This window comes from Lampetra fluviatilis, chromosome 26, assembly GCF_964198595.1.
Source record: "Lampetra fluviatilis chromosome 26, kcLamFluv1.1, whole genome shotgun sequence".
In the NCBI taxonomy this organism is placed as follows: domain Eukaryota; kingdom Metazoa; phylum Chordata; class Hyperoartia; order Petromyzontiformes; family Petromyzontidae; genus Lampetra; species Lampetra fluviatilis.
Genome location: NC_136300.1, coordinates 4448193 through 5023558, shown reverse-complemented (window position 1 = coordinate 5023558; position 575366 = coordinate 4448193). Strand labels below are relative to the sequence as shown.

At 45.5% G+C, this 575366-nt stretch overlaps 10 protein-coding genes across 17 annotated transcripts; 4 read left to right on the top strand and 6 right to left on the bottom strand.

Moving 5' to 3' along the window:
* Window positions 1–2336: 2336 nt before the first annotated feature.
* Window positions 2337–8568, bottom strand: PFDN4 (prefoldin subunit 4). Its single transcript, XM_078868578.1, has 4 exons — window positions 8477–8568; window positions 5120–5224; window positions 3748–3888; window positions 2337–3299 (listed from the first exon to the last, which is right to left on the bottom strand). The coding sequence occupies exons 1-4, from the start codon at window positions 8498–8500 to the stop codon at window positions 3168–3170; spliced, it is 402 nt and encodes a 133-aa protein (XP_078724704.1). The 5' UTR covers window positions 8501–8568; the 3' UTR covers window positions 2337–3167.
* Window positions 8569–9915: 1347 nt separating this feature from the next.
* Window positions 9916–27612, top strand: LOC144941989 (protein disulfide-isomerase TMX3-like). Of its 2 annotated transcripts, none has more exons than XM_078868575.1 (16): window positions 9916–10005; window positions 10126–10168; window positions 10709–10748; window positions 11991–12114; window positions 13073–13118; window positions 15444–15524; window positions 16875–16974; window positions 17494–17571; window positions 17941–18007; window positions 21033–21131; window positions 21538–21592; window positions 22475–22528; window positions 22766–22822; window positions 23048–23225; window positions 25155–25223; window positions 26334–27612. In XM_078868575.1, the coding sequence occupies exons 1-16, from the start codon at window positions 9942–9944 to the stop codon at window positions 26916–26918; spliced, it is 1740 nt and encodes a 579-aa protein (XP_078724701.1). In that variant the 5' UTR covers window positions 9916–9941; the 3' UTR covers window positions 26919–27612. The 2 variants fall into 2 exon arrangements, with proteins under 2 accessions (XP_078724701.1, XP_078724702.1); XM_078868576.1 differs by having other exon boundaries at window positions 23048–23177; window positions 26334–27611.
* A 39486-nt stretch (window positions 27613–67098) lies between these two features.
* Window positions 67099–72360, bottom strand: DSEL (dermatan sulfate epimerase like). Its single transcript, XM_078868574.1, has one exon. The coding sequence runs from the start codon at window positions 71907–71909 to the stop codon at window positions 68142–68144; it is 3768 nt and encodes a 1255-aa protein (XP_078724700.1). The 5' UTR covers window positions 71910–72360; the 3' UTR covers window positions 67099–68141.
* Window positions 72361–81376: 9016 nt separating this feature from the next.
* Window positions 81377–91171, top strand: ADAT1 (adenosine deaminase tRNA specific 1). Its single transcript, XM_078868572.1, has 9 exons — window positions 81377–81675; window positions 82667–82738; window positions 83210–83264; window positions 84656–84786; window positions 85933–86530; window positions 87450–87598; window positions 89097–89196; window positions 89440–89526; window positions 89814–91171. Exons 1-9 carry the CDS (start codon window positions 81528–81530, stop codon window positions 89950–89952), a joined length of 1479 nt encoding a protein of 492 aa, XP_078724698.1. The 5' UTR covers window positions 81377–81527; the 3' UTR covers window positions 89953–91171.
* On the bottom strand, window positions 90933–95625 carry LOC144941986 (gamma-aminobutyric acid receptor-associated protein-like 2). Its single transcript, XM_078868573.1, has 4 exons — window positions 95438–95625; window positions 93657–93712; window positions 92739–92911; window positions 90933–91604 (listed from the first exon to the last, which is right to left on the bottom strand). The coding sequence occupies exons 1-4, from the start codon at window positions 95469–95471 to the stop codon at window positions 91514–91516; spliced, it is 354 nt and encodes a 117-aa protein (XP_078724699.1). The 5' UTR covers window positions 95472–95625; the 3' UTR covers window positions 90933–91513.
* A 3832-nt stretch (window positions 95626–99457) lies between these two features.
* TMEM231 (transmembrane protein 231) lies at window positions 99458–106507 on the top strand. Of its 2 annotated transcripts, none has more exons than XM_078868571.1 (7): window positions 99458–99621; window positions 102218–102375; window positions 103567–103695; window positions 103811–103954; window positions 104439–104520; window positions 105104–105209; window positions 105887–106507. In XM_078868571.1, the coding sequence occupies exons 1-7, from the start codon at window positions 99486–99488 to the stop codon at window positions 106047–106049; spliced, it is 918 nt and encodes a 305-aa protein (XP_078724697.1). In that variant the 5' UTR covers window positions 99458–99485; the 3' UTR covers window positions 106050–106507. The 2 variants fall into 2 exon arrangements, with proteins under 2 accessions (XP_078724697.1, XP_078724696.1); XM_078868570.1 differs by having other exon boundaries at window positions 105891–106040.
* A 332-nt stretch (window positions 106508–106839) lies between these two features.
* Window positions 106840–114348, bottom strand: TIMM21 (translocase of inner mitochondrial membrane 21). The gene is made up of 6 exons (XM_078868569.1): window positions 113677–114348; window positions 111323–111385; window positions 110276–110373; window positions 109751–109824; window positions 107913–108018; window positions 106840–107020 (listed from the first exon to the last, which is right to left on the bottom strand). Exons 1-6 carry the CDS (start codon window positions 114158–114160, stop codon window positions 106931–106933), a joined length of 915 nt encoding a protein of 304 aa, XP_078724695.1. The 5' UTR covers window positions 114161–114348; the 3' UTR covers window positions 106840–106930.
* A 5425-nt stretch (window positions 114349–119773) lies between these two features.
* Window positions 119774–157670, bottom strand: NETO2 (neuropilin and tolloid like 2). Of its 4 annotated transcripts, XM_078868564.1 has the most exons (10): window positions 157025–157064; window positions 156198–156967; window positions 139948–140028; window positions 134189–134326; window positions 132511–132759; window positions 131074–131109; window positions 128677–128804; window positions 127078–127306; window positions 126393–126506; window positions 119774–125616 (listed from the first exon to the last, which is right to left on the bottom strand). In XM_078868564.1, the coding sequence occupies exons 2-10, from the start codon at window positions 156295–156297 to the stop codon at window positions 124517–124519; spliced, it is 2175 nt and encodes a 724-aa protein (XP_078724690.1). In that variant the 5' UTR covers window positions 156298–156967; window positions 157025–157064; the 3' UTR covers window positions 119774–124516. The 4 variants fall into 4 exon arrangements, with proteins under 4 accessions (XP_078724690.1, XP_078724693.1, XP_078724692.1 ...); XM_078868567.1 differs by having other exon boundaries at window positions 156198–157670; XM_078868566.1 differs by having other exon boundaries at window positions 139948–140004; window positions 156198–157027.
* A 3085-nt stretch (window positions 157671–160755) lies between these two features.
* Window positions 160756–343838, bottom strand: ITFG1 (integrin alpha FG-GAP repeat containing 1). Its single transcript, XM_078868563.1, has 18 exons — window positions 343618–343838; window positions 340324–340399; window positions 338867–338997; window positions 337082–337133; window positions 334746–334826; window positions 314386–314480; window positions 306587–306645; window positions 304421–304502; window positions 290295–290389; window positions 283587–283759; window positions 244612–244762; window positions 230747–230840; window positions 216159–216202; window positions 213359–213437; window positions 191027–191151; window positions 181812–181894; window positions 175442–175556; window positions 160756–163267 (listed from the first exon to the last, which is right to left on the bottom strand). The coding sequence occupies exons 1-18, from the start codon at window positions 343790–343792 to the stop codon at window positions 163208–163210; spliced, it is 1770 nt and encodes a 589-aa protein (XP_078724689.1). The 5' UTR covers window positions 343793–343838; the 3' UTR covers window positions 160756–163207.
* Window positions 343839–345108: 1270 nt separating this feature from the next.
* PHKB (phosphorylase kinase regulatory subunit beta) lies at window positions 345109–541123 on the top strand. 3 transcript variants are annotated; one of them, XM_078868560.1, is made up of 32 exons: window positions 345129–345213; window positions 354488–354615; window positions 362566–362655; window positions 378967–379105; window positions 389466–389565; window positions 394454–394561; window positions 398088–398168; window positions 399817–399932; window positions 406296–406359; window positions 425963–426058; window positions 428204–428401; window positions 429951–430008; window positions 433364–433441; window positions 447858–448016; window positions 450059–450153; window positions 479474–479529; window positions 482675–482768; window positions 490206–490289; window positions 491664–491768; window positions 496266–496348; window positions 500180–500270; window positions 503162–503223; window positions 506997–507159; window positions 510380–510461; window positions 514662–514719; window positions 519498–519588; window positions 523636–523838; window positions 537320–537457; window positions 538477–538606; window positions 539452–539559; window positions 539749–539889; window positions 540846–541123. In XM_078868560.1, the coding sequence occupies exons 2-32, from the start codon at window positions 354531–354533 to the stop codon at window positions 540987–540989; spliced, it is 3300 nt and encodes a 1099-aa protein (XP_078724686.1). In that variant the 5' UTR covers window positions 345129–345213; window positions 354488–354530; the 3' UTR covers window positions 540990–541123. The 3 variants fall into 3 exon arrangements, with proteins under 3 accessions (XP_078724688.1, XP_078724686.1, XP_078724687.1); XM_078868561.1 differs by lacking the exon at window positions 519498–519588 and adding an exon at window positions 517262–517352; XM_078868562.1 differs by lacking the exon at window positions 354488–354615 and having other exon boundaries at window positions 345109–345213.
* The last annotated feature ends 34243 nt before the right edge of the window (window positions 541124–575366 follow it).

Genomic DNA, 575366 nt, shown 5'->3' with positions numbered 1-575366 from the left:
AACAACCTCGCCTGGTATACAGGAGGTCGTGGGTTCGATCCCGACGGCTGCTATATATTTGGAGTTTGCGTGTCTCTCTCTCATCATCATCATCACGGTGGCTAGATGTTAACAACCTCGCCTGGTATACAGGAGGTCGTGGGTTTGATCCAGACCCTGACGCCTGCTGCTGTATATTTGGAGTTTGCGTGTCTCTCTCTCACCATCATCATCATCACGGTGGCTATGAGATGTTAACAACCTCGCCTGGTACACAGGAGGTCGTGGGTTTGATCCAGACCCTGACGCCTGCTGCTGTATATTTGTAGTTTGCGTGTCTCTCTCTCACCATCATCATCATCACGGTGGCTATGAGATGTTAACAACCTCGCGTGGTATACAGGAGGTCGTGGGTTCGATCACCAACCCTGACGCCTGCTGCTGTATATTTGTAGTTTGCGTGTCTCTCTCTCTCACCATCATCATCATCACGGTGGCTATGAGATGTTAACAACCTCGCCTGGTATACAGGAGGTCGTGGGTTCGACCCCGACGCCTGCTATATATTTGGAGTTTGCGTGTCTCTCTCTCATCATCATCATCACGGTGGCTAGATGTTAACAACCTCGCCTGGTATACAGGAGTTCGTGGGTTCGATCCCGATCCCCACCCTGACGCCTGCTACTGTATATTTGGAGTTTGCGTGTCTCTCTCTCACTATCATCATCATCACTGTGGCTAGATGTTAACAACCTCGCCTGGTGTACAGGAGGTCGTGGGTTCGATCCCGATCCCGACCCTGACGCCTGCTGCTGTATATTTGGAGTTTGCGTGTCTCTCTCTCTCATCATCATCATCACTGTGGCTAGATGTTAACCTCGCCTGGTATACAGGAGGTCGTGGGTTCGATCCCGACGCCTGCTATATATTTGGAGTTTGCGTGTCTCTCTCTCTCACCATCATCACGGTGGCTAGATGTTAACAACCTCGCTTGGTATACAGGAGGTCGTAGGTTCGATCCAGACCCTGACGCCTGCTGCTGTATATTTGGAGTTTGCATGTTCTCACCATGGTAGCATGGATTTTTCTCCGAGTCCTCTGGTTTTCCCCTCCACATTTATAACCCACGTGCGTTTAGAGCATTTGGCTGCTATACATTTCCACGTGATGAGCCGCTTCGTTGAGCTATCATTTGTGGGCAAGTAGCTTCTGAAAAAAGAGCTGCATAGTTCAGTGGGCCTTACCTGGTAAAATAAAAAAAATGTTTACTTTTGCAAGGCTACTGATTGGCGACTTGAAGGAAGGTACGGGGCTCAAGATTGAACAGATGGAGTTTGAGCCTGACAAGCCACTGGGCAGAATATTATAGCAAGAGCCTGTTGATGTGTTATGAAAATTTCCATTCACTGCCTGTTTTAGATGCCACTTCTCAGCTGTAATGACTTTCAGGCAGTAGTCAACACGGAAATATAGAAGTTGCGATATGAAACCTGCAGACCATGTTTACTTACGCCCCGCCCCCCCTCTTTGGAAACATCCTCATATAGGAATAGGAACCGGTCTAGTATACTTTTGGTGTTCCATAAAATACCAAAATGCCATACCGCCGTACATTCTCATTTTGACCAACTTTATTTTTCCTCCGTCTCTCCTTTTAAACACGTTTGGCTGTATTACTTTGTTCCGGCGCTGTGGGCACAAATTACTTTTCACCAATCTGTTCATAATTTGAATTCTATACTTCAGTCAAGCTTATTTTACAGCTATCTTTAATTTGTCAAGACAGCCCGTTGCGCTGTTGGTAAGAGACAACGGTTGAAGATTCACATCTGCTTGGCAGGTTTAGCTGGGTCAAGTGTCAGTGTTGGAAATTTCAGAACAAAGTCGACCGTCTACTTCTCAATATGCAATGGGCGTGAACGCTTCTTTAATACTCTCCAGATAACTTAGACATGTGATTTTAGACAAAGGGTAATTCTTTACCCAATATTTTAAACATACTTGCCCAACATCGCCAAACCTTGGGGAAGGAAAACATATTACAATTGTGGTACTGTTTAAAATTGCATGTGCTTACATTTCACAAATAATAAATGGCTTGCTCAGGATGTAATTTAATTTCAGGGTGCTTCCATATTGAAATGGTTTGCGTCGCAAGCAACGCATGCAGTTTCAGTCACGACTCTTAATAACACATTGCCAATAACCGTGTTTCTTACAGAGCTGCAATCAAATAATTAAAAGCAATACTTTTTTTCAGGATGGTGTCAGCAATGTTACACAAGGAGACAGCACAAAGGAACACCACACACATTTGTGACAGCTTGCCAAGAACCACATTAACACAACTCCCACTGTACCATATATAGCATCATTGTTTTATTTCCAAAAGAAAAACACATGTGAAATACAGTACTCCTCTTTAAAGTCAATAATTTAATCAACAAAAATGTCAGGTAACCAAAACAGAAGTTAATGTGAACAAGTTGCATGTTTGGTTTAGTTTTACCAACTGTTGATGTCTCGTTAGGTTGAAGTTATTCATTTAAATAGAATATAACGCTATTTAAATATCCAAACGATTTAGTATACATTTCGGTAACTCAAAGTATGACACTAAACCAAAGTACTTAAACTAAGAGTACACACACATGTGAACATTCATGTATATTAGTACTGGCATGCATTAGCAATAAGATACTCATGTTCCCATTTGAATAAAATTATTAAAAATGCAAGCACTTCACCTATGTGTACATACACACTTTAAGTAGGTTTATATGTGCAGTTATTGGTGATTCAAGTCTCTACAAGAGAGCTTTTCGAACCATTTTGTAACTTAATTGAATGGATGTAAAAATAAAAAAGCGTCAGACACCATCACACAGCTGTACACCATCCACCGATCGATCTCGTTCAACTTATAATTGACAATCTGTTGACGTTGGGGTAGAGGAGAGAACAAAAAGTGAAATATGGGAACCACTGTTAGGCAAATATGCGGGTTTGCCTGCCTCCATTTGAAAACCAACTTATTCCTCCACCCCGACTTTGTAAGCATGGCTAGAGCACAAGTCATCGACTCGCAATGCACACGATTTGCGGGTGGTCGCTTTGGATTCCTTTGCCCCCAAAATCAAATGGCGCTGCTTCCTCGATGCCTCTGACATGAATCGCGGCCGGACTGGTCACTCCTCATCTGCCTCCAAGTTGATGTTGGTGCCAAACTTGGCGTAGAGTTGCACCTTGAGCTCCGACAGCAGCTTCTTGATGGTGACGGCACGAGCTTCCAATGCAGCAATTTCCTCCTCCATGCTTTTCTGTTGCGCACGAACATCCATTATAGTTAGCCACGTTAATTCAGAAACTTACCCCGATATGTGACTAACAATGCAACGGCAAAGCACGCAAGACAGTGCTACTGCTACATTTTACGGCAACTTACGTTTGAAGACAACTTATAACTATGGGCATAATACATTATTGCACAATACCATTTCAACATGGAAGACAGAGGAAATTCTGAAAGAATGCTAGGTTGTCAGTTGATCGGCACAATCTTTCGATAAAAGGCATGCATCTGCCTCAATGGTATTTTAAAGTGCATGGATATGATGAAAGCAAAGTCACCGAGGTCTGCATTACATTGGAGATGAACAATGCAAATAAACTGCATATAATCTGATGCATAACTCTTAGAACCCAATCTAAAACTCTCATAACGTCAATAACTGGTTACTGCTTTTGACTCATGTGTGGGGAAAACACCTTCGCAGCTTCCAACATCTCCTGAGTCTCCTCCTGGCTGTGGCAAATGAACACCTCCCCAATGTGGTACGGGATGAGCATCGAGTCATCGTCCAGCATCATCAGATCATCAGCCGCATCCTGCAGATTCTGTAGCTCTTTCTGATCAAAAGACAGAAAAAGAGCCACCGCAAGGGAGAAATTACAATTTAACATAACGTAGTCCCCGAGTTACGACGGTCCGACTTTCGATATTTCGATCTTACGATGGCGATAGCGATACGACAAAATTGCCATCAACAACCTAACATCGTTCAAGTATGCAGACGACAGACAGAATCTTGGTGAGTACAGTACAATATGATACGTTACGATACATTCAATGCATGTATGATACGTAGCTTCAGCGATTTCATTTTAAGGTTACCACGATACGATACGTCCAATGAATGTAAAAAAGTTTTTATAGCAGATAGGATTGTTTCCTGAAAAAACTTTCTATTAAATTGCAGTTCATATAGGTAGGCTAAGAATTTACCTTGTTTTTTCACTTTACATTTGACTGTGCAATACAGTATTGTATAATTAATAAATATATACAGTATATAGTTTATACAGTACGGTACTGTAAATTGCTCAGTTTTGCTCAATTAACACCATTCTTTAAGACTCCTGGGTAGGCTAGGCCATCTTCGACTTACGATGGGGTCGTCGTAACGCATCTCCATCGTAAGTAAAGTACAACCTGTACTTTTGGTGTATATCAAAATTAAAACCAATGGTGAAGTTGACAATTCTTCAAAGAGTTCAATCTATCTCTACAGAGCTGTAACTTCAATTTTCGCTTCTGTTTTTGCTGCATATTTTGGCAGCTTGCAGCAATTGGCAAAAGGTCATTTACTCTCGCATTCACCACATCTGGCAAGCCAGCCACATCAAAGAGCAACGCATGAAAGATAGATACTTTGGGCAGAGAGAAATTTTTAATTGATTGAAAAATCAAATGATACAAAAAAATTGCACAAACATATTCAATGTTTCAAAAGTGCATCAAGGCATTACATCAAATTTCTCAAATAAACCCCTTTATAAAATAAAACAATGTTGGAAACCTTATTTTTTGTCTTTTATGGAATTGCCTAGCTTACGTGGTACAGAAAGCACTCTTCCAGAAATACATGTGAATAGTGTAAAAAGAACATAATATTTGAGTAAATTACTTTTTATACACTCGTGGTGTGGTTTTCAGCAAGATCACGCGACCTTGCTGAAAACTGCACCAAAATGACTATATTAACACACATTAACACATTTTAAACGGTTCGTTTGTACATTTCTCAACATTCACTTCATATTCTTACAAAAGCTGGGTGAGGTGAATTTCCCACATTACCTTCTTAAGTTCTATTTCATCCTTCAGGTCAACTAGCCTCGTGTTATTTCTTGCGAACTTGTTGATCTGCTGTTGATCTTCAAACGTCACGTTGACGTCCTCCACCTGCAAAGATTGCTCAAGACCATCAACACATTCCTAGGTCAACATACGCCATGCGGCTTCACTGCCCAATCGCTCCCTGATGCAAAGCTCTCTCTGTAGTGATGCTTCGGACTTTGCACAATTGTTAAATCATGTGTTCGTAATTTCATTACAGCTCACATTTGCATGTGCCCACATTCTCTCCTACCATTGCAATACAGAGTTTCCACCACTTCGTGGGAGGTCAACAATGTGTGTTTTGTGAAGAAAAAAAACGAGGTCCTGCCAAAGGAATACGTAATGTCCACTTGATGCCAAGCCAGTGTTGGATGATGCTGATAAAATTAGACAATCCTCTTCAATATGAAAGAGGCACTTACAACACTGCCCCATCCATCTATCAATATAGGGTATGCAGTCAATTCAAATGCATTACAGGATTAATGGCACCACAATAATTAATTGTTAATAAATAAATAAAATATTTCACATTCATCAGTCAATTTCTATCAACTGCTGACGTACAGCTCACCACACCGTCGCTATACCACACTGTCCTGGGATGCTATAGTCTACCTAGTGTGCTAATCTTTAAAGGTGCATTGAATTTTTTTTATACTAATACTGATGCTCCTACTGTTGTGGAGTGACTCATGCAGCCAGCTATGGCTACAGGGTTTGGTGGTACATGTTGTTTATGTCGTTTATTGTGAAATTTCGGTCACAGTTCCTATGATCACTGTTATTTCGAAAAGTTTTTGGGTTTGGCCATATTTGTTTGTTGTAGTGCGGAGTTAGAATGATGGCTTTAATCTAAGTTGTCTTGTGGTTGTTTGTTGTTTGACTTGCATCCCACTGGGATTTTTGCAGAGCGTTGGTGTACGGTGCTTTTTTCTGGAAATTTTTGTTAGTAGTTTTTTCCTGGATTTTTCTGTTTGCCCTTAGTCACTTTAAGATGTTTTTTGTTCGTGTTTTTGTTTTTTGTTTGTTGCGGTTGCACCCGATTCAAGAGCCGAATGGCTCACAGGGCTATACCAAATAAATGAAACTCAAAACTGAAACCTTGTCCTGCGTATGAGCTAGACTCTCATCACTCCTGTTCTGTTTGGGAGTAATCATCTCAAGCGTGTTCTCTGCTTTGCTGCTATTCCACCACGAGAAATTAATCCATCAGCCATCATCGTTTGATGGTAGCTCTTTGATATCTGTTTTCGTGGATCATTCTCAAAACACAAAGGCTTTCACACGGACTCAAAGTACTCCAATCGTACTTATTTCTCAACCTGATCAGACAATAATCGCTACCCTCTGCCGATTGCTATCCGCAGGTCAAAAATCAACAATAACCCACCCCTATACATCTTTTAGAACTGCCACAACCAGAACCAATTCGTTTCTGGAACCAATTACATCGTCTTGTTTATATTATCAGATTTGTATCGTCTCCTCATATGCATAGTATTGCTTGTATTGCCTGCGCCGTCTCATTTGTACATTTTGCAACTCCTATTTTTTTTTACCGTCCCATCAATATCTGCATTTAGGAAAATTACACAGGTGCAAATGAACGCACGCATAATGAGCTGAAGAATATACATTTAAGAACGAATCGATTCACAGCCATTTACAGCATCCCACCAAACATTTAAACACGAATGGAATTGGCCAAACATCCCCTCCTGAATTATATTGTCGAGCTTGAGTCGGTTATTCTTAGATTACAACACAATAATACAGTATAACGATGTGCAACACCTCGTCAAACCACTCTGGATGAAGGGATCCACCCAAGAGCGACGATGGTTGATTGACATACAGTGCCAGGTTGGTCAGAATCAGTATCTTTATTGATCCCGGATAAATCTGATGAGCTATGAAGCTCTTTCGCAAACGTCCATTAGGGGTGGATTCCTGCAGTGAGGTAAGCCTGGGACCGATTCAGATATCGTTCGCCACCACTTCTAATTTCGGACGGCTGATGTAGATTCAGAGCAACAACTACAATTTCGCATTCGCCACTGGCGTTAGCCGTGTGTGGGAGCTGACTGAACACCGATGGCCAGGCCTCTCGTGGCGATGAAGATGCTGTACGCTAACCAAATACGCCAACTCTGCCCCGCCCCGGTTATATTTATACACAACAATTGCTCGCTATATATTAAAAAAAAACCTTCAAAAGTTTGTAAACAAGGACGGTGCCAGCCAATACTCCGTGACAGTATCACTGCATTTCGATTTAAAGCTTTCGTGACTGCAGGGATTCATATTCTTGGTTCTTCCTGGTTCTTTCTACGTGACTTTACCGAACTAACCAAGAATTATCACTGCAGCTACGATTTGAATCAACCTGTCATTAGTTCTACAAGCTCGGTTGGAGCAGCAACTCTGCGCGTCTCCACAATGAATGGGCCTATTATTTGCATTTTATTATTTATTTTTTACCTACGTGACTTTACCGAAAAAACCTAAGAGTATGAATCCTTGCAGTCACGAAAGCTTCAAATCTAGAATCAAATCTAGAAAGAATGGGCCCGGAGGAGGCCCAACCGCTCGGCTTGTCGATTAAACTCGGGTACGACCACAACGTTTCGATTCTCGAGTGTAAAAATACAACAATTACGTTTGGCACATTAATTTTTCTTCACCAACATTATACAAACGCAGTTATCACGCGACGTTAGCTTATGGCTTTAAACGGCAGGAAACGGACAGAAAGAGACACAGACTTCGAGACACAGTACGCGCAAGATAAACATTTAAATGATTCCGGATCGAATGTTGGAACGACAAATTGTTAAGATGTGAATTGAAGTCAGACCGCATGGTGTGGTAACGAATTGCCATGTCTACGTGACATCTTACCAATTGGCTGTGTCGGGTGGTGGCAGGTTTAACGACACATTTATATTTACTTGATCTAACCCACCCCAAAACACCTACATTAGTAGTAGCAGCAACAGCAGCTATATCCGTCAACCCATCATCAGTACCCCACCTTATCACAGACCGATTCAGACCTTATTGGTCACCCCGTGCCCCGTGTAAATCTCAACGTTCATCCGACAAAAGTCCCATCACAAGGGAGAAACACAAACAATTAGACAAACAAATGTGGGGGGTTTTGTTTTGCCCGTATTGAAACGACCGTACGCCGCATGGCCCCGACAACTCAATGTCTCTGTTGCAATAAACAATACGACGGAGTGTAAACCGGCGCGAGTGTTTGACACACAGAGAACCACGGGTCAGCAATTCGCGATCTCCACGACTCACCCCCTTGGTAACAGTGGCCGCCATGTCCCCACGACACCACCACGCCCCACGTGCTCGCCGCGGTAAAACTCAACTGGCGATTCGCAAGGCGGCCGAACGACGAATCGGCACACGCGCGCGTATTACCTGACAGGAAGAGAAAGAAGAAAATAAAACAAATGAAACGTGGTAAAAAAAAAACAAATAAACTGTTAACGTCAGTCAAGACAAAATTATACAAGTATTAATTCGCAACGCGCTAGTGGTTTTAAATGTTTGGTCTCAAGTTTAATATTTGCGTGTGTGTGTGGGTGGTGTTAGACGAATCTGCGTCTTCCGATATGAACCCCCTGCCCGTTGTGTGGGTGAGTGTGCGTGTGTTGCAATCGCCACGTTGGGTGGGGGAGATGCCGTGACGTCATCCGCCGTGACGTCATCACAGTCTCCATGCGGATGGAATCCGATGAGCTGTAAAGCTCTTTTCTCTCTCGCAGATGTCCAGCGCCCCAACTCAAAACAAACTCGATAACACCAATGCATTTAAAGGAAATATTACCTCCTATAATCAATATAGAATCCTAATAATCACCCAGAAATGTCTGTCCGTCCCCGGCGTCCCGCGCGTGACGTCACTCCACATGAGGCTCACCCCCCCGCGTGACGTCACTCCACATGAGGGCCCCCCGCGTGACGTCACTCCACATGAGGCTCACCCCCCCATCATTAATATTCATGAGTGGGTGTTTTTTTTAGAATAACGCAGCGGAAGGTCGCTTCAAATATGACGTTTATTTACAGAAAGTGACAGTAAAAAATAATATACGCAGCACAGTGCTACATTCGTGTGTGACGTCGCTGCAAAAGAGCCCCCCCCCCCCTTCATTAATATTCATGCCCGCGTGGAAATTTGCACGAAAGTACAAGAAGGTCGCGCACTCCACATGCCGCACCCCTCCACAATAACCGCCCCCACCCAACCTCCCAACCGCCCACCCCCCACCCAACTGCCCACAAAACCCCCACCCACTCCCCACCCCCTCGCCAACCGCCCCCACCCAACCTCCCAACCGCCCCCCCCCACCCAACTGCCCACCAAAACCCCCACCAAACCCCCCACCCAACCGCCCACCCCCACCCAAACCCCCACCCAACTGCCCACCCCCACCCAAACCCTCACCCAACCGCCCACCCCCACCCAAACCCCCACCCAACTGCCCACCCCCACCCAAACCCCCACCCAACTGCCCACCCCCACCCAAACCCCCACCCAACTGCCCACCCCCACCCAAACCCCCACCCAACTGCCCACCCCCACCCAAACCCCCACCCAACTGCCCACCCCCACCCAAACCCCCACCCAACCGCCCACCCCCACCTAAACCCCCTACCCAACATGGCGACCCCGACCGTCTTCAGCCCGTGTCACGTGACCGTGCCCGAGGCCCCTCCCCCCCCGGCCCCCCCGGCGCGTGATTGACACGAGGCGATGTCTGCCGCTGCTGCTGCAGCAGCTGCGGTGGCGATCGCAGCGGCGGGCGCGTGTCTCCTCGGCAAGTCTCGACGACGACGACGACATTTCACTCGCTAACTCGCTGCTTATACATTTGAGAAGAGGTTATCGTGAGCTGTGTGTGTTTGTGTGACGGTGGTTGTTTTGTTATCTCCCTCAGTGCTGGCGAATGCGGGAGGCGAAATTGTCGAATTGACGTCAACGTGAGTTGAAGTGGGGTGGGGGGGTTTAAATGTTGTAATTCAATAAACATTTTTTTACCTCCTACACGGGGCTCACGCACAAGATCCTTGTGTCAATCCACTGCTGGATGGACCTTTAAATCCCACGCCGCGTGGGGGGTTTGTGGAAGTGGTCATGAAAGAGGGATGTGTAATGTGGTAAACAACAAAACAATGGATTTCGTTGCACTGCGATTGGCGTATTTGTTGGCTACGTTTGATTTGTTTTTAAAAATGTTTAATTCTTGGCACTGTGTACCACAAAGTGTATTTTGTGTATTCTCAATTATCGGCAACATTAACTGGTTTAGTGTATTCGAAAACCAAGCAGATTTAAAACCTACATTTGACATACAGTAACAAATACTGTGTCGTGCCGTACACTGCCCTCTGCTGCTCACAAGTTAAATTGTAGCATGTCATTGTTAATGAAACAAAATACTTAACGTTGGGACAGATTGTTTAATGTTGGACCCTGTGTCTTAATATTCAAGTGTTTTAAATGTCCCCCTTTCATTTCAGGTTACATGATCTGAGACAACAAGAACCCTGGCTTGTGAATGTGAGTTTCAGGATATTGAAGGAGCCATAATGTGCAGCCCCTAAAGGCACTCTTAGATAAAAGTAGATTACGAGGGTTGTTTAACCATACACCATTAGAACCTCCTTTGCCAGTAGCAAAATATGATAATTGCCTTTTACCGTTTTATCTGGCAACAAAACTGACACCTTTTTGTTGTGTTGTTTGTTTGCATTCCGACCGCAGATATTGTGGTCAATGCAAACATGACTCCTTGTAAAATAAAGGTGTCAGTTTTGTTGCCAGATAAAAGGGTAAAAAGCAATTATCATTGTTTAACCATACTTAACCCAACCAGGTTGGTGTGGTTGGTTAAAGGTCATACTACTTATCAATGATGTTCACCATGACCAAGAATCAGACTTGGGTCGCTGGTTCATCGTGTAGTGTGTTAGCCATTGTGCTACCTCTCCGCATTTGTTATCTTAATTTGATTTAGTTGTATTCTTTAATTTAACAATTTCTTTAATAGACGAGTGTAGACTCTTAGTACTGTTAAAAATGAGCCTCAGCCAAACACATTAATAAGAGGGATGATGGCCAATGACTGAGGCTGGTGAATGGATAACAGCCAAAGGGAAAGAACACATTTGAGAGGACAACCTCCTTGGATATGATATTATCTCATGTGTGGACAAGAGATGGATTGTGGCATACAGGTCCATGAAGGATGGCGTTGGGGATGCCTTAATATGGTGATGAATAGAACATACTACTACTGATGATAAGCTTATAACTAGATGAGAGCCGACTGAGTGAAGTTCGTTTTGCAAGGAAGATCCATGCAAATAATATTGTGGTACAAAATGTTCGTGCAGAAGAACAACAAATCAAAAGAAGTTTAATGACTAATAAAAAAATTACTTAGAAAACCAAAATAGTAAGACATTGTTATTATTCTTCATCCATGGGTGTTACATACATTTTAACGTTTCAATGCTTGAATATGAAGCCAGCCAATTGGCTAAGGATAACAGTTCAACGGCTATTACATATGAAAGCAGTTTCTTTAGTTGCCTGCATTTTGAAATGGTAAAAAAAAAATCTGCATTCACGATTTCCATTATATATTATTCAACGTATATAATGAAACATAGAGATGGAATAATAACAGTTATCCCTGGTCTAAACATTGAGGCCAGCAATGGATCCGTGTTTGCACTGTGCAGGTGTTTTTATTTCAAGGACGGTGTATTCTGACATGGGTTTTTTTTCTCTTTGCAGTTTTACGCACCATGGTGCAGCCATTGCAAAAAGCTGGACCCTGTTTGGAGGGACGTAGCATTGGGTTTACACGAGGCAGGCTCGCCTGTGCGAGTCGGGAAGATGGACGCCATCAAGCATTCATGTGAGTTGTCATTGTAAAGCTTTAACCTGAGCTTTCAGAGCTGCTGCTTCCATCTAACCCCAAGGGTCCATGGGTTGAGTGTTTATCCATTATCCACATCGGCTAAATATGTGATGTGCCAACAGGGCTCAGATTAACTCGGATGTTCCTTGCCTGGTGGTGGCCCACCAAGTGAATTTAACTTTTGGGGGCTGTATCAACCTCCGATCATAATTTGAACTTGCAACCTTCTGATTGTCGGTTGTGCACTGACCTCTGTGCCACCCGTGTTGATCTAAGGAACTGTTGGTGTGGCTAAATGTCCCCCTTTCCAGAAAACATGGAAGCAGAGTAGGGTTGCACATACCTGAAATTCAGCACTTTGATGGCAAGGGTTGGTAAATCACATAGATTTGTGAAACTCCAAACCTACTCGACTATGAGGTGGCCAGAAAATGGCTGCACACCAAATGGGTCGTGAACCCATCGGTGTGGAACTTTTGAGTGTGTGCCCTTCATATGCAAGGGTTTTCTCCATGAACTCCGAATCCTCCATCAATATAAAAAAAACATTTACAGTAAAACCTTGGATTGCGAGCATAATTCGTTCCGGAAACGTGTTTGTAATCCAAAGCACTCGTATATCAAAGCACTCGTATATCAGTTGTGATCACGTGACGCTCGGCAGACAAAGCGAATACGTACTATTCGTATTGCAAGACCTCGCTTGTTTATCAAATTAATATTTATTTTTAAAAATTTCTCGTCTTGCAAAACACTCGCAGACCAAGTTACTCGCAATCCAAGGTTTTACTGTGTGAAATTGGCCAAACAGCCCAATGCAAGCAGGACCCTCCTGATAAAGTCTTGAGACTCAGTGAGATCTAAATAAGTGACTTTTAATAATAGTGGTGGTAATGGTACACTTGTTATAGATTGTGACACTAAAATAATGTTGCTGTTGTGTTGCATTCTGAAGCCTTGGCTTCAGAGTTTGGAGCAAGAGGATTCCCAAGCATCAAACTGTGAGTGTGTGCTTCCCACTTGGTCATGAACGCGCTCCGCATGGGATTTCCCCTTGGTCCTTTATAGCTCTGCATTAGTCACGCCACTCTGTGTACTCTTAGACAGTGGTAAACCACAAAACCTTGCGGTATTTAACATTGGACCCACTCTGTTAGCAAGCTCTACAGGGGGGTGGATTCCTATTAATTGAGCCAGTAAGCTGTCTCAAACTTAAAGGGACTGTTCTTGGTTTATCAGAGATGGACAACTTACAGTGTAATTCCACATCAGTCAGCCTTCTCCATTCACCTATACGATATTGTCATGGAAAGATGGAACTTTGGATCATTTTAATTACAAGTTGGCCGCAATTGCTTATATATAACTATATTTAAACAAACACATGTGCATACATATAATCTGTAAATATCCTGCAATTGGTGTATTCGCAATTAATTACTTTAACAGGAAATATCTCAGAAAATATACCAAATGGTTATATTTATAGCATCTACATCATACAGTGTTTGACACATTTGCCAGAGGTCCTTTCTGGAAAATGAGCCGTCACTAAGCGATGAAGGAATCCAGTGATTACACGCTGACCATGCGGATCGCTGTCCGGGCACTCGGAGAGATTAACAAGCGACTCAAAGTGGTAATGCAGTGGGATTTGTGAGTGGAAGTTTTAAATAATGTAGACATCCGTTAAACAACCTGTGAATCCCTATGTGATCTCAACAGCTGTTGCCATTTTAGATGAAATCATCACTGAGTACCGTAAACACCTGTGAAAAGGATATAATACTCTTAGGATATAATACAAACGTAAAGTTTAAGCTACACTTTATTCCAGCAGTGCTCAGATAAAGTGTTTTCATGTCATGTTTCATAATACCTGAAAACTTGACATTATTTATGATCTGCAATGCACAAACCATAACTACTTTAGAAGGTTCAATAGGTTTTATTTAACATGATATGTTATTGTGGAATGACAGCTTGAACTCCTGGTTTGTTAAATGTATTTTCATACTGAATGTGAATGGACAAACCTTTTGTCAAACCACTGCTGGGTGATGGTTTCACCACGCTGGTCAAGTGCCGATTAGTGAAGGTGAGAAGCACATACGTGGGGCATAGAAAGTACAATACAACAATGTATTTTTCTGTAATTCCTTCTGCTACCCATTACATAGCTCCGTAGTGGCCTATATAACCAGGTGTGCATGGTGGTCACCCATCCAAGCTGTATACAAGCAGGAGCCTGCTTAGCTTCTGAGATCTGGTGATACTGTTATAGGCTAGTTAAACTGAATACGCCACATAAAATGGTAGGATTGAACTGCTGCATGCAGGCTGGAGGTATGAAGGTCTCATTTCATTTGCTTATCGCCTGCTTATTCTACATACTCTTATTGTACAATTTATATTGTACAATTGATAGACATTGTCTCCTTTCAAAAAGACAGAATTTTGTCTCTATAGACTCATATCCTGCTCATAAATGAAAGTTATTGAGGAATGTTACCATGAACAAATACTGACACACAAAGGCATACTTTTTCCACAGCCGTTAGAGAATCTTCCAGATCTGTAAAACAAATGGTAAGGTGATGCTTCTGATATATTATCAAGGGGACTTTTAGACGGCTGACAGAGTACATTCCCAGATGGGTTTACATAGCTTAAACCCACTCAAGTGCACCAGCCCTCCAGAATACGATGCCACGAATAACGTCACTTAGGGAAAGATAACCGCATCTTAAGGGCAGCAGGGCTTCTTGGCGTCAGTGCTTGAATGGCTTTCTGTTATTTATTTTTCCACTGCTCGTAGACAGATAAAACTGTCCTTGTGCCCATTGCATTGTGGTTCATGGTCCAATTTCCTTGCATCGTTGGGTACAGTATTTTAGATTAGCAACCTATTGGCCTATCCATATGCAAATTGGAAAAAATTGATGTTACATATTTGGGCTTAAAGATTAAGCATCTTCACGAGTCAGTATATGTCTAATGTTAATTCAAAGTAAGAGTGTAACGATTTGACCATTTTACACTTCAGAGTATTATCATTTGATATGACTCGATTATTTTTAACTTGTGGTAAATGTACCAGCTTTAATACCTAAAGGGATCACATGCACCCATTACATACACCTTATACGACGACTTAATAAACAATACTTCAGCAGTTTTAAGGATGTTGTGTGCTTAGGAGTTTATATTAATCCATGAACACCTATTATGAAAAGTGTTTCAGCACCAATATAAATCATTATTCAGGATTCTCATTACACAAATACATAATTGTAAAGTAGTTAATTGTTTGTTTCCTTTGCCAGGATAAAGGGCGACTTGGCTTATAACTACAGAGGGCCACACAGCAAAGAGAAGATTATTGAATTTGCCAACAGAGTGTCTGGGTAAGTCATGCCCAAAAAAGCCAAGCGTTTTACATTTTATTTAAATTGCAATCGCACTTTTACGCAAGATCAGGCTTACCGATTCAATGATGTTCTGAAAAATGTTCATAGCGTTAATTGTGCTGCTCATCATAATCGGTCATGATATATCCACTGCTGGATGAAGGCCTCTGCACATCACCGTAATGTATCGCTTCTGTACATTAGTAACTCTCATTGCTCCATCTTTGTGCTTGGTACATTCCTGGGTGTGTGTTGCCTCCTTTTGATATATTTCCATCACCAATCTGATCCATCGGCCCTAATCCCTTCAAACGATATGTCTTACCAAAGCCCACTTACTTTTCTTAACAGTCGATATGTCTTCACTTGGTGTTCTCTGATCAACATGTTCCTCTTTCTGTCTCAATGTAATTCCAAGTGTGCACGTCCTCATGATTTTTGTACACTTTTCGGTGTTTGATCCATGGTCTGTGTAAATAACAGGCCAAACAATAAAAACATCTATAACCATTAAGCTCACTGAAATTGTCTAGTTAGCATTCCTGATTGCTGAGGGTTTGACACAGCTAAAGACAATGCCAGAGCACTGAGCCATTATGTTTGACAAACTGGGTTCTAATCCAAAGGATTGTTTATTTCCCTTGTTTACATTCTTAAAAAAGTATATTCTATTTCGGTTTTATATCGCGCCAATGCATTGATTCTCATGATGCTGATGCTCCTAATCAAGATTAGTCAAGCGTGTGTAGTGACGCAGTTCGGAGACAGAAATACTTGGAGGCACCTTCCTTTATTCTCGCACACAATCGGGACTCTACACACCCTACGTGGGTGCACACTATTTTACAGATGTTATATACACAACCGTCTATTGTCGGCGGCACTATTTACTGGGAACAGTTGGCAGGCTGTCGGCGCCCCGTGATGGTGAAGACGGCGGCAACGATGGTGGCGAACAGCAGCACGGCGAGGAGATCCACTTCCAGTAACGGCCCCGAGCTCTCGCTCAGAGCTCCCTCGTATGCTGCCGGCGTGGCCTTGCTCCGCCCTGGCCTACGCCTCTCTTCTGAAACCTACTAGCAGGTTCCCGGGGCTTCTAGATGGACTCCTTAATGAACTTCCCCTGAGTTCTCTTTCTCCCCGTATATACTGTCACCTGCTGACGTGTGTACTGCTATACACTGCAGGTACCACTTTCCGTCAGCAGCCAGCGCTATTACTCTACACATGTGATCTACACAATGCAATAGATATGCACCATGTGGGAGAATATCCGAAATTGTTGCGTGTGTTTTGTTGTCTAAAATATGTTCTCCCATGTAATAACAATTAGTTTTGTTTCTTCAGGCCAACTGTGCTTTCCCTGTCCAGCCCTGAAGCATTTAAGAAAGCACAGAAGGCCCACGACACGTGTTTTGTATATGTGGGTGGAGAGTCTCCATTGAAGGTAAACCACTCTCCAAATGAGAATATTAAAATAAAACAATACTTGGGGGGAGTTGGCATCGCTGTGTATGCTTGTGAGTGTGTCTTTGTCTTTTGGTGAGCGTTAGTGCAACGGTTAGCGTGCTGCGCTACAAGCCCGGCGACCAGAGTTCAATTCCCGCTCATGGCCATCACCAGTGACGATTATCTGAACCGGTTCTGGGCCTCCCCTAGGTTGACTCAGCCTAAAATTAGTACCTGGTGCTGTGTGTAAACATCACCACTGGGGAGACAAAAGCGGCCAGGCATGGTGTTGGCCACCCACTCACCCCCACCATAGGTGCTACTCACTAATAACACTTGCCCCAAAAGTCAGCTAAGGCTATACGTGGGATCTTTGTCTTTGTCAATGCTTAAATATATATACGGAAATGTACCAACAATGAACGTGGTAGAGCTATTAAGGTATATTTTGGAATTGGAGAGGTAAGGTCGCGGTGCCTCTGACCCTATTTGTTTATTGCTTCATTCTGCCGTTCAGGAGAAATACCTTGAAGTTGCCACCGAATTGATCGTCTACACATACTTCTATTCTGCAATCAAGGAAGCACTTCCTGAGGTCAGAGCACGTTAGTGTTGTGTATAAACTGCATGCTAAAATTAACTCAATCGAACTTCGTACAAACCTAGAAATAATATTCAACAAACTATAGCTTTCTCTTAAAAAAACCCAGCCGTATATAGATGTGAGAGTTAATTGGTTAATTTCTACCGTATTTATAGTTTACACACGTGTACTGCTTGATAACTACAACATGAACAATAGAATTGTACCACATTTAAGTTTGTGATGTCTTGAATTATTTCATTTCAAATGTGTTTCTAAATATGATTGTGCATTATAACAAGTAGTTTTACATGTACAGATAAGTAGAGGCTAATAGGGTGCAAATGACAGTACCAGTATGGCGTGTCTCTGTTTCAATAGGACGTAGTTCTGTACGAGCTGCCGGCTGTTCTGGCATTCAAGGATGAAACATTTTACGTCTTCGATGGTACATTTACAGCTCGTGCAAGAGCACAAGAGTCATTGCACCTCTTAATTGATTTTATTTGTTCAACATCCCTGCATTTCTATACCATGATGTTGTTTCCCATCACACTATATCTCCAATCACATTCCACTCTTGTATAATTTCATTCTGGTGTATCCGCAGTCATCCCATGATGTCCCGTATCATCCCACCCCATCCCATTACATTATTTCCCATCCCTTTCCTTTGAAGCCCCATGCCTTCTAAAATGCAGTCCACAGCCTTGTGTTTTAAGAATGGGGTCAGTGGCACTGCGGATGTGCCAGGTCATGTAGCCAACATAATGGTTGTTTGTGCTGTATCTCAGGGGTTCCCCACATGTGGCATGCAGCCCCTCTCTAGGACTCCCAGAATGCCCAAGAGGCTTCCCGGATTGGCCATCATGAAAGGCTCTGCTTAACCGTTCTGTAGAGTCTAACCGCCTGTTTGTGCACATCGTCTGCCAGTAAAAGTTTGATAGCCCGTGTTTTAATACTCAAGAATAACAAACTATAACCAAAGATAATTAAGTAGTAATCTAAATACATTATGCTCAACATAAACTTACTTTGTCCCTATAATGCAATGTAAAAACAGGCCTGTGTTGAGGGACATATTGTGTTACTGCTTTAACAAGTGGATCCTCATCAATTACCCAGCCACAGCTGTTGTGTGACTTTTGCAAACGCCAAGAGTAGATCACTCATTTGTATGAACAGACCTACACTCCTGTTGCCACTTAATTCCCAACAGTAATTAACCCTTGACCGTATAGCTTTCCAGGAACCACATGGCCAATCGCCATCTAAATCACAGCTACTGGAACTCGTCGTCGGATGGATGACATGATTGATTTTGCTCTGGAAGATGGGAGAATATAATATAATTAATCCGAGTGAATTTGAGAGTGACAATTTTAGTTTATTGTACTTGCCTCAATTACATCTAAAAATGAAATGTGTCGTCGTAAGACTCAAATTAGGTTTAAACAAGTATGGCATTGCACAGAGAGCTCTTATTTTCACTTTAAATGAGATCGAATTTGAATCGCTGAGATGGCCGCAGTCTGACACTGGGAGGCGCTGTTTGTTCAAAGTTATTGAGAACAGGCAAGTATCTTTGTCTACAGCCAAGTGCACTTGTGTTAGATACAATAATTCGAGATTCATTCGCTTTTCCATTTTTTGCAAAAAACACATTTAAACTTGCATGATCCACAAAGTTGCATTTTACTTAAACTGTACTGAGAGTAGACATTCTAGTCTTTTTGTAAGTTTACTTTTTTTTTACTTTGTTCAATCCAATTGGAAGAGAACCAATTATTCAAAGACCGAATCTTTTATATGGTACATTTCTGGGCTGAATTGGAATTTTTCCTGTTTCTGAGATATATGCATTTAAAAACTCACTATATTTCACAAATACTTTTTTGCATCAACAACACGGTTTCAGACATTACATCCTTTTGAAAAAAACCTTCACGTTTAAACGTTAGAATAGACATCATCCTTCGGACCCCACATAACCTATGGCATGCAGAGCTCCCTTTTTAAATGGCATATCTCAACACAAACCGAAGCGCCAGCAGATGTGGCTAAGATAATTATGGAGCCTTAAGTTAATTATGGACTCTGACACCTGTTGGGGTTAAGAAGCTGGAGAGGTCTTGAAGCAGAGGGACGTGAGGGTTATTGAGAGGTCATATTGTCCACTGAGGTCCCATAGACATTTAATTGCAAAGCATTCAAAATTATATAAGAAACTGAGGTTTAACTGTTGTGTTTGTCATGAAACAATCTCTAAAGACCGTCTTATTTTGAAGTAATTGAAAGTGTTTTTGCATGGAACCAAAAATACCGATTTATTTTCATTGGTATTTAATAGAATGAATTCTTGAAAACGTGTCATTGTATGTACTCCTAAAAGGCCAACTATGATGCATATGGCTTAAACATTTTTGCTTTTAGGTCATGTTTTCAATTGTTTTGTTGTGGTTTTGAAATGTTTTTCAGATTTAGCAGTCAAGTTGGAAGTTTTTTTTAAGGTGGTCTCAAATCTGTATACGTTATAACACAGCGCGTAGTTTTTAGTTGCTGAAATGGTAGTCATTACCAAGTGTTTTTCAAGCAATACATATTATAGAAGTTTGGTTCAGTAAATTTCAACCATTACCTTGATACAACTCTTGTGCAAGTTTCATGCAGACGTAAAACCTAATTAATACAATGTACTTTCTTGAATACAAAAAATCTCTCCTGGAAAAATGAAAAGCCTCTTCAATCATAAAAATTGTAGGAAATTCCTGCATAAAATATATAAGATTGAGAAATCCTGAAGGAAATTGCAGCCTTCTCAGGATTACTGAAATACCACTCTGGAATGTGTTACTTTGAACAAAATTGCATCAAAGTTAATGGCCTTCCAAAACTTTGCTGAACCAACTTAACTGCATAAACATCCCCATTGCTTTCTCCTTAGTTTCTTGCTACTTTAATGTTTTTATATTCACATTTGTTGGTGATCACATGGTGACATTTCAAAAAATTTGGGAGCAAGTATAACATACTTTAGCTGCAAGTGACCAGCTGGCCTAAGGTCAGCGGACTGAGTCAGCACCAGTTCCTGGGTTGGAAACCAGGCAGCAACAAGCGTAGTGCCATTTGATGGTCACTGGTAACTATATCACGTGAAATTTGATTTTCAACTTGATTTGGCAAAATTTCAACTCGGAGTGAATATAAATACTTTTGGGATTGACTTTCATGTGACAATTTAGCAGAGCTTGCAGGGAAGTGCACCCCCTACTGTGTAATTTTGATATATATAAAAGCCATTGGAAGGATTTTTCTGAATTTCTGTGAAAAAAATCTCTTGCATTCTCTGATACAAAAGGAATTATTTCTCCATGCATTTTAATATATTTTTTAAATCTTATAAATGAGATAAACAACACAATTGTAATTGCTTGAAAAAAAATAGAAGAAATCTACTTTTGTTACCACTACAGAGTTTGAAGATGGAAGCTTGGAGGAGTGGGTGAACAGGGAGAGGTTCCCAGAATTCCTGTTCATCGACAGTATCACTCTGCATGACCTGGCTGACACAGGTACACGGGCGCATTTTTTGGCATCGAGCCCAGGGGGATAGATCCACTGACAAGGGGGCTTGTGTATTTGCAGCTGCTACAGTCTAGGTGAGCAGAGAGGCCATGGGAGGAATGAGTCTTAGGATTGGTCAATGCAGTCATGCCCTAACCCAACGCATTGACTGTATTTCCTGTAACATTGCAAGTGTAAACTTAAGATCTGGTTTGTTCAGTCTCATTGCATTTAACAATGCACACACTGATCGTCTGATGGGGTTGACTCAACAAATAATGCATTCCAAAGTATTTATTTTATTCAACAATTCACCACAAAATGACAGTAAATGGAGCTTGGTTTGCATGTATGTTATGATTCACCTTACGATTTTAACCGAGTGATGTGAATGATACTTTTTATTTCTTGCAGGAAAATCATTGGTCCTTGCAGTCTTGAGTGGAACTAACATTAAACATGACAACAGGTACAATTTTACCACTGAATGTTAAGCAGCAGTGTAAGGATGGATCGATTCATTGATTAAAAGTGATTCTTAAGCTCACAGTGCATGCCCATTTTCACAATAGAGACGTAAATACGGGCATCCCTCAATATACAGAACAGTTACGTTCCTGAAAAGTTGTCTGTAAAGTGAAATTCCGTCTCTAAACCCTATTTCCCCATTGACTTTCATTATAACATTGGAGATGCGTTTCTACGGATAAAGTGTCGGCCACAAGATCAAATAAAATCGCTCTTAAGAATGAGCAAGCCTTTTGAGAGCACATTTAATGGAAAATCGATAATGAAAAAGTGAAATGTTACTACTAATAATTATCGAAATAAGTCGCTAAATAAAAAAATATACTCTACAGTAATTACCAGAAACGGTGGTGTTAAGTTGTGCAGGGTGATAATTCTTCTTAGGTTTTTTCGGTAAAGTCACGTAGAAAGTAAAATAAAATAAAAACAAAAAGCACGCGGTTTCGGAGGCAACACAAGTCTCCGTCATCAGGTGGGACCGTCACAGCCAGATTAGCTGTATCAAGCTGTATCACTTGAAAAAATGGTACCTCTGTCCCCTCCTCAAGCTGTATCACTTGATACAGCTAATCTGGCTGTGACGGTCCCACCTGATGACGGAGACTTGTGTTGCCTCCGAAACGTCGTGATTTTTGTTTTTATTTTATTTTACTTTCTACGTGACTTTACCGAAAAAACCTAAGAAGATGATTCCTTGCAGTCACGAAAGCTTCAAATCTAGGGTGATAATTGCTTCACGGTCTCTTTTTGAGTAGACGCGCTACCAACAAGCAACTTTTGGCCTCAGGCTGATGAATTGATGCCTTAATGTTGTTTGAAACAGGCTCAAATATATGGTGGAAGAAGTGTCAAAAAATTACAGGAGGAACTTTCACAAGTGAGTCATAGACACACTGCGCTCAACATGCACCTTGACAATGAACAGATTCACACTTACCTCGACCGCTCTATACCCTGCTCCACTGAGTCTCAATATACAGGGGTGGGGCGCTCGACACACGGTCTCGTGTGTTGACTGGCTCTCTCATGCATTGTTATCTTGTCCGCACACTCCCTGTTGAACATCTTCGAATCCTGACTCTCCACCGCCTCCCCCCCCCATATGCCACTGCAGGCAATTTCAGTTTGGATACACAGATGGCAACATTCACATCAATGACCTGATCATGAGGTAAGGCCAACCACATCATACGATGTAACAGTAAGCTCACAAAGTAAATGTAAACCAAAGTCCTAACTCCATCCAGGCCCAATCGCATGGTTCAAATGTTTATGACAAAAATGTGATTGTGATAAAAAAAAAACACAAAACACATGTTTGTAGATGAGGCTTGACGGAAAACACAAAAAAATGGTACCTCTGTCCCCTCCTCTCCTCTTCCCATGTGGTCGCAAGCGTGGTGGACGTCCCAAGCGTGATTCTTGTGAACACCTCGTCCCAGCAGTTCTTTTTGCCCGAGGGTGACCTCCGCTCCGCCAAGGACCTCTTCACCTTCATCACAAGCAACCTGGCTGGGAAACTGGAGGTCAGACCTCTGGGGGAAGCGTCTCTCCTAGCACTAAACCAAGATAAAGTAGGTCATTGGGTGCTGGGGGACAGGCTTGGGTAATTACTTGCAATCAATAAACGACCGCTTTGTCCTTCAATAAGCACTTGGCATGGCTAAACTCCACTGCAGTGAGCGCTCTGGGGGACTGGTTTGTGTGGGGACAAAAACTGCCAAAGGCATAACTTGAGATAAGGATGATTATGGTGACAATTACTGTTTTCGTCGTATTTATAGCATCTAGTAGAATGTGGAGTTAACATGGCGTTGTTAGACAGTGCTGCACCTGTGGTGCTCTCTCTCACCCTGGGCATCAACTTTTTACACCACATTCACCTTTCAGCCTGACTTTAAAAAAACCTTTGCTTCCACATCTCTATAAGTTGCCCCCCCCACCTCTACCACCTCTTCTCCCCCCATCAGATGTTCCGCATGCTGCTCGGGGTGAGAGTATTTGGGCAAAACATGAGCGAGTGGCTCGGAACACTATAAAAAACACAGGAAAGGCACGCCTCTTTCACACGCGGCCCTAACAATGTGACATCAATCAGTGCGGCTGCCCTCCCCTACGCCGCGTAGCTGTTGACAGCTCTGCGTGTTTTGTAGGAGTGAAGTGCTAGAGGAAGGAAAACAACTTGTATCCATTTTTGTTTTCACAGCGAGTTAATTTGCCCTGTCCAGCATCATTTGAAATGTAGATTTCGTGTGTATTTGATTATGCTGTGTACATGTGTAAGCGTATGTAAAAACCCTTGACTCTTGAATTGATAAACCTCAGCAGCAGTCTGGTGACCCCTCTTCTCTTTGTTACATTCCAATATGTAGAAGGATATATATAAAGCGCTTGCTTACAGCACTTGCGTCAACTGTTTATTCCAGGCGAAAGGGAAAATATTGTTTTGTTAAGACTTGTGCATAGTATGCACATGTGTTAGAGGAATGAAAATGGTTCATTACCATTTTGGTTTTCATAGCCAGTTAATTTTCTTCATCGTTGAAATGTAGATGTACATACAGCAATGTGTATTTAAAACATACACATGTGCCTTCTAATGATCCTTACACTTGTAACGCTTGGAAGAACATGGACATATGAACCTTATGGCGGGACCCTGGGGTCCCGAATAAATGAAAGTAAAAATCGTAATTAATAAATTTATTTTTGGCCGCGACCCACCTGGCGCGGATCATTCTGTTGTCATGTCGTCCAAGCGCAACGCAGAAGAACTGAACAAGCGAATGCACTCCATGCTCGGGTATGGGCAGGATCACAAGTCTTATCCAAAGCTGCTCAAACTGCCTACACCACTTAAGTCCTTTATTTGTCATAACAGTATGCGTAAAATAGTGAAACGGCTCTCTTATCTTCATTATTATTATTTGTGACCTACCAATGTCTGCAGGCAGGATCAATCGATGACAATCCTATTACCTGCAGATATTTAACAGATGAGATGCATTGCACCATTAATTCCTCCTGTTTGATAATACTTCTCTTGTCCGTATGCCTCTGTGCAGATAGGTTTTTTTTTTGCGGTTAAGCCATAGTCCCCACATACCGCTCGTATGAATGCGGATAAGGGGAGCAGCGACCCACTACTCTGTAGAGTAACATTGGTATAAACGCTTGTTACAATATGAACAGCGCATTGAAAAAGCATTCTATTTTATGTACTGTTTACAAAGTGTGTTCACAAATCCACACCGAGAAACACAATGATTGACAGAGGGATGTAAATAATGTTTTTTTTGTAGTGTATTTAAATAGAGTAGTTTTCAGTTTTAAAGGCATAGTTTAACAAGACAACACTTGCCACCATCCTTCAAACCCATTGGTGAAAAAGAGCAAAGTTTTTGTTTACATTATAATATAATGTTTATGCGAGAGCCAGGGGCTTATGGGACCCGGGGTCCCACCATAAGGTTCATGTGTTCTAACGTCCAACTTTTCCGTAGGCTCACGGAGGGAACAGTCCCTACTTCCGAATCAAGAGGCTGCTCTACGACGCTTCCACGGTGATATCGGTGAGAGATTGACACTCGCGGCAACTGGAAACCGTGGAGTTCCGTTACATCTAGGCTGTTCATTCTGCTTAATCCTGAGCACCTTTTTAACTCCGTTGAAGTTGGTATTAACCCGTGCGACCCTCGGTTCCGCGATCATGGCGATGTAATTTAACACATGCTTATCCTGTCTTTCAAACAGTCTTTTTCTGGGGTTTTCAAACAACACAACTGCAAGGCGATAAGCATGCCGGTCAAAAAACATGCTGTGTGCTTATTACAAAGCACTGCTTTATTTTTACGTGACCAATTGTTGTAAAGATGTTTCTAAATTCACAAGTTATCTTTTGATGTTGCAGTCAAATGGTCTTACGTTCTTGCAAAAGAAGGGAAGTCATTCATTTGATACATTGTTCTGAGTACTGTTGATGCAACCTCACAGGAGTGTTTTTACCTTTGTGTAAAATACTCAATTTGAAGTATGTCAATAGACTTTGTCAAAATAAATTCAGAATTGTGCTTAATAAGCCAGCGGAACAATCATATACATTGTTACTGCCTGCAAAAAGATGAGGGGTTTGACCCCATGTGGTTAAGAATAGAAATTAATCATGCATATTCTATCGCACTTTTAAAAGTAACCTTGATTTATTACATTAATTTATACAAAAAATATGCAATGAAATACAAAGCATCTAAATGAAACTGCGTCTCAAAATGCTGTCTCACACAATGACAAAAGGACAATTATGTTAACGTACACAGAGATCCTTTTTTCAATTCATTGCTGGGTGAAGGCCTCTCTACGCCATTGGTCAGTGTGGGTTGAAGGTGGGAAACATTGATATGGAGTAAAGTACACAGTTTAGTACAACTGGATTTTATTGCACGGCGCTCCACTGCCCACAACACACTCCCGCAACAACCAATAACATGTTGCATGGTGCTCGCCCAACCCTGCTTAGCTTCAAAAATTTGATGACATCGGGCACATTCTGCACGATTTGTTCATCAGAAATTATGGCAGCAGGTGTGTAGATAACATACGTCGCCTGTTAAGTACAATTAAATATTTGTATCACTTGTCTTGCGTACCAGCATGGCTTAACTGCGTGCTGCTGATGCTTGCAGGCTGTGTTCCAGCAGTCTGTGCTGCTCGGCCTGTTCCTGTACGGCACGCCCGTGGTGGTCTTTACCCTCATCTGCTACAGCCGCTTGTGGGTCCGTGGCCAACCTCTTCCTCGACCGGCATCGTCGCGTGACAGACAGGTGGCTGGCGACGGCGACGGGGATGATGGTGATGGCACCGTGGTGGTGGCGGGGAACGCGTGGAATAGTGCCCGGGGTGGCGGGGACGGGCTGCGTCTCAGGAAGGCGGGTGGTGTTGATGGCGACGGTGACGAGGTGGCGGCTTTGAAGCAGCATCTCGCGTACGAGCCGAGCGGCACGGGCGGACAAGATGCCGCACTCACGGATGAGGAAGAAATGGACGAGGACATGGATGATGACGACGACGATGACGACGACGACGAGAGCTATACTGGATCTGACGAGGATGACGACGAGGATGAAGATGACGGCTATGATGATGGTGGAAATGTGGGCTGCGAGGAGGATAAGGACGGGAATGTGCACAAGTTGGCGCTTCAGGGGCCACCGAGGCCTCTGGTTGAAACAGCAGTCATCATGCATGAAAACGAGAGTAGTGTTGACTAGCGGGACTTCGAAACTGTTGTGCTCTCCAGGCGTTTTAATTTATGGAGGTGAAAATGTGTGCTCGTTTGTCATAGCATGCTAGTGCGTCACCAACATGCTGTTCATCCAGGTGAAATGCATGCGTTTTTTTTGTTAAGCAATTTTTTCGAGGTTGGTCGATGCTTTGCATGCAGTTATTGCAATTAAATAACGTAACGGTGGTATATAAACTGTTAAATGAACATGGGTAAAGTTGAGGTCACTGGTTTGTTAATGCCAATCAATATTTGCCTTGTGTAGCACTGCAACATTACGCTATAGTGTTATTTCTATAATGACTCATGTGTTGAAGGCCACAACTATGCATGATTTTATCGAAATGGAATCTTCAGAGTGCACCCTTAAATCGACTAATGACGTGAAAAACAGGTGTTTAGAGCTCTGCATTGCATTTGAATTATGTATTCTATATTATTTATGCTATTTATTGAAATTAAATTAATGCGTTTTAAGCGTAGCTGTTGACTGCTCTGTTTTAGCGCGTTTGTCGTTAAATTAATTTAAATGTTTAATCTGGGATGAAACTTTGTTACATAACGTATATGGCTTATTCTTTAAACAGACATGAATAGAGTTATTGGCATGATCTGTGCATACTTACAGAGTAATGTTTATAACTCATGCACTACATTCCCATCGCTTGGCAAAATTACAATTCTATAGATTATGTAAACACATGTCCCTTCTGCTTTTTTATGTGGCAATCTTATTAGGCAGCAATCTACCATTAACTCAATGAGCACCAAAAACTCATTCTAGTAAGTCTACCCGAAGCAATGCACAGCTATAAATTGCTGGCCAAACTAGTTCTCTCTACTGCAAGCAGATTTAGAATAGATGCACTCCAATGTTCAGCCCAATTGTCCCTTGAGGCTGCGCTGTGAATGTTATTGCGCAAGTCGCAAAAGTGTCTTTCCGTGTAGGTTTTTGATGTTGGGAGTTGGAAGGCTTCTGTGGAAAACATTACGGCTGGGTTCGAATTAACGAGCCAGCTCTGCTACTGCAGGCACGTTTTTTGTAGCGTCTTAATAGTGATTATATTCACCCCCCACGCCTCTGTGCCAGTTAGATGTGTTTATGTTTGCAAGTATTACAAAAAACGGCTCTGAATACTGACATGTTTTTTGCACGTCAAACTCTCAGGAATTTCTCTATTCGGCATTCCAGATGGTAAAAATAATTAACCTTCAAATAAATTTAAACGTAATAGAATGAGTAGAAAATAATGCACTTTACTTATAGTTCATAAAGGAATTTTGGGGGTAGGAACACATCGATGAGAACAGACCATATGTTACAATTTGGCCTGCGCAAGTTTTCATGGAAATCCTGAGGACCCTTCAAGTGACTTCTTTTTTATTCACGCAATAGGAGTGGACTTTCCCGTATGCCCTGTTACAGATAAATGTTCTTCGCATGAAAGTCAAACCTATTTTTTTTTAAATACCTAAGACATGGTATTTAGCAAATTAATTCGGATAGGGTACAGAAAGAAACATCTCTTTGGGTTGTTTTCGTGCAGTCACTGTTACCGGGACGAGCCCTTAGGCTGGGCTACAGTTAATAATCCCGTTTAATCACAAGTGCCAGTGTGAATTTTAATCCAGGACCTCATTAGTGCGAGCTGAGCTCTTGTACCCCTGAGCCTCCCTGTCTACCCTCTCCATCTAACGATATTGAGTGTCTTTTTCCCACATACAGTAATGTTATTGGGCAATCGCTGGAGTAGAAAAATGTAGATTAATTTAAATTACGTGATATGACCGACTAAAAAGTGTAATATTCCCATTGAAATAGCGCAAGTATCTGAATAAGCCATCAATAGTGTGTACGTGCCAATTTTTGGGATGTGTTTGCGATGTTCCTTTTTAAAAACTGATTTATTTTCGAGATGTTGACAAGTGCATCCCAGTAAGCTCCTTCGGCCCTTTTAATACTGTCCGGAATTTTACCCATGTATGCTTTGTGTATTATGTGCCGCAGGGTGTCCCACCATCCAGACATTGGCTCGCAATACCTTCCAGTGTGTTGCCCTCCAGTTTAGATGGTTGGAAACGCCGCAGACAAAGCACAGCTTTGTCCTCTCCACTTTAGTGTAAATCTATAGTGAAATGACGGCAAGTCGTTGTTTGGATTCCACCTTCAAACAAGCATTCCCTGGGGCTAGCTCATGCGAGAAGGCCCCGCGCGGTGGAAACGGTACAAGCCTTGGCAAATACACGAGGAGAGGAGGAGATGGAGCACATTGGCACACAGCCGCCACCAACCACCTTCAGCCCCGCATTGTAACGTTTCCCAAACACTAACCGGGGGAGGTTTGTCAGCCGAGGATAAACAGCGAGTGGCCTCAGAAGAGCGTCTGTCTCAGAGAGAGCGACCCGCTCAGATCGTTTTTTATCCGCAAGCATTGCCAGAGCCCGTGTCGCCGCGGAGACAAATTAAGACACGCTCGGTTTCCATGTGCTGCAAGACCGTTTCTTTTTTGGCATTATGGCTCGCTGTAAAGGTCTTTTGCTTTGCAGGGCGGGGGTTGCTGTAGGTACACACAGAGTCACATTGAACGTTATGTTGTATCTTAAGCTAACCCGAAAGTGTTTTTTTCGCATTATCAGGAACTGCACGAAAAATGGTTAAGGGTTTGCCGTGGACATCTATCAATCTTTATTTTATGTGCCAATATCTCCTTCAATAAAGTAGGCGTCGGTGCTGCGCATAATAGCGGAACGGGAGCGGTTCAGAGGCATATTAAATCCATCAAGACCTCAGCGGCTCACATATGTCTTTCAGAGAACATAACATATTTACATATTAAACTGAGAAATTAAGGGAGCTTCCGTGGTGTAATAGTTTGCACACTGTACTCCCAGTTGCAATCCAGGTGTCGCCGGTTTGATTTCATCTCGTGGTGTAAGTTTCTTAATTCCTCTTGGCTTCCATCCACCCCATCAGTATAAACAGGTACAACAGATCGTGTGGCTGAGGTAGCATGTGGGTTCTTCTAATACGTCTGGCCAGGTTAGAAGAGTAGGCCAAATACAATCTATAGAGGATCACTAGAACTCCCTCTAATGGAGGTTCTGCAGGCGGTGTGCGCGAGCAATTTATTTCAGGGATGCACTTACATGCACTTTTGTAAATGTACAAATTGTGGACAAAAATCAACAACACAAAAGCCCACTGTGTGTATGAATGTTGCATAACAGACAAAAACACGCGTGGAAAAATGCTCAATCTCTGCAACCCAAATGGCTGCTGATTCATCCTTTTGAGTCCCGGGAGTCCGCACATTTGTACAACTACAAAAGGCAATGTCAGCATTGCAGTGTTCATATTTTCAAGAAGTGGAAAAGACAAGAAGAAACGGAAGACATCGCTCTTGTGACAAGCAAGAAGAAAACTCTGGGAAACGGCAGCCTTTGAACTCTACAGGCTGGTAACCGACCTATTTAAGGGGGGAAATCAGAGACAGCTGGGGAAGAACATTTAAGACATTTGGCACAAGCCCCATACACAATGCCACCAGCCCTAGGAGGCCTTTGTCCAGCAGTGGAAGACAGAATGACTGATGTAGGTGGGCAGTTACAAACCCCAATGGCAATCGGAACCCCCAGGGTGCAGCCACCGGCCCGCCGGATGGAACGTTCACTATGATGTAAGCATTAGAGCTGGAATACTTCTGCGATTCTCCCGTGGATTCTTTTTATATCGGGTGATTCCCATTCCGCTTGAATTGGGGGGGGAGGTTCTGGCATGGAAGATTTGTGCATTAAAAGTCCACTGGCTGGGTTACATAAGCATCGGCCATACGTTTCAGTGGAAATTCTAATAGGGCGACAAGAATAATCACGGGAGCTGCCTGCTATTGCTTGCCTGAATGTCCCACGCAGTTCGCGAAACCCACCACCACCATTCCACTATCAGATTATTTAAAATTGAAACGCGATTCCAAGCTAAGGATTGTTAGACTCGTCCGGAGCTTCACTAAGTAGATATTGACCTATTCACACGGAAGCAATGGAGAATTAAATTACAAATCATGGATCTGTAAGAGGGGGCGGGAGGGGAGGGTGTTAGCACTCCTCTTAGAACATTGCAAAATGTTTACATCGCAGACGAGGCGAGGGGCCGGCGAAACCAGGGTCTGGTATGGAGACTTATTTGGGGCGGGTTTTTTAGCGCTCGACTCATCATTCCAAATATCTCCGCAAGCTCGTTGTGTCTTGCAGGGGCGAGAGATGCAAGATACAATGTTGAGCCACAAAGGGCGAAAGATACGGCGAGAGAGGGCTTTACGTGCGGTGGGTAGAGGACATTGGATTGCGGTGCATATTTTTTTGGCCCTCGTGATGGTAAATTTATTATGAAGTGGGATCTCTGGAAAATAAAAAAAAAACATCGATGAAACCACACTGCTGGGCTGGCGTGTTTCCCCGAGACACACCTTGAGACGTAAAAATAAGAGCTCACCCTCCCCTTGCCTCCGTCCTCAAACAACACAACACTGGTCAACACACTTTTTCTGGCATAAGGTATTCCAAGGGTTTTTAATCTATATTTTGGGGTGCTGTTCCAAATCTGGCATCAGTTTTTGTCTATCACATGAGGTTTTTGAGATATCAAATATTGCATTTTCAATCAAAACTGCAGAAGAAAAATATTAAATAAATGTGGATATCTACATAAAATTATATTATAAACACACTATCCTAAAAATACAGCACCATATTTTAACACTAAAGCAGTCACTGACTCGCAACAACTTGCAATCATAAGTGACAGAGTTAATTTCGGGTAAAATCAATGAAAATGGGGTATGCCGATAGCATAAAAACGAGATGTGATAGAGCAAATCTGAGATCAGATTTGGAATCAGCACCCTGAAATTAGTCTAAAACAGCTGCAAAAGTCCAGGCCAGAAAAAATGTTTTTTTTGTTGTTGACCAGTGTAAGCGTAGCATTGTGATAAATTATAAGTGCAGTCGCTCTGAGACTTTTACTGGAAACTTCTGTACACGCTCGCCATCTCCCAGAGAACACTTGTGAAGTTAGTTACAGTAAATTCTGACCCAAGGTGACTTTCATGAAACTTAGACACTGATATATATTTTTTTTGTATCCCAGTTGCTAAGCCACAGACCCGGAGGCCTTTAATACAAAGTGGCCAGCTACTAATAATAGTTCAGCAGATAAGAACTAAATCGAATTAAACCCATTAATGGACAGAAATCATCCTTAGGAATGTTGATAACCAGATAATGTTTTTTTTAGCACGTGGTACAACCAGCCTAAGCTTCTCATCAATTGTTACATTTTGATAAACGCCATATATTTCTGCTGTTGATGTTGTGCAATGCTGTGCTATGCAATGGCACTCTTTTCGAGAGCATGGCCAGCATCTTTTGGGATAATATACAGTATATATAAATGACAAAAATATATTCGCATACAAGAGAAGACATCATGAAAGGTATGCAGTGAGAAACTGTCGTGCCTGACTTCACAATCTCAGTCAAATCCTCAGTGCTGCCGCCCTACATATAACGCACACCGCCTAGACTCGCTCAATATACACGTACAGTGCAGACATAATTACGGGGTGTTTTACATCGGCCTTTTTTGGCCACTCTTCATATTCCACTGCCGACAGCGTTACAGTGTTCCCATACACAAGAGCTGGACTTTGTACTGGGAGACGCAGTGCCAGTGATGTCTGGAATCACCCCCAAGGGGACGGAGTTCCATGCATCAATCACGACAGCTAACCTCAGCATACCAGCCATTGCCCCGGACCACAGGTGTGGTGGGTTCGTTCAAGCGTCCTCCCTCCCTCCCTCGCTTCCCCTTCTCACCATTCCATAACTTTTGTCTCCGATAACCATCGGCCACGATCAATCCACTGCTGGATCAAGGCCTCTTGCAAGTCTCCCATGATTCTGCGATGTTAACAATCCGAGCCAAAAACTGCACTTGAGCCGATTTGCAATCCTGCACTTCTAAGTTGGAATTCCTCTACGACTCGGCCATTTGCTTGGCCGTCGCTATTCATGACCATCGACCATCATTCCTTCCGTCTCTCATGCGTTGCCCAAATCTCCATCGTATCCCACACCTGTCAACCCATACCCGTTTTCTTGTACAGGTCCACAAGGCGTACAGCCGTTTCGATACGGGCAAAAATGTTTTTGTCTATTTGTTTGTGTGTTTCCCTTGTGATGGGACTTTGTAGGATGAACGTTGAGATTTTGAAGGGCACGTGGTGACCAATGAGGTCTGAATTGGTCTGCAATAAGGTAGGCATTGATAAGGGGTTGACAGGTTTTCCTCCCCAGAGACACCTACATCCTATAACCTGGCCAGCCATGCTACGAAGTGGCCTGGCGTGCTCATATCAGCTTAAACTTATCCTGAGCACACGCACACAAAACACACACACACTAGGGTGCCCTACAATTGACTCTCAGCCTGAATGACGTGCTCTGTCGGGCAATAGTGTACACAGGATACATATGGAGTGAAACATCCTTCCCTGTCAGGCTGGATAGCGGCCAGAGCAAGTGCTATTGCTGGCCACCTATTAAAGCCAGCTCAGCAATTTGCACACCTGGCCAGGTTTGTGCCTCAACACTGCCTTTCACATATCCCATTTATCAGTTTAACACGTAGTAGGCTTTCGCGACCAATATTATTCATAATCAACGTTTTTGGGTTTAGATCGCGTTATTTATAAATGTGTCGTAACCCTCCACCACCCGACACGGCCAATCAGTAAAAAAGTGTCACGTTGACAAAAGACAAATAGTTCACTGCTTTAGCCCACCGGTGTGTTGAAGCGTGAAACCACAACATTTACAATTTGAGTACGACGTTTCGCTGGTAATTGCATCCAGCATCATCGGGCAATTCGCCGTGTCGGGTGGTGGAGGGTTACGACACATTTATAAATAACGCGATCTAAACCCAAAAACGTTGATTATGAATCCCATTTATCCTTTATCTCCCCCCCCCCGAATTTTATCCAGGTCAACCTATCGGCGTAAGGTCACGACACGAAAAATCCATTCGGATCTCTCGCAGGGCAGCGCAACCCGTTCTCGTTGGAGAATGCCCCGCAGAAGTGGATACCACAGCGCTACCTCTGGAATCACTTCAAGAGCCCTGTGGTCCGCACAGTCAAACCGATACTTTTTTTTTCTCATAGATGTCATTTAACCAAATTACGTGCAGGACAGAATTTAATATGACGGGGGGGTTTTCTTTAGCACCGTTGGCTACGTAGGGTACGAAAGAAGTTCGACACAGATACATACTGACGTGTGGTTTCTACGTCCAGGAATCGTGTCACAGCTGTCGGCCACAAAACGATGGAAACTCAATCTGATCGCGAAGTGCGCGGTTTCTCCCTACAGCAACGGTGTCCGCCCAGAGCTCTATTATTCATGCGGTCCTGCCCAGACATACCGATCTCCTCGAACCGTGACACGGCCAAGCAAGCCAGCGGCAAGAACCACGCGTCTCTCCAGACATGCTCACCTTCAGGGGGGATTTATATTCCGATAAATTGTTACAGCGCATCATTAAAAGCTGACAGTTCGTGGAGGAATGTACTACCACGTTATATTTCATTCTTTTATATGTAGACGTTTTTCCCCTCTCTAAGAGCGAAAAAAATGTGTAAGTGCAAGATGTATGTGTGGGTGTCTCGGTTGTTTTATACAGTACAGCCCAGCCATGGCGTATATATAACACGGCGACACTGCCGACTTTGACAAAAGTGTCTTTTTGCAAGGTATATCAGAGATGCTGTACGGAAAATATACAGAGCTGAATTCAGCATCTCGGTACAGCAAACAAACAAACAAAAACCATGACAAAACACAATAAATTATTTTCAGTTATATATACCACGAATATTTCAAAACAGTTTGCAAAAGAGTAGCGTAGACAGATCCTCTGCTTTCACACACGCAACAATGTATACAACACCGCTGTGCTGTAATCCCAGCCACCAAACTTCGATCCCCGGCCAGGATGCACAACTGTGGCTGCCACCTGTCCTGGTTTTCTTGAGGATTGGCCTCTCTTCGGGAATGTTGCTGCCCTGGGAATTCTCTAAGTCTCCCTGGGACATTAAAAGCCCTGGTTTTAGTGTCAGTTGCGTAATAATAGCAATAATAATAACAACAACAATACACCGCTCAAGACATGGCATTTAAATGTAGTCCTTCCCTCTCTGGTACTGTGGGACATTCTTCCACCCACGATCAAGCCCTGGTTTTATTGTCCCTTGAGGGTGGCGATCTTGCGCACCAACTCCAGTTGCGACCGGCATCTGAATCTGCTCCGCGCACCATCGTTGACTGTCACGTAAGCTGCGCGGTTTCACGGACGGGCTCACTTGTGCGTATGCACGTAATGTATGTATGGATGTCGAGCTTCTTTCGCACCGTACGTAGCAAATCGCGCGCCAATCGCTTCTGCATCACCCGCCGTTACGCAACCTCCCCTTATCCGCGAGCAGACCCTCGGATGAAAGCGGCGTCCGAACAACGCCGCCGATTGTTCCGCAGGTCGAGCGGCCCTGTACGTGGGAGAGGGGAGAGGCTTTGCGCGAGACTTTGTGCGGTCACGGTTCGGAGAGATTTTGTGGAGGGCATCACGCGGCGTTGTTCTCAGAATTACTGGCCCCGCAAAACTCGGCTGACTCAGTTGTCAAGTGCGAGTGGGGACCACAGCATCCTGTTGTGCCCTTCGGGTGCAGGGCACACACATCGCGAAATCCCCCCCAGACATGAGCTTCAATTGCTCAATACAGTATCATCATTATTATTATTAAGTCTTTCATTTTTTCCCCCTTCTTCTCCTGGGAGAAGGCAAGTAGAAAAGAAGGCACTCTTTTTCACTACTTGTTACGGGAGAACGTCTGTTTTTTTATGCCTGTGGCTGACTGGATCCCTCTACAAAATAAATACGCTCACTGTTTCTGCAAAGCGTCTTGTGACGCAACCGCATTGAGATGCTCCACAGATTCGCAATTGTATTGTAGAGACAATCGCACAGGGTTCGCTCTACTTTTAGATTTGAAGCTTTCGTGACTGCAAAAATTCATATTCTTAGGTTTTTTTCGGTAAAGTCACGTAGGTAAAAATTTTAAATTAAAATTAATACGAGTAAAATAAAAATTAAATAAAAATCACGACGTTTTTTACCTACGTGACTTTACCGAAAAAACCTAAGAATATTCGCTCTACTTAGCTGTACGCCGCTCATTCTGTAACGGTAATTTGTCAGCTTTTATTGAATACCCATACGTGCTGACATCATGCCTCTGGGTCGTGACTATCAAGAGGCAGCATTGAGATGGAAACTATGCAAAAACTATAAAGTGCTCAGATACCGAATTCTATTTTCTTCAGCTTTCAAATGTAAGTCTTTGGCATGGCACCAACTGCAACTTGAGAATATAAATCATGAAACACAAACTTCTGTCTTCTCTCATCCTCTGCTCCAAAACAAGGGCCAGTTCCTATGACATTGTCCTTATTGCAGCAATCAATTTGACATTATGGAGGCGCCATGTTATTGATTAGGGCAGCAAATGTGCTTTGACACTCTAAATCTTCAAATCTTTAGACAGCTGTGAATAAAGCAGAATATTTGGCGAGTCTGCTGTGTTGGCGCAAATATGTGAAAGACATTCGTTAATAACATTGTGTGGCCTTAAAAGGAAAAATATATATCTTGCAACATTTCAGGCTATGGCTCTTCTTCATAGAACATAAAATGTAAAAAAGAAGCAGATTAATTACTTTGGCTACAGTACCAGTACCGCATTTAATTAGGTTTCAAATGTGTACTGATGTATGTAGTGTGAGACACCAAATACAAGCCCAGCGTACCGTTTGCCCGTCAACTAAATTATAAGAGCCTTTCAGAAGGCCTGAATCAAAACGTTTAGTTCTATAAAGTGGATCCCCCCAGATGTGAGGGTAAAAAGTTTATCCAACAGGTTTAAAAAAATTAATTGTTGACCCCCCCAAATAAAATATTTTCACCCCCCCCCACCACACAATTTTTTTTTATTTTGTAGGCATACATGCCTATACAACCTACATACAATAGAGTCAGCAGTATCTGCACACATTAGGGGGGGGGGGGGTGGGGGGGGAATTGAAATATATTTAGGGGGGGGTTGACAACATTTTAGAAACCTCTTGGATCAAGAGGACATCGTTGGGGGCTAAGTGAGGAGCAGCTCTCCGCAGGAGCTAGAATTTTGGCGGCCACAAGCTCCAGGCCGCCACCATTCTAATGTACTCAATGTCTGATGACTAATTCATTCCTTTTTTTCCCACAACCACCTCAAAACAATATTTAAAAGCTTTACAAGGTAAATGGACATGCAAGTACAGTGGTTTCAAGCGAGTCAGTTCAGGCACAGTGAATTTTCTCTTATTTGTGTTGATGTTGGGGCGCTGTTGGTGGGTCCAATTATTCGCCAATATCCTCTTATCTGCGAAGGACTCCACGAATGCGGATAACAGGACGAATTGATCACGCACAGCGTGCATGATTAGCACTTTCATACAACCACTTCTGGGTGGCTCGTGATCAGCAGACGTCTCGAGATAACGGAAGGGATTAGCCCAAGCAAAAGGAAATCTTTGCACAGCTCTAATCAGGGCTGCTCACGTTACAGGAGTCCCACATCACGGATTTTCTTTGCAACTCTGTGCGGGGTTTATAGAGAATCTAAATGCGACGACGTTTCAAGATGCTGTAAAGAGAGAGGCAGTCAGTCATAGGACAAATGGAAAATAACAAACAAACAAAAATCTCCTGTGTGCGTCTTAGGTCACCCAGAACAGAGACCATGGAACACATCGCAACGCAACCACGAAGGAGGCATCATGGCGAGACTCTCCGCCACTTCTGACGCAATTATCCTTCTCAAACCCATCTCAGTTGTCGCTCTGCGTCAGCATCAGTCATACGAAGAAGAATGTGAATATGAGGCAGGTCAAAAAGGCCGTCCTCGCGAGGTGGCTATGAGTAAAAGCTGCACATCACAAACCCGACAGTCACACGAAGTGCACCTGAGAGCAGAGTTCACACCCCACCGTGGGCTGCCGGAGAGTGGATCTCGCCGTCGTGAGTGAACTCTGTCAGACCTCTGACCTTACACCCTCCTCTGCACGCCTCCCGTGCACCCCCCACCCCACCCCACCTCTGCAACCCCCCCCCCATGCACCCCCACCCCACCTCTGCACCCCCCTGTGCACCCCCACCCCACCTCTGCAACCCCCCCCCCCTGTGCACCCCCCACCCGCCTCTGCAACCCCCCCCCGTGCACCCCCCCCCCCCCCCGTGCACCCCCCTCCCCCCCCTGTGCACCCCCCACCCCACCTCTGCAACCCCCACCCCCCCTGTGCACCCCCCACCCCACCTCTGCAACCCCCCCCCCCCCTGTGCACCCCCCACCCCACCTCTGCAACCCCCCCCCCTGTGCACCCCCCACCCCACCTCTGCAACCCCCCCCGTGCACCCCCCTCCCCCCCTGTGCACCCCCACCCCACCTCTGCAACCCCCACCCCCCCCCTGTGCACCCCCCACCCCACCTCTGCACCCCCCCCCCCTGTGCACCCCCCCCCCTGTGCACCCCCCACCCCACCTCTGCAACCCCCCCCCCTGTGCACCCCCCACCCCACCTCTGCAACCCCCCCCCCTGTGCACCCCCCACCCCACCTCTGCACCCCCCCCCCCTGTGCACCCCCCACCCCACCTCTGCACCCCCCCCCCCTGTGCACCCCCCACCACCCCACCCCCCCAAAGGAATTTCCCCAACGCGGCTGGCAGCACAAACAGCGGGGCCATCGACTTCTGTCAACACAGCCTCAAGTTAGAGAGGAAGGGGGCTCGAACGTGTTTATAACAACTGCAGTTCCCGTGTTCCGCCAGCGGAGTAAACGAACAACCTTCCCTTATACACACAGACACACAAACACACCGTGCAAGACAAAGACAAAGATCCCCCGTATAGCCTTCAATGGACCGTTGGGGCAAGTGCTGTTAGCGAGCACCCATGAAGGCCGGCACTGTGGCACACGAGGGGGTGGGTGGCCAGATTTTTTTACGCATCGCATCAGATAACTAATTTGAGGCTGAGTCGACCTAGGGGAGGCCCAGGACCGGGTTCAGATAACCGTCACCGGTGTTGGCCGTGAGCGGGAATCGAACTCGGGCGGCTGGGTTCGTAGTGCAGCGTAGCGCTAACCGCTACACTACCGCTCCCCAAACACACACAGACACGCACAGACACGTACACACACAGCCACATACACATACAGACACACACACAGCCACATACACATACAGACACACACACACAGGCTCTTTCATGCGCCAGCAAGCACGTCCTCGCCTACTTACAACGACAAAGAAGCCCAGTTTTTGTTTTGTTTTAGCCTCTTCTTGGTTCAAAAAGGTAAAGTCACGTAGAATGGAAATAATAAAATAATAAAAATAAAACATAATAAAATAATTCTCACGACGTTTCGGCTCTGTCTCCTCGACAGACCTGTTCTCCACCTGAGGACGGCTACTTGCGTTGTGGCCGAAACGTCGCGAGAATTATTTTATTATGTTTTATTTTATTATTTTATTATTTCCATTCTACGTGACTTTACCGAAAGAACCAAGAAGATGAATCCCTGCAGTCACGAAAGCTTTAAATCGAATTTGTTTTAGCCTGTTAAACTTTCTGGCTCAAATCCTATCGGCGAGCACCTAGTGGGCGACGGAGCCAATCCCAGCTAAACGAGGCCGCCTTTGTCTCCCCCACTGACGACGCTGAAGCCAAGCACTGTTCACATGTGGTTGAGCTGACCTCGGTGAAAGGCCCTCTGGCATTGTACAGGCATTGGTGTGCTGGTCGCCCCTCGCAAGCATGGCCAGAAATCGAATGCTGGGGGAGACAAGGATTGGTACGCAGCGTTTCTAACCACCTCGCCGCATCTCCCCACTGCACCCACTACAAAAACACAGATCCCTCGTGTAGCCTAAACAGACTGTAATGGGAAGTGCTGTTAGGGAGCACCTATGAAGGCCGGCAGGGCACACACGAGGGGGTGGGTGGCCAGCACCACGCTCAGCCTCCCTTGTGTCTCACCAGTGGCGATCTTTACGCACCGCACCAAGTACTCATTTGATGCTGAGTCGACCTAGGGGAGGCCCAGGACCGGTTCAGATAATCGTCACTGGTGTTAGTGGTCGTCAGCGGGAATCGAACTCGGGTCGCCGGGTTCGTAACGCTACAGCTCCCCCACACACCATGCTCGTCCACTTAAAAAACTCAGAAACATAAATTGTTGCCAAGGATTTTTTCTCCCCAAAACTATTTTAGCATCACGCACACCCTGTGAATCAACGCCCGTGTCATAAATCGTTAACACCATTTATGTGATTCCAAGCTACCTTGGATATCCCCTGTGAAATAAACGAAACTCAGACTTGGACAATTTTGGCGACGTTTTCTCCTTATTCGGAGCCTGGATTAATCCCAGAATGCTGATAGCGATCAGATGAGTTGAGCGTGTGTTTTTAATCATGTCAAAAAGTAACAAACAATAACATGTGCTTTTGATTTGTTCTTTTTTTAGCAAAACTGCATATGAACTACAGTATGGTAGATCAGTAATTTGAAATATTAATCGTAAATAAAGTACATACATTCATTTTTTGTCCTGGGTAAACAGGCGTAATCATATTTGACCAACAAAAATCTGAATACTGTACATCTCTGTGGTGCAGCCCTAAACATACTTTCTCAGGCCACTACTGGAGAGAGTGCGAGATAACTTCTATCGAGGGCATTTTGGCCTACTCTTCCACTCCGACCAGACATGTTGTAAGAGGTGGGAGTAACCCACACTTGTACCGCACCACGTGAAGCCTGCGTGTGGTGGGTGGACAGAGGCGGGGATATTTTAAACATGCCAATTTTGTTTTTTTTCCAACGCCGTGCCAGTAGCTCGAATGGAATCGGCGACCTCTGTATTGCAAGTCCCGTGTGCTACGTATTCTCAAGGTTGTCTGTTCCAAGTTGCACATCACAGAAGACGTTGCCAAAGCCAATATGTAACCTCAGAACACGTTCCATAGCATAGAAACAGAAAATGCGTGTTTTTCTATGTAACAGTCCGATACTTCATATGTTTCAGCCATGTCTGTTGCGATGGCTTTGGAAACCCGGACCGGATCACGTCAGCCCTGGCATCTGGGATCAAGTTTGCGACTGTGGCGTCTTTTGTCCCTTGCTTAGAGCCAAGATAACTACTCCAGTCCAGCTCCCCAGCCTTGATCTGCACCCAGAACGTCTAAAAAAAACCAGACGCAAGCAGAAGCCCGTGCTTCCACACCACTGTATCTTTCGACTTCCTGTAATCAGGGGCATTTCTTAAAAATAGTTTCAGACCTCGCTCCCGAAAATAGTTCCAGACCTTGCTCCCGAAAAGTCTGGCTCGTGAAGATGTGTGCGACCAGTGAGCGGCCAATCACGGGCTACCGTCAATGGCCACGTGGGCATTATGAGTGTATCAAAACAAGATTACGTCGGAGAGGATAAGATATGCTCATGTGAGGAGGAATCTGATTAATTTGCCTGTGAACTATTAACCTTTACTGTCAAGGGGCAGTGGTAGGTGAACAGTTGCTAAATATAGTAGATTATAAGAATAGGGTTTACCATTTCTGGAAATAAAACAGCTGTGTTAAGATATTAAAACACCAAACTGAAACCTTTTGCAAGGAATCATGTCTGCATTCACCACATATACTTTTGGCGTCCTCTGGTTTAACACTGTTTGAGACTAGGCTCTAAAGAAAGCTGTCTCTGGTGTGGACCAATCAGTTTCAAAGACAATGCATATACTATCAGAGCATGTTTTTTGTTTGCATGTTCACCACAAGTATATGTGGTTAATGCAGACATGATTCCTTACAAAAGGTTTCAGTTTGGTGTTTTAACATCTTAACACAGCTGTTTTATTGCCAGAAAGGGTAAAACCTATTCTTATATTTTTGATACTGGCAAGGAAGGTCCCATGAAATATAGTAGAGTATTTGAAATAAAAATAACACATTATTGAAAAGAAACGTATGTTAAAGCATGTGCACGTACAACCCTCTTGTAAATCCACTGCTAAATAAGAGCCTCCCCACACCGAATGGGTGGGAAGACGTGGGGGTATAGAAGGTAGAGTGGAACGCAGTGCATGCAAGGCCTGTGATAACCCGGCATGCAGGGTGGCCACCTATCCCAGGCACAGTCCTGCCTCAACCATGCTTCGCTTCCACGATCTCAAGAGATGAGGCGCATTCCGGGACGTAGGAGGTCATAAGGTCGTCTGAACGCGTGCAGTGGATGGATGGACGTTGATGGAACACAGAATGCATCGCACAATATACACGGAATACAGATTGCACTGCAACACGAACGACCACTTTTCAAAGCTGAAAAAAAAGTTTACGTTTTTTTTTCCAACTTCAGCGGTAAGAAGAATCCACTTATTTTTAGGCATCTTGGTGAAAACAAAGAGGCACGTGATTTGACGTAAAGCACACACGACAAGCACCCGCAACATTGGCATTCAACATGCTCGTTACACATTCCCAAGCGGTCGCCGATCCATGGAGGTGGCTGAGTTAGGAGCTGGGGGGTGGGGAGAGTGAAACACCAAAGACACCCCTGCACAAAAGAATGGAACATCCCACCGCTAATTACATGCAGGTGCCCCCAGTTGCCCTGCTGCTTCGTGGTTCAGGTGAAGGCAATGATCGTGGAGGCGTGGGAAGGGTCCATTTTCCTTACTCTTAGGTTTTTTCGGTAAAGTCACGTAGGTAAAAAATTTAAATTAATAAAAGTAAAATAAAACTAATTTAAAAATTCACGACCGTCACAGCCACGACAGCTGTAAATTTACTTGATACAGCTGTCGTGGCTGTGACGGTTCCACCTGAAGACGGATGCTTGTGTTGCTTCCGAAACGTCGTGAATTTTTTAATTTTTTTATTTTACTTTTATTAATTTAAATTTTTTACCTACGTGACTTTACCGAAAAAACCTGAGAGTAGGAATCCTTGCAGTCACGAAAGCTTAAAATCTAGAATCCATTTTCCTTGTTTGGGGTGATGCACAAGTGCTCTCTGGATGGACCAGTTCTTTGTTCCATCAGTCGCGTTTCTGAGGCAAAGCGGGCGCTTTGCCCCGGCAGAAACGCAAATTTCCAACCTCGGGGAACAAACGGAAGTGGACGATTGCATCGCGAACACACCACCAGTCCGTATCTCCCTCCACAGACGGCACCTCTGAATCAAGAGCCTCCTTGCAAGCGGCAAAAAAATTAAAGACATCCGTCAATAACACAGCCCTGAGAATAACACAAAAAATAAAATAAAAACTATAATAGGCAATGGTCCTTATTCAACACGGAGAAGGGCCACCGCCCAAAACAATCACCTCTTATGGATATTGTTCATGGAATAGCAGCAGTGTTATTGATGAATGTGCTGCGGGTTTTGTTACGTATGCTTAGTCCACCTCCATCACCATCACCGATGCAATATCGGAGATTTAAATTTAGTGTTTAAAGGGAAACGGTGTGTTTTACCGCTGGCACTTTTTATGTCTAATCTTGCACTTCTTTGATACCCTTAATTGGCTACAACTTTTAAAAGATACATTTTATATTTTAAATTATATTATTTTTTACTTTTTTTTTATTATCCATATATTTATCTCCGACGTGTTATGTCTGTCATGGACACGCTGTGTGGTTTGTATTTATGAAACTCGAACTTAGGAGCTTCTCAGCTCACAGGGTACTTCAAGATAAACTGAACAAAATATTATTGAAAATACGCTCTGTAGAGCCGAACAGAGCTCCCCCTTGCAACAGATTAAAACAAAGTGAAAAGGAAAAAAAAAAGATACAGAAAAAGCCAGGACACCAGGTCATTAATGTTTGGAATAACATAAAACATTTCTGTGCATAAGGTAAAAAAACCGAAATTTCGAATATGCTGCATTTTCTCCGTAAAGGGCGCACAAGTCGCCTGGAGAAAATAAAAGGAGGTTAAATGTCACGCGCAAATTGCTCGGAGTTTAGCAGAGAAAACATTGCAAAAATTGCCGGGTCTCCTGCGGAACACTGCCATTAAGTTTGCACAAAGGATGTCTTGTCAGCCTGCTCGGTAATAATAGCATATCAGATAAGGATTCAGTTCCACGGGGATGAGCCGGTGACTGCTGTGTCAGACTAATTTTGCCAAATAGGAATAATAAATGGATATTTGAGACTTGAAATCACTCGGAACTTGTGGGGCCTGTGGCAAAGTGGGGGGGGGGGGGTTCATGGATGGAGGGGATATTTTATCTCGACGAATTGTTGACTTTACAGAGGTAAAGTCGAGATTCAAATACCTGTACATGTGGCAATATAAATGGTTTCACAATGGAGTGTTTTGTTAAGCATAAATGAACTCATAAATACCACGGCAATAAACCTTTATTCATATCTAATGTAATGCATGTTATTCATTTCTGGGAACAATTTCATGAAATTGTATTTTAATTTAAAACAACGTTGATTGTTACATTTTGAATACATAACCTTAGGCGAGTTCGCTGTAGATGCACATTGCTTTGGTGTGCATGGATAGGAATTAAACTTGGGTGGATTTCTTAGCCGCGGCTAACATTAATGGCGAGTGACATCGGAACCGGTTCTTGGTCCCCCTTTCACCAGCACGCACTGACCAGCATGGTGAAGTATGGTCAAACAACTTCCCATTACGAACATTTCACACAGAGGCCTTCATCCAGCAGTACATTTTAAAATGGCAGATTTTTTTTATTCCTGTAATATGTGGAATTGTCATACAGAGTACTAACCATGAGTTTAAAAAAACACAGCCTTCGTGCATTATGAAACTACCATCAACAGCGAGTGAAGAACTGCATTGTGGTCTTCTTGTCTTGGGTCACCATCAAACACATCTGAAAACATGTGCAGCAGAGACAGCTGGAGGCCGGTTTCATCTTTATTAGGAATCATCAGTAACGTATAGTCACCGATGCTCACGAACCACCACACCACTGCTCGGCTTGGCACACACGCTCAGCTGATCCGTCACCCTTTGCCAAGCAAGAATAATCAAACGCAGACCTCAAAGCTCAGGAGGTTTGGTTTCTCCACAGGGTCATTCGTTTTCACAATTTTTTGCACCTTTTTGTATTCGTTTTATTTTCTTCTTACCTGGTCAGAGTGCTCCAGTATGCCTTGCAAACCGCCAATTTTCCCCCGTGCAAATTTCACTGCTCTCTCATCTTTCTCCCAGCTCACTGCGCCGTAGACACGGCGTCAAGAGCAGCGGGCGGCCCTCCTACCCGACAGCGGCAAATTTCGCTGCGTCAAAATCGGCGGCCGTTGCGCCCCACTCCCTCGAGGAGGTGGGGGGGGCGTCGTGCCGAGCATTCGGTGCCGAATTTAAGTACGAGTGAATTAGCAAGCACAATACACCTCTTTACAGGGTTAATACCTAAAGCAAGCCGGTCGCCAAGGCAGCTGGATTCGCGTCTGTAAAACAGTGCTAAAACACGGCACTTTGCTCTACCCGCCCCGAGCCTCCTTTTCCTCCCCCCCACACACACCTACCTCTCCCCTCCCCCACCAGCTTTCCTTTTCGCCTGGGGCAAAGGAATTCTGTGAAGGAGAACGGCGATCGATCGTTTGAGAAGACGGCGGAGGCTCTGGGTTTGTTTGTTTTCACTGTTTATGTCAGTCTTGTGGTTTCCAACGCAGCCAACCGCGACGGGCGACGTCACAACAACACTCGTTCTCAGCGTGCGTTCTCTCCAGACGTGAGTCCTGTGGGCACTCAAAATGGAAGATAAAAAACAATGACTGCGGCGATGGCGATGAAGATGATGACAAATGACATTACAGTACTGTTATATTATTATTATTACAAAGAATTACACGATCGATTGATTTTTCCACCGATTTATTATTCGGCTATTTTCTCTCTAGCGTTGATGTCGACGACGCACTGCCAAGGGTTTCGGCTGAGTCAATCCAGCTCAGGAGTTGGGTACATTTTTTTCACATCGAGGGCTGAACAGGCACTTTGAAATATCTTTTTGCGAGCCACACATCAACATACATCGGTCACTTCTGTCACGGCAAGAGGCCCTCATGCTGCGAGATGTGACTGCTGGTGACAAAGTGTTGCCACGTCGAACAAAAATATTCCACTCTCGCATCTGATTCGTGTGGCTGGCTAAGATGCTCGGAGTAATGGATGAATGTCGATTTCACCCTCGCAGAGGCTTTTCGCTGGCCGTCGAACAAAGGCTTCTGCGTCCGTCTCGTGCGCTCGACCTTCCGATATTTGGAAACCACCGGAGCAGTGCACTTTTAAATTTAGATAGAAAAATTATTCTTCAGAACTGCTTTTTGTGTTAAGTTTGTTGTCCTTCCCCCGCACCTCCGATTATACGCGGTTGGCTACGTACGGTGCGAAATAAGTTCAACATGCATTCATACTAACCATTGGAACCTCATTTGACAGTAAAAAATATGATAATTGGTTTTTTACCCTTCTATCTGGCAACAAAACTGACACCTTTTTTACAAGGAGTCATGTTTGCATAGACCGCAATACCTGCAGTCATAATGCAAACAAAAAATATAACTCTGATAATGTATGCACTGTCCTTGAAGTTGATTGGTCCACACCCGAGACAGCTTTCCTTAGAGCCTAGTCTCATGGGTTGGACCAGATGACGCCAAAAGGCGCATTCATACTTAAGATTGTGGGCCCATTTCAGGCTGGCCCACAGGACACATACAGGTTCGCCACCCGTGACTTTGGATGATTCCCAGATAAGGATTAAACTTCACTTTTCACCGCTGATGTGCATTACCAAGGATAGAACCCGGATTACTGGGATTGCATTTCCGTGTGCAAACCACTATACTTACTGCTCCCCATTTCACAAAGACAAAGATCCCCAGCATAGCCTTAACAAGGAACTGGGGCAAGTGCTGATGGCGAACACTCGTGAAATGCCAGCACGACCCGCGAGGGGATGGAGTGGCTAGCACCATGCCCAGCCACCTTGTTTTCCCCTCGTGTTGATGTTCACGCATAGCACCAGGTACTAACTTAAGTCTGAGTTAACCTAGGTGAGATCCAGGACTGGTTTTATAATGTCGCCACCGATGTCGGCCATGAACGTAAATCGAACTCGGGGTTGCCAGGTTCATGGGTTTTCAGTGCAAACCCACTGCACTACTGTTCCCCAAAGACACAAACACGCACACACACACACGTGTCTCCCACACATGCACTATTGTTAAAAACAGCGGACACAGGATGCACGTAAGCATTTAGGCGTGAACTGCAATCTGGTTCCCTTCGTCTAGACAGCCATTGCGTGCTGACCACAAGTTGCACTTGCGAACCCCCCCCCGAATGAATCATATGTTGTGTGTGTTCATTTTGATGTTAATGTTGACATTAATCAATGTATCGGCCAGTAAAAATAAACAAGCGATGCGCCGCCCTACTTTAATGCACCGCTCTTAAAATTGAAACCCCATTTATTAAGAACTGTTTTTTGTGTTTAGTTCGCTAATACATAAAGGACATTGTACGTAAGGAAGGACCAGTGGTGCAGTGATCGGCACTTCTCACTATGAACCCAGCTACCCAAGTTAAATTCCCGGTCACGGCGAACACGATTTGGCGAGTGATATCTAAACTTATGCTGCCACTCACCCCCTTTCCCCTTCACAACCCCGCACTTGACCAGCGTGGTGAAGTATGGTCAAACGACCTCCGCGACGAACGTGGTGTGCGGGAGTGGGACCCTTCATCCAGCATCGGATTGACAAATTCGAACGATCAATGATTACAAATATCAACACGATTTAAACGTTTCGTCCGAATCGTTCCTGCTTCAAGCCAGTAAGCCTGGCTGTTTGGTCAATGGCCTTTGGTCAAACCCTGGGAGTTCTCTGCCCTACAGTTCACATAAGTTTGCCTGCGATGATGGGGCGAGGGGCTGGCTTCCACGTAGCGGGTGGAGGCTGCATTTGCAAGGAGGGAAATGCCAGGCTACGAGTAGACGGGAATTGTCGACAGGGCCCGCCCGTTATGATTTATCCAAACCGCTATCCGCTCTCTCCTCCTCCGCTTGCTCGCTCCATTCTACTCTCTCTCTCCCCCTTTCCCGGTTTCAGCTCGGCATTTCTCAACAACTCACCCGAACACACTCTGTACACAATCTCAAACTCTCCCAGTAGTCTGTTATCTCTCCCTACTCGCCTGGTGTGTTCCCCCACTCTCTCGCAGTCGGTTTGTCCATCTCTGCCACAATGCGGGGTCAATTTATTTCTCCTTACCACACTATATCACTCGATGTGCGTGTGTGTACGCGTCGTCAACATCAGTAACGAATATTTTTAACCTATTCTGGGCCTCCCCTAAGTCGACTCAGCCATACATTAATACCTAGTCGGGTGTGTAAACATCAGCATTTGGGAGACAAAGGCGGGTGGGATCGCGCCAGCCTTCATAGGTGCTCTGCTAACAGCACTTTCCCCAATCGCCAGACAAGTCTATACGGGGAAGCGTTGTCTGTGTGTGCGTCTCGCTCTCCCCCACACGCTCCACAACCCAGACACCCTGCCGCCCCGATTCTGCGGATTTTCCGCTAGTGACTACTCATTACCACCCAGCCTCCGGATCAAGCCTCGCGTCTCAAACGAGTGCCATTATCAACGAGCTTTGGGTTGTTGTTGTTGTTTTTGTTTCTCGTTCCCTTTTCGTTCTAAACTTTTCCATCTGGCGGCGGTCTTCCACGAGCTCGCGTGACCTTAAACGCGACGGCGAGCGAGCAGGACCACGAGTGATCTCACGGAGTGAAATCGAAAAATCGGCTCCGTGTCATTATTGTTTTTTCTTTCGCTCCATCGCGTCCGCATTTAGCCGCGCGTGCGATCGCGACGTGCTTCGTTTATCCAGCGAGTGGTGGGATCCAAATCCATCTGCGTGTTCATCATCGCTGCTCACGACGTCGTCGTCTGCGCTTGATATCAATCGTGCTGCCCCCCTCCCCAGTGCTCCCCCACCCCCCTTTTGTGCGATTCAATTATTCATTTCAGGGTCACCATTCACTTCGGATATTGGGATCTACGGATGAAGTGCGCGTATGTTGAACTTTTATCGCACCGTACGTAGCCAACCGTGCTAATTATTATAATGTCGTTTTGTTTTCATGATTTATTTGTGATGCCCATCCACTGCGTTCTGTCCCACCCGTCCCACGAGTCTGAATGCAGTAGATTCGCACAACATTGAGAATGATCAAATCTTACGTTGCGCGATCAAATGCACATCACCCTGAACGTGCCCGAACCCCTCCAGAGCTCAGAAGCTAAGCGGTCTTGAACCTGGTCGGCGCTTGTATGGGCCACAACAGCTCGCCAAAACAGGCGTCATAAAAGCAGCAACACCTGTTGTTGTTGTTGTTGTTCTGCACTCACCCGCACCTTCGCAAGCCCCCCACTGACCGGTGTGGTGAAGTATGGTCAAATATCCCTTACGGACGCCAAGATGTGGGGAGGCCCTCATGGAGCAGTGGACTGACCAACAAACTCGGCTGTCCGCGTGCATCACGAGTGCAGCGATTCAATTTCGATCGATGAATCAGAAACGGGGCGCGTCCGGGAGCACGCCCACCGAGGAGACGGAGCGATGAAAGCAGTTCATCTGCAGGTACTCGGCGAACTATTACATCGCGGGATCACGAGAGGCGGCGGCTGCGGCAGCGGCTTGGGGCAGCCTTCATCCAGCAATGGATCGACCATGGATGATGATGATAATGATTTCTATTTATAGATTTCGTGACTGCAGGGATTCATCTTCTTGGTTCTTTCGGTAAAGTCACGTAGAATGGAAGTAGACATTCAGATGCTGTCTCCCCGACAGACCTGCTCTCCACCTGAAGACGGCTGCTTGCGTTGTGGCCGAAACGTCGTGAGAATTATTTTATTATGTTTTATTTTTTATTATTTTATTATTTCCCTTCTACGTGACTTTACCGAAAGAACCAAGAAAAAAATTATGATGATTAAGATTCAACGCGTGCGCCTTCGCTCCGCCGCAAAGCGCGACGTCAAAGCGACCGCGCAGACACGAGTGCTCCAAGGCCGCCTTTGATGCGAGCGAGGACGAGTAGGGGGGGGGTGGTGGTGGTGGTGGTGGCAGGGGAAGGGAGTTGGGAGCTTTGGGGGGGGGGGGTGGCATTCGGCGGCGCGGCGAGATGAGAGCCGCCGACGGGCCCCCGCGGATGCTCGTTAGTTGCGCGAGCCGATGGGCGCAGCGCCAGTTGACCTCCACGGCCGCTCGGAAATTCGCACGCGGGACGTGTCCACGTGCTCGCTACACGCTGCGCGTGCGTTTTACTCGAGGAGAGGTGAGCGTGGCCTGTGCAACTCGACGAGTGGACGGCGGTGGTCTTTGGAGTTTCACCGGGAGAACGCGTCGCGTGGCTGCCCCGATCACTGGAGGGCGGCTCGAACATTCGGGATTCGGCCCTTGGGGATGAAGCGTATCAGGCCTTTGACACAAAGTGAGGATTGTCATGATCATATTCGTTGGGTCTTTCGGTAAAGCCACGTAGATAGAAAAAAATATTTAAAAAATCACGACGTTTCGATCGCAACACAAGCAATCGTCTTCAGGTGATTTTTGTTATTTTTTTTCTATCTCCGTGGCTTTACCGAAAGACCCAAAGAATATGAATTCCTGCAGTCACGAAAGCTTTAAGCCAAGATTGTGATGGTCGCTTTCTTGTTATTTACACGTAAGGGACTGGCTAATTGGTGTGCAGCGTTGTGGGATGCAATTGCATGAGTGACACTCTATGAATTGAAATAACTTTTTTTTATATTGTAAGATAATGAATCGGACAGGTGAACGTGTACAATCCCTGCGGAAATCGACCCCTCCATAATTGAACTCCGCGCTCAACAAGGCAGCAACCCACCCCAACCACTTTCGTTGCCCGCGTCTCGCGGACAACTCCACCATACGACAATCGCGCCTCGCTTCTCAGGGTGAAGCATTAAAGCAGCGCCCCCCCCCAAACCCAACGCGGCTTCTTTTCGGTCAAGATGCCACGTGGGGCTGTGCGCTAGAGACACACCGCGCCCGCCCCGTGTCAACCATGCGTTACCTCTCACCCCTTTCGTGCAACCCGACTACCCAACGCGTAAATATATACTTCTGACAACCGCCCCTGCCAAAAACACTCCCCTATGACCGACGCGCAGCATGAGTAGGGTTATCTATCCAGCGATGGACTGACAAAAGAGACGTGACGATAGCTTTATAACAGGAAAAAAAAGTATTCACTCGTGAAACGGTTGAGACAGAGGCCCTTCTTCTTCAGAGCGTACAGAGGTCCATAATTCTAGATTTGAAGCTTTCGTGACTGCAAGGATTCATACTCTTAGTTCTTTCGGTAAAGTCGCATTTTTGGACCATCTTATCTGACAGGCACTATTTTACTCTACCGAGTGTTAACATCCCCAGCGTTTAACAGTACTCTCATTTTTTACCTACGTGACTTTATCGAAAGAACTAAGAGTACGTACAGAGGTCATCACTGTTAATTCTCCTGCTTGCTTTCGCGTGCCACTATTCGTTGACTCACAGCTGTAGATCACACTTCAGAGTGTGGTGCCCAGAAATTGGTGGAAAATTCGAAGAAATGTTACGATTTTTGAACTGACGTGTGACTGCCAAAGCAGTCGCTTAATTTGTTTTATTTCGAATTCCAACTCCTCCCATTCTCTTGAGATGTCCCCAACTCCATCCCCACGTAGCCCCTATTACCATCGACCACCCAGCCTGGGCTGCAGTGACCTCACAGAAAACACTTCTTGAAGTGTCCATCAGCAGAGCGAAGTTTAATAAAGTCCATAATCCAGTTTTTTGGGGGTTAAATCGCATAAATATGCCAATTCGTTACTAGTACAGCACACCGGTTTGTTGGAGAGTTAAATCCACAGAATTTACAATCTGAGTACGACGTTTCACCAGTAATTACAACTAGCATCATCAGGCGGCAGCCAGATTTGCAGAGAAACCCTCCTGTTTCGTTCTATGTATACGGTGCTGTGAAAACAATATTTACAACACTCAGCTCAACTGCTGCCACCAATCAAGCATCGGTGTGCGTCTCACTAAGTTGGGAAACCACGGCTTACATGAAACGTCCATCCGTCCGATACGTCCCTTAGATTTGACTCGACGGAAGATACGACCAAAAAAAGACAAGCCGCTCTTATCTTGCAGATAACGTATATTCGGGCGGTGCGCCCCGGTTAGTCCGACTCTTAAGTTGTAAGCCTTGTTCATAAAAAAAAACACGTTAAAGTCTCGGTCACACGTACTACGGTGCGCTGGAGTGACACGAGACACGTACGTATGGAAATCGATGGAGGTGACATGACAGCCATGTCACTTGAGTGCCTGATGATGACTTACTTCCCCGACGAGCCGATGAATTGTCAAGATTCGAAGTTGAGGTTCGATTCAAGAATCTTTTGTTATTTTTCGCGTACGATTTCTCGTTTTCTTTCCCCGTCTCGTACTGTTTTGTCTACTCCGTTCGCCGACGTGTAAAATGTACACGTTGTTCACATTATCATCAGCAGCCATTGCCCATCTACTGCTGGAGGAAAACCTCCCCACCTCGTCACTATCCCTCGCGCTTCTGCACGCGAGCTGGCTCATTGCTTTACCTCCATGCTGCTCATCGACTCGGCTGCGTTCTCTCCTGTGGCTACCACTGCATCAACAGTCTCGACCATGAGGCATATTCCGTCTCTGTGTCGAACCAAAACGCACTCTCATTCTTAACAGTCAATCTGAGGATGTCACTGTGTTCTCGTATCCACGTGTTTCACATTCTATTTCTCAGTTTAAATAATTTGCATGTCATTGCATCGTCATATTTGAACTCTTAAAAGTACGATTCAATGCAAGCATCAAGAGTGTAATGATCAATTTATTCATCAAATTTTCTTGTCTTTTGCCCCAAATGTACCCCAATTGTGCTGTCAGCATCACGTCAGGAAACATTCGTACATCTCGTAGAACAGGATATCAACCCGTGTTACAAAAAGGTCTATGACAGCAGTTATCACACATCGATTTCTGAACTCTCACGTAACCTCTGATACTGTGCGCAGAAGCGGGCTGCACGTTCCCACCTATCCTGCTTTCGGGAGTAATGCTAGTCGCATGACAGTCAAATCAAGATTTTTGTTGTTGTTAATTCTCAGAGCTGTAACTCAACGAAAGAAAACGCTAAATAAAATTTAATACGATGTCCTTTTTTTATGCGCAGTCAATATGTGACCTGGCTGGATTACAGCTTTGCCATCTCAACGCTCTGACCTCCGAGCTACCTAACGACATCGAGAATGAATTTGAATTCATAATTTTCATTACTGGGGCAGGCCACGCAAAGATCTCATCAAATTTGTGTCGTTAAGAACCCTCCATCACCCGACTCCGGTAAATAATGTTTTTGTAACGAGTCAGTTATTATTGTTTCAGCTCACTGGTAAGTTGAAGAACAATCCCCGCAATTAAATTTAGCAACTGTATCAAATTGCTAAATTATATGTATGAGTCATAATCAATTATGAATGATTCATAATATTGGTGCGAAAAGCTATATGTTACGCACAGTACATATTTTACGTCGTACACATTTTACACAAATGTTTACGATAATTGTAACAGCAAATGATCTCTCCCCCAGCACTAAATTACATATTTGGCATTGGTCCATTAAAATAAAATGTATAAACTAGAACGGCTTGGCGACCCGCTGTTGGCCTCGTACAAGGATGCAAATCAATTGTGTGGGGCTTTGGATGCCCTCTGCCTTGGAAATTACACCACTGGCAAGCGATTGTCCCTGGCAGTTCCATTCCCATAAGTCGAAAAGAAAATGTAACATTTGCGCCCAGACTTATTTTCATCTTTCAGCAGGCTCCTATAATTGAATGTGACCGGCTGGGAATCTTTTCTTTGTTGAAATGCCCTCCTTTAGTTTCCATCTTCTATTGTTTGTTTATTTTATTATGAATGCACACGTTGACACATTGACACGTGTGCATGTCTATGTGCAATCTATGAGTTCCAGAGTTTTTATTTCAGCATGAATATATACATTGGGGTGGGGAGGGAGATGGCCATGCTGTGGTTAGCACACTAATCTCTGAACCCAGCGCCTCTTCAGTTTCATTCACGGCCAACATCGGTGGCCAGTGATAAGTGAACCCTGTTCTGGGCACACCCTTCACCGATGCAGACAAACCAGTGTGGTGAGGTATGGTCAAACACCCATGAATGACACCATATGCACAGCGAGTCCTCATTAGGTTCAGCTGTAAATTATAAATTTGTATTACAGTATGTTGCTCATTTGAGAATTATTTCAATAATTGCTAAGAGCAACAGATTCATACTTTATAATTCTGAATTGACCATAAACAGTATTGCTGCTGGCAAACTCACCGTTTCATTTTCACGGTGCAAAAATAAAATATGACTTCATGTTTAAAAATGGGTTTAATGGCTACACTATCCTCGCAGGGCATGTGTAAACAGAATGGAATTTTAAGTAGTATCTTCAGCCAAAACTGTATTAAAGTTGATTTTAATATATTTGCCATTTTTTATATACCATAAATATGACAAAAAATTGTACTTATACCCAGCCAAGTATGTTTTTTTCCCTTCATTTTATTAAATTACACTCTTGTACCGTTGTTTTTACTTATGCTGCGTGCGTTTAGCAATACATGATGGCAGAACGCTCCAGATGGAAAAAAACCGGGATTTTGCAAACAACGTTCAGTGTGCTTTTATAGATTAAAACAAAAGCACAGCGCTTTTAACGATAGACGCAGATGGTATCGTTGTGGTGCACGAAACCGTTAAGATAACGAAGCACAACGAAAGACGTTTACAGTTCCACGGATGTGGGGGCTTGGCATGAACGAGCCTCGGCAGCAGAAACGCAGCCACCGTCGTTTCCACGGCAACGCCGCAATAACCCGAGCAAGGCCTCGTCCCAGGGGTCGCAAACGGGTTTTGATTCCTTACCCGTACCCGGCCACACCAGGGTCGCAAACGGGTACCCGTACCCGGCCGTACCCGTACCCTACCCGTACCCGGCCGGGTACGGGTAGGGTACGGGTATCGGGTACCCGATTGCGACCTCTGGGATGAAGCCATGTTGCAGGCGCGGGTGGGTTGATTCTAGGAACTTGAATTGTGAGAAGAGACAAGACGTTGGGAAATGAGTGACAAACGGTGACTCACCAGTGACTCACGGCCTACCCGTACCCGTACCCGGCCGCACCAGGGTCACAAACGGGTGCCCGTACCCGGCCGGGTATCGGGTAGGGTACGGGTATCGGGTACCCGGTTGCGACCTCTGCCTCGTCCGCACCGGGAGGCAAACCTCAAACGCCTTTCCCTCTCCACCTCAAAAGTGGCAGCTTCGACGGGACGACGACCATCCGATGGGAGTTTCACACGGGGACGCGTTGTCAGTTTTCACGGAAGGTGTTTGTAATCAACTCCACTTCGACCGATTCCCACGGTTTAAAAAAAAACGGTTTGAATGCCACTCGACCCCCTTGGCTCCCAACCGCAAGTTGAAAAGTTCAAACCCGAACTCTACCCCTGCTGATGCCACAAACACGTGCAAGCGGGAGTAAAAGGTCTCACGCCGAGGTAGATGACTTGGCCTTTACGCCCCTGACCTCTGACCTCAACACCATGCCCTTTGCGGCCGTCTCCCGCAGGAGCGCAAAAGGAAATACGTTTGGCAAATTGGCATTTTCTTCAGAGGGCGAGCAGCCTAAGCCTCAAAGAACCCGTCGCGTGCCCCCCCGATCTTTCACCAGAGAAGGTCACCCCATGTCAGTGTCACGACCAAATTAGCCAGCGGCCGGCAGCCACGGCGCGCGCCGTGCGCCACTTCAAAAGCACGGCCCGTCAAGAGGCCCCGCGTAGCAGCGGCGGAGTGTGAAACGCGAACACAGAAAATAACAATTACACACGCAAGCCCACAGGTCTCCTCTTTCAACCGGCACTTAGATCTTGCTTCCGCACCCTTGTGAATACGCCATCAGTGGTCGTTATTAATGATAATTCGCAGCCCTTTGTCAATCTCCACTGCTGGAGAAAGGCCTCCCCCAAGACCAAATTCGCTATGGGTGTTGTACGACCATGCTTCACCATGCTGGTCAGTGGAGGTTGGAAAGATGGGGTGGAGGGCTCTGAAATGGTTCAGATATCACTCATCACTGAAGGTAGCCGTGGCCAGGAATCAAGTTGCCAGGTTCCAAGCGCACTGTGCTAACCGCTGCACCACCGCTCCAACCCCAAGGTCCTAATAGAGCCCAACTGGGATTTCCCACTCTGGAAACACATACATGGCACCGTCTTTATACAAACAGTGCATTTGGGGTTCCATCCACCGAATCTTGTAAATCTGCCTACTCCGAGTTCCGAGAGCCCAAATAACTTAGCCTAATCCGCCGTCCCACGTATAGATAAATGTGAAAATGCCGCATGGCCAGTGTGGGAAAGTTAAACAATTTGGCCGATGCATTGCGTTTACAGCGGGATTTATTCACGTCTGCCTTGGACGGCAAGGCCACAGCCGTGTTCGCTTGGAGCTGCGGCAGCGGCGGCAGCGGCCCAAGCGCCGGCCAGGGGGGATCACGCCAACTGGCAAATAACGCATTCTCCGGCAGGAGTGGGGGTCGAGCGGGAGCGAGTGGGAGAAAGGGGAATGGAAGAAATGCCGATGGGGGTGGGGGGGTTGGACTCCTCAGTCAGTCGGAGAAACGGCGAGAAAAATAAAATAAAAAATCCACTTCACTCGACTCAAACGCCAACGTGTCACGGTTCGTCTGTCACCGTGGCATGGTTCCTGACGCTAATGTGCTCCTTTCACTTAGACGGTCGAATTGGCGTTGTGGGCAGAGCACTCATTAATGAGGCGGAGCGATTCCTGCTGTTCACGGGGACCGTTTGCCCATATTTCACCACGCCGGCCAACGCGGGTTTACCACAACCAGTTAAGATGTCAACTTCGCATCTCGGAAGCCCCGTGGCCGGGCACCGAACTCCGGTCGCAAAGGGCTCAAGGCGCAGCGTGTGCCACCGCTCTGCCCCGTCGCTGGGCAGTATCTCCAGGGAACAATGGCACACGACGTCGTGAGGTTCACGTCGCGTCAATTCAGAAGGACGCGGTGAACGAACCACCGCAGGCGGTTCGCCGCGCGCGCAGGAGTCGTAGCTCAACAACTCGAGCTTCGAATTGACTTGCGAATAACAAAAAAAAGGACAGCCCTTCCCCCCGCAACTCCAAGTCACCGTTGCAATCAGAGATTATGAACGTCTCTGGGCTCCCAGAAGAATACAGATGAAATCCAGTAATAAAGATGAGAAAGTGAAATGTAACACAAGTGCAAAACAAAGCTCTGTTTTAATGGCGCAACGTTGCTTCATTCAGGTTAACACGTGGTAAGCTTTCGCGACCGAAATCATCCATGATACAGGGTTTTTTTCGGGTTCGATTGCGTAAATGTATAAATGTGTTGTTGAACCCGCCACCACCCGACACAGCCAATTCGTAAGGTTTGTCACGTAAACTGGAACATGCCAATTAGTTACTAGTACAGCATACCAGTGGGGCGGTGGCGAGTTTAACGGCACATTTATACATTCACGCAATCGAACCCAAAAAAAAACTCTATTATAGTTGCTTCATTCGTTCACTCATTCTGCATCTTGGCTGTGGGAGTGCGGCCAAGGGTCAACCCCTTCTTAACTCTTCCCAGAGGCTCAATCTTAACCCACGCGGCCAACAAGGGGCCTTTACAATATCATTTACTGTGACTGCCTTAAAATGTCACAGAATGTCACGAAAAATCTAAACTGGAGGGGGGGGAGGGGGGGAGCACTGAAGCCAAAGGCTCCAGAGTCGTGCCGATGACACGCAGGCCCAGGAATGACGTCACCTGATCACAAGTTGCAATCACGCTCAAACTTTTCCTTTCACAGGGAGATTTGAAAATGAGCTTTAGCCGGCTCGAATCGGATAATCTTGCTGATGCCACGGTTTGTTGCCCCGGAGGGAAGGAGTCTGCTGTTCGACTTGGCGTCAGCCTTGGGCGCGCAGATAAACTTTTTGTTTATTTAAATTTTCCTTTCTACAAAGGCGGTCGGACAATGCTGGGCAGTCCACTAAATAAAGGCGTGTTGTGTTTCAGCGACTGCTGGACACCTTGCCCCTGGGGAAACTTTGCTCGTGACAACTTAGGATAACGTTTCAGTGTTGGAGCGTTGTGCGCTGTGGGCGCCACAATAGCGGTTCTCTATTCGTCCAGCAACAACCATCGACACATTATAATCAAAAGACTCGAATTCAAGTGTGCTGCTTGACCACCACAGCCATATCATAGATTGTCTACCCGACATCGAAGAGAATTTTGTGTCAATCGACCGATTCGCCCGTTTCAGAAAATATATAATCTTATCTAAAATGTATAAAGCGCCTTTATGCAAGGCGCTTTACAAGGGTTATGAGTGGTACAATGAGGGTAGCTAAAAGTGATATCGTGAATAGGGATGGGGGGTATGGGGAGGGAGGTTAGTGGGTTGGGGAATTACGGGGTTACCTAGGGATGTAGGGAAGGATGGGCCAGGGAGAAGAGGTGGGTGTTGAGGAAGGAACAGAAACTCGGCAGGGAGGAGGGTGCTTCTTGCTTCATGTGGAGGGGAAGTTTGTGCCAGTGCAAGGGGGGGGGGGCAAGTAAGGAAAAGAGCGAGGAGAGGGGAGGGGACGGTTAAAGAGAAAATGATTGTATATTATAATTACTTATTAATTCCATAACGTAAACGTGTATCCGTATCGATTTAAAACTTTCGTGATTGCAGGGATTCATCTTCTTGGTTCTTTCGGTAAAGTCACGTAAAAGGAAAATAATAAAATGATAAAAATAAAACATTATAAAATAATAATTCTCACGACGTTTCGGCCACAACGCAAGCAGCCGTCCTCAGGTGAAGAACAGACGATGTCTTTCCGACAGACCTGTTCTTCACCTGAGGACGGCTGCTTGCGTTGTGGCCGAAACGTCGTGAGAATTATTTTATTATCTTTTATTTTTATTTTATTATTTCCATTCTACGTGACTTTACCGAAAGAACCAAAAAGAGGATAAATTGAGTTCAGGCCCATACGGCGTACACCCGTTTCAATACGGGCAAAAAATGTGTCTATTTTGTTTGTTTGTGTTTCTCCCTTGTGATGGGACTTGTAGGATGAACGTTAAGATGTATAAGGACACGGGGTGACCAATAAGGTCTGAATTGGTCTGTAATAAACTAGGCAATGGTAAAGAGTTGACAGGTATGTAATAGTTAGATGAGTTGTTGATGGATGAATAGATGGTGATGATGGCTGGATTTAGAACGGATGGCTTTACGATGACGAATAATTGCCAACGATTGTGATAACGACGATGTGCGACCTCACGGGGGTAACAAAAGGTGGGTTGACAACAATGTATTGACGATGGCAGTGACGATGACGAATGGATGGCTTTGTGATGCCACTGCTGATGATGACCTGTTGTCTCTGCCAACGAGGCAGGCTCCCTGGTGTGAAGCGAGCGAGCGAGAAAACCCGGGGGGGAGGGGGATGGGGGTGGTTGATGCATCCGGAGAAACCCTCAGAAGGATTCTACCTTCCGGTGCAGCCTCTAATGAGGCCACGTCGCATGGGCCCCCCTCGGGCCAGACCGTGGGCCAAGGGTGTGGGGGTAGTGGACAAGTGGCGGCAGGCGGACGGAGTATTTTTTTTTTGTTTACACCTCGATTCACCCAGGAGAGCCTCGCCGAGTCTCAAGACTCCTTTTTTTTTGTTTCGGGAGGGTCGTGCCGAGGTTTCGCGGCGCCGGGGGGCGACGTTGCCACTGTGGATGCCAAATGGAGTCATTCGCGGATCATTATTCTGGACTGGGATGTTTGGGGGATGCCAGGTACACCGTAGGTTTTCTTAGCTATGAGACACAATCCAAGCAGAACAGTGGGAGGACGTACAAATCAGTTTAATGCATAGGCTTTCGCGACCAACATTATTCATAATAAAGGTTTTTGGCTTAAAGCTGTCGTGACTGCAGGAATTCATACTCTTTGGGTCTGTCGGTAAAGTCACGTAGATAGAAAATTAATAGATCACGACGTTTCGATCGCAACACAGGCAATCGTCTTCTCGCCTGAAGACGATTGCCTGTGTTGACTTTACCAAAAGACCAAAAGAGTATAAGGTTTTTGGGTTAGATCTCCTAAGTATAAATGTGTCGTGACCCTCCACCACCGAGTAGTAACTAGTTGGCGTTTTGTTTACGTGACAAATTCCTAACTAATTGGCTGTGTCGGGTGGTGGAGGGTTATACTTACGCGATCTAACCCAAAAACCTTTATTATGAAAGGACGCACAAACTCCACAGAGACACATGTCCGAGTCACACATCGAACTCGGGCCCTTCCCAGCACGAGGCCGAAGTGTTACCATCGCGCCACGCTGCCACCAAACTACGGAGAATATCATAAAAACTAAATTTAAATCGTGTTTTTTTTCTCCCCATCATTAACTTCGGGTTATGATAATTATCAATAATTGCAACGTATAAACTGGAACCGTGGCTCAATAATTATCACGTCAAACGTATGCTCGGCGATTTTGTCAATCCGCTCTGTGCGGGTTATTTGACCATACTTCACCACGCTGGTCAGCGTGAGGTAGTGAAGCGTACGGGCACAAATGTACAGTACAATGTATTTTGCTGTGCAGCCCTCTCCTACCCACCACGTGGCCCCACAGCCTATAACATCTGTTTTGCATGGCCGTTGCCCCATCCAGAGGCTCAGCCCTGCTTCAGCTTCTGATATATGAGACCGGCGCATACGAGTAATGGGGTTATAGATCAGACGATGAGGGAATATTTACTTGTGTATACAAGACGGGCAATATATGTTTGTACACGGTCATACCAGGCATACTTTGGAGGAAATTAATTTTCTAAACTACAGTTCTTTATAAAACTGTATTAAATGGCAAACTTGAAAGCATCATGAGGCCTTACTTATCCTCTATCATAAGGTCATATTTGTAATATTAACCAAAGTCAAAGGTCTTCGGATTCACACAGCTCAAAATCAACATATGTTACTGGTTCCTTCCAAACCTTGAGCCCCACATCTTACTCAGGCTCACAGACGAACAACTTAACCGTCTCGCAATGTCATCAAACGTAGGCACATTTATCATCACATCGATTGCTCAACGTCAAGTGTTTTGCTCTTCGTTGTCGCTATTGCCAATCAAGGCAGTTGAGGGCACGACGTTGTTCTAATGCATCTATCGCGGAGCAGAGGAGCTGGCGGTATCAGCCACGAGGATTACGAATGTCCGCTCGGTTGAAACAAACCAGCTCTGCAACATCGGCAGGGAAAGGCCCTTTTGTGAAACGCACTGGTGGGGAGGGCAGGTGAGTTCAACATGATCCAGATGAAAGCATTTTGCTCATTTTGTTTGCATTGTATTGCAAGTTGTGGGGGGGGGGGGTGCGCTTTTGGTTAGGGGGCCATTGCTCTTCACCGAATTCCAAGGAGTCTTGACGGCATTTGTGGAGCGCCGAGAGATTTGAAGACTATGGAGTGCCCCCCCCCCCCCCCCCGGGACACTGCGTCCAAATAAAAACAAGCATAACCCGTTAAAACAAAGTTTTTCACTATAAATCCTTTATATGCGTGGCGGCTAGAGTCCTCTCGTCATCTGGCTTGAGATGGCTGCCACCTATGGGTCAGATGATTGTCTGCCAGCATTAAGCAATTGGTAATTAAATATTTTAAAACATTTCCCTAAACAGTGTAAAATTTTGTAAAAAAAATGTTTCACGAAAATTAATTGTCACGCACGACGAGTCTGTGTGGAAAATGTCAGCTCGATTGGATCACGGGAAGTGGGTTAAAAAACGACCGAAAGATTTGCACGGTCGTAAGCAAGCAAGCGAACTTAATATAAAGGATTTAAAAAAGTGGTTTCCTACGGGCGAGCGAGAAACCTGTTCGGAGAAGTCTACTGGGATTGCTGCGGCCTCCTTCAGTAAGAAACTAAACTTTCTTCTGACGGCTGCGTAGAAATATGCAGCGCAGAATCCGGCTTTGGCGGAGAAACACCGTTTTCCTGCAATTAGCGCAATTATGTAATGACTTTAACGTGACTTCACTACGACTTAATGTTTCTCAGGACAGATTAGTTCGGGTTTTTTTGTTGTTGTCCTGGAGTCGTGGCTCGATTATTACATTCCCATGCTTGTTCTTTCACTGGGGAGAAACACGGTGAGGACGTGAGGCCGAGTTGAAAATCACCAATTTATACCGGAGTTCATTCCTTCGATCCGATATCATTTAGTTTGCTTTACCCCATTGACAACAAAAAAGTAAGATCGTTGATATGAATCGAAGAGAGATGTGTTTTGGATTTGAATACCAAATCTTTTCAAGCTGAGATTAGGAATTCCCTCAGCCTAGTTGACGACTGCACAAATAACATGACGTGTTTTTTTTTATGTCCGCTTATTCCAGTTGTGCAAATGAAACATTTCAACTTGAACATGTGAAGGACAATTTTTTTGTATGCAATAAACACGTACCCCTCGCCTAGATACAAAAAATCCTCATGATGGGGCTCCACAAGTAGATCCGTGCAATCGTCTTCCGGAACCATTCTCTGACATCCCTTTCGCTGCGAGAGTTCCCGATGGGGAAATAAAGGTCTCTCTTTCTAATGACACTGGCTCCGATAGCACGACCGGAATATGACCGCGGAGGAAAAAGCAGAAGCGCAAAAGGCCATGATATTCTACTCTCTCTCTTATTAAAAACAAATGCTCCGAGACAAATCACTTCCACGCCGCATCAGACATGCACGTCACTACGAACGCCCAGTCCACAGAGCCCCCCCCCCCACAAGCAACATGCGATCACGGTTGCCCTTCGGTGCGACCGTGTGTGCTTTGGAGGCCCAGAACCGAGGATATTTTCTCCAGGGGCTCCTCGCAACGGCAGCGTTGGGCCCCGGCGTGACGCAACCACCTCGGTGTAGGGACAGCCCTCTCCCCCAAAACGTTGAGATGTGACTATGAGAAACCCACAACATTTTGTGGCAAAAAAAAAAACACGTCATTTCTGAGGCTGCGTTTTCCTCCCTTCCACGCGGCAACAAAATGCCAATTGTGCCGACGATAGAACCTTAAACTCCACACGACGATAGGCAAAATACCGAGCACGTGGCCAGTAGATGTGCGGATGTAATGTCGCTGTCGTGCAGTAGCACTCCGAAGGGGGGGGGGGCGAAGGTCGTGGATGACGTCTTTGATCTCGCCTATGGCCACCATTCACGAGGGACACCCTGAAAATACAATAAACTATTTTATTTACCAGGTAAGTCCCACTGAGCTAAGTAGCTCCTTTTCAGAAACGACCTGGCCACAAATGACAGCTCGACGAAGTGGCTTATCACGTGGAAATGTAAAGCAGTCAAATACTCTAAACGCGTGATGCAAAGTCAACTGGAGGCTCACCTGGGTCAATGTATATACTCTAAAAATACGTGCACAGAGACGAACAACCATGCCTCTGTATAAATTACTTTTGGGAACAAATCAATGGCCGCAAAAAAATAATCCTGCACATATATGTAACAGGATCGTGAATAGTAAATGTCATTGCTATTGATGCTGACGCTTTGGTAAGTTCTGTCGGTTTCCGGGTTGCGTGTATTGTCCGCCAAGTTGTTCGACGTTTCGCTTTCCCCAGGAAGCGTCTCTGAAGGAGTTCAGAGATACGTCCACAGCAGCAGTCGTGAAGCTACCAGCCACAGTAGTGGAGCTACCAGCAGCAGCGGTAGCGTCGCTACCGTGTAGCCGTCACTATAGCGGAATGATGGTTAAGGTGTGTTCCATTGGGGCGAGGCGGTGATGGTGGTGGTGGAGGCGTGGGGGAGGAAGTCTATCTGATTCCGGGAAGGTTGAGGAAGGGCCATCCTCTGCGGTCATCGTGAAAGTGACCCCCGGAACTGCGAGTTGCATTTGGAGGAGGAGGAGGCTGTTCCCAGCCGAGAGGAAGCGCCAGTACAGTGCGATGCAGAGCTCTGATTTATAAAAAAAACCACTGCATTCCACGCGGCACACAGCAAATTGCATCCCCATTTTTTTTGCGTAGGGGCGGTGGTGGGGAGGAAACTTTAACCAACTGCTCGACGATTGCTCGACGATTCCCGCAAGCGGAGGAACTCGTCCAGCTGCTAATGAGGTCTCTAAAAAAGGAGAGGCTTTTGTATCGATCAGCAAGATGTAAATAGCCACAAATAATTACGAACAAAAATATAATCCCATCTCTTGAAAGAAAAAAAACTCTCCAAAGTTAACCAATGGCATTCCCTCTCCGGAATCAGTACTTTGTTTGGCAGGACCCTGTGGCAGGAGAGTTATAGAGCGGCACGCATGCACATATCAACGCAGACAAATGCACGCATACTTGCACACATATACAAACACGCCAGCACGCATATGCACGCTCCCATACGCTCGCATGTCCACAGACCCGATCCGAGGCGACTCAGAATGTCTTGAGCAATGACACACGCTATTGCATTCTCTTATCCTCCCCCACCCTCCGCCTCCCTGAGGGTTTGGAGAGATTTTTTTTTTACGTAAACGCGCAGATGCGCGAATCATAAACAGAGCTGGCAACAACAGTGCCATGTGGGAGAGATGACGTCAAGAGAGAAATACACAGATTGCGAGTCCAGCGAGCATCTCGTGTACCAAAAACATTGCACAAAACAGCCATTTATTGCCAATCAAACATTCGTGTCAAACGAAGAGAGAGAGAAAAAAAAGGAAATATACACCTAAACAGCAAATGATACGCGGTTTTACTTCGATATGCAAAATCCTTCTTCTCTCCGTTTCCACATCACCAACTGCTCTAATGAAGAGTGCAAGATTTGTGTTGTCCCCCCCCCCTTCCCCCGTCTAAGAACTCGAAACTACTTCAGACAATTTCATAAACGGACGAAGGCTGCGCGCAGCTGTGGCTCATTTCCACTCCCAAAAAAAACCGACAGAAACCACGGCCACCACGGGGAGGGCAGCGTGCGGTCGCGACCCGGGGCAGCAGAGGGTGCGAGATTGCCCGACGACCTCCGTAGCTAACTCCAAAGGTCAACGACCCCCGGGGTCACGGACCGGGACTGTTAGGAACCGGGCCGCACAGCAGGAGGTGAGAGCGGTGAGTCGGCGCGTGGCTCACGCCCGATATGTTATTATTCCAGATTTGAAGCTTTCGTGACTGCAAGGATTCATATTCTTAGGTTTTTTTCGGTAAAGTCACGTAGGTAAAAAATTTAAATTAATAAAAGTAAAATAAAAATAAAATAAAAATCACGACGTTTCGGAGGCAACACAAGCTTCCGTCTTCAGGTGGAACCGTCACAGCACGATAGCTGTATCAAGTGAGAGAAATTCCAAGAACACAGTATTTGTATATATACTGGTTGAGGGTGGGAGGAGCCAAGGTAGGCCCTGAATATTATTTTTATTTTACTTTTATTAATTAAATTTTTTTACCTACGTGACTTCACCGAAAAAACCTAAGAATATGAATACCCCCCCCCCCGGTCCGTGAAAAAATTTGTCTTCCACGAAACCAACACCAAGGTCGCTTCGTCAGCGCCTCTCTCAATCTCGCAACTTTGTAGCAACCTCCGCATCTCGTCGGTTGCGCAAGGCTCTTAACAGCGGCAGGCTACGCCACGGGTGATCGAGCAACAGGGGGGGAGGGCAGCTGTCTGACGCCCCGTTACAGCCTCCCCCCATCCCTCCCCATACCCTTGAATATTTTGTGAAACGGGATGGAGAAGGCGGCAATGTGAAGCTGTGCAAGGCAGGTGAGGTCATTCGCTGCTGAGAAGAGCCGTGCTCATCAGCGGGTTGCTTATATCACGCGCAGAACCCAGCAGCACAACACTGATGGAACCCTCTCCAGCCAGCTTACAAATGTTAGCGTCGCACAAATATACATTATTTATTTGTGCGTTTCAACATGTGTGGTTGTCTGTGTAGAAAGCTGTGACAAAGAGTCTCAAGGCGTCAGTGAGATTAGATGTGATTTTTCTTGTTTTGAAGGACAAATATTTAGGGTTTCTGTAGGCTTCGGACGTCAATCACACAAAGTATCGGTCTGTGGTCTCTTGAGTTAATCTGGCCTAACCAAAAACCGATATTCAGACCGTTGTGTTGTACTGGCTTCTACCTTGTTTGGGATCATCAGCACAGCGTAACGCGAGTTTTTTCCCCTCTTCCATATCGTTCACGTGGTTCCACTCACAGCTGCCCAAATCGATTTGACAATGATTTTGTCGATTTGAAGCTTTCGTGACTGCAAGGATTTTTTAGGTAAAGTCACGTAGGTAAAAAAAAAAATATTAAAATAATAATAAATGAATTTAGTTATTTTCATTTGCTATTTTTTTTACTATAATTTTCTTTTTTACCTACGTGACTTTACCGAAACAACCTAAGAGAATGATTTTGTCGCCGGTGGCATGAATCGTTATCGGTCTTGAAATTCCATGATCCCTTGTCGGGGCCTCTTTTTAATCACAGTTACTGTGAATATTCTATCTGTATATAATGATGAATTATGAATTATTATATAACCCAAAAAAAAACGTCACTTCTATCATTACATGTTGTATACCTGCTTCGGCCATGATGTGCTGGCGAAAGTGACATGGGAACTGCGTTGGTAGCTGATAGGCATGATTGCGAATTTGCTCTGAGCCTTTAAGATCCATGGGTTTTTGTGACAGTGCCCCCCCCCCACCCACTCCCACCCACCTCTTCGAAGCTCTCCGAGCTAAATCTCTTTGATTAAAAGTGCTTTCGTGTGGAAACGGAGTGATGCCTGCACCGATCCCACGTTCCCTTGCTAATGCGTAGCCCAACTCTTCATTGCCATTCACAGTTGGTTTAACATGTCAATTTTTTCAAATATTGGCCTCGCCCTATGATTGTAATTTGTTGAGGATTAATGTAATCGGGCATTTAATTCATGAATAACTCCGTGAGAGTTATCATCCGTAATGTCTTCGTATAGTCATTTAAACGAGTAAGGTAACCCCCACTCCAATATATACAGATTGTCACTTGTCAATGTATCTGCTTGTAATGCTCCCTCTGTTAACTCTTTATATATTTAAAAAAACATGCAATTAAGGATTTTAAAAGCCAGTCATCCACTGAAGACTGAAAATGTAGAATACTGAGCCACTTAAAAAAATGTGATGTCTGCAGTTAGGTGATTCATACTTTTTCTTAAATACAATTTTCCACAGACTGTAACGCCAACAAGGATTCACTATAAAACATTGGTGTCCCTACCAGGAGGCTCAGAGAGCAGTTACACTCCAGTTACAACTGATCATCACACTTAACGATCAAATCCATAAGGAAATCATCAAATGCGGTTCAGTATTTTACAACAAGCTGTTGTATTGAATATAATATTTCCTTCCTAAAAATATGAACGTGCTATTTGTTCAGTTGCAGATATTTTTTTGTGCTTTAGTGCTTTTCTCGGTCAATATAAATAGAATATTTATACAACGCTGTGAAACAAATACTTTACAATCAAAATATTGCATATAACAACTTAAAAACGAACGGGCCTCATTTGACCCCTCAATTTCAAATCCACCACATCGGTAACTCAATTGTCCCTTGGCCAAAACAATCCAAAACAAATTCTTTGTTGTAAATATCGATTTCGTTGACAACACCTCAATTTAGAAGAAAACAACAAATCTTCCACTAAATTACGAGTCACTCACGCAGGGGCCAACAAAAAAAACAAAAAATTCAACCCCCCACGACTTTTTCACTCCATGAATTTCGAGTATCCCAGCTGCGTCATCATCGACGCGCAGATGTCCTCAATCTCACGGATGTCTCTGCGCGGCATCTTCGCCTTCCACGCGCTCACCGCGCTGGCCGAGAGGAGGCCCTCGTTAGGCAGGCGAAACACCTGGCTGCGGGTGGCCATCAGGATGCGGTTGATCGCGGCGGGCGGCGCGGGCAGTCCCAGGAACGCGTAAATCCTCTCCGAGGCCGCCTGCGGCTGCTGCACCAGCTCCTCGAATCGCACCACCGCGCAGTTCGTCTCCGGTAGCTGGCGGTTGACGCGCAGCGCCGCCGCCGTGCTGGCGAGCCAGACGTGCGCGAGCAGCGCCACCGGCGTGGCATCCGCGTCCGACACCAGCCGGCGCAGCGGCTCGAATTCGAACGCGTAGCCAGACCCCAGGCCGCAGCGCTCGCGCCTCGGCGCGCGCCCGGCGCCGGCGGCCTGGAAGAGGCGCTCGAGCCGAGCGGCAACGTCCAGCTCGGCGTAGTGGCTCGGCTTGCTGCCGTACAGCATGGAGTGGACCCAGGCGCGCGGATCGCGCACCACGTACAGCGCTCGCAGGGACGAGCCCACGAGGCCCCGCAGGAAGGGCAGCTTCAGGTTCCAACTGCCGCTCGTCAGGTGCAGGGCGATGCGCGTGTTGGGGTATGCCAGCAGGTGAGCTCGTAGGCCCCGGATGTATTCCGCTTCGCTCTCTTCATCCGAGAGGACCCTCTTTTGGAGGAGGGGCTCTGGCTCCTGCTTGGCTTTTGCCCGCCGCAGAGTTTTGCTGGGCTGTTTTTTATGCAGCAACTTTCTCGATCTCAGGGATTCAGTGGGAAGCGCATCTCGCGCGAGCATCTCAATCAAATCAATACTCCCACCTGGTGCCCCTTGCCCGTTAGTTTTGTTGAGCGGAAGTGGTTTATCTCCCGGCAGAGCCGTACCGCCTAACGACACGCCACTCTCATGTGATAACACCCGCCTCTTTGGCAGCAGCCCATGCAGGGGCATATTCTGCAGGTGAAGCCGCGGGTTCCTGAGCAGGGACTGGAACCAGCCCTGCAGCGTGGGGAAGCGTCCCGAGCGCATGTCCGCGTACGTCCACTCGCACGCGTCCACAAACGGGTCCACCTCGAACTCCGTGTCGGGCAGCCTCACCAGGCGCGTGGGCGCCGCGATATACGCAAAGTCCGTGGTGCCGGCGAACAGCTCTTTGAGGATCTCGGCGCCGGACGCCGGCAACGATGCGACCACGACGGTGGGCAGGACCGAGTGGAGGTCGGGCTCCGGCAGGGGCTGCTGGCCCTCGCCGTAGTTCCCCGTCGCGATCGGCGGGCGACGGCGCTCCCAGCCGAGGCCGCATAAGGGGTGCACGCAGGCCCGCCACACCACCAGCAGCTCGACGACCCACAGCAGGACCACGCCGAGCATCGCCAGCCGCACGAGCCGGTTAAAGGAGATGTAGAACTTCCAGCGCACGGCCACGAGCACCAGCGCCGTGCCGAGCGTGATGCCGACGGCGAAGCTCACCGTGACGCCCATCAGGTACGCCAGGTCGCTCTCGCCCCCCTGCTCACGCAGCACCACCTGGCTTAGGCCGAAGCGCGTTATCTGCCGCTCGTTCTCCAGCTTGGCGTACCCCGCGAAGCCCAGGTAGGCGAGGCGTGCGGCCGGGTCCTGGTACCGCGTCGCGATCGACACGAGCTGCGACGTGCCGTTGACCTCCAGGTGCAGGCGCACGCCGTTCCTGTGCTCGTCCACGAAGCGGCAGTCGCCGAGCGTGACGAACGGCCCGTGGAACACGTACGCCAGGCGCGTCGCCGTCGGCGGTTCTCTCAGCGCGAACGTCACGTTGACGAACTGCGTCCAGCGTTTCTTGAACTCCGCCGCCTGCTCCATGTCCTGCAGGGCGGCGCGGGGACTATTCCCCTGGCTGTCGAACCAAAACATCTCGTACTTTGCGTCCCACACGTCCATCACGGCGCCGTTGTACCTGTCCCTGACCCTCTGCAGCACGTACTTGAAGTCCAGCTCCATGTTGTGAAAGAAGGCGCTCGCCTGGCTCACGGGCGAGGCCTCCGAGCGCTCGATGTGGTCGACCACCAGCAGCGTCTGCGAGTTGAGCAGCAGCAGGCTCCTGTAGACGCTCTTGAGACCCATGGAGGCCGAGTAGGCCGACGCGGCCTCGCCGCTGGTGAACATCAGCTCGCCGTGCTGCGACGCAGTGACCACCTCTCCCGCCGTGTCGCCCACACCCTCGCCCGTCCACTTGAGCCACTGGAAGCACTCGCCCAGCTGGCCCTCCCACGGCTGGTTGCACTGGCTGGTGGGCGACGGCCCGAACACCAGCGCGTTGTTGAGATACGTGTGCTTGGGGCCGTACAGCGCCTCGGCCACGAACGCCTGGCCGTTGGGCGCGAAGGTGAACGAGTTCTGGTCGGGGTGCTCGTGCCCCGGGTTGAAGTTCTTCCAGCCGTTGATCCACGGGTAGGCGCCGCTGTGCACGATGTCGAACACTGCGCGCCCGCCCAGCTTTCCCGACTTGAACGACACAAACGTGTTGCCGGGCGCTCTGGGCAGCCCGCCGCCGTACGTCACCACTCCCCAGTTGGAGAAGACGTGCATCCTGGGCGCGGCGTGGTCGGCGGGCGGTCTGGGCACCAGCTGCGCGTCGTACCACAGGTACTCGGTGTGAAGCGTGCACCAGCGCTGCGACGTCGAGTGCTCCATGGGGCCGTCCCGGGGCCTGCTCCGCCGGATCTGCTGCGCGAGCCAGTTGCCGCTCCCGTTACGCAGCACGTACCTGTCGAGGAACACCAGCTGGCTCTCCGGCCCGTAGAACCAGTTGTAGTTGGAGTCGGCGATGCCCACCGTCCGCTGGTAGCCGGGCAGCGACGTGGCGTAGTAGAACCAGAAGTGCTCGCGCAGCCACGTGCTGTTGGTGTGGTTAATGCCAAAGTGCCTCAGCGCCAGGAAGATGTACTGCGTCACCGAGCGAGACGTGTAGCTGCCGTAGGCGACCCCTTCGTCCAGAGAGCCGTCCACCACGTGGTCCAGCAGGAACAAGGTCCTCTCCATGAGCTCCGTGGCCGCTTGCCGCCAGGGCGCCGCCGCCGCCCGGTCGTGCGCCTCCACGACCAGGGCGCCCGTGAGCATCGCCATCACGTTGGTCACCTCGTGGTTGTGCAGGTAGTGCTTGCCCCACGCGCGGAACTTGGACAGCTCGTACATCTCCTCGGTGACGGCGCGGATCTTGGCGAGGTGCGCGGCCCTCCGCCGTGGGTCCATGTGCGGGTACAGGAAGTCGAAGGCGGTGGCGAAGCCGACGAGCGAGTGCGCGACGGGCACCTCGTCCTGCGGCGCGTCGCGCACCTGCCAGCGCGGGTAGCTGCACATGCGGTCCATGTACTCCAGCGTGAACTTGAGCGCCGTCTCGTCGCCCGGGAAGAGGACGCAGTAGATGGCGAGGGCGCCCAGGTTGTTGCCGTAGATCTCGTTCCAGCGCGCCGCAAACGCCTCGTGCTCGACGGGCGGCAGGTAGAAGGTGGCCTTGGACATCATGCTCTTGACCGAGTTGCGGATCACCTTGGCGAGGTGCGCGTGCGTCGTGTGCGCCTGCTGCTGCAGCACGCGCGCGTCGCCCGGGTCGAAGTAGAGCAGCGGGTGTGGGAGCCGCCCCTCGGCTGTCGAGATGAAGCAGCAGCAGCACAAGATCAACGCCAAGCCGAGCTGCCCCGTCAGGGAGCCCAGGCACACGGCCATCTCGAGTCCGTGTAGCCGGTTCTGCCGAGCATGTGCCTTTCCACTAAGTCACAATCCCAGTCTGGGAGCAAAAAAAAAATGTTTAATCCTACCCAAAGAAACTGCAACTTTTTTTTAAAGTTCTCTCTCTCTCACACACACACTCTCCTCCCCTCCTCTGTCTCTCTCGCTCTGTCTCCCAGTCTCTTTCTCTCCCCCCCCCCACACTTTGCTCCTTCTCGTCCGCCCCTTTCAAACGGCACGCTTTTTAAAACTACAGCCCTCGTTTCCTACGTGTGCCACATCTGCTAGCGATCAGAGAGGGCTCCGCTGGTCGAAACACTTCTCAACTGTGCAGCAACGCCTCTACGCAGCGGCGCTCGTTCGCGCAGCAGCAGCAGCAGCCGGAGCCGGCGAAATCGCGCGACCACTCCAACGCGTCCGATGTTTAAAGGCTGCGTCTCGCACCGAGCGGCAACGCACACACACATAAAACAGACCGGAGATGGCCAGGCTGGGCTTAAGACGGGGGTGGAGACAGGCAAAGGGCTGGAGGCGGCTGGGTTTGGGGAGGGGAGGGGTGGGTGTATGCTTGGCACTGCAGGGTAAGGACGCGTGCGCGTGTGCGTGCATGCGCGGGAGGAGATTTGGGGAGTGGTAGTGTCGCGGTTAGCACGCTGTGCTAACTATGAACCCGGCGACCTGGGTTCGATTCCCGCTCACGGCCAACACCTTTGACGACTGGGCATCGATTGCGTACTAGGGAGACAAAGGCGGGTGGGCCACCAACTCCCTTGTGTGCCGTGCCGGCCTTCATAGGTGCTCGCTAACAGCACTCCCCCCCACCACCCCCCCCCCAAAAAAGTCTGTTACAGGCTACGCGGTGGATATTTGTCTTTGGGAGGAGACGGAGAAGGTGGAAGTGGGGAGGCGGATGGGGTGGGAGGAACTGCACGTGGTCCACAAGATCAAATTTCTGCTCCGAACAAGTGGCGGGGGTGGTGGTGGTGGCAGGCTGGGTGGGTGAGCGCTGCACTGGATGAATTCTTTCTAGATTTGAAGCTTTCGTGACTGCAAAAATTCATATTCTTAGGTTTTTTTCGGTAAAGTCACGTAGGTAAAAAAAATTAAATTAATAAAAGTAAAATAAAATAAAAATCACGACGTTTCGGAGGCAACACAAGCTTCCGTCTTCAGGTGGCTGTGACGGTTCCACCTGAAGACGGAAGCTTGTGTTGCCTCCGAAACGTCGTCATTTTTATTTTATTTTACTTTTATTAATTTAAAAAAATTTTACCTACGTGACTTTACCGAAAAAACCTAAGAATATGGAGGAATTCTACTCATGAGATATAACCGTGTTCAGCAGCATTACTATTCATTAGGTTATGTACTGGCGAAAGAAACCTATTCTTTTCTTGGTCATGCATCTCCAAGGATGGATGTGGGTACGGGGCTTAAATGTGTTGTTTTAATTAACTTGACTAAGTTTAGTTGAAGTTCCAGTATATTGGACGCGGGTAGCAAGTGGTTTTTTTTTTTCTAGCATCTTTGGTTACTACAGCTTATTACTAACATACTGCAATAAATGTGTAACATCATCGCGTTGACTTTGGTGTCACACCCTAAAGGAGGCAAGTTACTTGGGTAACTGACAGAGGTGGGACAAAGTCATTGTTATGCAAGTCCAAGTCGAGTCGCAAGTCATCAAATTCATGACTCGAGTCTGACTCGAGTCCAAGTCACATGACTCGAGTCCACATCTCATAGGTGGGACAAAGTCATTGTTATGCAAGTCCAAGTCGAGTCGCAAGTCATCAAATTCATGACTCGAGTCTGACTCGAGTCCAAGTCACATGACTCGAGTCCACATCTCATAGGTGGGACAAAGTCATTGTTATGCAAGTCCAAGTCGAGTCGCAAGTCATCAAATTCATGACTCGAGTCTGACTCGAGTCCAAGTCACATGACTCGAGTCCACATCTCATAGGTGGGACAAAGTCATTGTTATGCAAGTCCAAGTCGAGTCGCAAGTCATCAAATTCATGACTCGAGTCTGACTCGAGTCCAAGTCACATGACTCGAGTCCACATCTCATAGGTGGGACAAAGTCATTGTTATGCAAGTCCAAGTCGAGTCGCAAGTCATCAAATTCATGACTCGAGTCTGACTCGAGTCCAAGTCACATGACTCGAGTCCACATCTCATAGGTGGGACAAAGTCATTGTTATGCAAGTCCAAGTCGAGTCGCAAGTCATCAAATTCATGACTCGAGTCTGACTCGAGTCCAAGTCACATGACTCGAGTCCACATCTCATAGGTGGGACAAAGTCATTGTTATGCAAGTCCAAGTCGAGTCGCAAGTCATCAAATTCATGACTCGAGTCTGACTCGAGTCCAAGTCACATGACTCGAGTCCACACCTCTGGTAACTGATGATACATTTTTTACATTTGTGGGTGCCCAAACATGAAATTATGTTTTTTTATATTCTTAGACAGTATAATAAGCAGACTTTGATTTATATGCATCAAATGCCATCTTCCTTGTCTTTCTAGAACATCGCTAGAATTTTCATCAGTCTTTAGGTACGAGTATTCGTAAACAATAACAGCGAAAAAATACGAATTTAAACCTGTGCGCGGTGGTAAAAGGTTATGAATATTTAAATGATGGACCACAAAATGTATTATTCCCCTCCGATGTGATATGTTTATATTTTAGCATATTACCAAACTGTAGACACAATAACTGCAAAATCGTGTTCATGTGGGCATCGCTGCCTTGCCACGGTAAACAAAACTACGTCTTCATTTATCGGACCCCCCCCCCCCCCCTGTCAACAGCCCGAGCAACAGTGCGCAGCTTGTGCCTCTGTAATTACTGCAAGGACAGGTACCACCTTTCAACAAGGGTGAGTTGTGCAATATTCCTTTGGAACCTGTACTTGTTCTCAGCAACAATGACGTTTTATTTTATTTTGCTTGTAGCTCACGCAGCAACACGATCTCCCTTGTAAAATAATCGGGCAACTGGACAAACGGGATCATGCGTGTAACAAATTAAACAAACTCAATAAGCACGTGACATTCAGAATAATTACAGGAATAGCATGCCATACGCATTGGAAGCTGAAAGAAGCCACGTTTCTGCCGAATTATAAACTACATCTTGTAATAATTTGTCATTGTGGTCACTCAACGAAAAATTCATCCAATGCTCCTAAATGCACACAAAACTAAATTTGAGCACAAGCAACTTTTTTTCCAATTGATATGAACTTTTCAACCACATTATCTAGGTTTTCTTCATTCCTGCATCTTTTCAGATGCGTTCAGAGTCACAGTCTGTGTTGAATGTTTACAGAAAGAAGACGTTTTTATCGCTCCGATGTTTATCACCATGGGTCATCTCTCCTTTACAACAGTTTTTCATTCAAACGTAATGTCTATGCCCACAACACTACCGCTTTCGAAAGAAGTCTGTCAAAACAAGACGCTTGTGAAATTGGCACGAAACTAGGAAGAAAAAAAAACTAGAGGACATTTATACCATCACTGTGACGAGTGCCAAAAATAAGTATAACGGAAACATTTGCTAAAAACGCCACTCAGAAGACGGAACAGTTATCTCCGACCTGCAGCTAAGTTCTAATGTGAATGAAGTTTTTTAAAGTTTCTGTGTAGGTCCTGGTCTGGGTGACTTTGGCCCAAACGCATCAATGAAGTTGGTAGTGGTACAGTACACGAGTTCTCGTTTATCATGGGATCTACTCAACATTCCGATCCAAAAACACAGCTGCGCGACACATCAGATATCGCTGGTAATCGTGGTAATGCAGACACAAACATTTCACTGGAGCAATAAATTAGGATTCTGTACAGCAAATGGCAGGTCTGCGTGTGGATCGGCAAAAAGGCAGTCAGTCCACTGCTCACTGACATTTGCATATGGGTCCCGCATTTATTTATTTGCGTACGTTGGAAATTATCGTTTTAGGGCTCACAACTCCGTCGGTGGCTTCAAAGTGTTTTGAGTGAGTTTAGCAGGAAATGCCTAAGGCTCAAAGGGTGGAGAAAACGAAGGCACCATAACACGACATTTACAGGCCTTTGTAAAGCTGAACACCAGGACATGCACTGGGAAAGATTATCCTCCTTCATGTTTTAGGAGAGCCGTTTCAATCTTCTAAGGTGCACACGTGTGTTTTTGATGTTCTCTCCATCCCTTCATGGCCACTGAGCAGGGGATACACAAGACATGATGTATGGTTAATCGCAGGGCCTGGTTTTCCTCCGAAACTGCCTTTCCGTGTTATCGCTGCTGCGGTATTCGTCAACACGAGCCGGTTGGCGCCTTGTGTTTTCAAATGTTTTTTTCCTGGAGCAGGCGGTACTACTCACCAGCACCATGAAATGCAGGTGTTGCACATCCAATAACCATGCTCTGGGATAGCACTGTTATAAATTAGCGTTCTTAAATCCTTAAATAACTCAATGATTTTCAAGGCTCTTTTTGGAGGTCCCTGTATTGGGATATATGGACAAATCTATTGATAAGCGTTTGGCATATGGGATGAAAGCACAAGTACAGTGCCATACGATGGTGTAACACTCAACAAGCCATGCACAGTTCAAACTTTAATCCATTGCTGTACTGCCATCTCCCGACCACCTCCAAGTCCAATGCTACAGCACACCTGGTATTCGCATGCAAGTATTCCAGCCAAGCCCTGGACTAACCAGGGCTCAATTCTCCATAGGGTTAGACATCTGACGAAAGATGCATTCTGCACTGCAATGTGGTTATAGGAAACCGCTGCCCTCGGCTAAAGTGAAGGGTTTTAATTTATATATATTTTTTTTATTCCGAATGAGTCATCTTTTTGTAACCGTCTCCTACATACACACCAGTTTGACTTCTCTCTTCTGACCTGATGTCACTGCCCGACACGTTTGCACATTTTCTACAGGGCACTCCAAAAGGCTTTCGACCACTCACCGTAATCATTAGCCACGATGAATCCACCGCCGGATGAATGCCTCCCCCCTCCACCCCCCAAAATCCGTCGCCACCTCACGCGGTCTTGCGATTTAACAATCCGCAGAACAAACCTGCACGCTCCCATTTCATCGCTCCATTTCCACGGCGGACGTCGCTCTCGTGTGTCTCTCCCCTTCCTCCTCCACCACCACCGCCGCCTCCCTTGGCCGCCACTCTGTTGTTAGCCTCGACCATCGGTGATCATGCGTGTTAGCGATGTTCCTGCCCAAGCTCACCTTTCTTAACGCTCAATACAATATCTCTGTGTCCTCTTGATCCATTAGTTCCCCTTGTGTCGCTTCAGTGCAATTCCAAACGTGCACATCTCCGTGTTTACTATTGCACGCTCTTCAATTTTGGTTCCGGTTTTTTTAACGATTAAATATATTTAATGAGAGGTAAAATGTCACCCGGACAGGTTACCCACAAGCCAGTAAATAAAGTATTAACTCATAATAGTTTTTTTGTTAGATCGTGTTAGACCACCTGACACAGCCAACTAGTAAGGGTTGTCACGTACACAGAACGTGGCCAATTCGTCACTAGTACAGTACTAGTGTGTAGTGTATAGTGTAGTGTATAGTGTAGTTATAGTAGTGTAGTGTATTGTGTAGTGTATAGTGTCGTGTACTAGTACAGCACACCGGTGTGTTGGAGAGCCAAACCACAACATTCACAATCTGAGTACGACGTCTCACCAGTAATTACAACTAGCTTCATCGGACGACATCCAAATTTTTATATTTATATATTTACGCAATCTAACCCAAAAAAAACTCTTATGGATGATATTGGTCGCGAAAGCCTACGTGTTATCAACTACACATAGATATCCGCTCTGCAGTGCGTGGTGTAACTGCGAGCACATTGGGCTTGCAATCCAGGTGTCCGTCGGTTCAGATCGACCTCCAGGCACGGCAGTTGAAACGATGGTCCAAGCTTCTTAAATTCCCCGTCTCCGTTCCACCAAAAGCAGGCCAATTTGATGCACCACACAATTCGTGGATGGGGGCAGGTCACGATCGGTGGGGTAAAGTGTGGGCACGTCTACGTTCTTCCAAGGCGTCTGGCCACCACGAAAGAGGAGGTGCTCCCTGCGGCGTGAGCGAGCAATTGGAGATGCTGCACTTTGATCTTTACCTAAACCCATCGGAAGACGTGTACTCTCGGCAGCGGTCACGTTGATTTGGCTTTGTGCCAGTGCGTTATGGTTAGCGCAGAGGGTATGGTTAATCCTCGTACTGACAGCAGCTAGGCAGCTTGGCTCGGTGCCAGCAAATATAATAACAGCACCGCATGAGACTGCACCTTCTACCACAGACATATTTGCCACGCTAATGCCAAGCTTCTAAAGCTTGGCATGTGCTGCCCCTTAGTGGTTTTCTGTGCAATATGTAGATGCTTTACACTGCCTTGTTAATCCACGATGGAAAGGCATCTCACCCCCCACCCACGCCGCATCGGTCATGGAAGTTGTTTGGCCATTTCGATTTAAAGCTTTCGTGACTGCAGAGATTCATCTTCTTGGTTCTTTCGGTAAAGTCACGTAGAAGGGAAATAATAAATAATAAAAATAAAACATAATAAAATAATTCTCACGACGTTTCGGCCACAACGGAAGCAGCCGTCCTCAGGTGAAGACCAGGTTTGTCGGGGAGACGCTGGTCATGGATAATGGCAGTGACGAAGGATATGGAAAGCATCCCTGGCCATCTCCCCCCAACAACTTTTCAACAACCTACACCGATCAGCACGGAGAAGTATGGCCAAACAACTTCTTGGTTCTTTCGATAAAGTCACGTAGAAGGGAAATAATAAAGACAGCGTCTCCCCGACAGACCTGGTCTTCACCTGAGGACGGCTGCTTGCGTTGTGGCCGAAACGTCGTGAGAATAATTGTATTATGTTTTATTTTTATTTCATTATTTCCCTTCTACGTGACTTTACCGAAAGAACCAAGAAGTTGTTTGGCCATACTTCTCCGTGCTGATCGGTGTAGGTTGTTGAAAAGTTGTGGGGGGGGGGGGGAGATGGCCAGGGATGCTTTCGATGTCCTTCGTCACTGCCATTATCCATGACCAGGAATCAAGCTTAGTTCACCGGATTTATAGAACGGCGGTACACCACCTTCAATATTTCGTGTTACATTACTCGCTTCAGTATCTTTCTCACCGCCTCAATGACCTACGTGGAAAGCTGGTTCAAACGTGGTAGTGGGAAGCAAAGCCAAGAGTTTTACGGTCATGGTTTTACTCAAGCCACCAGGACCACCACTACAATGTTCAGTTTGAATTGATTATTCATACTTTATTGAACCACCTGGATGGAACATGCCTCTAAAATCATGGTGCACGCTAAACAGAATCCGTGATAATCATTGTCAAATTTGACCAACAGTTATTCAAGTGGGAAATCCTGATGTTCGACTGCGGAAAGCCAGACCGGACCGTGGACGTTTTGAACAACTGTGAACCTTGGAAATTAATCAGGGCATTGGGTAACATCCATCAACTTCCCCCAACTCTGTCCTTGGCTACATCCATCAACTTCCCTCAATTCTGTCCTTGGCATTGAGACCTGGATTTGGAATTATGAGTTGCTATACAGAGCCATATATACAGGAAGACTGCTACGTGAATGCTAAAGTATATGCTCATGAAAAAGTCGTGGTAGGGTGGGGGGGTTATTTACAAATCCCAAGCGTAAAAAGTTATATTAAATACCGCGAAAGACGGGTCTTTCAACACGTAAAGATGACGATTGCTGGTCCATGAGAAGCGAGAGCTTTTCTGAGCTGTTCTCTTCGGCAACGTACCGTATGTTTAAGCAGGCGAACTATGGACTGGTTTTGACTTCCTCGACATGAGCACAGCCTATAACATCAGGCAACCCAGCAGGGTTTAAACCCCACACTATGCTCATCAGACTGACATTAAAACCGGTCTAGAGTTGAAACAAATGCTGCTCGAAAATATTGGTCTCGAAAGCCCGTAGGCTGATGACGTGAAATGTTTTTGATACCCGGCTACCCGATACCCGGGTAGCCGGGTAGGGTACGGGTATCGGGTATCCGATTGCGACCTCCGGGATGAAGTCAGTATTTAATTAGAAATGTTTCACAAATATTACGTGTAAAAAAAAATAGGCTTGTAAAAGATATATCCGGACAGTAACACTCACAATTACTCCATATTTTGTGTGTGAGAAGATTGATGACGATACGTAACAATAATAATCAGAATTATAACACAGCACACGCAGTGTTGTTCCATATGTTACCCACACGCCGCAACAACAATCGCCGTTCGCCACTAAATGGCGGGGCGACGTCACCACGGTGCTTGTGCCAGGCTAGGTGCACCTTGAGGCCAGGTGAAGTGTCGGAAGGGTAGCCAACAGGAGGTCACGGAACGAACCACAGGTGCCACGGGTTGACTGTGCCCATAACACAGCCTGAAACCACGTGGTTCAGCCACCAACTCATCACAAACCACGTGGGTGACCACCAACTCATCACAAACCACGTGGGTGACCACCACTCATCACAAACCACGTCGGTTGACCACCAACTCATCACAAACCACGTGGTTCAGCCACCAACTCATCACAAACCACGTGGGTCGACCACCACCCATCACAAACCACGTGGGTTGACCACCAACTCATCACAAACCACGTGGGTGACCACCACTCATCACAAACCACGTGGGTTGACCACCAACTCATCACAGACCACGTGGGTTGACCACCAACTCATCACAAACCACGTGGGTGACCACCAACTCATCACAAACCACGTGGGTGACCACCAACTCATCACAAACCACGTGGGTTGACCACCACTCATCACAAACCACGTGGGTTGACCACCACTCATCACAAACCACGTGGGTCGACCACCACTCATCACAAACCACGTGGGTTGACCACCAACTCATCACAAACCACGTGGGTTGACCACCAACTCATCACAAACCACGTGGGTTGACCACCAACTCATCACAAACCACGTGGGTTGACCACCAACTCATCACAAACCACGTGGTTCAGCCACCACTCATCACAAACCACGTGGTTCAGCCACCACTCATCACAAACCACGTGGTTCAGCCACCACTCATCACATTCCCCATCGTGGATGGGGCGCGTTCCGCTATTGGTCAGAGGTGCTGCTGCCGACAATTACCGTAAGCTCCAGAGATGAAGGACCCTCCACCCTCGTTGTATTTTAACTCGAAAGCTACAGCCGCGTCAAATAATCACGCGATAAAATTAGTTTATTACATTGCGTGAAACTCAATCTGAGTGTCTTCATTGACCACACCGGGCGCTATGTTTTGGGCCGCGTCTTTTACTTCAAGCGAGCCGCGTGCGATTGAGCAAATACGGTAAATGCCGAGTTTCTGCTGAATCTCTGTAAGGGGAAATGAAACGCGTTGGGGGAACGCACGCACGTGTTTCATATCGACGCGGCGGCGATGTTGGCACCACGTGTACAGCGATGCTCCTCCAACTCACCCGCAATGTTTTAATCGCGATCCCAAACCAAGTTCACCCCCGATCCGTGAGATTTGTTTGCGTGAAGTCGGCGAGCTGATGCCGCTGGAAGACCGCGTGGCGGCGCTTTGCCATGCCCATTACTTGCAGGCCTTGCCGAGGACGGGCAAACCGGAGCGAGGCCGGGAGTGGACCCTGCTAGCGGCTGTCTTGCTCAGGAGAGGTCACACCGAGCCCGGCAGTGCAGGTACTGGCCCACGACCCCTTTCCCCCTGCCGTGTGCATGTTGAAACTTCTTCTTGGTTCTTTCGGTAAAGTCGCGTAGAAGGGAAATAATAAAATAATAAAAATACAACTACAATTCTCACGACGTTTCGGCCACAACGCAAGCAGCCGTCCTCAGGTGAAGAACAGGTCTGTCGGAAGGACAGCGTCTGAATGAACGACAGACCTGTTCTTCACCTGAGGACGGCTGCTTGTGTTGTGGCCGAAATGTCGTGAGAATTGTATTTTATTATGTTTTATTTTTATTATTTCCCTTCTACGTGACTTTACCGAAAGAACCAAGAAGATGAATCCCTGCAGTCACGAAAGCTTTAAATCGAAATGTTGAAACTTCTATCGCACCGTACGTTGTTGCCAACCGTGCTATTTACATCTTCCTGAATTTTCTGCCCGTGCCCTCCTGACCCTTTGCTCCGGTCTGTGTAAACTTGCCATGGCCCGCCCTGTTTTAGCATGGCAATGCCTTGCGAATTGCTTGACCTGTCCCTGGCCTGTTATTGCACTGCCCTGCCTTGACATTCCATTCCCTTGGCTCAATCATTGCCTTGCCATTCCTTCTGTCCCTTGGCTTACAGTGGCCCGCCTGGCTGTGTGCCCTGCCCCGTGACCTAAACACTTGCCGTGACCTTTGCTTCCCTGCCGGTTCGTGACCTTTGTTAGCTACTGTCGTGCCCTGGCCATGCCCTGCCGTTCCCATCTGCCATGACTTGACCTCTTTTGGCCTCATGTTGGGTCTTTCTTCATGTCCTGGATATGGTCCGTGATAGTCTGTCCTGCTTAGCCCCTTGTAGAATCAGAAAACAGTATGTACAGCAATGCGAATACAAAGTGCTTGTACTGCACCAAAGTGCTCTGTGCTGAAAATTCACGAAGTCCCGCACTTTTTGCTGTTTTCGCGAACATTACATTAGCGTGACAATGTTCTGAGCTCGATGCGTGCTGCCTACCCTAAGATGCACGTCTTGAAGTGGTGTCCATGGGCACTGGATCCAAATGCGTCGGGCGGTCAAGCATGAGCAAAGCCGGTAAGATGCACTTTTTGCACTGGTAAAGCAAGTTGCTCACTCATCAGGCTGGTTTTGAGATCGGCAAGAGGGTTTTTACATGGACGTATGTACTATATGTTGAACTTTTTTCGCACCGTACGTTTGCAGGGGGAAAGACAACGAACTAAACACAAAAAGTTGTTCTAAAGAAATTAGTTTTCAATATAGATTTAAAAGTGCATCGCTCGACTGGCTTCCTAATATCGGAAGAGCGTTCCAGACGGCCACAGAAGCGCATTTGAAAGCGCGCGATGCAGTGGGCCGTCTTTGTCCGATGGTACTCATTTTAAAGTAATGTTGCCCGTATTATGAATGATAATGTAGCCTTGGTAATATGAACTTGTCAATAGCATAAAGGTGGCCCTCAAACAGGGCTGACAGCTCTGTGTGTTTGTGTTCACGTGCTCCCTTCGAGTATAAAGCCACATGTCTCTGTGTTTTGTTGTGCAGGTGACGTTTTAAATGACAGCCACGCCGAGGTCATAGCGCGGAGGGGATTCTTGAGGTGATCTTGCACAGACCCAAACCCTGCTAAGGGTGGCTTACAATAGATGATGAGAATGATGACTAAGCATCTAATGATTTTCAACCTCATGATTCGGTTCATGTATAGATCGTATAATGGTTTATATATATATCCTTTGGTGGTTGCAGGGGTAACATGAATCTATTAATTGTTAAATAGTTTTGTAAATCCACTGCTAGATGAGAGCCTCCTCACACCGTGCAGTTCTTGAGAGTTATTTGAGAATACTTCTCCACGCTGGTCGGTGCAGGTTGTGTAGGCAAGGAGAATAGATGTGGGAGCATAGAACTACAATGCAACATTGTATTTTGCTGCAATTTCCTCTAAAGCCCACGATATACCCCCAAAGCCTTTAATGGCTGTTGTGTAAGATGGTCACCCATCGAAGCACAATTCCGGCCAAAACTCTGCTTAGCTTAGCTTCCAAGACCAGATGAGCTGGGCACATTTTGGTTAATTTGGTGATAGCCTTACAAAATATTTGCATAAAAAAGAGTCGATTCCTTTTTGGTGCATTTATCATGAAAGCAATAATCGGTTTTATTCAACGACTCAACGCTTTCATATATTCCCAATAATTTATGGTTTTTTTTCAAAGATTGGTAGTTCATGAAGCCTGTCTTCAACAGGCAAAAGTTTTCAATAAATATAATAATTAACCTGATATGATTTTTTTGAAATTTATGATCAGACACTAACAACTACTCCAACAGAAACCGCTCACTATAAATATTCCGTTCTTTTTTATTAGAAATAACACAATAAGGAACCTAATACTCTGAGAGGAAGCTCCTATCTTTTACCGTTTTCGAATTATTCAGATTTGAACATCATAAAATTCTTTTTTTTATCCAAAACTGCTTTAATCTTAAATATATCAAAAACAATTAAAGATAGAACAATGGTTCTCGTTTGAATTTCAGTTGCTGTTTAATGCTCTGTCAGAATAAATAAAAAACCCGCGATATATTTTGAATGGTTTCTGAATGACAAACATTTTTATGGGGCACTTAATATCGAGATTTGGGGGCCTTGAAATGAAAAATCTCGGATTTTCAGATTTTTCATGTTGTTTGTGTTCTAAAAGCTATCTATGTACCAAATTTCAGCTTTCTACCTTGTCGGGGAGTACCCTAGAGGATTTGAGATACACATAGGGATTAATGTCTTTATGTCTACAGATAGTGACAGTGGTTTGATAATTGAATTGTTCACTGTGATGGTCACAAGGTTGTCAGCGGTTGATTGGTCGAGGGGCATTTGACTGCGAGCTGCTTGAGCTACGTCACCGGTGTACAAACAGCTGTGGTCAACAATCCTTGCTATTTACACACCGCGACTTAATGGCAACTCTGTCGTACCTCCACCAGGTACCTTTACCACGAGGTACGCCTGGCGCTGACCGGTGGGGAGAGTGCAGTTTTCACACCGTGCCCCGACACCGGCAAGTGCGTTCTGCATCCTGGAGCTTCCTTCGTGTTCTACACCAGCCACACGCCATGTACGCTCAATATACCGTAACACACTCCCTAGTCCACTTTACTGTTGTCTGCTACAGATATTGGTTATTCACAATAAAGGTTTTTGGGTTAGATCGCGTAAGTATAAATGTGTCGTAAGCCTCCACCACCCGACACAGCCAATTAGTAAGGGATTTGTCACGTTAACGGGCAAATCGCCCGATGATGCCGGATGTAATAACCAGCGAAACGTCGTACTCAAATTGTAAATGTTATGGATTTATTCTCCAACACACCGGTGGGCTGAAATGCTAACTATTTGACGTTTTGTTTACGTGAAAAAGCCCTTAATAATTGGCTGTGTCAGATGGTGGAAGGTTACGACACATTTTTACTTACGCAATCTAACCCAAAAAACCTTCATGAATAATATCGGTCGCGAAAGCCTAGGTGTTAAACAGATGTTTGTTAATCTAATGCTGAAGGCCTCCCTGTGCCATGTTGCTATTGGGAGTTGTGTGACCATAGTTCATCACGCTAGTCAATGGAGGTTGCTGAAGGAGGTGGGGCGGTAGCCAGGATTAGGTTAATAATTAGCTCGCCAATCTTAACCATGGGCAGCAGTCAAACTCGGGTCACTAAGTTCATAGTACAGTGTGTTGTCCACTGGACGACCACTTCCAAACTAGTGCAATGGTTCAAATGAACCTCGATGATAGTGCACATCCATACTTTTTTTTAGTGTTAGTTTGTTATCCTTCCCCGCACCTCCAATTGAACACAGTTGGCTACGTATGCTGCGAAATAAGTTATACATACATACTGAACAATACCAGAACGTTGTCATTAAGGCAAACCTCTATTCAAATAGCCCTGGTACATATTAAGCTGTGTATCCCAAGATGTTCACCATTGCTTTAAACACAGAAAAAAAATACTTTAAAACTATGTCAGGCATGCTCTAGTGATCATCACCACGATAATATATTGAACAGAACAGGAATGACCCCGCAGTGACATCAGTACATTGCGCCTGTGAGTTATATACATATATATAAATCTTATTAAGACAATTTCAAACTTGTGTCGATCCTCCCAGAACACACTCATTTACACATGAGTGCGTATGTAGTAATATAATGCACATTGCTTCCCAAGGCATACCCAGTGCTGCGTGTGCCGAGTAGGTGGGGACGCCTCAATCGTGCCGATGGATGAAGAGACATCGGCACAGCTCCGGCTCAAGCGTAATCCCACACCAACATCTGATACTCCAACCATGATGCCTGTACAATCGGAGAGTAATGACCAGGACCCTCGGAGCAAAAGAGACATTGAATTCAGCCACTCAGGAAAGAGAAAGACGGACACAATCACTGCATCCTTGCCATCAAAAATACAAAAAGTCGATAGCGCAGCAAGTTCGACCGCCGCGCACGTTTCTCCGGAGAACGACATCTGCGACACCTCCGTTCGGAACAGACCACCAGCTCTGCCCGTGCTCGACGTCCATCGAACCGGTGCCAAGTGCGCCCCGGGCGAGGACGGAGACCGGCTGGCGCCGGGTTTGCACTACCATCGCGAAGGAGCCCTGCGCCTGAAGCCAGGCCGCGGTGAGCCCACGCTGTCAATGAGCTGCAGCGACAAGCTGGCACGCTGGGCTGCGCTGGGCTGCCAGGGAGCGCTACTCTCGCACTTTCTGGTGGCGCCCGTCCGCCTGGAGACCATCGTGACGGGCCACTGCCCCTACAGCCACGCTGCTATGGACCGCGCGATTGTGGGCAGGTAAGGAATGGGGGGGTGGGGTGATGGTTGGCTGCTTCCACTATCCCAGGGGGGCGGACGCATCGTAATGTAGCAGCAGTCTCAGTTCACCGCAGGATTCATGTATTACCTCAACCTTGTTGAGGCCACCTCCCATGGTTCTGTAATGTGATGTTTGGAGTCAGGTTTTTCTTGTTTCAATTCAGCATCACGGGCATTTTAGTTGCCTTTCATTTCGTCAGTGGAAAAAAATCATTAATATTCATTATTGTAAGGGAAAACTACAATATTTATAGTTATTTAAATGCAGCTGTAAAGAGGTATCACAAACAGAAATACCTCTAAATATTTGAACCGTATCTTTCATGTTAAAATGATTTACAAATAATTTACAAAGCAAGGCTTGCTTGAGAAGTCTGAGAACAATCAATTATCGATTTGTAAGAAAAAAAAATTCTGTGCACACTTTTGTAAAGCTCTCTGAAACCGCGTGGGATGTTCACGTCCCACAGCTGACGCATGTACCTACAGTATGGGGGTGGGGATTGTCGTGCTGTCGTGTGGATGGGTTCACAGATGCCCCTGTGTTTGTCTATGGCATGGGTCGGCAACCGATGGCTACGGAACCAAAGGCAGCTCTTTGGGGACCGATTCGTGGCTCCTGACGCTATAATTGCAAAGAAAACAAAAACCCCACCTAATTATTTTCAATAAACGGTGAACGCCTAAAAGCCCAACAATGATTTGTAATGTGGAATTACAAATAATTGTACCGCGTGTTCTTAAAGTGGTTACAAAAAATATGGTTTAATGTTATTCACGAAGTACCGTCCCGTATTCACATACATTGCAGCTCTCGAATTTTGTAGTTTTTTTTTACCAAATTCGAAAATGTCTCTTCTTGTTATTTTGGTTGCCGACCCCTGGTCTACGGGGACAGGTGGGGCTCGGCAGAGTGCACCACTGCTGGGTTCGGGGTGCGAGACGTTGTCCTCCTGCAGTCCCGGCTGGAGTTCGAGTCAAGCCGGACTCGAGTGGAGGCGACTGCCCCTCCGGATGGAAAGGCACGGATTGGGCCCTGTGCATCCGGTGACTTTTGCAGAACGCAGGCACAGCCCTTATCTGTCGATTTAAAGCTTTCGTGACTGCAGGGATTCATCTTCTTGGTTCTTTCGGTAAAGTCACGTAGAAGGGAAGTAATAAAATAATAAAAATAAAACATAAAATAATTCTCACGACGTTTCGGCCACAACGCAAGCAGCCGTCCTCAGGTGAAGACCAGGTCTGTCGGGGAGACAGACGTTGTGGCCGAAACGTCGTGAGAATTATTTTATTGTTTTATTTTTATTATTTTATTATTTCCCTTCTACTTGACTTTACCGAAAGAACCAAGAAGATGAAGCCCTTATCTGGTCACAATCATGGGCTCATTCTGGTTAGGACGTTGTTTTGCTGATACTGCTACCTGCTTGCTGCTACTGCTATTACAAAAATGCACATTTAACATAGGGAAATTCTGTGTATATAAATATAACAAGGCAGAAGCTGTATTTGATGGTAGGTGAGCGTTGTGGCACATTTATAATGCCTCAAAAAAAGGAAGAGGTGAAATACCCTCGAGGGGCTCTCTAGAGCTCCCTCTAGTGGAGAGGCCCTTCTGCCACCAGTGGCATGAGCAAGCAGTTTCAGGGCTGCACCGTGACAAATAAACACTCAACCTACCTGGCTCTGTTCCATGTCAACAGGGCTTCCATTCCAGGCTTCATGATGCATAAACAGGATCCATGCAAGCACTGCCAAATGCACCGTTCACCATAAATTGTGCCTGCGAACCAGCCTCTATTTATTTTAAAATGGGGAAAATTCAAGAAACAGTTGTTTACAATTGGCTCAAAACACTATTACATGCGGTTGACCTTTTAAAATGTTTCTAAAATTGGATGCAATGCACTCAGAACTAAATATTTCCAGAACAGCTTCATTTGATCCCTGGCAGTACGAAACAAATCTAATCTTCATGAGGCCTCCTATGCCAGTATCAAAATTTAAGAATAGGTTCTTCCCCTTTTTTCTGGCAACAAAACTGAAACCTTTTTACAAGGATTCATGTCTGTATTAACCACAATGCTTGTGGTCAGAATGCAAACAAAAACACTGATAATATATGTATTGTCCTTGAAACTGATTGGTCTACACCAGAGACAGCTTTCTTTTGAGCCGAGTCTTTTGGAGTCCTCTGGTCGAGACTAGGCTCAAAAGAAAGCTGTCTCTGGTATAGACCAATCAGTTTCAAGGACAATACATATATTATCAGAATTTTTTTTTGCATTCTGACCACAAGTATTGTGGTTAATGCAGACATGATTCCTTGTAAAAAGGTTTCAGTTTTGTTGCCAGAAAAAAAAGGAAAAACCTATTCTTAAATCTAATCGTGCCTTCCTCCCAAGGCAGGTGGTGCAGATCTGGCAAATGTGATTTTAATGGTGGGAATGCTGGGGGAGTGAACAGTTGGGAGGTCACGAATGTTTCATTTTGCTAAGTCGTGCCTCGCCTTGCCCGTGCGGTGGATCCTTGTGTGTGGATGCAGCTGTAAGCTGGTGTTCCGTGCCTTCAGCGCCCCTTGAGGTCTCCGTCAATGGGCACCGACAGGGAGTGACCAAGAAAATGCTTGGAACGCCGAAGGCAAGGTGAGCATTGTTTGAAACACTAAGAAGAGAAAAAAACTGTTCAAGAAATAATACGTAAAAGCAATAAAGAGCTTTTAATATGCTACATTTGCACGTGTTATTTTACTGTTGTAATGTATTGGATCTATGATATTGTTTTGGGTTGTAGTACAGAACAGCGTACAACCTAAAATACATCAGAGGGCTTGTAACGAGTATAAAATGTGGTTGTCTGCATTGTGTGCGTGTGCTTTGAATGACAAGGTGTAAGATTTGCAAGCTGGAGCTGTTTAATGAATTTAAGAATTTAAAGGATTCCATTCCGAAACACAAACTCCCAGAATCTCTCAGGTGAGACATAATAGTCCCATCGCTGTCTGGTGTGTTCACAGTGAATTGCGCTTGCTGGATATTAATATGTTGACATCCACACATTCAATACACAAACATGCACACCCACATGCCATACATTTCCACTAACAAGACAGCTGTGTATGGATTATAAAACCCAAGAAAAATATGAGTGTCATGTAACCAAACAAACAAATATGCATCACATTTACATACATTGGGCAGACTGCCTGTAAGTTCATGTGAATCTAATTGGTTGCTGTTTTTGTCCCCAAAATTGTGTACAGGGATCCGGAAGGAAAGTTGCATAGTTACTGGGACTACAAGCAGGCAGCGATGGACTATCAGACAGCCTGGGTTGAACTCAGGAGCAAGGTCTTCTGCACATGGGTGTCATCATCCAGAGAGTATCTTGACTTCACCTAAGCCATGACTTGAAGTTGACTATATGTAAAGCTGTTTGCTTTAAAGGTTAGCACGACCCAGAAAATCAAGTTATTTTCTTATCGATTCGTACATTTCTGCCTTTGACCAAATTACTCACAATGTGCCCAATCTCATTGGATCTCTGAAGATAAACAGAGTTGAGCCTGGTTCGTGCTTGGATGGACTCTTGTACAGAAATGCGCTTAAACAAGGTCTCTACATTTACATGATCGGCATGAGTTGTAAAGCTTCGTTCATGAGAAAAAGGTTTAAAAATCACAGGCATATTCTCTTGATTCTACTGCACAAAGACTGTAATGACAGTAAACGTGTGGGGGAGTCATGCTGTAAAGATGTCAGTGCTGTATAAAGCTTCGGACTCATTTTCCTAACAAAGCTTCAACGTTTGTACACCTCAGGACACACAACCTAGTTGTTTTTTTAGGTTACATCTTTATGGCAGAGTATGAAGACGTCTAGAATGCAAGCTCAGTGTAAATCCTGGACTATCGTGTATGGTTTCTAACATGCATATTTACACATTTCCTTGGTCCTAGTGTATCAGACGGATCAAACAAATGCAGATAAAATGCTGTAAATTTTCCAACAATTAAACTTTCAACTAGTTCACAATGCCTGGTTTATTAAGGCATTTAAAGCATCCTTAAATGATGTTACAACTTTCCACAATACATATTTAATTTACTTTATACAGCTACAATGTGCAATGTGATGAAAACCACCCAGATGTGTTTGCTAATATCCAACTTCCCACTGTGATGGTTTAAATTTCTATATTAAAAACGTTACATTTTATTATTGAACGCAAGTGAATTTCCACGCTGTACTTTTTTTTTTACTTATATTGGACGTACATTCAGACAATCAAGAACTCGGCAACAGGAATTGACAAATTGCAACAATACATTTTCATCACGGTTTAAATTAGGATTATTTAAATAGGTGTCACCATGCAGGAATACATATCATTTTTTTATTCTATTAATATTTTTTTTTACAGATTGAAGCATGTAACTCGAACATAAACACAAATAAAAAGACCTGAAATGTGCACAGCACGCATGTATATACGCGAATGTGAACCTGGGTGTGAAATAAGCATTCAGAAAAACCGGGTGAATACTCAGTCCACAAAGTGTAAGAAACAAAATAGACAAGACTGAAATATTATAGAAGTAAAACTTGAGTAAAAAAAAAACGTGGGTTGTCAGATGCCAGGCAGATTAAACGCTAATGGAAAAAAGCGCATATATCCATGAATAATTTAGCACAAAATTCTAACACCAATTTAGCACACAAGTTTTAAACAATCTCAACTTTCCACTGTTAAAACCGTGCCCTGTCCTGAAGCGTAAAAGCATGGCTGACATGCCGCGACACTGCACATCTTTTAACGAGCGTGTTGATTTTGGGGAGAAAGCAACGTGGTTCATTAACTGCAGGCTGCGGTGTTTGGAAGGTGATTCCGTCTTGGTTGTGGTTTTGTCCTGCGTTGGTGGAGAAGTGGTTCTTGCAGTGCACTCCGCAGACTGGCCCGGGATCAGCGTCCAAAGGTGTTTTCTCCACTGTAGGCAACGTACAGGAAGCCGTCTTCATCCTTCTGGTCTTCATATAATTGGCCAATGGAAGCACTGGACACAAGGATATGGTGTTAATCATTATCATCAATTGACTGGTGGATAAAGGCCTCCCCCCCCCCCCCCTAAGCACTGGCCATCTCTCACAATGTTGAGATGTGATAATCCACCAAGCAGAGGGGGTCGGCAACCATCGGCTCTGGAGCCGCACGCGGCTCTTTCAGGAGCGCTTGGTGACGTTAGTTATTAAAGGGCTGTCTTGTATTGCATTAAAATACGTTTTAAACAATTTAAAGGGTCAACGAGCTTTGTTTGAATCACTTTATACGGTAAAATCACGTTATTGTTAAAATTTCAAGAATTTTATTTTCAGTTTCCATTTAGAATTGGATAGTCAAGGTAAAAGTATCTAAAACCAACCCAAAGAACAAAGCTTTTGCAAATTAGCGCCTAGGCTGCATGCCCTGGACTGCCCAACATTAGTATGAAGCTTCATGAAAATAATCCTAATAAATGACTTTCACTGCTATAGCAAGGTAAAAATTTCACAGTTGGGAGGATATGATAATCGTGCAGAAGTCAACGTGCAATGATATAACCAGAACCTATTTTAGTCATCTAAGTAGTCAATACTTTCTAGCGAAGGTTGAAATCATGAAATAATTATCCATCTGTAACAGAGGGGAAAAAAACGTTCATAAAGATCCAATATAAATAATGTCATAAACATATACAGTATAGATTTTCTGTTACTAATAGGGTCTTACTTCAGGGAAAACCAACCAAATTTTATCAAAATGGTGGCCAGAATCCACAATGTATTTGCATTCAGAGCCAAACCAGTGATCCTATTATGTATGACAGTTGCATGCGCCATTGTGCTATAACATGTCGTGCCATCAAGTGACATCACTATGGACGAGAGCCCCACCCACAGCGCACTGTCTTTTATTGATCTATTGATGGATGGGAAGCTTCCTATTAAAATGTTACCAATAATGCAGACATTACATTTCATAGACATGTTCTAAAATTATGGAAAATTACAGGACTCTGAGCTCATGTCATTCACTGCCTTCAAGAAAAATCTTTAAGAGAATCCACTTCAACTGGTCTCATGCACAGCATCATACACCGGTATTTTTTGTTTGGTGTGTACGGTATGATGTTTGGCATGGTATGGCACACCTTGACTGTGGCACCGTCTTGTCTATGAACAGAAAGATGGCCTTGTCAGAAGGCAACTGCACGCGCTTGCGAATGATCCACATGAACTGTGCCACCGTGATGTCGGCTGGCACCAGGTACTTGCGCTTGTCAATATCTCCGATCTGGGAGCCAGGAACTTTCTCCACCACGACCTGAACATGCACATCCCAACATGGAGCAAGCACAGATTAAAAACCAGCACAGGCTGCAGCAGTAGTGCCTCCCCTCCCCAAGGTCTACCATTCTACTTTTGGTCTGGGTTTTTCTGGTGCAGTTATATCAATAATTGCAAATTACTTACGAGATTAAAACCAGCAAATGGTGAACGAAGGGTAAATGTTTAACTGATACCTGACTTTGTTTCCATTCAAAGGCTGTGCTGTTGAAGATGGTTGTGTTTCTCAGCGTGTGATTACAACACTTTCATCGAACTGGTGTCTTGCAAATAGCAATTGCTAACATTTGTATTTATGTACCAGAGCCATTGAGAATACAAGGTACATTTTACACTGTGTAGTCGAGTAGAAAACTGTCTTGCAAAAAATGTGGCTTGAAAATGTTTGATATGGATTTTTTTCGTCTATTGAAACACTGAACAATATTGTAAACACTAGATACCATAGATGGCCTTGGGAGTATTTTTCAAGGGAGCTCTGTATGCAATCACCAGCCATTGTCCAGTATTTGTCATTGTCTGCTCCGCATCATAGCTGTACTGCACATACTTCACAGTATATATAAATACACATTTGCATTAATTCTGTAGCCACCCACGTGTTTGGCAAATGTTCTGTAATTCCACAATGCATTTCATTTGAATTCCCGTTGACAAGGAGTAGGACATCACGGTGATGATGACACACAGGGCAGCTCGATTTTTCCCTCCGATGCACTTACGGGTACTCTGTCAGGATACTTGTTCCGAATCTTGTTCGACTCAGCACGCCTGTGCTCTGTAACACACGTCAGAGACACCCACAGACATGAACAAGTTTTGCTATTTTGATTTAAAGCTTTCGTGACTGCAGGGATTCATATTCTTGGTTCTTTCGGTAAAGAACCAAGAACAAGGTTTGCAATATCAAACCGTCCCATCGTGAGGCTCACTAGCCGGTCTAGAAAGAAGCCCTAAAACCACAACTGCTACCAAATAATTGATTCACGTTTATTCCCTTCGGTTCACGTGCCACACCATATGCCAGAGGTGGGACAAAGTCATTGTTATGCAAGTCCAAGTCGAGTCGCAAGTCATCAAATTCATGACTCGAGTCTGACTCGAGTCCAAGTCACATGACTCGAGTCCACATCTCATAGGTGGGACAAAGTCATTGTTATGCAAGTCCAAGTCGAGTCGCAAGTCATCAAATTCATGACTCGAGTCTGACTCGAGTCCAAGTCACATGACTCGAGTCCACACCTCTGCCATATGCCACCCTTTTGTCAATTGGGTCGCAAGGGAATATTTGTCCACACGTCACCCACGCACGTTTGTGCGGGTTAGTGAAGGGGGGGGGGCACAGCATTAGGCATGGGATGACAGCACAATTTCCATGTGCTGACCACATCCACCGATGGAATCAGCGTCCCATTTTGAGACTCTCTTGCTGGTCTAGAATTGAGGCCCTCCCGTCAGCCAAAATGGCATTCAAATCCACGACTGTTAAACACAAAGAACACGTCACCTAAAGAACAGAAGTCGTTACTACTATATTGTACTAGGAACACCGCCACCACTATCCCGTAAAATGTTCACTTTATATTTACCCCGACCCCAGTTTGCTACGAATAATGTAATTAAACAGAGTAGTGGCTAATCACACGATCATAAATAAGCTTATGCGGCATTGGGGCCGTGTAGTGCTTACGCAAGCAGAACGTGCAGGGCAAATGGATACCTGAAGCGATTGGAAAGACGGCAACAACGGTACAATAACAACACGACAGGGGGCATTTTTCGATTAACAATAGCTTTGACTCGTCAATTATTGCCTTCATTGGGAAGACAACGACAAAATGACAGCACCTTCTTCAATCAACATTTCAACATTATTCGCAGAATCGTCAAACAAGGCGCGACCTTCAACCCAACTTATGGGTTTGCGTTAGCATCGGGGTGCAATACAACAACCACCACCACAACAACCACTACCACAACAACCACAACAACAACCACCACGATGCATAACGCTCCAACATACGTGTGGCTTTAAACAAATGATTGCGTGACGTTCATCTTTAAATCCTGCACATCAATATCACCAAGAGCAGTAGCAACAATGAACAAAATGACCGTACCGAGGTTGATATTGCGAGTTAAATGGCACCGTTTAAAAGGGACAGTTTAAAGGGACGCGCTCGCCCCGCGTGTGTGACATTACCCTACGGTCGCCAAAACGATTGGGGACAGGGTCGGCTCTGCTGTCGGGGACAATAGCAACAAGGTTTCTGTCGTCTTTTATCGCCGGGAGAGAGAGAAAAAACCCCAACTGCGAGAGATGAATATTGTGAGTAGGACACGGCAAACATCGTAATCATGGTCGCGTAACATAAATACACAAGCGACAGGAACGGCATAAAACACAATTATATTGTATTGTGTAGATACACAAAAAAACACCGCAACGATGACATCAACAAACACAACAATCGTGACGAGAAACGAGACTCATTCGTGGTACCAAAGGAGTGGTCTTCCTTAAACATCCACTTCATAGCAGCGGTATATTCCTGACGATGGGAGTAGCTTGTAGTTGTGTGGCTCCGCGATGGTGTTGGGGTGGTTGTTGTTGTGGGTGGAGGCGATGGTGGTGGTGGTGGTGTTGGGGTGGGTGGCTCTCTCAGGACCTTGCGGATGCTGGACTCTTTTTTTTGCCGCATATGGCTCCATGTGCCAGCGTGGATTTGCCGACTCCATGCCTGGGTTTGCGGACTCCACGCCTGGATTTGTGGACTCCACGCCTGGCTTTGTAGATTTCACGCCCGGCTTTGTGGAATCCACGCCCGGTTTTGCCGAATTCACGCCTGGCTTTACTGACTCCACGCCCGGATTTGCCTTCTCCACGCCCGGCTTTTCCCATTCCACGCCCGTCTATTCCGACTCCACGCCCGGCTTTTGCAACTCCACGCCCGGCTTTTGCTACTCCACGCCCGGCTTTTGCAACTCCACGCCCTGCTTTGCATACTCCACGCCCGGCTCTGCCTACTCCACGCCATGCGTTGTCAAATCCACGCCGTGCATTGCATACTCCACGCCATGCGTTGTCAAATCCACGCCGTGCTTTGCATACTCCACGCCATGCGTTGTTAAATCCACGCCCGGCTTTGCCAACTCCATGCCTGGCATTCCGGGAGGCTTAACAGTGGGAGCTTCTTGAGATTGAATCTCGCAGTCAATGGGGAGGAGGCATTATACCCAATGCGGTGTTGCTATGACTGCATACAGTTTATGCAATGGGATTTGTTTCGTACACCAGCAATTAAAGTGATGTAAAAATGTACACCGTTTGTAGATGTGAGTGTAGATAGCTGGATGTAACCTGGAATTGGCATGATTTAAAAAATCTGTTAATAAGATAAACACAACAGACTGTGTATACATAAGTTGTGTTATTTATATACACGTACAAGATGTATTCTGTTTTATAACACTACTACTGTAAGTTAATATATATTTTAAAATGATTCAATGTATATGGTAACTTCATGTTATTCACGCTGAGATCAGCCATTTAATTTCAATATCCATTTCAACGCGAATGGTAAATTGTTGACCAATTAACAATATTACTCTGCGTGTATTTTATAAAACAATATAGTTTTTGGTTTGGAATTAGCTTCTATAACCATATGCCACCTCTGATGAGGCGCTTCAAACACCAGAACATAGGAATTAAAATGACGTGATGTACAAAGTAACGTCTGACTTTTTTGGAATTAAAGCTCAATATGTAGCAGATGCCGGTCTGAAAATCTCCATCCAACAGCATGTACCAAATTAACAACAACGGAGTTAACTTCAGAAATTTACACATTTACATAGCTGTGAACAGTTCAACATACATAACGTTTGCTTAATTTCAATGGTTTAAAAAACATCTCGAAGGCAGGGCCATAGAGAGTGGGGTGAGGCTACTGGGGGCATTTTGCTCCAAGCCTCCAAAAACCTCTTGAGATGACCCTGGCTTTAGAGATATCACGGGGCCCTGGTTACATTCTCTCTGAGAAAGTCGAGTAAACACAAAAAAGGGCCAACAGGAGACAATAGATACTCTTAGTTCTTTCGGTAAAGTCACGTAGGTAAAAACATGAAATTAAAATTAATAAAAATAAAACAATACATTTTTTTTTAATGCATTTTAATTTATTTTTATTGTTTTATTTTTATTAATTTTAATTTCATTTTTTACCTACGTGACTTTACCGAAAGAACTAAGAGTATGAATCCTTGCAGTCACGAAAGCTTCAAATCTAGAGACAATAGATGTCTTAATTAGGAATTAACGATTTAGGAAGGGTTAATGGGTGATTATTTTAAAAGGTGTTTGAGTTCTGTAGGGGGCCTTTGGGCAATTCTTTTTAGGAAGCCTTGGTGATAGCTCCATGCAACATTGTGTATTCGTAGAGATTTGACTGCTGAGATAGTCTGCTGTGGAGTGGTCTTGCAAACTAATAGTGGTAGGGCTGGACACACTGGATATTTCCATTGAAATGTGATCGAATTATCTGTAATGTGCATGGCAAATCCATGAGTGTTGTTGTTTTAATACACATAGCAAAACAAGTATAAACGTGAAAACCGATTTGTACCAGTGAATAAACGTTTACAATTACGTAACATTCCAACATATTGCAAAATGCATGAGAATACATTTTCCATTGTGACCGTCACACTGGATTATCCTAAAAAAATGCTCTGATAAACACTCTTGAGTGGAAACGCGAAAACCAACGCAAGCATTTCGTAGCAACCAAGTCGTACGGCTTTAATATTAATAGAACACTGTACATGAGTTATCGTTTTATTTTAAGCTGCGTCGCTGTTTGGCACGTTTTAAAAAGGGGATAAAGCCAAGGGGCCATCATCTGACTCAGCCTTTCGTGAATCCACCTCTTGTTTTCTGTTTTCCTGATGTTTGCGCCGGTAAATCACGCACAAGATGTACCCCAAACTTTACAGCAGTGAACAAATATATTTACCTGGCATATTCCACCTATTTTAAAAAGTTTGCAAAAATAGACACACAAATTTGCATAGACATTAGTTTTCCAGAAAATTGTTGCATAATCATTACGCAATTATTATAGAGGTTTTAATAAATAGCGGTTAGTTTTAACAATTACCCTAATTACTTCATTGTTAATATAATGCGTTAAAATCAGTGCATGTTACCGTTTGTATTTTCCACTACATATAAACCAAACTCATGAAACGCCTCTTCTGATTGGCTGGTAGAGCGGGTACAACGCTGCCTTAGCCAATCGGAACCAACGATAGCACGCGCGTTTCCCATGCATGCTACGAAATTGGAGCGATTAAATAAAAGTGCAATTTGTATGAATTCGTCTTCTTTCGTTCGTGCGGCTGATGATGTAGAGAGATCGCAGAGCGACAACTGCAATGTCACATTCAGCTGGTGTATCGCTGTCATGCAATAGCTCAACATTGGTGCGATGCTAACTCTCTCGCCTTAAATTTCGATTTAAAGATTTCGTGACTGCAGGGATTCATATTATTGATTCTTTCGGTAAAGTCACGTAGAAGGGAAATAATAAAAATCAAAAATATAATTCTCACGACGTTTCGATTGCAACACCAGCAATCATCATTGGAACCTCATTTTCCAACTTCAAGGACAGTGCATACATTATCAGAGTTATGTTTTTTGTTTGCATTATGATTTCAGGTATTGTGGTCTATGCAAACATGACTCCTTGTAAAAAAAGGTGTCAGTTTTGTTGCCAGATTAAAGGGTAAGAAAAACAATTCTCACAAGCAATCATCATCAGGTGTGAAAACCCCAGCCTTGTGTGCAAGGTGGGGTCATGAGTTCGATCCTGACCCAGACGCCTGCTGCTGTGTATTTGAAGTTTTCGGTGTCTCTATCCCCGTGGTCGCGTGGATTTTTGGGTCCTCCCGTTTTTCCCCTCCACATTTAGAAATATGCGTCTCGATTATTTCAATTATTTAGCTGCTATAAATTTCCATACGATGATAAATACGACACTTGGTTTAACTGTTGTTTGTGGCCAGGTCGCTTCTGAAAAAGCTAAATAGCTCAGTGGGCCTTACCTGGTGAAATAAAAAAAATATTTTATTTTATTTGTGTATTAACTTTCCAATACTTTACCAGGTTGCTTCTGAAAAAGAAGCGACAAGCTTAGTTGGCCTTACCTGGTAAAATAAAAACAAAATGTTTAGTTTTATTGTATATTTCTTTATTTGTTCACATTTCCTATACTTTGCAATCCTATCGTTTTTTTGTATTTTGTTCTAACGTCCAATTGGACATCTGGGACAAAGAGCTTTACAGCTCATCGGATTCCCCCATTAATATTCTGAGCCTGCCCCCATTGTATTTGGTAGTACACACAAACCAGGCTCACCGAGTCTCCCCTTCCGATTGGCTGACGGAGCGCAGCCGCGTGCCGCGCCAGCCAATCGGCACCGACGACAGAGCGCTTGCCGCTTGTGCGGACTAGGGACTTTGAAGTGTATGTGCAGCAGCAATGGCTTACGAGGTGTTCTCGCACCCGGCTCTCGTTCGCTACAGGACGAGTTTCTTCTCCAAGGCGTCGCTGTTCATCGTCGCCACGCTTCTGCTCACCTACATCCCGCCTCTGCTCGTCGTCTACCGCAGCCAAGGTGGGTCGCAGATTCCCATCGCGTTTCGCACTTTTTAAACGCCCAAGCGGCCCTGGCTTTTCTGAACGGCCGCGAGTTTGGTTTATTAAAAAAAAAGAAAAATGAGAGACTCTTTAAAAATGTTTGCGCGCAAGAGTAAAACAACGACAACGTCAGGGTATTAAAAACAAAGAGAGAAATGTTTCGGTGTAAATTGTTTAATTGTTTTGGATCGAGCTGCGGCTTAGGCAGACACGTGCAGAGGCGTCCAATCGCCGGTTACCTAGCAACTACGTAAGGCCCATGCTTTCCTTATCGTCAATACAAGACCATTTTAATTACATCCTTTAACAATTGTACAGATTTACAACATTTTAACAGCTGTAGAAATGATTAGTATTTTTTTTTGCAATGTGTAGTGACTTGTGAAATAAAAAAAAACATGTTAATGTGTGCGGTCAGAGACTTAATAAGCTATCTCTATGCAATGGTCAGTTGCATCAAACACATTTTGTCAAACTCATACTCCTAGGTTTTTTTGGTAAAGTCACGTAGGTAAAAATAAGTAATAAATAAAAATGGAAATAAAAATCATAGGAATCATTATTTTATTGTTTATATTATTAACATAATATAATAATAGAAATAATTATTTTATTTCTACTTATTTTATTTCTATTATTATTTTTATTATTTACTTTTAACTACGTGACTTTCCTTGCAGTCACGAAAGCTTCAAATCTAGAATAAAGACATTTTCTCAAACTTATATTTGCTGTAAATTACAACCCAAGTGTAAAATTTGCCCTAATGTGGCTAGTTGCGTAAAACACCTTCAGGGAGTTTCACTGTCAATGAAAGCGGTGTCATTTAAAGTGAGATATCACGTAAAGTAGAATATAAAGTTGTATTTAACCTGATACTGACATCTAGTGCTTGATATGCGTTATGTTTAAACATGTGCCTTACCACGAGACTATCCGTGATTCAAATATCTCGTCACCTTAACCCAATGTTCTATTTGCATTGTCCATTCGGATGTGAATTGATAATCATTATACGATGATTAGTAATGTGGAAAGATTGGCCTTTTTATTTTCTTTGCAATTATCTGCTATATTTAATTCGAGCCATCAGGTAAAGGAATTAAGTTTGCGAATTGAATGTTTTTCATATTCTTGCTTCTTTAGGTAAAGCCACGTAGATAATAAAAAATAAATTAAAATAAAAGCAAAAAACCCACAACGTTTCGATCGCAACACAAGCGGTCTTCATCAGGCGGAGAGAAAAGAGGGGGGCAAAGCCTTCAAATGCAACTGCTTCTAAATTAAGATGCTTCTAAGGGCTTCCAAAGTTGTGAGTGGGCGGGGGACGAGAGTTGCGACGCAGCAGCAGCAGCAAGTAAAGCTGTGTGGTGTAAACAGCAGGGGCGGGCCAGCCGGTGCCAACGTCGGAGTAAAGCGCGAGATCGAGGGTGGAGGTGGAGCTGAAGGCGAGGGGCGCAGTTCACGTGTGTTAGACAATGGGGGGAGGAGGGGGTGTAGAGAGGGGGGGAGAGGGGGGGAGAGAGGGGGGGTAGAGATAGGGGGAGGGAGGGGGAGAGAGAGAGGGAGGGGAGAGAGGGGGGTAGAGATGGGGGGAGAGAGAGAGGGGGGGGTCGAGATAGGGGGAGATAGAGAGGGGGTAGAGATAGGGGGAGGGAGGGGGTCGAGATAGGGGGGGAGAGAGAGAGGGGTAGAGATGGGGGGAGAGAGAGAGGGGGTAGAGATAGGGGAGGGAGGGGGTCGAGATAGGGGGAGAGAGAGGGGTAGAGATGGGGGTAGAGATGGGGGGAGAGAGAGGGGGGTAGAGATAGGGGGAGAAAGGTGGACATGAAGGCGAGGGGCACAGTCCAGGTGTGTTAGACAATGTGGGGGGGGAGGGGGACTGCCCCTCGCCATCAGCTCCACCTCGATCTCACGCTTCACAGCTTTACTTGCTGCTGCCTCGCAACTCTCGTCCCCGCCCACTCACAACTTTGGAAGCCCTTAGAAGCAGTTGCATTTGAAGGCTTGCTCCCCTCTTTTCTCTCCGCCTGATGAAGACCGCTTGTGTTGCGATCGAAACGTCGTGGGTTTTTTGCTTTTATTGTAATTTATTTTTAATTTCTATCTACGTGACTTTACCGAAAGAACCAAGAATATGAATTCCTGCAGTCACGAAAGTTTCAAGTCAAAATTTTAATGTTTTTCCACAATAAATCAGCAGAACATCTTGTACGACAAAATAAATTGCCGAGGCAGATGATACCACTTAAGTCTTTTTTGCTTCACTTCACAAGACCTCTCATTGGTGATCAGATTGAGACCTGTCAGCTTGCTACAAATGGTACGGTTCACATTTAGATGCTTTGGAAATCCAGTTATCAATGTATTGAGACTGGCCTAAACTCAATTGCCTGTAAAAACAAAAATGCAGCGGATCAGCAGTGCCAGTGGCTGGCACATTATCCAGGAAACATGAACGTTGCCTGCAACATCTGGCTAGGATTGTAGGTTTATAACGACCAAGTTAAGTGATGTTTTGTTGTTTCCCATCCCACCCCTGCTCTCCACTCACTGCGGGCATGCACCATAAGGCTTCTGGCTGAGAACAGCCTCATTTGTGGAGCAGCCGACCGTGAACTTCAACTACAACATCATGCTGCTGCTGGAGACGCGCTCAACGCCCATCGCATGGAGCACGTTCGAGAACCTCAACTCTCTGCTGCCCGAGCTGCGCACTCCTTTCGTTACCGTGCGTCTGTCCCAGCAGAACTAGCGAGGCGGCAGGATGAAGCCCTCTGTGCTTGTGCCGAGAATATCAGCCGAGGGTTATCCACAATGCTCCGCAATCAAAATGATTGGGTTTCACAATGTCGTACCGCAACTCCTGAAATAAGACTTGTGTATTATCCACAATAAGACCTTAATATTTGCGGGGAAGAGTTCCTGTATAGCAGCGCGAATATTTATAATGAAAGCTCATGAGGAATATATGGTTATGGGGCATAAACATTACATTGAAATATATAAATTGTATGCATATATTTATGAGTACATATATTGTATAGTATTATTGTTATTTAACTCACCTTTAATGATGAACATAAACATTTATTATTTAAAATATGAATTTGCGGTGTTATATAAACTTTTAATAATGTCAATTTATTTAGCTTAGGGGCCACGGTTAACGATAACACAGTACGTCCGCATAGTTGGTAACTTTGGCGCACTCGCCAACTGCACCGCCCCATGCGTCGGTACAATATGTACCATACAGGGAGTCGTTATGGCCGCGAATATTTAAAACCCAGCGAATTTCAGACAGAACTACAATAAATTTGTTGCGAAAATGCAAAGCCGCGATGATTAAAAACCCGCTAATTTTAAGGGTATACTCTTTTGGGAGATCCATTTATTTGTGCCTATCCACATTTTCCCCTTATCCAGGGTGAATTTCCCACCACTTCTGTGTTACCACTCTTGTCCACAAAACAGCATGGCGAATAAGATGGCGTGCTTCCGGAAGACTGCTTCTGAGTGAATAGTGGTTCGGTAAAATCTGCAAATTCGTGCAGATAGTATTATTCATTTACCGCTAACTATTGCCGCCGCCAAAGTTGCGCATGGCCTGGAAATCGTTGCCTTTTTATTGTTGTGTACAGACCCACTGCATGATTTTCAACTGCGCACAGATAGCATTAATTTTGCAAACTTATGATGTACTCCTTTAATCCATGGATAAGCATGACTATTCACCCAGATGAGAGATGTATCATTTGGGGGTGTGAAAAATAGAGGTTAAGTGGATTTCCGCTGTATTTAGCAACGGGAATTCATTTATCCATAAAACTATTATGCACAGTTCACCTCTTACAACGTTTCTTTTGAATGAGCCCACAGCTGCCAAGTGAAATAATGTTTCTATGCTTGGCTGGCACAGGCAAGGGAGGAGGACGTGAATCTGGACGGAAAAGCAGACCGGTTGCACTGTTCCCTGTCCATGCCAATGAACGCTGCAGATGAAGTGGTCGGTGTGCATCTTCTGCTCACCTTTTCCTACAAGCTGTTTGTAAGCACCTCACAAACACATTTTCATTGTTGGTTTGACTGTTCATGTGTGTCTGCATAAGCATATGGTCATTCTCCTGTGAATAAACAAGCTTGTGGTCTGCATGTGGGTACAGCGAATGCCCACGCTGGTGATGCAGAGCATGGCCCTGGCGCAGCATTCTTCCCCGCTGCATGGCTCCGAGCTGAGCGTCAATGGAGACCTGCGTCTTCGGCAGCGAGAGCCACTTGCTCACCGTGGCCTGGACACGCGTTACAACGTACAACCAGTGGCAATGCTTTGCCACTCATCAATAACCGTTGGCTTGTCTGACTTTCCTCCCAAAATCTTATGAACAGCTGATCAGTCACCGCATACTTAAACAAATCATGGACAAATCATTTACACATACTCGCCATATGCTGTAAGTTACTGCATACATTGCCAAGAGAGGCTCTAGTTTTAGTTTACGAAACATTTCCTTAATTATTTCCCGATAATTGTCGATGCTCCTACATTGTCGATGCAGTGTAGTTAATCTTCAGATCTAAAACAATATATGTAGGTTATCTTCAGAAGCCCAAAACTACAACAGATTATTGTCCTATTGAAACAGAACTAGTTTCATTTGTTCTTAGTTACAGCCAACCTACACATTATCATTGACAAGTAAAGATTGTTTACACTGACAAGTAGTCACTTGCTCACAACGTATACCAATAACTATTGAATTCTATATTGTTCCTTTTCACGTTTCACTTCAGGTTTCAGTGGTCAATGGTAGCAGTCCATTTGCCGAAGCTTACGATTTTACCGAGATAATCCACGCCTATCAGGAAAGGAATGGTGAGATACTGTGCATTATACTACACACACTAGTGGTGGTGCAGTGGTTAGCACATTGTGCTGTGAACCCAGTGACCTACATTCGATATTCTGTCTTGAGCCTCCCTTTACCAACGTGCACTTACCAGCTTGGTAACTATGGGCAAACCCGCATAACCCATATGGCCTTCATCCAGCAGTCGATTAAGGGCTGCAAATAAAAATGTATAAGTTGCACACAGCAGTATTACAGGTCATTGTGATAGTCAATTCAAAGTGTAGAGGCTACTCATACAAATGCTGGTGAACTGCTTATAGGAAAGAACTGATATCAATCATTGGTCAAGCAAGCCTAACTGCTGATAAGACACCAAATGTAAAAAACGGTAGTTTGTTCGTATTGACCCAATGCTGCTGAAATTGTGCACTCCCAGAAGCCTGTGTGTAATGTGTAAAACACTTTTACGTGGATGAGGCAATACTTACATTTTCCCCATCAAGAACCAAAATAAAGTTATTGGATTTACAAAAGGTGGGAAGAGAAAACAGGTGATTATTTTCTATTTAAATACTAATGTCTCCATTTGTAAATTTGCATTTTCAGTGAGTACAGTACTTGGCAACACGATGGCTATGTGGAAGTCTGGCCGAGCTGATACCACTCCCTTCGTCATTAACCTGCTCATCCGCTACCCAGAGGAGACCATCCTATATCCTTCACCATTGTACTATACTTCACATTGATGAATGCTGATAACTCGACACAGCAATTTCTACAGGAATACATCTGCCAGAGGTGGGACAAAGTCATTGTTATGCAAGTCCAAGTCGAGTCGCAAGTCATCAAATTCATGACTCGAGTCTGACTCGAGTCCAAGTCACATGACTCGAGTCCACACCTCTGACATCTGCCGCTCAATAATTTCAGTAAATGCGTTAACGGTTGTTACTAACAGTACAACTTAATACGTTAACAGCTGTGGTCATTAATATTTACGTTGCATTATTTTTATTTTACAGCTTGCAGTATACAATGGTAAGACCTGCATGCAGCCTTAGGAATCAATTCAGAATTTCCCAGTTGTATTTCCTGTCCAGTATTACCTTTCATGTTTTTATGTTTATAATCTTTATGTATTCATGTGGTGTCATGGCTATCCATGACCCGGTGCAGCCATTCGTGTTAATTACAGTTAACCAAAGTTCTTCTCGATGCCAGCAGTAGGAAAATTATTAAAGGACCTTTTATATCCGTGCCAATTAGCAGATGGTGTGCCTAAATGATGTCCGTGTGACACTTGAAAAGCATAGCAAGTAGCTGGCATGTGCTTCTATAAATGTAATCGTGGCTTACTTTCAGGTTTTGCCTTAACATGCTTATTGACACTTACCAGCCAGGCTTCTGGGAGCAGATAAAGTTTGGCTGGGTGCAGTACGTCAGCGTTCTGCTCATCTTCCATTGGGTCTTCCAGAGAATCAAAACGTTTGTGTTTGAGAATCAGGTTCTCCGAACAATCCCCATCAACCCCTTCAAAATACACCGAGCATGACACCTTTGCACAGCAGATGGCCTCTACGCTCATCAGGGACATCAGTCTGGACAATGCACTGCAACCAAATCTGTACCCATATGTTGAGCCCCTTGTAAAAAAAAAGATTAAAATGCTTCAGTAATTATTTCATTTCAGTGGGGACGACATTGCATGTTGCATTAAATCCAGGATGTAGAAAGAGCACAAGGCATGTGGTGTAACTGATCACTTGCGTTCCTTAATCTTCCCACAGCAGGTGAAGTTAATTGTATTACAGGGGATAAAATGCATACAGTGGATAACATGTTTATGTTTCGTACCATATCGATGCCTTAAAGGAAACAGGGATGCAATACTGTAACCCTACTGGCATAATATTCACAGATGTAGAACGCCAGTCTTGGCAAAGCAGGACCGCTTTAGACAATTTTCTGTAAATTGTAACATGTGCCTTTATTACTATTATGGGCTCAATGATCCTTAATGAGGTGTAAACATTGCAGCATAGAATCTCACAGCATTATCTTAAGTATATTTTACATTTCACCACCCAATTACAGTTTCTAAAATTACTTAATATTTCAATGAACACCAGATCAAGAATCTTTGTTTTGTTAGGCATATGTTGTTTGCTTTATTTTCTATTTCACACATTCAAGTTCTGCATTTTATAAATCAAGTGTGTAAGTTATTTGAACAAAAATGTTATAAATTCCTTTTGGCTCAAACATGTTTTGTAAAATTATAGTTATATTTGTGCATATACTGCATTTTTACAAGCAGAACATAAGATAGTGCATGTGTGTACACGTGGTTTTGTACTGTGAAATTAAACATTCCAAAGTTCGAAAAGCAGGTGTGCGCCATGTTGATGTGTCTGTGCATCCGTGTGTTGAATATCAGCGGTTGTCTTCTATGATTATAATGCGTCTTGGATACGTCTCCAGCTCCACAAACAGATATCTAAACTCAAACTTGCCTTTTGGAGTCTGAGACAAACATGCACACATACCTCCAGTTAATACATGCATACGTTATTTGCAAAGGTTTATTATTTACAAAATGCAACATCAAGTATTGTTTTCATATATGTATATTTAAAACAGTATATTTATTACATATAATGGCTGGCTATTGACTAAACATGTTTCGTACCATATCGATGCCTTAAAGGAAGCAAATGTTTTAGCAAATAATCATAATTTGTGGCGAGATACAAATTAACAATTGACTTAAATTGCTGCTGTTATAAAGCCCTTCATATTAACACCAGTTATTTTGTGAATTAACCTGTTAATAGCCACACAGAACTTTATTATTTTTTACCCCTATGAGATGGTTTAAGCAGATATGTGCACTAAATATCCTTTTCAAACTTACGAGCATCTAAAGAGTGCTCTGTAATGGGCACACTGGGTTAGTCCAATGCAACATTTCCATGACCAATGGAAAACTGGGCTTAGCGGCCCAGGTTAATGTTTTTTTTTACAATGTTTAACAGGGGGCATGAGTTAATTTAGGCTTAACATCTCACTTTGTAAACTTTCAATGATTCGTTTATAATAACTGCCATCGATTTAGATGAACAATGGATATCGCTAACAACACATCCTGTTTCTGCATTGATCCTGTGTCACCATGACCGGTTCGGCTGGGGAAAAGCCGAACGATTACATGCGTACTCCTAAGCTCTCATCCCACACCCAAGTGGTTTTGGATCAGCACAATATGGCTCCCAGTGAAACACAAGCCGAGCTGGCAAACCCGGTCTGTGAAACGAGGCACGTTTTCCCAGAGGTCATGCAAATGTGGCATGCATGGGGCAAGGCTAAGTCGGCTACATGGGAGATGCTCCTGCACGGCGCTGTGCTGTAAACTCACCTGCACCACCTCTGCGTGGACTGTGCCTTTTGCCATCGGCTCGCTACCACTAATGTAGAACTTGACACGCATGTGCTTCACTCCTTCCTGCTCGAACTCCAAATGGCTGAGTAAAAAAGGAAATAAAAATTATTTACAACAAGTGAATGAATTCCTTAGTCACCAATGACTGCAGAAACCCCATAAAATGTAATTGGTTCTGCGCTGTTTTATTTACATTTCAGCTGAGCATGATCGGATTGACTAATGTAACGAACATGATACTCCGTGGAAGGGCGAGTAAAACACATTCTGCCTTCTCACTGTGAAGACCAGAGATCACATGAAGGAATTTCAGAGGGAGCTCTTGATATGCACTTCCTTGGGCTGTCCTCTTAACATGAGGGTTGTAGCAGGGCTCTGCGAGAAATCCAATTGGATACTTTGTCTCGCGACATAATGCCAAAAGCACAATCGGGATAAACTGAGAAAATAATACCAGAATATTTAAAAAAAATGTAAATAACAGTAGGAATTAAAGTTACTTGACCTCATCTAAAATAGTTGATTAGTTCAAATTCTCCATGTATTTTCAATGAGACGTTACGAAGAAAAGCTGTTTCTGGCATAGCCCGCAGTCGTAATTCATAAAATTTTAAAGACGGCTGAAATGTCCAGATGTGGAAATAAAATATTCAATAAATAAAATATTACAGACTCGGGGCATTTCAGGCCATTCTACAAGTATAAATGATCACGTGTAGGAAAAGGCCCGCTTTCACATTACACCAAAGACGACGTAGCCAAACATAAAGCGACGTGACTTTCTTGTGTAAGGCTCTCTTAACATTTACCTTGCATTACGGGTCAATGTTGAGGGTTACTGCCCTGGTCACGGCACGGTCAACTCAATCATGCTGGGGCCATAAATTACGGATGGGGTTACTGTCTTGCTGGAGTCCCAACATGTACAAAATAATGGGTATGCAGCACTGAATCTCTTCCACTGGGATTTTTGCACACAGCGTTGGTGTACGGTGATTTTTTTTCTGCAATATTTTGCTGTCTTTTCTTGGATTTTCTGTTTGCACTCAGTCACATATTCACTTTAAGATGTTTTTTGTCCATGTTTTTGTTTGTTGCGGTTGCACCCGATTCAAGAGCCGAATGGCTCACAGGGCTATACCTAATAAATTAACTTGAACCTGTTCACCATCCAAGTGTTTGAACAATGCAAATGCCAGCGTTCATGCAGACTTTCTACACAACGATCATACAATATTCTTATATGGTTCAAAAAGATGTTTACAGGAAGATGCGGAAAATTCAACAAAAAAACGACCACGTCTTATCTTGTAGACCTTGCACCTAGGCTGTCTTTGGCTGTGTGACATGTATGTTTCATTAATGGGAAAGGAGACATCTCCCAGATAACCACCTTCATGTTTACACAGTAATTGCCGGTAGCCTCACGTATTTCCCACACACGTGCAATGGTTACACCGTCCCATATTTCACAATGTCACCATTACCACCCCCACAGCCATGTATACATACAATGGTCAGTGTGCGTCGGTCAAGGGGGCGAGCAAACATGGAGCAAAGAAGCACAGCACAACAATACCTTTTAATACACTGCCCTCTACTGTCCACTGCATAGCCGCCCACAAGCCTCCATCCCAACCTGTTTGTGCACGGTGGGTTGCATCTTTCTTCAAATACAATTCTGAAAATAGCACCATTGCCTTTAAAAATGCTGCCTACAATTGGGTACAGGTCATCCCCCATAGCCATGTAGTAGATGGGTAAAGTTGGTTCGACTGCAGTCCTCTCGAGCATGTGCCAACTTAAGGCTTTACCTGACATGCTGCCTTCGGCCACGGCGCGTCGTCTCCCCATAGCCACTGATCGGCAGTCCAAGGGCAGCCATGACCTGCAGGCAATGAGATGGAAGAGGGAAACGTTGATCCCGTGACCACCGTTTGTGCACTGAGAAATGGGAACAATTCAGTAAATCAATCCTCATTTTTCTCACCTGAGCCTGATCATTTTGAATGTGTCTAAAGAAAATGTTTCTGGTTTTTTTTGCACAAACTTTCAATCTCCCATTGTTTATGAAGCACTGTGAGGTTAAACCACCCTCCGAGAATTAAATATATCGGTTTAACTGTCATGCGACAATGGCTGGACAAGTACTGACCCCTACTGTGTGGACCTGAGGTTACTTGAAGAGATTTCAGGTATCCACTTCTGTGAGCCATTCTTCGAACATCTACGGTGGCACTGCTCTGTGATACATCCGAATGGATACTTTGTCCTGTGAAATCATAATTATAACCCTTACACCAGGGAAAAAGTGCATAGCGGTTGTGCGAGTGTGTGACCTCAGGGTGGTCTCGGCAGCGTCCCAAGGCAGATGTGTAAACTCTGTTGGGACTCCAGGAGGAGAACAGCTCCATGAACACTGGGTAGAGCAAGGCGCCTGCAGACACACACGAAAAATACTCTTAGGAAACCCAGAGGTATGCCGCCAGTTACCCAAATGCAGACGGTGGAACTCCGAATGCCTTCTATAACATCAACACCAATTTTCTGCTGTACAAACACCCGCGCAAAGAATTTCTTAAGCCTACACGCAGTGATATTTTGCGCATATAGATTTTTAATTGCCAATTTAGGTATGTTTGTAGCGACGTTTTACTCACAAAAATTCCCTGCACTTAAACAGCCACTCTGTCAATCCAATGCTGGATAACAGCCTCCCCCCACAGTGTGGGTCATGTGGGTAATATGACCATACTTCACCACGCTGATCAGTGCGGGTTGGTGCAGGCATATACTGTACCTCAATTTTATATTTCATACATGTATTGGAATCTTAAAATTGTATCTCGACAAACTGGTTTGTTGGAGAACGGCCCTGATAGAAATATCTGTGATCTCTTCAATAGATTCATCCTTCAACATTATTTTCTTGAGCTGTGCACATAGGTTAATAGTTTTTCTATGTGTCCAAAGATTAAGCAAGACCAAATACTTTTCAATTATGAAATTTCAATTGTGAAATCTTACAACTGGTATTGTTTAAGCACAGTAAGGCTGCAGCCAATAAACTCACGATATACAACAACTTGTTTTCCTTCGAGCAGGCATTAAGACCTAAGCAGTACCGGCTCAGCATCCTAACGAGGCCATTATCCCTCTCAAATTGACTTTTATGTGGACTTCAATTAGGAAATTGGAATCCCCTCGAAAAAATGTCCGCTGCTTGAGTAGCATTACCATATTGAATTACTATCAAGTGGCTGGCGTGAGGTCACGGAATATTGAGCCTGGGGAATGGAGGTTAACGAGCACGATTCTTGTCGGTCACCGAGCCTCCGCAAATGTGACATTTACCTTGTGTGCAGAGGTGCAAGGATCTCACTCACCAGTGAGACCGACACCTAGCAGAATGACTCCGAGGTACGTCAAGTCTCGGCCTGCATCCTTCACTGCAAGGAAACATTCATTGCGTAGGATGGTAAAAGTGCAGCCCTGCAATTACACCACTGCTGGTGGAAGGGCATCCGTTTGAAGGAACCCTATAGAGCCCCGATAGATGTTCTTTGGCCTACTCTGCCATGTAGGCCAGGCTTCTTGGAAGAAGTAGGAGTACCCACAGTTTATCCTACCACGCGCGAATGGCTGATCGACTGTGGAAAGCCCATTCACTAATAGGCAAGATCAAATAAATAAAAATGCCCCCTTGTCACAAACTGCCATTCAGGGAGATTGAACCAGTGACCTCTGGATTGCAAGTCCAGTATGCTAACCATTACAGAACCTTCGATTAGCAAGGTTGAATTTCACATCCGTTTAACTGCATATGCGTTCTTTAATTCAAATATGCATCCTCCAATAATTTATTCACGACCCTCATGGCTGATCAAAAGAAATAAGCCAATTGAAGCTATTGATCTTGAACCAATTTGATTGCCTATTTAGTTGCGCACGAATGCATACAATAACTTTAAACGGAAAATATATTAATGCATTATAATTGCTGTTTTATTAGCGCTGCTTTGTGCATTTGTGAGATTGGTGAGGAAATAATGTAACACTAGTTATTACCAATTTTTTTTATAGTTAATACAATTTCCATTTGTTTTCATTATCTTTGCAAATTCATCACAAGGAATGTGTGTTCCGACTACATGTCTGAGTAGGAAAGTGTATTGCAGTCTTGCTCTTTATGGCGTATCCTTGCAAGCTACATTGCGCTTGAAAGTCGCTGCTTTATCAAACACTTGCACTCCATTGAGCGTAGCCTCTTAAATAGCTATTAATAAAGCATGTTATGAAAATGCCATGGACTTTATTCACCGCTGCAACAAGCTCGCTAATAGCCCACGATCTGTGTGGCATTGCAGTATTAAAAGGGCATACCATTAACATGCGCAGTTACATTATAAGCAGTCGTCACAGCGATATCTCACGGCATTTCGCATTGAAAACCAAAGGTTAATTTTAGTGTACATCGTATGTGATTTGAGAAATGCTAAGCACAACCTATAAGTAGGGTACATTTTTTTTCTCTATTTCAAACTGTGAAGCGTACCAATATTAATAGGGCATAATATGAACAGTAGAACGCCAATAATTCTAGAAATCTAAAATTTGCGGGTCATACCCGATAAGATAACCAACATTATTGTTTGTTTTTCTTAGGTTAACGTTCATATCTAACTCATTCATATCTAACTCATTATAATGAGTTCGATATTAATTAATGATCAATACCATATTTTTGTCCCGGGTTCTTTCTGTTATCAATAAGTCCCTGCTTGACTGTCTTCATTATCATCAGCTATTATCAATCCACTGCTGGATAAAGGCCTACCCAAGCTCTTACCATCTCTCAAAATATAAATGTATGTATATACTCATCCTTGCTAAGGTTACTCATCAACGCACCGACTAAAATGTAAAAATGAAATGTAACATGTTAATAGTTAATACAAGGTGATCGATTTATAGACACACCACTAAAATAAGAAGCTTAACACTTTATCCAACATATCCGGTCTGATTTGCCTGAACATCTGTCATTTCACCAGCACTAATTCAAGTAAGCCCGACTGCTGATGAGATTAACGTCAACACCGGTCCGCCCGGTATGCCTATGCTGAATCATAGCTGCTGAAATTCTGAACTTTCAGAAGGCCAGCCGATGGGTTGTATAGGAAGTACTTTCATATTTTTTCACGTGGAGACTCGATACATTATAACTTTGCTTATGTATTGTTACATATAAGCCAGCGGCGCCCTGTAAAGAAGCAGTGTTGATTCTACAATTGCACCTGGGAGACAGATACATACACCCACACTAATTAGTAAACACAAAATCTAAAGTGTGCCCCTTCATTGGCAGACATCGAATTAACGTTGCCGTTTACCACCTCGCACCATAGCCAGATCGCGCAACAGTTCCACAGTCGAGAGAGACGTGACCACAAGGTAATGCTGCTTCTTCACACTCTCACACCGATACGGACATTACATGGTGGGTGTCAATACGGACAACCCCCATTGGTGCTCGCAGAGTCGTGTCCTCTAAACTCACCCCAAATACAAGTCGCCAACATGGCCAACGCTTTCCACCCTCAGCTAGATCCCATGTCAAATCCGCACCGTTTTGTTTTGCGGGCAACAAAGATATCTCATTGCGCGCTTTATAGCCGGCAAAGACCACGACTTCACGACCTCGCGGCGCAAATAATCCACGGATTTCTCCCCCGTTCACCTTTCTGCGCTGTGGTCGCGGGCCCGGCTCCGCGCTGCGCTCGTTCCGCCAATGCGCGGCCGCCCTCCTCTCGCTTCTTCGCCCCGACGCCGTCACCCCTCGACAGCCCCCTGACCTGACCGCGCCGCGGGCTCACGGCCCCGCTCGGGCTGCGACTCGCACCAGGACGGACGTAAAGACGCCGTTCGTGGCAGAGGCGCGGCGATTGCGCGGGGCTCGCTCGGTGCGTCCACCACCGCCAGGTGCAGTGCGACCTCGCCCCGGCTAAAGGCGGTCCCCAGACGAGCAGAGACTTGGCCCCGCGCGAACCCTCGCCCCAGCCGCTGCACGGTGACCTTGTCCCGGGCAAAAGCTGCGTCCACGCGCCGCCCAGTGACGATGCCCTCCGAGACGCGAGCATCGCCGGCTCCAGGACGCCGCCGCCGACACCGCAGCAGCAACATTGGGTCGAGGCCGCACGCAGCAGCAGCAGCGTCGTCGTCATCGTCGCCGCCCGCCCGCCCGCTCACTGCTCGGGCATCGTCCCGCGTCGGTGCCCGGGACGAACGCCGAGGAAGGACGGGGATGGAGGAGGAGAAGGAGGATGAAGAAGGAGGAAAGGACACGGAGTGCGAGCGGCCATGCGGCTCCCTCGTGCTTGTGGCAGCGGGCGGGTGGGGAGGCCTCTTCCGGGACACTCTCCGCTACGGGAGCTCGCGTGCGGACACTCAAGAACGCGATTATATTTTACTATTCGCGGCCAGTCGTAATGCAGATCGTTGTTGTTACTATATTCTTGGTTCTTTCGGTAAAGTCACGTAGAAGGGAAATAATAAAATAATATGGAATAATCTTTTATTATTTCCCTTATAAAATAAATAATAAAAATAAATGTTTTCCTTATTTTATTATTTCCCTTATAAAATAATAAATACTAATAAAATTATATTAAATTATATTTTCTAATTTCCCTTCTACGTGACTTTACCGAAATAACCAGAGTATGGATTCCTGCAGTCACGAAAGCTTCAAATCAAGATCAGATTGTTGTTTTGGGGGGGTGGGGTGGAGGTCAGATCGCTTAGATATTTAAAGAGAGCTTCACGACATTTTGTGATCCTAAATAAGTATAACCCGTAAAAACAAAGTTTTTCACTATAAATCCTTTATATGCGTGGCGGCTAGAGTCCTCTCGTCCTCTGGCTTGAGATGGCTGCCACCTATGGGTCAGATGATTGCATGGCAGCATTAAGCAATTGGTAATTAAATATAATATTTTTGTCCTAAAAAGTGTAAAATTTTTGAACAAATTTTTCACGAACATTAATTGTCACGCACAACGAGTCTGTGTGGAAAATGTTAGCTCGATTGGATCACGGGAAGTGGGTTAAAAAACGACCGAAAGATTTGCACGGTCCTAAGCAAGCAATCGAACTTAATATAAAGGATTTAAAAAGCCGCGCCTCCACAGCGCTGAATAACAGGCGTGCGCCACCACATCGCCCGGCAGTTACACGTGGGTGGGTGGGTGTGTGTGCCCAACCTCAACGAAACGTGTACCAACCCACCATCTAATCGTATTCAGCCTGTATGTTGCCACTGTTTGCATAGTAAATGTGTGCTCACGCCTTATGCAGGGTTCTTCAAAAATGTTTTAACGCTTTTATGGGACTATCGTTTTTAATGGAGAAATAATGGATAATGCACTGTAACATGATAATAAATGTAGGTGAATAGCTTCAAAAAATCAAAGAGTCTCCACTTGTTCACCATCATTGTCAACACCTGCCTGGAATCTTTTCCAGTTGGTCTCCAGATCTTGGAAGCACATTTCCTGTGGTGTTGTTGCAAATTCTCATAAGTGTTAAAAAACATTTCCCAAAATGTCGCATAGTGTTATTAACACATGTGCTTTTTTTTTTAAATGTGGATGTATGTGTTTAAATTAATGTCATAGTTGTAATATTAGTTGTTACTTTTTCCATTTAGAGTGCTTTCATCAAATGAAACTTTCAAAGTGTAAATACAGAATCAAGAGGATACATTTTTTTTTAGCTTCAATGCACAATTTACAAAGGCATATACAGTCTTTGTAACCAAACTAATGATTGGAAAAAGTGTTATATACAGTACATGCTTTAGAAGCGAGACACTACAAAAAAACCAAGTTTCATATATTCACTTATTTTCAATGGAATAAGATAAAATAATAAATCAGTTGTAACAGTCCTGCAAAGTCTAATTAAATGAGTACATGAGCAAAAAATATGCTTTGGTGAGCCAATATTTCCAGGTTTATAAACATATATAAATGCCAATAAGCATTTCCATGTGTGCAATACATTGTTCCTGAGACGTGAGAGATTACAAATGCAGCAAAAATGCAATATAATAGTACGTAAATCACCGTGATGTAATTGCGTGCACTTCCAAATCCACGGTCATTTATCTTGTTTTACAGTTTAAAACAATCTAACAACGGTAAACGTAAAAATATCCAGCCTTTTGTAAACCTGCTGCGAGATGAAGGCTTTCCCACACCTCTGTTTCGTGGGAATTGAAAAACATTGCATGGTAATAGTGCGTCGGCAGGTGTGCAAAGACACAATTAACAAACAAAAAACTCAACACATTTGTAAATTACACTGTGAGCTAAGAAAGGAAAAAAATATTAATGGAAACACGTTAGGCAAATGACCCTATTCTCTTGTATAAATATTGAGAGTACATAGAGATAGAGTGAAGAAGAGTCGTGTATTGTAAAACAATTATACTATTTACAAAAATGATTTTACCAGGTAAGGCCCACTGAGGGATATCTCATTTTTAGAAACGACCCAGCCATAAATTATAGCGCAACGAAGTGGTTTATCATGTGGAAATTTCCAGCAGCCAAATACTCTCAACGTATGTTTCTAAATGTGGAGGGATAAAACCGGAGGGTCTGGAGAAAAATCCATGCGACCACATGGAAAAAGACATGCAAATTCTAAATATACAAGCATCGTCAGGGTCGGTATTGAACCCACGACCTCCTGTATACCATGCGAGGTATTTAACATTTCGCCATCGTGGGCTTGTACGATAAAGAATGGTCATTACCCTCAACATCGTCTCGTATATAAGTTCCATTTAAGGCTACAGTGACATTGATGAATGCATTGAGTTGTTTAGTTCATAGGAATTGTTCGACGAAACCTCATGATGCTGATCAGTATCAGTTGAAGAAAGAGGGACCCAGGACCAATGCAAATATGTTTCACAACTGATGATAGTTATGGCTGGGAATCAAACTTGAGTTGCCAGGTTCAGAGAACCACTGCTAATGTTGTGCGATAGTGTAAAGATAGACGTGTTATATAACGTTGGTTGTACTTTGTATAGAAAGTGGAGTTTGTGGCAAATTTAAACCACCCTGGGAACCCTGCTGAACTGCCATCTGCTCTGTACACCATCTGCTACACACAGATATAGTTTGCAGTATGTAATAAGCTGCGTACGCTAAACAATCATTTGTCACATTTTGACCCATGGCTAATAATTAGTGACCTCTTACAAGGTGATCGGAGGCATATTCTCTCAAGACCACCGTTATAATTGGCATACTTCATCTAATCATCTTTCATACTCCCCTTTTAACGTGCGTTATACGTGTGCAGTGGCAACTAATTGAAATGATGCGCGCATGTTTAGATATACAGCTTACAAAAACATTTCAGTTGAAGCCAGATAACATAACCTGGCTTTATATTAATTTTTGATGCCCCATGTAACATTCGTTTGTATAAAAATGCTAATTTTAAACCGGTCGCTTGGTTCATGATTGCTCTAACGTGGCAATGTGAACTGGATGTCGTCTTTTCTCAAGACAAACCACACTTGAAAATAGGCCACAAGAGACTCTTCCTAGCCTTTGTTTTCTAGAGAGTGAATTGTTATTTACATAACGTTTACTTTAATAAGGGAGTGTGAAAATACATAATGTATTCATGAAGTATGTCGTACACATGTCAGTGAGCATAAGAGGGTTTTCAGGAATAAGTGATAATTTGTATTTCGGGTGAGTGACCTTAAAATGTAACTTCTTTTCAAGCAAATCTCTGCACCGTTGTTTTACATAAAATATTTATTCAAAACATATTTTATTGGACAAGTGGTAACACTGAAAAAAGATTAACATCTTTCTTTCTATATATATACACACACACACAGTATGAGTTTCATAGATGTAAAGTAGCACATTATGCTTGACAGGGTTCATGGAAAGCAGAGGCAAGATTTGGGTAAGATTTCAAATATTCAATCTTTCTTGTAATAAACGAGCCACAAACCCCTGAAGCCGAACTATCAATGTATACATAAACACAAAGAGAATACTAAATATAAAACCCATCGAGTCAAATCGGATTTTACTTTAATAAAGCTAGGTAGAGGAAATACGTTTTACAGGCAAGCTTTACTTGAGTCCCAAGATTCATTTTTAAATCCTTCATATTAAGTTCACTTGCTTGCTTGCGTGCTTATGACCGTGCAAATCTTTCGGTCGTTTTTTAACCCACTTCCCGTGATCCAATCGAGCTGACATTTTGCACACAGACTCGTTGTGCGTGACAATTTTTTTCCAAAATTGTACACTTGTTAGGAAAAAATAAATTATATTTAATTACCAATTGCTTAATGGTGGCAGGCAATCATCTGACCCATAGGTGGCAGCCATCTCAAGCCAGAGGACGAGAGGACTCTATCCGCCACGCATATAAAGGATTTATAGTGAAAAACTTTGTTTTTACGGGTTAATTTTTTAGAAGGTTCTTTGTATGGGGAGTTGAGCCGATTTGTTATTGAGCATTTGTAGAATGTGGGGGAAATCAAGGTGTATGGTAGCTTCCAGTAAATCCATCCAGAGATTAACAACACCACCTAAACGGAATGGAGCCACATTGACAGGTTAATTCAATGTGTACTAAAGGTGTTCGAGTCCAGAGATCAGTGATTCCAGGCTCCAGGTAAGACACAGTAGATCTTCATACATTAATCAAGAAAGGATTGTGATGCAAGGCTTGCTATACAATTCACAAACATGATGAATCAGAACCTTGTTTTTGAATTTACCATAGAATGCGTTGTGTCCTGATTATGGATGTCTGTAATTGTCATAACGTATGATGTATAATGGGGAGAGAAATAGCCTGTTGAAGTGTTCACATGAGCCTCAATTATTTGATTATAGTTTTAGCAAAATACTGGAACAAAGATCCAAGGTCGAAAACGCTCCCTGGAAAAAAAAGTTTGACAAAGAAAATAAAAATAAAAATTCGTTGAGGTATCATCACATTGTAAACGAATCACTGTAATCAATACACAAATTCCAAGTTGAGAATGAAATATTTTAGGCTTGTGAAAAAAATTAAGATGGGCTATAGAATGAAACACACCTCCAGAATTAAGCAGCTATACTGTAGTACTATTGATAATCGGTCCACCCACTGCCTTGTAAAGTTTCAGCAACATTGAAACCATTGTCATGATAACATGAATTCATTCATACATACTCATAACGCGTTACCTCTAGACATGCTCACGATATGGAAAGTGTATTTAAAAGCCATGAGCATATTTGTGAGTGAATAAAAAACATCGTGTCGACTTTTGGGAGGCTTACGTGAAATAAACAAATTTGTGTGAACTGTGAAATCTGCAAAATATTACCGTAGAAAACACAGGCTATACACTCTACCGTGTCTAAAAAAAGTATTTATTTATTGATATAAAATTTTCGATAACAAAAGCATGGTTTTTTTTGGGCAGTGTTTCTGCAACACTGAATAAAGCACTCGTGTTTTTGCCGCCGTGATACCGCCACTGTGTTCTCTTTGCACGGTGTTTTATTCACTGCGTGGTCTGCAATAGTGTGGACAAATCGAGGCGAATGACGACTAAATATTTCGACGCAATTTGTCACCAGCAATCAACACGAACCCCGATTGAACGCCAGCAAAATAGGCGTGCAAATGTCGTCACAATGTATATCAAACTTTAATTTTTCGATTTAAAGCTTTCGTGACTGCAGGGATTCATCTTCTTGGTTCTTTCGGTAAAGTCTTCCCTTCTACGTGACTTTACCGAAAGAACCAAGAAGATGAATCCCTGCAGTCACGAAAGCTTTAAATCGAAATTTAACCGCCTCTACGGGGAGGGTTTCCATATAACTTTGAGATCATTCTTTTTGTTAAGGCGCTCTTCTTCCACCTCCAACCCAGCTTATATATAAGCTCCTAGCTTGGCAGTGTCTCATTCTTCACCTGAAGACGGCTGCTTGCGTTGTAGCCGAAACGTCGTGAGAATTATTTTATTTTATTATGTTTTATTTTTATTATTTTATTACTTCCCTTCTACGTGACTTTATCTCAAACTTGTCCACGTTTCTAAAATGTATTGCAGATAATTTATTTGCGTTGAAATAAAAGTGGAGAGCAAAAAAATAGTTGAAAGAATTGCAATTCATATGCGCTCCGTAAGTTGTTCGTATGAGAACTTTTGAATCTTGATTTGAAGCTTTCGTGACTGCCAGGAGTTATTCTTTACTCTACGCCGATCTCTCCTGTTACTGCAGCCACTTCTCCCCCCTCCCTCCTCCTCTGGGATCTATATAATACCTCGTCACAGAGGCGTTGTTTCTCTGTGTATCTCTCTGTGTGTCTCTCTATGTGTCTCTCCTCTCTGTGCGTGTGTCTCTCTCTCTCTCTGTGTTGTTGTTTGTCTCTCTCTCTGGGTATCTCTCTCTGTATGTCTCTCTCCGAGCTTGCATTTATTTGCAGTTCTCACCTGATGACGGTTGCTTGTGTTGCAATCGAAACGTCGTGATCTATTATTTATTTTATTCTGTTTTCTTTCTACGTGACTTTGCCGAAAGAACCATAGTGTAACTTCGTAATGCTATACAATCATGTTTCAGGTGCGCACGTTAGAACAATTAAGCAGTGTGCTGTAAAGCGCCTAAATATATATTTCATAGCCAATTTACATTCAAAGTTGATCGACTGTATTTAGTTAATGCGCAGGGACTCCTCTACTTACGAACACTCGACTTACGAACTTTCAGAGATACGAACAAACCTGTTCGTGTGTCCAGTTGCCTGTCCGGACCGAGATCGTAAGTTTAACCACTGCGCAATAGATGGCGGTGGTGGCATCTGCATCTGCAGAACGTGAAGAACCAGTGGCATCTGCATCTACAGGAGATTATACAACCTTTAAAGCCATTCCCCGTGTTTAGTGTACATGCCGTACAACGTGTTTGGAATCGACAGGAGTAAAGTTGGACTTACGAACAAATCGACTTACGAACAGACCTCTGGAACCTAACTCGTTCGTAAGTAGAGGAGTCCCTGTACAAAGTTTTCGTCACAAAAATTATTGAGTTTTAGCTTGAGCTAGCGCAAAATAGCTTGACTTTTTTGTCGCACTAACAGTTATGTGCAACGCTAAGAGCTCGCTTTCATCATCGGTTAATACCCTCGGGTTGTTGATCGCGAGACTCTTGGCAATTTTATTTGTTTTCCCAGAAAAAAATTCAGTTTCTAACAAGTGCGACAGCTGGCAGACAATTATTGCACGTGTTTTCTTTTATTCAAGAAGCTCATTACTCATATGTATACCATTTTAGTTGTTTAGAAATAAATCAACTCAAACGTGAAACAGGTGCCGTGTTGGTGCTTAGAAACCTCATACTGAAATATGATGATTACAACGATGGTGGCTCGGCCTTTAACCCACAGTTTAATGTCTTGCAATCCTCAACTTCAAATCCTTGCCCTAAGCTCTGTGCTCATTCCTTCCACCGATAATATATGTATTTTAAAGTGTCACTTTCTTGTTGTTGTTTTCACTCCTGCACAACTCATTGAACGTGGCTTTCTTTGCAAGTTGCCGTAAGGGCATCGTGTGTAATTGCCGATGTGAAAGCACACTGGCAGGAGAAAATCAGCTCCAATTCTGGATGTGGGGGGGGGGGAGTTGGGAGCAGAAGGGCCGTTGCATCGGGTGCTGCTGCTGCCACTGCTGTTTAGGTCTGGTTTAGAATTGCCGCAGCACTTAACACTAATTGACAATTACACCAGCAATTCCCAACCCCAACTGCAATTGCAGTCACGTGGAGTCATCATTTAGTGGTCGAAGATATAATTGGTCAAAAATGCAATTACAATTACAAATTGTTAAACATTAGCGAGAGAGAAAATAACCCCTTCAACACTCAACTTTTTGTAAAACAAAAAAAAACACAGTACAACGATGTAAGCAAACAAGGGGAGATGTGCGCATTTCATCTGGGGTAGGGAGACAGTTTTTCTGCTCTGATTTATTTACTTCTTGCCAGAGTTGCAGCCAATTTATTGTACCCTGGGTTTGAATGTGAATTCTTGATTTTTTTTTATCTGACACTCAAAGACCCACGTGATTTGACGGCAATAAAGAAAACCTTATACATCACACACACACAGCAGCACAATGTCCTTGGGATGATTCAGGGCATGCCAAAAAATTGATTTACATTGAATATTTACCCAAGTCTGGTTCTCACGCTTTTTTTTCCGAGTGATATTTTGAATGGCTTAATGTCAACGCAGAGCCACCTGTCCGCTCATTCTTCATCCAGCCAGGTGCACAGAATTTAGATTTGACAAATGCAACGCATTTGCTAGGTAGGCGCCGTCGCTGTGGTAAATCCAACATTCACCCAATGTTAAACTACATTTTATGGCTACGCGTTCAAATCGTTCGTACATTAGCAATTGCATCGGTGCGTAAAATTGCACAAGGACTCTGGTGCAGCCAGGGAGAGGTGAAGCTACAGCAGCACGCGGGCCACTGACGGCCCCTGATGATGGCCTTTAGTGCGGCCCCTGACGTGCGGCTCCCTCGGCAACACACAAACGTGAAAGCACCCACCTACAGCGCCGTGAGACGGCCCTCACACTCACGAAGTCTTATCGGCGAAAGTGGCTCCCCCCCCCCCCACCCTCTGAAAATGAGTGAAGGAACAGAGCCACACAAACAGGATCGCACCATCTCCAATTAGACATCGAATTTCAGCCGGAATTAAAATACTCAATAGCCGGAATGAATAGCTCAAAATCAGTGGCGCAGCTGTCGAGAGCAGGAGCAGTGCGACCGCACTTGGGCCCCATTGGCTGGGGAGGCAGAGGAGGGGGCAGGCACAAGGCCAGGAAGAGGGAGGTGAATTGGCCAGGGCCCCCCATTTCATCCTTTGAACCAAGGGCCATGCAAACCGCCCACTCGGCCTTGTGCGTTTGGACGCCACTCGCATTTCAACCAGCCACTTGTGTGCAACGCATCCCGTCCAATTTGAAATTGGCCGTGCTGGCAGAGTGGTTGACGCAGTGAGATTGACCGTGTTTGGTCAATGCTGCTTGCACGTCCCATTACCCGCCGCACTAACTGACCCCCTGATGAAAATGAGGGCCAGATTTGAGACCACCATGATCTGAATTTGAAAACCCTGAATATGGTCATCAGCAACACTCGGACAGCGTGAGCAACAAGTGTCCATTAGTGCATATTCTCAGCGTTATATCAATGAGTCTGCACGAGAAACTGACAATTCAGGTGGGTGCCTTTTGACCTCATTTAGATAGATATCTTCAGTGCACACGATCGATGTGAATTTTACACGGAGAAAATGTGTTCAACGGGAAGAGAGAAACCGAACCACACCCACAACCATTTTCGTTTGTATAACCTCGCATACTCAGCTTCACAAATACAGACGCTTCGTTGACCACAGCTTTACCCTGTAACAGTACGGCGTGAACCAATAATATAAGCCGGCTCGGCGATTCGAATGTCACAACAGTGTCCACATGTCGAGTTGTTTCTGTGAAGTCTTGGCACACACCCCTTGTCCAAACGCATTGGAACAGAGAGCAAATGTACAGCAGCTGCTGGCTGAGACTTCCCACTGCGTTTTCATCGTTGAGATCATCTGTTTGTGTACATTTCTCGAATAGATTAACTCACAGTTTTCATGTAACTCTCTTGATTGCCATCCCTCATCCTCCAGCACCCCCCCCCAACCCCAATTCTCACACTGAATTTTCTTTTGCTCTCTGTTGTCTCTGACGCTCGTTCATGATCACATGGCGGCGAGAGGGCAAAATGCCGATGCAGCAGACAGAGGCGTCTGGTCGCCCCCACTGGTACCGGGAAAAAAGAAAAAAATGAAGCTCGATGCCCTGTTAATTCAAGGTGCGTGTGAGAATGTTGGGAAGTGGGTGCACTTGATGTGAAAAAAAAGCAAAACGCTCGTCATTCATCAAAAAATACGACAGTATTGAGAGGACAAAAACAATGGGTTTAGGTTCACATTTGTTGTTGTTGTTGTTTTAATTTAATTGCTCCAGCATCGACAATGACACCCTCTAAGCCGCAGTCACATCATGCTAAGACCTTGTGCAAGGCTCCAACAACAACAACAACAACACAAAGACCAACCCCCAGAAGAAGGCTCCGGCGTTCATGGGCGTTCGTCACTTCTCACCGCGCGGTCCGTGAGCACCACTCGAACGGCACCGCATTACTCGCCGTCATCTCAAAACGTCACGGAGCGAAAGAGAAATTCGGAATTACATTGCAGGGTCCCGTGGAGGAAGTTCTAACCGGCATACACATCCCCCGCGCTGTGGCACTGCCGTTGCGCATCGTCGTCCCGGCGGGCCCACCGGGGATTCCAATTTCATCCCCATTCCTGAAACGTGCAAAAAAAAAAAGAGTTTTCCGTGGACTTGTAGATGACGACAGGGAACACGGGGGTCTCTGTCTGCTTCCGCGCCGGACCCGGGGGTCACACCTCCACGGACACAGACCTCTGCAACGTGCGCGTTCGCTCCTGCGGCACGCATCCCTCGCACGCCGCCTCCGCGACGGCCTTGGCCGGGGTCGTCGCCGCCGTCGTCGGCGTAGCCGCCCCGGCCGCCGCGGCCGCCTTCTCGACGATCGTGCCCGCTCCCTCGTGTCCGGGGCTCGGCTTGAACGTGTAGAAGCTCCGCTTGGGCGCGGGCAGCGGTGGTGGCAGCGTGGACGTTTGCAGGTGCAGGTGCTGGTGGAGATGGTGGTGATGTTGCTGCGGGTGATGCTGTGGCTGGTGATGATGCTGCTGCTGTTGTAGCTGATGCTGCTGCTGCTGTTGTTGCTGCTGCAGTGTCTGCTGTGGCGAGTGAGCACTGGCTCCCAGCAGGCTGGCAGCGCTCTGCTGAGCGGTCACTGTCAGGCCCTGCCCGGGCACTCCCTGCAAGCTGTGCAAGCTCTGCAGGCTGTTGACGTGGTGGTGGTGCTGCTGCGGCTGCGTGTGAGGCAGCGGCGGCGGCAGCAGCGGGTGATCGGATGGCACTATAGCGCACGGCGGGTTTCCCCGGCCCTCCCTGTCCCGGTCCCGTTCCCTCAGCTCACGCGGCTCCCTCTCCCCCCGCTCCCTCTCCCGCTCCCTCTCCCGCTCCCTCTCGCCCCGCTCCCTTTCTCGCTCCCTCTCGCGCTCCCGCGCGGCCGGCCTGTGCGGCAGCGTCGACGTCGCCAGCCCTCCGCAGTGGTGCTCGCGCACGCACCGCGACAGCGCCGTCGAAGAGGAGCGGCGCATGCCCGACAGCGGCTGGAAGTCGTCGGGGAGGTCCGACAGGTCCACGTAGGTCTCCTTGTCGCCGAGCGGGAAGGGGTCGTACGTGGCGGTGGCGGCGATGGAGGGGGACGCGGCGGCGCCGGCCGTCGGGGAGGCGCACGACGTGTCCCGCACGCTCGACGACACGCGCCTCGCCGTGAGCTTCTTGCGCGGCTGCGTGAGCTGCACGTAGACGGAGAGGGCGAGCAGCACCAGCACCAGCGCCGTGGACATGCCGATCATGGTGCCGTTGGTCTTGGTGATGTGCTGCCAGAAGCTCGGCTTCTTCCGCTCTGGTGGGCGAGGAAACGGCCAGCCGGATGGGGGAATAAGACAGGCAGGCAGGCGGGCAGACAGGCAGGCAGGCAGACAGGCAGGCATCCAAACAGGTTAGCAGGCAGTCAAGCAGGCAAGCAGACAGGCAAACAGACATATGTAGTGACATAGCGCCGACTGCTGTCCAGCAGTGGACAGTTCGCGCACACGCCGTCGAGCAAATGCACGGGTGTGCCGGCAGGGCGGAGGAACTGGGGCAAGGGTCACGGTAGACCTCGTGGGGAAGTCCCTGAAACCCGCTAGTGAGTTCGAGAAGGGAGACGCGGCTAAGGTGGAGCCAGGCCACACCGAGTAGAATAAAAGGAGCGGGGAGCAAGAGCTCCGGGCTGCCGGTTCTGGGAGTGGACTCGTCTCGTCGTCGCTGCCGCCTTCGACCGATCATTGCGCGGCCGGACAGTGGTTGGCTGTCTCGGTCGACGCCGACGGTGCAACGCGGTTAGGGTTGTGTCTAGGCCGGGCTGTACGGCAACGTGAGCAAGCAAGGAGGCGACCCCGGAAAGGTGTTACAATAAAAGAAGGTGCCTCCTGCAACTACCTCGTCTCCGACTCGTGCTACACTACACATACATACAGATAAACCAGCAGACAGGCAGGCAAACATATAAACAGACAAACATTGGAAAACGAATTAATCAAAAGAGTTATCTCATGTACATCCTGTGCATATTTTATAAAGGATACCAAATGCAAAGCCTCTGCCAGCACGCTTTAGCCGCTCCCACGTTCCACATACCCTTGCAGTGGTTCTCGTCCCACGGGTAGGCGCAGTTCTGCACGCCATTGCACACCAGCGAGCTGTTGATGCACATGTTGCTGTGGCAGAAGAAGGAGTTGCGGTCGCAGGGCGCTGCGCCGCACACACGCACGGAGAGAGAGATGGGGGGGGGGGCCGACGGCGAGCGGCGCGAGTGTCAACGTGAACGTCCGACAAGGGGCGAAGGTCAAACATCACGGAGAGCGGTGGCGCAGCGGTTAGCGCGCTGCGCTACGAACCCGACGACCCGAGTTCGATTCCCGCTCACGCCCAACACCAATGATAAAAATAAGAAAAGGTTGTAACCCTTTCTGGCAATAAAACAGCAGGTGTTTCAAACACGAAATAGATTCATTTTGCAAGAACATCAAGTCTCCATTAACCACACATACTTTTGGCAAACATGCAAACAAACACGCTCTGATAATAGATGCATTATTCGCCTTTTGGCATTTTCTAACACTGGTGAGACGAGGCCATAAAGAAGGCCGCCTCAATAAAAAAGAACCTGTATCGGGGACGATATTGCTCGCGTAAAAAGCCTACGTGTTAAACCGTCTCTCAGCGTTACGCACGCGCGCGCGCGTGTCAGGCGTGTGCGTGTCATGCGTGCGCGTGCACGTGCGCGCGTGCCATGCGCCGGTCGCGTCGTCGGGCAACGCACGGTCGAGGAAGGACGTGTAGAGCATGCGGAACCGGCTGAGTCGGCTGCAGTTGTCGGCCCAGAGCCGCACGACCCCCACTCCGGAGCGCAGCATCAGGTCGCTGGCCACCGTGCTGCAGAACTGCGCTCGCAGGTTCTCGATGGCGCTGCTGCCGTCGTACACGGCCACGAAGTTGCGGTTGCACTCGTTGGAGTGCTCCATCTGGTAGTCGAGGAAGCGCAGGTATATCTGAGGGGTGGTGGGGGTGGGGGTGGGGGGGCGGATTGAGGTCGCAGCCTGAGTGCCGAGGAGTGCTGAGTGAATGTGGGGGAGTGGTTTGGGGGGGCGGGCGGTGGGGGGCAATAATCGTCAGCCCCCGTAACGTCGGCTGGGCTGGAGTGCCCATTCCTCGCCCGGCTCACTGCTCAGGGGGCCCTCTTTTAAGTTATTATTATTATTTTACTCTGGTCAATGTTGGCACACTACTGAACAAGTGAGAGGTTTTCCTTTGAAGATCGCCAGCTCGGCAAACACCCATCGTCTGCTCGAGCAACGTGCAGAATGGACAAAAACAGATGATGCCATTACTCATTCTGTGCAGGGTATTTGTCTCAAGTTTGTTTAACTATGCCATGCCCGCTCGGGTTCTTGTATGCCCCGCTTTAAACAAGGCCATGCCTCAGGGTTGGCGAGGTCTTGACGTCGCAAATGGAACCTTCCTTTATGGAAACCTGACCCAATCTTACGTGACCTGACTTGATTTACATCGATTTACGTAATCTACTTCATGTGAGCTGACCTGATTTACTTAGTCTGACCTGACCTGACATTGCTCGATCTAAAATTGAACGTTTTTTCAAACCTACTTAGAAGCGAGACCTTGACGTCTCTAATCCGGCCATCCTTGACGGATACCTGACCCAGTGTTTATCTGACCTCCCGTGGCCTGGTCTCAATGAATCTGACCTGATTTACTTAATCTGACCCGACTTGATTTATCACAGTGGTTCACAATCTTTCGGCACCCGCGCGACTGCCAAACCTCAAAAAATAAAAAGGCGTGCACCAACAAAATACTTTTCAGAGTCAAAACTAGAAGTATTCTAAAAGCTCTGTAAAATTTAAATTTAAACACCATAAAACAATCAAATCGGTTTTTTTATTCACTAAGCTAAATATTTGTGCAATTGGCGGTGATGAATCTGGTGTTTTGTGAAAATAGCATCCTAGGATGGGCAACAGTTGCTCGTATCACAACATCCTTGCGGACCACCGGTTAGGAAGCACTGAATTATCAGATCTAAAGGGACCTTATTAACTGAATCTGTGTCGGGCGGACATTGCTTGATCTAACGTTAACCGATTTTTCTAACTCACTTCATGTTTAATCAATGTACCGTTGCCCGAGTGCACAGCAAAGCGTAAGTAGACACACGGTGTTTAAAAATAACAAAATTACGTCACATTGTCCCCACGTGGGTACACTCTGAATAAGCAACTGTGAAGCGTCCTGAAAGGATGTTCCACTATTCACGATATTAGACTACCACAAGTGGGAGAAATAGTGAATTCTGGGATATTGGATTGGCGGGGGGGTGGAGGCTGGGGGTGGGGGTCACCTTTGCGGGAGGGGGGGCTCGGATCTTCCAAATGCAGTCGACCGCCTCGTTGGCCTGAGCCTTCCTCTCGTGCTCAATCTGACTCGAACGAACCACGCCCTCCGTACCGCTCATCTCGAACTCGCAGTCTGTGTAGGGCGCAACAATAACAACAATAACAACAACAACTGTGGCCGCCGTTCACCGCTGGTTGACAGTCACGTCACCTCCGAATAGCACGGATGTCTACGTAGGGTGCGAAAGAAGTTCAACATGCATGCATGCATACGTCACCACCACAGTGATTGTACCAGGCTCGGTGCACTTTGTGGCCACGTGAAATGTCGAAGGCACGCTGGCGGGAGGTTACGAGACAGACTCAGGTGTTCTAACTTAGATGCTTGGTAGGTTGGAGTGCCTCTGCTCCCCACTGTGCAAAGTTGGCACAGCTGTGTAGGTACTCACGTACAAAGACAAAGATCCCCCATATAGCCTTAACAGACTGTTGGGACGAGTGCTGTTAGTGAGCGCCTATGAAGGCCGGCACGGCACACGAGGGGGTGGGTGGCAAGGACCACACGCGTACACACAGCCTACTACCTCCAGCAGCCTGCTCTATTCATGCAAAGAATAACAGGGTAATTAGCAGTGGCGGCTCCTGCAAAATCTCTCAGGGGGGGCAAATGTCTGGATGATTGATAAGGATAAGGTCCACCCATGCAATGGATAAATTAACAGCTTAAGCATGTAAAGGCAACTTCACTTCTTTAATATTAATGAAAAATAAAGTGACTGTTACAATAATCTTGTTTGTTTCTATACTCACTATTAAAACAAACCACTCAAGTTTCTTTTATTAAAGATTCCACTAGGTGGCGACAAATTATATTGTTGGATGAAACGTGCTTACGTATGATGACGTAAGCACGTATGATGACGTAAGCACGTTAGGGCGAGCCCTCCTGGAAGCCATAGAGAATGCATTGCAGCGTCCCCATTCGAAAAAAAACATCTTTGAATGTTAGTCTATGGCAGGGGTCGGCAACCTGCGGCTCCGGAGCCGCATGCGGCTCTTTACGGGCTGCTTCTTGACGATATGTACGTATGTACAGTATGTACTCAGATGCATTGCGGCTCTTGAAATACTGAATTTTGTACCGAATTGGAAAGAAATGGCTCTTCTTGTTGTTTTGGTTGCCGACCCCTGGTCTATGGGAACACTCTGGGCGATTCTCAGCCGGAGGGAAATCGCCCAAAAAGAGGCGGTACTCCACAGAACGTAGCATGACGCTGATTGGACTATATCCAGAGGCACAGTGACGGCTAGAGTGACTCTGTGGTTAAATGACGTTGGTGGTGCGTCGCCCAATCGCCCTAATGAAGAAACCGCCCCTGGTAATTAGGAATATAGCACAGACATATATGTATATTTACTGTCACCAAGAAGAACACAAAGAAAGAGTCATTGTTTAAGCTGGCTTGCCTTATTGAAGAATTTAATGGGGGGGGAGGGAAACAGTTGGCACTCTCGCAAAGCGGTACAGAGGATTGGCTGCAGTTGGACTTCTCCCCAGAAATCCATCAAGTGGCCTCCGTTTATCCTTTAATACCGCAAGGGGGGGGGGGGTGTCGACACTTTCCCGCACACTCTGCTACGAGATTGTCTTGTTGGCAGTCAAAACACACACGCACACACTCTCTGCAGGCCAAATTTATTTGAAAGCTAATTTCTTGGGCTTTCTGTAACAGCCATTGGTAACTTTGTGCAGGGGCCATGAACTCGCTGCACTTGAGAATACGATTCAGTGAATGGGCGACTGCCTGGATTCGAACCCAGGGCCTCAGCAGTGCTGGCTGAGTGCTCAGACTGACGGGTCGGGGTGCGGTTTGGTCGTATCACCAAAACAGCGTGGGGAGACCTTCATCCAGCAGTGTATAGAACATGATGTTTCATCTACATAACAAAGGCTCAGTCCCATTCACAGCAGCCGCACCTTTACATCAGCCGCATCTTAACAACTCTTGGAACCTCCCAGTTCAACCAGTCTACACAACAAAGGCTCATTCCTAGCAGCGGCTTCAGCCGCACCGAACCTCACAATAATAATAATATTATCCAGGGCCTACCTTGGCTCCTCCCACCCTCAACCAGTATATATACAAGGACTGTTTTCTTGGAATTTCTCTCACTTGAAACAGCAATCGTGCTGTGACGGTTCCACCTGAAGACGGAGGCTTGTGTTGCCTCCGAAACGTCGTAATTTTTTATTTTATTTTTATTTTACTTTAATGAATTTTAATTTAAAAATTTTACCCACGTGACTTTACCGAAAAAACCTAAGAGTATAGAACATGGTTGATGATGATGCTGATGAACCACAGTTAATGTCATATGAGGCACCACACGTGGCCCCTTACCTGGCATCGGGCTGCCCAGCGTCTTAAAGTCTGGATCTGCACAAATCAGGGCACAGGAAGTAAAGAGCACGGGATGAGAACATGGAATTCGGCCGTGATGTTTATTTGACTTGCGTCGTGTAAGCGATTTGCTTGCATCGTCCTCCAAGAGATGGGGCCAAATTGAAAGCCAAGGCGAGCAGTTTCCGAGGGATGACTGGGTACTTGCAAGAGCCCAGGGTTGGTGCATCGTTATAAATTGATCAATTAAAGCCAATGTTCTGTGTTTAATTAGGCAAAGGCTCATTAATATTCATGCACTGTTTTCATCATTTAACGTCTCGTGGAAGGGTGACATTACGTATGGTGAGTTGTGGTCCCGTAGTTCGGTGAGCGCCGTTGTTGCTTTGATCGTCGAAGCCACGCTTTCAAAAACCAGGCACGCACAACAACAGTGGCGCTTTCTCTTTGAATCTCTTCTGAGCCTACCCCAAGATCGACTCAGCATAAAACAAGGATCGGGGGCACAAAGGCAGCGCTGGTGCCCGTGGCAACGCAATTTCTCCGTCTTGTGCGCCGTGCTGGACTTAATAGGCATACACACTCTCATTGAATGGGAGATCCTTGTACAGAATGTGTTTGTTTGTTCCATATTATCAACGCAGTTTAGCACAGTTGGCTACGTGCAGTGCGAAAGAAGTTCAACACACGTACATGCCCAAGGAGTATCCATTTCTGTCATTGTGTCTGGATCTTTTCCTCTATGTCTCTCCGTGTCTCTCTGAATCTCTGCGTGTCTTTGTGCCTCCATGTCTCTTCGTGTGTCTATCTCTCTCAGCATGTCTATCTCTTCCCATGTCTCTCGTGTCTGTATATTTCTCTGTGGCCCTGTATGTGTAAGTCTCACACTGTGTGTCACTGTATGTGTGTCCATTGCTCTGTGTGTCTGTCTCGCTCCGTGTCTCTCTGTGCATTGTTCCTGTCTCTCTCCATCTGTGTATTTGCATCTTGGGTCCCTCATTCCCACCACCTACAAAGTAACCCAATTAACACTGAACCAGCTGTGTGTGTGTGTCCATGTACGTGTGCGTGTGTATGTCTTTGTGGTGTTGAGAAGTGGCAGCACAGCGACTAGCGCACTGCGCTCCAAACCCGGCCACCCAAGTTCGATCTCGCTCACAGCCAACATCGGCGACAAAAAACTGAGCCGGTCCTGAGCCTCCCCTAGCTTGACTCGGCCTTAACTGTGCCCCTGATGCGGTGTGTGAACATCAGCGCTGTGGAGTCAAAGGCGGCCGCGCGTGGTGTTGGCCACTCATCTCTTCGCATGCAGGTGAGGGCCTTCTCGGCACTCCCTGTTAACGGCACTCGCCCCCCAGCAGTCCGTTGAAAGCCACGTGGGGGGATTCTTTGTCCGCGAGAGTTGTTTTTTGCTTTGTACCGAGGACGTGCGCACACCTGGTATGAACGTGAACCGCGCGCGGAAGCCCAGCGCCTCCAGCTCGCTGTCGGCGAAGAACTTGACCCACATGAATCGCCCCGTGGAGTTGACGGGCCGGGGAAGCACGTGGCCGCAGAAGCGTCCGATGAGGGGCGAGAAGCCGAAGGGGCCGTCGCGCACCTCGATGTGGTCGAACTTGCAGTCCCACGACGGCTCCAGCGAGTACGGCGCCGAGAAGCTCAGCTCGATCCGTTGCCGCGCCGGCGCTGAGCGGAGAGCGGAACGGCAGAGCGGCAGAGCGGCAGCGGTATCAGACGGCTGTCACTTTTTTGTTGGACACTCCCGCCCGTCTCGACGCGCAAGCTCCAGAAAGTTGCGCGCTTCGGTGGGCGGTCGACGTTTCGAAGCGGACCGCGAACCTGGGCGGGATGGCGCCGCTCCCCACGTGGTCCCCCCCCCCATGTGACACGTGGATAAAACAAACGACTCGAGACACCGGCGTACGGCAGCGATAGCGGCTCACGCGAAGAGGTCGCACGTTTGGCGCAACGGTCCTTCGCGGACTGTGCGTGATGAATGGATGAAACGGTATTAACGACGACGGTGATAACAACGCGGATCAATAATACGACTCTGTGAGTGACGAGAATACTCTACGGGGCACGGGAAAAAATGACGCTTCAAGGGCTGAAACACGAATATGTTGAGCAACCGCGGAGAGGCGCGCGCTTTTGCATGCGCGGAGGCGCTTCGGCCTTATCCAGAACGCCACCTCAAAGGAACTGAATGTGTGGCCATTTGGTAATTTCAGCGATTTGAGAAATTGCGAAAAACGTGGCTTTGTTTGGGATGATCACACTGTCGCAACTCTTTGGAGGCGGTGGTTCCAAACGACAAACTGGCCACACGGGTGAGCTTCTTTTGAGCTGGTGGTCTGGATAAGGCCGCGACACTTTGCACGTGCAATGCTGCACAGCACACGGGTGTGTGTGTATGTTGCTAAATATCTAACACAGATCGATGTCATGACAAAATGAAAATCACTAATCAAGTTGTTATAATATGTATTAAATTACAGCCCTTTGCCAGTTAATTGCTGGATAAACACTGCCCAATGCACTGTTAGTCGTGATGGTTGTTTGACCACACTACACCACGCCAGTCAGTTGACCACCTACAGCGCCTACGAACAGTGACTAACAGAAAACATACATACAGGGTAGTCCATGTATGGATAATGATAGAGAATACAACATTTGATATCAGAGCCTCTGTATGTCTCCCACCAGCCTCAATTCACCGATGAAATCATCTAACGCTCTCCCGTGTGAGCGACGGAGCCGTCGCATTCGCAATACTCCAAACAGCATTAGAGCAGAGGGTCATTGGAAATCAGTGGGGTGTCCTAGAATTGGATCGCCATGTGCGACAGGGCAGCGTTTAGTCCTTCCCACGCACCTCCGATTAGCACGTCTGGCTACGTACGGCGCGAAAAAAGTTCAACATACAGACAGCGCCTCCGATTAGCACGTCTGGCTACGTACGGTGCGAAAAAAGCTCAACACACACACACAGGACATACGGGCATAGCCTCTCTTCAGCACAGCTCTCGAGAGCATTGTTCGATACTCGTGAGAGCCAATCACAATCACAACATCGCCTGCACGTGCACGAGCATCCTCCTCCTCGGAGCACCTTCCAGGATGTAGATGCAGTCCTGGTTGGGCGGGTAAGGCTCCGGGTACTTGGGCGAGGTGAAAGTCCCCCCCCACTTGCTGTCCGTCCACACCCCGCAGCGTGCCGTTTCCTCCCTCGTCGGAGCGATCTGGCTCTCTGCACAGAAGCACCACGGGCAGAGAGAGAGAGAGCGAGAGAGCAGCGCCGACTATAACGTCCGGAATCCGTGGCGGTGCTGGGCACGGGAAAAAAAAAACCGCGTGCCCACGCCTTTCCGGCACAAATGTGCCAACCCAATGCGCCGCCGTAACATCAACACATCCTGAAACGGAAAAAAAAACAATTCTGTATACGGTTAGATTTTGTTCGTTTTACTGTTCATTGCTGTTTATAACTTCATTTGAATGGATTAATGACGTGAGTGATAGGCAGCGGCGGCCACAGGACGACAAATAAAGTTAAATCAAGTTGTGGTTCATCTTCTTGGTTCTTTCGGTAAAGTCACGTAGAAGGGAAATAATAAAATCATAAAAATAAAACATAATAAAATAATATAATAATATAATATATTTTATTATTTCCCTTCTACGTGACTTTACCGAAAGAACCAAGAAGATGAATCCCTGCAGTCACGAAAGCTTTAAATCGAAATCAGGTTGTGGTTGTGTGCTATTGTATGTATGTTGAACTTCTTTAGCACTGTACGTAGCCAACCGCGTATAATCGGAGGTGCGGGGGAAGGACAACAAACTAAACCCAGAACGCAGTTCTAAAGAAATTCGTCTGCAGTCTAGATTTAAAAGTGCACAGCGCTCGGGTGGCTTCCAAATATCGGAAGAACGTTCCAGACGGCCGCGGAAGCGCATCCGAAAGCGCGCGATGCAGTGGCGGTCTTCGTACGCAAGCGTTACAGAGATGAGCTTTGAGTTGTAACTCGACTTGAAGCGATGGAGTCGAGTGTGCGGAACGCTTCGGAGAGGTTGTCCCAGAGGTGTTGGCGCTACCAATGAAAATGTTCTGTCCAACCGCATGGGCTGTGTGTTTGGTTGTTGGTGGTTGGAGAGGAGTGGTTGTTTGCGCTGAGGAGCGCGAAGTGATCTGTAGCTTTACTTAATCCGTATGAGGGTTCTACTGTGAGTTGGAGCTCGGTTTTGGATTGCTTTGTATCTTCACAGGATGATTTTTACGTGTACTGTATCCTCTATTTAATTAGTAGCCAGTGTAAGGTTTGTTTTTGTGAGTTTGCGTGATGTGGGATGATTTATGGTGGATTGAAAATTTGTCTAGCGGCATTATTCTGGATGATTATGAAGGCGTTGTAGCCATAGTTGTGAACCCATACGGTTTACCCCGTATTCTTGTACAGGGAAATTGAGTTTTCAGGTCCATACGGCGTACAGCCGTTTCAATACGGGCAACAACATTGTTTTTGTCTATTTGTTTGTGTTTCTCCCTTGTGATGGGACTTTGTAGGATGAACGTTGAGATGTATAATGGGCACGGGGTGACCAATAAGGTCTGAATTGGTCTTTAATAAGGTAGGGCACCCATAAGGGGTTGGCCCGTATGGATCTCGCTATGTCTGAAGTACTCCGTAAAGTAGTTGCAATAATCTCGACAAGAAAATTAAGCAAATCCTTAGGGCCCCAAGCAGCTAAAGGGGCGACGTATTTCTGAATAAATATGGGTGAACCAAAAATCAGCTCGTATTGAAATGCTAATAAATGCATCTAAGCTAATTGACATGAACACGTCTAATTACTCTCTTTCATCCCTGTGATGTCTGTACCCCTGGTCTCTCATATAACTCCATCGTTGCCCATGTACATCCCCTCTCATCTCACCACATCTCCGTCTCATCTGCATCTCTCTTTTTCTCAGCGCACGATATCTCCATCTCTTGACGATCTCTCGTCCGTAAACTCAATAGCCGAGATATAAAATTGCCGAGTGGGAGGGGAGGAGAGCAAAAATAATAATGCCCAGGTCCACCACGGCTTGGGATGGCACGTGACCCCTACACGTCTCCGTCATCGTTGGTCGTGCGGCTTTTTAACAAAACTGCCTCGTGACGTCATTCACACGCATTGCGGCTCTCGAAATATTGAGGGGGGTTTTTGTTTCGATTTAAAGCTTTCGTGACTGCAGGGATTCATCTTCTTGGTTCTTTCGGTAAAGTCACGTAGAAGGGAAATGATAAAATAATAAAAAATAAAATAGTAAAAATAAAAGGCTTTTTATTTTTATTATTTTATTATTTCCCTTCTACGTGAAGTCACGTAGAAGGGAAATAATAAAATAATAAAAATAATAACCTTATTTGATTATTTCCCTTCTACGTGACTTTACCGAAAGAACCAAGAAGAGGGGTTTTTGTTGTTGTTGTTGTTTGTTACCAAATTCGAAACAAAAAATTGGCCCTTCTTCTTATTTTGGTTGCCCACCCCTGTCCATGATCATTCCTCCCAGACGGGGAGGCACCCGCCTTCATGTTAAAGACAGGTCAATCAACCGCCAGTGCCTTTGACGCCACCACAATTCACCCGGCGCAGCCTTGCATCTGCCAGATCCTTGCAGCAGTTGCGATGGTCGACACCTCATCGCCACGGGCTGCTCTTGCGGTCCCGTCCCGCTTCTGTCGCTGAGCGTGCGGGTATAGGTGGCCCCTAATATTGGGCGGTTGCCCCTCACTCACCGCCACCCTTGGTGCCCCCATATTTATTGGGCCCAAGAATCAATACCGCACTCAAGGCAGCAACAGCGAACGGGCTGCTCTTGCGGTCTCGTCCCGCTTATGTCGCTGAGCGTGCGGGTATAGGTGGCCCCTAATATTGGGCGGTTGCCCCTCACTCACCTCCACCCTTGGTGCCCCCATATTTATTGGGCCCAAGAATCAATACCGCACTCAAGGCAGCAACAGCGAACGGGCTGCTCTTGCGGTCTCGTCCCGCTTCTGTCGCTGAGCGTGCGAGTATAGGTGGCCCCTAATATTGGGCGGTTGCCCCTCACTCACCGCCACCCTTGGTGCCCCCATATTTATTGGGCCCAAGAATCAATACCGCACTCAAGGCAGCAACAGCGAACAGGACACGTGGCAGTCAGTGGTGGCTCGTGGCTTAATTTGATTCGCTGACAAATTCTGACCGTGGGGTTTCCGATTGCAAGCGATTCATACACGTTAGATGAATTGCATACTATGTTTTGTTTTTCCTCGTATTTACCCTAGATATCTCTCACACGGGAGATGTTTGCCTCGGCGTGCTGTGGATTGGCTATAAATTAGTACACGTAATTGATGAATTGAGCAGAATGAGCAGAGTGGTTCTTCTAAAAAAAATATAGGCCTAATTAGTAACAGACTTTGCGTAGTGACATTTGTGACCTACTCTTGCCAATCACTCTCTCACCCTCCCCCCCACTCCTCACTCTCAGGCACAAGGCACTGCATTTTCAGGTAGGTGCGACTGTTGCCATTGTTATGCACGTGCTGTCCAGGATTTCTTTTGAAGGATTTTTTTTTGGCTGTCACAGAGGTGGGGGATGATGTTGAAGCGTACAACCGCTACACCAGCTGTCAAACGAACCCCGTCCCAAGCGCCCGCAGTGATGGAAACCGGGCCGGATTTAAACTATGGGCCCCCTCTGTGTTTTGTAGGACTCTGCTTTATGCCCTCCCATTCCACGTTGCGAGGTCGTACGGCGGCCATCGAACTACGATGACATAAAATAATAAAAATAAAACATAATAAATAATTCTCACGACGTTTCGGCACAACGCAAGCAGTCGTCCTCAGGTGAAGAACAGGTCTGTCGGGGAGACAGCGTCGGAATGAAACACCACCACGCTGTCTCCCCGACAGACCTGGTCTTCACCTGAGGACGGCTGCTTGCGTTGTGGCCGAAACGTCGTGAGAATTATTTTATTATGTTTTTTTTTTATTATTTTATTACTTCCTTTCTACGTGACTTTACCGAAAGAACCAAGAAGATGAATCCCTGCAGTCACGAAAGCTTTCAATCGAAATTTACGATGACATAATTCGTGACTTTGCCGCAGCTAAAGCTAGGGGACACATTTGCTTTGTTTGTTTGAAGAAATGAGTGTCGTGAGCGATTTAAGTTTGATGAATTCACCTTGAGCGGAATAATTTTTTTAATTTTTTTTTACATGAGTAAATACAAATGTTTGATGACTTCATGACAATATGTTTGTAGTATGTAATATATTTAGGCCCGTCCCTCCTGTTAGCCCATCGTAACCATAATCCAGCCCTGGCTAGAAGTGATAGTGCAAAAGTGAGCCAATTACACTGCGCGTACATTCCGTGCACCCAGACTGAAACTAAGCTTCAGAACTGTTTTCTGTAAACAAGTATATCTATAAAGGGTGTCCATAAAAATTATCATCCACTACAACAGAATTGCCAACATGTACATCAGTTTTAGTGAACTAATTGGCTTTAAAATGTTGAAAACACATTCCTTATAAAGTTGGGGGTGTTTTTTTTCTCTCTCCAAAACTCAAAAGCTCGAGTGAACTCTCCGACTGCACAGAGCAGAAACACTCAAAAGCCATCACACGCACACGAGACGCTGGCGAGAGAGCACCTGGGGGACTATTCTCCGTCTCAACCGGCTGTGTCGCTAATGCCACCAGTGCCAGGCATGTGGAGGGATTCTAGGGATTGACACTCGCGCGATAAAATGATCGCACTGTGCCCCAAGTGTGTATTTCGTTGTGTGCTTCTGTTTGAAATGTTGCACAGTACGTTGACAATTATCGAAGAGCTGATGATACATTCGTGGGCATCCTGTACATTTGAACACGTGTAATATGCACGTGTAATATGGCTTCTTCTCTGACGAGCACGATAACGATTTATCTAAACTTTTCTTTAAAATAAATACTATTTCAAGTATTCAATACATTCATGCAGATTCACAATCAAGAGTGATATCCCGGCCTCAGTACAAGACACCAGACATAACCATACCTGATATGAACTTTCAGAAACGTAATACTGGACCGATAAAACCATCTAGCACAGACTCAGGTAGCCCTTTGTTCACCCTTATGCAATGAGATGCAATCCATCCCTCCTCTGTATCCGTCGCTATTCGTGCAGCCCCTGGGGCTGCGCATTCTGACACCAATTTCAGGTGCAATTCTCTTTGTTGAGTGCAGTCATCACTGGGCTGGCCTGAGTCAGTGCCAGCCGCTGTCAGCTAAGTCAGTGGCGGCCAATAGGTAAATTCATTGGTAGGGCATAGAATCTCGTGGGGGGGGGGGGGTGGTGAGGGAAGGGAGTGTATGGAGTTTACAATCTCTATGATGAAGAGATTAGTATTGTTAAGGTTTTTTTTTTCTATAAACATTTTATACGAATAGGAGTTCCGCTCCACCAGCCCTCAATAACAAGCCACCACTTAAGCTAAGTAAATCAAGTTTTATTTCGATTTAAAGCTTTCGTGACTGCAGGGATTCATCTTCTTGGTTCTTTCGGTAAAGTCACGTAGAATGGAAATAATAAAATAATAAAAATATAATCTTTTAAAAAAATATGATATTATTACATTATATTATTTTATAATGTTTAACTGTATTATTTTATTATGTTTTATTTTTATTATTTTATTATTTCCATTCTACGTGACTTTACCGAAAGAACCAAGAAGATAAATCAAGTTTTTTTTTTCTTGCGGTTTGAAGAGGCTCAGTGCTCCAGCAAACCGCACGTAGGCCTCTTGAGCCGACCGGACGATTGCAGATAACTTACCTGCCACTCTCCACGTCATCCCTCCCCATCCTGGCATCACCACGACGCTCGCCCACACTGCAAAGACACACAGCGTCCAAGCTATGTCCGAGAGAAAGAGAGAGAAAGAGAGAGAGAGAAAAAAAAGACAAGTTGATAGAAATGTGATTGTGCCTTGAGGTCGTTTTGTTTTCACAGCACCCGTCCCGGCTTGCATTTGTCATCATCGGAAAGACAACAACAACAACAACAAAAAGCTGCACTTGATGGCCGCTGGCAACGAGGGACGGTATCCCACCGAGAAAACATGATGACCCCACTGTTCCTCATTCACCGCCACTTTACCGGTCAATCGCTCAGTTTTTTTTCGTAATAACAAAATAAATCCCAATCATACGTGGTGCGAAGTGGCGGTCCAGTCTGGCAATTTCAATTTGTGGAATCAATGAATCTACTTGTAACGGTGCACTGGGTTTCTGACAAAATTTATTTTGCGATAGTTTTTTTGTTATTTAAAATCCACGGGCAATACTTATATTTCTCAAATTTCACCATGTTTACCAAAGACAAATTCGCGTTTTTACAATTTTAATCTCGATAGGAACGCGTTATTCGTGAGCACCTGTTACAGCTCATGATGATGATGAGACTGCATGAACAACTACCTACTCATGTTTTAGGCTGAGTTGCAAGAGAGGAGCAAAAGCTGGGCATGGCCAGGAGTTGCAGAAGTGTGTTGACTCACACACACACACAAGATCAATTAATAATGTTTTTGACGCTTGGGTCAAGCGCTGTTAGCGAGCGCCTATTCAGAATCAGAATATTTATACTGGAGGAATCCGATGAGCTAAAAAGCTCTTTTTCACAGCTGTCCAGTAGAGGAGACAGCGCACAAGTGGGGAGGGGGGTTTGCCCAGTGCTACACCTGGTCGTCACCTTTACTTGACCTATGGTAGGCTTGGAAGGAGAAAAAAAGAAATACCACTTTCCACTGGTATTTTGCACGGCCGAGAATCAACCCCAGATATTAGGTGCATAGTGCTGTTGCTCACACAGCTGTGTCACCACTCAACATATATAAACACACACATGGGCCCAGATGCTCGAAACATTTCTAAATTTCCACTCACGATAGTAGACAAAGTGACCTGCTGTTTGACGGTAACAGCGAACACAAAGTAAAACAACTTTGCATTGCAAGTTGGCCTTAAAAACCTTTCGAGTTGAAAGTGTGTGCGTAGAAGATCCTAGGCCAGATCTGGTCTATTTGCCTTATTAACGCATCGTTTCTAATGCCTATAAACAGAACAGATGATCGATATTCCAGCACGGTGCCGGATGTGCGCTGCATGGCCCAGTTTGTTGTATTGACACATTCTGAGATGTAATGGCACGAATGGGTGCCAAAAAGAGACCAATCAAATTGAACTCCCAGACAGACACACACTTCTGTGTCACTGGTGCTGGCCTGCTACGAATAGAATGACAGCTGTCTAAACACGTCCTTCCAGATGTTAAACGGTATTTATTATTTCCTTTCGCCGTCATATAAATACTGCATTCATATTTTTACTTAAACTTTCGTGACTGCAGGAATTCATTTTCTTGGTTCGTTCGGTAAAGTCACGTAGATAGAAAACAAAAAAGATAAATTCAAAATGGAAAAAAATTGTAAATAATAAAAGCAACAAACCACATTTTAAAAAATTTGAATTTTTTTATAAATACATTGAAAAAAAAAAATCTACATTCATACTGGCATGCATACACTACAGAAGATACATGCACATGTACAGCCCTTGGTCGATCCACTGCTGGATGAGTGTTTCACCCTGCCATGCAGGTCACGATGCATACTTTACTATACTTCACCACGCTGGTCAGTGTGGGTTAATGAAAGTTGGGAGATTAGATGTTGGAGCATAGACGTCTAATAAAGGTTTTTACCCAGGAAACCTGCAATGAGTCTCATAACTCCCTTTTCAGGAGAGTCCTGCGTTGTGATGTTTGGCCAGTACCCATAAGGGTTATGCATTGTCCTTGAAACGAATTGTCCTTCACGAGAGAGAGCCTTCTATATGGCCTTGTCTCAGCACCAGTGTTCGCCCAGAGAACGCCAAAAGGCAAGCAGCACAAAGACAATGCACGTATCAGAGCAGTTATAGCTCGGGGTGAACAGCTACATCATGGGACCTTTTTGTCAGTTTCAAAGTATGAGAAATCAGAATAGGGTTTATCTTTTCTGGCAATAAAACAGGAGGTGTTCAGATGTTCAAACGCCAAAATAAGAAACCTTTTTGCAAGGAATCAAGCCTGCAGTAACCACACGTACTTGTGGTGAACATGAAAACAAACATGCTCTGATAATATAATTATATTCTTGGTTATTTCGGGAAGTCACGTAGAAGGAAAATATTAAAATAATAAAAATAAAACATAATCTAATACATTTTTTTATTATATTATGTTTTATTTTTTATCATATAATACAAACATTTTAAATTATGTATTATTTGTATTATTTTCTTATTTCCCTTCTACGTGACTTTACCGAAAGAACCAAGAATATGAATCCCTGCAGTCACGAAAGCTTTAAATCGAAATATAATTATATATCTGGCATTGTCTTTGGAATGGATTGGCCTACACCAGAGAGAGCCTTCATCATGGGCTTATCTCACTATCAGTTTTAGCCCAGCGAACTCTAAAAGGCGAACAGCACTAAGACGACACAAGTAACAGAACACTTATAGCTCAGATCAAGCAGTTTAAGGAGGCTGTCCGTTTCAAAGACAATGCGTGTTTACATTCAGAGCATGATTGCATGTTTTTGCCACAAGTACGTGCGCTTAATGCAGACTTGATGCCTTGCAAAATGTTTCTATTTGGTGTTTGAACATCTTCTTAACGCCTGTTTTTGTTGCCAGAAAGAGTAAAACCTATTCTTATTATTAATCGTTTTTGATACCGGCAAAAAAAAAAACACAGGTGCCATCGAGTTCAAGTATATTTTGGGAAGAAACCGATGCACGTAGGAAAAAAAACCCCATCGCGCACATCAGGTGGTAAACACTCAACGCTCAGCACGGGGAGATTCAATCCACACACACTCGGTCCTGTGAGTGGAACAGAATCCATCTGTGAACCACACTCATCGCTGTGCTGCCATCTCCTTGCACCAAGCAGCCCTCGCAGCCTACAGCACCTGGTATACACATGTGGCGGTCGCATATTGAGACACAAGCCCGGCTCAGCCAGGTGATGCTATCTGCTGATACAGCGCACTCGTTGTCCGTTCGTGAAAGACAAAACATCTCCCGATTGGTCGTGAATAGGTGATAGTGACAAGTGAGTTTGAGTGAGCACCCACTGATGATGGCGTGTACAGCTAGCACGAGGCAACGCCCACACGCACATTCATCTTCCCAACGTCGATGTTGAACACCACAGTTACCAGCAACTCATATTCATCAGTCGACCTGGGGTGAGCCCAGGACAGCTTCGCGCTGTGATCTAATGAGACTGCTGAATAGTGTGAGGGTGTTGACGTTTCTTTGTGTATCTAGGAGGTGAAAACTCAAGGAACAAGGAGAGAGTCGAATGTGCACAAGGGGCCTGGGTTATTAGACTGCCAGTTGGGGACTATGGCTATGTATGCGGATATATCTTCTTGGTTCTTTCGGTAATGTCACGTAGAATGAAAATAATAAAAATAAAACATAATAAAATAATTATCACGACGTTTCGGCCACAACGCAAGCAGCAGTCCTCAGGTGAAGAACAGGTCTGTCTTCTCGACAGACCTGTTCTTCACCTGAGGACGGCTGCTTGCGTTGTGAGAATTATTTTATTATGTTTTATTGTTTTTATTATTTTATTACTTCCCTTCTACGTGACTTTACCGAAAGAACCAAGAAGATGAATCCCTGCAGTCACGAAAGCTTTAAATCGAAATGTGTATATATGTTGAACTTCTTTCGCACCATATGTAGCCAACCGTGCTCATCGGAGGTGCCTAATATGCTCGTGCAATTGTCAAATTTGTCAAACGTTGACGCTGACGCCAGCAACACACTGGCCTGCTCTTGCGAATGATGGCAGGCGATCTTTAACGTCCCCTTTGAAGCATACGACGTATATTGTTATTGCGGTCATAACACCCGCAGGAATAACCAGGGGGCAGCCGCTGGATTCGAACCGTGAACCTCTGCAACACGCGGCGAATTTGCGCTCCTGCAAGGCCATGGGGAGCAGTTGTTGCAGGGGTTGTGCCTATATGAGACTGCGTGTCACTGTGAGAGCGTGCTTTGCGTGCGATGAGCGGTGGCGCACAGCGATTAAGCGGGCAGCGTCACGAACCCAGCGACCCCGAGGTCCATTCCCGCTCATCGGTGACAAATATCTCAACCGGTCCTGGGCCCCCCCCCCACCAGGTTTACTCAGAGGCAACCTGGCGTGGTGCTGGCCACCCACCCAACCATCCAACCCATCAGAGACGCCCGCTAACGGCAACTAGCCTCTCAACAGTCTTGCATTGTGTGGCGATACCGCCCCCCACCCTCCCGATACGTTCCATTCATTGGCTACCACATTCTGATAAGCTCCCCCCCCCCTCTCCTCCCCCTTAACTTGTATTTAAGAGCTTGCATCTTGAATCCCTGCCTCACTTGATGCAGCAAATCTGGCTGTGACGGTCCCACCTGATGACGGAGACTTGTGTTGCCTCCGAAACGTCGTGATTTTTTATTTAATTTTTATTAATTTTAATTTCATTTTTTACCTACGTGACTTTACCGAAAGAACTAAGAGTATGATACCGAGGGTGGTTTTGTTTTTCTCTTTAACCGGCGAGTCGAGCACTGTGCTATCATCTCCATTGGCAAGGGAAAGGCTGCGTCCACTAACTCCACTGGTACGTGAGCCCGGGCCCATTTGGTGGGCACGTGACCCCACCGTGCACCCACACGTCGGCCTTGCGAGGCCTCGGACCTGTGCCCTGGGGGGAAATTCGTGGAGAATTGATCGCGGTCGATGACGGAGCGCTCTTGAGATTAATGGGGGGGGGGGGGCGGGGGTCCTGCGGTGCATAGTGATTTCTGCAATTGCCATGTTTGTTTAATCGCCATGAAATGTTTAACATGAGCTCCTGGGCACGTCACGTGCGGGTGAATGTGAGCGTTGGGCACCGTTCGCGCTGCGAGGGAGGTTGCTCATTGTGAACCGACATAATACATGTCGCCTTGCCTTGCGTATTGTACCGTACGTGTAATCGATACGGTGAAGCAATGTTTGGCAGAAGAAAAAATAACAACCGTGTTTTCTTTTCTATTCTGACCAACGTGTACTCGGTATTCGCCCTAAAAACAAAATGAGACACGTTATGATTTGTAAGGGTAGAAATCGGTCTCACGGCATTATTCTCAAGCACGTGGGTCACTCTCCCACAGTGAATAGAGTAATGAGCACATTTTGAAAATTGGCCCTAATTATTCCCTCTTTCTTGGTTGAATTCCTGCCCCTGCATTGAAAATGGATTTAATGATGTAGTTAAAACTATTGAATGGGGAAACACTTGACATTTGAATGACGCCAACAAGGCTCACCCTAATAGAATGGGCAGATCAAACAGAATTCTACAAATACTCCGATCGCTGCTCTTTTCTCACAACTCCGGTGAAAACGCCGATTGTTTGCACAGTAATCAGCTTGGCTTCACCGTGAAAACGTTTTGCTGCTGGAAATCCTGGTTTTGCTGGAAAATGCTGTTTTCATATATTGCAATAGACTTCCCCGGTGGAGGCAACGATCGGAATATAAATAAGAGAGTGAGAGGAGTCCAACGAGAGGAGCGCCGATTAACGACGAGTCGGTGCGGCTAAATTGAGCGTCTGGTGTGTGACATGGAACAACAGTAGATGGCAGCTTTTGCCTGTTACAGCCACTATCCCAGCACAGCCATCAGTTATCTCACAGCCACTCACTCCCCTCTTTCTCTCTCTCTTCCTCGCACCAAACAACTCAAATTTTCTCAAATTAAAAAAAATTCGCCACCCTCTTGAAAAAAAAGATATATTGTACACGGTGGTCCAGATGTCTTGTGACCACCCACCCCCCCCAAATGAATTGACCCCTGACATTTTTTTCCCCCTTTTGCAAATTCATTTCTGTTTTAAATAAACCTTACTTTAAAAAAGATTACATTTTATAGACTTAAATAGGGTTCACAAGACATCTGGATCACCCTGTAGAAGAGGATACGCGTCACTTAAGGTGGCGGTGACATTCCAATTCTCCCCCTATTAAAGATCTGTTTTGTATGGGTCTCTTTCTCTCTCTCTGTAATAGGTCAAATCAACCCGACGGTGTTTGAACACGTAGACTTGCTAAATCCCTGCTCGCCGAGTGCTTACAGCAGCAACAGCCACGCAGCGCGTCTGGGTGTTTTTTAAAAAATCCTTTATATTAAGTTCACTTGCTTGCTTATGCGCTTACGACCGTGCAAATCTTTCGGTCGTTTTTTAACCCACTTCCCGTGATCCAATCGAGCTGACATTTTGCACACAGACTCGTTGTGCGTGACAATGTATTTTACACTTTTTATGAAAAAATGAATTATATTTAATTACCAATTACCCATAGGTGGCAGTCATCTCAAGCCAGATGACGAGAGGACTCTAGCCGCCACGCATATAAAGGATTTATAGTGAAAAACTTTGTTTTTACGGGTTAATTTTTTTCCACGGCCCGTTCAGCGGTCCTGTAAACGTTTGATAGTTCGTGCGAATTTGGGACAATTTACAAGCGCCTATGCTTCGTTATGGCTCAAAATGTTATACTGTTATAGGTCTCTCAATATGCTTAATTTTGTATTTCCTGTGACATATTAAAGTACTTATTCTATGATACCAAGAAGCTGTGGCAGGAAAGATGTCCATGACATTCGTTAGATATATTTATTCATACCGGAGGAATCCGAGCAGTTCGTGTGGTCCGATTGCGATTCTTCATGATAATCAAAATAACAAGCGTAGAAACGCAACACAGAACTGTTTCAGCTCAGAACTGAATCAGTTCACAGCCGAAGTGATTCGAGGCCAGACAGGTGGAGTACATCAGATTAGTTGAGGACTGCTCTGATTCACTCCATCTCTCTTGACCTCGCTATGCGCTGTGAAAACAGGCCCAGTGCTCCGATTAGCACGGTTGGCTACGTACGGTGCAAAAGAAGTTCAACACACATATATTGCTAGAAACGTCACCGATTATATATACATCTCTTTTTTTTAAGGCCACAGTGTCATTGACGACTGTGTTTCAGTTTGTGTAATTCGTGCTTGTGCATCTAATTGGACGTCTGTGAAAAAGGAGCTATGGAGCTCATCGGCTTTCTGCAGCATAAATAAATATTCTGATTCTGATTTCATCCTGGAACTGCTTCAGCGAAGAGTCTGACATATCACTCCGGCGAGACGCGTAACAACCTGAGAACCCCACTAGCGAGCTATGGGCACGTGGCAACCGCGAGAATATCCCTCCCGCGTTGCGTCGCGGCGAATCTGCCGGAGAATTAACAAAAAATACGAAGACCTAATGGGCCCCCTTAATGGGATGTACGGCATGCAAATGTTTACAATCAGGTGGAGGGTCCACCGTGTCACTTTCTAATGGAACACGTTCTGGTGTGGGTTCAGGGCAGGCAGATGCGCGCGCGCCAAAGTGAAGCCTTACGGGTGAGCGTCGCCGCCGTTTCTACATTTGAGACGCGAATAGTAAGCACGAGGCTTGGGATGTCATTTGTCCCTTTTGCAAATGCTGTGGACCTCGCGACGTGGCACTGCCGCCGAGGAACGCAATGCCGGTCTCCGTGAAAACGTAGAGGGGCGGAGGGTCAAAACACGTTCGCATTTAAGTGCCGCCATCAAAGCGAATAAATGCGTAGGGAAATAAATTAATAAACAATGCGCGTTCACATTTAGCGGCATTAAAAAATTTTGTTGCTAAAAGCAAAACACAATTTTTGTTGTTATATTAAAAAAACAGCAATTACATTTTGGCCAAATGGCCTCCATCAGAACACAAAATATTTTAACCCATTTGCGTACTGTACTTGTGGTCACATTGGCAGGGCGTGCGTGCAATCTTTGCAGGTGCAGCCAAAATACTTTGTGAAAATCTCCAAGGTGTCCCATGAGTCTGGAATCGTAGGGAAAAAACTAATTCATATGTCTTTGTTTCTACAGGCCCAAGATGTCTCTGAGTAAGGCAGAACGAGTCCAGATAATTCAGGGACAACGGTGGACACATTGATGCACGTTCAGTGAAAAAAAGCGTTATTTACTTTTTAAAATAGGTTTTCCTATGATTCCAGACTCATGGGATACCCTGTATATACTGTATATATATTAATAAGAAAACAATAATCTGAATCTTTATTTAGATTGCGGGAGGAATCCGATGAGCTATGAAGCTCTTTTTGCTCAGACCTCAAGCAGGGACAGGCCACCAGGTGACGTCGACAAACGGTGTAACAACACGGCATGAGAGCAAGATGAGAGTAAAAGTAAGCAAGTCGCTGAACTATTCATAAAACACGTTCCTTCGGAGTGGGCAGGTAGGAACTTGGTTGGACAGCGCGGCGTTTGGGGGGGGGGCAGTTGGATGAGTGGGCGTGTTGACCCCTCCCCCCCACCCTCCCCGACATCGTCAACCAATCGCGGCGTAGCTCGGTGTTCGGTGGGGAGGGGCATGGGTGGGTGGAATTCCGCATATGCACGACAGACAGACAGACACATAATCCCTGGTGGGCAATGTGGAACCTGCTGTTCCTACCTGTATAAAGTCCACAATTACTCATTTTCGTAATAAATAAAGTCCACAATTACTCATTTTCGCAGGTACATTAATTCCCGCCGATTTGTCAACACCAAATGGAAGATTGGGTAATGCAAAAAACAGCAACAACAACAACAACAGTAGTCCCAGAAGCAACCTTTAAGTTCGGCTTAACCCCGAAGCTGAGTTTGTACATATCAAGTAAGGTTCCAGCATCACGTGCCCTCGGGCTGCTGGAAATGATCCCATCGGGCTCCTCGATGCTGTTTTCATCGCAGCCCACTGCGATTTGCAGACACATTCTCTGGGTGGAGGGGGCAGGCATCGCCGTTGAACCACCGCAGCAATCGCTGCAAAGGAGGAGGAGGGTTCGTCTTGATTTGAAGCTTTCGTGACTGCAGGAATCCATACAATTTGGTTATTTCGGTAAAGTCACGTAGGTAGAAAAATAAATCAATCACGACGTTTCGGGCGCAACACAAGCGTCCGCCATCAGGTGGGAAAGCACGTGATAACGGACGCGCGTGTTGCGCCCGAAACTTTCGTGATTGATTTTATTTTTATACCTGCGTGACTTTACCGAAAGAACCAAAGAGTATGAGGGTTCGTCTCTTGATGGATAACGGAACAAGGCAGGCACCTGTCAAGGCCAGGCGAGTACCATTAGCGGCGTTGCGTTGCGTGCGAGCGATGTGTCGCGTTAAAATTTTTTTAAAGAAAATAATACGCGTCGCGTATAAAATGGGCAAAACAAGAAATTGTCGGCGTTCGGTCGCGTGCGACTTGCACGGGCGACGCAGGGTGAGAGAGGGACGCAGGGTGAGAGAGGGACGCAGGGTGAGAGAGGGACGCTCGTGGCTGCAGGGATCCGTGAACGCGCCACGCCTGTGCACCTACAGCAGGCGTCCACATTCATTTCAACACGTGGCATGGGTGGAAAAAACCCGATTTTTCCAGCGGCAGGCATCGGGTTTTTTCTTGAATACAATTAAACCCGATTTCGGGGAATTAAAACCTGGTTTAATGAATACGAAACTCTGATCCAAGGCTTAGGCTGCTTCCTCGTCGCTGCTGCTATCGTACTCGGGGGGGCCATCGGGCACGGGGTAGTCGTAGAATGCGGCGGGCAGGTTGGTCGTGATGAACACGAGCTTCTCCTCCACAATCGTGGGCGCCAGTGAGTTCCTTAGGTTGGAATAGATGAAGCCCATCGTTGAGAAGTGCGGTTCTGAAATTAGAACCAATGAAACCGAATTTCTCCCAATTTCAGATGATCGGGTTTAATATAAAAAGACAAACCCGATTATAAAAAACCCGACTGTGCCACCCTTGACACGTAGCAGCAGCAGCAGGCTTTCGCGACCAATATCATCCATAATAGAGGTGTTTTGGGTTAGATCGCGTAAATATATAAATGTGTCGTTAAAACCCGCCACCACCCGACACAGCCAACTAGCAAGCTGTCGTCACGTAAACAGAACGTGGCCAATTCGTCACGAGTCCAGCAACACCGCGGTGTTGGAGAGCCAAGCCACAACATTTAGTGAATGACGGTGTGAACGACACACATCAATATATATTGACGCGATCTGCCCCAAAAGACCACCAAACATCGTCCTCATCCACGTGTGCCCACGCAGCGCGATGCCAGCCGACGGAGCCGTCGCGACGCAGCGAACGTTGCCAATTCATGGGGGATTGCCGGCGGATGACGGCAATCTGGCAGGGTCGTAACATTCCCGACACGTGCGTTGAAGCTCAAGGATGCGCAAAAGCAGCGCGCGGGTGGGTCGTGGCGCCGCGACTCGTTAGCGGCGACAGCGAAAAACGCGAGAAGCGTCGCAAGCTCGCAGACACAGCTCGTGTGTGAGTGTGTGGGTGAGAGTGTGTGTGGGTGTGTTGTAGTGTGTGTGTGTCTGTGTGTGTGTGTGAGTGTGTGTGGGTGTGTGAGTGTGGGTGAGTGTGTGGGTGGGTGTGTGTGGGTGAGTGTGTGAGTGTGTGGGTGGGTGTGTTGTAGTGTGTGTGTCTGTGTGTGTGTGTGAGTGTGTGTGGGTGTGTGAGTGTGGGTGAGTGTGTGGGTGGGTGTGTGTGGGTGAGTGTGTGAGTGTGTGTGAGTGTGTTGTAGTGTGTGTGAGCGAGTGTGTTGTAGTGTGTGTGTGTGGGGGGGGGGTGTGGGTGTTGTAGTGTGTGTGAGTGAGTGTGTTGTAGTGTGTGTGTGGGTGTGTGTGGGTGAGTGTGTGTGGGTGAGTGTGGGTGGGTTTGTGGGTGTGTGTGTGGGTGAGTGTGTGTTTGTGAGTGTGGGTGAGTGTGTGTGTGTGAGTGTGTGGGTGAGTGTGTGTGGGTGTGTGTGAGTGTGTTGTGTGTGAGTGTGTGTGAGTGTGTGTGAGTGAGTGTGGGTATGTGAATGAGTGGGTGAGGGTGTGTGAGTGTGGGTGAGTGTGTGTGAGTGTGTGTGGGTGAGTGTGTGTGGGTGTGTGTGTGTGTGGGTGAGTGTGTGTGAGTGAGTGTGGGTGAGTGTGTGTGTGGGTGAGTGTGTGTGGGTGTGTGTGAGTGTGGGTGAGTGTGTGTGGTTGTGTGTGGGTGAGTGTGTGTGTGAGTGTGTGGGTGAGTGTGTGTGGGTGAGTGTGGGTGAGTGAGTGTGAGTGTGTTGTAGTGTGTGTGTGTGAGTGTGTGGGTGTGTGTGAGTGTGTGTGAGTGTGGGTGTGAGTGTGTGTGTGTGTGAGTGTGTGTGGGTGTCTGTGAGTGTGTGTGTGAGTGTGTGAGTGAGTGTGTGTGTGTGGGTGGGTGTGAGTGTGTGTGTGGGTGTGAGTGTGTGGGTGTGGGTGTGTGTGGGTGAGTGTGGGTGAGTGAGTGTGTGAGTGGGGTGTGTGTGTGAGTGAGTGTGTGTGAGTGGGTGAGTGTGTGTGTGTGAGTGTGTGGGTGAGTGTGTGTGTGAGTGTGTGTGTGTGAGTGTGTGTGAGTGTGTGCGTGTGTGTGTGTGAGAGTGTGTGGGTGAGTGTGTGAGTGTGGGTGTGTGTGGGTGTGTGTGTGTGTGTGGGTGTGTGGGTGTGTGGGTGTGTGGGTGAGTGAGTGTGTGAGTGTGTTGTAGTGTGTGTGTGTGAGTGTGTGAGTGTGTGTGAGTGTGTGTGAGTGTGTGAGTGTGTGATTGTGTGAGTGTGTGAGTGAGTGTGAGTGAGTGTGTGGGTGAGTGTGTGAGTGTGTGGGTGTGAGTGTGTATGAGTGTGTGTGAGTGTGTGCGCGCCTTGTCGGCAATATCTATCGCGAAAGGGCAATTGGATTTGCTCTCGATCTGGAGGAGCAAGTTGCCGGCTTTGTTCGCCTTGCGCCTTCATGCAGCCCCCCCCTACCCCCGACTGGGGTCGCCAATAGTCGTAAAGGTCACGGGCTTCTGAGTGAGGGAGTCAGTCGGGTGTTCTGTCTTAGAGGAGTCGGAGGCGGTGGGATGGATCGCAGGTCACAGCAGTCGTTGCTGGCAAGGCCATCGTTAAACCGGGGTCTCGAGGAGCGTGGCGAGTAGAGATCTGGTCTTAGACCCGGTCAGAGTCGGTTAACACACAATTAACGCATAGCCTGGTTGATTACGTGTTTCAAAATTTGCTAAGTTAGAATTTTAAGTGTGAAAATTCCAAAGAGAGGACACAGGCAGAGAGAACAAATAGCCAGAAAGAAAAATACCGACTCTCTGTGTTGTATTACATCACATTTCGATATTTTGCTGGGTTATTTAATTTTCGTGTGCCTGTCTCCTAGTTTTAAATTTTGCGTGCGCGTTCCACATTGTCATCTTACTTGCAGCAGCAGCAGTACGTTGGCGTACACTCATTGATATGCTAATTCTCTCTGCCCCCTCCCTCTCTCCGTTCTCGCCCCCCCTCTCTATATTTAAGGGACCGTCATAGAGACAACCCCTCTCTTTGTGCCGATGTGTGTCCTCTCTCTGTGTGCCGTTGTGATGTCTGTCTGCTTGTATGTCTGTCTATAGTTTTCTAGTTAGATTTTTTGTTGCTATTTCTTTTATACCTGATGATGATTGCTTGTGTTGCAATCGAAACGTCGTAATATGTTATTTTAATTTATTATTTTATTTTTAGACGTGACTTAACCGAAAAGAACCAAAGAATAATTCCTGCAGTCACGAAAGCTCCTAAATTAAGATTGAGTGGATTGTTCTCCTGGTCCTTTGGGGTTTTTCCAGTCCACAATCAGAATCGTGCGTTTATAGTAATTTTGCTGCTGTACATTTCCACGTGATAATACGTCGCTTCGTTGAGCTCTCATTTGTGGGCAGGTCGCTTTTGAAAAAGAGCTCTCTAGCTTAGTGGGCTTTACCAGGTAAATAGAAAAAAACTGACAGCATGCTATTTCATGTTGAGCTTGTATTATGTACCCTTCGTTCTCATTCTCCCCCTAATCATCAAATAAAAGGGTTAAAGGAGATGGCTATCATTCCTCACTGATGTTCACACTCTCGAGAACATACGGCCCAACGTCCATACATCTAAGCGTCCCACACCTGTTTTATTATCACACTGATGACATTTTCAGTCTGTGCGATGCATAATTTAGATGAATATTAATTTACTCTGCATCAACGTATCACATGTGTTTCTTGCAAAATGGAATTGTATGCGCTCTTACATCACTTGCTTTGTCTCGTCCTTGCATATGTCACGCAACCCACACTCGTACCTGTCAATTCCTGTTAGTGTATAGCGATGCAACGCTTCTGTGTTTCAACGCTCTTCAAGATCAAATGGCACCGGCATTTCAAAACAGTGCAATGTTTACATAACATTGAATTTCAGCCGAGCTGCAAGCAGTCTGAGCGTGATGGCACATCGATGTTAACTTAACACGAAATATACATATATATCCCTAAAAAGACACCAGTACCATAACATGAACCACACATGGGTAGTGAAATAAAATGGCACAATGCGTTCATACGCGTTCAGTACGTGCACCAAACACGTAAAAAAAACCAAGACTTGTTAGTGTGGCAAAGCCATCGAGTGTGCAGGCGGTGCAGCAGCGCTGGTGCCAACGAGCCGGATGAGGAGTTCAAGGAACTGGGCCACGGAGGAGATGAAAACTTTAACAGGAAGGTGACGTGGACGGGGACGTCCCGTCTTATTAATTGTTACCAGGGCCCTTGCCAACAACGCTACAGCCCCAGAGTCGCGGGTTTTGGCAGCTCGTGCAATGAACGGCAGAGGCCTCCTTCTCGCGCATGCGAAACTCTCCCGTTCGTCGCTGGTTTCGGCTGCCTGCTCGTGGAGCTTGCCGACACGGCACTGCAGTGCGGGCAGCTCGAAGCGGAGCCTCCAAAGCCTCCCACACGATCATAATGAGATTCGCAAATCACGAGGGTGGTGGGGGGGGGATCTGATTCTCGACTCCTTTCACGCCCGCCCGCCCGCCCATCGAATGAAGTTTTTTTTCACCTTTCAAATTGAACACCTTGCCTATTTGACGTTGTAGTGCTTCATGCGCGTCCAAATTATAACAAAACCTCTTGCCTTTGTTTCCCCTCTTCGGCGAGGTGGCGTTACCCTCGCGTTTCCAAATGCCACCAGTAAGTCTGTGGCCAGGGGCCACGGCAATTCTATGGAGCACCGTGGGGGCACGGAGATGTATTCATTTTTCTTTACGTGATGAGAGAGAGAACAGAAAATGCGTTTGTCCATTTATATTTGTGAATGTGGGCATGACACGGAAAGTCACCTTGGCATATTCAATTCATACTGATGCACTTGAACGCTTGGTCATGAAATGTGCAAACGCCGTTGATAATCAATTGCTGTGTCGCCGTTCCAGCGCTGTTAATGTCATTGTTTGAATGTAATTCGAGGCGACGTGACATTTTTTTGTTATCGGTCAGAGCGATGAGGCCAATTAAGGGCGAATTCCACAGCTAGTTAAAAGGTAGGCTCAGCCTTGCATTCCGTTTAATGTTATGTCAAAACCTGCCACTTTGCAAGGAGTCGGACTGGTGCAGAGCTGCGCCTGCAGAGTGTGCAAGAAATAATGAGAAATAAATGAGTGGCTCTTGACTCAGATCCGTGCAGCAATCGTCTGAGTTCCACTGCAAAACGTGCAATTCATGTAATGAACATTTCCTGCCATTTATAAGGTCACATCAACACCACCACCACCATCATCATCATCATCATCAATATCGTCGTCGTTTTTTAGTAAGCACTGGGCATACACATTATCAATTGTCTAACCGCCACAACTATTACGATACTTTTCAAAACACTAACAATGCACACGATGGCACGGCTCATTGCGACCTGGGACTGAATAATAAAACAATAAAATTGGCATACATCTAAAAGCTGCTGGGCTGGGCTGGTGCCAATACACAGGCAAAAGGATGATTCCTCCTCATCTATTTTTCCTTGAATAAACAAATCATTATATTGGGGCAATGAAAATCAGTATGACGAGCCTGATTTGCACAGAAATGTGTTACTGTTTGATCTTATGCTGCAAGATGCTCGCCTGGTCGGGATCTTTTGATGAAATCCAGACGCAACCCCACAATGTATCAATACCATCAGGCACTCTCTTTCCACTGCTGGATGAGGGATTTTATCTTCGCTGACGCCGTTGGACTTGTGCAGCTGCAGTTCATCCATAGATCTCAATCCGAGGTTCATCACTCCATCTCCACGCCGTTGGTCCCTTCCTCCGTGTACTCCTCTGCTAAATCACATCACTGATGTTGTTTATCGGCTGCAATCTCTCTTTTTTTTTATGAGCACACACAGAGATGCACAGGCCGTCGCGGTCAAGTGCTGTTTGCGAGCACCGATTATGCATTCGGCACCGAGTAAGATGCAACGGGGGAGCTCATTTTAGGCTGAGTATACCCAGGCGAGGCACAGACCGAGAGCAAGTGTCACTGGTGTATGTGTGTGGGTGTAGCCAACACTCAAATATGCATATGGTGCATTGGACATTTTTGGGATTACAAACATTAACCCCGATATCGTTAGTTCCTGAATGTTCCCTTAACACTGGTTTGCTACCGACACATACAAGGACCTACCTGAACGCCTGGTCGTTGACGTGGTCGTCGCATTTCTCTTACAGGATTCCGTTACCACGCGCGGACTCGCCTTTATACATAGACAGTTTGAAGCGGGTACTGTTAACGAGCGCCTATTACGACTGGCAAGACCAGAGCAGTCTTCTCGATGGTGGTGGTGGACCGGGGGGGGGGGGGGGTTCTATGAGCTTGCACCCTACCCAGCACACCCCTGACAACCCCCCCCCACACACACCCCTCGCGTCTCCCGAGCCGAGCGGGATCTGCTTCGCCAGCTGTACGGCCACACCGAGACCGAGTCACCGCAAGGATGAGCGAGAATCCAATTTTTTTTCTGTGTGTGTTTAGGCCGAGCGGACCTAGAGGCGTCGTCGCGTACCTTGGAAGAGGACGAGCTTGCGAGCGCTGAGCATGAGGGCGCAGCAGAGGCTGCGGCTGGGGCCGTGCAGACAAGCGGACGAGCTCGTGGGCTGCTCCATGGCCCCCACCCCCCGCACCGCTCCCACGGCGTCAAAGCTCCCAGCCTCCGCACCGGCAGTGCCAGCAGCAGTGGCAGTAGCAGTACCAGCAGCAGTGACAGCAGCAGTGGCAGTAGCAGTACCAGCAGCAGTGACAGCAGCAGTGGCAGTAGCAGTACCAGCAGCAGTGACAGCAGCAGTGGCAGTAGCAGCAGTACCAGCAGCAGTAGCAGCAGCAGTACCAGCAGCAGCGCCAGCAGCAGTACCAGCAGAAGTGACAGCAGCAGCAGCACCAGCAGTCCCAGCAGCAGTGACAGCAGCAGCAGCAGTTCCAGCGCTAGTACCAGCAGCAGTGACAGCAAGTAGCAGCAGCAGTAGCAGCAGCAGTAGCAGCAGCAGTCCCAGCAGCAGTGACAGCAAGTACCAGCAGCAGCAGCAGTCCCAGCAGCAGTAGCAGCAGCAGTGACAGCAAGTACCAGCAGCAGCAGCAGCAGTCCCAGCAGCAGTAGCAGCAGCAGTGACAGCAAGTACCAGCAGCAGCAGTACCAGCAGTAGCAGCAGCAGTACCAGCAGCAGTCCCAGCAGCAGTAGCAGCAGCAGTTCCAGCAGCAGTGACAGCAGTAGCAGCAGTACCAGCAGTAGCAGCAGCAGTTCCAGCAGCAGTGACAGCAAGTACCAGCAGCAGCAGCAGCAGTCCCAGCAGCAGTAGCAGCAGCAGTTCCAGCAGCAGTGACAGCAGTAGCAGCAGTACCAGCAGTAGCAGCAGCAGTAGCAGCAGCAGTCCCAGCGGCAGTAGAACTAACCCCGCGTTCAACTCGGTCAGGAAGATCGATGGCAGAAAGATTCTCCGGCGAACGTCGACATATCCATCAACGACGCACACCGTTGCTTCAGCACATCTTCTCGATCAGCAGCAGCAGCATCGTCATCATCTTCATTGATTTCGTCGAAATCATTTGAATTAGTTTCAGCTTAAATCATCGTTAGGATGTCGATGCTAATGACCAGTCAAGGTTCCGGCCGTCGATTCGTTTGCATGTCAAGCACAAGGAACGAGCCACGAGATGAGAAACGGTCTTCAGCTCCTTACGCACGCAATCGCGAAGCGCATCTTTGCGCGTCGCACGCTGCACGATGCCGCTGATGATATTGCTGCTGCTGCCGCTGATGATCGCGAGTCCAACGCGTGGTGGAGGCGGCAGTGTGGATGTAACGTCGTGCGCTCGATCGTGCGGCGAGCGCGCGAGTGCACGGCATCCACGCGCGCTGTGTGTGATGCGCTCTTTCCCCGTCTCCCACCACCACCACCAAAAGCGCCGCCACCTCCTCCAAACTATCCAATGACGGCAAATTCATTGAGCGGGGGGGAGGGGAGGGGGGTATGGTGGGGTGGGGAGGAGGGGGGGGGGGATTTGGCGAAGCGGGCAGGCACAGACCACCCCCGCCACTCACGTTGCACGCAGCCGCGTGTGCGGAGCGCGACGCAGCGTTGGAGCGCAGCGGCGACCCCCGCCACACCGGCGAGGCGGTGACGCCGATGAGAAGACCGCGCGGAGCCTCCTAGCGCGACGAGACGACGCCGCGAGACGCCGCGCGCTTCATCTTAGCACCCCCGACTGTCGGGAAGGGTCCCGGGACGCCGTAATGGACCGCGCCACATACATCTCGCTCCGCTAGCTCGCTCGCTCGCTCTCTGTGCTGTCCACGTTGGATGTATTATACTCTCTTTAAAGTGGCCGTCGCCTTACGCGGGTAATTCCCTACTTCCTAGCCAAGCCTGAGAGAGCTGCCGTGTTCCGGAAAACGCCGGGTGCGAAAGTGCGCCCTGGAATCCAGGCGCGTCGGTCCCCTTGTCTCGAAGCGAGTCGGCTCGTGTCACCCGCTGCGCTCTCTGCACGACCACGCGCATCTGGCGACACGCTCACACGTACACACACAAACGCACATACTCACACACACGTACACACGCGCTCACACACACATACACACGCTCACACACACACACTCACACACGCTCACACACACATACACACGCTCACACACACGCTCACACACTCACACACACTCTCACATACACACACGCTCACGCACACGCACACACACACACGCTCTCACATACACCCACGCACGCTCACACACTCACACACACGCACGATCACACACACACACGCTCACACACACACACGCTCACACACACACACACACGCTCACACACACGCACACACACGCTCAGACACACACACACGCTCACACACACACACGCTCACACACACGCACACACACGCTCACATACACACGCTCACACACACGCACACACACGCTCACACACGCACACACTCTCACATACACACACACGCTCACACACACACGCACGATCACACACACGCTCTCACACACACACACGCTCACACACGCGCACGCCCACACACGCTCACACACACACTCACACGCTCACACACACGCTCACACACACACACGCTCACACACGCACACGCTCACACACACGCGCGCGCACACACACGCTCACACACACACACGCGCTCACACACACACGCGCTCACACGCACACACGCTCACACGCACACACACACACGCACGCTCACACACACACGCCGGCATGCACACCGACGACACCACGCGCTCACACACTCACACACGCCGGCACGCTCACACACACACACGCACGTTCACGCTCACACACACGCTCACACTCGCCGGCACGCACACACACGCTCACACACACGCTCACTCACACTCGCCGGCACGCTCACACACACGCTCACACACACACACACGCTCACACACACACACGCTCACACACACACACGCTCACACACACACACGCACGCCGGCACGCACACCGACGACACCACGCGCACGTAGCAGAGAACGTCGATCGCGCTGGGTCTGTCGAGTCGCGTTATTAGCGCCGCGTTCAACTTCGTCCGACACCGCGCTCCTCGCGCCTCCCACACAGCAGCGGCCGCAGCGGCGGCGACGGCGGCGGCGGGGATACAAACACGGCAGGCTGCCCGAGTGGTTGTGGATACTGTGTAGTGTGTAGGTAGGTGGGGAGTGGGGGGGATATGGCGGAGGGAGCAGCAGGGTTATGCTGGGGTGGGGGCAGGCGGCGGGTGGAGAGAGGAGGAGGCGGCGTCGGTGCCACAGCTCCGAGTGGTTATGCATCGCTACGCACTGCGCCAAGTTGCTGTCAATACGACGACAATCAGACATCGTCGTGAGCCATGATCAATCCTCGGCTGGATGAAGGCCTCCCCCCTCCCCCTACACCGCGTCAGTCGTGGGGGTTGTTTGACCATACTTCACCACGCTGGTCAGTGCGGGTTATACCAGCGTGGGCGCATAGACTTGTGAGCACAGAACAAGGACTACAATGGAGTTTTCTCCACTGCCCTTTTGCTTCCCACCCAGCAGCCGATAACAACCGCGTTTTACGCACGGTAGCCACCCATCCAAGTACTTTCCAGGCTCAACACCTGCTTAGCTCCCGAGAATCCGGTGCATTGGCGAGTGATGTGCTCAGCCGTCAGGTGCCGCGTGCCGGCTACAAATCGCTGCCCCCCCCCCCCTCCCTGTGGGACGAACGCAGCCTCGGTTGCCCGCCATTCACTCTGGGAGGGCGACTTTCCCTTCATTAAAGCGCTGCGGTGCCAAGCGACTTGCGAGCAGCAAGCAGAGGTCGCAACCGGGTACCCGTACCCTACCCGATACCTTGGTGCGGCCGGGTACGGGTAGGCCGTGAGTCACTGGTGAGTAACCGTTTGTCACTCATTTCGGGTAGGGTACGGGTAGGGAACGGCTACCCATTTGCGATCCTGGTGCGGTCGGGTACGGGTAAGGAATCAAAACCCGTTTGCGACCTCTGGCAGCAAGGCAGCCCTGTGCTGTCATCCCAAATCGCACCGGCAACTGCTGCAGAGGGGGGGGGGGGGAAAGTCTCATTCATCCACGTGGCCTTGGTCCCTCCAGCATTCGGCTCTGCCGCCTCGATTTCATCTCTCAGCCTCACGCCTTTTCACCCAGCCGGAGGCTCACAGCCTCGGGCTAAAGTGAGAGAGAGAACGGGTCCGTCGACTTGGGGGTTTGTGACTTTGGACGAGAGATCCTAGACAATTATGTTCTCTTCATCTTTTCGTCCGAGTACGCGCAGCTTCAGCAGCGTTCCGATACGTCTGTGTGAGCTGGACATGTAAATAACAAGTCGATTTTCGTTACGTAGACCGGGTGGTAGGTCCAGTGGCATGGCACAGCTTTGTTTTCTGGAGCAGAAAACGCACACTCGCTCAAGAGAAGAGTCAACACCCGCGGTTTGAACGCACTCCCAGAAGCCGTGAAAGTGCCAATTAAATTGAGAACACAGTGAATGTAAACTGCAAACAATGCATCAGTAGTCGCGAAACAACAATTACAATGCTCAGCTGTTGTAATTGTACACACAGAGACGACGGACGGAAATAATTACAGTCACCAACATTTACTGGCACTTGTACGTACACCACACCATTAAGTTACCGTACAGTATTTACAAAATAAAAATGTGCGATTGAAATAAATGATGCATCCTGATTTTTAGCACGGCACATATACAACATGCGTACATTCCAAACACAAAGGGATTAATGGTACCCACAAGAAAAGAAACCCCATAGATTCCAATGGCCTTGCCTTACTCATGAATATCAAGCAATGCCATCCAGTCCACACATCCCTTTCTATTTAAAGCTTTCGTGACTGCAGGAATTCATCTTCTTGGTTCTTTCGGTGACTTTACCGAAAGAACCAAGAAGACACATCCCTTTCTCTCGCCAATACATTGCCATATTCCACGATTCGGGGCGTATATTTCAAACAGTAGATTTGCTTCGCGTTACGTATTTATGCTCGTTCACCCAGGAAATCCTCACCGAGTCTGGACACTTCTTCAAGAAGGTTCTGCCAGGCTGCCACAGTAGGGGGCGCAGTCACAGCTTCGTGGAATTGCAATTGAGGACAGCGCTGAAATGCGCAGGTCGAAATTTTCGGCATTGGGATGCTTGAACAAAACCGATTTGGCATGGGACAGGCGTTACACTGGAGGAGAGGCCAGAGGGAGTGATGCAGAACAGGTGGGTAGACGGACAAAACTCCACACAGAACGGCACCCGAGCTGAGAATCGAACTCAGGATACGTTTTCGTTGAGGCTCCCGTGTTATTACCACTGCTGCCACAAAGCAATGGCACACCATTCGAGTAAGTGAAGTGGATTTTTACTTGGGCATATACGGAAATAAATTGTCAAAATGTTTTCGTAATTGCTCATAAAATACCATGCTGTCCAATGCAGAGATAATTATATTTAACCTTTTTAAGCTGAGTTTCACATCTGCTTCAAACCATTGACCTGTGTTCGTCAATGATCCCTATTCAGTAAAACTTGATAATTAACTTCGAAACTTACACCCTGCATTTGCACAAACAGCGAGGGTGCCTAATTTGTGGAACTGTCGACATTTCTTCAAATAATTCCGTTTAAAGAACCCATCTTATAAGTAAATGCGTGATCCCACAACAGCCCTAGCCCACGTTATAATGAACACTGAACGAGTATTGAATCAGCCCATGCGTGTGTACGTCGCATACGTGTGTGTTTGCGTGTACGATATAAGAATGGGCGCGGTGGGTGCCGAACGCGCTGCGCTACGAACCCGGCGGCACAGCCACCACCGGTAACGATTATCTGAACCGGTCCTGGACCTCCCGTAGATCGGCTCAGCCTCAAATGAGTACCTGGTGCGTTGTGTAAACATCGTCACTGGGGAGACAAAAGCGGTCGGGCGTGGTGCCGTCCACCCACCCTCTCGTGTAACGTGCCGGACTTCATAGGTGCTCGCGAACAGCACTCGCCCCAAAAAAATCTGTTAAGGCGATATCGGGGAGGGGATTCTTCACCTTTGATGAATCAAGGTGCCCCGATAACGCTCGTGGGTCCATGCAAGCGCATTCCGATGCTCTCTCGGTGTTAAGGGGGCAGGCGACGGCCGGCGGGCTCGGCCGTCGCGTCACGTGCATCGCAAGATTCACGGCGACGGCGACGGATCGCGGTGCCGCGGGCAGCTTGGCGCGCCGAGCCGGGTCGCGCGCGGAGGTCGCAAATGGGTTTTGATTCCTTACCCGTACCCGTACCCGGCCGCACCAGGGTCGCAAACGGGTACCCGTTCGGGTACCTGATTGCGACCTCTGGGATGAAGCCATGTTGCAGGCGCGGGTGGGTTGATTCTAGGAACTTGAATTGTGAGAAGAGACAAGACGTTGGGAAATGAGTGACAAACGGTGACTCGCCAGTGACTCACGGCCTACCCGTACCCGGCCGGGTACGGGTAGCCGGGTATCGGGTAGGGTACGGGTATCGGGTAAGGTACGGGTACCGGGTAGGGTACGGGTATCGGGTACCCGGTTGCGACCTCTGGTCGCGCGTCAGCGTGGAGCGCGGCACCCCCCGTCCCCTCCGCTCCCTCCCCACCGGTCCACTCAATCGAGAAGTGTCGAGGTCACCCATGGGGCACCCGCTCACTTGGGGGGGGGGGGGGGTTCGAGCAGAGGCCGTTTGGTGAGCTGATGAGGTTCGGGGATTAAAGAGGAAACAAAATGAATAGGACCCCCCCCCCCGTCACCAATTGTAACGTATTAAAACAACAATCGAGGGGTGCAGTTGTGATGAATGTGTGCGTGTGCGCGCTACTAATTGCGTGCGTTCGTGTGGGTTACGTGGGGAGCGGCGGTGCAGCTGTTAGGGGGGGGTGTCTAGACCTGGCTTTGGGTCTCCCTTAGGTTGAGCCAGCCTGAAACCGAGCAGTGAACGGGGCTGGACGTGCGACGCGTGGGGAGTGTCGTGAAGTGCGTTTGTGGTGAGTGTGCTCGTCGCCGCTGCGTCTACATGGCGTCAAAGTGGAATCGGTGAGCCTCGAGCCGTTTCTCCTTATCGTCTGCTTTCTGCAAAACAGAGACACGGGCGGGGGGCGGGGGGGTTAGAAGGTGGTGGTTTGATATTGACTTAGACGACTCAAATAGGGCAATGCACTCAAAGTACACTGATAACAAAATAATCGTCACATAACCACACAAAATCCACACGCCCCACTCACATGCTGCAAAAAGCCTTCTCCCAATGCTACTTTAATGTTCCAATTTACTCTGTTGTCATTTGTCAATCACCAATGCACGCGTGCACGCACCGTACGTAGCCAACAGTGCTAATGTGGTGGCAAAGTGGTGAGTGCAATGCACCACAGACCGGGAGACTCGGTTTGAATCCCCGGCATTGCACGACACCAGTGGAAATAGTAACACGAAACTGGCGCGTGCCTCTCTCGCCTCTCTCGGGTCGCCTCGGCCATAAATGAGGTCCCGGTGTGGCTGCGTCAACATCAGAACGTGGCCGGCTTGGTGTCGTTGCGGCCCGGACGTCTTTGTAAGCGCCCTGCCGTTCTCACGACCAGATGGCGGGCGCTGGGCAGCACTACGCACGTTTAAACGTGACGCTATATTGCCTGGGACCTCTCTTCAAAAGGTAAGTGTCCCCAATCGAAGCACTGACACCGTCGCTGTGAAGGTTGACCTCATCACAACGGCGGGGCGAGTCCCGTAACTGCTCCGAGTTACGGGATTAAAGTTGAGCTTAAAAGCGGCAGCCTCATGGGGGCCCCCCACCGCGCAAGCAGCAATTACACAAGACGACAATGACAAAGATCCCCCATATAGCCTGTAACAGACTGTTGGGGCAAGTGCTGTTAGCGAGCACCTATGAAGGCCGGCACAGCACCACGCCCGGCCGCCTTTGTCTCCCCAGTGCTGATGTTTACACACCGCACTAGATATCCACTTGAGGCCGAGTCGACCTAGAGAACGCCCCGTAACGGTTCAAAAAGTGTTGGCCGTGAGCGGGTCGCCGGGTTTGTAGCGTAGTGCGCTAACCACTGTGCCACCGCTCCCGACAAGCACACGCACCAACATGCACACGTGGGTACCCACATTTTGGTTCTGAAATCTATACAATCTATCGGTCAAGGCGATAGTTACTGTTGTGCAAAATTGCAGTGGTTTGCTGGGTCAAACCGCACTTCTTCCTGTGAATGCTTTATGGCCTCGCCGAAAGAAAGGTACGGGATGCGAAATGTCATCTGAAGAGATACAGTGGCATCATTTGCAACAACAGGTCACTGTGTGCCAATGTAACAGTCAATTTTGGAGATGACAAAATGAACACATTGCCCTTTTTGCTAGGCATGTGTTTTAGGTTAAAGTCCCCCTGCCGAGTTGGCGTGGGAAGGCGCTTACGTACCAAACTTCCACAAACAATCAGTTAACATTTGGGTATATACCACACACACACAAGCTTAAATTTATCTAAGCACATTGATGCGATCATTGCATCGGGCACTCCCAAAGTCTGCATAATTTTAATGTCTCATGTCGGAGAGAGTCAAATTTGCCGAGGGTATACATATATTTTTCTCTCCCCCGAACCACGAGGCCACAACTGTTTTAATGATGACAATTAACACGTTCAGGGGAGCGGACTTCGCTTGTGCGCTGCCAGCTCACTGTGGACCCGCCACCACCACCACACCGTGTCGGTGCGCACGCAATCCACCGTATCCACGCATCAAATGTCCGACTCTACTGTCTTCCCACGAAGCGTGTCTAACATCCGAACTTTTTTCCCATGCCCAGATATGCGTTTGCCAAGATCGATGAGTTCACGTGTTCGAGCTTGGATTTGTCGTTCGTGAGCGTGAAGCTGTGCAAGAGTCCAGCGGGTCAAATCAAAGCCGTGGACTCATTGTCCTGTTAGCCAGAGTGAGACTAGATGTTGTTCATCGACTGAGCCAAAGCGGATGTTATAGACATAGTTGGCATTGCTCGCAGGGGAATGCCAATTGGGAAAGCCGCCTAGTCCAAGTTGATATCGTTGAAAATTACCTGCAATTACTGGAGAGAAGGGTAAAGCGGTAAGAGAAAGAGAGTGAGCGGGCGTTATGCTGCGCTGCATAATAAAGTATCAGACAAATGTCCCCATTATAATAACGATCACAAATGAGCAATTTCAAGCTGCCAACTGCACAGAGGTTCATCAGCCTAACACGTAATGTTTTGCTTGTTTTTTTTCTTGTTCAAGTCGGGCACTAAGCACCGTGTGTTTAATTGCTCGGTGAGCGCGAGCGGCTGGGGTGACATTGGAACACGATGTCTGTCTGGTCGACCAAGCCGGGTATCGCTCATCCTCGCCGCCCGACGGCCCCACAGTGTTTGTGATGACACTGCAGCCCCTGGGATAGATGCGTTCGCGTGGCCCGGAGCGGAGCGCTACTGGACCATGATGGGAATGAGTTGTGCTCATTCCCTCTCGGCTCGCGCGGATTCACAGTGCGCGGCCGAAACCCGGCTGATTTTGTGAAGAAAAAACACGGCCACACGAGAGTGAATTTATTAACTGTTGGATTTGACAGGTGGGACGCCCGTGATGGACGCCCCCTCTCAACAACCCACACGCAGCTTTGCAGCTCGAGTCAGTTACACATTGATACCTGTCCAGAGGGTAATTGCAACCAATGCTCCCCATTCACCACGCCCGGTTTAAGGTCACCCTAAACCAGTCTGCTTCTCACGCCTTTGGTCATGCGATGACACCCACCCACTTATAAGCACGATGTAAGGCCCACACTTAATGGTCTGTTCTGGCTTCCAGGAAAGACATATCTATTGTTGGAGTGACTCTGGTCTTGAGCTCGTCATGATCACAGACAGCAGTGGAGAAGCCTTTAGGCTGTGCTTCTCTAGGTACCCCGCAAGAACAGCCAATATAACAATGCATAACCTGAAGTTGAAAATTGAGTGAATGGATAGCGAGGCCTTGACTTGAAGACCAATAAGGAGAGTGCATAATACCCAGCCAAGTGTTGTATTTCGTTCTTAATTTTAGAACTTTCGTGACTGCAGGAATTATTATTTGGTTCTTTCGGTTAAGTCACGTCTAAAGATAAAATAATAAATTAAATTAAATAATAGAATACGACGTTTCGATTGCAACACAAGCAATCATCATCAGGTATAATGAAATAGCGACATAAAATCTAACCAGAAAACTATAGACAGACATATTAGCAGACAGATATCACTAAGATACATAGCGGGAGCAACACAGGTAACAGAGAGGGGTGATCGTCTCTGTGGGGTGGCCTTAAATAGACAGAGGGGGGGCGGAGGCAGAGAGAGGGAGGGGGGTTAGAGAAAAAATTAGCATATCAATGAGTGGTCAACAGACGTGGTGCTGCAAGTACGATGACACGGCAAGCAAGCCTGAAAATTAGTTATTTAATTTTAGTGTGTCTTTCTCCTGATTTTCAGGCTTGCTTGCCGTGTCATCGTACTTGCAGCACCACGTCTGTTGACCACTCATTGATATGCTAATTTTTTCTCTAACCCCCCTCCCTCTCTCTGCCTCCGCCCCCCCCTCTGTCTATTTAAGGCCACCCCACAGAGACGATCACCCCTCTCTGTTACCTGTGTTGCTCTCGCTATGTATCTTGGTGATATCTGTCTGCTAATATGTCTGTCTATAGTTTTCTGGTTAGATTTTATGTCGCTATTTCATTATACCTGATGATGATTGCTTGTGTTGCAATCGAAACGTCGTATTCTATTATTTAATTTAATTTATTATTTTATCTTTAGACGTGACTTAACCGAAAGAACCAAATAATGTTGTATTTCGATTTAAAGCTTTCGTAACTGCAGGGATTCATCTTCTTGGTTCTTTCGGTAAAGTCACGTAGAAGGAAAAAAATAAAATAAAAAAAATAAAACAATAATGTTTTTTTGTTATTATTTTATTACTTTCCTTCTACGTGACTTTACCGAAAGAACCAAGAAGAAAAAAAGTGTTGTATTGTTATTTATTTTAACGGAGTCAAGGGTCGCCCCACATTCAAACAAGCACTGGCCAGGACTTGTTTCTACAATGTGCTGTGTGTGGAAACGTATCGAGGTCTTGGTCCGCTTCAAGCCCATTCACATGTTAATGCCTGCCTGGAACAGACCAGGATCCACCTCTCCCCAAAACCTTCTCTCTCTGGCAGTGACAGGTGTAAAGTCACCGCTTTAAAATAAGACAACAGGGCATTACGCGTTATTGGGTTAGCTCACATTATTTCAAGCTAGTATCTGTTGTTCGTGATATTTATATGTATGTTTAAAGACGACCACGAAGATGACTAATTATGCGAGACGAGCCATTGATGGGACCCGTCGCGTCCGTGACCTCGCGACCCTTCACAAGGGGCGGCCCGCCTCAAAGCTGGAAGCTCATTGGCCGCGATAGAAGCAGGCCGCACGTCCCGGTTACAGCTCGCTTGGTCTGGTGAGGTTGCCGTGGGAACTCTTGCCTGATTCACGAATCAGGTCAGCCTGGCTTCGATATGTTGAATTTCTTTCGCGCCGTAACGTAGCCAGCCATGCTAAACGAAGTGGTCATGGCGACGCAGCATGCGCGAGCTGTCTGCCACAAATCTCCGCCACGCCGTGCAAGTTTGGGGATAGGAGGTGTGATGGGAATTTATGCCGAAAAATGTAAAACTTGCAAATAATTCTCCGCCATAACAAAGCATTGCACCTCACCTTCAGAGGATGAATGCTTCATAACAGCGGATTTTTATTAAATGAACACAGTCATTAATTTAAAAAAAAACTGCCTCGAGTAAAAGATGAACTGAAAAAGCTTCCATATATTTCCCCGCTGCAATTGTGTCCACATATTGTTCACATTGTGTTGTTTAATTATGGTATTTAACCATGGAATTTCCAATGTGACCTACATCCGTAGCATTGTTAGTATTTGAATCTATATTGTGATACATCTCACATGACCTACACCTTATATATTTTATTTTCCTCCTGTAGCCTTGAGGCAATCTTTAATGCTTCTCTCCTTTGTTGTAGAAGCCTATACACATGTATTTACTCCACCTTTCTTCACAGAGTGTGTGTGTGTGGGGAGTGGCGGTGTAGCGGTTAGCGCGCTACGGCCAACACCAGTGACGATTATCTGAACCGGTCCTGGGCCTCCCCTAGATCGACTCAGCCTCAAGTGAATACCTGGTGCGGTGTGTCAACATCTCAACTTGGGAGACAAAGGCGGCCGGGCGTGGTGCTGGCCACCCACCACCTCGTGTGCCACAGTGCCGGCCTTCATAGGTGCTCGCTAACAGCACTTGCCTCAACAGTCTGGTAAGGCTATATGGGGGATCTTTGTCTTTCGTGCGTGTCTGTGCACTCATACCCATTCAATCATTTTCTCCTTACACTACCGTGAGGGTGGACATGATGGTCAGCGCTCACGAGTGGAACTAGACGGAACCCGTGATCTCAGTCCGAACAAAGTGCATGAAGGAATAAGTGCATAATATGAATGTTCTAAGGGGTCATTGATTTACTCGTCAAACGAGACCAACTCATTCGGCACTGGTATCATTACCACCATTCATCATCAGTGTCACCGACTCAAAGCCTTCGATTCTGCTTCGTGCACTGCATGCACAAGAACTACGTGCTGCTGTTGAAACTATGTTTCACGGGCCTGCGCTGATTTTGTCGGCTACGTTGGGGCGATTATCGTCATTTACAGACTTAAATGTTTTTTCTTAAATACCGTGACGTCACAATGCGTCAAATTGTCATTACAATTACCACCGTCCCGACAGCATCACATCCGACATCCCCGCTACAATCACCACCACCACCACCACCATCATCATCACCACCATCAATATAATCTCTGTACTCATCATCATCGCGAGACTCGGCACAAGACTCGGCGCACATCAAGAACGCGTCACAACTGTGTCCCCCTTGTGATTTGAAGAACAAAAATAATGAAAAATAATAATAACCGCACGCAATATTTATATTCAGCTATGTGAAATACAGCACTACGAAATGAAAAGAGTTGTCTCTCACTGTCATCATTACCACTGGCGGGCCCATTATTGAACGATGTTTTACCTTCCGAGCGGCAAAAATACAATTGTGCTTGTCGGAGAGGAAATGTCAATACTCACCCCATTCAGGCAAACTCGTGCATGCGCTTTATTGCATTCGGAAATTCACAGTTTCAATTATCAAACGCCTGGACAAATCCCCTCCCCCCCCCCCCTCACATTATAGATCGTCGTCCGGCCTCTGTTTAACTTTTACCAACTCAACACGTCATCGATGCCAACCGACGAGCCAGCGAGCGCCGCTCCCCGCACGAGCTGTCGATCGCGGCTCCCCCGGCAGCGCTCGCGCGATCTGCCCAACGTCTCGCCCCGGAGCGGATTGGCCGGTGCGCGCAGCTGCAATCGGGAGAATGTACCGCCTCCACAATGTTTTTTGCAAAAAAAATATATTAAAAAAATATTTAAAAATAATAAATACCTAGGATAATATAAAACAAAAATAAGCCCCAAGCAGCCTGCATTTCGCTCGCTCGCTGCAAAGTCCAGTACTGATAAAGGAAAAACTGACTAGGACTCAGCCAATAGTAGTAGCCGGCCACCTCTCCAAGTGGCGTGGCATCAAAATGAACGCTCGAGAAAAATAAAGTGGGCCTGGGCGGGGCACGTCGCCGGACGGGGCCTAATTACGGAGTGACAGCCAAAGGGAGGGAACAAGGCAAATAAAACGGCCACCGAGGAGACGGAGCGGTGAAAACAGAGGTCACGTGCAGGAGCTAAATGGATTGGTCACATCGCGGGACAACGGTGGACAGCAATGGCCTGGGGAGACCTTTATCCAGCTGCGGATTGACCATGGCTGATGATGGTTGGTCAAATTATCTCAACGCATGCCTGTGAAGTCGTTTGCAATGCCCCGCGCTTCTGGTTTCGATTGCTTCCTCAATCAAGGCTCCCCTTTGCTTGCTCAGCGTTGCATGCAAATGCTAGCCCACGGGAATGTTCGCCACTGGTAGTGGGGCGGACACAATTTTGCCCAGTGGAACGAAACCTTCACACTTTAATAGAAGCCAGGCAATCCGCGTTATGTCATCAACAGTAAGGCAGTTGTTGCGTGCCAAGAGTCTATGGAGTAAAAAAAAAAGGGAAAGGTCTTGGTCGGGAGCGGTTGTAATTTGGCCAGGTTTTACCATGATTGTTTAGAGGAGTGGATGAACATATTACTTCGTGCCATTTCACCCCGAGCCAAAATCCACCCAGGAGACAGATTAACAGCTCCTGGAAACGCAGTCAAGCTGATCAACGTGGGAGCCGATTTGCTGAACAAGTGCCGAGGTAGAACGTTGGTGGCACGTCGTTACCATCATCATCATCACCATCATCATTACACATGATGCCGTCATTGAGTTGTACCCAACTCATTTGCAAAAAGTCCCGATGCAATTTCCAGTTGCACACGTATATTAAATGAATCAATCAATTGCTTTATTTGAAAGCACCCCCTCTGGGAGCCCAATGAAATACAACACTGTATCTCAGTAATTGCAGTTGTTTTTCCATGGAAATTTGTCAACGACACTGGGTCCGCCGATGCACTGCTCTGGCCAATTGGGAAAGATGAACCTTTCTCGTGGCCACAGCTCAGCAGGAACGACATCTTATCCGCAGGAACTGCAAGTGCAAATGTAAAAGGTGAGCGCCCAACAGTGTAATTGAGCTCAACTGGAACGGAGATAACAGCCGGACGAAAACGGCGACTCCATTCAGTGGCAATGGAGTAAGGAATAAAACTTCACCGGAAGACAGATCACAGTAAATCCAGGTCAGCGTGGCCTCCGCACCCCCCCCCCCCCCCCTAGTTGCTTATGGGCGTCGTCAGACCATACTTCACCATTCAGGTTGGCCTGGATTGGTGAGGCGCGGGGGGGAGAGCCAATTTTTGCCGATTTGATAAAATACAAGAATAGGTTTTTCCCTTTATTTGATGGCACCAAAACCGGTTTTAAGATGTTAAAACACCAAACTGAAACCTTTTACAAGGAATCATGTCTGCATTAACCACAATACTTGTGGTCAGAATGCAAAACAAAAACATACTCTGCTAATATATGCATTGTCTTTGAAACTGATTTGTCCACACCAGAGACGGTTTTCTTTCGAGCCTAGTCTCAAACGGTGTTAGACCAGAGGACGCTTTTTGGCACCTTTTGGCACCTTTTGGCGTCCTCTGGTCTAACACCGTTTGAGACTAGGCTCGAAAGAAAACCGTCTCTGGTGTGGACAAATCAGTTTCAAAGACAATGCATATATTATCAGAGTATGTTTTTGGTTAGCATTCTGACCACAAGTATTGTGGTTAATGCAGACATGATTCCTTGTAAAAGGTTTCAGTTTGGTGTTCAACCATCTTAACACGTGTTTTGTTATATTCTTTGGGTCTTTCTGTTAAAGCCCCGTAAATAGTGGCTTTATCGAAAGACCCTGCAGTCACGAAAACTTTAAGTCAAGATTCTACCTGTTTTGTTGCCAGAAAAAAGGGGAAAACCTATTATGAATCGTGAAATCCATTATTTAAAAAAAAAAGAAATCGAAACTGAAAATGGATTTAAAACGTTGGTGCCAAACTGCTAGCCCGCTGTTGAATGGTACTCATCGTGCAAGAGTGGATTATTTAAAAGCACTTTCATTGGTTTCTCAAGAGTCACTCACCACTCTTCACCAGCCTGTCGCAAAACAGCTGCCCGCCCATTCAAAACAAGGAATCCTTGGATTGCTTTAAAAGTCTACCCCCGCCCTCTGATCCCAGGGACAATTACGCCTCTGCAATATGGAACGTGCAAAACAAACTTGAGAAAAATGTCAACGAATAAACGGAGGAATGGGGGGGAAAAAGCCCAAACAGCATTTTACCTCCATAATAGAAAGCCTACGTGTTTTACATTTTTTATGTTGAGATGCAACATTGAATGAGTATATATATACATATATAGCACCTCGCATGTGACAATTAGCGAGTTTGACACACAATCACTGCGGCTGGGTTGACAGGCACGTAAGGAAAGCAGCGAGTGTTGATATCTAGTTCGAGGTGTATCGGCAAGTGAGCGAAGGCACTCTGTTTATGTGCACCCGGGTGTGTGACCATGTTTTGCTCGCACACTTTTTCCTCTTCAAGGAAAAGACAATTTATTCGGCAATGAGTTTTTACATCGTCGTTTGTGGATTCACGTTTTCAGCGTGGCTCTCCGATGCGTTTTCGGGCTGCACCGCGGCACGCCGGTCGGCACGATGTCCGACGTTTCGCATCTACGTTCCTGGGAGCGTCTTCAGGAACTCAAATGAGCAGCGCACATTCTCCCGCGATTGCTGTTGGCGTTTGCGAGTTTTTGACGCCGATAGGGCGAGCTCTCCGACGGAGGCCAGCGGTGACTTCGAGAAAGTGAGCCGCTCAAATCGGCGGTACAACCCGAAAACACATCGTCGAGCTATAGAGCACGATCGCGAAAACCTAGACAGTAATGATGACTTTGTTATGTTACATGAGAAAGGTTGCCCGTCTCACATTCATATTTCCATGTGCGAGGCTCAAAGATGCTCGACTATGGTAAGATATCGTCTCTCCAATTAATACGGCCCGGTGCTTCGCTTATCTTGCAAGCCGCAGAATATGGGCCACACTCCCACTGCGCACCCGGTGTATCAGCACGTGCCACTTGTGCCAAACACTCTGGCGACAACGTGTGTGCGCGCAACAGCTCGTCGCCGCACAGTGATACCGCCAAGGGTAATACTGGACAATTACGCACAACTACAATACATTACAAATATAGACAGACAGTCGCCGGGTTGCGGAAGACACGACTTATGGAAATCTGACCTTGCTCCCATGAATCATGCAAAAAAAATTCAATACGTGGAAATGTCTGCGTTAGTTACGTAAGCGCGAGTAGCGCAGCGTGGTGAGGTTGCGGATGGATACTGTGGAGCGGACGTAAGGCCTCACTCGAGCTTCACGAGGATTAAGGTAAAAGTAATTTATCTTGATTTTGGGGGAAAATTGTTCAATTTACAACATACAGAGAATTCGGATTACGGATCGTTCTCAGGAACCTAACCCTTACGTAACCCGGGGACTGTCTGTATATAAACTCTACGACTTAATCCGCTATTTAACATTCTCATGGTATCCGTAATGAACACACATCTTATATAATTGGGAATTCAGCGAATTCTACTTAAAGTCACCTACGAAGAGATGCAAACAACTGTTTGTGACATTCCAAAACAAAGGCACGATCAGGCCGTTACGGAAAATGGATACAAATTGCCGACACTGTAAATACCTGTCCGGAGCAGACGTTTATAACGTGGCGGCATCGTTGGGCGGGAATGAATCAAACATAAAAAACACGACAAAAAGGGCCTAATTTCTGTTTAATTAACATAACTAACAAGCGGGGATTTAGTTCAATGGTCGGCTGCAGTGTATCGAAATGTGGTTAAACTAAATCCTCTGCATATGCCAACGGCAAGGGCCGACCCACATGTTGGCAGACAACTTTGCGCCAGCCGTGGTTAACGTGGTGGTCGTGATCACCGTCCACCGTCGTCGAATGCGTTTCACATTGAAAGCGCGTTCGTTCACGCGTGATGTAGGCACGAGTGAAGAGCCCGGCCTGGTTGCTAATAATTGCATTTTAATGAATCCCTTGACTCCTGGTTTGCGGTAATTGTAATTGACTATATGCAGGCTTTGCATGTGGTATTATAAATAATCAACAGGGATTCCCGCCGGAGGGCTTTACCGTGCGCACATTCTGCATGTGGCATTGTTAAACGTCCGGCTGGCATTCCTGAGGGATCTCGGACCAGATGTAGTTTTATAAATATTCCACCAAAGGTCTTCGCTGTGTTATTCATGTAAATTTTTGCTGTGTGGTGAAGGTTTAATTTTTTTTGTTATTTATGTCCCATTTGGTTTACACACAGTTCAGTTAGAGCTGAATTTGAACATCTAATCACTCCTTGGGTGACTTAAAATTATGCTATAATTACAAGCAACACTTATTACTTTTTCCCAACCGCCTCGCCTCACTGTAAATGTGAAAATAAAACACACACTTTATGTTTCGTGTTTATATCTTCGTACGGTTGGTGTGAAGATCTTGCCTCGTGTTTACCGCTGCTCGGTCTCATTATAAAACGCTGCCTGGCAACTCTGAGCCGTGTGAAGCTATCAACTGAAGGCCCTTGAATAGTAAAAAAAAATTGCATTTTTTAAACTGCTCCACTGGGGAGTTGGGCAGGTGGCTTAGGGATTAGCGCATTGAGCCAGTACCGTAGAGATATATCCTGGGTTCAAATCCCGGTTTCAGCCAACCATGACCTTAGTGAATGTCGTGAGCTTAGGGTCTCAGTGTGAATACCACTGACCGTACACTACCCCAATCACGAAAAATTGTGGGTTTTGATTAATTTGGCGAAACACTGCAGATTGGGCAGTTAAAAACATGAAAATGTGAGTTTGATCGGCACGTGACAAACTTCGTTCTAAAGCATGAAGCGGGTGTGATCTGTGTTACTTTTGTAAGTGTACAAATGCTTCTGGAAATTGAAATGCATTGAGAACGAGAAACTAAAATTGACAGTTATACTGACGTAAAATTAACGAGTATTTTGAATGTGATAATATTCACAAGTTGAATGTGGGATTTTGAAAGATTGATGTAATAAAGAAGAGTCAAACCAATCAGAAAAGAATTGTATAGACACACACAGACGCCCAAAGGCACATGAGCACACACACACACTCGGTGTCAGATAAAAACAAAAATCTCCTATGTAACCTTGTAGACTGTTGGGGCAAGTGCTTTTAGAGAAGCACCAATTAAGGATGGCACAGCACAAAAGGGGGTGGTGTGGACACCACCAAGCCTGGCCACCTTTGTCTCTCCATTGCTGATGTTTGCACACCGCAACGTGGTATTTACTTAAGGCTGTGTTGACCTAGAGGAGGCCCCAGGACCAGTTCAAATATTCTCCACTGTTATTACGTTGTGATAACGGTCGCTGGCTTCGTAGCGCGGTGCGCTAACCACTGCACCATGGCTCCCCACCACACACACAAACACACCAACACACAGACATTAGATTTTGGCACGTGGAAATGATTTACCTTCTCATTCCAGTGCAGGATACCGATGATGATGAGGATGGCAATGCAGATGCAGAGCAGGGCAATGCCCGTCAGCAAACCTTGGCTGGGAGTCAGATACAGCTTGGTGCTCCAGCTAAAGACACAGCACAAATACACAAACACACACAAAGGCAACGATCACCCAGTGTAGCCTTACTAGACTGTTGAGGCAAGTGCTGTTTGTGAGCACCTATGAAGGTTGGCATGGCATGGCACACGAGGGGGTGCATGGCCAGCATCACGCCCGGCCGCCTTTGTTTCCGACTGGCGATGTATACACACCGAACCAGGTACTCATTTGAGGCTGAGTCGACCTCGGGGAGGCCCAGGACCGGGTTCAAATAATCGTCACTGGTGTTGGTAGCCATGAGCGGGAATCGAACTCTACCGAGTTCGTAGCGCAGCGCGCTAACCGTTAAACTACCGCTCCCCACACTTACACACGCGCATATACAAGTACACATGCGCGCACACAAGTACACGCGCGATTATGTGCACATAGAACGCCAGGGCTGTCAGCTGTCAGCGAGGCAACGTGCAAAACTACAGCTCGTTTTACACTATTCAACTCCCACACGGTCCTTTCTGTGCACGGCAGATCTAAATTGGCCAAAATAAAAAATATATATTTATATAGCCACGATTACCGTAACACAATAAATGAAAATGTACAGCACTCTGGAAAGGAACATTTTTTTATCAGTGAATGTTACCTGCTGTGATTTACGCATCAGAAACACGGACATTGGATAAATAAAATGAAAAGAAAGCTAAAAAGTGCACAAAGCAGCTTGGAGAGGTCCATTCTTTTAATCACGCTGAGAGGCAGAAAGAGAAGCACGCGGATTCCAAAACACGGACAAGGTTCTTTGGGTCTTTTGGTAATGTCACGTAGATAGGATCAGGAGGATGACGATCGCTTGTGTCGCGATCGAAACTTCGTAGTTTTCCGTTTATTAGATTTTTTTTATTCATTTGAACCGATCTATGTGACTTTACTGAAAGACTCAAAGAATATTAATTCCTGCAGTCACGAAAGCTTTAAGTCAAGATGCACAAGGTTGTCAAGCGTAGCAAGTGGCTTGGGCAGGATATGCCACTTGAAAGGATGATAATCTGTCGTCAAAACTAACGACAGAGTGGCAACAGAGAGGAGATCCACCGTGGAGAAGCAGTGATGAACTTTAGCTCGAATGCGCAGGAGCTAGACAGATTGTTGCAGCGCGCTCCTGTGAGATACGACGACAGCTTGGGAAGGCCTTCATCCAGCAGTGGATAACTTGTGGCCCATGATGTTGTTGAGAGGTCGTTGTGCAATGCAGCTAATTAATTTAAGAAAATTACTAACATTGAGATTTGGAAATGAGACACATAGAACATAGATATTGCGTACGTAAACGCAGTCAGCACGTGTATGCGATGCGTGCACTATTGTCACAATATCTTTTTTACATCAAATGTAGCATATTTACGTGAAAAGCTGAACGCTATTTTGGGCCGACCACACAGACGCACTGTGTGTCCCACAATTACCTGTGTCTAACGAAATCATTCAGCTCAGCCGAGCTATGTGGTACGTTCACGTGTCCCATCAAGAGGCGCCAATCAGGGCTTCAATTGAAATTAGTGTCTATTTTCATTCTTTTATCACCCACAATCCACCACGATAGCCATTACACCATATTGCTCTGATTTGATTTATCATTGAATTTGGTCGATTCTATTCCAGAGCTTGCTGATGCTGCAGTAAAAGGAAGGCCCAAGGGCTGATGCTCTAAAATGTTGTTTTCATTTGTCGTGTCTTTATTCATTATTAAATTACCAGCAGTTTGATATTTTGCAGGGAAATATCTACGTTTAAATAAAAAGAAACCGATGCATTTGCAGAAATGTCTTCTGCCAGGATATAGCCCATTGAACTTTGCCGTTTTTCTCATTCACTGGCTTCATGGGAAAGGTTTTTTTACCCAGAATTGCAGAAAGCAAATTAATAGCCGGTGGTCACCGGGGTCTTGAGTAGCGATGGTGGCTCTCGTTTTAAAGCTGCAGGTTCCACATTAGGATTAGAATGGGCGAGCAAGCCTAGTTTGTCACACTTAATCATCTTCTGTGCGCTCAGCCATGTGCGGGCGAACGGGGGGTGGGTGGGGGGTAATTGAGCACAGGCCTCTTGCCTCGGTTTATTTACAAGACACGGAGGCCGCGATCAATGTGATGCCTAACACATGACGTGTTTTACGTAACACGATTGTGACACAATGACAACCCCCGTCGAGCATTGTGTAAGAAGTTGCTTTCCCACGGCGGAGGTGGAAACGGCGGAAAGAGAGAGAGAGAGGCAGGAATTGTGGGGAGGTAAAATATCCCTCATTTAGCCTTTATCTTTTTGGCAAATGCAGTGGTGAGTGAGCACCTCGGATGCCCAGCAGAGCACAAAAGCGGGTGTTCTGGCGAGCGCAAGGGGCTCAGTCACATTATTCCTCCCTCGTGCTGATGCTAATGCTGCGCGTCGGGTACTTATTTTTTGGGTCGAGATGAATGGAGGCCAACGGCAGGTCCAGACACCGATTGCTACCGGTATTGTTTCACAGCTACGAATTGAGCCCGTGTTGCGACGGCAATAGCAAAATGCGCTAACCGCTATTTCCCCATTCTGTGTGTGTGCGCGTGTGTGTGGGGAGTGGCGGTGCAGCGGTTAGCGCGCTGCGCTACGAACCAGGCGACCCAAGTTCGATTCCCATTCACGACCAACACCAGTGATGATTATCTGTGCTGGTCCTGGGCCTCCGCTAGGTAGACTCAGCTTCAAATTAGTACCTGGAGCTGTGTGTAAACATCGCCAGTGGGGAGACAAAGGTGGTCAGGCATGGTGCTGACCACCCACCCCCTTGTGTACAGTGTCAGCCTTCATAGGTGCTCGCGAACAGCAGGCTATACGGGGGATCTGTGCCTCTGTTGCATAGACACAAACATTCAAATGTCCCGCATATAACGATATATCGGTTAAAATAGATGTTAGTGTAATACTTGGTGAGTGCGTACAATCGTGCACGCACAAACACATTATTGACAATGTATGACGATTACACGCAAATGGTTGGATGAGACGGAAGAAATGAGGCAAGAATTGACCGATTCCTAAGTCAAACCATGACCACAAACCGTAACAATTCCTCAAACCACAGGTGTGAATCGTTACGCGTAGAGCATGAAGGCACAGAAAGAAACAGGAGAGCGAGTGAGCGAGAGAGAGTGAAAGAAAAAATGTGGAAAAAACGGGAAAAATGAAAACTTTATGAAAAATAAAGGGGCAGAGGCTCGCACGCGAGTTCCCGGGTGGCGGTGTCAGTCGGTGAAACGGCTGAAGGGGAACGAGTGCGGACAGATGTGCAAAGGGAGTGCAAAAGAGGTCAGGCTAAATCGAGTGGGGCTGGAGAGAGAGAGTGGCAAGGTCGACTGTCATACACCGCCGACAGATCCATCGCACGATTACGGGAGTCCAAAAGGGAAGCGTAGAGGACAGTCCCTCTTAACGTTCAGCATCGCTACAATTTCACATCACCCTGTAACATTTAAACCCAAGACCCTCCAAGTATGTATGTTTGTCGAACTTCTTTTGCACCGTACGTAGCCAACCGTGCTAATAGCAGTGATGCACATTACTTCAAGTTGAAGGCTGAGTAAGAAATCTGGGTTTAAAAAAGAAAAAACTGCTGTCATTTTTCATTTGCTCATAAATGCGTTTCTTGTGAGCGAGTTGTGTTTTGCCGACTTCCAACCAGTCAACAGTTTCGGTCTCATTTCGCATCCGTCTCTCGGTCCCGCTTGGAGAGCGTACCTTAGCCAGCCGGAAAAGAAAAAGGCACGGAGCGGCAGAAAGGAAGAAATTGGAACAAAGAGGGGCTCTGTTGAAGCGCGCTTGGCCGACGCTTACGCTGCGAGGGGCGGCGTGCGCGCCCGGACTGCCAAACGGCCCCGGGTGCGGCCGCTCTATCGATTCAGTGGAGAGAGGCAGAGACAGAGAGGGAGGAGGGAAGGCGCAAGGGAGGGAGGGAGAGTGCCCACGCGCAGCCACGGCCGCTCCCGCTCTCCCCCCCCACGCTTCCTCCCCGCCGGCAGCGGCGGCGAGCGCTCCGGCACGGCCGCGCGCCGTGTCGCCGCGGCCGCGCGCCGGGAGGGCAGCGGCGGCGACGGGGGCGAGCGGACCGAGGTTCTCCGCACGCGCGTCGCTCGTACGCAGAGACGATCGCGGCTTTGTGCGGGTCACAGGCACCCCCCCCCCCCACCTCATTCCCTTCCCCCGTAGCGGTGTTTGGCGTGAATGCATTTTGTCCCTGCTCCGATCTGGAGGTGCTCAAACAACGGAGGCACCTTGCAAAATCTGAAATATAGGTGTGAAATAAATAATGTCCAACCTATTCTGATTGATTGATGATGCTGCTGCTTTGAAAATCATCAACAGCCATTCTCAATCCACCACTGGATAGAAGCCTCCCCCCTGTGCCATGTTAGTGGACCATACTTCACCAAGCTGGTCAGTTTGACTTGATGATGGGGGGGAAGGTAGGACTGATTCTGATATCATCACCGGTGCTGGCCGTGGATCAAACGAAGGATTTATAGCGCAGCGCATAAAAGCACTGCACCACCACTCACCATTTCACACGATCTACATTTTTAACGGTAATATTGGGATGGCTGTACAGCACATATTCAAACAACGTATTTCGTACAGAGCCTGCAAGTCTATGGCTGCGCACCATGCGTTGAACAGGAAGATACTCCACAATAGAAGCTTAAAGGGTGTACAATTATCGCTGAATGACTGCTGCTGCATTGGCTAGATACAAATCTATACACATGGGATTTAATGCACTCAATAATGCACTTGAAAAGGATTATGTATTGTGCAGATTATTGTCTAATATTGCGTGCAAAAAGCACTTACATGCTCTGGGGTATTGAGGAGCTAGTCCATGTGGAATTTTTCAATTTTCGTTGAATTTTTAAAAGCGGAATTATTTAGCTTTTATGTGCATTTTACACATATGTGCCTATCCGCACGCACTTTTGTAAGTGCGTGCTTTATAGGCCGGTACCATAATCAACAGGTTTTAAAAATGGCTATTTTATGTGGGCATTGATTCTTAAGGGCATTCATTGGGACATTTAGGCACTCCTTCCTCCCTTTTTTTTCTCTACATGAGTATGAGAGCTTACTTAGGAAGACACCAGCGGTTGTAGAGTTGATTGAAACATGCGCTTTAGACAGGGGTCCTTCGCACTGCGATCCGTAATGTGTGTTTGTGCTGGTGTCCAACACCCTTTCATATCGTTGTTGTGTACCTAAAATCGTTTTGTTAATTAACAAAAAACTTTCGGGAAAAAAATGCCTATTTGTTAGGCACCATTACAGCAACAATAAATGTCGGCATATTTCAGGTGCGTTCATCTCCATTGTATTTTAATTCATCTGGACAGCAGCTGTGCAATCGCATTTACGAGTTCAAACCTGGACGGGGAGTTTACTCGTAACTTTTTCCCTTTGGGGGGGAGGCGATAAAAATGAGGTCTGCTTTGTGGGAGGTCCGCAGAGGTTGTTGCCTTTGGGGTAGGCTCGCCTCCGCCGTATTAACGTGCAATGTTCACACCTCTGCACCGCAACTCATTTGAGCCGCATTGACTTTTATCGTTGAGAGTCAACTTTGTATTTCTCTCCACATCTCTCGTGGTCGTTTGTAATGGTTTGCACACTGGACCTTGCAAAATCCGAGAGCTCTAAGGCTCGGTTCGATCTTAAATCCCCCTCACTCCTGCTGTTCTGCCCACACAGCTGTATAAATGGTGTTGGCTGACCATACCTCACCGCGCCGGTTGCTGTAGGTGGGCGATGGTGGAGGCTCAATACTGGTTCACTCGGCACTGATGGTAGCCATGGGTGGGATTCAAACCCAGGTCGCCAGGTGCATCGCGCAGTGGGCCAAGAACTGCATCAGTGACCATCCCATTATAGCGCCATTATCTCCCAATCGTGAATGCGTGAAGCAGTATAAATGGGTACACCACAGTTAGCCGACCGGCGGGTTGCGTGTGGTGGGCTAAAGTGTGGGTAGAGCAACTCAAATACCCTCCAGAGATGCCCTCTACAGATGCCTGCAGCAGTGTCCGTGAGCAAGTGCTTGCAACGCCACGCCTTTTCATTTCGCCTTCACCGCCCTTTCTAAACGACCTCAACTCAGCGCAAGGTGTCACTCGCCCCGGGTTCTAAACGGAGGCAGCGAACGTGCGAGCGAGCGGGCGCACGGACACAAGTCCGCGGATTTGGGCTTCCGCGCTGGTCGGAGCTCACCTCCTGGGCTTGTCGTTAGGGAACGGAATGACGATGAGCTGCGAGTTGGGGATGATCGACGTCCACTCCTGCCGCCGCCGCTCCTGTCCGAAGCACGCACGCGCCGTGGAGGGATCATTGGGAACAAAAAGTAATTCGCGAGCTCGACATTTCCTCACTGCCAACCGTCCACGCTCTTTGGCTTAATTAACTATTTAACAGCAGGTATTTTAAACGGAACAACCAGCATACAGGCAATTAGAATTAATGAAAAGCTACCGTGTGTGCCATTAACACCTAGCTTATGACAGCTTATCGCATTTAAATTCATTCCATGGGGGATGGAACAAGCATGATGGGGGGTTTCTAGGTATTAATCAAATTTAATCAGGCAGAGTAATTATGGAATGCCTGCCAAAGCCTGAAACGGTGGTCGTAAAATGCACAACAAGCTCGCGATTCGACCCAATCGCGGGCTGCAAAGGTGCGAGTCCGGCTTAGTTGCGTGTCAACAGAACGCCGAGGAGCAGCAAGCAGCACAGTCCTGCACCGACGCGAATTGGCTGAACACGCTCACAACGGAACCCCCGGCATCCGCGCACAATTTAGGAGATTTTTTCCACATGAGCGAGAAACCTTTACGCGTTGCTGTGGGGCTTCAATAACACAGGCCATACTCGCCGCAGAGCGCAGGCACAGCAGACAACACATTAAACCGTCATTATGGCGATCACGGTGTGTACAATTTAGCAGTGTTTGCTTCGTAAGTGCATCTAAATTGCCTGTGCCCTACGGGTGCCCAGAGGGAAAGGAAGCGGTGGGGGCGGGGGGACACGCGGGAGGGGAAAGAGCGACCATAGAGGCGAGAGAGAAATAAATATAACAATGCCGGAGAGAGATTGACTTTAAAAAGATAACGGCGGGGAGTCGCTGTCGGCGCGCGGGTTTTGCATACGTGGGGTTGCGGACAGGTTTAAGGGCGAAGCTTTCTTGATATGCACCTTGAATTCAGAGCAATAGCCGGCTCTTGCAAAAAAAACATTGTCAGCATGCGCGCAACGCCCTCTTATCAAGATGCCACTTAATTGTTGTAAAGAAGAAGTGAAAGAAAGGTGGCGATATTTGTCGTCGTGTTTTTGACGATTGCGTCGAGCCCTTTTTTTTTTGTCACCACTACCGACGCAAGTATCGCCAAAAGAAATGTTTCCAAATTCGACGAGGGTTTTTTTTTTTGGCGCTCGGCCTACATTGATGAGGACGGTAGCTTACGTGGAAGAGCCGAGCAAAGATGGGCTTGTGGGGTGCGAAGGTTCTGCTGGACGGGTGGAAAGAAAACGACGGTGGAAATTCGCCGATGCAAAGCTAATGGAATAACTCCAATTTCACCTCAAAACGGACACAATATCTCTGATTTGCGGAAGGCGAAAAAATCACCGCATTTCGTGAGACACGACTACAATAAACCGGGAAAAGAGATTTTGCCGCGAGGGCGACTTCGTAACAGATGTGGAATCACCTGACGTTGCCGTCATGTTTATATTTGCCCATTAAGGGAAATGCGCAAATTTTGTATTTATGCTCGCCTCTGTCCCCACCCCCCGCCCCGCCCCGTGAGGACGCGGAGCAAGGCAGCGACACAAGGGGTCTCGTCCTGTGCAGGCAGACAGCCTGCCTCCTCCAACGCCCTCACCACCCTCTACCCTCGCCTGCTGTGCCTGGTGCCGGTTGTCGACAACGGAGAGAAGGGTTGAGATGTCAATCACCTCAAGAGGAGTGAATCCAAAACCTCTGGACTGAGAGTCTGGTGTCTTTAGACATTACTGGGCTATATGTGTATACAAGCAAAAAAAAAACAAAGATCCCCCGTGTAGCCTTTACAGACTTTTTGGGGCAAGTGCTGTTAGCGAGCACCCATGAAGTCCGGCGCAGTACACGAGGAAGTGGGTGGCCAGCACCACACTAGGTACTCATTTGAGGCTGAGTCGACCTAGGGGAGGCCGAGGACTAGTTCAGATAATAGTCGCGGGTGTTGGCCGTGAGCGGGAATTTAACTCGGGTGGCCGGGTTCGTAGCGCAGTGCGCTAACCATTATACCACCGCTCCCCACAGCAATGTCATTGGCATATCACAAAGCGATGCTTTCTAAGGTCTCCCCTATAATATTCTGATAACACTGACTATGACTTTAATATTTTCCTTAAAGCATTATTGTCTGAAAGGGTCTGAAATAAAAAAAATGTGCCCTCTTGCATATTGTTGGATAAACATGTTCAAATTAATTTGAACGTAACTCTGAGAACAAGACAGGCAACATAAGGGACGGTTTTGTGGAGCTTAAAACTTCTGGACATTGAACGCTTCCCTTAGCTTGATCCAATTTAGTTCTCTGCATGTGGCGTCTCGTTTGAGTGAGCACATTGCAAAATACAACCCATCTGTCTTTGCCGAAAAGTGCACATTGGGAGACAAACGTACACAGGCACACATAGATGCAGACACACACACACCGTTCTGCAGGCACGATGGAAATAACGAGCGACTGTTAACCTTCAGCAAAAGAGAATGAAACAGGCCACAATGCGGAGCCCAGGACCTCGTAAAGTCTGCCGGCCAAAGACGCAGATGGCAAGTTCAACGATTTTGGACGCACATTTCAGACTCTTGAAAGGCGTGAGCTATCATGAACAACATCATGAAGTGGCTTTATACAGGTGCATAGTATGTCGACCAACTAGAACTATAATTCAGATGGAAATTAATACTTCCGCTATGCGTGATAAGGGAGAAATCCTCACAAAATACCGCGGTGTCAGATGTATTTAAAATGAATTACTTTTTCATCCACACTGGGATGGTGGTGGTGACGGTGTGTTTATTTTTGTGTGGGTGTTAAATTATTGAAACATTCTACAAATAAGCTATACTTTCTATAACTATAAACAACAACCTTCAAAATAACACCCTATATGTATTTTCAGAATTATTTTGAAATGTTAACTGTCAGTAGCAATGCCAACTCTGAGGCACCAAAACAAATCCAGGATCTTTCATGGAAAGAAAAATATCTCACAAGATCGGGGCTTTTAATGTTGTGGGTGAGATTTGCAGATTTCTCAGGACAGCAACCTCAAAGAGAGGACAGGACGGACCTTGGGAGACGGGCATTTAACGGGTCCATCTCTCGCTCTCTCCAAGTTGAGATCACTGTGTGTGGGCCGGATACAGGAGTGAAAGCCCATCCGGGGCAGAGCTGCACAAGACGCGTTCTCTCCCACAATCCCAGGGGGCTTATGGGACAGTGGGCGTCTTTGGAGTGGGAAGCCTCGGAAGACCTGGAGGAGCTTTCAAGTATAATGCGCTGTGCTTAGGATGAGCCTCAGATGGACCCGGCAATGCACTTGGCCTTCACATTAGAATACCCCGCATCTTATCGCTGTTTTTAAATCCAGGCTTAAGACTAAGTTACTTATTAAGGCTTTTGTATACCCTTCATATTTATGATCTCACGTAATTCAATTTTAATTTTATTTAGTTGGCAGGCTGCTGCCAATGTTACCATGAAGGTACGCTTTTATACCGGTTGTAAATTATACACTGTGATTACATAAAGCCTGCAACGGAGGCCTTCGTGCTCAAGTGACGGCCATGGGGTTTTTTTTTCCTTCACCATACTTCACCACGCTGGTCAATCGCTGGATGGGGAAAGGAGGGCAAACAACCAGTTCAGAAATCGCCGTCCCCCCTTCCCCCCATGAAGTGAGTCATGGCTGTGAAATGGAGGATGCTTGGTTTATAAAAACAACAGATGATTGTATAACCCAAAATGTCCACATATTGTACTCCACTAACCATTTTCTTTCAAGGTGTGTAAAGGTCCATATTGTGATGCTTCATGTATTACACTCAGGATTACGGAAAGGAAGATGGATTTGCTGCCAGAACACCTAGCCAACTGTTTATGGCCACATCATTCCTAGATGCAGGAAAATGGCTCTCTCTCGTGAAAAGTGCATCGCACGGTGGAAACCGTTGCCTCCGTGTGTGCGTCAACACTACCCGAAAACGTGCCTCAATTTTTGGGAGGCAATAATCCTGCTGTTGGCTGCTATGTCTCTCCATGCAGCAACTTTTAAAACACTCCCGTTCTGTCAGACCAAAGCCATAATGTACCTTTCAGAGAGAAATTCGTACGGTATGCTTGTCTTTGTACACATGGTATTCCTCAGACTGGGTGGGGGGAGGGGGGGGGACACTAGAGTGATACAGCGCACACTCCAACCGTTTGTTGTTAATTTTGAGTGTAAACTCTCGTGTTGGAATTACGGTAAACACCTCATCGGAGGCAGCTCTGCCATGGGTATTTTCTTCGGGATTCGAGATGCACGATCCCATATTCCATAAGCCACGGGATACGGAGAAGATTTGTGAAAGTCTCCCCTTCTGATTGAATTTCAAAACCAATACCGCGGTTTAATGGTCTGCATTGATACACTTATTTTAAGAGGATATTAAAGGTACGCACACGCTCGCACTTATTACAGGGCCTCGCTGTTTAATACCTCAACTCCAAATATCAAAGCGTTTTTTTTCTAATCCCGCATGTGATGAGAACATTGGCGGGGATTCGGAGCAAGCCTATAGCATCTTCTTGGTTTTTTCGCAAAGTCACGTAGAATGGAAATAATAAAATAATAAAAATAAAACATAATAAAATAATTCTCACGACGTTTCGGCCACAACGCAAGCAGCCGTCCTCAGGTGAAGAACAGGTCTGTCGAGAAGACAAGAGTCTGAATGACAGACCTGTTCTTCACCTGACGACGGCTGCTTGCGTTGTGGCCGAAACGTCGTGAGAATTATTTTATTATGTTTTATTTTTATTATTTTATTATTTCCATTCTACGTGACTTTGCCGAAAGAACCAAGAAGATGAATCCCTGCAGTCACGAAAGCTTTAAATCGAAATTTTAACTCGGTTGTTGTGGATTTAATTCAGTTACCCTGCTAACAAAACGTGCTTGGCCATGTCTCCATACGTTACAAACGCACGGCGGAGACCGTAAACACAGTCAACGGTGCACACACGCCGACCTAATTACATACAAGCACGAGCAACGGAGATGTGCACCGTATGCATATACACATATAGAGGCACAAAAACAAAGATAACCAGAGTCCTTTAGACTGCTGTGGCAAGCACTGTCAAGACTATGCCTCCCCTAATAATAATATGAATTGAATGCCCTATAAAGGGGGAGGGGTGGGGGTGTCTGTGGTTTCCATACACTCATGATGACTGGATAATAGCAGCCATTCGGTTTATGTTGAGTTCATCTAGGGGTTGGTTGTCCATGACCAGGCATCTCACATGTTGCTGTGATCTTAGTGCAGTGCACAACTAATTTCTTCAAGTGCAACCTCCATACCCGAGCACGATTCCCGGCCATGGCCAATCACCAGTGGTGCGTGTGTACGTGTGTGTGCGCGCACGTGTTGTGCATGTCGTGTGGGTCGTGCGTGTAAAATTCGTCCCGGGCACTAATTTAATCAATCCGTGCTGAATGGTGAAATGGCACGGGGCCTGCTTCATCCAGCAGTAGATGCAATAAACCAGACACGTATTTCACACTGAATATTAAAACCAGTTTATGTAAATAGAGTGAAACTAATTATACCAGTGCAAAATAAGTACATGTTTTTGTATTTGTAGAAATTAACCACTCCATAACTAGTAGGGACATACATAAACAAAAAAATATGTATACATACATATTCCGGTGAATGCACAACCACACGTATACGGCATATACTGGATTGCTGAGAAATAAAAACTTGAGAAGCAAAGCTTATTTTGAAGAATGGGACTTTAACACAAACGCTGCTTTTACTTGCACGGAATTCCTATTTTGCAGGATAATTTATGGAACCGAGCAGCATCATGCAAACTGCTCCGATTGATCGGGAACCTGCCCTGATCGGCCACTTCAGTTCAAAAGGTGTCAAAGCGTATTCTCATATTTATTTACCCCACGACACCGGTTGCAACCGTTCCCCCTTCATACACGCGCTGGTGAGTGCGTTAACAAGTACAATGCGTGGCGTGAGACAAAGAGGTGAAGGGACGCATTAGTAGGCAGGGTGCGTGGAGAAGTGGTCCCAGTGTGGGTGGGTGGATGCGTCTCTGGGATTCATTAGCGCGCTAACTCTCCTATTAAAAGAAACCGTCAGCGGCATGCAGATTATTACACAATCAAATGCTATTTTATTTATGCAAACGGAATCAACCTAAATACCTGGCTCATGTCCAAATCACAAAAGGGCCACTTAATGTGGCCATCAATTGCGGTTTTAAAGGTGTGAAAGCTAAATATTTATTTCCCTTTTTTAAATTGAAACATATACAGCCTTGCAAATGAGAAATTCAAAGGCCCTCGATATGTTTTTTTTATGTTGCTGCTGCTGCTGCGACAAAAATGGTCCGTGCAACTTTTAAGAACGCGGTGTCAAGAAGGAAAAACTTTGCCATGATGAATTTACGTTTCAGCTGCCAAGATGAAATTTGGAAAACTCCAGCCCCCATTACAATTTCAATGGGCAGCCACGAGACCCCAACCTGCTCACTATACGGCAACACGTGCCGACGTGGTCAAGAAAGCAAAACCAAATGAGACGCCCGTTGAACCAAGGACCCTAGCAATTGGCAACAGGCTGTGTTTTTAGACCGAGCAGGCGACGTTGTTGCTGCTGCTGCTGCTGCTGTTGTCGTTAAAGTTAGGGCTGCCATGAAACTTCACTGATCTAGCAGTAACCATGACCCCAAAGTGAAACAAATGCAAACTTCAACTTTAAAATAAATGTAAGTTAAAATTATGTCTGGTGCAAATTAAAAGAATTGGAGATGTTTAAACGACCGTTTCCATGTCAGGTGATACAAATATAGATGTATTTAGTATGAGCAGTACTTCTTATTCAGTACATAAGAAGTTAATCCCCACAAAGATTCGATGAATGGTCGCCATTTCATAATATTAAACATTTGGCGTCACAAAAATGTGAAGATAATTTTTTTTTCGGTTTCATTCCCGCAATTAGCCTAAACGTAACGTCGGCATATCACCGGCGCATTATGTGGATAAGTCGTAGATAATTCTCTCGCACACACACACTTTATTAGCCAGTCCATCGTACGTGGACCCGCTCGTCGTTGATGCCGAACGGCGCGCGGCACAACCCGAATACACATCAGAACACTACGCTTCGAAGCGTATTCAGTTCTGAAGCCAAGTCTGAATTGAGAAATCATTTACTCAACGCATAACGTTAAACACGGTGTGCCCCCCCTCTCCCCATCTTCTAAGTTGCCCTCTTCTCCTTTAAAGATGGCCCAATTTAGTCCGCAATCACGGCGGTCGGTGGCAGCTATGCACAGTTAGGGAACTCATCAGGGTGGGCCGTGTATTTTTAGCGCGCTCGCACAACGCATCCCCTGCCGCTAAGAAAAGGCAGCAGCATCGATTCTGTGCCACAGGCAATTTTGGCTTAACTCAGAGCATGCGGGGGGGGGGGGGGGACGCGGGGGAGGGGTGCGGGACGGGGCAGTGTGGGGGTTTGTGGGGGGGGGGCGTAGGGAGGGTTAGTGCAGAGGCCAGGGGGAGGAACACACTTCATATTTAACGGTCAAAGGAAGTGGAGAGGCGATTTGAGACGCTCACCCACACAAAGGGGCAGCAGCACAAAGCAGGTCCCAGGCAAACGTCCTCAAACGAGAATACGCGCTTCTTTCCCACGGCCCTACAAGCCACCATTGTCATGCCGCGTGTGTGTGTGTCTAGGGTAACCTCAGAGCGGTTAAATGGCATATATGATGGGTGGGCTCTGCGGTGGCGAGATGTTAACTACCTCGCCCGGTATGCAGGAGTGGGTCCGATTCTGGCCCTGACGCCTTTATATTTAGAGTTCACATTTTATCCTCGTGGTCACGTGAATTTTTCTCCGAATCCTCCAGTTTTTCTCTCCACATTTAGAAACATGCCCTGAGAGTATCTGGCCGATTTAAATACATTTCCACGTGATAAGCCACTTCTATCATTTGCGATAGCCAGGTCGTTTCTGAAAAAAAAGAGCGATTTAGCTCAGTGTCTTACCTGGTAAAATAAAAAAAAAATGTTTAATAGTTTATTACAGTTATGTTTGTGCATGGTGGTCATCCATCCAAGGACTATCCAGGCTCAAAACCTGCTTAGCTTCTGAGCAGCTCTGATGACATTTGGTGCATTCCGGCTAGTACAGCACTCAAGGGGATGGGTGGCCAGCAGCCCGCCCGGCTGCCTTAGTCTCCTTAGTGGCGATGTTTACGCACCGCACCAGATATCCATTTGAGTCGACTTCGGGGAGGCCCAGGACCGGTTCAGATAATTGTCACTGGTGTTGGTGGCTGTGAGCGGGAATCACTCATGCACGCATACCCGTACAAACATACGCTCACGCATTCACACCCACCCACGCACGCTGACGCTCACTTCCGCACACATTCGCACGTGGCAAAAAGACTCCATTTAAAATGTAATTGCGGCGGTATCCAATATGAACGATTTCCTTTCGTGCGTCAATGAAGCAAATCGTGCAAATGTGTCTTGGTGTGCAGAGCCGACTTGACGAGCAGCGATCGCGCTGGTGTGGCGGCGTGCGGCAGAGGTCGCAAACGGGTTTTGATTCCTTACCCGTACCCGTACCCGGCCGCACCAGGGTCGCAAACGGCTACCCGTACCCGTACCCGGCTGGGTACGGGTAGCCGGATATCGGGTAGGGTACGGGTATCGGGTACCCGGTTGCGACCTCTGGCGTGCGGGAGCCTCACTCGCGCGGCACGCTGTGGGCGCGCTCCGATGCGTTGTTGGGGGGAGGGGGGCCCAGGTGGCGGCGCCTTCCGAGTAGATTCCAATGACATCTCGGGTGCATTCCGGGTGATTTGGTCACAGGCCAGAGCTAAATGTGCGAACCCGACGTTGCCGCCTGCCTCTGCGTGCACGCGAGATTCACCGCCGGGCCTATTAGCTCTTGGGCAAGTGCCGTACGAGAGGCGGCACGCGTGACTCCCCAATGCCGATATTCGCACGGCATGCTCATTTAAGTCAACCGAAGAAGGAACAGGACATGTCCAGGTATTACTCGCCCCCAATGTTATCGATGGCCTGGGATCAGGGGGGGGAGGGAGAGAAGCTTTGTTTTCTACCCACCTGCTGCCCGGGCGGGCGGGGGATGCCGACGGCGAGGCGGTCGATGAAGTTGGCGCTGCGGCCCAGGCCCAGCACGGCGTACGGCAGCTGCAGGGAGAGGTGCGCCGACTGGCTCAGCTGTCCCGCTGCGGGGGCGAGAACGGTGGCCACTCGGGATCAGCCAACGGGCACCCCCCCCACCCCACCCCACCCCCGCCACGAGATCCATATTCGGTTTAAACACGTGGTAAGGCTTTCGCGACCAATGTTATTCACGGTAAAAGTATTTGGATCGCAACAAAACTGACACCTTTTTACAAGGAGTCGTGTTTGCATAGACCGCAATACCTGCAGTCATAATACAAACAAAAGAACATAACTCTGATAATGTGCACTGTCCTTGAAGTTGATTGGTCCACACCCGAGACAGCTTTCCTTAGAGCCTAGTCTCACATGGGTTGGATCAGATGCCGCCAAATGGCTCTAAGGAAAGCTGTCTCAGGTGTGGTCCAATCAACTTCAAGGACAGTGCACATTATCAGAGTTATGTTCTTTTGTTTGTATTATGACTGCAGGTATTGCGGTCTATGCAAACACGACTCCTTGTAAAAAGGTGTCAGTTTTGTTGCCAGATAGAAGGGTAAAAAAACAATTATCATATTTTTACTGGCAAATGAGGTTCCCATAGTATTTGGATCGCGTAAATAAAAATGTGTCGCTAAACCCGCCACCACCCGACGCAGCCAATAAGTAAGGTTTGTCACGCAAAAAGAAAACGTGTCAATTTGTTACTACTTCAAGCACAATTTGAGTACGATGTTTCGCTGGTAATTTACAACCAGCCTCATCGGTGATTTGTCAGAACTGTGGCGAAGTCGTCAATATTCATTCGCTCGTCTGGACGAATCTCTTTCCCACGCGTTTTTGGGATGCGTCGCGTATTCTGCAGCACGATGATTATCACGTACAATTTATTCAAGATTTTCAAGCTTTTGGGGTCTTTTACATTGCATGACGAGGTTATAACGCCGAGGTTTACAGATCAAAAACCTTCAAGGCAGGCAGCATTGAAAGCAAAGAGTTTCCGTACAGCGACGAAGTGAAGTGACCATCTCGTTTGCAACAGTGCATTGTGGGACATTGAAGGATGGTGGAAACTTAGGGAGGCCTTCATCCGGCTCCGGAGAGACCAGAGCAACGAGGATGATGATTTAAGGCCGAGTAAAACTCGTTTGAGACCTGAAATATTTTTCACGCGACACCTGGTTTCAAAGCCACGTACTGTGAATATACATTTTTGTGACGTTTTCTTACAGCAATCATGACCGACGATCGAATTACAATCCATCAATTGTGATAAAATCATATAACATATTGAGGTCTAAAAATGCTTTAAATGCCCTTTTTTATTATTACATACACAATACTCTGAAAAACACTCCCAGTATGCCATTGGATGATTTTGGGACCACTATCTTTGGAAGGCATTCACCAGCACACTTAAGTCTATCTGATGAATGTAACGCTACAAAGAAACACTCGAAATAAGAAAAACATCAACGTCATCTCGGTTTACCCGAAGATGACGTTTCCACATCGCATGTTGTGAAAATAGATTGTCTACATTGCACTGCACGTAAATATTATTTTGCTTATTTTTCCTGTCCGAGCCTTTGGGATGTTTTTCTTTGAGCCTTTAGAACCTTTCCCTGAGCTCATCTGTTTGAGATAGCATTTCAGCTACAAATAGGACTGGCGATGGAGCATGACCCAGCATTAAGGTTAAGCCCAGGGATAAGCAACAGGTTAAGGTTAGGATCATGAGAATTAGAGTCGGTCTGTTTCTATTAGGCTCAAGGTTCAGTGTTCCAGTGAGGATTATTGGTAACTGTTAATGCTGGGTCAGGGTTTAATAAAAGGTTGAAGGTTAGTAGTGTTGTTGAGTTAAGGTTATGATCACTACTACATTTAGTGCTGGGGTTAAGCATGAGGGTCGCGGTTAGTATCGCGGCCCATGTTAAGGTCACATTAGGGCTAGATAATACTTGGGCGTCGTGTTAACCCGCCACCGCCAAAACTTTACGGCAACTCTGTTGCACGGCGTGGCTTAAGCACACGCACAAGCGGGGCAGAACCACGCCATCTGTGCTGCCACCACCCCCTACTCTTGACAGCCCTTCGGCACGACAGGGAGCAAACAAACCCTCGGGTGCATCCCTGCGAGCCATTGCCCCCACGATCTCACAAATGCCGGGACCAGCGATTTGACTTTTCCTCTTTAGTGCCACCCCAGCCACCGTCTTACCATGCTTAAAAAAAGAAAAGAAAATGTGCCCCAAAAAACTCACGGCGACCTTTCGGCGTTGTCCTGTGGCAGCCTCACCATGGCCGGGCGCGCGCCGAGCGCAATATCGATTGGACTGAAATCGCATTATAAGCCCTGGGCTTTGGGGAGATTGGAAAGGGCCCAGTCGTAATGCCGCACACCCGGTCCAACGGCGTGGGGTGGGGGCGACGGGCATGTGCCTGCCTGGGTGTGCCGCACTAGGATCCGGTGAAGGTGAGGAGCGAAGGGGAGGGGGGGTAGAGGGGACTGGGGTGGAGGGAACCCTGATTGATGGCCACCATTCTCCCAAGCCAATCCGACACCACCCCAGCAGCCTCGCCATCAACTGCGCCCACTCGGCTCTTGTAAGGCTTTGCCGGTGCATTATCATAACATTCAATTTTGAAAAACACAAACGATTTGCCACACAGTGGATGTGGCACAACTCTTTGTGGGAGGAAACAATTTCAAACAGTTGTGATTGGAGTGAAAATTGCGCACACACAAGTCTCGAGGACAAGGCACTAACACATTCCTGCGGAGGGAGCTGGTAGGAACGTTGGGTTGCTCGGTCAATGGCCAGGGTCAACGGCGGCGTGGTGTATTCCGCAAATATGCCTGACTGTGAGGGCGGGCACAAGCCGGCGTGAGTAGGTCAAACGTTGAGTTTTATAAGGGCACCACGGGGTGACCAGCCCCTCCCCACCCAGCCCCACCCCTCCCACCCAGCCCCACCCCTCCCACCCAGCCCCACCCCTCCCACCCAGCCCCACCCCTCCCACCCAGCCCCACCCTCCCCACCCAACCCCTCCCCACCCTCCCCTCCCCTCCCCACCCAGCCCTACCCTCCCCACCCTCCCCTCCCCACCCAGCCCCTCCCCACCCAGCCCCTCTCTCCCTACCCAGCCCCTCCCTGCATGACGGACGGACAAAATAATCCCCTGTGGGCTGGTGGAACCAGTGGGTTTCTACCAGTAAAAGTACGTTCATGTTACATTTTTAGCAAAGTACTCTACTTTAAATATATGGAACGTTAATATGTCCTTTATTTTACGATCGGTACATTACTACAAGCCTGCAAATTATCACGATATATATTTGTTTTTTTGTGTCTTGTCTTAAAAATGTTCAATCACCTTGATCAAACGCACGCATGCATGTCGTGCATATTTGTTTGTAAAATTTGCCTAAATATTGGAACATTTGCATGCACGACTGCACGCATACAGTGTACACAATCTTCATCGTGTTTAGCGATAATGAAGTCGAACATCACCCGAGCACAGGGCAATCTGCTCAACGCAACCGGTGTCACGAAGAGAGTTATGAATCACGTAAGAATAGGTTCTTCCCGTTTTTTCTGGCAACAAAACTGAAACCTTTTTACAAGGAATCGTGTCTGCATTAACCACAATACCTGTGGTCAGAATGCAAACAAAAAACATACTCTCTTAATATATGCATGGTCCTTGAAACTGATTGGCCCACACAAGAGACAGCTTTCTTTTGAGCCTCGTCTCAAACGGCGTTAGACCAGAGGACGCCAAAAGGTGAACAGCACAAAGACAATGCACTAGCAGAGTAATGAGAGCCCGGGGTGAGCATCTACACCATGGGACTTACTGGCAGAAGGAGGTCCCATGAATCACATGTTTGTAAAACTATTATATATTTTTTATATAGCTTCACATCTTTCCTGACCATATTTAAAAAAATAAATTCGGTAAAAGATAATGGTTAAGGCTCTTTATTTACTCGTGCCACTCCTGACAAATTACAAAAAGAGCCTCCACTGACAGAGAGAGAGAGGGAGGAAGAGAGCCCCCCTTGACAAGATATTTTTGTATTCTTAGGTTTTTTTCGGTAAAGCCACGTAGGTAAAACATTAAAATTAATAAAAGTAAAATAAAATAAAAATCACGACGTTTCGGAGGCAACACAAGCTTCCGTCTTCAGGTGGAACCGTCACAGCCACGGCAGCTGCATCGAGTGAGTGAGAGATTTTTGGCCTACTCTTCCACGACGGCCAAGCATTTTGCAACAGGCGGGAGTACCCACACTTTACCCCATCACACACACGACCTGTGGATCGACTGACAGTGGGGTAGCTCACCGTTTACGTTGCCGAGGCCGGAAAACTTAAGAAACGTCCAAGTTTTTTTTTCCACCACCGTACCAGGAGATCAAACCCGCAGACTTCCACCGTGCGTCAAACCATTACACCATGGTAGCATCATATATATATTTACAAATCTGGCAAACGTGCTGATACAATTGGATTAGATGCCAGACCATAAACAAAACGTGTGAATAAATTCCGTTCATGTCCACTGAAACTCAAGATTTATGCGCGCGGGTTTAGAAATTGACGAAAACCTAAATTCTAAGCCGATCGAGATCGGCAGCGCAATTTCGCCCCCGCCCGCCCACCCGTCCGCCCGCCCGCTCGCCCGGCCCGCTCGCCCACTTGCTCGCCCGCTTGCTTGCCCCGGCGCGAGAGAGGGAGGAGGCGGGCAGGGGGGGGAGAGGTTCGGGAATCGATTTAATCTCTGCCGACCTGGGGGCCGCTCCATTAGGGTGCGTGTGGGCGGGAGGAGACAGCTGCACGCTGCCAACTTCCATTAATCTGGGCGGACGTGGCATCACTCGCGGAGGCAGGAGGGCGGCCTCCATCCCGGCAGGCAGCCACTAAAATCCTGCCACTCGCCACGCCAGCACCTCCTTCTCCCCGTTCGCTTTTCATAATTTTTTTAGTTTTGTCCAAAGTTGATGACACTTTCGCCGTCGCGATGCTAATAAGCTCCTAAACAATGAGGCCGCGATGCTCAGAGGCGTAAATTATGCCCATTTCACAGAATTACGCTGGCAACTCCAAGATTCGAGGTTCAAGCCAAGGTCACTCGGCACGGAGGAGCGCCAGTTCAATGTCCAGGGCTCCGCCGAGATACTGGGTTTGATTCTGGGCAGCTACCAGTGATTAAAAACGGATCTTCAGCGCTGAAGGATGCGGCCGAGGTGTAATGGTTAAAACTCTCCCGGGGGTCGCTGGTTTGGCCGCTGAAACAACGGGGCAAGTTTCTTAAACCCCCCCCACCCCACCCCACCTCTGTGCACCCAGCAGTGTAAACGGGTTCACCACGGTCGGTCGATCGGCAGTTTGCGTGCGGAGGGGTAAACTCCCACCTCTTTCAAGACATTTGGAGAGCGTGGAAGAGGAGGCCAATTGCCCTCTCTAGAGGCCCCGTCTAGTGGGGGCGCCCCTTCTGCCAGCAGTGTTGTGATCAAACATTTGCAGGGCTGCTACGCTTGCCATTACATTGAGTGTGGAAAGTTCACGGTTTCAGCCCTGGTCCCCAATGCCGAGGGAATACAATACCCCGAACCTTGTCAAATTTGGTTTCCATTCATTCGGCATTTTGTAGTCGAGTGAATGTAAAAATAATCGCTTTGGCATCCACGTTATACGCAGAACATGAGGGCGGATAAAACAAAATTCGTGGAATAACTCGTGAAGCAGCTCCGTGACAAGTGAATACATTGCAACTGCGAGAAAGTAACGAGAAAACTAGTCGGTCGGATGATTGTTTTTGCAATCTGGTGAAACTTCTCGTCTCTCTTTCAGGGCAATCACAGCGGGAAAGAAAAACATCCAAGACTTCATTTGGGGGTGCCACGGTGGTGAGATGTTAACTACCTCGCCTGGTATACACAGGAGGTCGTGGGTTCGATCCCGATCCTGGCGCCTGTATATTTGGAGTTTGCGTGTCTCCCTCTCTCCCCGTGGTCATGTGGATTTTTCTCCGCGTCCTCTGGTTTTTCCCTCCACATTTAGAATCAATATGCGTTTAGAGTATTTGGCTGCTATACATTTCCACGTAATAAGCCACTTCGTTGATCTATCATTTGTGAGAGCCAGGTCGAATCTGAAAAAAGAGCTATATAGCTCAGTGGGCCTTACCTGGTAAAATACAAATAGTTTAGGAGTAATAGTTTTATAGTTTGATTTCAGCCGGGTCTATATAGCGCAGCGGCCGTGAACATATTTACGTCACAGCTTTCAGGGTGCCTCTCGCACGTTTCTGGTCCCTGCCCCAGCACTGTATAGCAGCGATCCGGAAAACATTCAAGCGCTGGGAACATCCAACCAACACACGACTTGTCCCACGACGCCAAGATTATTTTCCTTCCTCACGTCTAATAACCATCAGCTGACATATCACAAATCCACCGCTTCAGGCTGCACAGCCAGATTATAAAAAATACCCAAAATGCCAGCGACTGCCCGTTGCTCAAACAAACGAAGAAAACAACGCGAAACAACGCGAAGCAGCGCCAGCCGTGTGTGTGGATAGGGGGGGGGGAAGCCAGGGCGCCGCGCCGGCCTCGTTAGTGGCATTGAAGAGCCAGGTGAGTTAATTGATCGGCGAGCGTCTTGCTAATCCCGAGCAATACACAAGCGCCGCAATCGATGCGCACGAGCGTACCAGATAAAACCCCTTCCGCGGTGCAAAGCACCGCGCGGCTTCGCAAAACGTTGCGGCCCGGCCCCAGTCGGGCGTCTCACCAACGTACGTGGAAGAAGAACCAAAGCGCGGGAGCGATCGAGTCGTTTCTCGTGCGCTCAAAGTGGGCCCAGAACTATTTTAACAGAAATCCTACAACGCGAGCAGAAACCAGACTGCCGTGAAATATTCGTTTGTTTGTTCATTTGTCTCGCCCATTGATCGGACGAGGCTGGATAGGCCAGGGCACCAGCTGAGGCTTTACATTTGAATAAATGAGGATCGAGGAAAAGCAAACACGCGGCACAGGAATGCTTGATCAAGACAACTCATCACCGGGGAGATGATCATTCAAATATCCATATTCATTACTCCACCCCCTGCCTGTATGTTTTGCATTACCAAATCACATTACCTGTCGTCTGGGATTGTCCATTCGTTTAGAAATGTACTAATGATTATTACATTCATTTGTAACCCTGAATTGTCATACAAAAGGCCGGTATAAACATTACGACAAAGGCCGAGATCGGCTGTAAATGTGTTCTTATCATTTCAAAATAATGCACTTAGAAATATAATTGTATTTATATCTGGTTAATGATTGGTATTATATTTAAATAGCTATGCTGTGCCTGTATGCAGATGCGCACAAAATCATTATCATTCTATAAGACACTACATGCGCCAGGCGTATCGCTATTGTTGGGGTTTCTAAACGGATATCCCGGCGTTCTTCAGTGCAAGGCCCGCGGGCTACTGGTGGCCACTGGTGGCCTTTATTGCGGCCCCCCGACAACACACAAAGTAAAAACACCCCCCCCCACCCACCCATCATCATCGTGCTGCTGTCAAACCCCCGATGGTTTCAAACGGTGTGGCGGCCCTCGTACGCCGACGATGTCTTATCGGCGAAAGTGCGACCCCAACCCCCTCTGAAAATGAGTGAAGAACACTAGGATACGGTATGGACGGTAAATTTAACTGAACCTGTGGGGGCCATGTGTGCTCAGCAGTCAACGAGCCGAGGACGACTCGTCTGGCGTGATGTCCGACGTTGTCGCTCGCGTGAAACAACACAACCAGCAGAGCCATGCAGCGCAAACCACAACAAAAAAACCACGGTGCCGACGCGTTTTTGGATCACGATTAACCCCCTCTCTCTCCTCCAAGTCGCGATTGACTTGCCGAGAGGTGCTGGATCCGTCAATAGCGACACAAGTCGTCGTGGTGTACTCGCTGGGGACAGAAAGAAAAAACAACGGACCTGGCACAAACACGGAGAAAGTTTTGCTTTTGAAGCAGAAAGAGCCTCACGTGTCGAAAGCACTGAAGTGGCGGCTGAGACATTCAAATTAGGCCATTGACTCGCCCTCTGAATAATGCACGCATATACGTTACAATTATACGCGGCATTAAAATGCAAAGACGTCTCTTGGCAATATGCAGGCGTGACAGTGTAAAATATAATGAGAATAAGGCAAACGTAAGGCAGCTATTTACACAAGCATACAAACATATATCCAATCGGCCATATAAAGCATGTGTACATTAATTGGGCGCGCTGTACACGTGTAACAATTTAACGGTCCAATAAAATGGAAGATGGACAAGAACGGGAAAATTAGAAATGTCTTGTTCGGAAAAATGGAAGGAACCGGAAAAAGAGGAAGGACCTCACAGAGAATGGCTTAACGGCGACATCGGAGATCGGTGCCCGAAACATGTGGCCACGACTTGGTCAGATCGCCACAAGGCGGAGAGGAAAGTGGCTGTCTACGTGCAGTAGACAGCTAACGGGGCTATGGATCGTGGTGATGATTATGACGACGATGAAACTGTCGAGAATTGGGGCTGCAATTTTGATCGCGGATCGATGTCGTCTCGCTTTCACCGACTTCGGGAATCTGCCGCAGTCGAACGGTTACGCATGGTGGGAATTGCCGTCCAGGCGTCGCCAGCTCGGTCTGACCTCCCGACGTGTCCGGGAGGTCAGATAACGGTGCAAGTTTCTTAAGTGCCTCTTCGCTCCTCGTCCCCCCAGCAGTGTTCATGGGTGCAGCGCACTCAGTCAATCAGCAGGTCGTGAGCGGTGGGGGTAAAGTGTGGCTGTGTGCTTCTACCTCTCTCAAGATGCCTTGCCAGCGTGGAGTAGGGGTTCAAATGCCATCGCGAGGGGAACTCTCTGCAGCTCTCTCTAGAGTAGGAGCTTCCACCGGCCGTGATTTGAATAATTTGAATATAATATTTATTTACAGTCAACCATGAACAAATCGATTTTAACACGCAAAGATGTATGCATAATGCAACAAATGTGAAAACTAATGTAATCAGTGAATCGATGTGTCACGACAAGCCTAAAGAGTGACAGGATGTAAAATAAAGAAAATAAGAAGTGGCCAAAACAAGCAGCGGGAGGGAAAAGGAAATCCATTTGTAGTTGGCAAAGATCAAAGCATCATATCGCTTTCATTTGTCCGATGCGTACTGATGACCAATGATACAAATGCGTAATTTCTCTGCACAGATGAACGTTCGTGCAGCTGTGTTATGCCCACACGGGCGACCATTGATGCAAACTTGCCCTTTGAAACGAGAATTCACCTGTCTTCATGAGTCTCGTCAAGTTCTCCATCTCGTTGGGAATAATCAGAGACATTTGCTCAATCGTGCAAGGTGGTGAGGGTTAGAAGATTTCATCTCTTGCTGCTAATGAATGTAAATATAGGCTAAAGGCCAATTAACCCCAATACCGGCAGCAAACCGATTATAATAACTCATTATAAGCGATTACCATCGGTACACAGCGGACGCAACCCCCTCGCAGACTAAACCCACCGTAATTAACGCAGCTGTTCCGATAAAACAAAACACTCCCCAAGAATGAGTATAAAGGTGACCAAGAGCAGAAAAGTACATACGCTTTTAATATTTTAAGGTTGAGCGAGGTTTGCGGACGTGCATTTCAAATATTTGCGAGCAGAAAAAAAATTAACGCTTGCCATATTTAAATGTCAATTGCCGTTTCATTCGTGGCAGACGTGCGGGGCGAGACAGACCGGATGAACGAGGCCTTCGCCCGCCCGCGCCAATTTATTTTACCCGAAACCACGATTGTAGGCACCAGTGTGGGTTATCGTACCGCGTTCACCTAAATAACTATTGCTGGTGGGTGGAGGGGGAGGCACTTTACACGTCACAAGCAACGCGATTTTCCGCAGCGCGACAGGGGCATTTGTATTGGCGGAACTTTATCACCTCCGCTCAATGGGGGGGGAGGGGGGGCGGAGGGGCGGTGGTGGGTAACAGTTTGCCGGCTGGCAAGCTGACCGCTCCTTTCTTGGCCCCAGACAGGCAAACCCCCTCCCCCACGCCACCGGACGGCCCCCGAAATTACCAAACACGGCTGGGCGCAGGCCTTATATCAAAAGCGTCCCAAACGAGGTGCGGCGGGCGGGGGGTGGCGCGATTTATTTGACGATACAATATCACGTGGCGTCAAATATCACGCGCGCACGCGTTCCGGTCGGGTGCGAGGTCCCCCCCCCACCCCCCGTCCCGGCTGGGTGGGCTGCCGGCGAGTGGAGGACGTGGCTTGTGAATCAATATGCTTATCGCTCTCGGCGCAGACCGCGACCAGGCACGCAGGCACGCAGGCGGGCAGCCGCACAGATGAAGGATTACAGAGGGGGGGATTTTCGTCGTTGTTGTTTAAATATATCCGTGCCGGACTGCACTTTTAAATTGAAGTGCAACCAGGCAGGGTGGGGGTTGAGCGGAGAGGATTTCAGGTTGCTAGTTTCTGTGTTTTCCCATTCGCATGTGGGGGCTTTCTCCGGACTCTCTGGTTGCCACCGGAGGGTTAAAAAAAAAATACTCGAATTTTAAATTGGATAAACACTCCCAACGGCAGGGCCCTCCTAAAAATTAATGCCGACACTGAGCGAGCGCTTTCCCCCGGTAATGAATGAATCGTTCGCGAAAGAAGACCTTCCAGGTGACCTATTTGTAACAGCGGGATATCAACACGACCGTTAAATAATTAACAGCAAGAGATCCCACCAGCTAATGGCCAAAAGGCAAAATAGAGCCTCTCTGACAAGCAAGTCGCTGCTACGTTTTTGCATAATACGTAGTATGACAGCAAGGGGGAGGGGGATGTACACCCCACACGTGCCCATTCTGGGGATACCCCGAGTAAACATCGTCGGGCGCTGGCTGGGGAAGCGTCAGGTAGCGCGTGCGCGCGACGCTAGCGATGTTGGCAGGAGTTCAAGGGCCCCTCGCCCCTCCCGAGCGTGCGTGTGCGGGAGGCCGACTGTGACGCGACACGGCAGCGGCACAGCCTCACGCTGCCCTCCTGCATGAGCAGCGTGAGTGAGCTCGGTAATTAAGAGCGATCGCTCAGGCCGCGTTTCGCCGCTGCCGCTGCGCCCCGACGGATCCTCTTGCGCCGCGCCGTTTCATCTCGCGGCGGCGTCGTGAGCAAAACAAAACGCAACGCGCGCTCGGGAACTTTTCATTGGGAGCAATGGTGTTGGCTTTTTAAGCATTCATGATTGAATAATCACTGCCCGTTGACATCCAAAGTGGTTTTGCGCGTGCCGCTTGAGATTCACCGGCGTTACTTTTAGGCTCTGTGGTTGAAACCCCCCCACCGAACACATCTGTAAACGACGCATCAATATACGGATTAATACAAAAAATGTAAGCTCACTATACGTGCATCAAAGAACCAAAAATGTGAATGTAAGGAGTTTTTTTTTAGTCATATATGTGGTATACGGTGAGTCCACGAGACCCGTGCTTGCCACAAGTGGCCACGACTTGAATGGAGCACAACCAACTAAACAAAAAAAACGGTTCCTGAATTAAATCATGACGCAGAATTCACATATTTTCAATGGGTGCGGGTTGTAAATCATTGCACCGTTACTCCTGCCGCCACCACCGTGCTGCAAAATGCGTAAGCGGCGGGCGGATGGATGCCTTTGGGCGTCACACAAGTGTTGCCTATGAATTCGCCATCCCTCCGCATTAATCCTGGCTTTTTCTTGAATGCCAGCGTCTGATGCAGCGGTCCCCTTAGAGGAAACAGTCTTGGCCGCGCAGCGTGCTACGCCGTTCTCTTATTCGTAAATGGATGACGCCGCCCATTGAGAATAAAATGAGAGCTGCCCACCCCCCGATGCCAGATCCTCTCACTGGCAACCGCCTTGCGTCCCGACTGCTTCCTCGAATTAAAAGCTTCGTCCACCGGATTAACCGTTTGATTGGTGGTGCGCCCTCTGGTCCCCCTTGACCACGAACATTCAGGGAGATGTTTGTTGGTAACAGTAAAAAAAACAACGGCACGTTGGTGTAATGAGCGTGCAGACCAACCAGCGGGTGCCACAGATGCCAACGACTGCTGCGGGGATGTAAACAGATCAATTCCAAGCGCAAGCCCTGCTTTGTTTCCATTTTTTTGCTTCTTCGGCAACGTGAGGGTTAACGCAGGCACGCATGGATTTAACGTGCGGTAAGCGCATGATTAGTTTAATTAGTTAAGAGGCCCTTCCGTGATGAGGCATTAGAGGTGAACTTTGGGGTCCGATAAACATGCCTCCACCCAATGTTTCTACCAAGCAGGGGCGTTGTGTTCTAGGCTCACATTTATTTTGATCCTGCAGCATATGCGAGTGGGTGGATACGTGCGCACGAGTGCGTGAGCATGCTCGAGTATGTTTGTGAGCGACTGTCACGAGAAAGAAATTGTACCAGGACTCTCACCTTTAAATATGCACCTATGCGGCGTCAGTGTTTCCAATAGTGAGCTCGCACACGTATCCTTGTGGGCGTAGTGAATTTGCATCGGAATGTCTTTACAAAAGCGAAACGCAATGCACTCTACTCGGCCGCGCGCGAGACATATGCAAGAAAGGCTGTTGATGGTTTGTGTTGGGTAAGAGCTGGTCGGTGAATACGTGCATAGAGAATGGAGAAATGAAATTACATGCAAGCTTTACGCAATTTTTTTCATGAACCACCAAATAAATGTGGTGGCCATATTTTATCCTGAATACGACGTTAACCTTGTAACCTGAGTTATAGTCAGCTATTTAAATTGCCGGCGGTAGAATCAGTAGCAGAGAGATGAAATCCAGTCCCAATGAAATTTGGGAGAGTCAAGGGGTAGGTTAACAATGCCAGTTTAGGAGTCGATCGATATCACGTTGGATGTCGACTGCCCTGCGTAGTCACATTGTGAGCAGCCAATAGCCCCTGGGCAGAAATTTGAGGACCTAAACGCTTGCAAACATGTTTCAGTGTAGTCTGCCAAAGTCCTTTGGAGGGTTGCGGTGTGCGGCATTTCTCTTGGGGGCACTTGAACCTTTGCGTGAGCAAGAAAATAAAAACGGCCAAAACAAACAAATACAATCTAAGGGCACAGCTCTATTCATTCCTGCAATTTCTGACAGCCAATTAGATAAAACGATACATCATACCAAGTCGTTATGAACCGCTCACAAATTGGCTTAACAGATTTGGCCCCTGATTGGCCATTAGGATACCTGGCTGATCATTGATTTTAAGACACATTTTCCAAACAACTTCACTGGATGGATTGTTTACTATGGCTGCATGTTTCAATTCAGCCAGGTTATTGATCAGTTTATTTTTACACCTCAGCACAAATGCCCGGGACAAAATGAACCCATGGGGTTTCTTTTTTTTTTGTATTTTCAAGACACACAGCGGTGGGGATTTACCAAATGAATCCATGTCACGTGTTACAGATGCAGAGCCTAATGATGCAAAGTCTCTCTGGAGTGCAAGGTAAATGAAATTTTAAAAAACCCCAGGCTCGGTTAATAGGATGATGGCTCGCCAAGCTCACGGACTCCTGTAAGGAATGACACTTTCTATAACGATACCGCCTTAATGATATAACAGCTATAAATATTTCACCATGGAGTGCTCCATTTATTAAGGGGGGGAGGGGGGGGGTAAGGTAGAACTGTGAGATGAGTGTTCAGGGATAACTGCCCGCTTTGTATCACCAGCTGGAGCCAGGCCTGTTTAAACGACATTACAATTCCTTCTTTTGTTTCATTATTTAATGTCATTTACTCACTTTATCTCGTCGCGGAAACAGAATCAGGAGGGTGTAGGCTGCGTCTCGTATCTTTCCTGGCTCACTATAAAAGCCAGTTTCATTCACTTAAGAAAATAAATTATTAATGTTGGCTCCAATTCTTTAAATCGCTGCATTCCTTTTAGCTTGCTGCCCAATTTCATCCTTTTTGCAAAGTTTAGCAAGTAATTTTGCATTATGCAACGCGATATTATCACCCGCGGCACCGATTTTGACTCTTCACTCCGCGTGCGGCATTTAAAATAGTGGAGTGTCCCGAAAAGTGAACGGGGATGCTGCTGCTGCTGCTGCGGTAAACGGTTCGCAGCGCTGGACCTGCAACTCAAAAGAGTGTCGCCGGTTCGATCTCCTGCCGTGGCAGCTGAAACAACGGTGCACTGTTTCTTAAATTCCTTCGCCTCTGCGTATGTATACAGGAGTGGGTTCACCCAAGTTAGTCCATCGGCGTGCTACGTGTGATGGGGGTAAGGTGTGGCTACTCCTTCCTCTGTAAAAACGTCTGGCTGAGACGTGGAAGATTAGGCCAAATACCCACCCTCTAGAGGAGCTCTCTCGTGCCCGCTCTATTGGTGGCCCTTCCACCAGGAGTCAATTGCAGGGCTCAAACTTTCACCACTCTTATTGAGAGCACGGTTTTTTTTCTCGAACGGATCACAGAGTAATGAAAGCAGCAGTGATATTATAAGTACTGCATGTTGGCATGCGTGCCAAACCCCCCCCACCCGCCCCAAAATCAAGTCAAGTTGAACCAGATGAAACCAATTGGTATCGTGTCCTTTTTCAATGATGAAGGACATTTATTTTCCTATTTCTTCAACCAATTCATGTTAATTTACAACAGAGCAAAACTCTGAAGCCTAATAAGTAGCACTCAAAAATAAAAAAAAAAGGAATTACATTTAACAAGCAGAAACTTTATTCTAGTTTCCCCCAATCACACTTTGAGCCTCGTGTTTCTCACCGCGCGTTGCTGCTCTACAACTGCGTCCTTGAGCTGCCTGCGAACCCAAAACCATCCACCAAGACCACAGAGAAGACACACCAGAGGGCTCACGAGACGTTTGGGAGGTACGCTTGGACCGTCCGAGCGGGTTTTTACCCAACAGCCTTGATGTGGAAAAAGAACAGGCTCCTTACCCTTTCCGGCAAGAAGACAGGAGGTCCATCTTCTTGGTTCTTTCGGTAAAGCCACGTAGAATGGAAATAATAAAATAATAAAAATAAAACATAATAAAATAATTCTTCCAACGTTTCGGCCACAACGCAAGCAGCTGTCCTCAGGTGAAGAACAGGTCTGTCGGAAAGACACCTGAGGACGGCTGCTTGCGTTGTGGCCGAAACGCCGTGAGAATTATTTAATTATGTTTTATTATTATTTTATTATTTCCCTTCTACCTGACTTTACCGAAAGAACCAAGAAGATGAATCCCTGCAGTCACGAAAGCTTTAAATCGAAATTTAATACAGGAGGTGTTAAGATGTTCAAACGAAATTTCCTTCCGATATTTTTTGCACGCTTTCTGATTGCGCTTCCGCGGCCGTCTGGAATGCTCTTCCTTCCGATATTTGGAAGCCGCTGGAGCTATGCACTTTTAATTGTAGACTGGAAACTAATTTCTTTAAAACTGCTTTTTGTGTCTTCTTGGTTCTTTCGGTAAAGTCACGTAGAAGGGAAGTGATAAAATAAAAAATATAAAACATAATAAAAATAATTCTCACGACGTTTCGGCCACAACGCAAGCAGCCGTCCTCAGGTGAAGAGGACGGCCGCTTGCGTTGTGGCCGAAACGTCGTGGGAATTATTTTATTATGTTTTATTGTTATTATTTTATTACTTCCCTTCTACGTGACTTTACCGAAAGAACCAAGAAAATGAATCCCTGCAGTCACGAAAGCTTTAAATCGAAATGCTTTTCGTGTGTTAGTTTGTTGTCCTTCCACCGTACCTCCGATTCGCAGGGTTGGCTACGTACGACGCGAAAGAAGTTCAACATGCATACAAACACCAAATTGACACCCATCACGAGGCATCGAGTCTGCATTAACCACAGATGCTTGTGGTAAAACATGCAAAAAAAACACGCTTCGATCACGTACACATTCTCCAACCACAAGAGACAGCAAAGAATGGCAAAAGTCGGACAGGACAAAGACAATGCAAATCTCAAAGCATTATTAGCTCTGGTTGAACAGTTATGTTTACGGGAGCCCTTTAATGCTGGTATCAAGATGATGGAATAAGAATAGGCAACTTGATACTGGCAAAAGGGACCCCATAGCCTTGGCGACGGAAGCAATTCCCTGTGACCTTTGAAATATGAATAAGAGTCAACAAATGAGAGCAACAGCATGCTAATCTAATAGACCAATGAGCTGGAAAATGATTATACATGTGAGTACACAGAACGTGATAATGAAAAATTATGAGTCATTATAAAAGGCAAATGGCACGATGTTAGCGGGTCGGACGGTGCATGGCCATCGTGCTCGTTTCTTGGGCTAGGGTTCACTGGTTTGAATCCAACCTCAGGCCCGTATGATACATTTATGTTGGAATGCAGACTCTTGGGTTCTTTCGGTAAAAAGTCACGTAGATAGAAAAATAAATAGTAGATCACGACGTTTCGATCGCAACAACAAGCAATCGTCTTCAGGTGAGAAAGAGAAACGAGCCGCTGTGACGTGGCATTTTATAGATCCGAGAGCGGGAGGGAGGGAGGGGGGAGGGGCTGCCGTAACGGGCAAGAGTGAAATTGAAAGAGGGAACGGGGTGTGAGAGAGAGAAAAAAAAGAAAGATCAGACTTAGCAAACTTAGAAATGTAATGTAAATCAGAGAGTCGGCCAACACAACAGTCAACATTTTACCTGGTTGATCAACGTCCTTCCAAAGATTGCTAAATTTGCATCCATTTTCTCGGTTGAAGTCACGTCTGAGTTGTGTGGAAATCCTCCCTGTAGAGGCGGTTCAATCCTGATTATAAAGCTTTCGTGACTGCAGGAATTCAAACTCTTTGGTTCTTTCGGTAAAGTCCCTCCCCCTCTCGGATCTATAAAATGCCCCGTCACAGCGGCGTGTTTCTCTTTCTCACCTGAAGACGATTGCTTGTTGTTGCGATCGAAACGTCGTGATCTACTATTTATTTTTCTTTCTACCTGCGTGACTTTACCGAAAGAACCAAAGATTATGAATTCCTGCAGTCACGAAAGCTTCAAATCAGGATTATGTTGGAATGCTTAAAATAGGTGGCGAGTGTGCGGATACAACCATTAAAATAATTCATTATTCGGTACGTTTGGTAATTGCGCCCTTTATGGCCGCAAGGCGACTGTGGTTCCGCAGTGAGGGAGGGGGGGGGGTGACATTGCTATGCGTATTCCCAATTGAGTAATTTGCAGGTTTACTAGCACATTTGTATCGGTTCTTCTCCAGCTTCCCACTTCTAGCCCCGTCCACTGTCCCCCCCTTGGCCTCACGTCCTCTTCCCCCAGCGCTCACGTGGCCCCCCCCTACCCCTACCCCACACCCACCCCCCCTCTCTCTCTCTCCCCCCTTGCCTCCTCCCCCCCCCTCTCTTACCTATATAACCTCTTGCCACGGCAGCTCTCCCGCCAACTTCAGCATTTTCTTGCTGTGGTTGCCCGACCTGATGAGGGTTGCTTGCATTGCGATCGAAACCTCGTGATTTGTTTTAATTTATTTTATTTCTGCCTAGGTGACTTTACCGAAAGAACCAAAGAGGATAACTCTTGAATTATTTGCCAAATTTGGACCAATTTGGACCCGGGCATGCAATTGGCCGTTCTTCACGGCCGCCGTCACGGGGTCACGTGCGTATTCTGCGGGTCAGTGCACGCGGGGCGTTAACCGGAGCGGCCCTGCTGCCGGGAGGTCGAACCCGCGGAACCTCTGCGATGCCCTGCCGCTGGGACTATGGCCCCGCCGCGAATGCGCGGGCGGCGGTGGTCACAAGAGCGGCCGATGGAGCGTCCGTTCTGCCAACACACGCGGGCTGCAACGTCCCCCAGTACGCACCGTGGCGAAGTGCTCGTGCCGATTCAATCTCCGGTTCTCTGTCCAAAGGTGTGTGCATGGACCCAGGGCTCCCTCAAATCCCATCTGATCCCACCGCCACCTCTCATCGCCACACTCCACATTAAGGGCTCTTGAGCCGTAAGCAAGGGTAGTTGAACCTGGTTCTCCCCCCCCCCCCCCCTTGACTTCCTCATGGTGTTTTTTGGGTGAGATAAACAAAATCGATCAGGTAAGGTCAAGTGTGGCCAAAGAGCTCCCACAACCCACACGGCGTAGGGCGGCCCTCATCCAGCAGTGGATAGGCACCGGTGCTGCACATGCACTGATAATTATCTATCAATTATATTTATTTATAACCGTAATAGAGCCTATTGAGATAAACATATCTCTTTCAAAGGTTACCTGCGGCAAAACTGCAGTGAAGATGTAACTGACAATGTTATTATTAAATATATCATAAACAATAAGACATTTCGAGAAATTTTACAAAAACTGAATAGTGCAAAGAGAAGCATTGTCGGATGCCTATATATCGACTTAGAGACATAAACAGTAACTCATGTACACGTTTCCCTCGCTCTATGCAGGGTCGGTTTGTGTGATATTGCGGCTAACTTATTTCTTTGCATTTTTGAATTCACTCATGTACAGCTATGCGATCGGACGTGGGACCACATCGTGTGCGCTGTATGCCCGCGCTTGCCAGGCAGCTGTCTCGTGCAGTGCATTGTGGGATGGGTGACTGTGCGGCCCATGCCACCGGATTGCACTTTGTGTGCCCTTTTCTGGAACGCATCTACCGCACAAAACGAGGGAAACCTGTATCGGGAACAAACGCAAATTGGAATCATCGTATTGACCCTTCGAAAGTGGGCGGGCGCGGACAGGACACGTGATAGGACGGCCGAAGTATAGAATATTTGATGCAATGTCAGACAAATGTGAGAACGCACTGGAGAGGATGACCACCATCCATATGGAGAAATGAGATCAACTCACGTGCAGGAGGGACATTGACTGTCGCATCACCGGACCATTAGGAACGGCGACGGTAGGAGGAGGAGGCCTTTATCCATACGTGGATAGATCACGGCTAATAATTTTGACGAACTAAAATAAATAATGCTGAAAAATACTGCCACACTTCTCCACTCGCCATTGCCTCTTTTCACCCAGCGGGCCGATTGCGGTCGCAGGAAAAGGAGGTACCCTGTCATCGTCCAGCCCATCTGGCTATTGAGGAGGAGCAGGGTTAGTGCCCTTGAGTTTATGGAGGCCCACTGTAGTGTAGTAATTTCGCACAGGCCGAGACAATACGTTAACCAACAATGCAGCAACTGCATTATTAATACAGCGATCACATCGCGAAAACAGCCAACGGTGATGACGTTTTCCCATGAGGCATTCGGTCGGGAATGCGTGTCATGGCAATGTGCCTTCGTTTTGTCGTTCTATTGCTGAACGAGGCGGCTCAATGGGGAAACTTCTCCGCGGCATTTTAAGAGTCGTTCCTGCGTCCCGATCGTTAACTCTACGTGAGTAAGGGGGGCGGGGGGGGGGCAGGGAGCCCAATCGCCCTTCCCTCCCCTTACGCCGTGGGCACCAGGCCTGGGGCTTGTCGTCTGCGGAATTATTGTACCCTTTCCTCTATCGCTCGTGCATTGTAATGGGCTCTTGTAAAAAAAAAAAGCCGTTCCTATGAGACACGCCTGTGAAAACTGCAGACGACTTGGGCGCGCTGCTCCAATTTGTGGTGTGCGTGCACCCTGCGTTTAAAATGTTGGATGGGCGAGCGTTTAGCCATCGCCGTGAGCCCGCCAGTGAGCGAGCGAGTGCACCTGACTGTGCCCGAGGCAAGAGACACTACGCAAAATACAAACCTCTCCTTTAATTTCAGCGATTAAGTCCTGACTTATGAGTGGAGAATATTCATTTTTAATGAGCAAAGCTCTTCCCGAACTATTACTCTTTCATGTTTGGTAGTGATAAGTGTGTATGTGCATTTTTAAGTGGAGCAGGGTTGCATAGTAGTAACGGCTGTGTACTTTGGTTTCTGCAAACCTGGGTTCAATTCCCATCTATGATCTACACGTCTGGGGAGCGAATATAATCTGTACCTGGCTTGAACATCCCTCGGTCAACTTAGCCTCAAATGAATACCCAGGGCAATGTGTTCAATGTGAGCACGGGAAAATCGATAGAGCAAAGTGCAGCGTTGACCACACCAGCAACCAAATCCCTTGCGTGAGCTCGCCGGACTTGACGCGTGTTCAAGAGCAGCACTTTGCCTCAACGGGTCTAAACTGCTCAAGTGAGATTTTGAGCCGTATTGTTTTCCCTTCAAGGTGGTGTTGCAGCAAAAAAAAAATTAACCCGTAAAAACAAAGTTTTTCACTATAAATCCTTTATATGCGTGGTATCGGTTTAATTTTATTATTCATATCTGTTTTTCTTGAGTAAGAGTTTCATTTTTATCACATTGGTATTTTAAATTAAATATAAGGAAAGTCGTATATAAGGATTATAAGGTTTTCAGTTTTTGTATGATTGTTTATATTGTACATTTTTGTTGTTTTCTTGAATAATTTTCTGTGTTTAGGAAAAATATATGATTGTGTTAGTGAAAAATTTTTTTTCCTAAAAAGTGGAACAAAAATTTTCACAAAATAAATTGTCACGCACAACGAGTCTGTGTGCAAAATGTCAGCTCGATTGGATCACGGGAAGTGGGTTAAAAAACGACCGAAAGATTTGCACGGTCGTAAGCGTGCAAGCAAGCGAACTTAATATAAAGGATTTAAAAACAGAAAACCCCACAGCCCCTTTGTCATGCGTCTGCTCTGCATGAATTATGGTGGGGAAATAAATAAACCCCATCCTCCCCCCCCTGGGTGGCGGATGCAGCGGTTGCCGCCGAGATAAGCTGCGGCAATGCATTTACACAATCTCAGGTGCCGTCGCCTGCGAGCTCTGCCGGGGAGCCCCATGGGCAGGCCAGGTGGGCAGACTCAGAAGCAAAGACTCACTGACACCAAACTATACATTAGTTAACATCTCACCACCGCGGCGCCACACCAATCGCGTGTGGCAAAACTGCAGGCAGCCGTGCAGGCGTAACACAGCGAGCAAGACTGAAAAATGTACGGCACCTATGGAGGAATGGAGGGCAGGCAAGACGAGTGGGGGGGTAACACGGAAATCCCTCCATCTCCGTGCAATTTACACAATCCGCTTGGCTTAAATCAATTCCGCCCACCTCCCCCCACCCCCTCACAATGTGCCCCCCCCCCCCCCCCCCAGTGACGCTGGCCCCACACGCAGACATTCACAACTTCGCCTATTCCAAGCCGCATTGCCCCATGCAGCTTTGAGCTCGTTTCTTTCATTCAATCGCCACTGTTAATTCGTTTTATATTTGTTGGTGCTTGTGTGCGTGCGGGTTGGCTTTGATGAGATCCGCCTCTGGGGCAGCTGCGAGGCTGGTCCCGAGTTTGTATCCCACACTCAAACGATTTGAAGACCACGACCGCAACCAGATTTCCAGTTTGGACATTTTCACCGTTGACAGCACGACCGTGTTGTGATTGCACTTGTGGACAAATTGCAGCCTTGAGTTGGCACAAAACTTCCAGGCATTCATCTGGGAGTGATACATTTGGAAGCTTTTATTTTTGCTATTCAGATCCATGCTCTTAGACTGGCTGCTTAGTTGGAGATGAGATATTGGAATATGCAAAACAAAGCACGCCGCTATTATACTAGAATCTCGAGCAAAAGTCATAAAGCAGCAGCAGCAGCAGCACACAAGACATATTGGCATATGTTAATGGTCCACCTGCCTGATTCAGAAGCCTTTGGCATTTTAAAGGCGTCCTTTGCTCAGGGGAAGCTATGGTTCATCTTATTGGCATATGGCAGCCAAAGTGATCCTTTCATGAGCAGACCGTAAACCAGGGAAGGGCACCCCATTGTGTTTTCAGTTTATGAATACCGTGTCACTGTGACTATAAAAAAGGCCGCTTTGTTTTCAAGAGATGAATTGCAATTGCACAGCCTGCTGTGTACGTGACTGTGGCCACAATGGAGAGGTGCGATGTACACCAGCCGTGGCTGCAATGGTGCGCCAGGCAAGTACAACGTGTACACACAACTGTCGCCGCAACGGACAACGTATGACTTTTCGCAGGACTGCGCGGCAGCGACGCACAACGCATGGCCAACATCTCAAACGCGCCTCCGATGGACAACGGCGCGGCATCCATCAGCTGTGGCTGCACCGCACAACGCGCCGTGTACTTGCCCGTGGCTGCGTGCGGGGACTGCCGGCCGCGAGGTGGCCGTGGCTCCACTCACCAGAAGCATTTTTCTGATAGCCGTTGGCGTCCACGGATGTGTACTGCACGTAGGGACCCGGTTGATTCACGCCGAACGGCTGGCGACAGCGGCAGGAGACGGGGACGCGCAGCGTAGGGGGTGTCGGGGGGACGGCAGGGGAGGGGTAAGAGAATGGGGGTTAGAGAGGTCTCATCTCATGGGCACCTTCGAGCTCATTGCAGCCGCGTCACAGCCAAGGTCACCGATGTCAGTTTCCCGTGCTGGCAAAGCACATGAATAAGGATGCATATGTATGCACATGCGCGCGCGCACACACACACACATGCACGGACGCACGTACTTTACGGGATTTGCATTATAATACAAACACCTCAAGGGGTAGGCTTCCAGAACTTAATGCCTTACCGACGTAATGTTTGGGGTATTTTTAAGCTCCATTTTTACCCACTGAACAAGTGATTGAACATAAGCGTCAATGACGGTGGTGACTTTCAAATACCAGGTATTGAGTACAGCTACCATATGAGACTAGTAATCCAGAGTCCTTTGTAAATCCGCTTCTAGATTAAGGCCTCGCCATGCTGTGTCGGTCACGGGGGATGTCTGACCATACTTCACCACGATGGTGAAAGTGGGCAGTGGGGGAGGCTGGGGGGGGGGAGGGTGCCAGCAGCAGTTTAATAATTACTCGCCACCAATGTAAGCTGTGGCCGAGTATCGAATTGACATCTACAATTCGTAGAGCGGTTTATGATTCACAGTACACTGCACCACCACTCCAGCGCACACACACACGGTCACGGTAAAATACGTACGTAATGGCTAACAGACAACACTGTGATGGGGGCACATAAAAGTGTGCGGAGGGTCCACGCACACCTCTGCGTTTTACAAGACACTCTGTCTGCCCAGGTGGCAAAGCTAGCCGTGGGTGACGTCACCGCGGGTGGAAACGATCGCTGCGAGGGGCTAATGCCACACAGGTGGTGCACTCCATGCGGCCATTAATCCTCACTGGGGGGGGGGGGGTGGGCAAGCCTAACTACTTCCGCCACTGGAAAAGCCACAGATCCAACACTGTGGTCCTTTATTTCCCGAAACAGCAACCTCTAAATTAAGGATGAAGGCAGAAATCCACGGTTTGAATTCTTATGATCGTTCGTTTGTTGCAATTTACCGAATCATTATTTTTCAATCTCATTAGGGTGAAATTTGTTAGAATTTGTTGTTACAACCCGTTGTTAGAACCATTTCCCGTCACCCGACACGGCCAAAACTAAACTCAGCAATTGGATAACAAGCGTCGGTGTCAAGCGTCATCAGGACAAGATCCAGGAAGTCAGAATAAAAAACCAGGAAGTCAGAATGACCAGTCAGATTTAAGCTACATTTTAACCATTACAAATTATCAAATTCAAATTTAACTATGTGGCCTAACCCAAAATTCATCGATCAATTATAATATTGGCTGCAAAATCCTAAGGTCTTTAACATCGCTGGTAATGAGCAAATAACCAATACTGCTGAACGGAATCCAGCTGGATGGTGCAGCGGTAGAGTGCACGACTCGTAATCAAATCCCAGTCGGAGGGTGACTTATCCCATCATCCCCCCGGGGTCCATAAAATGAGTACCACTTCGTGGGCAAGCCTCGACCAACCAGAGAAATGTGGAATTTTGAACACTGGGCACCCAATCACGTGATAAATGCCACCCCACACTGAAACTGAAAGGACTCTGAACTTCGACTTCTCTGCCTTTGGTCTTTCCTTCCATGTTCAAAGCCTTGCCACATTTACTTACGCGTTCTTGATTTTAATCCTCACCTGGTCTGCAATTGGCGGCAACAGGTGTGCCTCCTATCTCAAGCCATTCAAACCCAAGGCAACAAAACGGCTGGGCCCAAAAAGCAAAAACGAGATCGGCGGCACGGGCTTGCTCGAGCCGCCGCTAATCGGCGCGGCACCGCACGAGATCGCCGCCACTTATCGAGCGGTCAGTGGCAGCGAAAGCGAGGCGATCTAATTACGCGCGCGGCTCACATGGTGTGGTGGTGGTGGCGTGCGCACGCTCACGCCGACGCGAGACGGCGGTGCGCCACCCCCCCCCCCCCCCCCCACTCGCTCCCAGCTCGCGGCTCCCGGCCGGCGTTCGTATGCGAGCAAGCGAGAGAGCCGATCCATTATTTAGGGATTACACGTATCCCACTATAACACACACGTGTTTGCGTGTGTGCGTTTGCATGGAGGAAGAGCGGTAGTGCGGCGGTGTAGCGGTTAGCGAGCTGCTGTGCTACGAGCCTGGCGACCCGAGTTCGATTCCTGCTCACGGCCAACACCACTGGCAGTATCTGAACCGGTCCTGGGCATCCCCTAGGTCGACTCAGCCTTAAATGAGTACCTGGTGCGGCGTGGTAACATCGCTATTCGGTAAACAAAGGCGGCCGTGCATGGTGGTGGACACCCACCCCCTCGTGTACCGTGCCGGCCTTCATAGGTGCTCCCTAACAGCACTTGCCCCAAAAGCATGTTCCAGCTATACGGGGATCTTTGTCTTTAGTTTGTAGGAAGAGCGCTTTCTCAGCTCGCCTTTTAAATTTGTTTGCAATATATACGGCTCTCCTATCCCGTGATTGTTCACGGCAGGGACCTTCTCTTCTTTCCTTATTTCCCTCTCCAAAGCCAGGGGGCTTTAAGAATTCTGTTCTCAGAGCGGAGCGCAATCGTGCTCCACTGCACCCATCCTGCAGTGCTCTCGAAACCACCATTGCACGAGCGACCACACAACCAGCAGGCACAAGAAGCGCCACCACACTCACCTGGGTGTGCGTTGGGCAGGAAGAAAAGCACAGTCCGCTGAGCACTGGAAAGGAAAATGAAAAGATGATGATTAGGGCATTAAAAAGTCACATTTATGAGAGCGGCTTTACACATGGCATTGATAATAGCAGCAGCAATTAGATTTTTTTTTAAATTCCCAGCCTTCACCAAAGTGACATCTCATAGAGATAATACCCTACGTTTTTCAAGCAAGACTTGCGAGAGCGTTTACGTTTGTATGCACGATGAACCGCTTTCACGCCGTACGTAGCCACCCGTGCTATCCGTGCGGGGGAAGGACAACAAAAGAAAACACAAAAAGCAGTTCTCAATAAAATAGCTTTCAATCTAGATTTAAAAGTGCACGGCTCCAGCGGCTTCCTAATATCGGACGGAAGAGCGTTCCAGACGGCCGCGGAAGCGCATCTGAAAGCGCGCGATGCAGTGGCGGTCTTTTGTTCGATGGTTAGCCAAAAGTCGCCGCGAGCCAATGCAGCCCGACGAGCATCACGAACAAAGAAATGATACAGACGGCGCAACGGCGGCAAAGCAAGCGAACAACAAATGGACGCGCCGTTTGCGTCCCTTGAACTAACGATGCCCTGTTGTTCTGGGATAAGCTGACCACGTTCAGGCGACAGTGTGAAGCGTTGCGTAACACCCGCTCCACCCTTTCTACAGATCCAAAAGCTCGCCTCTCTCCGACACAAATCTAACCTGACCGTGTACCTTGGAGGGATCGCACCCCTTCGGCAAAGGACTTTAGCTCGAACGTTCTCAAAAGCACGGCGTAAAATAACACAATAATCTACTACGCATGCAACGCCAAGGGTCTGTTAAGCGCACAGAGTTTGTCAGTCTGAGCCTGGCGATTGGTAATACGAATAAATCAACTATTTTACGTTGGTTATTGGCGTCCGAGTTATTTTGAGTTCTGCAGGAATATGCAGTGACAGTTGTACACTGGAGAAGGCTTTGCCCTGTGGTCAATCCACTGCTGGATGAGGGTCTCCCCATGCCTGTGCGCAGGTCACAGGGAGGGTGGTTTGACCTTAACCACGCTTGACCACGCTGGTCAGTCGTGCAGCTTGGTGAAGGTGTGAATGTGAAAGCAAAGAAGTAGAGTACAACAAAGGATGTTTCTGGACTGCCGACGACGACTGGTCACCCCCACCCCCTCAACACCGTTCATCAGGAACCCAAAGAGGTATAATATATATAAGCATCATATACTATAAAAAATCATAGCTCTATAATAGACCGGCGCTATCCAGACGAACCCGCTCGGGTGTGACAGTAATGACACTCCCCGAGTGACCAATCTTGGATCAAGATTACTTTAAGGTGACACCACAGGCCACCAAAAATTGATGACGCGTATAATCACGTTCTACTGAAGGTTGGACTGGGTCTTAAATGAAACAAGGCCTTCAGGAATTTGTCACGAAGAGCTTTGGTGAAGGATCAAGATGACCATCACCACCACCGCCGTCGACCACGACGAATCGACCGCTGGGTTAAAGCCTCTCCAAGTCACCACCGATCCCTCGTGGTCCCGTGATGTCGCAAGCCCACCTCGTTGCTTGCGCGTGAGCTTAACTCATCGCTCCACTCCCCCCGTGGAGGCCATACTGTCTGGTGTGTTCCCTCGCTTCCGGCTGCCATTCCATCAAAAGCCTCCATCCAACGGCCGTCATCCTTTCTTGAGGTCTACCCACACAAGCCCGCTTGCTTTTGCCCAACAGTCCACATGATGTCCCCCGATTTCGCTTTTGTATTTTAATCCGCGTGTTCCTATTTTGCGTCTCTCAATTTAACTCCCAGCATGCACCTCTCCACGCATCTTTGCTTACTGGTCAGCGTTTATTCCATGGCTTTGTCAAGAGTCCAAGTTCCTACAATGCAAGTAGGTGCATTTATAAATGCGCAACTCTTATAATCGAGGTTGCAATGATTGAAAACAATCATCTGGCAATATATTTTAGTGAATGAATAATGAACAGACAGGAGGTGGTCTATCTCTCCAGGACTAAAAAAATCAATATTTTTAAAATCCTTTGGTCTAAAGCCATTCTGAACATATACTTTACAGCAGTAGCAACATTCACCTCAATAGGACAATGCTAAACTAGCTCTGACCTTCCAGGTCTCCTCGGCAGTCAGGACTCTAAGGGCCTTTGTTTTTCATTAAACAAAAGCTATTCAGTAGCCCAATGCTCATGGAAAGAGCACTACATTTTAGCTATTGGGCTCGTCACCACAGAACGTGAACATTGTAAAATATCAGCACAAAACAGCCCTGGTTTTGTACAAATATTTCCCCTGCTGTGTAGGGGAAATAATTGCGGTTGTGCCGTGCAGCCTCTGAGGAATGTCAGTTCACACGGTAAACATAAATCTGCGTCGAAGAGCTAATTATTCCCCTCGTGACCTCTAAGTGCCTTGCAGGTGCAGCACAAAGTGATGCTCAGGTGGCAGTGGGAGAGAAGCGTGGGTGACATCGAGGCAGGCAGGCACGTGACTCAGCAGTCTCACGGCGAGCCGAGTGCACGTTGGCCGACCGCGGCGAGAGAAGCGACGCGGGGATAACACGTCGGAAATATTCCACTCTGCCCCGTCTCTTATCGATTCTTGCGAATGTTGAAAATGGTTTAAAAAAAAGAAAAACTGAAAAGCGACAAAAAATTTCTGAAAGGAAAAAAAAAATCCTTTGTGCCATTTTTATTCAGTCTTGATGTTGGCCTTTTGATAGGAATCATTTTTTTGACAGCGGTATTTTCTTTCTGCAGCAAAGCAGGATAATTCATAATCTCTAAGCATTTTCGCTTGCTTTGTAAAACAAGGGAAGCCAACATGTGTCTGCGGATCAAAGTGTTATCCTACACTTGAGCTAATTTAATCGTGACAGATTTAATTTGCACACACACGTGTGTGTGTACATTCACAAGCATGCACAAGCAACTGTGCATTTGAACACCTAGCATAAATATCCTCAACGAATGTTTTTTTTACACAACAATTTTTTTTAAACTTCTGACCATCAAATTCGCGAATTTACCATAATGCTGCAACAAAATACGTGCCTCAATATTCGAGATGGATGTAAAGTAAAAAAAAATCAGTCTTGTTCAATGTAATATGTCCCCATGAAACACGTGTCCTAACTCACTCACAACTCAGCCCGTGCCTTACTCCCTACTCGAACCGCAACACACACACAGAGAGAATAAAAAACCTGAAAATGTCACCCGAAAAAAAATAGCATCTAACAAGAGGCCAGATCGAGAATTCACAATACGGTTCTTGAATCAGATATTTCCAATGAAAGCCATACAAAGAGTGATCAAACCATTAAAGCCTTTTAATTTCATATTCTCTCTGTTCCTCTCCCGCTAGAGTCTAAGTAATTAAAAACGTACGCAACTCCTTGGCACTAGGTTTGATAAATTATTCATCGGCCATGCTCAGCGCCTCCTTAATAGTTGCACTCATTCTTTTAATGTTGTTTGGAGTATAGAGAGCATTGTTTAAATGTTGTTCTATATATATAAAAAAAACGCGGACACTTCTGATGCAAGATCACAAGGAGTGCGGGGGTGGATGTAAGGTGAGGGCAGAAGAAAATGGGCGGGGAAGACTGGGAGCAGTCACTCAGAGGTGCCGGAATATTCTCATTTGATCGGACAGCCGAACTCAGAGCTGCAGGCCACCTTAGACACTGCAGAATTCAGGGAGGTGGAGAAACACATAAACGGGGCGTTCCATAAAGGCGCAAAGGTTCAAAGGTGGAGCACTGCAACAGCGCGACCACGTCACTGCTAGTAGAATGGCTTCTAGATGTGCGAGTACCCACACTTTACAACCACACCACACGCGACCCGGCGATACCGCTGGGTAGACCGAGGTGGGGTGATTTAAGAAACTTTCCCATTGATTTCAAATTCGGCCCTGGGAGGATCGAACCGGCGAACCCCTTGATTGCAAGTCCAGGGTGCGAACTGTTACACCACGGACATTTTCCAACAGAGGTATCATCGATTTAAAGCTTTCGTGACTGCAGGGATTCATCTTCTTGGTTCTTTCAGTAAAGTCACATAGAATGGAAATAATAAAATAATAAAAATAAAGCATAATTAAATAATTATTTTGCAATGCTTTCTTTTTATTCTTGTATTATTTAAAACAAAGCATAATAAAATAATTATTTTATTGGGTTTTTTATTATTATTTTATTATTTCCATTCTATGTGACTTTACCGAAAGAACCAAGAAGAAGAGGTATCATCATCATGGGACCTCCTTTGCCAGTGCCAAAATATGAGACTAGGTTTTCCACTTTTGTCTGGCAACAAAACAGGTGTTAAGATGTTAAGACACCAAAACTGAAACCTTTTACAAGGAATCATGTCTGCGTTAACCACAATACTTGTGGTGAGAATGCAAACAAAAAACGTACTCTGATAATATCTGCATTGTCTTTGAAACTGATTAGTCCACACCAGAGACAGCTTTCTTTTGAGCCTAGTCTCAAAAGGTTTCAGTTTGCTGTTTTAACATCTTAACACCTGTTTTGTTGCCAGAAAAAAGGGGAAAACCTATTCTCAAAGGTATCATCAGTTAATAAATATATACGCGTGATTAGACAGCAGTTTGAGCTATGTCAGTAAGACCACGTGCACATGATAGAATGAAAATGTTATCGTGAGTCTCAATCCTCTCGGCGGCGTTGGCGACACACATTATTTTGAAATTTGAGAGTCCCAGGTGTTTTGCCAACATCTTGGCTGTGCTCGTTGTAAATGCTTCTGTTTAAACTTGGCAGGGCTGTCATGAAACTCAGGGATGCTGTCTTGGGTCAACAGGCATAAGAGTAATAATCAGAGGTGGGACAAAGTCATTGTTATGCAAGTCCAAGTCGAGTCGCAAGTCATCAAATTCATGACTCGAGTCTGACTCGAGTCCAAGTCACATGACTCGAGTCCACATCTCATAGGTGGGACAAAGTCATTGTTATGCAAGTCCAAGTCGAGTCGCAAGTCATCAAATTCATGACTCGAGTCTGACTCGAGTCCAAGTCACATGACTCGAGTCCACACCTCTGGTAATAATATTACTAAAACTGTGCTGTTGAAGGTTCCCCAAGATTTTCAGTAACACAAATAAACTGCAGGTATATGAGGAATGTGTTGCCAACATTTTAACCGTGCAGTTCAATCCGATGGCGAATTAGAACTCGTTACTTAACAGGTCAGAAACATGGACAATGACGCCGAGGACGGAGTGATGTTCAAAAGTGAGCCAAGTCGAATGGACAGATTCAGGCTTGGGATTACACTCAGAGACAGAAAATATTAAGACTTACGTATGACTGTTTGGGTAAATACGCTTGGGCAGGATTATGTTAATACTCAGTTTTTTTCGGTAATGTCACGTAGGTAAAACAATCAATAAAATAAAATAAATGAAAACAACTAAATTAAATCACGACGTTTCGGAGGCAGCACAAGCTTCCTTCATCAGGTGTAAAAAAGATAGAGCAAAATAACTGTAGCTGTGCCTTTTTACACCTGATGAGGGAGGCTTGTGTTGCCTCCGAAACGTCGTGATTTAATGTAGTTGTTTTCATTTATTTTATTTTATTAATTGTTTTACCTACGTGACTTTACCGAAAAAACAAAAGAGTATGAATCCTTGCAGTCATGAAAGCTTCAAATCTAGAAGAAGGATTATGTTAAGTTTTCCATTTGTGAACATGACTTTTGTTTTTTTTTACGCCGCAGATGACAAGACTTTAATTATAATCTCGTTGAACAGCAAAGGTAATTTACATGAAGTGATGTTGTAAACAAACATGCCACTAATTTGAAGCTCAATCTAGATTTGAAGTTTTCGTGACTGCAGGGATCCATACTCTTTGGTGACGTGATTGTTTGTGGTTGAGCAGTTGTTTCTTGCTGTGGTTGTCCCACCTGATGACGGACGCTTGTGTTGCGCCCGAAACGTCGTGATGTAATTTTATTTTATACCTACGTGACTTTACCGAAAGAACCAAAGAGTATGGATTTGAAGCTCATCAAGAAATGAGTCCTGCATAAAATATCCATGTGACGATTGACCTTTGGACAACTCTCCTTGGTGGCATAGTCTGCTATTTTCCTTTACGGTAATCTCATCCTTTCATAACCTCCACATGAAGGTTGCAATTTGCAAATGCGATGTCGTTTGGTGCCGTGGTGTTAATAATGACGCTATAACAATGTTGTTGAATAGCAAAGGGCAATTACTGCATTGCGGTTGCAAACTTGGGAGCCCATTGTGAAATGAGGAAACTGCACATCAAGTCAATTGCCACAGAAGTTATCCCAAGGGCGCTGAAATGTCACATTTCTACCATTTATTCTCGGCGCTTTATGGACAAGGACACTTTTTACTTCGGTCTCTTGACAAAAAGATTAACCAGTGCGTAAAATACCAGACAGACGACCTAACGAAAAACACGGCGGTACAACGGAAGAAGTGACAAATGTAAAGGCGTAGCACTGCCATTGCTTGCTCATGGTGGCCAAAAACGGGCCTCCACTAAAAGGGGCATGTAGGGAGCCTCTCTGGAGGGTATTTGGCCTACTCTTGTATCCTGTAATGGTGAGTCACCCTGGAAGAGGTGGCAGCAATCACACTTTACTCCATGACACGTCACCTGCCGATCAACTGACCGTGGTGTAACCCATTTGTTACTGCTGGGTGCACAGAGGTGAAGGATGATGAGGGTTTAGTAAAACTGACCCAGTGACCTCTGGATTGTGCTAACCATTACACAATGGCGGCATCATTCTGTTATATACCCGATTGAACATATTAGCAAAGGAAGAGCGGTCTCATCCAATGATAACAATAATTGCCAACAGCGACAATGGATTTACGGCATGAGTGTTTATAACGCTCTGCTCTGTTTGAGTGTAATTGATTTCTTCGTATCAAAAGTCACACAAGGTATTCAGGTTTTGCGGTCAATATTCTTGGCATAATCTGATTACGACCCCCACCGTGGGGCGTAATTATCGCGTTATTTCTGTTAAACCCTTAGTTTATCATTCTCACCGATTTAAGTGCCACCACATATTGAAATGTACATTTTAACACGTAGTATGCTTTTGCGACCAATGTGATCCATAATACAAGTTTTTTTTTTGGGTTAGATCGCGTAGATATAAATGTGTCGTTAAACCCGCCACCGTCCGACACAGTCAACTAGTAAGGTTTGTCACGTGAACATCACTATGCTCCACAGCTTCCTCGAATGTAAAAATAAAAAAACGCATTTTCATGATGTAGTATGAAGTTTGGAAAAAAATATAATTTCACGTTTCACAGAAACTATTAAAAAATTGTAGAGGTTGCATAATAGAGCATGGTATTATTTGTCTCATGTGCTGGTAAATGTGACGGTAAGGTTGCCGATGGACTTCTGACTGACACAAGAACATTCCAGGGGCAATGATTTTTTTTTTAATTCCTTACTCAATATTCGATATTTTGCTTCGCGTTTTTTTAATTGGCTATTGATGCATTCAGAACACCTAGGGCATCACCGTTCACCAAAACACCGGTAGATTGATTTCACCCAGTAAGAATCACGTACGGTTTAACTTGTATGATAAATGTAGACACAACCGTACAGCTTATGAACAAACCACTCAAAATTAGCCCTATCTCATCAGATCTCGAAGACCTTGTAGGGATGTCACGTTCGAGGCAGCAAGGCCTAGAGAGGAAATTGCGACAAAATCGATTGTGGTGCTGTACTTCTGCACGCTAACAGCTTATGCTCTCCGCCTTCACTAATCCGCGCTGACCAACACGGCGATTTGTATACATGTTGAACTTCTTATGCACCATACGTAGCCAACCTCCCTAATGGCAGGTGAGGGGCAAAGACAATACAAATTAAACACAAAAAGCAGCTCTAAAGAAATGAGTTTTCAATCTGGATTTAGAAGTGCATAGCTCCAGTGGCGTTCCAGACGGCCGCAGAAGCGCATCTGAAAGCGCGCGATGCGGTGACCACATCTTTGTTCAATCTGCTTGGTTCTTTCGGTAAAGTCACGTAGAATGGAAATAATAAAATCATAAAAATAAAACATAATACAATAATTCTCACGACGTTTCGGCCACAACGCAAGCAGCCGTCCTCAGGTGAAGAACAGGTCTGTCGGGAAGACATGATCCATAATATTATTATAATGTGATGTTTTATTTTTATTATTTTATTATTTCCATTCTACGTGACTTTACCGAAAGAACCAAGAAGATGAATCCCTGCAGTCACGAAAGCTTTAAATCGAAAATTAAAAATCTTTGTTCAATGTTAAGCCAAAAGTCGCTGCGAGGATGACCGGAGTTCGCGTGATGGTTTGTGCACCTTGACGACATCAGCGAGGTTTTGTGGTTAATTTGTGGCAAGCCCTTTGTGTGTGATGAGTGCGACCTTACAATGTATTCGTTCAACAACCAGAAGTCAATGCAGCTCACCGAGCACTGGACGGACATGGTCAGACGTGGTTGCTTCTACGCTTAAATAACCCACACGTCCTGCACAGCGTGGGGAGGCCCCTCATCCAGCAGTGGAATGACACAGGTCTCTACGTGTACATAACCATATACGTGTACACTCGAAGGGAGATAACTTGGGAATGCAGCTAGGGGTATACAAATGAAGCGAACCGGCTAGGCAGCCCATTATTGGGTTCTATAATTTATTATGGGCTTCAACTGCACAGAGATATGTGCGCAATGAACGCGAGCGCGCATACACAAGGGCACGCGCGCACACACGCACGCATTGCGCGAATACTCGCGTACAGCCACATGCTCACTTATTAGCGCACATGCACGGCATGCAAAATTATGCGTGACATTTGTAAAAAAGTAAGATTCTCAGCACTGTATTTAGTTGATAATCTTGCGCCTGCAATCTATCTATACAAATATGAGCAGAATTCCATTTTGTCCCCATGTACAAAAATAAATAAGTTTGGGTCCAACAGCCAATTGGTTTTCCAAAGCAATATTATCAAGTAACTCTATTGATCTTGAATACCGATATGCTGATGGTCTGAAACATATTTTTGTTTGTATGTGCAGCTATAGAACGGAATTGTGCTTATATTTGCATTTTACCCACAGTCCTCCACGGTAACGCATGATGAGTTTGTCGCATGGAACCAGGCATGGGAAGTGGCACTGCTTGATTGCGTGGTTGGTATTTAGTGCTACGGGTGTTTGTTTAAATTTTAGTGAGAGTTGCCTTTGTTTAATTCATTATATATATAATTATCACTGTTTACATGTGCACGGTGAACATTTGACAAATGCAGCCATTAGTGGAACTTAGCTCACCCAAATCAGCCATCTGGCAGGCCCAATGTTCAACCGTAAAAAAAGTGACATTTACAAGAGAATGTTTTGACACATAATTGACTAATTAGTGATACAATGTGTGTAATTGCCTGCATTTAAATACTGGAAGGTATATTGCTTGGCAGTCTAATAAACTAATCTGTTATTATTATTGGGGCGCAACATTTTAAATGTGGACAGGTTGGCGTGAAATTGGAATTTAACTCAAACACACCGCACCTCACGTTTTGCAAGGTACATGCCCCTTGCACGTTAATTGCAAACATTAGTATTCATCAGCAGCACTGCTTGCACAGCGCCCACTCGGCAAAAGAAGAAACTTGGATACATCAGCAACATTACTTTGAGATATATATATATATTTTTTTAAGTGCAAAATACCACCAAACTTGTAAGTTCCTCTATGAGACCTCCTTTACCAGTGGCAAAATATAGTAGTAGGTTTTTACCCTTTAAACTGATACAAAACTCACCCCTTTATACAAGGCATCATGTTTGCAATAACCGCAACACAAGCAGTCAAATTTCAAACAAAAAGAAACAACTCTGATAATGGTAATGATATGCACTGTCCTTGAAGTTGATTGGTCCACACCCGAGACAGCTTTCCTTAGAGCCTAGTCTCCATTGGAGTTGGACCAGATGACGTCAAAAGGGTAAAAACCTACTACTATATTTTGCCACTGGTAAAGGAGGTCTCATAGTGTAAATGCTTACCCCGAGCTCTCAATACTCTTATAGTGCGCTGTTTTTGAGTTGTACGCCTTTTGGTGTCATCTGGTCCAACACCAATGGAGACTAGGCTCTAAGGAAAGCTGTCTCGGGTGTGGACCAATCAACTCCAAAGACAGTGCATATCATTACCATTATCAGAGTTGTTTCTTTTTGTTTGCATTTTGACTGCTTGTGTTGCGGTTATTGCAAACATGATGCCTTGTATAAAGGTGTCAGTTTTGTACCAGTTTAAAGGGTAAAAACCTACTACTTGTAAGTTCCTGCTATTTGTACGAGTTTGATGGTTAAAATCCTACGCCTGCCTTGGAATTTTGAGGGCACACTATCAACAAAGGTCTATACGCAAAGCTGGATGTGAAAGATGTGTAAGCAAGAGTAGAGTCGACAATTATTGCGGAAGAGCACACAATTCTAAACCCTACATGTAACCACTGATTTACTTTGCCTCAAAGCAGAATAATTTTCCCAAACAGTTTCTCCATTTAAATGATCACCTGTGTACACAAAGCCGGGTTCTCAAAGCCAGGTCACAAAGCCCACAAATAATGTGCTCCAACCTCGGCTAAACTGCTGCCTGGCAGTGACTGGCATGATTCTGATAGCTGTGCGAATGAATGTTTAATCGGAAAATCATTACAGGGGCCTGCACCCCGTGTCCGCGGCGCAAGGCTGGGTTGCACCGCGCATCTCCCGGCTGCTGCCGAGGTAGGCCAGTCTTTGTAACCGGGGCTTAATTTGGCCGTGACAGACACACAATTGCCTACTCCAGCGAGCGAGTGCCAAGGGATCATTACCGTCAGTGAGCAAGCGGTGAAGAGGAGGGCTCAATCAAGCAGCCCTCGGCGCGCAAGCCAAGCGGACTGTGCGCGCTCTGAGCATCCATGCGCAGGCATGAGTCCACGAGCAGCAGCCTGCAGCCGGAACCTTTACTGGTCTCGTCGGCACCGTTATATTGTTTTCTTTCTCCGTCATAAACGCGAAGCGGCAGTGCTGCGCAGTGGTCAGCGCGCACCGTGTGTCCTCTGATCTTTGCAACCCGAGTCGGATTCCCTGCCGCGGGCAAAGGAAACCCCATTTTTTTCTGTTTCTAGGAATGATGTGGACATGATCCGGACGCAAGGTCTTCTGGCAACAAATCCGTCTTCCTTTCCATAATCCTCAGTGTAATGCAGAAAGCATTACAATGTAGATACAAACAAATTATATTATTATGATGCGGCTTTAGCAGCGAAAGCCTCGCTGAGTGTCACCAATTGTTTTAAAGACCTGACAAGTTTTTTCAGTAGGGGGCGATGTTGCTAAGCGTAATCCCAATTGAGTAATTGCAGCAGATTTTTTTTTAAACATTGGGATGTTTCGCCAATACCAGTTGCATTGTATGTTTTTTTTAGCTAATAATAGAAAATCGGAGTAGAATATAAACATTTTGGCTCATACAATTGTACAAATTTTTTTTTGGGGGGGGGGGGGGTAGTTAGCACATTTTGGCTTTCATCCAGCAGTGGATTGGCAAAGGGCTGTAAATTATAATTATAAAATTACTAAGATCTTCACAAAATCAAAAGCCGCATGGGGACACTGGCGAGGCACGTGGTGTGTCCCCCTCGGCTGGAAACGGCGTTGTGTAGTGACACCGGGCACGACGATGTGTCTGCAAAATTAGAATGCGCCACAAAACTCCTCCTTGAAGAGCGCCAGGCTTGGCTTTGAAACCGAACGAGTTGCAACGCACAGCGGCATTCATTTCTGTGCAAGAAGCCTCGGTGCCCTCTCAGCTGGACTGCAAGAGAGACTGTGGGGGCGATTCGAGCTCAAACATAGAACCATGACACTGACACACACACACACTCCGGTTATCCTCGCAGCGGCTTTTGGCTAGCCATCGAACAAAGATGGTCAGATGCGCTTCAGCGGCCGTCTGGAACGCTCTTGCTTTGATATTAGGAAGCCAATGGAGCTATGCAATTTTTTATTTCGATTAAAAACGTATTTCTTTAGAACTGCGTTTTGTGTTTAGTTTATTGTCCTTCCCCCACACTTCTGATTAGCAAGGTTGGCTACGTACAGTGCAATATAATTTCAACATAAATACGTACTTACATTGGTCGGTACTCTACGGGCGATGAGAGTTTTGAGTTTGGAGGTGAATGCGTCATAGCTCTAAGCAAACGAGCCTTTTTTAAATCACATGATCAGCTCTGTAGCAGTTAAGTCACCATCGAGCCAATAGGTTTTTTGTTTTAATCAAAACCCGGGCAGTTCCCCCAACGATGACGGTGGAGCATCGGGACCGGAATCAAAGTGGAAAGGAGCGTGGGACTAATTTGACTGGAAACGGAGTGAGGGCAGAGCCCTTCGCTTATTTTGGGCATTTTTCGCAAGAACGAAAAGCCACGGTGAGTTCGGCCTCGCTGCGAGTTGTTTGGCTCAGTGATGACGTCATCTTGCGTCCTATTTAAGAGCAGAAGCAGCAAGATCTCTTCACAATTCTGGCTAAATCGCCCGATGATGCTGGATTTAATAACTAGTGAAACATCACGGTACTCCAATTGTAAATGTTGTGGATTTACTCTCCAACACACTGATGGGCTGAAGCAGTAATTAACTGTGACGTTTTGTTTACGTGACGAACATTACTAGTTGGCCGAGTTGGGTGACTGTGGGTTAAGTACACATTTAAACCAATTATGAATCGGCTTCACTGCTGAGCAACCGACTTGGAACCCAAAATACACAGCGAACTCTACGGTAACGTATATCACGTTTGTAATGAACCTGTAAAAATCCTAATTACTCCCAATACATTTACACGTTTCAATTAATGTCTTTTTGCATACGTGTAATACTATATATGGCATATATATGGTAGATATATGCACATAAATAATGAAATAATGCATTCATTTACTGCCGAAACAAGCCAGTAAGTGTGTTTGTTCTCTCCGACTCGCTGTAACCAAACGCGAAGCGGACGTATGTAAAGATGACGATTTAATTGTTACAAAGCAACGGGGGGAATGGAAAAAAACCCGTCAGATTTTTCACACGATTTTGATCATTATAAGTTCGCAGATGCTGCCCAGTGTTTGTTGCTGCGCCGTACAAAGAAGTCGCGCAACCGCCGAGTGGCTTTTAACAAGTCCCACAGGATCATTTATTCTGGGGTTGTACTAACGAGAGACTTCAACCCACGTGGGGGATGAAAGGGGAGGTGCGGGGCGGAGGGGTTGCGGGGCAGGGAGGGGTGGAAGTTGGTGAGAGGGGAGGCGGGTTCCAGAGGCGGCAACACAGGAGTCGCAAAACCCTTCGGCCATTGGCACCTCGCCTGTGCTGCCAGCTTCACTCCGTGCCCGCCTCTAGGGCGCCGCTGAGGCGAGATGTTGCCTCCCTAGGCTGATACGTAGGAGGAGGTCGTGGGTTCGATCCCGACCCTGATGATGCCTGTATATTTGGAGTTTGACTGATCTCTCTCCCCGTGGTGGTTGCGTGGATCTTTCCTCGAGTTCCTCCCGTTTTTCCCCTACACGTTTGGAAACATGCGTTTAGATTACAGTGTTTGGCTGCTACTATAAATTCCCACGTATGAGAAGCCACTTGAATGATCTACGATGATGTGTGGCCAGGTCAACTGAGTTGAGTTTCTTTGAATCCCATTACCATGGTCCCTTTATATTTAAACGATTTAAAAAAATGTTTTACCTGGTACTGCGCACTGAGCTATGTCGCTCTTATTCAGAGAAAAACCTGGCCACAAATGACAGCTCAACGAAGTGGCTTACCATCGTGTGCAAATGTATAGCAGCCAAATTGTCTAAACACGTGACCGTGATTCTAAATGTGGAGGGAAAAACCAGAGGACCAGGAGAAAAATCCACGCGACCATTGCGAGAGAGCAAGATAACGCAAGCTTCAAATATACAGCAGCAGGCGTCAGGGTCGGGATCGAACCCATGACCTCCTGTATACCAGGCGAGGTAGGTCACATCTCGCGACCGTGGCGCCTACGAACAATCGCCGCAAATGGCATAGCCGCCCACAGCCACCCACAGCCGCAGCACGCAAGCAAAATCTCCACTCCTTGTTTTTTGGGTCACCATGCCAACCCATCGCGATTGTTACTGTTAATGAGCCATCCGGCTCTGCCATTAACGTCACTGCCTTCCATTCAGCCCACTCATTTGACCATCCTCTGGCTGTGTGCGTGTGCATGTGTGTGTGCATGTGCGCGCATGTCAGCAAGAAAGAGAGCCTCAAGCAAGCGACCACTTGGAATACGTAGGAATAAAGAGACACACGGGCAATGAATGAGGAACACACAGAAAGAGAGACGGGAGAGGAGCACATTCAGACTGGCAGACAGGGCGACAGAGAGTCAGAGGGACAGAGAGAGGCAATGAAGGACGTAGAAAAGCAACAACAACGAAATTTGACTCACCGATGACTTTCACGAAATATGCATCAGATTCAAAAGAATTGTGCAGCGCATAGAGAGACAGGTCCCCTCCCATCACCAGCACGTCCAAGATGCCCTGCAACAACACAAGCCACGAATATCAACACAAATTCACTGCCGCGCCCAGTCCTGCAAAGGACACATAACACAGGCACGGGCTTCACTTTGCTCACACCCCCAACTCATGCACATCCAAGTCACGAAACAAATCTTTATTTTTTCAATTGCAAGAAGGCATCTGGTTACCCTCACGGTAGACACAATTTCCACGCGTGTGTGTGGGTGTGCGCATGTTTGGGATGGTGGCGTAGTGGTGAGCGCACAACGCAAGAAATGTGACAACCTGCATTCGATTCCTGCTTACGGCCTAATATTGGTGACGAAAATCTGAACCTCCCCAAGGTCATCTCAGCCTCAAATGAGCACCTGGCTGCAGTGTGTAAACAAATCATCACTGGGGAGACTAAGACAGGCCACACACCCCCTAGTGTGCCGTGTTGGTCTTCATAGGTGCTCGCTAACAACTAACTTGCCCTAAAAGTCTCCAAAAGGCTGTACAGAGGATCTTTGTCTCATGCAGTATGAACACGTGTGCCTGTGTGTGTGCTTTGTATACTGGTGTTTGCACGAAGAATGCATGCAAGTGGGCACATGCAAAAATGTATACACAAGCACGGCCCTGCATTGATGTTTGTGCCTGTGTGTTTGTGTGTGTTCACGTGCATATGTTTGTGCTGCTACACATAATTGTTCGGTATGACGTGGTATATCAGACTTGCTCCTGGACTGAGGTATAGGCTGACATGTGACAAGATCAGATATCTGAACATCGACATAGCAAATAGGTCACTGGGTAAAAATAAAAAATGCAAACTGCTTAGGGATGGGGATACGCTATATTGCTCTTTAAAGTAAAAAAAATACATGAGCTTCACAATGCATTACCGCTTGTGATTTTTTTTTTAAACATCGACCAACAACACACACGTCCTTAGGACATCACCGTCCATTCTTACGGCCGTCCCTCCCGCCCTCCAGCCAGCAAAACTTATATATAATATAGTACGACAGGGAATTGCAGGTTAACCACACACCAACACTGCATTGGGTGTAGACAGCTAATTAATTGGGGTGGATTTGTGCTGGAGGGACATGCGTCGCCGTACGCGCCTGCACGAACCGGCGAATGCCCGCGAGCGCTCGTGCGCGTGTGTGTGTGTGCGGGCATTTGCCACCACACGCGATGGAATTCTCGCAAGCCCGAGTCGAGGAAGCCCCACGAGTGGTGGGCGATGCGCTACGCAACACACAGCGACAGCAAACCCGGAGACATTTCATTCACCTCCCCCGCTCCCCCGCTTCACCCCTCCCACCACCCGCGCGCTCTCTACCGGGCAACCGATTTGCACGGTGGACCTGCTCAAGATTAGGTGGAAAAGCCTCAACGGTGAAGCTAAGCGGGCGGAACTGCACCGGTCGCAATGGTGATGGAGTTCCAGTGACAGGCGCACCAAGCGGCAGTAAATAAAAAGGAATTCGAGCCCGCAAATAGGGCAAGATTAGAGGTCTTGCAAATGCTGCCAGCGACCTGGGTCAGTGGGCGGATTAGAATAATGTAGACGTGTCCCGTTCGCGTCGGCGACGCCTCGCGCGTGCGAGCGTGATGGAGCTTCCTCACTCTTCGGCCAATGTTTTCCACCGGTCTGTGTCGCGGAGGCGTGCAAGTAGGAGAGCGATGGCAGACAGCTCGTGCAAGTCCCTCCCGCAGCCACAATAACGTTGCAGGATTTAAGAAACGTCGTGAGAATTTTATTGTTTTATTTGTATTATTTGATCATTTCCCTTCGACGCGACTTTACCGAAAGAACCAAGAATAGGATTTAAGAAGTTAAATTAATAACATACAACCTTACGAGCATTTTTATTATTAAACACCGTGAGCACACGACGAGCATTGGACCTTGCTGGGAACGCGTAAGCAAGGAAACAGATGGATGTTAATCTGCTTGTTGTTTTTGTAAACAATTACCTTTAATTAGCGTTAAACATTTCTGTGAATGCTTAGTTCACTAGTGTTCGTTCATGTGGATGCATCTCACTCGTTTATTACGTTTTCATGGACCGTTCTCGCAGGCTTAAAAGCTTGAGGAAGACACTCAGGGTACCCGGCTGAAAAAAAACCTTGAATGCTCCGAAAGGGATCTGCGTACACCGTCTGGATTACCTACCTGCCTGCCTGGACGTTCGTTTCAACTTTTAAACCCCTTTCATGCATTGCGTCTACTGTAGCGGGCTCCTATTAGATATATATATGACTGCTATTATAAATCGAAAAAATATTCAAGGAGGGCGGGGTGTCCTTTGACTCTCACAATCGCATTATACAAAGAAAAAAACCCGGTGTTTTTTGCTCTTAATAATTTATGCACGAGAAGATAAAAATTACTCTTCACTGACTAAAGTAAGGGAAAAAAATATATAAAAACATCTACAGTTTCCCATGACAGATTGCAGGTGAAACACATGTTTATTTTCTGCACCATGCAGAATGCATGTGTGACCAATCCATCCCACGTGCATCACGATGGAATAGATGCTCGCGCTTGTGTACATCTGCCAATAGATGTTTGCTCGCATGCGTTCACGTGTTCACGTGATGCTCTATATCTGAGCGGTTGTTTACATGTCTATGTGCGCGTGAGTTAATGTGCATGTAGCGTGCATGTTTGTGGAGCCGCGGTGCAGTGGTTATTGTACTGCGCTACAAATCCGCAAACCTGAGTTCGATGTCTGGCCACGGAATTCCTGGAAAAAATCAGTGACGAATATCTGAACCTGCTCTGGGCCTCCCCTATGTCAGCTTAGCCATGAACAAAGTACTTACGGTAGTGCATTGTGTAAGCATCATCATCAATGGAGCCACAGTGATGATATTTACATCATCGTGTGCTGTGCCGGCCTATATAGGTGCTCGCTAACAGCACTTGCCCCAACAGTCTGTCACAGGCTATACAAGGAATCTTTGTCTGTTCTTGTGTGTGCGTGCTTGTGTGTGATACAGGACCTAATTAGGTGGCAGTAGGCGTTAATGTCCCAGCTTGGCGACGAAAGCAAAAAAAACATTTGACGTACCGCCCTGATTTTTGGAATGTGCTCACGCGCTCAGTACCTCGCCGTGATGTAAATTCTAGACAGAGCCGGCCGCACAGAGTTTTAATCAATAATAACATTTCCAATATAGCGTCGACGTCCAATATAACATCCGCGCGAGCTCTCGCCCGCTCTTAAATAAGGGTTTTTGATTATAATATCATCAGCACCGCCGTGTCAAGCATGCCAATGTAACAACCAGAGACGTTAAAAGTACGGCTTTAAACCAGGTAACGCACACAATGCGGCGTCGTCTGTTCATAATCAACGTTTTTGGGTTTAGATCGCGTTATTTATAAATGTGTCGTAACCCTCCACCACCCGACACGGCCAATCAGTAAAAAAGTGGATGCAATTACCAGCGAAACGTCGTACTCAAATTGTAAATGTTGTGGTTTCGCGCTTCAACACACCCGTGGGCTAAAGCAGTGAACTAATTTGTCTTTTGTCAACGTGACACTTTTTTACTGATTGGCCGTGTCGGGTGGTGGAGGGTTACGACACATTTATAAATAACGCGATCTAAACCCAAAAACGTTGATTATGAATAATATTGGTCGCGAAAGCCTATGTGTTAAACTGGCGTCGTCTATGTTTAACATTTCCTTTCAGGTGATATCTCAGTAATACACTTCAATTGCCACACGTGAATTCAGTCAGCTCTGTCCCTCGGGGTCAGGGGCAGGGGCGGGGGGCATGGGGGCCCACACAAAATTCATGTTGGTCATTTATTTCTTGGAGATTTAACACTGCCCGGTGTCTGCCCTGCTGCTTAAAACCCCGCAACGATCTGCGGGAGGTCGCCGGCCCAGAGATAGTTCTCGCACGAGGCAAATTTCCATCCAATTTTCCCAAACATCCATCAATTGATCTGTGCCCGAGTCTAATTCCGAGCTGGCCTTGGTGGTTAACCGTCAATGGGTCTCCCCTTTGTTGGGAATCTCATCAGCTCTGCCATGAGACTTACTCGGCAGCATCGTGCGTGGCACTCTCGTTTTCTAGCCGCAACGAATGGCGCCGACTTCCGGTCTAAATTTCAATTGATTTCTAACGAGGCCCTTTTTATTTATCCGCAATAATCCCCGCCGAGCTACATGGTACGTTCTGCCACGGATATTTGGCGGGTTCTTCGTTGAGTATTTTTTTTGGTTGCCACAGAGTCATTATTTCCAGACATTCAATGTCTCCGCGGAGATTTCTTTTTGGCCTTTAGTCTGTCCCGGAATGCCCCTGATTGCTTTTTTGAGTGAGGGCACTTGACATCGAGATACGATGACACCAAAAAAGGCTTACGCTTGCAAAAAAAAAACGACCATGCGATCTCTCCGTATGAAGGGAAAGCCTTTAACTTTTGTTTTCTTAACTGCCCAGGTGCATTGCATCGATCACTTGTCTGCCACGCGGCACAGGGGTTTTAAATTCAGACTCTGCACACGGTTTGTGCCGTCGCCATGTACACTTTGCCAACCGCCGAGGCTCCTCGACCGCGGCGAACGCATGGCTAATGGAATAAATTACACACAATCCTCGAATAAGTGGCCAATCACGTTGATATACAGCATTCCCCATGATAGGCAATTTTCAGTCGCTGCAATAAACGCCTATTTTATGTAACCCCTGTTGTTGTTGTTGTTTTTTTGCCTTAACCTTGTCAACTAGTGTCCAGCCATTGACATTGGGAATGCTTTTAATCCTGATCTCTGGACTGCTGTTAACGATCATGATGGCAATGGCACTGAATGCAATGCTGTTGCTGGAGCTGCTGACGACGACGACGTATGCTGAACTTAATTCGCACCGCACGGTAGCCATCCGTGCTCATCGACGGCGGCACTGTGTACGCCGGACCCATTCTGCCCGTTGTCGCGGCCTGCGCTCAACGAACCCCGATTCACAGCAACCGCTTGCGCCAAAAGCTGTCGCCGCTCGCCAGAACGAAAATCGAACGGGCGCCTGCACGCGCGAAGATGCCGAGATGTTCGGGGCAGAAATCACGTGCGAGGCAGGCGAGCGCCCGCGCAGGTGTGGCGCGCATAGCGGCTCGTGCGCCGCAAAAAAAAACTTCGGCACGTGGAAATTTTCACCGAGTGTGAAAGGGCTGCGCGAGCGGAAAATGTGTCCGCGCCTCACTCCTCCGCGGCAACAGCGGTCCCCCGTTTCCATGGGAACACGGCTCCTTGAGCAGACGGGTCCTGCTGTGACAGTGGCACAGCAGTCGACATTATCCCAGAGCCCCCGTCGTGTCATTCGCCACCTCTACCTCGCCCCACGCGTGCGTCGCATCGCCCCACGTGTGCGTCGCATCGCCCCACGTGTGCGTCACAACACCCACACGTGCATCGCACCGCATTTGTGCCGCACAGCACGTGTGCGTCACACCACTCCACGTGTGCGCTGCGCAAGAGCCTGCACGGCCGCATCTGTCGTGCGTGTGTGTGCGAGTGTTTGCGTATGTGAGTGCGCCACGCGCACATTTTTTTTGCTTTAGCTAAGTTATTTTCTTATTTCCAACAGTGTGCTACAATCGCATACACCGAGTAGCCCTATTCCATCACCCGATAGCTTCCTCAGGAGCAGAAGAGAGAGACACATGCTGACAGAGCAAAGCCCCAGCATGAGACGCTACAGGGACAACACCGACCAACTGACACTTGCACCTGCGTACGAGAGAGTTCTGTAGCTGTGTAGGAGGCGGAACCTTTCTCTGTGTCTCTGGTGAAATGTTTTGTCTTTTATCTGCATTGGCCACAACCACCAGCAAGGAGGGTTGACAGCTCAAAAAATGTTCTTGGGCCATTCGAGTAAGGCTTGGATAATGTTCCAATCCTTCACGAGCCATACGACTATGCTAGGCTCAGTCACAACCCTCTCTGTTCGCTGAACCCAGGATGTTGAATGAGCTGGCTCAGTATCTGATGAGGGAGATTAGCTGCCTGAAACCACCAATGTAAAAATAAAGAATTAACGCGGTGGTATTAAAAGACAACACACCGAGTTCGTCATTAGTGTTTAGCCTCTTGAGCTTTTGAGCCTGGGCACAGCAACTGTGATAATAAAACAAAATATAAACATTGCCTTATACAGGAAACCGATACAATGCGACAGGATAACGTTGCAGGTACATCTGACGTACCTTGCATGGTGGAACTGAGAGCACGTTTATTTATGGACTTAGTTATTTTTAAGGGAATCGGTGTTTATTTTTAAACACGGCTTCAGACATTGTCCAGCACTATAAATAGTTAAGGAAGGCAGTGCCATGTCAATGATTTCACCCCTACAGGAAATAATCAAAAGTTGGGTACAACCAGTTTACAGGGATAGATAATACATGCTTTGTTCCCAATATCGAATTGTAAAGCACATCATCAAGCTGAAGCTGAAAGACCACAGCACTCCACCAACCAGTGTCTCACACAACGTGCCATGGAACACGACGCTCTCAAACGCAGCGTCTCAACTCACGATATCGGCAGCAATTGGGACGATATGATCAGCCGTTGGCGTGCCGGGCATAACGCAAGAGAGGATAATGGATCGCCGCCGATCGATGCTTGCGGGGAGAGAGTCTAAAAGCTGCACGCGCAAAGGCTTTGCGAGTTGTGTGGAAGGCCACTGTCACATTGCATCGAGTGCAATTTGCGTCTCGAGCGGGAACAGTTCGAGATAAAACCAGCTGGCAGATGCATGCGGAGGGGGCGGATGTACGCGCACACAATGGCGGAGTCAGGAATTTCAGGTAGGGGGGCAACCCCTCCAGCAATGAAAAATTATAGTTTCAATTTAAAGCTTTTGTGACTGCAGGGATTCATCTTCTTGGTTCTTTCGGTAAAGTCACGTAGAAAAAAAAAAAAACATTATTTTATTATGTTTTATTTTTATTATTTTATTATTTCCCTTCTACTTGACTTTACCGAAAGAACCAAGAAGATGATAGTTGTTAGTAAGTAAGGACTTGTCCCTTGCTTTTTATTCGACGTGTGTGCGGCGATAGCGCAGCCATCGATCGAGGGTCGAATTCGAACCGCGTTGTGTGATCGGCATCGCGCTCGCTGAAGATATGCCTTCAGGGAAGTCGTGGATTGTATACGCAACTGCGCACAATTCTGTGAGTCACTTATAACCGTTTTGCCGTTACTTATTGCCAATAATGGACTCAGATTATTGTCCTATCATCTCATAGAGTCCCTGGCACGTAATAATATGCTACACAGTGGCAATGGGGGTCACAAAATGCCGATTTATTACTAATAAACCCCAATGATCCGATCGAAATCTCTAATTTCGATCAGATCATTGGGGGGGGCACGTGCCACCCCACCCCTACCGGCTCCGCCTGTGCACGCACAAGGTGAAAATACATCCGTGGCAACTTGCGAGCCTATTAGGAATGCACAAACATGAAGGAAAACTAATATCCCATATAGCCTCATAGAATACCAGTGCAAGTATCGTTAGCAAGCCCCCTAATGAGGCAGGCATAGCCAATGAGGGAGGTGGTGACACGGACAAGTGAAGTCTCTCCAGTCTTAAATTTCGATTTAAAGCTTTCGTGACTGCAGGGATTCATCTTCTTGGTTCTTTAGGTAAAGTCACGTAGAATGGAAGTAATAAAATAATAAAAATAAAACATAATAAAATAATTATCACGACGTTTCGGCCACAACGCAAGCAGCCGTCCTCAGGTGAAGAACAGGTCTGTCGACAGAAACGTCGTGAGAATTATTTTATTTATTATATTCTACGTGACGTTACCGAAAGAACCAAGAAGATGAATCCCTGCAGTCACGAAAGCTTTAAATCGAAATTGTGTTCAGGTTGTACCGCTTGTTGTTCGGCAACGATTTACGACTTCTCTCACCCGTGGTTCAGGAAGGAGCTACAAAGGACGTGGAGCGAAATGTTGGACATCGTGCGGAAGAACACGTGGTACAGCCCGAAACCACATTACAGCACAAATGTGAAACCCTACGCAGCAGTCAAACCAGAGGCTGTATTTAAGGTAGGTCATGGGGTGGGGGAGAGACTCGGGACAGGTTACGATAACAACACTGGCTGGAATCAAACTTGGGTCACTGGGATCATCTCTGTTTGTACGCGCACACGCACGGACGTGTAAACAAGATCCGAAGGAAGCACACAAATAACACAGATGAATGAGGAAGCACGTAAGACATAACCGTGCATAGGCTGACCGATGCTAAACATTTACTCTGCCATAATACAAACACAATCATAATAATGATAGCGGTAGATTTAAATACATTAAGTTTGTGTATTTTATAGAACAAATACGTACACGGATCACACGCACAAAAAAACACATTAACGGAGAAGAGACGCACACTTGCCACATGCACTCTTCTTTTCTTCCCCAAATGCTGTCAGTGAGATTAAACAAACCAGATGCTGTTGTGGCGTAGCTAAGAGCAGCACAGAGCAGTCAAATTACTGAAGCCAGACACACCGCAGCCGATTCCATTCCTGGGCAAAGTGGACATGTGCCAGGAATCCCAACTTAATTTCATTAGTTAAATAAAACTGTGTTCCTCTTCTCCCTTGCATACATTAAAATCATCAACATCAGTCATGCAGACCTCCCTCAGCCATTCATTTTAATCAAGGGGGTGGGAGGGGGGAGTCAGCTTTACCATATTTCACCACGCTGGTCGGTGCGACTCGGGGACTTCGAGGACTGGTTCAGACCTCGCTCAAGAATCAAACTCGGGTTTTTGCGGGTTCATAGCGCAGCGCGCCGACCATGTTTTTTTTGGTATCATTTCCTGAAAGCGTTGGGCAGAAGTAGAACATTGAGATGATGCGAACCCGTCGAACCGCCGAAGCCGTTTGGCAGGCCGACGTGCAAGTAAACAAGGCATCGAGATCTCCCTTTGCATGAGAGATCTGTGGTCTCCATGAGCTATTTCCCGATGGTTCTTAGTCATCAGCACTGAGGTGGGAGACCGGGGGCAAGGGAGGTTGACAAAAGACATCTGTCCGAATCCATCCCCGTGTGTTTTTTGAGCGAACGTTTAATCAAAGCATTGTTAGTCATTCCAGATGATCGAATAGCAAAATACTTGTAAAAAGGGACGCTAATGTAATTTATTATGGTACAAAGCCTTTTTTCGACATTCAAACCACAATGCGTGTCTCGTGAGCGTAATAGTTCAATGCTATTGTAACTGCGAGCAAGTGCAATACTATTACTGTCCCATTACGGAGGTTTGAAATGTGTTGCCCATTCCATTTACATGAATAAAATATTTTTTTTATTAAAATTACCAGCATAAGCTGGCACACCTTTCCACCACACAGCTCTGTCACACGAAAAAAAACATATAGGCGTGGGCCATATTAACATCACATGCTAATTTAAGTAAGTGCTATTTGTTTGGCAGCTTTACAGAAAGCCCAGGGGGCGCATACAATCATTTGACAGACCCGAAACAGCCCCTGCCACCGTCTCGGAAGAAAACCACATGTTGCTAGCGTGACACGACTTTTAATTTAATTCCAGCAGACTTCAGGGGGAATGCACGGTTGGGAACAAGCTCCTCTGCTTAGTATTCATGGGGGGGGGGAGGGGGGGGGGCTTGTGGGAGTAATTCTATCTACAATCCATTCCCAATGTGGTGATTTTTTTTCTTTTTCTGCCTCCATTTCCAAAACGGGGCAGTCGTTCTATTTACCGAAAGGGTTTTCATTTCGATGGGAAGCGAGCGGGCTGCACGAGACTGACCGCCGTCGGCTTCTTTCTGATGAAGGTCGCGGACGAGAGTGACCAACACCATCCACACCTTGACCTTGCTCCTCCCAAACCCAATCAGACGCATTAAACGGTAAAATGGTGCCACTATCTCGCGGGCAGCGGGGAGCGCCGTTGCCGCTGTTTGCCAGCGCCCTTCCTCCTTGACGAACCTAGCAATGGCCGCGTTCGATTCCCGCCCACGGATGTAGCTAACCAGTCCTGGTCATCCGCTAGGTTGACTCGGCCTCAAGTGAGTCCTTTGGTACAGTGTGTAAACATCGGCATTGGTGACCAGGGGTAGTGAGCTCCACCTCATCGTGTGCCTTAATAGGTGCTCGCTAACAGAATGCACCCCAACAGGTCTATACAGTCAGTTCTGCTATAACGTGCCTTGTTTTCATAACGTGAATTGGATATAACGCGATGAATGTATTAGGGAAGACATTTTTTTTAAACGCGGATGCGAATTGGATATAATGCGATTGAGTGAACAAATCTACATTGCGCGAGTAGGAATAAGCATATTCTTGGTTCTTTCGGTAAAGTCACGTAGAATAGAAATAATAAAATAATATTAATAAAACATAATAAAATAATTCTCACGACGTTTCGGCCACAACGCAAGCAGCCGTCTTCAGGTGAAGAACAGGTCTGTCGGCTGCTTGCGTTGTGGCCAAAACGTCGTGAGAATTATTTTATTATGTTTTATTTTTATTATTTTATTATTTCCCTTCTACGTGACTTTACCGAAAGAACCAAGAAGATGAATCCCTGCAGTCACGAAAGCTTTAAATCGAAATTTAGGAATAAGCAGTTTCTACGGCTGCCTCGGCGTAGCATGACACAAGGCATTGGGATGCTGCTGGATGCTGCGAGATGCTACCCACGTGCCTCAGTCTTTGTTCAGCCTGCGTAAGCATCTCATGTGTTATCGCGCGCTGCGCTTTACCCTACATTACATATTATTTATAACGTGATTTATAATAATGCAACTACCACGTTATAGGAGAACACGACTGCAATACGCTATAAGGGGGGATCTGTGTGTTCTCGTGTGTACACACAAAGAACAAATGAAGAAATAACAAGTACTCTGCAATATTACCCCGTTCGGTCGTGTGCGATGACAGGTTGTTAGAAATTGACAGCCGAAGCCGGCCTGAGCTTTAGTTCATCTCAGCACAGAAAATGATTACGAGGTGTTGGCCGCACAGTTCCCTGGCGCACCCTCACAGCCTAAAGAGGGGGTTCGCTAGATACCAGGGGAGGAAGGGTTCAACCCTGCCTCCTTCACACCCCCACATATCCCACAAACCATCCCCAACCCCCCCTCCCCCCGGCCAATTTAATGAATAGTCGCGGTTCAGGGTCATGATTCAATTCAATAATTAATAGCACAGGTACATCTAACATCGACGCACACCTCGCGTGGCTTTCAGGGTCGCGTTAACCCATATCATACAACGTATACAAAAGAAATAGATAAATTCTTGCACACGTGATTTGGTGCATGGGCCGTGAATTTAATAAATTATATATAAACTTGATAAGCGATTTATTGTTAAACCGTGACTGGATGGACTATCACACAAAGCTAAAGACCTGCGGCCTTGTGTGTACAGAAACCTTGCGTTTGAGCATGTTGTGTATGGGCAACGATGACACAAGTGCTTGCAAACACAAAGATACCCCGTATAGCCCACAGAGATTTTTGGGGAAAGTGCTGTTTGTCTCCCTAGTGCAGACGTTTATATACCAAAGCAGGCATTGATTTAAGAGCCAGTTTATGGAGCGGAGGTCCAAAACCAGTTCAGATATTGCTCGTCATTGATATTAGCTGTGGATAATAAAAGTATTCTTGGTTCTTTCGGGAAAGTCACGTAGAAGGGAAACAATAAAATAAAAAATATATAAAACAATAAAATTCTCACGACGTTTCGACTGCAACACAAGCAATCATCATCAGGTGTGAAATCCACAGCAAGCATTTATTTTTTAAAAATTTCTTGCTGTGGATTTCACACCTGATGATGATTGCTTGTGTTGCAGTGGAATTTATTTTTTCAATTTTTTTTGCTGTGGATTTCACACCTGATGATGATTGCTTGTGTTGCAGTCGAAACGTCGTGATAATTTTATTGTTTTATATTTTTATTATTTTATTGTTTCCCTTCTACGTGACTTTACCGAAAGAACCAAGAATATGAATCCCTGCAGTCACGAAAGCTTTAAATCAAGATAATAAAAGTGCTTTGGGTTAGATCGCTTAAATATAAATGTGTCGTTAACCCGCCATCACCCGACACAGCCAACCAGTAAGGTTTGTCACTTGGCACGTTTTGCTTACGTGACAAACCTTACTGGTTGGCTGTGTCGGGTGATGGCGGGTTAACGACACATTTATACTCACGCGTTCTAACCCAAAAAAAACCTTTATTACGAATAATATTGGTCGCGAAAACCTACTACGTGTCAAACTGATATGAGCTGTGGCTAAGAATCGACCTGATGACGGAGACTTGTGTTGCCTCCGAAACGTCGTGATTTTTTATTATTATTACTTATATTAATTTTTATTTCATTTTTTACCTACGTGACTTTACCGAAAAAACTATGAGTATGAATCCTTGCAGTCACGAAAGCTTCAAATCTAGAGCTAAGAAGCGACCTCAGTCCACTGGGTGTGTAGCTGGTTAGGCCAACGCCAACCCACACAAATTTACGCGCACAGCCGCACACCCCTGCAATGCACCCTGTGGTGCGAATACAGACTCACACACACTGATAAATAGCAAATCACATTTTAGACATTTGACCGATTGGTCTAAATTAGGCATCACTTTTTGGCACTCTATCACCTCTCCTGTGAAGGTTTCCTGGCTTGTGTGAGAGGTTGGGATCTTGCCCTGGGATGTCACTCGGTGGACTAATTGCTGATACTGGTGTGAGCAGCTAAGCGCTAGACCCTTGTCTGTTTATACCTTTTGTTTTCTTACCATATCTTGATTTGTTAATTAATTAAAAATTTCTGAGGGTTGCATTTACTTAATAATTGCTATCGATAGGATTAAGCCGTGAATATGATTCTGCATATAATTATTGTACAGCGTTGTGAAATGCAATTATAGCATGAATAACCCGATGTAAAACTTAAATTATTAAAATAATTGTTATCGTAAAGGTTGAAGATCGTGGCGGCATGGGCGTTGGGGCAGTGGCTAGCTCGGCCGATTACTGAGGGTATTCTCTGTGTCCGTGTGCCTTCAAACCTGTGTGCATCTCCAAGTGACAGTTATCTGAACTGCTCCTGGGCCTCCCCTAGGCCGACTCAGCCTCAAATGAGTACCTGGTGCGGTGTGTAAAACATCGCCACTGGGGAGACAAAAGCGGCCGGGCGTGGTGCTGGTCACCCACTCCCTTGTGTCGGCCTTCATAGGTGCTCGCAAACAGGACTTTCCCTAACAGTATGTTATCACTATAGGGGGGATCTTTGTTTTTGTGTGTCTATGTCTGTGCGTGTGCGTACGTGCGTGTGTGCGTGCGTGTGTGTGGGGAGCGGTACAGTAGCGGTTAGCGCGCTGCGCTATGAACCTAGTGACCCGGGTTTGATTCCTGCTCACGGCCAACACCAGTGACGATTATCTGAACCGGTCCTGGGCTTCCCCTAGGTCGACTCAGCCTGAAATTAGTACCTGGTGTGGTGTGTAAACATCGCCACTGGGGAGACAAAGGCGGTCGGGCGTGGTGTTGGCCACCCACCCCATCGTGTACCGTTTCAGCCTTCATAGGTGCTCGCTAACAGCTCTTGCCCCTACAGTCTGTTAAGGCTATATGGGGGATTTTTGCTTTTGTGTGTCTATGACTGCGCGTGTGCGTACGTGCGTGCGCGTGTGCGTACGTGCGTGTGCGTGCGTGCATGTGTGCGTGTGTGCGTGTGTGCACTCACGTCTTCGTAAAGGTCGAAGAACGTGGCGACCAAGGCGTTGGGCAGCCGGGTCAGCTCAGGAAGGTCCCACAGGGGCTGCAGCATCCGTCCTGCGGCGCTGCAGCTGGGCTCCGTGCAGGGCACGTTCTCCAGCAGAAACGCGGTCCGTGAGCTGCAGTACATTGCACGTGCGGAGGCACGAGCGGACACAAGCGCAAGACACAACAAAGATCCCTCGAATAAATTTCGATTTAAAGCTTTCGTGACTGCAGGGATTCATCGTATTGGTTCTTTTGGTAAAGTCACGTAGAAGGGAAATAATAAAATAATAAAAATAAAACGTAATAAAATATTTTACAAAAATAAAACATAATAAACGATTTTATTAAAAAATATTTTATCATGTTTTCTTTTTATTATTGTATTATTTCCCTTCTACGTGACTTTACCGAAAGAACCAAGAAGATGAATCCCTCAAATAGCCATACGCAACACTGCTGCCAGTGAGCGAGTAGGAAAACCGCCTTTGCTTTCCGAGCGTCGATGCTTACACGCTGCACCGGGTACTCGTTTGAGAATGATTGAGGACTGGTTCAGTTGTCACTCGCCGCTGATGTTGGCCCGTGCTCAGGAATCGTTGGGGTCTCCGGGTTTCGTTGCGCAGTGGCAGATGCAACAACTCCGCTCCTCCCCATCACAAATGCAAAGAATACCCCGTGTAGCCTCCATAGATCATTGGGGGAAGTGCTTTCACCAACCACCGGTTAATGTGCACAGTGCTGATATTTACACACTGCACCAGGAACTCGTATATGGCCGGAGGACAGGTTTAAATAACACACGTCACTGAAACTATCCTTGGCTGTGAATCGACTTCAGGTCACCAGATTCGGACACTGCGGTTATCCCCGACTGCGATAACCATCACTGCCCAAAAAAGACACACACACAGGCACACAAAATACCATCCTGTTTGACCATTCAAAAGTACCGTAGGCAAGCACCCATTAAGAACCGCATGGCATCCTGTACATGGGAGAATAAGTGCAAGGAACTATTTACAGTCTAATATGAAGGCTTTTGCGGCCATAAATATAAACGTGAGATCGCATAAATATTTATGTGGCTGTCACCTGATGAGGATGGTTGTAATTACCGGTGAAATGTCGAATTCGAATTGTAAACGTTGGGGGTTTACTCTCCAACACACCGGTGTGCTGTACAAGTAACGAATCGGCACGTTCTGTTTACGTGACAACTCTTACTAAGTGGCTGTGTCGGGTGGTGGCGGGTTTAACGACACATTTATATTTACGCGATCTAATCCCAAAAAAACCTCTATTACGTTTCGATTTAAAGCTTTCGTGACTGCAGGGATTCATCTTCTTGGTTCTTTCGGTAAAGTCACGTAGAAGGGAAGTAATAAAATAATAAAAATAAAACACAATAAAATAATTCTCACGACGTTTCGGCCACAACGCAAGCAGCCGTCCTCAGGTGAAAACCAGGTCCGTCGAAGCGACAGAGTCTGAAGTACGGTTGCTTGCGTTGTGGCCGAAACGTCGTGAGAATTATTTTATTGTGTTTTATTTTTATTATTTTATTACTTCCCTTCTACGTGACTTTACCGAAAGAACCAAGAAGATGAACCTCTATTACGGATAACAATTACAAGTAACAATTACTTCTCAAGTATTGGCGCTGGATAAGCTGCACAATAACCTTACTCTGTGGACAGTAGAGAGTGGTACCGGTGTAAACATCTCTAGGCACAGACATAAAAATTGCCACCTTTGTGCATCCCTGAGATATAAAACCAGCTTGCTTTGCTCGCGCACAAAAGGCACGCAAGCTCGCAGAGCCACACGTGCATGATTGAGTGATGTGCTAGCGCATGCACAGAAACGCAACAAGTACTTTCTTCTCCAGACGACGAAATCACCTTTTTCCCATGTAATTGCATTCAAAGGTTGAGGGTGCGTTTCGTTCACCGGTGTGTGTGTGTGTATTTGTGTGAGACCAAATTTGGTTAACTTTATTGACTCTGGGCACAGAATTTTGATGCGTCTTATTTTCCAGAGCATTTTATAACCCGGAGAATATGGTACGACAAGGGTGGGCAGTGTCTTCCTTTACTGAAGGCCCAAAAAGGAAGTTTCAAATGCCTTTGGCAGGCAACCCACACGTTAACGCACACCTTAAGAGTGAGACAGATTTGACCATGTTGAGTGACCTACATAGAGACCCCATATACGTGCACATAGACCACCTTTAATCTCATACACGACATCAAATGACTTTTATACTTATAAATTTACATAGAGACGCAGAAGTGAGTTACAAAAGCTAGGCTTTTAAAATTTTCCAAGGATTTTGCACAATTTCCCAATGAGTCTTGCAATGTTGCTGGAAAATAAATGATTACATGTTTTGTAGAAATATGGCTTAATCACATTTGATGTTTTGCCTATGAACACATTTTTTTAAATGAACTTAAAAAAAAAACGTCATTATGACCAGAGGCAAATCACTTCAAAGTTCTCCCCCATTTATCAAAGCTCTGTATGTTTTTGGAATGTGATTTAATTTTACCTTCATATTAAAGTCAGCTCTTATTGTTTAGATTTTTAGTGGAAGTAAATTCACAGTCCGCTTGCTCAGCATCAATGGAATTTAAAAAAAGATCATACACGGACATATGCAAGCAAATAAAATATGCCTCGTATAGCTTTTGACAGACTTGAAGGAAGTGCTGTTAGTGAGCACCAATGCGCATCAAGACGGTACCCTTAAATACACCACGCCCGGCCACCTTTGTCTCCCCAGTGCTGATGTTTACACACTGCACCAATTATACGCTTTATTAAAGGCTGAGTCAACCGAGGAGAGGTCCAGGATTGGTTCAGATATTCGCCACTTCTTCTTGGTTCTTTCAGTAAAGTCACGTAGAATGGAAATAATAAAATAATAAAATAAAACATAATAAAATAATTCTCACGACGTTTCGGTCACAACGCAAGCAGCCGTCCTCAGGTGAAGACCATTCTACGTGACTTTACCGAAAGAACCAAGAAGATGAATCCCTGCAGTCACGAAAGCTTTAAATCGAAAAAGATTCGCCACTTGTTATTTGATTGTGTAGCGCACTAACTGCTATGCTACCATTCTCCTACTTATACATGCATATACTGGACTATATTATACAAAGATCCCCCGTATAGCCTTAACAGACTGTAGGGGCAAGTGCTGTTAGCGAGCACCTATGAAGGCCGGCACGGCACACGAGGGGGTGGGCGGCCAACACCACGCCGGGCCGCCTTTGTCTCCCTAGCGGCGATGTTTACACATCGCACCAGGTACTCATTTGAGGCTGAGTAGACCTAGGGGAGGCCCAGGACCGGTTCAGATAATCCGTCACTGGTCTTTGCCATGAGCGGGAATCGAACCCGGGTCGCCAGGTTCGTAGTGCAGCATGCTAACCGCTACTATATTACACACACACACACGCATAAGTGCACTGAGAATAAATGACTCTGCATGACGTATTACCATAACCTTTCCCTAGGCAAATATTACAATTGGAATGAGTGCCCAAAGTGCACAAAAGATAAAGTAATAAATGTTTTTGTCATTTGATCTCGGCATACTTAATCAAGACCGTATACATTTATATTTTCACAAATGCAGCCAATATAATGAAAAACAACTTAAGAATGCTAGCGCGTTTAAACACAGCAAAAGCGGTAAAGCCCACGAAGCTTCTCTTGCAAAATTAACATTTATATCAACGTTAATCAATTTTCAGATCCTTCCAAAAAGCTAAGAAAACGAACAAGCATGGAGATTCTAGATTTGAAGCTTTCGTGACTGCAAGGATCATATTCTTAGGTTTTTTCGGTAAAGTCACGTAGGTTAAACATTTTAATTAATAAAAGTAAAATAAAAATAAAATAAAAATCACGACGTTTCGGAGGCAACACAAGCTTCCGTCTTCAGGTGGAACCGTCATAGCACGACTGCTGCATCAAGTAAGAGAAATTCCAAGAAAACAGTCCTTGTATATATACTGGTTGAGGGTGGGAGGATCCATTGTGAGGTTCGGCATGGAGATGGCCAATTGGGTATAGGCTAGCATGAGAAACCCAATCGGCTTTCATATGCCAGCTGCCCATTGTGATTGTCACCAGACCCTCATGTGAGCAAAACAAGTCTTTGTTTGGACTATTCTCAGCATTCATTAATCAGCAGAAAATGCTTTGTACCTTGACACCAGTGATAGAAGGGGCATTCTGTGATGACTAATGAGCCTTGCGTTTGTTTGTGGGTCTGTCTCAAGCGATACTTAAAAACAAATTCTTTTTTAGATCTCATTTAAATAAAACTTAGTATGCATGTTTGGCTCCAGAGTCCCACGGCAATGACACATGCACTAGCTACACACACACGCGCGCGCGCGTGAAACTCTCTCGCGAGACCATACCAATGACCCACTCTTACGTGGCATGAAAACACTGCAGCTCTGCGAGTAAAGTTAAGAAATGCCTTCAGACAAGCAATGTAATAACAATACAAAGGAATGGCCTCTCTGCCTCTTCCAGTTATGCCGTTGCTACGGTAAATGTGCGACGAAAGCCGCCGCGTAGAAGCTTTGCCGTGAAAAGGCTACCTGTACTTTCAGTCTGATATTTTGCAGAGGCACGGCATTGTACGGAGCATAAAGCCACGGAGAGGGAATCAAAGCGGCTGGGTGGCTCAGGGCACAGCTAATGCTTGCGTGGGGAAATCACGCAAACACATCCCCCGTTTTGGGTCTGTGCAGCAAGGTAGATGGTCTCTGCCCGATTGCCAATGACGGCACAAAAGAACCCGTGAAGAAAGTAAAAAAATTGAAACACACCAGACAGAAAATTCACCCGTAAAAACAAAGTTTTTCACTATAAATCCTTTATATGCGTGGCATCGGTTTTATTTTATTATTCATTTCTGTTTTTCTTGAGTAAGAGTTTCATTGTTATCACATTGGTATTTTAAATTAAATATGAAATTTTGTTTTTCCTAAAAAGTGGAAAATTTTGGAAAACAATTTTCACGAAAATAAATTGTCACGCACAACGAGTCTGTGTGCAAAATGTCAGCTCGATTGGATCACGGGAAGTGGGTTAAAAAACGACCGAAAGATTTGCACGGTCGTAAGCGCGCAAGCAAGCGAGCAAGTGAACTTAATATAAAGGATTTTAAAAAAGGCAAATGATTTATTAAAAAAATGGCATTCAGGTGGTGCTCATCTCCTGTTTACAGTCCTGAACCAGTGGTAGAAATTCTGCAATCATATGGCACGGACAAGTCTATTCATAGAACCCCTCTTAACAAGGCGGTACTTATTTTTATCGATCCTGGAGAGATTATCGGCTGAGTCAACCCCCAACCAGACAAAGATCCCCCGTATAACCTTAACAGACTGTTGGGAAAGTGTTGTTAGCGAGCACATATGAAGGCTGGCACGGCACACGAGGGGGTGGGTGGCCAGCATCACGCCCGGCTGCTTTGTCTCTGTAGCGGCGATGTTTACACACCGCACTAGGTACTCATTTTAGGCTTAGTCGATCTCGGGGATGCCCAGGACCGGTTCAGATAATTGTCAGAGGTGTTGGTCTCGAGCGGGAATCGAACTCCGGTCGCGCAGCGCGCTAACCACTACACTAACCCCCCCTCCCCCCAATGAGAATAGATTTAACAAGATGCAAAGATGTGAATTGGATGTCCTAGAGATTTCACTCGGCCTTATGCCCATTAGGATTGGAATTTGCAACCTTGCGATTGCGAGTTGATCACTCTACCGCTGAACCAAACGGTCAGTTCCGTGCCAGCCCCGAGGATTAAAATTGTGTTTGGTCAGAAAGATGTCTCGATTCCGTGACTTTCGTTTTCCAGGGCCAATCCCTCATGGTCGTTTGAGCTGTCAGTATTCTAGACAAGCAACAATTCACTCTCCTCCCCACCCCTGCAGTGATTTGATGAATTCAATCAAGTTTCTATAATTGTTTTCGTCCCATTTGTACTGCCTCACTTGTATGGCACGTCTTGTATGTTCTATTATACATGTGCTAACAGACTAAGAAGTAAATTCTAGCACATTTTAGAAAATTGATTCTCCCGTACACAATTCAACCAGAGGTCGCAACCGGGTACCCGATACCCGTACCCTACCCGATACCCGGTTACCCGTACCCAGCCGGGTACGGGTAGCCGTTTGCGACCCTGGTGCGGCCGGGTACGGGTAGGCCGTGAGTCACTGGTGAGTAACCGCTTGTCACTTATTTCGGGTAGGGTACGGGTAGGGAATGGGTACCCGTACCCGGCTGGGTACGGGTACCCATTTGTGACCCTGGTGCGGCCGGGTACGGGTAAGGAATCAAAACCCGTTTGCGACCTCTGAATTCAACACAATGCGACGAACCTGGCCACCCGAGTTCCATTACCATCCACGGCTAACGTCAGCAGTCGGTGATATCTGAGCGGAACGAGGGGGGCAGGCGGGGGGGGGGTCTTCATCAAGTGGTGTATCGACAAAGGGCTGTAAATTATTTATTGTTATTTAATTGTGGACGCGAAAATCAATTTTAACTGACGGAACACGACACGTCTGGAGCCGTCTGAAACAATCTGTCTTCGTCACATGACTTTGCACAACTGGGGTATAAGGTGCTGAGCATCAAAAAAAATAACACGTTTTAAAATATACATAACAACATATATATTGCAAGAGATAGTCAGTGTTTCATTCTATTACACAGTGCAAGTGTTCATATGAATGCTCACAACTACATACGATGTTTTTCCTTTCCCGATCCTTTGGCTTAATGGTAATAATAATGGCAGTTAGTTTAGAAGTGATGAAAATTATTTACCAAGGTAACATTAACTCTCAGGACATGAATTTTTCAGAGGTCTTGCAATTTAATATTTGGCCGACTTCATGAATGTTTCGGAACGTGGCGAGGAAACCAGAAAACCCACGGAACGGTGAGGCGGCGGGGGGGGGGGTGATTCTCAGCACTGCCATCATCTGGCCATGTCTCACAGCCGCACACCTACAACACCTGGCAAACCCTGACAGTCAACTATACACACGGGAACCAAGCTCAAACCTGCTCGATTTGTTAGATCTGCCGAGATCTGACATCTTCGAGATCATTCGATCTTCGGCAGAGCATAGGAAAGAAAGGAGCTATTTTTTTTCACTTTCGAAAAATGTACTGTACAATTTCATTAGCAACACGGCATAAACATATAAAGCATTGTGCTTCTGTCGCCAACTGAGACAGGATGAGCTCTTAACTTGAAGGCACGCGTATTTTCAATTAATTTCCTAAGACTCGCAGACTTGGAGAGGGCGACAACGGGTGAACAGAGTAGAACACACCGCTTGCTAAACGTGATCTGGACTGACAGCTTGTCACTGCCACTTGTCAAGTGTCGCATGGCTTCAGAACCTCAAGTGGCGATGCCACTTGTAGGAAAACAGCTCGTCTGCATGCAGTCTAATTACATTTATAATTTGCAAACATGCACGGTCCCCTCCGGACACGAGCGGGAGATGCTACGTGGTGTTCATTTCAGTTTTCAATTTCCTTGCCCGGAGTCAAACGACAACTGATAAAGCGCTATGAGTGGGGGCAAGAAAGTCAGACTAATAAAAAACGCGACGTCAAAACAAAGACAAAATAAAGTGAATGTAAGCCAACATGTCGTTTGCCATATTTTATTAAACTGATCAAAGAAGAGCTCACGGTAAAAATTGAGTAAAACCGTGAACTTAGAAGTGGCCCAGCCAAATTCTATTTATGAAGGTGGCGTTATGATTTTCTCCGACTGTACATCTTCTGAAGAAAATGTAATGCCTCAATGTCTGCTGCACCGAAGTACTTTAAGAAAGATTAAAGATTTAAAGATGTATACATTTCATCTCACTGGCTGCTGGAAACACAGGTAACGTCGGCAACGCAGCAGTGGAAAATGTACCGACTTTTTTTCCCAGAGTAACTCAGGAGCCATTAATATTCAGTGCTATTTACCGAGCAGTATTTTTTTTAAATCTGGGAATTAAACCTGCACGCATCTTCATGACAGCGTGAAGAGTTCATTTTAAAAACCACATTTAAAAAGAAATGCTTTCTGAAGAGAAAGGGCTGCATATCGATTTATTTGCATTTCATATACAGTGTACAAAAGAAAAATACGAAAACAAAGATCCCCCATATAGCCTGAACAGATTGTAGGGGCAAGTGCTGTTAGCCAGCACCTATGAAGGCCAGCACGGTACACGAGGGGGTGGGTGGGTGGCCAGCACCACGCCCGATCGTCTTTGTCACACGCGGGTATATACAAAACGTAAAAATGTGTTTTCCAATTAAACTGCAAATAAATATCACGCGAATGTAATTGCTAGTGATTTTTTTTGGCAGAGTCAAAATGCTAAATTGGTTCATCCAACGCAAACGCACAGTTCAGGAGCGCACATGAAGCGATTTAGTGAGAATTATACGGAGGACTATTAATTTTCTACAACTTGGCGAACACTGCAGTCGAGAATTGAATTGCTGCCCGTCAGCGACCGCACGTACTGCTTCCGCTCCTGCCCTACTGAGGCACTTGCCCAGCGGTGCGCTTCCCCCCCCCATTAAAAATGAATGACAAAACGGCGGTGTCCCAACAATCACCTGCCCGTGCCGTCATCAGTAACGAGTGGCACGGGGGGGGGGGGGGAAGGAGGTTCACCCCACGTATTCAAAAATATCAGTCTCACTTGGATATTTTGTCTTTTGCGACTCCACGGGCAGACTCAAAGAAAACAAAAGCGCGGAGGCAGAAGAGGACCCCGCGCATATGTGTCGTGAAATGCTGAGAGCGGGAAATAACATCCTCGTTAGCGCGTTGTGCAGAATGATCAAGTAAGCTTTGATTGCGGAGCGAGCGCAGCAGTAGCATCGCTTCAAATGAACTCGTTTTGATTTACATTTGCCACTGGCTTAATGCATTTTGATTTATTTTGCCACTTTTTTTCAATTCAATCTACTTTCCAACGCGTAATCTACCAGCTCCGGCTGAAATTGAAAATATAATTTTGCACGCGATATTATATACAGTATAATAATGCATTTGACGGTGACAAATGTGAATGAATAATGAATATTAACGAATATTGGCCAAAACATTTCACTCTCCATTGGCACCACTAGCTTCCAGTGCCTGTAATGAGGCTCCTCATTTTCTGAAAACCCAATCGTGACATTATTTCTCCATTTCCCCCCAAAACAGAGCCGCAGCAACGTTTCCACCTGAATGTATAACCTTAAAGCTGCGCTGCATACCACACAAAAGTGCTTCTTCATGGTGCAATTTCGCCATTAAATGAAAGAGACCAATTTTGGCGAGATTTTTTTAAATTTATTTCGTACACATGCCTTTGCACAACTGAGGTATAAGGTGCTGAGCATCAAAAAATAACAGGTTTTAAAATATACCTAACATATGTATTAAATCTTGACTTAAAGCTTTCGTGACTGCAGGAATTCATATTCTTTGGGTCTTTCGGTAAAGTCACGTAGATAGGTATAAATTAATAAAAATAAACAAAAAAAAATAAACAAAAAACGATGACGATTCGATCGCAACACAAGCGATCTTCATCCTCCTGATGATCCTCCTGATGACGATTGCTTGCGTTGTCATCGAAACGTCGTAGTTTTATTTTATTTTATATATATATTTTAAAAATTTTACCTATCTACGTGACTTTACCGAAAGACGCAAAGAACATAGAAATTGCAAGAGAGAGTCAGTGTTTCATCTTATTACACAGTGCAAGTGTACATAGGGCAACAGCAGCAGCAGCAGCCATATTATATAGCGCAGAAGAAGTTAAAGGCTGCCACGGTTGCTAAGACCCATGTTCTCAGAGGGGCTGTCTCAGTGTTCCGACACGCCACATTAGCCTGCAAGGACTCCTCCAGATTCTGCTGTTAACTCGTATTCCACATCGGCTAATGGCTTCTTCGCCGGAGCGCCTCGCAATACAAATCCCGGTGAGCTTGCGCTTGTGTTGGGCACCGCACCTCTACCCAGGCGCCCGGGTAACAGCGCTAGGTCCGCAGCGGGACACACGACGAGTGGCTCTGCAACTCGTAACGCTTTTTACTCCCGTTGGGTCACATCGTCATCGACGACGACGATCGATCCACTGCAGGAAAAAGGCCTCCTCAAATTGTCACCATCTTTCACAGTTGTGCGACGTAACAATCCGCCCGGTACCCGCGGCCCGAGCCGATTGCACCGTTCCATCTCTTCGGACGACGTTTTTCGTTCTCTGACGCGTCCCAGTTGCTTGGGTGCCTGTCCACTATTCTTGACCGTCGGTCACAATCCCTTCTTAGCGACGTGTCCTGCCAAAGCCCCTGTCTTTAACGCTGCGGACATTTTCTAGGTCTTAGATGTTGCAGGTACTTTGACTGAAATCACATGAGGCTCGCTCCAAAATGTAGGTAGTTTTTCTAGCCATTCTGTTAACCAGAGCCACTTTTGTAAATAACACTAACCAGGCCTATTGAGTTCTCAACCTGGTTAATCAAATACATTTAACTTGACTTACGTTGTGCTTTGTGCCAGGAATTAATATTTTGGTAAATATTTTTAATGAAACGAATAAACAGATACCAAATACAGCCGAGCAAAGTCACTTTTTGGGTCAGCATGGCATGCAAAGTGGTAGGACCACCATCAGCATGCCCAGCAAGTTGCTTTTGTCTGCATTGCAGAAGTAATTCATTCAAGACTGAAGCGACCCGTAGAGGCTCTGATCTGGCTCAGAAACGGATTCTGTGCATCCAACAATCAAACCATGCGTTTCTGGGTTTGCAGAATGCTCACGGACTCCGTGTGACACACCGGTGACCCACATTTAATTTAAACGAAATTCACACACAAACTTGCAGGCACGTAATGTGTTTAATTACACACTCACACACACACACGTATGTTTACTCTGGACACATGCAGCTATTTGCACATTTTAATGCCTAGCGAGACCATTGCATGCTCGATGCAACACAATATTGCGAGATGAAAATATTGGCACGGGAGAGATGGTAGGGAATCAAAACTTGCTGAAAATAGACGTGCTCGGTTCAAAAAGGTGGCAGCCGAATGGCGAATGAGTGACACTCACACTGGCAGTCGATTGCTTGCCGCAACAAAAAAAGAAAAAGGGGAAAAAAAAAATCTGCCAAAACGCATCTGCTTCCTGCAGTCTGGAGTTCAATACTGTACTTATAACTTAGAAAAACGTAAATAATATATGAGCCCGATATTACCAAGTAAATGTTTATAATGCCAATAATGTTTTTATAAAATGCCCAAAGGAAAGACCGGATCACAGGTTGGGCCAGAGATCAAGAGAGATTCATTTTTCTTTGTGTTTACACCAGGCAGGATCAAAAGAAATATGACAAAGACAAAGATCCCATGTGTAGCCCACGTAGGCTGTCAATGTTAACGAGCATCTATCAAGGCCGGAACGACGCATGGGGGGGGGGTGTAGCCAGCACGACACTCTCTATTTACTGATGTCTACACATCATACAAGGTACTCATTCAATGCAGAGTCAAATGCGAGGAGACCCAGCACTAATCAGATTTCACTCAGCACTCGCGTTTTCTCTGGCCCGGGAAAGGGACGCGAATCACTACGCCACCATTGCCCATACATCCAAACACACAATGACGGCCATGTCACCACAGTGCTTGTGTCAGGCGACGTGCGCTTTGAGGCCACGTGAAGTGCGGAAGGCTGCGGAGCAGCAGGTTACAGGACACACCCATGTGTTGTGGGTAGACTAAGACGGATGGCAGATGCCTCACCTACGCTTCCCACGGTGTCAAGACAAAGTCAAGACTGACCCCTGTCCCCCTTTACAGCATTAACAGACATCTGGGGAAAGTGTTGTCAGTGAGCACCTATCACGGCCTATATACATAGACAACAAAGACAAATATCCTCCGTATAGCCTGTAGGGGGGTGGGGCAAGTGCTGTTAGCGATGTTTTACACACCACACCAGGTACTCATTTGAGGCTGAGTCGACCTAGGGGAGGCCCAGGACCGGTTCAAATAATCGTCACTGGTGTTGTCCGTGAGCCAGAATCGAAACGTCGTGATTTGTTTTATTTCAATTTATTTCTAACTACGTGACTTTACCGAAAAAACCAAATATTACGAGTATTCGTCTTTTGATTTACTGATGCTCATCGGCAGACCTCAGCAAGTCCGCATTTATGCATTGTCATTTATTCCAGGACTTACTCAGGCCACGTTCGGATACCAATTGCCTCTGTGGTGTTGCGAACGATGGCCAGGATTGCAGCGTGAAGCAAAACAATCTACAAGGCATAGCGCCACCCATAAAACTCCCGAGCGAGCCTTCACGAGCAAACATATAATGACTCACGGTGAAACACTTTCGAAATTTCTAAAATAATTAGCGTTTTCGAAGAAGAAGAAAACCCCTTAAATGTTTCAGTGCGCGTAATGATGCAGTGGTGCTACAGAGCGAAGGCATTTTAAACGCTGCTTAATTTTGCACGAAATAAAAGATGAACACGTCGACAATCTGGCGCCGACTAGACGATTTTACAAACAAGCTTCATCAAAATGTTCCCCGGCAGATCTCAAAAAATAGATAATAATGTTACACTTGATTACATTTTATTATAGCTTGGATACATGAGCAGACAATGTGTACCCAAACTAAATAAAATGTGAGTGCATTCACATGCAAAACTTCATCTCCATAATTTAATATTGCCCACCGCGTGCTTACGTTAAACCGATTTATTTTTAATACAATTTCCAATAAAAGCAATAACTTTCTCTCAAAACGGAGCTTCAGTTGATGAAATGTTAAGCAAATGGTATTCGTCAATTGTTGTAACGTTTGTTTTTCTGCTCCGATTTTAAGTTTGGAGCTTACAGTCGGCCACCTCTTATCCGTGACGGTATTACCCGTGACTCCCATTATCCGCGGGTGACCTAGGGTCCGCAAAACTCCTTTTATCCGGGCACCTATTAAACAAAACTATAGACCATTTTTATTTCACCAGGTAAGGCCCACTAAGCTACACACAGCCCTTTTTCAGAAGCGACCTGGCCACAAATGACAGCTCAACGAAATGGCTTATCACATGGAAATGTTTTGCAGCCTGCATTATGGAGCCAGATACTCTTAAACGCATGATTTTAAAGGTGGAGGGAAAAACTGGACAACCTGGAGAAAAATCCACGTGACCACGGGGAGAACATGCAAACTCCAAACATACAAGCGCCAGGGTCAGGACCGAGCCCTCGACGTGCTGTATACCAGGCGAGGTAGTTAACATCTCACCACCGTGGCGCCCTAGTCTGCCTATTATCCCCGATTATCCACCTTCTTTTCATCATACGTTGCAGAACAGTTTCCTATTATATTCTTGGTTCTTTTGGGAAAGTCACGTAGAAGGGAAACGATAAAATAATAAAAATATAAAACAATACAATTATCACGACGTTTTGACTGCAACACAAGCAATCAACATCAGGTGTGAAATCCACAGCAATTCACACCTGATGATGATTGCTTGTGTTGCAGTCGAAACGTCGTGAGAATTTTTATTGTTTTATATTAATATTATTTTATTATTTCCCTTCTACGTGACTTTACCGAAAGAGCCAAATATATGAATCCGTGCAGTCACGAAAGCTGTAAATCAAAAGTTTCCTATTATCCACACAATATTTTTTGTGGATGATCGGAGCCGCATGACAAATGCGTCTTGGTATTGTGAAGAATAAAATCCATTTTAATCATTCCTCACATCACCGCAGACAAGAGCAGCTCTACTGTGATGACTGTGCGCCTGCACGCATTCTTGCCAAGAGAGACTATCCCCCTCCCCGATGGCCTCTCGTCTGGTTATAACTAAAGTTCAAGTTGAAGACGATGCAGTTAGCATTGTTTTGTATTTAAGTACAAAGCTCGTCAGATTTGTCAGTGCAAGCGATTGCGCCGGCTCATTTTAAGCAGGGTTGGTGGCTCACAGGCAGATGATAGATGCCGACCTGCAGGGCAGCAAGCCGCCTATCAGAGGCAGGAGGGTTGAGGGCTTCCTGACCATTGGTCCCTGTGTTTTCAGTCGTCACCCCTGTACGCGTGTGGGTTTTCTCCGGCCACGCGTGTTTCACAATTCAACATGCAAACGAACGGACAAAGAACACGGCCAATACATCTGACCCAGAAGTGGATATTTCTGACCCACCCTTCTTGAGAGTAAGTGGAGTTTTTTTTCCCCTTGACTAGATGAACGAATGCTGTCTGGCAGTTTCACAAACTAGGTAAACCCCACAGTCATATTTTCGATACACGTGGGTGGTGTCATTTTTATGGTAACTACAGTTTAATAAAATATTGCTTATTTATGGAACAAACCGAATGTTTGACGCACGCTAAAAGTGTACGTACTGTTGCCATCCTAGCGGGGAATGAGCGTCGATTCATCGGAATACATCCGACACCGCGGTATTTACCAAGAAAGAAAGGTGGACAAACAATCGCGATGACAATCCTAATTGGTTAGGATTGTCGAAGAAAAAATAAACTGAATTATTTTCAAATGATTACAACGCATCCCCTTCAAAATGCCTGAAATGATTGCCTGAATTTACGGAACTGCCCCTGCCAATATTACATTTCCACAGACATGTGTTTGTGTGCACGTACACAGACTACGTTCAAAATGACATGCACACACGCACACATACGCAGACATGCGTGGCCCAGCGGTACGTGTCCTAATAAACCAACCTTGTTGTTGCGCAATGCGATAGCACATTAATCTTAGCCCAACACCAAAAAAATACAACCCAAGAGACTGAAATAAACCACCGAGCACGAATGAAAGCGAAATAATCGAAACGAGAAAGCGGGTTTTAAACAGGAAAACTACGTAACAATTCAAATTAAAAACGTCCATCTTCTTGGTTCTTTCGGTAAAGTCACGTAGAAGGGAAATAATAAAATAAAATAAAAATTTTACATAATAAAATGAAATTCTCACGACGTTTCGGCCACAACGCAAGCAGCCGTCCTCAGGTGAAGAAACAGAGCTGTCGGAAAGACAGTGCTCCAATGGTTTGAAGCGCTGTTTTATTTTTATTATTTTATGATTTTCCTTCTACGTGACTTTACCGAAAGAACCAAGAAGATGAATCCCTGCAGTCACGAAAGCTTCAAATCGAAATAAAAACGTACAGTTTACCCCTTGTCCAGGTAATTTTACTTCGCAGAAGAAAAAAAACGAAGTATCCATCGTATATCAGTTTCACAAAAATTGTAAGTGAGGCAAAGTTAGACTCTTGCAAGTTTATACGCGATGAGGGAAGACGTATTTTTTAAATCCTTTATATTAAGTTCACTTGCTTGCTTGCGCGCTTACGACCGTGCACATCTTTCGGTCGTGTTTTAACCCACTTCCCGTGATCCAATCGAGCTGACATTTTGCACACAGACTCGTTGTGCGTGACAATTTCTTTTCGTGAAAAATTTTTTCCTAAATTTTACACTTTTTAGGTAACATTTTTTTATATTTAATTACCAATTGCTTAATGGTGGCAGGCAATCATCTGACCCATAGGTGGCAGCCATCTCAAGCCAGAGGACGAGAGGACTCTAGCCGCCCGTTTCAAAGACCAATGTGGGCTGGGTTGTGGCCCATTGAACACGCATATGAAGGATTTATAGTGAAAAACTTTGTTTTTACGGGTTAATTTTTTTGCTCATGTCTTTGGTTCACGAACAACCCAAGCTCGATAAAGAAACATACCCGCGTTCGTAAACTCCCCCAGCATCTGCCGCAAATTAAGAAACACTTAGCCAGCAAAAAGGTTGAGCGCTGACTACTGGCAGCTGAATCAGCAGATAAGAGTGAAAGAGTAGCGGGTGTTTCAGATTTAAAGCTTTCGTGACTGCAGGGATTCATCTTCTTGGTTCTTTCGGTAAAGTCACGTAGAAGGGAAGTAATAAAATAATAATAACAAAACATAATAAAATAATTCTCACGACGTTTCGGCCACAACGCAAGCAGCCGTCCTCAGGTGAAGAATGGCTGCTTGCGTTGTGGCCGAAACGTCATGAGAATTATTTTATTATGTTTTGTTTTTATTATTTTATTACTTCCATTCTACGTGACTTTACCGAAAGAACCAAGAAGAAGGGTGTTTCAGAGTTTAAATAACGGTACGAAGACGCCAATTGTGGGCGCTTTGCGATCAGGGTGTATGCACTCGCACCGTACGGTGTATTAGTGCAGATATCTCTGCGGCAATAAGATAAAGGCACAACAAAGCGCATCCTTGGGACATGCAGCTGTCTATTTTTAAAAATAAAATTAAGCTCAAATAATTGTACGGAATAGTCAGATGGAGAGGATTGCTGAGCGAAATGCAGGGCAATGTGTTCTATCTCTAGATTTGAAGCTTTCGTGACTGCAAGGATTCATACTCTTAGTTCTTTCGGTAAAGTCACGTAGGTAAAAAATGAAATTAAATTTAATGAAAAATAAAAAAATAAAATCACGACGTTTCGGAGGCAACACAAGTCTCCGTCAACAGGTGGGACAGTCACATCCAGATTTGCTGCATCAAGTGCTCACTTGATGCAGCAAATCTGGCTTTGACGGTGTTGCCTCCAAAACGTCGTGATTTTATTTTTTTATTTTTTATTAAATATAAATTCATTTTTTTTACCTACGTGACTTTACCGAAAGAACTAAGAGTATGTGTTCTATCTCATTTCACAAGCCAAGCGGCTACAATTAGAAAAACACCGCACAGTGGAAACATTGTAACGTTGCATATATGCCAGATGAGAGAATGTGCTCACCGGGGGAATTTTTTTCTATGAAAATAAGCCTGTTCACGTGTACAAGAATATTGCAATAATTACTGCACCAAAATGCACTGCATTCGTAATGTAATCTATTCTAACACGTTTAATATGGTAAGTCACCGGGTGAATGCAATGCTTCCTAACTGTGTGACGCCTTCATTTTCGGCAGGCATGACCCTTCTCTGAAACAAAACTAGTCGATGAGATAATGTGTCGGAACTGTGCGTTCTGACAAGAACCCCATAGCAACAAAATAACAACCAACTATCAACACGGCATGTGCACATCAACAGACAATAAGCCAGGGCAGGAGATCACGTGGTCCTTTTGAGTTGAAGTCATTCAAATGCAAAATGTACTGTGCAACTGTTCACAAACGAACGCGAAACTTGCTCACTGTGGCAGTAGCCTGACGTTCAAATGTGCAGCATTGGCTACCAAACGTAAAGATCTCCACTGTGGATATCTACCAGGGCCAGACGATTATGTGCTGTGTATGTATGCACGGGATATAATCGGAGGTGCGGGCAAAGGACAACAAACTAAACAACAAAAAAGCAGTTCTAAAGAGATGAGTTTTTAATCTCGATGATTTAAAAGTGCATAGCTCCAGAAGCACATCTGAAGGTGCGCGATACAGCGACCGTCTTTGTTCGATGGTTAGCCAAAAGCCGGTGCTTTGGGTAGAATTATTGACGATTTAGGGAATTGGCTGTAGGTGTCAGCTTCGGTAATGGTTATGAAGATGAAGTTTATGATTTATAACTCAATAAAAGCTCAAGCGAGACAGATTGTCGCATCACTGGACTGAGGGGGGATGGCGATAGCATAAGGATGCCTTAATCTCGAATTGGATGGACAATGGTTAATGATGATGATTCGGTAATTAATTATTTCCCGTGTTATTTGTAATCTAGTCCTTTCCTCTCCAGTTGCTCCAACGCCTATTCAGAACAGCTCACGCACAGGAATTCCCTCCTGCGGCATACCATATTTCTCGGTCTCATTAACAATCTGCGAGCACAGTCGTCTAAGCGATGGCTTGCGAGTAGGCGTGCATTTTTGGTGCTGCATAAATAGGTGGCGGGCATTAATCAAAATTCATGCAGTCGCCTGTAATTGCCAGTTGTACACCAAGCTCTCATTAATATAAATTTCACGGCTGTGATTGTTTTGTTTTGAATTAACAAAAACACATTTTTTTGTATGAAGTTGGCTTAGGTCCCGTTAAAATGTAGTTTTTTTTACCAACGCTAATTAAATATAAATATCGTGTAATGACTCGACTGTGAAATAACAATAGTTGATTTGGAGCACCCTGCGCACGAGGGCACGGGCAAAGCGAAGAAGGCTGCACCGCAAACAAAACCTCGGCGTGAACGCCTCTCGTGCCGCACAATCGTCCCCAAGTGCGTGCGTGCCAGCCGTCACGTCGACTCGAGTTTTTTCACCGAAGCCTTTGCACGCCAGGCAAAAGTTTCCACCCTCCCTCTCGGTGGCAAGGCTGGGTACGGGTAGCCGGGTATCGGGTAGGGTATGGGTATCGGGTACCCGGTTGCGACCTCTGGCGTCTAGGCGTGAAGCGATTCAACCAAATGCTGGCTCAATGGATTGTGGTGGTTCGACGTCGAGATTGTATTGAAATAATCGATCGTTTTCCGCCTCGGTTTTTAGAGTTTCGTCTGCACCGTTTCTCGTTTGCTCTGCCTGGTTTGTACAGTTTAATTCGTTCCACAAGTAGCATATGATTTTAATATATTATTTACATATGATTTGTATTGAAGCTACTATTTATTTTCCACGACTATTTATATTTTACTAGGCAAGGCCCACTGATATATACATCTCTTTTTAAATCCTTTATATTAAGTTCACTTGCTTGCTTGCTTGCGCGCTTACGACCGTGCAAATCTTTCGGTCGTTTTTTAACCCACTTCCCGTGATCCAATCGAGCTGACATTTTTCACACAGACTCGTTGTGCGTGACAATTTATTTTCGTGAAAAAAATTCCATAACTTTACACTTTTTAGGAAAAAAAAAATTATATTTAATTACCAATTGCTTAATGGTGGCAGGCAATCATCTGACCCATAGGTGGCAGCCATCTCAAGCCAGAGGACGAGAGGACTCTAGCCGCCACGCATATAAAGGATTTATAGTGAAAAACTTTGTTTTACGGGTTAATTTTTTCAGAAGTGATCTGGTGACAAATGATAGCTCAACGCAGGGGCTTATCACGTGGAAATTTACAGCAGCCAAATATGGAATTCTCGCACACAAAACCCGTGCACGTATCTAGAGTGAGCATCGGATGCTCTTAGGTTGCAAGGGTTGGCGGATCACCTCTGGATCATCATTTGTATGACACGCCCACCCTCAGAGATGGCGAGGTTCCAGTTGATGGAATAACACAAAGCATATCTATCTGTTTGGTTTGCTAAACAGGGTTTTTTTCACCTACATTGATCGAGTGCAATATCTATATATGAAAAGTAGAGGTAAGGAAACACATTGTACTATCTGGCTTGAATAAATCATGCGAGCTTTATGATGCTATGCATGTTAATGGGAACGTACGTTTTACTCAGTGTAGGGAAGTCTTTATTAAGATGCATTACTTCTATATCCATACAGCGAGGACAAAGAATTGCGCAGAAGCCAACATATAATTCAGAAAAATCCCTTAAGTCCTCACACATATGCGTTCATACTGATTATATAATGTGACTTATGGATTGCTATACGGCATGCTTTTCTAAAAAAATTAACTAAAGGATAATTAATCGTGTTGCAGAAACAATGTTTGACCTCATCGAAACCCGATATGTATCTATGTTGTGCAATTAACTTTTGCATACGTGAAAAAATATATATTTACATCTATCCCAGCCAAATTTATAATGTGAAAGCACATTACCGTTCAATTAAAACGTTCCAAAATTACACATGCTCCAATTAGAGTGTAAGTAATGCGAACCATTCCATTACACTTTTGAATGGTGTCAAAACATACCACGCACAGAATCTAAAATTCAATATCTCCATGAATGCACACGCTAATTAATTTTATTTAGCTGCAACGGAAGTACTGTCAAATTTGTAATTAAAATACTCTGCCTACACTTTTTGCAGACCTAAGCCAGTTGCTTGTATTAGGCCAATGTGTGTTCGTGGAGTGGCCAACTTTATGCAATAACCAAACTGGCCAACGTTACTCTTTGACATTTTACACGATTTTATTTAACTCACTCTGTCTGTTGTTGTTGATGTTGTAACTAAATTTTAACCCACTTCCCAATGTGGTATCGACTGCAAACTTGGTATACTTATGTCATACTGATGACAATACTATATTCTATCCTACAAAATTTAAACAATCTTTTCTATATGTTATGTTTCGACTTGGGTCTAATTGTCCACGGTCAACTGACGTTGGCTGTAATTTACCACGGTCCCTTACGTTATGGCAAGCTTTGAAGCCACTTCCTGGAGTCGTGGAGTTCATTTCATTAAAGCGTGTTTTTGAAAAAGTGTTTTTTAAATATTTATTATTTGTACTGCATTCGATGTGTGGCCATAACCCCCCAAAATATTTAAGTTGTGCTCTCGGTGTCGTGAGATGAAGAATCGATTAAGAAATCTCAGAACATCATGCCTTATGGAAGATATTTTCACAGGACATCGCGACCAAATTCACTTGGTTTTTCTATCCTTTACACAATAGGGTGAGCTATTTCTCGAGCACTCTGCAATGAGATTTGTGAGTCACACAATAATCCCCTGTGGGCTGGTGGAACCAGGTGTGTCCTACCATACTCTTAGGCTTTTTCGGTTCCTACCAGTAAAATATCGCTTTTTTACGACTCACATATAAAGTAAAAAAGAGATGCTACAAAAATCCTTTGGATTCTTAAGAATATCTGTACCATTTGGCCCTTACAAAATCTCATAACCTCAGAATGCTGGAATGTGTCATGGAAGCGAGTCATGTGCCAGTGCCTCCCCCAGTAGCCTGCAGTCTCGTCAACTACTCAAGTCGCGCCGATAATTCCTCCCGTAACCCGTCGCACACCGCGTCGGCGCAAAGACAATTCCGCAGATTACGACACTAATCTCTGCAGTGCGCCGTGGATTACAGGGATCCGCAAAATTTTGACCCCATATCACTGTGGATTATGGGGCTCTGCTGCAGCAGTTTTCTTTCCGTGCAGTCACTGGTAAAGCAGGTTGAGATCAAACTGCGACAATTTGAGAACCCAGATTTTTTTTTTTCATGGGGAGCTGCCCAGATCCAAATCCAGCATCTCAGTGGTGTCGACCCGAGGCCTTTGACCTTTGACCTCTTCCCCAGCCAGCCACATCCTTAAACTTGCTCTGCTCACCGGTGCCAGACAAACATTGTTCTAAGCTTGAGACCAAACATGTGGATAGGCAACCTGTGACAAATACATCTGTATATCGAGCTATATATGCGGTACAGAAAAATATAAATCACAGAATGTTTGCTACTGATGAGAACACACAGTACAAGGCTGAAAAATAAGAAATGTTTTTTATCGGTGGGATTGAGAGAGCACATGACATGTCAAACTCGATCAGATCCTCATTTCACATCCATCTCCACAGGCCGCCTGGATGTGTCTTGGCACTTCCAAATGAAAGGTAGATGGAAGCAATCAACCTCAGCTGTAAACAAAGCACAGGCGACAGCAACAGCAGCAGCCGTTGGGGACAGCATGGATGGCAGGAATATTCTGACAGCAGGGGCATGCAGCTTATTTCAGAGAAATGCACTGCTGGGGTCGGTAGGCGGGTGGGTGGGTGAATGGCCAGGTAGCAACGGGGACGGCATCATTGTAACTGTGACACGACCATTCCTTATATTTTGCCAGAATTCACAGAGGGAATGCAGGAAAACTTTTTATGCATGGCCAAGATACATATTACCTGCCAACATTCAGCCTGGGAAAGGTTCCATGTATGTGTATTATATGATGCTATTACCCACTATTCTTGTGGTGCTCTTTTACGCGCAGGGGACCTATGTGTACGCCACAGTGATTTTGGCTGAGAGAAATTCACAAGCCGGCTTCTGCTACAAACCAACGTTACGATGTTCACGTGCGGCACGCAGATTCTCTGCGCCGTGCTGAACGTCGTCCCCCATCAGATCACATAGTTGGAAGGCAACTACTCAGTGCTCCGTTGCGTTTTTGGCGTTGTACTGCGTGCAATTTGGCATTATGTCTGACATTTTAGCTCCACGTGTTGAGAGCTTCTTCAGGAACTGAAAAATATATTTTGCAGAGGAAAATGGTGGCCTTTTTATCCTTTACACAAGCGGGCTCCGCAATGAGATTGTTCATCACACAATAAACTCACAGCTGGAATGTCTACAGTTTCTGAAGAAGCTCCCAGAACGTGGTACAAAACGTCGGGACTTCGAAGCCAAATGGCACGCTGCGCAACCGCGAAAAAAAACCTGCATGGCGCTGAGTAGGCAACTCCTGTCGCTCCCTCCCTTGCTCACGGAGCGGGTTAACGCCGGTAGCCCCAACTCTGCCCAGCACTACCAGGGTGGAAAAGCCGCTGGCACCTGCGGTGGTGACATTTGCCGCGCGACCCGGTTGCAAGGGGGAGCACGGATTAGCTGTCGCCTCTCGTTTGCGTCGGTGAGGAATGTGTGCCAAAGGGCCGGGGGTGGGGGGGGGGGCACTCGCGGTGTCCCAAGCAGCGTGGCGCACACCTGAGAGCGGGGCCAACGCGTTGCCCTGATCAACGGCAATCGCCCGAGGGTGGAGGGGAGGGAAAAGCTGGAGCTGCCAGCGTGTGCGAGGCAGGCAGGGGTCCGCACAAGGATGAAGACTGCCTAAAGCGGGCCACAGTGTGCCCTTTGCACCTCCGCATTGCCGATCCTGGTAAAATCCCTTGCCGGTGCACGCTCGCCGAATGTGGTGCCTGTGCCTGCTTTGGGTTTCCAGTGGATTGCCTCCGCTTAAACAACATCGACTCAATCTTAATTTGGAGCTTTCGCGACTGCAGGAATTACTCTTTGGTTCTTTCGGTAAAGTCACGTATAAAGATAAAATAATAAATTAAATACGAGCATACGACGTTTCGATTGCAACACAAACAATCATCATCAGGTATAAATGAAATAGAAACACAAATCTAGTATACTTAGAAATGTAATGTAAGACAACAGAGAGTCGGATAACATAACAGTCAACACCCTACCTGGTTGATTACATTCTTCCTGAGAATGCTAAATTGTGTTGCAATCGAAACGTCGTTGCAATCGAAACGTCGTATTCTAGTATTTTATTTATTATTTTATCTTTATACGTGACTTTACCAAAAGAACAAAAGAGTAACATCGACTCGTTGAGCAGCGGAGGGTGCACCGAATGTAGTGGTGGAGAATTCCATGTATATTTTTAAGTGCACAGTTATATTTGCACGCGTGAACATGCGTGTGTATGTGTGTACATGTGTGTGCGTGCGCGCATGCGTGGAAAATGGGGAATGGTAATGTAGTTGTGAGTACACTGCGCTCCGAACCCGGAAACCCGAGTTCGATTCAGTCTCATGGCCAACACCAGTGATGATTATCTGAACCGGTCCTGGGCTTCCCCGAGGTCTACTCGGCCGAAAATAAGAACCTGGTGTGGTGTGAAATAATACATATTTCATATTTGCATGTGACACTGTCAATGGTTCCGTGGTCCGGTTCGCAAAGGCGAGTTCACTTTTGCATGTCGAGTGTTGCTGGTTTGCCTGCCATCTTATGCCTTGTATGTTCAGATACTATTTTGAAAAGGTATCTTACATTTTCTATATTTGGGGCTCGTAATAATCTCCAGGTATATTCTTGTAAATTATGCAATGAGCTATGCGGTCTACTTATTAAAACACAAGATATGTTCAGGTTTGCCAGTGACAAATACATGATGGTAAATATAATTTTGACTGTCTGGTGATCACAACTCAGTGTTTTTTTTTTTCAATTTAGAGAAATGTTACAAGGTAGGCCAACTCAACTAAATGTGCTTAATGTTAAGGGAAACATAGTTCAGCCAGTGTCTGCCAATTCTCAGAATTTGGTACGCTAATGCACGCTACTTAAATATCTCTGGATTGTAGCACACTATTGCATCAAAGTGGCAAGCCACTCACCGCAATGGCCATCCAAGTCCTATTGTGAATATGCACACTCTCCAAAGCCATTAGCAGCACCGTACGTGGCTTGGGTTCCGTTGACGTGTTTGGTTCAGACTTTAATAAAAAAACGAACCCTGAATAACTACTCTCAGAAGTGAACTCTTTGGCCAGAAATTGCTCGCGAGTCTCCATGTTGTGAACGAATGCAGCAGAACCATGGTCGAGAGGCACAATGTTTAAGCTGCAATAATTATTCAGGCATTTTGCAAAAACGCCTTGGCATCTCTGCAAACTGCTTCTATCGCGATCGTGCCTTTCCAGTTGTGCCATTGTGTTTGTTGACCTTTTACGCACCAATCCTGTCGGGCTATCAGAGTAGACTTGCCAATTCTGATTTAAGATATTCCGGGAGATTTATTTTTCTCCCAACAGGACGTAATGTCATTGTTACGGGAGTACTTCCAGTTTACATAACGTATCATGTCATTACACTGCCAAGGGAAACCAAAATGAAATCAGATGACACTGTTATGTTTGAAACAATTAATATTATTTCCTATATTTGAATTATGTCCATTCATATATTTTTTTTTTATCTCTCGTATTCTTCTCAGTACTCACTGGGAGACTCAAGACTCCCAGCCAATCGGGGAGGGTTGGCAAATCCTGCATCAAAGTCGGAGGAGATTAGCCCTCGCAACTTGGCCGAAGTCATGGAGGCAATTGAATTGGACACCTCTGACATTGGATATGTCCACTACCAGGGTGAGTGAAACTCTACAAAGACGCAATGTAAATATTTTCCTTGGCAGTGGCATTTGACTTCATGCCTCCCTCCTTCAGAACGAAGGGATAAAAATAGACTCTCGCATTTTAAACGGTCAGCTATTCACAAACGACTGTTAAACAACATTCTTGCTCAACAACATTGAAGGGCATAAGCCTATTATGCACATACAGAATCATTATAGCGTGTACACTTATTTAATTTATATGGAATAATAATGTTAATGGACTTCCGTTTCAGAAGATATCTTTTCTTAGAAAGCTTGTTAAAGCTGATTAAAAATCCACATTAAATCGTTTAATAAGCTCCCTGGAGCATTTAAAACTTTTAATCCATTTGCTGTGCGTTGTGAATGGTTAAAAAAAGGTGGACCGGGCATGGGAATGCACGCGGTGACACAGCGTACGGCGAACCTCCCACCGCGGGAAAGAGAGCAATCACACTTAATGCAAAGCACCTTCCAGAAATAACCAGCCTCAGCCAATGGACATTTGCAAAGGGCTGTCAACACGGAGCCTGCAATAAAGATATCCATCAAAGCGTTAAAAGGAGCTCTCTTCAAAATTGCTTTTGCTCGAGCATCGGCCACCGTACCCAACAAGTGGCACCGAACGCGGGACAAATACGCAGCTCACCCCCCCCCCCCGAAACCGTGCCACCCCCCCACTTCCACAATCTCTTGCGAATCGATTAACTCAATCAATCAGCCTTTATTTTACGTGCCAATATCGCCCTCAATAAAGTAGGCATCAGTGCACACTACAACAGAACGAGAAGGGTACGCGGGCGGGGGGGGGCATACGGCAAGAGGAATGAAAAAAGGAAATGCGTCACGACCCTCGGCGGCTAACACTGACTGAGCAAAAGTAAATTGCAACAGTGCACAGAATAAAGTGCAACAGTGCGCGACGAATAGCATAAGAAAGGTTAGTAAGTAAAAAAAATAAATGGAAAGCAGGAAAGAGACAGTTTTTATTTAAAATTTCAGACCTTATGGAGTTGAAGAGTTTCACACGCTCTTCCCGCAGCGTTGCATCACTTATTTTTTGTTAACCGGCAAAAGAAGAAGCTCGCGATTTTTTTTCACGACAGGGGTGGCATCTCCCGAGCAACAACTGGCAAAAGGACCCAGGTGAGGATATGATCAGCACAAGTGCGAGGCCTGGAAGAAGAAAAAAAAACCCTACACCCTATGATACATGAGCATCTGATCGTGTCAGGTTGCCCTGCTATGAACGTTTAACTTTAACGCTCCATTGGCTTATAGTGTACCCAGCAATTGTAAAACTCTACCGTTAACACAAACTCGAAAAAGATGTCGTTCTGGGAGCCCGGTTAGGCTTACAGCCAGTTTTTATTGTTTACTGCTTTCGCATTAATGTGCTTCACTTAATTCTCGAGACTACAATCTCACAGTTTTGCTTATGTAGGTCTGCTGGCAACCATATGTGGATTATATAAATCACAGCTCCTCCAACGCTCTTTTGGCTGCTTAAATTCTGCATTGCGCCCATGCGGTATCCACTTAAGGCGTGCGGCTGAGTAACGTCTTGATGGCGTGAGTCTCATGGGAGTTGATGCCGGAAAGGTGTGGTGGAGATCAAAACGAGCTGTGCACATCTGAAGCAATTGATATTTTTTTTTGCCAACGGGCAGTCCACAACTACAGTGTGCGCGTTTCGGTCGAGGGGAGCGAGAGGACGCGTAATTAGTCAAAGTTTATGAATGCGAGAGTCGCGTTTGACGTGTTTATCAAGATCTCAATTCCCTAATTTATCGCTTCACGTTGGGCCACGTGCTGCCGCCCGCTCACTTCCCACGGGAAACAAATGTCTATATTTTTAAAAGGGTATATATATACAAAAAATAACTTTCACACGCACAAAAAAGACGAATTGAGTATTATATTTACCAGAGGTGGGACAAAGTCATTGTTATGCAAGTCCAAGTCGAGTCGCAAGTCATCAAATTCATGACTCGAGTCTGACTCGAGTCCAAGTCACATGACTCGAGTCCACACCTCTGATATTTACTGGTTGTGAACCGTTTACTCCATGTAATCATGCATAGCGTGGTCCTTATCTGGCAGAGTAAAATAAAAAAAAATACGGAGCATGTAATGGAATTATTGTAACCTATTGCATTACTGAGTTTAAACGGTGTCAGTATGAAAACATGCACTGGTCAAGTAGGTTTGTGATCTGTTTCTTGTGGCCTCACTTAACCATCCATAATAAATGTGCAATACACCCTAAAACAAAACCGGGCCTTCTTGTAAATAAGCCGTGAGAGCCTTAACCGGGTTACTGTGCACAGGCAATCAATAACCCGAGCACAGCCTTGCTCTGTAAAGAACCTCTATGAATATTAATGCAGCTCTATATAAATACATGCAAATAGCACAAAATAGGGCCTTCTGTGTAAACATGGAATTTACAGCATAGTGGACTTGGAATGTATTATGACGTTCCTTCTAAAAAAACATATATACCATTTGACTAAAAGGTCGCAATACAGATATTCACCATGCATCCCATGAAAAATATATAAATATTATTTGTAAAGGCAACATTTTTTAAATAAATGGTTAATGGATTTACTATACACTATTATTCGTTACATATCAAGGGACATCTTCGGTCTTCCTGAAATAGAATTTAGTTTTTTGTATCTCGGTGGCTTCTCAACATGCATTAAACATGATTGAAGAGGCACAGGCTACGATGTGTGGTTGCTATGGCTTGCAGTAGCAGCTTCAGCCAAAAACACGGCAATGTGACTACTGTCCTTCATTTCATTACCTTTTGATTTTCATTTTCACAATCACGTGACAGGATCAACACGTTTCGCAATCGTGATTTCTGGCGCAGAAACCAAAATACGTGAGGAAGAAAAATACAACTTCAAACGTACACTCTGGTCGTTTAAAAAAAACACATGGAGCATTGCTTGCGAAGAATAAAATCGTAAACCTTAAAAAAAAACCCAGAGAAGTGGTGCCGTGATGAAGTTTAAAAGCCCGTTTAAATTGACTGTGAAGCATCGTATCATTGAGTCGATTTACCTCGTCGCGATAGCATGTGAATCAACGAATTATTAAACGCGTACAGCTCCCAGCTGTATTATATGAGATTCAGGGATTGTTGTTTTGTATGTAGTTACCTTGAATATTAGTATTTGTGTTTTAACGTTTGCATTTGGTATTTTGCTCAGTGGCTATATGGACAGGGCCTTGAATATCCAGACAGTGTTAGTTGCCAGAAATCAGTGGTTCCAGACAGAAGAGGTGGCCAGTTTTTCCCGTGCAATTGGTTATATTGTGACACGTACAGTACGGGCTCCAGACAAATCTCGGTTGTTAAAACACGATATCTGTGGCATCATAAATGTCAGAATCAGAATCTTTAGACTGGAGGAATCCGATGAGCTATGCTGTTTCACAGATGTCCAGCAATGTAATTTAGCCTCAACAAACGGAGCAGTGAAGCAACTAGGTCGGCAAACTATCCCCATGCAGAACGTCAAGTGTCATCCTACCATGTGTGGGGGATTATTTTTTTGTTCCTAAGCTAAACAACTCTGTTACCTGTCCCCCCCCCGCCCCTTCATGATTGTAGACTTGGGATGTATTATGAAACTCGATAAAAAAAAAAGGAGAGATGTTCCTATTCTTGGATCTTTCGGTAAAGTCACATAGAACGGAAATAATAAAATAAAAAAAATAAAACATAATAAAATTCTCACGACGTTTCGGCCACAACACAAGCAGCCATCCTCACGTGAAGAGATCTTCCTCCTAAAAAAATATATATGTATATCGTTTGATTAAAAGTCGCGATACAGATATTCACAGTATATATCCCAGGAACAAAAAAAGGAAATAAATTAAAGAATTTTCGTGGATTACCCACACGCTATTATTCGTAACGTGTCGAGGGACACTTTAATCGAGTTTAGTTTAGTGTAGTCACAAATCCAGGTCGCGAATCGATGGCCGACTGGACATGTGTTGCAAAAGCGCTTCATGGCTCATCGGATTTCTCCAGTCTAAATAAATATTCTGATGCGGAGTTAACAATGAACACATTTTGTTTAATGACAGCCGGACAGTGCCCCTAGTGGCCGTCAGGGTCACACAATCTAATTACTTACACAAAGTCACGTGTCCCGTGCTTCAATTGTGAATGTAAGTAGACGCTTTTATGTATGAATCTATGCCTCATTATAAAGTTTGTATTACCATTCAACGCCCTGCATAAACAGCAATGCGTCTGTATTAAAGGAAAATGCATTGTGCTGTAAAGTAGATTGAACTGTGCACCCCTTATTCAAAAACATGTAGTCAAATTGTTAGGTCTTCACACGGTGAATACATTGACAACTTATTCAAGTTCCGGCACATTTGTAACATAGGTGCAACACATTCCGTATGTACTGTAGCTAAGCAAGCAAAAAAAAGGAAACGAACTCTAAAAACGAATGAGTGAATAATTGATAAGACACTGCACCAGCAGGATTCAATTTTAAATCAGTGCTCACAGCAAAAGTGAGCTACGCTTCAATTTTCCAAGCCCTCGAATAAAGTGCAGTGAGCAGATTTTACATGAACTGCTTGAAAAAAAATACAGAAACAATCATTTAAATTAGCCGGATGCACATGACGGAGGAATTTAAAAATATTTATATATAAAAGACCCTCTCAATGTATACCCCATGTGTCGAAAATAAATGAAATCACGGTGTCAGCAAGACTGATTCTCAACAGCAGAAATGAAAAAAATTAACCCGTAAAAACAAAGTTTTTCACTATAAATCCTTTATATGCGTGGCGGCTAGAGTCCTCTCGTCCTCTGGCTTGAGATGGCTGCCACCTATGGGTCAGACGATTGTCTGCCAGCATTAAGCAATTGGTAATGAAATATTTAAAAAAAATTTCCCTAAACAGTGTAAAATTTTGGAAAAAAAAATTTCACGAAAATTAATTGTCACGCACGAGTCTGTGTGGAAAATGTCAGCTCGATTGGATCACGGGAAGTGGGTTAAAACACGACCGAAAGATTTGCACGGTCGTAAGCAAGCAAGCAAGCACGCAAGCAAGCGAACTTAATATAAAGGATTTAATAAATCAAATAATGCAAAAAAATACACCCACCACAAAATAAAGTGGCCCCTCACCTCTTAATATTTCCAACAAGACTCATGGTATTCAAAGGACGTGAAACGACGTATTCACAAATTGCATCAACTGATTTCAGAGTTTATGTATTTAGCATAATCACACGTTGCTTTAGGGTTGATACATTGATTCTCCGCTTCACTTGGGTGAAATCACACGGAAGTAAATGAAAGACAGCCCTGAGATGACCATTTTACGTTCAGTGCTATCTGTAGCGGCACTCACAAACCAGAAAAAATGGCAACATGCCGTGTGGAAACCAGAAATGTCACAGTAATCACAGTGTCTGAGGATCGATTATTGGTGTAAATTTCATAACAGAATTAATGATCATAAGATGGAATCATTATAAACAACTGTATACATCATTGCCCACACTCATCCCCGTCTCGACTCACTAGTTTGTCTCCGTGCTCTCAACTGGCTCCCCATCGCCAGTAGGGTCACATACAAGACCACCTGCCTCTGCCACAATGCCTTCACATCTGCCTGCCCGCCGTACCTTTCTTCATTATTGACAACTTGCAGCGCAGCACACGGCAGATGCCTGCGCAGCGCGACTCACGACCTCCTCTTGATACCAAGATCCAGGATGGTCACGTGTCTATGCGCCGCTTCTCGGTGGCAGCCCCAACAGTCTGGAACGATATCCCTCTGCACATTCGCAGCATCTCAATCGCCTCTTTCAAGAGACACTTAAAAACTCTCCTCTATAACCACGCTTTCGAGCGACTCTGAGCTTGGCTCCGCGCCACTGAGTTGCGGCCACTACGTCTGCAAATTTGCGCGCGTTACAAATTGAACTATTATTATTATTAAGTGTACACACAACATTTCACTTATGAGCAGGTTTGCAATCAGCGGGGGGGGGGGGGGGTGATCTGACCAAGGAAAATGTGGAAATGTCACGTTGCATGACACGACGGCTTTTAAGTGACCGTGCAGCAACGGGGCTCCTGCTAGTTCTAAAGGCCAGCTGCTGTTCCATCCCTTTAAGACTTACGGAGGAATAACTGCCTCACGGCGATGTGTCTGTCACCCGCCCCTGGCCATCCATAGCTTGTTGCCGTTTGATGTCGAGATCCTTGGGCTAGGGTCCCATATTCTTTCAAACAGTACGAGGCCTATACGTGTTATAGGTTAATGAATGCCATTACTTAGTACGACTAATACTACTACGGCTGCGCTGTTACATGTCTACGCAGGCTTCACGGTCATCGCCATTGACAGCGTGTGTTTTTGTACACTGTGTTCATATGTACACGCATATGTACGCACCTGCCATTGATACCTCGACGACTGTACGACTACTTCAGTGAAAGACATATCAACAACTGGTACACAGAGGTTAATATATTTCTAATAAACATGAATTTAAAAAATGCCGAATTATTTTATTCGGGTGAGTTGATAGGACATTTTACATTTAATGTTAAGCTTACATTTTTTTTAATTTACGTATTTTTTTACTTTCTAAAACACAGCAAAATACTTTGAACAAACCCCCCCCCCCCCAGATTTACCTCGTGGAATGTTGCTGCAAGTGCTGTTAACAAGTTTCTTATAAGATGACAATTGTACCAACATAATTGTTTTGTTGTGGCCACCCCCGGTGCTTTTGTTTTCCTAGTGCCAATGTTTACTTCACAAATTACTTATTTAAAGCTTATCTGACCTAAGGGTGGCTCCTAGTGTCATGGCCAGAAATCATACCCAGGTCTCTGGGACCACAGCACACAGCACGTTATAACCAATAAGTCACTGCTCCCCGACAAAAACACAATAACAAATGTGAGCGGAGGCATTCCGAATGTTTTCAGCAAAATAGATCGACGCGTGGGTGACCTGGCACGCAATTTTCTCAAGGTCGGTAGAGTAACACGCTGCTCGTTATCTTTCGGTGTTCCGAATCTAAGCACGCATAAAAAATATTCTGTACGTGCAGCATAAACACGTTCATGCTGGTGATCAAATCACGAGGGGGGTCGGGAGGCAAAACACACCCACAATAACCCGAGACGATGCCATTCATCCTGGAGAAAATGAGCGGACTTGTTCCAGCGCATTACGACGAATGATAAATTAAGCTCGTGACAGAAAGGCAGCCAAGGAAGACGGAAACATGCTTGAGCGGTCAACACAGATGGGCAGGGAGTTACACTACTAACTATTAAACTATTTTATATTTTACCAGCTAAGGCCCACTGAAGCTATGTGGCTCTTTTTTCAGAAGCGACCTGGCCATATAGCTCAACAAAGTGGCTTATCATGTGGATATGTATTGCAGCCAAATACTCTAAATGCACTTTATAAATGTGGATGGAAAAACCGGAGGACCCGGAGAAAAATCCACACGACCATGGGGAGAACACGCAAACTCCAAATATACAGGCGTCAGTGTGGGGATATAACCCACGACCTCCTGCATACCAGGCGAGGTAGTTAACATCTTGCCACTGCGAATGTAGTTTTAATTAACCAATAACAATGTTATCAAGAGGTTGCTATAATTGTACCTGACTGGTATGGGTACCCCCACAGCAAGTGCTTGACTGGTATAGACACTCCTATGCGGTAAAATAACGTAGGTTTTCAGTGATTTGAATTCTTCAATACATGTCAGGGTAGTGCCCTGCTGAATAAGGTCTGATGTGGATCATCACCATCCATGATCTATCCAATGCTAAATGAAGGCCTTTCCAAGGCAGCACCTGCACCCGAGCCGATTTCATCGCGACATCTCTGCGCAGGATATCGTCTCGGTCAGTCCTCCTTCTTTGGTCGCTACTCTGTCGTGAATCTCCACCACCAGCATTGGTGACACGGATCCCCCCTTGTAAAATAGCCGGGTAAATTGGCTAAACGGGATCATCTGTGTAAACAAAAACAAATGACAAATCGAAGTCTTAAGAAACATTTCTGTAAAGCAAAACTAAAACATGGAAGGCTTCACGTAACGGAGCATCTGATGTTGACAAAGCACCCTGCATAACGCTGGCGATATAATAACCAACACTGTCATTGTCGCACCACCGCAGGTAGACATCACCAGGTGAGAAGTTTTAATCGTATCGATTTAGTTAACAGGGCAGAGCACATAGCGGTGTGGACGGGGGTACGCACGCGTGTGAAAGCGGAGAGATTGATTTGCGGCGCAACACAATCTCTGGGATACTCTGCTGAACAAATACTCTACAATAAAAACGGGGATATTTAAGCAAACAATAATCGTAGCCCGCTGTAATTTTTTGTTGGCCAAAGAAAAAAGCTCCGGCCGCAAAATAAATACACAGTTAATGAATGCAAGCAAATTAAGCATTTCCCTCTTTATTTTAAATGAGGGTGAAAGTGAATGCCTTTTCGAAAAAGGAATTAAAAAGTTTTGACCACTCCTCATTATTTAAAAAAGTGCCGACTCACACTGATTACTTTGGTTTTTCAATGCAGTCGATCCCATTAGCATCACAATAATGTACTGCCATGAGCATTATTAACACGGCATACGCGTCAGCAAAAAATTATGCTTTTGAATTAAATTTTTAACACAAACTCTTCTCTCGCGTGACTATCTCATGATAGTAGTGGGTTGCAGCTTAATGACGTTTTCATGCATACAAATAAAAGGCCCCTTCTCATGCAATGCCTACTAGCCTCAGCCATACAAAGCTGCAACACGCATTTTGTGATATACTTCATTGGAAGTGGTGCCCCAATCGCAAAAAATACAACGCGTCCGTCAATAACACTGCTTGAAAAGGAGAAAATATATATATACACACAGCAAAACCTCAGTTATCCCGGCACTTTGCTATCCGGAATGCTCTATTAACTGGAATCAGACGGCAAGATAAATCTTCCTTCGCGTATGCGACAGCCACCTGGCATCTTGTCGTGCGCTTATCTGTTATTTACGGGAACTTCAGCATTGCTGCGGTAGTCTGTAAAGTGTACCGTACGACTGTGTACTGTACTCTAAACGGTCCCACTACTTCTCTACAATCCACCGACTGGTGAGCCCCTCTGTAAGAGATTCGATTATTGTTTCTTACATCGGAGTTAAAATGCAGGCTTTCAGTTTCTTCCTTGAAAAGTTTCACGTACTTGAAATACATTTGGCGAAGCATATAAGCCTAACTCGCAGATAAAACCGGCGTATTTGTTCAAACGGTATCCTCCATTCCCCATGGAAGCCACATCACCAAGTTATTGCTGTACTAGGCAACGTTTCGGGCAATGGCCCATCTTGGTGCTTCTTCATAGCAGGGACATCTGCAGAACTGCTCAATCGCTCAAATGCTATGTATCATGTACTGTGTATAAGGGGAAAAAAGTGATTATAGAATAATTTTATGATGTTTTATTTTTTATTATTGTATTATTTCCCTTCTACGTGACTTTACCGAAAGAACCAAGAAGATGAATCCCTGCAGTCACGAAAGCTTTAAATCGAAATTTAAAGTGATTATAGTTACATAATAAGATCCAGATTTGAAGCTTTCGTGACTGCAAGGATTCATATTCTTAGGTTTTTTCGGTAAAGTCACGTAGGTAAAACATCAAAATTAATAAAAAAAAAATAAAAAATCACAGCCGGATTAGCTGCAGCTAATCCGGCTGTGACGGTCCCACCTGATGACGGAGACTTGTGTTGCCTCCGAAACGTCGTGATTTTTTGTTTTATTTTATTTTTATTAATTTTGATGTTTTACCTACGTGACTTTACCGAAAAAACCTAAGAATACATAATAAGAGTTTATGGAAAAAGTTACAGGCAAGATTTGTATAAAAGACCAATTTTTTTTAAACAGGTTCATTTGATTTTTATGGATAAACTTTGTTAGCCGTGCGGAATATAGTAAAAAAATAAATCTCAACATATTTTGATTTAAAAAAGAAAGCCTGGAGAAAAAAATAATAATACACAACACCATTGAAAGAAGATCACAGAAATTGTGGCCATGAAACAACGCTGCAAAAATGAGGGCCTCTTGTGAAACGCTGCTGCTGCTGCTGTCTGTCCCGCATGTAATGAACGGAGCACGCAAAGCCATAATGGATTCCGGCCGGGCCTGTGCATTGCCACAGGCGGTGAACTGGGGGGCTCCTGGCCAGATCCAATAGGCGGCGAATGGGTGGGGGGGGGCACAACGGGGACAGAATCATAATGTTTATTTATACTGGAGGAATCCGATGAGCTTTCAAGCTCTTTTTCACAGATGTCCTGTCGGGGCAGATAAGAACGTTGCAACAGCAAAACGTACAAAAACACGATCGGAGTGCAAAGTACGATTTGGGTACCGGGCCCCTGGCCATATCCAACTGGTTGGTTGCAAATTCACTCGCTTTATTGACAATGGAATCAATTGATTCGAACCAATTGTAATTAAAAGGCGACATGGTCACGCGTGCACACGCGCACACATGCATGCGTCCGTTCAGCTCTGTTGCGCGTGTCGTCACGGACACATTTCGGTGTGTGACCGTTGCGTGCGTTCCGTTGGTGTAAAGAAAGGTTGGTGCTTCAGCAGCTGATGAAACGATAATTCGATTTTTTTTCGATTTAAAGCTTTCGTGACTGCAGGGATTCATCTTCTTGGTTCTTTCGGTAAAGTCACATAGAAGGGAAATAATAAAATAATAAAACATAAAAAAATAATTCTCACGACGTTTCGGCTGCTTGCGTTGTGGCCGAAACGTCGTGATAATTATTTTATTATGTTTTTTTTATTACTTCCCTTCTACGTGACTTTACCGAGAGAACCAATAAGATGAATTCTATTCTTACGCATGGCAATCTGTTCAAGAGCTAAATGTCAATGTGGAGGTATGATAGCCACAAGAACGCTTCAGGAGGGAGTGTGCAGCTCTACTATTCCTCCGTAGAAGGAGCGTAGACTACAGCGGCTTACTGCATGGTCCGTAGTTTTAGTTACAGGGCCACAATCACACTGCTGTGGCTTGAGTCTTGAATTTTCCATTCATGAAGAAGATGTGTACGTCGACCTGTTGGCGTTCTGATGCGGTTGATGGTTACACCACCGGTGTCAAGGAGGAGGAGTTTGGGTCTCAAATGTGGTATTGAAACCATAATGTACTGTATCTTTACAAAGTCCTATTGGCCAAAGCATCAATACGAACATTACATATTTAAAGTGTAACTCTCGGGAAAAAATATTTTATGCACAATTAGTTTTAATAGACACAGCAGTAAATATCAGGCACACTGGATTATGCCAACACTTGTGAATGACTTGAAGATTGTTAATCCGCTGTGTGCTGGCCTGCCTCACGTGCGTGTTTTATCAACGCCAACGCAACCGCAGACTGCAGCTGCTCGAGTTTAGTTTGCTCTCAACGTCTTGTCAAGAGCAAAACTCCCCAGTGCTCAGGGATTGAGGGTTACATTTAAAATCCTTCTGTTCACACAACACACAGCGGCTTTTGCACATTGCCGGCCCCACTCGGGCGCTTTGAACCACCTAATAGTAGTTCTTCACCGCCCGATGCATCACGACTTTGGACGGGGATGATCCTTTAGCCATCCGGATTCACCGTTATGGAACAATCTCTCCATGAACGTCAGAGGGGAAGTTCGTTTACATAAATTGAAACCTCAACTAAAGACCCGTCTTTTAATTGCAACTGTAATACACCTTGAAGCTCGCTGGATATCAGCTGTTACTGCATTTTTTCCCGATTTTACGAAATTATCTTTAGGAGACTGAACTTTTTATTATTTACACATTATATTTTCTACAGTATATCGTTATACTGACATTTATAGATTTTTTTTTTCTTGACATAGTCTTAAGGATTGGGCATTCGTATATTTTTAGCTCATGAAAAGCGCTTTAAGATTCCCGTATTCATGTGCAATGCAACTAGATATATATCAACAAAGATCGATTGTTGCGCCGTATACCGGGCACTCTGACTGATTGATCACTTGCGGTGGGGTAAATGTGGGTATCCCAACCGTATTCATCACAAAGGTCAATAACGAAGAGAGATCTTAACACGTAGGCTTTTGCGACCAATATCATCCATAAGAGAGGTTTTTGTTTAAATCGCGTAAACATATAAATGTGTCGTTAAAATCCGCCACTACCTGGACACAGCCAACTAGTAAGGGTTGTCATGTAAACAGAACGTGGCCAATTCGTCACTAGTACAGCACTAACCGGTGTGTTGGAGAGCCAAGCCACAACATTTACAAACACAAGTACAACGTTTCGCAAGTAATTACAACTAGCTTCATCAGGCACACTGGATTAAGTCAACACTAATTGACTAGTGACGAATTGGCACGTTCTGTTTACGTGACAACCCTTACTAGTTGGCTGTGTCGCGTGGTGGCGGCGTTTAACGACACATTTATATATTTACGCGATCTAACCCACAAAACCTCTATTGTGAAGAGAGAGCTAGTAAACTCTACGTCACTTTAACACGTGGGCTTTTGCGACGTGTAGGTGGCGAATAGAGTGAAACAGCGCCAAGTGATAATACATACAATAAACACAAGGTAAAGCCCTTGCTCACAAGCAGCCCGACTTCTTCCAGATTTAAAATGTTGCTCTTGTACTCAACACGTGGTATCTATTGCAAATCCAAGTTATTCGGAACGCCGGTAAAACGTATGGAACTTGACACCTCCTTCCATAAAATGTATCATATTGGTGAACAGGACAAGCATTTATACGCTCTTTATATTTGGTGGAACAAACACATTTAAGACGGTTTCGAGTGAATTCAGCTAAATATAATAGAGGCCACACAATGGGATTGCAACAATCAGCGCCCGCCTGTGAAACCAACGTGCGCATCACAGCACACGACGCCGCTAATGTTCACTTCAGAGAAACCATTTAGTTTCGGAAAAAGAGTTTGGATAAAGAAAATGTCGCTCAACTTACGACAATAACAAGGAAGGAAAAGTTGGCATACTTCTTGTCTTCCGTGACTGCAGGAATTCATATTCTTTGGGTCAAAATTTTCTTGCTGTGGTTTTCACACCTGATGATGATTGCTTGTGTTGCAATCGAAACGTCGTGAGAATGTTATTGTTTTATTATTATTATTTTATTATTCCCCTTCTACGTGACTTCACCGAAAGAACCAAGAATAAGTTCAAAGAAAATAACGACCGCTTGTGTTGCGATCAAAACGTAATTTTTGTTATTTTTTTTTAACCTGTCTACGTGACTTTACCGAAAGACCCAAACAATAAGTAGGCATACGTATGAATTCTGTAACCATTATGAACGTGCGTTTTTCCTCCAAAGAATTTAATATGCGATGATAATGGGAGCACTTGTGGCAGGTGCGCAGCAAGCAGTATGTCCGTAGGCCACAATGAGACAACTAGGCTCAGCTGGGGAGATAATGGGCAACCCCCCTTTGATCTACGTGGCCAGTTTTCCATACAGCAAGTTCCTAATAACAACACAACTTAATATTCAAGTTCTGTTCATATCGGATCCCTTTACACGATTTATCGTACCCCTGTAACAGACAGACGAACAGAACTTAACGCTTCTTATCCTGAGTTTGAAAGCGTAAAGAAAAAACAGGACACTTTGATCTGTGTGAGTAAGGTTATTCCTTCAACTTCTCAATTTATACATTTCCGCTTGTTAAACTTTTAGTTAATTTAGTAAATGGATTCTTAAGATGCATTTATAATATAATTATTTTTATGCTGAGTATCTGCTGTGTCCTGTACAGAGCTTTGAGATCCTTGACGAAAAGCGCTATATAAGTGGAATTACTGTATTGTTATTAATCAACACCCAGTGACTGCAAACGTGGGAATACGTATACACCTTTAAATTGGTGACAATGGCCTTCAAATGCAAACACAATCAAACAAAACAAGAAGCTGACTTGAACACGTTACCTATCAGAGGAGTTGACGAGTATGACCAGGACGTCGGGGAAGCCGTCCATGTTGTAGTCTCCCATGTGCAGCGTGATGGGCAGGCCGAAGCCTGTGGGGCTCTCGTTGGCCTTCATCCCTTTGAAGCGCCATTCCACGTCTCTGTTACGGAAACTGCCCGACACGTTGGTCCACTGCGGGGAGAAAGAGGCGGGGAGTCGCAGTGAGCAGAAGAAGGAAGGGGGGGGGCCACGGCATCGGAGGCAAGAGGGGCAGCAACGGGTGTCACTCAGCCGCTCGCACCATCTTCACACAATACCTGGACCAACAAGTTCAAGTTAACTTAAATAATCTCCTTGCTTAAATGAGCAAAAATTTAATTTTGGATGTTGGGTTCTTCACCGACTTGTATGTACGTATGTATGTATGTATATTGAACTTATTTCGCACTGTGCGTAGCCAACTGTGCTTATCATAGGCGCGAGGGAAGGACAACCGACAAAACACAAAAAGCACTTCTAAAGAAATGAGGCTTCAATCTAGATGATTTAAAAGTGCATAGCGCCAGTGGCTTCCGAATATTGGAAGGAAGAGCGTTTCAGACAGCCGCAAAGGCGCATCTAAAAGAGCGCGATTCAGTCTTTGTTCGATGGTCAGCCAAAAGCCGCTGCGATGATGAACGGAGTTCGCCTGATGTTTTATGCTCCTTGACGAGATCAGCAAGGTATTTGGGTTTATTTATGGAAAGCACTTCGTGTGTAATGAGTGCTACCTTACAATGTAATCGTTCGGCAACCGGAAGCCAATGCAGCTCAGGAGACAGGACTGCCTTGCAAAATTGCAATTGTACCTTTGGACAGTCTACCTAACCCACGCGGAATAAGCAATAATTTAAGTTTTGATCAACAATTATTGCTTTAAAGTTGGATTTCACGAGAATATGGTATTATGCTTATTTCTATCGCAACATTGTTACTTGTAATCCTCCACTAAACTTGACATTCACATTTTAAAATGGGCCAGCAGTGTCTGCTGCGGCTTAAGGGACGACGGTTCTTGTTGGGTAAAATAGGGCCTTTGATGTGATCAAAGGTTTTCTGGGAAAGAGGGCTCTAAGGGAGATCGTGCTGAATTGTTTGAGATGGGAATGCGATGTTTCCCCCCTTCCAAACATGAACCCTAAAAGGCCAACATGACAGCCTGGGACATACAACACTTTTACTTATTTGTTCATGAAATCATTGGATTAAATATTCACTAAATCCATTCAGATTACCCTACTGGCCAGTCTGATTTTTTTTACAGTTTACCAACAAGCAAATGCTAGAGTTGAAGTGAATGAAATTGTCCTTTTTTTCTTTTAAAGCGAGAGCCCTCATTAACTCTATTGACACACCTGGTGTTGGCAAAACAGAAAGTAAATACAAACACCGGCACACTGGCTCGCTTATCTAATTGGACACAATTACATTTGGCTACAGCACTACCTTATAATCTTGGGGGGGGGGGGAGATTTCACCTTTAAATGAAAATTTCATTCAACTGCTTCTCAGCAGACATTTTTTGGGTGAGCTTTGCCGAGCAAATGCCAATAATGGAGAATGAGTGCAGTGTCGCGAGGCTTCCATTGTGTGCAGTTTCCATATCGGCAAAAAATGTGGCGCACTGTGAATTCGGCGAGTGAAGCCAAAGTGTCCGTGTTTTATATACACACGTTTTTGCCTCATTTTCATTTAAGACTAACATCATTTTTATTATTAACCTTGTTTCCCTTCCTGCGGGGTTTGATGATAAACGTCTCGGCTGCCTGATGCCGTCACACGCCTGCTGTTGCTGTGGCTGCTGGACTGAGTCTTGAGAAAAATGTCAAAATGTGAAAGGGAGGTGCGATGGAAATTGCTCGATGATTGACGCCAGCGATTTGTGCCCCTATTTTACGTTTTTGCTTCAGAGTTGGCCACCGTTTTGCTGCACGGCTAAGTTTTGGCGATCCATCTCCACAGATTATCCAGGTTGCAGATTAAGCACGTCTGCAGAAATGAAAAAGATCATATATTCGTACGCACGACAGTTAAATTATTGTACGCATCTCACTTGTTATGGGTCAGTGGACTCGGTGCCCATGTGACCACAAATGTCAGCAAGATAAACCGATTACTTTAAGGGGCAATAAAAACAGAAGGCACATTCTACATCATCATCACCATTCTACACAAGTAAACAAGACGTGTTTATAGCCTCATTTGCATAGGGTTTTTGTACGATCCGGGTTTTAGTTTCATGCCGGCCAGCTCCCCCATCCCTCATTGCCCTGCATAATCTCGATTTGTTCATTGTGATTGTTCCGTTAAATGTAATAAGGACACGGCTCAATTTAGTTACCAGCATTGTTCAGATAATAACAATTTATTTTTGCTTATTTCAGTCGTAAAAAATAACATTTGTTTGGCATACATGTTATAGGAAGCTAAAGAAAACTCTTTGCCTGGATGCCAATATTATAATTGAGATTAAATCGATTAAAAATAGAAAATGTCCAAGTCATATTTACCTCAGGGGTAACAACATTGGGCAATGAAAGGATAAAATAAGCACAAACGAACCGCATTTCAAAACTCACCTTGGGCGAACTCAAAAAGTGCCTTCACCTATGCAGGAAACGTTCCCTTCGCCGAGCGTAATGGACCCTGTACTAGTTCTTGTCAAGTGCTGCCGGAACCCGCCATTTGAAAACGTTAACTTGCCGCCCCCTCGTCTATGGTTGAAACATTTGGGAGCACTAAACCCTTTGGGGCAAAGAGATCCTTTCCCCGAGGCCTCAAGAGTGTCCTCGCGACGCTGAGTTGCTCAAGTGCAGACCTCTGGATGGGGAACCGACAATAATCCGTTCTCATCCCAACTTCTGAGGGCGTTAACGTACCTTGACTCAGGAACAATTAAATGCCGAGAGGGGGCATCTCTCGCAGTGATCATACGGAGTAATTGAGACACATTCGGTAGTACTGCCAGAGCCCTGATAGTAGATTTATGCTTCTTGGTTCTTTCGGTAAAGTCACGTAGAATGGAAATAATAAAATAATAAAAATAAAACATAATAAAATAATTCTCACAACGTTTCGGCCACAACACAAGCAGCCGTCCTCAGGTGAAGAGGATGGCTGCTTGCGTTGTGGCCGAAACGTCGTGAGAATTATTTTATAATGTTTTTATTTTTATTATTTTATTATTTCCATTCTACGTGACTTTACCGAAAGAACCAAGAAGATGAATCCCTGCAGTCACGAAAGCTTTAAATCGAAATTTAGATTTCTGCTCTTACCCAGATCCGCTAAAAGTGTCTCGTGTGAGGTCTGCTTGTCAGCATCAGAAGGAGCCGAATGAGTTGTGCTCCTCTGAAGGAAAGGTAAACGCCTATCACCCTGTCAATCAGTACTCGCATCTGCAGCAGTGCTCTTACGTGCACACTGTGCACCACGCTTCATTAAGCCTAACAACTGCCTGCAGCATCCACACGCATTATTGAGGTGTTAGAGATATGTAATGTTACCACGAAGCGCTCTGATAAATAGGTTAACCTTGCATAAAGTCAATGTGCTGCATTTATTTAGGTTTGGAAAATTGCATGTAATTTTTCATCTCTACTGTCACGCTAACATTTCATTTCGGATGCTGAAAAGCTGATATAGGAATGTAATAGGATCTGCTAAATGCACTTAACTCCAATAAATTTTAAACGTATTCCTCGCTTGATAATATAATAATATAGACGCGTGGAATATTTTACGAGGTGGTTTTTTTACAAGTTCTTTTGTTCAGTACAACTTGCAAGGTATTATTCATTGCATACGCAAGTGCTACTTTCTTTTTTACATTCTCGCTATTGTACTTGCTGCACGTGATGCAACTAAGATGTCCCACCCGATCAAAACATGCGCGTGTTTCAGTTGTACTGTAATACTCTTAACATGGATATTTTCAGTTTAACACATAGGCATTCGCGCCCAATATCATCCATAATACAGGTTTTTATTGGGGTTAGATCGTGTTAATATATAAATGAAGCTAGTTGTAATTACTGGCAAAACGTCGTACTCAGATTGCAAATGTTGTGGCTTGGCTCTCCAACACACCGGTGTGCTGTACTTGTAACGAATTGGCACGTTCTGTTTAAGTGACAAACATTACTCATTGCTGTGTTGGGTGGTGGCGGGTTTAACGACACGTTTATATTTCCGCAATCTAACCCCCCCAAAAAAAACCCACCTGTATTACGGATGTATATTTTCCTCGACATTCTACAAGATCTCCCGCGTAGAACATTTTTTGCACGTTATTGCACTCTCACCCGCCTTATAAGGGATATGAATAAATTAATGAATGACAGTGACTGATGACCCATGCACGTAATTGCTGCCCAATCTCCCTTTCTTCACGAAGATAAGGCCAGGAAACTGCTGACGCGTGCCGCTGCCGACAACTATAGCCGGCCAGTAACCAGCGCAACACTGTGCACTGCAGGTGACCATCCTGCGATGATCGTAATGGCATTCGCAGATAATATCTGCCCCTCCAAGCGATTGCAACGCCACGGAATTCGTCAGCGTGCAATGCCGCCGGATTTAAAACAATTTCTCGACACACGCAGCACGCGATAAGCCGTCGCAAATGTGCCTGCCCAGCGACACGGCATTATGCTTTGAATGCTACTTATCTAACCAAGAGCACAGGGGCACAATGGGGAACGGAAACGACTTCTCAGTCCATTACAGCTGGCGTGCTGCAATGATCAGATGCGGGCACCCTGTTGTTTTCATTTTACATTAATAACGTCTTAATGGCCAGCCGTAATGTCTTGGTTTGTGTACATGCTGATCATCACAGTAATGCTATTACAAAACACAGCATCAACAGTGCGAGAGCTGACACGACAAAGGACGTCTAATGCCACCCGGGAGAGGTTTGAAGTGAAGTGTCTGCCCACGAGGCCATCTAGTCAACACGCACAAAACAAGTCAACACGCACCACCAGAGACTTGTCAGGCAACTTGAACGTGGAATAACTTCACCGTTGTCAATGAACAGTTGCCGATCCATCGTGCAGAAAATGAAGAGAAAAATAAATGGAGGGAGGGAGGGTGAACCTAGCTCGTGTCGGAGCAAAGTGACGGGGTTTGACCTTTCGTCTGCTAAGATGGTAGTTAATACGTTTCCCTGAGCCCAGCTTGAACGCTTTAATGGGATCTGTGGTTTGGATCAGCTTCACTGCTCACATGGCTGTTGCGACTCTCCCATCGGAAAAAATTAGACAGCTCCTCTACAAACAGATAATTTTACTCACTGCTGTGACTTGTACTTAAGCCTTAACTGGCTCACACCTGCTGCTCCATTAAATACTTCAGACTATAGCAAGTGCTGCCTTAAAAAAAAACAATTCACCCCATCCAACATTGGATTATGCAGCGTCTGAAATGGGTCCAGCTCTTATGATCACATTACAGGACCGGACTCAACCGCTTTAAAGCCTCCACAGCAATGAATCAACACGTGTACTTCAATCATTTTTAACACTGGACGCTACCAGGGGGTAATGATCAGGTTTTGAGAATTAATTATTGTCAGTGTGCTCAGATTCGCACGAATTGATGTAATGCAGTTCATTGTTGTTTTGGTTGAGAACTTTATCGGCAACGCTCAAGATAGACACGTGGTACACAAATGTGATCCTGATAAACCGTTTACGCTGCACTCTCCGTGTTCATCGGGAAGGTGAGGTTCGTCTCCTTCACTATTTTTTTCCGATAAAACACAATATCGGTGATAATTCAGAGCTTTGCCAAGCCACTGCTGGAAGGCCTTGCCATGCCTCGTCAGTCATGGGGAGATTTTGTGTTGTTTGCTCAACGATATTTCACCACGCTGGGTCAGTGCAAGTTGGTGAAGGGAGGGGGCCAAGATCAGTTAAGATATCATTCGTTACCGATGTCGACCGGGATTCGAACTCGGGTAGTCTGGCTTCATAGCGCACTGTGCCACGCAGCCGCCGTTTTTTTCTACATGTGGATGTTATCAATGCTTTGTGTTATTAAAGAGTTATGCATGATTAGAGAATTATGATATGGCTTTAAATAGTACATAAGGACCTTCGTAAGAATGTTTCCGAGACCTCATTATAAAAACCCTTTGACCTCCAACCTTGCAGGAGAATACACAAACACTAACACGTGTAAATGTGTACATATATTCAAATCATATATTACGCATTCACACACATCTCTTTCAAAACATAAAAACATACGGTATAGAGATGGAGAACATATGACACAATAGATATTGCTGCAGACGTCTAACCAAGTCAGTGGGTGATCGAGTCAGCACGACACAGTGAGTCAGCGCGCGAGATGGCCAATGCATGCGTTAGTGTGTGGGTGTGAGCGAGCAGGTGTGTCAGTGGGCAAATTGCACGTGCAGTGTGTGTGAGCAAAAAAATGCATGCGCGTGCGACTGAGTAAGTGTGAGCGAGCAAGGGTGTAAGTGCGTGAGCGAGTAAGTGCGTGAGTGAGCGTTTTAATGAGTGAGGGCGTGTGTGAGAAAGTGAGCGATTAAAGGCGTGAGCGAGTCAGTTTGTGAGCAAGTCTGCGAGTGAGCGTGTGAACGAGTGAGCGAGCACGTGACCAAGTGTGTGAGCGAGAACGTGAGCAAGGGAGCAGGTGAGACAGTGCGCAAAGATACCACTTGCGAGCCGGGCTTGTTGAGATAAATGACGCTCGTGTGGCACTCGCTGTCCGTGCAGCCTGGGAGCAGGTGGTCCTGACCTCCATCTCCATCTGCAAACAGCAGGGACCTCGCATTAGCATGTCAACCCCCTCTGAATACCGCGCACGTATCCCGCGCCCACCGACTTCATCTGCTGCTCCACCGTCGTTGTCAGGACGTACCCACGTCCTCAGTTTAACCGAGGTGAGGTGAGCGGCCAATGAGATTCATTTTCCGCTCACGCAAAGGAGATCTGGAAAATTGTGGCTATGTATTCAGTTGGGGAGTAATGGGCTGAATGGTCAGCAAATTGATGAATTATCGAGATTGACGGTTGCGATTCGATTGAAGAAATCGTTCAAACATTCGTTTGCATCGGATCTCCTATAGCGGCTGTAAGAACAAATATAAACCCATTACAAAAAATACACATAGAAAGATACATATAAAAATACATACAATTCTCAAGCACGTGACTCTATGCGGAGCATTGTGAGCTTACAAATGTATAATCATCTTCTTGGTTCTTTCGGTAAAGTCACGTAGAATTGAAATAATAAAATAATAAAAATAAACCAATAAAATAATTCTCACGTTTCGGCCACAACGCAAGTATCCGTCCTCAGGTGGAGAACAGTCACGAAAGCTTTAAATCTAAATGTATAATCAATGACTCAATGCATTATTCTCTCCATCTTAGTCAGATAATCGTTCATATCGCGGTTGGCTGCGTACGATGCCAAAGAAGTTCAACATACATACACGGTTTTTTTCGGCATTTTATGGAAACAAGGACATGCCATTAAGATTCGGCCACCTGTCATAAATTAGGAGGGTAGGATGGGGGTAGGAGAGGGCGGGCGGAAATTAAACTGGAGTGTTCGTGGGTCACGCCTCCGGCACAATTCGCGGTTAAGGAAAGGGGACGCGAGATGGGATTTGTTGACTGGCGGCCCCTGACGACGTAGAAGCTGAGAGACAAGGCGGCGAGCGGGCGAGGGTGTCCGCGCACGTTGGCTGCAGCGACGTGCGCAGCGCGACGTGACCTCCGGTGACGAGATGCTGAATCTCGGTCATGCACATCAGCGGTGGCAATCGGCACCAAAAAATTGAGATTGTCAACATCGTCACCGACGGGCTCGATAGGCATTCTGGTTTTCATAGGCTCTCGCAAATAGAACTTGTCTCAGCAATACATCAGCCGTTTTCCATTGTACTACCGAGCCACTGCCAGGTCTGCCGACGAGCCAGCCCATCTTGAGCGGGTCTAGATGCATGCAGATGTCACGTTGTTAACGTTCTTCACAGTGTAGCGACTGGTGTCACACATCATTAGACCCTTCCCTGGACCAGCTTGGCCCCGAGCCAAATTCAGATGTCTTGTGAAGCCAGCACATAACGGTTTGGGGTTGGCTCAGCATGGCCAACAGCCAGTTGAAAACCACCCGTAGCGTTGCAGCTTCACGCTGGCTTGGCTCGGATGTGTCAGTTGAAACGCAGTATCTAAAAACAATGGGAATATTTATGTTTAAGTTAATGTTCTAGGCAGGCATCAACCAACTACTTGTGTATTCTGTCTACTCTCCCTCGGAGCACAAGCAGGGCAGAAGGGTATATTTCAGCGGTGCGGGGAATAGAGATGTCACGATTCACCTTCCAGTCGCTTCAATTAAACATTGCGATTCTGTGTCTCAATTTAATTTAAGAAACATTTGTCAACACCGTGGCGAATGTGGCGGCCACAAGTGGCCGCAGGAGTCACGTGAACTCATTACGTGCAGTGTAGACAAATCGAGAAACACCGATTCCTATGCGCGAGTTGGATCGTGCATGTGTCAAAAGATATTAATTGATCAATCCATGCATCGCCGCACCCCTAGTAGGGATTTAATGTTACGGAGAAAGGCGGGTAAATTCTGAGCTGGGGGTGGGTGGGGAGGGGTCATTATGTCCCACAAATTAGCACAATTACAACTGCCCTGGACCACAATCTAAATGCAATTAAGGGTAATTTTCCATGAGAGCCACGGCAGACAAATTCCCAAAGCAAAACTCCAGTCTAATTAAACCCATGGGAGTGAACTGTGGAACCTGCGATGGCCCCGTCGAAGCAGCAGAAGGCTTATTATAGCCAGGAGGTGAGCGAGTTGAGGTAAGAGGAATGAGAGGTGGGACCCCAGTGAGGAGGGAGGGACAATAGCTCCATCAATTACTGTTCCAGCAAAGTCCGGTGGGAATGGGGTAAAAAAAGTATATATTTTTAAAAATGCCTGCCGTGCTTGTATCAAAGCATCGACAGTGCAGTGCGAGGGGCTTCCCCCTTCTGGATTGCCGCTGTTATGTGCGTCACAACTTTAATGAGGAGAAACAAACGAGAGTGAAATTAAAGTGGTCACTGTGTGGGGGAGGGGGGTGGTGGGCGGCTGGAAAACGAAAAATAAAAATGTGCCTTTCTGGCGATTCAACTGTAAGGCTGGGACGTGATAATTGCTCTGAAATACTACGAGACAATTGCGACGCGTGGTTAAATTTAGATTTTGTATAAATGCATTGTGCTTCCATCTAAGCATGTGTTACAACAGGCTCCGAGTATAGATTCCATTTATATTGCACATTCTGCAATGCAAAAAAACGGCAAATCTGTTTTTTTATATACACGCTTCGTTTTGGAGTCGAATGATGCACAGAAGCCACTTGGAAGCTTTGTACAAATTTTTGGTGTTCCAACCGGCACTGCTCTTCCTGCAAGTTTAAACACGTAAAATCTTGTTTGTCCTGGAGACCTTTGGATGCTTGATCGTGACGATGGTAAAAATGCCGAGTGAAATGCAGATGCAATAACATTCCACATGTCACGAGCCATCTTACTCCAAAACAGGTTTTTGGAATTTCCCGACTCGAGTCCCTTGAGACCAGTCGTTGACCGCGGGGCCGCCGGCTCGTGGTCATTCGAGGACATTTGGTCAGTAGGGGCGAGACGTAAATATGAGGCTTGTCTTGGAGGCACCAGGTTTGACACTGGCGTTGGCAACAGAGGATCCCATCTTGACACTGGCCTTTGCCCAAAGAGCCCGTGGGCCTTGGCCTCAAATTCGCCTTGCGGCTCCCAGCCTTGACCTTGGCCTTGTGCCTACCGGCCTCAAACCTCAGGCTTCGTTTCGAGGGCCATGGCCTTCGATCCAAGACTCTTACGAATGCTACGTTCCCACGGCCAGTGAAAAGCAGGCCGATGCCATTGGTGAACTTGGCAAGTGGGCCTGCCTCAGATTTTCACTGTGGCCTTGCCCCCCCCCACACCTCCATCCCGTTATATGGGCCGTGTGGCTTTGCTTTCCATAGGGAGCCGCACGCCTTGAGCCGGGTAAACCTTAGAAGCAGCCGTGGGGGTTGCGGAGTCGATGCAGAAGCGCAGATCCACGAATGGTGTTCGTCACTTGGGTCAAATTCAGGGTCAGGTTTTACACAATAAACATTTAACAAATAAAAAAAATATCTGGTAGCATTGGATAGCATTAGAACGTGTTTCACCTTGTTAAAAAAAAACACAATAGAATGAGAGATTACGATCGCTTCCCCCCCCCCCGGGTGAGGAGGAATAAGCAGAGGAGATGGAGGGGAGGAGGTGGAGGGAGTGTCCAGAACAACGGGGCCGTGCAACCACGAAGCACTGAGATAGGAAACGAGCCGTGCAGGCCTTCACAGAGAACAGCCCAGCACGGCTTGAAAATGCTTCGTAACTGTTGAAGGAACGCTGCAGCATACAAGGGGACCAAGAGGGGAACACGTGGATTGGAGTGCAGCGCCAGTCTTGAGCACAGGCTACGCATCCGTAACAGTTTTGTTTGGGTTAGATCGCGTAAATATAAATGTGTCGTTAAACCCGCCACCACCCGACATAGCCAATTAGTATGGTTTGTAACGTATACAGAACGTGCCAATTAGTTACTAGTTCAGCAAACCGGTGTGCTGAAGAATAATTTCCACAACATTTAACACAGGCTAAGCATGATGTACAAAATAATTTAATGGGGTGACTTCACAGCCTTGTGCAACAAAAGGGCCTAAGAATAGGATTAAAAAAAGGTAGAATCTGCACAGCGATGGCATCGCAAAACCTTACATACACTCTTAACCCAACATCAGCTGAGAAGAAACTGTGAACAACAGATGTAAAAAAAAAACCTTCGAATTCCGTTAAAATTTTCATCATAAATGAATTTTATGCTACAGCCAACAATGCATTTCATGGTTTTCATCTGGAGTATGAGCGTAGAGAACTGATTAAAACACACGCAAACACACCTTTCTACGTTGTACAGCAGTATTGACTTTATCTATGCAAATTAATTGATTTACAGTCATTAATTAAATACCCTTAGGATTTTAATTGCCTCTTGGTAATATGGCAATAACCACATATAGATCGTTAGATTGGCCTGCCTTTTAAAATTAATCATGTTAAGCATTGCTGTTCATTTACATTTATGGTTCATCCTGTACTGCAACACAAAATCTTTACAAATACTGTGGCCGTTAGTTTCAATTTAATGAGCATCCACAAACGGCAACAACCAAGTATGGAATTTTACCCGATATGTGAGCAATAAAATTTAACGTCACGTAAATATGAGGGGGGGGGGGGGAAGCCAAGAAAAAAACACAAAGCTGCACTATTATTAATCCTATTAAGTGTGGTAGAACCATGCATGTCAATGATAAATTATTCCGTGTTGGGATTTTATTTATTTATTACAAACTATACATTTCATGTCACAAAGAATGTAAATTACATTGTATTATGTTACGCCGGAGAGCAAATGCAGGGTAAGCTAGGTTAATTTTAGTATCACGTAATACTGGCTTTACCCCCACCCCTACATTTTCCCTTTTATGAGCAATGTTGCACAAATTAATGGATGGATATTTGAATGGATAGAGAAGTCTGTGCATTGGCAAATGGAATGAATTACCGAACTAATGCACAAATGAATAAGAGATTGCTTTAGCAACAAAAAAAAGAGCCATGTTATTTCAAAATCAAAAGTCGTCGACATCCAGACAAGGTGTAACGCCATTTTAGGGGCGTACAAAGCCTCAGGGTGTGTTTCCCAACCATCAATTTTGTGTGTGCGCATTACATCTTCCTGCAAGTAATTCATCACCGAGCAATGCTACACGGAGAACAAATACATTGACAGACAAGATGAAAGCAAGATAACATAGATGATGATTGTGGCGACGGTGGTGGTGATGGTGATGGTCATCACCATACTCATCCATATATCAAGTATTGGCAAACAGCCACAGCAACTGTTGGCAATTGGTTTAGTGTTGCGGATGTAGGTATATACACATTTAAAAAAGCACGTTAAGAAAAAACTAACAACGTGAACTCCTAATTAAAACGTGACTTCACGAACGTGACTAACGAGCAAAGTGAAACATTCAGAGTGACGCAGGACGCCCGACGGCCACGACAAAAACCACACGGCGCTCAAATTGTCGGAGTCGTTCTATCGTTTCTGGGTTTTTTTTGGATAGACCGACGCGATCCCTCAGATCGCCGCAAGCCACGGGGGGGCCGCATGGATTGTGATCGCTCGCACCCCCCCCTCAACCCCCCCCCTCCCCACGGCGGCAGGGTGAGGTTACAGATTTTATGCTTTATTTTACGGGTGGATGAAAGAAAGAACGAAGAAAGATAAACAAAAACCGGAGACAAAGAGTTCACTGCTTTAGCCCACCAAGCTTCAACACACCGGTGGGCTAAAGCAGTGAACTATTTATCTTTTGTCAACGTGACACTTTTTTACTGATTGGCCGTGTCGGGTGGTGGAGGGTTACGACACATTTATAAATAACGCGATCTAAACCCAAAAACGTTGATTATGAATAATATTGGTCGCGAAAGCCTACGTGTTAAACTGAAAAGCCGGAGAATAACAACACGTGTGCAGCAACGCATACGCGAAACACCGAAAACACGCGCGTCGTTTGAATAGGGCATATCTGGCGTGAGCGGCATAGCCATGCTGACACAGAATAAGGGCTGCCAACTTCTCCAACGAGCTCCTGATCAAGAGCGCACAACATCACAAGTTCATAGAACCAAATAGCAACCAAGTAGGAGGCCATCAGAGGAAGGAAAGTTACCTGGCTCCTATTTGCCAAATGAGGTGATGCCTTTGTATCTACGTGAGCAAAAGCCTGGAAGGCAAACGCTCTCAGAATGTGCGATGTTCTGCCAATTGGCACTTGCAAGCGCTTGGCGTTGCTCGATTAGCTCTTCTCTTGGGTTGAAACAACACACGGCTCCTGATAATGAACCGTGAAATAAAACCTTGCGGGTAAAAAGTATACCCAGAAGATGTTGGCATCCGATTCATTAGTCAAGGAAAGGGTACCAATGTCGCCTGCCGACTTTTCACTTCAACAGGAGCTATGAACGAATTGTAGCTTGGAGAATCAAGATTTTATCTTGTATTTTTTTTACAGCTCTTTGTCAATCTATGGCTGGATGAAGGCCTGTATCAATGCCGGGTCAGTCATTGGAGCTGTTTGACTGTACTTCACCACACTGCTCCATGAGGGATGGCGCAGGAGCAGTTAAGGTGTCACGAACCGAATTACATTTACCGTGGCTGGGAATCCAAGCCAAATCGGCAGGTTCATGAAGCGGTGCGCTAACTGCTGTGCCATAGCTCCACCTGAGCTTCCAAAGAAAAAAATAGACTAATTCCCAGGCACGGTTTCAGAAATGTGAATTCACTCATTTAAATGTGATAATTAACTCCGGACAAAACTCGCAACGGAAATTATAGTTAGCAGTCATGCTGCTATACGACTGGAAACTTTTAGTTGCTGACAGTACTTTATTGTCATCACTTTTCATAATCACCGCCTTGAAAATGAAAAAACAATATTTAAACCGGCAATTTCAAACGCTGTAACTGAAGTCTCTGAGGTTTTATTCGTGTTATTTTCAAGGTACATATATATATTTAACATGTGCATTAAAACGTACGTGTAGTATTAATATGATTCCGAAAGATAATTTCACAAGTGATACGGCATTTTCACTGTTATTCAAAAGCAATTAATTGTTTTGCCTTTTCAACCGGCAAAACATCAACCACAATTTGTTTTTAATAATTTTAAAAAGACAAATTAGATTTCTTGGGCATGTGACGGCAAAACAAGAGACTGAATATATTAATGTTTTTGGCTGATAAAATTGCAGGTACAACAACAAAGCCGGGAAGGATAGCAAATTAAGTAAATAAGCAATTTGAACAAATGAATGCAACTGGGATTGTTAAATGCCAAGTTGCTGGGAAATGTCAAGGATAGTGCTAAATGGAAGGTCACAATCGCCGACCTCTTTGAGAAAGAACGTGGCAGGAAGAGAGAAAAAAATCATCCACAGCTCAAATGCAAGTAACCACACAGTGTGGAGGGTTGTTAACGCGTGGATTTCTTTTTGGAGGTGGTAGCAACAAGGATCTATGTTGTAATAGATTAAGTCAGGCCTCATTATTGTTACGAATGTGATGCTACTTGATTACAAAATTCTGATCATTAGATGTTCACATTCCACCGCTTAATAAGAGCTCCACATGATGAAATCCTCTTTGGCACCTCAACCCAACCAACGTTGATTTGTGGTCAACTTTCACCATTCTAAGTAATTTATTGCAGAAGTAAAAAGAACACCCATTTACAAAACCGCAGGGTTCTGGGGATAAGTCAAACTCTGAGCAGGCACAAACTAATACTCTCCCTCTCTTCCCTCCTTCTCGCTCCCTGTCCATCTCTCTCTCTCTGTGCACGCGCATCACACGTTCACACGCATGTGGCAACCGAAAGAACACGCCAGGTGCGTTTCCGCAGGCAAGACGGCAACACAAACAAATGGGTACAATTACATGCCATGATTTTGGCGAAAAACAAGACTGGCTGAGCAAAGATGCAAACCAGGGCAGCCCAAGGCCACACCAGGGCAGGCGGCGTATCGCTCCGGCGAGTATTTTCCAGCAGCATCGCAAACTTGGGCAAAGTGGCGAGGCATCCAGTAGCGAGCGCTGAGACTCCATCACGACTCTGGTCGTTGGGGTCTCTTGTTGATCTCAGTGCGTGCTTATTTTAGGAATAGCGGTGATGCCGCCCCACGTGCGCCTGTAATGGTGAGAGTGGATAACAAGTCCAGAATGCCATTACCCGCTTTAGAGTCCGATTGTTTTCACAAACCACTGACTGCGCAGGGACACTTTTGGAGATTGCTGGCGAAATGTAATTTTGGCAGGACAATGTTTGGTCGACAATTTTCTTTACTCGGTGGTAAATCACTTGTTTTAGTTTTGTTTTGATGTACACTAGAAAGACAAAAGATCCCCCCCCCCCATATAGCGATTCAGACTTTTGGGGAAAGTGCTGTTAGTGAGCACATATTAAGGTCTTCAATTGCACGCGAGGGAGTGGTGCAGTTAGTAGAATGTCTGACCACCTTTGTCTTCCCAGTGTTAATGTTTAGGCACCAATTAATTTAAGGCCAAGTCAACCTACGGAAAGGCTCTGGTCAAGTTTAGATTCCACAAGACACCAATGTTCGTCATCGGTGGGAATAGACTTAAGTTGGGTTTGGACTGCACTCAAGTAAACAATGTGCCATTTACCATTATCCACTATCCACAAAGATCCCCCAAATAGCCTTATGGACTACTGGGGGCAAGTGCTGTTTGCGAATACTTATTAAGCCAAGAGTAGACTGCGAAGCCAACGTCATACCCAGCCAGTTTTGTCTCCCCAAGTGTCGATGTTTATGATCGCGCCAGGTACTCATTTAAGTCGAGTCGACAGAGGAAGGACCAGATCAAGTTATGGTACCACTTGGCACGGACATTTACCATTGGCAGGAATGATAATCCTGTTTGCTGGGCTCGTCGTGCAGCGTGCTGCCCATCAATGCACATCCACACACACAATCACACCAAGCACTGTCATTATCTGAAATGTATTTCTTTTTTATACCCACAATATAATGAACTCATTCTTATGCAAAAAAAAATTAATACCAGAGTCTGGCCATGAAGAGAATTCAATCTTACACTGTACACAAAAGGCTCTGCCCAACTTCCCCCACTATAATAAACGCTGATGAATTTGTGTATGCTGTGCATTATCTCATACTGAAAGACAATAACTGACCAAACACAGTTATCCATTACAACCTGCTGCGTTTTATCCAATGCCTCGACAGCCAGACGATGATGCGTCAACTCGGAGCAGTCACGGTTAACCAATTCGGCTCTTGCAAAGCAGTTGTTCAACATTCACTCTACCCACTTGGAGACTCTTTAGAGAGAGAAAAAAAAACAAGCAGAGGACGGAACTTTCTCTCAATACCAAAGTGCGATTCACTGCACTCCACATGCTGCAAAAGAGCTTTGACACTTTTAAATATATTTTCAGCTACTCCACTTTACTGTGGCAACGGGAGTAGAGGTACCCATCCTCCTGTAAGTACAGAGTCAAGTTCTCACCTTCATAGTGGGATACTTTTTTCTCCAAGTACCTGCAATGGGCAAGCAACTGTTGGTCCCGCTGCGGTTTCTGACTTGCAGAATCATGGTTTTAAACTAACACGAAGCAATAAACTACCAGATAAGGCACACTGAGTGATATAGCTCATTTTCAGAAGCGACCTGGCCACAAATGATAGCTCAATGAAATGGCTTATCACGTGGACATTTCTAGCAGCCATATACTCTTAAACACATGTTTCTAAATGTGGAGGGAAAAACCGGAAGAACCGGAGAAATCTTCAAGTGACCACGGGGAGAGAGACACGCAAACTCCAAATATACGGGCGTCAGGGTCAAGATCGAACCCACGCCCTCCTCCATACCTTGGCGAGGTAGTTAAAATTTCGCCACCGTGGCGACCACCGTGGTTGCCACGACTGCGCCTGGCATCGCAAGGCACTGGCCCCCTTAGCCGTGTTCCGTGGCATGCGAACAAATCCTGTCGGCGCGGCGTCATAATGAACGGCACACGTAAAACTTTTCACCGTAATGACGGGAACAAACCTGAAGAAGCGGCACAGGGCAACGGTCTTACACACACTCGGGGGGTCACGAGGTGTGTCGACTGAAGGTTAGGGGAAACACAAGAGTTTGGGCTCGACTTTTGCGTTCAGAAATGAACGACAAACCATGCATTTTTTTTTTTTCTGTCAAAATTACGATTTGCCATTTGGCGGCAGGAACAGCAAATCCGCGCAAAGGTCTCCAAGCAGCTGTTACTGCAGGTATCATGAATGGCGTGGCGGCATTAATGAAGAGCGCAAATGTTCTACTGCCAACTTTTGCAAAGCTTTTGACCACAAACTTGTCCTGAGTTACACAAAAACATTTCACACTTTGCAACAGCGCCGGGGAGGGGGGGGGGATTTATTTGGCAAACGAGTTAGACGCAACAACGTTAAAAGCCGCGGGAACCTTTTATAATGTGGATCTGGCAATAAACACAATGGAAGCCTAAAAACAAAAAGACGCCATTAAATCTCAAAATCGTCCCCCCTCCGCGTGCCTGTGAGGATCTGTGGGAAGAAGTGAATCTGAGCGGTGGGCTTGAGGCTGTTCAGATAACTCGGATCAACAAAGGGTTCCGCATTGAAGGGCTTTGAGGGTAATGTAACCGTGTGGCAGGAGGGACAATGGTAACATGTAACAGGCCGCAAGGGAGAAGGGGTTGTCGCTGGCAGCAATTGCTGTGCTCTCATTAAGCGTTTGCTCACAACATGGCAACGTACGCAAGGGCACGTTCGGTGTTGCTACGGAGCATGTCCGAAAGCGTTCGTTTTGAACAGCGAACCAGAATAATCAAAGTGTCCCGTCAAACATTTACGCACCTTATAATAAACGCAATCACGTACATCCCACGAAAATTGCGAATGGTTTACGAATTTACGTGGTTGTTTTTTTCTTTTGAAGCGTGGATTAAAGCAACGATGGTCTTTTCCTGTTCCTATTCAGCATTATTATTTGTAGTTATGTCCAACTAAAATGCATAATTCAATTGAGAGGGCTTGCCTATCGAATACGACACGCTTGGCATTCGGAGTGGTTCGGAAGAGGTGTCAACTGTGACTCCACCTGGATTTGTGACGTGTGCCACACGCACACTCGGGTATACGACGCCGAATGGCTCGCGTTCCTGATATGTGCCGCCCATCCATCAATGTCATAGTTATCTGAGCATTCTCTGAATGTTATTGAAGCGTTCGGCAGATCGACGCGGTACTGCACAACGACATTTGTACAAATCGCAACAATTTTTTGTTTTATTGCGCCTCGGTTGTGGCTGGGTTTAATCAACACGGGCCCCCCCCCCTGGACGCCGAAACGATCGAACGTTCAAAGTTTGCCAATCAGCAGACACAGATGTGCGGCAATTGATATGCACATCAGCTGATGCTCAGTATGCAGTGATAATCACGGGAGTTGCGGGAACACTGGCAATGAGATGAATGTGCGTACATTACTCTGCTGCGCTGTGCAACGCCGGAGATAAAATGCCTGTGCAGGCATTTCACAACCGCCTCCCTCTGCAATTCACTCACGCTGCACAAAGGACCCTTGCTTCAGAGACACACCGGGCCCCCGCTGTTGCACTGTGCGGCAGAGGCGCGGAATAATTCATCGCCAGGTTTGTCTGCATGTGGGATTTAACGGTGATTTGCATTGACTTGCAACTCTCACTAATAATTATGCATAAAAGACAACGATTTCGCGTGCAGCCTTAACAGACTTTTGCGGCAAGTGCTGTCAGCGAGCACCTACAAAGGCCGGCACGGTGCACAAGGGGGTGCTCGGCCAGCACTATGCCCGGCAGCCTTTGTCTTCCTAATGGCGCTGTTTATGCAATTCACCAGGTACTTATTTGAGGCCGAGTCAACCTCGGGGAAGCCCAGGACTGGTTCAAATAATAGTCACTGATCTTGGCCATGCGTGGGAATCGAACTCGGGTCGCCGGGTTCGGATCGCAGCATGCTAACAGCTACGCCACCGCTCCGGACAACACACACACACACACGTGCATCCAACACGCGGTACCTGGGTGCCAATGACATATTGGCACTGTAAATTTGAAAAAGCAAGGTGATCAATCAAACAGTCACCAAAATGAGGCAGTCTTTCTAAACAACAATTTGTTATTTACACCACGTGCCACATAAATCATGGCAGCCTTCCCTCCACACGGAGCAAGACAGACAGCGTGCATTAAACAAAACGTAATGTATACAATGCAAGCGTTTCATTGACAGGTTATTGATTTATCTATTTATCTATCTCCCCCCAATGTGTGGTTTCGCCAAGAAATTTCCTCCAATGCACAGACAAAGACTGGCCGTAGGACTTTAATCACGTTTAATTATGCAACGCTATGCAAACCCAACACGACTTCCAAAATGACACGGCTGTAAATAAAATAGATTAAAATGTGTGGTCAAGGAAAAGGTGCCAATGCATGCCCTTGTGCGATATACACATACAACATACACACGTACGTGCAATATACACACACACTTACAAACGTGCGATATACACACACACATACACACGTACGTGCAACATACACGCATATACACATGTACGTGCGACATACATACACACGTACGTGCGACGTACACATATACATACACGTACGTAGGACGTTCACACGTACGTGTGACATACACACGTAGATGCAGCATACACACATATGTGCGACACACACGCACGCACGGATGAGCGACATACAGATACACACACACACACGTGCGACACACACACATATGTGCGGCATACACACATATACACAAGTACGGAACAGCCTCCGCATCTTCACCAAGGCCGTTGTTTTGTCACACACACGTGAAAATACTTTTAATCCGATGTTGGGTGACAGCGCGGCCCATGTCATGCGGGTTGGGGGTTATTTGAGCATACTTCACCATGCTAACCGATGCATATTTGGTGACGGGGAGCATAAATGTTGGAGCATAGCACAGGACGAACATTGATTTTGCCGCATGGCCCTCTGCTGGCAACGCATGCCCGCAGCGGCCTGCAGCACCTGTTTTACACACGGTGGCTCTCCATCCATGCGCTAACCAAGCTCATTCACACTTGGCTATTGGGATCTGACAAGATCACAGGCATTCTGTGTGATGTGGTCCACAGGCATGGACATCGTTTAGAGTTCCTCTCAAATCGAAGGTCCCCTATGAACGACGAATGACAAAGTCGGCGTTTTTTTTGTTTTGGTACGTACATGGGCCACAGCGGCCGCTGGGTCATCTGGCTGCAGCTTTGATCGTTGCACCTGAAGCACCCGAATGTGGCTCCGTGGAGCACGGCTGTCGGTAACGCAGTCTGCCGGCCAAATGAACCATTCAACCAAAATCTGCGTTCCCATGGGAACGCTGAGAAGATAAATTGGTCTTTAATGCTCCCATGGGGATTGGCTGCTTTTGCTAAGCGGTTTAGTAAAAGAGAGAAGATAGTAAACGACACACAAAGACGCTCCGTATAGCCCAAACAGGCTGGCGTGGCACACGAGGGGGTGGGTGGCCAGCACCACGCCCGGCTGCCTTTGTCTCCCCAGTGGCGATGTTTACACACCGCACCAGGTACTCATTTGAGGCTGAGTCGAGATAAGGGAGGCCCAGGACGGGTTCAAATAATCGTCACTGGTGTTGGCTGTGAGTGGGAATCGAGCTCGGGTCCCTGGGTTCGTAGCGCAGCGCCGCTAACTGCAACGCCACCGCTCCGGACAAAACATACACACACATGCGCGCGCGCGCACGCACACAGTAGATACATTCTAGACCCAATGCACACATGGCCAAATGTTACTTTTTGTCTGATCTTTGCCAAAAGACACGCCACCGTTTCCATTGCCGACAATGAAGCTAAGTGCCAAGGTGATGCGTTGCCGCTGTTTCAAGAAGGCTTGAAACCGAGTCACTATTTAACTGTGCTTGTGATTCTGTACGGGTGATATACAGTGCCCGGTAAATAAATTATTTGATTAGCCGATGTGCATTTTCAGAAACGTACCGAAATCAGCGAACGCCGACTGCCCGATGACTTTTAAGTCCGCTGGAGGAGGCAGACTCTGGCCGTATGTGAAATTTCCATTCTGCAAACACACAAGCCAGAGCAGGGAATCCATTACCACGGAGTGCATGGTGTGTGTGTGTGTGTGCTGAACCAAACATTAACGTGCAAGGGCAGATTGGGAGCGCTGCCTGAGCACGTGCATTCAAAAGTTCGCCAAAATGCACACCTGCGGTAATTCCTTTGGGCGACTGAAGCAGGCAAGATTAACTTCCTGAGAGTCCATTTAAGCTTTAAAGGAAAGGGCAAGAGCGTCAATGAGGAGCCTCCTCCCTTCAATTCATGGCGAGTATATTGATGTATTGGCGGTACACTGGTGCAGGATAACACAAACAGTAATAACATCTAAATTCGAATAAGAAAATCTGTTTATCTGTCTTTAATTGACTCTTTCGCCATGTTTGACACGATTCGAAGGTTTATTCAGTCTAATGAGACTTGCTAACAAATGGCTAATATTGACCGTTGATTTGGGTCCGTTGCATCAAGGAACCGTCTGAGTCAAATCCGCCTTTGGAACAAGCAGCCAGCCAATCGTCAACAGGGCTGGGTGCTGCTATACGCCAACAAGACTTAAATTTCCATTTAAAGCTTTCGTGACTGCATGGATTCATATTCTTGGTTCTTTCGGTAAAGTCACGTAGAAGAGAAACAATAAAACAATAAAAATATAAAACAATAAAATTCTCACGACGTTTCGACTGCAACACAAGCAATCATCATCATGTGTGAAATCCACATCAAGAACATTTGAAAAAAGTGGCGTTTTTTTCTTAACGTCAGCACCACAGACAGCGATTTGGCAGTTGTTCAGATGGATGAGTCCATCTATGTTCCGAACATGTTCCGAACATAGATGGACTCGTCCATCTGAACAACTGCCAAATCACTGTCCGTGGTGCTGGCAACAAGACTGTTTAGCTTCGTGTTCAGCCGCTCATAACACTCCTCTTCCAACTGCTTCGACATTACGAGAACTGAATTTCATGCACCCTGCAACCCCGTTCAGAAGATATTCTGACCGGGGTTGCGAAACACAGAAAACAAAAAAATGCGTTGCTATTTATTTTAATACCGCGCACCGGTGTACCGCCAATACGTTCATATGCCAAGCACTTCAAAGATTGAGGTCTACCACTCCCCTGCCCACCCCCCTACCCGGTGTTTTTGCAATCAGTGCCTCATATAAGAGAAGAGCGCTCTTAGGAAGCAACGCACACCACTCTTGGACTGTTGGCAAACTGGGCGAGTGCTAAAATGGCCTCTCACCTGTGCCCGCGATGACAGCCTCACTTTGTGACGGCACATGGAAGGAAATGTGCGGCGCCGTGTGATGTCGCGCCAAGCAACGATAAGATGGTTAAGGAGGGGGATAGCGTAAAACTCCACGAAGAATTCTAGATTTGAAGCTTTCGTGACTGCAAGGATTCATACTCTTCGGTTTTTTCGGTAAAGTCACGTAGGTAAAACAATAAAATAAAAAAAAATAAAACAACTAAATTAAATCACGACGTTTCGGAGGCAACACAAGCCTCCCTCATCAGGTGTAAAAAGGCACAGTTATTTGCTCGCTGGTGTCATCACGGCAGGTGACAACAGATTTCATCGGGATAATGATGGGGCGGATCAAATTAACTTCATACATTTAGTACTGTGCATCTGAAAAACCAAATATAACATGAATATACAACACCACTCCCCTGGTCATTGTCTTCATAAACCTCACGCCGAGATATCTCCACGCATGCTGGGGACTCGAGCCGAGACTGCCCGTTTATTACGATCTGTGCTCAACCACCGTTATTACGGTGCAGAGTGAGTTCTCATTTCTTGCTTCTTTCCAGCCGTGTCGTTCATCCAAAGAACTGTGGACTAAATTAAAGGAACGGGATCAACTTTGTACGCGTTCTGCTTTGCGTCGCGGGACCCTTTTGGGGCAAGTGTGAGAAGAAGAAGAAGAAAAAAATACTCCAGCACAATAAAATAATTATAACATTCCAGTCTGTTGAGATGGAGTGCCGAGACAAGAATGCTTAGCACTTAATTGCACGGGAGTGCTTGGCTAACATTTCGTGTTGTTTGTGTTCAATGCAGAGGGCCTCTTACCACGTTGTACCACATGTCATACTTGACTTGATGGCCATCTTGGTTGGTGAGAAACAAATCTGTCACGAACAGAAATACATTGACACAATTAGCCACCCCCCACCCAAACGTGTAGAGTCGTGCAAATGCTGTTTGAAAACAAGATGGCCACACAGGGCAACCGAGGACAATTCATCAAAATGTTTTCATAATTCTCAACATTATTTACGATTCATAATACAGGTTTTTTGGGTGAGATCGCGTACATATATAAATGTGTCGTTAAACCCGCCACTGCCCGACACAGCCAATTAGTAAGGTTTGTCACGAACACAACATGCCAATTCGTTACTAGTACAGCACACCGGTGTGTTGGAGAGCAAAGCCACAACATTCGCTCTCCAACACACCGGTGTGACTGTACTAGTAACGCGTTGCCGTGTTCTGTTTACGTGACAAACCTTACTAATTGACTCTGTCGGGTGGTGGTGGGTTTAACGACACATTTCTATATTTACGCGATCTAACCCAAATAAAACCTGTATTATGGATGATATTGGCCGCGAAATCGTACGTGTTAAAACATTATTTACGATTACAATATTTCGAGTGGAAGTATTTGTGGATGAAGGAAGTTTTTAATTATTAAGATATATACAATAAAACCTTGGATTGCGAGCATAATTCGTTCCGGAAACGTGTTTGTAATCCAAAGCACTCGTATATCAGTTGTGATCACGTGACGCTTGGCAGACAAAGTGTGTACACGTACTACTCGTATTGCAAGACCTCGCTCGTTTATCAAATTAATACTTATTTAAAAATTTTGCTCGTCTTGCAAGACACTCGCGGACCAAGTTACTCGCAATCCAAGGTTTTACTATAGAGGCATTGAAAAATGTGACCAAAGCGAGGGGCATCTATCAGTGCTACTGTAAAAAATATTTTAAAAAACGGTCTCTTTGAATTTTCCATGATGAAGACAACTGTAAAAGCAGTACAGTTGATTGTTTGCAGGCTCGTAATTTACAAATCAATGGCCAAATGTGGAAAGGTTTCCAGAAGGGTGCACGAAATTTTTCTTTCTTAACCTTTACCCAGGGACGGAAGAGCTTAACTGAACTGTGGAAATCATTGTTAGCCAAAATGTTTAATCAGAATGCAATACTTTGCACAATGCAGGTCACAGCGGAATTGAAATCCTGGAATAGAACTAAATCTATATCATTCTACAGGAGAAACCCGAAGCAATAACACAATTTTATTTAACAAAAAATGTAACTCGCAAAGACACCTTTCGTAGTAAGCATCAATGATCAACACTTGAGCTGTGACACGTTTCACCACCACATCGGTTAATATTTAACGATCTTGCTGCGTCTCCAATTAAAGCACACTGATGCTTCAAACGGAGGCATCTTGTAATTGGAGCTGCAGACCTCAGTCACAGTCGCTAAGCAGCTGTAATTGCTGGCAGTGAGGCTGCAAGTGCACATTTAAGTAATTACACAAAACGCATAAAATGAATAAACATTCGTCCCTCGATGGGTGAAAGGCAAAAATTGCGGTGCTCATCCCTGACAACAAGCAAGGCAAGACCGCGCGGTCAGGCACAGTGCTTCAAAAACAGGTCCACCGTGCGAGCCCGCGAAAAACTCAGATCAGCTGATTCTGGTCTGCTCATCGGTCCAAATACGAGACTACGATGATGTTGTTGTTGTTGTTCTATGAGAGACGAAGCCTTTTGCAGCCAGACTCCGCGATTGTGGAATCCCCTTCCTCCGTACATTTAGGGATTCTGAGTACGCGTCACTTTTTGAAATCATGTCTTAAAAACTCACCTATTTGTACAGCAGGCTTTCCCTGTAACTTAAGATTTTAAAAAATGCTGTTGTTTGATTGGAATACTCTGATTCGCTTTTATCATAGTTCTTCATATTATTGGAATTTCGAGAGTAGTAATTGAAACTGTTGTTATCGTTTTTCTATTTTGCTTAGATTTTATCTATATTTGTGAGTGAAGTTAAAATTAACATACAGCGTTCAAATACTTTAATATGGAAGAGGCTGAATAAAATCGTTATTATCTGGGTGCCACGCGGTCACGCGCAAACACTCCCGGCACCTCCGATCAGCGCAGTACGGTTGGGAAAGAAGTTCGGCACACGATCGTACGTACACACGTGTGGCCAAGCTGGGATCACGGCACCCTGAGTCACCAGACCGGCTCTTACAAGAATATCGGCACTGGGCTCTCGGGGCCACGCCGCTGGCTTGCCCTGGTCGGTCCTTAGAAGGACGGCGATCCAGGGGAGTCCCAGGGCCTATCTAGCCGGTCTTCCTTCTTCACTGGTTTAAGCTGAACACTCAACCCCGAGCCCACCGGTTCACCGCCTTATATAGCAACTCTCCCCCGAGGGGTGGGACCGTGGGGGATCACAGCGCCGTTTCAGCCCCCCCAGGCTAAACGGTGCGGATGTGGGTGTAAGCATCCTTCCGCGTGCGGGCATAACCACCCCTGGTGTGTTTGTTCGCCCTCCCGTAACACCTCTACACACGCACAGAGACAACTCTCGCAGGCACAGACGTGCCCTGGCGGTTTTCCTGCGAGCCCTCGCAGACGTGACCCCACTTGAGCGCGGTCACCGTCCTGAGTGAAGCGCACGTCGACTAATTGACGCGGGTGTGGGCCCGTGCGGGAGTTGAAACGGATTGTATTATGTTGGGGGGGGGGGAAAGGGAGCTAAGTGGGCGGTGAAGAGACGAGCAAAGGCAGGCACGGCAGTGCAGTTTTGCTTTTAAATTAAAACGTTTTACAATCACTTCGTGCAGAGCATCTCTAAATGATTAAATGCAACCAACTAGCCACAGGCCAATCAATCCGGGTCAAAAACAAGCCAACTCAAGCAAAGGCAGCACGTTCTAAGTTTGATTGAAAATACGCAATTGTGCCAGCAGTTCTGACGAGACTTAACATATACTTACACCAGCCCACAGGGGATTGTTGTGTCAGTCCGTCGTGCAGGGAGGGGCTGGGTGGGGAGGGGAGGGTGGGGAGGGGCTGGGTGGGGAGGGTGGGGCTGGGTGGGGAGGGGCTGAGTGGGGAGGGTAGGGAGGGGCTGGGTGGGGAGGGTGGGGAGGGGCTGGGTGGGAGGGGTGGGGCTGGGTGGGGAGGGGCTGGTCACCCCATTGTGCCCTTATAAAACTCAACGTTTAACCTACTCACGCCGGCTTGTGCCCGCCCTCACAGTCGGGCATATTTGCAGAATACACCACGCCGCCGTTGACCCTGGCCATTGACCGAGCAACCCAACGTTCCTACCAGCTCGCTCCGGAGGAATGTGTTTGTTACAGAGGAAGGCAGCACGACAACTAGGGGTCCTTGCCCATCCTGATTTTAGACAACTTGCCTTCACCAACAAAGCTTCGGCAAACAATTGTTTCAAGGTGCGACTCGGGAGCGCAAGGTTTGAGCGGTTCCTGTAAAATATAAAGGCCCACGGTCACAGAGGGCTTCGTGAATAGTATCGATGTAGAATTTAAAAGGGAGCCAGAGCAGCGTTTTAAGAACTGGAGTAATATCTAATGAACTGTGCGTGCTGCGTCGGCAATCTGGCTACGAAAATGAGCGTTACTGTTGTATAAGAGAGAAGTAAAAAAGCACAAACTAACATCTCGGCATATTTATCAGATGGAATGGATCCGAATTTGTCAAAAATGAATGATTCAAATGGTAATATAGGCCTCTGTGGGTATCCAAACACGATTGTGGCTGCAGTCATTCCCACGTTTTCATAGTATTGGAGTAAACACGTGACTATAAAAAAAGGATTTAAATCTTGGGGGGATTTAGCTAAAGTGTATTTGGAGCAGACAAATATCACCTCTGTTTTATTGGAATTTATTCTGAGATAAATCATAGCCACCCATGACTGCATTTCACTCAGGAACTGAGATAGCAGGGAACCTGTCATCTCCGGTTTGGTATGAAAGTCAAAATACAAGGAGGGCATCATCTGCATAACAGCGAAAATCCCAAGTTTATATTTGTTGATCCTTGATCCGAGGGGGACACGTAGACACGAAACAGCTTGGGGCCAAGGGCTGAATCTTGTGGAACTCACGACCGACGGAGACAAATTGACATCGATGCGCTGAAAATGAAAACCAACGAACGGGGAACATTTACATGTTTTACACGGCCCCAATTTGGGTCAGCTACTCAAATTCACTGCAGTGGGGCACGGTAAGACCGTCAGTTTTATGCATCGGTGCGTTCAAACAGTGACGGTCGTGCACGTGATCGATAATGCTCGCGTGTGAAGGGAGGCACACTCCCTGAGGGTCCCCACGGTAAACTTCTCCTAAGCACTATCGATTGCGGAACGTGTGTACGTTCAACTTCGTCCGCGCCGTACGTAGCCAACCGTGCTAACCGGAGGTGCGGGACAACGCCTTCTTGTGGGAGTGCAACGTCAACAAAACGTCGTATTTATCCATTTCCGAAAAGTTGCACTCATTCTAGATTTGAAGTTTTCATGACTGCAGGGATCCACTCTTTGCTTCTTTCGGTAAAGTCACGTAGGTATAAAATTAAATACATTTAATCACGACGTTTCGGGCGCAACTCAAGCGTCCGTCATCAGGTGGGACAACCACAGCAAGAAACAATTGCTGAAGTGGGCAAAAGGGCTGCTGTAACAAGAGGCTATATAGGTAAGAGGAGGGGAGGAGCCAGGGAGGAGAGGTAGAGAGGGGGGGTGTGGGGTAGGGAGAGTGGAGTGCTGAAGCTAAGACACATACACGGCAAAATGCCGCATCTCCAGTTTCTTCAGCCTCCTATCCCAGCCCCACTCACTTCCCTAAAAATGCCAGATTCGGGAGGGGAAGTGAGCGGGGCTGTGAGTGGGAGGCTGAAGAAACTGGAGATGCGGCATTTTGCCGTGTATGTGTCTTAGCTTCAGCACTCCACTCCCCCTACCCCACACCCCCCCTCCTCTCTATCTCTCCTCCCTGACTCCTCCCCCCTCTCTTACCTATATAGCCTCTTGTTACAGCAGCCCTTTTGCCCACTTCAGCAATTGTTTTCTTGCTGTGGTTGTCCCACCTGATGACGGACGCTTGAGTTGCACTCATGTTTCTGAGAAAACGTTGAAGAAAACTGCCATGGTGAGACTTCAAAAAAAAAAAGCCCAGGCTTTGGAAAACGCCAATGTTGGTTACACTGCCAGGTGAAGGTGAAGGTAGAATATGCTTTCAAGGCCAGAACTATTAGTGTGAACTTTTTTTTTTCACTTGAGTTGTTCTTCAGGACTAGATCTCATACTGGTGAGCTACTCACCAGGAAACACCTATCAATAACTGCAACTTTAAAAACCCATTCACCAACAAGGATATCGATTTCGCACGTAACTGGACAGTTGTAATATCTGCAGCTTGAACTCGTAACTTCTCCCTCTTTCGCACAAAACTAAACCTAGTTGCACTCAAGCTCAAACTATAACTGGCTGTGAACCCGTCGGACAAGATGCTGCTGTGATGTAACGGTCTGCGCACACTTGAGCCGACTTCGACGGTTTAATCTCCCGGCGTGGCAGTTGACACAATGGGAAGGTTTCCTAAGATCCCCTGGCCTCTGTCCAGCCAGCAGTATACTAGCTCCACCACACAGTTAGGTGATCGGTAGATCAGATTCGGTGGGGGTAGAGGATGCATTATTCCCACCTCCTCAAAACACTTGGCCAGCGTGGAATAGTCCACCAAAATACCCTCTCTCTCGAGGGGGGCTGTATAGAACTCCCTGGAGTGGAGGCCCATCTACAGCAGCAAGCAATTGCAGGGCTGCACCTTTATCGTTTTTTTATCCATCCCAACCCTGCATGTTGAACGTCATCGGGCGTCACTGCTGGTGGGGAGGCCACAGAGCAGCGATGGTGGAATAATGACATTTTAATGACATTATCAGTCATATGGCAGACTCTGAAGCTTGCGCACTGCTAGTTTCCATGGGACTGACGGTGCTCTACATCTGTCACTAACATGCGCGGACAAGTTAGCTGGGGAAATGATTCTTACATGTTGGCACAAGGCACTTCACTTTCCAAGGTGGACCGTTTATTAGCTCTGAGTAAGCTTTTTGAAAGATTCAAAAATGTTGAAATGAACAAATTATTAATGAGTGTGAAACGACAGACTTCAAGAAGTACAGGCCTTTGCGAGTTGTTCACATGTGAAACCAGATGGTGATGAAAACGCATGATTGATGGTGATGACAATGTATTAGGATGAACATGGATAACTGACAGGGCCAGGATATTTATAAACTCTGATGAATGATGAGGAACAATTATGATAATGAAGACAGACGACCGCAGAATGACGATGATAAATAAGGAATAAACGACAGCGGTGGTGGCGATGGTAAAGATCACGATGATGAAACACGGAGCGACTGGTGTATGTTACATAACACTGCTGTGTTAATTGCCATATCGTGAGCATTATAAGACTGTCCAATGACGTGAACAATTATTCTCAAATGTACTAAAGCTGAGGAAAAACAAAGTGTGTCCATTGCTTTATCTCCGTTTACCCCGTGTTGTTGTTCGCAAGAGTATGTTCATTATGCGTCAGTCATGGCCAATACTGGCCCAAATAAAAAAAAAAATTCGCAATCAATTACACAATTGCAAGAAATTAAATTGGGGTAAAGATAAAGTGTTGAGGAAGTCAAGAAACTTCGATTTAAAGCTTTCGTGACTGCAGGGATTCATCTTCACCTGAGGACGGCTGCTTGTGTTGTGGCCGAAACGTCGCGAGAATTATTTTATTATGTTTTATTTTTATTATTTTATTACTTCCCTTCTACGTGACTTTACCGAAAGAACCAAGAAGTCAAGAAATGTTAAAAGGACTGCCGTGCAAATCGAACGAGGAAAAAATTGCACGTATTATTAAATGCAGACAGCTGCTGTTAGCGACAGAGCAAAGCGCTTCATCATCAAACAGCCCAGCGGACGGCAGCGGCTCGGAGCTGTGCGGTAACCCCCCCACCCCTCCCTACGTCACTCCCGCACTGCCGCTTGGCATTCAAGGCGCTAGACTCGAGGTGGGAGCCGTTGATGGAAGCAAGAAGGGAACGGAGGAATAGTCACGAAAGATGTCACCCAAGAACAAGCAGTTATAACACTCACGAGGGAAAAGGATCACAAATCACGGGTCACAGTTTTTTAGTTTTGGCACAAACATCGTGCCCAAGTGGGAGAGTCAATGAACGCAAAACCCTCAAGCCATTCGCTTTACAGATAATAATCGATGCTTATGATTATTACGCTATACTCTTGGTTCTTTCGGTAAAGTCACGTAGGTAAAGAAAATAAAAGAAAAATAATAAAAGATAAAAATAATGAAAATTAAATCACGACGTTTCGATTGCAACACAAGCAATCGTCATCAGGTGTGAACACCGACAGCAAGAAATTTTATACTAAAGTGGGAGAGATGCCACAAGACAGAGATTGCGGATGTGTCATGATTACGGACAATATTAAATCGACAGCGATGATTAATGGAAAAAAAGGATTTTTAATTTCCTCAAATACGGTCACACTAATGAACAAAAAAAGAATCAAACTTTCACAGTGAACAGCCAAGTCACACTCAGCAATCCTGAAACTTTTAAATATTTAAGAACAGACCACGATCGATACTTGGCCCTTGACAAACATAGAGACGTGGCTTCAAGGGAGCCTTAGGAATAAACCTCAGAGGGTTTCTTGGCATCACGTTGCGAGGATCGGCAATCACTTTTATTTGCGTACCTGCAGTGAAGTCTCGGTTTAGGTCCAAGAAGGCGTGAGAGTGTGGAATGGCAAAGCGCCCGCTGCTTTGGAGGGCATCCACGCAATTCACCAATCTGGACGCACACAACATGGCAACAACAAGAGGAAGCATTTGCGGGAGTTGATGAAAAAGAAATTCCAACCAAAACTAACTTTCAATTGGGACACCCCGCAGTCTGTTGCATTAGGCTATCTCCAAGTGTGTTCGAGTGGAAGTTGTGGTGCATAACAAAGCAGTTAGCGCGCTGCTGCGCTACAAACCAGATGAACCTATTCCGATTCTTGTTCATGGCCAACACCAAAGACGATTCGATAAACCGGTCCTGGGTCTCCCATAGGTTGACTTGGCCTAAAATGTTACCTGGTGCGATGTGTACGTGTCGCCACCGGGGAGACAAAGACCTTTCAGGCATGGTGCTGGCCATACACCGCCTCGAGTACTGTGCCGGCCTTCATAGGTGCTCACTCCGGCACTTGCCTCAAAAGTTTGTTTCCGCTGTAGGTGTCTTTGCTGAGGAGCAGTGTGGCAAGCGGTTTGTGCACTGCGCTGCAACAATCGCGGCCGTGCGATATCTCAACGGGTCCAAAGTGAACTCGGTCTTAAATGAATACTGATGCAGCGCGTAAACAGCAGCATGGGTGTTTTGCCATTGCACTGGCCACAACACCCATAGCATGACTTTATAAAGGCAGTGGTTCACTCACTGTGCTATAATCCCAGTCACCTCGGTTTGATTCGTGACCACTACCGTGCATATTATTTGACAAATGATATCTGAACATGGACTGGGCCCTCCCCTGTGAACTCAACCAAAATTAAACAAAAAACCGGGAGTCGTGTTGAAACATCATGACCACGTTGCTGGCTACACCCACTCCTTTTCCATATCTATAACATGTAAATGAACATTGCCCGTAGCACATAATTGAAGATTATAACCACTCCTAATTCACAATCAATAGACAGTAACACAATCGCGTACCATGCACGTATCATGGACAACTTTCCCTTGAATTTAAATTTAAAGTTTTCGTGACTGCAGAGATTCATCTTCTTGGTTCTTTCGGTAAAGTCACGTAGAAGGAAAATAATAAAATAATAAAAATACAACATAATAAAATAATTCTCACGACGTTTCGGCCACAACGCAAGCAGCCGTCTTCAGGTGGAGAACAGGTCTGTCGAGGAGACAGAGTTATTATGTTTTACTTTTATTATTTTCCTTCTACGTGACTTTACCGAAAGAACCAAGAAGAACTTTCCCTTGCTTCATGCGGCTTGGGTTTGTGCGATTTCGAGCATATGCAGCTCACCTATATCAACACAACATTTGCTACGCTGCGCCACTTGAATTCACACAGAAGCGCGCTACGCGGACCGAAGTGGGACAAGTAATTGTGTACCGTGCACGCTACTCGGCAGGGCAGCCGTCTCCTCGTGTGGTTACGCGCTTATTGCGCACCCCCCGACCCCCCCCTTTTTTTGTAACAAATCTAACCGCACAAAGCGATGGGAGCTTGCAATGGAAAGTAGACCCCATTGTGCAAGGTACACAAATGCATGTTTATTTCAATGGAAAAAAAGGTGTTTCTCCGTGCTGCAATAGTACATTATTATGATTATAAACTCAGGGTACCAAGTGAATGCATCCTGTTATCTGAACTGACATTTATTTTTTTGCAAGTGCAGTGCGACAATACGGTCGCAATTATAGGAAAAGTTGCACCCCCATTGTGCTCAGTCTATTTGTTCTAACCACAGAGAATGCCTTGTGTCTAGCTAAGGTTAAATGCTACATTCAGTCTTATCAAACGGTCCCCGAAGAGAACTCATACTAATATTTATACCAAATTATACATATTACCATCACAATATGAATGCTTTGGCAATAAAAAAAAACTCTTTAAAAAGGTGAATTTTTTCATCTACTTGAGTCATATCTTTTTGTTAAAAAGCTCTTGTTTCTACACTTGGTAATTTCCCCCAATTTTATTCCGATTGTCCAATGGCTGTCGTCTCACGAGAGAAGAATTACGATAATAATCATCATCATAATTGATTTTTGTCCAGCGCCGTATTTCAGAAGCCATGTCACAAGACCGAGGCACGCCAGACTCACACCAATGTGCCAGACGATGGCCAGGAAGAAGAGAAAAGGATTTCCCCAGAATGTTTTTACAAGTGGTCTTTTTTTACCCATTCATACGCGCTATGCAAGATTATCGCCTGGCACGTGGCAGTTATTATTCGTTCGTTCTCAATCAACTTGTCCTGGTGAGGGTCGCAGTGGCAGTGATTGTTTGAGCTGCAATTTAGCAAAGTCAGGGGCAATACCAACTTTAATTTTAGGGGTTTTTTTTTTCTTCGTAGTTATTTCTGACTGGGTTGAGACAATCAACTTGTGGCACTTTAAAAGAAAGTCTAATCATGCTGGGTGGCAATTGACTTGAACCCAGCATCTCAGAGGCACCGGTTGGAGCTACTCCAAGCACCTGGTTTTATACAAACTGTTTTAACATGGGTACTTTAAAGTCCGGTCTTAAAACAAATTTTCTCACGTCGGTTTATTCTATTTCTATTTAACTCCTTCTCTCTTGGACCTTTCATTATCCTTGTTCTAGCAAGGCGCCTTGAAGCATTCATGGAAGGCGTCTTGCAAATGCATCTAAATTATTCATTGTCCTCTATATGCATGGATAAATCATATTTAGATAGTACAGAACAAAAACATATTTATAGAAATCAGATTTGCCCCAATGTTTTAATAACAGTTTAGTAGGACTATGATGTACTTAAATGTGAGTGCTTTTGAGTCGGTGGTTATAACTTCTGATGCCAAGGCACAGTTCCAAGCGGATTTGATCTCGTAACTCAAGAATATACAGTGATCCCTCGTTTATCGCGGTTAATGGGGACCGGAACCCCTCGCGATAGGTGAAAATCCGCGAAGTAGGATTGGCCACCTAGGAATTTCCGTATATGTGTGTGTGGGTACCAGAATGTTTAAAATATGTATATTTATACTTTATATATATATATTTTACTTAAATCTATTTAATTATAAAACCTTAATATTATACATTCTCTCTCTCTCTCTCATACGATACGTATTATGGTGTTCTACACTCACCAATGACAGTAGTATCTTGAGACTTGACTCTAGTAATGACGACGACGATGACAATGATGATGACAATGACGACGATGACAGACCTGTGCAGTTCGATGAATGTGATAATGATGATGATGGTGTTACTGCACAGGTATAATGAGGCCTTTAAATCAGTTCGAAAAATCCGCGATGCACTGAGGCCGCGAAACTTGAACCGCGAAGTGGCGAGGGATTACTGTATGTCCATCTATCTCCTCAGTGGGCTCACCTGAGCCTACCATAACAAAAATGGTCCTAACAAAATGAATAACTATTGCCATTTCAATTTCAAAAGGTTATCATTCTTGGCCAACGTGGATGATACAAACATTTCACAAACACTTTCTTCCTTCTGCGAGAACCTGCAGAATGGAGGTGGGCAGGTTACCAAGACAGGCATTGGAGTTGGTGACCAAGGGGAAGGGGCCTACACTCTATAAAGTGCACTCTGGAAATTATGGGTCCAATTTGTAACACATACGGAGGGTTGAAATGTAATACTATTCTGTATTGGCATGTGTATACGGTAAAGGTGCAGCCCTGCAATCGATCGTTTGTGCCGATGCTGGAATTGGCGTGTGTGTAGAGTTAAAATATGGCCCTTGCGAGTGTCGATAACGTGAGTGCTCTATTTTGCGTCTTGAGGTGCACGCCGGCTGTGCAATACAAATAACGTCCCATATTTCTACTGCCAGTTCTTCATCACAACGCAGGGCGATGTCAAAGAAGCTCCTTTTATCTTAACCTTGTTAGACGCACCTAGCTGGAGTGACACAATTACTGGCGAACCGTCGTACTCCGTTTGTAAATGTTGAGGCTTGACTCTCAAACACACCGGTGTGCTGTACTAGTGACGAATTGGCATTTTCTGTTTAGGTGACAACCCTTACTAGTTAGCTTTGTCGAGTGGTGGCGGGTTTAATGACACATTTATATATTTATGCGATCTAACCCAAAAAAAACTGTATTATGGATGATATTGGTAACAAAAGCCTCCGTGTTAAACTCGCTTGTCATCTTTTTTTTCCCATTTTATTTGTCAATGTCCATTTTTGTGATCCACACATCATAGCAGGTTATAAGCACTCAAATTCATTGTATTCGTTACATGGACCGCTCCTGTTTTAGACAGTTGCACGGCTATTTTACAACAGAGATCTGTGGTGCATCAGTACAGCAACAACAAAACAAACCAATTAATATTGCACGGAACGAGGACAGGGTCCTCAAGGAATATTGCACAATGCTTCAAATGTTCCCCTGGAGGCACAATGGTATTTTGCTTTTAATAACCAATATCAGAATTCCAAAGCATTCCATCCTACTGTCGCTTGCCTCTTTATTTTATACCTGGTCCGCCTTCAAAATATATTCTTTAAAAATCTACACAAATAATCACGTATGCTAAACTATTATTATTTTACCAAGTAAGGCACCACTGAGCTGTATAGCTCTTTTTCAGAAGCGACCTGGCCACAAAGAATAACTCAACGAAGTGGCTTATCGTTTGGAAATGTATAGCAGGCAAATACAGTAAAACCTTGGATTGCGAGCATAATTCGTTCCGGAAACGTGTTTGTAATCCAAAGCACTCGTATATCAAAGCACTCGTATATCAGTTGTGATCACGTGACGCTCGGCAGACAAAGCGAATACGTACCATTCGTATTGCAAGACCTCGCTTGCTTATCAAATTCATATTTATTTAAAAAATTTGCTCGTCTTGCAAAACACTCGCAGACCAAGTTACTCGCAATCCAAGGTTTTACTGTACTCTAAAAGCGTCTTTCATAATGTGGAGAGAAAAACCAGAGGACCCGGAGAAAAAAATCACGTGACCACAAGGAGAACATGCCAACTCTAAATATAGAGCAGGCGTCAGTGCTGGGCTCAAACCCATGACCTCCTGTATACTAGTCGAGGGAGTAAACATCTCGCCACTATGACTCTCGTGCACGTGTGACAGGAGGCTAATTGGTCTGTAATTCTTGAAATCAGTTCCACCTGTGTTTTTCAAGATAGGAATCATTTTAGACATAATTCCACGTGCGAGGCGTTTGATGGACGGAGTGTGCTGATGATAGCCACGTGTCTCACGATACTAAATATCATACTACAGTACGAGCTTTTTTGCCCGTCCAAGGACGGGTGTATATTGCAGTAAATCTGAAAAATTCTACAAAAACATTGTTCAGCTCATGATTATTAATGAGGGGGGGGGGGGGGTTGCCCCATGTGGAGTGACGTCACCCGCCAATGGATGGTCATTGGGGAGAGGTGTGGTATGTGGAGTGACGTCACCCCTCACGGTTAAGTGTGGGAGGGGTGTGGCATGTGGAGTGGCATCACCAGCTCATGATTATTAATGAGGGGTGCAGCATGTGGAGTGACGTCACCCCATCATGGTTATTGTGGAGGGGTGTGGCATGTGGAGTGACGTCGCCAACTCATGATTATTAATGAGGGGTGCAGCATGTGGAGTGACGTCACCTGCTAATGGTTATTGGGGAGGGGTGCAGCATGTGGAGTGACGTCACCCCATCATGGTTATTGTGGAGGGGTGTGGCATGTGGAGTACGCGACCTTCTTGTGCGTTAGTGTAAATTTCCACGCGGGCATGAATATTAATGAAGGGGGGGGGGCTCTTTTGCAGTGACGTCCCGCACGGATGTAGCACTGTGCTGCGTATATAAAAATTTTTACCGTCACTTTCTGTAAAGAAACGTCATATTTGAGCGAGTTTGTGTAATAAGAGAATAGGTTTTCTCCTTTTTTCTGGCAACAAATCAGGTATTGAGATGTTAAAACACCAAACTGAAACCCTTTACAAGGAATCATGTCTGCATTAGCCACAATACTTGTGGTCAGAAAGCAAAAAACATACTTTGATAATATATGCATTAAATCGTGATTTAAAGCTTTCGTAACTGCAGGAATTCATATCTCTTTGGGTCTTTCGGTAAAGTCACGTAGATAGAAAAATAAAAAAACATCACGACGTTTCGATCGCAACACAAGCAATCATCATCAAGTGAAAAATAATATAGTGGGATAGCTGCTGAGGCAGGAAAAAATGTAGTTTTTTCACCTGATGACGATTGCTTGTGTTGCGATCGAAATGTCGTGATATTTTTTAAAATCATTTTTCTATCTACGTGTCTTTACCGAAAGACCCAAAGAATACCTGTTTTGTTGCCAGAAAAAAGGGGAGAACCTATTTGTGTAATAAATTATTTAATTCATCTCGACCTTCCTCTGCGTTCGTGTAAAAATCCACCCACTCATGAATATTAATGAGGGGGGTGGGCTTCATGTGCAGTGACGTCACACGCGGGGGTGGGCCTCGTGGAGTGACGTCACACGCGGGACACACACATTCTTGGCTTATTATAAAAAAATCATGTGAATGTTCCCTTCCATTCAAACTAGAGTGCAGAAATCCATAAACTCTGTGTACATGTTGTGCAACTGTCATTTGTTATTGATATTCACATATCATCGTATGCCTCAGTTCCCAGTAGGTCGGATATGCAACGTTGTAGTGTACCTGTAAAACACCAAGCCCCTCTAGGCCCGAAATACCCTGACACGTGTCAGTCCAATCTGATGCCAGAAATGGCTCTATGCACTGGACTGCCACTGCTGCTGAACATTATGCTGCTGGTGGTGCTGCTGTCAGTGCATGCTGCCGAAACACAAGCAACTCGATGTCAAGCAGTTTGTAAAGAGTTGGAAAACGGTGACCATTACAGCCGCACTCACTGGTAACATTCAGACGACTAATGCACGCTTTGCCTTTGTGGTCTACAGAGACCGGGTGGACGGAGTGCCACTATGGCAACAATGGATGATGAAGTCACAAACGCCAGTCACACCTGAAAACAGGTGAAATATAAATTGTAATCAAGGCTGCGGGAACCCCAATTCGAAACTGTAAAACACCATATTTGACTTTGCTCAGAGTTGCATTTACTTTGTCTGTTGTATAATTAGCTAAAGCCAAAAGCAGCATTAAGCAAATAGTGAAACTCACTTCATGCATGTCAAGGATTCAACACCATCTGGCTATTAACACAAACATATCTATGCCACGTCCTTCATGCAAACACATTGGTTAGACACCCATCTGTTCGTGAAATGTTACTCTTAAAACATGAAGTGTTCAGACCCAGTTTGTAACAGATGTTTTTTTTTAAGCATTGCCTGATAATGACAATGCTAGAAAAGTATATTTGGTCCATGTTTCTACACCACTGCTGACAAAATGTCAACATTGTATTAAGAATCGGTGCATGTTCAACTTGGAAAATAACGTAGCTGCCCTAGTTTATATAATTGACAAATTGCAGCTCTTTATTAAGCCACTGGTTTATAATAATAATGGAGACCTCCCCATGCCGTGACGGTTGGTGGAGTGGTTTCACCATACTTATTCTTAGGTCTTTTCGGTAAAGTCACGTAGGTAAAAAATTTTAAATAAAATTAATAAAAGTAATAATAGAAATAAAATAATAAATCACGACGTGTTGTAGGCAACACAAGTCTCCGTCATCAGGTGGGACCGTCACAGCTAGATTTACTGTATCAAGTGAGGCAAAAATTCCAAGATACAAGTTCTTAAATACAAGTTAAGGGGGGAGGAGGGGCTTATCTGAATGTGGTAGCCAATGAATGAAACGTATTGGGGGGGGGGGGGGGGCGGGGCTAAAAGAGAACAACAGGTGCACATGCTAGAAGAGAACGACCAATGCACATGCTGTTTTACCCAGTGCTGGTTGACAATCCAAATACAATAAAGGAGAGTACTGTTAAACGCTGGGGATGTCAACACTCGGTAAAGTAGAATAGTACCTGTCAAATACTTGCCCTTCCTTACGAGGGAGGGGTTTAGGACTGGTTCCGTCAGATGTCACTCCCCGCTGATGTGAAAGCCGTGGCCGGGAATTTAACTTGGCTCACCTGGCTCATAGCGCAGTGCACTCAGCATTGCACCATCATTTCACCCCTTATTTTTTTCATGAAAGAATGTAGACATGCTTTGCGTTTTTGTGTTTTTTTTACATTTTCTACCAGTTCTCTATTCCTGCAACATTTAAATGCGTGTACGAATACGTTCTGTTTGTGTTGCGACCAATGCAACATGTGACTGTAGCCAAGATCTGTACCATCACAGGACACCCCCATCTTCTATTTTTGCATGAATGATGTAGATGCAGAGCAACTACAATTTCACATTCAGGTGGTCAAGCCAGACAACCGTGTCAGTAGCAGGGGAGTGTATCGCTGGTAATGTCTTCTTAATATTTGTGGATTGGGCATTGCATCGTTATATGTTGTACGGTCTGTTCTGGATGACCACAGTCGCACAATGAATAGTTTTTTTCCATTTGTGCATCAGGTATCCGTATCTGCCATGGTTTTGGTGGACCATGAGCTTCATGAAAGATCAAAACCAGGCATCTTCTGCAAACAAGGCGTTTGTTTAAGAGTTATTTTGAACTCCATTCAGCTATCCACGCTTCATCGAGGTAAAATTTTCATTGCTTCAGGTTAAGTGCATTGGTCCAAAAGGGCTTGCGTGATTTAAAGTGATGACGAGTGACATCATCAAAGTCCTGACGAATGGGAAGGTGACAGTTCTCCTCGATTTGCAAGACTTCACGGAGCGTTGCAGCATCGGGGCGGATGGGTGGGAGAGCTGTGTGACAGCACGGGCAGCCAGGGGTGTTGGGTTCGACTTGAGGGTTCCAGTGACACACCGCACTGCAGTGTTCAGATGGACATCAGCAGGTCGAGTGTGACTGCTTCTGGTCCATACTGGTGCACAATACTCGGCAACAGAGTACACACGAGCCATCGTTGGTGTCCGTAGCACTGGTGCCGATGTTCCCCAGCTTGCGCTTGACAGTTTCTAGATCAGTTTAACCCTTGTTTTGATCATAATATAGGTTTTTGGGTCAGATCGCGTTATTTATAAATGTGTCGTAACCCTCCACCACCCGACACGACCAAACAGTAAAAAATGTGTCACTTTTTCAAAGGACGAAATAATTCACTTCTTTAGCCCACCGGTGTGTTGAAGAGAGAATCAACAACATTTGAAATTTGAGTAGTCCGACGTTTCGCTGGTAGTTACAATCAGCTTCATCGGGCAAGAATGGTGAAGCTCTCCTGTTGCTTCCGGTCTTAAATAGAGCAGCAGCAGCAGGGTGACGTCATCATTTAATTCAATCTGGTGCAGTGATTCGAGGCAAAGAGGGGGAGGGTATTGTAATTATATAGATTGGTAATCATTCAATTGTTATTCATTGGTATGTGTTTCCCTTATAAGAAATTGTAATTGTATTTATTTAATAATACGCTTCCAGGCCGCACTAAGCCTGTAGCTGTCAGAGCGATTGAAGTTATTTCTGTTTCTCTCAATTTCAATGGATTCTCTAATCAGTCTTGGCCAGTAATAATTAGTTTTACACAACACTTCAACGTTATCAAAATCAATTGAGTGTCCTTGTTGACAAGCATGCTCTGCCACTGCCGACAGTTGTGTTTGAGATAATTGAATGTTTCTTTGGTGTTCTTTTAGTCTTACGCTGATGTTGCGTCCCGTCTTGGCGACTCTCTATTTTCAGGTGGTCGTGAAAGGTTAGCGTAAGCTCCAGCTTCACTCCGAGATAAGTTGGAGTGGGGTCGTGTCACACAAGGTTGCCGCAGGTCACTTTTCAGAGTGTGCTTGGCGCTCCGATTTTTTTTTTTTATATCAAATGAGGTGATTTTTGTACGATAGGGATTTTGGCTTGAGCCTCCATTTCCAAAAATAATCTTCCACGGTGTTGAGGTCTTGGTTCAGAGTGGATTCAATGTCATTGAAAGTGGCTGCTTGCGTTGTCAGGGAAAGGTCATCCGCACATACAAATTTGCGTGACCCAGTTGGCAGCATGTCGCTCGTTAAGACATTGAGAGTGTTGCCGTGAGCATTGAACCCTGTGGTAATCTATTGTTGAGGAACCAGCTTCAGCTGGCTTTGTCGCCCATATGGACACACAGTCGCCTATTGCTCAGCATCATCCATATCAGGTGTATTGTTTCGTGGCAACGAATGGTCCATGCAAGCTTCAACATCAAGCTCTTAATCCAGACGTTGCCGTAGGCTGACGACAAGTCTCCAAAGGCTGCGCCGGTCTTGGATTTCTTCTGGAATCCCGCCTCAATGTGCACTGCAACGTCGCCCATAACAGAGCCTAGCAGCAGCTCATGTGGCCCTTCTTGCGGAAATAAATAACATTTGAGATGTGAAAAATCAATAGTAACACAGCCAAGTGGGTGAAACGTAATAGGTCTGTAAAAATGTTTGTCAAACGGGGTGTAAAATGTACTGCTAAGGCGTTTATAATTAGTGTGTTCTCTGGTTTCATTACGCTCGGAAAGAAATGGGATCATGGTGCAAGGTCTTATCATCTGTCCAATGACATCTGCGATTTCAAGACAATGTCAGCGGAAAATAAAAAAAATCCATCTGCAACTAAATTGATGTTAGGTTACGTCAACAAGGCATTAATTTGTTATTCATATCATGGTTTGGATACATGTTGAACCTATTTTACACTATGTAGCCAACTATGCTAAACGGAGGTGCGAGGGAAGGACAAGCTAAACACAATAAGCAGTTAAATTTCGATTTAAAGCTTTCGTGACTGCAGGGATTCATCCTCTTGGTTCTTTCGGTAAAGTCACGTAGAAGGGAAGTAATAAAATAATAAAAATAAAACATAATAAAATAATTCTCACGACGTTTCGGCCACAACGCAAGCAGTCGTCCTCAGGTGAAGACCAGGTTCTTTTAGTCTTATGCTGTCTCCCCGACAGACCTGGTCTCCACCTGAGGACGGCTGCTTGCGTTGTGGCCGAAACGTCGTGAGAATTATTTTATGTTTTTATTTTTTTATTTTATTACTTCCCTTCTACGTGACTTTACCGAAAGAACCAAGAAGACAAAAAGCAGTTCTAAAGAAAATAGCTTTTTAGTCCAGATTTTAAAGTGCATAGCTCCAGTGGCTTCCTAATATCGGATGAGCATTCCAGACGGCCGCAGAAACGCGTCTGAGAGTGAGCGATGCAGTGACCGTCTTTGTTCGATTGTTAGCCAAAAGGTGCCGAGGACGACCGGCGTTTGGGTGATGGTTTATGCTCCTTGATGAGATCAGCGAGGTTTTGTGGTTCATTTGTAGCAAGCACTTTGTGTGTGATGAGTGAGACCTTACAATGTATTCGTTTCAAACCAATGCAGTTCAGCAAGCACTGGACGGACATGGTCAGAGACACTGCAGGAAGTCTCCAGAACACTGTAGTCAGGGTCGGGTATGTGGGCATCGTTTCGATTTGTAAAAAATGTATCCATATATTCTTGGTTCTTTCGGTAAGGTCACGTAGAAGGGAAACAATAAAATAATAAAAACTATAAAACAATAAAATTGTATTGTTTTACATTTTTTATTGTTTTATATTTTTATTATTTTATTGTTTCCCTTCTACGTGACTTTACCGAAAGAACCAAGAATATGAATCCCTGAAGTCACGAAAGCTTTAAATCAAAATGTATTAGTATGTTTTATTTATTTGGAGTGTTTTTATAACACACTCTGAACCTTGAAATAAAAACAATCCCAAGTTTGAATTCTTTTTTTAATAATCGCAGAGAAACAATGCAATCCTTTATTTTTTTTATTCAGAAAAAAATCATAATTTATTCTATTTGAGAGCAAATTATTTATTTCTTTGGCCTTTACAAATTATTTCTTGAAAGTTTTTCCAAAAAGGCCCCATAACAGGTGATTTACACATTAAGACGTGGCCTCTTTGATAACAGCCTTTACAGAAGTCATCATGGCCCAGTGTATCAGGTAAGTAGACTGGAGCTCACGGAAGATTGTATCACCCGTTTCCAGTAAAATGTAATTACCTTCTAAGCTGTTATGGGAGGGAAAAAAATCCCCTTGAATTTTTTGCCTGTTTTTTGACCTGGCATAATCAACCATTGTCCAAGACACATCGTTCAATTGTTTACTGCATTAGGGCACTCATCACTCAATAGACCAAGCCTTTAAAATATATATCTGGTAATCCGGCAGCATTTGTTTAACAAGCCTGCTGATGAGACCCAGAAGGTCAAATCGGCTGCAGTTTGCTTGCTAAACAAAAGCGGGTGGATAACGTAGATCTGCAAAGTCAAGAGGCTGATGAACTAATACATGTTTTCATTACGTGTTACGTGACCCGGCAGTAGCGCGCGTTTCGCCGCTTGTTCCAGAGGTCCGTAGTTCTAATCAGGCAGGCCGCCCCGGTTATTATCGTGGGTGTATTAACTAAATTATATGCGCCGTCCACTTCACAGTGGATGTTAACGATCCCCCGATTATCACCAGACACCAACTCACCCTTCTCCAAGCGTTTAACATTCCGGTTAGAAAGACCATCCACCCGAGCTCCTGGAAGGATCACCCTCTGGGCATAACTCCCTATTCGCCCGAGCAACTTTACAACACTACCTCGTGAATGCCACTCCAGAGATCCTGAGCTTACTTGACTGAACTTAAAATGAGGCCGACACCCCCCTCTTTCCCACTTCCTTCCCCGAAGAAAAGGGATTTGACGCATGTACCACAATGCTACGGTCCCACAAGTCCGCGTTGGTTGTCTGTCAGAGCCGCCTATCCCGCTATGCACCACTCACCCTGGTCACGGAAGTTGTACACCACCACCAACCCCCCCAGGTTGGTTCAATAAAAATTATTCGCGAAAATATCCCCCGATATTGTTCAAAACGAGGCAGGCCATTATGTGCCAACTTCATGGTCCAAATTAGCAAAATTCGAAATATTAGCTGCTTAATTACTCAAATGGGATTACACATAGCACACACAGTCATCATTGCCCCCCCCCCCCCCCGCTCTACAGGTGCCAAGTTACCTTGTGCCAAGAAGGACGGCTGCCCTTTCATACATGTTGGCGTGAGATGTGATGCACGTCACTTATCGCGTGTAAAGCACCGAGACGCCCAGGCGTAACGGAGAGTGCACGAGCGTTATCAAAAACAAACCATTAACTTAGTTATGCGGAGACAAAAAAACGAGTTGTGCTTATATCTAACTGCAAAAAAATACGCGACGCTTATGGTTGGGGGACAATTTTAAGACGTTAAGATGATAAGGCTGCAGGTGACGCATTGAAAGAGTGGATGAAGATGCAGGCCTATACTTAAGGACCCAATCAGGAAGTACTCTCATGCGAGATCCGAGCTCTTGTTAGCACCTGTTGATGCTGGATGCAATCTTCCGCGAAACGTCGTTACACGAATTGTCAAAACTATGTTCGCCTTTCCAAATTTCGGTTTTGCTCGTGAACCAAATCGATTGGCGTATTTTCCCACGTTACAATTTCATTTGCAGGGGGTACATAAAAACACCTGGCAGTGCAGCTACATGATTGAACCCACAAAGAAGCTGATTTTATAGAAATCAAGATTTGAGGTGTTAAGATAGTGGGCATTCAGTTTCCCACACAAAGCAAATGAGACGCGCCACATGCGCCGATGGTGGCTACGCACCCCTGCGATGGGTTTCGTGGCACAAGCCTCTCAGCGGGAACTGCCAATGTGAAAAGGTCACTTGCGGTGTGCAAAAGGGGGTACCGCGAGGACATTAGCGATGTTGCTTACATAAAAAAAAATAAACGCTGAGAAACGCTTATGAATTTTAACAGTCCTAAAAATGTTAAAATTAGCATCTAAATGTATTAAGTATTCCACAATCCCAGGTGTCTAATTTAAGCAGCAGTTCCAAATGAGCAAAAAGACCGTTTTAAAGCTGACAAATTGCTGCGAGTGTACCGTACATGCTCGTAATGCTACGTTTCACAGCCATATGCTTGGTCTAATTTGCAAGTTGCTGCTAGTAATCAAACGTAGGGGTTTCTTTTTTGTTCGCTTTAACGCAGCGTAACTTAACGGCGTTGCGGAGGTCAGGGAATTTGATTTATGCGATCGTGGGCATGTACGGGCGGGCAAAGGAAAAGCTTTGCAAGCGAACTGTTTAAAAACCACACCCCACCCCTATCTCCCTGGGTCATCCATCACAACAACATAGCACATGGCCATGGTTAACCCATGCTTAGACCAGACCTGGACACTCCAACAGACCGCGTTCATTAATTTGCGACGCGGATTTTTTGTTGTTGTTTAATTGGAAGCGGAGCCAATTTACACACAGCAAGGGGAAGCCAAGTGAACCGTTATCAGTGGATTGACAAAATGCTAGGGCGGACTTGGGTACTTCCCATGTACCTAATTACCTGAAACAAACAAAAGGTGTGATTGTGAAGTGTACGTTATTTTCTATTATTTCCAATTTTACTCTCCTAACAAAAAAAAATGTACAAAAAAAAAATATGCAGTATCATTATACTGCACATATTTTTTTGTGTACGGAAGAGATTGCCTTCTCATAAAATCTAAATAAGATGGGGTTTCAACCAATAACAATTGTTACGTCTGTTGTTGTTGTTGCAGACGTGACAATCGCTGTGTGCACCAAATTCAAATGCAGAGCCATCGTCGAGAAAACCCCAGCAACCGTTGGCCTCCAAGGTGTCGGCACATCCGGTGTGAGGGTCCACATCCAGGAAAAGAGCAGAGCGGTTGCCGAGGCATTTGAACTCACACAGGAAGGTTAACGGACAAGAGAGCGGGGGTCTCCCGGTTGCTCCTCATTTGCGATTTAAAGTCGCGCAAAACGAAGTCGGCATAAATCTCCACGCCGTCGGTTAATCCCCACGAAAAGGCACGTAGGATTCACAATACGGAGCTTCATATGAAGAAGTGAAACCATTTGGAGAGAGCGGTGCCAGGCATGAGAAGGCTCTGATGAAGAGGAAAATTAAATTTAAATCTTTTGCAAAGATTTTTTTTTTCTAAACTGCATACGGCAGCTCCACATCAATCACACAAGAGCGGTCCCATAGATAATCAACTCCCCTCATTAAATCCACTGTACCTGCATGATTAATAATCTACTGTTGAAAGCAAATTTTACGGGGTTATCGGAATATATTCAAGGTTCAAACGGGTTCATTTATAATTATGATGACCTCATTAGAAGAAGAAGAAAATAACTCGGATTTGCGCAAAATATCCCCAGAAGTTTTATTTGATAATCATAATCGTTGAACGCAACGTAAAATTACCCACCTGTTCCCTGCGTGAGCGTGCGGGCATGCAGACGTACGTGGGCCGAATTGCACAAGGGAAAAAACGTCGCAGTGGTGCGGCTCGAAAAGAAATCACTTTGCTTACGTAAAACTAAATAAATGCTGAGAAACGCTTATTACTTTTGGCACAAAAAACATGCCCATTTACAATCACACCGAATACCAAGTATGGTATCCGATGTCCAGTAAAACCACAACGCATACCAAGTATGGTATGCGATGACCAGTAAAACCACACGGAATGCATAAGAGATATTTTAGAATGTTACCAAACGTTACAATCGATTACTCTGTTTGTCACACGATGCAGTAAAAGCGGCCATGAAGTTTAAAGGTGCAATTCTGCATCGGGCAACGTATTACGGGAGTCATAATGGCCACGGAGGCATGTTGTGTTTTTCGCACCTCATTAGACGCAGGGAGGGGCGTGAGAAACGTCCGCGGTATATAGGTGTGAAATAATTGCAGAGGAGCAGCTTCGTTAGGCTTATTTATAGATTCCTCAGAAGGCGGGAAAGTGTCTCTTGGTGCATTACAGGCCATTACGCCTGCGTATAACGCAGTGTTTTGCCAGGCCAGTGGGGATGGCATCATAAATATCATAAATGCCAATACGTGTGGGGGGGGGGGGGCCTGGCTGTCTGTGCGTCTGTACTCACGCGTGCACGCACACAAAGACAAAGATCCCCCGTTATAGCTTGTGCAGATTATTGGGGCAAGTGCTGTTAGCGAGCACCTATGAAGGCAGGCACTGTGGCACATGACGGTGTGGGTGGCCAGCACCACGCTCGGCCGCCTTCGTCTCCCCAGTGGCGATGTTTCCACATCGCACCAGGTCCTCATTTCAGGCTGAGTCGACCTAGGGGAGGTCCATGACCAGTTAAGATAATCGTCACTGCTGTTGGCTGCGAGAGGGAATCAAAATCGAGTCGCTGGGTTTGTAGCATAGTGCGCTCACCGCTACACTACCGCTCCCCATACACACACGCACACTCAAATGCCGTCTGTGCGTTCATGTCCGCTGCCACCAATTACACACAACAACATTTTACATCCAGTGCATACTGGAAATTGAAATGTATTGGCATTTCGGCCGATAGAAACAGCTACCTTGGCCAGCAGCTGTATACAATACGCTAATAATAGCATATCCGTTTGCATGGGGGCTTCCGGGTGCTGTCCCCCCAAGACACCATGTCATTTTAAATGGCACTGTTGTTTCAATACAATGGAGCTTTGCTATTTCGTGGATAAAATTGGACTGCCTTCAAAGAGTGCAATGTTATGGAACGAATGGTTATAATGGGGTTTCCAGTTCATTTAAACTTTTCTCCGTAGGTATTTTAGGAAAATAAACAATCCAGGCAGGACGATGCCATGAGTGAGCAAAGCTTTTCGCTTCAATAAACCTTTACAGGTAGCCTTCATTAATTCTGCCTTCCCAAACAACATTGCTAAAATAATACTTCCTGTCGGTATAGTCTTCAGCAGCGGTGAGAATCATAATTTAAATTCGACACAAATTGTTTACCAGTGCCATTGTTGGGAGAAAGGGTCTCCTACTGAAGACAGCTCTTGGCAGCCCGACTAGATGGTATATTGGCCTACTCTTCCACAATGGCCAAGAGGCCTCGGAAGAGGTGACAGTACCCACTCTTTACACTATCATACATGACCTGCTGATCACCTAACCATGGTGAACCCATTTATACTTCAGGGTGAACCGAAGCGGGAAGAGATTTAAGAAACATACACCCTAGTTTCAACTGCCGTTCTGGGAGATGAGACCGGCGACCTCTGGATTGCCAAGTCCAGTGTGCGAACGATTCATGCCACATGAAGAATATCAATCAAGAGCAGAACTTAAATTGAGTTCACAGCCAGCATGGACATGAAGATAAAGAATACCCCTTTAAAAAATTAGGATTCTAGAAATTTTACATCAATCACTCAGATGAAGAAGTTGGAAATTAAAGTGATACGATTCACGAACAACCGTTCAGATTAACACTAACACCACAGCAGCATCCCTGACCCAGACCCATTCAAAAGATCCTCTACACTGCCCATCATGGTTCCATTACCACGGGATGTTGAGTCTGCCCACGTGAGCCCCAGGTCACGCCGACCCGGTTGCCTGCCCCTTTGCTCGTGTTTACGAGTGGACACGCACAACAGGCCGTTCCATTCATTCCCTCTCGAGTCCATCGCACCCACTTAGACCAAAAGACAGGGGTGTGTTCGACAGCCGGCCAGTCACGATATACAGGTGTGTCCAGGGGACAGAAGTGGGACCACTGCAAGCATGCGAGCTTGTCTGGGCATGAGAGAATGGTCTGTTTAACCATGAACGTGCCCTTCTGGTTGCACACCGTAGACAACAGCTGTGAAAAATACTCACGAATATTCCAACATATCACAAACAATAGTGCCGGCACGCAGGGAAATGGTTGTGAAAATGAGAGTCGTTTTGCTCGGTTGCTTGACGGCGACACGGCAGACAGTGTTTGGTGGTGGATAATCTGCGTGCGGGACATTTGAGGTTGGAATTAAACTGGATAGCTAGCGGACATCTTCATCAGGCATTGGAGTGAAAGAAAGGAGCCATTCTTAGGAACACTGAAACTGCTTGGAATGATGATGGAGAATTCAGAAGTATATTACCGTCCAGAGGTCGAGTTTAAAGTCATATTTTCACGTGGAGAGAAAAGAAGGAATAGCACGCAGCGATCATTTCAAAGGAATTATACTGCATTACATTAAATACAGATGCTATTTCTTAAAGACTGCAGACATTTCAGCAAAATCCCAGAAACCTGTTCATAATACAAGCATATGCTCCAGCATTAGACTCAGATGAGTTATTTGATTTTTGTCATGCGTATAAATACCTCAGAAACACAATGACACAGTAATACTGCTGGGCTCTTTTGATGCGAATGTTTGCAATTACAAAGTGCAGGATATTGTGTAACCATTATCGCTTGTTTAAAGCTGTATTAATATATATATTCAGATACAGCATTAGATACACAAAGAATATCAATCAAGAGCAGAACTTAAATTCGAGTTCACAGCCAGAATGGACATGAAGATATAGAATATCCCTTTAAAAAATGAGGATTGAAATTTCGATTTAAAGCTTTCGTGACTGCAGGGATTCATCTTCTTGGTTCTTTCGGTAAAGTGACGTAGTAGGGAAGTAATAAAATAATAAAACATAATAAAATAATTCTCACGACGTTTCGGCTACAACGCAAGCAGCTGCTTGAGAATTATTTTATTATGTTTTATTTTTATTATTTTATTACTTCCCTTCTACGTGACTTTACCGAAAGAACCAAAAAAATTAGGATTATACAAAATTGACTTCAAGCACTCAGATGAAGAAGCTGGAAATTAAATTGTGATGCGATTCGCAACAACCGCCCAGATTAAGTGTGGGCATTCTGATACAAGACATGTGGCCGGGAATAAATTGAGCCAAAACACGTGCAGAGTAGGAACAAGCGTAGGAATGCCTACGGAGTTTGAAATGAGACGAGGCTCAAGATGAGGCTGTCTTCATTCTCTTGGTTGTAACATCAACAACGACTTATTTTCATATCGAGGAAGTAGAAATAAGAATTCCGGTACGAATATAATGAAAGCAAATAACCCAAATAAATTGATGACAGATATTATTCTTACCGATGATAGGTGAGATCAACAATTAAAAATTAATCAATTAAATAAAAATGATGTAATGGCATTGAAGAAAACGAAAACTAACGTTACGGTGATTAAAAAAAGGTTAAGAACTTCAACAACTTGACGATTACAAATACTCAGGAACGTGGATGGTTGAATCACGAACGATATATAGAGGACATTCGAGTTGATGAGGCATGCATTCCAGAATCAAAGAGTGTGTTACAAGCAGTTTATAACAACTAACAAACAGATCCTAAGAAGTGACGTTTGTTAGAAATCAAATGAAGATTAACTTTTACCAAAGGAAAAAGAAACAAATTAAAACAAACTATCAATTTTTTATTTAAAGCTTTCGTGACTGCAGGGATTCATATTCTTGGTTCTTTCGGTAAAGTCACGTAGAAGGGAAACAATAAAATAATAAAATATAAAACAATACAATTATCACGACGTTTCGATTGCAACACAAGCAATCATCACATGCTGAACATTAATTGGAAGAACAGAATTAATAACAAAGAGGGTTTACAAATAATTGTCAAAGAACCCGATCATTATTTTAACCACGATTGCACAGTGAAATGGCATTTGCGGGACATGTGGATAGACAATACTGTGCCGTAGATGCAATTTAATCTCATATTCTTGGTTATTTCGGTAAAGTCACGTAGAAGGGAAAGAATAAAATAATATACGTGACTTTACCGAAAGAACCAAGAATATGAATCCCTGCAGTCACGAAAGCTTTAAATAAAAATTCAATTTAATCTCGTAAAAAGATGAATACGTGCAGCTAAAGAGGTGCACCGAGAAAAAAAAAATGTGCGTGGATGACCTCAGCAAAGAGACACCATCAAAATTGTTACGAAGAGATTAAGAGAAAAGTAGCAGATGGGGGAAACCTAAGAAGAATGTGATTGCTAATTTTGGGGAAACAAGGCAGGCAAACCTGCTGTTGACAATACAATACAGCACGCAACCGCCACACAAAACCAAATAGCAAAGCATTGCATTTAGATATATAGCTTCCTTCAGGGGTTCACTTACAAATGCAATGTTGTTTCTGTGCCTTTTTTTTCATTTACCAAAATCTACCCTCATCCTCTCCGTCATACGCACAGCAGAAGGCTCATTTGACAGCTCACAGCTGTGCTGATGTTAACATTGCTGCCTCGAATATTCTCTCTCTCTCTATGTACAGCTGCTATCATGCACAGTGGAAGTTTGCACCATTACCTGTTTTTCATGAAACAAATTGAACTCTTTTCTTCTCCCTTAATTTCTCCCAGAACATCTGGTATCATGTCGCCATCAAAGCTGTTAAGCACACACAAAGAGACAATGATCCACTGTATAGCCATGGCAGACTTGGGCCAAGTGCTGTTAGCGTGCACCTGTGAGAGCCGATCACGACCTTGGTGCAGGCCACCCACACGAGGGGGTAGGTGGGTGGCCAGCACCATGCCCAACACACACAAACGCATCCACGTACTTATGCAATATTTATGTAAATGTCATGTCAAGTGGTATTTCATATTCAAACATATTGTATATTGCATAATGTAAAATGTTCTCATTTGTCATACATTTTCATTATTTTTATGTAATCAAAGGTTGAAAATATTAAAATAGCAAAATTAAGGTAGCATGTATTCTATTACGATGCCATCTGCAAATTAAATATAAAATCTGTCACGGGGCAATGGGTAGTGACGGTAAAATGAACGTAAATGATGGAATAAAATGTTCTCTCTCTTGCGAGAGAAACGTGGGTGAAATACAGCTTAGGCAACACTAACTACAATAAAAATGTGGAACCAATAAGCGATGTTGTGCCAGGCAATTACTAATTGTGAAACCACCAACTAAAACGCAGTACACAGTGTCCAGTGCTCGGGACTAAATCATAATTTATTCTTAGGATATATATTTATAAAATTTAGTCGAAAAATAAATGCATATTAAAACTACAATGATAACACACATTAACCACATTAATTGGTGATGCTACTGTGTGGCAGTCGTGCACTTTAACAATTCACGAAAAAAACTGACATTCATCAATAACAATGTGGTCTTAAAATATATGAGAGTTGACATTTTGGCCAAAGTACCTTCTTCAGAGAACACAATAGATTAATAGGAATATATGGTAATTTTTTTCCTGATGAAGCGATAAATGTGTGAACCTCATGGGTTTGTTTTGAACTTCAAATATGTTTTGTAAGCCACGTTATTATTTAAAGCTTTCGATTAATTTCACGTGACAATTCAAAACATTTACGTAAAATAACATTAAGAAAGAACTTCTTGCTCCGAGTCAAGTACACATATGCTAGTAGTGCAAATAGTCCCCTACTTGCAAGGATTTGGAGGCGTTCTGGCAACTACATTTGGTCAAAAAACTTTAGCAAAATTAATATCTTGGGAAAGAAAGCAATTAACCAGATGGGAAAGCAGACTCTTAACTCCCTTTGAGGATGGCACAAGCTGTGACAAAGTGGCTGGTGCATCAATTGGAAGGTTGCGATGGAGTGCTTGCACTGCTTTGCACCGGCCCTGGGCTGTGCTGCAACACACTAATGCAAGTATATTTATACAGTTTATTTATAAGCTTTATTCCATTGGGATGCATTCAAAATGCGTATCCTTGGAGATGTGGCTTATTCCGCAGTATTCTCCGTATCTCCTACACAGAACGGTGAATGGACGGCATCATGCTATCGCAACTGGGGATTGTATTTGGAGCTTCTGCGAAAAGTTGCTTGGTTTAAAATTGGATAATCAATCGTGGCAATGTCGAGAGCGGAAGTGCTGGTCAGCTGGTCCAAAAATGTACGTATGTATGTTGAACTTAAATTTCGATTTAAAGCTTTCGTGACTGCAGGGATTCATCTTCTTGGTTCTTTCGGTAAAGTCACGTAGAATGGAAATAATAAAATAATGAAAATAAAACATAATAAAATAATTCTCACGACGTTTCGGCCACAACGCAAGCAGCCGTCCTCAGGTGAAGAACAGGTCTGTCAGAAAGACAGCGTCTGAACTTCTTTTACACCGTGCATAGCCAACCACGCTAATCGAAGGTGTGGAATAAGGACAACAAACTAACACGCAAAAAGCACGTGGTGTAGTAAAAATGTAGGAAAGAGAGAGAGAGGCCACTGCTGGATGGATAACTGGTCATGCTAGACTGGCAAGTCTCGGATTGGACAAAAGTCTGGAATAAACCTGTGCCAGTTGGCAAAGAATGGAGAGGCTGAAGTGGTCTCCATACCTCTTGTGAAGAATATGCTGTCAAGATGATCACGTCTTCATGCCTATATATATAAAGCGTGTCGTTGTAATGAATTACACTGTATGTAGCATGTAACGTGTATGAATCAGCCACTGCCAAGTCCTCGTATGGAGACAAGACTTATGCACTGGTCCATAACGTGACGTCTATATTAAATGCATTTGTATAATTAATGTCTGCAAGTTATTTATTTTAATCTGGCTGTCATCCTGGAAGTCATTAAAAATATAATTTGATGATAACTCCTGGAAGACTGAGCAAATATAATACTTACTCTAATACGAGGGGCTCGTCTTTAAATAGCTGCTCCAGTTTCGTGTGGTTTTCTATAAAGACAGAAAACGTGTCCACGTGGGTATAAAACAAAATGTCATTCATGAGAACATGAAACTTCAACAAATCCTCGCATTTGACTCGACGTCATACAGGTGTGTCCTTAAATTTTCCGGCAGCCCAGTGAATATTTTGACTACTTGTGAGCATTTCAATAAAGAGGTCTCTGCTCCCTGCCATAGAATCCTTGTTTTTCTGGTCTCTCCGTCTTGGTTATTATTAAACCACACTTCCACATCCCATTACACCCATGCAATGGTCAATAAATCACATCAGTTTCCTGACAACTGGGTGTGCATTCGCTGCAGCTGCATATGCTTAAAAGGAAATCTAAGTCCGTTCATCACAATACACAAAGTAGCAGGCTATGCTGAAATCAATCACTCAACTTTTAAATGCATTATATGACACATTCAGCAGCATAATGGGAACAAGTGAGATCCAAGAAAAAAATAATATTCTGCTTAGCAATGAATGCAATTTGGATAATGGCTTGGTCAAGGCATCTGCATCTGCCATTTAGAATATAACTTTGGATGTGATGATGAGATTTTTACAGGATTTGTTCATTAGATAATTACAAGTAAGGAATTTGTGCACTTCATTTTACAAATTAATAAGCTTAACAGGCTAGAGAGGATTTTTGTGTAAGGGTCATTGTATAGCTAGGCTGGAGATGAAGACATCTTGGAGTGAAAACGCTTTTCAATCAAGTCAATGATATACGAGTTGGGGGTGTAAATATATGTACTTGCAAAAACGTGAGGTTTTACTCAGGATTTTTTTTTAAGTAAAAGTTTCAGAAACTATAGGTATTGCTACTTTACACAATAACCTGACTGGGCCATCTTGACCGACCAGGTAATTTATATTTAGGAGATGGATTTAGAAAAATGTAAAACAAATTGGAGGGAGTATGGATTAATTTGTTTGGACATTAGCATGTCGATGAATAATAAACAAGTTTCATCAGCCGCTGGGAAACGTTTCTCTAAAATACTCATCGGCTGATAGACTAAATTATTGTTTTTTTTTGTTGGCAGTGATACAGAGCCTTGTTTTATTTCGATTTAAAGCTTTCGTGACTGCAGGGATTCATCTTCTTGGTTCTTTCGGTAAAGTCACGTAGAAGGGAAGTAATAAAATAATAAAAAAATAGTAAAAATAAAACATAATAATAAAATTTTATTATAATTATTATAAAATAATATTATTTTATTATGTTTTATTTTTATTATTTTATTACTTCCCTTCTACGTGACTTTACCGAAAGAACCAAGAAGAAGAGCCTTCTTTGTTTATTTCCGGATGGTGACTAACCCAAGCGATTGCAAATGTGCCACTTGTTCCACGGGATCACAAGTCGAGCCCATCGACCGCTCAGGTGAATGCCGTGGGTGCATTAACTGCTATCAATACATTCAGTCTGTCTTCCCAGCGTATGTTAAAATCTTGTGATGCTCTTGAAAAAACAGAGTAGGTAGGCCATATGTGCCTGCATTACAGTCCAAATTTGTTGAATTTGGACATTATCAGCAAATTACTTTAATTAATTTGGTAATATCACTTATAATTTCCCTCCCTACTGGCATACTATACATGTCTACACACACAAAATAGAGCATCTGTGATAGCCTTGCTCTTTAAAAATGGCACATAATCCAAATGTATTAAATAAATATGAATGTTATTCAAAATGTAATAATTACTTAATAAGTGTTTTTACCTGTCTTCCCTTGGTTTCCCCAATAAACGGTGAGTTGCTGAAATACATTATCGAGCGTTGTGGCGACGAGAACATCCATCTGCGAGTCCCCATCGTAGTCACCTGGTACCACGCTGGTCACAATTCCATCGCTGCAGACGAAGGAGAAACATCGTGAGGAGGGCTGGCCAGCCGATAATGTTATGCTGCTGCCGAGGGTAATGAGCCAGAAATGCTGGGATTCCAGGTTCAAGACCTTGACCTCATCTTATATAAGACTAGGGTTTCATATTTAATGAGACGATAGTATCTGCCTGGTTAGCAAACACACACACACACAGCAAGTAGTGGCATTCAATAAATGTAATGTTACGTTTGCATATAAAGAATTAGTGTATTTTATTCCATACAATACTTTCGTACAGGCATTTTATTCATTTAAGGGACACAACAATACAAATGTAGTAATATTTATTAATCGAGTTTTTGATATATATAATGTATACAGCATAAATAGCAATCATGTTTTAAATAGCTATAACAACAGATAAGTAAACATTATTTACCATCATTTTAGTAGTATTTATTTTATGTGATAACAACATGTAACGTTACGTGTAAAATTATTAAGCCAGTAATTACTGAAAGCCCACCAACAGCGGAGTCGTTAATTTGGGGCAACAATTCTATTGAGGAATAGACAATTTCTTGCCATACCAATAATAATTCCCTATATCCACCTCATTATTTATACTGTGTATGCTTCACTCATTATTTCCTGTGTTGTACATTGATTTTTGGTTCCAAATATTTTGCCTCATTTGTTTCGTCTTGTATTGTATCTCATTTTTGTATCTCATTTTTCTATCTCATCTATCTTAACCATCTGTCTCGTGTGTAATTTTCCTTATTTGTATTGTCCGTCTCGTTGGTACTAGTTGTCTAGTCTATTCTATCTCCTTGTCTCATTCGTAGTTTGTATTTTTGTACGTGTCTTCTCTACACTGTCAAGTTTGCGTTGTGCATCACGGTAACTGTCTGTATTTTTTTTTAACTGGGCCGTGCAATCAATCCCATGCACCGTCTTTTCTCGAATAGCAGTAAAATTTGGTCCGTTTGCTACCTGTCGCGTATGCTCTGTCCGTCTCATTAGTACCATCTGTAATAATTTGTATCATCTTTCTCGTTTATTCCATTAGCTCTAATTTACATTTGCATAAAATGATGCGTAGACTGTAAAGATTAATTTATTCTCACATGTACAAGTCAATGTATCGTGCATGTTATAATAATTTTAATCGATAACTTGATTGATTGTTATATGCAGGGTTAACATCAGTCGGTGCTGGGTTCTGTAAAATATTCCCATATTGAGAAGCAGGGAGGTCTCGGGGGTTTGGGTCCCTGGAATAAATTCCATGAGAAACGAAGCCTTGGTTATATGCGGAACATCGCAGCGTTGTGTGTGGTTTTCTTACTCTGTTGCGGCGAAGGAGAGGTATTTTGAAAAGTACGTTTTCTTTCCTCCAGACAGCAATATGGTCACATTCTTCTCTACAACACACATACATACAAGCATGGTTATTGAGTGAAATTGAACCTTTATTTTCATAAACAACTTCATTTTATGAGTTGTGGGCTCAGATCGACTTAATAGCGTATATTAATATTTTTACAATGCCTCGTTACATTTAAAATGTCATAATGCTCGCGTGTAACCGCTATCAGATTTAATTTGGAATCCAAAAAGTGGCAGTTCGATCTCCTGGTGTGACAGTTGAAACAATGGGCAAGTGTTTTTAAAATCCCCTCCCCTGCATCTATCCGTCCAGCAGAATGAATAGCGACACCAAAGTTAGTCAATATACAACCCACGTGTGGTGGAGTAAAGTGTGGGTACTGCCATCTCTTCAAAGGCGTCTGGCTAGTATGTAAGAGGAGGCCGAATTATCTATAGATTCCTCGATTGAAGTCCCATCTGCCAGCAGTGGAGTGAGCAAGTCATTCATAGGCTGCACCTTTCACATTGATTCTAGCAGGACATACCTGACTAGTGATTTTCAACAAAATAACTTCCGCTATCAGACCAGTCAGTTGGTTAATTTAAATTCTGCAGCGAGATTTTGGCAGGGATTGCCTTACATTGTATGTTCATAGGGGAAACACTAAATGTATTTGCAGTTATTTGATTAAAAAAAGATAGCACTCTACATCAGCCTGTGCAGATATTCTGTACAAACATTACTCAATACAGGGCTTTTCCAGGTCTCAGTAAATGGACACAAGATTGGATATGTTCCCTTCAGGGAAGGGCTGTCACTGATTTTCATGTCAGGGTCAAGGCCTTGATTGGAGTTAAGGTTAAGATGAATGTTACATTTTACAAGCTTAACATTTGTGTTATCAGGATCACCTCTATATCAAGGAGCTGACAATTCTGAAACAAATTATGTCCAACACTGATTGCACACGTGCCAATAATTCCGCTCCAGTGATGTTATGTACAGGTACACGCTTCGGGGGGGGGGAGGGTGAGTAAATCTGCCACTTGTACGGATTTTCTGTCACACGACTCTTAACTGTGGTTGCAAAGGCATGGGACAACCATATTAAATGTGATCACGTTACAATTCTGTTTGCATTATATTTTTTAAACATAAAAAAGTCTGCCTTTCTTTTCAAGTGTTAAAAGGTGGGTAAGATTAATCCATTGACAAAACCAAGTAAATTACTAACTGTATTTGGCAATGACTGTTGTTGTGTTACAAAATATACATTGTTCTTCAACTAAAGCGAGACATTTTTTGTATTTCTAAACTTTAATTCTAAATACGCATTTGAAATTCAAATATATGTTATATTCACGATAATGTGGGGGATGTAGCTCGCACATCCTCTTATCTGCAATGCTACCTTTAAATTTACTCTTGTCCGTAAAAAATCATGGATAATAGGATGAAAAGGGGCACGTATAATAGGAGTTTTCTGATACTCTTCAGCTGCTAAAGATAATAGGAGTTGATGCTATTCAGACGTCAGATGAGTTTGACTGTACAGGTAGTCTAAAAGAAAAATAAGGCCATATTTTACCAGGCTTTCTATAATCACTTCTAATTAAAAAGATAGCTGCAAAGGCAGTATGACTGCAAGCAGATATTGTAATTTTAAAACCCACTCATAAGTCACTGAAATGTTTTAACTTTATATTTCAGTTAAGTGTTATGATAGTGGAAACTTATTCAAGCATGTGTCTGTACACCCACTATTCGTTAAGTTCTTGAAACCTACCTCAAGCTGAATTGCCACAACAGTAAACTAGGTGGTCAATTTGAATTTTGGGGATGTTACAGTATGCATATTTGTCGTAATTCAGCAGAGGTGACTGATTGAGTAAGTCTTATCTGCCTGAATTGTCTAAAACCCCAAATACCCATTCTTTGCAAGACTGAATGATAATTCTCACGTTTGTGGGTGTTATTTCTGCACTATGACCATCCAATCTGGAAAGCTATGTAAACTTAGACCTGGAGATGTGTTCTGATAGGTGATCACCGTGCTTTACATGTGTCCTAGGCTGTACGGCTACACAGTAGGTGACAGATCTCAGTGCAGCAATATTGTTGCACTATACTTCTATGTTCCCTTCTACAACAAACGCTGCTGACCAGTGTAGAAGTATGGTAAAATTACCCAAGTGACGCGGGGAAGCCATTATTCATTGGTGGACAAGCACAGCTTTTGTATTGACAACTTGGGTATGTAAACAGTTGTAGTCAGAGCAGTGATTACAATCATTACATTAACATTCCACTGAGTAGGGTTTTTTTGCAGGTCTCCTGTATAGCCCTCAGACGTGTTTCCGGATTGTACCGCGTGTTGGGTTGGGCACTCTTCGCTACCGGCGATTTGCTCCGCGTGCTGGGAGTTTGAGTTCCTGGAGAAAACTCGAGAGCACGAGTTCCTGATGAAGCTCCCCATCACGTGGAGCAAAACGTCAGACATCACACGCTAAAGAGCACACGGTACGATCCCAAAACACACCGGAGAGCTATCTAACATTACACACTCAAATCACACTATTCGGACACAGCTGTTATCACCAAGTTATTCGCCGGGTCAAATACCATACAACGAGGCAATGGTGAGGAATTGTCCCTTTTACTATCAGCTGCCAAGTCACGCCTTGCTGACGACTTTCAAGGAAAACTCGAAACAGGCCAGGCAGGGTGTGCCTGCTTAAACTCTGCCGGAAAACACTGGTCCAGAAGGCTAATACGCTTTTGTAGCAATACAATTCTTGACCATATCCCGGTGATTCGACACAATTTCTCGTTTGTAATATCTGTACTGTCCATCTTTTTGTACTGCGTTAGATGTGCTTTCTCGTCTGCAGCGTTGTGTTGTGTCACCTGTGTTGTCTCGTTTGTGCACGTCATTTCAAAAACCTCATAACATGTTTAGTGGGTTGCCTTTTTCGTTTCATTTGTTGCATCTCATTCATTCCAAAATTGATTCGCTATGGAAAACGTAGGCGCACATTTTTCGTCAATTGTAAAATAATTCAGACGCACTATCTCGTACGCGCTCGCCTACTTGTCTGCGTATACTGTTCAATATTTACTTTGTCACACGATAAATACCGAAGTTGTGCTTCGAGAATGCTCACGACAAACCGCGGCCTTAGCCGTTGCCTGGAAGAGCTGCCTGCCGAGGTGCAACCGACACGGGCAGCTCAGCCAGCCGACGCGGGGGGGCGGGCGTTGGGGCCTTACTGTCGGTGACAATAAACACGTCCGTCTGCTTGTCAGAATTAAAGTCGCCGAAGGCGGCGAGCGAGCCGCGGCCGATCTGCCCGAAGACGCTGTCCGTCACGTTCACGAGCCCGCAGTGGCCGCCTTCAAGGAGCAAAGAGAACGCCAAGAACGCGGCCGGGAAAAGTCGCGCCATCCTCTTGATCGCCGTGCGACGGCAAAAACCTCGCGCTTCCGTGTTTACACGCGGAATGACGCGCCGTTTAATTTCATACACCGCACAAGCCGAGATGTGAAACCTTCGCCCTTCCTCATTGGTCGGCGCGAGCCACACCCTATTGTGGATATGGACCAATAGGAGCGCAAGGATAGGCGTATGAGGTGTATGAATTATGAAGCGCTGTTCTCTTTGAGGATAATCGATACGGCCACTGTATTTGAAGGTCGTGATAATCAGAATGTACTTGTCCCCGCCAGAGAAATGTGGAATTTCCATAAGTGATTTTTTTTTTGGGGGGGGGGGAATGGGAATATTAAAGACGAACATCGCTTAAGGTCTTGTGAATGTGAGGGACACCAATAGTACTCGTACTCGTCATAGAAATGTGGAATTTCCACAACTTTTGGGGGGGCGGGGTGGTGGTAAAATTAAGGACAAACACCGCTTAAGGGTCGTGTTGATGTGGGGGACACCCAACAATAAGTTTTGTGACTTAAACTTCTAATAACATAACAACTTTACATCTTCAGGAGCATAACACAGTCCCATACCTGTCAACCCATCCGTTTCACCCCTATTCTTGTGCAGGGAAATTGTTTCTGATGGGACTTTGTAGGATGAACGTTGAGATTTATAAGAGACACGGGGCGACCAATAAGGTCTGAATTGGCCTGTAATAAAGTAGGCACTGATAAGGGGTTGACAGGTATGCAGTCCACCACCAAACCGTAATCGATTTCAATCGTCCATCATCTCACTTAGGGGACAAACCGTATGCGCCTCCAAATGAACGCGTTTGGCTACGCACGGCGCGAAAGAAGTCCAACATAACGCGTGCGATACAAAAATAAATAATCTTCTTGGTTCTTTCGGTAAAGTCACGTAGAAGGGAAATAATAAAGCAATAACAAACATTTATTTTATTAATGATTTTTTAAAATTAAGTTTTATTTTATACTTATTAATAAAAATAAGAATTGTATTAAGTTTTATTAGTATTTTTATTATTTTATTATTTCCCTTCTACGTGACTTTACCGAAATCACCAAGAAGATGAATCCCTGCAGTCACGAAATCTTTAAATAAAAAAAACACACATGACAACCCGCTTACCCTGGCCCCAACCCTTGCGTCTGACGTCATCGCACGTGCGCCGTTTGGCTTCGCAAGTTGTGCCTCTCCCTCCCTCCCCCACCACCACCAACCACCTCCTTGCCCGTCCCTTACGAGCATGGCCGCCAACTCCGCGTGTTGTTTTTGATGACGTAGGTGGTGGTGGGCAGCAGGAGTAGGAGGAGTCAGTCTGGTCCAGAAGCTTTGCGAGGTCGGTCGAGTTATCGGCGGCATGGCCGGAGTGTTTGTGCCCAGGCCGATGAAGGTGAAATTTGTCCGAGCAGGTTTGGAATTCAGGATTATTCTTCCTCCTCATCCTCCTCCCCATGTACCTGTCAACCCGTACGGGTCACTCCACGTTCTTGTGACAGGGAAATAAATTGAGGTTGCAGGTCCGTATGGCGTTGAGCCGTTTCAATACGGGCAAAATAACAACAAATGTTTGTGTGTATCTCGTGTTGGGACTTTGTAAGATGAACGTTGAGATTTATAAGGGGCACGGGGTGAGCAATAAGGTGTGAGAATTGGTCTGTGATAAGGTAGGGCACTGATAAGGGGTTGACAGGTATGGCTTCTTGCGTGCTAAGGAAGTCACACTAACACGCGCAAACACGACAACGCTAAACCGGTGTGGTTACATCAACAATTGCTTTGGTTGCCCCGGGGTGGTTTAACTACTGGGTCGTGGAAGTGTGTGCATCGCTCTGCGGTTGCTGTATCGTTCGATTCAATGCTTGTGTTTGTCGCGCGGGGTTGCAATTAACTGAATAATCTCGAGGAGTTCTATAAAACAAACGTGTGCTGTGTCATAATTGTTTTTTTACACTTCTATCTGGAAACAAAACTGACACCTTTTCACAAGGAGTCATGTTTGCATAGACCGCAATACCTGCAGTCATAATACAAACAAAATACATAACTCTGATAATGTGCACTGTCCTTGAAGTTGATTGGTCCACACCCGAGACAGCTTTCCTTAGAGCCTAGTCTCACATGGTGTTGGACCAGATGACGCCAAAAGGCTCTAAGGAAAGCTGTCTCGGGTGTGGACCAATCAACTTCAAGGACAGTGCACATTATCAGAGTTATGTATTTTGTTTGTATGACTGCAGGTATTGCGGTCTATGCAAACATGACTCCTTGTGAAAAGGTGTCAGTTTTGTTGCCAGATAGAAGGGTAAAAAAACAATTATCATATTTTTACTGGCAAATGAAGTTCCCATAGTGTGTGCTGTGTCCTTACGGTAATGGTTACTGGTTGACCCCGGCAGTGCTTGTCCTGGTTTCCACAGTCGAGCTCCACTCAACATTGATGCCGTGGTGTGCAAGGGATGGGACGCATGGCGATTTTTGTTTTTTAGTGAGATTGGTCTTCAAGCTCATCATCGATGGTGATCGCGGGTGACTTTGAGTGACAGCATAACGTGAACCACGGGCTTTTCATGCACCAGTGAAATTATCAAATAAAAGAAAGTAATTGTAGGTATTTTCTTGGTTCTTTCGGTAAAGTCACGTAAATAGAAAATAAAAATATGAAAATGGAATAAAAATCATAAATTAAAAATAATAAAAGCAAAAAAACCCACGACGTTTCTATCGACGACCGAAACGTGGATTTTTAATTTTTATTTTTATTTATTTTTTATGTTTTAGTTTTCTATTTACGTGACTTTACCGAAAGAACCAAGAATATGAATGAATTCCTGCAGTCACGAAAGTTTGAAGTCAAAATTTAATTGTATATGTACCCCTGGTCCATTCTCATGAGAGCAGTCGGCAAAATCGTAACCGGTGTTGGACATTGTGTGCTCATGAGCAGAGTATGTGGGCCCTATAGCTCCTGGGGTTTCTGCTGTTACAGGCAAGCACCCCTTCGACTCAAGACAGCTAAGAGATGTGGAAACCTTTGTAGATGTGGCCCGTTTTGGCAAATGCTGCTGAAAAACCATTTGTTCAGGAGGTTTTCAAACTGATTAGACACGAATGCTGTTTTAATTATGTATGCGGCGCGACGGACCTATGGAGTATTTTTTAATGACAATACTCATTCCACAATGACAGCGCTTATACTTTCAGCATAATCTCAGACTCTTCTATTTAACTTCACTCAGAACTGGAAGAATTGTAACTTGTGAGTTCAAATCCTGGTTGCCTAGACACAAATTATTGTCCCAACAGTGGTTGGCCTTTGATTTAAAGCTTTCGTGACCGTAGGGATTCATATTCTTGGTTCTTTCGGTAAAGTCACGTAGAAGGGAAACAATAAAATAAAAAAATATATAAAACAATACAATTCTCACGTTTCGACTGCAACACAAGCAATCATCATCAGAAGACTACAGAACATTGTTTCCCTTCTACGTGACTTTACCGTAAGAACCAAGAATATAGCGGTTGGCCTATCGAAAGAGCAGCACCTGCCATTGGAATGTTGAATTTCCACTGCATATCACAAAGCCACCGTTTTGTTGAATTTTAAAGTAGTCAAATAAAAAAACTGGTGACCTTTTATGCACATTTTTCATGCTGGAAAAAATTGCAACGCCGTGGGATAGTTTTTGACTTACAAGCATTTTCCATAATGTTTTGTGGGTGAGGCCGCGTAAGTGTAAATGTTTCGTAACCCTCCATCACTCGACACAGCCAGTAAGGTTTGTCACGTAAAAAAAAACGCGCCAATTAATTACTACTTGAGCCCACCGGTGTGTTGGAGAGTAAACGTCGTGATTTTTATTTTATTTTTATTTTACTTTTATTAATTTTAATTTTTTACCTACGTGACTTTACTGGAAAAAACCTAAGAATATGAATCCTTGCAGTCACGAAAGCTTCAAATCTAGAATAAATCCACAACATGTAAATCCACAACATTTAAATCCACAACATCTACTCTCCAACACACCAGTGGGTTGAAATAGTAACCAATTGGCACATTGTTTACGTGACAAACCTTACTGGCTGTGTCGGGTGGTGGAGGGTTACGAAACATTCACACTTACGCGATCTAACTCAAAAATCTTTATTATGAATAATATTGGTAGCGATAAATGCCTACGTGTTAAACTTACAAGCATTTTACAAACTGCGGCATAACCCTGCACAGTTGCCATGAGACATCGACTGCGTGTACTGTAATTGCCATGCTTGTAATTGTGTCAGCATGCTCCCTTTCCTTCATAAAGATAATAATAATACACGTTGCTATCAACCTGTTCACGTTAACAAGAGGTACTGCAGTCAACCTTGTGTGCTAATCACACCCAGTGTTCTTGCACATGTAGCGTTTCAGTTGTATTTGCAGTTAATCGTCTATTGCTCAGAAAATATAGTAGTACCGTTACCTTAAGGTTTTACATTAAACTACAAGAAAATTGAGATGGAGACACACTAATGATGTAGTCGTGCCCACTCACCATGCATGATAGCATAGCTGGCAATTTAATAATTGATGAGTATCAATCATGTATACAATAATTTGTTTGAATGGTAATAACTTTAGCATTTGCGTTCTTTGCTTTTCTCTGAAAACGTTGTTTTGAGTTTTTTTTTTTATACCACTATGAAACACTTAAAGATAATCTAAAATTAGTTTGGCAACCAAATCATAGGAGCAGCTGTTGTTCCCATTCGATTAATTAATTACATCAATAACTCATTTCCTCCATTAAGGATCCTGTAAATTGCCTTTGGGTTGCATTAGATAGTTAAATTATGTATTTTGGCAGAAGACCACAGAACAATGCAAAAATAATACAAACTAAAGTATAACAATACGAGATATGAAATACACGTTTATAATTGTGATACACTTGTTAAAACCTTTTTCTCATAGCTTCTTCCTGATTCCATCCTAATGCTTCAATAATCAATTTCAACGATCATAAAGCTGTGTGAATTACCGTAATATTGTGTATAGTAAATGAAGAAGAACAGGAGACCTGACGAGTTAAATGGACCACATTTTTGATCAGCCAGGTTCCACTCCTAACTGGCTCGTGTTATTACGTGGTGGCTATAATGCATTAACAAACGTTCTACTTTTTAAAATTTAATTGGTTTCTCCACGATCATGCTTTGTGGACAGTTATTCCTATCGTCACGATGGGACCTCCTTTGCCAGTATCAAAATATAAGAAGAGGTTTTCCCCTTTGTTCTGGCAACAAAACAGGTGTTAAGATGTTAACACACCAAGCTAAAAGCTTTTGCAAGGAATCACGTCCGCATTAACCACATATACTTGTGGTAAAAATACAAACAAAAAACATGATTTACACTATGAGATCTCTTTTACCAGTGGCAAAATATAATAGTAGGTTTTTACCCTTTTAACTGGTACAAAACTGACACCTTTATTCAAGGCATCATGTTTGCAATGACCACAACACAAGTAGTCAAAAAAGCAAACAAAAAGAAGCAACTCTGATAAAGATGATAAAAAGAAAGAAAGCCGTCTCGGGTGTGGGCCAATCAACTTCAAGGACAGTGCATATTATCATCTTTATCAGAGTTGCTTCTTTTTGTTTGCTTTTTTGACTACTTGTGTTGTGGTCATTGCAAACATGATGCCTTGAATAAAGGTGTCAGTTTTGTACCAGTTAAAAGGGTAAAAACCTACTATTATTAAAAAACATGATCTTATATTATATGCATTGTCTTTGAAACTGAATAGTCCACACCAGAGACAGCTTTCTTTTGAGCCTCGTCTCAAACGGTGTTAGACCAGAGGACGCCAAAAGGTGAACAGCACAAAGACAATGCACTATCAGAGTAATGAGAGCACGGGGTGAGCTGCTACATCATGGGACCTCCTTTGCCAGTACCAAAATATAAGAATTGGTTTCTCCTTTTTTCTGGCAACAAAACAGATGTTGCAAGGAATCATGTCTGAATTAACCACAAATACTTGTGGTTTTGTTGCCAGAACAAAGGGGAAAACCTATTCTCATATTTTGGTACTGCCAAAGGAGGTCCCATGGTGTGTAGATGCTCACCCCGAGCTCTCATTACTCTGATAGTGCATCATCTTTGTGCTGTACGCCTTTTGGCGTCCTCTGGTCTAACACCGTTTGAGACGAGGCTCTATAGAAAGCTGTCTGGTGTGGACTATTCAGTTTCAAAGACAATGCATGTACTGTCAGTATGTTTTTGTTTGTATTTTCACCACACGTATTGTGGTTAATGCAGACATGATTCCTTGGAAAAGGTTTCAGTTTGGTGTTTTAACATCTTAACACCTGTTTTTTTGCCCGAAAAAAGGGGAAAACCTATTTTTATACTTTTATTACTATCATGTCCGCATCTCATCTTCACTGTAGCCTGTAACTTTCATTATGAGGGCCCTTTCAAAAAAATTATCTGACTTAGTCTGCTATTTTTATATTGACAAGCGCTGTTGTATTTCGCAGTAGTGTGTAAGTTTCCACTAAAGCATCCCTTTCAAATGAATGTATTTGAGTCAACACATTCTTTGCTCATAAGCAGTGAACATTTAAACGTAATTTCATTAACTAGCAAGGAAACAGATTAAAGTGTAATAAGGCTATATCTGATTATAAAAGTATAAAAATGCATCACTTCATAGTTAATATCCCTTCCTAAAAATATTAATATTTTCCCAATGAATTCCGGTTGTTTTATGAGCGTCCTTTCACGTGATGAAAACATAATTTGAAATCTCACATAGTAGAGGTTTTCCGCAGGAATTATACCAAACATATCTTATAATGCCCTTTTATCCTAAGCACAGTTGGGGTGCACTTTCCCATGTACTCTGCTATGAGATTGTTTACCACACGAACGGTCAAAAGGATGTTTTTTTAAACCCAGTTGGACTTGAGCCAAATTTCAAACCCAAGTAAAATTATGTATTTTTATTCGCCATTTTTGTTGATGAGGCTGAAACTATGAACTCGTTTTACTTGACACCCCGCTATATTGATGGGTGCCTGGCTGGATTTGAGCCCAGGAACTTGGCACTGCCATATCAGCGCTTTAGCTTCCAAGCCACCTGCCCAAGTCATAACACATCTTAAAAGCTCATACATAATATATGCATCAAATGGTATGTGAAAAAAAATAACATTTCTCGATTCAGATATGTTGTTTGGGTTCACATAATCCCTGTGGTTACTGCATTAAATGAAATGAACCAAAAACATTCCTGAATAACATTGAGACGATTCATCGAATCGATACAGGTAAAAGGGTTTGGGTGAATGACACCAATACCTCATTGCCAATTTTAGCCACGTGTTTAAACCGAAACATTAACTATTTTTAACAAATTGCATCTTTAATACCATCGCCATCACCAGCATTATTTTCACTATGACAACCACATTTACAAAAAAAACACACGAACATCACCAACACTGCCATAGTCATCACCAGCAGCAAGAGTGTTACACATTTAGCTGCTTTTTTGACGGAAATAATTGAACAGAGAATGGCAATGTGCAGGCTCATGCCTTCGCATTTCTCAATTGAAGCTTTGCGTTTCTTTTGGATTGTGTAAACAAAAACTCACCCTGTTTGTGATCAAATAACTTGCACTTTTATAATGGTTGTGATTTTTTTGTAGTTGTGCGCCCAACTTTTGAAATGTGATTCTATCATGCATGGCTACCAAGCAATAACCATGTGGACCAACATTTTGAATGTGAAAAACATAACTATAGCATACTAAAGGTATTTTGGGTTAGATCACGTAAATGTGCCGTTAAACCCGCCACCGCCTGGCACAGCCAATTAGTAAGGTTTGTCACATAAACAAAACATGCCAATTATTTACTAGTACAGCACACCGGTGTGTTAAAGAGTAAGCCCACAACATTTACAACTCCAGTGAGAGGTTTCGCCAGTAATTAAAACTAGCTTCATCAGGCGACGGCCAGAGTCGGGTTTAACGATGCAATTATATTTACGCGATCTAACCCAAAAACATCTATTATGGATAATATTGGTCGCGAAAGCTCACGTGTTAAAATAACTATTGCATGTTAATTATTTATGTAATGATGTTCATTTTAATCATTGTTTCCTTCTAAAAATGTGCCAATTATGTGGATGGGTGTAAAACTGATATACGGTTTATAAAATGATACTGAATATATTCCAACGATGCTAATTAATGATGATTAAAACTGCTTGGTTACTGTAACATTTCCCAATTTACTTTTAATAGGACATGGTTCTTTATGCTGCCAGTGGTGTGTTCATTTTTAATTGGATGTATATTTGCACTGTGTGACTTGTCTAAAATCTGCGTTCATCTTGGCGCCATGTGGATATTTGTGAAGAAAATTCTCAAACGTTTGATAATAAACAACACTTTAAAGGGCCAACATCGAAAATTGCTGAAATTAAAACACTCTGCCAACTTATCTTCACACCACATTTCCAGTGAAGGCGTAGTGTTTGTAGGAATTCTACTCTACTTAGATGCCGCAGTCTCTTTTAATAGGCACATTTTTTATTCGTTATTAGTTGAAACACATTTGTGAACTGAACATGTGTTAAAATCTGACGATGCTTGATGTGATGTTGAGTGTATCTTTTCAAATTGTTCTGTTTTTCATCACTTCTGTTTTGCTGATGAACGGAATCAGTTGGCATAGTTGCCCATGTGACAACTTGATTTAATTGGCTCTGTCAAGTTGTGGAGGTTGATAGTAAAACATAATTTGACATTATACTTACACGGCCAATAAATCTGCAATAAACGAATCGTGAATCATAATATTTTGTTGGGAAAGTCTACATATAACAGCAGGCAAGTTTTTTATTAAAAAGATTATGTCTAATTGAAAAAATAAAGCTATATATGGCCTGATGTAACCTACCTGAATTTTTTTCATAACCCACCAAAATGTCATTTTTGGAAGACAAGTCATATTGCTGGCAATGAATCAATATAATATAATTGATGAAATATCTTTACAAGCTTAAATCTGAACCCAACCACAAGTACGTGATATGTTTTAATGTTTTAAAAAGACTCAATTCGTATTATTGAAAGGATAGGTAGCCAGGAAAAAAAACAGTGATATGAAGCACCTTATTTTCAAGGATATTTTAGTGTGATCAAATGACTTACATGGTCAGATGTGATTTATATTTTTTGAATTATAATTTTTCCTTCCCATATAATACATTGGCATGGCTTCCACTATATATACATTTTCCCCTTTTAATCCTACACCCACCCTATGAATAAAAATTATAAGATAAGTAATAGTATTCAATTTCGGCATATAGAATGGCAATTTGTTTAGCTCCCTTAGAAATGTCCTATATACAGATAAGAGGAGCCAAACAGTGCGATATCACTGGTGGCCAGCATTTTACAGGCGGGCAATAAAAATGGAACCACATCAAAATCTCCCCTGCAAATCTTATCACATAAAGGTGACTTGTTGCTCTGATTGACAACATTAGATGTGCTGTGATATTTACACTGTGCTTGCCCCGAATCAACCTTTAATCTAACGTCTGCTGCAAGCGCCTGGGTAAAAAATGAAACCACGAATGGCAAATGATTTGCTGCCCTACCACAACAGCTAAAGGGTGTTATGCCTTTGGGTTGAGTCCCCCATAGCACACTGGCAAATGCTTTACATTGCTGATTGGCTTCTGCAGATTTTAGTTAATCGGTGCATGCCGATGAACCTCATTTGGCTCACCTTTTGCATTACAGATTGACTATGCTTATCCACACAAGTGAGCATATATTTTTAAACTTTGCTTATAATTTAAGGCACAATCGGATTATAAAATGATGATTGTCACATATGCACGTACAGGGAAGTTCAAGAAAGAGTTTGAATGCTGTTTTCAGCTGGGCATTGATTTATTGTACAGGTGAATTGATGCAAACTGCATATAAAGATTCTAGATTTGAAGCTTTCGTGACTGCAAGGATTCATATTCTTAGGTTTTTTCCGGTAAAGTCACGTAGGTAAAACATTAAAATTACCAATAAAACCTAAGAATATCCATATAAAGAACCATGTCTCGATTAAAACAGGTGTGCGGTGACTGGCTCGTGACCATTATGGCTCAAAGTAAAACAGTTTTGATCACAATACTTTCAATTTCCCTGGTTGTGATATTATTAATTGTGTGTATACACTATATATTTTACATACACATATTACTCTTCAAATAAATCTTGTTTTATGGTAAAGATCAATCAGCAAGCACCTAAATTGGCTGTTTAGAACACCATTTTCTACGCAGTGGTGTAATGCAATATTAAATGCCATAATGATCATGAATAAAGCGAAGGCATGGGTGACTCTAAAACTCTCAGGTCAGAAAAAGGCCACCTTATCACACCTACTAATTTTCCTCACTTACAAATTGGACAGCATTGCACATATGTTGATTGCCTGATGAAGGAAAGGTCGGGCTGTGTATGGTCTGTAAGGTCTGGGGTGGCCCATCGCCCATTTAAAACATTGCACACCCCTTTCTTCTGATGTACTTTCGTTCTCTCTCTCTCTCGGATTCAATGGAAATAACCACGTTAAACCTTGTGATTGTCGTTCCGCTTGCAGATTAGATTTACTAACGTGCTTGCTCGCTAGAATCAGGCTTCCAATGGCATCCGCTCGCGCAAACCACAGTCAGGAGCGGCTGGGTTCGCCGGATGCTGAGGGGCAAGGCATGCCCCAGTTCCAAGCCGGTGAGTTCTTTCTGCTTCGAGATTTAACTAACCTCCACTTTTCCGTCAAGCATGCCAAGGATGTATGAAACTCCGTTCGCCTCGAATAAAAGTTGCATCGCTGTCGCTCGCCGTCGTTTGGAAATAGTGAGCGATGAACGTGAACGCGCTGTTGTTTCTCCAAGTAACAAAGACGTTTCTTTTGGCATTTGCAAAGTACTTCTGCGATAAACCTGCCCCGTGTCGTTTAGTGTTGGATCAATGTCGCTGCGACCGAGAACCTGAGAAGGATAATTTTGACGAATGAAAATCTGGATTCTATACATTTAAGATGTTCTAAATTGGGAAAGTAAACATTCAATTTGTGAATATTTGAAAGGTTCACGTCATTTATAAAAACACCGGATAAAATTAAATGCTGACTTAAGATTATTAAAAAGAAATTGTTACATACATTCCTTCGTGCATGTGTGTTTATACATGCACAGTTTACTTTCAAATTGGTGACTTATGGGAAGATGTATTTTTAAGATTAATGCTAATCCTCTGATATTTGCACGTATTCAAACTAATCTTCTCTCTCGACTTTGTGTGCTGTCTCTTGCATTTTTTACGTGCAATGTTTTGACTTCAGAACGTTAGATGTGCGTGTCAGCTCGTGTGTTCAGCGGGCCCACTTTGCGGCGTGGTGATATTTTGGACATGTGCTGCCCAACAAAATATAAGCCACCACCATTGTAATGAATCTGTGTTAAAATTCACACACCCACACGGATGTCTGTAATCATATTAAATGTGCTTTTTCAACACAAGTGACCGTACAGACATATGTTGGTCTTCAACTGTGCGACGTCTTGAGGTACATGAATACAAAGACCCTTGAGCCCAATTCGACTGTTGGTACCAGCGCTGTTAGCGAGAACCCATAATGCCTGATACACTGCATGAAGCAAATGTTTGTATGCGATTACATCCAACAGTGCAGCTACTACAAAATTTGTAGCGGTGCATTGCCAATATGGTAGAGTTTGGAATTATCTTTGACTGCTTGTTACATGGAACTAATTGCAAAGTGTGGTTCTTTAAAGTAATGCGTGGAGAATCTACTCTGTATTAAACGGTACGATGAATTTGTCTGCTTTGTACGTGCCGAATTAATGCGTTGGAAATTTAAGTGCGCTACGAAATCCGTTGATAAATCAATTAAAACTGCCCCGTGGCTTCATTGATCACATTAGTGCCCTTGACACAAATGCGGAGAACATCAGGCTTATTCGTCTTGATTTCAAATTAACTTGTCTCTGAGAGGCTAAATGCATCGAAGGTCACACACTTTGATATTTAGATGACTTTAACCACGTGCACGTATGCAGAAGGTTAATCACGGTGATGTATCTTCACGCATTAGAGAAATTGTAGCAGCGATGTAAATTGGTTTTTGTGAGCAGAGTCCATGGATTAGCACACTGCTCGACTTACATTTTATACGAACTCTTTAGGTGTCATGCCAAAGCCATTCATGACAGCACGGGCCTCCTTGCTGGTTAGCCTAGAACGTCTGATCACAGAATGTTATAATTGGGGCACCCATCCACTGTATCACACACACACTATTTTCATCAAGCGACCAAAGTCTGAATGTTTAATCCAAATGATTTTCACGTGAAGCAGTTTAATAATATATGGCAAAATCGTGTAGGCTTTTCATCTTTATCAAAAAAATACTTAAATCAATAAACTACCCTCAAGGAAGTATTTGTTTTGTAAAGGGTGGAAAGAGTGTGTTTAGCTCTTCATAAATTATGTCTGATTCATATCCCATTTCAGCTGAGAAATTAATGACTCGAAAACATAATTTGTGGAGTGACAAATTGGCAAGTACAAAATTTGCATATTTTTTAACTGCTAAAACTTTCACATATTGTGTGTGTGGTTTTTTTTCAAACCAAAGATAAAAATGAAAGATATAGTAATAGGTTTTTACCCTTTTACCTGGCAACAAAACCGACACCTTTATACAAATGAAAGACTTACGTTAGAGTACGCAATAGAGCATGTTCTTAGGCTGAGCGATGCTTGCCTATGGTGACATACAGCAAAGCAAAGTGTGCACTAATATACGCGTTCACTTCTCCAGTTAACGCGCACTCAATGTGTAACTGGGCAGACGGGGGGGGGGGGGGGGCAGCCTTACAATTGCTTGGTCACGCCACTGTCAGCAGTAGAACCTCCACAAGGGGAAAGTAAAAATAGATAACCCTTCCATAGTGTATTTGGTCAATCACGCCGGCCTGAAGTCGTGCTAGAGGTGGGAGTATCCCACATTTTACCCCAGCCTGTACGACCCTGCCAGTTCACTCAATGTTGTGTGCCCTTTTTTATACTGTTAGGTGGCAGCAGGGGGATTTAGGAACCTCGCACAGTCGTGTCAACTGTCATGCCCGAGAGATGGAATGGAACTGTAGTTTTTGGGATTGCACGTTCAGTGTGCTGGCCCATTATACCATGGCGGCATCCACGAATGTGTACCACAAACACAACTATTTTACTTTTGTAGAGATCACAGCAAACTTTTACCTTAAACATTGATAAAAGCTTGCGCCATGCACTTGCCTGTGACATCAGAGAGATTTTTTTTAATACACTTTCATTAAAATAATTATACCGTTATGGCTTAAAGGTCGACCTAGCACCGGTAATTCCCACTTTTGACAGTGGCTTCGGCCAGGAATAAATCTATATCACCCTGTTGGCATTTGTTAGTGCTGGAGCAAGGCTTGTTTGACATGCACAGCTTGCCTGTGGCCAGTAAGTGCCCTGGCAGGAACATATCCCTCTCTCCCATCCCTTTGTCTAAATAAAGGGCATTCCATCATAGAGGTCTTCACAACCAAACCCTTTCTCGTCTGACTTTGTCATCCTTCTTAATTTACCAAAGGTCATTGTGTGATAATCTCTCCCGTTTTTTCTGCAAAACATTTTGTATTCACTCTAATACTGTTAATGTACTCTTAATGTCATTTGCAAATTGCCCATGTATGTGCTCTATGCTTGTCTTCCAAAAATGTTCAAATTGCAACATTGTCACATTGTTATGAAATGAAGACATTGCTATTCGAGCTCACAGCGAGCAGTACACCGCTCTGAACGTTTACGTCATGGAACTGCTTTTGAAATACATTCTATGGAAATAAAGTTCATGTTGTTTAATTCTGTTTAACCGGCTGACAACTCCAAAGACCAGAACAGTGTAATTTACAGGAGGGAAAGAACAGCTCACACATCTTAAGCAATGATTATTTCGGTGGGGGTTGGTTAATCATGCATTGATATCATGTCTGAGACACTCTTTATATGGTGATGAAGTGCCTATAGCAGTTGTTATATGCAAAGTAGGTTTTGTCCAACGTGTGATAAGTTTGAACGTTTTCCGCTTTCGTGCCTTGCTTATCAAGTCACTCTTGCAAATGACTCATCCTCGCCCTTACGGAGTTCTTACCTGGTTAAACAACATCACATGGAATGTTCTCTAAGCACTCACTTTCTTATTTTCATTCCACATGTCAAAATTATCAACGATGCCAAAACAGAACCCTTTTGGATATGAGGCTTGACAACAAGTAATACTTTCCTGGGAAAACATAGAATGTATTAAATGTGTTCATCATTAAGGTTTTAATATGTATGTTCGCATCGTTATTAATTGTAGCTTCATATGAACGATTCTTGTATCCCATGTTAAGGTATATGGCTTGCATTCCATGACTGGATAAGAATCTATTTTATTTAAAGGGTTTGGTTGTAAGATCACGACGCGACTGCCAAAGAAACAATTATATATTTTCCATTCTCATTTCTCCCAAGGTCAGTTGTGTTTCTGCACGAGTTTTACAAAGCGGTTTGAGAAGAAACTGGGTCTGAGGGCTCTGTTATCTAGGATTCACTGATTTATTCAGTTTAAAATACCCGAGCGTGTTGCGAGCATGGGTTAAGCGCCCGTACGAGCGGGGGTAACGGCCTCGTCTGCTCGTTGCGAGCCCCCCACAGTTCCTGCGAGTGTAATCGACGAGTCGGAGGACTTGCACTTTTATCTTTGATTTATAATATTTTCCCTCGCGTCTGTTGCGCCGTTCATCTTTCGGTGACATTTTTAACGGCCCATTTGTTGGTCTCTTCCTTACTCCCATTGGCGACATTCAACCCGAGTTTCGCGCCCTGAATGCCAAGCGGCAGGTGGGAGAGCAACGTCCGCTCCGCACGGCGCAAGCTCCCCCTCGTCTGCTCTTGTCCGCCGGGCTTGCCGGATTACAAAGCACCTTTACGCTATCGCCAAAGTGACTCCCCCCCCCACCCCGAATTTAATAACTTCTGTATTGTTAATCTTTGCGCTGCTATTTTTTCACCCTGTGTGCGATCGCATAGACCACCACCCGGCAGTATAAAATGGGTCCACCGCAGTTGGTCGATCCACGGGTTGCGTTTTGTATTTCAAATGTGTGGGTGCTCCCACATTTTCCGAGATGTCTTGACCGGCGTGGAAGAGTAGGCCAAAACACCCTATTGGGCTCACTAAAACTCTAGTGGAGGCCTCTGCTGTCTGTAGTGGCGTGAGCGCGACACTGCCAGGTTTGTGCCTTCCCTCTTATGTAATCAAATTGATTCTTGCCTTGATGTTGAGTTTTGCTTTTTGATATTTGGGCTGACGAGTACAGCTACTGAAAGGCCATGCATGACCTGCACGAAGTGGGGAGGCCCTCATTCAGCAGTGGATTGACAAATGGGCTGTGCATGTATGGTACAGCAGACATGTATGAACACTCAACTGCGGGCCTGCCACTGCCTGCTGACCTATTAAAAACAAGTGTAATACAATTTTACGGCTTGAAGTGCGCATGCACAAGTAATGCTGTTTAGAAATTTTGCTTAAAAATATGGATTGCACAGTGATGTCCGCATACACAATTTCAAGGACTGCGTAAACATGAAATCGAAGGCTTAAATATTTGATAATGGTGGCATCTGATTTTTAAATCCTTTATATTAAGTTGACTTGCTTGCGCGCTTACGACCGTGCAAATCTTTCGGTCGTTTTTTAACCTACTTCCCGTGATCCAATCGAGCTGACATTTTGCACACAGACTCGTTGTGCGTGACAATTTATTTTCGTGAAAATATTTTCCGTAACTTTACACTTTTTAGGAAAAAAAAAATTATATTTAATTACCAATTGCTTAATGGTGGCAGGCAATCATCTGACCCATAGGTGGCAGCCATCTCAAGCCAGAGGACGAGAGGACTAGCCGCCACGCATATAAAGGATTTATAGTGAAAAACTTTGTTTTTACGGGTTAATTTTTTACACACCTCGCTTCCAATCTGGACCTGTCCTTACCTGGGAGGTCGCTCATTCCCCCCTACTGCCCCCCCCCCATAGTCTGGAATGCCATACTCCAGCCACCCATGCCGTTGGCTTCCTCTCGTTATTCAAGTTCAGGCTCTCAAGACCCTCCTTTCCCCCCTTCTGCCCATGACTGCGTTGTGTCTCTCTATACAAATGACGCCCACTATTTCTGTAAATATCTTGAGATGCATTTGCATTTAGATGCTATATAAATCCACATTCTAATCATCGCTGGAGATTTAACTCGTATACATTCTTGCAATGACCTGTCAGATTCTCTCACTCATCTACTTTACAGTCATTCCTTGAACCCATAGATCGCTCGCAACTGGCTTCGTCTCCCACTCATTTCCCATGGCCATACGCTCGACCTTGTCATCTCCAATACTAAATCCATCACACTCATCTTCAAGTCTCTCGACACCTTCAGTGATCATCGCCTCTTACATTTCTCCTTTTATTTTCACGGACTTCTCGCTTTTCCGGTCCCATTTCCCCTTCGCGCTCCGCTCACATGTCTATCTTCTTTAATGATCCGCTCTCACTCTATCTATTAATCCAATTTCTGTGGCTCAACGGGCTCACCCCCAGCCCCCTGTTAATTCGCAACAACAACAAAAAATCGCCTGCCACATGCTGGCAACTATGTGGAATAACTCTCGTTTATAATTTAAATCACCAGCCTGGGAAGGTACACCTAAACTCTTACCAGGTAGCCTTGGCAGAGACCAAATCAGACAACTGTTCTACCCTGATAACTCCTGGCTATGGACTCCATAAATTGTTCAGCGTTGTAACGACCAACTGGCATCCGCAAGAACCTGGCTTATTCCACAACTGTCAGCTGTCACGTGTGAAGTACTCCTGAAAAGGTTGAAGATTATAATAAGGAATGTCATTTTGGCTTCTGGATCTGCTTCTTCTGTGGCGTGTCCCATCCTACCACCTCTTCTCGACATCCCTGTACCAGTCCAACAAAATATATCACTGGCACCATCTCAAACTTTACAAAGGTTGTCTTCCGTGCTCACTGCTTACGCAACCATAGTTAAGCCTCATCACCAGGGCCTTTTACCAATGAGGTCCATGGAATCCTCGCGGGGTGATTGGGACCCGTGTTATCGAATCCCAGGGCATCCGTGAGAGATTTGGGCCCATTTGCCAACGAATCTCGGTGTCAGTGGGAAGCTCGGCCTCTATCAGAGACGAGGGATATCCCCCCCCCCATCCCCCAGATACTTACGTATTTTGTTGCAATTAGTCAAGTAATTTAAATGTTGCTCACTAAAGTAATTGATTTCTTAATCAGATTGCCCACCTATAGTATTGATATCTTCCTGCTTTTAGATGCTGTGTACATTTAAGTGGTGTTTTTTCAGTCCGTTTGTATTACACTGCAAGGTCTACCTCACATTGCAGATGTTTTTTTCTCCTCGTAATTAGTCATCTGAAATAGGAATAGGATTGTCGCCATGATATTTAACACACGTATTCAGAAAGTAAATGTTCCTTTTTACAGATTAAATGAAAATAAAATATTAAGATGTATTCAGGCTAGAGATACTTTAAGAAGTGGATTAACCTTCATGAAGGCCCGTTGGCCAAATTGTCAAATTTCTTTACACACACGCTTATACAAACACACATTTAACAGCTCCGACAAAAAACCTCTTTAACTGTTTATATTTTTTTCAAGAAAAATGCTGGATCGGAAAAAAATACACCTCGTGAACCAGAAACAAATTCATAACCCTGGAAAAATTGAGCAGTGATGTTTCATTTATAAAAAAAAAGTATTAAAACACAGTGCCCAGTTTTTTTCATTTAACCTCCGAAGGTGGTGATGTGAAGAAGAAAACAGGTTTTGAGCGGCGCGCCGTGTTAAGAGTGGAACGAGAGGGCTGGGTAAGGTGCCTGGAAGAGAAAGGGTCCTAGGGTGACGGTTAGCTTGGCAATACATTGCCCGCTATTATTCCGTCCGCCACTACTGATGTATCGTGTCTCATTACCCGCGCCGCTCCGAAACGTTTCGCTGGGACGCACACGCGCTCACGCTTGGACACCTGCTCCGGCCGTTTGTAAATAACTTGTCAGCAAGATATTGTAAGAGTTCCGCGGGGACGAAGTGAAAGAAAAATAAAGTGTCTGAAGTATTAATGCCAACTTAAGCCGTATCTACATATAAAGTTGAAAAATGTTTCGATTAATCGAAATGTGTTGCAATCATGTTAATTCATTGTGGTGCGCATATTTTATCATATCAAAGATGCAAAACATGTTTTAGGAACATGTGTGTGTGTGTGTTCGAATGAATGATACGTTTTGGCCTACGAGTCTTGAATTTTAATGACATTTGCCTTGAACGTGAATACCAGTGATTTGTTTTCTTTGTATCAATCTCTCAATGCGTACATATACTCTTAATCTGTCAAAAAATGTGCTTGCGCGTATACGTAACGGTTAAACAAAGTGCCGCACATTGAGATGCACGGTCATGCCAGCCCATGACGGCACCGTAAATCAGGGGAAGGTCTCACGGTGAGCGTGCCTGTGTGTGTGTGCGTGCGCAGTGTCCGTTTATGAGCCCATTAAGTCTGCGGACTTGCCTCGTGCGGACACCGAGGCACACTGGGACAAGCTGGACCGACACTACAGGGCAGGTAAATGCAAAGACGGACGGTCCAAGATGCTCCATTGGCAAGATGCGGCGCAGTGTAACGGCATGGGCGCCCAGTCACACTTGGCTGAGGAGACAACGTATCATACGTAGCACCTTGGTGTGATCCGTTGGATGGACACTTTGATAAAGTCGCATCAGCCTTGTTGGACGGTGCAGTGAATGATGCCTTTAAAATGTTAAAAACGTGGAAAACAATCTCGACTTGATAACATGTAACTGTAAAGTAAATTTTTTGGAAGTTAAATAATGAATTGTGTGCAACCAGTTAACATGGCTGTCTATTGCACATTCAAACTAGGCCAAGCCCTTTAAGTCCTTTGAAATGGATATAATGTGAAAAACTTTAATTTGTTAAACTTAAATGAAAAGTTAAATGATCATATGCGTAAATGTGCTATGAATAGCACTTAAAACAATTATTAAATAGTATAGTCTATAATTTTTATCTACCGCACGTAACAATGTCCAGACGTTCCATGACTTGTCTCCGGTAAGTTAAACGTACCACGACTGCTGAACTGCACCGCACGATGGATTGTATTACAGTCAAAGGGTGAATTGGTGTTGGTAGATGACCCGTGTCTCAAAGGTTAATGCGATAAATGTTGAGAAATATTAAAATAAGTCTGCTCTTTAGTGGTTACAAAAATACACACAAAACTCATAAACACCACATGTTTTATGCTGTTAGTTTCCAACGCGAGTTTATTTTGCAGTTCAGAAGTTTTCCATCATTTAGCAACATTCAGCCACTAAGATAATTGATGGTCATTCAATTGCCAGAGTTTTAGTGATATGCAGCAAAAATTATGCGGAGCCAAGAATGTGAAAGCTATTTTAAAACGCATTGCTGCAGATGCTTGCCCAACTGAATTTCATGTCCCTGAAAAAACTTAGTTTTTAAATTATGAATCGTAATAAGACAGTGTAACATGATTATAATTGCAACATTGCTAATTTTGCACGGTTTCATTTGCAGATTTAATATTAAAATCTAACTGAGCAAGGGATTATTTATGATCGTCATCATATTGCAAATAGAGGGATCTTTTTTTCAGCCCGTACGCCTTCGCCTTGTTCAGAGAATAATGAATCAAGTCATGCAGAGCCATGAGTGAGAATATTCTGACTTCATAAATGAGCTTTAAAATGAAGTCATCTGGATCCGTGTTGCAACCTCGAGTTGTATTTGGCACTGATGATTGAACGAGATCATTGCATAGCGAGTGAGGCACTAGGAGTTGAACGTGATGTTCTGTTTTCACCAAAAATACCTATAACCCGCCTACTGCCGATTTAATAAAGTCATGCAGGACCGCAAACAATTACAACTTGAGTAAAAAAAAAGCAACTAACATTCTATGAAATTAAATGGAGGCATTCTGCATCAGTGGCTCGTAAACGTGCACGTTTTATTGGATGCGTTTAATCTTTTAGCTGTTCCGATTTACGAATCCTTAGTTAATTGCATAAGAATTATATCGCGCATTTCAGCGAACAAAATAAAACCATCCTTCATCCTAGCTCTACACGTTCCTTTAGGACAGGGGTCGGCAACCTACGGCTCCGGAGCCGCATGCGGCTCTTTACGGGCTGCTTCTTGACGATATGTACGTATGTACAGTATGTACTCAGATGCATTGCGGCTCTTGAAATACTGAATTTTGTACCGAATTGGAAAGAAATGGCTCTTCTTGTTATTTTGGTTGCCGACCCCTGCTTTAGGAGCACCAATGAACACTGGTGCAACGCACGAGGGGGGGGGGCCATGTAACAAGCTCCTCACCTGTCTTTGTCTCTCCACTGCTGAGTGTTACGCACTGTGTCACCCATTCGAGAGTTAGTCCACCTCCGAGAAGTCTAGGACAGGTGCATACACCTCTTGCCACTGATGTTAACCGTCGAGGGGAGTTGAACTCTTATTACTTGATTGGTATCGTAGCGCTCTATCCACTGCACCACAAAGACAACGCTGTGCCTTATAGCCGTATCAGACTTTGGAGGCAAGTGCTGTTCGTACTGTGAAGACCGGCACGGCACACGAGGGGGTGGGGTGGCCAGCACCACGCCCGACCGCCTTTGTCTCCCCATATAATTTGTCACGAGTGTTGACAGTGAGCGGGAATCGAACTTGGGTCACCAGGTTCGTGGCACGGCACGCTAACCTCTGCACTACCACTCCCCGTTGTCACACACGCACTTGCGTGTAAACACAGTCTTACGCAATCTTAAAAGTGCTGTTAGCGAGCATCTAAAAAGGCCAGTAGTACTCGTAGACTGATACTCATAAATGTGAATGATATTTTCGTGGGTAAACAGTGTTGCTCATGCTCGCACAAAGTATCTTCATTACAATTCTAAATATATTCCAGATGCATAAAACCTATTTCTTTAGTGACAACAATACATTTTGCGATTGTTCTGCTGGTAATATTTCACGAACATCAGCTTCGTTTTTACCATCGTAAAAACGGGGTTACATGGAGCACATATCCGATTGAATTGGACGCTTGTGACCCAACTGTCATGTGAAAAGCACAATGCCCATTGTTCAAATGACTTGAACTTCTCCGATTGTTCATTGCACGTGATTAAATGGCATGTTTATCCTCACAAAGATAAGTGCGGAAGGACCACATTGACTCATTTTTATTAATTAAAAACAGTTGACGGCTTAGGCTTTGAAATTATCAGAACTTTGATCAAAAAGTAGAAATTGGTCCTCCGTATGAAGCTAAATGAGACTTGTTGTGGCGTTTGCAGAGTGTGTGGTGACATTGGGTCGGGTGTGGCAAACGAATTTCGTGTGTTTGGCAGTGGAAGACGATAAATCATTCAATTAACTGTCTCTCACGCCTGACATGAGCGCCCCAGAACAAATATCCACAGGGTGGATCACGTTTGCAGCGCGCACACCACGAAAACATTGAGTGAGCCGGAATCCTACTCCCCCTCAATAAGTCATAGCAGTGATCAGGACGACCCCCCCCCCTCTCCTCCCACCTCCCCCCACAGCATGATGCAATCGGTAACACAATACAATTCAGATTCATGTAGCGCCTAAGTGGTTTGCTGTTGTGATGCAATGGTCAGCACGCTAGGGTCGGGATTGAACGCACGACGGTTGACATCTCGCCTTCATGGCCCCACACTTTCACTAACCCTCAGTGTCAAGTGCGGTGAAGTATGATCAAACAACAACAACCGCCATTCGCCGCTAAGTGGCGGTGACGTCACCACGACGCTTGTGCCAGGCCATGTGCACCTTGAGGCCACGTGAAGTGTTGAACGCCCGCTGGCAGGAGGTCACGGGTAGACCCAGCAGGTGCCACGGGTCGACTGACTGAGATGACCGAGATGACTTGCTGATGCACCACCTGTGCCCCCTATTGTGCCAACTTGCTATGCTTTAGCCACCCGGCGCTCCGCTCGTTGTTGTGAGCGTCGCTCCTCCGCCCTCCGTTGTTGCTGGAGGGCAACTGCCTCCAACTGCCCAGTAGCGTCCTTCACGAGCCTCCTCCACAGAGGCCGATCTTGACACCGCTGGTACCAGTCATCGGCAAGTCCACTCAGCTCCACGTCCTCCTGTACCACATCACTCCATCTCTTCTCTAGCCCGTGCCGCGCCCGTTTAGCCCCCTCGATCCAGCCGAACAAAGCTGTTTAGGCATGGGGTGGCTGGGCATGCGGGCTCCATGACCCAGCCAACGCAGCCTTGCCTGCCGGAGATCAAACAACACCCCCCCCCACACACGGACCTGTGTGATCAGGCCTTCATCCAGCAGTGGATTGATTTGAGAGCTGTAAGCGATTATTGTTTTACTTTAAAAAACGTGAAACCGAAACCGTTTTTGTTCATTTGCACGTGGCCAGTCCCGTTCCACATCACGCGTTACTGAAACGCGTAAGCCAACTGAAATAGGTGCCGGGAACAAAACATTTGTGTTGGCGTCACGCTACCCTGGCGCTTGACAAAATTGTCTCGCCCTGTTTATCCTTGAGCAGGTCATGGCCCTGCCTGATGAGAGACTTGAAATCATTCATTTGCTCCATTTCTTATCTACAGCAATTAATCTGAACTCATTGATCCGGTCGGGCTGCGGGTGCCGAGTGAGAGTTTTGTGAATTCGGTGATCTTCAACGTTCTGTGTGTTGTCTAGCACGAGGAGCTGCATGCCCATTCGATGCATGCTGCACTTCTGTGCTCCCCACGTCTACGCTTTTGGATTTCTATGCAGAGCACGTATTTCACACTGGACATAGGGAACTATTGGGATGCGTCCGAGAGGACGTCCTCATGAGGAGATGGAGCGATGAAATCCGCTCGCGTGCAGGTGCTCGGCGGGATTGTTACATCACGAAACCGCGATGACCAGATGAGGCTTTCAACAACGAATGGCTAATGATTTATGATATAAACTAAAACTAAACTAACCCCAATCTGAGTTTACCAGGTAAGGCCCCTAAGCTGTATAGCTCTTTTTCAGAAGCGACCTGGCCACAAACGATTTCTCAATGAAATAGCTCATCACGTGGAAATTTATAGCAACCAAATGTTCGCTAAACGCGTGACCCCCTGTATACAAGGCGAGGTTGTCAACATCTCGCCACCGTGGCGCTGTTTATTCGCAACAGAAATATGAGCAGAGGAACCCTCGCGACAAACCAGACGGCTCTCACTTTCCACGCTTGCAGCCTGCCGCTGTGTTCACGTGCAGAGGTGAATGGAGTTAATAAACGGCGTTGACCTCCACGAGACGTTGACACCCCCGCTGGGCCGGGCTAGTCACGTGGGGAATAACCCCCCAGCCTGCTGTAACGTTGAAGCAACCTCACACGTCAGAACGTGCAATGCATCAAACTGAAAGCTTAGGGTATTTACAGGTTCATGGACCGTGAGACCAGTTCAAATGCGTCTTTTCTCAATAGTCTGCCCTTAAATGCAAATCCAGTTAAGTGAGGACTCTTACTAGTTGCTGTTAATGATTGACTTTTTGTTGGATATGCAAATTTTAATTGATACTTTGAAGACCTGTTTAATCCATTGAGTCGGTGCTTAGCAACTAAATGAAATCACTTCCCGCCCCCAGCCCCCTGAGCATAGAAGACTGATTTTGACTGGAGTGTAATCGTTTTGAAAGCACGCACAGAGATATATTGAACAGTGCATCAAAATACTCTACTCCCCGTTGGAGCCCTTAACCTTCACAATACCGGGTGCTTCAAAAAAATGTTCACACTTATATGGGACTTTCGTTTTTAATGGAAAAGAACGAATAATTACACTGTAACATGATAACAAATTTCGATTTAAAGCTTTCGTGACTGCAGGGATTCATATTCTTGGTTCTTTCGGTAAAGTCACGTAGAAGGGAAATAATACAATAATAAAAATATTAAACAATAAAATTATCACGACGTTTCGACTGCAACACAAGCAATCATCATCACACATATTTTTATTATTTTATTATTTCCCTTCTACGTGACTTTACCGAAGAACCAATAATATGATAACAAATGTAATGTTAATAGCTTCAAAAAGTAAAAGAGTCTCTACTTGTTCGCCATCATTGTCAACGCGTAGCCTGGAATCTTCTCCAGGTGGTCTCCAGAGCCCGAAGGCACATTTCTTGTGGTGTTGTTGCAAATTCTCAGAAGTGTTAACATTGTTTTGAAGCACCCTGTACAAGGCTTCTTTATTTTTTTGGCCTGCTCTAAAAAAAAACCCAGCACATCGACATATAACACGGCACGAATGTTCAAACGTTTTCAGAGAAGCATGGAGGGGGGGTGATAGGGGGTTGGCGGTGGGGGTGTATGCTTTTGATTAGACCGAGAGACGGAGGAAGAAGAACAACAACACATGGATTAGAGAAGATACGAGAGTTCAGAGGACGCGTTATAAGACGGGGTGATGCCCGATGGTCGGGAATAATGATGGGAGTAGTGGCGGCCAAGGGAAGGAACGCAACTGAGAGAAAGCCCTTCACGAGAGATGGAGCGTCTAAATCGGCTCGTGCTCAAACGCTTGACGTATTGTTGCAGCCTTATTTTTGTTCTGCATTTTAAAAGGCAACTGACAAAAAAAGTTGTACGGTACCATTACGACTGTTGCATTATCATGTTAAGCAAGTAGTGCGTGGATCCGTGAAACACAATTATGTCAGGGTAACAGACACAACTCTTAGAGCTCTAATGGCAATGGGAGCCGTACTATGCAGCCAACTTGTTAGATCCTAAATAATTTCTGAAAAGTTTAATGAAGCTGATTATTTTAATTAAGTCTTTTCAGATGTATTACAATTCAGCTATATATATAAAAGGGAAATGTGTGAGTATGTGTGTCTGTTCAAAATGTTTAGCGTACTTCCCGACATGGAACAAACTTGAAATTTGCCATGTGGGTACTTTCCAGACTGTACACCATGCAAACATTATTAAAATAGACTTTGGTATTTTTTTTTTGTGGGGGGGGGCGCAGTGATGCATATTTTTTGCACGGCAAGTGAGCTGTGACATCACATCTGTCATGTGACCCGCGCATGTGGAAGCGTAACGCAGTGTCGTGTAGCGGTTAGCGCGCTGCGCTACGAACTCGGCGACCCAAGTTCGATTCCCGCTCACGGCCAACAGCAGTGACGATTATTTCAACCGGTCCTGGGCCTCCCCTAGGTCGACTCAGCCTCAAACGAGTAACTGGTGTGGTGTGTGAACATCGCCACTGGGGGGGACAAAGGCGGCCGGGCGTGGTGAATCCAAGCCCCGGGCGAAGCCGGGTAGTCAAGCTAGTTTGGTATTAGCCAAGCACACGAGGTCATGATTGTATTCATTTTTACAGCAGCCACCCATTCGTTTTCATAACTCATGCAAAGTACTGTGTCGTTTTTTTCTGTTGTAGATGAGCTGCTCAATCACTTTGATTACATTTATTCTTCATCCTGTACTTGAACTCCTGAGGGCAATGGGACTTTCCCCAAGACTGACTGCAGAGGTTTGCACATTACTTCATTGAATATATTTCAAGCCGAGGTTAAGAGATCTTATCTATAATTATCGACAATGAGCAGTTTTGCATTCATGAACGTTTTCATGGACTCATTTGGAACCTCCGACTTACCCAATCACAAAAATCACCCAGGCTTGATTCCAATTAAGGGGTTATCTGAAAAAACAAATTTGAGGCTTTTAGAACCCATTCTCAATGTGCAGTGCCTTTGAGAAATATCCGTTTATGGGAGACGGGGTCAGATGATGTTCTGCGCGATGTGTACGTTACAAATCCTTCAACTCTTTGTGGGATCGCACCTGCAATTAGCACTGTTGGCCTATGTACGGCGCGAAAGAAGTTCACACGTACATGCGACAAGGCCATTTCACATGATGCGCCGTGCAGCATCAGCCAACGGCAAAGTCATCGGTTCCCATTACTTCGTAGCGCGATCATCGAATTAGTATTTACTGCATGGCTGATTAAACATTCTACACCTGTGCGTAACTAAATAAATGAAATGTGAATGAATGAGTGGTTAAGTAGGCTAATGCATAAATGCAAATTGGCGAGAGAGGAAAAAAAAACCAGAGCAAAGTGCGGTGTTTTTTGTGAAATGCCCGACACGCATAAGAATGACAGTAACAGCATTTTTGCAATGCGTGTCAAATCTTAACAGCGTTTGTATGAAGAAAAAAACACTTGCCACCGTGCATTGAGTTAGGGAGGCATTAAAGCACTATATGCAATATCCCACGATTACAAACGTTGATTTAACCCAAGCGTGATGAAACACCACGTGAGTTTGTGTGTTTGGAGTGACGATACATCTCCCTTTTGCTCGATTTAGCTGCTTCCCATCCATAGTCTTTATAGATAGACACGTGATGGACGGTGCATCGAATAGACGCTTGCAGTGTATTCTTAAGCTCGCAAAGCGTGCGTCCAATCGCGCGTTTGAGAATCTTAATATTTGCGATTTAAACACATTTGCAAATGTTCCGATTATAGGCTAGGGGAGCTGACAAAGGTGTCCATATGAGGCAAAATAAATGAGAATCGATACCACCAGGAGTAGCGCATTTTAACGAGAACCGATTGTTGAATCGAATCGTGATCACAAATTGTTACATTTCACCAACTTGCTGGTCACGTGAGTCGTCATGTGACGACTTGTTTACAAACAACTTCTCTGCACCTGCCGTCAGGGAGCGATGTGTCTGTGTTCATCGATCCCATGGGCTCCTTCCTTGGAGGGTCCCAGTGTCTAAACGACACAACAAGTCACATTTTTGGATTTTTAACACGTTTGGTTGTGACCACATCTCAAGACTCGATGCAAAGTACAGGCAAAATAAGGTAATTTGAAGAAGAGATTTTATTGAAGATTTTATTTCATATTTTTATTATATGAATCTATGTTGAACTTCTTTTGCACTGTATGTTGCCAACTGCACTAATATGAGGTGCCGGCGAAAGACAACAAACTATGAACACAACAGGGACTTCCTAAAGAATAGAGTTTTCAATTTTTTTAAGGGCAAAGCGATGGGGTGAAGCGTGTGTGAGTGTAAGAGGACAGAGAGACAAACAGTCAGCAATAGCCAGATGGAAAATCGGGACATCTTTGAGTGCGGACTTGAACAGGAGGAGGTAATTTGGCAGTGCATGTGGCCAGAGGGAGGCAGTTCAAGAAACTGGGGGCAGCATCAGCAGGTGAGGAGGAGTTGACCACCAAGAGAGGCGTGCACGCATAAGCACCTGGATTCTGCATGCGTAGACATTGAACTTCTTTCGCACTGCACGTAGCCAACCTTGCCAAATTGTAGGTTCTGGCAGGAGGTGCCGCGGTGATGTCATCGTCGGAAGGATGGAACCCAAATAAGAATGATCTCTCGTAGATGAATACCAAGGCTGCATGTGTGCACTGGGCTGTCCGACACGAGTATGAAGGTTGTTAATGAGAAGTCAAAATAATAATTTACTACGGCGATTGCTGAGGAGCATCATGATAGTTTGTCGCGGTGCCACTGCGTTTGATTGCAATGTCAGTGCAGAGATATCACTAGAAGGCTCTCATAACACGGGTTTGTTTTTCTTATATAATACATCTGGAAACGTGTCGGACAACCTGGCACTCAGCCGAGGTGCATTTTTAAAGATGAAAGCAATTTTACTTTTTGAGTTGCGCTACCCTTTAATGGGACATTGCTGTTTGTGTCTTTAGTAAATTAAAAAGACAGAGCGAGAGAGGGCCTGTCGCATCATTATAAACTCAATTAATTGGAACATTTTAAGACTGCAAATATATTTCGTAACTTTTTGAAGAAATCCAAAAATATGACAATCATTTCACCTACAAACACGCATCGCCTTCCAACGCAAGATTTATTTTTCATGAGGAGCTTTTTTTTTTTATTTCTTCTTACAGAAATCAGGGACCCGGTCCTGTCAGAGTTTATGTGAAGAACACATTTCAACATTGATCTGTCTCCTGTCTCATCTTCGCTCAACAGTGGCAATGGCTAACACCTTGTGCGGTGTTTTATTTCACTTGAGAGAGGACACCGGGAATATTTGACAAAGGCAAATTGATGAGGTGTTGAATAGTTTATTCCCTGATTTGAATAATTATTTGAAGTTATTTTAACGTGTACTCTCTTCAGAGTGGGTCAGGAAAGGCTTGGCTTTTTTTTTTATTACGGTATTCTTTTTACATGCGCCCTCCCTGTATTGGGTTGGTATCGTCAGACCGAATTTTTTATCCTGGAGGAATCCGATGAGCTATGAAGATGTTTTTCACAGATGTCCAGTCGAGACGAGTCGGCAAGATGCACTTAAATACCCACACGTTTAATGAATTAACATAATGTTCATTTGAAACATTTACTGTAGGTAATTTCTTCAGTCAATCAACAATAAATATCCTCTATATGCATATTTGGACGCAAAATTAAAGGATTGTGTACTCTCTGGTTCTTTCGGTAAAGTCACGTAGATCGAAAAAATAATTTTAAAAAATGTATCTACGTAATTTTGCCAAAGTATGGATTCCTGCAGTCACGAAAGCTTAAAATCAAGATTGAAGGATTGTGGTTTAAAATGCAAAAAAAAATCAATTACCAAACGAGTACCAAAATCTATTTTTTTAAATAAAGCAGGAAGATTTTTTAAATGACAAATAGTTTTACAATGTACGCGGTATAGTGCTTTTATATTTTGTGCTATAAATGCTCAACAGTGATATTGTGTGACGTAGTATGATATCAACAGTGAACATGCTTTGGTGGGCTTGCTGTAGGCGTCCACACGACTTGCCATTAAATTACATAACAGATCTACTGAAGGCAAGAGATCATATGCAGAGGATAGCATAATGACGAACTTGCACAGGCAACTGTACAAAGGCTACATTGGTTACGTGATTAGTCAAAGGAACTTAGTTGTATGTGAAAGTATATTTCAAAGGAATACATTTAATACATATTTTGCACACAAACCACACATTTTCTATTGCAGCACAGCGTGTGTAAGTTCGCAACTCTCTGTGATCACATTACAGTGGAGCAGCGTGTGCTTACTGCGTACTGCATGGGTTCTGTAACGCTTTCCAAGGTGCGGTTTTTCCTCGGTCGGTTTTAAATTTCCTTAATGAATGCATTACCGCCCGCTCCCGACGTGTATCAGACACACGGGGCATTAACGAAGAAGGTGGAACAAAACTGGGATGCGTAAAAAGTCGTTCGTAGGTGAGCACGTCAAAACGTTACACGCGCATTTGTCGACGAGATTATATGTAAAATTAAAACACATTCCTGCGGAGGGAGCTGGTAGGAACGTTGGGTTGCTCGGTCAATGGCCAGGTTCAACGGCGGCGTGGTGTATTCCGCAAATTTGCCCGACTGTGAGGACGGGCACAGGCCGGCGTGAGTAGGTTAAACGTTGAGTTTTATAAGGGCACCACGGGGTGACCAGCCCCTCCCCATCTAGCCCCACCCCTCCCACCCTCCACCCAGCCCCACCCTCCCCACCCAGCCCCTCCCCACCCTCCCCACCCAGCCCCTCCCCACCCAGCCCCTCCCCACCCAGCCCCTCCCCACCCTCCCCTCCCCACTCAGCTTCACCCCCACCCTCCCCACCCAGCCCCTCCCCACCCAGCCCCTCCCTCCCCACCCAGCCCCTCCCTGCACGATGGACATAATAATCCCCTGTGGGCTGGTGTAACCAGGAGGTTCCTACCAGTATGAATTCAAAAAAGTGCGTCGTGCTAATTACGTTTCCGACCTTGCCCGGTGAATCCTTGATCTGAATTAGGAAGGATGTTAACTGCAACGTTAACAATGGGATGAGGTTAATCTAATCATCGTTGCCTGATTGGACGACGATATATTTCGAGATCCCCTTTTGAACTTTTACATTGTGTTCTTCACTGTTTGGCGGAGCACGGTGACATTCAATAAATCACTAAATCAAACTTCTTCTTAGGTTTTTTCGGTAAAGTCACGTAGAAAGTAAAATAAAATAAAAAACAAAAATCACGACGTTTCGGAGGCAACACAAGTCTCCGTCATCAGGTGGGACCGTCACAGCCAGATTAGCTGTATCAAGAATCACTAAATCAAACTTTTTTGTGTGTACGGCTATTGTAAAACCGGCCTTCTGTAATCCGCAATGATTTTGTGTCATTCTCTTCACAGGAGATTAATAAATTGTGTCAGATTATAGTAATTTCCGAATTTTTTTTCATCCATGCCAATGTGAGTATATGTTTAAACACTCATATATTGGATGAAAGCATCTTAAAATAAAAATAATGTAGGCACCTTCGCGAAAAAGGGTTCTTCGGCTCCATGTAGCTTTCCTGGATAAATAAGTATATATATTTTAAAATAGGGACCTATAATCCATGGTGCACCGTGGGAGTTAATCATGTAATCCTTGAAATTTTGCGCCGGCGATGCTTCGCAAATTTTAGTAGGAAAGAGCCGTGCGACTTCGTTAAGCTGTGTTGAAGTCGTGGATTCTACGGGAGTGCAACTCCATTCGTGAAAATTCCACTGATCATCGGGGAAAATATGTTCTAAAACGGAAATAGGGCCGATATACTACCTGGGTCTATTTAGGAGGATTTCTTTTTTTAAATCGCTATTTAAGTCTGAAAAATGCAAACATCCTTTACTACCCGACAGCTCACTTCAGCATAGCTCGTCTGCATGATAAACTCAAAATCAAATCATTTGGCTACGAACCTCTCGGTGTGTCCCCTTGCAGCCGTTTGTCTCTCTGTAGTTCTGCTTCGTTCTGCAGCTCCACTTGCTATCTGCATTCTGGGAATTATCGGAATATGGAGTATTGAAGTTCTGCTGTATATTAGCACTGCAAGAACATGCGTGTTTCGTTCAAATATCAACATTGCAACTTTGTTTATCTTTCAATGCGTAATGTGAAAACGTGTTCATTATAATTGGCTTCAAAATAATGAAGGCAACATTAGATGACACGTTTTAGCATGTATCCTGTGTTTTTGAACCTCTTCTTTTTATCTGTGGACTGTTAGCGCGTGTGTGTGTGTGTTACGCTGTATGTGAGAGTGATGGTGTGTGTAGTCGCTTGTGTGGTGCTGGCCACCCATCTACTCGTGTACCTTGCCGGCATTCATCAGTGCTCGCAAACAGCACTTTCTCCAAAAGTCTGTTAAGGCTACAAGGTGGGGGGGGGGGGGGCGTTGTTATTGTAGCTTGTTCCACTGCGTTGGGATTCTGTTGACCTGAATTTGGTATTATGCCTTGAATCTCACGAGAAATCGATATTTAATCGTGGCCTGGACCTCTCCTAGGTTGACTTGACCTGAAATATTTGCTCGGTACGATTGCGTGAACCTCTGTAAATGGGGGGGGGGGGGAGAGACAGAGCCGTCTTGGAGCGGTGCTTACAGAGCGCATTCCTGCGGAGTGAATTTCGGTCCTAAATAGATGCTCACTAACGACACTTTCTCACTAACAGTCAATAAGGTTAAAAGTGGGGTGGGGTGGGGGGGGGGGGGGAAGTGGGGGGACTTTTTTTCATTGTGCAGTCTATAACGTGCTTAATTTAAGTCGGTAGCATTGGCATAGGGAACGGCATTTATTCCGTCGGCAGATCGAGAATCCCAGTTGATATGCGAGCGTGCGCTGCAACACTCTAAATGGAGAGAGGGCACTCGTCAATATCGCCAATGGTAGCGAGACCCCAAATCCATGCTAATAAAGTAGACTCTGGCGAGCTTTGTTTGGATCATACGATGTAAAAAAAAAATGGGCTACAAATATACTGGATTAAAAAAAAAACTCCCTTAATTTTTTGGCTCACGAACAAAAGCCGGAGAGAAATTTCTACAAACAAATTAAATGATTTCTCGGGAACACAAAGTGTTGCCAAAACGTTGCACTCAGTTTTCCTCTTGATGCAATGCCTTTTCGCATTACCGCGACCCATTGTGATGTGCGGACTGCTGCAGGCTCTTGCTTGTGCGTCACATGACATCATCCGAGGTTTCGCTCACATCCTTCAATGTCGGAACATGCAGCGATGGCCATTTCACATTAAAACACTGTCGCGTCCAATCAATTTCACGCCGTGGCTGTAAATTTTAAATCTTACCAATTACTTACGAACCACTAACGGGGATTTGATTGATGTTTGCACGATATCAAAATCGCACACGGTGATTCGTGTTATTTTAAATTGGAACTCGTCGGTGGTTAACTTTTAGGGGTGCTGCAGTGGTGAGATGTTAACTACCTTGCCTGGTACGCAGGAGGGCATGGGTTCGATCCCGAGCCTGACACCTGTATATTTGGAGTTTGCATGTTCTCCCCATGATCGCGTGTCCTTTTTCTCTGGGTCCTCCGGTTTTTTCCTGCACATTTAGAAACATGCATTTAGAGTATTTGGCTCCTATGAATTCTCCTCCGATCAGCCACTTCGTTGTGACCAGGTCGCTTCTGAAAAAGAGATATACAGCTCAGTGGGCCTTACCTGTTAAAATAGAAAAAAATATTTCAGTTGAAATAGGTTTAACAATTCATTTGTCGTGGTTGCTTCAGCACACTTGTTTTTCACGATTATTGAAACGTAAATTTCGATTTCAAGCTTTCGTGACTGCAGGGATTCATCTTCTTGGTTCTTTCGGTAAAGTCACGTAGAAGGGAAGGGAAAAATATAATAAATAAATATATAAATACATTTTAACATAATAAAATAATTCTCACGACGTTTCGGCCACAACGCAAGCACAACGCAAGCAGCCGTCCTCACCTGAGGACGGCTGCTTGCGTTGTGGCCGAAACGTCGTGAGAATTATTTTATTATGTTTTATTTGTATTATTTTATTACTTCCCTTCTACGTGACTTTACCGAAAGAACCAAGAAGATATTGAAACGTATTTACGTTAATGTGAAAATAATTCGATGGCTTTTTCACAGTGAGCCCTCTCGAATAGCAACAAACGTGCAGTGCAGCCATGCATCGGTTTACGTTCATAAACTGTGGGAGAAGCAATTGAGATTCACTAAAGAGTCGTTAAAGATTGTTCATTAACTTTGTACACTGTTGAAGTGTTCGCAATTGAATAGCGAGGCCACACTGTATTGCACTAATTTGTTTGTAATTGTGTGTTTTTTATTTTGTTGTTTTTTTATCTTGATAAAACGGGAAGGGGCAAAGGAATTCGGCAGACAAAAGCCCGAGGTGCCAATTTGTTTGCAATTGTTCAATGTTAATTATATCTGCGCGAAGTTAGGTGGGTTTTTTTTTCTCGCTGTGCTCTCTTACGTTTGATCCTGCGTTTGAAATTTCTAAGAACTGCAGGAGGTTCTCATTGTATACTACCTGTTATATAAAAAAAATCCCACTCGTATAATTTAAAAAGTTTTGTAACAGAAAATGTTTTTGCTATAGCAGCGGTGCCAAATTAGATTATGAGTATTAATGTGGATATGCATTACACTCTAGTGAGTGGGGCCATGTTCGAGTACCGATTACCAACTCTCGCAGTGTTCACAAACGTTGTAAAACATTTTATTTCGTTTGCATCATTATGACGAGGCTGCCTCAGTTGCATGAATATAACAATGCTGTTGGCGTATAAAGAACTGTAGATTAAGGTATGCAAGTTACAATATTTATTGATATGCTATACCAAGGGTTATTGATATGCTATACCTAGAGTTATTGACACGCTATATCAAGGGTTATTGGTACGCTATACCTAGGGTTATTGATATGCTATACCTAGCGTTATTGATACGCAATACCTAGGGTCATTGATATGCTATACCTAGGGTTATTGATACACTATACCTAAGGTTATGTCCAGAACAGTATGCAATATTTGTCTTCGTGCAAATGGAGGTCCTATTTTTAGGGGCAGTTCCAAATTGTTTCTCGCTGATCAGGCCACTCCAGAGAAATCCGGAGTGTCACTACACTTCACCACCACAAACAACGTGTCTGCCAACTAACTGCAGTGCAGATATTTTGCGTGTGGGCAGACAAACTTAAATAAGGATATCATCGGACCAATGTTATCGAGAGCCCCACCACACATTGCCATCACTCCCTTCTGCGAGACCGCACGTGTGTTGCAATGTTGGCAACCTACATCACAGGTACGTTCTCCCACAATAACTTGAGATCTTCCTGACGCTTCACGTGTTTTGGGTGCCCCAATCAAATACCTGTTCCAGTAGCCTGTACTTGGATATCCTGTGCATATGCTCCACACATCCGTGACTTCTCTCTCCAATTACATCTGCGACATGTTCTTGCCAAGCTCATATTCTGAACTTTCAAGTTGCTCGGGACGGCGATGGCGGCGGTCGAACGATATCGTCTTTGAAGCCGTATTGTCACGACAAGGATCGACCGAGCGCTTCACAACTATCTTGTCTCATTGCTTCACTTGAGTTCCCATATTGTCTCATTCTTTGACACTTAGGATTTTGCGACCAATATCATCCATAGCAAAACAGGAGGACTTCACAAATCTGGCTGTCGGTTGATGAAGCTAGTTGTAATTACTGGCGAAACGTCGTACTCAGATTGTAAATGTTGTGGCTTGGCTCTCCAACACACCGGTTTGCTGTACTAGTAACGAATTAGAATGTTTTGTTTACGTGGCAAACCTTACTAATTGGCTGTGCCAGGTGGTGGCGGGTTTAACGACATTTATATATTAACGTGATCTAACCCAAAAACAGCCTGTATTATGATGTCTCATTCTTTGTTGACGTGTGCTTTTTTTCTCCGTGACCCTGCAGTGAAGGCGACTATCCTGCAGTTTCAGAGTCCCACCACGGGGCTGTTTCTGACCAAGACCGGCGGGGAGAACAACGAGTCCAAGGTTCGAGACAGCCTGTACTGCGCAGCGAGCGTTTGGGCCCTCTCCATCGCCTACAGGTGAGACTTGTCGGTGGGCGGTGGGGGGTGCTAGAGTAGGAGGAGGCCTCAAACAAGCCTTTATTCACCAGGCAAATCCAGTTGTAGAGATCGCCCACTGATTTGTAATGTTTCACTTTCTTTTCGGCGAGTGTTTGAATTTTTGTGAAAGCGATGGATCCACGTCTTACGAAGGAGAGAGACTTGGAAGATTTAATGAGTGTATCGAGATTGCTAGAGGCTTTGAATTAAAAAGATGTTTTCTTCTTCTGGAAATCCTCTATTAATTCGGTGGGGTTGTCACGTGACCGAATGTAAATCGTTATTTTTGATGACGTGATTGTAGGAGTGAAGTTTTAGTGGCCGAAAAGGAAATGTCCGAGGTGAATTAAACTGCTCGAGTTTGTTCATCCAGGAATGTGTTGCCGCATCTCAAGGTGCACTTTCTGCGAGGTCTTTGCCCAGTATCTTCAGGGTGCTGCAGTGTCGAGATGTTAACGGCCTTGCCTGGTGTACAGGAGGTCGTGGGCTCAATCCCAACCCTGATGCCTGTATATTTGGAGTTTATATGTTCTACCTGTGGTTGAGTGTATTTTTCTCCGGGTCCTCCGCTTTTTCCCTCCACATTTAGAAACACGCGTTTAGAGTATTTGGCAGCGAGAAATTCCCACATGACAAGCCACTTCATTATTTGTGGGCAGGTCACGTCTGAAAAATACCTCTATAGCTGGGTGGGCCTTACCTGATAAAATAAAAAAAAGAGTTTAGTTTATAGTAAAAAAATAAATCGTATTTTTTTTGTGTGGGTGAAAAATTGTTGTGCCAAGGACAAAAAAAAAATTCTAATAGTCCAAGTGATTAACGCTAACAAAGACCCAATGCATGTGTTGGTGAATGTTGGTGAATGTTCCTTTGGGGACATTTTTCATGAAAACTAGCACATGGCCCCATCACCAGCAATGGGGTAAATCGTCCAGATGTGAGTATGGTGCCAAGGCCTGCAGGCACCTGATATTATTGTGTAAGCGGATGTCAGCCCTGACATTCCTTCTTTTAAAATGTCTATCAGTCGATCGTAACTCAGATGTGGTCGGTCATGAAAAATAAAAAATAAACTATTACAAAGTGTTGAAAGAAACGTTTTTTGATGGCATGGCTTATCAATTCCCACCTGACATTTTGTTTGTGTGTGATACAAATCTGGGTATGAAATACTTTTTGCGTTACATCGTCTCCTTTGCAAGAGATAAAAAAAAATGGGAATCGAGCAATGTTGGAATGCTGACAGAGGACAGGCAGAACATTTGGACAACGTGCTATTGTAAAATGTAGCGTAAATAACAGCATAAAGCAAAAGTGAATGTCTACAAGTATAAGAGGCGCATGAGATGCGTATTGTTTTATGAATGCCTCTTGTGGCTTAGCCCCAGGTGCAGCCTATCCACTGCACCAGGTGCATGTGGCATAGGGTCCAGCCCTCGGGGGATCCATAGCATCACAGCTTCAAGGCTTCCCCCGCTGCTCCCACTGATAATAAACTCAGACCATAGGAAGCGATGCATGCCCATCAGTGCCCGATTTTGCAGCCAGAGCAGACAGTTGCCTGCAGGCCATCAGCTGCTTGCACAAGGGGGTCAGTAATAATGTAGAGGAGGGGGGGGGGCATTAAACACAATATGAGCTTGTGTCTGGGATGCGACCTAAGTAGAGATGTGGTCTAATGCCATTAGAATAATGACGGGAGAGAGAAGCCACACACATTCTTGTTTTTGGAGCGACTGTGGGAGGGCTTTTTGCCCTGAAAGCAAACAGGGCAATGAATTATTTTAGTGGGCACTTTAGATGTGTCAGGGCACATGAGGGTGCAAACACTGCCCTACCGAAATGCCCGATTGAGTGAGTTGGTGCCGACTGCTCGGGCAGATTGCTTTCCTAAATGATTTACCCGCTTGCTGCACCAGCAACCACAGTGACATAAACTTTGATGAATTCAAAGTCGGTATTTGTGCGGGAACCCTGAGTTTTAAGAGGCCTTTAAGCTAGCTCTTTAAGTGACTCATTCGATACACGGTTGATTCAATGATGCTGTTGGCTAGGCAGTTAGATGTTAAATCGTTAACAATAAATTAGAGCCCTTGGTCAATAATAGTTGCTGGATGAAGGCCTCGTCTTTTGTGTCATGGCGTATTGTTTGACCATACTTCACCATCCTGGTTAACGTAGGCGGCGGTGGTGGTGGGGGGGGGGGTGTGCAAGATTGGCTCAGATGCCATTCGTGGCTGATGGTAGCCATGACATGTAGTCCATAAGAGGTTATGTTGGGTTAGCGGCAATATAAATGTGCCTTTAAACCCACCACCACCCGACACCGCCACTTAGTAATGTTTGTCACGTGAAAACATGGCAATTAGTTACCGGTTCAGCACACCGTAATTTTGGAGAGTAAATCCACAACATTAACATGATTCCTTCTTGGGATTTTAGATAAAGATGTGGACAGGACCACATTGTTCCCAGGTCGTTTCGCTCACAGTCTTGAATTAGGACTACTTGGTAAATCTTCTTGGTTCTTTCAGTAAAGTCACGTAGAAGGTAAGTAATAAAATAATAAAAATAAAACAAAATAAAATAATTCTCACGACGTTTCGGCCACAACGCAAGCAGCCGTCCTCACGTGAAGACCAGGTCTGTCGGGGAGACAGCGTCTGAATGAAACACCACTACGCTTGGAGCATATATTTAAGCTGGGTTGGAAGGGGGGAAGGGCGCCTTGACAAAATAATTTGCATAAAATGAAAACACCACCACGCTTGGAGCGTATATTTAAGCTGGGTTGGTAAATGTGTTAAACATGACGTGGAGTGTCAACCACTGCGCTATAGCTATAATTATACATCATTTAATGTAGCTGAATGCATAACATAGTTTTGTTATTGTATTACAATATTGTCGTATCTTTATATATATTTTAATGGCTTAATAGAATTCAAAATACTAGCTTATGCTTACAGTAATGACCAGTCCGAATTTAACCACATTTATGGTAATAACCCCCTGCTACGTACATTGTTATGACACAAACACAATTACTAATAGCTTATATGATCACAATTTAATTTTAACAATACTTGCAAGAGAATGCAATTGTGTAGCTGTCACAGTCAACATTGAACAAACCACTCATTCATCCACCCGTGATTACTAAATCATTATGTTCCTGGTGATTTCCTCAAATTTTATATCGCCATGCTGTCCGTGAAAATATTAGATCCGTGGACACCAGCCAAGATGTCATTTTTACAAACACTCAAAGTGGATGCAGGTAACAGCCAGTTCATGCTAATAGCCGATGGTGACGGGCATGAAATGCAGAGTGGCTCGAATGCACTGGGGGCAGAGCTTCAAGGCGTGTGCTGTGGTGAGGGTGGAACGGAGTGTTGCGAAGCCTTTGACACGCCGGGCCGCGCAAGATTCTGTACGCTCGGTCATGTCTGTTCACATATCTGTGCCGCTGTGAGCCGTGCGCCCTGAAGGATTAAGAATGATATTAAAACAAATGAAAGCGAAACATGACGATATGGCGTTAGAAGTATGGTGTGAATTATTTGTAACTCCCTCGATGATCTTGAGCACCCCCCCTCCCCCCCCTTAGGAAAAGGGTGTTGCGCTGCATTGTGCCCACCCATGCATCCTCCCAAGTGAAACGTTGGCGTAATCGTTGCGGAGCGTATCATTATTTCCGTCTCACCTGGAATTTCTATTCCTTTCGCTGTTTGTATTGTACTCGTGGGTGTGCAGCCGCAGGTTAATTACATCTCTCGTGCGTGCAGTATTTGAGTAGGAAACTAGAATTGGCAAGTTGCGTAGAAAAATTGGAATGCGCCCGAGGGTCCTGGGAGGCAACACTGTGACGTGACTTGATGTTAAATTCTAGATTTGAAGCTTTCGTGACTGCAAGGATTCATATTCTTAGGTTTTTTCGGTAAAGTCACGTAGGTAAAAAATGAAAATTAATAAAAGTAAAATAGAAATAAAATAAAAATCACGACGTTTCGGAGGCAACACAAGCTTCCGTCTTCAGGTGGAACCGTCACAGCACGATAGCTGTATCAAGTGAGAGAAATTCCAAGAAAACAATATTTGTATTTCATCCACACCTAGTTTACACAACAAAGGCTCATTCCTTGCAGCGTGCTTCAGCCGCACCGAACCTCACAAAAATAATATTCAGGGCCTACCTTGGCTCCTCCCACCCTCAACCGGTATATATACAAATATTGTTTTCTTGGAATTTCTCTCACTTGATGCAGCTATCGTGTTGTGACGGTTCCACCTGAAGACGGAAGCTTGTGTTGCCTCTGAAACGTCGTGATTTTTATTTTACTTTTATAAATTTGAATTGATGTTAAATCTTAAGAATCTTTGTCATCTCTTGCTTCGCTGTTGTCTCTGCCCTGCAACTTGTTATATCCACAAGGCTGCAGCTGCCAAGAAGCACACACCTTCATTGTCGTTGTATGTATGCCTCCACAGCTAGACCATCATGCGATTTAACTCACTGCTTCTCTCAAGAGTGTGACGGTTTGATTTTATGAAAGTGTATCGATGCATCGATGCTTTTTTACATGCTTTATAATTGCTGAACTGTGAAGGATTTATTTTTAGGGTAAATCAATTCCATGTAGCGGTTATAAACAGTAAATTCCAGCCATTCGCAGTCCACTGACACAATGAAGACCTCCCTATGTACTGTCGGCCACGTTTGTTTACCATACTTCACCATGCTGGTCAGTGTGGGTTGTGAAGGGATAGTGGTGGATGAGGGGATGGTAGGACAAGACCAAGTTTGATGTCACTTGCAATTGATGTTGTGGCTGGCCAGGAATCGAACTCAGGTCTTGCCGTGTTCATCGCCCAGAACGCTAACCACTGCACCGCCACTCCACCCTGTTGTCGACATATAACGGCAATGATTTATTGTAAATATGCAGTGGCACATCTCTTGATAATGAATTGAACAGATTTATGCCTAAATATGTGTTCCTTCTCCTTTTCATTAGGAATGTTTGAGGTAGATGTTTTTTTAGGTAATGCTTATAAAAAAAATATTGTAAATTTATATGAACAAAGGCGGAAAGTTTATATACAGTGTTAGAAAGCTGTGGGAATAGAAATGCCAATACACCAAAGTTTAAAGTAACCAGCAAAAAAAATGAGATTGTCTATTTTCAAAAAGCTCCCGATGGATTTCCTGAGGAGTGTTGTGAATGTCAATGATGGAAATTACCTCCCGTGAGATGACATGGCATCTAATGTTGGTTGCTAAGAGCACTTTGGAAAATACCTTTATGAGAGGAGTTACAAACTTTGCTCCGTAACCCAACACCACTTGCATTCACAACTGCAGAGTGCATTCCTTAAATGCCCGTTAACTCTCACTCACACGCCCATAACTAGTAAGGTTTAATAGGAACCAGCAAACACGTGAATAACGTTTTTGTTTAATATATACTTTGGTATAATTTATCACGTGGGGTAGAGTAGTGGCGCAGTGCCTGGTGTATGCCGCTTTAGATTAGGTAACCTGAGTTAGATTCCTGGCTGTGACTAACATCTGTGCTGAGTGATATCTGAACTTGTCCTGCCCTTCCTGCGCCCTGTACTTAAACGTGTGGTGAAGTATGGTAAAATAACCTCTGTGACGGACATGGAGAGGCCTTCATCCTATATGAGGGCGGTAAATGGGTCTATTAACTTATTTATTGATACAATTCGTGTTTTATGAGTGGGAGCCTTCGTTGATTTTAGACAACATTGAATGTGTTGCTCCATTAACTTTTTCCTGTTAATGTAACATTACAGTCAACGTCTTTGCAAGTAATTATACAAGCATTGGGACTCCCTGAACGAATACTGTAATCTAATAATAATTACAAAATGGCGATATTAGAAGCCTTTATAAAATCAAAAGTCTGAATATGCTTTTTTAATATAAAAATGAATTACATGTTCCATGATTAAATTATAAGCTGAATTTAAGAGCTGAGAATCCATTTAAATAAATTACAATTGGCGAAAAAAGAGAGAATTTCGATTTAAAGCTTTCGTGACTGCAGGGATTCATATTCTTGGTTCTACGTGACTTTACTGAAAGAACCAAGAATAAGAGAGAATTCGTTTAAAATTGTTGACCGTTTGAACCACGTCAAGCCCTTGATTCCTTTGCACTAAGTCTCCCTCTTGGGACTTTATATCAAGGTGTGGAAGGGACCACACAATTCCCCAGCTTTTTTCGCTCAAAGTCTTGAATTGTGATTACTTGGAAAATTTAAATTCACAACGGCGCCGTGCCTTTTGCGAACGATTTAAATAAATATATGCAAAAAGCAATTTGCGTCTAAACTTTCTGAAACGTAACGTGGTGTGTTGTTTTGTCCCTTGACGCGTACAAATAACCGATGAATATTCATGCCGAGCAGGGGAACTGCACAGAAAGTGAAAAAGGGATTTTTATTTATTTACATCTAATGGACTTTTGAGTGTTCGAAAAACCCACTTGTGGTTAAGGTAGCCTTTACCTTTTAAATACACCAAGGTGACGTCTTCTCGGTCCGTGTTTAATGCGACTTGTCCGTAAAATTGATTTCTCTGCCCCCCGTACGATTGTTGAAATGCTAAACTGCTCCGAGTCAATACATCCAAGCGATTTCTGCTGAGCCTGGAACTCCAGTGACACGGAAGAGGGCCGACCCGTGACTCTGCCGCTGTATAATTTGCGAATCTGAACGAGCGCCTTCCTTCCGGGGAAATAATGCGCCTGCACTGACTTTGCGGACGCTGCTGCTAATGCGGCTCGTTGGACTTTTTTTTTATAGTGGCAGGTCGGGGGGGAAATTATGTACGTGTGCAATCCAATGTTTTTCCAGTACTGACAAGCAAAGCGTTGTGCCGCCTGGTTTGAAAAGCGCAGGTTCGCATTGGCATCAACATTGGCCCGGCATCTGCGCGTTCGCCCGCTTGTTTGCGGAGGTTCACGGTTCAAACCAGCGGGCCGCCCTGGTTATCACTGCGGGTGTTAATAATTATCCACGCTCTCTGCTTCAGAGTGGACGTTAAAGATCCCCTCACATTGCCAAGAGTTAGGCCCATTGGTGTTCCGGCTTTGGTCTCCACATGGGCATGCGGTATACTCTGTGTACACATAGATGCCTCTTGTGTGTGTGAGTGTTCCGTAGTGGTTGTCTATTATGTTTCAGGAAAGGACAGCCACTGTCAACTCCCGCAACGAGTGGTGCTCTATTGAATGACTCGAGGGGTGATGGGATGAGTACACTCGATCTGAGATCTGAACCCATGGTCTCATGAGTTGGAGCCATACTGTATTGAACTAAACTATGTTGCATTATGCTGACTAAACTATCTTGTGACAAAAATACAAAAATTCCAGCTCTTCTCATTCCATCACTGGATGAAGGCCTCCCCCCCCCCACCCCCTGTCAGTGATGGGGTGTTTTTTTTTCACCACACCGCTTGGTGCTGTTTGGTAAAGGGGATGAAAGGGAGGAGCCGTTATGATATCACTTGTCAGGAATATCAGCCGTGGCCAGGAGTCCAATTGGGGTACCGGGTTCATAGTGCAGTGCACTAACCATTGTACCACCGCCCCACGCCAAATCTATAATGCGGCTGTATATGCTTTGAATGCTCTATTTTGTATTTACTTATCATACGTGTATATGTTATGTTGCATGTATAAGTACAATGAATGTGTGTTTCAATGTGTGCTTACATGTACGGGTATGTACTTGATTTATATGCTCAATAGGTTGGTATACTGTATATTGTAATCTCTTCGAGTGTGATCGTTTCATATCTCAGAAGCTAAGCAGAGCATGAGCCTGGTCATTATTTAGATGGAAATAAAAATTGGCTGCTACAGGGAAGTGCTATTGATCGGTCCGTAAAGCAGCCAATGTTCCGACTTGGAGCGGCGCTGCAATGGGTGTCTCCCACACATTTCCAGGGGGGCTGCAGTGGTTTAGTCAGTGTCGTGACTGCAGATGTTAAACCATACACTGGGTAGTCTATGGACATTAAGAACCCTTGGCATTTAAAAAAAATAAAATACCGTGGCATTGACCCCCAGTGTCAAGGCTTTAATCTTGCCGCAGGTCAATACAAATTTGGCGCTGACCAAATTCCCCGTACCTGGGTAATTTTCAAATACCAATTGCTCCCCTGTGACACGCGATCTTAACTGTAGGTGTCAGTAGATCTGCCCAGCATAAATATGTTTTTTTAAATTAAACAAATATTACAGTGTCATTTAGCCCTGTATGTCTATACTTAACTCCGTCAAGAATCTATGGCAACAGATTATAATTCGTGTTCACGCAGCTCCGAGGCTGACTTCATATACAATTTGCTGAAAAGCGTTAAAATTTGATTTAACCTCAGATTTCAATTATAGTCTCTTTTGTTCATGTCATTACTAGTGTGAATAATTGAGCCAAAATGTGCTAATATGGTCTCGGGTTATTAATAATTTGTACAAAATTGTAAATTGCTGGTGTATGTTTTCATGCAAAATATTTTTGTCACAAAATGTCCTAGTTGTTGCTTAATTGCCAAACGGTATATTTTTAGTTTATTTATGAACTGATTTGTATTATGTTTTTTCCCCCCATCAATGAATGTAGGCTTCCTGCTTTCAAAGTAGATTTTTGTAAAATGCGGATATTGTTAAAATACCATTATTTTTCCGTTTAATTAGTGTCATTTTTAGAAAACCACTTAAAAAATAATGAAAAAAATATTAATCGTGTATTGAGCTAGAAAAATAAATCTCTCGCTACAGCGGCGAGATGTTAACTACTTCGGAGGCATGGGTTCGATCCCAACCCTGACGCCTGCATATTTGCAGTTTGCGTGTCTCTATCCCTGTGGTTGCGTGTATTTTTTTCCGGGTCCTCTCGTCTTTCCCCCCACATTTACAAACATGCGTTTCGAGTGTTTGGCTGCTGTAAATTTCGTTGAGCTATCATTTGTGGCCTTGTCGCTTCAGAAAAAGAGCTCTATAAGCTCAGTGTGCCTTATCTGGTAAAATAAAAATAGTTTATAGCGTAAATTTGAATCCATTGACGGTAGTGCAAGTCGGCAATCCAGCAAATGTCATCAAACTCTCCCCTTCCCGTGGGCATCGAGATGCCGCACAGTGGCTCGCCAGGAGAAGGTGGTACAGCAGCAATTTGAACTCCACCTGTTCCATCTGTGTGGGATAGAGTGTTTCCCCTTCGCACGCGTGGGTTCCCTCTGATTGCTTTGGTTTCCTCCCACGTGTAAACACCAATTAATTGGCCAATAACACCTTAATATATAGAGGACTGCAGAGCTTAGATCAATTCTTGGCACCTGGCTCACCGCTTGGCTGCCTTCCCGCTTGTCTGTGGTTCCTGGCGCCTCTGAGTTTCTCTCTACGCCAATGAGTGAACACCGTGCCCGGAGCATTACGTATACACATTAATAGTAGTACTTATTTATTTAGTTTCATGCATTGTCTCATGAAATCAATAATGCAATTTCATCTGCAGAAAGCCATTCATGCCGAGTCAACCATTGAGTACTCTCTACTCTGAAGAAGGGGGACATTGCATGAATTGTCAATGTGTTTACTTTCTATATATTTTTCTATAACAAAGCAGTGGTGCATTTGGTTAGTTTTATTTTATTGATTAAAACTTTTTGACAAGTTCACCTTTTGTCATACAGGAGGCCTTATTTACAACATTCATTGGCATTATTGTTGATTGGTTGACAGACATGGCCGGAGGGAATTGGCTGGCACTTCAAACTTAACATGTTCCATCATTCTGCCTGCATCGTGCAAAATCTACCCAGGTGCAGCTTGTGCCCTTGTCTGTGTATCCCATTGCGGTGAAGTGCCAAGGCTCGTGGACTAAACACCCGGCACATTGTGCCATGTCAGCTAATCTGCGTAGAAGCTCAAGTGGTCTGCTGTTTACTTTAAAAGTGAATTTAGAAGATTGGTGTATTGGCGCACGGCAATAAGCAGGATAGTCTTTTTCTTACCTCAAGAACTGTGTAATGTGTGGATTGTGCAACACTGGCAGTAAAGAACATTTAAGTCATGGACATTTTGCTACACAGAGTGTTGGAATGCACAGCAGATAAGCTGCCTGTTTGTGACATAAAGGAGACAAAATGAGAGGAGGCCTTAAGGTGTGGGATGTTCTGTTTTTCGCCAATGTTCTTTCAACTCAACTCGTTATTCTTTATGCCCTGTCCCAACCCCTTACCGCTGCCCACCTCCCTCTAACTTCTCACTGCCGACCACACTGAACGATCACATTGTTGCCCGCAGGCGCCTGGACGATGACAAAGGAAGGACCCATGAGCTGGAGCACTGCGCTGTCAAGTGTGTCCGAGGCATCCTTTACTGCTACATGAGGCAGGCTGACAAGGTGTGTTATCACGCATTGCCCTACCGGGACACATCAACTCCCGAGGGCCATATGAAGACCCCCTAGCCATACGTACTGTTGGGGCTTGTGCCGGCTATAACAGCACCTGTTTTAGCCGGAATGGCAAATGAATTAGTGTGGCATGGCCAGCAGCACCATGCCTAATCACCTTTGTCTCTCCCGGAGGGCTGGAACAATACATTGAAATAGATTCATAACCCATGTGACACTTCTAATGTATTCGCCCAAGAACCAATATTTGTCAATTATGCGAACGATCAGCAAGATTTATGCTCTTTTTAGGGTACATTCATTTTTTGTTTTGGTCACACTGGCATGGCACTGAGAGAGAGCCATTGTGATTGAAAATTTCATAAAAAATAGAATAAGCGTACATTACAAAGCCAGGTTAGGTGACACGGTTATCCTGACTTCCAGGATTTTTATTCTGATTTCCTGTATTTTGCTGACGATGTTTGATGTGGTTTCAAGCAAAACATCATCACCAATTTCAGGTTGTGAGATTGGTCCTATAACTTACTGGTTAGATGTGCATTAATAACTGTTGCATTAAAACGCGTGTACACGTGACCATTTTATTTGCTTGGCTGCGTAGAGTGGTGGAGGTTATTGTGACAAGACATTGTCCAGATCATGACATGGCCTGACCAAGAAAAAACAATTGTGAATCACAATCTTGGCTGAGAAAACCTACATATCTGGCTGCTTTTCGGTAGAATAATAAAGTGATGGAACACGTTTTTTTATCACTATAATTAAATATCATTCCATCAATAAAGGAGCCTGCCAATACATTTTTCCAAAGAGCATTTGTTTAAGCAAGGGATACCACGTACAATTTTAGTTGCATTCTAATATGGGGGTCTGTGAGATGCTTGGACTTAATAATACCCCCTAGCATATGTATCTTACCACATCCCCCAGTGCATCTACTGCACACACTCGTGTTTGTCGTGTGTGTATCGGGGGTGGTGCTGGCCACCCACCCCCTCGTGTGCCGTTTCGGCCTTCATGGCTGCTCGTTACCAGCACTTGCTCAACAGTCTGTTAAGGCTATATGGGGGATCTTTGTATCTGGCTTCTGGTAAGCTTTGGTATTCAGCACAAGCTGGATATTTTGGCCTATAAAGCTCTGAGCGGTCTTGGACCTGCGGGCCCGGTTGGTCCCTTGTTCGACCGGGGGCCTACTTGCGGCGATCCTCAAAGCAGGGCCTTACTGCCAGCCACGGATCCGGCACCCGATGCCCCCGGGTGGTCGTGCCTTCTTGGGTGCCGCTCCTAGGACCTGGAATGCCTTGCCAGGTGCAGCGCCGTGCACTCAGATTACCCCGTGTGTTCAGGAGGGGATGAAGGGACTCGCTATCTCCTCGTTGATTTTCCTTCGTAGTAGTACTTGTATGCTGTGTATGCTGAACTTTTTTCGCACCGGACGTAGCCAACCGTGCTAATCGGAGGTGGACAAGAAACTAAACGCAAAAATCCGTTCTCAAAAATGAGTTTCAATTTTAAATTTAAAAGTGCACAGCTCCAGTGGCTTCCTAATATTGGAAGGAAGAGCGTTCCAGACCGTCGCGAAAGCGCATCTGAAAGCGCGCGATGTGGTGACCATCATTTTTCGATGGTTAGCCAAAAGTCGCTTTGAGGATGACCGGACTTTGCGTGACTGTTTATGCTCCTTGACGAGATCAGCAAGATATTGTGGTTCCTTTGTGGCAAGCACATTGTGTTTAATGAGCACGACCTTATCGTTTCCATATTTTACCTGATTGCATCTCCGAATTTGTTTGTACGATGTTTTGTTACCCCCTTGAGTGGGTGGGGGCAGGGGTGATATTACATCTCAAATACAACCTTAAAAATGTCACGCCCAATCCCAGCCACACTGTGTATTCCACTGCTACTCTAGGCTTTCGATTCGGGTGCCCAGACGGTAAGGGTGAGATTTCAAATAAAATTACAATTTCGTGAAGGTCACTGAGTAAATGAGTGTGCTTTTTTCAAATTCATATGAGCAAAAAAAAAACACTCATACTTTTTTATTTTACTCATGCTTTTTTTTCACTCATGCTTTTTTATTTTTTTCAAAATCATATGAGTAAAAAAAAACACTCATGCTTTTTTATTTAACCTGCAGAAACATCGATTCGCTTCATCAGTTTGATTAAAGCAAGGAATAACAAAACCCACAGTTGAGGAAACTTTTGAGGCCTTCATAAAAAATTCACCATTTTCCTTCACGAAATTTTGCATTGGCTCGGTTGAGCAAATATTAACCTTTCGGTGGTCTCTTTTGTTAAATCTCTGCAGCATCTTTTGCTCTTTTAATATAATTCATAAAAACTAAATGTCATCTCCTTTGTTTAATGAAAGGCTACAGTGGAAGTACCCCCCCCCAAATCCCCATTAGAAATGTTCTCGTCAGCCTTCCAAAGTAGACAGTAAGGAAAATAAGTTTTTTTGCATGTAAGACTGTCTCTTTAGTGTATTATATTCATTACGCACTTTACCAAGTATATCATAAATCATTGTCGTGCTTCACATTCTGCAAGAGGCCCGAGTTTGGCTCTTGAGAGCATTTGTTAGTTCCACTGGCTTGTTCACTGGTAAATGATGGGAAGGCTCGGGCAAAAGCATTTCCTCATTTGCGTCTCCCCACCACCACATGAAACACTACGCGTGCGCTGCAACTTGCAGTGAAGGATATGATAATAGCAAGCAAAGTGCGCCGCACAGCTTCTGTTTATTCATCATTGTCTTCGCGGCACATCACTGGGAAAAGCAGACAGTGTTCTGTCTGCGAACACTCGCTTCTGTGTGGGCACGCTCCTGCTGCTGGTGCTGCTACTGCTGACGTTGCTGCTTAAGGTGTCCGAGCTCAGGCTCGCCAGCACATTGCGTGCGAGCGTGCGCACGCGTGTGCATGCACGTGCGCGCATGCCGGTCGCCCAGACCGGCGATTCTCACGGGCACCGGGGCAGCACTGTGGCGTTTGCATCGGTCGAGGTGGTCGTGGCGGGGTGGGGGGGCTTGTGGGGTGGCTGCGGGAGTATTTGGAAAAAAATTATTTTGGGAGGTGGTTGCGGAGGGCATTGTGTGGGGGTGAGGGTGAAGAAGGCATAAGTGAAGGGAGAGAGAGACAGGCAGCGCGGGGAGACAGACGGTCGCTCTAATGTATGCGACGTGTCTTTGCTGTGCGGAGGTGGAGAGAGAGCGACCTGGTTTGCCCAAATACTTTAGCGTCGGGGCTGGGAGGGGGGCGAACGGAGCCTGTGCAGGAGCCTTCACTAAACCCGTAATGATACCCCTGACATTTACCCAATCCCGTTAGCCCAGAGTGACAAGAATCTTTGTACACCTTAAAATACAAAATTTGGCAAGGGAAATTAAATAAAAATGTCAACCTGTCCTTTTCCCGGGCAGTGTTTACATGGGAGCCATCCGTTTCAATTTTCTTGTGTTTGTTTAAAACAGAGAGAGAGAAAATAAAAGTACGTGTTGTGAATGATTAGAAAGTGTAATAAATAAATAACACGAGACCTCCACTCTCTCCCTTTCAAAGCCGCGGATGGCTTTTCGAGAGCAATGAAACGGTGTCGAGTTTATCGCCAAGCGTGGTCTGCTTGTCGGAGATTCCACGCATCTGATTGAAATTCACCCTCGACAGTCATAACACCGTGAGCATGGGCGCGAAGCGTGATTAAAACAAAGCTAGACTCGCACTTGGCTATTTTTGTTAAAGCTCGTCTGAAGTTCATCGGTGTGAGAAAAAAAAATCGATGTACATTTTTGGACCCAAGGGCAATGTAATATTTCCATGCGTCTGCGTGTTGTTTTCGATAGGGGAGATTTTAACGAGGCCTGTTTCTATATTCCTCACAAACGCGGTGGAGTGCTCTCACCGAGTAAACTACAGCGTGATCTTGAGCACTAAGTCTGCAAAAAATTAATTACAGTTTTCAGTCCTGCGTTTCAGTGCCAATGCAGTGTGTATGTTCACTTTCACACCTTTAATTCCTCCAACAAAGAACTTCTGCAATGGGTGAGGAGTAAAACAAAACCCATATTGACCCAAAAAAAGGCTAAATGAAATGCAGACTGAGAATATTGTTTGCATCATGAGCCAACTTATTATAATAAAAACCTTTGTAACCTTTGTATCCCGGTTTAACTCTCGCCGCACTGGAACGTATTGTAGTTATTATCTGCCACGTGTAAAACCTGAAGTTTAACAATTGCATTTTAATAATGTACACCTCGATTCACACGTCGTGGTGAAGAGCTTCAAGGCAAGTGCTCGCGCTTGACATGCATTCATCTCAGGCCTTCGAGAAAGACAGGAATTTCCTTTCTGGTGGAACAAAGACAGATATTCCCCATATAGCCCTAACAGACTGTCGGGGCAAGTGGCATTAGCGAGCACCTATTAAGGCCCGCACCGCCCACGAGGGGGTGGGTGGCCGGCACCACGCCCGGTCGCCTTTGTATCCCCAGTGGCGATGTTTACACTCTGCACCAGGTACTCATTTGAGGCTGAGTCGACCTAGGGGAGCCCCAGAACTGGTTCAGATAATCTTCACCGATGTTGGTTGTGAGCGGGAATGGAACTCGGGTCGCCAGGTTCGAAGCGCAGCACGCTAACTGCGACACTAACGCTCCCCACAGCAGCACATACACATGCTGGGGTAGCCCAAGTAAAACCATTTATCGTGAAGTAATCAGAGTAATACATTTTTATATAGCACTTTTCATTGAAAGATTAGAAATCATTTTAACACTCCATAACTATAATGTTTTTTAAGTGCCATACAGCTGTTCATGAAGCAAAATTGTAGGCTTCAAGCTTCTTCTTGCTGCCCTTTCTTTGCAGGTGGAGCAATTCAAGCAAGATCCATGCCCATTCAAGTGTCTGCACTCGATTTTTAACGCGGAAACCGGCGATGTGGTGTACCCCTACAAGCAGTACGGGCACCTTCAGGTAACATCCTGGGACGGATTCCACGTAGCTCCCACCGACACATGCCCCGGAATGATTTCTCCAAATGAGTCGGACTGCAGGTCGATTGTACTGTTAAACACGAGGCTGGTGTTACTCCACAGGTACTTAACCTTGACAGTGCCAGTTTACGCGCACACGGTTTGACTTTCATAATTGATAATGGTGCTGTCGGATAAGCCAGTGGCAAGTATGTATTGATTGCGCTGCAATTAAATATGAATATTGTGCTCTGAGTTGCCTAGAATGCCAATTAAACTGACACCAATTTTAAAGTTGCGGTTAAATATTAAATCAAAACAACAACTTATGGTTATTTCGGTAAAGTCACACTTCACCTGACGACGGCTGCTTGTGTTGTGGCCGAAACGTCGTGAGAATTGTATTTTATTATGTTTTATTTTATTAATTTTATTATTTCCCCTCTACGTGACTTTACCGAAAGAACCAAGAAGATGAATCCCCGCAGTCACGAAAGCTTTAAATCGAAACAATTTATAGCTCACATTTACTTGTATATTTTTTTGTAAACTAGAATTTAAAATATTGAAATGACAGTTATGTACATACTATAACCATGAGCTTTTGGGTTAAAAAATAGGTAATTTAAGTTCCTTTTGTTCAGATACAAGAATTAATTTGAGATAAACGAAAGAAAACCCTGTTCTGCTTTATCATCTGCAGCGTACAGATCTGAATCTGCACTGATCCTCCCAAAGTCGTTGGGATCCTATCCTAAATGTTACAATAACAATTCATGTTCTCAAGCACAAACAGTGGGGTGCAGCCGAGAATACAAATCTTATCGGATGCCCTCGCAAAAAAAACGAAGCGCTTCTCGCAACCGATAGCGCCCGGCTTTTTATTTCTTTATTCTACTACAAATCGCCGCTCTGTTTCCTCGCTCCGAAACATGACACGTCCGTTGACGCGCTCGCTTTTGTGGGAGTGAAATTAGTCGCGTTGCGGATCGTTGTCAGTATCGCTCTTGATAAGGCTCAAAGCCAGCTCCTCCCCTCGCTCAGGGCTCAAGTGCAACAGGGCCGCAACGGATTGGGAGGTGGCTCATCGCCGGCTTCGTATCGACCTGCCCAATCAATGGCACGCCGTGGCAGCTGTCTGTCCTACCCAGGCCGGAGAGCTCTCTGTCAGCCCTCCCACTTGCACCCTTTGTTCTGCCCGTACCTGGCCCTGAACAGCACAGATGGGCGGGAGGGGCTGTGCTCTTTTATTCAGGCTGACATTCTGTCAGGCCGTCTCTAGTGGGGGTGTCTGGATGGGTATTCATTTGCTAATAACCACCCTTCAGAGGACTGTATCAAATGCCATTCTGCTGTGGATAGAAAAGCCACCTTAAGGTGCGGCAACATTACATTTCCTTTCGTGTTATTTGGGAAACACTTTTCGCCGTGATGGAAGCGGTCAGGAATACTGGGCGTGACTGTTGAGTAGATTTCACTTCCTCTCACTTAGCTCACGTTTAGCAGATGTTTGTTCAGCCCCCTTCTGACGATCACCGTGCCCTTTTTTCAGTTTAACTCGAAATGAGTGTAACTTTTGAATGCTTCAATTGAAATGTCATCAATGCTACAGTTGTTTTTTTAGGCTAATAGCAATGATTATATCTGCCAACTTTTGAGCATGGTAGATGTTTTGATGGTGGAGACACATAGGTAGATGCGAGCGAATGCTGTTGCCCCTTGAGGCTGTGAATTATCCACCGGGATTTAGAAATGGTGGTGGACACTGGGCAGGGTAAGTGGGTTTGTTCAAGAATGTATAAATGAGAACTTAAAACATTTCTCACTCTCTCCGTAACTAATTTCATCATTCATAAAATAACCACGAGAGAAGAAACCAATGCATGCATCGATTGGGTTTATTTAAAACGAAACAATTATTTCTGTAGAACAGAAAACATTTTACCAAACTCTAACCAGACACTTACCCAAATCGATCACATTTTAATCACAGAGTTTAGCCATAACACCGTGAGCATGGGCGCGATGCGTTATCATCCAACATTAAACCAGGTGCATTGGAAAATCCAATGGAACAGATGCACATTTCTACAAATGTATTACATACTCCTAATGTGGCATTTTAGAGAGTATTTGTTGACTTGAAGGCTAGACAGATATATATTACTAGGGGTTGTTCAGGGGCGACTGCGGCGCCCCTCACAACCATTTACGGCCTTCGGCCAGGAAAGTCACGAAAAATGTTGCACACGAACGACGCATTCACGCAAGCACCCGATGCTCCGTTTTGCAGTTTTGAAATGAAACATCTTTGAATTGTATTGTTTTGAATTAGATTATTTTATTTCTTCATTAAAAGCTTATGTCATTTTACATCTGGAAGACTTCATTGAAAAGGACATTTAGTGTGAATTTTCTCTCGTCGTTAAGTAGATGGCCTTGCCGGGGGTTCGGTTCGATGCGGACTTTCACCTGTTTGGGATTGCAGGATTGAGATAAGGCGACACAGAGCTGGTCGTGTAAGAAGACCGCCGTCTGCAGATCGATGGCAACGTAATCGAACGTCTGTCCCTGCGCCTCAGTCGTTCATGCAGGGGGCACGTAGGTTTGCAGCGCCCCCTGCATGAAAACGACAGAAAGTGCAGCGTTCATCACAGATAAAGTTGAGCGCTTATATTAGAGTATAGTATCATCGGTGATACATACAGGATTTGCATTCAATACTTGTGTGCCTTGACAGGTCAGAATGTTTCTCAGACGTTGGCTTCACTTGCATTCACTTTTTTTTTGTTGCTGTCAAGCCCTATCATCTCGTTGTTTAAGATTGATTTCGGATAGCCAAAGTCTCCGCTCGTGCATTTCTCGGCGCAAAATCGTGGCTTATGCACGAGTCACGGCGAGCGCCGGAGTTGTCCCTGTTTTTGTTTTCCCTTTCCGTCGGGGGTCAGCGTTATCGAGAAACCAATCACGCGTCCACTCGGGGACCCGAGCCACTGCCAGCAAAGTGCAAACGTCACCACCAATGTGAAATTGTGTGCTGGCCTGCAGGAAGGCACACCGCTGTGCGGTGCCGTTGCAGCCCATTGCGTCCGCCCCTCCTCCCTTTAGTGATTGTGTGTAAAATGCACTCCATTGACATTTTTAAATCCCCGCTCTGATTTTTTTCATCATATATATCTCAACTACACAGCGGTGCCGTGTCACCTGCAATTCTATTTGCATACCGCTTGCCAAATCTGATTCGGGCAACTGCTACTACACGTTGGTCGATGATTTGGTTGTGGTTTTATGAGATCAAGTTAATTTGTTTCTGCCTTCCTGCGTGCCTCGTCAGCCGTTGCTTTTTGGCCATGACAGAACCTCGGCATTTCTCTCGTTTTGTAAAATTGATCGTGGCAGTCGCAGCCCTGACTTGTCGCCAGGGTCCTTACAAAATACTATTTGTGAGATGTAATACTTTTTAACCGTGTCTCCCCCTCTCATCCCCTGCCCTCATTTTGCATTCTAAAAAAAAAAACATTGTCTAGATTGATGCTGTGTCACTCTTCCTCCTCTATCTGGTGGAAATGATTGCATCCGGCCTTCAGATCATCTACAGCACAGATGAGGTAAAATGGCTAAATGTGAACATTTCTTATCAAGTATATTATATATATGAACATAGCCGTTCATATCACACTTGCTATTAATTTGAATTCATAACACATTCCCACAATCATGGACATTTTTGCATACATAAGTATTCTCATACGTCTGCATTCAATGTTATATAATATTTACTTTCTGTTTGAGGAGTTTAAATTGCTGTTAATCGTGTTACTTATGGACTTCTGTAATTTTTAAAAAATATTTACTTGCAAACACGGCAATAAATTTAACACGTAAGCTTTTGCGACCGATATTATGATTCATTGTGGAATTTTGGTTAAGATCGCCGTGCGAGTAAAATGTAAAATGTGTGTCGTACACCCTGCTCAACCCAACACAATCAATTAACAAAGTCGTCACGTCAACAAACCTGCTGATTTATTACCGCTTCAGCACACCGGTATTGTTGGGAGAGCCATCCAAAACAATTAACTAATTGGGTACTCTATTGGGTATGAATCATGATTAATGTTAAGAAAACAAATGCATACATTGTCTTATGCTTATTGCACATGTACACGTACTTCACATGCAAATGTGCACACGTAACTAAAAACTTTAATATATGCTTATGCAGAACAATTGTTTTTTTTATTAACTTCATGGTAAAACTGTGAGCTTTGGTTTGGTCCTTTTTTATGCACTGTAACATCTTCATGAAAAAAATGTATTCACATTTTTGCTGCTATATTTCCCCATGATGGAGGTGGCATTTTATGCTGTTCTGCATGCAGAGTAATTGCCTTTGTAATGGCTTTTATGTCAGAAAATCACCGCCTATGAATTGTGTGCTTGATGCGTAATCCTCTGTCTGCTATTCATGTAAGCCTGGAATTTGGGGTAATGAGTTCGCACAGCGTGCCATATAATTGTTATTGTAATAAAATGTCAGCACCAGTCACCTCGTTACCTGCGATGATGTGGATTTATTTTATTAATAGCCCAGTTTTATTTATAATTTTAAAGACAAAAAAACGACTTTAAGTGGAATATTAGGGTTTCTTTTCATTTCCCTTTTTTCGCCAAATTCCACACGATTGGATTTATAAACAGTTGTTTGCTAGAGAGAGGAGAGGAAAAAAAACATGATTTGGAAATAGAAGTGGAATTTTTCCTGATAATTATATTTTTGTTTATATACAATTGGGCTGCTTACACATTTTCTTTCATACTCAAAAGGATATGAGTCCCTAAAGGATAACAGTCACGGGTTTTTTTTTTTTAGCAGTTAAGTAAAAAAAAAAATTCGCTGGAAAATAAATGTTACGGAACCTCAGGGGGGTTTAAGTCGAGATACCAGCGCTGTAATAAGACAAACCTTTGGATCCTAATACTCCTCATGGTGTCTCGTCTCTTACGTGGCACAGTGCCCCCTAGCCACGGCTCTGTGGCATAGGCTGAGCTGATGCCCAGGGAGGAAGAAGGGAGTGTACTTAACGAACAATCCAGTACCCCTGGAGGCAAGTCATTCCAGGCTTTGGTCACCCATACAAGCACTGATCAGAATCGGGCCCCCGCTGAGCTGTGCAGATCTGCGAAGGTCATCCCCTGAGGTGGCACGTCCGATCGAAAGTTTAACTTTTGTCGCCCCGATGCTTGTCTCGGAAGGTCGCGTTTGTTCAGAACCTGGTGTACTGCGTTGAGAGGGCTTACCGCGTGCCGGATTACGGCATGTGGGAGCGCGGCAGCAAGTACAACAACAACAGCACGGAGCTGCACTCCAGGTACACTTCACGCACAACAACGCCGTCCGGAAATCTACGAGCGGCACAGGGACCCCCCCCCCCCCTCACTCTGCCCCGCGCGGCCGTTGTGACGCGGAGCAATTCACACGTGATTGTCGTGATTGTCTCGCTACAAGGCGCGCTGCGGCGGCCCGTGGGTGAATACGTTGGAAGGGCACGGAGCGCTTGCGGGCATAGGGGAAGAAGAGATGAGGGGAGAGGAATGGTTGGGGGTGGGGGTTGGGGGGAAGAGGAGGGCGGAGGGCTGTGTGTGGAGTTTATAATCTTTATAATTAGCCCCGAATGGCAAGCCTCCATTGAAGGTACACAACATTGGTTTAATGGGCCTGAGCCATGCTGATGAGACTCATTTATCTTCTTGGTTCTTTCGGTAAGGTCACGTAGAATGGAAATAATAAAATAATAAAAATAAAACATAGTAAAATAATTCTCACGACGTTTCGGCCACAACGCAAGCAGCCGTCCTCAGGTGAAGACCAGGTCTGTCGGGGAGACAGCGTTTGAATGACTTTACCGAAAGAACCAAGAAGATGAATCCCTGCAGTCACGAAAGCTTTAAATCGAGACTCATTTATGTCCAAACTTGTTCAAGGTTGTCTTGCTTAAACAAATGATGCTGGGCAGCATTAGTACAGAGCTCCAATCAGCAATGGACTAAAGTACATTTTATTTGAGTGATTAATTAAACGCCTTGGCAAACGTGTATTATTACTCATGTTAACATTCGGGTCCACCTTAAACTCGCACGTGCATGTACGTGCAAAATCTCCAAGTTGCAAGTTTGTAAAGTGCACCGAAACACTCCACAGCGCAGTCTAAAGTTTGCGTCACACATTGCCATTCCGTATTCGCATTTTGGTGCGTATGGGGTTAAACATCCTGTAATTGTTGTCATGTAAGCCTGCGTTTGCATAGACCGCATTTTAAGATGATGGAAGTTGCAACAAAAAATAATGCTAATCCCATTACCTTCCCTTTGAACGACGTCAAATACCGTATTATCCCAAATGTGGTTTTGTTATTCATATGGATGCATCCTGTTCTTCTGATGCCATTTATATACAAAAAAAAGTAACCATTGATGTCTTAAGAGCTTATCCCGGGATACAAAGGCTTAACTCCAAAGTGTAAAATTCGACATTGTTTATTGTTTAGTATCTACCAATTGCTGTGACAGCCCACAGAAGCACACTTGTTTATCCTCTGTGTCGGCTATATTTGACCGCTTTATTCCCCGGCAGTGTCGTACGTGATTTTCCAGCGTGGATTTAATTTAATCCTATCGCATGTTTGTTGTGAGCAAACCTGGCGTTGTTACCAGAGCCGTATTTTTTAAAAATGTATATTACTAAGTTAACTACAATGTTTTAGTGTTTATCCCTTTCAAATACTCATATTACTTGATTGTTACAGAATCATTACTCTTGTGCGTGGCCATGTGGGGGACCAATATTGTAGATCCTATTATCCGCAAATGTACTCCACTTTTTCGATTTAAAGCTTTCGTGACTGCAGGGATTCATATTGTTGATTCTTTCGGTAAAGTCACGTAGAAGGGAAATAATACAAATAATAAAAATAAAACATAATAAAATAAAATTCTCACGACGTTTCGGCCACAACGCAAGCAGCCGTCCTCAGGTGAAGAAACAGAGCTCTCGGAAAGACAGCATCCTAACTGCTTGCGTTGTGGCCGAAACGTCATGAGAATTTTATTTAATTATGTTTTATTTTTATTATTTTATTATTTCCTTTCTACGTGACTTTACCGAAAGAACCAAGAATATGTACTCCACTTATCTCTGGGGAAATATTTGCAGATATTCTCAGATAATCGGAGTATTTTTTCCAATGAACTCTTATGCAGGAAAAGAATTGTGGATAATTGGAGTAATGACATTTTTCTTTAGTGCATGCAATGAAATAGGGATGGTCAATACCTGTGGATAATTATAATTCATTTGCCCGCGCAACTCCTCTTGTCCATGGAAATTTGGCGGACGATATAAAATCCATTCCGAAATGCAGGTTGAGAACATGTCCAGATGCTTGTGGATGATAGGAAGAAAAGGGCCACGGATAATTGGGACTGACCCTATAGCTTTTTATAAATAGTAGGATTCATGGGTAATAGGGTCGTTGAGAAGAGGAGTTCTTATTTTATCAACGCATGTCCCTGTTTCATTCGTATACATTACGATAAATAGCACTTGATTTTAATTAACCTTCACAACGGAGTATATATATGGGTTCTTTAGCAAAGTTCTCAGAGTTTTTTCTTTGAAATTATATGTGCGTACCATTAGTGTGTTTAAAACAAATTCAATTTCACACACAATTGTGTGCATTGCATAACTTGTAATGAAAGGAGAGTGTAGTGTCCTGATGAGGTACCACCTCAATTCCTATGTGCCTCTATTATAGACTCCGAACATTCACAGTCACATTTTGATTGCGAGGAAAATGGCTGCCAAGAAACAGAAACAAGTTAATTCTCTGGCCGTTTAAAAATAAATTGCCACTAAGAGTAGCTTTTACTCAGCTTTCAATAATTTCTTACTTGTAGACCATTCATGACCACTTAATAGCCGATGTGGCTGAACTAAATACACACTAAGTGCAGAGTTTAGTCTCTGCCAAAGCCTGGCTGTTTTACTCGATATTTCAGTGTTACCCTTGTGTGAGTGAGTGGCATTTCCTTTGACACATTCAGTTTAAGTACAGCTTTATTATGGAAAGGTGGTGAATTTTATATTCGGGGCAAAAAAAAAAGGAATGAGTCGGAGAGCAAGTTTCAACGGCTCCTTTCCCGGTGGTGGTGGTAGGCTGCCTGGCACGTGATGAATTGCTCGGTTCATCGTGCAGAAACCTCTGGCCTGCAGCGAGCCTTAGAATCTGAGGCCAGGTCTGCCTCCCCCACGCCCTCTGCTCGTAGCTTTCGTCTCCAGTAGCAGGCCCTTTTGTACCCAACGCCGCCATACTGCTGCCCGTCACATGTAGCAGTTGGTGCTTACACGGAAATTTGCAGTGAGTGCAGGAACAGTCATAAAATATTTACAATCTCAGTGGGGGCACATTCATTTTGTGAGACTATAATGTTCGTGCGAGTGTGTTTGTGTTAGAGTGGGTATGTATAAAGCATGTGGGGAGTCATGGCGCGGTCGTTAGCGCACTGCACTACGAAGCCGGCGACCCGAGTTCGATTCTCGCCCACGGCCAACGCCAGTGACAAATATCTGAACTGGTCTTGCGCCCTTCCTAGGTCGACTTAGCCTTAAATGTGTACCTCGTGCGGTGCGTAAACATCATCGCTAGAGATACAAATGCACCCGTCTTGGTGCTGACCACCAACCCCCTCATGTGCCATATCGACCTTTATAGGTGCTTCCTAACATCACTTGCTGCCACAGTCTGTTAAAGTACAGAAACTCAGGTCCATGCACTTTATGGATGTGACTGACCGCCGTTTCTTTAGTAAACGTTGGTTAGACTGGCTTTTTATCTTGTTATATGTACGTGTAGGCATGCAACTAGTAACCCATCTCCACAGCAGTTCAATACATTGATCACAATTGAGACTAATTGCTATCAAGAGTCGGTTCTTTTTTCTCATATTTACCTTATTGTTGATATGAGGAAGCTTACCGCATCCTATGCTCGGAGGTTCTGAGAGTCTTGCGTCGTTGAAGAAGGGGGTTTACCGTATTCATTGCAGAAACTACTGAGGCATCTCCTCAGGGTGCCAGGTAAGGCCCTGACAAGGATTATGCAATATTGCCATGCCAGCCATGCAGAGCAGGAGTTTGAGGAGCCCCACTGTGGCTTCAGGCTGGGGCAGTTCTGTACAGATGTGATATTTTTTTGTCCGTCTGCTACAGCAGAGCTGTAGGAAATTTCAATAGGACGTAAGTCTCTCGACCTGGTCAGAAGCCAGGGCTTGAGTTATTCGTCATGCTTGTGGCGGTCCCTGACCCCGTGCTCAGAATAATGAAGGACCTTCATGATGGTGGGCAAGCCAGGCTAAAGCTACGGAGCTGGGAGTCGGAGCCGTATCCTATTCACCTTTGTGTGCTATAGGGATGTTCTCTAGCCCCTACATTACTCGACCTTCAAGTTCGAGAAGCTTTCCATGGCTTTATCAGACGAATTTGTATCTGTTACAGATACAATGGTAGGCCGATAGAATCCCAGGTGCAGTCAAGGGATGACTCTACTGGACAATCATGTTATCTATGCTGCTGGTCTGGTAACTTCCATGTGAGAGGAGATTTCTACCCAGAACCTGGAACGTGCCGTTTAGAGGCAGGGCCTTACCATCAGCCTCAACAAATGCACCTGCCTGGTTATGTTATGTCATCAAATACTCCACCCCACCAACTCTACATATGAGCAATGGGGCAATTGTGGAGAGAGTGGAGTAAATCCCAGACTTGGGCAGTATGCTCATGACCGGCGCTCTGTATTTCAGCAAGAGGTTTCACTTCAAATCATTTGGATGTTGCTCTGGAAGCTGTCTGGCCTGCTGCTCCGTACGGAACAGGTCTTCTCAGCCACACTTACTCCCTCTGAACCGCCTTGAAACAACCAGGCTGGGTTGCCTAAGATCCATCCTGTTTCCAACCAGACTGGATTGTGTAAGGAGCTCACAGATCCTTGAAAGATCTCGACACAATCTCTTCTTCTATCAAATGAGGCTGCATTTGTTGAGTTATGTAGTCCTCATGCCTAGCCATTGTGTGTCCAAGCAGCTTCTGTTGTCTGGATAGAGGGCGCGAGAGAAAATATGGGCTAATGTGGCATGAGAGGATTTGGAGCTTATTCGTCTGACCGAAGATTGGTACCAGCATTGTCAAGATAAGCCTTTGTGAAGTGGGCTCTTAAAATACGCTACTGGGCAGTAAGAAGCAGTCGCCCGCCAACAACAATGGAGGGAGGAAGACCGATACTCACAACATTGAGTAGAGCCCAGGGTGACTAAAATGAAGCAAGTTCGTGTTGTGTCGAGCACAGGTGGGGGAGCATATCTGCGAGTCATCTTAGGTGACCCATAGCACTGGAGTCTGTCCCCTGACCTATCAGCAAACCCTTCAACACTTCACGTGGCCTCAAAGTGCATCTAGCTTGGTGATGTCACCGCCACTTAGTGGCGGACGGTTGCTGTCCTCATCTGCTGCGTGTGAACTCATCTCGAATGTAATTGCCAAGAGCATTCCCGGTCCTCGGCACCGGACGTGACACTGGATGTGACGTGCGCGACGGGCAGCTTCCCAGCCCGGTGCCAATTACCAGGTGCCTTTTACCGGTCCGCGTATCCCTCGAAGGAAAATTAAAACGTTCGGAAAGGGCACGCCACAAACAACACCAAATGCAACCTTGCTCCTCCCAACTCCATCGTACCAGCGGGCAGCAGCAGTAGCGGCAGCTGATCGCGAAGGCTTGGGTGACGTGCGACGCTGCGCCGCTGTTTCTGTGCAGTACGCGCGCGCACGCGAAAAGGGAATGTGAGTGATGTGACGCGCACTGGACTCTTAATTTCGCCGTGCCATTAATTCTGTCCGAGTCGAGTGCCGAGGTGTCGTGCAAGGGAAGAGGGTTTCGCCACGAAAAGAGCTCTCGGCGTAACGAACACGCAGGGTTATTAATTGGCGTGTGACAGTGCGTCAATTCATCGTCAAGATTTGAGTCTCACGATACGTGCATTAAATCGGGCGTGTGAGAATACATAGATTCGCATTCATGGCAATTAAATGCAACTTTTGCATTTAGGTTGATGGAGGAGACATTATCCTGCAAATGGGATGGGATGAAATGAGAAACAATACTAATGAGACTAGAAAAGAATCGATACATTAATCGAATTGAGGGATTGTGTATGATTAAATGCCTTTTCATTAAGGTGTTTAGCGTTTCATGTGTTTGTGCGAATGTTTTTACATGATTAGGCAAACAATTTGCTTTGATTTTGGCCAGGGAAGAGTCCATTAATTTAGCAAGCCTTTATTGTTTAATACAGACCTGGAGCAATGTATAAAGCTAACAGTATATCTTGCATCCTAGAAAATGTATGATTTTACAATTTACAGTATCTCTTCATATTGGGGTTGAAATCAATTTACGCGACAAGAGATGTTGGATCAGCTTGCAGAGATATTCATGCATTCACTTGTACAATCGGCTACTCTTCTCTGTTATGTGCATACCGTTACACGCACGTGCAGTAACATCTACTCCGCATATGAGAGAAGAGGCTTTGTCCAACTAAACCTGTGCTCATTCGACTGTTTATATATCACAGAATTGCTCCTTCTCTTCACTGATCTGCTTGCCTTGCTTTCATTGCAGTTCTGTAGGTTTGGCCAAAGCTGCTTTGGAGGCTATTAACGGCTTCAACCTCTTCGGGAAACAGGTATGACAGCGCTCTGTGCGGTGTACGTACGTTACCGTATGTTTCAATTCTTCAGAACCGTACGTAGGCGACCGTGCTCATTGGAGGTGTGGGGGAAGAACAGAAAACTATAACACAAAAAAGCAGCTAGAAAGAAATGAGTTTTCGGTCTAGACGATTTAAAAGTGCATAGCTCCAGTGGCTTTACTAATATTGAACGCAAGAGCTTTCCAGACGGCCGTGGAAGCTCGTGAAGCGGTCACCAAAAGAGCGCGATGCGGTCAACTGTGTTCCATCTGCGTGCAGTGTCACGTTTGCCTCGCGGGGCCTGATGTGGTGTAGTTTAGGTCTTAAGTTTTCGTGACTGCAATGTTCCATACTCTTTGGTTCTTTCGGTAAAGTCACGTAGGTATAAAATAAAAAAAACTTTTTTATATTTTTTTTTAATTAAAAATGTTAAAATTAAAATTTTTAATTAAAAGTTTTTTTTTTATAAAAAAAGTTTTTTCTTTTCTTTTATACCTACGTGACTTTACCGAAAGAACCCAATGGCCTGATGTGCTTTCAAACTGCATTGCCATTTCACAGTTTTAAGCGTTAGGCACTGCACTCGTTTATAAAATTCCCACTTGAATCCAACTCCGGAGTTTCCATGAAAATGGACAATACATTGTGTGTGGGGAGCAGCAGTGTAGCGGTTAGTGCGCTGTGCCACAAATCCGGCGGCCCGAGTTAGATTCCCGCTCACGGCCAACGCCGGTGACAATTATCTTGAGTAGGTCCTGGGTCATCCCTAAGTCGAATTAGCCTCACATAAGTACCTGGTGCGGTGTGTAAACAGGGGGTCTCGGGAGACAGAGGGGGTCGGGTGTGGTGTTGGCCACCTACTCCTTCAAGTCCCGTGCCAGCCTTCAGAAGCGCTCACTAACAGCACTTGCCTCAACAGTATGTTAAGGCTATATGGAGAATCTCTTTCTTTGTGTTTCTTTGTCTGTGTTGTTGGTTGTGTGCCTATGGCTTCGCACTGGTATTTGTCCATATGGTGGTATCGACGCTCGCAGCATCTTTACCTTGTCTGGCGTGTCAGTGACCACCTGTGATGAGTAGCTCTAAAAATTATAAAATCTAGATTTTTTCATTTTATTGGACAAGGTAAAAGTGCAGCCCTGGGTTGCTTGCTCACGCGTCTGCCGGTGTTTGCTTATTATTGACTCCGAGTGAAATGGTTAGAAGAGGTTGAGAGTGATCGAGATGCACTTGACGTACGCAAGATGTTTCCGGATCTAGGTGCACGACAGTTCACTTCCGTGTGGTGCCTTTGGCTTCATGTGACCACATCAATGAGACAAGTCGCATACACAGGGACTCAGCTCTGCGCTACTTTTGGGTTCTCCGGTTCAAAGCAGCACGATGGCCAAGCGATAAATAAATTAAACACATTTTTTTTTTACGATTTTTAAACGTGGTACTTCAACTATCTGTCAAAAGGCGTCTGTAGTAAGCTATGAGAAACAATCATTCATCTCCAGGTGAGTTCATGTCCTCCAGAGTCAATCTTGTATTTTGTAAGGGGGAAGTGTTTCTTCCACTGGGTATCTTACTCGGCTGTCTACGACCTTTGGCTCTTGAGTTATAAGCACAATGACAAGCATATCAAAATAAATAAATAGCCGTATGGTTTGGTAGTTATCACTTGAACTTAATCGTGTTTTTTTGTTTTCTCGAAATTGTCACTTGTATCTACTAATCTGCAATATCCGTGCGTACAAGGGTAGAGCGGTGGTGCAGGTCTAACACCGGTGGAAAGCGATATTTGAAACAGTCTTAAGCCGTCCATGCACCAACCCGCACTGACACATGGTGAGCATGGTGAAGTATGGTGAAACCACCCCCGTGGCTGGCATGGCATGTTGGGGTTGAGTGGGGGGGGGAGACCTTCATCCGCTGATCAGCGGATTTTGACAGAAGGGGTGGTATATTGTGCAATGATATCTATTTTTTTACATGAATGGAAACTCTTTATAACAGAATTAATGAGGCGTGCACATTTCTTTGTGTTTGACTGCTCTTCATTTTTCACCCACGTCGTCATTGTGCTCACTCTTTCTGGCCACTGCCAAGGTTTTTTTTTATATAAAAAAAAATTAATCCTGACTTCAATTGAACAAACTCTATCATTTAATGAACTACATTGGCCGCTTCAATTGGCTGGCGTTCGTCAGCCGAGCCATCACAAAGGCATCGTAACAAAATGCGCCATTTATCTGCTCGTTACTGTGCTGGCAAAATAAAAATTGGAGGCACAGGGAGAAGCCTATAAAGCATGAATCTGAGATGAGGCATTGCCAATAATCCGTAATAACTTGCGATACTTTAAAGACAACATTTGTACGGCTTTTATGTTGGAATTATTTATCCCCGAGTATATTTCAGACTTGCTGTCGCAGTTATAAAGCGTGATTGTTTTTTTTTCACGAGCTGGACTTTTATTTATGAAGGTGGCCAATGATTTGATGTATAAAGCATAAGAAGTAACTCTTGGAAATATTGAAACAAATCCAAAGGGGCACAGCACTGTTGACTTCCAGCGCCAAATGGCCTTCACATTTAGCACTGCCAGCCATCGAGTTCATTATTGTAAAAAATAATTAACAACTCGCAGTTTTTTAGCATTCCTATGAAATTCAAAGCAGAGGACGAGGGTCTATGACCTGCCGTAACTTTGAAAGGGCTCGATTTGCTTTTTTTGTCTCGCGTCAACGCCAATGGGTGCGCTCGCGAATTTTTAATCGGCCGTTGCGGACGTAGAGAGAGAGAGAGCAGAACACCCGTGCCACTGCAGTCCGCTTGCGGCGAACCCACGGGGGCAAACATCAACTCAACTGTCGGAGTGTCCCATGAATCTGACTTGAGAGGGCAGTCTGCCCTTAGCCTCCCACGCTGGCGACCCATCCCCTTGCACACTCTTAGCCAGCCCGCTCCCCCACCCCCGTCCCAACTGCTGCCTGATGAGTGCATCCCTGCACTTCAGCTGTCATCCTTTTGTACTCCGCGGACTGCATTGGACCTAATCAAGGGCAGACACGGATTCTCGGAGACAGTCTGTTTACTCCAGAAATAGGTCTCGGGCAGCAAAGAGTCTTTATCTGCCCGCCAGAGAGGGAGGCGTGACACGGGCTTAATGACACGCTACCCATCCAGCTGTTTAGCGTTTAGTTTATTTTAATTTTGCTAATTCATTCGATGAGCTACGACGCGGTGTGTTCTTGCGCGCGTGTGTTCACGTGGCGATGTGTTGCTTTTTCGCGCTGTGCTGCAATTTTGATAACTCATTGGTTATTTCTTGGTTATGCACAGCAGTTCAAATTGGTATGTGCGCATTGTACGTGTGTCTTATAATAAATACTTTCCCTGATGTTCTATGTTTAGCTAGTACAAGGAGGCTGCAGTGGCTAGGTAAACAATGTACTGGTCCCACCACCACCTCAAATGCTCCATTGGCTTGTGAAAGAGAACTCACCCGAACAGTTCGGTGAGGCTTAAAATGAGAGCTTTCTCTTGGTGTTTGTGTGCACGTGCCTGTCATATAAGGTTCACAAACTGGAATTTAAAATAAAAAATATTGTGCCTTGGCTTGACTGCAATGAGAGTCAAACTTTCGGCACCCAATGTTTGTCCGATTTTATTAACTTTTTTTTTTGTCAGGGCAGATGGCTGATATATTTGTTCAGTGTTATGACAGAATGCCTCTTAATGAACATAGCTCTGTATTATTACAGCCACTGCTCGAAGACAGAATGTTCAAGTTGTTGTTCATTTAAAAAAGTTAATGTGGCCCTTTACTTCTGTGCTGTTTTGGCGTGTAAATTCATAAATCAGGCCCAAAATGTTATGAAAGAGCTATTAAATCAATCTGGTTCAGACTTACTACTACCGCTCACTTAGCTTTTTTTTTATTATTTCTTTGGGCTGTCATTTGTCTGCTTAATCTTAACAACAGAGCGGCCCACAGAATTGGCTGCGAATGCAAAAAAACGTAATGTTATGTTTTAATTCATATCCTAGATTTTTCTTTCAAACCTCACCAAGGCACCGCCTGATATGCCCTGCCGAGACCAGGCCCCAGGGTAACATTAGACGCTTCCTTAGCAAGTTCCCGGCTGCATCGACTTGGCAATTGTGTTTGGCTCGCTGCTGATAGAGCGTACTAGTTTCCTGATTTATGGAGTGTGCCGTGGGTATAGGTCCATGCCAAATCGATAGCAATACAGGGTGTTATCGGCTGCCACTGTGATCTTTATGGCCGGTGCACAACATCGGATCTCTGTGCCAAGCCGCAGAATTCACCGTGTGCTCAGGCCTGTTATTTACAGCGGCACTTGCTGAAGGTAATGTGTTGCAGTGAGCCAAGTTTGCAGGGTTTTTTCCCACTCTTTGTTTTGGGGGAATTAAGGTGGCGATAATTTGCTTCGTAGGATTCCTGTGTTTTTGTTGAAATGTTTACTGCTCGGTAGGATCTGGCGACCACCAGATATTTCCAAGTGATTTTTAAGTTTTTCAATTGGCTTAATTTGGTTATAAATCTTTGTTTCTTTTGCATTGTGGGGGTCAACAGTTTTTTTTTCTTCATATTTACCCTCGGCTAGATAGACTGTAAATTAAATGTTCATGTGTTGTGCGATATCGGCACGTTATCAATGCAAGTCGTGTCTAGTGGATCTGGTTACAGAGAGAGGGCGGGTGTTATTACACACAAGCACACGAAGCTACTCTTCCATGGGGTAGCCGAGTGGTCTCAAAAGTTTAGGCACTGAGCTGGTACTGCCAAGATCCTGGGTTTGAGTCCAGCTCAGCCACCAATGACCACACACACACCAAATCCCCCCCTCCGCCTCCTGTTAAATTTGGTTCTGCACTTTGGCTAAATTTGAGATCTCACAATTAATAATATTAGTCGAGCAACAAAACATTATTGTCACGTGACAGGGTGGGTGGGAAAGTGCTGCTGCCTGTGTGGAACAGTGGTCACCTGAAGAGACCTCAGAGGGCAATCCGATGGTGTCCACTTCCGCCAGGGGCCGTACCTCTGACACGAGGTTTGCACTGCGCCGTGAGAGATATGATTGACTGCTTCGTCTCATGATATGACACTGGTAGCGCAATTGGGAGGACAATTTGTAAAAAAAAAAATTCCCATAGTACAGCGTTGAAATTTATAATATCCAAAAACTTGTATTTGAATTATCTAAAATATAGGCTTTTACTCCTGTGTTTGAAGGGGGCGTCCACGATTCATCAAAGAAAGACTCGGCGAGCCTAAAAAGTATTTTTCATGTGGGTTCTGCGTTGACATTTTTTGTTAAGTTTTTAATGAGAGGTTTGCGCGTGGGAGGGAACTGGAGCATAGAGAGAAACTCGACACTTTTAGGGACTCCATCTCAAAGGCCCACCCAGGCAGGTCCTGAACCCGTTGGCTATAACTTCCATTCCCTTGCCAATTCGTAGCCCAGCACATTTGGACGTTTCACAGTACGTGTTCACACAACTCGTTTACGCTATGACAGGGTTCTTCCATGAGGGAATACGCATCGTGACCACGCAGAACAGGCCCGCTGTTCTCACGCGCTTTCTGAGCGGTCGATGACGAACTACATGTTTGAGCTGTGCGGCTGTGCGGTATGGTACGGTACGCGGTTAGATACAGTACCGCGGCATCGTATCTCGCGAAACTTTCTCGTCACGTTATTTATGGGGAGATTGCTTTCGCTTAAGGTGTTTTTCCGCTTAACGCATCACTTTTCAGGAAGGCATCTATAAGTACCGCGTTAAGCGAGGACTTTTTGTACTTGATGGAATTTGCTCGATCGATCAACGCTGGATAACAGAGTAAGTCGGTAAGTCGACTCGGGCAGACAATTGACACTCGGCTGTGTTAAGTTCACATTTTATTTTAACATGGGGGTCTTGTTTAAGCCACGCCCAGGGCACGTTTGAAGGCGTGCTTGCGGAAAACGGCCCGTAGCTACGCGTCCTTTTATTCTGCGGAGGGTGGGGGGGGGGCCTGCGAGCTGTAATCTCATCTCATTGGCATTTCGGAATGATCCTGCTGTGCCGTCTGCGGAGGTGGATCGCCGTGCGCCATGCTCGGTCGCAAATGAACCCTTTCCCATTCCGAAACGTCTGCGAGTTGCAGGTTGGGTGTCCCGTTCACCTCTCAATCTCGGAACGCGCAAGCGGTTCGGCATTAATTTCATTCTGGGAGGCGCAGCGGCGTTGTTTTTCAAGACATTGTACTCACCGCAGAGAACCATAGCGACACGACCGCGCTCTACGATAGCTGGCGCCAAACTGCGCCACGCCTCCCGCATTGCATTGTGGGAGCCTCGGTATGTCTTTTGACCTGAAGACGTCCCGTCAAAATGAATTTGTTTTACACGTACGTCGTCGGTACGGGAATAGGGTTAAGCACCCGCATTCCGGTAACTTGCCGCTCCGCCGTCTCCCGAGCTGAAACGAATTAACATGGGGGGGGTGCCCGTTCATCAAATTGTACGACAGTGGTGGATGAAAGAGGGGGGGAGGCGGCAGGCATGCCATCCGAACGTGTGTCTTTAATGGGACCTCCTTTGAGAATAGGTTTTCCCCTTTTTTCTGGCAACAAAACAGGTGTTGAGATGTTAAAACACCAAACTGAAACCCTTTACAAGGAATCATATCTGCATTAACCACAATACTTGTGGTCAGAATGCAAACAAAAAACATACTCTGATAATATATGCATTGTCCTTGAAACTGATTGGTCCACACCAGAGACAGCTTTCTTTTGAGCCTCGTCTCAAAACAGTGTTAGACCAGAGGACGCCAAAAGGCGTACAGCCCAAAGACAACGCACTAGCAGAGTAATGAGAGCTCGGGGTGAGCAGCTACATCATGGGACCTCCTTTGCCAGTACCACAATATGAGAATTTGAACTGTGAACCTTGGCGACAAGCGGCGAATCAGCTACCTCTGGGCAATGTCACCAACCGTACGCTTGAGATGAATATATATTTCATGTTTAAAAGGCTACCTGTGTTTCGCGTCTGTCAAAAGGGCCCTGCGTGGGAAGTTTGGCCAAATGATATTGATTATTATGTTTATTCATGTGGCTAAGAAAAAAATAAAGCCTAGCAACAACCCACCGAGAGACAACTCACACGTGTAAGGAAGGGACACCCAAACCCTGCTCAAATAGGTCGGCAACCTACTTTCTCACCTTGTAGGCACAAGTGAGTGCCTCGCCGACATGATAATTAGACCCTCCGTTTCACAGGCTGTACGAAATCCTAATTATATTTTGCGCCGCACTCGTTTTATTTCATACATTTCATGCAGACAGCTTTGTTCGACTTTCGGCCACGGAAGATCCAAGCGTGTTAGATCAAGGTCAAAGTGCCCGTCTCCATGTGTGTAACTGGTGGAGTAGCAGTGCCCGGTCTTTGACGCACTGCTCTACCAATCCAATGACCTGGTTTCGATTTCCAGCTGTGGTGATTATCTCAAACTGGTTCTGGGCCTCCCCTAGTTTGACTCGGCCTTAAACGGGTACTTGGTTCAGTGTGTACACGTCAGCATTGGGGAGACAAAGGTGGGCGGGTGCTGGCCATACCTCGTGCATTATGCCGGCCTTAATAGGTGATCACTTAACAAAACTTGCCCGGCAGTTTGAATGGTTTGGGTTTATTATGGCACAGGTAAAAATGGTATATTGGGGGTCTGTCGTCGTATTTAAAGTGTTGGTCATCAGCAGAATTTGGTGCTAGCCATGCAAAGGATTGCTGTTCAGAAATACGAAATTCTACGGTCTTGCAAGATTATAGCTGTTCGTGATGACAATTTGGATTCTCTCAAAAGGGACACTTGGTGATGAGTGACATTCCAATACTTTTAGAAAACGCCGTGCCGTTTGGCCAGCGGTTGGAAACATAATCGCAAAATAAAGTTAAGGAGTCTTGAATTCCACCTTCAATCCGCATGTTGTGACTTAGCAAAGATAGTAAGAGAAAGGAAATGCTCCCACGGCATGGCATCTTCACTGCCAGGCACCAGCCTTGAAAATAACACGTGGCATGTGAAATAAGTACGATGTGGCAGGGTTTAATTGGCGGACGCGTGTTGTTTTTGGGGCATTGCAATTAGTGTCTATTATTTTCACAGTGCTCACAATTTCGCAGATGTTTTCCATCGTTTATATTTAGCAATGCCTGTCATTAATGTAACGCACCTGTGAAAAAAAAATGCATATTGAATGTTTTTTTACGTGCAAACATCGCGTTATGTAACGTGGAACAACAACAAAAACCCACGTCGGGAATTTTTTCCAGTTTTTCCCTGTGCACTCTTAAAACTCGCGTGCGTGACTATTTGTGCAAGGTAAAGCAGGATGACACACGTATTAGGATTCCACTGGGAGCTATCCACTTTTGAATCTAGATTGAAAACGTATTTCTTTCGAAACTGCTTTTTATCTTTAGTTTATTTGTTCTTCCCCCTTCCCCCACACCTCCGAATAGCACGGTTGGCTAGGTACGGCGCGAAAGAAGTTCAACATACACACAGCACCTCCGATTAGCACGGTTGGCTAGGTACGGCGCGAAAGAAGTTCAACATACACACAGCACCTCCGAATAACACGGTCGGCTAGGTACGGCGCGAAAGAAGTTCAACATACACACAGCACCTCCGAATAACACGGTCGGCTAGGTACGGCGCGAAAGAAGTTCAACATACACACAGCACCTCCGATTAGCACGGCTGGCTAGGTACGGTGCGAAAGAAGTTTAACATACACACAGCACATCCGAATAGCACGGCTGGCTAGGTACGGCGCGAAAGAAGTTCAACATACACACAGCACCTCCGAATAGCACGGCTGGCTAGGTACGGTGCGAAAGAAGTTTGACGTGCATACGTTAATGTTCATATGACACAGCAGCACCGTCCGGAGGAGGCGGTGTTATTGCACGTGAATCTATATTTGGCGTTGTAAAGATGAACATTATTATTCATTTGAACTTAAAAACACCTTTGTGTGAAGGTAGGGGAAATGGTTTGATGGTGCAGTATAAGCGTATGGACAGGGACTGGTTAGTTTTCAACATTATCTTGAGCTCTAATAAAAAAAAAACCATGTTAAACATTTCTACAATATAATATTGGGGTTTTATAGCAAATTCAACATCAAGTTGGTCAAGGCCACCTTTAAAAAAACAACATCCCTTACCAAACTTAATTTACACCAGTTATCTGGTGTGTTATATATATTGAACTCCATTTCTCCCCAGACTTTCTAATTAAAAAAAATATACTTCTAATACTACGGACATCCTTTTAAATCGTGTTCACGTTTAAACACATAGAACATTTGGATCAGTTAGGCTGTAATTGACAGTTATGGGACCAATAGGGCCTTGGGGTGTTACATGCGGCAGCCGCTGGCAGATGGTCTAATGGAAGCTTCTTGCCAAGAGACTGTCTGACAGAGACAAATTATTAGCTTTATCTAGGAGACATTTTACCACGGCTTTAAGATGATGGCGATATTGCTGATGGACAGAGTTTGTTATTATTATTAAACCAAGAGACGTATATATATTTTAAACTGTTTGGATGTTATCAGCAGTCACCGTATATCCCAATTTCGCCGTTATCAGACTGGTGTCATGAATGAGTGAAACATCCCTCCCAGAGCTCCCTCGATCAGCAGCAGGGCCTTACGTCGCGACGTCAGGCAGTTGCCCTGCAACAGCACACCACAGAACTGCATCAAGAGTCACTTAAATAGACACATTTTATACCCCCCTCCCCAATGTACCATGTGTATTACTCTCAGTACTCGGTAAATACATCATCATCATCAGCCATGATCAGTCCAATGCTGGATGAATACCTCCTCGCATGGTTCTGTGATGTAATGATCCACCTATCGCCTGAACAAGAGTTGATTTCATCACTCCATCTCCTCAGTACTTAAACTCCTCCACTAAGGGCAGCTGTTCCCCCATCACCTGGAGAGCACAATCCACCGTCTCCCAGGAGTGAACCGTGACCTCAGATTTGGAGATGGTGATCCTCATCCCAGCCGTTTCACAGTCGGCATCAAACCGTAAGAGTGCACGCTGGAGATCACAGAATGACGAGGCAAAGAGGACAACGTCGTCTGCAAAAAATTAACCCGTAAAAACAAAGTTTTTCACTATAAATCCTTTATATGCGTGTTCAATGGGCCACAACCCAGCCCACATTGGTCTTTGAAACGGGCGGCTAGAGTCCTCTCGTCCTCTGGCTTGAGATGGCTGCCACCTATGGGTCAGATGAATGGCTGCCTACATTAAGCAATTGGTAATTAAATATAAAAAAAAAAAATCCTAAAAGGTGTAAAATTTTTGCATTTTTTTTCACGAAAATACATTGTCACGCACAACGAGTCTGTGTGCAAAATGTCAGCTCGATTGGATCACGGGAAGTGGGTTAAAAAACGACCGAAAGATTTGCACGGTCGTAAGCAAGCAAGTGAACTTAATATAAAGGATTTAAAAAGCAGCGATGCCACCTCCATGCCCCCGTACCGGATACTCTCCGTGCCTCGCCTGCGCCTTGATTTCTAGTCCATGAAACTCACAAACAGGAGTGGAGACCCTTGGCGGAGTCCAACACCCACAGTGAACGACTTTGATCTAACACCAAGAATACGGACACAGCTCTCACTCCGGAAATACAGGGACCAGATAGCGCACAAAAGCGGCACCGGTACATCGTACTCCCGCAACACCTCCGACATGACATTGCAGGGAACACGGTCAAATGCTTTCTCCAATTCTAGATTTGAAGCTTTCGTGACTGCAAGGATTCATATTCTTAGGTTTTTTCGGTAAAGTCACGTAGGTAAAAAATTAAAATTAATAAAAGTAAAATAAAATAAAAATCACGACGTTTCGGAGGCAACACAAGCTTCCGTCTTCAGGTGGAACCGTCACAGCTGAAAACGTCGTTATTTTTATTTTATTTTACTTTTATTAATTTTAATGTTTTACCTACGTGACTTTACCGAAAAAACCTAAGAATATGCTTTCTCCAAGTCTACAAAGCAGACGTATGCTGGAGAAGCATACTCTCATGACCCCTCAAATATCTCTGAAAGGGGGGGGGGGGGTCCATTGTTCTACGACCACGACGGAATCCACATCGTTCCTCCTGAATCTAAGGCTCGACCACTGCGCGGAGCCTTCTCTCCAGCACTCCGGCACGAGCTTTACCTGGGACGCTGAGGAGTGCGACTCCTCTGTAGTTGGAGCACATCCTCTGGTCCCCTTTTGAACTGAATGGGAACCATGACCCCAGTTTGCCTGTCCATGAGTACTGTACCCACCTTCCATGCGATTTCAACAACTCTGGGGTGAATCTTGTCCACCCCAGCAGCTTTGCCGCTACGAAGGCCTTCGACCGCCGCAGCGACTTCAGCAGCCGTGATGGATCCGAACCCCCCCCCGCCCCCCCAGCTGTTTCCAGGGCTGCCTCATAAAAGGAAGGAGGGCATGTTCACCAGGTTGAGGAGCTCCTCAAAGTGTTCCTTCCACCTCTCGGCTATCTCCTTAGTTGAGGTCATTGTTACGCCACCACCCTTACTGAGAACTGCCTGGGCCCACGTCCTGTCGACCCGCTCCTAAGGCGTGTCGGATGGTTGGCCAGAACAGCTTTGAGGCTGCCCGGTAGTTCCCTCCACATGGCCTCTCCAAACTCCGCCCACGCCCGCCCGCACTTCCGCCACAGCGACTGCTGCAGCTGCCCCCCTCTTGGCAAGCCGATTCCGCTATTGAGACACGGAGACCTTTTTCAGAGCACGCGTAAGGCAATCTCGGACACATCAGTCTCATGCCACATTGTCCTGCTGCAGTTTTTTTGTCCCAGAGGGGCATTGTACAGATCGGTAGAGGCACGTTCTCATGCCTTTATTGTATTCGCGAAGGAACAATCCATTTAATTTAATAATTGCGACTAATTTGGCCATGCCAACACTTTGCGGTGGCCAACTCTTGCAGGGAATATCATGGGGATTTGTTTTATGTTCTCACAAATTACCAGATGGTGCTCTTGTTTGATAGTCTGCCCACAGCATATCACCAGGGCTTGAAGGTTGTATACGAATCGGTGAACTTTGGTCTTGCAGGTGAACGCAGTGACGACTTGACCACCTGGCCCTTCCACAACCTGCGGTTCGGTGCGATCACTCTGCGCGGAAGTTTAAACGATGGTGCATCCCCCTGACTCTGTCCATCCGGCAGTATAAATGGGTATGCAAATGAACCACAGTGCCTTGCGAATATCGTCGAACAAAGACGGTCACTGCATCGCGCGCTTTCAGATGCGCTTCTGCGGCCGTCTGGAACGCTCTTCCTTCCGATATTAGGAAGCCACTGGAGCTCTGCACTTTGAAATCATCATCTAGGTTGAAAACTCATTTATTAGAACTGCTTTTTGTGTTTAGTTTGTTGTCCTTCCCCTGCACCGCAGATGATCACGGTTGGCTACGTACGGTGTGATTAGAAGTTCAACATGCATGTAGGTCGCCTGTGGTGGAGGAAAGTGTGGGTACTCTCACCTCTTGCAGATCTCTCGCCATTGTGAAAGAGTAGACTCTTGATTTGAAGCTTTCGTGACTGCAGGAATCCATACTTTCGTTCTTTCGGTAAAGTCACGTAGTTAGAAAATTAATAGATCACGACGTTTCGGGCGCAACACAAGCGTCCGTCATCAGGTGGGAAAGCGTGGCCTGCTGCTGAAGCAGACTGTTTTAAAAGGTTTGAAATGGGTGTAGCCCAAGGGTCATAAAGAAGTGGCTGGGTCTAGTGATGTTAAAGTGAGAAATTAGCATGTAACTGGGTACGGAAGTGGCTATGTTAATGTGAGAGATTAGCATGATGTTAAAGTGAGAAATTAGCATGTAACAGCCACTTCCATACCCAGTTACATGCTAATTTCTCACATTAACACCACTAGCCGCGGCCACTTCTTTATGACCCTTGGGCTACACCCATTTCGAACCTTTTTAAACAGTCTGCATCAGCAGCAGGCCACGCTTTCCCACCTGATGACGGACGCTTGTGTTGCGCCCGAAACGTCGTGATCTATTTTATTTTATTTTATACCTACGTGACTTTACCAAAAGAACCAAAGAGTAAAGAGTAGACTCTGAAGAGTCCCCTCTCATGGAGGCCTTTCCAGCAGCAGTGGCGTAATCAAGCAGTTGAAGGACTGCACCTTTGCCTTCTTTTGGAGTTCCATGGCTTCTGCTTAAGCCAAGAGGAGTCTTGAAAACCTCTTACAATCAATAGAGATCAGTTATTCCGGATGCTGTATCGTTTGCGCACGTCTGCTGTTTTCGTGGAGGGAGAAAACGTTCATTATTCTATATTCTTTGATTTTTCGACGTTGGCTGTGATGTCTTTCTTAGATTCATAGTTTACGGATGCGATCGGTCTGTTTCACGCTGTTCCCCCTGTCTTTCCGCGCGACGGCATCGTGACACATCGCACACCGTAAGCACTTCAGCAAAAATCAAATCGCTCGAGATTTTTTGACGTGGACGATGTTTTTCCGCAAAGCAAGGCTTATCGAAAGGGTTTGGTGAAGTGGATATTTAACTTCGGTGTAGACTCGAGCCAAAACAGATGCTAAGAAACTGCCTAATAGGCTTTCCAGGGACCCAATTAAAGGTGCAATAGGAAGGCCTGGGAAAGGCAGCCAGAGGTTATGGCGGGCGGGTTTCGGACGAAGTGATAGATTGAAAAGTGATGGGCTCATGTCCAGATAAAAGATCGAGGTTGCGAGATGTGACGCCAGGGATCGGTGCCTCGTGGCGAGCGGTGGACGTTAACCTCTTTCCCAGCCGAAACCGCCTTTTCCGATGTTCAATCTTATCTGTCTGATGGATTTTGTGTAATACGTTGTATGGCTATTGACACGGCCTTTCAGTCACGCGGTCTTTCGCTATGCTTTGCGCGTGCGTCTCTTCCGCTTTCCTGAAAATGTCACCGCTTTCACCCTCGGCTCTTTCCCAAGGTCGCTCCAACGTAAACTATAGCTTTAATTATAATTGTAAAATAATCTAATTCGTTATTGATTCCTGCAGGGCATACAACGCACGCAATGTAATGGGTATATTGATAAGACTCTCACTTAAACTGCATTTATTTAATAAGCTAACGTTGGTTTTGTTTATTTATATACTTTCACATTGACACGCCTTACGCCACAGATTGTGCATTTTCTGATCGCCAACGCCCATTTCCATTTGAGTGAAAAGGGGAGGAGAGGATGAGCCTGTTGGCTCTGTGTCACGGTTAAACCAAGTTGCCACAAGGCAGCATCCACGCTGTTAAATGCTCTGACAATGCCCTTGGTTAACTCCACTCGGTCATTCATCTGCTTTTTTACAGAAGCTGCAGTCCCACTATATATTCAGGTGATTTTTTCTCTCCCCGTCGTGGTGCGTCTGATTCAACGGAACATCGAATGCATCTGTGTGACTTGCAAAGGTAGTCCGTAATAAATAAATAAAACTGTTGACAAAATGACGTTGGCGCCTCAGTGCATTATCAAGTCGAAAACAGAAGAAATGTTCTTTAAATTAGTTTGGCAAGAAAAAAAACACGAAAATACATTTCACTAAATCCCCTCTGGCAACCGTTTTTGGGTTATTTTAGTTTTTTTTTATACAAATGGATGTGAAATTATATTTTGCACCGGATGAACGCAAATGGTGAAACACCGTCGAAGCAAGTGTTGTTTTGAAGGGTGAAACTTGACTATGGAAAAAAATAACGAAGCTCAAGTTTTTTCAGAAAATAAACTGTCAGATGCCTGGAAAGGAGGAATTTCGGCACGAACAGACTTGAATGTGTTAATGAGAATCTTGAGTACTGGGGGAAAATCCACACAGCGCTAGAAAGCTGAAACATAAGCTATCTTTTCCAGACAAAAGATAAATTGGGTTTATTATTGCGAGGACCGTGCAATGCTCTGCACAATCCGTGAGGATGCACTGGCCTTTTTTACGGTTAAGATGAAAGATCGACTCCATAACATCAAATGAAGTATACTTAATCTCGCCGCTGTGTTGCTGCAGCACACGAGGAGAAAAATACGAAATTCTCAGGAGACAAAATAAATCCAATGAAAAAATAAACAATGTTGGTGGGGAAATATTAGGACGGTATCTGTCTTTAGAATCAAGGGACTCTTCAATCATCAGAGTACGAATGAGGGTAATGCTTCAAGCAAGCCTAAGTGCACTGTGTGTATAAATCAGGCATTGTAACACTAGAGGATGTATTTACGTAAACATGTACACAAACTCTGCTGAAACCGTGGCACAGCGGGGATAGTGCACTTGCGCTATAAACCTGGCCACCTGAGTTAAATCCTTTGACGATGGCTTCCGTCAGCGGCACGTGATATCTGAACCAGTCCTGGGTGCCTTTCCACGAACCCACACTGATGAGGGTGTTGAGGTATGACCAAGTAAACCCCTGCAACCATTATGGCCTTCATCCAGCAGTGATTTGATTGTTGTTGTTACTTATGCACTGATATTGCACGTTTGCTCAACATTGAACTTGGGCCGCACGAATCGGAAGGCAGAGTGTGAAACGTTATGCTTCCAGTCACCGAACAACCAATATACGCCATTCGCCACTAAGTGACGGTCACGAACAACACACGCATGCGTACACACGCAGCAGGGTGCATATGTTTCAGCCATTTGCATTAGATATGTAGCGCACAGCCGAATGAACGTTAGTCACCGGATCAATCAAAAAATATCATTCGTGACAGCTGCTTATGTCTTCTTACTCTTGTTCTGCATTTCACGCTCGCAACCTTTGGAGAGAGATCACACGAACTATTGTACTGTACCCCTGCTAGGAAATGGTGACTGCAAAGGGCTGACTTGTAATTCATTCAGTACACCCATGCCTGCATGGCTGAGTATTATTAATTTCGGTTTTTTTTTACACGAGATTGTTTTAAACGGGCGTTTGTCCCACACTCAGTGGCGTCCACTTACGTGAATTCTATAAACGCACGGATATATGGGTTTCCACGTTGGCGATGTTGTGCGAATTTTGGTTTGACGATAGCCGAATCCTGGCCACTTTTGGTTCATCACGTGGCAGGTCTGGCAGATGTTTCATCAACATATTGACGACGAGTCATCTGGTCATTAACACAGAGCTATAAATGCCTTTTTTTCCCTTTTGATGTTTAAGCCTCCGGTATTGATTACCTCGCAGCACTGACGCGCAGCGAATTCTCCCGATGATAAATCTTTCATCCGGGGATGAGGATTATGTTGTGGCACGTTATTGGCACGCGGTGTACATTCACGAAGCGCCTCAAAAAGTGAGCGCCATCAAATAATCTATTTTGACAGCCAACAAAATTATCGTGCAAAAGTGCTGTTCAAAAAAATAATCACAATTCCAAGGAAAGAAAGAATGTATGCACATCCAAATTAGATTCTTATTTGATCTGTCTTTTTTGTCCTGTAATTCAGTTAAGTGTTCTATTTCTTGTTCTTTAAAATATCACGTCAAGGGGAGAATTGAAGGCTTGCTACCAGACAGGTATGCTTCCTAGCATTTGCTCCCTTGGAAACATGTGCGGTCTTTTTCGTGCACTATGTCATTACTATTTCATGCACAGCTTACACGAGTACAGTTCTGATATAAGCAACACATGCTTACATTACACTGGTGGGAGAAAGTGAAGGGACATTTTTCGTGCGTTGTTTTTTGTCCTTCCCTCGTACCTCCGATTCGCGCGGTTGGCTACGTACGGTGCGAAATAAGTTCAACGTACCGTACACACGTACAAGAAGTTACCCCTCTGACCTTACTCCAAAGTGTTGTGCCTAAATGCACCTTTGACTGTGGCCCTCCCTCTCTGCTGCTTCTTCCTCTCACGCTGGCGCCGGCACTAGCACGACAGCACAATCTTCGCACCGTGCGCAAAGTGCCACCTTGGGGTGGTGCCCTGCGCCTGCCTGCAGCGTGCGGGGACAAGGAAGCGTTGCAGAGAGAGAGTGAGGCGGAGAGGTTGACGCGCATTCCCGCAGACGGCCGCTGCATGTGAATTTACACGGGGGGGGGGGGGGGGGGGGTGCTTGGGCACGGCGGACAGGCGGCAGGTGGTCAATTTTGGCAACAACGAGAGGCTGGCAGTCTCTCCCCCCCTCTCCGCCGACCTGCCCGTGGATGGAGAGGAGGAGAAATAAAAAGTTCCACATGATCGTTTATGTCTGCAAGCTGACAGGGAGAGGCTGCCTTAGTGTGTCCCTCAAGGACAGCATGATGGGGTTTTTTTTTTAAGCTGTCTCGTCCACCAGGGTAGGAGAAGGCTTGCAAAACGAATGGCATCGCTTGCTCGTGTGTGCATGCAGATAAACTGTAGAATGCGTTTTTAGTTTTCGTAACCTCGTGCCCCCTGAATAAGTTTCGCATATTCCAAAATTAGTTTTCCCATTCGCGGTTTGAAAACCGTGGGATTCCTATTTTTGGGTCTTTCGGTAAAAGTCACGTAGATAGGTTCGAAGAAAATAATAAAAATAACAGAAAACTACGACGTTTCGATCGCAACGCAAGCCGTCGTCTTCAGGAAAAGGGGGGTTAGCTTCCAAGGCAAACTGTTTGTAAGGGTTTGAAATTAGCGTAGCCCAAATGTCAGCAGGCAATGATAATGCAAGTGGTATGCAGCTAACCCGACGGTGGTTGGTTTTCCACCAATCAAAGGGCTGCCAGGTGAAAATTAGCATGTTCATGAGAGATTAGCATGTTAATGGGAGATCTCAGAGCCGCGACCGAGTGGTCGGCGCGCGAAGTGACTGTGTTGGTGTGAACTCTGTGAAAGCGCAAGTTTGAAATGGGCGTTAAGCACAACTAACATCGGAAGGTGGTAGGATGTGAACATCACAGCCAGTTATGACTTAAACTGGTTGATAACGTCCTTCCAATGATTGCTCAGTTTGTACCCATCTTCTCGATTGAAATTGTGTCGGTGTCTATATATATGGATGGCTTCATGAACGAATCTTTGTTGCTAGCCAGTGGGCTTGCAAAGTACCTTCGTCTTAGAGAAATACATTTCGTGTGAGCTCACCGCATTGAAAAAAAGATCAGCCACGGCCGAGGTATTGGTCCTACCGCGTGCGGCTCCGAGATCTCCCATTAACATACTAATCTCATTAACATGCTAATAAACATGCTAATTTTCACCTGGCAGCCCTTTGATTGGTGGAAAACGAACCACCGCCAGGTTGCTGCCCACCACTTACATTATCATTGACTGCTGACATTTGGGCTACGCCCATTTCAAACCCTTATAAACAGTTTGCCTTGGAAGCGAACCCCCCTTTTCCTGAAGACGACCGCTTGTGTTGCGATCGAAACGTCGTAGTTTTCTGTAAATTTTTTACTATTTTCTTTGAACCTATATACGTGACTTTACCGAAAGACCCAAAGAATATTAATTTCTGCAGACACAAAAGCTTCGAGTCAAGATTTAACCGTGTGATTCCGTTGCTCGGTTTACTTGAATGAGGGCAGAGATAGATTTAATGATGGGTTTTTTTCAATGTAGATACGTGAATTAAGGTTTTTTTTACGTAACCTCGTGATGAAAACCACTTAGATTTATTATTGTCTATTTTTCAAGGGAGGAACATGTTCATCGGCATTACAAAGGAACCATTATTACAGGAATTTGTTCTTACTACCTATTTATTTCAACTCCATTAAATGTGCCCATTAGGCCCTGGGTTTGGAGCACTCTTGACTATTCATCTCAGATGTTCATGTACTCGTGTTTGTGTGTGAAGAGTAATGGCATTGCGGGCAGCAATTTAATAATAATAATGTTAAAACTTCCATTTTATATGGAGTCATCCATGCCATCAGCAATGTAAACTACAATAAAGTCACGTAGGAAAAAAATGAAATAAAAATTAATAAAAATAAAATTAAAATTATTTTAATTTTTATTCATTTTAATTTCATTTTTTACCTACGTGACTTTACCGAAAGAACTAAGAGTATGAATCCTTGCAGTCACGAAAGCTTTAAATCTAGAAGTAAACTACAATCCTGGCCTGCCGAGTTCAACTCGTGGCCCAAGCACATCCATTGAAAGTGGTTACTGAAAATGGCCTCGTCCTTCTCTCGGTCAGCTAAAATCCTAAAAAAGTACCTGTTCACTTTGTGAATAACGAACATCAGGAAGGCAAAGCCTGTCGGGCCTTCTCGGTGCTCCTTGCTGCACTACTTTCTTACGCGCCTTAATGGGTGACCCCTTGACATCACTCGCCCTTACAGTCCCTGAGGTTGATCTTTGCATTTGTGGGTTGTGTGTACACGTGTGTGTTTGCGAGTATACATGCTTATCTTCCGGAACCTCTTGCCGGCGTGCCTCGAACACTTTACGGTGGGCTCAAAGTGTAGCTAGCCTGGTCCAAGTGCCGTGATGATGTCACTTTAAAGTAGTGGTGAATGGCTGCTCTTGTTGTTTGGTGTGTTTTGTCTTCACCGTGCAGGGCTGCTCCTGGTCGGTGATCTTCGTGGACTTGGATGCCCACAATCGTAACCGCCAGACGCTGTCGTCTCTTCTGCCACGGGAGTCTCGCTCCCACGTGAGTGCCAGCGATAGCTGTCGGCGCAGAGAGCACGATATTGTCAAGTTCCCTCTTTTGCTTTCTCTTCTTGCCCTTCAATAAGTATATTCTTCCCAAATTTCCATCGTTGAGTTCTGTCGTAGATCAGCAACAAAGGCAAACTTGACTGTGTCGAGAAGTAAATGCTAGGGTGCGCTTCGCGCGTGGATTTCACATCCTTCTCGCTCATTGCTCAAAGGGTACTGTTATGAGCGAGCCGTCAGATGCCAGAGAAATACATAACGGCCGCATTGCAGAAGTGGCAGTGTTCACAAATGCTGCCTGTCTCGAAGTATTTGTCACGTACAGGGCCCACGTGGATAAAGTTTTGTAGTCGCCACCACCGCGGTTGATATTGTTGTTGTGGAATGCTGTTTTTTGAAAATCTGTCATACTGAAACGCCATAATGCTGTTCCCCAAGCAGTCACCTTGGCAAGGCCGTTAATTTTCTGCCTGAGTTACCATGTGGACCTTTGCTGCGACAGCCTTATCCGGATGTGACCACGCTCACAATGCCTCTCAGGTGTTCCTGTCCTATTTTTTTTTTCCCCCGGAATGCAATGATGGACAACCAGTGCTTTTCCATTTCGAGAAGCCAAGTGAATTCTCCCAATGATTTTATTTCCCCCGTCGGACGCACGCTCGCGACTTTTGTGCGGAGTGCGCGCATCTTCTCCCGTCGTGCGACCTCCTCGGGATCAATTTCAGCTTTTGCGATGTTTTAATTTGATGGATCGCGTGATTTCAAATACGAGCCCGGTGGGGTGCTTTTTGTTGTTGTTGTTGTTGTTTGTTTTTAATGTTAAATATATTATGGGGCTCCCATCTGCTGCCAAGCAGGAAAGTTGTATTCGTGGCAAAAAAACATCACGGCTCTTTTGTTGAATCATTTAAAATGCATGGAACTAATATTGCTTTTCAATGACAACTATTGAAGTGGGATATAAAGGAAAATAATAATATTGGTCTATGTGAATTGCACGTAAATGTACACTACTATAAAAGACAATCCTTTCGTGAATACCTGCACACACATGTTTTGTACATACTGGTTCACTCAAAATTCATACTTGCAAACATAAATAACGTACATACGTATAATAATACTTGCCACGTGTTCTCCAGTCTGTATAAAAGGGGGGGACGGGTGCCGCTGTTAGCACTGCACTGCACTACAAATGCTAGCAACCTCAGTTCAATTCCTGCCGATGGCTAACTTCAGCGCAGATTGATATCTGAACTGGTACAGGGCCCCCCCTTCACAATCCCACACTGACCAGCACGGTGAAGTTCAGTCAAATAACTTCCATGATCAACACAGTGTGTTGTGGCCTTCATCCAGCAGTGCATCGACAAAGAGATTATTATATATTAGATGTTGTATTTACCTTTTAAACCTAATATAATAATTTTCGATATTTATCCAGGAACACACTGAATGTCAATCCTTTTTCGAGCATGAGACAACTTAGCAATTCCATGAGTGTATGCCTACTTGGGAGAAAATCAGACTGCACAGAGGAAAGCGGCACATATTGGGGGATAAAACATATACATCGGGAACATACCTGGCCGCACAAACTCCTGCAGGCACCCATTTCTCACGAGGTGGGAGACCGACTCGCCATCGACCTCTGTACGATCCACCAACTCTGCTCATTCGCTGCCTCCACTGGCACGTGTGCAAAGCGCGACCCGCGTACGACCAGCGATTAATTTCAGCCTTGACCCGTTTGGTCGAGCGGCCCGGCAAACGCGTCCCCACCTGGCACTCCACATCGAGCGTCGCTCTATGGCCCTGACTACCACTGGTCACGTGGCACCCACTCGAGTCCACCAGCGACGTGGGAAGCATTCATCTCGCATAAAGCCCCGCGTGTAACCCTTTGTGTTTCGAGAACAGCCCACGGAAGTGCATATCGCTGAGCTACCTTTTAATCTCTGGTCGTCACCGCAAAGAGGGCAGCACTTTCCCCACGCGGCCTACCACAGCACACGGCGACGTGCTATCTCAAATCCTCGGAGTGCCGAATTGAGTTTTAAAGTTACGTGCAAGCCGCCCGTGCACGATCTCGACCCCCTTTGTCTCTACCCCCTCCCCCCAACCCTCCCCCGGCGCAAAGAACACGGACGCGGCGCTGCTGCCCTGCATCGGCTACCCGGCGTTCGCCGTGGACGACGAAGCGCTGCTGGGCCAGGCGCTGGACAAGGTGTTGCGCAAGCTGCAGGGCCGCCACGGATTTCGCCGCTTCCTTCGCGACGGCTACCGCACCGCGCTGGAGGACAAGAGCCGGCGCTACTACAAGCCGGCCGAGATCAAGGTGAGCAAAGCCGGACGTCGATGAGCCTCCTCGGACGGCGCTCTCGCCCTGTGCGTCTCGACAAAGGGGACGCGTCTTCGTTGCGCGTCAACCTTTTGTGGGTTCGTATGAAGGGGCATGCCCCCCCCCCTCCATCCACCTCCCATCCACCTCCCCCCGCCTCCTCACAAGCACGGCAGCATTCTCTGCATCTAATTGCTTTCATTAGTTCACTGGAAATTTTCGGGGCGTTGTTGAGGTAAGATATCTCTCTGTTTTTCACAATTGACCCGGATTAATATTCCCACGAGCATATTGATGGGAATAAGATGTAAACTGTGTTTGCCTTATTTTAACTTTTCTGTATTGCCTTGAATTATTGTAAATGTCACGGTTAAACTGTTGGCAGCCCAACACGTAATGAAACATGCGGAGTGGTAATATTCCACTTACAGCAGTAACTTAACTCTGTATTGAAAGTGGCTTATTTAAATTCAAGGGGCATATAAGGATATTGGACCAAGAAGGCTCGAGAGCATAACAGGTTAATACCATATAACCAAATAAGTGTATTGGTGAGGTATAAGTATGCAATCACACCTAATTGAATGCGACACGCTAAATTGAAGTCTGTCATGCAGCAACTCATCCAAAAGACATATTTGCAAATTAAATCAAGACCATTGCTAGTGATTGCACTCTAATGACATTTTTTTTCGTCCAAAAAATTACTCAAAATCTGTTAATAGGCCTTTGCATATTATTGCAATTATTGCTTATTTCTGTCGTAATTAATGTGTGGATATTGTCTGCAGTGCGAATTTGAAAATGTGGAATCTTTTGCCAATGTAGAAGTCTGCTTTATGCAAACTGTGCCTCATTTTTACATGATGGGTTATTTATGATGGTGCGGTTAATCACATTATTGATGGAGTTATTATGCTTAGAGAATGCAGAGCGAATCATTTAGTCTTACTGGGCTTGCACAACGCATCACCAAGATGTGCTTAAATTTACCCCACGTGTGGAATTAACGTTAAACCCTGAAATCGGTGCACAAATCATTCTGCCACAAAAGAGTGAATAATTAAATGGTAACACTCGTTAAACGAAGTCACAACGCCTTTGTTAAATTTATGAAGAATAGCTGCATTAAATTGACATTTGGTAGAGAGTGCAGTTGAATTTTTTATATTGTGAAATTTTTAAGTGAAGGTGTATTATTGTTTTTTTTTACTTTCGCCTAATAGCTAAATTATTTTCTTTCACAATATAAGATATTCCCAGTTGCTTGGCCTATGAAGATATTATGTCGCATAACATTACCTGCTTCGAACAGAGACGATAAGACAACGTAATGAGAGCTGGAGCATTGAACTCAAAGCACATGTTGTATGTAGATAGGTTGTTGCAGCACATGCAGTATTATCTCCATTGATGTTGATGATGATATCCGTACAGTCGTAGCGATTTGTCAAAGACCAGCCGTTCTGCCTGTACACGCTTGTGTAGTGTATGCATACATGCACGCCGAGTAGTCAACTTCCCAATGTGTTATTTGTTTTCACAGCTTTTTGATGGCATCGAATGTGAATTCCCTCTCTTCTTCATCTACATGATAATTGATGGTAAGTGTTCTGTGCCTTTGCATCGTCCCCAAAGAAATGGGCTTTAATTCTGGCACACGCGATCTCATCACCAGACTAACGGCTGCTCTGTCGTAATGGGGATCCGTTAAATTGGCTTCAATTATGCCGTATTAAACCTCTCAAAATTGCAATCGGCAGGCCTCCCATCTTCAACACTTAAGACATTGCAAGTGTGCGGTAGAGCGGCGATGCAGTGGTTATCGCTTTGCTCTCTGAACCCGGTGACCTGAGCCTGATTCTCGGACATCGCTAAACATCAGTGGCGAGTGAAATCTGAATCGGTCCTGGCGCACCCACCTTTGACAAATCCACACCGACCAGTCTGGTGAAGTACGGTCCAACAACCCCCCCCCCCACCCCAATTGACGCGGTCTTTGGAAGCCTTCATCTCGGAGTGGATTGACAAAGGCTCTTTACATTACACATATTTCTAATTTATTTAAATCACGTGTTTCGAATGCAAACTCTTGTTGTATGCATCTATGTCAATCCGCACATGTAGATTAAGAATCCGTGCCTTCATGAGTGTACGTGCAACGCGCTGGTGTACCTGTGTACACGCCGTTGTCCATTGCCCTATGAAAATGCATCACGATTGAAAATCTGTTTGCAAGTGCACAGCAAATGCACCGAGACATATGGACAATGCTGCAGTGTTTAGCAAGGAGTACCGGCATTGCACAACAGGGACGCAGGGCTTACCAATGGTGTAAGAGTTACACCCTGTTAGGGGTCTGTGTGTGTGTGTAAAGAGGAGGAGTGTCATTGCAGTCGAACTGTTTCTGGCTCCGTTATCAGTGTCAGCTTCCCAGTAACAATGCACATGTCACGCACGGTAGGCATGTAACGACGCATCGATTCATTTGATCAGATTTCTTCCTGCGCTCATGATATGTGCGAATAATTGGCACGTGAAGGAGTTGGTCGTGTCTGATTTATTGCTGGCAGCCGTCAGAAACTTTCCATAATGCCGTGCATTTTATGTCACTTGGACCCATGCCCAGCACCAAAGAAAGTCGCCAGTTTCACAAAGAATAAACAAACTGCCCTCGGGGTAACACCTGCCACTTCTCGTGCCTTCCGTCACCATCCGCTTGACTCTCGGCAACATTTTTTTGAATATGCAAACGATACGCAAATTATATGCTGATGGTACGTTTTGGCTTCCAGAGGAAACACATCTCGTTTACAAATGAGAAGAAGAAACATAACGATGAACAGTGGTAGATGTCGTACGTTAAAGATGAGACGGAAAAAAGAATATTCGGTTCTTGAAGCGAATAGTTGACCCTGAATTGTGACAATTCGTGGATATGCTTGGCGGGGTGAGACAACGTTTACGTGCCTTTATTTTATAGAGCATGAACCCCGCTCATTCTTCAACTCTCCCGTGGTTGTTTCATGCTCACATAAGCCTTTCAAGTGAAAGCCACATACACGTTTGTTATCCTCCCCCTGCACCTCCAATTAGCACGATTGGCTGTGTACGGTGCGAAAGAAGTTCAACGTACATGCATACAAGTTTTTGCCCCTTGCGCACACACCTGTGAATACATTTTAAGGTTTTCCCTCGTGTATTCTTTAAACCTTCCGTACAATGCGCCTGCAATGCAAACCATAGAACAGCACGCTGCCCGAGTGGCAGGCTGGACTGACGCTGCATAATAATCCATTGATAATTACCATTTCATAAACTAGAAAAGTAAATTACATGGTGCTTGCTGTTGACCGCTTTTCCTCTAGTGTGTGTGTGTGTGCATGGGGAGTGGTAGTGTAGCGGTTAGCAAGGTGCGCTACAAACCCGGCTACCCGAGTTAGATTCCCGCTCACGGCCGATACCAGTCATGGTTATCTGAACCGGTCCTGGGCCTCCCCTAGGTCGATTCAGTCTCAAATGAGGACCTATTGTGGTGTGTAAACATCACCACCGGGGAGACAAAGGCAGCGAGGCGTGGTTTTGCCCACCCACCCCCTCGTGTGCCGTGCTGGCTTTCATAGGTGCTCGCTAACAGCACTTGCCCCACAGTCTGTTAAGGCCATACGGGGGATCGTTGTCTTTACATGCTTGCGTCCCTCTGTGCGTTATGCATTGGAGTGTTCCACGATGCACTTTGGTTATCATGCCTCATTTGTTTAGCTGTGTAGGGTGTCAACAAATGCCTTCGTATTTTTAATTCTCAATTACCCTTCATGTAATTTTTTAAAATGATTTTATCAATCTTTCGTTGAAAGGAACATTACATTTTTTTAATTTCTTCAAGCGATGATAATTTTAAAACATTTTCGCAGGTAATGCACACAGTGTGTTATAAATGTCTGTAGCTGTACGTTAGATAAATGCATGGAAGCTAGCGTCTGCAATGAAAAATGTAATGGCAATCTGCTGTTAATTTAACGTAATTACTTGGGAGAAAAAAATGTGTTTTAAGAACCATGAGGAATCTGGTGTTAACTCTTTCACTTATAAGCTCTGTGCTGCTCATGTATTCATACTGAACTGTAGTAAATATTATTTAACCGGGCAATGCCAAGGAAAATCAACCCTGACTGAGAGCTAATGATGCGATAATCATTACGAGTGTGGTGGGTGTGTGGAACCCCCAATCCCGAGCATGCAGCTCTACCACCACATCCCATTGTCCCATCATTGATTCCTGCTCCTGCAAGTTTCTGAAGGATGACTCACAGATGGAAAAAAATAATTATTGATAGCGTGCAGCCATTTGAAGGCCTTGTTGTAAGTAAGTTCAGGGACAGAAAGTTTGACAGCTCTTTAACAAAAATTCACATCGGTGATCACTGGGCTTGAGAGTGACTATTCATATTTCAACGGTACAGTCTTGGCTTAATGTCGTATGATCTTGGTGTGCATGCCTATCAGCTCAGATTTTGAACGTGTACGAGTCATTTCGCCTTATTCATGTAGAAACCCGACAGTTTAGATGACTTCTCTCCTTGGCCTGCTGCACGGACGACTCCTGCTTCCAATTCTGCTCCTCATTGGCGATGTTTATTTCCTGCCGTGTGGTCGCCTGGAAATCAAATAATTAATCGCGCCAACTTTTGGCCATGCCTCTAAGGGAGAAGAAGTTGCCGTGTAAAACATCGGGGCTTAGATCAGGTTGATTAAATACTGTTATTAATTTAGATTTTTTACCTACGTGACTTTACCGAAAAAACCTAAGAACATGAATACTTGCAGTCACGAAAGCTTCAAATCTAGGTTGATTAAAGTTAGGCATCCCTCCAATGTGCACACATCGGTAAGCAAAACTTTCGTTCTGTTCGTTATGCTCGACACTTGTTGCGCCGTGTGTTTGTTGCCACTTGCCAGGGGTGTACCGAGGACGTCCTGAGCAAGTGAGCGAGTATCAGGACTTACTGAAGCCACTGCTCTTTCAGACATCTGCAGGTGAGAATCGGAGCTCTGTCTCCCTTCAGTCCCTTACCACCCCCGTCTTCCTCCGTCTTTCAATTCCTTTGCACTTTCTCCCTACCGCTCCCTATTTTATACCCCCACTTTGTCTTTCTCACCATGTGTCCACATCACTCGAGGGTTGTAGGTAGAAAGGCGCGGATCACTCAGGCGGGGGGGGGGGTGACAAGGCAACAGTGAGTAGCTCAGCCTTTTGATTTGATTTTACATTTGTATGCCATAGCGTGGCACCTCCGCCAAAGATTGATGGGAAATAAGGGCGTCCGTGCATGCATAGCTGAGAACGCTGGTCCATTCCTCATCCCGGCCCACGGCTGCTGCCCGCTGCCATGGCGTGCCCTGAACACTCCGTCACGTGATGCCCATGACTCGTCACCTCCATCACGGTGCGCGGCTGGAAGGTTCCGTGAAGATGCTGTATGGCAACAACGACACAAACAACCACAACCCCCAACGACATAGGGGAATGCAAAACGGCCGCACGTTTTTGATGTAATATCGTGAAACGCACCGAAGTGTAACGTTCACAAGCCATTCCTGTAAAACAAAGATCGCGTTATCATCGCTAAGATGCCCGTTTGTATAGCAGGTCTCAAACATCGTGTGTTTACAAACGGGACAAGTTTGTAAAGATGACGATGCTTCAGTTAAGATGATTATTGAGTCCCCTAATATGAAGGTAAATAATAATAAATTCATATTGTGCCTTTTGTGGAAAAACTACTCTAAGTTGCCTTGGCAACGTAGGGGAGGCACAACCTTGGGTCGTCTTTCATGCCATATTCAACTGATAATCATGCAAATTTACCCAGGTGCATTCAAACCACTGACACATGCAGTGTTCCTGTAAACCGTGCTCAGATTGAAAATTCCATACCGTAAACGCCACGAATGAGTGCATTTATATTAGAGGTCACTATTGAAAAATAATATAACGCGCATCTGCCCACGCGTGGTGTAAAAACATTTGTCACGTAAAGCATTTTAATCACCCGTCATACACAGTCGTTTTTATCCAATTAGCCGAATAAAAAAAAACATTTTAATCCGCGTTGTGTATTTGATTCGTACAAGGGGGCCGGTAACATTTGATTAAGTTTCACGGAAATTCCGCGGCAGCATCGGAGCGGTACGGGTCAGCTGTCGACATTGGCCGTGAACTCGAACTGTCCACGCACAGCGGGTCACTGACGGGCCGTCGTGGGGCTCGTTTGCGAATCGTTTGCCCCCGCCGCCGCGTTGCGCCGCTTTAACCATTTTCGCTCAGAGTTTGAAACGGTGGGATTCTTCGCGCCAGTCCACCGACGTGAAAGGCGTTCACGCGGCCATTGGCCAAGGTCAGGGAGCCATGCTGGGGGATTGAATTTTCCCCCGTGTCTCTCGCTCGCTCGCTCTCTCTCTCGCGCACCTGGGAGCGCCCCATTCTTCCTTCACCTCCAAGGTGCTCTTTGCAAGCGAGCGTCGTTTTCACCCGCTGGACCTCCTCGCCCCTCGGGCATCATTCCTCTTCACTTTGCGGCCGCTTGCATGCAGCGGCCAGATAAGCCGCGACTCAATTAATTCATGAATGCTGTTTTAATAAATTACCTCTCAGTTTGCAATCTTCTATTTACTAAGAAGCTGGGCCTGGAAAAGCACTTGTGAAGTGAAAAAGCACCGAGCCTTGCCTCGCAGTCATTACAAGACCCTTGTGAGCCCTCCCTGTAACACATTTCCCCATTGTGCCGAGGGTGTATACTCCATTGAGATTCGTCGTGCCTTTCATAAATGCTTGAGAGAATATATTAAAAGAAAAGCCTTCGTGAGCGGGTGTTTGTTACCTGCCTTGGGCATGCGAGGCAGTGCCAGTCAGTTTGAAGGTTTCGGGGTGGCCTAAAACTTCATCAAACACACAACAGAAGCAGTTGGAGCATTGAACGATATGAGAAAAGCACGGATCATGGATCAGCAGGAGTTCTATTGATTAGAAATTGCAGGAAGTAAATGAAAATGCTATTGTTTGAAGCAAGTCTGATATCCAGTGAAGATAAAGGTCCTACGTATTCATGGCTATAAGGGTCGTGCAGTTTTGTTTTGGTGTTGCTCTACAAAGGAAATGTTTTATGTTACTCTCTTTTTAAGTCTGGAATGAAATTGTTTATCATTATAATGAGTATTATGAGATAACAATTATACATGTTATAATAATTGTCTGTTAACTGAATTGTGAAAGAATAACGAATTTTTGCGTGGAATCGTAACTCTACAAAGATGCCTGACATGGCTGTCGAATGAGGGCCACTTTGAAGTTGGACGCATCCAGGAAAAGAGTACACACCTGAGGAGCTCTTCCCGTGTTCAACTCCCCAATCCTAATGGACTCAAATCTCTTTCACAACATGTTGGTATTTTAAGTCAAACTAAAACTTGGTTGGGAACTTTCTAATGCTTCATACCTCTGTGTACATCTCTGCTTTGCTTTTTGTGAAGGAAATGTTATTTTAAACGAAAATTCCATATTCCTCTGCTCTCACCCCTCCCTCCATAACCACAACTGACACATTAATTTGCAGGGTGTCATGGCTTTGCTCTTTTAATCATGAATTTTAACGCATAATGAAATTGGCTGCTAACTGAATTTTTATAATTACGCATAGAAATTGGAAATGCCTGGTGGGCTTGCTGGCGTGCCACTGAGCCCAGTACTTGCTGGTTTTAAAATCCCCGTGCAATTCATTTGACCCCCCCCCCCCACCTACCATCACCCCCTCCCCGTAACAATGATAAATATTCCTTGTTCAGCCTCGGAAACTTCTCGCCACAAGAGCCGTTAGCGAGCCCCTTATTAAGGCCGGCATGGCGCGCAAATTCCTCCCCCACAATGCAACAGCCGAAGCCGTGGTTCTCCGCGACCTGGCCTGCGACACAGCGCTTGCGCCGAGTGAGGCGAGGCCACGGAGCAGCAAAGGGCTTGTTGGCAGGCGATCATTTTGACAGAACCAGATGTCCTGCATTCATTGATTTAGGTGCGTTTGGCAGATTCACCGTCTCCACCGCCGCCAACTTGCCGGTGGTTTAGCCACCCGGTACACTTCTCATTGCTCCGTTTGGAGCTGGGCTGGATAACCAAAGTAATCTCTCTACCCAATGGTCGCTGCACTCGCTCGACTAATGGGAGAATTACGAGAATAGTTGGAAAGGAAAAGTCTCACCTCTTGTCCCACTCGTGCCGCTGGACGGGAGGTGATGGGTTGGACCTGATAGCGTCATGGCCTCATTGGTGCGTGACTTGCAGGGGGGTTTCCCGCCTTCGGGAGGTGGGGTGGCTGCCATTTTTTTATGAGGCCTGAGTAATCTATTACAAATACCTTAATAGCGATTGCACCTGGTGATTTTTAGGCCACATCAAGAGAAAAATAGAATTCTTTGGTTCTTTCGGTAAAGTCACGTATAAAGATAAAATAATAAATTAAATAATAGCATACGACGTTTCGATTGCAACACAAGCAATCATCATCAGGTATAATGAAATAGCAACATAAAATCTAACCAGAAAACTATAGACAGACATATAAGCAGACAGATATCACCAAGATACACAGAGAGAGTAACACAGGCACAGAGAGGGAGATCGTCTCTGTGGCGAGGCTTTAAATAGACAGAGGGGGGCGGAGGCAGAGAGAGGGAGGGGTTAGAGAAAAAAATTACATGTCAATGAGTACGAAGAACGCGTAGTAAAGTACGCAGGCTTGAACATTAGGAGAGATCCTGCGTACTTTACTACGCGTTCTTCGTACTCATTGACATGTTATTTTTTTCTATAACCCCTCCCTCTCTCTGCCTCCGCCCCCCTCTGTCTATTTAAGGCCACCCCACAGAGACGATCCCCCCTCTCTGTGCCTGTGTTACTCTCTCTATGTATCTTGGTGATATCTGTCTGCTTATATGTCTGTCTATAGTTTTCTGGTTAGATTTTTTGTTGCGATTTCATTTATACCTGATGACGATTGTTTGTGTTGCAATCGAAACGTCGTATGCTATTGTTTAATTTAATTTATTATTTATCTTTATACGTGACTTTACCGAAAGAACCAAAGAATAATTCCTGCAGTCACGAAAGCTCCAAAATTAAGAGCAAAATAGAACTTGGCTTTATCCGATCCTGTGCCTCCCCTAGGTCAGGAGTTAGAATGTAGGGGTGGCTGCCATTTTTTAACGAGGCCTAAATAACCTCTTACAAATATGTTGCAAGCTTGCGATTTTTTGTTCGTAAATTGACTTCACTGACACACCTTCACAGCACTATTTGTATTATTAATTTTCTTCCCAAGTGTTGCTTTTGAGGGTGGTTGCCACTAGCTACTGAGCAGCATCTTTCATATTCCTCCTCCGGAGAGTTTAATCTTGATACCACTGGTTCCAGTTAGCGGCAACATCCCGACAATACACACAGAAAAGATGAATACCCCTGTGTAGCCTTCTGCACGACTGTGACAAGTGCTGAAAGCCGCCACCTATTATAATCCATAAGCTGCAGGAGAAATTGATACCACCTCAGCAAATCTATTTACGTGGCTGAATAAAAATGTATTTATATGATAACCCACTGGTATCAAATGGTTGTCACATGCTGTTAGCGAGCACCTTTGAAGGCCAACACTCGCACACGCCAGGGTGGGTGGCCGCCAACACCACGCCGGGCCGTCTTTGTCGACCCAATGCTTATATTTGTACACCTCACCGGGCACTGTACCCATTTAAGGCCGAGTCGACCTATGGAAGGCAGAGGATCGGTTCAAATATTCGCCACTGTCATTGGTTGTGAGCGGCAATTGAACTCGCGTGCGAAGCGCCAACCACGACGCTACCGCCTCCCCACAATGCAACGCGTGCACGCGTTAAGACAGCCAACACGCACGCACATGTGGAGTGATTTCAGGACATTAACCCCGATGTCCCAGCTTCGAGTTTGCAGCTGCTAATGGTTCATCTGAGCTCTGCCTGAAGGGCCCTCGTTGTAAACACGCTATTTGCAGCCTCAAGGAGCCACTCGCCTGCCATTAAGATTTGAAAATGAATTAGGACATGAATGCCCATCGTATATCGTGCCCAGTTTAACACGTAGGCTTTCGCGACCAGTATTACTCATGATAAAGGTTTTTTTGGGTGAGATCGCGTTATTATAAATGTGTCGCAACCCTCCACCACCCGACACGGCCAATCGGTAAAAAATGTGTCACGTTAACAAAACGCCAATTAGTTACTTCTTCAGCCCACCAGTGTGTTTGAAGAGTGAATCCACAACATTCTAAATGTTCTGGATTCACTCTTCAAATCATTATATTTAATTGGTGCCATCAGAGGACTTATTCTCGAAGATGTTTAAAAAACAAACTGTGTACTCTTACTCCGGTGGCCTTGCCAGGAACACAAGCAGCGAAAATGGCATCTGCAGCCGTCGGTGGTGTTGTCTTGTGATCTTTTTTTCTTTCTGAAGTAATTGCAGGTTCCTTGCTAATTAAGTACTAGTTGCCAATTGGAACAACGAAAAGAAAACACGAATTTTCCATGTTTTTCCAACAAACAAGCCAACACTGTGTTAACTCGGCTGGCTCCGTTGATGCAGGCAAGGGGAAAAAGTGTAATAAAGCAATTAACCAATTGGTTACTTCTTCAGCCCACAGGCGTGTTTAAAGAGTGAATCCAGAACATTCTAAATGTTCTTGGTTCTTTCGGTAAAGTCACGTAGAAGGGAAATAATAATATTTTATTATTTCCCTTCTACGTGACTTGCAGTCACGAAAGCTTTAAATCAACATTCTAAATGTTGTGGATTCACTCTTCAAACAAGAAGAAGTAACTAATTGGCGTTTTGTCAACGTGACACATTTTTTTACTGATTGGCCGTGTCGTCGGTTGAGGGTTGCGACACATTTATAATAACGTGATCTAACACCCAACAACCTTTATCATGAATATATCGTGACCATTAAATCATTTGATAGCGTTGGTGTGCCCGTGGCATTTTTGTATAGATCCTTTGCGCTGCTTGAATCCTGACCTCGGAGAAATATCCTTCACATTTATTTATTGTCGCTACAAAGATGGAGACTGTAGCCGTTGTGCTGAGGGAATACTGATGATACTGATTATACTTATATATATATTGAATTGTTTAACTTTTAGGCTATCCTAGAAAGACCCTCTCAGGTGTTGTACATCTCTTAATGGGGATGTCCGGCTCCCACGTGGGGTGACACAGATTTTAGAAATTACCTAGGAATGCATAATTTGAGCAGGCCCCAGGTTTTATTTCTCCGCCGTGGGACTTTCACTGGGACACTATGGTTAACACCCCCCTCCCCCGCTCTATATATTTAAGAGCGCTGAGGGACCTTAACTATCTACTAAGCAGACATAATCTTGGGTTAATGTCTCATCTGGCAAGGCTCTTTTTGCCACCTTTACCACCTCAAAGCGCACTACCCCCATGCATGGCAGTGGCTGCCGGTTGCCGAGCTGCCCTGGGGAAGTCACAGTTATATTCGCAACGGCCGTTTTTTTTCTAGTTTCGACTGTGTGGCTCTCTGATGTGAGGATTTTTTTTGTTCCTCGCGTATGGTTCGGAATGATGTCCCGGCATTGTGCTCCCAGCACTCGGGGTGACACGGTGGCAAGATGTCAACTACCTTGCCTGGTATACAGGAAGTCGTGGGTTCAATCCCGACGCTGACGCCTGCTGTATATGTGGAGTTTGTGGCGTCTCTCTTCCTGTGGTCACGTGTATTTTTTTTCCAGGTCCTCCGGTTTTTTCCCCTTCACATTTATAAACATACATTTCGAGTATTTGGCTGCCTTCAATTTCCACGTGATAAGCCACTTCGTTGAGCAATCATTTGTGGTCGCCAGGTCCCTTCTGAAAAAGTTACATAGCTCAGTGGGTCTTACCTGGTGAAATACAAAAATTGTTTACAGTTTAGTTTTTACTTGGAGACATCGTGCCGAGCCACACACGGTACGACCCGGAACACAAATGGTCGAAGGGGACAACATGTGTGGTGGAGAATATTTCACTGAATTGTCCACGATTCATTGTTCTTGACCTTAATTCAAACGCAGCTTTCCTTGTCGTGAACAGCATTGCACCTGCCAGGCGTTCTAAGTTGACGTCGGTAGAAAGCGAAATTTCAGGATGCTTTTAAATGACGGGGGGGGGGGGGGGTCCCATTCGATTAAATCCTTGGGTGTAAATAAGTGTTTTTCTCTCCCCCAGCATGATCATCATTCCCCCTTAAACGAGATGTGTCAGCCAAAATCCACTGCGTAATGCCTTCACTGAGACTTAATACTTAACGTGTAATTAGTGCGCACACATCCCGTCCCCGAGGAATAATTATATTTAATTGGTGCCATCAGAGGACTTATTCTCGAAGATGTTTAAAAAAAAAATGAACTGTGTACGCTTATTCAGGTGGCCTTGCCAGAACGCAAGCAGCGAAAATGGCATCTGCAGCCGTCGGTGGTGTTGTCTTGTGTTGTTTTTTTTTACTTCCTGAAGTGATTGCCGGTTCTTTGCTAATTAAGTACTAGTTGCCAACTGGAACAACGGGAAAAAAACATGCATTTTATATGTTTTTCCAACAAACAAGCCAACACTGTGTTGACTAGGCTGGCTCCGTTGATGTAGGCAACGGGAAAATGTATAATAAAGCAATTAACCTATTTCGCCAAAGCGAGCTCTGAAATCTGTTCGGATTTGTTCTTTTCCTGTGCAAGAGAAAGAGAGTGATCTCATTTTTCCCCCCCACCCCCCATATTTCTGGACAAATCGTCATGCAATAAACTTTATACATTTTTTCCCATCGTAACTGCTGTGGCTCATTTCAACGGGACGAATATATTAAGTTAAAATCAACAAGCGTTGTTTGTTTGTTAACCCAATCTTGTTGAAACTGCCACGTAGCTGTGATAACACACGTGAGCGAAACTGAATGAACCCCCGGGCCGGTGGCTTAACATCAACGGCTGCACGTCAGTTCACCTGAATTTAACCATCCCTGTTTTTTCCCCACCAGAATGAACGTGTTGTTTTTACTGAAAGAGTTTGCTTGCGACCTGGCTTGTAATTCAGCCGCAGCGCTTACCTGCAGCTAAAACTCAGCTGTGAGGAGCAGTCGCGAAGTCAGCCTGACAAGCGCACACTTTATGTAAACACAGGTGGGGGGGAGGGGCAAAAGGGTCGAGGGATATACTAATAATTTGCATTTATACGGCGCAATTCATCCAGGGATCTCAGTGCGCAATGCACGACACTAAGATATAAAAATAATACATATATGGGAAGTGTAGGCCTGGCACCCGAAACAGGTGAGTCTTCAGAGAAAACCTAAACATGGCGAGTGGCCTCGCCTGTCTAACCACTGGGGTGGGAGGGCATTCCACAGTCTTGGTGCAGCACATGCAAAAGGCGGCCCGGCCATAGGCATCACCTGCTGCACCCAGGCCTGTCCGAGCAATCGCTGTCTCTTCCAGGTCTCGGACAACCCTTCCCGTGGCCGCGGTCGTTGGAGGCCCCCCCCGCCCCCCCCCCCCCCGCCATTTTGCACGGATGATGTGAACGACATATTTTGAAAACGTCAAAGTGAAAGAAAGACGGCGTTGTTGCTGCGTACGTGGGCACTGTGTTGGTCGCGCTGGGTGCGTGGCGGAATGCTCGCGGGAAAAACAAACGCGCAGTGGCTTCAGCGCGGGTTTTCGTTTCGTCGCGTTATTTTAAAAAAATCTTTTTGTTGAGTCTGCTGGTTAATGCTTTACTTCCGTTAAGACGTCTCCTAATTACTGCTTGTCTGTCAGAAAGTGTAGCCAGTTTAACACTTTGACTTTGTCAGTTTGGCACTACATTGTTAATTGTAAAAGTGAATGCCAGTTTTGCCTTTGGGTACTTTTCTGATGAGTACAAAGATAATTGCTTCCATTTAATTTGTGGATTTTCTGACTTTCATGTAAAATGAACATAGGGGAGATGTTCTTTCAGGGTTTGTGTATCGCTTTGTCACTTGGGAAGCGTTATCGAGTGGAATGCAGACAACAGATTTGACCTTTGAATGCACAAGTAACAGGTTAATTTTATTAGCAAGCTATCCACAAAAGCGTCACTATCACAGAGAGTGCAGCAAAATTGCTTTCTTTCTTTCCTGTAAACAAAATGCTTGAGGGCACCACTTTAATGCATGGGTTAGTGACAAGTGAATCGGCCAGAGACGGCCGTTCTGAGTATCTTGGCCTGCTCTTATCTCCCCCCCCCCCCCCGCTGCCTTTGTTGCACCGTGCGCTGCATGAAAATGGACCCCGACCGTGTGCGGTCGTAGGGTTTGCAGTGACACAGTTTGCTGCGACGCGAGTGCGACTGAACCCTCTGTTTTACTGGCTGCGTCTCGCGGGGAATGCGTGCGTGGCGGCCCGTGAGCAATTGAACTGGGCAGCGAGCGCACACACGTAGGGCGACGGGTGACCCCGAGTTCACAGACACCCGAGTTGGATCCTGGTTTCGAGTCCAGGGTAAAATCGCCCCTTTACCGTATCACAGTGCTTGTTGCATTCACACACTCGCATGTCATCATCATCATCGTCGTCGTTATTGATATGTGAAGTATTGCCCTTTGCTACTTGGTTCTCCAGGGATCGCCCCTTTCCAGCTCAAGGATAATGCATTCATTCTCATAACCGATATTTCGTTACAGGAACTATATATATGAAAAAAAAAACATTCCCTGCAAAATGACATAACCATTCGTGCGGAAAACTTGATCTGGTTTCCACAGCGCCGGCACACTCCAAATGGGTATATGGAATGCAATCATATTTTGATACCTCGAGCTGAACCAACTGACTGCCTGCCATCGATATGGCTCTTGCCATCAACGCCGCTTCCACCAAACCCTGCAACCTCCCACCCCTCTACTCCCCCACCCCTCTTCACCCCTCACCTGGTCCGCTGCCCTCTGACCCCTTGCCAGCCGTTATCACAGTGCGCCTCCTCCGCTCTACGTATGTGCCCCCTCCGCTCTACGTATGTGCCCGGGTCTTCGCAAGCTGTTTGTGCTATCTTCTTGGTTCTTACGGTAAAGTCACGTATAAAGATAGGGAAGTAATAAAATAATAAAAATAAAACATAATAAAATAATTCTCACGACGTTTCGGCCACAACGCAAGCAGCCGTCCTCGGGTGAAGACCAGGTCTGTCGGGGAGATAGCATCTGAATGAAACACCACCACGCTTGGAGCGTATATTTAAGCTGTTTGTGCTCGTTGTTTCCACTCACAGTCTTATTTGCCCCTCTCCTGTCATTTGAATTTACGAGCGGCTTGGATTCAAATGAGATGGGTCAAGTCTGCGCTGCGTGGTGCTAGTTTTGAGTAATGTGCACGCGCGTTATAGATCAAGTATTATTTTGTTGTGTAATAAAACATGCATGCTGGTATTTCTTTTAGAAGTATGCCCTGTTGGTTGGTATTCGTGAGCAGGCTTAGATAGATGCTCGTTTAAAAATGTAAAATGTTTTTCCACACATTGAAATGTGTTTGAAGGAGACATTTTTTTCCGTATGAAAAAAAATCTGTAATGGGGCTGAGTTATATCACAATTGTAATAAAGCTCGGTTGTCACCACCGAGTTGTTAACGTGGGATTAAGGACACTTGGGAACACATTAGTCAAATCAGATGCATTACTCATGGAATTACAATAATTTCGAACAAGTGAATTGTTGAAACTGGTGCAACGTTTAATTTAATGTGAAGGTCATAGCCATGGAAATCTGCGAGTCTGGTACATGTGAGGGTTATTTCGCACTGCTTGATGCTGTGGAAGAACATGACTTAATGGCACAGATCAATTCAAAATCACCATTCTGTGGCATTTAGCACCAACCCGTTTTCGAGATTTATTTTTTACACATTGAAGTTTCCACAACTATGACAAAATAACTTGAAATGCACCTAATCTAATTGGATCTTGGCAGCTAAGTAGGTCTGAGACTGGTTTGGTTATGGATGTTACAGCCTTGGCCTGCGAGTGGCTGGGTCATGATAGGGTGCCACGGGAGTGAGATGTCAACTACCTCGCCTGTTATACAGGAGGTCGTGGGTTCAACCCCGAGCCTGATGCCTGCCGTATATTTGGAGTTTGCATTTTCTCTCTCTGTGGTCGCGTGGATATTTTTCTCCGGGCCCTCCGGTTTTTCCCCCTCCAAATTTCGAATCGACGTGCGTTTAGAGTTTTTGGCTGCTATACATTTCCACGTGGTCATTTGTGGCCAGGTCGCTTCTGAAAAAGCACAGTGGGACTTACCTGGTAAAATACAAATATCTTAGCTTGGTGTTGATTCTGCCCCCCTCATGCGTGGCTGTTTGCTGGGTGCTCAGGTTACCAAACCCTCAATAATTCTAATGGCCAAGCTTCCCGTTGTAGGTGCCTCCTGTAGAAGAGTGCCAAGACCATCCTAGACAAACAGTCGATATTACTAAGCATCATTAGACAACGCACGTTTGCCAACCACGCATGTGCGTGCATTCATTGCGGGGCCAACGTGACAGCCCAACACTGAATGAGCGGGAGACCATGGAGCACACATGGTCTTCCGCTTGTAAAGTGCATCAGGGCGTAGCCGTGCGGACCGGTAGCCCTGCACATGCTGGAGGAGGAGGAGGCTGCAGAGTGGCTCTGTGGCTCTGTGGGCTGACATAAATTGGGGCATTTATTTAATTATCTCTCTATATATTGTAAATGTATCTGGTGTTTTGACTGTGAGAAGTCACATGCAATAGCATTCGCTAAATCATTTAAACGTGCCACCTGTGTGTAATGTAGCCATTTAGTATCTAGATAGCAACGCTGTATCTTAAGTAACTCTCACAGAAGGGCTTCTCAAATGTATCACCCCCAAACCCCTTTAATTAATTCGTTTATTTTCTTCTCTTAATTGCTTACTCTCGTATCGTGAGAAACAACGTGTTCCTGGACAACCCTAGAACGTCATGTTACGGGACGACTGAAGTCATGGAGAAAGGCCTCGTTACTCACACGAGGGAAACGCTCTGGCAAACTGTTTCATTTGCTTGTAAGAACTTTAAACTCGGGGAAGTAGGGTGTTTGCTGCTCCCAAGTAATCTTGACAATCGATTGACTGAGATGTAATTTTATTGTGGCACTTAAACCGATAACCCCACCTTGTTTTATTAATGGACTGGGTAGTTGCTGTTCTCAATTGGCAATGGAAACCACCCCCATAGCAGTTGTGAGCCACAGCTTGTGCTGTCTTACAGCATTGTATATTCACGGATTGGACGCATTGCGGATTGTTCTCATTTATTTTTCAGCATTTTGTTACCTAAATAATAAACGTAGACAAAATTCCCATGAGAATTTTTATATCGCAGTCCGTATTTGTATTGCGTCTAAACACATGTGTATCTCATGGTGCTGTTCTACTTGATGAATAAATGTGCAACTACGAACTTACTTAATGGGCATATGCATTTAATATCAATCCGTGTGGGCCCATACAGTGCCACTGCCTGGTCTGCAATGGAGGTGTGTGTTAGGTATTGGAAGCCACTAACACCCTGTGCATGTCCTTGAATGCCCTGTAAAGGTGTTCAGCTGTTAGATGTACGACTCTACATCAGTATACAACTCGTAAGTAAGCCACGTGCAACAGCCATTCAATTAATGCTAGTTCCCGGTATTAGGGAACGGCTCAATATAATAAAATCGAGCAATTTAAAATGATATCGTACATAGCAATTAGATCGTTATTAATATGCAGTGGCACACTATTTTTCCGTAATAAAGAATTTTTTTTTTGAACACTTAAAAATATCGACCCATCCTTTGATTTATGCATAACATGAATATCAAAGGCAGTGTAAAAGAGGAAACCACATAAATAGGACATAATGAAAGGAATTGTGAAAATTGCCTGAAGGAATAAAGCAAAAATTTCTTGAATTTAAATTGTAACATCTGCAGCCACTTGGAAATTATTATAGTTGTTGCAGCTTTGACATTTTCCCTCCTGAAAATGTGATTAAAAAAAAAGACCTTTGGTCCCTTGATTTTTTATTTCTTACATTTTTTTTCTTAAATAGAAATTTGGTTATGGTATCTTTGTGGCACGGCCTCTGCTGGGCTAGTTATTTAACGATGCGAAAGAGAATTAGGTTGTGAAAATATTATGGTAAATTGTCTCATGACGGTCTGTGTGAACGGTTAACCTGTCTCATCGAATCTGCAAACTTACATTCTGGTTATTTTTAGTAGGTCGTCGTGCGCGCGCGCGCACACACGTGACGTTGCTTTTTATCACATTAATATTTACTCTTATTTAATGTATTAACTGACACATTAAATGCCACTGCTGTTTTATAGTCCACATCTATCATCGTTATCGTCCATTTGTTTTCTGCAGACAAGCTACCCAGATTTACATCAGAAAGTTCCAGTTTAAAACGTAGCACATTGCTTTTTGGAGATTTCTCTCTGAATGTCAACCAAAGATGAGTCATCCATTACAAATCTACGCCCATACTATTTCTGCTCCAAAGAGTAATGCCATTCATCAGCTGTAACGTGTCACCCATCCGCATTAAAAGCATTGCCCAGTGAATCCAGCAATACCATATTCTGTGAACTCGGACGAAACAAATGCCCTCTCATATTTGCAAATTTCAAGTCTTTCCATTATAACTCTGGACTACCATTCTTGCAGCCCCCCTCCCCACCTCACCACGTTGAGAATTTTTCCACGGGCTTTTTCGTTGCGCCTTTGTAGGCTCCTCTTTACACTTCCCTTCTTTTCCGTCTTGTCCAGCAACCACCGCCCCCTTTGTCTCCTTCTCCCAACCCTCTACAGCGACTTCCCCGTGCCCTCATTGGATACAGGGGCTCGTCCACACGTTACACGCTGGGGAGTGTGTCCTGCGAAAGTGAACTGTTCACAGTGGTTATTGGGTCAGATTGCAGTTCAGATCCGTGCCGTTTGCCCCCCCCCCCTCTCTCCCACGTTCATCACGGGTGAGTTGCACTGCACTGCAATTGCATTCAATCTACGCAACTTCTGGCCAACGACCCGACGCTGAGCCTGATGTGTGTGCGCTGTGTACTTTAGAGGTTCGATTGTCAGCATACTCGGCATGGTATTTGTCCAAAACGTTGCCGGTGTCTGAGCCATGTCCAAAAACTGCCAGTGGTTCCCGGCCACCCCGTGACACCCGCCCAGTGACTGCGCCCCTGCTTGGCTACACAATGCTGAAGAGTCACAGGAGATGGCCTCATAACCGCCTCCTGTGGCGTTGCCTGCCGCTGCATTTTCTGTAACGTCTTACTCCCCCCCCCCCGTTCCCCCGCGTCGCAGGCCATGCCGTCGTTCCCAAGTATTACTACGTCCCCAACGACTTCATCGAGGCGGAGAAGAAAATGCCGGGCAGCCAGAAACGCTTCCCCAGCAACACCGGATCAGACGGTCGCCTCTTCCTGTGGGGTCAGGCCCTCTACTGCATTGCCAACCTGCTGGGTACGTAATGGCAAATTCCTACTTCAGAACAGCATGAGTGTATCCGCGCGTGTGTGTATGCGTACGGTATTTTCACTGGTGTCATCCCAGAGACCCAGGTTCGCTCTCTGGCAACACACGTCACGAGTGGCAAGAGCCTTTTGATCACGGGTGTGCCGGGCGTTCCATAGTTTGCCTGCTTGGTGATGTCGGTTTGGATGGCCAAATAGGCTCATTGACTCAAACATAATTGTCTCAATATGCGGAGACACAAAAGGGAGTTCTTATTTTTGGCTTTAGCCCATAATGCTCCGCCGCATAACACATAACGAGTGTGCTCAGCCTAGGTCTGCTTCGCCTAAAATCAGTACCTGGTCGTTGTTGTGGTGTGGTTAAGAACACACGACCAATGGGAAGACGAGGGCAGCGAGGCGTTGTGCCGCGGCCCCTCCCACTGCTCAACAGGCTTTACCAGCCCGAGAAGGGGCTCGCTAAACCGCACTTTTGCAAACAGTCTGCAAAGCTCAAGGAAGAACATTTAAATTGTGTGTGATTGTGTGTGTACGTGTGTGTGTGTGAGCGCGCGTGTGTCTATACGTGCTGTGCTACGAACACGGCGACCCGGGTTCGATTCCCGCTCACGGCCAACACCGGTGACGATTTTCTGAACCGGTCCTGGGCCTCCCCTAGGTCGACTCAGCCTTAAATGTGTACCTGGTGTGGTGTGTTAATATCGCCACTGGGGAGACAAAGGCGGCCGGGCGTGGTGCTGGGCACCCACCCCCTCGTGTGTCGTCGCGGCCTTCATAGGTGCTCGGGAACACAACTTGCAGCAACATTATTTAAAGGCATTATGGGTAATCTTTGTCTTACAGCGCCGAGATGCTATATGATAAAGGAAACTAATCTAAATAAACTACAACAAATAGCCTCCTTGTCAACAAGTTAATATTTTCAGCAGATAAATTACCAAAGTTTTTAATTTAATCACTTAAGTCAAGACTTCATTACATTTAATTATGGGTAAAATTAGTGACATTTACAATTTATCTCGTTACATTCTTGAAATCAGCAATTTAATTATTTAAACCAAATGCATTAAAAATTCCAAAACTCATTAAAGCCCTAAGCATTTTAGACGAAGAACATTGTTTGATAACCATTTTAATTACATTATTAGAATGGCTAACTTTTTGTATATTGTACTTGTAAGTATTTATCAATTAAAACGTACAAAGTAAACAACAGTTCTCATTTTTCTATTGAGGAAAAAAGGTTTGATTTAACCACCCCATAGGTATTTAACAAAAGAACAACCTTTAACTGGACACGGAACATAGTGAACACACCCTTGAGCCTCTCCCATAGAAAAGGTAATTCCATCTCTTGTTAATTACGTGAATAATTGAACCGTCGTCAAATAGGTTCTTTGACCGACACGGTCTGACCATTTCCATATCACAGCTTTCACAAACACCGGCTTATGGCTTTTAATTCATCGAAGGATTTACCTCCCGTGGCGAAATTTTGTACAGGATAAGTAAAACAGTAGACATGCTTGCTTGTGTGTCCTTCATGTGCTACACAATGCGCATCGTCCCTGCTTCTTATGCCCTTTGTTGTCCAACGTGCGGAACGATTCACCCTACCTGGCGATGAACGATTTGTGTCTGATTCAGGCTCTCGCGATTTCTTATTTTACATCACGTTGAATGGTAGCAAGGGGCGATGCGAACCCCCTTGCCTGCAGCAGATACCATTTGAAACGCACACCTCGATTATTACACATCCGATTCAATACACGCGTCCTGAGAATAACAATCAATATCAATCAATCAATCGATCCGTCCATCGTTATTCCCTGCTGCATAGCCTCCCATCCCCCACACCATGCGTCTCGGCGTCCTGTATCCCGTCGTCGTGTATCTTTCGTTGTGCGCGTGTGCCCCGTGTCCTTGTGTCCCGCGCGACATTTCTCGGCCTTGTCCCATGTCGGACGTCGGTCGCGCCGCGTCTCACGTGTGCCGTGTTCTGTTCCCATCTCCCCCCCCCCGTGTTCCCAGTCGAGAGGCTGCTGAGCCCGTACGAGCTGGACCCCGTGCATCGCTTTGTTGCCATTGAGGATCGGCGCAACATCAGCATGAGATACTCAAACCAGGTGCGGTGCCTCTCTCACCCACCACTCCACTGCTCCGACAGTAATTTCCCCCCCCCCTTCCCCCACTATTGGGCACCTCCGATTAGCACGGTTGGCTACGTACGGTGCGATTAGAAGTTCAACACACATAATTGTACACGCCGCAATGTAGGTAGGTGGTCTTGGTGGCCCGTGCAAGTGCCATGCAGACTGGTAAAGTGTTTTTATTTTGCATACAGCGAGTGCAGTGAGTGGTGCTGGAGGTTGTTAAGAGCAATTTTTTTAAAAATCACAGTTGCTCAGCACAGACCCCTGAAGGCCTGATAAAACATCCAAGCGTCGAGCAACAAACGGCGCCGTTAGAGTTGTAAAAGATGAGAGCGAACGCGTTGCTTGAAACGCGTTGCTTGAAACGAGCAAGGTTAGCGTGAGGGCTTGAAGGAAAGAGGGACGATTGGATGAATTTTTTTCCCAGTGGATCAGTGCGAAGGAAGTGGCGGAAATGGAAGCGTTGTGATCCTCGGTGTGGCGGTGCAACCACGGTGCGGGTGGGCTGGTGCTTCACGGTGTTGATGTACGCGACATTTTTCATTCTCTCTGCCACGTGTTGCTCCTTCCAGTGCCATCACTACAGTCATTGCTGACTGAGGAATTGCTGCACATGCTTTGGGGCAGTATCCTGCACTTTGAATGAATCACAGGCCGATGTTCCGTGACAGTACATCTCTTGCATGTGAAATGATGGCTTTGTTTGCATGCATTTCGAGGCCCTTTTGTGGTGTCCTAGGTCTTTTGCAATTCAGACATGGAAATAAGTGTTGCAGTAATTGTGGATAAATCTAGAACTGTGGAAAGCTGCTCTGCGCTGGAATATAAATGGCCACCCGCCCCGTTTCTCACCCATAGAGCCCTCACTTGTAATTGTTTACCAGTCTCATTAGCCAAACCTCCGTGTCCATCTTTCATTTCACCCTTGTGTTTTTATCTATCATAGCCGAGGGAAAAAATATATATTAGAGGGTTTACCGGGGGCAATGCACTGCGATAAAAACAGCCATTCTTTCGGTAAAGTCATGTCAGTAGAACAAAAAAAAGTCACGACAATTCGATTGCAAAACAAGCAATCGTCATCAGGTGGACAGATACAGCAGTAGAACTGCTGAACAAGAAAGGGCTGCTGCAACAAGAGGGTTTTTCTAGGTTTGAGGTGGGTGTCACCCGAGGGTAAGAGATGGAAAGGAGTCCCGTCGCTGCACACACGCACAACAGCTGCGTTAAAGGGAGAGATTGGCATGTTCATGTAAACGAGTATAATGGAAAATGAGCAGCCACTTAAAGCCAGATTTTGTCGGGTTATTCACTCCTTTAAGTGCATTTTGTTTGGGACCACGGACAGTTTTGTTTTTCGTTTGTTTTCATACGCTCCTGCATTTCACTATACAAGACCTGGAACGGTGCCTGTTAGGTGCAGAGACTTAAAGGACCCATTGGATTTTCCTATCCGTTGTATCGCAGTGGAACGAGGAGAATGATAAAACACATCTTAAATATAATGCAACTTAAAAAATATATATACGTTGAAAAACACAAGAAAACTTATTTAGATTTTCTCAATTGCCCACTTAAAAATTATGTAACATTATTACGATGCAATACATTTACGCATAAAATAAACACGTTAGGATCTGCGCAGCAATGTTGTAAATGTTGTGGCTCTCCAACACACCGGCGTGCTGTACTAGTGACCAATTGCCACGTTCTGTTTACGTGACAACCCTTACTAGTTGGCCGTGTCGGGTGGTGGTGGGTTTAATGACACATTTATATAGTTATGCGATCTAACCCAAAAAAAAGACCTCTATTATGGATGTTGACATTGTAATGCTCAAAGTTGACCGAATTGGTGCACCCAATTCCTTCAGATCTCAGAAGCCAAGCAGTGTCAATCCCGGTTGTTATGCATATGGGAGATGGCAAGGTGGGCGGTCAGTAGATGCTGGGCCAACGATAGCTTCTTGAATTCATCTGGGCAGAGCTTTGAGCGTTATGTGTGGGTTTTTTGTCAGGAAACCTCTCGAATTCCACAAACAGTTTTCTCACACGGTTGTCCCATTTCATGAACGAAACAAATTATATCTGGTGGCGATGCCTGATTGCCAGTTGCTGCCCAAGCGCGTGCAGCATAAAATGCAACGCGTTCGTCAGTAACACTCTGCCTTAAGAGGAGAAAATATCTAATAGGTGACATCTGGGAGGGCAATTATGAATGGGGGCCACGGGTAGCACTTAGGGGGCAGGAGCAGTTTAGATATCGTTTGCCACCAACAATAACTGTGGCCAGGAATTGAACTTAGGTTGGCAAATTGATAGTGCAATGCATTACCACTAACTCCCCTTTACCCCCACCTCCCCCCCAAACAATAACTACAGCGACATGTTTGAAACTCAACAGCTCCGTGGAAGGATGTTATGGGCGAGAAAATGCGTGGCTAAAATTTTTTTTAAACAAAGCTGCCTCGTGTCTTATCCCATCAGCGACAACACCAGCACCCAATAGGTGCTGTTTATTTTCACTTCTGCCTAAAGAGTTGCCTGCCGCCCTCCTCAGAGTCAGCGCCGCCATCTGTACATGGCCACGCCCCTCACACATACACCCAAAAAAAAAAATACGTTTTATTTTTTTGGCCACGTATGCATATTGGAAAGAGTTTTTAGATACATTTCTGGCCACTTTGAAATGCACACCGTCTCATTTACACAGTGGCCCTTAATGGTGGCCACGCGTCACTGTGGATCGGACACACCATGCATATTCAAAGATTCTAGATTTGAAGCTTTCGTGACTGCAAGGATTCATACTCTTAGTTTTTTCGGTAAAGTCACGTAGGTAAAAAAATGAAATTAAAATTAATAAAAATAAAATAGCCCCGCCCCCCCCTCCCAATACGTTCCATTCATTGGCTACCACATTCTGATAAGCTCCCCCCCCCTCTCCTCCCCCTTAACTTGTATTTAAGAACTTGCATCTTGGAATCGCTGCCTCACTTGATACAGCAAATCTGGCTGTGACGGTCTCACCTGATGACGGAGACTTGTGTTGCCTCCGAAACGTCGTGATTTTTATTATTTTATTTTTATTAATTTTAATTTCATTTTTTACCTACGTGACTTTACCGAAAAAACTAAGAGTATATTCAAAGATGCTAAACTCTGCTCGGGCCGGTGTGCAATTATAGACATGCAGCAGTCGGCCACACCTTATTAGAGAGAGATGACTTAGATAGGCGCTCACACCATTGCAGATTGCACAGGTGGTAACGCTGTCTATTTAGCATGCATTGCATTAGCTTTCAGGACATCACAGATTTGACAGCATGAATGTGGAAGAGTTCTATTTATTTAGCTTCCCAAACGTAGGGGGATTTTTTTTGTATCGGTTGCTTTTTTTTCTTCCCACCACCGAAAATTCAACAATCACTGTTAATGTACACGAGCAGAAGACGTACAACCTCCGTCTACCGTTAACGTCACATCTGTATTTTAATTTGAGTAATTCATTGAACCTGATCAATGTAAACGACAGATTAAATAAATGCAGGTGTTATGGTCTCGCCTAAAGGTTATCTATGGTTGGGTTTTTGTTAATCGTTTTTTTCATTTACCGACTTGCGATACTCAATTTGAAAAAACCCCACAGCACTCTGCACAGTTCATCACATTTCATAGGCCAAGGCTGCTGCCCCGATTGCTCACGCACATCGGCATTAATGTCTTATTCTTGCTGCAAGGATGTGGGCCATCGTTAGCCACGCGTGCGGCGTCTCATCACGATGGTTTTGGAAGTGACTCGGTAGAAGTGAAACTCAGCGAGGCTCAAGTTGCTAAATGCACCGTGTCGGGGCACTGAGCCGGTTAGCCTTGAGGAGGCCAGAGTTCAATCCCCGAAGATGACAAGCGAAAAATGAATGTTGTCTTTTCAATCTGAAAGAGTTCACAAGTGCACAGAGTTTGATGACACCAGTCCCAGTTGCTGATAACTCCACACACACATTATTTTATATATATAAGCCTGGGAAAACTGGATTGGTAGTGATCATGGGAAAAGCAAAGATGTTGCAGTTCTTTAAGGAAGGGTTCTCTTTCAGTGTTGGTGTTAAGGCCTAGCCAGGCACGGTGACTGAGCTTGTCGCCTGTCCTGGGTTTTTCCAGGATCGATCTCTTATTGAGGAAGCGGCCTTTTTTTTCCCATCGTCAACTGCGTGATAATGCACCACGGCAATGCATTTGCTTGCAGTTCCTCCCCTCTTCCGGTGTTGTGAGCCGTTATTTTTCCCGTGACATGTCCTGGTTTCTATTGTACCTCGGAGGTGGCAACCAACGCGAGAGGCGGTGGATATCTGTAAGCTGGTTATTTGGTGATCGAGCCGGTGGACTGTGTAGGGATTCCGCCGTGATGTGCGAGACACCCACCGGCAAGTACTGCGAGAGAGATAGTTCAGCGAGTGAGATGCCGACTTATCTTAGTTCAATTTCGATTTAAAGCTTTCGTGACTGCAGGGATTCATCTTCTTGGTTCTTTCGGTAAAGTCACGTAGAAGGGAAGTAATAAAATAATAAAAATAAAACATTATTTAATTATGTTTTATTTTTATTATTTTATTACTTCCCTTCTACGTGACTTTATCTTAGTTCAGCGAGTAAGATGCCGACTTATTTTAGTTCAGCGAGTAAGATGCCGACTTATCTTAGTTCAGCGAGTAAGATGCCGACTTATCTTAGTTCAGGGAGTAAGATGCCGACTTATCTTAGTTCAGCGAGGAAGATGCCGACTTACCTGTGCCCAGTTTGAGTGGTTAAACACCCTGCTGGTACAATCGGCATTAACAAAAATTCTTGCCTGTTTTTCAATATAAAAAAATAGGGTTGGTCCTCACTTAACACGCAATCCACACAACATGTTTTCGCTATTACGCGGTTTTTACATTCGAGAACACTTTTCGCCGAACGCATAACGCGCACCGTTATGACGCGGGACGCTCACCGTTGTAACGCAGTTTCTGAGCGGCAAATTACTTAGCTGAGCGGTACAGCGATACAGTACGCGGAATGATACAGTACGCTGCGTACCCTCATCACAGTTCTTTGTCATCTTACATTGCATCTTATCTGAGTTCCCAAACTTTATCGTTAAATTGTTTCTTACGGGGAAATTGTTTTCGCTTCACGCGTTTTTTTTTCACCTTAACACGGCACTCTTCAGGAACACATCTACCGCGTTGTAAAACAACGTCTTCCAGTCTGTAGCATCATCAGACACGATCTCTTCCCTGCTGGTTAAAGGCCTTCCCATAATGACACCATCGCTGCAATGCCACAATCCATCTCCTGCAAAAGAGCAGTCGTCATCGCTCCACCTCTGTGGCAGTGGTCCTCTTGCGCGTGTGTTCCTTTGGCCTAGCAATCCTTTACCGGTCTTGTCCATCAGTTGCCATCCATTGTCCCTCCAAGATCACTGACGTTTCTTAACCATCAATAAGGTGTCTCTAATCCCCCGTGTGTCCTCCAATCCCCGTGTTTATTTTTCTCTCGCTGCGTCTCTCGCTGCGTCTCTGACTGCGACTTGTATCTCGCCACGATATTTTCCTTATTTTTTAGCCTTTGCTCTGTTTTTGTCGTCACCTTTCCTGTTTTTAATTCATTTCAGAGCAAGATGGATTGCTTATTTTGCAAAAAAACAGTTTTCTTTGTACAGAATGAAGAAGTGATGCACAAATAGACAAATAAATGCGTAGGTGATTGTGCGTTTCAAATGCAATTGTTTATTTTTTGACTGTGTGACACAGTGCTCATGGAGTGTCAAAGATAATGAATGGATTATTGATCAATGTTAATCCACAGGGATTGCTTTGGATTATTTTAAACAGCACAATCTTGGTCGACAAATTCAATCATGCTCTGGAGCAAACAGCAGTCCACAACTGACAATGAAACCTTAAATTGTGCAGTAGGTTTTTTCCCCCCTCATTCATCTGTTTTAGTGATACTGTGCCGGGTATGTTGCAAGGGTTTTGATGAGACCACTAAATCACGTGGGTTACAATAAAATAAAAAAAATATCCATATGTCGCGATCAGAGGCTTTAAAGAGGTTATGGGTCGAAATGTTTAGAGATGACCAGCATAAGTTCAACCTCGGCGATGCCAATTTTGAGTAAACAATGTGGGGATGAATGGAATGAAAGTAACACGAGCTAACCGCTTACTAACCTCTCAAAAAAAATATGAAATGTTCAGTAGACACCTACGGGCTATCTGCCTGTGGATGGTGATGATGATCCTTTCTAGATTATTTTTTTCTAGATTTGAAGTTTTCGTGACTGCAAGGATCCATACTCTTTGGTTTTTTTCGGTCAAGTCACGTAGGTGAAAATAAATAAATTAAAATGAAAACAAATAAATTAAATCACACGTTTCGGAGGCAACACAAGCTTCCGTCTTCAGGTGGCACCGTCACAGCAAAATTACTGTATCAAGTGATACTGGGCCAGGTATGTTACAAGGGTTTTGAGGTGACGGTTCCACCTGAAGACGGAAGCTTGTGTTGCCTCTGAAACGTCGTGATTTAATTTATTTGTTTTCATTTTAATTGATTTTTTTACCTACATGACTTTAACGAATAAAACAAAGAGTAAGGATGATGATCCTTTCACACGTGTTGTTCTTCACCCGCACCTCCGATTACCACGGTTGGCTATGTAGGGTGCGAAAGAAGTTCAACGTACATGTGTACTCCTCCACCCGAGTTCGATTTTGTTCATGCGGCAGCGTTTGAGCAAAATATGGCAGAAAGCGTTGTGGGAGATTGCGGTCAATTCGTGGTCGAGGCGTTGGTTCAGGTGGAAATGAATGTCGTGCATTTGAGGAAAAGAGAGTTGTGTACAGTGGCGAGATGTTAACAACCTCGCCTGGTATACAGGAGGTCGTGGGTTTCCATCCCAACCCTGACTGGCGCTGTACATTTGTAGTTTGCGTGTCTCTCTCTCTCTCCATTTTTCTCCGGGTCCTCCGGTTTTTCTCTCCACATTTAGAATCGTGCGTTTTTAGAATATTTGGCTGCTATCACTTTCCAGATGATAAGCCATCTCGTTGGGCTATCATTTGTGGCCAATTGTCTTCTGAAAAAGAGCTGTGGGCCTTACCCAGTAAAATAAAATAAAAATTATAGTGTATAATATACAGCTGTCCTTCTATGGTCGTACTTTAAAAACAAACCACACTCATTACACTGGTCAACACACTTTTTCTGGCATAAGGTATTCCAACGGTTTTAATGTAATTTCGGGGTGCTGATTCCAAATCTAGCATCAGTTTTTGTCTATCACATCAGGTTTATCAAATATTGCATTTTCAATAAAAACTGCAGAAGAAAAATATTAAACAAATGTGGATATCTACATAAAATATTGTAAACACACTATCCTAAAAATACAGCACCACATTTTAACACTAAAGCAGTCACTGACTCGCAACAACTTGCAATCATAAGTGACAGAGTTAATTTCGGGTAAAATCAATGAAAATGGGGTATGCCGATAGCATAAAATGAGATGTGATAGAGCAAATGTGAGATCAGATTTGGAATCAGCACCCTGAAATTAGTCTAAACCAGCTGCAAAAGTCTAGGCCAGAAAAAAATGTTTTTTTTGTTGACCAGTGTTATGTGCACGCCCACCCACACTTTTGATCGATTGTAAGCCGTAAAATTGTTACAGAGCTGTTATTGTTACTTTTGATCTGCCAGTGCAAGCCAAAACATAATTGGGCTGGATTGAAGGCTGATGCTAAATTTAAATAATAAGAAAAGCTAAACCTCCAAATGATTCAATCGGCCGATCTGCTCGCGTGGGTATGTGAGTTGAATGCTAATCGAAAACGTCGAAGGCTCGCAGACAACAATCTGGTTAACGCTGCCAGCTGGTACAAAAACTACGTTGCACATTTTTTTTAGACACTGCGCTGTGATTACGAGTGATAGTGACCATAATTTCAAACGTCGATCCATCTCCTGCAACGCCACGAGAAGAGAAGAGCTTTTTTTCAAAAAAGTAATGAGTATTATTATTAACACCACGATTTCAAGTGGAACTTTTCCATGTGAAGATGAGCCCCCTGGTTAAGTACTATGGTGGTATCTCTGTGCGAGCCTGAGATTAATCCCACTTTTCATGGATTAACCTTACACCCAAAAAGAACGAAGCAATGCTAAGGCATCATGAAAGCGTGGCACGCAAACGACTTGAAATGGTAGAATTCTCACAGCAAAGGGAAATGTATGCGTTGGCCCTGCATACTAAGTGATATACTTATTTCTTCTCTGCTCGTCACATGCACTTGCAAGCTAAATTTGGAGTGCGCGTGCGCACGTTTTGCTGCATTAGAATTCGTGTTGCCTATCAGGGCGTTGAACTCCTAAGCGCCTCCGATTAGCGGCGGTTGGCTATGCACGATGCGAAAGACGTTCAACGTACGTGCATATGTATGAAGCTCTTAGTTTTTGAAACTCGCGTGCGAGTGCTGAGAAATTAAAAAGGGTGAACTCTGGTGTGAGTCAAATGTGGCTACGGGTCGCCGGAACATTTCGGAAAAGGAAAGAGGTCCCTTGTGGAAATCGGATGCAGCTCATTGTAGGCAATGTCGCCATGAGATGATATGGTTGCACTGCGCCTTGATTTGATTAGGAAGAGGGCAGCTGTATTTGTTTGTTCAGCTGCACGACGCGGTGCCTGCCCATAGAGCTCACGCAAGCCGAGGGCTTTGCTTTTGTCCGTTCTTCCATGGCGAAAGACGGGGTTACCCACCTTTTACTCCACCGCAGCCAATGCACGAATGGACTTGCTGAAAATGGAGTTACGGAATCACCCTTTTTTCTGGTAATCCAGCTGCATTTTTTCTCCAACAAGTTTGAAACCGATCCAGAGTTTGATTATTGAAACAAATGCTGCATCAAATTGGTTGTGAGGATTGCTCTTCAACTTACCGGTTGAGCCGAAGCAATAATGATTGGGGCTTTAAACCCCTTTGTACACATGAGAATTAATTTATTTGGCCTTAATGAATTCTTAACGTGACAAAATTGGCCAGCTCATCGCATGGCCTCCCCCAAAACTCAACGATGAACCATCATTGAATTAATTCATATTATAAACGCGTGGTCAAACCCACCGCCGGATCATTTGACCATAAATGATGTCACTGGTTTAGATGAGGTGGAGGCGCCGCACGTGGTTTTGTGCCTGGTCCCCCTATCGATATTTGGTCAACTTCATTGAGCTGCGGTAAATTGACGTACGGTGTTGCGTGTCGGGTTCGGTGTTGTGTACAGGGATGTGTCCGTGATCGCTTCACCCTGAGTGAACCCCCGATCTCATTCGAGGTCGTGAGCTAAGCAGCAGAGCCCGTTGGGTGCTCAGGGGACGGGCGGATGTCTGCGAGCAGCGAAGCCGTCGGCAGTGACGCGTGCTCACTCTCGCCCGGGCGAGAGAAGCATGGGGGAGCGTGTGTCCCCTACACCGTCCGCGGGCCGTCATTATCTTTTGTTTACAAATAGCCTTCAACGAAATCAGCAACAAGCCTAAAAGCCATTAACACACGAGACAATGTCCACCGCATTGCACAATCAGTAAAGCCCATGCTCCCAGAAAAAAATACGAGCTCTAAGGTTGTGTCCTTCAGGGCATTTTGATAATTTGGCATTTTTTATTCTTGAAGGTAATGAATTCCACCACGACACTATTATCACGGACACGAAGCCGCGACCCGAGAAATGTTACTGCGCTGTACATTTCTGGCTGATGCTCCGATCTCGACGTCGCATTTTGTGGAAGGCTCGGAAACAAATATGGTGCGCAAGGTGACGCCAATCCGTGCCACCCCTGATGTTCAGTGGCAATCGCGTTTGCAGCAAAATCCGCTCTTTTCATTGGCCGCCATTGCCCTGGACGTAAGTTAGGCTGCCAACGCGATGATCGCACTCCGGAAAAATTGTCCGTGAGCCAATGCTCATTGTGGAAAGCGCCGTATTTAATGAATTTATCGTTTTAGCGTCCGCGTTCGCACGTGTTTAGTGGTTCGGTGAGTGTGCCTGGGCAGTCGGAGGGTTAAACCATTGACTCGACTGTCAATTACGTTCCCGCCCTACGAGAAATCGCTGGCATTTTCATCGCTAATGAGGTGACCCTTTCAAGCCGCTGGACGATTATAATGCGTTTGTTTCATGAAAAAAAATGAGCGTCTGTTGGCGACGGCCATTTAGCAATGACCGCAGACGACTCCACTGCACAGAGTCAAAGCTGGTCAGTGTATTGTTGTTTCGAATGAGAATTGAACCTCGGTGGCTTGTCTGGCATTTAACAATGCGCAGCAGTGCACTGGTCTCGTGGCACTGCATTTTTAATGTGGAGATGAGTAAAGTATTCATTTATTCAGAAATAACTGGCATTTTCAAATTTGTAATAAAAAAAAAGCCTTTCTGTTTTGGTTTTTTAATTGGTAGGATTTACACCGGAGCGACTGAGAGGGATGAAAGCAGTGCTGTTTATCTCATTAGTACTCTTGAGGAACATGGCTGGCTCAATTTATGAAGGCATAGAAAGTGTTTTGTCTTTTTCTCGTGGGTCTTTGCTTCAGAGTAGAATGTGGAGCACTTCCTAATGCACATCATAAGCCCCAGTGTCTAGAGACGGCTTTTAACGCTTTCAACTATGAAATTGTGTCAACGTCTTTTCCGTCTGCCCCGGTCCTGCGTATTGGGTACGCTTCCAAAAAAATTAATTGCCAAACAGTGCCTCAGCACATTGCACGAGTTAAATTGGCAAAAGAAAAGAAACAAAAATGCATGAAATCACATTATGAACTCCCATGACAAACAGTTTTAATGTTTTATAACTTTTTTGTATCATGATGTATTTATGCGCACAATGCTTTATCACTGCCGTGGGTTTTATTCTTTTATCGTTTTTGTTTTATCGCTCCAGTTTAATCCCAATTGTTGCGAATGGGGTCGTGACACAAAAGCAGGGCCCATTCTGTTCGGCCTTCAGCCGCATCGCCGTCAAGGATTGTTTTGAAGAGGCACCACGTAAATACCTCTGGAAGATTGCACCGGGGTGGAAAGTTCCGGGGGGAAACTTTAAGCCGCGGAGAATTGTTGCCGTGCGAGAGACGAGGCGAGGGAATTCGACCGCCACCTCATGACGTCGTGACGCACTTCCCGCCCACGCGTGTAACTGGCCAATCGGGTTTCAACATTTTGAACCAGTGTTTTCATGTCGTCGACACTTAGTTTCGTTAAAATGATGGTCACAGGCCAAGTCATGCATTGCGGCTCTTGAAATATTGATTTATTTTTTCTTTGCCAAATTCGAAAAAAATGGCTCTTCTTGTTATATTTTTGGTTGCCGACTGCCGGTCGAAGTAATCTCTTAATTATTAAAAATTTCTGTCCAATTATTATTGTTTTGGTCTTCCTCGGTGGACTGCTGTCGACAAAAACGTGACTACAATATCAAAATGTGCATCTCCGTTCAGACTCGTTAATTTCATCTCGTCAAAGCCTCGCTCTTTGTCTTTTGTGGGCAGTCGTAGTCATCGCCACGCTTCACCAGGTTTGTCCGCTGGCCAAATAAAATAGTTAACGTCGACTAAAATGCAATACGCTTCAGTTGACGTAGGATTTCGTCGCTGATTTTTTTGTTCGCAAAATGTCACACTGCTCTGAACACACACTCGCATGAACACGTACGTATACGCACTGTGTAGGTTTATAGATGTGATTCTGGGTGCCTGCGTGATTCTACGTATATTGTGGGCTCGCGTCCATATGAAATTGTCAGCTGTGCAGAACAGCTCAGACAGTGGCAGGCAGATTCACCAGTGAAGGGATGAATCCGCCAATGATGGAATTTCCTCTCTCCACCGCGGCGCATCCATTTACAGGCAGTCATAATTTTGTGACGGTGGTTTCTGCTCTATTGCGCCAGAGTTGATGTGATGTAGGTGGGGGGGGGGGGGTTCTCATGAATAGCACCGCATATGCCTACAAACCCTCGCTGCACACAGGAGCAGAATAATACTTATTTTATTTGATATATGTGCCATTCTTCTAGCACAATGCTCTCACGAAGATGCTGATTTTCACCGTTGGGTGTAGTCTACTAGTCGGGAGAGATGCTGCCGCGTGGGTTTTACCCAAGTGAGTCATTTGTGGGTTGTCTTTTCAAGTTGGCAAATTCGCACCGTGACGCCGAGCCCTTTTTTCGCATAACGTCACCGGGATCGCTTTTTTCGACGTCCTCCGTGAAGCGGTCACCCCATATATATTTTTTTGTCAATACACCCGGCAGTATTAACCAGGGCGGCCGTTGGGCCACGAACCGTGGACCTCGGCAAACGATCGGGCGAAATGCGCCCCCCGCACGGTTGCGTCGCCGCGCTCCGTTGCCAAAAATGTTTGCCGTCTGAGCGGTAGGAGTGATTTTTGTAGAAACTCGACCGACCGTTCTGTTGGGCCCCTGCCCCCAAAGTCTGCTCTATCCCCCGATCCACTTTGCTGCAATCCGCCACGTGGACAGAGCCAGTGGACCGTGGTTCCCCCGGCGGTGCCAAGAGTTGGCGAGCGTCGAAGCGGGCTGACTTTGTGCACTTCTTGCCGTCGTTCCACCACACACGGTGCAGATTGATGGCGCAGTGCAACTTAATGAACAACACCTTTTTGTCCTGTGCGGTGGGTCTCATTTACAAAACCACAAGAAAAATGTCGTTTCATGCTGAGAGTAGGGCTCATTTCCTCCCCCCCCGCCCCCCCCGCTGTTGTTTAGTGTTCGTGTTGGAGAGAGCGCACGACCGTCTTCGTGCGCTCACCAACCTCGTTATTTAAAACAAAAGCAGAATGTGAATAATTGTGTTTATTGTACGCCGTTTGAAAATATAAGTGGTAATTGTTTGACTGTTAATCACGGCTCTCTCATTTTTTATTTGTTTACGAAGAATGAATTCGACCCAAAGTCAGGTTGTTGCCAAAACTACCATTCATTGATTTATTTCTATGGTTATTAGCCTGCTTTATAGACTTTCTACTGCAGAACATTGCCACGAATTTTTAACCAGACTCTTGGCAATTTAAAAATGAATTGCACTTCTTATTTCCCAGGTGCAATTTTCCTTCCTTAGAATGTTTAGAAAGCGTGGCCCCGAGTCATCTTAAAGTTGTGGGCCTTTTCTGTGCGCTGGACAATAATTCTTATGGAAACAAGACTCGTATCTAATTTGGGACGATGTCCTTTATTAAAGCATGTAGTTAAGTTTGTGTTGTACATGTTTTTTTTTTCTCTCTCAGGGATCAATGCAATTCAAGTTACGAGCACACTATCAAATAAAGCCAAATTAATTTCAGTTTGATAGACATTTTCCCGAATGTACTTTTTGTAACAGAAGCCTGCCTTCTGAACATAAGTAAAAGTCTACATTTATGCCCCTTATATTTAAGGCACCGTCACAGAAACGACCTATCTCTTTGTGCCGATATGTGTTCTCTCTTTGTGTGTCCTTGTGATGTCTGTCTGCTTGTATGTCTGTCTATAGTTTTCTAGTTAGATTTTGTTGCTATTTCTTTTATGCCTGATGATGATTGCTTGTGTTGCAATCGAAACGTCGTAATATGCTATTATTTAATTTATTATTTTATCTTTAGACGTGACTTAACGAAAGAACCAAAGAATAATTCCTGCAGTCACGAAAGCTCCAAAATTAAGATTTATGCCTCCATTATCATCATCGTCATCATCGTCATCCCTTCATGCTGAGGGTCGTAGGGTCACCAGTGACGCTTTGCCAATAAACGCCCTCTACCTCTTTTGCGATCAGCAGAACGTCGGCCGCTGATCTTCTTGTCCAGCAGGTACTTGGCCAACCTCTCTACCTCGTCCCTTTGACCGGGCGCTGCAGGGCGTTGTTTGTAAAATCCCTCTCGTCTACGAGTGATGTGGACAAACAATTGGAACTTCCAACCTCCTCTTTGCTAACCGTTAGTAGTGGTTCATGCACCCCGAACGTTTTGGTCGCCTCTGCACGAATTGACTCGTTATTTAGATTTTTTTTAATATTGCGTTTTTACTTGTTAGAGTAAACTGGGGTGGCCAGAGAAAACCCTTGTGTTTGAGAATAGATCACTCAAAGGGCCGGAGTCGCTTCTTGACGGAATGGATGAGAAACGCCCCATTGTTGGATTTATAAGACAACATGGAAATCATGCGCAAACTACGCACAGCCTAATTATGATTTTCAACGTGTTATTTTCTATTCAATTTAATATTACATGCAGCACAAAGGTACTGCTTTTAGCGACTGCATCCGTTGCAAGTGATATTTAAACGTGGTCCTGTCCTCCTCCCCCTCCCCTCACCTATCCTGACCACAATGGTCAAAATGGTCAAACAACCCCCATGATTAACAGGGCTTGGGGAGGACGTCATTTAGCAATGGGTTGACACGGCGCTAAATGCTAGTGGCAGTGTAGTTTCTATCGCACAATGTTTATCATATTCCATCTCAATGCATTGTGGCATTTTCTATCTGGTACCACAGAAAATACAATATGGTTTTACATTGAAAGCATAAATATTCACTAATATTATACTGATAGTCGCCGATTAAGCAGACTGTTATTTTTTTTTTCCACTCTGTGCGGTGTACGCACATGTGTTTGTGCATGAGCGTATGCACCATATAGCGTACACAGCCACCCTCCTGTCATCTCATTCATTTCACCCATTGCACCTGGATTTATCCCGTGACCTCCTGCCAGCGAGCCGACAACACTTGACGTACCCTCAAAGTGCACCTAGCCTAGTGACGTTACTCTTGCTGTTGCGTTCGCAAGCGTGCATACGATTGTGCGTTTGTTTATTTCTTCAGTGCATGGAGCCCGGTGCATCTTGAGCTGCAATTAAGGCAGGCGTGCATGCCCCATTTGTTTTTGTGATTCCACAGTGAAGGTTCATTTTGGCCTGTGGCTTGGTTCAACCCCTTTGGGAATTCTCCGTGTAATGCCGTGGCCCTCGTTTGCAGTGCATTGTGGGATATGCCCAGGAATGCAACAGTCCTGCTTGATATTCTTGGTTCTTTCTGTAAAGTCACGTAGAAGGGAAATAATAAAATAATAACAATTGTAATCAAAGCTTTAAATCTAAATTTAGTCCTGCTTGAGTTAAACCCTTTTCAAATTCGAACCAAAAAAACATGTTATCATTACATTTCCAAAAGTATAGTGGTTTAACGTTGGCACAAATTTGTTTTGCATGATAACACCAGCTGTCTTAGTGCGTTATGAGTATTTGAAAAGACAATTTATTCGTAATGCCCTCATCAGGGAAAGTTGCACAATGCAGGCATTTTATTTGATAATGGGAAAATTAATGCGATATAGTTTCGAATGCCGTATTGTTTTACGATTACATCGTGAAATCTACTGCACAGAAAGTACCTGCCGATTAGCTTTGTCTTTCAATTACAAATCACAAAACTAATTGTTCGCTGTGGAAAAGTAGTGTTTGTTAATTAATCCTAAGCTTTCTCACTCGGATCGCTCGGTACCTTAGAGATCGGTGCCTATTTAACAACGCATAGCCCAAACATGACGGGCAGCTTGGCGCCATATGACTGTCTTTACATAGAGCCTCCGAGCAGATAATCGGGAGCTTTACCTTATCTCTCTCGTCATCGTAACTGATGTTTGGTGCTGGTGCTTGTGCATGGGCTTTCGTAGCGATGGCAGTTCCCCTTCAAAGGCGCAATGGCAAATGTGTATTCTGTTTTGCTGCGGAAAAAAAATATTCTGCAAAAGAAAATTCATAACTCTACCCAAACTCCAGCCTGCAGTGAAATTTTTTCCGAATTATATCGTCGTCCGGCAGGCCCAGGGTATCCGCGAACGGCCCTTGTGGAAGTCAGTATTTTAGCCCATCAATTCGGTTCGACGGGCGGCAGTTCATCTGCGGTGGGAAGGTGGTGGGGGGGGTAATGGGGGGGACGTGGGGGGGGGGGCGGCGGGATCGAGGCCGTCGCAGAAGTATCGGCAAGCCTCCGCCTGGGCAGGTTGATTCATTGCTACCGGAGGACGCGTCTACCGTTAGCGGTTTCTCACGCGAGATCACGCGGCTCGCGCAGCGGGGGTGGTTGGGGGGGGGCTGTTTGGCGGCAAAGCAAGCAGACGTACATCAAGTGGTGCGAATATTATTTACGGCTGGTTCACTGGGAATCAGTGCCCTTAATTAATTTCCTCCAAAGCGGCGCCAGGTTATTTTCTCGTGACTCGATGGCAAAATGTCATTATCTGCAGTGGTCCTTTGGAGTTAATTGATTGCCATGATGTATTTCCAGGATATGCGGGCGTGCAATAAATTACTTGATTTTTAGACATTTGCACAAAGTAAAGAGGGGGAAAAAAGCTAAGAATGAATAATTGTTAAAAAATATATGCATTTAACTTAAGTTTTTTTTATAAAGCCACGTACTGTGAATACATTGAACATTTTATTCCATATTCTGCTCAGTTGACACAAACCTAGTCAGCATTTTTTATATATATATACACCTGCCTGTGGGTAGCAGAATATTGACAAGATTACATTTTCCAGTCAGTGCTGTTTTGGTTTTAACCCCGTCACCTACAATTTCTATAACGCCGAGATGAAATATTAAAATCGTACCCGTAGACCACATTACAGAGATGTTGCGATGTGGCCGCTCTTTCACAGACAGGTTCTAGCCAAGCTTCAAAAGGAATCCTAACTACGATAGTTTTCGTGCGACAAAAATTGGTGTACATAAAATGAAAAGCGGCGATGTATTCTCGCGACAATTTTCAAAGTCGAAATTCTACGCGTCGGGAGTGCCGCGGAGGCGGGAATGAGTACGTACCTTCTCCCGAGATGTAAAGCTGTTGCGCTTTGATCTGACCTCACACTCACGAGGCGAGCCGTATGTGTTGGACTCCCGGGAGGCGAAATCTACAAATGCTAGCCGCCAATTAATTGTGCCATATGGCTCGAGGGAAGCTAGTTGGAGATATTGATCACGGCACGTGTCACAAATGCGAGAGTATTTGAGCAGGCCAGCGCCCTTTGCACGCACGTCGCTGCAGCTGGCTATATTCAGGCTCGCATCCCTGGACGGTCTTCACCCTCGTCTATTTCAAAATGAGATTTAACATTATTTCCTTCCAATATCAATTCGTACTACATGACATGCTGATCAGAAACATCCGTGTTGATGAGCAAAATGGACCTAAAAACTGAGAATTGCGCATTAAAACAGCGGTGATGTGCACGCTTGGAATTAGAGGGATAACGAGAGAGCAATTAACGATGAGAGAATCTTCACATTCGAGACGTCATTCTGACTGGTAAGAAAAATAAGTGGGCTTGGGCAGGGACACGTCACTGGTTTGGGGTGACAACCGACAGTTGAGAATAATGACGGCATGGTAGCCAAGAACGCGCCCACGATGACGGTATATCTGCCGTCGTGCAGACAGAGCGACGGAATCATCTCTCGTGTGCGTGCTCGGTTGGATTGCTGCCTCGCAAGATCGTGACGGGTGGCGGTGATGGCTTGCGGGGACATCCATAGAGCATAGGATTGATTACGGCTGAGAATGACGAGGGGGTGGGGGGGGGGCGACAAGATTCTCTTGGTTTCCCCACGTGACCCATTAAAAGATGCGGCCATTTGGTCCTGTAGGAGCGAAGCAGCGTCACAGCTGATTTTAGCATCACCGTTGGTTCCTGCGGTACCACCCACGCAATTGTTGAAAATTATTTAGCTTGAGCATTTCCAATTGGGAAAAGGGCTTGTGTGTTTTCTTTAGATAACGCCATACATAGTACACTTCAATAGAACATGTTTTTTTTTAATCTTTGTATATTGTATTGCAGGCGTTGGAGTTTATGAATAGATAACGCACTAAAAGGATATCGTTGTAGCTAATTAATGCGGTGTGGATCCGATGAGTAATGAATACGTTTTCAAAGTGTCCGTCGATACATTGATGAGAAAATGATGTGCCGACATGGTAGTGTTAACATTATGCATGCATTAAACATTTGTGTGATAAGCAATCCATTAATAATAGATGTTTTATGTATGCCTGCTTACAATCTTAAGATGATCAACACAATGAATTCATCACGGTATTCCCGTGATAGCATTTGCAGACACATCATTATGTTTCCATCACAGCAGTATTCAGCAAACTACGAATAATACATGCATGCATGCGGGTAGGCATGTGTCTGTGTGTGTGTATAGGAGGGGAGCGGTAGTGTAGCGGTAGGGGCAAGTGCTGTTAGCGAGCACCTATGAAGGCCAGCACGGCACACGACAGGGTGGGTGGCTAATACCACGCCTGGCCGCCTTTGCCTCCCCAGTGGCGATGTTTACACACCGCACTAGGTCCTCATTTGAGTCTGAGTGCACCTGGGGGAGGCCCAGGACCGGCTCAGATAATCGTCACCGGTGTTAGCCGTGAGCGGGAATCGAACTCGGGTCACCGGGTCCGTAGCGCAGCGCGCTAACCGTTACACCACCGCTCCCCACACACACACACAGGCACGCACGCAATAGCATAACACGATTCAAGGTATACAAAATTAGAATGAAATGTGTGGGAAAGGTGTCGTGCAGTGGTGAGCGCGCACTGCATTGTAAACCTGACTGCCCGAGTTAGATTCTTGACCACGGCTTGCCCATTTCAACGTGCAATTCTAGATTTGAAGCTTTCGTGACTGCAAGGATTCATATTCTTAGGTTTGCTGCACCAAGTGATGCATCAAATCTGGCTGTGACGGTCCCACCTGATGACGGAGACTTGTGTTGCCTCCGAAACGTCGTGATTTTTATTTTATTTTACTTTCATTAATTTTAATGTTTTACCTACGTGACTTTACCGAAAAAACCTAAGAATATCAACGTGCAATGACGAGGGTGGTGACATATGTCCAAACATCTTCTTGGTTCTTTCGGTAAAGTCACGTAGAATGGAAATAATAAAATAAAACATAATAAAATAATTCTCACGACGTTTCGGCCACAAGGCATTCTGCCGTCCTCAGGTGAAGACCAGGTCTTATTTTCATTCTACGTGACTTTACCGAAAGAACCAAGAAGATGAATCGCTGCAGTCACGAAAGCTTTAAATCGAAATTTATATGTCCAAACAATTCTTTGTAAGCTACGGACATCCAGCGGTGATGTGACAGATGCGTAAACCATTTAAAAGCTATTTCCACCACGTGTAATGAATAATTTCCTGGTGTTGGGTATTTTTGTGCCATTAATTTTTTTCCGCAAGTCAACTTTAGCACACAGCATTTGCCACGGCGGTTTTGAGACCGTCTCTTGAGTTATCTAACGGCGACCAACAACACATGAGTCACAGCCGGGGTGAGTCATAACAAGAACACTGTGTGAATTCTGTCCTGCTGTGAGCCATCGCTTGGGACCTTAACCGATTTCTTGGAACCATTCGCATATAATCACTTAATATGTTATCTATATATAGCATACAATCACTTAACATATATATATCTAAGCAATTTATCGTTTTAAGAATATTTTTACTTTCATAGTGTACGTTGTCTTTTTTTAAGTGGTCATTGTATCACCACGGAACCTGCGATTAATTTCCACTGAAAATTAACTGGCGAATTAGTTCTCTCATCATTTCTTGCACAGAATGACCTCCGCATCGCCAGAATTAGTTTGGGAGATTAAAAATAATTTAAGATTTTTCCCCACACCGTCCCCCCCCCCCACTCTATGCGGGTTCGTTTTGTGCAATTTCGCGTATGTGTGCCTTCACCTATTGCTACCCATAATTTGCTACGTAGATGCTTTAGATTCACTCGTGTGGGGGGGGGGGGGGGCGGGGGGCTATGCGGTCTGACGTGGGATGACATCGTGTTTACTTGACAGGGCAGCTTTCTCGTGCGGTGCATTGTGGGCTGGGTGACTGTGTGCCCCACTGCTCGCGATTTCTCTTTGTGCGCCCTTTGTTTGGAACGCATCTACTACCGCGTAGAGTGAGGGGCAAACGTGCGTATCGTTTTCTGAAAACTGGGTGAACGAATTAAAAACACACATCCGTTTTATTTTAAAATGAGTACCCTATATGTGCTAGTTTGATGGGGTGTGACGGTTCGCTTCCTGGTCTTTACAATCCACAGGTCAGTGGTTCGATCTCCCAGAGTGGCAATGTTTTAAACGATGTAAAGGTTTTTTCGTTTCCTGATTATCCTTTTTTTGGGGTCCATCGGTAGGTCTCGTGTGGTGAGTTCAATGTTTGAGCAATCGAGCCTCTGTCCAAGACACCCGACCAGCATGGATGAGTAGGCCAACACATACTGTAGAGGTGCTCGCTTGAGCTTCCTCTTGCGGAGACCCTCCAGGTGAGAGCAGCAGTTGCAAGGCTGCACCTTCAGATTCGATCTCTTATTTTTTGTAATGGGTCAATAATAATAATATGTTGGAGCATATCTAAATGCATTAATTGTATGTTGAGCTCCTTTCGCACCGTACGTAGCCAACCGTGCTAATCAGAGGTGCCGTGGGAAGAACAACAAACTTAACACAGAGACGTTCTAAAGAAACGAGTCTTGAATCGATATGTGGGTTCCTTACATCGGAAGGAAGAGCATACTTGGTATTCCGAGGGCAAAGCGGTAGTGTAGTGGTTAACACACTGTGCTACAAACCCGGTGACCTAAGCTCCTGGCCATGGCTAACAACGGTGGTGAGTGATATTTGAACCTCTCATACGTATCCCCCCCCCATTCAACTGGTGTTGACAATGTACTGAAGTATGGATAAACAACCCCTCTAAGTGGCACGGCATGGTGAGCCCTTGAATTTAGCAATGTATTGACATCATCATTGTCTCGTGAGAATGTGTGGACAAGTAATGCACAAGCTGTGTGTGCCTTCTCCAGTCCACCCTAGAGTACATGACAGAGTGGAGAGAGGCAGAAATAAATAACTTTCAGAAATAAAGTAACCGGCATCAATCACTGCAAACTCCCACTTGCAGTCACATTGTCATTGTTTACTAACTTCGATTGAATGTTAGAAGTGTGGTCAATTTAATGGTGGTAGCCTGGAGTTTTAAATGTTGTAAAACAGCAAGAATCCCACTTGGCTTTAAAAGTTTCACCCATAAACCCCCAAACTGACAGGAAATCAAATTACTATTTAAAGCTTTCGTGACTGCAGGGATTCATCTTCTTGGTTCTTTCGGTAAAGTCACGTAGAAGGGAAGTAATAAAATAATACAAATAAAACATAATAAAACAATTCTCACGACGTTTCGGCCACACCTGAGGACGGCTGCTTTCGTTGTGGCCGAAACGTCGTGAGAATTGTTTTATTATGTTTTATTTTTATTATTTTATTACTTCCCTTCTACGTGACTTTACCGAAAGAACCAAGAAGATGAATCAAATTACTGTTTGGCAAATATATATTGTGTTGTTTTACTCGAAAACGGAAAGTGCACCTCGGCCTTATATTTTTTTGCACTCTCATAGGATCCTGATTTTCCCTCTTAAAATTTAGTTTTTGTTTTAATATAACGGTCCAGTTGCTAGGCATTCTCAAAAGAGATTCAGTGGACTCCTTTGGGGCCACTGAAACCACGGAAGAGAAAGCCCAATGGTATATCCACACCGCAACTCCCCCCTAACCCTCCAAACTGGTATGGATTCATCCAAAACTTGTTCATTTCAAAACTGTGATGGTTCATTTTATTATACTTTAGCTTGTGCAATTTTTACATAATGTTCATAACAATGGGCAGGTTTTGTACAAACTCCGTGCGGTCTTTAAGGCGTCCGTGTTTCCAAAAAATAATGTCTTTGAACATTTAGTCCAATATAGGATTGCCTCGCCGCGTATTTATGTTTATTTTTAAGGCATGTGTGTACGTTGCACTTTTTTCACGCCTTGTGTAGTCAACCGTGATAATCGGAGGTGCGTCGTCACTTTATTGATACGTCGTTACTTTCTCACACCACTGACTGATTCGCGTCGCCTCAAACCCACACTTACTTCGCTGACAGCATCATCGGTCCTTTCTCGTATCCGTCGCCTCTCAGCCTTCGCCTCCACCCTACCCTGTAAATTGCTTTGCTGTACGTTGTTTTGACATTCGTCGCCGCACATTTCAGGAACGCATCCCCGATGTAAACCGCAGTAAACCGCAATATTACCGTGCGGGGATTTTTTTATTACGTGCATATTTTTACATTTCATAACAAGGAAAAAAAACAGTGGGGGCCCAGGCTAAGAGAGTAGAAAATGAGTTATTTAGGAAAAGGACATAGGTTGGCAGTTTTTTTTTTTTACCAGGGAACGGTCCAGGGAAAAAGATTAAGCAACCAGCTTTTTAATCACATTTGGAGGAATGGTGAAAAATAGTTCCAGAGAAAAGTACCCCAAAAAAAGGGTAATAATTGTCCGACGAAGTGGATACGTGATGCATATTCTTCACTTCCGTGGGGTGAATAGCTTTAGTGGCGGTTTATATGCAGAAATGGGTGGGAAATCACCACGTGATCTGTCTGGGAAAGGAAATGGTCTTTGAGTCACTGCAGAATGGGCATAATCATACTCAGCGCTGGTGCCTATGCGACGGATTGTTCACGTCGAGAAACTGTTGATGCTACAGCATTATTTTCCGTTTCTTAGATGACTTTTTTCAATTACAGTAGTCACATTGATAATATAAAATAATAATTAGCGTTTTTAAATAAGGTCCTGTGGGCCCACCATCCGCAGGACAAAGGGTGAGGGGCGGGTGCGATGTCAGTACGGCAGGGAGAGGGATGGTCTGAAAACACGCTGGCGGGACTATACTCTTTGTTTTTTTCGGTAAAGTCACGTAGGTAAAAAATTAAACTAAATTAAATCACGACGTTTCGGGCGCAACACAAGCATCCTTCTTCAGGTGAGGAAAACTTAGCAAAAGCACACCGCTTAAGTGTGTCTCAGAGGTCTCAGAGGTGGCTTTCGCTAAGGTGTCCTCACCTGAAGAAGGATGCTTGTGTTGCGCCCGAAACGTCGTGATTTAATTTATTTTAATGTTTTACCTACGTGACTTTACCGAAAAACCAAAGAGTATGAATCCTTGCAGTCACGAAAACTTCAAATCTAGAATGGCGGGACTATGGCGCTCGGCTGGCCTGGGAACACCTGGGAATTCTCCAGGTGGAACTGGAGTCTGTCGCCAGGGGATAGGGAGATCTGGACCCCCTACTCAACATGATACCTCCGTGACCCTCACCAGGACAAGCGGACTGAGAGGAACAATTTTAACGTCATGCGTGCAAATTGTATTTCACAACGCTGCACAATCGGCCACCACCGTGGAGTCGAGTACGTATGATGATATTTTCAGTCGGTTAGCGTTCGTGTGTGTGGGAGGAAACTGGGAACTCACACGGAGTAAACCCACGCATTGGAGGGGGCAACGCTGTATCCCATACATTTGGAACAGATGAAGATTATTCCACTCTTTGCTGTTCCGCCACAGTGTAACCCACCAACCCTCGCTCCCTCTGCAGTGCTGGATTACAGGCGTGAGTAGCCACCGCCGCCCACGTTGGGGAAAGCGTTGATCCGATGGAGGTCAAATCACGTTGGGAAAGCGCTGCCGTTATGACGACGGGCATCAGTGAAGGTTCCACAATATAGCCGCCTTGGCGATGCTTTGTATTGTTGTGTCACGATTGGTGGTGATTTTTAGTTTAGTTAATAACGGCCGCGATTAAAACAGTTGAGAAGATATTGAGATGTGTCATCGCCTTTTACACGGGGTGGCCTGGTATGAGTCATTGGATTTACACACCTCATAGGCGTCGGACAAAAAAAAATTACTTACCACTCTGACAGACTTCTGCCACAATAGCAGTTGTAGCTTTACGTGCAAATTTACAATCGATTGTTTTTCTTGGTTCTTTCGGTAAAGTCACGCTGAAGGGAAATAATAAAATAATAAAAATAACACATTCATTATGTTTTATGAAATAATAATAAAAATTTATGATGTTTTATTATTATTTGATTATTTCTCTTCTACGTGACTTTACCGAAAGAACCAAGAATATGAATCCCTGCAGTCACGAAAGCTTTAAGTCGAAAAAAAATCGATTGTTAATTTTAAATTTGGGAAGGAGCGATGGCGCAGTGGTTAGTGGCACCGTGTTCCCAACATGACGGTCGCGCATCGGAGTCCCCGCCACGGCAAACATCAGTGGTTGGCTTAACGCGTAAGTTTTCGTAGCCAGATATGATTCGTAACTGATTTTTGTTGTCGTTTGGATTAGTTCCACATTAAATTTCGATTTAAAGCTTTCGTGACTGCAGAGTCTTCAGACTCTGTCTACTCGACAGACCTGCTCTCCACCTGAGGACGGCTGCTTGCGTTGTGGTCGAAACGTCGTGAGAATTATTTTATTATGTTGTATTTTTATTATTTTATTATTTCCATTCTACGTGACTTTACCGAAAGAACCAAGAAGATATTCCCACTTTAATGAGCTGACCAATTGTGTGTTGGAAACCTGGACAAGGTGACATTGTTAGTCTTCCGTGGCTCTCATTTTTAGACCCTGGATCCTTTCCCTGATCGTGTTGATTGTCTGTTTCCAATTGAAGCGTCGTATCTAATTGCTAAATTCAGTTGTGAGAATTGCTCTTGAATTCAGCAGTGAGCTAGCTGAAGCAATCATAAAAGGAACGTTAAATTGCTTTGTATACGTGACAATTGCAGTTTATTTGGCTATGCCGGGTAGAGAAATTTTCACGACACGTTTGCTCAGATCATTAAGTGGGCTCACCCAAAATTCAATTATGCTATAAAATCGCCATGGCTACCAATATCTGAACCAGTCATAACCCGAACTCGAAGCAACTCGCACTTACTAGCACGGCAAGATATGCTCCAACAACTGGTGTGACCGACCCGGCGTTGACAAGCCTGCATCCACCATTGGATTGTGAAAGAGCTAAATTTTCCAGGCATTATTTTAATAAAAATAATATCAAGAATTTCCTAATATTGGGTCTTTATTTGCATTATTAACTTATGTTTGCACATGATCCTGACATCGCAGGCTCATTTGTAAACAGCAGAAATAATAATGTTACTTATGATACGTATCGGAATGCTCATTTATTTATTTCAATAATACAACTTCTACCTCTCACTGTCGACAATGCGAATTGTTTGCGCATGCCGTGCGGGGAGCAGCGAAGAGAGCCGCCGCTCGCTGCTGCCGAGGGCGTCTCTTGCCGGGGCCAGCCGGCAGGGCGTGCGATGTTTATGCCGAGTGTTTGATTTGACGGGGGGGGGGGGGGCGTCGCGAGGATATGTCTTGAGCGCCTGACGGATAGGCAGCGGCGGCGTCGGGCGTCGTCGGGAGGCCGTGCAGCGGCGGCGAGCGTGGCTCGTCTTGTTTGTCGCGGGCCCCGCCAAAACCCAATTCCCACAAACAAACAAGAGTCGCGTGAGCAGGGGGCCCAGCTTCTGGATCGCTGTGCTCAGCTGTCCGGGGGTGGAGCGGGCTCGCTGACCCACGGTGACATTTGGAAAAGTGGCTCGCGAGACCTCGTAGGCGAAGGGGAAAAAAAAAACCGCGCGCGGCCACGAAATCGAGGGATTTGACGCCGCGACCGCCCGTTATTCCGCTGTGGGAGAGGGGTTTTGCATTCCTCTGTTTCATCACCTTTTTTGTTGTTGTCTTTTGTGGGCCAACAACACACCTTTGCTGAGAACTTCACCGATGCAGGGGGATTTATTTCGAATAAGTATGAAGATTCTTTTGATGTTTTAATATTAGCAACAGGTGAAAATTGCTTTTCAAAATATTTTGATCTGATTTTTGAGCTGGGATTATCTGGATGCGAGAAGAATCATTTTATATTGTTATGAGTTGCATCTATGCCTGAGTCTGTGCCATGCAGCTTCAATAGTTTGTTGAGTATTTATTTTGATGAAAACGGAAAGGTTCATTTATTTGTTTGCATGTTATATATGAGCTAAGTATCTTATGAAGAGATCTACGCAGCCTTCCTATAATAAATCCTCATTGCGATGTGCATATTTTCAAATTGTTATCACATTGGACTCAAGTGTTTAATCACAAGTGCACGTGATATGTAATTGTTTTATTCCCCAGGCAATCTTGCCAAATGGATATTGGTCCTTAGCGGCTCCTCAGCCGGTTTTAAATAAAACATTTTATTTCACCGCCTATACGTGAACCCAACCCTCACAGCTTGTAATATATTTATTAGATTTCTTACAATTTATTAAAAATATTTTAAAGCGACATGCTGCTGACATGCGGTATCTTGTGTTTTTTTAGCACAAGCTGTGGTGTTGAGATCCTGTTCAAGATATACGGTGAAACATAAACACAGAATGCGTTCTGAGAACCTCCGCATCAAATTAAATCTTTGACTTATGCGGCGTCCCATCACAATGGCGCAACGCATTGTCATCAACATCGGCCTCGCATTTTCTCGCAACGCCGCACGCGTGTGTGTGGCATACAATATTTTTAAACGCCTTTTCAGATTTTTTTTCTACGTGCATAACCATAACCGAGAGGGTTTTGGTATCTCACAAGGCTAATGATACATCCGAAATATAATCGTTCAGTAAATCGTTCTCAATCGCTGCTGCTACTTCTGCTGATCTGTTCTGCGAGCTCGCGGTGGCTGCCCTCCCCCGTTACGTTCACCCACGCTCACCGCCAGTTTCTCGGCGCCCCACTGTTCACTTCCCGCTCTGGTCGCTCGCACATGGCTCCATCCCCCCCCCCCCCTCGGCCAGGTTCTGCCTCGGAGCAGGCCGAGATGGTTTCCTTTTTTGTTACACCACCGTCTTCCGTCCGCCTTATTTTCTAGAGCGTCTTGCGGTGATGATGGCGATGCCCTCTGGAGCTGGGTGGTTCCTTCACGAATCGATGCCCACGATGTCACCACCCTTGATGATTCCCGCAGGGATCACGATTCTTCCATGGGTGAATCCCATGTTAAAATCTTCGTTCATTTATAAACGAGTGAGCATCGGCATGTGTATGCATCTTTGGTCGACTCAGCCTCAAATGAGGACCTGATGCGGTGTGTAAACATCTTCACTCGGGAGACAGGCAGCCAGGCGTGGTGCTGGCCACCCATCTCCTCGTGTGCCGTGCCGGCCTTCATCGGTGCTTTCTAACAGCACTTCCTCTCACTGTCTGTTAAGGCAATAAGGGCGATCTTTGTTATACATCTTATGTCAGTCCCGGTGATCCCATTGGTAGTTATGGTGGCCCCTATAGGAGTCTCAGTGGTCTAAATACTAGTTATTGTAGTCCCATTGGTTCCTGTTGTCCAAATGCTGTAGTGGTACCTGGGGGGATCATGGGACCTCTTGGACCTCCTGCTAGTCACGCTGAGAGGTGGGGCTGCACGGAACGGCTCACCAAGTCTCCAAGGCTATGTATGCAACAAGAACTACCTTCATGTGCCACTAAGTGGCAGCGACGTCATCACGGCGCTTGTGCCAGACTAGGTGCACTTTGAGGCCACGTGAAGTGTCATAGACTCACTGACAGGAGGCCACGGGGCAGACCCAGGTGCCATGGGTTGACCGACTGAGATGACCGGCATTTGCACCATCTGCGCTCCCCACCGTGCCTACCTGCTGCGTTTTAGCCGCCCGGGTGCTCCGTTCATTGTTGTGAGCGTCGCTGCGTACACCACAGTGCAGAGCCTCGCATTGATCACCACCCTCCCCACGTGTCTCCTTTTAATCTTAACCCTTTGCCATTCCGAGACATTTGCAAGTTGCAGGGTGTGGGTGTCTCGTTCACCGCCGAATCTTGGAACATGCGAACGATTCAGCGTTCATTTTATTTAGAGGCATAGCGCCATTGTTTTTAAAAACATTGTACTCATCTTCTTGGTTCTTTCGGTAAAGTCACGTAGAATGGGGGAAAAAATAATAATAAAAATAATAAAATAATTCTCACGACGTTTCGGCCACAACGCAAGCAGCCGTCCTCAGGTGAAGACCAGGTCTGTCGGGGAGACAGCGTGACTTTACCGAAAGAACCAAGAAGATGAATCCCTGCAGTCACGAAAGCTTTAAATCGAGACATTGTACTTACCGCGGAGAAGCGTAGCGACGCGATCGCACTCTACTATAGCCGGCGCCAAACTGTGCCGCACGCCCTCCCGCGTGGCCTTGTGGGAGCCTCGGCAACGATGAAGTTATTTTACGTACGTCATTGGAACGGGAAGGGGTTAATAGGCTCTCGCTCACACCACTTTCTCCAACAGTTTGTGCCAGGTGAGTTGTGGGGTTTTTTTTTGACGGTCTATACAAATGAAGCTTCACGCAATTATGAATAACACAGTCGGTGAATTCCCTGCGGTCGGCTAAAGTGTGGGTACTGCACAGCTGTTAGGAGCAGTGTGAAAGTCTGGGCTCTGTGGCGTGCCCACTTACAGTGAGGGTTTTAATCGTCTTCTTCCTCCGTACTGCTGATGTAGATGCAGAGCAACAACTACAATTTCACATTCAGGTCGTCTAGCCAGATAACCGCGTCAGCAGAAGCGGAGTGTATCGCTGTGATGTCTCCTTCATATTTATCGATTGGGCATTTCGTCATTGTGCGTTGTACGGTCTTCTGGATGACCACAGTCGCGCACCGGAGAGTTTTAAATGTTCCATTTGTGCATCAGGTATCCGCGTCTGCCATGGTTTGTGCAGTAGATGCGGTTTAGGGTGGACCATGAGCTTCGTAGAAGATCAAACCCAGGGTTCTTCTGCATTAGGTCTTTCACGTGGTGTTTGTTTTTGTGAGTTCTTTTCAATCTTGATTTGAAGCTTTTGTGACTGCAGGAATCCATACTCTTTGGTTCTTTCGGTAAAGTCACGTGGGTATAAAATAAAATAAATCATGACGTTTCGATGGCAACACAAGTGGTCGTCCTCAGGCGGAAAATATATAATCCAGCAGTGGAACTGCTGAACTAGCGAGAGAGCAGCTACAACAAACCTAGAATCAGCTACAACAAACCTAGAATCAGCTACAACAAGGCTATATATGTGGCGATGGGCAAGCAAGCTCTCCAAGCTTCATCGTGGTCGAAGGTTTTCCATACGCGGTGCTGTTCGTCTCGGCCGCACAGTCTATCATCAGATTCCCTTTTACATCCGGTGTGCGGTGTGCGGTGTGCAGGGAGAGCTGGAGAATGACGTGGTCGTGCACTTGGCCCTCATTGCTGAAAGCCAGAGGTGAGTGCAGCAGAGTCACTTTGGAACCCGCGGAGTTAGTCACGACGATAACGCCGTTCCCTCTCAATGGGTATAGTTTGTCTTTCGTCTGTTCCGACTTGAAAGTGACGGGGGACGCTCATCATGCGCTTGCGGTACGTTCGAAACGTTTGTCTTTACGTTTGTCTGTGGCATTTCGCACAGCTGATTAGCGCGGTTGGCTTCGTATGGTGCGACAGACGTTCAACATGCATACGTACATTGAGGAATATTTAGAACATAGTTGAAACAAACAGAAAGAAAGCTTCTTGGGAATGTCTTCAGAGCAGGATCCAGAGGAGAGATTTGTAACTGAAAACATTGCCAGAAGGAAAAATATCTGGATTGAACATATTGTTCGAAAGGCAGGCCTGCTGAAGGAAGCTCTGGAAGTAAAGATACCGGCGAAAAGGCCACGAGGCAATAAAAGGAAAAGCCTGCAGGACGATTTGAAGGAAAGACAGTCCGTACGGTGAAATGAGGATGAAATCCCAAGACGGGAGAGGATCAGGAGAGCGTGAACCAAGGACCTGCCCTTAGGCATAGAACACACGAGAGGAAGGGAGTTGTATTAGTGAATGCACTTTCTTACGATCCCCGTCACCCGTATTCAATATCTTTACTTGGGCCTCCCGTAGGTTGACTCGACCCAAATTGAGTACCAGGTACAGAAGTGGTCGCCATCGGACTGAGGAGGGATAGTGCAGCTGAGCAGGTGTGTTGCTGGCTACACCTCTCCACCATTGGCTATTCCACATGTAATAGGTGCTTACTAACAGGCCCTCTGTCTATAGCGATAGCTGGAGGATTTTTGTTCATGAGGGGGTTGAAAAAAAATAATATGGCCACTTTAACAACCCACACAGTTTTTATGTATTATAGCTGTACGTGTGCATTGCTAAACGCTAGATGGTCAAGCAATAAAAAAAAAATGGTCTAATGCCATTTTATTGTTAACTTCATTAATGTGTCAAGTCTTACCTGGTCGTAGTTTAGCCCCGACTACCAACTCCTATGCAACGTAAGTTACCCCGCAAGGGCTGTGGGACAGCGTGGTGCATGCACAGCAAATCTCAAGACAGCTGAATCTACCGGGCCCTAATTATGACTTACTGCGGGTTCAGGAGGGCACACCTAATGGATCTGGTGGCAGTTTTCATACAAATGGGGCATTACGATGGCAGGAATGGGTCGGATCTCCTTCGTGGGAGAACTATAAAAAGTTGAATTATTCCAGAATGACAGGCTGGGTCAGTGAGGTCTGAATTGCTCATTAGTGTTGTTAGTATTGGGCGGGGGGGGGGGGTGGGTTTTTGAACGTGTTAAAATAAAACTTGCACACATTTCCCCTTGCCACTTTTGATCTGTAATGGTAATGAGCCTAAATTTAATATTATAGTGGGTCTCCTGTAAAATAAATAACAACACCGCGGACAGTTTACATTAAAGCTATGGAAATGTCTGACAGGTAAACAACGAATTGACTCATCTCCGTAGCGATAATTTTCTGTCAAATTCGAATTTGACTTGGTATTTTGTGTTTTTGTAAAATATATCAGACGTTTACAGGCTTTTCACGGAATAAAGAAATCGTAACACATTGTTTCAAATCACGTGTTTGTCAAGAAAATGAAACTAATTGTACATGTGGTTGGCCTATTATCATGAATGGACAGGATTAATAAGTGTTCATTTTAGTGCACATAAAGGCATGGGCGAAATTGTATTGTTCACTCGATTGTCGTTTTAATTTGTATGCAAAATAATATTGAAACGTAATTATGTATAACCATATCAAATAATTAACAATGCAGTGGTGAAGCATGCTGATTCATGATTTCTACCAGATGTTGAGGAATATTCCAAAAGCAATGCCTCCTAATATTATATTTCATTACATTTTCTATCGCCTCTTTATATATACAAACAAAACGATGGCTTTTGATACAGAAATAGTCAAGAGAGTACGCTCAAACATTTAGCAATCGAAACGTCCTCGTCGAACGTCACAATTCCAGACCACACATGATCGTGAAGCAGAGGTCGCAAACGGGTTTTGATTCCTTACCCGTACCCGGCCGCACCAGGGTCGCAAACGGGTTTTGATTCCTTACCCGTACCCGGCCGCACCAGGGTCGCAAACGGGTTTTGATTCCTTACCTGTACCCGGCCGCACCAGGGTCGCAAATGGGTACGGGTATCGGGTACCTGATTGCGACCTCTGGGATGAAGCCACGTTGCAGGCGCGGGTGGGTTGATTCTAGGAACTTGAATTGTGAGAAGAGACAAGACGTTGGGAAATGAGTGACAAACGGTTACTCACCAGTGACTCACGGTCTACCCGTACCCGGCCGCACCAGGGTCTCAAACGGGTACCCGTACCCGGCCGGGTATGGGTAGCCGGGTATCGGGTAGGGTACGGGTATCGGGTACCCGGTTGCGACCTCTGTCGTGAAGACATCAGCAGCTCTTACACATAGCCGGGGGATTTTTGCTGCCCCATCCACAATACAGCACAGATTTGGCATGGTCGTTTTTGTGTTCGTTTTTTTCTCTTTTCTTTTTCTGTTAGCCCCTTTGAAGGATGGGCCCAGACGGGCGATGTTTCGAAAATTCCACTGCTGTATACAAATGAGTTTGCGGCCGATGATGGCCTGGTTCCACGTTGGTGAAAGAGGGTGGATTCTCATTCATTCCCATAATTAAAAAAAAATCTACCTGAAATGTTGTTGCCCATGAATGAATATACACAATTTTCTGTCAGTATTTTTTTTTTTAAATGTGGATTTTTGTTGGGCATCTCTCACATTCCTACATCATGACTTGCCTGGATTGTTTAGTGGATTCACAGTCAAAGCATGCGTTACTATTAATCAAATTAACAAGATAACCACTCCTGTACAAACTACGATTGGCCACTCAGGTTAGTCACTGCACCCATTAAAAATGCCCAGCGGAGATGGCCGCTGCCACGAAACGTTTACCAGGGCGCGCGAATGCAGCGGACGCAAAGCCGTGGGTCCTCGCCGTGTGCCGCTTTATTCACACCCGTTCCCTTTTATTATTTCTCCCGGAACTTTTCCAACCCTGCCGTCACTTTTTGTGTCCCCAAACCGCGCTCCGGCAGACTGCAGGCGTTCCTGAACACCTACGGGATCGCGACGCAGACGCCCTCTCAAGTGGAGCCCATTCAGATTTGGCCTCAACACGAGCTCGTCAAGGTACCACCACATCTGCCGCCTCCCCCCCACCACATTACCGTCCATCCAAGCACCCCGCGGTCAATATGGTTTCTCAACACGTCTCATTGCCCTTCCGAGAAATGACTCCGATTTGAAGTGATTCTTTTAAACGTTTGTCTGAAAGTTTAATTGCTTTGAAGTGCTACCTGAAAATCACGTGTTTGAAGGATCTTTCGTGCAATGGAGTCAAGGTGTGGGCTGGTTCATTTTGCGTTGAATTCACTGGCCTGTGTATTTGCCCATCCGGCACCTCAAATTAGCACGGCTGGCTACGTACGGTATCCACAACCGTGTTCTCTCTTGATGGTTTTCGTTTGTTTTGAGTCTTTTCTGCCTTCAGCGTGACAGGGGACACTCATTGTGTACGTGCGTACGTGTGAAACATTCGTCTTCACGTGTGTCTGTGTGGCGTTTCGCACCGACTTTTTCCGCGGTTGGCTACATACGCTGCGAGAGAAGTTGAACACACGCACAGACACACATCCCGGAACGCAACTCGTTCTCTTTGAAAGCTGATTGTTTATTTTTTGGGGGGTGAGCACTTTGCTTCACCTTTGTGCCTGAGAAGTGCCACAGGAGTAATATTGAGGATGATGAATGATGATGAATCTACGGCAACTTGGGTTGATTAAACATGGGGTTGTACACGGGCTAACCTTTTTCACTTTCGAGATGGGGGAGTGGGGTAGAATGGCGAGCGCGTCACTTTTGACGAAAACTTAAGAATACAAATTGTTCTGCCTTGAAGCTTGACTTTTGAAGTAACAAAAAACAATGTGACACTGAAGCGCTTGTCACCCAATCTTGGAGGGTCACAGGAGGAGGCCCCTTGTTCTATTCTAGGCACCACCCAAGGCAAAAGAGCCAAGGCCCTGTACTCTGACCGCTGGTCTTTCTCTTGCATTAATTGATCAAACAATAAGGTAGCATTCTAGATTTGAAGTTTTTGTGACTGCAAGGATCCATACTTTTAGTCTTTTTTCGGTAAAGTGACGTAGGTAAAGAATAAAATAAATTTAAATAATTTAGTTGTTTTCATTTTAATTTATTTTATTTTTTTACCTACGTGACTTTACCGAAAACCCCCAAAAATAAGGTAGCACTCCAACAAAAAAAATCCAATTAAATTCAATAACGTAATTACATGTCCCGTGATGTAAATATGCCTCAGTGAAATACATATTGGCTACTGTTCTGCACACGACCTTATGATTCGGTTTGTGTTTAGATGCTCTTTAATTCCAAATATAATTGTGTTGTACGTATTATTTTTTTCTCTAAAATATTGTTGTAACTTTGTGATCCCATGAACACGTACATAAACTGGAGTAAATGCACTAGATTCTACATTGAGTGATATAGGTCATCAGGGAAAATTGCTGCTATTGAGCAACTGTTCAGACCCACAGCACTCACTGTGGTGATGTGACCAGTACCTCGCATGGCCAGCTTTGTCTCTAGCTTATTGCCGGGGGTTCCTATTTGCACCACAACCAGGCGGTGATTTTACACTGGGCCAAGGTTCAGGTTTCAAGTTTCCGTTCACGTTGGCCTTGGCCACGGCTTGAATCCAGGCCGTTGAGGGTGGAGTGCGTTGTGCGACCCGCTCCACCAGTGTTTACCCTCCTTCAAAACGTATACAAACAAACACACGCTCACACCCACAAGCGTATCAAGAGAAACATTGGCACTGCCTCCATCCAATTCATTACAGCGAGGTGTTGAACGTATTCCAGGATGTCCTACTTCTCTGGAACGGCATGCGTAATAAATATGAATGTTTGGTTCAAATGTCCCATCATAATAATAATAGAAACAATGACACCTGTGACCTGTCAGTGGCCCATCTTGCAGAAGTGTAGGCACAACAGAAAGGAATGGGATTCGCTGCAGCAAAGAGACAGACAGTTGGATGCAAGCTGAGATGAATGTATTTTGTCATTGCGTGTCCTACCCTCTGTAATTTTTTTTCCTTTTCTCACAGCGTGATTTCATAGAGGCTGTCATCTCCCGGTGTCCCTTTAAGCGATCCATTTGATATAAATTGCTTTTTTTGTGTGGAAATCAGAGATTTATCAAAGAACCACTGAGGTTATGAGTTTGGGCACAAGCTTTTGTGTTAATAATTATGCCACCACACGCAAGTTTTTAGATCATTGCTTCTTCATCAGAATTAAAGGCCAAAATATATTTCTTTTTGGTCCGTAAAGCAGAACGTCATTTAGTAACATTTCGTCGATGAGAAAGTGTATTTCATGTAATAAGCTTACACTTAGATGGTTCTGGAAGACAGGATGAGTTATGACTGCTCATTATAAGTTGAAGCTTAAGTGTCCATGGGATAGACAATGTTAAATCCATTGTTAAATTAATACATTCAAACCATGTGATTTTTCTTAACGATTTGAGAAAGTGTCAAACTTCGGTGACATTTTAATTGGCATGCGTTTCCATTAATCCTTAAAACAAAGGTTTGATTGTACAACTTTTGCAGAAGAAAGTATCATTTTAGTCCTTTGACCTGTACAACTCTGAAAGCATTATAATCATCATCATAGTCCACAAACTCTGCGTGTGTGTTTTACGGAATCTGAGCATGTTATAATCCAAAGGGAATCTCTTTGAGTCGCTGAGCGCAGCAAACATTTAGCCCTGGCAAGTGTTCTGGAAAAGTCAGAATGATAATTTGAGTAAAATTGAGCTCCAAATTAAAAAGTGTCTGTAACGTCAGCAAACATTAACCCAATCCCGTGTACTTTGTTATGGCATGCATCCCTCACTGCCTCAGGAGTTAGCAGGATGTTTCACAGTTTTGCATTGTTATCTGCAAACCCTGCCAAGACATCTTAGATTCCCGAACACGAGTTTCTAACCTTTTGGTAGTTAAACAAAAATGTGTCGATACCTTACCACCCATTTCCTTTCAGTCGGTAGCCTTTGACTAATCTGCTCTGTGAAACATAAATGTATTTGTTGCAAGTAGGGGGGTAATTAAGGGAGATGAAATATTTCGGTGAAAAACTCCCCTTATTTACTTGTTTGAGATGCGGTTAAGGCTTTGACACTGCCTGGTATGCAGGCAGTGTCACTGAATTTGCCTATGAAATGCGTTCCCCCTTTTCGTCCGTGCAATAACGGGAGTCGCGCATTCCCTTACACACTCGTGGGCAACATCTTCAAATTACAAACACACGCCTCGGGAAAGAAAACACATTATTAGCATTCCACCTTTTGCGTTGCACGTAATTGGAGTTTAGCCCGATTGCTTTACAATTATTACAGGCTTGATGACATTTTAATGCGCACTTTACGACGCAGAGTGACACCTTGTAGTTGGGAGGAGCGGCTAAACAGCGGCGGCAATAACGCAGGGGATGTCAGACGCATACCAAGCGAGGATACGCCGTTGTACAATCGTAATGAATTTTTGCCAGCGCATCTGTGCGGGGGTTTCTTTCGCGTACTGTGCCGTTGGTGCGGCCTTGAGCGCCTCCCCTTGGATGCGCGATGTAGTCGCAGCGCATCCTGCGAAACTGAAAGCGCGACGCGGAGTCAACGCACGGAATGGAGTGCCTTGTGCTTTCACGGCCGGCTGGGTTTAAATCTCTGCCGTAAGAGGTAGTGATGAACTCTGAAGGCAGGCTGCTTTCGCGTCGGTTTGATTTTGCTCGTGCGTGCGGTGAATCTACTCGCCGGCATTTCTCGTTTGAAATCGAGTGACATGCATGTGTCACCTTCTTCGCAAGGAGCCACGGCGACGGCAGTAAGCGTTGCACGGCGCACAGGTGTACGTACGCACATTCAACTTCGTTCGCACCAACCACGCGAATTGGACGGGGTGCGGTTGTCATGTGACCGATCCGGATCAATGCGGCCGTCACATTTGAACTGATTCGCCAGTCGTTCTCAGCAAACGATTGGCGGGGGGGGGGGGGGATATTGGCAATCGATATGTAGGTGTATAGATTTCCAATATTCTCAGCTTCCCCAGTTCGAACTCGATCAGCTGAAAACTTCAGTGCATGCGGAACACGTGAATTATGTTTGTCCAGTCAGCATTAGCCTCACACACTCGCAGTGCAAGCCAGAACCGTCGCGTTCATACACTCGCCCCAGTTGCTCTCATGAGCAGCTGTTGACATTTTCACCTGAAGATAACCTAGACAAATCAACTGAACCTTGAAGTCCATCGATGGGCTTTCAGCATCTTCAGAATATTTATTTATACCGGAGAAATCCAATGAGATGCAAAGCTCTTCTTTCGCAGATGTCCGGTATCACAGATGCCCAGTATATCTTATCTTACTGCTCGTGTAGAATCACAAAGCCCTGTGTTTTAACTCCACTTGGCTCCATCTCAGATTGAACAGCTGCTTGAGCCCAGCGTGTGACCAATGAGATTTCTCTGTTTTCGTGCGTGCGATCGAAGCCCATTAATTTCAGAAAGCCACTGTGCATTCAAGAGAGACTTCCACGTCTGTCAAATGCAATCGGAGTCTTATCAGAGGCGGGGTGCTTTAATCTTGAAGTGGTCTACACTTTCACGGGATGACGTTATAATGTCTTCCGAATGGTGGCAAGATTGATGGCCGTATGCTTTCTGTGTGCCACTTGGTACGGTATTCGAACATAAAGGAGTAGTTGCGAATAAATAATGTAACGTTATGCATGGATGTTTCATAATTAATTGGCAAAAGTTGATAACATTTTGCTTCACACACTGCACATCCGATTAGCACCGTTGGCTACGTATGGTGAGAAAGCAGTTGGACGTGCGTCCCATATTATGTGAAAGTATCAGGGAGCAATGGGGCTGTGTGTCATAGCGGTGAGCGATGCATTGAAATTCGGCTTTGTCTCACGAGTGAGTTCAACCGCACTTCTTTGACGATGTCTCAACGTTGCGGGATGTGCATCGCGGAGTTCAAGCAGCTGCGGTGTGTAGAGAGGAGAGGAGGGTGAGATAAAGGCCTGCTCTTGGACCAGGAGCGCGAAGAAACAGCACCTCCTACGCATTTCACAAGTAGTACCAATCGCATATCTGCATTTCCCATAAATATGCTAAATTCCTATTGATATGGAAATTATTTTGTCAAGGCGCCCTTCCCCCCTCCATCCCAGCTTAAATAGTCGCTCTAAGCCTGGGGTGTATCATTCAGACTCTGTCTTCTCGACAGACCTGTTCTCCGCCTGAGGATGGCTGCTTGCGTTGTGGCCGAAACGTCGTGAGAATTATTTTATTGTTTTATTTTTATTATTTTATTATTTCAATTCTACGTGACTTTACCGAAAGAACCAAGAAGAAGCACCAATTAGGTTACGAACCTCGAGGTTCCCCTCCGTTATGAGAGTAACGGAAATGTAATCAATGGTGTTAGAAGCAGCAAAACAATCGCAGAGACACTTATTTTTGCCGGTAAATTTGCAGCTGAGTTAACTCATTAGTACTGTACTCTATACAGCCCTTTGCAAGTCCCCTGTTGTATGAAGGCCTCCCACCCACATAATGTCGATCATGAGGGTCGAGTGATCATACTTCACCTTGCTGGTCAGTGCTGGTTGGTCAAGTAGGGGGCTCGGGGTCGATTAGCCACGGTTGGCTACGTACGATGCGAAATAAGTTCAACATGCCGCAGAAACGTACAGATGTCACTCGCCACTGATTTTGGCCGCGGCCAGGAATCAAGAATGCAATGTGTCGTCTCGAAACCCAAGAGGGCAGTGTGCTGTCCACTACGTGCATCACTCCCCCTAATTATTCCCCGTCAGTTTTAACATTTGTCGTGAAAATACTGTAGGTTCAAGTTGGATTTGTTGACACAAACGCTGGGGAAAAAGAGTTTCGGCATGTTGGCCGCGATAGCGAGCAGTTGCGGGAGATTGGAGAGGCGATGCCGGCCGCGGCCTGGGTATCGCACTGACGCGTGATCTTGTTTTTAATAAAGCTTCACAGACTCGAGCAGCAGCAGCAGCTGCAGCCCTCTTAAGTCAATCCCAGTCTCTTCAGTCTGCCGCAAGATGTCAAGACTCATATTGATTCTCGAGTGGAGAAAAACAGCGGCCGATGAAAACTTATATAAGTAATTGAAATCCACAGCAACGTTTTCAATTGCATGAGGATACGGTCATTAGGATTGATTAAATAGACTTGTGGCTCACAGTACCTTGTGTAAGAAGTAATTTTTTGTTTACTTTCAACTTCGGTAGATAAGGCTGCTTCGAGATTAATGGGATGGAATGGTGGGCGAAAGCTTTTATTGCTGCTGGAATTACACCAGTGCCTTGGAAAGATGGCTTTCGCTGATCTATGTGTTATATCGATCGTCTTGACGGGAGCAAAAAAATAAATGAAGTTAGCATCTTTGCCGAGCGCTAAATGTGCAAGCCGTTGCTTTTATTCTAGAAAAGCTGCTACCCTTCCTCCCCTGTTTTTCGTCATTTTCTATTCTCGTCTGCCTTTTTAATTTAAAGCGTCGCCCTCATTAGGACTCTGCACATCGATACTGTGCGGCGGAGCAGTGGCGCAGTGAGTTCGCGCAATAGACCACGACCCAGCGACCGGAGTTCCGTTCTTAGCTGGGCCATGGCTAACACCAGTGGCAAATTATATCTGTACTCTTAGGCTTTTTCGGTAAAGTCACGTAGGTAAAATAAAAAATAGAAGTAATGATAGAAATAAAATAATAAATCACGACGTTTCGGGCGCAACACAAGCGTCCGTCATCAGGTGGGACAACCACAGCAAGAAACAATTGCTGAAGTGTGACAACCACAGCAAGAGACAATTGCTGAAGTGTTTCTTGCTGTGGTTGTCCCACCTGATGACGGACGCTTGTGTTGCGCCCGAAACGTCGTGATTGATTTTTTTATTTCTATTATTACTTCTATTAATTTATTTTTTATTTTTTACCTACGTGACTTTACCGAAAAAGCCTAAAAGTATGAATCCTTGCAGTCACGAAAGCTTCACATCTAGAATTAAATTATATCTGCACCAGTCCTGGGCCTCCCCTTTCGCCACCTCGCACTGACCAGCAGAGTAAAGTATGGCCAAATGACCCCCCCCCAAAGTTTTCATCCGGCAGGGGATTGACAAACTGCTGGACATTATTATTTTATTACTTACATTGATTTTGCCGTCCATGTTCACTAGGCTGAAGGAGTGCATGAAATGTTTACTGGTGACAACGGGGATATTATTAAAGTCTTTGGCAAAATATATTTTATTTTTCAAACTAAAATTGTGTGAATGTTGTAGAAACAAGGAGTCACACCCAACTCAACGATCAGAGCTCAGATCCATCTCATTCTTCTCCCCTTGCCTTCTCTTCCCTCCTTCCCAGAAGCCCTCTCTGCTCTGAGTGGAAAATGCTCTCCCTGAATTCAAATATCACCGCTCGCTGTGTCTCCCCACAGGCCTATCAGTACCTGGGAGTGAACGAAAAACTGGGGCTCTCTGGGAGACCCGATCGCCCTTTGGGCTGCCTTGGGACATCAAAGGTGAGCTAAGCATTGCAATTAATGGAAATTTACGTTGGCCCAGAAGGCTTATCGGTTCGTGGACATTAATCTTATTTTATTTTAGCAATAAAGCAGACTCCGAGGATGGTGCATATGTTATATGCTCCGTTAGTAATCAGTTAATTAGTATTTGTTTCCCCTATAAGGAATTGCCACTTTTTTGCTGATTTGCCGTGTCGGGTGGTGGAGGGTTACGACACATTTATAAATAACACGATCTAAACCCAAAAACGTTGATTATGAATAATATTGGTCGCGAAAGCCTACATGTTAAACTGACTATTCGGAATTTGCATGTTTTCCCCATGGTCACGTGGATTTTTCTCCGGGTCCTCAGTTTTTTCCCCTCCACATTTAGAGTAGTTGGTTGCTGTACATTTTCACATGATAAGCCACTTAGTTGAGCTATCATTTATGGCCACATCTGAAAAAGAGCTAGATCGCTCAACAGGCCTTACCTGGTTAAAGAAAATATAATTTAGTTAAACAGGCGAGAACTACACGTAAATGCATTGTCTTGAGTGGTGTATGATTACACAGTTGACAAAAACTGAGAATTTGAATGTCCCGGGAAGACTTGCAGATTTCCCAGGACAGCAGCTACGAGGACATTTGCCAAGCCTAAGTGTCACTTACAATGATGTTGTTTATGCTGCTATGTTCACCATGGGCTGCTCACTTTAGAAATTAAGTTGCATGCAAGGATGCACCGTGCAACTGTTCTAACCCCTTTTGATGTTTGCTGTTGTGCAAACAACAACGCTGATTGGCCGGATTAAGTCACAGGGGTCATTGAGGAAATCCCAAAGAAAACTTTAAACATGGCAGGATTTTATTTATAATTGACAGCATGGATATATTTATGACAGAAAGCTGAATTATTGTGTTTTGATTAATTTAATGTACACACTCAGTGTAGTTATTTTACCCTTTTTTAAATTGTTTCCAACCTTGTTTGTTGAAAGACATTTTTTTAAAAGGCCAAGCCAGTGCCTTTATTTGCATAGAACTGCTGCCAGGCTCCATTGGGCTGGACATCTAGGCAAGAGGATAGGGATGGTGGAAAGGTCAGGCCTTACTTAGGTCTCTCCAGCCTCGACTTTATTAATGAGACATTTGCGCCTCGTTACAGCCATATGGTATAAGGATGGCGCAAACACCAGTCATTTCATTTGTTTTCATGAGCTGCGATTCACTTGGACGGTTCACTTTGTGCAGTTTCATTGTTTCTCACGGGACGTTGCACAGCAATATGGCAACAAAAAAGATTTTGCGCGAGAAAAGTTTTTAACTTCAGCTCAAGTCGCTCGTTAGGGATGAGTGGATGGTGACGAGCGTTTGTGTTTGTGGCAGATTTACCGGATCCTGGGGCAGACGGTGGTGCCGTGTCCGCTCGTGTTCGACCTGAGTGATTTCTACATGTCCCAAGATGTCATGCTCCTCATCGATGACATCCTGGTAACAGAGCAATTGCATCTGCACATTTGTCCACGGTGACAGTTGGGGCAAGTGTTGTAGCGAGCACGAAGATTCCAATCCAAAAGACAAATAGCTGATATCTTGCAAACACTAGCCTTGGTAACGTGTCCCAATCGGTCTGATATGAGTTGACAAGTTTTGTTAATAAGAAGAACGCATTTAATTTTACAGTCTGTTGTGGAATTATAACTCTTTTGACATCACTACATCGCCATTGAATTATAAACATGGACGTAATCGTACCATATATAAGCAGACAATATTTTTCCTTTATGTATCTCCGCACACATACAAATACGGTATTTCTTTACATCACCCATTGGCCCAACTGCCTTTTGGCAGTGCGTATAATCAGCAGCGTTGATTCAGTACAAGCAAATCCCGGGCCGGTTTTGACATGCAGTGTCTCATCGCCATGCTGATCATCGCAGGTTGGTGAAGCGGGTTTGGGGAGAAGACCCAGGATTAGTTCAGATACCACTCACCGCTGACGCGAGACTATGGACAGGAATCAAACCCGGGTCGCCGGGTTTCAGAGCTCGGTGTGCTAACCACCGCGCTGTCGCCGTTGTCCACTCCGGTTATTGATGGCGCAAAGTTATCCGCGGATCTCCTATTTATCTCCACGAGAAATCCTCCCGTCATCCCCGCTTGCCCGCAGATAAGAGGACTCGCCCACGTATGGCGGCAAACATTCATTTGTTTCTTCTTGGTTTTTTCGGTAAAGTCATGTAGAAGGGAAATAATAAAATAATAAAAATAAAACATAATAAAATACAATTCTCACGACGTTTCGGCCACAATGCAAGCAGCCGTCCTCAGGTGAAAAACAGGTCTGTCGGAAAGACAGGGTCTAAACGATCTCGGTTGAAGTTGTGTCTATGTTTGTATATCTGGATGGCTTCATGGACAAATCTTCGGTAGTACCCGGGAGGTTTGCAGAGTACTTTGGTATCAGAGAAAACAAATCTAGAATTACGATTCGCCTTTATTGCCCCAAATCAGCGCGGATAAGAGAAGCGTTTCTGTATATTTGCAAATATGCACACATTCGGATGTTCACGTCTATGTTCATGCATACATGCCGGATATAGGACACGCATGCATGTGCCGCGTGTATGAATATTTATATGCAATAATGCATTGGGCTATCAGCTAAATGTAGCAGCACTGTTTTTGCTCACGTCATCGCCGGGGTCATCGTGGTTTGTTTAATGATTGATAGTTTTTATGACAATTCACATTACATCTGGTGATCATGCTTGACACAGGCGCCCTGATAAACTTGGATGAACCCACGCCCAATTAATTATATATTTGTACGTGCACACGCATTACTGCCTCTGTGGCTGGGTAATAAAGCATTTGATAATGAAGAAATATGAGTTAAATGTTATTGAGATCAGTCACCCAAGCCATTAACATCTATTTCTCTGTAGCGGGCAATCGATGTTAGGTTTCTTAAACAATATTAGATTACATAAACACAGCGATGATTTCCTGTCTGGCCCAATAGACTGTTGGGACAAGTTCTCTTCGCGAACATCTGTTAAGTAAAAAAATGCACTCAGTTTGGTGGCTTGATATTTTGCTGTATTTTACTGCGCCATCTCAATAAACGAAAACAACCGACCAAACTAAAGAATGAAGGCCAGTTTAAAGAGATTCGTTTTTAAACCACACTTAAATATATCTACCGACTCTGCCTGATTTCAAGTGGCAAGACATTCCATAGCTTCGGTGCTACTCATGTTGTGTATCTTCGCTAGGAATTAAATCCACGCTACTGGGACCATGGTATAGTGAATGAACCACTGTTCTAGCCGTTCCCATATCAATAGCACATGTGTGCACCTTGGATTTAGATGTATTGTAACGTCGCTGTATTTCTGAGCACGGTTCACAGTTTGGGAAAAAAGACAACGATACCCCCAGATTTGAAGCTTTCGTGACTGCAAGGATTCATATTCTTAGGTTTTTTCGGTAAAGTCACGTAGGTAAAACATCAAAATTAATGAAAATAAAATAAAATAAAACAAAAATCACGACGTTTCGTGGGACCGTCACAGCCGAATTAGCTGCATCAAGGGTGATGCAGATAATTCGGCTGTGACGGTCCCACCTGATGACGGAGACTTGTGTTGCCTCCGAAACGTCGTGATTTTTGTTTTATTTTATTTTATTTTCATTAATTTTGATGTTTTACCTACGTGACTTTACCAAAAAAACCTAAGAATAACGATACCCCCATTTATCTTTGTAGACTGTTGGGGTAGGTGCTGTTTTCGAGCATCTATTACCATCAACACAGCCCAGGGGTGGGTTGATGGTGTTGATTTTCACACGTGGCATCGGCTCCTCTTATAAGTCAAACTCTGTGAAACCAAGCCTAGTTCCTGTTCTCACTTGCTAACGACGTTAATAATGTACCAGTTGAAAGGGTAAAAACCTACTACTATATTTTGCCACTGGTAAAGGAGGTCTCATAGTGTAAATGCTTACCCCGAGCTCTCAATACTCTGATAGTGCGCTGTCTACGAGTTGTACGCCTTTTGGCGTCATCTGGTCCAACACCAATGGAGACTAGGCTCTAAGAAAAGCTGTCTCGGGTGTGTACCAATCAACTTCAAGGACAGTGCATATCATTATCATCATCATCAGAGTTGTTTCTTTTTGTTTGCATTTTGACTGCTTGTGTTGTGGTTATTGCAAACATGATGCCTTGTATAAAGGTGTCAGTTTTTGTACCAGTTGAAAGGGTCAAAACCTATTACTATTACGATGTTAATAATGTCGGGGAATCAAGCTCAGGTTCGTAGTGCAATGGGCTAGTCACTGTGCCACTGCTCCCCGGAGTGTGCGCTCCTAGACACGCGCACGCACACTCGATAATTGAAGTGCTGTCCCTCGAAGGCATGGTACATTCTCCAAGTTAATGTTCCTGACCTGATGCTTCCAAATTGCGCCCTCTGCTGGGCCAAACATCCGTCGCCTCTGTCCCCTGGCCATGCCTCGCGGCCGTGCGGGATTATAGAGGCACAGCTGTGCGACCGATAGGATTAATGAGCCGATGTAAAGCACGGCCACACTCTGGATCGTCAGCCAGCATTACTCGTGGCCTTTGACCGTGCCCAAATGAAGCGTCGCTGCAATATTGTACGTTGACCGGGGTTTTTGCATATAAACATTCCTGACGGACCCTCGGACGCGTACAGATACATGCGCGAGCGCGCGAGCGTGCAAACATTTTCGCGTAATTGAGCAGCTGTTAAAATGTACAAAAAACGCAATATTGAAAATACGCGTAGACTTTCACGCATTGCTTAAGGTCGCAATAGCCGTGCCAACATGCGACACTCAATGCATTTTCACGATTTCAGAGGTCGTGAATGTTCTTAATGACCCTCGATGGAGAATGGATAAGTGTGGAAAGTAGTTTCATGCAAAACCTGCGCCCCACTGTGCTAAGAGGTGGCTTTCATTGATGACGTTACACAAAATAAATGACGTGTTGGATATAATCATCGAGAAGTATTTGCCGCACTCAACCCCCACGTAAGTTCCATCATCGTCATTCCAGTATTTAACTGCATGTTAATAGCACATTTATCATCATCCCTCTAATTTACTAAGTCTCCTTGCGTGTAATAGATATTGTAGCTGGCTTAGATTCACGTTGGTATGTAAAACCAGCTTAACTGTGACCCTGTGTGATGTTCGTGAGACACACTGCAATTAACTTAATGATAAACATCGACGGATAGCGTCCTGCGGTCTCTGTATTTACATTCGTTATCATCACCTCTGGTGCACATTTGTTCAAAGTAGACCAAGTAGGAAATGAACTTTAATGATATGCATGGGCAAATTTTATATTATGGCCTGGTTAATCCTCGTGGTATTTTTAATAATTCTCTAAGAGTTTAATTTATATGTAAATGCAGAGATAACGTATTTATATATGAAGTATGACTGCCTCTACCTATATGTCAGCTTGAATATTAGATGATATACAATGTAATTACTACACTGTGGGCTGTATTAATCACGAGTGACATGTCCGTGTTTGAAAAAAGATTTGAGTACGAAATTTTGACAGCTGTACCTAACACGGCAAGTTTTTATCGCCGTAAAAAAAACTGCAATTCTGTCACCCATACGTGACACGCAGCCTTTACCCCCCCCCCGCGCCCCTTCGTTTTGAACTTAAATACTTTGGTGATCTTTTTTCTTTGCCCCGCGTCGCTCGCTGACGCTGAATTCCAATGGCCGCCGCCCTAACTTTGCTATTACGTCGCCATTCCTTCTCGTGCGCTCGTCTCCGTGAGCGCTCGCCCCGCGATGCCATCCTCCCAGCCCCCCACCCCCCCCAGCCCCCCACCGCCTTCCTCTGTGCCGTTACTTTATTCCGCTTGCCGTGGCGTGCGAGCTAACCGCCCCCCCCCAACCCCCCCTCCACGCGTGCTCTTCCCACAGAATTCGCTGCAGTTCATTAAGCACAACTGGAAGATGCACGGACGGCCCGTCTTCCTGGTCATCATTAGGGAAGATAACATCAGGTAAGGGGAAGCACCCCCCCCCACCTCCCCTATACGTGTGGCACGCGCGCTTGGCACGCGCACGATCCCCTGCGTACGCACGCACACACGCGCCGCGTGTACGAATTTTATGTCGCGCTGCCACAAACAAAGACGAAAGATCCGCAGTGTAGCCTTCGCACAGAGTGTTTTGGTGCAAGTGCTGTCAACGAGCACCTATGAAGGCCGGCACGGCACACGTGGGTGTGGGTGGCCAGCGCCACGGAATATAACTCAGGTCGCCAGGTTCATAGCGCAGCACACGCACAGACAAAAACACACACGCGCACTTATCCTGGCATACCTGTATATACGCAAGCAGCTAAGAGCACGCACTTTTGCGTGTGCAGATACAGCGGCGCTAACAGCAGCTGCACATATATCCCAGCGCACGCCGAGGAGCGCGTGTGACGTGCCCTGCCACGTGCCGTGTCCATGCAGCCCTTTAAACCTCAGCCTGAACTATGCCCAGACCCACGAATGTAAATTGCGACCCACTTTGTTGGGTGGGACCCACGGTGAAGTTGGCTCCCTAATTGTCGTGCATCGTACGCTCGCCTCGGCAAAGTGCACCGTGTGTTCTATCAGGCCCTAGCGGAGCGGCCCAGAGAGTTGTGTGTTTGAGCCTTCTCTGTCGTCTGTTGGAATGGGTTTGAAGGAGCTGCACCTGCACCACCACCACTACTCGCAAGTGTAGGCCACTTGTAGGGATTATTTTGGGGTTTCCAATTCGATTGAAGGGCCACTAAGGGAACATCAATTCGGCAGTGCACATATTTGGCGACGGAGCTTATGCCTTTCTCCAGCGGGGTCTGCCTCAATCCCTTGTCCTTTAATTTCTCTGCCAGTGGGAGGCATGAAGGGCATTTTTTTTTCATGGATTCTGGGCTTAGCAGGTCAGGATGCCTAAACATCACAAGTGGCTTCGGACCATTAGAGGGATCCACACAGTAGCCTTCAGTGACACCTTGTGTCACCCTTGCTGGTCTTACGATTCTAAGTGATCCAAGGCAACTTGAGTGAGTAGAATCTGTCTTTATGACCTACTTGTCTTCCCAGGTTGGGCCATCGTTTATGTTTTCCCAGAAGAATAAGCTCAATATGGATGACTTTCGTAATCAGGCTGCCTCTGAAAGGTCTTAACATTAGCTCAGTTATTTGGTTAATATCGATTCTCAAGCTCACAATGCGCGCATTAATTCAAATGGAATGTTTTTCACTTGTGTATATTGTACGTAGTGGCTTTGTGGGGCATCGGGATCCGCCAGTTGCCGCTACATTCACCGCAGTGTTTTTTCTAATAGAATTGACGAATGTAAAATTGTCACCCTGAAATGTGACACGTGGGGGTTTTAGTGAATGCTTGCAAATGACAATTCTGGATTCAGCCTCGAGGCATTTCTTTGTTCTCTGGATTGTAAAATTTCTCCAAAGAGACACTCCCAAAACTTGTTCCCGGTGTCAATAAGGTTACACGAATCTAATCACGCACGCGCACGCACGCACACCGGATTACAACACACATCCCCTGACTTCTCAACTTTAAACCACAGTGATCAAAGGTATGTTCTGTAATCCGGAGAATACGGTGTTCACTTTTCAGTGAATAGAATGAGAAAACGCTGTTGCTAAAATATCTCGATGAGTTTGCTTGTTGAAGTTATGTTATCGTAATTACACACAGCCATCACTGTCTGCTTTAGCCCGGTAGAAGGTCACTGGGAGAAGCTCAGGAATGCCTCATCCCATCGCTGTTTTCTGTCTGGGAAATATTTCACCGTGCTGGTCAGAGGGGGGCCCTCAATATGGAAAGAGTGATTCCCTGTGGAGCGTGGCTCGTAAAACAATTTCACCGCTGGCACATTGGCAAAAATACAAAACAGCTTAAATAACCTAACACCCCCCCCCCCCTCCTCCACTCCACTCCCCCAACACGTAAGCTCTCGAGCACACTCCGACGCAGGCGAACGGCCTAATACAAACCTGGAACAAATCAGGGTGGTTTTATGAGTACACTGGTATCCCCGGCTAGCTTGATGCGCCAACAAAAAAAAATCCGATTGGCTAATTAGTTTGAGTGTCTGACCGACACATTACCGCTAAATTGATCCACTGCTGCGTATGCCCCGTGAGGCAGCAGTCGAAGTGGGTGTCGTTTCGTGATGAGCGCCGAGCGTCATCTGGGCCCTTACATGGCAGCCCGCCGGGATGAAGCCTGACTCCTCAGCCAACGTACTCACTCACGGCAGCTCAAGATGCCAACGATTTTTACCTGAAGGAGCGATCTCTTCATTCTGTTTGACTCAGCCTGACAACACCGAATAAGTGAATGTGTCCCGAGTCTTAAAAATGTACACACAGATGTGTGTGTGTGTATATATGTTGTTCTTCTTGGTTCTTTCGGTAAAGTCACGTAGAACGGAAATAATACAAATAAAACATAATAAGATAAAAATTCTCAGGACGTTTCGACCACAACACAAGCAGTCGTCCTCAGGTGAAGAAACAGAGCTGTCGTAAAGACAATGTGTTTATGTTGTTGGCCACCCACCCCCTTGTTTGCCGTGCCGGCCTTCATAGGTGCTCACTAACAGCACTTGCCCCGAAAGTCAGTTAAAGGCTACATGGGGCATCTTTGTCTCTCATATACATTAGGAGTAATAGTGTAGTAACAACATGCTTGTCGACAATTTGTCAGTTAGATATTTTCTTGCACATGCGGCTTCACGTATTATTTTCAACAACGTTACAGAAACAAAGGCAACCGGCGTACTCGGTTATCAAGTGACTGACGCATTCAAAGACCATCGTTGTATAGACAGACAACCATTGTATACATCGACAACCGTTGTATTCATACATATGTAGTGACATAGTGCTGGCTGCTGGCGAAAAAGGGGAACTGCGGTGTACGGCAGTACTGAAGTCAGCACGCCATGATATACACTAGAGAGAAAAAATTGAATGAATTGGAAGAGAGATCACGAAAATGGAGATATAAATGTGGATGATGGTGAAAATATCATGTAATGGTGAAGCGTTAAACTAGGAGGGATCCGTGCAACAGAGCCTGCCGATTTTCTAAACATATTTACACGTGCTTTAAGAAGGAAGGTGAGTTAAATGATTACACTCTTTTTTTGTGAGAATTTCCGCAGACCTTTTCGAAACGCCGTTAATTATTCGCAAGGTTCGTAATTCTGTAATTGAGCGTGCTTAACGCGGCTGCCTTGTTTCATGTGTGTCTGTGCGAGATCTTGTTTACAGGTAACAAATGCAGCACGCTTAGGGTAGCACAAACTGCGAAATGATCATGCTCGAAAGCGTTCAATGCCACAGAACCAGATGCTCAAAAACACCCCACTCAATATCACCCTCCAGATGCACCCTGACTAACTGTATATAGGATAATTAATTGATTTACTCTTCTCTATGTTATCATCTGTGTATATGTGCGTGTGTACATACGTTTGTGGTAAATGTGGGGAGCGGTAAGTGCACTGCGCTATGAACCCGGTGACCAGAGTTCAATTCCCGTTCACGGCCAACACCAGTGACGATTATCTCAACCGGTCCTGGGCCTTTCCTAGGTCGACTCAGCCTCAAATAAGTACCTGGTGCAGTGTGCAAACATCACCACTCAGGAGGCAAAGGCAGGCGGGTGTGGCGCTGACCACCCAAACACCTCGTGTGCTGTGCCGGCCTTCATAGGTGCTCGCTAACAGCACTTGCCACAAAAAGTTTATTAAAGCTATACGGGGGGGGTGGGGCATCTTTGTCTTTGTGCGCGTGTGTGCTCGCGCGTGCGCAAAGGGGGAGCCGATTCAACCCAGTGCTGGACATGCTGGCCTCCTTCAAGCAAGGCAGCCTCGAAGGGGTCAAAGTTCGCATTGATCGACTACAGGTACGGCTCCACGCGGCTCGTCTAAAAACATGACTCCCTTGTTACCGTGGCGGGCGGCACGGCCACACGTTCCGCTGTGACCGCAGTGACCTCCCCGGACGTCGCGCCGTGAGCCCGAGATGTCGTAATTCAAGAGCGGCGGTGCAGGAGCAAAACAATGACGCCTTTTGCTTTGACACATGAGGCAGTGCTGCTTGCGAGGCCTCCCCAGTGCCAGTCACTGTTATTTTAAGAGCCGCTGTTGACCTCTGGGGCCACAGGCACAACAAGCACGTCTGATTTAGAGACTTTTAAATCAAATTTGAATCAATTTTTCATAAACACACTTCAGTCTCCTGTGCAGTACATATCTCAGGGCTTAGGCCCGTTACAAATGTGTACGCGAGAAAATAATCTTATACACACATCTTTTTAAACGTAGTTGTTGTCTTTATTTTTGCTGCTTTCCAAAAGTTAGCAATGATTTTAAGTTTCGATTAAAGCTTTCGTGACTGCAGGGATTCATATTCTTGGTTCTTTGGGTAAAGTCACGTAGAAGGAAAATAATAAAAATAAAACATTACAATTCCCACGACGTTTCGATTGCAACACAAGCAATCATCGTCAGGTGTGAAAACCTGATACTGTGGTTTTCATGGTTGTTTGCGCTCGCATTCATGTTCAGGAGTCTGAGGTAAATACATTCAGTTTAAATGTATAACATAAGTTTAAACATAAACCTTAAAGAGCATTTGTCCGAAATCATGACACTGCTGCTAAACCTGCAAGTGGCATATTTGAATTCAGGCAAAATTTGCAGAAATTATTTGGATACTTTGTTTTGCAACGAGAAATGTTATAGCTGCTGGGGTGCAACCGTTTGAGATTCTGGTCCAAACTGCCCCCCCCCCCAATCTCCCACTTCGCCTCATTAGGTTGAGTGAGATTAGTGTGCAATGTCACCACGTCTGCTTTTCTGCTGCCCTCTTAATGTGCTCTCGGACGGTGGAAATGTTCCCAGAAACATGAAAATTCACTTTACCTGTACGTCCCCGTCATCGGTATTCAAGGCTAACTCGTTTTGGACACGTGTGTGATGCAATGCAATCGGCAAACTGTGACCAACGAAATTAAATTACATGTCACTGAATGTGGCCAAGTGCCTTGAGGTTAATACTGTGTTGGAGTGCTGAGGCAGTGCTGTTGAGCTTCTGGGTTCAAACCTCAGCAACCACCCTTAATTAAACCGAGTCTTTTTGTCCAATGTATGGTCTCAACACAGTGCACAAAAAAACCCATCATATGAAATGTAGTTCATCTTCTTGGTTCTTTCGGTAAAGTCACGTAGAAGGGAAGTAATAAAACAATAAAAATAAAACATAAGAAAATAATTCTCACGACGTTTCGGCCACAACGCAAGCAGCCGTCCTCAGGTGAAGAATGAAACACCACCAAGCTTGGAGCGTATATTTAAGCTGGGTTGGAGGGGGGAAGAAGAGCGCCTTGACAAAAGAATTTGCATATCAAGATGAATTTAGCATATTTATGGGAAATGTGTAGGAGGTAGGCGGGGGGTTTCAAAGTCATATTATGCCCGTGCATTATGGCCGAAACGTCGTTATTTTATTATGTTTTATTTTTATTATTGTATTACTTCCCTTCTACGTGACTTTACCGAAAGAACCAAGAAGACGAATCCCTGCAGTCACGAAAGCTTTAAATCGAAAAATGAAATGTGGTTGTTCACTTACTTTGCGTTATCTCAGCTCAGCATAATTAGTTTTGATTGCCATGCCTATGAACCAATTTTTTTAAAGGAAAATATACAACAAAAAATGTGGCTAAAGATGCCTATTGAACGACTTCAGAAGTAGTTCTGTGACGTAATCTTCCGGCACAGTTTCTTGATGCAGGGTGGTGCATCGCAAGTCGAGAGAGAGTTTCAAATTGAACACTTGATGATTTCAATCGCGTGGGATTGCACCAAGAACGATTCTGAATTTAGTTGAGAAAAAAAGAAACAATAAAATTGGGCAACGGTGAGTTACATTCCTCTTACGGTGGCCCAGTTGTGCTCGCGATGTCGGTAACGAGAGTCAACCCCTTGAAACGGTACGCTTTGGAAATCGTGCCTCTTGATTCAATTTATTCAAGTCGGCCTGCGAAGGACAAGCAGTCTCTCACTCGATTTCCATCATTCACTGCCTCATGAGGCTTAGAGCAGTTTGAAGCGATGCCTCGCTTCGATGGTTTGATATTCGGTCGTGAAAAGCCTTTAGCCAGCCACGAGTGGGGAGATTCATGGGGTCAAAATGCGATCGGCGCATTGGCACATGGATATGCCGTCTTTGTGAACGTGACATTTTTGTCTGGTGGGTGGAGGGTTAATGACAAGAAATTTGGCATAAAGCTACCACGTGGCCCAACCCAATAAACAAATATGGATAATGTTTAAATTTCTGTGAATATTATTAGACATTCAGGAGATTCTTAGTGCTTTTAACATTGGCTGTTGTTGTTTTAAAATTGATTTTAAGACATTTCTAATCAGATTAGGCGGGGAAGGAAGACTGGTTTCTGCGGAGTTTTTTATATCCTTAATTATTGGGCTCATTGTGTGTCTTTTTAAGTCGGTCCGATCTCACGATGGGCTATGATTGGATAAGGTGAGATTTAATTTTTTTTCTGCAGCGATGGCTGGAGGTGTGGGAGAAGGCATGTCTGGGTATCTTCATCGTCACCTTAGTGGGGGTTCTGTGGCTGACACACTTGGGGATGTGAGTCAATTACGAGAGTGCTGTACCCGATCACTGGATGCAGCAGAGTTCACGGAAAGCTTGTGGTGAGGTTTATCTTATCTTCCAAAAACAAGTGGAAATAATTTCTCCCCCCCCCCCACTATTCCTCAACAGACACTCATTTCTGGAGCAGCTATGGAGCAGCTCGACTTTTTGCGCATCAACGATGACGAACCGTACGTCACCCTTCTTCTTGTGTTGCATAATTTATTTATCCCGTTGGCATCTGTGTGTGTGTGTCTGTGGATAACCGAGAAATCGTCACACTTGCGCTTTGGTCCCAGGTTCTGAGACTAGAATGTGGCCTCATCTCCCCCCCCCCTCCCCGGATATGCAAAACGGCGAAGGCAAAACACTCTCCAACAAGCGTGTCATTTGTTAATTTGCACGGACTCATACATTCCTTGACCTCACTTTACGAGAGTGGACAAGTGCGTGTCAGTGCCGTTGCCAGATTTGGAGTGCCACTCTTGATTTAACAGCATTGCCCAGTTGCTACTTGTAAATGTCTGCTGGTAATTAACGCCACTTTGAGGAGCTGTAGGCAATACTTCAGAGACGAAAGCTGGTAAAAGGCCGAACATATGAAGTGCAAGGCTGTTTATCATCAAAGACAAAAAAAGTCACCCTGTGCTGCCTTATAGATTTTTTTGGGAAATTACTGTTAACGACCACCTATTAATGCTGGCACCATGCCCAGCCATCCTTGTCTTGCACATGCTAATGTTTATACACTACACCGGGTACTGATTTTAGGCTGAGTCCAGCTAGAGGGGGCCCAGAACTGGGTTAGATATTACTCTTCCAAGGATATTGGCTGCGATCTGGAATCAAAGTCAGGTCACTGGATTCGGCGTGCAGTATACACACCGCCGCGCCAATGCAGTGGATATAAAAAGCACACGTATACACACATTGATAGTACATGCATTTTTTTACAACCCAGATTCCACTCCAAATACATTACCCGTAGCAATTAAGAGTCGTGAAATGTATTTCCCCGGTGCTCTATATTTCATGAGAATATTTGCATTAGAATTAAAACTGTCAGCGGGAGGAAGCACTTCTTTTTTTTAAAGTTGGCTCTGCCGCATCGTCATTAGAAAGCCGTGCCACACTCGGTCGCATAAGCTGTGGCATCGCAGCGGAGCGTGTGAGATAAATACATTGCTCAATGAGTAAACAAATAAACACATAAGCTGGGAATTTTACCAGTTAATATTTGTTTTTATCCATAATCCTCCACACCAACGCATAATGCATCGGTATATATGCAATTTTTTTGTTTTTGCTTTGAACAGGAGCCCCATTCTTTGTTTGGAGCGCTCAACATTTGGGAACCCTGGAGCAGTTGTGACGTGACCGTGAAGTTAAAACTGGTCCACAGTTTGCTTGTTCAAAGAAATGCTGCTCAATAATATTGGTCAGAAAGCGAATGGTTTGATGGAATAAAAATAAATGTTATCGCCATGTGGAGACTTAAAAAAGGGATCTGTTTATACGTGTCTACCGATGGAACTTCACACGATGAGCTTGCAAACTGCAAATTTCAACAGATTTAATCCCAAATCACACGTTTTGCTTTCGCATTTCATAGCACGCCAAGCGAGTCGCGTCTTATAGCAAAGAGCGTTCGGGCCCCCCCCCCATTTCAGACCTTGACCTTCCTTGTAGGCAGCTGGGAGGGGCCCTTCTCTGGCAGCACGGGGGCCATTAGGGCAGGGTGTTGTGTGATTCCCCACAGGCAGGGAAGGTGTGGGGGGGGAGGAGCCGTCCCCACGACTTGTTAAAATACGAGAGGCAAGGCTGCCTATGTTGGAAGCGGGAATCCCTTAATGGCCATCGAGCCCATGTTCAGCAAAGTGCTGCGAAGGCCGTGTCAAATTCATTTATCGTCTCCCCCGTCAGCGTCGCACCTCCGTGGTGTTTGGCCCATTATGTTCGCACCGCCCTGCTCGAATGCCGTAATGTTACGGGTGACGCTGTTAACGCTGCGCGTGACGATTGAGTTGTTGTCGTGGATGATCCGCACGCGCGCACCATCGGTCAGCCGCCGTATCGAACCACGTGGGAACATTGCGCGGCCGTCGTAGCTGTCTCTCAACACATCGGTGCGCAGTGAAGAGTTTGCCCAATGGCGTGACCCGCGGCCAGCGGTGCACAAACCGCGGATCGCCGTCGTGACGCCGTGGCCCGCTTCGGCCGTTCCCCCTCGCGGCACATCAGACCTTTTCCGCACAAGCGACTTGTCAATCAGTCCACCGGCCAAATGCTCGGACACGAACGTACGAACATTGCCGGTCAACCGCCCCCGCCGTGCTTGCTCGAGTGCAGGGAGGCAGCCGGGCGGTTGGAGAACTTTGCCGTCGTGTTCACTTGCACACAGCGAGGCACACCTCCATGTGTGACTCACGATACTGTGGGTATCACGTGAGCACGGTTGGCGACGCACAGTGCGAAAGAAGTTAAATCTATATATATACGTACGTACATCATGAAACGATCTTTATTTCCCCCCACTATGAAGTCAACATTAAAGGCCACGTGTCAAGATTAATTAAAGCGGGCCGTCGTGTGCTGGAGTCATGGCCCAAATGTACAGTGCCGGATTTGCAAATTATCCACAGCGGCTAAATTAGAATTCTTCCCCTGTCGGAGTTGGACATCCCCGTGCACCGTATCTACGCGTCTCGCTGGATTTAGCCGGCTTAAACATGTTTCGCAAAAGCAATACGGTTTTTAGTTCACTGCCAGATGTCACAAATACGAGACATAGTGCGTTATTTAAACTGCCAAAATATATATTGTATCTCGTGATGATAGAGAGAACTGGAGCCGTCCCTGGGAAAAAGAAGTAATTCATTAAAATAGTGCATTTAATAATACATTTCCTTAATGGGGGCACCTTTCACTGGTTCTCTAGCACGTGATGACTCCTTCCCTGTGTGAGCCACCAATCCTGCCTGCCCTCAAGCGACTGAATTATGTAGGAGTCTTTGGATAGCGGTCGTGTTTCACCATTCCCATTATTAACGTAGTCGGATAAAAAGTTGAAAAAAAAGGGTGCATCCCTGCAATTGCTGGCAGAAGTGACCTTCGCAATAGAGAGCTCTAGAGAGCCCCTTGATTGGGTGTTTGGCCTACTCTTCCACACTGGCCAGATGTCTTGGAAGAGGAGGGAGCACCCACAAATTGTCCCACGCATGTGACTTACAGTTCGAATATGTTGTTCCCAGTTATAGTCGAGTCAATGCTATTTTCGTCTGCCACTCAAAACGCATTAAAACTCAACATAACATTTTAATATTCAAAAAATAACAAAAAATATATATATTTATACATTTACATACTACCTACAGTTGTTGAAAATCAAAAAAATAAAAGCAAGCATCATTAAAGCTCAACATACATTTTTTAAATATTCTAAACATTGACAAAAAAAATATATGCGTGTACATACTCCCTAGAGTTGTTGAAAATATAAAAAAAATTTAACCAAGCATCATTAAAACTGAACATTAAATTAAAATATTCGAAACAATGACAACAAAATATATATATATACATTTATATACTATCTACAGTTGTTGAAAATATGAAAAAAACAAAAGCAATTTGTGGCGATGAGTCAGTTCTTTTATGCAAGTGCAAAGAGATGCGTTTTGAGTTGTGGCCTGAATAATAATAAACTTGCCACTGCCGTGGCGAGAGCTGCAAGCAGCGACCTCTGGATTACGAGTCCCTGTGTGCTGACCTTGCACCGGGGCAGCATGCAGCCAGTGCAGTGGGCCCTTCATAATTTGTGAATGCCCGCGATCAACTACACGCTCCCTTCTCCCCACACCTCCCATTGGCGCGGTTGGCTACGTACGGCGCGAAAGAGTTTCAACGTGCACATTCTCACGCGGCGCGCACGCTCCTTCCGTTTGTGGGCGCTTGCGGCGAGCAGGGTCCCCGAGTTCCAGAGGCTGGAGGAGCTCTCCGTGCCCAAGCACCTACGGGTCAAGCGCCAGTCGAGCACGCCCAGCGCCAGCGAGATGGAGCAGCAGGCCGACCTGTCGCCGGCCGAGTGGGCCGCCACCGACACGGCGCACATCCTCATGAAGCTCAGCGTGCGTGCGTGTGCGGTCCCTCTCGCGCGGTCCCCCCCCCCCCCTTCCCCCGAGCAGCCGAACCCAGTCCGCCGCCACGTGCCCCTACCCTTCTTTACCCGCTCCCCTCCATCTGTGCACGTCCGCGCGACGTTTGTTTGACGTGCTGGCCGACCGGGGCCTGCGTTGGACAACGGTGGTAACCCGGATGCTTGGGGTCTTGTGGAGGCTTCTTTGTCCTGAGCTTCATTGTCACGAGGAAAGGGTTGTGAAAGAAGTTGGCTGGAATTTAATTTTGCATGATCTACGCCCTATTCCGCCATGCAGACTGGACAGGCGTTGCTACGTTCTTCTAGGCGACATTCCCATAGTGCATGGGGTCAGCTGCTGGGATTTTCTTTCTCCGCTTGCTTCTGTTCTGCGCCTCTTTCCTGGTCAGCTCCACTGTTGTCACATCTCGTGTTGAGTTTAGTTCGTTGTCCTTCCCCCGCACCTACAGTTAGCACGGTTGGCTACGTACGGTGCGAAAGAAGTTCAACATAAATACCATCTCTCTCATTCCACCGTTATCTTCCCATCTCACCCTGGGTCTCCACTACTGTCGTGTACAGGTGCCATCTTCATAGCCCTGCGAGTCTATGGGTCTGTGTGTGAGTCTATGGGTCTCGGTGTGAGTCTATGGGACTCGGTGTGAGTTTGTGGGTCTCTCTGCCTCTTCTCAACACAAGCCCAAACCATCTGAGGCTCGCCTCTGTTCGCTTTTCGACAATGTAAGTAATCCCTGCTGAGGCTCAACGTTGTAACCGAGCACTCATTCAATAAAACAATTGGCATACAAAGGGGGTAGTGGTACAGCCGGTGCTATACCACTGCATTTGTTTCCCCAAAGGCAGTGCTTTTGCAAACAGTGCAGGTTGCATACTTTAATCTGAGTCAGACTGGAAGAGACACAGGCCAGATTTACATTTCCTTTGCCATCAGTGTTGTTTACCGGCAGTAATAGAGCCAGGGTCCATGGGATCCATGGTGCGTTACACTCACAGCCAATGCTACACACATTCTATTATATTCTTAGGTTTTTTCGGTAAAGTCACGAAAAAACCTAAGAATATGATTCCTTGCAGTCACGAAAGCTTCAAATCTAGAATTCATGCTACACACAATACATATATGCAGGCACAAACAAGTGCAGTCACGCGCGAGTGGTACTGGCGTACAACAGAAGCGGGCGTCTGCGGTGCCCACAGCTGCGGAGATTTGATTGCCGGGAGCTTTGGGTTGTCAGCGCAGGCACTCTTATGTTGGCGGCTCAACCCACTGAGCCAACCAGCTGTCCCACTGAACATCGGTTTATCGTTGAGCAGGAATACGCTACGTCCGATTTTACTCGGCTTAATGACTTAAGCACATCCGTAGTATCAGCTTGTAAACAGATGACTCCTCCTCCACCCCCTTCCTCCCAGGAAAGACTGAAAATAACTAAATTAGAAAGCAACTGAATATGTACCCTGTGTGGATAAGTAATGCTCACAAATGAAAAGAAAATAACAAAGGAAATCTCCATGAAAAGAAACGCGTTCTGAAAAACAAGCCTCAATTTGCGTGGCTTCATAAAACAAATGTGTTTATAAGCGAGCTTCGACTTAGTTCTATCGGAAAGTTTGAAGAAAGTATACATCAACATTAAACTTGAATATGTTTTTTATGCTAAGTAGATGGGAGATAAAAAGCAATGTTTATTTTTTTGTTCCGAAGCTAAAAACCAGCAAAGAAAGTGGCACTGGATTCATACAAACTATTATGAGCTTGTTAGACCCATGAAATTCACAAATCTATCTTGCAGAGTATAAGCTTCGTATCGTAACGTTAAGGGTCTAATTCTAGATTTGAAGCTTTCGTGACTGCAAGGATTCATACTCTTAGGTTTTTTCGGTAAAGTCACGTAGGTAAAAAATAATGGAAAGAAAATAATAATAAATGAAAATAAATCAATTAAATCACGACGTTTCGGAGGCAACACAAGTTTCCGTCTTCAGGTGGGACCATCACAGCCAAATTTCATAATAATAGTTCAATTTGTAACGCGCGCAAATTTGCAGACGTAGTGGCCGCAACTCAGAGGTGCGGAGCCAAGCTCAGAGTCGCTCAAAAGCATGATTGTAGAGGTGAGTTTTTAAGTCTCTCTTGAAGGAGGCGATTGAGGTGATGCTGCGAATGTGCAGAGGGATATCGTTCCAGAATGTTGGGGCTGCCAAATTGTTGGGGCTGCTAAATTTAGCTGTGACGGTCCCACCTGAAGACGGAGGCTTGTGTTGCCTCCGAAACGTCGTGATTTAATTGATTTATTTGAATTCATTATAATTTTATTTCTATTATTTTTTACCTACGTGACTTTACCGAAAAAACCTAATAGTTACGGGCCTATTTATGAGCACGTGTCTGGGTGCGTTAGGGAGACGCTCAACACTCCCACGTTATGTTCAACGTCGCGCTTGCCGGTTTTAATTTCCCCGTTAAACTGAAGCGCTGCAACTTTACAGACAATCGCTCAATATTTACGTGGTTCTCAGTGGGGTTCCACATACATTACAGTCACTGCACATAGAGCATGCAGAGAGGAACCTGTGAAATGTTAACAGATTACAATTACATTTTCAGCCCGTGACTTTGACACCAAACAACACATTGAGAGGAGGGTGTAATCCAGGGAAACTGAAACTTTGCATTTCCACATGCAAAGTGAGTTACGCCCTAGAATGCGTGCGCGTACATTAGGTTCTGCGCAGTCAGGCGAAGACCCCATTTAACCAGCCTGCCTCTATTGCAAGGAAGACCTGGGGGGGGGGGTTGGGGGGGGAGGGAATATATCATCGCTGTAACAATTTAGCCTGCGATTAAATCGCACACCGGATCACACCCCCCTGAAATCTCGTCAGGTTTCCTGGGTGGCTGGCGCCGGCTCAAACCTGGTTGCTGTAGGCTGCTTCGGGGATCAAATGTTATACCGTACTACGCTCCAACGTCTACGCCGCCCACCGTCACCAACCAACACCTACGCGCGTGGTTGAGGATTGCCAATAAACCGCCACGAAGTCGTTCGGCGTGAGGAGGCCGTCATCCAGCAGTGGATTCACAGGGCCGTACGTGCACGAGACTGTCAAGTAACAAAAAAATGTACGGCGAGCGAGTGAAGTGGTCTTTTATTTGTTCCTTCTCCCCCCCCCCCCCCGTCTCCCCACAGGACGTCAGCTGTCTGGCCAGCCAGGCCATGCTGCTTGGAATTCTTCTGAAGCGGGAGGGGGCCGCTTTCATCACCGGGGAAGGTGAGCGATCGCCGCCGCCGCCGCCGCCGCGCGAGGTTTTCGCTGCCAAGCCCGGGGTCGTCCCCCCCCCTCCCCCCCATCTTATCTCCGTCGGTCGCCACGCCCCGCGGCAGGCGTCCCCGGCCAGCTCATTATTCCGCCCGCTGAGCAATTTTTCACCGTTAAAATGAACGACGTGCGAGTGTGGCCGAGAGGTGTAAGTTTGTCGTCATTGGCGCGTGCCGCCTTCTATAACGGCGGGCCTCGGAAACGCGGTCGTTGACGACGACGACGACGGCGATGGAGGTTGAACGCTCGATTGAAAAGTGACGCTTGCTCGGAATTGCATCGAGAGATGGAAGAGCGCTTCCGACCGGAGAACATGCGTGGGGTCACAACGTCGTTCTCAGTTTGGGCGAGTGGGTTTGGGCAGGGCAAGTCGCAAGAAGCGGAGGGAGAGGGGGGGCGGCAAAAGGAATGGAACGCATCCGAGAGGGCGTCCACCGAGCGATGAAGATGGAATGATGAAATCGACAAAGTGTGCAGGTGAAAGCTGGATTGATGCAGCGCGAGATCGCGAGAGATGGAAATGGCTTAGGGGGAGCGGGGAGGTGAGGGTGAGTGGTGGGGTGGGAGCCTTCATCCAGCAGTGGATTGATCATGGCTGATGATAATGAATTTGGATGGTGTGTAAACAGATGTATCTTGTGCAGGTGAAATGAAAGGAGTTGGGGGTGGGGGGATAGCTCGCAGCAGCCAATCACGTTGAGTTGAATTCATCTTATAGCTCGTGCCGACTTGGAGCAGCATGCAGTGTGGTTGGTGATGAGTGGCTTCCGTAAACGGGTGCTTGTATAATATTTCTGCATCAAACATTTGCATGCCCTTTGCTTAATTCGTACGACGCCCTGTGGTTTCGCACGGACCTTGTGTAATTATTGCTTCTAATCGTGCATAAATACGACAGGCTGATGGGAACGTTTGGAGAATGGCACGGCGAGAGCGGACTGTGTGTGCAACATGCGCGCTCTGCTATTTTCATTTGTCAACATTGTATGAGCAGTGCTAAAAGGACGGCGCTTTGAAGTGGGCGCCGAGTATTAGGTCGGTACAACATGTCTCGGTGCCTTGTTCTCAAAAGATTGGAGCTGCTCTTGCCGTGCGCATACAAATCTCATTAACCCTGTGTACACATTCTCAGAGAAATGTGCGGATGTTTCTATCCATTGGCAGCAAAAACTAATGAAAGTAGCCTAAAAAAACAAATCTACCACGGATTGTACGGTTAGTGTTCTTCTAGCAGAGATATTTGGGTTGGTTCGCTTGCAATATTCTATGCAATTCTCTCCGACATTACAAGCACGCTGTCATTTTCAGCCAACTGTGCTGCTCTTTGTTTCGATTCACACGTGCCATCATCAACGTCATCATGAGACTTGATCGAACCACTTCTGGATACGGGCCCTCCCCATGTCAATTCCATTCATCCCTCATGTGGTCTCGCGATGCCGCAATCCTCATTGCGTCAGCACATCAGCTGATCCCATCGCTCCAGGTCTGCCGTTGTCTACCTATCAGGCGGAGTGTTTCTCTCCTTTGGCTGTCATTCTGTCTCCAGTCTTGTCCGTCGTCACTTCGAGCGATGCGTCCTACCCAAGCCCGTTTTATTTTCTTAAACCGTGAACATGATGTCTCTAATTTTATGTGTTCTCCGATCCATATTTTCCTCTCTCTCTCTCTGTTTGGAAGGCAAAGTTCCAGTCTGCCTCTGTCCATGTCTCTTTGCATGTTTCAGCTTATTCTCAGGTTTTTTCGGTAAAGTCACGTAGGTAAAACATTAAAAGTAATGTCGACGATAAACTCTCCGACGTACAAACTAGCCCGTTTTCTATCAGATACTCTGCTCCCCTTCACAGGCAAGACCTCTTCGGCAGTACTCAACTCAACCCAATTAGTCTCTATGGTTAAGGACATGGTACTATCTCCGGATGACATTCTCGTCAGCTTTGATGTAGTATCTTTGTTTACCAAAGTCCCAGTACCGGACACCCTAACAATAATTGAGGACTTAGTCCAACAGGGATTGAATTCTGATGTACCTGCGCTGGTTAGGCATTGCCTCACCAACACCTATTTTACCTGGAATGGCACCTTTTACAAACAGAATGAGGGTACCCCTATGGGCTCCCCCTTGTCACCAGTTATAGCCAACATTTTCATGGAAAAGTTTGAATCAGACGCCATCCAGACATCCACCCTGCGTCCTTCCCTGTGGAAGAGATATGTGGATGACACTTTCGTCATCTGGCCACATGGCCTCCCAGCATTGAACCACTTCTTGGACCACATCAATTCTAGACACCCATCTATCAGATTCACCATGGAAGTGGAGAAAGACGGTAAACTACCATTCTTGGATATTCTGTTTAAGAGGAGGCCTGACGGATCCTTGGGACATTCTGTCTACAGGAAAGCCACCCACACAGATTCCTACCTGAAACCGGATTCCCACCACCACCCATCTCAAAAGAATTCTCTCATCAAAACGCTATACCACAGAGCCCATGGCATTTCTGACCAACACCACCTGACTGATGAATTAAGACATGTACATCGGGCCCTCAGGATGAACGGATACTCTGACCGTACTATCCGCCAAGCTGTCTCTCCCACCACACAGAAACAACCACATGAAACTCCGACCAAAACTATCACGTTACCATACATAGCAGGCGTGACCAAAAAGATCTCCAAAATTCTAAACAAACATAAGATCCAAGTCCGATTCAGCACAGTGCATAAAATCCGTGATCTGATTCCATCTGTGAAGGATGTCGTTCCTGACTTACAGTATCCTGGAGTCTACAAATTGAGTTGCATTTGTGGTGATTGCTACATTGGAGAAACAAAACGTCATGTTGCTGATCGTGTCCGCGAGCACAAGTCAGATCTGAAACACGGCAGAACTGATTCTTCGGCCGTTGCCGATCATTGCTACAACTCGGCGGGCTCTCATGATATTGTCTTTTCCGAGACCAAGGTTCTCTGCAAGCCTCCTGGCTACCATCAAAGGTTTGTACACGAAGCCATACAAATATACAAACACAGACATAATTTCAACCGTGATGATGGGTACAAACTCAGTAATCACTGGAAAGATGTTATTAACCACGCAAAAAAGACTTAATTACACTTTTTGGACCATCTTATCTGACAGGCACTATTTTAATTTACTTCACCGAGTGTTAACATCCCCAGTTATTTTTTAACAGTACTCTCTTCATTTTTCAGCCTGCATTGGTATAAACATGGGCATTTTCGTTCCTTTGTTCTATCATGTGTATCAGACCTCCCCTCCCCCCTTTCTGCCCATTGTGTTGGCGTGCGCAGCAGCCGCGTCCAAGCCGTCGCCAAATGTTTTGTTGGCTCCCTCCCCCTCCCACCCCCCTCCCTCCCGATACGTTCCATTCATTGGCTACCACATTCTGATGAACTCCCCCCCCCTCTCCTCCCCCCCTTCAACTTGCTTATAAGGGATTACATTTTGAATCATTGCTTCACTTGATGCAGCTAATCTGGCTGTGACGGTCCCACCTGATGACGGAGACTTGTGTTGCCTCCGAAACGTCGTGAATTTTATTTTTATTTTTGTTTTGTTTTATTTTACTTTCATTACTTTTAATGTTTTACCTACGTGACTTTACCGAAAAAACCTGAGAATATGAATCATTGCAGTCACGAAAGCTTCAAATCTAGAATTCATGTTTCAGCTGTTGTTCCACTTGCGTAAACGAATGAACTAAAGAACACGCCACGGCAGCTACGCACACACGCCCGTAAATTGGAGCGCTTGCACGTTGGCGTGGCTCACGTTTATCTTTCTGCACAATGCATCTCTCTCCCTTTTTTCTTTTAAGTTTTCCTCCCCATAGCTTGCAGCGAAATGTTCACGTTTCATTACGCCCATAATACCGAGGCACGCTGGCACACGTGAATGCCTCGTTTATCAGCCGTGCCAGCCCGCTCTGCGCTAATTGAAAAAAAAAAAAGTGCCGGTGTGTCGTGGAGCCCGACGGCTCGCGGAGTTTGATTTACGTGGCTCTTTTGAGGCATAGCGCTCGGAACGGACCAACTCCGGGGCCGCCCCGGTCTCGCCGCCACGAAGGCCGTGTAACGGTGTCGCTCGCGCCGCCGTTTCCCCGTCTCTGTCTCCGATTGCAGGCACGGTGATGGATCACTTGGAAAGAATCTACCGCGCAGCCGGGAGTCGCAAGCTCTGGTTAGTGGCATTCTTATAGGTGCCCCCCCCCCCTCTCCCCCTTTTGAGGGACGTTTACAATCTGTTTGCGTAATAGAATGGTGAGGTTTTATTGCGGCGGTGGTGTTCGCCTCAAGTGAGAAATGTTCCCGTTTTATTCATCTCCTTTCAACTTAGCGGAAAAGATTGAAATTAATTTAAACGGCTGCGGGGGGTGGGGGTGTAGGGAGGGCATTGCGTAAACATTTTCAATTTCAACAGAAATTCCTGGGATTTCAATTTTTTTAAAATGCGCCCGGCAAATGGGCGCAAGGCGTCAAGTCGTTTGGCGTCGGTAACACGAAGGTGGAGAAGTGACGTTGCGTTGGTGCCGTTGTTGCCGTTGTTTCACGAGTTGAACGACCCCCAACTGGGTTCTTCGCAAGGCATCCTGAGCTCATGCGGAAAAATCAAACCGCAAACCGACATTTTTTTAAATTTGAGATCCTCCCAAACTCAACGTGGCTTTCGCATCAACAAGAATGGCAGTTTGGGATGTGGCGCTTCTCTCCGTCAACATATTGACTTGATTAAATAGACAGTAATGAAAGTTTACCAATGCAAATATTAAGTGAATTGACAAAGAAGATGCATGAGTGATAGAATGCCATGTCTTACCTATTAGTAGCTCTATTTAAAAGCCTACAGCAAAGGAAAACAAATAACAACCAAATGAGGGCTATCAAATATATTTCACCCATGGGCTGCTTGAACCAACTGTTTTAAGTTGGCAGGCGTGCAAATCCACAAAGTGTAAGCAAATGCCATCGCACAGCATAACTCGAGTAATCAACTCAGCCCACTGAAAACATCTGTCCAATCGCACGAGCCAATGTGTTATTTTTCACAGATGGTTTCGCTGGCGATTAATTATTGTAATGTCGGAGGATTGGGAGCATAATAGCCACGTTCGATCGATGTGGACTGTGTCCGACAGGTGGGTTGTATGTTTTACGTATGTACGGTACGTCGAACTTCTTTCGCACCATATACGTAGCCAACCGTGCTAATCGGAGGTTCGGGGGAAATATTACAGCTCGTAAAGCCACAATCGACGTCGCGCTTAAGCAGCGCGGAAACACGTACCCCCAGGGTGGATCGCGCGTAACGCCGCGTGGCCGCGGCGTACCGCTGTGTATTGTGGGTTTCCAATTCATTTCACATCGCTCTTCGGTACGCCGCCTCCACTTGCCCCAACGCACCTTTAACCAGGATGAACAGGCTCGGCTCGGCGCGACGTGCTCGAGACTTGCCCAAAAGGAGCGGCGCCTTGGGTGACGCGTTGCTCGGGCTGGGGTAACGCGCGAACGGGTCGTAACGCAAACTCCCGCATGGCGGTTCGGCAATGGCAGTTGTGACCTATTCAATAAGTGAGAGTGGGACGAGTTGCTGCTATTGTATGCGCATGTGTTGAACTTTCTTTGCACCGTACTTAGCCGACTGTGCTAATTGGAGGTGTGTGGAAATACATTATTGCCTTGGTATCATCCACTCGGCAAGAGTAGAGTTCATTATATTCTTTGGGTCATTCGGTAAAGTCACGTAGATAGGTTCACAATTAATTAAAATAAACAAAACCACGACGTTTCGATGGCAACACAAGCGAGCGTCTTCAGTTGTAAAAAAAGGGGGGGGGGGGTGGGGGAAACTCCTAAAGGCAAGCTGCTTTTAAAGGTTTAAGATGGGCGTAGCCCAAGTGTCACCTGAAGACAGTCGTTTTGTCACCTGAAGACGGTCGCTTGTGTTACGATCGAAACGTTGTGGTTTTTTGTTTATTTTTTATTAATTTTGAACATATCTACGTGACTTTACCGTAACACCCAAAGAATATGAATTCCTGCAATCACGAAAGCTTTAAGTCAAGATTTTTATTTTATTACCTTGCAAAAATCGGCGGCGAGTCTTTCGTCTAGAGATAAGCGTGTCGCCCAAATGTGCCTGCTTGAACGTCTCCATTGTGGACGAAGGCGTTTGGTGACTGCATTGTTCACTGCTGCCCGAGGTGTCAAATTGAGCCCACACTGGCACCTCTCTCATGCGTCCACCTAACAGACGGGAGCTGTACGGCCCTTGGGGTGCGTTTGATACTGCGCGCCTCGCTTCGCCGTGTCCTGCGGAGCAAAGCGGGGCGTGGGCGGGAAGGGAGGTGGAATCTTTTTGTTACGAATATTTGCTGCAGCGGTGTTTACTTCCGTTGCATTGTGGGGGAACTTATCAACCGCTCGGCATTTCTCGCTTTGCAGTTACCAAAATTTATTTGGTAAATTATTTTAAAACCTTTGGTTTGTTTCCCAAATAATAAACACATCTAAACATGGTGCAATTAATAAGTAACAACATAAGTATGAAACCCGATGTTATATAACAAGTCCGGTATCTTATTTGTCAAGGATGTGCCGGCATAGAGTACAACGAAATGAAAATGCAAAAACCCCCTTTGCGCTGTGCCCGCCTTCCGAGCGACACCACCGGGCAGCGTCCGAGACTGCAGTGAACCGCATGGGCGTGCTGTGGTTGTTGCCAGGTGTGTGCTCCGACAGACAGCCTACCTGACTCAGCGGTATGCTGGAGCCATTGCCCCGGCACTCACGACTATCCTGGTGGAGGGCAAACAGGTACTGGGACAGCCGCACGGCCGGCTACGTGTGCCGCCGTCTCCTCGTCCCCGGGCCTGAACCCGCGTCTTCCCCGGACCCCGTCCCGTGTACCGTTCCTACCGCGTAACCCAACTCCACACTCTTGAGCTGACCGATCGCAAAGTGGCCCTGCAGGCTTGAAAGGGAGACTTTTTTCTGGGGATCCGCGTTCGAGTCACGCTTGCCTGCTTTGTTCGCGCAGGGCTAAGACGTCATCCCGTGTTCCTCCAGCTCCGAGCAGGTAGAGGAACGCTCACGGACCTGTACACGAACAAGGCAGGGCCCTGACTTTGCTTAATGTCATTTTTGCTTAGAGGGGATTGTGGTAAGATGAGTGCCTTTGGGAGAGTTGCAAAAACATGTGAAGGCCTCCCCCATTTCCCAGTGACCCCAATCATGTGATTTGTCATTCACTGGTCTTACATCAATGTACGTTAATATTCTCAACAAATAAAGTCTCACTTTTGGTGTTCACACGGCCACTTTGCAAATGTACAAAATGCTCCTAACCCCACCAATAGTACGTAGGAATGTTTTTTTCTTCCTCTTCTTCCTCCTCTCGTTTGCAGTACCCAGCAAAGCAAGCTCCTCCCTGTTGTGTATATTTTGTTGCCCGAACTTTCAGGCGGAGACCTGTGGACTCACACATCGTGCCGTGTCTCTGTGACCACCTGCAGGGGCAGTTGTGGGGGTCGACCCGCTTTGCCGTGCCGTGTGCTCCCATGCTGTGACCCCCTTCCCGACCCCCTCCCCCCCCCGCCCCCACCGCCACCACCAATGCCGCTTGTGTACCGACTACCTCCAGTGTTGAGCAACAATGCAGCAAGGAGAGCACCCATCGTTCTTTGACCGCCACTCCATCCCGTTCAGGAATTTCAATCGGCGATCAAAATTCTGTTGTTTCCGCACCTTGCGATTGGCTTACGTACGATGCGAAAGAAGTTCAACATACATGCATGCAACACCGTGGAGTTTATTGGTTTGTAAGGGCAGCAAACTCAATTATTGGGTTCCTCCGATAAGTGAGGGAAATGTAAAATGAGGAAACTAAATATATTCGACACTTACAAAAATGGGTAGGCAGATTGACGTGTTGAGGCTGAAGGGCAAGGCGCTGTCTGTGCTAGTTCTTGGCAGAGAACTTTGGCTCGTGTTTGAGAGTGAAAGTTCAGCGACGCCAGGAAAGTTTTGACGTTCACATTTTAACGATGGTTGTTTGAAACGACCCTTGCCGTGTTTGCTATCCGGTCATTTCGGTAAAGCTCCAAAAATACCAAACCCTAGCTCTGAAGTCATTTCGAAAAGAATCCCTTTATCTCAGAATCAAGTCTCTCAATCCATGCCCGCTTGTAATACGTAGAGCTTCCCAGTTGAAGAGTTGTCCTTTGTGAATTTAAAATGTAAAAAAAACGAATGGCAGCGTAAACAAACATTAGCGTAGCTTTTTGGCATGGCGCTCTATCTTGTTTTTAAATCATGGATGCTGATCAAAGGCCTAAAATACCAAGTGACCAGCAACAAACAGCACTATTGCACGGTATAATTTTTATACGAGTTAATGTTATAAGAAATTTGAGAAAGCGAACGATTGAAGGGAATTCCGAAGTAGAGCAGCGCGAGGAGAGTAGCAGGAAGGGAAGTGATGTGACCTGTGGTGTGTTGGTGGAACGCAGTGCGGACGAGACGAAGCAGGCAGCCTGCTAGACCCGAGTCCTCGACGTGTGTGGACGAATCGACGAGTGAGGGTTCACGGTGGTAGCTATGGGGTGACGGGGAGGCGTCCGACCGCCGGTGAGCGAGCGACTTGTGCTTGGTAATCGGTTAGCGCCAGACCGTCGGTCTAACCCGGCTACTTTACGTTGACTCGCGGAAAGCACAGGCGAGGTAGAAAGTCGGTGCTCCACCTCGAATGCGACGGGCTCCCTTGTTGGCAGCGTCACAAATTTCCCGAGAAAAGCGAGAGGTGGAATGCGGTTTTAGGACGATCGGTGTCTCTCCGCTGGCCATTGTTGGGCGGCTGGCGGCCGGCACCGTGCGCCTCGCCGCTCGCGCATGCTTTGGTTTTTCCCAGTGTGCATTGCTGCATGTACGCTCCCTCCCCACGTTTCTCGTCCATGTCACCAGGTCTGTTGTGCGGCTCACCGCAAGCCTGTTAGATAAGGTTGTGGACAGCCTTGCCCCGTCCATTACTAACGTCCTAGTGCATAGCAAACAGGTGAGTTTGGCCAATCTGTTCTTTTTTTAACAGTGACACCTAAAAAAACAAAAAAAATCACATTTGATTAAAAGATAATGACTTTGGATATACGATATTTTAATCACGTTTACAATGGTATGTTGGTGACCGATCAGGTATATTTATACTCCACTTTAATCCGGTATATATCAAGTGCTGCCATGTGATGAACTGCACGCGCGTCGTGAATATCGTGATGGGCAATTTTTTTGTAATTTAATTACGGGATGCATTTCAATTCATATTAAATCCTTCGGGTGCACGTTATTCAAACAGCCTAGAGAAATCTTCCCCGGCTAATTTTGCCTTCGTAGAGTTAAAATTGATTTTCGCACGTCAATAATAGCCCATAGGTTCACACCAATTCAATGTCTGCAGTATCCCCTCTTCCCAATTTTAAAGAAAACCGAATGGCACGTGCACCCCATGCTACATGCACATACTGTACTCATGATTACCAGCAGGATATTGAAAAGCTAATTTCGGTAGTTTTTTAGTGTTTGCTTTTTTTTTACCCACTTTCTACGAACCCAACGTGGATTTTGAAAGCTTAAATTGCGAGCCATGTCTTTTTATACGCAGCGGAAACTATTTTTGCCATACTATTGCAATGGCAATCACGGCATTTTGCACGTAATGACAAACGCATTTTTTTTTCTTCCTCAAGACAAAAAAAAACTGTTTTTTGACAGATTGGCAGAAGTCTTTCCCTGCTTTTATCTCACAAACTAAGCAGCTTTGTGTGCAAAATAGCATCATTTACTTCCACACTGATTCAATTTATGCATCCTTGCCTAATCAGAGCCAAACCACATTTGACACCCTCAAAGCAAATCTCTGGGTAATTTTAGACAGAATAATGCCACCTGCATCTGGGTTTACCAGTACCCAATTTAATCACAGCTTAAGATTACAGTTTTTATAAGAAGTGATTTTGGTCCGTTTTATAACCTTTGAAAATGCTAACCATGTTTTCCTCAGTGCTGCAAATCTCTTAACTGTGACATTACTCATTTTTTTGTCTGATCTGGAAATTGGATCGACTTTGGTATCTGGAGACTTGGTGTTAAAAATGATGCAACATTCTACCTCTGGTCCAATATACCATTGTAAAATTACTGCGGTGTTGTGGTATACCGTGGTGAATTACCTTGCGAGGGAATCAAAAGTTAAACCTATTTCACATCATGTGATTGGGCTACAACCTTGCCTTCATTGTAACGTTACTGACAAAATTACTTCTATTTTTTCACAAAATTTCCATCGTGGAAATATACAAGACGAGACACATTATGCTTCTTTGAATGACCATACTGTATTGATCAATTGTGATGAAGTCTAGTTAAACTGCATTACCACCAGATCAGTTGGTTAAGAAGTGCACAATTCTCGTTGCGCAGTGCCTTACTACGCAGAGATCTTCACCAAAACCCACATTTTCGTGGTGCGTAATTGGGGAAAAGCTTCAGTATCATCCATCGACAAAGCTAAGCAATCCGTCTGGGTGCACGGAATTCCACGCGCATCCATAACCGCAATGCTCAGTTGCGTCGTTTAGTGCCGTAAAATTGAAACGCAAATTTCCACGACATATTTGAAACTAATGAAGCTTGCTGGCTGGTACTAATGCTCTTGCTGAGATGAAAGGCTGTGCTGTGGGCTGTTCAACATCTGAATTCATAGTGCTTGTGTGGAGAGAACACGTTTTTGTTGAATTGTTAAAGAGTAAACCACCGATCACCCGATTTTAACTAAATTTGTCCATTGGTGGCTGTCATCTTCCACAGAAGCCAGATGCAATTTACCGAGATGATTCATGATTTTTTCCCCCTTCAAATCTTTGCACTTAATTGTGTTAACGTTTGCCAGTAAATGAGGCACACGGGTGTGAACATTAATTTCCAAACTGCCAGTGGGAAGGTCTCTCACCTCGGGCAGGTGTGGGCCCCCAACGGCCGTAGCTGACGGAGCCCCGCGGTGGTGGCGTCTGTGGAATTGAGTCACACCCCTGGTGGTGACCGCAGCAACGACGAAATTGTGCTGCTGTTTGAGTCGCCCCCTGATTTGCACCACGCGTGGATGGCAGCACCTTCATGATTTCATCTTTGTAAACCGACAAATGACAGTCGCGGTAGAATTGTGTCTTGAAATTTTTACACGCGTATATGATTTTACACATGCCTGCCTACGTGTTTTGATGTCGACGTGCGGCACAAACCCTCTTTACTGCACTGAGGCCATGTGGAGTGGAAAAGGTATTCTCTGCCAGGAGGTCACTGGGCAGAACTACTCGCTCGTTTATAGCACGAGTTTTGGCACGAGGTATCACACTACTTGAAAAGAGTGCCAAGTTCAACTTTGGATTCATCTACGAGCAACCAAAGCTCAACATAGCTGAATTGGTTGTTACGTTATCCGTGTGCACGGTATGATTATAATCGATTAGTGAATAGCTGGGGGTGGAGCAGTAGCACATTGGTCAGTGCGCTGGGTTATGAACCCGGGTGAGATCTCAGTTCAATTCCAGGCCACAGAGAACATCAGTTGGCGAGTGATATCGGAACCATTCCTGGATCCACCCCCCGCCGCCCCCTCTTCAACAGGCCACACAGAGCAGTGTGCAATCAATTAAACCCCATGACCGGCACAGCATGGGGGTGCCTTTAATCCAGCAGTGCATTGACAATGGGATGTAAATAAAAATCTGCTTAAGGTTGGAATTTGCAAAAATAAATCACAGTCCTACTCACCGCTGCCAGGCAGAATTGCACCGTTTACTATTTGCCCCAAAAAGAAAATTCTATCGATAGTCAAAATGTAGCTTGGAATGACAATCTAGAATTCAACTAAACCTTGCCGTGTTAACTTTCTTGAATGCAACGCTCGAGAGATTGGTAAAGTTTTTATTCGGACATGTGACGCCACTTGCGGTCACGCATGGATATTCTGCGTCGCATTCACAGCGAGATGGAAGTGAGGCTTTTACGTTCGTGTGAACGTCGCATGTTGGTCGTCGTCCTTCACGGCGCCGCAAAGCTAGAATGATGATGTCGTTCAGGATGGAACCTTCCAGAGTAATCGCTCCCAATTGGCGAGGTCATCTTTTGTGAGCTGAGCAATAGAGCACTCGCAGGAAACAAGTACACGAAACAGCAGTCCCATGCGCAGAAAAATACACTTCGGAAACTTTCTTTATGCCTGACGAACTCTGGAGCAGGGGTATTCTGAACAGAATTTGTGAATATAACTCACGGATCTGCAGAATCGGAGGACGATATTTTATTCGAAATTTGGAGCCGCTTCTCTGACAAATCAGTTAGAGTAACACGTTTTACACATGCTTCTTATACAGTGGGTGCAGTTGTATGTAACCCTACCGACATTCACAAATAAGGCTGGCCTTTTCTCCGACAGTTTTATTCCGCTTGTGTTGTTGGCATCACACCGTGAGGTGAAGACATTTCCATTCAGCGTTTTGCAGATAGCAGTGCATCACCTTGTGTCAGAGAACATCCCTTATCATGAAGTCACGGAACCTTCTTCTGAAGTCGTGTCGATTGACCTCTTATCCACACGAAGGGCACACTTTTTAGTGCCTTGGAAACTCTGTTCATTGCATGTCTATTAAACCAATTATTTACGCTTTCCGGCTGAAATTCACCAAATTTGTGAAAAACATAAATTAATGTCACGGGTTTGTTTGCACATTCATTGGTAGAACAGTCTGAGACTATTGACCCCACTGCACTATAGAACCCGGTTTAAACATGGGCGACTGAAAACCCAGATATTAACTTAGCGTCTCAGCAGTGCCAGCTCAGTGCTCCAATCCCAGAACCATCAGTTGGTGAGGCGATTTCCACCGCGGAAAAATAAAAAACGGCAATTAAGTTAATCTTGAACGTAAAAAAATGTTCGCTGCGGCACATCTCACTCTGGGCACCGTGATTGTTACCCTCCTACGCTCGATCCCGCGTGCCCGCCCCCCCCGCTTGCCCGCCCGCTCGCTCCCACCGACTCGCCCAGGTGACCTTGGGCACGTTCGGCCACGAGGAGGTGATCATCTCCAACCCGCTGTCGCCGTCGGTGATCAAGCGGCTGCTCTACGACGCCTGCCGCCACCTGGACCCGCGCGAGGCTGTGCTGCAGCAGGAGCTGGTCATCCACATTGGCTGGCTCATCTCCAACTCGCCGCAGCTCTTCCGCGGCATGCTAAAGCTGCGCATCGGGTGGGTGCCGCACGCCGGTGGTGTTATTTTGTTGCCAAAGTTAGCGTGGCGGGGGGGGAGGGGAAATACCCAGCTGAGAGTTTACATTTTTTTTAAGTCGACGACGGCTTCCGGGCGAACTAAAGTCATCCAACCTGATGATGACTGCGACTACGCACCGGCGTGGTGGTGACTAGACGAAGATGTTATAGGCGGCAGTGCGCCGAGAAGGACCAAAATTGTGTTTTGCTATAAATGAACATGCAAAGATTTACTGAGTTCAGCGATTAGCTGCCCTGATAATATGGCGGGGTTGGGGGTGGGAAATGCACACCCCTAAATCCAACATTTAATAACCGAGTGTGGACCAAATGAATGATGGCTTTAGTCGACCAGATCGAGGAGAATGACAACGTGAAATCCACAGCCGAAGACTACACGTTGTTGTCAACCAATACGACGGGCAAAAAAAAAGCCGACTTAAATGAACACCGCCTCTACTCGCAACGATCTGGCACGGCGAGCAAAGTGCTTTCGCGGCTCCCGATTAATATTGAAGTTTGGCGAGGTCAGGGGACAAAAAAGGGAGCGCGAACATTGACTGCGTCGGGTCTCTCGCGTCCCGTCTCCCGTCGATTGTTGACGTTGCAATCACGGTGGTCGCTGCCTTTTTCACGTGGGATGCTCCGACGTCTGTACGCGGTTGATGCGCCGATAGGCAGCGTCTCCTACCTCGATAATACCGTCACACGGGGACAGGAGCAGGTGGAGTTGCTCCGATCATTCTCACAACGCAGGACGCAATCCGCCGCCGTTCCTCTCTCCCCTGCACAAGTTTGGGACATTGAGCCGGAGCTCCGCAGTGCCCGCATCACGTTGTCCGTCATCATTGTCGTCCTAACTCTGCACAGACATCTTGCCCCTGCAACATTCCCTAAGCCCAAATCATACATTCTGAAATGATCCTGCCTTTTGACAGACGGTACAATGTACGTTTTTTTTTTCCTGATGTGAAATAGAAATGTGTTAGGGTATATGAGGCTCTTGCAAATCATGCAGTCGGCTGGGTGTCATTTGCAAGAGCACACTCAAAGGGAGTGTTCTGAAGGGAAATTGCGAACCTTTAAACTACGTAACTTTTAATGCGTGTAACATTATTACAGCTGAACTAGCTTTGTGTAGCTGCAACCAATGGCAAGATTCATCGTTGTTCTCTGTTATAGTTTAATAGTCTACTTCGGGGCTTCAAAGGGAACGCACACTGAACAAATATCCACTGCGGTATTCCCTTATAGATTTGAAAAAGTTATTTCCCTGTTCAGTGTAGGTCATGTTCACCGCTAATGGCCCATTGCCTCACGTTAACGTTTGTAAAATAGTTTTTTTTCCACATGCAAAATGAAAAATAATAATCATAATTATCGTCATCATCACGGAAATGTGCAATCGTTGTCCGTGGGCATATTATCATTTTGTCTAGAAGTGCAAACATGCAAAATCAAATGACCTTCATCGGTTAACGACCGCTGCTTGAAATGATCACAATGTACAAACTTTTCTCGACTGGCGATCACAGTGGCTATAAAAAATACCAGGCCTCGTATTGACTTGCTGATGTTTAAAATCCTTGCAGAAATACCCCAGGGGAGCCATTTCTGACATACGGAAGGAATTGAGCATTGGGGTTTATATTTTTATTGCGGCAATAACTGGCTTCTATTTCATCACGGGGTCTCTGCGGCACGCAGACTAAATCCCGCGCTAAATCTTATCCCGGAAAGTAGTCGGCGGAGTGCAATCTCATCACAGCAGACACACGCAAGACAGCAAAGGTGTGGAGGATTGCCTTGCGATGCCTGGCACGCGAGTTTTGTGAACCCACGCTGGGCCGATGTGCTTGTCAGGGCAGCCTCCCGTGGAGGAGCTGTGTTTCCGTTGGCACTGAGATGGCTGAAGGAGTATGTGATGGACGACCGCCACTGCTGCTACCACGCTGGCCGACTCTGGGAGCAGCCCCAGTGGTGGTCCCGTCAGGATGCGTCATGCAGCTCGCACAGATCCAGCAAGTTGAACCTTCCCGCGGGACCACCGGGGGGTCCCCAATAAACGGAAGTCAAAATCGTAATTAATGAATTATTTTTTAGCGACTCCGTCCCACTACCACATAAACGCCGCGGCAGCCCACTAGAAATCAATCCTCTCGTTCTTCACCGACCACCCGTCGTTGCCAAAATTGCTGTAGTCATTAACAATAAACTTTGGCGAATCGTGTAGAGCTCGTCGAGAGGAATAGATTGCCGCGTCGTTCGCCTTCACCAGACATAAAATGACGTCGCAGCGCAGTTTATGCGAGAGCCGGGGGCTTATGGGACCCCGGGGTCTCTGCCATGAGGTTCAGTTGTGGGTTAGGAAAGGACAAGGAGGGAGGAGGAGACATAACACTGGTGGCAATTGGTCGGTGAAGATGGTTAAGTGCCTCCCCTAGGTTGAAGGAATACCCGAGTATGAAAATGATCTATGAAACTAAACACTTTTTATTTTACCAGGTAAGGCCCACTGAGCTGTATATCCGTTTTTCAGAAGCGACCTGGCGACTAATGATAGCTCAACGAAGTGGCTCGTCATGTGTAAATTCATAGGAGCCAAACACTCTGAACGCATGATTCTTAATGTAGAAGCAAAAACCGGAGGACCTGGATAAGAATCCACGCGACCACGGGGAAAACATGCAAACTCCAAATATACAGCAGGCGTCAGGGTGAGAATTGAACCCACGACCTCCTGCATACGAGGCGAGGGAGTTAACATCTCATCACCGCGTTGCCCCTGGAGAGATACAGGCGCTTAGGTGTACTCCTGGCTCATTAGGGCTGCGATATAAAATGAGGGTCGTGAAATTAAATAGTCGTTAATAGCGACGCACTCTTTTACATTGTCGTGAATTGAGCCTCTCTCTGCAGTAGGCACGTACGCCCGTAACGTACAACGTAAAACGTACACGGATTTAAAAAACAATGATTCTTACTCAGGAAATTTGATGATGCGTGAGTCGTGAGCGGAAGGATCAAAGTTAAGGAACACAGTAATCCCGTAAACGTCTCACATGCGTGCAATGTTTTGCCTAAATAAATGCTAACAGCACTTGCTGTTCCTGACTGCAAAAGTCATTGTTAACAATTAATTCATAAAACACTAATTGTAAAGATTTTGCCGATTTCATGTTTTTTTGTGCAGAGCATAACAATGGAAAGTAAGAATTTTTGCAACAAAACGCATATTTTAGTCACTCGCAATTGTGCAAATATTAGCGGGTGGTTCTCGGCGAAGAATAAAAGTACAAATCCGCATGCAGACACTTGTGTACGTTCGCACGCTACGGGGGCCCGACTTTCGTGGGTTTCCACGCGCTGTGGTGGCGCGCGATGAATAGCAACCTCCCCTCAAATCACGTGGAGTTATTTTCATGTTTTAAATTAAAATGCAAATTGAATTGCCTCCACCAGTTGGCAATTACCACCGGGATTGGAGGCAGCTTTCTGTCCGTCTTTAAAATGACAAGGGCATTTTCTGTAATTACAGTTTACCAAAGCACAGCATGGTCGAAAGCCAACCTATGCATTGCCTACGTTATGAATGAGGAAGATGGGGATATAAAAAAAGGGTCATTATTTGCGTCAGTGTTTACACTGTATTATGGATTTTCATTATTTCTCGACGATATATTAAAGGTCTAGCGAAGCCGACTTGGTGTTCTGCGATGGGAGCGCGAGCACGTGATGAATGTAAAGTGGCAGAATCCCGACAGCGCTCCCAGCCGTGGCTGCACACAGCTGCGAATGGTTGTGTGAGCGTCGGTTGTGTGCGGGGGGGGGGGTAGTGTAGCGGTTAGCGCGCTGCGCTACGAACGCGGAAAACCCGAGTTAGATTCCCGTTCGCAGCCAACATCGGGTGACGAATATCTGAACCGGTCCTGGGTTTCCCCTCGATCGGCTCAGCCTTAAAATGACTACCTGGTGCGGTGTGTAAATATTAGCGCTGGGAAATCAAAGGTGGCTGGGCATGGTGCTGGCCACCCACACCCTCGTGCGCTGTGCCGGCCTTCATCGGTGCTCCTCGCTAACACTTGTCCCAACAGTCTGTTAAGGCTATGGGGGTGGGGGTGGGGGGGATCTTTGTCTTTGAGTGGAGAGCTCATTAATTTTGTGTGGTAGCTGCGATGCATGGCCTAGCTAGGTGTGTCACGCAGATTAGCGACCCCTGTACTTGTGAGACTCACCTGCAGGGGCAAACCGGTGCCTGTAATAAGCAAGGAGAGCGAGCTGGATTCCGGATAAGGATATTGGTTTTGTGGAGGGTTGGTGGTCTTCACTGTTACGTCCGTGTCGGTTATCTCAGGTTGCACAGCTTTCCACCCACATTTGAAATTATACGCCGTCACAAATTGGCCACACGTTGTCAGCAGCACCTTCGTAAAACAAAGTGTCTTGATATCCAGACAAATGAGAGTATGCTGTTTATTCAGCCTTTGACATTTTCTAAATCCACAGAGTGTGAAAAATAAAATAAAAAACGCAACATTGATATAATATTTGAACTATTCTATTTGCCAACCTCTTTGAGTCGTGGAAATTGCGAGCTGTCTAAAACGTTTGTCAGCTCGTCTCAGCAAGAGTCAGAATGACTGCCTGCAGAACATCGGTAAAGAAAACGTTAATTAGCCCGAAAATATTACAGTTGGGCGTTTTGATGTTTCACATTTCACGGTGCTCCACATCCGTGACGACGGGATGCTAGTACAGCATAAGAGCGACCACTAAATTTCGATTTAAAGCTTTCGTGACTGCAGGGATTCATCTTCTTGGTTCTTTCGGTAAAGTCACGTAGAAGGGAAGTAATACAATAATAAAAACAAAACACAATAAAATAATTCTCACGACGTTTCGGCCACAACGCAAGCAGCCGTCATTCTTCACCTGAGGACGGCTGCTTGCGTTGTGGCCGAAACGTCGTGAGAATTATTTTATTGTGTTTTGTTTTTATTATTTTATTACTTCCCTTCTACGTGACTTTACCGAAAGAACCAAAAAGCGACCACTACCTCGCCGTCGCTGCGTGCGTGCGGGGACAGACCGCCCGCCCGCGTCGAGACGAGTTTAACGCGACAGCTGCCGCCGAAGCTGCCGACCGCCCTTCAGTTGCCGCCGCGTTCCCACCGTCAGCGGTTGCCCGACGCGGCGCCACAACGGGCGGGGGGTGGCCCGGGCCACGCCGGTAATTTGCCGTGATGCCCGGCGCGATTGCCGATGATCCTCCGCTGCCTGATGGGCACGTTTTTAGTTCCTTCCCAACCCCCCTAATTTTCATGCTGCGTCTTTGATTGAACTGCAGCGGGGCAACTATTACGAAGCAATTTTTTTTTATTTTATGAGGTAAGGCCCGCTGAGCTCTATATAGCTCTTTTGCAGAAGCGACCTGGGCACAAATGATAGCCTAATGAGAAGTGGCTTGTCATCATGTGGAATCTTATCGCAGCCAAATACACGAAACGCATGTTTCTAAATTTGGAGGGAAAAACCGGACGACTCGGATAAAAATCCCTGCGACCACGGGGAGAGAGAACGCGCAAACTCCAAATATACAGCAGCAGGCGTCGAGTTCGGGATCAAATCCACGGCCTCCTGCATACCAGGCGAGGTAGTTAACATCTCTACGGGGAGAGAGAGACACGCAAACTCCAAATATACAGCAGCAGGCGTCGAGTTCGGGATCAAATCCACGGCCTCCTGCATACCAGGCGAGGTAGTTAACATCTCTACGGGGAGAGAGAGACACGCAAACTACAAATATACAGCAGCAGGCGTCGAGTTCGGGATCAAATCCACGGCCTCCTGCATACCAGGCGAGGTAGTTAACATCTCGCCACCACGGTAGGCGTCAACACTCGGCCGTCTCTCATCTCTTCCCGGTGTGCGTGTGTCGCGTAGTCGGCAGCGCACATCACGAGAAAGACAAAGACTCTTCATTTAGCCATTGGCACCGTTTGCGAAGAGTCCCGTTAATGGGCGTCTGTTAAAAGCCAGCGCACAAATCTCCCCGGAGCTGACATTCGTGCGTGTCACCAAGCGCCCGTTTATTGGGATGGCTCGACACATGGCAGGCTCAGATGAGGTTTAGGATCCCAGCTGAGATCGTCGTGCGGGATGGGACTCATGTAGACGGATCAAGGCGCAGTTCACGGATACATCGCTCCTGTCTCAGTGTACATGTGCATGCACAGCCCCTTTCGTCAATCTACTGCTGGATGAGGGTCTCCGCCCACGCGATAGGAGCCGTAGGGGTTATTTGACCATACTTCACCACGCTCGTCGGTATGGGTTGAGGGCAGGGAGTAGCATTAAAGCAGAGTACAATGATGAATGCTTCTGCACTGCCCTCTACGTAGCCACGTAGCCTTTACTTAGTAACCTGCTGTGTGCGGTGGTCACGCATGGAAGCACTGCCCAGGCTCGTACCTGCTTAGCTTTCGAGCTGTGACGAGATCAGGCGCATTTTGGATGACATGGGTTATTTGATTTGATCATTAAACACGTGCACGCACGCACAAACACGTGCACGCACGCACAAACACGTGCACGCACGCACAAACACGTGCACGCACGCACAAACACGTGCACGCACGCACAAACACGTGCACGCACGCACAAACACGTGCACGCACGCACAAACACGTGCACGCACGCACAAACACGTGCACGCACGCACAAACACGTGCACGCACGCACAAACACGTGCACGCACGCACAAACACGTGCACGCACGCACAAACACGTGCACGCACGCACAAACACGTGCACGCACGCACAAACACGTGCACGCACGCACAAACACGTGCACGCACGCACAAACACGTGCACGCACGCACAAACACGTGCACGCACGCACAAACACGTGCACGCACGCACAAACACGTGCACGCACGCACAAACACGTGCACGCACGCACAAACACGTGCACGCACGCACAAACACGTGCACGCACGCACAAACACGTGCACGCACGCACAAACACGTGCACGCACGCACAAACACGTGCACGCACGCACAAACACGTGCACGCACGCACTCGCACAGCGAACTTTTACTAACCCCACACTCGCCGGGGTATTTTTCTCTCGTCCACAAGCGCACGCACGCACGCACGCTCACACTCACGCGAGCGTACGCACATAAATGGCACAATTCGCAAATGCGATTGTGCCAAAGCGCTTGACAAAAGCCCACTCCCACTGAGGTTTACAGCCCCTCCCCAACAAACCACTCATAAAGGGAACGGAAATACCTGCAAGGTTGCTAACTGCTCTCTGGCGCTTATTGCCCGGTAGCTGCTTGGTCATGCCCATGCAAAAAAAACCCCTTCGCTTAGCATCTCTCACTCTCCGCCTACACCGCTCGCTCTGCCATCCCACGGCACCCTGCAGGCGTGAGCCCACGGCCCCGTAATTCACACCGACTGCCCTACATTCCACCCAGATGAAAAGTTTAGCACGGCCAGTTTATTTGCTTGTTTATATATTTTTTATGAGCCATCCCTTTCTTGAGAAGGTAACAACAGCAGCAGCAGCAAGTTGACGTTCCGTACGCTCGTCTTAAGAGCAGCATTTTTCATCAACGCCTCGGCAGGGACAAACATTAATCAGACCTCTAATGTGCCGTAAAATTGTCCACGTGAGCCAGACACCCCCCCCCCCTCTCGCAGTGCCAGCGGTGTGTATTAACATTCTCCGTAATGAAACCCGATGTAGTCAGACGTGTAAAAAAAAAAGATGCTTTGACATGCTCCATTGTGCCGCGGCTATTTCGTCCTATTGCCTCGACGGCATGTCCACGCTTTTAGGGCGAGCGAAAAAAAAACATCGTCTGCATTCGGCCGGTTGTGTGGCTTTCATAATGAAGGTGACCCCTTGGCAGTAGCGCACTCAGGGTGTTCATTTTACGTGGCTTTTCCCGCGATCGTAGCCCGCGCCCGTTTCTTTCCTCGGTATTGCGATGCGGCTCGCACCGTGGTGGCTTGGGCGAGAGCCGCGATGGGAAACGTTCACTCGCTCCGCACGTGGCACCATCATTATACGCGGGGCGCGCACACACACATTTCTATATCTTTGGGAGGGCATGACTGTCCACCCACGGTTATCCAAATCCGTACTTCTAATCGGGCGTACCTAGGGTCACGGCTGTCCACCGCTGTAACCCTTTCTTGCGTACGAGTGTTTGCCGCGAGAACCGGCGCGTCCAGAGTAAACAACGCGGAGATGAGATTTCACGTCGGCCAATATTTCCAGGCACGTTTATTTATATATTTCGCACACCATGTATTGTGACGAATAATGGGATGGGTTGTAAAACAGCATACTACGTACCTGTAGCGTTTGTATACAGTGTATGTGTATGCAGTGTGGCGTTGGCAATTATCGTGTGTGCAAACAAACCATACATTTTATAATAAAACAACAAAATAATTGTAATAATGCCTTGTCAGTAGTGCATGAGCACAAATAACAAAAACGAAATACGTTCGTCAATAACTCTGCGGTAAAAAAGAAATATACGTATGATGTATGTCGCACTTCTTTCACACCGTACGTAGCCAACCGTGCTAATATGTAATAGGCGACATTTTGGAGCAACGGCCGTTCATCACAGCAGAGAGCGCCAATGTGTCCACGGTCGTCCCAATTGCCGTGCATACGAGAGGCAGATGAAGAAAGCAGAAGAGAAAAGTAGCTCACGGGGGCTGTGCCGTTGTTAGGATGAATATTAATGCGCGCGCCGTATAAGCGCAACTTAAATGTCAGAGCGCTAATGGTAAAAAGGTAGAGGCATGGCCTGCACCACGGGGCTCACAATCCTCCTGGCGAGATGGGCCCTCCCCACTCCGCCCCCGCCATTCCACGGGCGCGAGATTAATGCGACACGAAAATTCAATATTTTTTGACGATTCAAAATTACCGTGTAATTTATGCCCGCGGTGGGGAAGGTTTCACGTTATATTTACTCTGAGCTTAATTGCTCCGTGTTTAATCAAGCAGCAGATTTTTTGTTCTTTTTTTGCGCGCAGATGTCACTTCGAAACGTTTTCGCGGACGCCGTTAAATTTGATTGGTGGTTGCAGTTGGATCGCCGGAGTGCTGGACATTGCCCAGGAGTAGATTAACTGTGATGGGCGTACAGAGAAGAGGGGCAGTGCTAAAGCCTCGCACGGCTGGACTGCCACCAACCCTGGTTGCGAGCTGCTGGATTGTGACCGTGAATAACGTCTCTTTCCACTCTCGTGTTTACTCAATTAAACCCCAAACACGGATATTTAACATGAACCTTCAAAGATGTCCTATGAATCCCCCCGATATCCATAGCTGTGCATAGCTGTTGTGAAATACTGGGTGCTTCAAAGAATTATTCGCACTTATATAGTTTTTAATGGAAAAAGAACGGGTAATACACTGTAACATGTTAACAAATGTAGGTTAATAGCTTCAAAAAGTCAAAGAGTCTCTACTTGTTCGCCATCATTGTCAACGCGTAGCCTGTAATCTTCTCCAGGTGGTCTCCAGAGCCTGGACGCACATTTATTGTGGTGTTGTTGAAAATTCTCGGAAGTGTTCACATTTTTTTGAAGCACCCTCTTTAATGCTATTGGTGGTGCCCTCACAGGGGTAACCCATGTCATCACGTCATTGTAGAAAACATTGACATGGAAGGGTATAAACAGCAAATTGCAGAAATACATCTACATTTATATGAAATAAATTTGACCATTGAAGTCGGTCGAACTAAACCAGGATCTTAGCAATTGTTGATGTATTGCCGTGATGCTTATCTCATGGGGTGTTGCACATTTTTAGACTCGTGTCATTTGTAAAAAAAAATAAAGTTCAGAACGTTTTAGGAAAATTAAGAAAAGTTCAGGTCACGTGTGGCTGAGAGGGTGGCCGGGGGCGGTGGTCTCAGGGTGCACCTAGCCTGGCACAAGCGCTATGGTGACATCACCGCCACTTAGTGGCGTACTCCAGTTGTTGTTTTTTGGGGGGCGGTGGCCTTCATATGAAACGTTGCGATCATTTCCTAGTATAACATATAAATGTATGAATATCCTAGTGCCCATTCTATACGTTTGTAGATTAATTCATAGCCTCCTGCAGATTCCCAACTGTCACGAGACACGAACGCTGCTTTGGTTTGACCACCAATGGTGCGACAGTCCCGTAATTTGGAGCCGCTCGTTTTCGTCCCTTTAACGGAAAGTTTGCTTTTACGAGGCTCCATTTCGTGAGGAGGCGGTGAATAGGCAGCGTTCCCCGAGAGGTTGGTCGTAAGAATGCCTTTCATGAACCCACGGGGCCCCATGAGCTGCTGTGTCAGCTGTTGTTCTCGGGCAGACTCCAGCTCTTAGCTCTGATGAGGGAGCAGCCTCATTTATAAAGTTAATGATGTCCCTTAGCACTGTATTCTGCGTCAATAATTGCCTCGGCGCTTCGCCTGACTCGGGATGTATAGTTTTCTTGCAGTGTCCAATTTCAAAATTCATATCTCAGACTTTTCACCCAGATGCCTCGTGAGCACGGGCAGACGTGCTCATAAATTATCGCCGTTCATAGACAAGTTACAGTTGGCAAATGTCTCTGGCAGACATGTCTCACGATCCTTAATCACAATACGTGGTGGCGGAGTGCTTTGCAATTATTCGCTGATGACGAGCAATGAATGAATAAATGTCATGGATTTTACCAAAAAGGAACCTCAGCATTTGCTTGACATCAGGGTACCCTTAATTATCATGTTCCTGGTTCACGGTGCTGGTATCTTTCTTTTAAATGTGCAATTAAAATCCGAACAGGTGCCTTGGCTCTTATTGTTTCTGTCACCTTCTCAATAAATCCCCAGGGCGTGTCGATGTCACGCCTATTCGCATTAGGCTGACTTTAAATGCATTAAATCACCGACTGAGAAATTCCCACGGGTAAGCTCAAGGTGAGTGCGTCCCCAGGTATTAATCCCAGGTAAGGTGCACAAGACATTGACGACTTGAGTAGAGTGTGTGAGAAGGGGAATATTTATTTATCCTGGAGGAATCCGATTAGCTATAACGCTCTTTTGCACAGATGTCCAGTCGGAGCGGATCAGAACCTAACAATACAAACACATGATTTGAGCGCAACGTATTTGAAAAGTAAACAAATCAATAAAATATATACAAATAAAACTAAACCTTTTTTTTATCTTACCAAGCAAAGTCCACTGAGCTATTAGCTTCTTTTGTGGCGAGGTCAGAAGTGACCTCATCGTACCCTACCCGGCCGGGTACGGGTAGGGTACGGGTATCGGGTACCTGATTGCGACCTCTGGGATGAAGCCATGTTGCAGGCGCAGGTGGGTTGATTCTAGGAACTTGAATTGTGAGAAGAGACAAGACGTTGGGAAATGAGTGACAAACGGTTACTCACCAGTGACTCACGGCCTACCCGTATCCGGCCGCACCAGGGTCGCAAACGGGTACCCGTACCCAGCCGGGTACGGGTAGCCGGGTATCGGATAGGGTACGGGTATCGGGTACCCGATTGCGACCTCTGGTTGTCACTTTTGCACCGTTATTCGCAGCCGGGACGTCGCATCGTGTGTGTGTATTCCGCGCGGTCCAGCTCTTCGCCACGGCGTCCCGAGTTCAATCGCCGCTGCCGGGAGAAACGACGAGCGTCCCGAGGTGCACCGCAGCGGTTTCAAAGCAGAAATAAAACCTCGACGCAGACAAAGTAGCATGTAACGACGCGAGAAATTCCGAGAGCATAAACCTCTCGCTTTCAACAAATCGCCGGCATGCCATTGTGCTACGTTGCCTCGTTTGTGCTTTACTACCGTGTGTTCCCTCCTGCCTCCGCGCGGTGCCTTATGAAGATGACTTACTCTCCTAAACAGTGGTCACGACCGGCCTGTGAATGAGTAAAGATGGAATTTTATGCGCCGATGGCAGAAAATTAGTTCCAGAGTAAATTCTGACAAAGCAGTCTCCTGTGGGAAAGTGAGTGCGGCCTTCCCGTGTATAACGATGAGTGCTGGTTAACACCGGGTGCGTTTTTGCGGTATATATGTTTCTATTTGCTGTCTATCTCATGTCACTTTCTAAATTGATACACACAGTGGCATTCTTTCTGCTTTCATTGTTCTATATTAAATATCGTAACCTTGGTAACTCATCATGTGCTGGATATTTGGGGGTTTCAAGAAAACCCCATCATCATTTAGTCTCAGGCCAATACAAGCCATCTTATATTAGCCGACTTGCATTTGGACTCAATTCTGCCAAATTAAATATTTAAAAATACTTATTTTTTTAAAACACGCTTTAATGAAATGTACCGTCCTCGTAATGGCAGAACTCCACGACTCCAGGAAGTGGCCCCGCAGCTTGCCACAGCGTAAGGAGCCGTGGTGATTTACAGGCAACGTGAGTTCAGCGTGGACAATTAGACCCGTAAAAAAGATCGTTTCAAAATATATATTTTAAATTTGTATGATAGAATATAGTATTGTCATCAGTATGACATACCTATACCAAGTTTGCAGTCGATACGACATTGGGAAGACGGTTGAAATTGAGTTAGAATATTTGAGGATACGACAACAGACAGAGTGAGTTAAATAAAAGCGTGTAAAATGTTTTAAAATATATATATATTTTTTTATGATAGAATATAGTCTTGTCATCAGCATGACATGAGTATAACAAGTTTGCAGTCGATAGCACATTGGTAAGTGGGTAAAAATTGAGTTACAATATTTTTTAAGGATTCGACAACAGACGGAGTGAGTTAAATAAAAGCGTGTAAAATAGAGAAACTTGGACAGATTGATTCGCAATTATTACAGATTACACTGGTCAACACACTTATTCTGGCATAAGGTATTCCAACGGTTTTAATGTAATTTCGGGGTGCTGATTCCAAATCTGGCATCAGTTTTTGTCTATCACATCAGGTTTTTGAGATATCAAATATTGCATTTTCAATAAAAACTGCAGAAGAGAAATATTAAATAAATGTGGATATCTACATAAAATGATATTATGAACACACTATCCTAAAAATACAGCACCATATTTGAACACTAAAGCAGTCACTGACTCGCAACAACTTGCAATCATAAGTGACAGAGTTAATTTCGGGTAAAATCAATGAAAATGGGGTATGCCAATAGCATAAAATGAGATGTGATAGAGCAAATCTGAGATCAGATTTGGAATCAGCACCCTGAAATTAGTCTAAAACAGCTGCAAAAGTCCAGGCCAGAAAAAAACATTATATTTTTGTTGACCAGTGTAATTACACCTGAGCACGCTCTGAAAGTCTGCGACGGTTTGCGCGGGCCACGTGACGTCACGTTGGACGCTTCGTCCAGCCCCTGCTGTTTAACCCCCCCTCCTCCACCCTGACCCCCCCCACCCCACCCGCACAGGTGGATGATCCACGCGATGAAGCACGAGCTGAAGGTGCGAGCGGACGAGCCGCACGGGGCGCAGGACCTGTACACGCTGTCGCCCAGCGCCGTCAAGCAACTGCTGCTCGACGTCCTGCAGCCCCAGCAGCACAGCAGGTGCGGGCTGGACGGGTCGCGGAACCGCGACGGCCGCGTTTAAATAAAAGCCACCGCCAGCCGCTCGCTGGCTGCCCGCGGCTCAATTAGGCACCGGCTAATGACATGAGCTTTGCTCGCAGCCGTAGTGGCTTTGTGGTCGGTGCACGCATCACTGAGTCGGTGGGTGTAAAATTATAATGATTTATGTTGCCACGAGAATTTTCACGAAAAAAGTTCCGTGGGCTTGGGGAAGGACACTCCGCTAGCAGGGACTGGCCAGTGGTCAAGATTAATCTTGCATAGATTTATATGGCGTCTCGTATCAAGGCGCTTTACAGCAATGATACAAATGATACTCTTTGGGTCTTTCGGTAAAGTCACGTAGATAGAAAAACAATAAAGTATTTTTTATTAGATATTTTCTTATTTATTAGATAGAGGGGCTGATCACCCCGTGGTGCCCTTATAAAACTCAACATTTAAGCTACTCACGCCGACTTGTGCCCGCCCTCACACCACGCCGCCGTTGACCCTGGCCATTGACCGAGCAACCCAACGTTCCTACACCAGCTCCCTACGCAGGAATGTGTTACTTACACATCGCCATGTTGGTCAGTGCAGATCGCTAAAGGGAAGCGGTTCAGAAATCACTCGCCACTGCTGTTAGCCCTGGTTGTGAATAGAACTCAGGTCACCGGACTCTTAGCGTAGTGCGCTAATGCCCAACCGCTTCACCCCGCTGGTGACGTTACACTCTACCAAAACAAACCAATTTGGCCCACTGCAATCTTACGTGAATGGAAGTCACCGACGCACCCGTTTGTTAACACAAAGAGAAGACGTGTACTCATGAGTTGTTCACGTGTAGGCTGTTTAGGCAGGACTGGATCATCGTGATTGCCAAATGTGTTGTGGCTGCATGAACATCACCTGCACTTGTCACATGCACGCACAGGGATCTGAAATGTTTGCATCACCGACGGGTCCTCGGTTCGAGAGCCGTCGTGATTCTCACTCGGATTTTCATTCAAACTCAGGGCTTGGGAGAACAGACGCCACCTGGACGGGTCGCTGAACAGGACCCCGCCGGGGTTTTACGACCGCGTGTGGCAAGTGCTGGAGCGCACGCCCGGGGGCATCATGGTGTCGAAGAAGATCCTTCCGCAGGTGAGAGAGGCGGGGCGGGGGGGGCAGGGTGGTGTACCGAGGATGTGGGAAAACAAGGAGGTGGTCGTGGTGGTGGTAGTTGCGCTAAAGTTGAGATTGTTTCTTGCTGTGGTTGTCCCACCTGATGACGGACGCTTGTGTTGCGCCCGAAACGTCGTGATTTCATTTATTTTCTACCTACGTGACTTTACCGAAAGAACCAAAGAGTATGGTTGTGGGAAAGTCCGCAACCGTGAAATGCTTTTGCCGTTAGGCTGAGATGTCTAGGCTCATCGCAGCTGTTGGAAATTACAAATTTACATTCATAATTACGTATAAATCTCGTCCGAGGAAACACATGGTGTACATTTGTCTGGAATGTGTGTAGGAGGCACAGCGTGTTTAGCCAGCACGACTGGCTAAATTGTTGGGTGCCGACTTTTTCAAGTAATTATAATGGCATTTTGTTTATTGTGAAAAACCTCATTGAGGATGATCGTGTTTGGCATAGTTCATCATTAACGTGTTTTCATGTGGGGACAATTATATAACACATTCCCATGAACAGATAGCAAGGTTCACACAAACACACAGGGCACCAAACCAACTACTGTACCGTTATTGCCTAGCGACCCCATCACATTCCTGTAGCTTTAGAAATTTAATTAATCTGTGCAGTGCACCAACCCTCAAAATTGTTGTATTTACGAAACTACTGCTGCACCACACCCAGATAGAATATCATAAACGTGTGTTTGCTGTGTTTGCACACATGCACTACGGGATGCACATTGAAAATTGTAAACTTCAGATTGCTCACGATTGTTTTTGTTGTTGTGCGAATGTGTTTCTTTTCCTTTGATCAGCAACCGACCCTGTCGGACATGACTATGTACGAGATGAACTTCTCTCTGCTGGTGGAGGACATCCTGCAGAACATTGTGGAGCCAGAATACCGGCAGATCATCGTGGAGGCACGAACATGTGCACGCTGCGCATAAAGACTCGTCTCCGATAGACACCCGTGGTCAACGCCTGCATGCACAGTCTTCTCACATTCGCGCATTTTGTATGTTTGTCCGTTGATGTATAATAACGTCTCGTCGCTCGTGTTCTGCTTCTGCACGCCGTCCAAACTAAACGTGTCCCTCCACCTCATGCAGCTGCTCATGGTGGTGTCCGTGGTGCTGGAGAGGAACCCAGAGTTGGACTTCCAGGACCCCGTGGACCTCGACGCGCTCGTCAAGGAAGCTGTCGCCAACTTCCAGAAGGACCAGAAGAGCGAGGGGCTGTTGGAGAAGAAGGTACGTACTGCGCGATGCGCAGTGGTGAGCGCTACACAGTGGTGAGCGCTACACAGTGGTGAGCGTTACACAGTGGTGAGCGTTACACAGTGGTGAGCGCTACGCAGTGGTGAGCGTTACACAGTGGTGAGCGTTACACAGTGGTGAGCGTTACACAGTGGTGAGCGTTACACAGTGGTGAGCGCTACGCAGTGGTGAGCGCTACGCAGTGGTGAGCGCTACGCAGTGGTGAGCGTTACACAGTGGTGAGCGCTACGCAGTGGTGAGCGCTACGCAGTGGTGAGCGTTACGAAGTGGTGAGCGCTACGCAGTGGTGAGCGTTACACAGTGGTGAGCGCTACGCAGTAGTGAGCGTTACGCAGTGGTGAGCGTTACACAGTGGTGAGCGCTACGCAGTGGTGAGCGTTACACAGTGGTGAGCGCTACACAGTGGTGAGCGCTACGCAGTGGTGAGCGTTACACAGTGGTGAGCGCTACGCAGTGGTGAGCGCTACACAGCGCTACGAACCCGGCCACCCGAGTTCAATTCCCGCTCACAGCCAACACCAGTGACGATTATCTAAACTCTCCTAGGTCGCCTAAAATGAGTACGTGGTGCAGTGCGGAAACATCGCCACTCGGGAGACAAAGGCGGCCGGGCGAGGTGCTGGCCACCCACCCCCTCGTGTGCCATGCCGGCCTTCATAGGTGCTCGCTAACAGCGCTTGCCCCAACAGTCTGTGAAGGCTACATGAGGGATCTCTGTCTTTGACCTCACAGCAAATGTCACCACGGCAAATTCGTTTCATTGATAAATTGCCAGTGTGGCGTTGAGCATCGACCGCATTATTTTCAGGTTTAACGACTGTTGATTTTTATTTGTTTACAATGCGGTTGCCGCATTACGCGTTTCAATCGATCCCACGGTCTTTGAAAACATTCCCGTCCTCCCCATCTGCCCGCGCTCGCCCCGTCAGAACGACGGCATGCTGGCGTTCTACAACATCTCGCCGGTGGGCAGGCACAGCACGGCCAGCTACCTCACCCGCGCCGTCCTCGATCAGCTCCTGCAAGGCGAACTCAAGACGCTCAACCCCGACGACCCCTGCCTCATCAGCTGATTTGCCACGGCCGCCACCTCCCTTACTCCACCGCCGCCGTCAACGGTTGCCCGCCGCCCGATTTGGTCCAAACCTCGCATCTGTTTGGCCGCTGCCACCGCGTTGTATTATGCCGCGTGTATTTAAGGCGAATTGGCCGGATGAGCCGTGCCACTGAGTTCAAAGGGGACTGTTTGTGGTGCACCGTGAGCTTCCGACGTAACATTTCTGCGAGTTAAAATGAAATTTTTAAAAAAGTTTCATCGGTGGGAGCTAAAATCTAAATACATCCGTAGAATTATGTGCATTGCTTACAGATGTAACGGATAAACATTGCAGCATGCAGCTCGTGCACGCGTGCACATGTACAGGTGTGCATGCTTTAGTACAAAACATACAGTACCCACGTGAATATAGGTGCATGCATGATATGAGGGTCCACCAAAATCTGTTAAGGAGCTGTTATTAAACGGGTCGCAGCAAACTTATGTCGGGATGTTTTTTTGAGCCCCAAGCACAAACAGCGATGTTCAATTGCGTGAGGCTCACGAGTGGTCGTTGTTAAAAAGAGTATAACTGGCAGCGAAACGTGCGTTACTTTAAAGCACCATTCTCAGATTTGTTGAAGGCCCCTCGCACACCCTGCTTGCATCTCATTTCTCATTAACCGGCATTCCTCTCCACGCACCCTCCGCTCCGGCAACCAATGCCTTCCGTCAAGGCCTCCCAAGTTATCCTTCGCTCACTGGGAGGTCGCCCTTTCTCCTCTGCTGCCCCTATAGTCTGAAACTCCATGCAACACAGCCATCCTCGCTGTTGACTCCCTGCCACTGTTCAATCGCCACTCCTCCTTGTCATCATTAATGAATCATGCCCGATGTTCTGTAGAGCGTCCTGATACGTGGTTTGCCTTTGCAATACAATTACAATAATACTCGGAATTACATAAGGTGTAAATGCGTCCACATCTGAGGTCACTCGACAGAGACCATGGCTCTATTATGTTGGAGAGGCAGGCAGTAAGGCGAGCAGGGCGTGGGGGAGTCAAGGCCTTGAGCCGATGGGGGCAGGAAGTCAAGCGCACGTGGGACTGGGTGGGGGGTGGATGGAGTTCCAAAGTATAGGGGTAGCAGAGGTGATTGATTCGTGTAGATGCTATATAAATGCAAATTGCGTTGCATTCCAGTGCTAACAGAGAGGTCCAGTTCTTCTTACAGAGGGAGTGAGATCATTTCACGGAGGTTTTCTGGGAAAATGCGCAAGTCACCGTGGCCACGTATGACATTCATAACAACCAGCAGGTTACACAATGGTTTGTCGGGCACGATTGTGTCGTGCACACGTCCATGCAAATTTCCATCAGGAAATGGCAAAATGTATTTACGTGTTACATATTAAGGTGTTGTGTATGGGAGTTAAAAATAAGTACTGTATTGTATGTTATGGTCATAGCAGGAACAATTCACGTGAGTTCCAAGCTGTTTTTGTTATTTAACATATATATGAAAGTCCCACACTGTTTTTAGTGTGTGTTTTTTGCAGTGTAAGATTAATGGAACAAATACAAAAGGGACAAAACTTCAGCAAACTTCCATTCTGTCAATCAAACGCTTCAGCAGATGTGTGACACACACTCACACCGCATATGGGTCCAGTGGCGAATGTTGTCCAGGTTTTTTTTATCCAAAACTCTATAGGTGAACATTTAATTCGTAACAACCATGAAATCCCTTGAACAAATCTAAAACATTTTAGGAAGAGGAGGGGAGGAAAGTGGATATCAGTAAAACCTGCAACGTCCCAACATCTAGGCAGGTTTGGAATTGTGGGAAATGTTTAGGTGTCGTATGTAATATTTCAAACAAGGAACGCTAAATTAGCTCAACAACAATTATACGGAGAGTAAATTGCTATCGATTCAATGCAACGCGCCATCGCAGCTAACAACTCTTGTTGCAGTTAATCCGGTTAATGAGTAACTGCAAAGGTCAACTCACAGGGCTGGGAGCTTCTCCTGCTATTACCAAATTTAAATTTAATTTACTTGGGATCGCTCAGAATCGGTCCTTTATTTTCCCCCGAAGCATTTGCGATCTGTTGCGAGCGATGGCACGCGATAGGTGGGATAAACTCCGGACAGCTCGGGTGCGATTTGTGTATGCGAGGTTTTAAGAGCAGTAAGTAATGCGTGCAATGTTGAGCGTTAGACGTGACTGCAGTTGGAGTGTGTGTGTGTGTGCGCTTTGTGGTGTTTGTCATTACCAACACACACAAAAAAGCCGGAGTTATGTAAGAAAGCGATGTTCCTATGGCGAGTTTGCTTTAGGGGAATTTTTTTTGTTCTATAAGTGAGCGTTGGCTTTGCTGTGTCAAGATGTTGTTTGTTGTTGTTGGCTTTCAGTGTTGAAATGTAAACTACCGTACTACCTTAGATTTCATTCAGATCATGGAGATGCCTTTCCACGTTTCACATTGCACAAGAGCACGACACAAGGACGCCTCGCATCATTGCAAAGTGTTCCACACTTCTTCCCGTGTCACAACGGCACCTCGTTGAGGGGCCCAACGTTGTTGTTGTTTTTCCGTCCTTTTTTTTTCGTGTCAAATCGTGTTTTGCGTTTAGTCGATTCACTCGTGTCAATTAAAGTGGTTTTGTTTGTAACATGCGGACGGATAAGAATCATGACACCGTTACCCGCTTGAATGTAACCGCGCATATGTTAACTAAATGCAATGCGCTGCAGTAGAAATACGCCTTCAGGGTTGTGTTGGTCACGTGGTGTGCATTAAAAGTATACTGGTGTAATTCCATTGCGTCGCTGTGTTTTGAACGAGCGTGTGTGTGTGTATAGATACTCGTTCCGCATTGCGAGGAGCGGTAGTCTAGCGGTTAGCGCACTGCGCTACGAACCCGGCGACCTGAGTTTGATTCCCGCTCACGGACAGGGACGATTATCTGAGCCGGGCCTCCTCTAGGTCGACTCGGCCTCAAATGAGTACCTGGTGCGGTGTGTAAACATCGCCACAAGGGAGACAAAGGTGGCCGGGCGTGGATTTGGAAACTCGCCCCCCCCCCCCCAGGTGCCCGCCAACAGCACTTGCCCCAACAGTCTGTTACATACTCTGGTTCTTTCGGTAAAGTCTCTCATTCTGGCGAATTGCCCGATGATGCTGGATGCAATTACCAGAGAAACGTGCTACTCAAATTGTAAATGTTGTGGTTTCACGCTTCAACACACCGGTGGGTTAAAGCAGTGAACTATTTGTCTTTTGTCAACGTGACACTTTTTTACTGATTGGCCGTGTCGGGTGGTGGAGGGTTACGACACATAAATAACGCGATCTAAACCCAAAAACGTTGATTATGAATATTGGTCGCGAAAGCCTACTACGTGTTAAACTGTCTCTCTCGCCTTCTTCAGCAGTTCTTGCTGTGGTTGTCCCACCTGATGACGATTGCTTGTGTTGCGATCGAAACGTCGTGATTTGTTTTATTTTATTTCTACCTCCGTGACTTTACCGAAAGAACGAAAGAGTATGGGGATTCCTGCAGTCACGAAAGCTTCAAATCAAGTCTGTTACGTGGCATTGCATTGCAAAGTTTTTCCCGTCAAGCGAGCGTTGCTCATCGCCGTGATCTGTCCACACGTCCACAGTGTAGTAATTGTGGGTTTAGTTCGCCTTGGGCAGAGCGTGAACTCATAACTTGACAGTTGTTACTTTTTCTATCGGACTACGCGTGTATGGTTGAATCTGTTCGTAGGAAAACATTTGAACTACTTTACCTTTTTGTTGGGAAACTCGGATAAACAGCGCGCCAAATGTATAAGCTGGAAAAATAAGGATAAACTAATACTATCCAATATTGAGCATCCTTCAAAGATACATTTCCTTGCATGCATTACCAGTTTTCATTGAAATTAAACTTTAAAAAATGTGTATAATGCAAATTGCATTTAGAATTTAGAATCGAACAATGCACGAGTCAGAACTAAATTTTTGTTTATCAAATCAAACCTGTCTTAAATTTCGATTTAAAGCTTTCGTGACTGCAGGGAATAATCTTCTTGGTTTTTTCGGTAAAGTCACGTAGAAGGGAAGTAATATTTTATGATGAATCCCTGCAGTGACGAAAGCTTTAAATCGAAAATTAAATCAAACCTGATCAAATTTACGGGAGCATAAATTAAAGTGTGGACGTGCAATTATTACTACTACAGGGTAAATTTCGATTTAAAGCTTTCGTGACTGCACGGATTCATCTTCTTGGTTCTTTCGGTAAAGTCACGTGACTTTACCGAAAGAACCAAGAAGATTCTACAGGGTAGTTCACGCCCAGTGTATTGAGAGTACGGCTCTACCTGCAATGTATTTGTCGTGCCCGTGTGGTGTCTCCCACTCGTGGACACAGATATCCATGCAGCTCCGCTCCATGCAGAGCCTGCCCAGGTGGGTTGCGCGAGTGAGCATCTGCGGGGCCACGTGCGACCAACGGAGACGTCTCAAGATGAGTCCTGGAATAGTGCGGATCCGAAGGTGCTGGGGCTCTCCTGCACATCGAGAGAGATGGAGAGAGACCTGGGAGTCTTGTGACCTCACTTCTGTGCGGTGGGAGGGCCCGGGATCATGCAGCCCGTAATGGACAACGCAGAAATCGCCAAAGTTAAATCGACGAATCGCGCCTCGACACGGCCGAGGCCGTTCACGCAATCACTCCGCGCCGTCGCTTCTTTCCTTCTGCCAAACATCGCAGCGAACCGCGGCACTTGCACGGTGCAACGCCCTCGTGTGCGAGCTCCGAGCGTCACTCCACCGACTCCTCTTACATTTAATTCCGAATTTTAACCGAAGCTGTCAACTCGCGACCCGGAGCCGGACGGAACAAAATCCCCTGGGAGTCCTCACGTAGCACACGTGAGTCACCTCCCCCCCGCTCCACCCCTCCCCCCGCTCCACCCCTCCCCCCACTCCACCCCTCCCCCCACTCCACTCCTCCCCCCGCTCCACCCGCTCCACCCCTCCACCCGCTCCACCCCTCCCCCCGCTCCACCCCTCCCCCCACTCCACCCCTCTCCCCACCCCACCCCTCCCCCCGCACCACCCCTCCCCCCGCACCACCCCTCCCCCGCACCCCGCTCCCCCCACCCCTCCCCCCGCACCAGCCCACCCCTCCACCCCACCCCCCGCTCCACCCCACCCCTCCCCCCACTCCACCCCTCTCCCCACTCCACCCCACCCCTCGCACCACCCCTCCCCCGCACCCCTCTCCCGCTCCCCCCACCCCTCCCCCCGCACCAGCCCACCCCTCCACCCCACCCCTCCACCCCACCCCCCGCTCCACCCCTCCCCCCACTCCACCCCTCCCCCCACTCCACCCCACCCCTCCCCCCGCACCAGCCCACCCCTCCACCCCACCCCCCGCTCCACCCCTCCCCCCACTCCACCCCACCCCTCCCCCCGCACCACCCCTCCCCCGCACCCCGCTCCCCCCACCCCTCCCCCCGCACCAGCCCACCCCTCCACCCCACCCCCCGCTCCACCCCTCCCCCCACTCCACCCCTCCCCCCACTCCACCCCACCCCTCCCCCCGCACCAGCCCACCCCTCCACCTCCATCCCCTGTACGCACACTCGTGTGTGTGTGTCTGGTGTGGCCTGTGCCGCGAGAGGGCGCTACTCACCTCGCCGTCGCTGATGCCGTCGGAAATGAGCAGCGCGTCTTTGTTGAGTGGCAGTGTTCGATTCGAGCACATTGGCGCGTGTGACTCTGGAGATATGATTGTGTGTAAGCCGTACGTCGAACTTCTTTCGCACCGTACGTAGCCAACCGTGCTCGTCGGAAGTGCGGGGGAAGGACAACAAACTAAACACACAAACATTTAAGTTTTAATGAAATTCGTTTTCAAACTTTCTCTTTTTTAAAGTGCATAGCCTCCAGTGGCTTCCTAATATCAGAAAGGAAGATCGTCCCAGACGACAGCAGAAGGGCATCTGAAAGGTCGCAATGCAAGTGGCCGTCTTGAACCGTGTTCAGCATTGCTCAGAAACACAAAGCCGTCCAAGCCATTACAACTTCTTTGTGGGAGCGTGATGAAAATAATAGGTTAAGAAATTATGCATGCTAAATATTTGCACCTAGGGGGTTGATTTATTCAGCATGGGGAAGTCTCATTCACATTCATATGTTGATCTTCATGTCCTTTTAATAGTTCTGGTCACGTGACATTTAACTTTGAACATTCGGTTCCCACGTAATTGTTATTTTCCTTCGTAAAGATTCGCTTTGATTCCTCCTTGTTCCTGATTTGCACAATCTCGCACTCGTGTTTAATCTTACACAGCCACGTCTCGACACGGTATTTCATACTTTCGGTCTATTCACCGTTGCTGCAATGCTGTAACGTTGTTATATTCTACCCACACCCAGGTTGGCCTGTCACGTCGTTTTAATTTATGTATCCAGCACTGTGTCATTACTATATCATTACAGGGCAGCAGATTTCTTAAACCCACCCACGCCTCTATCCACTCAGCAGTATAAATAGGTTGGCTCCATCGCAGTTTGGCTATTGCGGTGGGGGAATAGTGTGGGAGCCGCTGCGACGAGATGTTAACTACCTCGCCTGGTGTGCAGGAGGTTGTGGTGTTCGAACCCGACCCTGACGCTTGCTGTATATTTGGAGTTTTCACGCCTCTCTTTCCCCGTGGTCGCGTGGATTTTACTCCAGTTGTACCCCTACACATTTAGCAACACGCGTTTAGAGTGTTTGGCTGCTATACATTTCGAGATGCCGTTGCGAGAGCTGGACCGCGCGGAATATACACACACACGACCGCGACGTCTCGGCTGCGAATAACTGCGCAAAAGTGACAACGCTACGGAAATGTGTAAGGGAAAATGTTGCGGTGCCTGTCTGGGAAAAGGAAGAAACTAAGAACAACGACTATCACTCGAGTACGAGGTTGGAAAGCGTGATACCGCACCAGAGATTGTTGAGATTATTCTTGGTGCTGTGAATGTCCACGTGATAAGAATCAGGTTCGCACAGCGCTGTCGAAATGTGCCGCACATTTCAAAAGTAAGCACGTTTGATTTCTAAACATGTTTCGCGTTGACATTTAAATTGCGGAGAAATCATTTAGTCGTTTAATGCCGTGGTTTAAAAATACCTAATGAGTTTGTTTAATTTTTTTTACAAGATAAATGGTTGCAGGTCAATTAAGTAAGAGTTGAAAACGTAGTATTTTTGCACTGTTCGTGGGTTTATACCTTGCGTGTATGTACAATTCTGGGTTTATTGCTCATATTTTCGTAAAAATGTGTTTAAAATACCGTTTTACCGGTTTTAAACTTCGTTTTATGCATTTTTAACGAAAACAGCGCCCCCTAGTGGCGAGCGAATTTATTAGGCCATTTGAAGGCAGTTTTGGGGATTTAGCGATCAAATTTCATCACAAATATGCACTAAACACCATTCTACAGCCTACCATACGTGCAAACCGGTTTAACAGCTTTATTGCATTGCTAACCTCCGTGTGAAATGAGGATTATGAGCGCAACAGCGCCCCCTAGTGGTCATTTCATTTTTCTTTTAATATACAAAAAAAATCATTTTCAAAATGTGTTTTGCACGTGTGTGTGTATCTTCCTCTTCCTCCCACGTCTTACTCCGCAGGTCTCCAGGCCACTCCGTTCTTGAGCTGTCCCCTCTCTGTGGAGCCACGCGCCTCGTGTTCTCTTCCACCTGCTCACCTTCGGGAAGACACACAATCTATTGTTATTCACATTCGCACGAATTACACCATTACATACTTTTGTATTAACTTTTATTAATTCGCACGAATTACACCATTACATACTTTTGCATTAACTTACCTTTCCTCGCCGCGGTCATGCCCACAGGTTGGATTCGAACCACGAGCCGCCAACTTCCCAGGCAGGGCACGCAACCACTTCGCCACCGACTCAGCACGAAAAGCACCGACTATGAGCCGGTTAAGTGATTGCCCTCCCAGCCCGCGTAACGTGTAAATATACGGATGACGTCATTGCGTAATATATAATGAAATAAAAAAGAACGCCGTGACGTCATCACGTTAAATGTTGCGTTGTTTTGTTTTGCCGTTTGATGTGAACGCGTGCACAGTTAAATTGACAAAAAAAATAACAATCGAGCTTTGAACCCGGGATGGCATAGACAAAAGGTGGACGCGGTAACCGTTACGCCACCCGAGCCAGCGTGTTTGCATGAATCATCTTCTCATATGAATAAAAAGTGTGCTGTACTTGGCCCTTCCCCCCTCTCCAACCATTATATAAACGGAGTGGTAGCTCCTGCAATCTCTCATTTACTTGATACAGCTGTCGTGGCTGTGACGGTTCCACCTGAAGACGGAAGCTTGTGTTGCCTCCGAAACGTCCTGATTTTTATTTTATTTTACTTTTATTAATTTTAATGTTTTTACCTACGTGACTTTACCGAAAAACCTAAGAATATGAATCCTTGCATTCACGAAAGCTTCAAATCTAGAATTCTCATGAGAAACGTGCCATAGCGGAGGCCTCTTTGGTTCTTTCGGTAAAGTCACGTAGAAGGGAAGTAATAAAATAAAAAATAAAAATAAAACAATAGAATAATTCTCACGACGTTTCTGCCACAACGCAAGCAGCCGTCCTCAGGTGAAGACCAGGTCTGTCGGGGAGACAGACCTAGTCTACGTGACTTTACCGAAAGAACCAAGAAAAAGAAAATAATAAATTAAATACTTAGCGGAGGCCGCTTATTTAGCCACACCGACAAGGGCACGGTCTCTCTAACAGCCGACACCACCGACACGACGCGGGGGACACACTCAAAGCTCTGCACAGATTCATCAAACAATTGCTCGAAGTGGCCACCTTCTTTCCACCCCATATCCACCCGACAGAGCAATTGACCTTGACAGCCCAAACAAGGACAAGAGCGAATGAATGAATGAATGCACGTGGTCTTCACACAGTGTCGAGAGAGGGTGGGCCATTATACTGGGCAGTGTGAATTGTCTTTTATACCACCCCTCCACCCGCCGCCCCCACACGAAATAAAGAAAGCCGTGCCAATTACTTGTGCACTCGTGACTTTATTTTATTAAAACACACACACACATTCCAGGGTAGATACATTACACGCACATATGTGGCCACCACTTTGAAGAAGAACAAACACAAAACTTTGTTCACGAATACGTTGCGACCGTATCTGTTGCGACGTCTCGCAATGCCACGAATCACATGACGTGAAAATGTACCGTGTTTGGTCACATGATGGTTCCGGCAATATTTGTTGCTAAATTTGAGATGTATACATACGGGTGTGGGTTTCAACCGGCGCTGCGTTGTACTTCCCACTCGGCTTTTGCACAGATTTCATTCCAAACCGAAGACTTTGTAGCTCCAGCAAGTCTGCGTTGACGACGACGACGCAGTCAGATCGCTTTGCCCTCGGCTCCGTGCGCCCCCTCGCTCGCGTTAATGATCTCGCAGCCAGCACCCAACCGTTATTCTTTGGTTCTTTCGGTAAAGTCACGTATAAAGATAAAATAATAAATAATAAATAAAATAATAGAACAATAACATTCTCACGACGTGTCGATTGCAACACAAGCAATCATCATCAGGTATAAAAGAAATAGCAACAAAAATCTAACCAGAAAACTATAGACAGACATTATCTTTATACGTGACTTTACCGAAAGAACCAACGAATAATTCCTGCAGTCACGAAAGCTCCAAAATTAAGATTAGCACCCAACCGGTTTGGCATTCGCATCTTTTGTACCGAGGACGCGTGATCGGAACAGATTGTGTGGCATTGTCGGGCAAAGATCCCCCAGCATGTGCTTAACAGACTGTCGGGGCAAGTGCTGTTAGCGAGCACCTATTGAGGCCGGCACGGCACACGATGTGGTGGGTGGCCAGCACCACGCCCGGCCACCTTTGTCTCCCCAGTGGCGATGTTTACACACCGTACCGGATACTCATTTTAGGCTGAGTCGACCTAGGGGAGGCCCAGGACCGTTTCTGATAATCCTCACTGGGTGCTGGCCGTGAGCGGGAATCGAACTCGGGTCGCCGGGTTCGTAGCGCAGCGTAGCGCTAAGCGCTACACCACCGCTCCCCGTATGGCTATGGGTATTGCCGCAACACACACACACGCACCTTAGGGATGATGTGCCACTGTTCCCATCCACTTACAGTTGAGGACAACGCACCTCCTCAACGGCATGATGTTTCCACGCAAGAGAAGTTGGCCTGCAGATCTAAACACGAGCCAATAATCATTCTCGATGGAAGGAAACCATTAATGTTGATTAAAAGTATTAAAAAATCAGGCTACAATGTAGCGTGATTGCACAAGATCACCCAGGGCATTCTATATTCTAAAGGTTTGCAAAACTCGTAAGGCTGCAGCTATTAATTAGTACAATTGTGTAATTTAAAAGGAGTAACATCCGTATTATGTAAGACTGCATGTTAATAATAATAATAAAACACCCATGCCCTATATCAATATAGGACAAAACATCGTAAGACGTGCTTTCAAATGAGTGAACATCTCTATATATAAGAAGGGAAATGTGTGAATGTGTGTCTGTTCGAAATGTTTAGCGTACTTCTCAACATGCAACAAACTTGAAATTTGGCATGTGGTATCTTCCAGATTGTACACAATGCAAAAAAGTCTAAAAATAGACTTTTGTATTTTGGGGGGGGGGGGGGGGCAAACACATTCCTGCGGAGGGAGCTGGTAGGAACGTTGGGTTGCTCGGTCAATGGCCAGGGTCAACGGCGGCGTGGTGTATTCCGCAAATATGCCCGACTGTGAGGGCGGGCACAAGCCGGCGTGAGTAGGTTAAACGTTGAGTTTTATAAGAGCACCACGGGGTGACCAGCCCCTCCCCACCCAGCCCCACCCCTCCCACCCCCCACCCAGCTCCACCCTCCCCACCCTCCCCTCCCCACCCAGCCCCACCCTCCCCACCCAGCCCCTCCCCACCCTCCCCTCTCCACCCAGCCCCTCCCCACCCAGCCCCTCCCTGCACGACGGACGGACGAACACAATAATCCCCTGTGGGCTGGTGTAACCAGGAGGTTTCTACCAGTATAAGCATCGTCTGCACTATACCACTGCCGTATGGCTGCGAGTAGGGTGAATGCATATCCACGTTCTACGTGGAAAATACATTGCGATCCATTGCAATCTATCCCACTGGCTTCTAATGCCCCTCCTAATTTTCTTCTCGACAGGCGATTGCATGTTGTGAAAGCGATGGCTCAATTTCTCACGGAGGCGCGGCGAGGTTTAATCGGTGTGTTGTTGAGATTGGTGGCGACCCATATCGAGGCTTAGAAACACACGGTGTATCGATAAATGGATCACCACGTTTCATAATTGCGTGGGTTTTTTTTTTGGTTGTTGCTTCAGATCGCGTCGTGCACCCATCCTCTACCCGATCCAACATTTTACTGACGCGATGTGGCCCACAAAAAATTAAATTGTGATCACAACGCTGCTGGCGGGATGACGTCGCTCGGCTGGCCTGGTGTAGAGTAGTAGTGTAGTAATGTGTAGTAGTGTAGAGTGTAGTAGTGTATAGTGTAGTGTATAGTAGTGTATAGTGTAGTAGTGTAGAGTGTAGTAGTGTATAGTAGTGTATAGTGTAGTAGTGTATAGTGTAGTAGTGTGTAGTAGTGTAGAGTGTAGTAGTAGTGTAGTGTATAGTAGTGTATAGTGTAGTAGTGTGTAGTAGTGTATAGTGTAGTAGTGTATAGTAGTATATAGTGTAGTGTATAGTAGTATATAGCAGAGGTGTGGACTCGAGTCATGTGACTTGGACTCGAGTCAGACTCGAGTCATGAATTTGATGACTTGCGACTCGACTTGGACTTGCATAACAATGACTTTGTCCCACCTCTGGTATATAGTGTAGTGTATAGTAGTGTATAGTGTAGTGTATAGTAGTATATAGTGTAGTGTACAGTAGTGTATAGTGTAGTAGTGTATAGTGTAGTGTATAGTAGTGTATAGTGTAGTAGTGTGTAATAGTGTAGTAGTGTATAGTAGTGTATAGTGTAGTAGTGTGTAGTAGTGTAGAGTGTAGTAGTGTATAGTGTAGTGTATAGTAGTGTATAGTGTAGTAGTGTGTAGTAGTGTAGAGTGTAGTAGTGTATAGTAGTGTACAGTAGTGTATAGTGTAGTAGTGTGTAGTAGTGTAGAGTGTAGTAGTGTATAGTAGTATATAGTGTAGTAGTGTATAGTAGTATATAGTGTAGTGTATAGTAGTATATAGTGTAGTGTATAGTAGTGTAGAGTGCAGTAGTGTATAGTGTAGTGTATAGTCGTGTATAGTGTAGTAGTGTGTAATAGTGTAGTAGTGTATAGTAGTGTATAGTGTAGTAGTGTGTAGTAGTGTAGAGTGTAGTAGTGTATAGTGTAGTGTATAGTAGTGTATAGTGTAGTAGTGTGTAGTAGTGTAGAGTGTAGTAGTGTATAGTAGTGTACAGTAGTGTATAGTGTAGTAGTGTGTAGTAGTGTAGAGTGTAGTAGTGTATAGGAGTGTATAGTGTAGTAGTGTATAGTAGTATATAGTGTAGTGTATAGTAGTATATAGTGTAGTGTATAGTAGTATATAGTGTAGTGTATAGTAGTGTATAGTGTAGTAGTGTGTAATAGTGTAGTAGTGTATAGTAGTGTATAGTGTAGTAGTGTGTAGTAGTGTAGAGTGTAGTAGTGTATAGTGTAGTGTATAGTAGTGTATAGTGTATATTAGTGTATAGTGTAGTCTATAGTTTAGTAGTGTATAGTGTAGTAGTAGTGTATAGTGTATAGTAGTGTAGAGTGTAGTAGTGTATAGTAGTGTAGAGTGTAGTAGTGTATATTACAGGTAGGAACAACAGTTCCACACTGCCCACCAGGGATTAATTGTCTGTCTGTCGTGCATGGCCCCGCCCCACCAGAGTCCTCCCATTGGCTCGGGGACGCCGACCAATGGGAGCGGTGGGTTGGGGTTAGTGGTGGGGGGGGGGGCACCACCGCAACTCGGGCCAATGGGGAGACGGACGATGTTTCATTCACAGAATGGAACTGGGGGAGGTATGCCCGCTGACTAGATACGCAGTCACTTGTATTAGGCCGAGCGCGTGTATTTTGAAGCCCGTTTTGCACGAAGGCCTCGTTTGACGCCGTGCAAGATCGTAGGGGTTTGTTCGATCATACTTCACCACGCGGATCAGTGCGTATTTTGGTTGGATGGAGAATTCAAGACAAGCCGCAGTGGTGACATTTTTTGCCCATGTAACCCAAACTACATCGACCATAATAACCCACAGCAGATGTCTTGTCACACCCCCCCCCCCCAATTAATTCTGTTATCCTATGCACATTCATTTCCGTTTTAAAGACACATTTTAAATAAATAAGAGAATTAAATGTGGGTCACAAGGCATATGGACCGTTTCGATTTAAAGCTTTCGTGACTGCAGGGATTCATCTTCTTGGTTCTTTCGGTAAAGTCACGTAGAAGGGAAGTAATAAAATAATACAAATAAAACATAATAAAATATTTTTTTTATTATTTCATTACTTCCCTTCTACGTGACTTTACCGAAAGAACCAAGAAGATGAATCCCTGCAGTCACGAAAGCTTTAAATCAAAATTTAACCTGGCAACCCCTTATCAGTGCCCTATCAGATCTTATTGGTCACCCCGCGCACTTATAAATCTCAACGTTCATCCTACAAAGTGCCATAGCAAGGGAGAAACACAAACAAATAGACACAAAAAAATGTGCGGGTATTGAAACGAATATACGCGGTATGGACCTGAAAACTCAATTTCCATGTACAAGGATTGACAGGCGTGACATACATACTGCCGACGTGAAAGCAAAGCAAGGACCGAACAACCGAGAAGTTACTGGGCTGCCTTTCTGCTATCCACAAACTGCCGATGACAACTTGCCATGCATGGGAGTGGTAGCCGATTGAAAGCCACATCCAACGTCGACTTTTTCGCCCATCAGCAAAACATCGCTTCTGTGTTGACGAACTTCAGTTTTGATTATCACCTCGGCTTTCTTTGTACCGTTTATTTTATTTTTTTACAACCGCAGTCTCATCCCCGCGGTCTGTACTATTACGCCTGCCAGCCCCTTAGCTGCGTCATCCGAGTGGAAGAGAACACTCTCCAAGCGCTGCTTGCAGCAGGCGACGAGATAACGGCCGATAAATCGCCGACGAACCACACAAAAACATCACCCCGGCTAATTAGCGATCGTTCCGTCCGATGTAGTAGAGGATTACGCGCACTTTGCATAATACCAGATAATGCAAAAGTGCGGGCCGTTAATTCGGTGTTATTTTCTCACCTTAATCACGGCTTAAGGGATCTCTTAAAAAATGCACGTTTGTATGAATGCGTCATATATTTTAAAGGAGCACACACACACACACGCTTCACCTTCATTAATAATGCGCAATGTAAGACTGCGTGTGCGTTTTGTTTTACCAACCTTTATATTATCATTAACATCAAAGCCGGCGAGAGCTTGCCAAGATTGGTCTAACTATATTTCTTGTGCATTGTTAATTGCGAGCGGTGGCGCAGCGGTGAGGTCACCTGCACCCCGAACCTGGGGCCGAGCGAGTTCGATTCCGGCCCACAGCCATGCGATAATGTCTGAAACGGTCCTGGGCTTCACTTAGGTTCGCTCAGCCTTAAATGAGTATCTGGTACGTGCCTTAACAGCACTTGCTCTAACCCAGCCGTCTATAACGCTGTGCTGATGATTCATTATCCACGTGTATGTAGTCGTGTACTCGTGTCAATCCATGCGGAGTTTAATGATGCACATGCGTTAGGGCATTTACACCTCACGCGTAGCCAGAATACAGCGAGTTGACTCGTTGTGATTTTACGATCAGTGTTAATAACTCCGATCACGATTTAGGGCCCCCCCCCCCCCTTAATCGTTAACGCCAAAGGCGTTGGCCGAGAAAGTTTGCGCGTCAACGCACGCGGTGAGTGTCTCCACGTGGTCACGTCGCCCGCACATGCAGCGTGCAGTTCGTAAACAACGTTAGAACTTGCGCACGGGTCCCTCTGTAAACTACCTCGTTGTATATTTAAGAAGCCTGTACTGTTCAGGGAGAGAGAGAGAGAGAGAGCGAGATACAGTTCGTTATGCTGAATTATAAAGTGGCTTTACACTAGAAATAATGCTACAACTTTCATCACCTTGAGTCACCTTTTTGCAGCGAGAGATGCAACGTGTCGACTAGCCCCTACTAATGTCAGTCCACCGTTGGACGAGGTCATTTCCAGGCCGTTGCGGGTCGTGAGGCTTTTTTGACCATACTTCGCCACGGTGGTCGGTTCGGGTTGGCAACATAGCCCACCATTCTGGCGAATTGCCCGATGATGCTGGATGCAATTACCAGCGAAACGTCGTGCTACTCAAATTGTAAATGTTGTGTTTTCACGCTTCAACACACCGGTGGGCTAAAGCAGTGAACTATTTGTCTTTTTGTCAACGTGACACTTTTTTACTGATTGGCCGTGTCGGGTGGTGGAGGGTTACGACACATTTATAAATAACGCGATCTAAACCCAAAAACGTTGATTATGAATAATATTGGTCGCGAAAGCCTGCTACGTGTTCAACTGAGCATAGCCCAGTACGGGGTAGACTACGGCAATAGATGGACTCCACTGTGCGTTGCAAGACGTAGCCCCCGCATCCTAGAGCAATCCCTGAAATCTCCAAGACTTATTTTCAAGAAAGCCTTCCTTGAGACGTTTGGCCCTTTCCCGCGCGGCTATAGTTTGGTCGTGCGAGAGACAAACCACGCGTACAACCTACCTGATGTACTGCCTTGCAGGCGCCATGATGACCATGCAATGAGGTGCATAGGATAATGAACAGGACACGGATGACACGAACAGACTAAAAATGGAGGGATACATTATAAGGCATTCATACAATGTCTTATACAATACAATTTGACAGTGCAAGATAATTATATATCTCTTTAAATGCACCCACGTCCCAAAAGTGCTGTGGAGAACAGTGGCGGGGAGGAGGATGCAATGCTCGTTTATTTAATAGGAAGAGACAGTCATGGGTTGAGGGCAAATAAATAAAGTCTTGAATCTGGACTTGGGAATGGGACTGGGAGTCGATAGCACGGATGGCTGGGGGGGGGGGTATGGAATGGAGCTCGAGACGACAGAACGAGAAGCAGACGGAGGGTGTCTAAGATCTTGTGTTCTGGGAATACAGATAAGATGAAGCAGTCCCGACAACGGCACAATTTACGCAGTGGTGGAAATGGGCCGAACGCCGATTGTGGGAGTGAAAATGTTGAACCCTGTGACTGCGTTCCAAAAGGAAAGAATTATTCATCTGTTTGTTTTTATTTGACTCACAGATAGACCCCTGGACTAACAGAGAGACCCACAGACATACACAGAGACCGATAGACACGCACAGAGACCCACAGACACACACAGAGACCCACAAACATGCACAGAAACACACAGAGACCCACAGACACGCACAGAGATCCACAGACATACACAGAGAGCCACGGACACGCACATAGACCGACAGACACGCACAGAGACCCACAGAAACATAGAGAGACCGACAGACACGCCCAGAGACCCACAGACATACACAGAGACCCATAGAAACACACAGAGACCCACAGAAACACACAGAGACCCACAGAAACACACAGAGACCGACAGACACGCACAAAGACCCACAGAAACGCACAGAGACCCACAGAAACACACAGAAACCCCCCCTCCACACACATATACCCATAGACACATACAGTGACCCACACACGGAGCGAAGTTCCTCCTCAGATCTCCGATTTGCACGGTTGGCTACGTACGGTGCGAAAGAAGTTTAACATGCATACGTACACATCTCGGGTACGGTCCAGATCTAGTGGGGGGTGGGGGGGCGATCAAAGTCCCCCCCGTACCCCAACATACCGCTGCGATGGCGAGATGTTAGCTCCCTCGCCTGCTATGCAAGAGGTCGTGGGTTCGATCCCGACCCTGACGCCTGTTTATTTGGAGTTTGCGTGCCTCTCTGGTGAAAACATAAAAAGTTTAACGCCAAGGGCTGCACGCTGCTAATGGAACGATGTCGCTCGGCTGGCCTGGGGACGCCTGGGGATTCTCCAGGAAGTGCTCGAGTTTGTAGTAGTGTATCGTGTAGTGTAGTGTATCGTGTAGTGTAGTGTATCGTGTAGTGTAGTGTATCGTGTAGTGTAGTGTATCGTGTAGTGTAGTGCATCGTCTAGTATATAGTAGTATATAGTGTAGTATACAGTAGTGTATAGTAGTGTATAGTAATGTATAGTGTAGTAGTGTATAGTGTAGTAATGTCTAGTAGTGTATAGTGTATAGTAGTGTATAGTGTAGTAGTGTATAATGTAGTAGTGTATAGTAGTGTATAGTGTATAGTAGTGCATCGTGTAGTGTATAGTAGTATATAGTAGTGTATAGTGTAGTAGTGTATAGTGTAGTAGTGTATAGTATAGTGTATAGTAGTGTATCGTGTAGTGTAGTGTATCGTGTAGTGTAGTGCATCGTCTAGTATATAGTAGTATATTGTGTAGTATACAGTAGTGTATAGTAGTGTATAGTAATGTATAGTGTAGTAGTGTATAGTGTAGTAATGTCTAGTAGTATATAGTAATGTATAGTAGTGTATAGTGTAGTAGTGTATAATGTAGTAGTGTATAGTAGTGTATAGTGTATAGTATTGCATCGTGTAGTGTATAGTAGTATATAGTAGTGTATAGTGTAGTAGTGTATAGTGTAGTAGTGTATAGTGTAGTAGTGTATAGTATAGTAGTGTATAGTAGTGTATAGTAGTGTATAGTAGTGTATAGTGTAGTAGTGTATAGTGTAGTAGTGTATAGTAGTGTATAGTAGTGTATAGTAGTGTATAGTGTAGTAGTGTATAGTAATGTGTAGTGTATAATGTAGTCGTGCTGGAGTGTGTCGCCAGGCACAGGGAGGTGTGGACCCCAAACTGCTCAACACGCTGCTGCCGCCGCGACCCTCGTCGTGAACGAGCTAAGAAACGAACGAAACGAACGAAACGGACGAACGAACGAACCGAACGAATTTCCAGCCCTGGATCCACGCGGTGATGAATGCCCCCCAGCTTGCAGTTGGAGCGATCATGCGCGAGGGGGCGTTGCAGTGCCGCTCGCCATCCTATTCCATTACATTCGCACGCCTTGCGCCGTCCAAAACAATTATTCGGAAAAAGCTAAACGCCACGCGCACGCTTGTCCGCACCGTTGCTCCTGCACGATTGCAACAAAATGGGCTTGACAGCAGCGCTGCTGCAGCGAGAATAAAAGAGCAGAGCTGGAGACGAGCTTGCAGGGGACGAGGCACGAAGCCAACTGCAGTGATCATCGACGCAAATCAGTCAATCAACGAGCCCCGTGTCCAACCCACTGCTGAATGAAAGCCACGCCGGGTCGGTCACGGGCTCTCTTTGACCATACTTCACCACGCTGGTCAGTACGGTGTTTGTAACGTCATGGTGGTGGTGGCGGCGGTGGTCATTGATGGTGGTGTTAACAGTGTCGAAGTGGCGATCATCGTATTTTGACCGCGCTATGAACCCGGCGACCCAAGTTAGATTCCCATTCACAGTCAGCATTGGTGCCGAATACCTGAACTGGTCCTGGGTCTCCGCTAGGTCCACTCAGCCTTAAACGAGAACCTGATTACGGCGTTTAAACGTCAGCACTGGGGAGACAAAAGCGGCCGGGCGTGGTGCTGGTCACCCACCCCCTCGTGCGCCGTGCCGGTCTTAATTGGTTCGCGAATTTCACTTAACCCACTAGGCGATCTTTGTCTGTCTTTCCCGTCGTGGTGGTGACAATGATAACGATGGTGGTCGCGGTGGTCGTGATAATGACAATGCATGATAAGAAAACAATGGTGATTTTTTTTAAATTAATCCATGAAGCCTCACTGAGTTTGAAGCCTCTGTTTCTTTTCAGGACGGTCCTGTAACTGGAATGTTTGGCCAGTGCCATTAACTCGTGGTAGACATGCGGAGGGTAACCGGAGCTCCCAGAGAAACCCCCCCCACAACACCCAAGGAGAGAATAACTCTCTGCTCGTCATATATACACAGACTCAAGAAGCACTTCCCGTACTGTCAGCAATGGCAGCTACAATCATCTAGGACAAAAGATGGACCACAGTTATTGGGACTCTACGAAACGCCACAATTCGATTTAAGACTCGAATCGTGTAGCGGCATTACGTGGCTGTGGTTACATTGCTCACGTGGTTCCACCGCTCATGAAATATTCACGCCGACAACATTGATTCTTAATTTGGAGCTTTCGTGACTGCAGGAATTACTCTTTGGTTCTTTCGGTAAAGCCACGTATAAAGATAAAATAATAAATTAAATACTAGCATACTACGTTTCGATTGCAACACAAGAAATCATCATCAGGTATAAATGAAATAGAAACATAAATCTAGTATACTTAGAAATGGAATGTAATACAACAGAGAGTCGGATAACATAACAGTCTCTGTTGTATTACATTCCATTTCTAAGTATACTAGATTTGTGTTTATATTTCATTTATACCTGATGATGATTGCTTGTGTTGCAATCGAAACGTCGTATGCTAGTATTTAATTTATTATTTTCTCTTTATACGTGACTTTACCGAAAGAACCAAAGAGTAACATTTATTCTCACTCATGTGATTCGTTGGAAGGATGATGCAGCCTAAGCACCCTCATCAGCCACGATCCATCCCGTTGCTAGACGAAGACCGTGACAGATGGCATCAACTCGGACACAAAGTACCGTATCCGCATTAAACGCTTTCTCATGTTAAAACGTCTCGTACGTCGTCTTATATTCCCCCTAATTTGTACTAGCATAACTTTTTTTCCCCTAGCATTCGTTTCATTTCTTCTATTTGAAATGTACAATTGTGTGTTGTTTCGTTACTTGATGTGGTGCTGTATTTATCGCGTAGACGTCTTTCGCGGAAACAAGGAGACTTCTGCTTTTCAAAGGGCGCTCTTACCCGGTTTAAAACAAAGCCAATTACACCAAATCACAATCTCAAATGATGTGACTGTGCGTACCATGTCTAGACCTCCACGGTGGTCAAACGAGATCCCCGCGGCGATGGCTACCCACGTGGCCGGCAATCCAGCGCTGTGAAGGAAGTGAGGGTTAAATTTCGATTTAAAGCTTTCGTGACTGCAGGGATTCATCTTCTTGGTTCTTTCGGTAAAGTCACGTAGAATGGAAATAATACAATAATAAAATATTATAAAATAATTCTCACGACGTTTCGGCCACAACGCAAGCAGCCGTCCTCAGGTGTAGAACAGGTCTGTCGAGAAGACAGAGTCTGAATGACACACCCCAGGCTTGGAGCGACTATTTAAACTGGGATGGAGGGGGGAAGAGCGCCTTGACAAAATAATTTGCATGTCGCTCCAAGCCTGGGGTGTGTCATTCAGACTCTGTCTTCTCGACAGACCTGTTCTCCACCTGAGGACGGCTGCTTGCGTTGTGGCCGAAACGTCGTGAGAATTATTTAATTATGTTTGATTTTTTATTATTATTTTATTATTTCCATTCTACGTGACTTTACCGAAAGAACCAAGAAGAAGTGAGGGTTGCTGGATTACCACACAAATGGCTCGATGGATCGCACACATGCTTTGAAACTCCCTGCACGAGTTTGCTGAGGTGCCATACCCTGGCTCTCCAGGAGAACGCAGTACAGCAAGTGGAGAATTCAGTACAGCAAGCTGAGAATTCAGTACAGCAAGCTGAGAATTCAGTACAGCAAGCAGATAATTCAGTACAGCAAGTGGAGAATTCAGTACAGCAAGCAGAGAATTCAGTACAGCAAGTGGAGAATTCAGTACAGCAAGCTGAGAATTCAGTACAGCAAGCTGAGAATTCAGTACAGCAAGCAGAGAATTCAGTACAGCAAGCTGAGAATTCAGTACAGCAAGCAGAGAATTCAGTACAGCAAGTGGAGAATTCAGTACAGCAAGCAGAGAATTCAGTACAGCAAGCAGAGAATTCAGTACAGCAAGTGGAGAATTCAGTACAGCAAGCAGAGAATTCAGTACAGCAAGTGGAGAATTCAGTACAGCAAGCAGATAATTCAGTACAGCAAGCTGAGAATTCAGTACAGCAAGCTGAGAATTCAGTACAGCAAGTGGAGAATTCAGTACAGCAAGCTGAGAATTCAGCACAGCAAGCTGAGAATTCAGTACAGCCAGCAGAGAATTCAGTACAGCAAGCTGAGAATTCAGTACAGCAAGCAGAGAATTCAGTTCAGCAAGTGGCGAATTCAGTACAGCAAGCTGAGAATTTAGTACAGCAAGTGGAGAATTCAGTACAGCAAGCAGAGAATTCAGTACAGCAAGTGGAGAATTCAGTACAGCAAGCAGATAATTCAGTACAGCAAGTGCCGAATTCAGTACAGCAAGCTGAGAATTCAGTACAGCAAGTGGAGAATTCAGTACAGCAAGCTGAGAATTCAGTACAGCAAGTGGAGAATTCAGTACAGCAAGTGGAGAATTCAGTACAGCAAGCAGAGAATTCAGTACAGCAAGCTGAGAATTCAGTACAGCAAGTGGAGAATTCAGTACAGCAAGCAGAGAATTCAGTACAGCAAGTGGAGAATTCAGTACAGCAAGCTGATAATTCAGTACAGCAAGCTGAGAATTCAGTACAGCAAGTGGATAATTCAGTACAGCAAGTGGAGAATTCAGTACAGCAAGTGGATAATTCAGTACAGCAAGCAGAGCATTCAGTACAACAAGTGGAGAATTCAGTACAGCAAGCTGAGAATTCAGTACAACAAGTGGAGAATTCAGTACAGCAAGCAGAGAATTCAGTACAGCAAGTGGAAAATTCAGTACAGCAAGCAGAGAATTCAGTACAGCAAGCAGAGAATTCAGTACAGCAAGCAGAGAATTCAGTACAGCAAGCAGAGCATTCAGTACAGCAAGTGGAGAATTCAGTACAGCAAGTGGAGAATTCAGTACAGCAAGCAGAGAATTCAGTACAGCAAGTGGAGAATTCAGTACAGCAAGTGGAGAATTCAGTACAGCAAGTGGAGAATTCAGTACAGCAAGTGGAGAATTCAGTACAGCAAGCAGTGAATTCAGTACAGCAAGTGGAGAATTCAGTACAGCAAGCAGTGAATTCAGTACAGCAAGCAGAGCATTCAGTACAGCAAGCAGAGCATTCAGTACAGCAAGCAGAGAATTCAGTACAGCAAGTGGAGAATTCAGTACAGCAAGCAGTGAATTCAGTACAGCAAGTGGAGAATTCAGTACAGCAAGCAGTGAATTCAGTACAGCAAGCAGAGCATTCAGTACAGCAAGCAGAGCATTCAGTACAGCAAGCTGAGCATTCAGTACAGCAAGTGGATAATTCAGTACAGCAGGACCTTGGTCGCGTGGATTTATTTTCCTCTGTGCCCTCCTGGTTTTTTTTTCCCTTCCACATTTAGAAACAGACGTTTAGATTATTGAGATGATTTTGCTGCTATAAATTGACGCACGATCGGCCACTTCGTTGAGCTATCGTTTTTTTTACCAGGTCGCTTCTGAGAAAAGAAGCTAATAGCACAGTTAGCCTAAAAAAATTGTTAAATTTGATTTGTTAATATATTTAAGTGATTTGTTTACTTTGCACTCCCATCGTGTTTTATTATTGTTTTGTTGTTGTAACGTTCTTAGCTGCCCCGACTGGAAGTTTGTGACAAAGCGCTTCACAGCTCATCGGATTCCTTCAGTATGAATGAATAATTTCTGATTCTGAATTGCCTCTATGTCCAACCCCTCTTCCTCGCCCCCCCCTTCCCCACAATGGACGGCCCTGACATCAGCCCACACTCCAAGATCAGCTGTAGGACAGTCTGCGCTGTGGAACATTCATATATGTGCAACGGGGAACGCGCGTGCGGTCGCGCAAGAGAATCGATCATCGCTGCGCCCCGTGCTCTTTGCACGAGAAGAGTAATCCACACGGACAACGGCAGAGGCGCTTGCGGGACGGACGCCCTTTGACGATGTCGACTTAGCGGCGTCACGACTCAGCGAATGGCATCGCGCATCAGTGGCAACCGGGTCGAAGACGCGACAGTTCTTGGGTTCGTCTTCTTGGTTCTTTCGGTAAAGTCATCACGTAGAATGGAAATAATAAAATTATAAAAAATAATGAAACCTGATAAAATAATTCTCACGACGTTTCGGCCACAACGCAAGCAGCCGTCCTCAGGTGAAGAACAGGTCTGTCGGGGATACAGCGTCTGAACTCAGGTGAAGAACAGGTCTGTCGGGAAGACAGAGTCTGAACTCAGGTGAAGAACAGGTCTGTCGGGAAGACAGAGTCTGAACTCTGTCTTCTCGACAGACCTGTTCTTCACCTGAGGACGGCTGCTTGCGTTGTGACATTACCGAAAGAACCAAGAAGATGAATCCCTGCAGTCACGAAAGCTTTAAATCGAAATAAAAGTTCTTGGGTTGGCCACCACAGTAAAAGTTACAGACCACCCCCCCCGCGCCTCACTGCTCGTCGACGGAGTGAAACGCCAAGGGGTGGGACGCCGAGGAGATGGAACGATGAAATGAGCTCGTGTGCAGGTGCTAAGGTGAATTATGATTATTATTGTTCTTCTTCCATCGGTTTGGGGAAGCCTTCGTCCAGCAGTGGATTGATGATGGATGATGCACGACAAAGAATGCAGAGAATATGCTGACATTTCTGGGAAACACATTCCTGCGGAGGGAGCTGGTAGGAACGTTGGGTTGCTCGGTCAATGGCCAGGGTCAACGGCGGCGTGGTGTATTCCGCAAATATGGCCGACTGTGAGGGCGGGCACAAGCCGGCGTGAGTAGGTTAAACGTTGAGTTTTATAAGGGCACCACGGGGTGACCAGCCCCTCCCCACCTAGCCCCACCCCTCCCACCCCCCATCCAGCCCCACCCTCCCCACCCAGCCCCTCCCCACCCAGCCCCTCCCCACCCAGCCCCTCCCCACCCTCCCCACCTAGCCCTTCCCCACCCTCCTCACCCAGCCCCTCCCCACCCTCCCCACCCAGCCCCTCCTCACCCTCCCCTCCCCACTCAGCCCCACCCTCCCCTTCCAGCCCCTCCCCACCCTCCCCTCCCCACCCAGGCCCTCCCTCCCCACCCAGCCCTTCCCTGCACGACGGACGGACGGACACAATAATCCCCTGTGGGCTGGTGTAACCAGGAGGTTCCTACCAGTATGACACCGTGTGAAGAACAGAACGTAACAGTGCATCGTTAATGACAGCTCCGGTTAGGCTGTTTTGATCACATTAATTATTGTCCGCGCTGCCGTGCTACCGCCAGCGGCGTTCCCCGTACTATTCGCCTTTCCTGTAATCTCACAAACAGAATGACAGCCTGGCAGTTACACTTTGTTCCCGACTCGCATCAGCACCGCGCGGCTCCCAGCAGAGGGCAACAAACCATCGCCTTTGCAAGATCCACTTTGGCCGGGCCGCCGGTATTTCTCTGTGAGCGTCTCTCCCATCCCATGCCAAATGCCATCCCCCTTCGGGCAGCGTTGGAGGCGCGGGGAGTTGTCTGTGTGCCTGGCGCGGTGTGCGGGGAGACAACGGCGGTCGGGCGTGGTTGCTGGCCACCCACCCACTCGTGTGCCGTGCCGGCCTATATAGGTGCGCGCAAAACAGCACTTGCCTCAACAGCCTGTTAAGGCTACACGGGGGATCTTTGTCTTTGTGGGGAGCGGTCGTGCAGCGGTTAGCGGCGCCGCGCTACGAACCTGGCGACCCGGGTTCGATTACCGCCTCACGTCCAACAACACCAGTCAACGATTATCTGAACCGGTCCTGATGAGCCTTCTCCTAGGTCGACTCAGCCTCAAATGTGCACCTGGTTGCGGTGTGTCAACATCGGCACTGGGGAGACGAAGGCGGCCGGGCGTGGTGCTAGCCCACAGCTGCTACTCGCTCACAGCACTTGCCCCGACAGTCCGTTGGAGACTACACGGGGGACCTTTGCCTTTATTCTTCCCCGCCGCTGTGCCGAATTGGCCGCCTTCTCTTCGTTAGTTCACCGCTCCCCCTTCCCCTCCCTCCACCTCCACCCAACCACCCCGCATATCAAGTCCTGGAAATTGGCAAATTCCCTGACGGCTTGTCTGTCATTCGCCCTCCCGCCCTGGGTCCCGACAACAGCCGTGCCCTCGGAGCACCTCGCTGATGACGGATAAAAGCTGCCGATACAACCGAAAACATGCGGCCAATTTGAGAAATACAAAATAACCATCGCCCAGTAACGTAACGGCCACCTCCACTCCATACATCCCTCTCCCCTCTGTTGCACACTCCCTCCCAACACCGCAACCCTCCCAACTCCCACCAGCCATCGTTCGCTCTCTCACTCTCTCTCTCTCACACTCTCTCATACACTTTCTCACACTCTCTCACTCTGTCACACTCTCACACACTCTCTCTCACACTCTCTCACTCTGTCACACTCTCTCACTTTGTCACACTCTCTCACACTCTCTCATACACTCTCTCACACACTCTCTCACACACTCTCTCACACACTCTCTCTCACTCTCTCACACTCACTCACACTCTCGCTCACACTCTCACACACACTCTCTCACACTCTCTCGCTCACTCTCTCACACTCTCTCACACTCTCGCTCACTCTCTCACTCACACTCTCTCACTCTGTCACACTCTCTATCACACTCTCTCACACTCTCTCTCACTCTCTCTCACACTCTCTCTCACACACTCTCTCTCACACTCTCACACACTCTCACACTCTCTCACACTCTCTCTCTCACACTCTCTCTCTCACACTCTCTCTCTCACACTCTCTCTTTCACACTCACTCTCTCACACACTCTCTCTCACACTCTCTCTCTCACACTTTCTCTCACACCCTCACACTCTCACACACCCTCACACTCTCTCTCTCACACACACTCTCGCTCACACACACAGACACACACCACACCTTCGCTCACCTCTTGCCCCCAAATTGGAATCGAAAGGGGGAAATGTGTTTTCCCCGGCGAGACGCTCGTTTAATTCCCTTGCTAATCTCGCTCGGCTTCTCGCATGGCCACGGGCTGGCGGTAGTGAAGGGAGCGCGACTCTGAGACGTTTGGGAGGGCGCAGCAGCAATCGCCGATCGAGGTGATTCCCCGGTCCAGCCGAGCACGGCGGTAATTACGGACAAGGCTGCGACAAACTAATCCGCGCGTTGTAACTCGTGGGCAAATGTGCCGCTTCTTGCTCTGCGCGTGTGTGTCTGTGTGTGTCTGTGAGTGTGTCTGTGTGTGTGTCTGTGTGTGTGTGTGTGTCTGTGTCTGTGTGTGTCTGTTTGTGTGTCTGTGTGTGTGTCTGTGTGTGTCTGTGAGTGTGTCTGTGTGTGTGTCTGTGTGTGTCTGTGAGTACCTGGTGCGACGTGTAAACATCGCCACTGGAGAGACAAAGGCGGGCGGGCGTGGTGCTGGCCACCCACCCCCTCGTGTGCCGTGCCGGCCTTCATAGGTGCTCGCTAACAGCACTTGCCCCTACAGTCTGTTACAGGCTATGGGGGGAGGGGGGGGTGTTTGTGTGTGTTTGTGTCGCTCCGCACGAAGCTTCAGGTCTTCTCGGCCACAGTCGTTCCCTCCCTTCTCTACGCTTGCGAAACGTGGACCCCCCTAATGGAGCATCTTCGCCGGTTGGAAACATTTAGGTTGGCCTGCCTACGATCCATCCTGGGTTTAACCAGGCTGGATTGTGTGAGGAGCTCATAAATCTTTGAAAGATCTGGGCAAAGTCTCATCGGTGAGCTCATCCGGCAGGCAAGGCTGCGTTGGCTGGGTCATGTAGCCAGCATGCCCAGCCACCGCATGCCTAAACAGCTTTTGTTCGGCCGCATAGAGGGGGCTAAACGGGCGCGGCACGGGCTAGAGAAGAGATGGAGTGATGTGGTACAGGAGGACGCGGAGCTGAGTGGACTTGCCGATGACTGGTACCAGCGGTGTCAAGATCGGCCTCAGTGGAGGAGGCTCGTGAAGGACGCTACTGGGCAGTTGGAGGCAGTCGCCCTCCAACAACAACGGAGGGCGGAGGGGCGACGCTCACAACAACGAGCGGAGCGCCGGGTGGCTAAAGCACAGCAAGTTGGCACAGTAGGGGGCACAGGTGGTGCATCAGCCAGTCATCTCGGTCATTTCAGTCAGTCGACCCGTGGCACCTGCTGGGTCTGCCCCGTGACCTCCTGCCAGCGGGCGTTCGACAATTCACGTGGCCTCAAGGTGCACATTGCCTGGCACAAGCGTCGTGGTGGCGAATGGCGGTTGTTGTTGTTTGTGCCCGTTTGTTTTGCCGTTGTCACGTGTTCGTTCTCTCCGAATTCAATGGCAATCGCGCGAATGTGTAACGTTATTGTTGGACAGCTGCCCAACCACCCCCTCTGCACGCAACACAACGTTGCATAACTCATTTAGAACGCACTTTTATAACTTTTAAAAATCACTTCTAGCATTTTTAGAACTCACTTTAAGAACTCACTTTTATAACTCACTTTAAGAACTCACTTTAAGAACTGACTGTTAGAACTCACTTTAAGAATTCACTTTAAGAACTGACTTTAAGAACTGACTGTTAGAACTCACTTTAAGAACTCACTTTAAGAACTGACTGTTAGAACTCACTTTAAGAACTCACTTTTAGAACTCACTTTAAGAACTCACTTTAAGAACTGACTTTTAGAACAAAGCCGTAATTGCAATTCCCCCGTGACATTGCAGAGCACGCGCCGAAACTTGCTGTTTGTCTCGCGACCCGATGCTCGTAAACGTGATTCTAACGAAGGTCCGTCACGCGAAACATTTGGAAATCTAAATGCAACCGCGACGCAGATTATATTATTTGACAAGCCGTTAGAGGAAGCGGTTCGTCGCACGTGGAATCTATCGTTTAAGTGAAACAAAAAGTGCATCGTGTACCACCGGTTGTCTTTGTGGAGTCACTTGCGACTTGGCGGAGGCCGTCAAACTCGCTGAAACCGGAGGATCCGGCTTGAAACGTGGAGCGGACGCACGGATTTGTAATCGAGATTCTCAACTTACCGGTTGGGTTGTTGGCGAATACGGCTCATGTACCATCAGCGGCTAGCCGTCGATCGAAAACGCGTCAAGCTGTCCGAAAGCCTGCGCTCAGAGGTCGAACTCGGTCTCGAACAGGGTAACCGGTGTTTCGTGTGAAGATCAGCACTGGGAAAATAAAATAAAAAACACACAAAGGTGGCTGGGCATGGTTCTGTCGCATTCACCACCTTTGTACTGCCACCTTTTATCGCTAAAAGCCCTCGTCCCAATGGTCTGTACGCCGTTAGAAAAACAAAAACGCCCGTATAATTACAGGAAGTTTATGGCAGTTACGTAGTCGTACATTTTATGCCAAAATAATGGGGGTCTAAACAATCGTTTTCTGGAAGATTTACGGAAATTTTACAGAAAATATTTGGGAAATTTTACACCGAAATGCCTGAATATTTCATGCAAATATTTCCGTAACATATTCGTAAATGTACACGCGCAACTATTAAACATACTTCCGTTATTTTACATAAAATGTATTGCCAAGCAGCTGTCAGCAATGTGTTTTTTGTGTGCGTGTGTAAATTTACGGAATTTTTATTCAAGGGCATTTTGCGCACAATAAGGCTAAATGGCACGGTGTGTGTGTTTGTATGTTTGTCCGTGTTTGTGTGTGTGTGTCTGTGTATGTTTGTGTGTGTGTGTCTGTGTGTGTGTCTGCGTGTGTCTGTGTGTGTGTCTGTGTGTGTGTCTGTGTGTGTGTACTCTGTGTGTGTATGTGTCTGTGTGTGTGTGTCTGTGTGTCTGTGTGTGTGTGTCTGTGTCTGTGTGTGTGTCTGTGTGTGTGTCTGTGTGTGTGAGTGTCTGTGTGTGTGTCTGTGTGTGTCAGTGTCTGTGTGTGTGTATGTGTGTTTGTGTGTGTGTGTCTGTGTGTGTGAGTGTCTGTGTGTGTGTCTGTGTGTGTCAGTGTCTGTGTGTGTGTCTGTGTGTGTGTCTGTGTGTGTGTCTGTGTGTGTGTCTGTGTGTGTCAGTGTCTGTGTGTGTGTATGTGTGTTTGTGTGTGTGTGTCTGTGTGTGTGAGTGTCTGTGTGTGTGTCTGTGTGTGTGAGTGTCTGTGTGTGTGTCTGTGTGTGTCAGTGTCTGTGTGTCAGTGTCTGTGTGTGTGTCTGTGTGTGTGTCTGTGTGTGTGTCTGTGTGTGTGTCTGTGTTTGTGTGAGTGTCGCGGTTAGCGCGCTGCACTCCGAACCCGGCACCCCGAGTTCGATTCCCGCTCACGACCCCTACACCAGTGGCGATTATCTGAACCCGTGCTGGGCCTCCCCTAGGTCGACTCAGCCTCAAACGAGTACCTGGTTCGGTGTGTGTACAACATTGTCACTTAGGGAGACAAAGGCGGCCGGTTGTGGTGCTGCCCACCCCACCCCCTCGTGTGCCGTCCCATCCTTCATCGGTGCTGCTCGCTAACAGCACTTGCCCCGACCGTCTGCCAAGGCGAAGCGGGGGAGCTTTGTCTTTGTGCTCAGCCTCACAGGGGCAGCGGTGCGGTCAGCATCTTGCTGGGGAAGGGGCCCATGTTTGTTTTTCACCCCCTCCCCGGTGCTGAATACCTTGCTCACCAACAACAACGACGCTCACTAACACCGCTGTGCCAATAAAATCAATTCGATTACGGTTCCTTTACTAATTAACGACTTAATTCCAACGCACCTAACTCGATATTTGCCAGCGAAGCCTTGGTGGCCACGAACGCGCGTTGAAGTGTCAGATTTGCTCATCGTTAAATCGCCGTAAGAACAGACCTAACACACACGGAAGAAAAAAAATGTGCGTGCCATGCAAATGCGATTTAAACAAACAAAGCAAAAATTAACCCGTAAAAACAAAGTTTTTCACTATAAATCCTTTATATGCGTGTTCAATGGGCCACAACCCAGCCCACAATGGTCTTTGAAACGGGCGGCTAGAGTCCTCTCGTCCTCTGGCTTGAGATGGCTGCCACCATGGGTCAGATGATTGCCTGCCACCATTAAGCAATTGGTAATTAAATATAATTTATTTTTTCCTAAAAAGTGTAACATTTTTGAAACATTTTTTCACGAACATTAATTGTCACGCACAACGAGTCTGTGTGGAAAATGTCAGCTCGATTGGATCACGGGAAGTGGGTTAAAAAACGACCGAAATATTTGCACGGTCGTAAGCGCGCAAGCAAGTAAGCAAGTGAACTTAATATAAAGGATTTAAAAAAATGTGCGTGCCATGCAAATGCGATTTAAACAAACAAAGCAAAAAGCGCCGTGCTCCGGCAACGGTATCAGAAGAGTTTCGTGGATCAGTGTCAGTCACAAGCTCAACTCAAGCGCAGATCTATTCCATTCGTATCGATCCTCGGGGCCGAGTCGTTAGCAAGGGCACAGCGCCACACGCGCGCGCTTTGTTATTTCGCGTCTGCGGCGTTCACGGTCGAGTTTTGCGGTGCAGAGCTCCCGTTGGACGGAGAGAGAGAGAGACAGAGACGACTGGTTTAGGGTGGAGGGAAGAAGTCTCAATTGGAACAAGACGCGAAGCAGATGCATCGTCCGAGGTCCGAGCTGGGATAGAGAGAAGTTCCGGCAGGTTCGGGGATGTTTTTTTTTATTGTTTTTTTTTATTAATTTTAATTTCATTTTTTACCTACTGTCTTTACCGAAAGAACTAAGAGTATGTTGGGAAAGACACAAGGAAAACGGGACAGAGAAAATAGGACGGCGAAATAAAGACGGAAGCTCGAGATAGGACAGGATGGTAAAGTCTGAGCTAAAGACCTGCCACTGGGCAGAGGACTTAGGAAAGAAGGGCGAGCTACAGTATCTGTGTGCGTGTTGTGTGTCGTGGGGAGCGGTGGTGCAGCGGTTAGCGCTACGCGGCGCTACGAACCGGGCCACCCGAGTTCGATTCCCGCTCACGGCCAACGCCTCTGACGATTATCTGAACCGATCCTGGGCCTCTGCTAGGTCAACTCAGCCTCAAATGAGTACCTGGTTGCGGTGTGTAAACATCATCGCCACTGGGGAGACAAAGGCGGTCGGGCGTGGTGCCGGCCACCTATCCCTTCGTGTGCCGTTCCGGCATCTTCATAGGTTCTACACTAACAGCACTTGCCCCTCCAGTATGTTAAGGCTATACGGGGATCTTTGTCGTTGTGGTGAAATGTTTCATATGAATAGCGAATCGCACAAGAAGCACATTGCCGAGATGGCTCAGTTGAAACATTTTCTGGAATAACATTCCAGGAAATGTTACTACACTTGAATGAATACGAATGACAATGACAGATGTAACAATCAGCTGATCGGACAAGCCAACGGTGAAACCCATCAATGGCGTATTAGCAGTAAATGATATAATGTCTTTAAGCGGAATTGTTATCAATGATATCCACAGTAATCTAACATCTGGGTTTAATCCCATGAATTTCCATATCGACTACAGGGCAATAAGTCTTAAAAAAAAAACGTAGTGTTATTTTACATTCCCTCGTTGTGCGAGAGCCACATTTAGACAACATAATTCTCAACTGCCTCGTCACTCCACTGCTGGATGAAGGCCTCCCCGCTCCGTGTCACGTCATGTGCGTTCCTTGACCAAACTTGACCACGCAGATTGGTGCAGAGAGGGTGGGGGGGGGTGCAGGAACGATTAAGAGATCATCTTATCTTATTTAATATTTACAGAGCGCCAAAGCGCTTTGTGTATAGTTTAACAGGCAGTAGGCTAACGCGACCAATAGCATCCATAATATCGGTGTTTTGGGTTAGATCACGTTAATATATAAATGTGTCGTTAAAACCCGCCACCACCCGACACAGCCAACTAGTAAGGGTCGTCCTCAGATGGTAAATGTTGTGGCTTGGCTCTCCAACACACCGGTTAGTGCTGTACTAGTACACTACACTATACACTACACTACACACTACACTATACACTACACTATACACTACACTATACACTACACTATACACTACACTATACACTAGTGCTGTACTACTGACGAATTGGCCACGTTCTGTTTACGTGACAACCCTTACTAGTTGGCTGTGTCGGGTGGTGGCGGGTTTTAACGACACATTTATATATTAGCGCGATCTAACTGAAAACAACTCTATTATGGATTGCGTCTAGTTGTTTAAAATCGGTCTATGGCAAAGGGTTAGTGACGGTGCTGTGGCCGAGAACCAGTCTCAGGTCACGGGGGCTCACAGCGGCAACCCGCACGCGTTATGAAGTCTACCAATTCACCGACACATATGATCCGATAAGATAAGCGCCATCTGCCATTAACCAAAAGCAATAAGGGCGATCACTCTGCAATGGCGAGACCACGTCACAGTTTCCACGGATGATAACAAACAAAATAACCCCACACACACCACCCCTTCGACATTTGCACGGTGACATACGCTGAAACCAGGCCAACGCTATAACCACCCTCAATGCTATGCATTGTAAATGCGCAGAAATCAACATCTTCCGGGTCGGAATGGAACTTTCTCTTGGTCACAACGGGCGATGCCTCGCAAAGGAAGATATTCAGTCGCGTTTGCGAATGTGATTTGTAATTATGATCCTTGCCTGTGGTTAGTTCAATGTTAACGTGGCAATTGTATTGAGGGACTACTGCTTTGTGGCGTTATCTTGGTGTGGTCTGTGACTGTTTTCTTTTTGCCACCTTGCCCAAACTTGATAAATCGGACTTATATAAGTAATTGCGTTAATTGTTTATTCATATTTAGTGACTTGCTTCCAATTTTTGTTGATGTTGCTGCATTATTTTGCTGTCGGAAACTTTTTCACGCGCCCGTAACTGGACATCTGTGAAAAATAACTTCCCTAGCTCAGCGCATTCCTCCACTACAAATAAAGATTATGAGATGCGACGCATAAACCCGAGCTGGTGGCCTTGACGATGACAACGCCATGAAGAGGGAGTACAAAGCTGAGAACGGCCGCAGCTATTTCACGGCACAAACTGGATGCGATGTCTGAGATTTGTCTCGAGATGCCTTTTGACACCGACGTTGGATCCGATTTAACAAATGCGACCATCTATAACGCGACGCACGTCTGTCAATGTGTGTGCGCGTGTGCTACTGGTACCAGCGGTGTCAAGATCGGCCTCTGTGGAGGAGGTTCGTGAAGGACGCTGCTACTGGGCAGTTGGAGGCAGTCGCCCTCCAACAACAACGGAGGGCGGAGGAGCGACGCTCAAAACAATGAGCGGAGCGCCGGGTGGCTAAAGCACAGCAAGTTGATACAGTGCATCAGTCAGTCATCTCGGTCATCTCAGACAGTCGACCCGTGGCACCTGCTGGGTCTGCCCCGTGACCTGCCAGCGGGTGTTCGACACTTCACGTGGCCTCAAGGTGCACATGGCCTGGCACAAGTGTCGTGGTGACGTCACCGCAACTAAGTGGCGAATGGCGGTTGTTGTGCGCTACGAACCCGGCGGCCCGAGTTCGAATCCCGCTCACGGCCAACGCCAGTGACGATTAACCCAACAGGTCCTGGGCCTCCCCTAGGTCGACTCAGCCTCAAATGAGTGCCTGGTGCGATGTGTTAACATCGCCACTCGGGGAACAAAGGCGTGGTGCTGGCCACCCACCCCCTCGTGCGCCGTGCCGGCCTTCGTAGGTGCTCGCTAACAGCACTTGCCCCGACAGTCTGTTGAGGCAACGAGGGGGATCTTTGCCTTGTGTGTGCACAGGACAAATACGTCAACACCTTGCCTGAACGTACATCACGTGGACAAATAAACTTGCCACCTGATTATTTTTTTGTTCTTTTTTCTCATTTGATGATGCGCACGTGATTGTGTTAAGGCGTGTGTTTGCAGCATTCATACATTACGTGGCATTTCGCATCGTGCAAAGTAAGGTTATGTAAAGACATAATGCTCAATTCCGCTAATGCGCTGTTATACCGGAACATTGAGAATATTTGCACGGCTCCATAAACCTGGGAACATATCCTGCTGAAAATATTGATGCAGATAATCATCAAATACCAATTTCAAGACGCTAGCAACGTCACACGAGTTAAAAACGCACGCACGCACAAGCCATCGTCTACTCCATCTGATAAGAGTCAGCGGCAACCATAACGCTAATTGGCCACTTAAAAGGCCGCAAATTTTGCACTTTCACGCGACCA

Bases quoted from the DNA above. Each gene is read 5' to 3' on its own strand.
- PFDN4 (XM_078868578.1), bottom strand. From the start codon at position 8,500: ATGGCGGCCACTGTTACCAAGGGG. The intron at 3,889-5,119 runs GTAATGTGGGAA...TCTTTTGATCAG, and splicing joins ATGAAATAGAACTTAAGAAG to AAAGAGCTACAGAATCTGCA. The intron at 3,300-3,747 runs GTGTTTTCCCCA...CGTGCGCAACAG, and splicing joins AGATGTTGGAAGCTGCGAAG to AAAAGCATGGAGGAGGAAAT.
- LOC144941989 (XM_078868575.1), top strand. From the start codon at position 9,942: ATGTCTGCCGCTGCTGCTGCAGCAGCTGCGGTGGCGATCGCAGCGGCG. The intron at 15,525-16,874 runs GTAAGTCATGCC...TTGTTTCTTCAG, and splicing joins TTTGCCAACAGAGTGTCTGG to GCCAACTGTGCTTTCCCTGT. The intron at 22,823-23,047 runs GTAAGGCCAACC...TGTGGTCGCAAG, and splicing joins ATCAATGACCTGATCATGAG to CGTGGTGGACGTCCCAAGCG.
- DSEL (XM_078868574.1), bottom strand. From the start codon at position 71,909: ATGGCCGTGTGCCTGGGCTCCCTGACGGGGCAGCTCGGCTTGGCGTTG.
- ADAT1 (XM_078868572.1), top strand. From the start codon at position 81,528: ATGCCGCTGGAAGACCGCGTGGCGGCGCTTTGCCATGCCCATTACTTG. The intron at 81,676-82,666 runs GTACTGGCCCAC...GCCTACCCTAAG, and splicing joins CACCGAGCCCGGCAGTGCAG to ATGCACGTCTTGAAGTGGTG. The intron at 86,531-87,449 runs GTAAGGAATGGG...CTACGGGGACAG, and splicing joins GACCGCGCGATTGTGGGCAG to GTGGGGCTCGGCAGAGTGCA.
- LOC144941986 (XM_078868573.1), bottom strand. From the start codon at position 95,471: ATGAAGTGGATGTTTAAGGAAGACCACTCCTTTG. The intron at 93,713-95,437 runs GTACCACGAATG...CGTGTGTTACAG, and splicing joins TAAGGAAGACCACTCCTTTG to AGCACAGGCGTGCTGAGTCG. The intron at 92,912-93,656 runs GTAAGTGCATCG...GTGCATGTTCAG, and splicing joins AGTATCCTGACAGAGTACCC to GTCGTGGTGGAGAAAGTTCC.
- TMEM231 (XM_078868571.1), top strand. From the start codon at position 99,486: ATGGCTTACGAGGTGTTCTCGCACCCGGCTCTCGTTCGCTACAGGACG. The intron at 102,376-103,566 runs GTGCGTCTGTCC...TGGCTGGCACAG, and splicing joins TGCGCACTCCTTTCGTTACC to GCAAGGGAGGAGGACGTGAA. The intron at 105,210-105,886 runs ATATCCTTCACC...GCTTATTGACAC, and splicing joins TACCCAGAGGAGACCATCCT to TTACCAGCCAGGCTTCTGGG.
- TIMM21 (XM_078868569.1), bottom strand. From the start codon at position 114,160: ATGACGACGACGCTGCTGCTGCTGCGTGCGGCCTCGACCCAATGTTGC. The intron at 110,374-111,322 runs GTGAGTGAGATC...GTGTGTCTGCAG, and splicing joins GCTAGGTGTCGGTCTCACTG to GCGCCTTGCTCTACCCAGTG. The intron at 108,019-109,750 runs GTAAAGCCTTAA...TTTTTTACTCAG, and splicing joins GGCCGAAGGCAGCATGTCAG to CCATTTGGAGTTCGAGCAGG.
- NETO2 (XM_078868567.1), bottom strand. From the start codon at position 156,297: ATGGAGCAGCCCACGAGCTCGTCCGCTTGTCTGCACGGCCCCAGCCGC. The intron at 131,110-132,510 runs GTGTGCGCACGT...TGATTTGTGCAG, and splicing joins GCGGTTCACGTTCATACCAG to ATCCAGACTTTAAGACGCTG. The intron at 127,307-128,676 runs GTGACCCCCACC...ACCACCCCTCAG, and splicing joins GAGCCCCCCCTCCCGCAAAG to ATATACCTGCGCTTCCTCGA.
- ITFG1 (XM_078868563.1), bottom strand. From the start codon at position 343,792: ATGGCGCGACTTTTCCCGGCCGCGTTCTTGGCGTTCTCTTTGCTCCTT. The intron at 334,827-337,081 runs GTAAGTATTATA...TGTGCTTAACAG, and splicing joins GACGAGCCCCTCGTATTAGA to CTTTGATGGCGACATGATAC. The intron at 191,152-213,358 runs GTGAGTGGAGCC...TCGCCCCCGCAG, and splicing joins CTATCAGAAAAATGCTTCTG to CGGGACAGCTGAGCCAGTCG.
- PHKB (XM_078868560.1), top strand. From the start codon at position 354,531: ATGGCATCCGCTCGCGCAAACCACAGTCAGGAGCGGCTGGGTTCGCCG. The intron at 450,154-479,473 runs GTGCGGTGCCTC...TGCGGTGTGCAG, and splicing joins GCATGAGATACTCAAACCAG to GGAGAGCTGGAGAATGACGT. The intron at 539,560-539,748 runs GCACGAACATGT...CACCTCATGCAG, and splicing joins ACCGGCAGATCATCGTGGAG to CTGCTCATGGTGGTGTCCGT.